Here is a 576,716-nt window from a genome sequence, read left to right as displayed (position 1 = left end):
TTTTCTGACCTGTCTATTTTTTGCTCTTTCCCATCCACCTCTATCACATACAATGCTCTTATTAACTTGTGCATGATGTTTTAGTAGAAATTTCTGTCTTGCATATTACCTTATCTTCCACCTTTAAGCTATCAGATTTTCAAATTTCATCTGGTTCAATCCCCACAAGCAGTCTTTCTCTCTCATCCCATCCAGTAAGTCTCCCTTGGCCCGGGATTCTGGACGACTTTTTGTGAACTCTACCCCTTTCCCTAAATCTCACCAGTCCTTCACCTTCACCCTTCTTCCATCCCCTTCAGCTCCTCTTCCAGAAGAAGAAGCCACTGGCTCCAAAAGCTTGCAATATGTGTGTTCTCCTGCCACCATTGGTGAGTAGATTTTTATCTATAGAGTTACTTATAGTAATAGTGATGGTGGAGATGAGGAATTGCCTACTAATAGAAATGCTGCACATCAGTGATCACAAACAACAGATAGAGTCAACCACTCTCCATAACAGTGCCTGCCGTGGATGCTTCTTGAGATATGTTTGCTGATGGAGAACAAAGCAACATATCAGTGTATGGTAAGCATCACATTTGCATGCAAATAATTTTTCACTGGCATTAGGACAAGAGGCTCATTTGTGCTCTGGACATCTGGATATCCAGGTGTGTGTCTGAGCTTTGAAGTTACTGAATTTAACTGGCCCTAAGGTTTTTGTTGGTTTAAAAGTTTGTTATTTTAAGAATAGATGTGAAACTGTTTAAAGTTCATTGTTTGTTTGTTCAGACAATACCTTTTAAATGTCCTTATTGTGTTTGATCACTTATTTTAGCGCTATTAAACTTTCTATAGTTTTGAAATTAAGTGGTTATGATGCTTGAAGCAAGTTACAGAAGATTACAGTTAGCTTGTAATGTCTTGTGGCTCTGTCAACTGATTTTACTGGGCCAAAGTTGAGTTTATAGTAGTTGCAAGTGTTACAATTCTACCTTGAGGTAAAGTGTATCACCTGTTGAAAATATTTATTTAGCACTTATGGGCATAACCTTTTTAGTGAATATTAAGTTTTATTACTTGTTCTTAAACTCACCTAATTTTATTTGATTTTCATCTTACGATTGGCTACATAAGTATCGAGCAGGTTTCCTTTTAATTAAGTTGAATTATTATTTCCCAGTGTGCATTTTGTGATTCTTTTAATGGGTTAGTTTCAGATTTTCCCTGTACATGACATGTATTAAGGTATTCTTTGAAAGCAGTGGTCAGCAAGACCATAGGGGCTGTTTGTTGGAGACTAAGCCGTTTGTGTCTCCAGATATTATTATGTGAGTTTTGGGGGACTTCAATTAATCTGTTGAAGAAAGTGTCCACATTACCATTAGGTGAGCAGCAAACACACAGAATGATTAACTTTTTATAGATGTCTAGCTTTGTTAGTTCAACATCTATCAATTCAGAATGTTTATCTACACTATCAGTGATCAGATCTTCTCTGTTGTTGAAATGGGTGCCACCCATGATATAAATACACTGAGGCCCACAGAAACTGGTATAGACATGCGTATTCAAATATAGAAATATGTAAATAGGCAGAATATGGCACTGCAGTCGATAACGCCTATATAAGACAACAAGTGTCTGGTGCAGTTGTTAGATCGATTACTGCTGCTACAATAGCAGGTTTTCAAGATTTAAGCTAGTTTGAACGTGGTGTTATAGTCAGCACATGAACAATGGGATACAGCATCTTTGAGGTATCGATGAAGTGGGGTTTTTCCCATGCGACCATTTCACGAGTGTACCATGAATATCAGGAATCCAGTAAAACATCGAGTCTCTGACATTGCTGTGGCTGGAAAAGATCCTGCAAGAACAGTATGACAACAACTGAACAGAATCATTCAACATGGCAGATGTGCAACCTTTCTGCAAATAGCTGCAGATCTCAATGCTGGGCCATCAACAAGTGTCAGTGTGTGAACCATTCCACAAAACATCAACAATACAGGCTTTTGGAGCCAAAGGCTGGCTCGTGTACCCTTGATGACTGTACAACACAAAGCTTTTGCCTCGCCTGTTCCCATCAGCACTGGCACTGTTGATAATTGGAAACAGGTTGCATGGTCAGACAACTTTCATTTCAAATTGTACCGAGCAGATGGATTTGTACAGGTATGGAGACAACCTCATGAATCCATGGACCCTCCATGTCAGCAGAGTTCTGTTGAAGCTGGTGGAGCTCTGTAATTGGGTGGGGCATGTGCAGTTGGGACCCCTGTTATGTCTAGATATGACTCTGACAGGTGACATGTACGTAAGCATCCTGTCTGATCACCTGCATCCATTGATGTCCTCTGTGCATTCAGACAGACTTGTGCCATTCCAGCAGGAGAGTGCAACACCTGACACATCCAGAATTGCTACAGAGTGGCTCCAGGAACACTCTTCTGAGTTTAAACACTTCTGCTGGCCACCAAACTCCCCAGACATGAACATTATTCGGCATATCTGGGATGTCTTACAACGTGCTGTTCAGAAGAGATCTCCAGCCCCTCATACTCTTACAGGTCTATGGACAGCCTTGCAGGACTCATGGTGTCAATTCCCTCTAGCAGTGCTTCAGACATTAGCTGAGTCCATGCCACATTGTGTTGCAGCACATGCGCATGCTCACAGGGGCCCTAGATGATATTAGGCAGGTGTACCAGTTTCTGTGGCTCTTCACTGTACATGATCCCCACTCTTTAAGGTAGTTCTATGACAACAACTTGCACATTGATATGACTATAACACTACATGCTGCAGTTCAGCATCTCTATATCAGTTGTCTGTAATGCATACTATAGCTGGATACTCTTTGGTGTGTTTATATTTAGCTAATGACCAGTTATAACTGTGATTTCAATTTGGACACACAACCGCACCTGCAAGGATGTCAGTGTGATTATGTAGGCGTTCAACATTTCAGAAGGGGCACTAATTATGGGGATTGCCATAACAATATAATATGATAGACAATGTCATGTGATTAATATTTGATTTTTGTATGTATTAACTTATAACAACTATGAATAATTAATTGGACTTCATGCATTTCTAGTTGTTCTATTGGCTGTTCTCAATGTTCATAACCTGAGGTGCTACTTGTCAATCAAGTACATCCTCAGTTTACCTCATAAATGCTGAGTACACCCAACTTGCCAAGGCTTTTGCCACTGTCTGAAAGAAGCTGCATAAATATTCAGTCAGATCCTGATATGTTTCCAAAGTGGTGCAATCTTAGGCAATTTGCTTTAAATATACAGAAATGTAAAATTTTGAACTTCACAAAATGAAAAAAATTAATATCCTATGGCTTTAATATCACTGAGTCACAACTGGAATTGGTTGACTCATACAAATACCTCAGTATAACTCTTTGTAGGGATATGAAATGGAGTATTCACATAGGTGCCATTGTGGGTAAAGCAGTGGTAGACTTCAGTTTATTGGTAGAACCCTGGGGAAATTCAATCAGTATACAAAGGAGATTGCTTACAAATTACTCATGTGGTCCATCTTAGGATATTGCTCAGGTGTGTGGGACCTATACCAAATAGGACTAGCGGGGGATATTGAATGTATACAGAGAAGGGCAGCACAAGTAGACACATGGCTGTTTGATCTGTGAGAGAGTGTCACAGGGCAGCACAAATAGTCACACGTCTGTTTGATCTGTGGGAGAGTGTTACAGAAATTCCTGAAGGAATTGAACTGGCAGACGCTTGAGGATAGAAGTCACCTGTCCCAAGAAAGCCTACTCACAAACTTTCAAGAACCAGCTTTAAATGGTGACTAGGAAAATATTACAACCACAGATGTTTTGCTCCCATAGGGATCATGAGGGCAGGATTACATTAATTAAAACATGCACAGAGGCACTTGAACAATCATTCTTCCCAAGCCCCATATGTAAATTGAGCAGGCACAATTGGATGTTTCCTCTGCTGTGCACTTCACAGTGATTTGGAGAGTACAAATGTAGATGTAGAGATCTGTTTCACTGATCTGTGATCTAATAGTTGATTATGATTTATTTTGCCATATTTACTTATTACGTACCTAATAATGGTCCAAATTCTCCTTGTCTTTTTTTTACAATCACCAACTATTTATGTATTCTAAGTGCACTTTGCCTTTTTGATGGCACAGTGGAGAATTTTGCAATACTGTTTGTAGTGCATTTTAAGTCTTGATAAGAGCTAGTTCTCACGATCAAATAAAACTCTCTCTTCCTAGTACAAAACACTTTGATCCTCAATGGCAGTCACTCTTCTCTTGGCTTCCATTAATAATTGACTTTGACCTATTACAAAAAAATTGTATTAGTATTGTATGAATTAAATTTCTCATTTATTATGTGTCCTTAGTAAACATATTCCCAATATCTATCCTATAAATTTTCTGTGAAGAGTGTAATTGAGTCTGCATTTCGAATTCTGTGAAGTCATACTTTTTCCCTTCTTATGCAAAACTGATTGATGGGGATGCTTTACTGCTGTCATTTGACCATCATGGTCATATAACCCATTTATTTTGAGGTTTATATCTGTTTCATGAAATACAATTGTGTTTCAAATTATATTATCAATCAGTGTTGCACTGTGTCATCATATTTTTGTTGAGAATGTTGCTGTGGGGTCAAAACAGAACTGGAAATCAGATGTCCTTTTTCAGAACTATATTGAAACCTCCATGTACAGTAACATCATAGTTATTTACACTATGCCCATTTAGTACATTGTCTAACTTCTTAATAAAAGTATAGAACATTTCCTTTACAGGGGCCTGTATACAGTCTGAACTGTTGTCTTGTATATTTTTATTACTGAAATGTAGCACTGGAAGAGCTCTTCAAAGCAGTACTCATTTTGGTCTATGGCCTGCGACTTTACTCCACGTTTTATCTTTCTGTCCACTCTCCCTTTTCTCCAATTATGTGTACAGTAATGTGATACTAACTTATATTCATGTAGGTGCACCAGTTCAGTTTCTGTGACTTCCATATATGTTCTGCTGTGCATAGCACATCTGAAAAACACCTTTGGTTCTTTACATTTCCTGCACTGATATGAGAAGTTCTCATTTCTTTTCATATTAAACAAGCTTTTTACATTCTGATGGGAAAGTCAAAATAAGTTGTGATTATTACCTTTTGCATAGTCCAAGTTGGAGATCTTTATTTCCCTAGTTCCCTACTGACCAACTACGATATCATCGTTCATAGAGGCTATGTAAGGTAGTCTAGATTCACATCAGTAATGTCTCTGTATTTTTCTGCTGCTTTTGGTGTTTTGATTGATTAAGACAGCTCTGTAGAGTTTTATCTATGTAGCGAACTCTCCTCACACATGATAAAATATTTTCAATTGGGAGGAACTGGAGGAACCAGAAAGTACTTATTATTGTATTGGCAGCGTGGACATGAAAATGAAAGCTGTGTTCATAGCACACAAATCATGCAATGTCTGTACATGATATGTATGAGTATAAACAGTTCATATATTTCTCAGTCCTAGATGGAAGAATAAATCATCTTGGCAAGTTATATAGCTGATGTGGTTATTTTTATTCAGGTATCATTAACTTGAATTTTAGAGAATTTCCGGTTTCCACCCATTTCTAGGACATGATTAATGTAAAGCATTTCATTTGTTTGATGGCTTTACAGAGTGGTTTGTTATGTTATGTTTTCATATTGTGTCTTTAGTTATTTGGTAGCACTGTCTTTCAGCAATATTTACTGTGTAGAAGACTGGATGTGGAAATATGGAAATCACATGGGTTGGTTGGACAGTGGTCTGGTTACACTGAATGCTCCTGGAAACGAGTTGTTCAAGTAACCTCCTACCAGAAACATTCAGGTGTAGACCATAATGTGCTTTCTGTGTCAATGTGAAAGGTGATGCATCAATGACAGCTATGTGTAAATGTCACCCTGGAGCAATCCCTACTCCCAGCAATGTGTTTGATATCATCGTCGACTGTTGGGGTTATGGTCCAAACTGTTCCAAGCAGCCCCAATAACCACTACATGATCTTCTTTACCAAGATCTTTCCCCATTAACCCAGACAGCTTAAATCATAGATGACAGTGCTAAGCCCAGTGCTAGTAACCCGGTAGTTAGTACCCAGGAGCTCTATACTAGTTTGACATATCCCTGCCATAACTAATCCCTAGCACAACAAGAACCTTCTTGGTCTTTTTGACCCTCTCAGTACTACTGTCCTTAACTTGCACTGTTCTCCTTGGCTTTTCAGTGTATTACTGATCTGCTTGAGTTCTCTGCACACATTTGCCCATAGCCTTCTTACATATACATCTACATCTACATCTATACTCCGGAAGCCACACAACGGTGCATGGTGTAGGGCACCCTATGTGCCACTGTCATTACCTCCCTTTCCTGTTCCAGTTTTGTATGGTTCACGGGAAGAACGACTGCCGGAAAGCCTCCGTGCACGCTCAAATCTCTCTAATTTTACATTCGTGATCTCCTTGGGAGGTATAAGTAGGGAGAAGCAATATATTCGATGCCTCATCCAGAAATTCACCCTCTCGAAACCTGGACAGCAGGCTACAAGCAATGCAGAGCACCTCTCTTGCAGAGTCTGCCACTTGAGTTTGCTAAACATCTCTGTAACGCTATCACGCTTACCAAATAACCCTTCAGAGCAGTGAAGCTGTTTTGGGTTTCTAGACTGACAAACCTGCAGCGTCTTTTAAATCTCTAGTCTGATCTCACAGGTATGACCACAGTCCATTCATCTATCCATTTCCTAACCTTCGTCCTGGCAGCTGTAGCTCTCAGCTGTTCTAATACTGACTAGCTACTGCCAGATCAGCTTTGAGTATTAAGATGAGCTACCCTTTATCCATAATCTTGGAGCCATAGGTACAACTACTACTACAAGCCCAAAGGCTAACCACATCTCTATCCAAGCTGGTTCCTTCACAGCATCCAACATGAAAAACATCTTGTTAGTCTGCACATATCAATAATTTCTCACTACTCTGTGGAAATTACCACACTAGTCCTGAGATAGTTTTTTGTCTAGGGAGATTATTTAGAAGTTTTAGTTCAAACAAACATCCTGATTATGCAAAGACTTTCTGCTGTTTTATTTAATCAAAATCAATAAGCTTATAATACATATTTTATGAAACAAATATACTTATGTGCTATATAAACATGTATGTTGTTTGACAGTCACTAGAGGAGAGACTTAAATTAGACTAAGGTGTGCCTGTATTTATTACAAAAGTATAACATAAGCAAACTTCTTAATAAAAAACAGTAATACATCAAAATTTCAACCACAGATGAAAACAGCAATAGTGGCCCAGTACATGATTAAGTTTGTATGAAATAGGTGATACCCTAATGATATCAAAATGGAGAGTATGGTATATCATGAATTGAGAATTTAATATAAGGAAGCTCCATGCAATGTGGGTGCTGAACAAAGTAAAATACAAAAACTAATTTCTCAGAATGTTTTTGTTAAGAAGAATCCAATAAATTTTGAATGTAACTTCATTACTGTGGATGAGATTTCTGTTGATCACTTCATGCCATAAATGAAACAGCAGTCAAATTAGTGGGTAGAATTCAGTGGCCCTACAGCAAAAAAGGCAAAATGAATTTCATCTGCCAGAAAGTTATAGTCATCTTTTTCTCGCACACAAAATGAATTCTCACTGATTACCTTATAAATAGTAAAATAATAACTAACAAATACTGCACAAGAGTTGTGCTTGAACATTGACTAAATTTATTAGGTTTATCTCCCATCTATATCCATAGACATAAATGCAGAACATTTAAAGACCGTGAATGAATGCATAAATAACATTCTCTGTCAATCAACCCTTCTGGAATCCTAGCTGTGCTATGCTAAGTAAATTGTTTCTACTTACATGTGAGACTACTCTTGCGTACATTACTTTTTTGAATATTATGAAATAGCTAGCAGTAAGGAATCTTGACAGTATTTATTTAAGTATGTCTTGTCACCTTTCTTATGACGAGCTTCAACAATTGCAAATTTTAATCTGATTGGAAAAATTCTCTGCATCCAGTATCTTCAGGAGATGTTTCAATTCAGGCTGTGGTAATATTGTTGTTAAAATATAGTAGCTTAACTTGGGAAGACACCAGTTTGTTGTAATTGGTGCCTATATATTTATAATATCACCACCACAGACGCCGCAGTTGGTACTCTAATTGCACAAATCATAGTATAGGGTTACTTGACCAGAATAGTTGTGGCTTTATGGTGATAAGGTTAAGTGTCAAGTTCACCATTATGTGGCCAGTGTTTGTTGTGTCCTGTGTGATTGCCATGACAAGTATGATGGTGATAATGTACAATGCTACATGTGATAAAATATAAAGAATATAATTTACTGTCACTGTGTTAGTATGGCTTGACATAAGGCTCTTTACAATTATGTATTATTGGTACCAATGTTGTGAGTTAACTTTTATTGCCATATGGTAACACCCATTACTATATGCAACAACAACTTCAGATCACGAACTATCACTTTGGAAGATATATAACAGTTATACATCGATGCAGACTTTTTGAGCTTATGCTGCTGATTAAATTTTCTCGGGCTTCCATCTGAGTGATTGCATTGAAATTCTGCAATGTTTCAATGAGTATCATTCTAAAAGATGATGAGATTGGTACTCACTGAAACATCACAGAACTTCACTACACCGTTACATACTACTTCACATACTAATATAGTAAAAGTTAAATGAAAGCTTCACCTCACCAAAAGTTACTTTCTTACACATCTTCAGCTGTGTAAGGTGTAACCATTACCTTCACTGCCTGTGAATATGGAAGAAAGATAGAGGATGTAAGGAATGCACTCGTAATCACCTACCACTTCCCAGCAGGAAGACAACTTGGTAATGTAAACTGAAATTAGCTGGGCAGTGCTGGTTGATTCCTGTTGTGATTTCCTAGTACTCCAAACTGTTGTTGGACAGAAATGCTAAGTTACAGACATGGCCCAATGTAATTTTGAAAAGGTGTGTGCATAACACAATCTGTCAATCACATTATGCTGTATGGTTAATTGAGTGTTGGACTTCATTTCTGAGAGACTGTAGGCTCATCAGTGCACAATAGAAGATCTAATAATTTGCTAATCAGTAATTGGATCACTCCATTGGTGCATGGGCTTCACATCAGCACTTTCACATTTCTTTCACGAATACCTGTAAACAACACTGATAGTTACAAGAGATTAATACAAAGGGATATGTTTGGACTGTTAAATAAATGAATCTGAAAGGTATCAGTTTAAGTAAACATAAATATATTCATGGTTCTTAAGAGCTAATAAGATAGATGCTTACATTGCAAAAGCTGAAGAACAAGAGACGAAACGAAACAACAAGGCACCTTGCATTCTGTTATGTGAATAGTCTTTCAATTTTTAAGTACAACAAAATGACAAGATTGGTACATACAAGAAAAAACAACGTACAATTTTACATTTTTTTGATAAACAGTTTTATAAGTAATTTTCAGTCAATGACATGGGAATTATTTGTATACAGCCAATTAATTTAATTTCTGAGCAGTATCATTGTTCTGAGGATAGGAAGGTAATTCAGCTCAGTGATGTGTTTGCTTGTGGGAATTGGTGCAGTATATTAGTCCAGTGCTGGAGTGACATCGCAGGTGGCTTCTATGACGTCAACTGATCGATGACAACCAGCTGGACGTGAGCTCTGTTAATGCACTTCGCAGTTCACTTGTACAATGTCAGTTAGTTGCCTCACACCTCAGTGTCTGCTCGCATACTCTCATCAGTGCCAACATTTCAGGTTTCATGAAAGAATTGAAGTATAATATTAGTTTCTTTAAAAAATATGCACCACGTGGCCCATTCAAAACTAAAAATATGTGCATTAATACATATCAGATAAAAAATAGATTTTTTTTTCCTTTTGTACAATAAAGATAACAGAAGTTTATATTTCCATCCTATTTATTATAAGTTCTTTTTATTCATTTTCATTTGGCTTAGGTTAAATTAGGACTAGGACTATGCTCAGTGCATGGGTGGATTTTTAATTTCAGGCAAGTGTGAAAGTTCATTGCTTTATAGTGAACCTCCATTGTCTTTCTGCAACAGCCACAAGTCTATCAGTTCACACAAGTACTAAAGTATTTGCTTTGTTTTGATAGTTGCATTATCATGCAGATATTTGAATGTTCAATAATTGTTGCCACAGGACAACTCCACAATAATACCATTTAATTGTGGGTCCACCGGCAGTTCAGTTCACAAATGAACGTTGGACACGACACAGTGTGCTTGTGTTTCAAAGTTTCATCATTGAAGGCTGGTGTTGGAGACATGTTTTAAGCAGTCCTGTGCCATGGAATTTATCAGCTTCACTTTGGTGTCATGCTCCCAGGAGAAAGCAGTCCTAGCTCCCCACAAGGCATGTGCACATTCCTTTACAGTGCAGAAATGCTGTCTTCTTGTCCTAATGTGTTTTTTAGCATTCTGCCAGGGACAGAGATTACATGAAAAGCACCTTTTCTTCACTCCAGCACACTCATTAGTCACCATCCTAACACTGTGTTTTATTCATGTTGGGTTTATTTGCCTGAAAGTTCGAGTACCCTTGTACCATTTTTTTTTTTAGTTTATGAAAACTAAAATTGCAGTAAATCACACACATATAAAAGACAGGTTACAGAGATTCACCTACTACACACCTTTATACAAAGGATATGAGTACAAGTTAGTAAAACTCCTACTAAAGAAACAAATTAAGCATAAAACAGACACAGTGGCTTGACTGACAAATCTCATGTCAACAGTACCCTACTCTTTTAGTTACTTAGTATTTCTCTTGTTAGTGCACAACTGACTCTACTTAGTCAACAAGGTAATTGATTCAGTATGTGCGTGTCATTTTGATGTAATTTGGTTGGTTCAGAACATACAGTTCAGTGCATCTGTATCCAATTTTTCCTACATAAATGTTGTTCTTCAGCTGACATGTTGGTATTCTACAAATTCAGACATTTAATCAGTTTCATAAAACTTGTGATAACCTTTCCTCTGCACAAAGTGAGTCTATAGTATTACATGGCCTTAGGTGCATGGGATGTTCAGCATTGCTTTGATCTGAGGTGCACTTCTGCACTCAGAAAAATAAATCCAAAACCCGTACAAGTGAAAATTTAGCAGCTTAACAAAAATCATGAGTAAAAATAAATTGGTGCTACTGCACTTCTTTCCTAAACTAAAATATACATATTTATTTATAGATAGATAGAACTTCAGCAAAGGTTGCTTCTGTGTCACTAATACTTGTGCTTGCTGTGAGCGTAGTTTTTACTCCAAAGCAAAGCCCAGTTATCTGATGCTTCAGTTTAGGTATTCTTTACACATAGTTCATGAATTTGCAGTTTCATTGGATTAGTGCAATAATTTAAGTTTGTCTAAGTAAGTTTCATGTGTCTCTTCTCTTACTCAGAATTCAGCATGTCGCGTACTGTTGTGGATGATTCTTATATTTCAGGTCATTCATTTATGGCATTTCGCGTGAGTTGAAATTTCTTTAAATCTTTTTGTGGGTACAAACCTTTGGTTTTTTTTATTTTAGGATTCACAAGCAGATAAAAACCAGGCTGAGGAATGTGTGTGGTGATGTATGGTCCTTCATTAAGTAAAGCCCATTTGCTGTTCTTGTTTCTGAGCTGTGAAGATGTGTGGTGTGTTCTCAGTAAAACAGTTTTCCACTTCCTAATGTTGTGCAAATTGGATATTCTCATTGTAATTTAATTTTGTAAGGTGTACTTGATGAGTGAGTGCAACTAATGCAGTCCTTACCTTCTCTTTGTGGGATTCTACATTTTGTGAAATTTTTTAAGAGGATCCACCCATTCATTGTAATATGGATGGTTCAATTATGGTCCATTCAAGCATTTGTTTAATTTCATCCCTTACTGCTACACACTTTGATCAGGGGAATGCGTAGGTGTTGTAACAAAATACATTGTGGGGGTGGACTTCTATACTGTAAATATAAGTTTTCATCACATCTGCTTTGCATGTAAATACCTGTAAATAACGTAGCAGTAGATCATACAACTTACCTTGTTGTTCTTTTGTAATTGCTAGAGGTTCAGTTACTTTGTTGCCTACGAGTTCCTTTAAATATGTTATCTCTCAATTGTCAAGGGGATGGCTAACATTATGATCATCATGATTCCCTAATAATTGTATTTGATATCTCTGGCAACATTTGCTATGCTTTAACTTTTGTCTGCACAAGGTTACTTCAGTTTTTCACCACTGTCCATTAAGAAACACTTTCCTAAAGAGAAATCAATTATTCCATCTGTCCCCTTGGAAAATCCATGCCTATAAGGCAATATACCAGTAACCAATCAGTCACAAGGAGCAGGCATTTCATTACTCCATTTCTCAGTTTAACTGTCACAAAAACTTGCATTCTCATCCCTATGTGACTTAACACCAACTGTGCTAATGATTCTGCACTTTAGGACAAGAAAATATGGAATGGGGCGTAGTTCCTTTATTCTTTTATACAAATTATACAATACAGCGGATGTTGCTGCCCCCATGTCTAAAACAACGGTGGTCGAGACACCAACAGCAACAGCTTGTGCTGTGGCCTTTATTACTTTGTTCTGAGGACCACAGTTCTCTGTATTCTCATCAACCAAATCTTCACAAAGATCTGAATCATAATTGTATTCTAGGATTTGTTGGATTACTATTCCCTTTAGAATGCTTTACTTTACTAGGATGAAACAGGTTGTAGGTCCCACCATGATCCCCGGTTATCATGAAGGGGTATGAAGAGACTGTTCTTAGTTTGACGTCCACCATTTTGATGGTTGTAGTTCATTTGCAACTTCTATTATATTTACAAGAGAATGTTGTGTCCTCCAATTTCCCTGAAATACAGGGTTTTATTCATCACTATGTGTATTACTTTTCTGTGGACACCACTGCCACTGGCCATTTACTTGGTTACTGTTATTGTTGTTACAGCAGTGGTTACTGTTATTGTTGTTGTTATTTCCATTCCAGGGACCTTATCCATCATTATTATTATTATTATTATTATTTTACCCTGGATGGTACTGATTAGGGTTGTTTTGCTTGTGATTAGGTGAATTTGGTCCATAATTTGGAGGATCCATATTTGTGTTTGGTGGCAGATTAGCCAGCGCCAAATGGTTTACTGAGTTTTTGCAGTGCAGATTATGTTGACTATACTGCCATGACTGCGTCGCGTCAGTCAGGTGGCTGTCATTATTATGCTTGCTGTGTATGTAATCCTGAATCAAGTCCAACGAATTGAGTACAGTCATAAAATACACGAGATCCATTTCTGGTACTGGAATTAACATTTCTCATAATCTGAAAGGTAGTTTTCCCTGTAGAATTCGTAGTACAGTATAATGCTTTAGGAGACTGGAGACTGGATCATGACAGTAGTGTGTCATCTTCAAGCATTTTTCAAAGTAGAGTCTCAAGCTACCCTCATGGACGGAGAGAAGTTCTGGTTCAAAAACTTGTTCTCATATCTTTCTTGAACTGAGTTTGACCAAAATTTACTAAGGAAAGTGCACTCACTGTGTTACCCTTATAGTTTCCATAGCCCACAAAGCTGCCCCGCACTGTATGTGCTGTACGATGTAGTTGAATTTCTGATGGTCACAACATATTCCTGTTTATGCTATTTTAAATGATTTGAGAAAAACTACATGATCAATGGTTCTTTTCTGAACACAGATGACAAATTTGTACTACCCCAGATTATATAGTGCATCATTAGTAGGGGACCGAGTACTGAAAATGTTTTCATTCCCATAGTTTCATGCCATTTGCACAAGACTTTAATTTTCTAGTGAGGTTGCAACAGTTTATGAAGAATTTGTCACACCTTCTTGTACTTGCTTCAGTTCTTTTTACAATTGAGACTACTGCGAGGTCATACTCTGCTGCCAGGTCAGCAGATACCTACCAATAGCTTGTTTAAACTGTTTGAAATCATGACTATTTTCAGTATTTGACTCACTCATACACTGTTGCTCCATGCACGGTAATTTCTCATTAGCACATTCATCAGTATGCTTATCCCTTATGCAAGACACCTTTTTATGTTTTGTTTCACCCACACATGTTTCAGCACTTTTGTGCTATCATCAGTGGGTTCAATTTTATTTTTAACTTACATGATGTTATTGTTCATTTTGGTAGCTATTCTGCTACACAATATACAACTTGTCATAGTTTTGAAGCTGTGGTGTGTTCTCCTGTATTGTTGGTGAAGTAAACAGACTCACTTCTTAACCTATGGTTGCTTGGCAATGCACTTTTTTCGATTTCTCGAAACATAGGCAAGCACGGATACAACAAGAAGAATTGCACCACAAGATTATTATGCTTATCCCTGTTGTCTAACCATTCTGAGTAATTGCTAATAAAGGTATTAATTTGTTCATCAAATTGCAGTTCAAGGTTAGCAGCATGCTCAGTGTAAAATGTACTACTCTACACTGTAAGGAGCGTACAGATTCACTGAGCGCAGTTTTGTCTGCAGCAAGTTCATCTACATTACTATGTTGACTGTGGCATCGTTTTGTTTCTTTGAATCCCTATTCCGTTTGGATAGTTTTCAACATCACTTGAAATGTTACAATACAATGATAGATCAGAAATCTGTGTTGTTATATTATTTGGGGTGGCGGGGGGGGGGGGGGGGATGTTAATAACTGCTAAATTAATTAGCACAAGCTGTAAATACTAAATGCTTAGTTCTACACTACAATGTGAATTCAGATTGTAATTTTATAGACACATACAGTAGATGTAGACCATACATTTGAAGAGAATGAAGAAAATGAATTATATTCTTTGAGTCCACCATCACTACATGCAGTAAAAATGCTGAGGGTATTCCAGTAGAAGGCAAACAAAATACATTAAAAACAGAATTTACCATAGCTAGAATGACTGTCATACGTACAGTAACACAATGATAAAGTAGGAAAGGATAGGTTAAGAAATGCTCTATTCTATCAATGAAATTAAGATAATTCAACAGTACAAAGAATACACTGGAAAACCACCAATATAGCTAACTTAGGAATGTTATTGACAGAAATTGTAAAAGATGAAAAACAGGAGAGGGGGCTAGGCTGAATGATGACAATTTCATTTTGAGTTGACGAAGCCAGTAAATATCAATGTGAAATAAAGGTTGTGGTAACACATTAATGTGTAGTAGGCTGATGTCAATGTAAATAAGAATATTTGGCATCCAGGATCACATGTTGCAATATTTTTATTTTATTCCCTCAATGACCGGCTTCAATGGAGTCTAGCTGTCATTTCGGGTCCCTTCTGGAAATAATATCACTGTGCATAAATCACACGAATGTAACTAGAGCACATGTCACTTACAAAACAAAGCTACCACAGTGGCTTGTCGGATACATAAAATACAGCAAATAAAAAGTCCACAACACCAACAATGTGCCCCAGGGTGGAGGTGAGTTCCTCAATGGAGTCATTACAGCTGCGGTATGTCAGATGTCGATGTGCGGTTACACACTTGGTCAACAGGTATCATAAGTGAGCCATTGCAGTGATTATTAAATATTCTTTGAAATACAAAATTGGAATCACTAGGGACATTGGCATGTGATAGGTTATTATGAAATGAAAAAATTATCTATTGATCTAAGCAAATGGCTCTGAGCACTATGGGACTTAACATCTATGGTCATCAGTCCCCTAGAACTTAGAACTACTTAAACCTAACTAACCTAAGGACATCACACAACACCCAGTCATCACGAGACAGAGAAAATCCATGACCCTGCCGGGAATCAAACCCAGGAACCCGGGCGCGGGAAGTGAGAACGCTACCGCACGACCACAAGCTGCGGACGAACTGCTAAAACCATGTCTGTGTAATGCATATTAAAATACAACAATAAGCATCAGTAATAAAAAAAGAACATACATCCTAACTTGTTAACACACTGGGGTACATCACAGAGTACCTTATGGGTAAACCCTTAATAAATCACCCACAATAGAGAAATCTATCAATAATAACTAATCCACCACTGGGTAATATTATGCTAGAATACACAAGAAGAGTATTACGTTCACATCATAAGACCCTTAACAGAGAAAACAAAGCCATTCATGAAACCTTATACTAACAATACATTACAGAAAACTTAATGGTACTGTAACACTATATGATTATACCAAGTGTCACTAGGAGTGTATGGAGCACATCTAATAATTAAAACTGCGAGAGGTCTGTCTTTAGGAGGTAGTATAAAAAGTAAAAAGATTGGATGGGCATTTTCAACCATCATTTTATTTAAAATAGGAAGGTGCCCCTTGGAATAGTACAGGAACCACGTGGTGATGGCCTGGTCATAGCAGACTTGATGACCCTTTAGATAAACTGTATATTGAAATACAACAATATTATTAGATCTTACCCAATGCAAATACAAGTTCTTATGTCTACACAGTTATACAAAGAGAAAGGCTAAAACTGGCAATAAGAACATAAATAAAAGAGCACAAACATAACAGCCATGGCCTTGGCCATCTGTAGAAGGCATGGCATTGCCATTTTGTATTACAGATAGGGAGATTGAAAGCCTGCTTAAGTAAGGTACAGTAGAAGCATTTGTTTTTAGCATATGATTACTAATAATGCTGCAGTGTGAGCATGGGTTACCATGCACAGTAATAATTTTTTTATAAAGCACAACTTTTTTAATTAAAAAAAATTATATGATAAGTCAGATTCAACCATGTATCAATAGCACAGGTGGGTTACCTATGTGGGGTTAGCTTACATCTAAACACTTTATTTCACTAAGAACAGGATCAGTATAAACAGAGACAACTACACTTGACCCAAAGTAATAGGATGTCTATATAAAAAATATTAGTTAACCATGTGTTAAACGATCATATCATATGGGTGCTAGTCTTGGAAAACAAATGTGAGTGCACATAGATCCATCTTACCAAATGATATAGCTATATTACTTTTCTAGATGAAAACATCACATAGGTCATCTAACACAAAAAGCAATGGGCAACATAGTGGTCATATATAATAACCCAACCTTAGAAGAACCTGTTTATTGTAATCTTTCTGGATGTGGGGAAACATAGAACCATCATATGAATAACAACCACCTCCTAAAGATGCATCTACTGTACCACAGAGAACTAACTACAGATAAGTAACAATATCAAGAAGATACGTAATGTAAAGTGTAATAGTATAACGGTATTGCAAAAAGAACTGAACCAGAGATATCTAAGGTAAAGATGAGGAGAGGGGATGCAGGAAAGAAGGAGTGACAGGATGAGGGAATGGCAAGGAAAAGTTAAGAAATGTTAATTCCTGTAAGGTAACTGGGTAAAAAGAAAAGCTGGGGGTTGATGTGGAGGGAGGGGGAGGGGGCAAGGTGAGTGGGAGAGAAGGGGAGGGGATGAGGCTAACCTTATAATATGTCATAAAAAGTGTTGAAAAACTTATTATCCACTGATTCTAACTGGTCATTCAGAACATATTGACTTTGGTACTTCAAATGTTTGTTATTTGCATATGCTCTAAAATGTTTATTTTTTTGCCTTTACAAGCACTGTGTAAGATCTTCATGTTATGGCGTATAACATGGATTTTATGCTTGGATGCACATAGGTGCTCCCTAAAGGTGGTTCTATTGTGATTGCCTGAACGCTCTCAAAACCTGGTGAAGAATGACCTACCTGTCTGATCAACATAGAAATCCTCACATTCGCCACAATGTATTTTGTACACACCAGATCTGTGATACATCTCCTCATGAAATCTGATTTTGAGACAGAGCTTTGTTGGCAGTTTGTTTATCATATTAAAGGCCACAGTAATATTGGTTTTTTTGGAAGTTCTTCTCTATCTTATCAGAGACAAGACGGATATATGTCATTGGGACATTATTAATTTTGGGCCGAAGCACAGTTTTGCATTTATACTTTTCAAGTGTATAATTCATCAACTACACTGGTGCTGTAGTCTACCCTACTGGCATCATGTTTCAGTGTCTCTATGTAACATCGAGTAAATACAGGTCTTTTTGTGCCTAGCTGGAGGACAAGAACTGGCATTTGTAACCGAATCTGTAGTGGATGTCTTTCTAAAGATTTGAAAAATATGTTTAAGGGAAGATTTGCATATAGACATATGCAAGAAATTACGACTCTTATTGGTTTCAATTCAGCTGTAAACTGCATGTCTTCATGCATACTGTTCAGATCATTCAAGTAATAGTCTACGTTACTTTGGCCCGAGATGCTGGAGTTGGCAGTTGTGTGTGGGTATGAGTGTGTGTGAGGTGTGCTTGCTTGTGTGTGAATGGTCTGTGTGTGTCTCTCTATTACTGATGAAGGCTGTTGCCGGAAGCCTTATGTAAGCGTCTTTTAATTGTGCCTGCCTGCAACTTGACGTATCTTCTTTGTGATAAGTAGTGATCTGTCTTTTCCTACATTGTTGATATTTCTACCTGGAGTTTCCATTGTCTGCTCCATGTCATTTCTGTCATCCTTAATTAAAGCAATGATGTCATCTACATATACTGGGTTATTCTTATATATTGATTTTATACTAGGAATTTTTTTCTAAATTCTATGTTCATATCATAATTAATGCACTTTTCGTTATAAAAACTAAAACTATCATCTAAATTCAGAAAGCCTGTATTAGACAATGAACAAGTCTCTGCCAAGTATTTTGATCCATATTATGTACTAATATTGCATGAAAAATCTTGGGAGTTGGAGGTGGGGTTCAACTATTTAACATTTACTTTTGTACCAGAACATAAACTCCATTCTAAAACCAAGAGAGAGACACATAGTCTACATGTAAATTATTTTTCTTTCTATTATTTTAGTTGTGAATTGCTGAGTTCATGTTTCTCATTATTAACCACAAATGCCATAGTATATGTACTGACATGTACATGTCAAAATCTCTAGGCTCTTGAAGAGGCCTCTGCAAGATTTTGTTTATCAGTTTTACACAATATTCTTGTTGAACACTTATGAAGAATAATTTTTTTTTCATTTTACCTGCAGTGTTCCAAAATACTACACCATAGGCTATCTGAGTGGAGTGAAAGTATTCAAAGTACACTGCTAATCCTGCGTGCAGGTCAACAGAGTGAGAGAGCTTCCCGAATGCAAAGCAGGCAGAACTAAATTTCTTGGTTAACTTATCCACATGCTGGTGTTGCCTGAGTTTATTATCCATATGGTGTGCAGGAAATTCACACAAGGAGGCCTATCCAGTGTATGCAAACTGATCTCTGCTTCTGGTACCTGCAAGTCCTTTTTACTTGTCTTGAATTGCATAATGAGTTTTTCTGAGATTGAGGGTTAAGCTGCTGGATGTATGCAGTTCATTTATTTATTTAACTCATCTGATCATATAAGAATGTATTTATTGTTTTGAAATTCTAAACTTAATATTATTCTTGTCATATATCATTTGCTTATGTGATTATGCATGTTCTGTTGTTAAGATCTTACTGCATTAGCAACAGGGCAAGATCTTTAATACCATACCATTTCAGTTTCTTTGGTATAATTTGTGATCTGCATAATCAAAGGCTTTTGCAAGATCACAGAAAAATACTGACAAAGTGCTATTTTGTTTAGCTGTAGCAAAACTGAGCTTGAGAGGTCATATATTGTCTAGATCAGCATACAAACTACTGACCTCCGCCTTGTGTGGGTAAGTAGGCTACTGTTTGAATTTAGCAAACACAACTCATGAAGCACTCTCACAGCTTTACTTCCACCAGTTTGTATCCCCTATCTTTCAAACTTCTCAGGAGTTCTTCTGTATATCTTGCAGTGCTAGCACACCTATATAATGGAAATTGCATAGAAGTGGTTTAACCACAGCCCTGAAAATTGTTTGCAAAATGAATTTTGAGTATCTGGACATGTGAGTTAACAAAGAAATTGGAGTATGTGCATGTGAATCACAGAAAAGAAAGTAAAATAATTCACCTGTGATTACTATATAACCATATTGGCATAGGCACGAGAACTTTCTTGAACAAGATGCATCTATCAGTACTTGTTCAAAATATTGAGCGCAAATTCAGGAGGGTGTTTCTGAGACAATATTGCAGACTGCATGGAAGTAATGTATGGATTATAAGATCACTGCAGAAAAAGAAACTGTAAGCATTTGGAATGTTTACTGGTATACTAAAAATTAAATGAGCAGAAAATGTATGAAATCTATGAAAAAACCTAGCACATACAATAAGATTATGCAAAATAGAAAGAGATTTAAAATAGCACTAAATTAGTCAAATGGCTGTGGAACTTACAGTTCTGCAACTTGGTGTTCATTGTCAAATTTTATTTGTGTTTATGTAGCGATTTCTTCCATCTGAATTTTCCTGAAATTTATATGACATCTGCTTCCTTACAGTGCTATAATCAAGCAAAGTTCAGAAGCTCAAGATATAATGATACCAAAGCCTCTTTTAATTCACGAGGATTTTGGTTTGTTGCACTCAATTACACACCAATATAAATAACATGATTTATGTGCATAATTATGATTTGACATAAATGAAAATTTATACATATCAGATCAGCTCTAGCAAATTACATGACAGAAGATAGCACACATTTTGCCAAGTATAAAATATGACAGCTTGCAGCCTGTTTAGTTGTATGCCCCATAAACCACATTCATCACAAACATTATGATCTGAGCACATCAGTATACAGTAAGTTGTGAACATGTCTTGTTAACGGCAGTCATTTACATGTTATAAACCATTTCTTTCTGTTCAAGAATTCTTGCATTTCAAAACAGTTGGTCATATATCTTATTTTCATGGATAGAGTTTCAAAGAATTGTTTAGCTGTGGATTTCATTCTTTCTGTGCAAATATTAGATTTACTTGTGGGGTGTGCAAATCCTCCCACACTCTATTTTATTTATGATTCTCTCTCTTACACTGATTCAAATGAATTATTGAGGGCAAATAAATGCACTGTGAGCCTATGGTTAATATCTTTACTGCTTAAACATTGGTCTACAAGATGTATGTGTTTCAACACCATATAAAAATGTTTACTTAATTTTCGGCTTTGGAATTTTTGTACGTAAGACCCTGTTTGCCACTCTTTTTACATTGTGTGTCAATGAATATGGCAAGTCAATATACTGAAACTGAAGAGAAATTTCAGTACAAGGTGGGGTAGCTCGGTACTAATATACTGGTGCTTCAGATCATCATTAATGTGGAGTCCTAATTACAAAGAATGTAATCCGAGACTTTATCAAATTATTTCATAGTCTAAAGAAACATTAAAATTACATCAGACAATAGGAGGACAAATGAAATCTATAGTTCTAGGCAGTGTCTGTTAATTGAGGAGAAAGTAGACTCCACAGGACAAGAGACATACAGGTGTGGAATCTGAGGGATGATGGTTCTAGTGACATAACACTTATGCACCAGTTTTCATGGTGTCTGATTGCGACAGTAAGTGAGACGAAAATTTGCCATCACCAACAACTTCAAAGACTCTGCGAACATTAACTCTAAATTAGTAAACTCTCATGAATTTTACAGCTGCAATTGGTTCTAGTTCAGAGTTCCCGCCAATCTGGTATTATCGCTATATGATGTAAAACAGGCCATTTTGTACTTATTTCGTATGTGATATACCATTGGAGACCTTATAACTGTCATTAACTACTACATAAACTGTAATTATGACTTCCTTTGAATAAAATATGGAGTAATAAAATGTATGATAGTATTATTTAGTTTAATTGGTCCATTTTGATCCATTGCATACTTAAATATTATACTGAATATAGTACAAGTCAAATTTTGGAAAGAAGAAGACAGAGAGAGAGAGACGGAATTCTGTTTAAAAATAACAATTGTAAATGACAGCTAACAAAAGACACAATTTGAATTCAGTCAGAAGTGCATATTTCATGAACAAGGCTGTTTTGTACAATTTTAAAAAAATTCGTGAGTAAAAATAATGTTCCATCAGAAATTACCTAAGGTTATATTTAAATATTTTTTTTTTTTATGTCACAGCAGCTTTAACTCACTGGGTAGGCTGCTGAATAATTTAAATGATACTGGTGGAACAATTTCCTGATAAAAAAAACTGTTCTGCTCTGAGAGATGTAGGTGTTACTGATGCTTCTTGTGTCACTGCGGATATGCTTATTTTGTTGTAGACGTCCAGTATTGTTTAAAAGATTCTCATTTGCAAACAGGATACACTCATACATGCAAGGGCTTGGCAGGCTCATTATCTTCAGCAGTATGAAATGTAGTCTGTTTCCAGTTAGTTTAAGTTGCAGATAACCCTGACTGCTCTTTTCTGCATCGTAAAGATTTTTATGCTGGTGGCTGAGTTGCCCCAGAAGATTAGCCCATAATGAATGGAAGTATGCATAATATGCTTGAATGACTTGTGACCTGCTTGCATTTTGGCTGAACACGCAAAGAGCATAACAACCTTTTGAAATCTTTCTTCCAATTTTTCATATGCAGTTCCATTTTAGATTGTGTTGTACTCATATCCCTAGAACTTTAATTTCTGTAATTAATTTCAGTAATGTGTTGTCAAGATACGGTATTGTGTCAAATTGTTGTGCAAGTGGAGAAGAGTGGAAATTCATAAAGGCATTTTTTTGTTATTTACTATTATCTTAATTTTTTTAAAGCAGCTGTTAATTGGGGACATTGTAGAATCTGTTGCTACTTTCGCAGAGATTTTGTTAGCAGCAGTTATTAAAATGATGCTGTCATCAGCAAATAAGATTTGCTTTTTCACTTTAATAAAATCATTCAGATCATCACTGTAATGGTGGAACAATGGTGGTCCTAGGACAGAGACATGTGGCAAGTCATATTTTATTGGTGATTTGTTAGATAAATATATTGCTGTTGTTATGATATTTTCTGTATTTTTATCATGCCTTAAAATCACCATTTGCTCCACGTCTTCTAAAAAGATCTTATCCAGTGATTTGGGATCCTTCTGACATGTTTTTGAGCTAATTTTTGATTAAGAAAGTTATGGTCATTTATGCCAAATGCTTTTGAGAGCTCTAGGAAACTGCCAGTAGTCTGTTCTCTGTCATTCATTGCTTTGAAAACAGCTTCTGAATACTCATGCATAGCTGTTAATATAAACTTGGATTTGCTAAATCCATGCTGCTTGGCGAGTGCTGTGTCATCCGAACAAGACACAGTGAGGCCAAAAGCACCTCATGTGCAAAGATGTGAGCTGGTGCCAGTGCCTTAGAGACTCACCACTTGCACAAGTTCCACTACCATCATGGGTAGTGCTGAGGATCAAGATATCAACTTTGCCTCGGCTGAGTACAATCCGCAATGATTGGACGACAACAGACAGAAGCTTACTCGGAAGAAAGAAAAGCAGGTCTTGCCCTCTTGGTTACAGATCATCATCCAGGGCTGACTTAGGCAGGGAACATTGTTTAGTGAGCTCTCAGAATTGAACAAACAGTTGTTGTAAATTGCATTTGATATGTAATGTGAAGTTTACCTATGATTACTTCCACTTAGCTACTGAGGGCCTTTCTGTGTAATTTTATATGCGGTATTACAGACTTCATTATTTGACAAGCCACAAAGATAAGTAAACTTTTTTAACTCATTTGTGTGACTTTGTTACTAATTGGTTGGAGTGATGTAGTACCTTCATTCTCCTATCCTGTTACCTGATCCTGGGGCATAGCCGTGTAATAGTGTCAAGGAGAAATTGTCTTAGCAGTGTACTGCACCAGAAGCCGTCTCATGAAATCCCAAACTCTGCCTACTATAAAAACAGTGGCAACTCGGCATCCACAGCAGTAGCGACGAGGTCTTTACAAAACTGGTGACAAGGGTTTACAAAAGTGAGAGTAATGAGTTTTTTGTAATACAGTTTAGCAGCTTGTTGGGGAAAACTCATTCCAGTATTTTGTAGAAAACACTGAAATGGTATATTGGATGATAGTTATTTACATTTTCAGTATCCCCTTTTTTAAATAGAGGAGTTACTTTAGCTATTTTAAGCTATTGGGAAAGGTTCCAGGTGATAAAGGTGTATTTAATATATACATTAGTGGTTTTATTACATAACCAGAGGACATTTTAAATACATAACCTGGCACACCATCCAGCCCATATGAATATTTGCTTTTGAGCGACCTTATTACTGCTTCATCTCAGTCTCTTTTACTACTTTGAAGGAACATAGACCTCACACCAGCATTTAAATAATTTGGTAGGCTTAGGTCTGTCTTCATACTGATTTTGGATTAACTGACTCACTATATTAGTGAAACACACATTAAACTTATCAACTAGGAACCTCTTTAGTATTCTGAGAGTCTATTATTTTCAATTTGCAGAAAGACATTCCTTGATGAATGTGCTGTGCCAGGTTCTACTCTGGTAACTTTCCAGAGAGCTTTCATTTTATTTTTTGGGCTTGAAATGTAGTAATCATTATTTCATTGTTTGGCTTCTTTTATTACCTTGTTGAATATTTGGTTATATATTTTCATACAATTTCCAATTTGCAGAGGGATATTCCTTAATGATGACTGTACTGTGCCAGGTTCTACTATGATTACCTTCCAGACAGCTTTCATTTAATTTTTTGCACTTGAAATGTAGTTACTATTTCGTCTTTTGGCTTCTTTTATTACCTTGTTGAATGTTTGGTTATATTTTTTCTTATAATTTCTAAATTCTGGAGTAGTGTTATTGTGTTTGGTGAAATTGTGAAGAACATTTTTCTTTGTACTGGTAGTTATGATACCTATTGTTATCCAACATTTGTTTTCAACCATCTTAATCTCCTTCTTTTTCATTGGAAATGCTGTATGGAAATGATGCACATACACATTGCGGTAACTATTGACTATGCTGTTTACTGAAGATATCCTCCCATGTTTCCCTTGACAGCATAAAATTAAACAATCTGATGTTGCCACCACTGAACTCTCTCTGTTCAGTTATTTTAGTTTTTTGTCCTCATTTACTGTCAATGTTTAGTTCAATAGACAGGAGCTGAGCTTCATGATCACTGTAACCTATATTTATAATGTTGGTGTTATAGTTGAGATCACATAGTCTTATAAACAGCAGTTTTATTTTTGGCAGTAATTCTAGTTGGAGAGTTGACTGAATAAACAAAAACTATTGACTATATTTAACATCTCATTTCTATTATCTGAATCTTGTAAAAAGTCTACATTTAAATCTCTGTGGATGACTGCTTTCTTTCACATTTTATATTATTTAGCAACATTTCAAATTTTTTAGTGAAAATTTTCCAGTCTCCAGATCTATAGAGTGCTACAATGAGATATTAACATCTGTCAAATCAATTATACATAGTTCAAAATCTTTGTCTCATGCCAAGTTTTGGTACATTCCTACTGCTGTAAATTTTAAATGACCTTTACAAAAATACTGTTCCAACACATTAACATTATTAACTGGCAAGTTTATATTCAGGAATCACAGTTGACATAATCTGGTCTCTGACTAACCAGTATTCAGCCACACATATAATATCAATATTTAGCTCAAGATTCACTAATTCAAACTTAAGTAACTTATTTTATGGGGATTTAACATTGAAATATATATTTGCAGATGTAATCTTGTCATTGATTCTACTGTTTTCTGATGGAGCATTTACTCTAAAAATGTCTTCTTACATTCATTTTGATCACCAGTCACCAGAATATTTGGTATAAGATGATACGGCATATTTTGTCACTTCTCCTGTATTAGACATATAACGGCAGCATGTCATTGTTTCAATAAGATTTTGTGTTATTAATTTTTTCTCAGGCCATTCAAATGAAGGCCATGCGAGGTATGAAACCTTCGACCAACATGACTGACCTCCAGAACACTAACAATGGGAAACCATTTGCATATGTTCGAGAGCTGTTCATTAGCTGTTCTAATCTCTCTCTTCACACATAACCATGTCAGTAAGCAGTAACGGTGTGCATATTTGCATATACAGGGTTATTACAAATGATTGAAGCGATTTCACAGCTCTACAATAACTTCACTATTTGAGATATTTTCACAATGCTTTGCACACACATACAAAAACTCAAAAAGTTTTTTTAGTCATTCAGAAATGTTCGATATGTGCCCCTTTAGTGATTCGGCAGACATCAAGCCGATAATCAAGTTCCTCCCACACTCGGCGCAGCATGTCCCCATCAATGAGTTCGAAAGCATCGTTGATGCGAGCTCGCAGTTCTGGGAAGTTTCTTGGTAGAGGAGGTTTAAACACTGAATCTTTCACATAACCCCACAGAAAGAAATCGCATGGGGTTAAGTCGGGAGAGCGTGGAGGCCATGACATGAATTGCTGATCATGATCTCCACCACGACCGATCCATCGGTTTTCCAATCTCCTGTTTAAGAAATGCCGAACACCATGATGGAAGTGCGGTGGAGCATCATTCTGTTGAAAGATGAAGTCAGCGCTCCAGTCTCCAGTTGTGGCATGAGCCAATTTTCCAGCATGTCCAGATACACGTGTCCTGTAACGTTTTTTTCGCAGAAGAAAAAGGGGCCGTAAACTTTAAACCGTGAGATTGCACAAAACACGTTAACTTTTGGTGAATTGCGAATTTGCTGCACGAATGTGTGAGGATTCTCTACCGCCCAGATTCGCACATTGTGTCTGTTCACTTCACCATTGAGAAAAAATGTTGCTTCATCACTGAAAACAAGTTTCGCACTGAACGCATCCTCTTCCATGAGCTGTTGCAACCGTGCCGAAAATTCAAAGCGTTTGACTTTGTCATTGGGTGTCAGGGCATGTAGCAATTGTAAACGGTAAGGCTTCTGCTTTAACCTTTTCCGTAAGATTTTCCAAACTGTCGGCTGTGGTACGTTTAGCTCCCTGCTTGCTTTATTCGTCGACTTCCGTGGGCTATGCATGAAACTTGCCCGCACGCGTTCAACCGTTTCTTCACTCACTGCAGGCTGACCCGTTGATTTCCCCTTACAGAGGCATCCAGAAGCTTTAAACTGCGCATACCATCGCCGAATGGAGTTAGCAGTTGGTGGATCTTTGTTGAACTTCGTCCTGAAGTGTCGTTGCACTGTTATGGCTGACTGATGTGAGTGCATTTCAAGCACGACATACGCTTTCTCGGCTCCTGTCGCCATTATGTCTCACTGCGCTCTCAAGCGCTCTGGCGGCAGAAACCTGAAGTGCGGCTTCAGCCGAACAAAACTTTAAGAGTTTTTCTACGTATCTATAGTGTGTCGTGACCATATGTCAATGAATGGAGCTACAGTGAATTTATGAAATCGCTTCAATCATTTGTAATAGCCCTGTATAACATTTATGTGTCCCAGAGAGCGCAAGCACTCCATTTATTCTTGACAAGATACTGATGTTTCATTCCGGTTCACCTCATTTGAGCCTCCAACTGGTACAATGAAATCCTTCAATCACAACTTACCGATTTACTCCGAATGAACATACTATCTCATTTGCGACGGGGATGCATCTGGCTTCACTAATCCAGTTGCCCTCACAGTTCCTGTCGCTTCATTTACGCGACATTCGAAACATGTTGGCGGATATTTTGGGTGTAGGAGTAGCACAAAGCGGAATTTGAATGTCTTCTAGCTGAGGTTCACAAGTAGTAGTGTTTCCGAGAAGTGTTTCTGGAGCACGTGGTATTTGCGTATTTTCAGTACGCTCTACAAACGCAGCGTCGTCCCTGAGCACTTCAGATCTGTTTGCTAGTGGAATACTTGAGGGCATGTATAATATATATCAGTGCACGTATTACGCTTCCACGTTTTTGTTAAGTTCTCGTTTCCTTTCAATGAGGAATATCTCTTTGCTCAACAAAAGTGAAATTTTGTGTCACACTTCGCACATTAAATACCACTTAGCGATTTTCCCGCAGTTTTCACAGACATTATCACATTTGTTTCCACATGCCCTGGTAGGTCTGTCAGTATCTAATAACAGCTTACAGTTTCTTTTATTTTCACATTTAATGTTTTTAGTTTGTCATATTTATAATTTAAAGTATGTAGCCCTTCTAAAAGCATGGCATAGTTTAGACTTTGCAGACCTTCTTTAATGTTTTGCCAACACGGTGTTGGCTCTTCTGCCATCACAGCAGTTATGATGATGCTAACAGAAGGGAGATAGTGAAACCGAGTGCCTATTCCCATCAAACAGCTTCATTACCAACTTAACGTCTTCGTCTGACAGATGAATTACCATCGAGAGTGTGACATCAGGCAAATAAAAACTCACACAGAGACACCCAAGCAATCAAATCTGCTCCTCTCTTTCCGTGTATGGGACAGGAAAATACAATAGAAAGCACCCTCTGCTCCTCTCTTCATAGTGACACTCAAGAGTAGGCCTGTGGATGTTTTCTTATTCACCATTCAGGCACAGGTGACACCACTTGCAATAGACGGAAGTATTTTGTTGTACAGGAGTCAAGTAGGACTACGTTGCCGTACAATTAACGGCATTCACAGTCTTGCCATGAAAAGGATTCTCTGGGCTGTGTTGGACAGGAACCAGCTTGTTTTCCCGAGTGTTGAAAGAACACTAGGAACAGATAGTAAAATATTAAATTCTTGATGGGGTAAGTGTGAATCACCTGAAACTTGCACCCATTTTATCTTCTAAACCGTTCAAAGTACTGAAAAGAAATTTTCAGCAAAGTATAATAATACGCGAAGAGGCTCGTAATTTTCTTGTATGTTGAATCCGCTTAATTCTTGTATAGGTTGAGAAATTGAATCAAGCGTGTTTCTTAATAGAACAATATACTTTTTGATGGCTTTTGAAATCTCTTGAAAAATCTTGTTCTTCACCCGCATCTAGCATTGAATCGTGGGACGCTTCGAAGAAAATATTTTTGTAGTGTGTAAGTTCTACGATCATGCCACAATAGTAGGGGGTGACGGCAACCTGTTAACTAGAGTGGTTAACATACATGCTCGAAAGGAGAGGCAGCATAAAAAAACTCATGTGTCATTCAGAATGAGACTTTCACTCTGCAGCGGAGTGTGCGCTGATATGAAACTTCCTGGCAGATTAAAACTGTGTGCCCGACCGAGACTCGAACTCGGGACCTTTGCCTTTCGCGGGCAAGTGCTCTACCAACTGAGCTACCGAAGCACGACTCACGCCCGGTACTCACAGCTTTACTTCTGCCAGTACCTCGTCTCCTACCTTCCAAACTTAACAGAAGCTCTCCTGCGAACCTTGCAGAACTAGCACTCCTGAAAGAAAGGATATTGCGGAGACATGGCTTACCCACAGCCTGGGGGATGTTTCCAGAATGAGACTTTCACTCTGCAGCGGAGTGTGCGCTGATATGAAACTTCCTGGCAGATTAAAACTGTGTGCCCGACCGAGACTCGAACTCGGGACCTTTGCCTTTCGCGGGCAAGTGCTCTACCAACTGAGCTACCGAAGCACGACTCACGCCCGGTACTCACAGCTTTACTTCTGCCAGTACCTCGTCTCCTACCTTCCAAACTTAACAGAAGCTCTCCTGCGAACCTTGCAGAACTAGCACTCCTGAAAGAAAGGATATTGCGGAGACATGGCTTACCCACAGCCTGGGGGATGTTTCCAGAATGAGACTTTCACTCTGCAGCGGAGTGTGCGCTGATATGAAACTTCCTGGCAGATTAAAACTGTGTGCCCGACCGAGACTCGAACTCGGGACCTTTGCCTTTCGCGGGCAAGTGCTCTACCAACTGAGCTACCGAAGCACGACTCACGCCCGGTACTCACAGCTTTACTTCTGCCAGTACCTCGTCTCCTACCTTCCAAACTTAACAGAAGCTCTCCTGCGAACCTTGCAGAACTAGCACTCCTGAAAGAAAGGATACTGCGGAGACATGGCTTACCCACAGCCTGGGGGATGTTTCCAGAATGAGACTTTCACTCTGCAGCGGAGTGTGCGCTGATATGAAACTTCCTGGCAGATTAAAACTGTGTGCCCGACCGAGACTCGAACTCGGGACCTTTGCCTTTCGCGGGCAAGTGCTCTACCAACTGAGCTACCGAAGCACGACTCACGCCCGGTACTCACAGCTTTACTTCTGCCAGTACCTCGTCTCCTACCTTCCAAACTTAACAGAAGCTCTCCTGTGAACCTTGCAGAACTAGCACTCCTGAAAGAAAGGATATTGCGGAGACATGGCTTACCCACAGCCTGGGGGATGTTTCCAGAATGAGACTTTCACTCTGCAGCGGAGTGTGCGCTGATATGAAACTTCCTGGCAGATTAAAACTGTGTGCCCGACCGAGACTCGAACTCGGGACCTTTGCCTTTCGCGGGCAAGTGCTCTACCAACTGAGCTACCGAAGCACGACTCACGCCCGGTACTCACAGCTTTACTTCTGCCAGTACCTCGTCTCCTACCTTCCAAACTTAACAGAAGCTCTCCTGCGAACCTTGCAGAACTAGCACTCCTGAAAGAAAGGATATTGCGGAGACATGGCTTACCCACAGCCTGGGGGATGTTTCCAGAATGAGACTTTCACTCTGCAGCGGAGTGTGCGCTGATATGAAACTTCCTGGCAGATTAAAACTGTGTGCCCGACCGAGACTCGAACTCGGGACCTTTGCCTTTCGCGGGCAAGTGCTCTACCAACTGAGCTACCGAAGCACGACTCACGCCCGGTACTCACAGCTTTACTTCTGCCAGTACCTCGTCTCCTACCTTCCAAACTTAACAGAAGCTCTCCTGCGAACCTTGCAGAACTAGCACTCCTGAAAGAAAGGATATTGCGGAGACATGGCTTACCCACAGCCTGGGGGATGTTTCCAGAATGAGACTTTCACTCTGCAGCGGAGTGTGCGCTGATATGAAACTTCCTGGCAGATTAAAACTGTGTGCCCGACCGAGACTCGAACTCGGGACCTTTGCCTTTCGCGGGCAAGTGCTCTACCAACCGAGCTACCGAAGCACGACTCACGCCCGGTACTCACAGCTTTACTTCTGCCAGTACCTCGTCTCCTACCTTCCAAACTTAACAGAAGCTCTCCTGCGAACCTTGCAGAACTAGCACTCCTGAAAGAAAGGATATTGCGGAGACATGGCTTACCCACAGCCTGGGGGATGTTTCCAGAATGAGACTTTCACTCTGCAGCGGAGTGTGCGCTGATATGAAACTTCCTGGCAGATTAAAACTGTGTGCCCGACCGAGACTCGAACTCGGGACCTTTGCCTTTCGCGGGCAAGTGCTCTACCAACTGAGCTACCGAAGCACGACTCACGCCCGGTACTCACAGCTTTACTTCTGCCAGTACCTCGTCTCCTACCTTCCAAACTTAACAGAAGCTCTCCTGCGAACCTTGCAGAACTAGCACTCCTGAAAGAAAGGATATTGCGGAGACATGGCTTACCCACAGCCTGGGGGATGTTTCCAGAATGAGACTTTCACTCTGCAGCGGAGTGTGCGCTGATATGAAACTTCCTGGCAGATTAAAACTGTGTGCCCGACCGAGACTCGAACTCGGGACCTTTGCCTTTCGCGGGCAAGTGCTCTACCAACTGAGCTACCGAAGCACGACTCACGCCCGGTACTCACAGCTTTACTTCTGCCAGTACCTCGTCTCCTACCTTCCAAACTTAACAGAAGCTCTCCTGTGAACCTTGCAGAACTAGCACTCCTGAAAGAAAGGATATTGCGGAGACATGGCTTACCCACAGCCTGGGGGATGTTTCCAGAATGAGACTTTCACTCTGCAGCGGAGTGTGCGCTGATATGAAACTTCCTGGCAGATTAAAACTGTGTGCCCGACCGAGACTCGAACTCGGGACCTTTGCCTTTCGCGGGCAAGTGCTCTACCAACTGAGCTACCGAAGCACGACTCACGCCCGGTACTCACAGCTTTACTTCTGCCAGTACCTCGTCTCCTACCTTCCAAACTTAACAGAAGCTCTCCTGCGAACCTTGCAGAACTAGCACTCCTGAAAGAAAGGATATTGCGGAGACATGGCTTACCCACAGCCTGGGGGATGTTTCCAGAATGAGACTTTCACTCTGCAGCGGAGTGTGCGCTGATATGAAACTTCCTGGCAGATTAAAACTGTGTGCCCGACCGAGACTCGAACTCGGGACCTTTGCCTTTCGCGGGCAAGTGCTCTACCAACTGAGCTACCGAAGCACGACTCACGCCCGGTACTCACAGCTTTACTTCTGCCAGTACCTCGTCTCCTACCTTCCAAACTTAACAGAAGCTCTCCTGCGAACCTTGCAGAACTAGCACTCCTGAAAGAAAGGATATTGCGGAGACATGGCTTACCCACAGCCTGGGGGATGTTTCCAGAATGAGACTTTCACTCTGCAGCGGAGTGTGCGCTGATATGAAACTTCCTGGCAGATTAAAACTGTGTGCCCGACCGAGACTCGAACTCGGGACCTTTGCCTTTCGCGGGCAAGTGCTCTACCAACTGAGCTACCGAAGCACGACTCACGCCCGGTACTCACAGCTTTACTTCTGCCAGTACCTCGTCTCCTACCTTCCAAACTTAACAGAAGCTCTCCTGCGAACCTTGCAGAACTAGCACTCCTGAAAGAAAGGATATTGCGGAGACATGGCTTACCCACAGCCTGGGGGATGTTTCCAGAATGAGACTTTCACTCTGCAGCGGAGTGTGCGCTGATATGAAACTTCCTGGCAGATTAAAACTGTGTGCCCGACCGAGACTCGAACTCGGGACCTTTGCCTTTCGCGGGCAAGTGCTCTACCAACTGAGCTACCGAAGCACGACTCACGCCCGGTACTCACAGCTTTACTTCTGCCAGTACCTCGTCTCCTACCTTCCAAACTTAACAGAAGCTCTCCTGTGAACCTTGCAGAACTAGCACTCCTGAAAGAAAGGATATTGCGGAGACATGGCTTACCCACAGCCTGGGGGATGTTTCCAGAATGAGACTTTCACTCTGCAGCGGAGTGTGCGCTGATATGAAACTTCCTGGCAGATTAAAACTGTGTGCCCGACCGAGACTCGAACTCGGGACCTTTGCCTTTCGCGGGCAAGTGCTCTACCAACTGAGCTACCGAAGCACGACTCACGCCCGGTACTCACAGCTTTACTTCTGCCAGTACCTCGTCTCCTACCTTCCAAACTTAACAGAAGCTCTCCTGCGAACCTTGCAGAACTAGCACTCCTGAAAGAAAGGATATTGCGGAGACATGGCTTACCCACAGCCTGGGGGATGTTTCCAGAATGAGACTTTCACTCTGCAGCGGAGTGTGCGCTGATATGAAACTTCCTGGCAGATTAAAACTGTGTGCCCGACCGAGACTCGAACTCGGGACCTTTGCCTTTCGCGGGCAAGTGCTCTACCAACTGAGCTACCGAAGCACGACTCACGCCCGGTACTCACAGCTTTACTTCTGCCAGTACCTCGTCTCCTACCTTCCAAACTTAACAGAAGCTCTCCTGCGAACCTTGCAGAACTAGCACTCCTGAAAGAAAGGATATTGCGGAGACATGGCTTACCCACAGCCTGGGGGATGTTTCCAGAATGAGACTTTCACTCTGCAGCGGAGTGTGCGCTGATATGAAACTTCCTGGCAGATTAAAACTGTGTGCCCGACCGAGACTCGAACTCGGGACCTTTGCCTTTCGCGGGCAAGTGCTCTACCAACTGAGCTACCGAAGCACGACTCACGCCCGGTACTCACAGCTTTACTTCTGCCAGTACCTCGTCTCCTACCTTCCAAACTTAACAGAAGCTCTCCTGCGAACCTTGCAGAACTAGCACTCCTGAAAGAAAGGATATTGCGGAGACATGGCTTACCCACAGCCTGGGGGATGTTTCCAGAATGAGACTTTCACTCTGCAGCGGAGTGTGCGCTGATATGAAACTTCCTGGCAGATTAAAACTGTGTGCCCGACCGAGACTCGAACTCGGGACCTTTGCCTTTCGCGGGCAAGTGCTCTACCAACTGAGCTACCGAAGCACGACTCACGCCCGGTACTCACAGCTTTACTTCTGCCAGTACCTCGTCTCCTACCTTCCAAACTTAACAGAAGCTCTCCTGTGAACCTTGCAGAACTAGCACTCCTGAAAGAAAGGATATTGCGGAGACATGGCTTACCCACAGCCTGGGGGATGTTTCCAGAATGAGACTTTCACTCTGCAGCGGAGTGTGCGCTGATATGAAACTTCCTGGCAGATTAAAACTGTGTGCCCGACCGAGACTCGAACTCGGGACCTTTGCCTTTCGCGGGCAAGTGCTCTACCAACTGAGCTACCGAAGCACGACTCACGCCCGGTACTCACAGCTTTACTTCTGCCAGTACCTCGTCTCCTACCTTCCAAACTTAACAGAAGCTCTCCTGCGCCTCGCAGGAGAGCTTCTGTTAAGTTTGGAAGGTAGGAGACGAGGTACTGGCAGAAGTAAAGCTGTGAGTACCGGGCGTGAGTCGTGCTTCGGTAGCTCAGTTGGTAGAGCACTTGCCCGCGAAAGGCAAAGGTCCCGAGTTCGAGTCTCGGTCGGGCACACAGTTTTAATCTGCCAGGAAGTTTCATGTGTCATTGTTCTAAAGGTATTTTCCGATAATTATCTTGCGCAGTTGGCTTGACAATCCGCCTGTGATTAAAGTATATTGAATCTGCTGGCAACAGACATGCCAAAACATTATTATGTTTCTGTAGTGGTCGATGAAAAAACGATACCCTTTGTTTGAAAAAAAAAAGCATAGGTCACGTCCATCTGCAAGATGGGTAACATAACTGGGTCACAAGACTACTGTCCAATTTCACTGACAGTCATCTATTGTGGAATGCACGAACATATCCCGAACTCGAACAGAATGTTTCTCAAACAGCATGATCTCTTCCATACCAAACACGATTCTGAAAACATCAATCATGTGAAACCCAATTTGTGCTTTTTCACGATCAGGTGGCTGCTGTATTTTTTCACGTTCAAAGAGCAATTAACTCAGTGCCACAACAACGTTTATTAACAAAAGTACAGTCTAACAAAAGTTTGTGGTAAGTTACGGATTTCTTGGTAGGAAGGACGCAGCATGTTATCTTGGATGGCGAGTCACCGACATATCAAGCAGTATCTTTAAGCGTGCCCCAGGGAAGTGGCAGACAATACTGACAGTAACTGCAGAATTTTTCCAGATGATGCTGTTACTTACAATATTCTCTCAGGTCTTGGTAAGATTCGACAGTGGTTCAAAGCAAAAGTGTGCACTTTACAGAACGAAAATACGTAGTATCTTAAGACTACAATATCAGTCAACTGGTACAAACACCAGAGTTTAACAGTTAGTAGGGCTGTGGAATGGAATGATCCCATGGGCTCAGTTGTGGATGAAGCAAGTGGCAAACATCGATGCCTTGACAGAACACTGGAAAAATGTACTAGTCTTCAAAGGAGGCTGACACAAATCACTTGTGCGTACCGTCCTACAATACTTATTGCTCAAGTGTGTAGGACCCATACCAAATAGAACGTGTACAAAGGAGAACTGCTTGAATGGTCATAGGTGGGAGAGGGTCACGGGAATGCTGAAAAAGCTTAATTGGTAGAGTCTTGAAGATAGACGCAAATTACTAGCGGAAGTCTATCTGCAAAGTATCAAGAACAACGATTAGGTGAAAATCTTACAGATATTGTTCAGCCTCACATGTTTCATTCTGTAGGCAACGACTGACTAAATAAAGCACGTGCAGCTGAAGTAAGCCTAGGCCTGGGGCAAGTGGGGGCTGTTTTCTGAAAGTGTCGTTCTTGCCCAGAACAGATCTTTAACCTGAAGAACATCATCAGGTACAAAAAAACTGAAGGAAATAACAATGTGGTCGTGTTTTTCGATTTTCAGAAGGCATATGACTCCATCGACTGATAGGCATTAATGAATATTTTGGAAGAGGTTGGGGCGAATGATACATCAAGAAAGCTGATCAAACAAACTCTCACTAACAGTGTCAGAAATTAAATTTATGCGTGAGGTCTCAAAACCCTTTACAATCAGAATGGGTGTAAGACAAGGAGATGGACTACCCCACTGCTTTTCAACTGCGTCTTGGAAAAGGTCATTCGAGAGTGGAGAAAGTAGTTAGCCCAAGAAGAAACAAATGAGAGGTTCAGACTTGGTCCTAAGAACAAAGGGTTGTACGTTAACTGCTTGTCCTTTGCGGATGACCTGGCCATTTTGGCTAACAACATAGTCAGAAGTCAAAAAGATCAATAGGCTGTCAGAAATTGCTTAAAAAGTTGGACTCGAGATCTCTATTCGAAAGACAAAATATATGACGAACATCTGTGATGGATCTGAATGGGTGATAACCAGTCTGGTAAAAATCGGACGAGTTAAGAATTTTATTTACCTTGGTGAAGTCATCCAGGAGAATGGATTAGAAGAAGAAGCAATTAATGTCAGGATGAGGAAGTTAGACCAGGCATACCAACTGACAAAGAATACCTATAACAAAAAGTCTATGGGTATAGGGACCAAGTTCCAACATTATAATACAGTTGTAAAACCTGAGGGGTTACATTCATCGACCGGCCGAGGTGGCCGAGAGTATTAGGCGCTAGTCTGGAACCGCGCGAGCGCTACGGTTCGAATCCTGCCTCAGGCATGGATGTGTGTGAAGTCCTTAGGTTAGTTAGGTTTAAGTAGTTGTAAGTTCTAGGGGACTGATGACCTCAGAAGTTAAGTCCCATAGTGCTCAGAGCCATTTGAACCATTTTTATATTCATCAGAAACTTTGACCTTGAATAGTCAAGGTGAAGCCGAGTGGCTGGAAAAGCGGGAGTGTAGGATATTAAGGAAAATCCTAGGTACTGGATGGGCTGATGGACAAAGGCAAATAGGAGCAAATGAGGACAAATGAGGACTTGTACAGCTAGGCAGAACTTCTCAGCAGGTGTATAGAGGAGTTGTCACTCCACTTTTGATATCAAATTGATATGCAAATTAATTAAATTGATCAATTAATCACCCCCACCCCTGCCCCGACAACGCCAACCCCGCCTCGCCTACCCCCGCCACCGACCACGACCACCCCCGCCCCCAGATGATGTAACGTGTTTTCTCAGCTGCACGTGTGCCCCAGCGACTTCTCCCCCTCCCCACCCCCCTACCCGCAACCTAGCCTATTGGTGCGAATTTTAAATTTTGGTGTGAATTTCGAATTTTGGCGGGAATTTGAAATTTTCGTAGGAATTTCTTTGTCCCAGGGCTGTGCTGACATCCCACCCCATCCTCACCTGGGAATTGATGGGAAATTAGAATTGGCAGTATACTTTCCGGGACTCGAGAACACTAGTCGTGATGGGTGGAGAGCCCAAGTTTACCCATCTAACACCATTAAACCACCAGAGGCGCTTGGAATTGACGGGAAATTAAAAATATCTGTGTCCTTTCCAGGATAGCCCGAGCGCACCCCCTAACACATGGAAACTGCCAGATGCGGGAGAGGAAGATTAGGTTAGTGTACTTTATGTATTTTGCTCAGTAAACTGACGTAAAGATCGATTTTAATTACGTAATTAATCACAAAGTTCGGTGCTAATTACACAACTATATGCATAGCGCTACACAAGGACGGCATAAACGCGCAATACGGCGCAAAAACTGGCGATACCATACAACTGGTGTTATCCTGCTGGGATAAAATTTCGCAACACCACTCGAAACTAGCGAAAGACACACTCAAACTCTACCCTACACCTACAAGCTGGTGGGAAAAAGACTGGGATGTAAGGCACTATCTTCATTGTTTTTGGTGGGAATTACGTTCAACTGACGAGATGCTGGTGTTGGACAGAGAGGAGTTTAAAAAGTATATTACCTGTAAGCATACAGTATCTATCGCTGTTTGACGTCAGAGTTCGCTACAGATGCTGGCTCAAAAACCAGCCTGCAGCCCAGGTAATCGAAGCCAATACATGCTACCACAACCGATGGAAAAAAATTGCGTCACAGTTCCAATTTGAAATTGTCGTGAACAAACCAGCACTCATAATGAACGGGTCATAATGCAGCACATGTACTGGGGAAAACCCTCGTCCTAAAAGACTGCAGAAGAGGAGGTAGTTGAATGTACATTCTCCTCGATAGGAATCCACAAACGGCCGAAAATCGAGGCCCCTTCCTCCCTCCCTCCATCCACCTATGGGAGGGACACATGGTCCTTCAACCGCCTCGCGGCGCAGGCAGGCCACTGTCCACCCTTTGCTGCTGCCACCCTCTGCGGTCGCTGGCCTCACTCAGCATTCCACCATCTGGCTGCCGCCTTAAGGCGACGGTCCTAGACAACACAAAAGGGAAATTAACTAACTGGAGGATGTTCCAGATAGCTATTTCAAAAGTTGCTGTTTTTCTGCCGACCCGCATACGGCTGCAGACCCCAACAGGCCCTCAGGATATGCGGCATGCCTTTGATTTGGCGCCCATTAGCACAGAAGGGAAATTTACAGGCATAACCCCGCCCATCCGGAGAATGGTCCAGATCAGCACTCGGCTCTCCGCCATGTGGCCGCCGCCTTAAGGCGATGCTCTTATGCCAACACAGTAGCGTGTACAGTCAATTAAACAATAGGAGATAAAAGGACGGCCGCCTCAAGTGCAACTTGTCCGGCGACCACCACAGCAGACACGCACGCCCCCCCCCCCCTCCGCCCCCCCCCTCCCCCCCCCCCCCCCCCGGCGCTAGCCAGCAGCAGCCCGCCATTCAGTGATGGAGAACAATTGTATTTGACGTCAATGAGCCTACAATAGAGCATCTATAAAAAAAAAAAAGCAAACCTCATTTGTGACCATAATAAATGTCCTCTTCCCACGAATATAGGTAAAGCCCATTTTCTTTTAATTTTATGAGCAAAATCGGTAAAGTTTTTAAGTTCGACTGCAGTCGCATCTCATTATTTGTGACGTCCACGGAGGTGTGCCGCCGCTGATCACAAATGATCAGCAGAGACATGCCCACATTGCGTAAAAGCAGGAAAAAAAATTATAATATTTTGATGCGAAAACTACCGATTACTGCAGAATGTCCTCGTTATTTCGAAACCGTCATCGGGGTAAAGAAAAAGCGAGAATTTGAACACCAAAGAAAAAAATCTATATTAAGCAAATTCTTCCAGCTTGCTGAACAAATTACACGACCTGAGAGCGTCTCTACCACATTCAGTCTCTGTAAATAAACTGTCATGCACGTGTGTATTACAAACATTTCAAACAATCTTTCATGTCATTGGCACACATGTCGGAAAAAAAACACATTCATTTTACGTTTGACAACAAGAAGCTATAATTAAAGATAATGTAGCTGAAATTACAATGAAATGAATACCCCTAGCTGAATACAGGCGTTGATATAAGTCAATGGGGACAGTGTCTGCCATGTAAGCAGGAGATCCCAGGTTCGAGTTCCGGTCGGGGCACATATTTCCAGCTGTCCCCGTTGACTTATATCAACGCCTGTATGCAGCCAGAGGTATTCATTTTATTATAATTTCATTCTAACGAGCTGCATGGTCACCGATGGTATCTGTGCTTTCGGACAGGTCCGAAAGATCAGATACCATCTTCATATATACACTCCTGGAAATTGAAATAAGAACACCGTGAATTCATTGTCCCAGGAAGGGGAAACTTTATTGACACATTCCTGGGGTCAGATACATCACATGATCACACTGACAGAACCACAGGCACATAGACACAGGCAACAGAGCATGCACAATGTCGGCACTAGTACAGTGTATATCCACCTTTCGCAGCAATGCAGGCTGCTATTCTCCCATGGAGACGATCGTAGAGATGCTGGATGTAGTCCTGTGGAACGGCTTGCCATGCCATTTCCACCTGGCGCCTCAGTTGGACCAGCGTTCGTGCTGGACGTGCAGACCGCGTGAGACGACGCTTCATCCAGTACCCAAACATGCTCAATGGGGGACAGATCCGGAGATCTTGCTGGCCAGGGTAGTTGACTTACACCTTCTAGAGCACGTTGGGTGGCACGGGATACATGCGGACGTGCATTGTCCTGTTGGAACAGCAAGTTCCCTTGCCGGTCTAGGAATGGTAGAACGATGGGTTCGATGACGGTTTGGATGTACCGTGCACTATTCAGTGTCCCCTCGACGATCACCAGTGGTGTACGGCCAGTGTAGGAGATCGCTCCCCACACCATGATGCCGGGTGTTGGCCCTGTGTGCCTCGGTCGTATGCGCTCACCTGCACGGCGCCAAACAAGCATACGACCATCATTGGCACCAAGGTAGAAGCGACTCTCATCGCTGAAGACGACACGTCTCCATTCGTCCCTCCATTCACGCCTGTCGCGACACCACTGGAGGCGGGCTGCACGATGTTGGGGCGTGAGCGGAAGACGGCCTAACGGTGTGCGGGACCGTAGCCCAGCTTCATGGAGACGGTTGCAAATGGTCCTCGCCGATACCCCAGGAGCAACAGTGTCCCTAATTTGCTGGGAAGTGGCGGTGCGGTCCCCTACGGCACTGCGTAGGATCCTACGGTCTTGGCGTGCATCCGTGCGTCGCTGCGGTCCGGTCCCAGGTCGACGGGCACGTGCACCTTCCGCCGACCACTGGCGACAACATCGATGTACTGTGGAGACCTCACGCCCCACGTGTTGAGCAATTCGGCGGTACGTCCACCCGGCCTCCCGCATGCCCACTATACGCCCTCGCTCAAAGTCCGTCAACTGCACATACGGTTCACGTCCACGCTGTCGCGGCATGCTACCAGTGTTAAAGACTGCGATGGAGCTCCGTATGCCACGGCAAACTGGCTGACACTGACGGCGGCGGTGCACAAATGCTGCGCAGCTAGCGCCATTCGACGGCCAACACCGCGGTTCCTGGTGTGTCCGCTGTGCCGTGCGTGTGATCATTGCTTGTACAGCCCTCTCACAGTGTCCGGAGCAAGTATGGTGGGTCTGACACACCGGTGTCAATGTGTTCTTTTTTCCATTTCCAGGAGTGTATATAATGTAGCTGTTTTGTACACTATGACAGGGCCCCTTTTACCAGTGCGATTGTATATCATACTAGCGTTTACGAAACAAATCGTGGGAGCCTGTCTCGCCCTGTGTAGGTGGGAGATTGAAATTTCGTTAAAAGATATCGCCAAAACTGGATGCAATCGAGTACAGTGCTATACTACGTCTCCCGATCAGAAAAATAGTGCATTTGCGGTAGGTGTTGGCAGCTGTACTACATTTACAAGCAATTTTAGAACACGGACCGACAGGTTATGTCATAATCGCATGGGTAGAAGTGACATAAAAAAATCGATAAAATTGCGAAAAATACATATAAATTGAGGGAAAATACGCCGAAATTCGGGGAAATTGAGGGAGTACCTGCATATCTTCTGAGTGGTGCAGAACAATTCTTGTACATGGGAACGAGTATACGACAGCAAGAGGAACGCAGGAAAACGGCGTGATGGAAGCACCGGGAACAGGGGAAACAATTTTTTTTTTTTTTCGTCGAGGCAACATTCTACTGTATGCCTACTGAGGTAATAGTGATACGCGGGAGTTGACTGCTGTTTTCGATGCTTTCCTGGAAAAAAGAGAACCATCTTCCTTTAAACTTACTTGCATATGAGTTAAAGGATGACAGAGAGTGGATGGAGTGATCAGGTGAGATGGAGCTGTAACGGGGTAGGATTTAATAGTAAACTGATGATGCATTCTGGAGAGAGAAGGACATGGTGCTGCGGGTCTCTTGACCACTTTTTCCGTTGTTCTGTCGAGATGCATCAGTTCCGTGACATGACCTGCGTTCGACTCGCATAGAACTGCGTGTTCTGTCTACCAGCGATCGTTAACAGCAAACCTCTGGGTCATCAGAGAACTTCCATCCTGTTTCGGCACATTGCTGTAGACGAACGAGGATTTATCCAATGTGCTCCATTCCCCTGCCGCATCTTGGGCATAAAATCGAGTCTTCTGTTTCATAACTATGTATGTCATGCGCTGGAAATATATTTCTTGCATTGGGACAGTAACAGCGTTGCATTCCATACGACTAATAGGTTGGAAACCGCAAAGTTTTAAGTGCAGAACATTGTAGCCTTAGGAGTGCATGAGCCTATGTTCTCTCTTACCTTTACCTTCTTGGTAATGACCCCAGACACAAGAACAATACTTTAGAACTGGTACCGTAGTTGATTTACGTAAAACGCAGCAAACTCCGTCCATCTGGAGCTCCATCATGCTTTCTTGCTCTTAACCGTCTGTTATATCATCACAACAATTTCATGTCTACTGTTCATCGATAAGGGTGGTAACTTCCTCGACATTCGCGCATCTGGAGAAATCTTGTGCTCCTGGATGGGTGCAGGACAGCAGTTACAGCCTCGGTTTGCACTGTTCCTATACGAAACATGGAATGTAGCGGTCTACTTCTGGTCAGGAGCAGGGAGCGTTGGTCAAAGCCAGTGTGAGGGGATCTTTCGGTCTCTTACTTTATAATAATAATGCGAGAATGCCCTGTGACTGCCATCCACGTAGAGAAAGATCGTAAGTTACGCACTATTATCGAAGTGCGAGAGATACGTAGGTCGCTGTGGGTATACTTTGCAGGGGCTGTTTAGCGATGATACAGAAACTAGTGAGAATGCTGCCGCATCATAGGTCGGTGCTGAAATTACGCTAAAATTGATCGCACTATCAACTATGATGCTTATTATGACATTACATCGACGGTGTCTTTTCCATCCCAACATTACAGGTATGCTATGGATTACCACAAAATGTGATTTACACCGTGCGAGTACGATGTCTAGTTTCCTGGGGGAGTCAGTGGGCCAGACATGTTAATGTGAGTTTAGAATCTGACACAGACCTTGAAGCCATGGCGGAAAAAAAAAGTATGAAAGGGTACAAAGCGTGTTACAGCAGAAAATTTGGTGTATCAACCAACGAAACAGCGTCCCTCTCCAGAGACTGATAACATGAGGGAGAATGTTCTCGTACAGTACAGACGATGAAACTTGACACCAATCTGTGCAAATGACGTCGATGACTGGCAACCTTCTCCAATGGATAAATACCTGTATATTTGATAGGATCGCGGCATAGGCTCCATGCTGGCACATAGAGGGCATTCGTTTTAGATATATCGGAAGAGAGAGATGCGGTAAAAATCTATCGGATGAAATTAACGGAGCTTTAATAGATCGTAATTTTTCTCTGCTGCGTGGTACAGAATAACAATGGTAGAATGTTAGGGTGATGGACGTGAATGGATCCTGAGAGATGCGAATCTGCTTCAATGTTGAGTCTTCCTAATTTTCCCAGGAAGAAACACCACCGTAACTGTTTGTACTGTTGTCGTGTTGCAGGAACAGGCTTCATTTCACGCTGACCTTACACGTCATAAACGGGTGGCGGAACTACGACCACATGTTCCCACTTCCACCGAGTGGTCAAAACATGCTCCTATAGCATTAACTCAGCTCATTCTGTTTCTACACAGGTTGCAGAATGTGGTGCATATCGCTCTCTCCGACTTCTGGGTAAAATTGCTAAAATTGATCTCACTGTCAAGTGTGGTGTGTATTAGAGTACATCGCTCCATATCAATGGCGTCTTTCCAATCCCGCCCGTCCACAGGGTACACTGTTGATTACCACATAATGACCGACTGACACCACTCCGTTGAGATGAAGGGAATCTTGACGGAACACTGGATATCTGCTGCTTATCGCTGTGGAACATGGGATTAAATGTAGAGCTCATCACTTTAATACAGTTTGGAAGCGTTCCTCATTGCTACAGACTCGTCTTATTTTCATATGCTGCGATACCCTACACATGTTTTAATTTTAATTTTTTTTCACCACTGAGATAACACTACCTCTTTTTATTTGTGCTACCTCATGCGTGTTGTAACCAGCACCTTCCGGCGATGTCATCACCGGAACAGTAATCATGTACATGACTGCAAAATGAAGGAGCAATGCTTTTCGAAACAGAACACCGAGACATCCGCTACCCTTTCGATGGCGAAGATGAGATTAACTGTACAGGTAATCACATTCGAATAGTTACTGGAAGCACTCTACAAAACCACAAACTCTTCCAGTTTCCATATGTTGCGATGACTTCCACATTTTTGTCAATGAGAAACATTGCGTCTGTGTTTAATTGATCAATTCAATTCATTTTCATATCAATTTGATACCAAAAGTGGAGTGACAAACCCCACTATACTACTACTCCTTTCACAGCGTCCATTAAGAAGAGACGATTGCACTGAACAACAAATTTTAAGTGAAAGTGTGTAAATTGCATGATTTTGAGTCAGTTATGCTTATTGCAGTATAAAATGATAAAATGAAAATAATCATATTAATAAATATTTAGCTCTAGTTTTTTAAAAAAAGTAATCGACGTTTTTGTATAAATAACTCACTAACTAAATATGCATTCATGTTCCAAGATACAGCATCACAAATTTTAAGTGAATTATTACTTGAATTATGTTATGTGTTATTCATTGATAAATTTCAGTGCCATTCCGGAAGTACAAAAGCAAAATATTAAGAAAAAATGAAGATAATATTACATGAATGAAATTACTTTGTGAGTCTACTGTGTACCAGAACTATGTAAAGCACAAAAGAACATATATAAGTTAACTGGTGACAAATGTATACAAAGGAATGAAGATGATGAAAAGGTCCCTTACTCCAAGGAGCGTAGGGGACGATGCGGGAGACCTGCACCGCCGACTAGGCAAGGTCCATGCGGAGGTGGTTTGCCATTGCCTTTCTCCGAGCGTAATTGGGATGAATGATGATGATGAAAAGACCACGAGCTGCGGACATATAAAGAAATAAAAATGTTAAATTTCAGAATCCCCATCAGAAGTAATCTCGTACTCTGTTGGTGGTTCAGGTATTGGCAATCCTTCTCCATGTAGAACTGGCCGTATGGCAGATGGAATGTTAGAATAGATCACTGCCCGCTTCTTCTTCCAAGATATTCTCTTCTTGATAGGAGAAACCATACAAAAGTAGCAGTCACTGACATGGTTAGTTGGCTCACGCCAGATCATGGACACTGCAAAGGGCATTGAACGTTCTTTCCCATGCATCCAATTCCTGAGGTTGCTGGCACAAGTGTTGCAGATCACATGTGGAGCCCAGATCACCTGTTTTGCTCCCAGAATAACAACTGTACGGTTTTTTAATCAATGGAGTTATTCGCTTTTTTTGTGAAGCAACTGTCACTTCTCCACACACATAGCAAAATTTGTCAGCACTGTAAACACAAACTCGCGGCATTTTTGTTCACTTCAATAGCAGTCAACTTGTAAAACTGGTAGTTAATCTGGAAACAAATGTGCAAAAATTATTACATGCGTTAATAAAGTCACTGAAGTTGAGGAGGAGGGAGACAAAAGATCACTAAAATTGGTATCAAAATGTTTATATCCAAAATATTGTACACAAATAAGACCAGAGGCAATAATATGATCCATTATTACTAGTTATTAAGGCCTTGACAAACCATTATAATACTTGATTTTAATCTTGACATAAAACTCCGTATATAAATATCTCACCGTAATAAAACAGTGTAAAATGAAAACTAGAGCTAATTTTGAATTGTCTTTGTGATATTCGCGATCAGCTCATTAGAACTGATAGGAAGTGGCTATCTTTCATTCGGTTTACATTTTCATTGTTGCACAGTATAGTTATTTTACGGTCATTTCATGAGGAGGGACGGTGACTGACTAACAAAAAGAATATGGAGTTTCATCCAATCTAAGAAAACAAGGCCGAGATGGTTCGAAAGTGTAAAAAAGATCTTAGGCTGATTGGTATCTCATAGAGAGAAATTCCTGACAGGAACAAATTTAGAAGATTGGTGACCAACTACCAAGATTTTAAAATAGCATCAACTTCCAAAACACGGAGAGGACCTTTGTCCTACGAGCATAAACAGGCACGTCTTGGTGTGCTCAGAAGATACTGGCAAGAAGCTGGAACAAGAACAAGACATAGGTACTAAAATGAAATTGGTTGTTACTACGCAGACCATACAGGCTCAAATCGATAATAATAATAAAAAAACTCAGGAAGATGAAAATTCGTATGAAGCTTTAGTTTGATATAAAAACGTTAACTACGATACTTCATTAAGCTGCCACCATTAGTTTTCAAGTTATTTACTAAAAACTAAATTTGGAACAAAAACGTCCTTATTTGTAATAGATTAAGCATCATTTATATTAATGACAGAAAGTTCTGATTACAACATTTGATTACATCCATTACATAATAAAACTCTAACAAGTTTCAAGATTTTGATGTAAATAACAATCAATACAAGGACTCAAAAAAGACGAAGATTGTAAATTGATACACAACTGTGTTACATAATAATATGTGACTGAGAAAGCGACCACTTAGAAGCTGTTACCTGAGCATAGTCATAGAGCGGATGACGGCAGTTGATCCGTTCGGCCGTCCGCTGCACCCATATATAAATACGGCCTGAGAGGCAGTGACACACACACACACACTTCGCACCCAGCTATCAATAGGTCCGCATCAGTCAAATTGCCGGATTACTGGCTATCTCGGATGATGTCACGGCCAGACTTGCTAAACGCATGTTTTCGGCACAAACAGGAAGTGAACTCGCGAGGACTGTACACCATTCTGGATCGCTTAGATTTGACGGAAGTTCAAAAATGTTCAAATGTGTGTGAAATCTTATGGGACTTAACTGCTAAGGCCATCAGTCCCTAAGCTTACACACTACTTAACCTAAATTATCCTGAGGACAAACACACACACCCATGCCCGAGGGAGGACTCGAACCTCAGCCGGTATCAGTTGCACAGTCCATGACTGCAGCGCACTAGACCGCTCGGCTAATCCCGCGCGGCTTGACGGAAGTAACTGTTCGTGTGCCGCCCGCAATGTTAACACAACCACGTGGCAAGTGGTGAGATTATTTTCCACTTTTGTGGCGAGTTATTGACCTTGATGATTATAAGTCAGGACGAAAGACCATTTTATAACCATAGTTCCTCATCCCGCTGAGTAAATAGAGAGTAGAAACATTTCTTTTAGTGAGCACAAGAAGAAAGTGGATTTGATCACTAAAAATTATGACAACTATGTTTTCCCTCGCTTTCTGGCTAACTGCAAAAATACTTTTCATGCTCTTGTTAACGACGGCGAATATTTTCATATATGGTGTATCGGCCGGGACACTGGGCAGTGAAAGTGATGGGTACAAAACAGCGAACTCAGTAGGCATTAACTAAAAGAATACCGAAGTGAAGTATGCCGAAGCCAGTGCGAAAATAGTGCTACATATAAATGTCTTGTGACTAGGGCCTCCCGTCGGGTAGACTGTTCGCCGCGTGCAAGTCTTAAGACTTGGAAACTAAATTGTGAATGTTAGCCACAGTGACCCTGATCGTGACGGAAGAAGATGACACTAGATCGCGGCTTCCACCGGCGCTGAGATTATAGGAAGACGGTGCATCATCACCGAGCTGCTTGGAACTGCGAGCTATCTACAAGCCACTGGACGCGCGCTCGCCGGTACCCAACCCCCCCCCCTCCCCTCCCACCCTCCCCCATTCGGAGCTACTGCAGTAGGTGATACTCGCCGTCGTCACCGCCACAGCTGCTGCTGCCTGCATTACGTATGCTGGTACATAGCGCCGGCATCGATCGTCGAGGTCAAGCAATCAAGTCAAGTCAAGAATATTTAAAATATTTGTTAATTGCTTCCAGTAGGCTACTGAATTTTGAATGTATCATTAAGAATAATGTGAAAATTAAGATGGAATCACTCGCTGACGATGAATCCTCAGAATCATAAATTGAAATTAGTGAGGATTATTCCGTCAAAGCAATAAATCCAAAATCCGAGTGTAATTTGTCAACAGTAGGATCTGAATTGAATTTCAATGTTACTGCAAATTTAGAACCATTTTCTGATGACGAGGCAATTGAAGTTGATGTCAAAAAGGAAAAAGTAGAATTAATAGAGTTACCAGATAATGAAACTGCCTTCAATATTTCTGAAATTTAGGCGACGTCAGGGAATGCTAGAAGCCCCTTTAACACAAAATTGGATGCAATTACTGTTTTCTACACGTGAATCACATTATAAAGAAGTGCACAATAAGGTGGAATCCAATAGCGAACACTTAAGTAAGACTGAGTATAGTGATGATACATTAAAGGAGGAAACGACCTGAAAACTGAATAGCTTAAATTATAAAATCGAAGCTAAGCACCATGATCTGCAAGTCAAAGTGGGGCAACAGCTAAACAAAATTGCATAGTAATTACAAAACTGAAATTGGCGAAGTTCGTGAAGAATTCAAAGACGCAGATGAACTTACGGAAGGGAGGTTGTCAGAGATAGTAGGCAATGAATCCAAACTTTGCTCTAATCGATTTGAAGAAGTAACTACTAAAGTAACTGCTTGTTAAAAAGATATAAAGAAGTAAAATTTGACTGTGAGAAATTATGTGAGGATGTTGATAAAGATTTTCTGACAGTGTGGAAGCAGTAAAACTACGAGTAGAAGAACTAAATAATAGCATTACTAATATGTGAAATAGAACAACCTCTGGTAGTTCTTGTAGTACTACTGTACAGCATGTTGCTTCAGTTGACGCCGCTTTTATCGGATGTCATCAGTTTTTACGCTTTGATCCAGACAAACAAGTTCACCCATTAGAGTTCTGCAATGATTTTGAGGATGTTTTACCAAATGCATGGTCAGAGCGAGAGCAAATTTCTTTCATAAGAAGTCATTTGTCAGGCGATTCTTTGCGATGGTCAGCTGACGTAATGATTAGATGCAAAACTCTTTCCGAATTTAAAACTGTGTTTCTTAATGAGTACTGGATACACAACAAATAAAACGATGTCCTGAGAGTTTTGGAGTGGTAAAACGTTTGCTCCAGGTCGTGAGTCCAAGAGAGTTTTCTAGAAAGTGGCTTTCAGGGCTGTTGCATTTGACAGAAAAGATTAAACCGGAAATGATTATAATGGCTTAGAAGGTAAACTGCCTTGGTATTGACAGAAAAGAACCATTTCCGCACCTAGAGACAATGTGGATAGGCTTATTGAATATCAGGAGCGAGTAGAAAGTGTAGTTGCTGCTGAGGATCAGGGGCAAAATAATGGTAGATCTAACAAAACGAAAGAAATAATGACAGTGGGAACATGAATGTTAGGACTATGGAGGTTCAGAATACAAGATCTAATTACTGTGGTCAAGGCCGTGGCAGAGGAAGAGGGGGTAGATAGCCATCTGGCTTTAGCGATAATTATTATGACAGAAGCATAAATGTAAATGATGTTCCGTTGAGACAAGAAGGAGAGCCAAATACTACTCTATCTGATTCGGTATCGAATGAACACAACTCACGTGTGGGAAACTAAATTCCATCTATGAGAAAACTAGCGTTCACAAGACAGAAACAGTAACACACCCAGTAACAAAAACACGGATACAGTCAGTCAGCACACGCAGGCCGATAACAGGGATGATGAAATGGGAATAGACAGTACCAGTGATGTGCTAAATCACTCGCATTATATAGCTGACAGCAGTTTGGAAACGGTAGAAAAATGGATCAAAGAGGAGAAAGAAGATGCTACACATAATAGGGTGGAACAAATTAACAGGTCTGAATCTGATCAAGATGAAGATGAAATAAAGGCTTACATCTTCGACGATCATGGCAATCTGCAGGCTAAAGTTTCGGTAGTTCAGGTAGAGCCGGTTTTGCGAAGTTTTGGAGGGGAGTAGTTGATGGATGAAGCGGGTAGCAATAATAATGAGGTTAAGGAACCCATTAGTTGTATTGACTTGCCACAAACTGCAAAAGCCGACGACAGTTTTATAGGTAGCAATGTTGCGAAGGGACGCAGTTGTTCAGAGGTGGTGAGTAGTTTAGCTGATGTGCGGCAAACGAAATCAGGGGAAGTCGTCAAGTTCTTTGATTTAAAATTGGTGGACAGGTTGAAAGGCAGCTGAGAATGCAGAGATTGATGACCCCATGAATCTAAGTGTGAATGTACTTGCAACTGAAAAAAAAAACTTTAGCTGGAAACAGATTGAGAAGAATTTATTAGAGGACTTTTATGAGGAACCTGTTCAGACTAGAATAACTCACACTATTAAAAAGCTAACATCTAAGGAGTAACAGTGCGTTGTCTTCTTGATAGTGGCAGTGAGAGAGCCCGATGCCACAAGCATGTTTTGATTCTATTCCCACTAAGGGTGAACTAACTGTCGTGAAAGAAAGTGGTTTAAGGATAATAGGTGCTACTGGAAAAGTTTCTAGACCAGTACAGCACGAGGCTTTGATATCAGTAGGTACAGGTAACATAAAAGTAGATCGAATTTCTGATAAACGGAGAGGCAGTAGTAATGAAGCATAGGAACTGAGAGTAAGGAGGAATATTGGCTACTTCCAGGAAGATACTGAATTCGGTAGAAATGTGCAAGATGCTAATGTGGAAGGGAACTATAGCATAGAAGAAGTACAGGAAAAGATAGTCAACAAATTAAATTTCTGACAAAAGAGGATTGGATAGAAAAAGAAGGCATGACGCAAAATCTTCCCCCACTACTTTAAGCATTGGTGAACTAGTTTTAATCGAAACTAAAGAAAAATCTAAGAAAATGTGAGCAGACCATTTGGACCATTCAAGGATCATTCGGGATAATAGGTAAGCCACATGCGGAAGCATGCCTTTTGGAATACCAGAAAGTTAAGATTAGATTAGATTAGATTAATACTATTTCCATGGATCATGAATACGATATTTCGTAATGAATTGGAACGAGTCAAATTTTCCAATACATGACATAAGTAAGTTAATTTAACAACATACTTGAGTTAATATAACAACTTTTTTATTTTTTGTGCTTTAATTTTTTTTTTATTTTTTTATAATTTTTTGGTTTTTTCTTTTTTTCTTAATTTATATCTAAAAATTCCTCTATGGAGTAGAAGGAGCTGTCATTCAGAAATTCTTTTAATTTCTTCTTAAATGCTTGTTGGTTATCTGTCAGACTTTTGATACTATTTGGTAAGTGACCACAGACTTTAGTGGCAGTATAATTCACCCCTTTCTGTGCCAAAGTTAGATTTAATCTTGAATAGTGAAGATCATCCTTTCTCCTAGTATTGTAGTTATGCACACTGCTATTACTTTTGAATTGGGTTTGGTTGTTAATAACAAATTTCATAAGAGAGTATATATACTGAGAAGCTACTGTGAATATCCCTAGATCCTTAAATAAATGTCTGCAGGATGATCTTGGGTGGACTCCAGCTATTATTCTGATTACACGCTTTTGTGCAATAAATACTTTATCCCTCAGTGATGAATTACCCCAAAATATGATGCCTTATGAAAGCAATGAGTGGAAATAGGCGTAGTAAGCTAATTTACTAAGATGTTTATCACCAAAATTTGCAATGGCCCTTATTGCATAAGTAGCTGAACTCAAACGTTTCAGCAGATCATCAATGTGTTTCTTCCAATTTAATCTCTCATCAATGGACACATCTAATAATTTGGAATATTCTACCTTAGCTATATGCTTCTGATTAAGGTCTATATGTATTAATGGCGTCATACCATTCACTGTATGGAACTGTATGTACTGTGTCTTATCAAAATTCAGTGAGAGTCCGTTTACAAGGAACCACTTAGTAATTTTCTGAAAGACAGTATTGACAATTTCATCAGTTAATTCTTGTTTGTCAGGTGTGATTACTATACTTAGCAAAGAGAACTAACTTTGCCTCTTCATGAATATAGAATGGCAAGTCATTAATATATATTAAGAACAACAAAGGGCCCAAGACTGACCATTGTGGAACCCCATTCTTGATAGTTCCCCAGTTTGAGGAATGTGCTGATCTTTGCATATTATGAGAACTACTTATTTCAACTTTCTGCACTCTTCCAGTTAGGTACAAATTAAACCATTTGTGCACTGTCCCACTCATGTCACAATACTCGAGCTTGTCTAGCAGAATTTCATGATTTACACAATCAAAAGCCTTTGAGAGATCACAAAAAATCCCAATGGGTGGTGTTCAGTTATTCAGATCATTCAAAATTTGATTGGTTAAAGCATATATGGCATTTTCTGTTGAAAAACCTTTCTGGAAACCAAACTGACATTTTGTTAGTACTTCATTTTTACAGATATGCGAAGCTACTCTTGAATACATTACTTTCTCAAAATTTTTGGATAAAGCTGTTAGAAGGGAGATTGGACGGTAATTGTTGACATCAGATCTATCCCCCTTTTTATGCAAAGGTATAACAATAGCATATTTCAGTCTATCAGGGAAAATGCCCTGTTCCAGAGAGCTATTACATAGGTGTCTGAGAATCTTACTTACCTGCTGAGAACAAGATTTTAGTATTTTGCTGGAAATGCCATGAATTCCATGTGAGTTTTTGCTTTTAAGCAAGTTAATTATTTTCCTAATTTCAGAGGGAGAAGTGGGTGAGGTTTCAATTGTATCAAATTGCATAGGTATGGCCTCTTCCATTAACAGCCTAGCATCTTCTAATGAACACCTGGATCCTACTACATCCACAACATTTACTAAATGATTATTAAAAATATTTTCAACTTCTGACTTTTTGTTCGTAAAGTTTTCATTCAATTTGATGGTAATACTGTCTTCCTGTGCTCTTGGTTGACCTGTTTCTCTTTTAATAATATTTCAAATTGTTTTAATTTTATTATCAGAGTTGCTGATTTCAGACATGATACACATATTTCTGGATTTTTTAATAACTTTTCTTAATATAACACAGTAGTTTTTATAATGTTTGATAGTTTCTGGGTCACTACTCTTTCTTGCTGTAAGATACATTTCCCTTTTCCGGTTACAAGATATTTTTATACCCTTAGTAAGTCATGGTTTGTTACAAGGTTTCTTACGAGTATATTTAACTATTTTCTTGGGGAAGCAGTTTTCAAATGCATTTACAAAAATGTCATGAAATAAATTATATTTTAAATTGGCATCAGGTTCACGGTACACCTCATCCCAGTCTAACTGCTGTAGGCTTTCCCTGAAATTTGCAATTGTTAAATCGTTGACTGAACGTACTACTTTGGAGGACTGTTTAGTATTGCTGAATGGAGCTATGTCATATATTCTAACTAGCTGTGCACCATGATCAGAAAGACCATTCTCAACAGGCTGAGCATTTATCTGGTTAAACTTATCTTGGTCTATAAAGAAGTTATCTATCAGTGAGCTGCTATCCTTTACCACCCGAGTAGGAAAATCAATAACGGGTGTCAAATTGAAAGAACCAATTAATACTTCAAGGTAATTTTTCTCTTTCAGAGAATCTACATTGAAGTCCCCACAAATAATAATTTGCTTCCCCCTGTCTGACAGATAGCACAACAAGGAGTCCAAATTTTTCAGAAATAGATGAAAATTTCCTGATGGGGACCTATATAGAGTTACAATTATAAATGTGCCTTTATTTAATTTAAGCTCACAGGCACGTGCTTCTATATGTTTCTCTACACAAAACTTTTTTGTTTCTATACTTTTTGCACAATGATAACTTTTGACATATATGGCAACTCCTCCTTTCTCTCATTACATGTGCAGAGAGCTTATATCCACTTACATTTACCTTATCCATATCAGTAACAATGTGATGCTCAGACAGGCATAGTATATCTATTTCATCCTCAGCTTCTAAATCTTCTAAACAAACCAGAAGCTCATCTATTTTATTCTTTAAACTCCCAATATTTTGATGAAATATACTTACATTATTTTTAATTATACTTTTATGAGAACCTTTCCTTATCCTAACATTTGCAGTACTCTCCTGTCTGAGTTTCTCATTGTGCTTAGGCCTAGTTCCTATACCAGTGGTTACATGGTATTCAGAGAGGCAGATTATATCAACTGGGTTGGGTGACTTTAATTCATAAATGCAATTACCTAGGACTGAGATACAACTTGGTGGAGATAAAATTTTTGGTGATTGGTGAAAATTTATAATTGACAGCTGTGATTGGTGATCCAATGCGCTAGAATTGTGCTGTTTAATTTCTTTCCTAAACTGAAGATTTGATTCAATCCTGACCTCTCGTAGAACTTGACATCTTTCTGTCTTACCTATCCTAAAAAAGGTGCTGCTCCAACACATGTAACCACTGGTATTTTACCATTCATGGTAGTGCCTCCCCCCTTTAAATTTCCTGCTATTACCCCAGCCAGTTTCCCCTTCCCTTTCCTGTTGAGATGTAGGCCGTGCCTGGTATAGTCCCACCTACTGAGAGAATCAACAGGAACCACACCAATATGAGCCCCTGCACCCGACCCAAGCAGCCATTCCAACTCCAAATTAACTCTCCCAACAGAAGAGTTCAAATGAGGCCGGTCATGGCGTCTCAGGACAGATACAAATTCAACATTGGTGTGTCTCGATGCCGACGCAATCTTTACCAGGTCACACTCTATACTGTACCCAGGATCTCTGTCGATGCTGTTCCCTGGCCCTTCCACAACAACCACGGTGTCTTCCCTAGTAAATCCTTTACAGAGTGAACCTAAATCCTCTGTCACCTGATCGAGACTAGCACTTGGTTTGAAAAAATTTGTGACCTGGTATTCTGGTCCTAATTCCTCCTGCAGAAGGACTAGGTCTACGAAACTTAGATCTTAAGCGATTCAAAAACGGCAGTAACTAGTTTTCATAGGGAGTCTGCTATTCTATGGAAAAAAAAACGCTGTTTGGCGTAGTGTGCCGTCCCAGCTGGACGAAACTTAATTTCCCTTACAAGTTTCATTCTCTTCTGTCCCGTCTATACTAGCTATTGTGGGTAGTCTGCCATTCTTTGGCAGATACACAGTTTGGAGTACCATGCAGTCCCAGCTGGATGAAAATTTATTTCTCTTTCAAGTTTCATTCTCTTCTTCTGTACTATTACAGTAAGTAGGAATATAGAGGGTGAGTCACTAACTATTGTCATCTAGAATAACTCCGAAAGTATGATAGGAGCTGCAAAGTCTGTGGGACAAAAGTTGCATGGGACAACGGGGCCATAATATGACGTTGGTTTTTTGTTGCTACGTGGGGTCTCTTCAGAGATGTGAAGGTCAACTTTGATTTTTTAAATGGGATGCTATTTTTTTGTACTTATTTTCTGATAGTAGCTATCGAGACGAATCCAATAATGTGAAACCATAAGGTCTTTGAAGGTCAACGAAGGTCACATAGGTGGCATGAACGTCCATTTACAGAAGGTGTTCGAAGTGATGACCATTGGTATCAGTGCAGTGCTGCAATCTTCTTATCATGGATTGAGTGGTGTTCCTTATAACATCGGTACTTATCGAAATACATGCTCTGACAATTCTCTCTCGCATATCTTCAGGTGTAGTTGGAGCGTCTTTATAAACAATTTTTTTTACGAATCCCCACAAGAAAAAACCCAGAGGGGTCAAGTGTGGTGAACGAGCCGGCCACAACACATCTCCTCCGCGTCCAATCCAACGATTACGGAATTGTTGCTGCAACTCATTTCTAGCCATCAGCAAAAAATGTGCCGGATACCCATCGTGTTGATACCACATTCTCTTCCTTGTTCCTGAAGGTATTTCTTCCAATAACAGACCTAATGTTTCTGCAGGAATGTGGTGTACTTCCTACCATTAAGATTTCCTTCGATGAAATAAGGGCCTATAATTCTGTCCTCCAGAATCCCACACCATACATTCCCCTACCACCGTTTTTGGTGAGCAACTTGCCGCAGCCAACATGGATTTTCAGTTGCCCAATAATACATGTTATGCAAATTAACATTTCCATGGTTCGTAAATGTAGCCTCGTCAGTACATAAAATCAAATTAATAAATGTGTCATTCCTCTGAATCTGAAGTTGAGCCCATTGGCAGAATTCAGTGCGACGCATACAGTCTATATCGGCTAATTCTTGGTGGAGGCTGATATGGTAAGGATGATATTTATGGCGATGCAGAACACGAACACTACTCTGGCTCATACCAGATTCCCTTGCGATTTGGCGCGAACTAACACAAGGATCTCGAACCACTGTGGCAAGAGTACCAATTTCCGTTTCCTCGTTAGTAACTTTCCTTTGCCGGATATGTTTCCGATGCGTTAAAGATCCAGTTGTTCTCAATTTATCATACACATATTTAAATGTACGACGTGTAGGGTGAGTACGTTGAGGATATCTTTCAGCGTATTAGTCTCTAGCTGTCACTGAATTTCGTTGGCATTCTCCGTAAATTAGAAGCATATCGCCTTGTTCTTCGAAGGAATACATCATTCACATTCGCTTGATTCGACGATACTAGTTTTACCGTTCCTGCGTCGAAACCGTCGAATGGTGTTTACATACCAATGGCACGTTAGATGGATACGCCGTATTCGGCGAATATTTACTATTTACACGATATACGAGACAGAATTGTCAGAAGATGTGTTTCGTTAATTGCCACCTATAACTCCGAAAGTATGGTAGTAACTGAAAAGTTTGTGGAACAAATGTTGCATGGGACAACGGGGGCCATAATATGACGGCAAAGGAAAGTTACTAACGAGGAAACGGAAATTGGTACTCTTGCCACAGTGGTTCGAGATCCTTGTGTTAGTTCGCGCCAAATCGCAAGGGAATCTGGTATGAGCCAGAGTAGTGTTCGTGTTCTGCATCGCCATAAATATCATCCTTACCATATCAGCCTCCACCAAGAATCCATGGTAAGAAGATTGCACTACTGCGCTCATACCAATGGCCATCACTTCGAACACCTTCTATAAATGGACGTTCATGCCACCTTTTCGACCTTCGTTGACCTTCAAAGACCTTACTGCTACACATCATTGGATTCGTCTTGATAACCGTCATCAGAAAAGAAGTACCAAACTATTGCATCCCATTAAAAAAAAAAGTTGACCTTCATATCTCCGACATGACCCACCTAGCAACAAAAAACTGTCATATTATGGCCCCCGTTGTCCCATGCAACATTTGTCCCACAAACTTTTCAGTTACTACCATACTTTCGGAGTTATAGGTGGCGATAGTTAGTGACTCACCCCGCATATCTTCATGTAGTACGTATACTATTAGTTTGTAATGTCTTCCTAGTGAATAAGAATGATTTCCCAAAATGATTGTACCCGAATGATGACTTAAAAGAGAATATGAGTGGCAGTTTGCAGTAGTAAATTCTAAATGTTAAAATAACGGTGGGTCACTTTTGAGCGACAACAATAGATAAAGCGTGACTAAAGTACTTAAATAATAAATAAGATCGGTAAAAAGGGTTAGTAACTACGAAATACGAAACACTTTGCATTAAGAGATGTTACTGAAACCGGAAGTTCCTAAAATGTGGAACAATGGACTCTGCATAAACTAATAATTTTCAGTTGGGATTACGGTCGTCTACGTAAGGAAGGGTAATAAAATCGTGCCACTAGAAGCAAGCCAAAGCGATTTGATATTAATTAAAGGATATGTGTGGAAGTGGTGTGAGGATCACACCAAAAGTATAGATAAATAATGAGGTCAGTAGGCTGACGAAGAAAAAAGGGAGAAGGAAGCGTCGAAATAAATGGATAAAGGAAAATGGAGAGAAACAGCAGTAATAAGGCAGTAGGTTGACATACATGGTTTAATGGTGGAAAATTGATGAGTAATTCCCTTATGTCTCGTAAAAAGGTTTGAGAACCGCGTAATCTTGCTTAAGGCACATGGTCAATTAACAGATATACACAAAATACTAATAAACGACTGTGTTACGAAATGCAGATTGTAGAGTGTTGATACGTTTTAATAAAAACAGATTTCTAAATATGTGTTTAACAAAGCGAAGTAAATACTGTCGAACAAATTACTTCTTTAGCATACTAATCCATATGACAACAGCCATATGAAGATAGAAAATACAAAAGTTACTCAATTTTCTAAGTAAAGCAACATCTAAAGTAATAAAATAAATTGCAAACTAGCCCAAAATGTGACTATTTAAGATTTAAGAGCACAACAGCTCTATTTTAAATATAAAAGAGAATTACAAATTTTGTAATTCAGGCTTAATAATGAAGTAAAATGTTACGATTTCTGTAATTACCTTACTGCCAATAATCCTTCTGGAAAAAGTTAATAACAATTTTCCAAATAATAAATAAAAAAAGGAAAAGAAAATCTTTGCGGTAACTTCTGAGTTGTTTATTTAATTATAGAAGGAAAGTAGATTATAGTATGTGTTTTGTTCTCCCTTAGATATAAATGAGAACAGAAGCTCAGGCTATGTTATCTGTTTCTGAGGGACATGGAGGCTTCATGAAAGGCAGCCTTCAAGCTGTAGTGGAGAAGAAAGCCAGAAGGACACGATTTACACTGAAACCTCCCCTTTGCCTTTTGTTATCATGAAGAACGCCGTAGTGAATTCCCACCTTTTACCTTAAATTTTTAGTGAAAGTGGTTCGTACGGACGCACACATTGGTGCCTACGATTGTGATTAAATACGTGAGTACTGGAAAGTGAAAATTCTTGTGTCTTTCTCTTTCAGATATAAAATCTAAATCAAATAAGTAATTTTTTAATGATCGATAATTTTGTCTCATGTCTTGTTTCTAATATTTAATTTTGTTCAAAAATAAATTTTTTCACAAAAATAAATAGCGGGTGATGTGGCGAAACAAGTGCTGTATCATTTGAGATTTGAGAAATACAGAGACGAGAGAGTGTGCCGGTAGAGTTTCGTCAGGACTGACCCTCCTAAGGCTATCAGTAGTTCTAATGGAATGTTGTCTACTCCCGGGGCCCTGTTTCGACTCAGATCTTTCAGCGCTCTGTCAGACTCTTCACGCAATATAATATCTCCCATTTCATCTTCATCTACATCCTCTTCCATTTCCATAATATTGTCCTCATGTACATCGCCCTTGTATAGACCCTCTATATACTCCTTCCACCTTTCTGCTTTCCCTACTTTGCTTAGAACTGGGTATCCATTTGAGCTCTTGATATTCATACAAGTGGTCCTCTTTTTTCCAAAGGTCTCTTTAATTTTCCTATAGGCAGTATCCATCTTACCCCTTGTGAGATAAGCCTCTACATCCTTACATTTGTCCTCTAGCCATCCCTGCTAAGCCATTTTGCACTTCCTGTCGATCTCATTTTTGAGACGTTTGTATTCCTTTTTGCCTGCTTCATTTACTGCATTCTTATATTTTCTCCTTTCATCAATTAAATTCAATATTTCTTCTGTTACCCAAGGAGTTCTACTAACCCTTGTCTTTTTACCTACTTGATCCTCTGTTGTCTTCACTACTTCATCCCTCAAAGCTACCCATTCTTCTTCTACTGTATTTCTTTCCCCCATTCCTATCAATTGTTCCGTTATGCTCTCCCTGAAACTCTGTACAACCTCTGGTTCTTTCAGTTTATCCAGGTCCCATCTCCTTAAATTCCCACCTTTTTGCAGTTTCTTCAGTTTTAATCTACGGTTCATAACCAATAGGTTGTGGTCAGAGTCCACATCTGCCCCTGGAAATGTCTTGCAATTTAAAACCTGATTCCTAAATCTCTGTCTTACCGTTACATAATCTATCTGAAACCTGTCAGTATCTCCAGGCTTCTTCCATGTATACAGCCTTCTTTTATGATTCTGGAACCAAGTGTTAGCTATGATTAAGTTGTGCTCTGTGCAAAATTCTACCAGGCAGCTTCCTCTTTCATTTCTTAGCCCCAATCCATATTCACCTACTACGTTTCCTTCTCTCCCTTTTCCTACTACCGAATTCCAGTCATCCAGCACTATTAAATTTTCGTCTCCCTTCACTACCTGAACAATTTCTTTGATTTCATCATACATTTCTTCAATTTCTTCGTCATCTGCAGAGCTGGTTCGCATATAAACTTGTACTACTGTAGTAGGCGTGGGTTTCGTTTCTATCTTGGCCACAATAATGCGTCCACTATGCTGTTTGTAATAGCTTACCCGCACTCCTATTCTTCAATTTCTTCGTCATCTGCAGAGCTAGTTGGCATATAAACTTGTACTACTGTAGTAGGCGTGGGTTTCGTTTCTATCTTGGCCACAATAATGCGTCCACTATGCTGTTTGTAGTAGCTTACCCGCACTCCTATTCTTCAATTTCTTCGTCATATGCAGAGCTAGTTGGCATATAAACTTGTACTACTGTAGTAGGCGTGGGTTTCGTTTCTATCTTGGCCACAATAATGCGTCAACTATGCTGTTTGTAGTAGCTTACCCGCATTCCTATTGTTTTATTCATTATTAAAGCTACTCCTGCATTACCCCTATTTGATTTTGTATTTATTATCCTGTATTCGCCTGACCAAAAGTCTTATTCCTCCTGCCACCGTACTTCACTAATTCCCACTATATCTAACTTTAACCTATCCATTTCCCTTTTAAATTTTCTAACCTACCCGCCCGAATGAGGGATCTGACATTTTACGTTCCGATCCGTAGAACGGCAGTTTTCTTTCTCCTGATAACGAGGTCCTCTTGAGTAGTCCCCGCCCGGAGATCCGAATGGGGGACTATTTTACCTCCGGAATATTTTACCAAAGAGGACGCCATCATCATTTAACCATACAGTAAAGCTGCATGCCCTCGGGAAAAATTACGGCTGTAGTTTCCCCTTGCTTTCAGCCGTTCGCAGTACCAGCACAGCAAGGCCGTTTTGGTTAGTGTTACAAGGCCAGATCAGTCAATTATCCAGACTGTTGCCCCTGCAACTACTGTAAAGGCTGCTGCCCCTCTTCAGGAACCACGCGTTTGTCTGGCCTCTCAACAGATATCCCTCCGTTGCGGTTGCACTTACGGTACGGCTATCTGTATCGCTGAGGCACGCAAGCCTCCCCACCAACGGCAAGGTCCATGGTTCACGGGGGGTGATTACATCCATTAAATAATAAAACTTCAACAAGTTTCAGGACTTTGATATAAATAAAAGTCAATGCAAGTACTCTTAAAGTAGTAGTTCAGAGGTCATGTTCTACTGTCGTTTCCGTTCTAAAAATCCTAGCCTGCTCTGTTTAAATGTAGTCGAGGTAAAACGTTTTCTGTAATTAAAGCCAACTTAACTTTAATCATCTAAACATTACGAAGAATGTAAATTGATATACAACAGTGTTACAAAATAATATGTGTCCGAGAAAGCGGCCATTTAGATGCTGCTACCTGGGCATAGTCATAGAGCGGATGACGGCAGATGTTCCGTCCGGCCTCCCGCTGCGCCCGTATACAGTATAAATACGAACCAAGTCACCCACACTTCGCACCCAGCTATCAATAGGTTCGCGTCAGTCAAACGCCGGCTTATTCGTTGCATCGGATGACGTCACAACCAGTCTGATGCTACAACACATTTTCGGCACAAATAGGAAGTGAACTCGCGAGGACTGTCACCGTCCTGGATCACTTAGATTTGACGGAAGTAAGTGTTTGTTTGCCGTACGTAATGTTAACGAAACAGCGTGGCAAGTGGTGAGATTATTTTCCACTTTTCTGGCGAGTTATTAACTTTGCTGATTAGAAGTCAGAGCGAAAGACCATTTAATTGGAACTCTCCGTTGAGAGCTAATATGCTGTGTATGATAGGACATTAATATTATTATTATCAGGAATATTTCTTTGTTTGTGGGTGTGAACTTTTACAGACTATATTAATCAATTAGAACAGGGGTGTCCAAACTTTTTAGTCCGCGGGCCACATTGACTCCTCCACGAAGTCATAAGGGCCAAGATCTACATAGTGGGATTAAAGCACCCTAGCACTCCATGATCACCGTAATGTAAGGCTAAAGGAACGATGAAATCGCAAAAATCTAAGGTTGTGGGAATAGCTAGTACTGAAACGAACTACGATTTTTATTTAATTACATAATTTTGATTGGTGGACGTACCTGACTGAAATTCTGGCGAATTTCACCGACAAAAAAGTATGTCACTGCACATTCTTCACGAAAGCGTCCCGCAAATTTAACGAAATCTCAAAATCATTGTTAGCAACACTATTACTGCAGGACGTAACTGGAGTATGTCAACGCACTGTTATTTCAAGCGGCGCAACAATAAGTTTAGTTATGTAGTAGCGAGTAGCAGAGCCAGAGCATATATTTGGTAGTTCTGTTGCGTGATTGTGTCTATGTTGCGAGTGTCTCACGAGTTTTTTAGTGTTTTGTGCGTTGTACTAGTAGGTGAGACGACGAAGTGTGGGACAATGCAAAGTTTGAATTCGAAGAGACAAGGAAAACCTGAAAATCGAAATACGTATAGCACGACTTGAGTATTTTTTCACTGTATTTTTTAGTGGAACTACAGTGTAATTGTGAGTATTTAATTTAGTAATTAAAGTACCTTAAAAACAAATTCATTGCATTTTGTTTAGGCAGATTACCACCTACTTTTATTAGTATTAAATAGCACAATTTTATTTTCAGGTTACAATCTTTTGTAAAGTTCTGTACAAATATGGAAAAGAAACGAAAGGTTGACAGTGAATGTAGAATTTTTAAAGAGCAGTGGGGATGTCGATATTTCGTGCTGGAGTCGAGCAACAAAGAAATGTCCATTATTTGCAATGAAGCAATATAAGTCTTCAAAGAATACAATATACAACGTCATTATGAGACTAAGCACTCTCAGAATTACTCCAAGTTTGCAGGATGCGAACGATTAGAATTGTATGAGTCTCTGACGCGCCAGCTAAAAACCCAGCAGTCGCTGTTTAATTGCTGAACAACGTGCAGCAACTCGTGCTAGTTTTCGTGTGGCTCATTTAGTAGCGAAACAGTGTAAGCCATTTACCGACGGTGAATTAATTAAGAACTGCGTTATTGCAACAGCAGAAGAAATGTGTCCAGAAAAAGTTAATTTATTTAAAAATATAAGTTTGTCGGCAAACTCTGCAAACATTGCACAAAATATATCAGCACAACTGCGTGACAAAAATCAAGACTTAGACTGGTTCTCTTTGGCCGTGGATGAGTCAACAGATGTATCAGATACTGCTCAAGTACTATTTATTCGAGGGATTGACAAAAATTATGAAGTGTATGAAGAGCTCCTTGATGTTCACAGGAAAGGAGTTGAAAGGGCAGTTCAGAAAAACAATCTTCAGTGGAAGAAATTAAAATGTATTACAACTGATGGTGGCAGAAACATGTGTGGGAAAAATAAAGGTGTTGTTGCTCTCCTTTCTAAGGCCGTAGAAAATGACGGTGGCTCAGAACCATTAGTAGTGCATTGTATTATTCACCAACAGTCTTTGTGTGGAAAACATTTAGATATGTCAGAAGTTTTTAAGCCAGTTATTTCAGTTGTTAATTATATCAGATCCCTTGTACTCAGTCATCGCCAGTTCCGCGAGTTTCTTGAAGATATTGAGGAAAGCGACATGCCATATTATACTGCAGTGCGCTGGCGTAGCTGCGGTAAAGTTCTGACCCGTTTTTTTGAACTCCGAACAGTAATTGAAATTTTTTTGAATAAAAGGAATCGCCCTCTGGCTGAGTTACGGAACGGTGAATGGTTATGGAAGCTAGCATTTTATACAGACTTAACTAAACATATGAATGACCTTAATTTAAAATTGCAAGTTGAAAACCAGCTTCCGTCTGATTTATACACGCATGTTAAGTCCTTTCGACAAAAGATTGCTTTGTTTCAATCTCAGTTGAACAAAGTATGCTTCACGAATTTTAACACATGCCAAACATTGTCAGCAAACTGAGATTCCGTTTCCTGTAACTTTCGCAATTGAAGCTTTGGGCGATTTAAAGATTAATTTTGAATCACGTTTTTCGGATATCGATGCAAATTGAAACGATATCAAGATATTTCAAAATCCCTGTGACGTCGATATAGAAGCGTTACCCGCAGAACTTCAGTTTGAAATTATTGATTTCCAGAGTAGCGACTTTTTTAAAGAAAAACATTCAAAGTCAACATTACTGGAATTTTATAAGTGTCTTCCATCCACACAGTTTCCAAATTTACATAAATTTGCCCGCGGTTTCTTTTCTGCTTTTGGCACTACTTATTTGTGTGAAAAAACTTTCTCCAAAATGAAACATGCAGAAAGTATTTACAGATCACAATTAAGTGATGAGCATTTGAAGTCGCTGATGATTATCTCTACCAGTAAACTTGATCCACAACTGGAGGTAATTATGAAAGGAAAGTTATAGCTACATAAAAGTCACTAATTATCACTAAGATGCTAAATTTCTTTACGTGAATACTCTAAAACTGTGAGTTTTCAAGATATACAGGGTGTTACAAAAAGGTACGGCCAAACTTCCAGGAAACATTCCTCACACACAAATAAAGAAAAGATGTTATGTGGACATGTGTCCGGAAACGCTTTATTTCCATGTTAGAGCTCATTTTAGTTTCGTCAGTATGTACTGTACTTCCTCGATTCATCGCCAGTTGGGCCCAATTGAAGGAAGGTAATATTGACTTCGGTGCTTGTGTTGACATGCGACGCATTGCTCTACAGTACTAGCATCAAGCACATCAGTACGTAGCATCAGCAGGTTAGCGTTCATCACGAACGTGGTTTTGCAGTCAGTGCAATGTTTACAAATGCGGAGTTGGCAGATGCCCATTTGATGTATGGATTAGCGCGGGGCAATAGCCGTGGCGCAGTACGTTTATATCGAGAGAGATTTCCAGAACGAAGGTATCCCGACAGGAAGACGTTCGTTCGAAGCAATTGATCGGCGTCTTAGCGAGCACGGAACATTCCAGCCTATGACTCGCGATTGGGGAAGACCTAGAACGACGAGGACACCTGCAATGGACGAGGCAATTCTTCGTGCAGTTGACGATAACCCTAATGTCAGCGTCAGAGAAGTTGCTGCTGTACAAGGTAACGTTGACCACGTCGCTGTATGGAGAGTGCTACGGGAGAACCAGTTGTTTCCGTACCATGTACAGCGTGTGCAGGCACTATCAGCAGCTGATTGGCCTCCACAGGTACACTTCTGCGAATGGTTCATCCAACAATGTGTGAATCCTCATTTCAGTGCAAATGTTCTCTTTACGGATGAGGCTTCATTCCAACGTGATCAAATTGTAAATTTTCACAATCAACATGTGTGGCCTGACGAGAATCCGCACGCAATTGTGCAATCACGTCATCAACACAGATTTTCTGTGAACGTTTGGGCACTCATTGTTGGTGATGTCTTGATTGGGCCCCATGTTCTTCCACTTGCTCAATGGAGCACGTTATCATGATTTCATACGGGATACCCTACCTGTGCTGCTAGAACATGTGCCTTTACGAGTACGACACAACATGTGCTTCATGCACGATGGAGCTCCTGCACATTTCAGTCGAAGTGTTCGTACGCTTCTCAACAACAAATTCGGTGACCGATGGATTGGTAGAGGCGGACCAATTCCATGGCCTCCACGTTCACCTGACCTCAGCCCTTTTGACTTTCATTTATGGAGGCATTTGAAAGCTCTTGTCTACGCAACCCCGGTACCAAATGTAGAGACTCTTCGTGCTCGTGTTGTGGACGGCTGTGATACAATACGCCATTCTCCAGGGCTGCATCAGCGCATCAGGGATTCCATGCGACGGAGGGTGGATGCATGTATCCTCTCTAACGGAGGACATTTTGAACATTTCCTGTAACAAAGTGTTTGAAGTCACGCTGGTACGTTCTGTTGCTGTGTGTTTCCATTCCATGATTGATGTGATTTGAAGAGTAGTAATAAAATGAGCTCTAACATGGAAAGTAAGCGTTTCCGGACACATGTCCACATAACATATTTTCTTTCTCTGTGTGTGAGGAATGTTTCGTGAAAGTTTGGCCGTACCTTTTTGTAACACCCTTTATAACTTAATTACAGTTATTTTTATACATCAGTTACAACTAAAATATCCAATATCATTATGTACACCATGTATTGTATTTTCTTTAAATTGCCTTTAAATAAAAATATTTTATAAGATTTACTTGCTATGTTTATTTTACAACGAAATCATAAGAAAGTGAAACCTCGCTTAAGAAGCATCTTCCATAATGATTGACTACTAAGGCTATTCGCCGAAGTGGCATCCATTTGAAAGACTTGCACCAGACTCGTGAGTAGAAAAAAATGCAAAGATTTTTTTTTTACTTAAAAATGTTTTCGCCAAACTAGTCTGTTAAACGTTCTTTTTTTTTCACTGTCGCACGGAGAATGGTCTCTGTTTATTGTGGATAGCCACAAGTTTAACCATGACCTTTCGCTTTGCAAAGACTGAGCTCCGACAATGTCGCGGTGTATTGGTCGCGATAGGCCTCGAAACTCAATTGTTGGCAGTAAAGGTACCATATTAAATATTTGGCGGGTTGGATACCGGTTTTGGCCCGTGGGCTGTAGTTTGGAGACCACTGGATTAGAACGCAAAACTTGACCGTAGTTTGGAGACCACTGGATTAGAACGCAAAACTTTTATTTATAATCATGGTTCTTGATCCCGCTGAGTAAATAGTTAGTGGAAACATTTCTTTCAGTGAGCACAAGAAGAATGCGGACTTAAAATTATGGTCAGTATTATCTCCATCGCTTTCTGGCTGACTGCAAAAATAGTAGGCTCTTGTGAACGACGGCGAATATTTTCATATGGCAATGGCAAGGAAAGCGTTTCTGAAGAAGAGAAATTTGTTAACATCGAGTATAGATTTAAACGTCAGGAAGTCGTTTCTGAAAGTATTTGTATGGAGTGTAGCCATGTATGGAAGTGAAACGTGGACGATAAATAGTTTAGACAAGAAGAGAATAGAAGCTTTCGATATGTGGTGCTACAGAAGAATGCTGAAGATTAGATGGGTAGATCACATAACTAATAGGTATTGAATAGAATTGGGGAGAAGAGCAGTTTGTGGCACAACTTGACACGAAGAAGGGGCCGGTTGGTAGGACATGTTCTGAGGCATCAAGGGATCACCAATTTAGCATTGGAGGGTAGCGTGGAGGGTAAAAATCGTAGAGGGAGACCAAGAGATGAATACACTAAGCAGGTTCAGAAGGATGTAGGTTGCAGTAAGTACTGGGAGATGAAGAAGCTTGCACAGGATAGAGTAGCATGGAGAGCTGCATCAAACCAGTCTCAGGACTGAAGACCACAACAACAACAACAACATATTTAACCCGCCGCCTCAGAGTGTGACTGGAATGAAAGTGATAAAAGCCTTTTTTTGTGTCAGGGTAATGTGTGACACCTGGCGTCTCACCACATGAGTAATAACACAAATAGGATAATCTTGAGAATACCGGTTTCTCTTACACCGACACTTTCTTTTTGATTCGCGTGACACTGACCCCCACCAACATCGTAACAACAACTACAGCACATGCTTCCCCAAGCCCGAATTTTATTTATTAATTTTTTGCACAACTTACAGTCTTACAATGAAGTACGTAACTTTTTTGCCCACTGGCATACATATATTTTATGTTTATTCTCTGCAAGAACTCGCAGCAGTAACACCACACTACACTGACTGTGAGATCCTGCAGAGCTGTGTTTTGTAATATTCCTGATTTTCTCTTGCGTTTCTCAAAAATTTCGATAGCAAACTTTTTAATGTACTGCATTGAAGCGTTGTTCCGGTGTCTTTATAACGACGCAGTAGTTGGTTACTCTGACGGGTATAGATGTTTTTCTTGTTGTTCTATCACGTTACAGTCTCGGCAGCAGTTACTGCAATTGGCAGTATGTCTGCAAATGATATTTTACCGTTTAACATTCGGCGTTTATTTGTATGTTCTTTTACGATAAATTCCATGTGTTGTAGTGACACAGATTCTCGGCTGGCGCCGCTCAGCGGTGAGAAGGGAAGTTATTTCGGTGTCAGACAGTAGTCCCAAATCGATACAGTACCACGGTTTGCGTCTGGCTCCATGTGTGGCGCCGCTCAGCAGCGAGAAGGTGAATTAGTTTGGTATCAGACCGCACTCATCGCAGCCCCAAATTGTAAGGACGGTTCTGGGGACAATTCTTCCTTATTTATACACTGAGTTGTGCTTCTGACATTGCATTTCACTAGCAAGAACTTGCTTGTAAACAACGTAGTAACAACGCATGCACGGTACTGAGCACGTGCCTAGTAGCGAAATTTTTGGCTGCTACAATTTACTCAGTTCATGAATTGTTTTATGGAAAAAAATTATGTTGTTAAAGACGCGACACATCATAACACTTTACTTATCTCTCTCTCTAGCTGGTACCAACCGTAATCCATTTCAAGTAGGCCTTTTTCTTTCAGCTACTACATGGAAATAGAAATAGTATTCAAAACACTTGTTTTGTCGAGTACAACTACTTATCTCGTTTTCTTGGCGCTTCAAAATAATGATGGAAATTTTTTGAAATTAGATGGTTCGCTCGCTGTGTTTCTTAGAGCTTTCAGTGCGTTGAAGTCGTTTAGTAAATTTCGTGCGTTAGTTTTCACCTGACGCTTCTTGTTGTTTCTAGTGAAATATTTCAGTATAATTCTCATTTACTGTTTTAACTTCGTTAAGTGATCCAGGGGCCACTTGAATTGTTGGTTTTAGCTTATAAATTTTGTGAAGTTTTTTTGGTATTAGTACTGGTATTGGCTGTGGTTTAGTAGTATCAATAAAAGTTGTTGCTTTTTTAGTAGAGAGAGAATTTAGAGTCCGCTTTTGCTAGTTCTATAAATAGTTCTACTGGTGTAATCTACCGTATCTTCCTTCGCCGTCGGCGTTGTCGTGGTTACCGTGAGACACCGTTATACCAAGAGGAAAGGCGCGTCGATCTTAGAGCATGAGATATGATGACCTTAAGCCATTGACAACACACGACGGTCACGGTAGCACCTGATTCCAGAATAGCTGCAGTAGTTAAGATCTACGAACTATCCCCTGTTGACCAGGTCCCCAAAACTTAACTCGTAACGAGATCCCTTCAAAGCAAATTGTCATAACGATCGTCTATAAAGGCTTCGTACAACGAGAAGAAATGTTACAGTTTATGGAATAATAACAGATACGACCAAACTGTCTTGTCTCTTCTGCTTTGTTTAACATAACTTCGTTCACAGTTTCATTTCGCATTCACCACTCATTCACCGAAACCCTTTGATGAACAGTTTTGGTTGCTTGACACCAACAGTCAATGATAATGATACAGCTTTTCTCCTTTTTATAAATTGAAGCCCGCTCTCCGCGATATAATTTAAAATAAAAAACGGTCTCAATACCGCGTCCCTCGTGAGATGCGAATAGACTTATCTCGGAATTGACCGCCCTGTAGGTGTACTCAGTTTAATGACCACACTTCACTGTCCGCTATTTCGCGTAACTGAATGTCCATTTGTTAGTCTGATTATACACTGTAGCTATTTAAAATTCGCCCCTATATTTTTCACAACGCACAATTAGCACTTCGTTACTTGTTTTCTTTTTTTTCTTCTAAGAGTAAACGGAAAAAAAGACGCCGTATCATCGGCTTAGTCGATATAAAGCAAAACACCTTAATATGCCCAATTTTACCTCTTCTTATAGGATCGGCTACCTTACTCATTAATTTATTACATATTATTTCCAATAACGCTCAACAGGTATCGCCGTTATATTTTAATTGTATTCAAAAGCATGTTACTACTATTATGACCGACCAAATCGTAACAAATCGCGCGGCGTGCGTTTTTAACGATAACTTTACGCTATTCAAGTTCCGTTACTGCTGTCTTGACTCGTAATGTTACAGTAACTGAACTTAGGTTTTTTTCAGTAACTGTAAAATTTTACCATAAGTGAGAATGTGAGCTCTGTCATAGGTTTGAATAGTGGGTTACGGTGTGGGATTTGTTCAAAGTATTTTCATTGGGGGAATGTAGTGGGAAAGCCTGTGGGCATTCTAGCGAGATCCTCACTTGGGAATGCAGAATCTGTAGTAGAAATAAGTTGATAGAGAAGCAGGAGCGTAAGATCTGTGCCCTTCAGGTGCAGTTACAATACGCAAAGGAGGATCTAGATAGGTTGAGGAGGGTGAAGGGTGCTGGGGAATGAAAGCTGGCAGTTGGCAAGAAGGCAGCTAGGAGGAGGAGGTATTCAGACACTTGTACTTAGCGTATATGCAATAGATTTGACCAACTGTCAGAGTTGGGTGGAGAAACTTCTTGTAGCTGTAGGTGTAGGAAACGCGCAGCAGTCCTCAACAGTTAGGAGGCCAAACTCAACTGCAAAGTCTAGCAGAAAGAAGAACGTTCTGCTGCTAGGTAGTTCACATGGTAGAGGTCAGCAGTTGCAGGAAGTGTTGGTGGGTGAGTACCAGGTCACCAGCGTTGTGAAGCCTAGTGCAGGGTTGGTTCAGGTTACTGACAGCATAGGGGAGTTATGTAGGAATTTTACGAAGGAGGATCAGGTAGTGATAGTGGGTGGAGCAGGGAATAGTCTCGATAGGGCCGGGGAATATGATGTAGGTGGTGACCTGGTAAAGATAGCTACACAACCGGTGGCACTAATGTGCATTTCGTGCAGCTGTTTCAGCGTCATGATCGGCCTCATCTTAACGCGGCTTTAGGCATGTTAGCATGGGACTGGAGAAGGCACTGTTGTCAGAGGGCATGGGTCACACTAGTGGTGCCAGTTGAGTCTATCAGTAGATCGGGTTCTGGCTGGCAAAGCTTATAGGCGACAATGTAGTGGTTGGAGGTGGAATAACTCATGGAAAAATTCCTATAGTAGTTGGTGTTAGGGCAGCACCTTTTTTAGATTGAAGTCAGCTGATAGGCATAGCTGCTTAAAGGCCTCTAATTAAGGAATCATCTTCAGAGGACGTCATGTTTCCAAGCAGAGAAGGAATTAGCATATTTCATCAAAATGTAAGAGGTATTAGAGATAAAGTTAGTGAACTACTTATAGTATTGACTCTGAAATTACTGGTATATAGGAGCACCACTTAAATAATATGACAATTCAGAGGCGCCGGCCGTTGTGGCCGAGCGGTTCTAGGCGCTTCAGTCCGGAACCGAGCTGCTGCTGCGGTCTCAGGTTCGAATCCTGCCTTGGGCATGGATGTGTGTGATGTCATAAGGTTGGTTAGGTTTAAGTAGTTCTAAGTCTAGGGGACTGATGACCTCAGATGTTAAGTCCCATAGTGCTTGGAGCCATTTGAATTTTTATTCAGAGGCTTCGTATACCGGGATGTAGATTAGCTGGCTGTTTTTCAAGGAGTTCCTCGCGGAGTGGGAGAGTGGCCATGTACGTAAGAAACAGTATTCCATTTGAGTCCATAGACGTATCACGGCACTGCACTGAACAGATATTTGAATGTTGTGCAGGGGCAGTTAAATTTAGTGAAACTATACTTCTTATTGTTCTTGTTTATAAGCGCCCTAACTCTGACTTCAAAGCATTTCAGCTCAGGCTAGAGACGGTTTTTGATTCACTTTATAGGAAGTACCAGAAATGATTTATATGTGGTGACTTCAGTATTAATTTTGTATATGATTGTGCAAGAAAAAAGATGTTGGTAGATCTCCTAAATTCATATGATCTTATTCAGACTTTGTTTTCTCCAGATAGTGTGCAGGGGAACAGTAGCACAGCCACACAATATTTTTATTCATTCTTCATTACTAGATGGGCATTCTGTTAGTAAAAGGGTGAATGGCCTTTCAGATCATGATGCACAAATTTGAACACCAAAACGCTTTTGTACTCAAACAAATGTCACATTTAATTACAAAATATGTAAGTAAGCTAACCCAATGGCGTGTTTTTTAAACTAAAAGTAACATGAGTTACATGTTCACAGTGCTGAGAACACAGATTACAAATATAATGATTTCCTGAAATGAAATGTCGTACGTGACGAGGGCCTCCCGTCGGGTAGACCGCTCGCCTGGTGCAAGTCTTTCGATTTGACGCCACTTCGGTGACTTGCGCGTCGATGGGGATGAAATGATGATGATTAGGACAACACAACACCCAGTTCCTGAGCGGAGAAAATCTCCGACCCAGTCGGGAATCGAACCCGGGCTCTTTGGATTGACAGTCTGTCGCGCTGACCACTCAGCTACCTTTTTTTTTTTAATAAAAACCTTTATTAAAAAAACAATGTTACACATTCCAAATACATACTAAGTTATACATACATGAAGTTATTTAAACAAAACGGTTTGATCATTTCAATTACTCTGACGTTAAGGAAAGACAACAGAAGATTGTGTTACTGACTAAATTACCAGAAAGAATTAAATTAAACATCAAGAAAAAAAATTTTTAAGACATTCAAACTTCAACCTGAAGAAGTAAAATCTGCACTTTGAATTATGAGCTGCAATCTTTACAGAAGCATAATTAGTTCTTTATGATGGATATCAGCAAGTTGGTGGGATAATTTTAAATATAAAGCAGTTTAATAATCATATTAGACAATTTCTGAAATACTTGAGAATGGCGGAAAGGAGGTATATAATAAAGCTGACTAGCCTTCCAACTACACTTTCTGGAGATTAATTGAATCTAAGTATCTGAAGTGAGCAGATCTAATAATCAGTCTTTCACTACAAAAATGAACAGGGCAATGTGCCAGCCATTGAATATTACATTTATCAGATAGAATCTTATGATTTTAACCAATCGATAAGGACATTTCTATAAAAACTGTCTATTTCCAAATTTCTAGTATAAGCCAATAATGCACCTTTAATGTTTTATGTTTGGCACTATTAGACACACAATCTCAATGTCACATAAGTTCTGTACATTAGCTTAGAAATTTCAAAAAAGTACCCTCTGAAGTAGAAAAAGCACACATCATAAATATACTGTAAGATCTTAAATAGTATCCTTAAGGTAACTGCAATACATCACTGTCAACACAGTCTTCTTTTTTATATTAACCAATGCCCATTCTTTCAAATACAACTTTTAGCATACTACCGAACTTTTTCTTGTGATTCGAATAGCTTCTAATTTTGTGGAACTCACACAGCATGTGTACCTTGAACTCTATGATGCTATCGGATCCTAATTAGTTAAGAACGTAGTTAACAAAATTTCCCAGCAACCAGTACACAGCGTTATTTTTTGCTTCTGGGAAATAGCGTGCTTCAGGCCTGTGTATCAATGACAGTTATATATACTCAGGGGATGTTCTTGTAATCAGAGCTATTTGCTCCCGGATCCACTTCCAACTATTCATGTGACCACTGCAAGTATATCGATGAATTACTGTGTCAACTAGATGGCATTGTTGACATAAATTTGTTTCACAGAGTCCGATTGCGTGCAGTCTTTCATTGGTGCTAACTATGTTGTTAACTGTCTTGTACCGTGACGTTTTTATATTAGACGTGAGCACATTAGAACTAATGTTTTCCCAAATCTCAGTCCACTCAATGTTTGGAAACTGTAGTTCTATTTTGTTTCTTCCTTCGCTTTTCTTTCGTTCCCGCATTATGGCTCTCTATGTTAAAGTGTCGGGACTGCCTGAGTTCGACACTGACGTAACTAAACTCAACATAGAAAATTCTCACGTGCTGTAAGCGACTGTTGATATTCTGCACGTCAATCGGGGGAAGCAGGCTTGGAGGTTTAATGATCTCGAAAAGTTGGCTGGTTATGCTTTCTCGAGAGTCTCTTATTAAATTAACTTGCCTTTTGATAAAAAGAGCAGAGGCTTTATCCACCATTTTTAGGATCTAAAGTGGCTACTTTAGCAGGTATTCTGAACACTTCACCTCTCCACAAAAAGTTTGTGATTTTGGACATTATTCTCCTCGCTATCATTCTCGGTATTGGAAACAGCTGGGCAGTATAATAAGCCTTAGCAAGGATGCATGAGTTGATATATTGTGTTCTTTGAACTTGGTTCATATATCGAGTTAAATTCTCTACAATGGCTCCTTGCACTTTATCTGCTGCAACTTTCCAATTTAAAGCCGTCAGTTTCATAGTGCATGCTGTCAGGGTGATCCCAAGTGTTTTATGTTGTCAGACTAATTTTGCCCACTCGACGTTGATATTATCAAAACCTCTGAGATTTAACATCTTACTTTTCTTTTCCGTTTGCATTGGCTCCAGATGCTCTACAGTACGAATCAATCACTGTTGCTAGCGTGGTTACCTCGTCATTATTCCTTATAATGACCCCTATATCGTCAGCATAGGCTCTTATAACTGTTTTATTTCCTGATAATATTACGCCTTTTAATGTAGCATGGACATGTCGGAGGAAAGGTTCCAGCGAAATGGCGAAGAGCGACATGGACAGAGGACTTCCGTGATCAACACCTCGTTGTATTTGCATCGCCTGGATTGTTGACAATTCACCGCTATTTTAGCATTTATTCCAGTTGCTATGTTCTTAATCAACTGTATGACCCTATCGTTGAAACCTATTTTCTTCAATGTCTATAGAAGATATTCATGGTTTACTACATCGAACGCTTTATAAAAATCTAAAAACAATAAAGCACACTTTATGCTTGTTACAGAAGTTATTGCAATGATATCTCTGAATTCCGCTAGATTTTGAAAAATGGTTCTGCCTTGCGCACAGTTCTGATGTTGACTAATAATTTTATCTGTAAGGCATGAAATTCTCTTGGTTATTATTCTAGCTATTAATTTATAATCAAAATTCAGCAGTGAAATTGGACGAAAATTATTTAAATCTTTGTTTCCATTATTTTTTGGCACCAGAACAATTTTGCTCTCCTTAAACTCAGCCGGAATCATTTTACCCTGAATAACCTCATTTACAATGTCCGTGATTTTCGCACCTACTATTGGCCAGTAACGGATGTAAAACTCTGGTGGCAGACCATCCGGTCCTGGGGATTTTTTTGGTGGTGAGGCGCACAGTCTCATACACGTCTTCTTCAGTGACAACCTCGAGAAAATTTTCGTTGTCATTTTCCGTCAGCTGTGGGACTAGGATGTCAAGGAATTCTTCCAAGGAAGCATCACTACTTTGATGTACAGAATATAGCTCGCAATAATAGCGATAAATCTCGTCCATGATATCCTGCTGGGTTCTGAGAATCGTACCGTGTTTGTCCGAATTTCTTGAATAGAAGTCCTTCTCCTGTTTTTCGTATGCTTCACTAAATGATATAGGGTAGTAGTTTCATCTACTGACACCGAATTTGCCTTCGATTTTATTTTCAACCCTTCCATTTGACTTCTCTTGATATTAAGTAACTTGGCTTTGACTTTCTTGATGTCTGCTATCCGAAGTGAGGAACCTGCTGAGACTTGATCATATAGATCTCTCAAAACGGAAAAGTAATACTCTATAGTGTATTTCATTTCCCTTGCTCTCTGGGCACTGTATTGAATAAGAACTTTCCTCAACTTTGGCTTTGCCATTTTAACCCACCAGTCAATAGCAGTGGCATATCTACTACGGGCTCGCAGGCATATTGCCCATGTTTCTTTAATCAGATCTTCTAAATCATGATTTACTAATAAGGAAGTGTTCAAATTCCACTGATTCTTGAAACGGCGAACCGGCTGTCTTGTTAGATTTATGCAAGCTAAGACACTTGAATGGTCTGAAAAGTACGTAGGAATGGTTTCTACTTTTGTCACGGAAGTTACAAGATTTTTAGAAATATATAGTCTATCAATCCTGCTACGTGATGTTGCCGTGACATAAGTGAACTCAACAGTGGATTTCCCATATATCCTTTAATTCTAAACCAGTAACTAATTGCTTTAGTTCACTTGAGAAATTAAAATTAGGTAACTGATCTTTTCGATTTAAAACACAATTAAAATCACCTCCAAGTAATAACTGTCTCGGCGATTTCCTTAACAAGTATATCAAGTCATCTTTGAAGAAACGTGCCCTGTCAGCTCGATGAGAACTTCCCGAAGGGGCGTACAAGTTGATGATAGTCACATCATAGATATTTAGTCCTATTCCCCTTCCGGATTCCAGTCGTTCCACCTCGCTTACTGTAATCCCTTCCCTCACCAAAATAGCTGTTCCAACACTTGTTTCGGGAGACATATTTATGTAACTGACAAAACCGGGAATTGCCAAATCCGAAATTAGAACTCCTTGTAACAGGGCAATATCAGTCGCGGATTCGAACAAAAATTCCTTAAGGGGCGATAATTTCCAACAGGTCGTGATTTTATTTATGTTTATAGTGGTGACAGAATAAGATTGCGTCGTTGTGCTGTCACTATTTAGTTGTTTTGATGATCTAATTTAGTTTATTGTGGTTCAGGGTTCAGTTAAGCTGTAACAGTTTTCTCGGAAGGCTGAACATGGAATAACACATCAATCAGTTTAACAGTTACTGTCCCGTTTTTTTCTACTTCTGATGTTTTCTCTTGTAACGCAAGCAGACTGATTTCCTGGTAAACTTTCTGATTTTTCCTCCAGTGATTCGTGTACGACCGTTTCGGACTGAACATTCTTTGGGCTTGGGTCGCCCCTACCGGATTTTCCCTTCCCTTAGTTACGAGCTACATTCTCATTTGGTTGCGTCGGTATTTTACTTCGCGGCTTATCTGGAGCAGCAGCAGACGCTTTAGCAATTTCGGTTGCCGGCGCCTGCCCTGAGGTGTTGACCGTGATTTCAGTTTGGCCACCACTTCCCAGTTCTTTATTAATTTCACTCACTTTCTGATAGAGGGAAACAAATGGATACTGCAGTTTTGCAACCTCTCCCTGAATTTGTTTATTAACAGACAGATTCTGATCTTTGCAATCGGCTACTGCACCTGTTGTTTCTTGCAAATTAATGCTGCTTACACCCCCTTCATTTTCTGGTACCGTATGTGTATTATCCTTCTGTTCATTAGTTTCCATTCGCATATTGCCTTCAGGTTCCTCTGCCTTCTCATCGCACTGTTTTTGCTTGCGAAGTGAGGGAGTGGGACAAGACAGCTCGTCGTCTGAACAACTATCAGTTATCTCCAGAGGTCGTTTTTTCGGTTGCGTTTCAGTTTCACGAGCAGTGGCAACAGGGTTTCCCTTTGTTGTTAACGGGGGAAATTGACTGTTATCGTGAAGGGAGACATCAGCTTGGCCCGCTGCGTTAACATCCTCAACCAGTTGTTCCGGGCTATTCTTTGGTAACAGGTCATTTAAGGTAAGCTTCTGACGCTGTATCAAATTACTTTTAAGAACAACAGTTCGCCGCGGACATTCCTGTCTGAAGTGGCCGGTTTCGTTACATATGACATGTAGCTTCCTGACCTGTATAAACAATTTGTGCCTTATACCCACAAACAGTTATGTGAGACGGAATATTCGTCTTAACGTCCATCTCTACATAACGGACCCCGTTAAAACACTGCAGTTTAAAGCGAGGCGACCATCTTTCATTTGCAATTGATTTAACGTCTCCGTAGTTTGAAAGAGCTTCCTTAATCTTATCATTTTCAATTTCAATGGGAAGATTCAAGACACGAACGATTTTGTAATGAATGTCCACTCTATAGATGGAAACCTTACTTTTATAACCATTTCTATGCACAAAATCTACTTCATAGCCCCATTTTCGTAACACTTTATCAACAGTCGAAGCACTGATTAACTTGACAAAAACACAGTATTTTTCCTGAGCCAGTTGTCAGGTATGAACGGTTTCAGAATTTAGCCCAATTACCTGTGTAATCCAGTCATCTATTTCCAGGGATGTCGGCTGAACAGGACGGGATTCCTTGTCAAAAGCAAATACCAGAGTATTCATCCTGAGGTTTGTAGCCATTGTTAATCCAGCGAAGCAATTTCGGTTAAACAACCGAAATTCCAAGTAGCAGCAGCAAGACCAGAAAGAGCGATCAGATCACAAGGAACAGGAACGAACACGGAGATTAACGGACGGACGGCACTCGGCGAAGCATAAGTACAGCGATGTAAACACTGACGTGCAGCGCAACAGTTAACAGCGGCCACTCGCGAGCGCGGCTGAAACGGAACTACTACCGGGGGCGGACAATGCTTTCCTTAACACGTTTCTTATGCTCTTTGAGAGTTGTTTTCCATTAGAACGTACTAAACGAGGTACTAGCAGTAAAAGGTAGCCTGGGTGGCTGACTAGTGGGATAAGGATATCATGTAGAACAAAGTAAGAATTATATCAAAATGTTAGGAGCAGTAGCAATCAAGCTACATTAGCCCATTACAAACAATATTGTAAGGTGCATAAAATGTTATTAGGAAGACAAAGTGTATGTGGTGCGCAAATAGAATAGTTAATTCACAGGATAAAATTAAAACCATGTGACAGTTGTGACGGAAGTGTCTGATATGCAGCACAAGGTCGACGATATAAAGTCAGTTCGTAGTAAAAATATTTCTGTTTGTCACAAATCAGAAATATGTACAGTATTTAACAATCATTTTCTGAGCATTGCTGGTGAATTATATTAAAATTTTTCTGCAGGGAATCGTATAACTCTCTTGGCAAATGCCTTTCCGAGATTGATGTCTGTGATATAGACAAGGAGGAGATTGAGTCAATAATTAAACTACCGAAGACCGAGGACTCTCACGGATATGATGGTGTGCCTAGCAGAATATTAAAGTACTGTGCTGCACATGTTAGCCCCATATTTAGCCACATTTGTAATTTGTTCTTTAGGAATGGTCAATTTCCTGAACGATTAAAGTACTCAGTAGTAAAGCCACTTTATAAAAAGGGAGAAAAGGATAAGGTAGACAATTTCAGACCTATTGCTATGCCATCAGTGTTTGCTAAAGTCATTGAAAAGACTATGTATGTAAGGATAATTGATCATTTTATATCACACGATTTGCTATCAAATGTACAGTTCGGCTTTAGAACTCGTTTAACAAGTAAAAATGCTATATTTGGTTTTCTCTGTGAGGTACTGGATGGGTTAAACAAAAGGTTTCGAACGCTAGGCATATCTTTGGATTTAACTAAGGTGTTTGATGGCGTTGATCAAAAAATATTGCTCCGAAAGTTGCTCACAATTGGTTCACCTTTTACTTTAACAACAGACAGCAAAAAGGTCATTTTTCACAATGTTGAGAATGGCTGTGATGTGAGGTATGAGTGGGGTACAGTCAAATGGGGGTTGCCCCAGGGATCAGTGTTGGGGCTGTTCCTGGTCTTAATATATATAAATGATATGCCCTCTAGTATTACGGATAATTCTAAAATATTTCTGTTTGCTAGCTAAGTAGTAAAGGATTTTGTGTGCAAATTGGCTCAGTTTCAGGTAATGCTGTTCATGACATAAGTTCATGGCTTGTAGAAAATAAACTAACGCTAAACTACAGCAAGACTCGGTTTTTACAATTCCTGACACACAATTCAACAAAACCCGACGTTTTAATTTCACGCAATGGGCATATTACTGAAACTGAGCAGTTCACATATCTAGGCATTCAGATAGATAGTAAACTGTCGTGGAAAGCCCCCGTTCAGGATCTTGTTCAAAGACTCAATGCTACCATTTTTACTATTCGAATGGTATCTGAAGTAAGTGATAGTTCGACACGAAAATTAGTCTACTTTGCGTATTTTCATTCGCTTATGTCGTATGGTATTATATTTTGGGGTAACTCTTCCTATCCTAAAAGGATACTTTTGGCTCAGAAGAGGGCGGTTCAGGCAATGAGTGGTGTAAGTTCGACCCCTGTTCACTAGTCTGGGAATTTTGACATTGAAATCTCTCTCTCCTGTGGTTTCTTGTTAACAGTATCAGCTTGTTCCGAAGAATAAACAGATTTCACTCAGTTAATACTCGGTAGAAATCAAACCTGCATTTGGATCGGACTTCCTTGACTCTTGTACACAAAGATGTGCAGATACTGCTACATCCATTTTCAATAAGCTACCACAAGAATTCAAAAATCTTAACAGTAACCAACGCGCTTTCAAATTTAAAGTGCAGAGTTTTCTCATGGGTCACTCCTTCTACTCTGTTGAGGAGTTGTTTGAAAAATTAAGCTGATTCTTATGTTATGTTGTTGATTGCGTTTACTAAACTTATGGCTTGACAATGTTGCGTTCATAAACATTTTATTTTTGTCTGTTATTACTTTTATGTTGTAATTTCATGCATTGACACATTCCATGACCTTGGAGATTTGCTCGTCAATTTAGACCTATGGAACTTGACGTGTAAATAACTAAATAAAAACAGAGCAAGTAAGAAAATATTGTGTAGCTTATTCCCATAATGGTCTCAAGCTGGTAACTGGGCAATTCCATCGATAAATAAGAAATATTATGCAAATTTTATGAATTAAAGGAGCAGTTTTTCTAAGTCTGTTAAGAGTTCGAACATTTATTTGTTCGTCTACATCTATACTCCTCAAACCACTAGGAGATGCATGGCAGAAGATGCGTCCCATTGTACCAGTTATTAGGGTTTCTTCCTGTTCCATTCACTTAAGGAGCTTGGGAAGAATGATTTTTTGAATACCTATGTGCGTGCAGTAATTACTCTAATCTTATCCTCACGATTCCTGTGTGAGCGATACGTAGGGTGTTGCAGTATATCCCTACAGGTAAGATCTAAAACAGGTTCTTGCAACCTCATCAGTAGACTTTTTCGGGATAGTTTACGTCTGTCTTGAAGAGTCTGCCATTTCAGTTCCTTCAGTATCTCTGTGACTCTCTCCCATGGATTAACATGTGACCATTCGTGATGCCCTTCTCTGTCTACGTTCAATATCCCCTGTTAGTCCTATCTGGTACAGGTCCCACACACCTGAGCAATATTCTAAGATGGGTCGCATGAGTGATACTTAAGCCATCTCTCTTGCAGACTGATTGCACTTCTCCAGTATTCTACCAATAAACCGAAGTCCAGCGCCTGCTTTACCCACGATTGAATCTATGTGATCATTCCATTTCATATCCCTACGAAGTGCTACACCCAGGTACTTTTATGAGTTGGCAGATCCCAACAGTGACTCATTGATGTTATATTCATAGGATACTACGTTTTTTCGTTTTGTGAAGTGAGAAATTTTACATTTTTGAATATTTAGAGCAATTCTGCACCATGTTGAAATCTTATCAAGATCTGACTGAATATTTATGCAGCTTCTCTCAGATAGTACTTCATTAGAGATAACTGCTCATCTACAAAGAGTCTGAGGCTACTGTTAAAACACATAAAAAAATGTTTTGCATCACCCCAGTTCCCAGAACTCCTGAAGATAGATGTTGACTGTGGATATTGTATCACAGACACAGTCCCTTCGACTGTCCAGAGATGTCACTAAACCCGCCCAGAGATGAAAACAACCATGCATGAGCAGCGCCTATTAGACGGAGGGGGTTCGACAGCCGATCAGTTCCAGTCATTCCACCAGGAAGGAGGTACACGGCTTGTGTTGTCTGTAGTTCAACCATGCCTAGACGGTCAATACCGCATTTCGATCGCGTCCACATTGTTACTTTGTGCCAGGAAGGGCTCTCAACAAGGGAAGTGTCCAGGCGTCTCGAAGTGAACCAAAGTGATGTTTGGACACGGAGGAGATACAGAGAGACAGGAACTGTCAATGACATGCCTCACTCAGGCCGCCCAAGGGCTACTACTGCAGTGGATGACTGCTACCTACGGATTATGGCTCGGAGGAACTCTGACAGCAACGTCACCATGTTGAATAATGGTTTTTGTGCAGCCACAGAATGTCGTGCTACGACTAAAACTGTTCACAATAGGCTCCATGATGCGAACTTCAATCCCAACGTCGATGGCGAGGTCCATCTTTGCAACCACTACACCGTGCAGCGCGGTACAGATGAGCCCAACAACATACCGAATGGATCACTGAGGATTGGCATCACGTTCTCTTCACCGATGACCGTCGCATGTGTCGCGTGTTTGGAGGCAACCCGTGAGGCTGAACGCCTTAGACACACACTGTCCATCGAGTGTAGCAAGGTCGAAGTTCTCTGCTGTTTTGGGGTGGCATTATGTGGGGCGGACGTACGCCGCTGGTGGTCATGGAAGACGCCCTAACGGCTGTACGATACGTGAATGCCATCCTCCGACCGATAGTGCAACTATATCGGCAGCATATTGGCGAGGCATTCGTCTTCATGGACGACAATTCGCGTCCCCATCGTGCATATCTTGTGAACGACTTCCTTCTCGGCTAGAGTGGCCAGCATGTTCTCCATACATGAACCCTATCGAAAATGCCTTGGATAGATTGAAAAGGGCTGTTTATGGGCCCCATGACCCACCAACCACTCTGAGGGATCTATGCCGAATCGCCATTGAGAAGTGGGACAATCTGGACCAACTGTGCCTTGATGAACTTGTGAATAGTAGGCCACGATGAATACAGGCATGCGTCAATGCACTTGGACTTGCTATTGAATATTAAAGGTACCAGTGGGTACACCAATCTGGGCCACCACCTCTGAAAGTCTTGCTGTGTGGTGGTACAACAAACAACGTGTGGTTTTCACGAGCAATAAGGGTGGAAATGATGTTTGTGGTGATCTCTATTCCAATTTTCTGTACAGGTTCCGGAACTCTCGGAACCGAGGTGATGCAAACCTTTTATGAAGTGTATATTATCAGGAAGGTCATTAACACACAAAATGAACGGAAAGGGTCCCAACACACATCCATGGGGCATACCCGAAGTTACTTCTAAGTCTGATGACGACTCTCCATCCAAGATAACATGCTGTGTCTTCCCTATCAAAAAGTTCTCAATCAAGTCACATATTTGTCTTGATACCTCATACAATCGTACTTTTGACAATAAGCGTAGGTTCGGTACTGAGTCAAATGGTTTTCAGAAATCAAGAAGTACAGAACCTACCCGACTGCCTTGATCCAAAGCCTTGATCCAAAGCTTTCAGTATGATCGATGTTTTCGGAAACCATGCTGGCTGGCATTGAGGAGGCCATTCTGTTCGAGAAACCTCATTATGTTTGAGCTGAGAATATGTTCTAAGATTCTACAGCAAATTGATGTCAAGGATATTATTGGAAGCTTATTTTGTGAATCACTTCTACTACCCTTCTTGTAGATGTTTGTGACTTGTGCCTTTTTTCTACGAATGGGCACGGTTTGTTGTTCGAGATAGATAGATTATAGTGAGAAGAGGGGCTCACTCAGCCTCAAATTCAGTATAAAATCTGACTGGGATTCCATCAGGGCCTGGAGCTATGTTCGCTTGTAACGGTTTCAGCTGTTTCTCAACACCACTGATACTAATACTTATTTCATTTCTCTTTTCAGTGGTACGAGGATTAAATTAGGACAGTTCTCCTGGATTTTCCTTTGTAAAGGAACATTTGAAAACGGAGTTCAGCGTTTTAGCTTTTGCTTTGCTACTCACAATTTCAGTTCCTGTCTCATTTGCTACGGAATGAACACTAACTTTGGTGCCACTGGCAACCTTTACATATGATCAGAATTTCTTTGGATTTGGTAAAATGTTGTTTGACAACATTCTGCTACGGTAGTCACTCAAGGCATCATGCATTGCTTTCTTGACAGCCGAAAGTGTTTCATTCAGCATCTATCTATAACCATACACTTTGTCTTACACTAATTATGCAGTAATCGCTGTTTCTTTACAGTGACCGTTTACCATGGCGGTTCCCTCCCATTATGAACTGTTCTACTGGGTATATATCTATTCAAAAAAAAAATGGTTCAAATGGCTCTGAGCACTATGGGACTTAACATCTATGGTCATCAGTCCCCTAGAACTTAGAACTACTTAAACCTAACTAACCTAAGGACAGCACACAACACCCAGCCATCACGAGGCAGAGAAAATCCCTGACCCCGCCGGGAATCGAACCCGGGAACCCGGGCGTGGGAAGCGAGAACGCTACCGCACGACCACGAGATGCGGGCTATATCTATTCAGTGCGTGGTCAACTATTCTTTTAAACTTGAGCCCAAGTTCCTCTACATGTGTTGAAAGTTTCAAGTTCGTCACTGAGGTATGGAATTACCGATTTTTTGTCCAGTTAACTGAACAGTTATATCTTTCTGTTTGTTTTAGTCGTTATTTGGAATTTGGTAATCATTGTTGCCACAACATGGTCACTGATACCAGTTTCTATGTGGACATCTTCAAAGAAGTCAGGTCTATTTGTTGCTATTAGATCCAATATATTTCCCTCATGAATAGGGTACTTATCTATCTGTTCTAGTTAGTTTTCAGAGAAGGCATTTAGTAAAGTTTCAGAGCATGTCTTATCACGCCCACCAGTAAAAAAAAAAAAAAAAAAAAAAAAAACCTATAATTTTCCCAATTTATTGATGGATGATTCAAGTCTCACCCGATGATTACAGTATTTTTTGGGAAACGTAGGTACCAGTGAACTGAGGTTCTTTAAAAGTTTTCGGTTGCATCAGATGAGTCTGGTGGGCAACAGAAAGATCTAGTTACCATTTTATGCCCACCCCTGATACTGAGTCCTACCCAGACAATCTCACAGGCAGCTTCAATTTCTATCTCGGTGGATTTGAGTTTTTTGACTACTGCGATTAATATACCACCTCTATTTCCGATTGGCCTATCCGTTCGATATACACTTCAATGTTCCCCAAAAATCTCACTGTTGTAAATTTCAGGCCTCAACCAGCTTTCTGTACCTAGTACTGTGTGAGCTTCACTGCTTTCTATGAGGGCTTTAAATTCTGGCACTTTGTTGCGCATGCGTCGGTAGTTTGCCATTAGGATTTCAATACTCTCACACGTGGGAGGCGTTTCTTTCGATCTTACGCTGATACTTCTGGGCTTCCTACAGCTATCGTTATCTGGACTGGACGGAGAGTCGCCTAATCTAAAAAACCCTTGTGTGCACCTCACACAAAATCAGCTACCTGAGTCGCAGCCTCTGATGTGTAGTGCACACCTGACCTAGTTAGGTGTACCCTACAGTTTATAAAGGCACATTTGCATGCCGTGCGTGAGTTTCCTCGGAAACGCGAAATCTTAATTAAATAATTAATCTCTGACAAATAAATAAAGCCTATGGCACAGAACTGCAGCGCTATGTCGCTGATAAAACAAAATACAATTAGGTCACTCTTATGTTTCATTAAGAAGGAGCAGGTCTTGTAGAATAGCTGACGCTGGAAGCACGTATATTTTATTAACTGGCACACCGCCATTTTTGATGTTATATAAGAACACTGCGAGTTGCAATCTTACTAGGCACTCGATTCTGTAAAGAATTTATATTTATGAAAGTAAGTTGAATTATTTAACTGTAGGCTTATTCGTTGAATATATCTGATTTAACTGTGTAAACTTTTTTATGTTTAGTAGACAGTCACCTCTGTAGGATTTATTGACATGGCTGGCAAATTATTCTAATATTGAGATTTGGATTTTGAGTCCGCACCTACCGCAGCAGTCTTTGGAAATGATTCAAATACGAAGTCCGATTATTTGAGTCTTATTTCACGGTCAACTACGAATAACATTGCACTTACGAAAAAGCCATTGTCAAGCGTCTGATACCAAATAATTAAACGTCCACGTTCCAGATAAGCAAATATTAATTACAACCAATCACTATAATACATAATTAATATTTTATTTTATTTATTTATTTATTTTATAAGTTCTCCACCCTATTGCGCAAGTCCAGGAAGTCGCTGTGTAGCTTCTGGCGACATTCCGAGCCTCCGTCCGCCGTTGAGCTTATGTTCCGCAACCGGTGTGCCGCGATACACTGGTATGACGCCACAAAGCAAAGGGTGTGACACGACTATTTGACTATAATATGTTATTGTAAGAAATTTAAGGATTTCTAAATCAGGTATACCACGAGTTTGTAACTTTTTAACAAATCTAAATGTAATTTATTTCCTCAAAGTGTAAGTAAGATTATGCGTGTTTATTCTTTAATTATTTAATGCATGCTGATAACTTTCATATAAATTAATTAATTTATTTATTTATTTAGTCACTACTGTTATTACACGTTGCTTACCTGACGTTAGTAGTATTCTCGCCTGTACCAATGCGCCCACAGGGCGAGAGTACCTTGTAACACATCATCCGTGTACAGCTGGCTGTACGTGCTTTTTCTCAAAAATTACGGGATTAGCAAGAATGTCCCTCTCTTATTATTTTTATTGCATTGTTGTGATATTTGTTTCAGTTTGCAACCGCTTCTTAAACTTTACTGCTCTTTTCATTCGCCGCCAGAGGAACTGCGCAGTGTCAAGCAAAAATGCAGTATACCAATTGTTATTCCATCCTTGACTTACCATTACCGCTATAGTTCCCAATAAATTGAAATGAAAATTGTCAAGAAAACACTCCTGTTAGGTGAAGATGAGAAATATTTCCGTCGGTGTTGGAACAAAATAAAATAAACTGAAGCTCATGACAGTCGATGCGTGTGTCCCAAAAAGTACAAATAAGGTAGCCGAACTTATCATAAAGACCAAGAAGTCAGGAACAAAATAAAATAAACTGAAGCTCATGACTTAGTCGATGCGTGTGTCCCAAAAAGTACCAATAAGGTAGCCGAACTTATCATAAAGACCAAGAAGTCACACACAAAAGCAGAAACGTTGTTAATGCCACTTGTAAAGAAGTAGTAAAAACAGACTTGGTTCAGAAGCTGCTACATAAATCACAAAAACTCCTCTGTCTGCATACAAAGTCATCCGCCGAGTTAGTGACACCGAAGACATTTTGAAGGAGAAAATCAAGAGTAGTCGTAAGTTCTTACTTCCAGGTCAATGCGCCCACCGACAGCGGCGGTCATACACAGCTTCTTTCTTACATAAGTTAGGCTGATGGGGACGAAATTGCAAGCAATTTTATAAAATTTTTATTTTACCTTATGCAAAGAATTGCACTAACGATCAACCGGTGAAGAAATATTCCTGTGTTTAATGATTATTTGGTAAATAATGAATAAACTTGGGAGGACTATGTTACCATTTGTACACACAGGAAGGCCGAAGGAAGAGCGAAAATAATCTGTGGGCGACGTACGCGAAGAACCGACCATTGTCTAATTTACCGCGAAGCCATTGTTGCTAATTCTTTGCCACTGGTAGACGAAGTGGTAAAAGCCATGAACTTAATCAAATTGTGGCCGCCAAATGTGCGACTATTCAGTGTTTTGTGTCAAGAAATGGGATCACAGCACACTACACGTCTGTTACACCCAGAAGTGTGCTGGTTATCTCAGTGCAAAGTGTTAACGTGAATATTTGAACATTGTGATTAGGTACTTGCATTTTTGACTATTAGGGGGTATGACTATGCGAATTCATCTGCAGATGCTGAATGCGTATATAAGATGGCGTATTTTTCCGATGTTTTCGTACATGAACAAAACAGGAAAATGGAAGGAAAAACGAAAATATTCTGACTGGTACTGATAATATTCAAGACTAAAGTTACATTTGTGAATACTGACAAGTGAAATAGATTGTGTGAGATGTTCTAAACTGTATGGTCTCTTATTGACGATAATAAGTGTTGATGGGCTTAATTGAAGAACATTTGGCACTCTTGCAGTAGAACTGCAAAAAATGTTTTGGAGATAGTGTAGACGATTTTGACTGGGGTCGTGATCCATTCATGAATTAGAAGCATCTTCCAAATAGTTTGGTTTAGGCGTATATGAGGAACTGCGAGATTTGACAACAGGCAGAACACAGAAATCAAAATCTTTCTTTATGACTTTGGATAGGTTTTTGTTGTTAATAAGCAGTGAATAACCGGCTGTCTCAGAGATGGCACTTAACGTGTAATTAACATTGTCAACTAGGTATTTTTATGGACTAGGCTTCTCGTGTAGACTGAAATTAAAACATCAGAAAGAGTAGACAGGAAGATGACACACCACAGCCTAAGGCAGATGGCGGGAGGACGACCCGGACAGTAAAGGGAGAAAAATGTGGGGAGAGGAAAAAGCACAGGGGGGGGGGGGGAGAAGCCGATGGAGGCAGAGGACACACAAAAGGGGAGGGGGCAGGGCGGTCGGGAGAGGGAGTGGGGAAGGAAGAGGAGAGGAATGCAAAAGGACTCGGAAGAGAGAAGGGAGTCAAAGAGAGGGTAGGCGGAGGAAAACAGGATGGAAGGGGGGGAGAGGGAGCCTGGGAGAAGGACGGAGGTAAGGAGGGGGAGGTGAGGATCAGAGTTTATAGGAGGATTAAATGGAGGGAGTGAGGGCATCATCCAGGAGGGGGTGTCGACGGAAGCCACTTGAATAAGAATCATCGTAGAAAATTTTCAACAGTTTACTGCACATAACTGACTCTGACTTCACAGTTTTTGTGGTGAAGCTGGCTGGCATGATGTAAGTGGAGCCCCACAATTTTGAATTTGTTCGGCTTCAACAAATGATGGAAGCAAAAAAAAAAAAAGTTTGGTGCTGTACAGTTCTCAGTTTTTAATCCGATTCCATTTGGTTCTCGAGAACAAAGTTCTCTATTGCCCCCATCTCTACTGCACGGTGAACCATCTGCACCATAACAGCAGCTGGACTGACCACCAGATGGCACATGAATATCACACACTTGCGCAGTCACTTTTGCATACAAGCAATTACTATGTAGTATATTTTGAAAATTATTGATAAAAAGCTCTTACAAACATATCTATGTCTGTGGTGTGCAACGACGTCAGGGAGGACAGTTTCAGGAATTAAAGGCAGTGTGTATTATTCGGACGTGGAACAAGACCATATGTTGAGAAATCTCATCAGGGTACTTGTAAACAAGCGCAAACAGCCAGGAACAGAAAGTGGCGGTTCAGTGTTATATACATGTTCGAAGATTTACGGTAATATATTTTATTTCCTCCTCATTGGATAATATGTTCTTTCAGTAGTAGCGTAACTAAGTACGAAAGATTTCCAGGCACATATTTACATGAATTTCCCCTTTTTCTGATTCTAGGAATTCTGCGCCTAGCTCCGTGCAAGCACTTTTGATACACTAGGTAAATCCGTGGTGTCTGTTCCTTCACTACGCATTCATATAATTGATAAGCCTAGCTGAGCAATCGATCCACTCTCTTCAGCGCGAATGCACAAATACGTCCGACCTCCTGTGGAAATCACTAAGTAGCAAACGGGAGTACAATGGGCAGGGACTGCGGACAGGTGGCGCTCGGTGGGTGTGTGGATCGGCCGCGAGGCGTACCGAGAAAGTCCGTGCTGACACTTTGTCCCCGATGGTGCAGTCGCTACCGCACCTGCCTAGTAAACAGTAGATCCCGTGTTCGAATCCCTTTCCAGCACACATTTCCGCTCGTCGCCGCTGAATCCGCTTAATATCCCGTTGCAGCTGACAGCAGTGATCCCCCGTCAATTTAAATACTTAATGTAGGTTAATTCTTACAGAGAAGAAAACAGCAACCAGCCAATATTAATACTGCTATTTATTTAGGTAAATAGCGCCGTTACCCGTTTCGAACTGGAAACTTCATCATCAGACGGCTGTTCACATGATTTTCAAGATACACTTTACATTATCGTCCGTTTTCGATTTTTATTATTCCACTGTGGCGAAGTATTTTTGGCGTGTTGTTGCCCTACGGTAGAAAAACAGTGTTAGAAGCGCCCTATGTGAAAATAACTAACCTCCAAACGATGATATAAGCGTAAATAAATATGTAAGGTTAAGTGGCTATGGTACTTAACCTTACATATTTATTTATGCTGTATTTCATCGTTTGGAGGTTAGTTATTTTCACATAGGGCGCTTCTAACACTTTTTCTACCATAGGGCAACAACAACCCAAAAATACTTCGCCACAGTGGAATAATAAAAATCGAAAACGGACGATAATGTAAAGTGTATCTTGAAAATCATGTGAACAGCCGTCGATGATGAACTATCCAGTTCGAAACGGGTAACGGCGCTATTTACCTAAATAAATAGCAGTATTAACAGTGGCTGGTTGCTTCTCTGTAAGAATTAACCTATATTAATTGTACACAGCCACGGTCTCACCATGTCAGTTTTAGACAGAATTTAAATACTTTTGATACATCCTTTATTAGATGGATGTCGGTATTATATTAGCGAACCCGTACATACCTGGTTGTCATCAGATAAACTGCAGTTAAGACTTTATTTCATTCAATGATCCACGGAACACCTTCGCCAATTTAAGGAGGACAAAGGTTTTCAGAATCCGGAAGAGAAGAGACAAACAATTAATTCATAGTACTGTGTAGAAGTGAGCAGATAAGGACAAGACAAGATAAGAAGAGCTGTGATGACGAAAACAGAACTTAAAGTGCGGATAAACTATTACAGGACGCATATTATTTGATTTAACCAGTTTCGCTTGTCAGACGCGAAGATCAGTAGAACCGAAGAAGCTTGCGTTTGACGTGCGAATCTGGTTAGACTTCTGGAAAGATCGCAGACGCCAATTTTATAAGTGGGCAATACGATTTTATTGGCATAAAAGACCAAAGGTGTTCATGTAAGCCGTAACTCTGACAAATATATTACTGCGAGTATTACAGATAGTCCCGCCATTTAGCAGCAGCAGATTAAGTCCAGTTTTCTGTCCTCCAACCAACGCAGTAAACATAAGTTTCGAATAGTATTTCCACTCCGAGAATACTCAGCCAGAATCGATATTTTTCATACAACATTTCAACTTGTGTCCCTCGTGATACAAAACATATTTCGCCAATTTCATACGCTATGCCGGTGTAAAATACAGGGTGCGCCCTAGGTCAGTTGTCAAAATGCTTACGGTGCAATAAGGCTAAACAAATGCAAATTATTATCAACACAGAAATACATTAAGAGCTCAATGAGTCAATAAAAGATGCTCAAAGTGGTTTCCATGCTGTTCTAAGCAAACATTGCATCTTTTCAACACTGATTCACAAATTTTGTCGCAAGACTTCCGTGACTGCAGGTCTTCAAATTCCGATCGGATTCGTTCCTTCAAATGCTCAACATCAAGAAAATTGACGGAATGAACCTCATTTTTTAGTATACCCCTGACTGAAAAATCCATGGGTTTGATGTCTGGTGACCATGAAGGCTATTCAGTAGTACCTTGTCTGCGAATCCATTCATCAAAGATCTCTTTTAGAAAGTCTCTTGAAATAATTCCATAATGTGGAGGTGCTCAATCTCGCTGCCATGTCAGCTTCTCCTTAACCGTCTGTAGATGATGAAAAAGTGGACTATTTTCCAGTTCTGACAACAGTTCCTGAAGCATATTTAAATAATGTACGGAACTGACTATGCTGTTAAAAAATTGAGGTCCGACCAGGCCACTGCTGAAAAATCCCTGCCTATACTCACCAGGATAGTTTAACTCTGTCTCCATTGCCACATGGTGATTCGGAGACTCCCAGTAGCCACAGTCGCGTCTGTTCACAATGGCATTCACCTTAAAGGTCGCTTCGTCGCTCCAAAGACTGCTTTCGTAAAACTTGGGTTCGGCTTCTTGTTGGATTGTGTACAACTCGCAGAGTTCCATACACCTGCCTCGGTCATCTTCACTTAGGCCTCGAAGTAAAGCAGTCCTATACAGTCTCAATTTCAGCTTTTCCTGGATGCTTCGTATGCTTTTCTTGCTATTCCATATTTCGACGCCTTACTTTGAGATATAGTCGGTGAATGCATAAAACATCGTGCAACAACATCAAGTTTCTGTTCTGTAAGAACGGATTTCGGCCATCTTGAACGAGGAAGTTCCGCTCTGAAATTTGATTTGCAAATACCTTGTTCGAGATGGAGGGTGGATGTTTCCACAGACAGCTCGCAAACACCACTATAATTATAGTCGTGTTTCCATTATGTTTGTGAAACAAATACACGCTAGAATGAAATTTTCACTCTACAGCGGAGTGTACGCTGATATGAAACTTCCTGGCAGATTAAAACTGTGTGCCGGACCGAGACTCGACTCGGGACCTTTGCCTTTCGCGGGCAAGTGCTATACCAAACTGAGGTACCGAAGCACGACTCACGCCCCGTCCTTACAGCTTTGCAGTACTTGCCCGCGAAAGGCAAAGGTCCCGAGTTCGAGTCTCGGTCCGACACACACTTTTAATCTGCCAGGAAGTTTCATATCAGCGCACACTCCGCTGTAGAGTGAAAATTTCATCCTAGAAACAACCCCCAGGCTGTGGCTAAGCCATGTCTCTGGAATATCCTTTCTTCCAGGAGTGCTAGTTCTGCAAGGGTTCGCAGGAGAGCTTCTGTGAAGTTTGGAAGGTAGGAGACGAGGTACTGGCGGATTTAAAGCTGTGAGGACGGGGCGTGAGTCGTGCTTGGGTAGCTCAGTTGGTAGAGCACTTGCCCGCGAAAGGCAAAGGTCCCGAGTTCGAGTCTCGGTCCGGTACACAGTTTTAATCTGCCAGGAAGTTTCAAATACTGGCTGTTCTGCAGTTAATTTTCTATTCATTAGTTCTCGGTTAAGAACAAGCAACTTAACCTCAAACTGCTAGTGGCAAAGCATAGACCGCTATCTCTGCCGTGTCAACGCTTGAAACCAACGCTTAATTCACGGCCTAGGGGCAGAAGGCTGAGTTGCTGTCATTACAAGCTGTGTGAAGTGGAGCTGACTGTTACAGTTTCTCTCATTTATAACTGATATCACGCATTGATTTTGACAATTCAACGAACTGCAATACAACTCTTACACACGTAGTAGTGCAGTTAATCTAATTTCTCCAAAATCCCTGATAATAAAGCAGTGGTTATCGTTTTTACATGTGGTCAAGTTGAAAGTATTGACACTTCTTTTACAAGCGACAAATTCCTTAGTGAATACATTTTTCTTTTTATTTTTTTGCACTGTGAATTCTTGTAGTTCACTGGTTCCATAGAAGTGGAAGACGAAATAACAATTTCAAAGGCAGCATTAGTTTTCTAACGATTCCATAAGAATATGTGCGAATTGCTTTAGTAAGCTTTTGTAACAAAGGAAATTAGTTTAAGTGTATAATGTCAGGTATTTACACAAAATAAGCGCATGCTTTTTCTGACTTTTGCTTAATCCAGAACAGATACCGAAAACAATATCAAGATAGGAAGCGTAATATATTACAAAATGGTTATTATACTTGTGTAGTGAGCTACATATTAATGATTGTCGTCTCATAAGCTTAGTTATTCACCAAGTTTTACATCGAAGGACCAACATCCATCCTAACTTTCAACTTACAGAAATACCTCTGCATGTATTTTAAAGTGATTCACTTACACAACTGAGATTTTCTTTACTTTACCCACTCTGTAGAATACAATAAAAGATTTACTATCTGACCATATGTGAAGGTCTTTACTTCTGCATCTAGTAAAAAGTACAACAGCCCAACATTTGAAGTGTAAAAATAAGTCATAAATTGTGCACTATAAATGCGTAATGACATATATTCTTGGCTCCGTGCCCCTAGTGACGTGACTTAGATGTTGATTTCAGTACAATGACGTCATGCGGAGCCTATATTATCTATGGTCTATGTGTCAAAGGGTGACACTCGTTTCACACTGCTTTCTGCAAACGTGACGTCATTTTGACTCACGCGCAATATCGACAACCGCAGGAACTCCTATCGACTATAGTTAGCGATCGATGTTGGGCTTTGTCGCGTGGGTAACAGCTCACACATGTCTTCAGCGGCAGAAATGTACGTCCGGAAATGCCACTGGTTTGCAGAAGAACTTGTGAGCTTATTGTTACCCGCGAAAAAATTGTGTCAAAGAAGAATATGACTGTCCGCTTAGGTTTCTGCCTGACGACACACACGGAAAATAGCAAGTATTCGGAAATACAGAGCCACATATTTGTGAGAAGGAGCCGGCTAGGGTGGCCGAGCGGTTCTAGGTGCTACAGTCTGGAACCGCGCGACCGCTACGGTCGCAGGTTCGAATCCTGCCTCGGGCATGGATGTTTGAGATGTCCTTAGGCTAGTTAGGTTTAAGTAGTTCTAAGTTCTAGGGGACTGATGACCACAGTAGTTAAGTCGCATAGTGTTCAGAGCCATTTGAACCATTTTTTTTTTTTTTTTTGTTAACACGCTAAGATAAACAAAATTATTAGCACGTTCTGAGATATCACCGTGCGTCCTTGGACTCGATCACCCACGACCTTACTCCTTACGCTACAGCCCATTCATACAATAAGTTGTCTTAAGTCTCAGTTATCATAGTATCTCTTAAAAGCTCTTATCGTTGATGTGTTATTAACTAACATTTTGTGATAAGGGTGACGTGTTTGCCATACGCTCTCACTGCGCCGTTGCCTTGAAACTGCATACTGCAAGTTATAATATAAAACAGCTAAATATGTCAAATCAAATATGACGCCTGCCGAATCGATCGCCGATATTGCTGTGGGACTCGCAATATTGCGCGTGACGACAAAATGACGTCACGATTGCAGGAAGTAGTGTATGTTACCCAATATCAGACTGACTACACATTAGTCAATTTCACAACTGAGTACCATTATGCTAGGCAAAACGAAATCTAAAGATTTTTAATGAAAACTGATTTATGGCTCACCTCATATTTTCAGTCTCCTGGTTTTCGAAAGTTATTCTCTTCTTTTTTTCTGTTACACATAGATAACGAAATTTCCTTGCAAGTAAGTTTTTTGCAGTATTGTTGGCAACGTAATAAAATTCAACGTTTCTTTCTTTTCTTCATAATTTCATTCCTATACTCATACTACAGTTTGATCATAAGTGTTTGATATAAAATGTGGTGACCTCTATCGTGCCGTAAGGTTGAGACGTGTACTCGCCTTGCGGTCTGTAACTTCACAAAGTATCGCAGTAACTGGTGGGATTTCGAGCCCCAAGCTGATGTTAAAAATTTACCGATTCAAACGGGATAACTTAATAAAGTCCTCGTTACTTGGGCGCCAGGTCTCAGCATTGTCGATCAACCCAAAACTTATCCATAAAGCGGACATGAGGTCAGCGTCGGATTGACAGAGGTGTGAAGACAAAACTTATCAAGAAAAGTAATTTATTTAAACAATTAATGAAAAGGAGAACGTTGTTAATGAATGGCCTCAGAATCATTTTGAGTGGGCATACTCGGCAGGTATATCGAAGAATCGGCGACTTTACCAACGCCTTGGATCGTCCCTCGGCGACGGCGACGATTGGCTTTGACGGCAGGCAGTCCCCGGCTGATGGACGTTGATCTTTTAAAGGCGGCGAGCACCCTTGGCATCTACAGGGTGTTACAAAAAGGTACGGCCAAACATTCAGGAAACATTCCTCACACACAAATAAAGAAAAGATGGTATGTGGACATGTGTCCGGAAACGCGTTATTTCCATGTTAGAGCTCATTTTAGTTTCGTCAGTATGTACTGTACTTCCTCGATTCACTGCCAGTTGGCCCAATTTAAGGAAGGTAATGTTGACTTCGGTGCTTGTGTTGACATGCGACTCATTGCTCTACAGTACTGGCATCAAGCACATCAGTACGTAGCATCAACAGGTTAGTGTTCATCACGAACGTGGTTTTGCAGTCAGTGCAATGTTTACAAATGCGGAGTTGGCAGTTGCCCATTTGATGTATGGATTAGCACGGGGCAATAGCTGTGGCGCGGTACGTTTGTATCGAGACAGATTTCCAGGACGAAGGTGTTCCGACAGGAAGACGTTCGAAGCAATTGATCGGCGTCTTAGCGAGCACGGAACATTCCAGCCTATGACTCGCGACTGGGGAAGACCTAGAACGACGAGGACACCTGCAATGGACGAGGCAATTCTTCGTGCAGTTGACGATAACCCTAATGTCAGCGTCAGAGAAGTTGCTGCTGTACAAGGTAACGTTGACCACGTCGCTATATGAAAAGTGCTACGGGAGAACCAGTTGTTTCCGTACCATGTACAGCGTGTGCAGGCACTATCAGCAGCTGATTGGCCTCCATGGGTAAACTTCTGCGAATCGTTCATCCAACAATGTGTGAATCCTCATTTCAGTGCAAATGTTCTCTTTACGGGTGAGGCTTCATTCCAACGTGATCAAATTGTAAATTTTCACAATCAACATGTGTGGCCTGACGAGAATCCGCACGCAATTGTGCAATCACGTCATCAACACAGATTTTCTGGGAACGTTTGGGCAGGCATTGTTGGTGATGTCTTGATTGCGCCCCATGTTCTACCACCTACGCTCAATGGAGCACGTTATCATGATTTCATACGGGATACTCTACCTGTGCTGCTGGAACATGTGCCTTTACAAGTACGACACAACACTGGTTCATGCACGATGGAGCTTCTGCACATTTCAGTCGAAGTGTTCGTACGCTTCTCAACAACAGATTCGGTGACCGATGGATTGGCAGAGGCGGACCAATTCCATGGCCTCCACGCTCTCCTGACCTCAAGCCTCTTGACTTTCATTTATGGGGGCATTTGAAAGCTCTTGTCTACGCCACCCCGATACCAAATGTTGAGACTCTTTGTGCTCTTATTGTGGACGGCTGTGCTACAATACGCCATTCTCCAGGGCTGCATCAGCGCATCAGGGATTCCACGCGACGGAGGGTGGATGCATGTATCCTCGCTAACGGAGGACATTATGAACATTTCCTGTAACAGAGTGTTTGAAGTCGCGCTGGTACGTTCTGTTGCTGTGTGTTTCCATTCCATGATTGATGTGATTTGAAGAGAAGTAATGGTTCAAATGGCTCTGAGCACTATGGGACTCAACTGCTGAGGTCATTAGTCCCCTAGAACTTAGAACTAGTTAAACCTAACTAACCTACGGACATCACAAACAACCATGCCCGAGGCAGGATTCGAACCTGCGACCGTAGCGGTATTGCGGTTCCAGACTGCAGCGCCTTTAACCGCACGGCCACTTCGGCCGGCGAAGAGAAGTAATAAAATGAGCTCTAACATGGAAAGTAAGCGTTTCCGGACACATGTCCACAGAACATATTTTCTTTCTTTGTGTGTGAGGAATGTCTCCTGAAAGTTTGGCCGTACCTTTTTGTAACACCCTGTATACGGACTGAGCGGCGGGTAGCACTGACAGCGGTAGTCGGTGAACAGCCTTCTCTCCTTTGTACAGGCCTGGAAGGATTAGGGCGGCTGTTTTCTGGCGGTCGCTACATAGTCTGCGCGTCCGTCACAGGTAGCTCACTACGAGGGATGCATTTTCTGGCCGAGATATGTGCGACCGTATACTGCAGGCAGCACGGGTTCACACATCCAACTAATGTGACGTCACAGCTTGTAGCTTTCACAGTGGCAATGTGAGCTACCTTTCACACAGGACGCCACAAATCCTACGTAGTTGCACGGCTTTCGATATGGTGTCCGTTGCAATCAAATGGGCGGGTATCAATGTTACAATGCCGCTTATGGCATTAGAACTGTGGCAATAGTGAAATACGAGGAAGACGAAACCCAAGTGTTGGATCCTAAAATAGATTTCGCTCAGGGATAAATCAGAGGCCACAAACACATTTATAAAAGAAGTAACACTCGGAACGAAAATGGTGTGTGTTGTTGCAAACTAACTAACAGCTAGCGTGTAAACATCCCACACAGACACACCACTCTTCCAAGGTTTTAGTATCTCATTGGATTCGTCGATGCCTTTCGACTAAATAATTTTTTGTTTAACATCACAGTCAAGAGCTATTTCCCGCATATAATCCGCAATTTATAGTGCTTTGTCTCACAAATCACGATGTTTATACGACTCACGTTCTGGTTACATATTAAGTTTATTTATTTATTCATCCAAAAATCTTTCATGATTGTGGGCTACATCACTGGCTTACGCGCACGCACAGACACACACAAAGTCACTTTGGGCTAAGTATGGTTAAGAGAGTGGATAAGGAACCAACCCAAAGCCCAATTCATGTACTTTCGCCCTAGTTATGGCTGATGTGTGAGATGGTGCATTATCCTGGTGAAAGAGCACTTTTTTGCTTGCCAACTTTGGTCTTTCTTCAGCCAATGGACGTTTAAGACGGTCCAACAATGAAGTATAATAAAATCAAGTTATGGAACTGCCTTCTTCCAAGTAATCTATGAGGATTATTCCTTGGGAAACCCAAAAAACAGTGGCTATCACCCTACCTGCTGACAAAATGGTCTTTGTCTTCTTCATTTCACTTTCACCAACATTTGTCCATTGTTTTGACAGCCGTTTTGACTCTGGTGTGTAATAATGGATCCAGGATTCATCAACAGCCACAAATCGGCACCAAAGTCTTCAGAGTTACGATTAAACTTTGTCAGACACTGTGTTGCAATGTTGTGCCGGATGCGCTTTTAATCGACCAAGAGCAGTCGTGGCACCAACCTCGCATACAGATTCTTCATAACGAATACTCTGTGGGGGATATTACGTACTCGCTCAGTTGAGATCTCTACAGACTCGCAATATCACAGATCTTTATTCGACGGTCTTGAAATTCCCACATCATGAATTTCATAATGGGTTCCTTTGTGGTGACCTCAGTTGGACGGGCAGAGTGTGCTTCGTCTTCGGTGCTTGTCCGACCGATCATTAATTAATTAACCCAAGGGTAAATGGTCTTCAATGATGCTGTAGAGTCCATGTGAATTTCATCCAGTTTTGTTTGATTTGTGCGGCAGGTCAACCCATCAAAGCAAAATGTTTAATAAAGGCACGAAGCTTGGTTTTCTCCATTTTCAGTCGCAGTCGACGCACTGACCAATTCATACGGTTGTCAACATGAACTGTGTGCTGCACATTGTTGAAATTATTTATACGCTCCTAGGAGTAATCATCCCCCCATGAACCATGGACCTTGCCGTTGGTGGGGAGGCTTGCGTGCCTCAGCGATACAGATGGCCGTACCGTAGGTGCAACCACAACGGAGGGGTATCTGTTGAGAGGCCAGACAAACACATGGTTCCTGAAGAGGGGCAGCAGCCTTTTCAGTAGTTGCAGGGGCAACAGTCTGGATGATTGACTGATCTGGCCTTGTAACATTAACCAAAACGGCCTTGCTACGCTGGTACTGCGAACGGCTGAAAGCAAGGGGAAACTACAGCCGTAATTTTTCCCGAGGGCATGCAGCTTTACTGTATGATTAAATGATGATGGCGTCCTCTTGGGTAAAATATTCTGGAGGTAAAATAGTCCCCCATTCGGATCTCCGGGCGGGGACTACTCAAGAGGACGTCGTTATCAGGAGAAAGAAAACTGGCATTCTACGGATCGGAGCGTGGAATGTCAGATCCCTTAATCGGGCAGGTAGGTTAGAAAATTTAAAAAGGGAAATGGATAGATTAAAGTTAGATATAGTGGGAATTAGTGAAGTTTGGTGGCAGGAGGAACAAGACTTTTGGTCAGGTGATTACAGGGTTATAAATACAAAATCAAATAGGGGTAATGCAGGAGTAGCTTTAATAATGAATAGTAAAATAGGAGTGCGGGTAAGCTACTACAAACAGCATAGTGGACGCATTATTGTGGCCAAGATAGAAACGAAATCCACGCCTACTACAGTAGTACAAGTTTATATGCCAACTAGCTCTGCAGATGACGAAGAAATTGAAGAAATGTATGATGAAATCATAGAAATTATTCAGGTAGTGAAGGGAGACGAAAATTTAATAGTCATGGGTGACTGGAATTCGTCAGTAGGAAAAGGGAGAGAAGGAAACATAGTAGGTGACTATGGATTGGGGGGGAAGAAATGAAAGAGGAAGCCGCCTTGTAGAATTTTGCACAGAGCATAACTTAATCATAGCTAACACTTGGTTCAAGAATCATGAAAGAAGGTTGTATACCTGGAAGAATCCTGGAGATACTAAACGGTATCAGATAGATTACATAATGGTAAGACAGAGATTTAGGAACCAGGTTTTAAATTGTAAGACATTTCCAGGGGCAGATGTGGATTCTGACCACAATCTATTGGTTATGAACTGCAGATTGAAACTGAAGAAACTGCAAAAAGGCGGGAATTTAAGGAGATGGGACCTGGATAAACTGAAAGAACCAAAGGTTGTACAGAGTTTCAGGGAGAGCATAAGGGAACAATTGACAGGAATGGGGGAAAGAAATACAGTAGAAGAAGAATGGGTAGCTCTGAGGGATGAAGTAGTGAAGGCAGCAGAGGATCAAGTAGGTAAAAAGGCGAGGGCTAATAGAAATCCTTGGCTAGCAGAAGAAATATTGAATTTAATTGATGAAAGGAGAAAATATAAAAATGCAGTAAATGAAGCAGGCAAAAAGGAATACAAACGTCTCAAAAATGAGATCGACAGGAAGTGCAAAATGGCTAAGCAGAGATGGCTAGAGGACAAATGTAAGGATGTAGAGGCTTGTCTCACTAGGGGTAAGATAGATACTGCCTACAGGAAAATTAAAGAGACCTTTGGAGAGAAGAGAACCACTTGTATGAATATCAAGAGCTCAGATGGCAACCCAGTTCTAAGCAAAGAAGGGAAGGCAGAAAGGTGGAAGGAGTATATAGAGGGTTTATACAAGGGCGATGTACTTGAGGACAATATTATGGAAATGGAAGAGGATGTAGATGAAGATGAAATGGGAGATAAGATACTGCGTGAAGAGTTTGACAGAGCACTGAAAGACCTGATTCGAAACAAGGCCCCGGGAGTAGACAACATTCCATTAGAACTACTGATGGCCTTGGGAGAGCCAGTCATGACAAAACTCTACCATCTGGTGAGCAAGATGTATGACACAGGCGAAATACCCACAGACTTCAAGAAGAATATAATAATTCCAATCCCAAAGAAAGCAGGTGTTGACAGATGTGAAAATTACCGAACTATAAGTTTAATAAGTCACAGCTGCAAAATACTAACGCGAATTCTTTACAGACGAATGGAAAAACTAGTAGAAGCGGACCTCGGGGAAGATCAGTTTGGATTCCGTAGAAATGTTGGAACACGTGAGGCAATACTAACCTTACGACTTATCTTAGAAGAAAGATTAAGAAAAGGCAAACCTACGTTTCTAGCATTTGTAGATTTAGAGAAAGCTTTTGACAATGTTAACTGGAATACTCTCTTTCAAATTCTAAAGGTGGCAGGGGTAAAATACAGGGAGCGAAAGGCTATTTACAATTTGTACAGAAACCATATGGCAGTTATAAGAGTCGAGGGACATGAAAGGGAAGCAGTGGTTGGGAAAGGAGTGAGACAGGGTTGTAGCCTCTCCTCGATGTTATTCAATCTGTATATTGAGCAAGCAGTGAAGGAAACAAAAGAAAAATTCGGAGTAGGTATTAAAATCCATGGAGAAGAAATAAAAACTTTGAGGTTCGCCGATGACATTGTAATTCTGTCAGAGACAGCAAAGGACTTGGAAGAGCAGTTGAACGGAATGGACAGTGTCTTGAAAGGAGGATATGAGATGAACATCAACAAAAGCAAAACGAAGATAATGGAATGTAGTCAAATTAAATCGGGTGATGCTGAGGGGATTAGATTAGGAAATGAGACACTTAAAGTAGTAAAGGAGTTTTGCTATTTAGGGAGTAAAATAACTGATGATGGTCGAAGTAGAGAGGATATAAAATGTAGACGGGCAATGGCAAGGAAATCGTTTCTGAAGAAGAGAAATTTGTTAACATCGAGTATAGATTTAAGTGTCAGGAAGTCGTTTCTGAAAGTATTTGTATGGAGTGTAGCCATGTATGGAAGTGAAACATGGACGATAACCAGTTTGGACAACAAGAGAATAGAAGCTTTCGAAATGTGGTGCTACAGAAGAATGCTGAAGATATGGTGGGTAGATCACGTAACTAATGAGGAGGTATTGAATAGGATTGGGGAGAAGAGAAGTTTGTGGCACAACTTGACTAGAAGAAGGGATCGGTTGGTAGGACATGTTTTGAGGCATCAAGGGATCACAAATTTAGCATTGGAGGGCAGCGTGGAGGGTAAAAATCGTAGAGGGAGACCAAGAGATCAATACACTAAGCAGATTCAGAAGGATGTAGGTTGCAGTAGGTACTGAGAGATGAAGAAGCTTGCACAGGATAGAGTAGCATGGAGAGCTGCATCAAACCAGTCTCAGGACTGAAGACCACAGCAGCAGGAGTAATCAAGTTTCGCATTCATCAAGGCGCAACAAAAATGTTCCATTCTTTCATGGAAATTTGCCAGACTTATCAAACCGCACCCATAGACCTTGCTGAGATGCATTTCGTTACATGAAATGCGCTTTCCGATGTCCTTGCTCCTATTAACCCAGGGGGATACTCGAAACGATAGCCCGCTTTTTCAGTAAGTGGGCTCAGTATTTTTGTTCTCATTCCATGTCGTACTCCTTCTCAGTAAGGTGCTTTGAAACATTGCCTTAACTGTCCTTTGTCAGTGCTTGGTAAGTATATGATCTTTCTACACCGTCTCCTTACGGGTGTTCATTCTTCCACAAGCACGATATTTGTCAATACAGTCCAACAGGCAAGCTTTGCAATTATCAGATAAGAAATATGCACAAAACAGTGTAATTAGTGTTTAAGAAGATCATCTTTCGCAATCGTCAAATGCTTCAGATACCACGAGGTAAGGATTTGAAGTAGCACCTAAAGAAGCAAACAGTTGTTCAGTGTGATTCAATGATGCAATCCTGGAATTCAGTTCTAAGCTAATGTTGCCTCTGTAGGTTCAGAAAGATCGAAGACATGAACTCAAAGAGGGGGGGGGGGGGTGATGGTGGGTAAGAGGACAATACAGTTCGAAGTAAGCTTACTTATCCCCCTTGAGAATATTAATGATGTGCTTAGAACAAAGTTTCTGTATTTATTCCGACATTATGTATCTTTCACACATATGTTCAGCAAGGATCACAATCATTAAAAGAAAAACTAGATCCACATTCGCGGTATAGGGCGGTAGTAGCTGTCCTCCACCACTGGCTAAACTCTAGTTGCTGTTCGCAAATGTAAATGCAGATGTCGTTTCTCGGTAATGAGTTAAAACTTGTGCGGACAGACTGTTTAATATACCTGTGTACATGGAGTCTGCAGTACACAGACGGCTAATCGTGAACAAGAAACTTAACACTTTGTCACGAATTGACGTAAAATATCTCTGTCATCTTCTCTTGTATAAGTACTTGAGATCCTATGCAACCTGTTGAATCTTATACACAGATCCTCTTCGAGGAGGGGCGAATGTAATGGAGAAAGCGGAGCATGTCTACCGGTTGTCGGAAGGCTCCATACGGGTGCGTAAGAGGCAAGAGAAATCTGCAGTGGAGGGAACTAATAAGCATTTCCAGTTTCCATAAAAAATTTCGCTAACGTATCTGCGAATAAGATGAAGTGTTGTCGTATAAGAAACGTAACCAGCATTTTTTAACATAATCCATTAATGTTGAACAGTGCCACAAATTATGCATTGCGCATAACAGAGAATTGAACCTGATTTCAGAAGAAATTAAAATTAGGCCCACCCCCCGGTTCTGACGAAAGTTTGTGGAAGTTCTCTACTGATTTTCAGGTGAATATTGGAACTAAACATCCCTTCCCAATTTGGAACGCCTTTCCACATCTCCCAACTTACTTAGATTTTTGCTGTAAAGAGCTAAGTTTAGGAAGTGAAATAAAAAAGAAAAAAAAGTGACGACCTTCTCTGTTGAGTAGAGAATGAAACATGGAGCAACTCATAAACTTTACACACACTAACGACAGTAACAGCACACACACACACACACACACACACACACACACACACACACACACACACAAGGCTTACACATTTTTGAATCGAACAACACCTCAGCAACAATTGCCTGGTCCCAACCAAAGTTTTGAAGAGGTAGCTCCTGGATGTAGGGAAAATGTCGGAACTGCAGATTCTACCTCACATATTCCCACTTGGTAACTCCATGCCACATATCCAGCTGGCAGATATGATTGGAAAGAACCGAAGTCGACAATGAACCGAGTTACAAAACAGCTCCTGTGCCCAGTTAGGAAATTAAATACCTGTTCAAAATACGTTTTGCATTTTTTTTAATTGTTGGAGGATTTAACTAAAAATAATATTGTTTTCGTTTCTACGCAGGAAATGACGATTGGAAAGCTGTGTCTTGTTGGGAAGTAAATATATGAATAAGAACATTCAGCTGCGTGTAGTTGTACGCCATCATTATAACTCGAAGCATATTTTATGACATATAATGTTTGCTGTTGTACAAGAACAAAGAATCCGATTTGTTATAAGAGACGGAGTATTAGCCCAGTTGAATAATGTACGCAGATTGGTAGGTAGAAAACTCTTTTTACAAATAGAGGAGGTGCTGCTGTGAATCACTGGAGAGCTACACTATGAGATCAAAAGTATCCGGACACATGGCTGAAAATGACTTACAAGTTCGTAGCGGCGTCCTTCGGTAATGCTGAAATTCAATATGGTGTTGGCCCACCCATAGCTTTGATGACAGCTTCCACTCTCGCAGACATAAATTCAATCAAGTGCTCGAAGGTTTCTTGGGGAATCGCAACCCATTCTTCACGGAGTGCTGCACTGAGGAGAGGTATCGATGTCGGTCGGTGAGACCAGGCACGAAGCCGGCGTTCCAAAACCTCCCAAAGGAATTCTATAGGATTCAGGTCAGGACTCTGTACAGGCCAGTCCATGTTATTGTCGTGTAACCGCTCCACCACAGGCCGTGCATTATGAACAGGTGCTCGATCGTGTTGAAAGATGTAGTCGCCATCCCCGAATTGCTCTTCAACAGTGGGAAGCAAGAAGGTGTTTAAAACATCAATGTAGGCCTGTGCTCTGATAGTGCCACGCAAAATAACAAGGGGTGCAAGCTCCCTCTATGAAAAACACGACCACACCATAACACCACCGTCTAGGAATTTTAGTGTTGGTACTACACACGCTGGCAGATGACGTTCACTGGGCATTCGGCATACCCATACCCTGCCATCGGATCGTCACATTGTGCATCGTGATTCGTCACTCCACACAATGTTCTTCCACTGTTCAGTCGTCCAATGTTTACACTCCTTACACCAAGCGAGGCGTCGGTTGGCATCTACCAGCGTGGTGTGAGGCTTATGAGCAGCCGCTCGAGCACGAAATCCAAATTTTCGCACCTCCCGGATAACTGTCATAGTACTTGCCGGGGTCCTGATGGAGTATGGAATTCCTGTGTGATGGTCTGGATAGATGTCTGCCTATTACACACTATGACCCTCTTCAAGTGTAGGCGGTCTTTGTCAGTCAACAGACGAGGTCGGCCTGTACGTTTTTGTGCTGTTAAGTGTCCCTTCACGTTTCCACTTCACTACCACATCGGAAACAGTGGACCTAGAGATGTTTAGGAGTGTGGAAACCTCATGTACAGATGTGTGACAGAAGTGACAGCTAATCACCTGACCATGTTCGATGTCCGTTGAGTTCTGCGGAGCGCTCCACTCTGTTCTCTCACGATGTTTAATGATTTATGAGGTCGCTGATATGGAGTACCTGGCAGTAGGTGTCAGAACAATGCACCTAATTTGAAAACGTATGTTTCTGGAGGTGTCCGGATAATTTGATCACGTAGTGTATGTGAATCACTGTCGGTCAGTTACGGTTTCTACTGATGGATAACTGTTTTTCACTCAGGTCGAATGTCATGATTATTATTAAGATATCGGCACCTATGTTTTAATCGTATGATGCACATGAAACTCTCGGGCATAGAGTATACATTAGAGCATTAGTTACTAGGTAACTGTGTGGTAGATGCTGATGTGATGTGAACTGGTGCGTGGGAAACAGGTACTGTATTTACAGTTTAATTTGTGACGTAATATTACAGTTGGTTAGGAGTGTGCACGCACGCAGGAGAGAAAGAGAGAGAGGGGGGGCAGTTGGGGGTGGGGGGGGTGGGGGGCGGGGGTACGGGAATATCAGTGTTTTAAGCCATATATTATGTGGCTTAAAACATAGTAAAACAAATCTTTAACTCTAGGGGAGAGTTAAATTTACAATGAATAGGAAATCTTCAATGTACACGGAATGTTATACGTTTCGGAAATAACTGGCTTGGTTTCTTATTTTCCTGACCGTGTCGGCTTCAAACATAATAAGTGCGCCAATATTGTTTGCAACTAGCAAATCGGACTTCATAAATTAAATAACATGCGGGCCCTTAATAATTACTACAGTTTGTAGCGATCTCAGTGAGATAGCCTTGATGCCGGCTAAGCTAACTTCGTTCAAGGTCGTTATCATCGTTCATTCAGTTAAGACTCATCCGCACTTCGTTATAAAACCTGCTTTAACAATATATAAAAACGATGCTACAGGCATGAAATAACAAAGTATTACACAACGTGGCAAATAAGTAAATTGTTCATTATTGTTCATATGCACTTACATTAATATATACATCTTAACCGTACAAGGCCAGGAGGAGAAAAGTTAAAGAAGGAAAGACAAGTAAAGTATTTCACACAAAAGAGCCGATATTACTTTACGAAGATAGTTACAAAACTGATTAGTCCTACGTTACATATTATGACTTCATGTTTCATACAAGACTTCTGCATCACAACACAATAGTCAGACCACTGTATTTGCTCTAAAAATAGTTTTTCTAAAATAAGGAAAATAAGAGAAAATTACTTATATGTTTTTATAAGTCATATAGCTCATGCAACGTCTGTTTAACGAAAAACATACAACCTATTGTAATGAGAACAAGTATCTGTATCATTTTAACAACACGCTATTCTGTAATTTTTAATTTTTATTGTGTGTAATTCAGTAATAAAAAGCCTACACCGTTTTATTACATGCATGAAATGAAGATCGGACTAAATGTGCGAGGAGTCAGTATCGAACCAAGTTTTATCACAGACGTTTTCTGCTTCTTTTGAGGTTAGACTGAACAACGAGAGCAGACACGCCACTGTCACGGTTCCACTTGACATTGGTTCTGTCGCACTATTGCGACGCTCATCGTATGGCGCGTGATGATAGACGTAGTGAGTTTATCGTGCATATGTTGGCAATGCCACTCGAGCGACGGCGAGCAGACGCGCTTGCGCAGGAGGGAGGTGTGGATTGGGGCTGCGTTATGCGAACAGTCGCGACAACATGCAGGGCAGATCATTATAACGTTTCGTGATAATTATAAAGCTTCTATTTGAAATTTCTTCTCTCGCACGATTAACTACGACGCTCGCCGTACTGCGCGTGATAGTAGACCTAGTGATTTTCGCGCGCATATGTTGGCAATGCCACTCGCGCCATGGCGAGCAGACGCGCTTGCGCAGAAGAGAGGTGTGGGTAGGAACTACGTTAGGTGAGCAGTCGCGACAACATGGAGGCCAGTGGCATGTCTGCTCTCGAACTGTGAGTGGGTCCGGGAGCAGCACAGTAACCGACAGTGCGCGAGTTGAGTGTCGAGTGCAGTGCCGCAGCGATAAGGAAGGCGGCGTGCCTGCGCAACAGCTGTGCGCGCGGCACATGTCATCTGCCGCAAGAAGGTAGGAGCATTGTTTGTATAGTCAGCTGATCGCGGTAGCAAAATATGTGTGTTAAGGCGTGGCTTAGCGTTGTCATGGCAACTAAACTCACTGACAGTCGTTTATGTTCTAAAGTGCGTCTTATGTTATATATCAGAAGTTTCGGATATACTGCAGTGCTAATATTTGTTTGTTGGTGGTCTTATTTTCATAGTGTAAAGGTCGTCACAAGTTCGTATTTTTGCATTACATGACAGCGGTTTCATCCGCAGCATTGTTTAATCGCATGTTTTACTCAACAAGTGAAAGAAACAGGATGCAAACCGTCATACAGTTCAATATTCCACAAGTGGGCAGAAGCAGATGCCACGACGAACAATTTAAACAATGTATGAGAGGTGTCGTTTTGGACAAGTGGACACATGTGCAGAAAACGGACAAATTTTCTCGCAGAGTTGAAAACGAATTATGAAATTACTTTAAAAAAAAACTCTCCGTCTGCCGCGTGTTGCTTACTGTAACACCAGTTCTTCCAAATTTTTGAATGTGCTTGGGAAATAAATCATAGTGACATTCATAGACATAAAAAAGCTTATGACACTACTAGAAAGGAATTGTTAAAAGGAATGCAACTCAGAATCACAACACATGTACAATAAACGCCTGAATTGTGTTTTAATACATAGAAAAAAATGAGAATGGTGTAGAAGGGACGGAGAGGTTTGGCACGAGTGGGTACTCTCACCGTTGTTCTTTAATATAGTCATGGACAACATCATGAAGAAGGTTCGCCAAAGGTCAACAGGAGACGATAACAAAATCATAGCATATGCAGACGATGTGTCGATTTGGGAAGAAAATAAGCAGAAATTGGGAGAACAACTAAATACGTACGATACGATAATGCAGTGCCTGTGTTATTCATAGGCCGGCCGAAGTGGCCGTGCGGTTAAAGGCGCTGCAGTCTGGAACCGCAAGACCGCTACGTCGCAGGTTCGAATCCTGCCTCGGGCATGGATGTTTGTGATGTCCTTAGGTTAGTTAGGTTTAAGTAGTTCTAAGTTCTAAGGGACTAATGACCTCAGCAGTTGAGTCCCATAGTGCTCAGAGCCATTTGAACCATTTTGTTATTCATATTTACAATGCAAAGTTCCTTCGGACATACATGCTATTCGCTACTGCGAATCATTTCTTGTATTTCATGGCAGCTGTAGTCGCCGCAGTGCCCGTTCCTTCGGACATGCATGCAGGTCCAAATGAACTTTGCATCATAATTCTGAGTAACATAGGCACTGCAATATCGTATTTATCTGCCGACACCGGGTACCCGACTTTCAAGTAAAAAGTCTACCCCTGTAGGGGAATGTACACACTGTATGTAAGAGTATAGGTTGTGGAAACATGTTTCACGACATATGGAAGCTTGGGTCTGGCCGTGAGCTGTGTTCGGATAGCCTCATGGTATGACGACTGTTCGCGATAAGCGCGATATCTGGGTTTGAATCCCGATCCAGCATAAATTTTCATAGTCGTCACTATTATACAGCTGATGGTATTCCATATTGCTGTTGCGTATACTTGGCGGAGAAAAACAGAGGAAGCAAGCAAAAATATGCTGGTAATGAAAATCAACAAGAAAAATGAAAAAAATGAAGGATTGAAGTTGTAATGGAAAGATTATTAAAGAAGTAAATACTTTGAAGTATCTAGCAAGTAAATTAACAAAGAAAGGAAACATCAATGACAAAATTTTGGAGAGAATACAAAATTGTTCAAAATTTTTTGTTGTGTATCGGACATAATTAGAAACTGGAAAATACCTACCAAGGCAAAGATCACGACATACGAGTCACCTGCCAGTTTTGATTTATGGGTCGCAATGCTGGTGTTGGATAAAGCAAAAAGCTAAGCAGAATACAAGCAGATGCGCATTCCAGAAGGGATTTTGAGTAAGACGAGGAGGGACAGGATAGGGAATGAAACAATACGAAACACCCTTCAGATCAGTCGCTTAAAAGAAACTATGGATAGAAACAGGCTTAAATGGTGTGGGCATGTTAAAAGAATGGGACAAGGAAGACTCCAAGAAGAGCCTCATAATGGACACACTTTGCACGAAGACCAATTGGAAGACCACAAACCGGATGGAAAGACCAAACGAAGGATGATGTGAATGAAAGAGAATTGCAGTGGGAGTAAATGCTGAATGGTAAACCGTGGGAGAAAAGGGAAGCTTGGAGAAAGGTCTGCGAACGATAAGCATAAACGTTTTAAGAAGAAGGAAAGATGTCCCGGAGCAGTCGACACGGTATTAAATCAGCGATGTAAGACAGTTCAGTTTTTGCATGTGGTCGTCAATTACTGAGTTCGGCAATGAAAGTTGAATTTATTTTTTTGTCTTTGTTGGCTATGACCACCCAAAAATTACGCCGTCCGTCTGATTCAGGTTGCAACTATACGGTATTAAGATTTCTCAATAGTTCGGTTGCCCATCTGAATAAAGAGTAAGATGTATTTGATAGAAAACCCCGAGAAAAACTGCGTTAGTTGTCTTTGAAGTGCGATTAATCGCGACAAGCTTTGAAAGAAGTGTGCTTGTGGTGTCTGCCAAGACCGTTTTACGAGCGAAACCGTTGCGGTCGGACGCCGTTGTGGAGGCCTCGCGTGACTTACTTCTTAAAGAACGCCTTCACAGAAAAATGTGGACGGCCCGTTCCTCGAAGGAAAAACGAGGTCGGAATCGTAGCTGCTGACGGTCTGAGGAAGCTGCTCTTGGGTGCGGAAGCATCCAATTTACGGAATCAAACGGCGATTGTATACTGTAAAGCTTTCCATTCGAGTTTGAGCAACAGCAGTCTTCATCTAAATAAGTGCCCTGCAAGCAACTCATGACTCTTCAATACAAGGAGTAGTACCATTGCCATTCACAGCCATTGCTACCGCAGTTTCAAGGGAATCATATCTTGAGTAACTGATCTGACATCTTGCAGTTTGCCACGTTGTGGTATTGCTCGAGTAACACGGAGGAGTTTTCTCTAGTACCAGTTGCCAATAATTTACCAGGTGTCTCTCGTGACGGTATGTCGTCTCCCTATTTCTCATAAGATATTATTGTTTTTTTTATATTTTCCAAATTATGTAGACTTTCTTCTATTTCATAGATATAAGGTGACAGCCTTGCGGTGTCGTGTCCACTGAAGGAACTTTGGTACAGTTTTGGATTAATCCTAACATGTCAGCGGATATGTTAAACAGTTAATATCTGTAGGCACTTTGTGACTTAAACAAAACGGCTTCACTTGGCACGCGTTTCACCGGTATGCACAAGCTGTCATTCAGACAGAAACAGGCGGTAAAACAGGAAATTTGTTCACTACAATACTGCTGAGTAGGAACTTCGTATGTTACTTAAGTCGCAAAGCGGTCTACATCATATTACACGACATGATACGTTCCTTGACAATTCGACAATATTCTTAGGAACAGATTATAAATTTAAATACGCTATAGTTGATAATAAAATATGAACGTAATAGCCCAGTCTTCTCCGTACATAACGAAACGGTGCAATTCTATTTATCGAGGCAGAATGTAAATGAAAATGCAGAAATAGTGGCAGGAAAAGCTATAATTCAGATATATTTTTTTTTGCCTTCCTGTATAAATTCAAATCACTGTGGGTGCCAAGAATGGTTACGTCCCAAACACGTGGTTATTGTGTTAACAAAAGACTTCCACGCTCACCGTGCACGCACTGCCGTCTCATCTCCTGTAAATAAGTTACGTAAAGGTGAGAAACACTGAACATATTTCACGGCGTCTAAATAAATAATTTCTTTCCTTACCCACTTCTGCTACCTAGTTTGCTAATGCACTCTAGTGCCGTTCAGTTGTTCTCTGGTTGTAGGCAGTTCGAATTTTAGTAGTGGTAAAAATTTTCAGCTCCAGCGTTTGGACGCAAGCCGAGAAATGGTGACATTTACGGTCACTGAATAGTTGACTACTAGTCCTTGATTAAAAACCCAAAGCTCTGCGTAGTGTTTCATGGAATGAGAGCAAGTTTCACTGTCAATAGTGAACTGATCAGGTGCAGCTTACAAATCGCTTAAAGAATCTGGAGAAAATGAATGGTTATGTATATCTAGGATCTCCGATCGATGATACAGGAAAATGTGATAAAGAAATAAAACGACGAATCTCCTTTGGCAGAGTCGCACGATTTGACATGACGGGACGATATCCATAACAACGAAAATGTGCTTGGTTGAATCATTGGCGTTCGCCGTGTTCTTGTGCGGCTACGAGATCTCAACCGTAGAAAGCTGGTGACAAAAGCCGAAGTAATGCCTTCGAGAATTGTTTGCGGAAGATGTCACGAGTGCCACGGACAGAAAGAAGAACCATTTGTTCCATTACAGAAGCACTTAGCATCACAAGAAGATAGATTACCTTGCCGTCTCAGCCAAACATACTTCCAATTCCTTGGGTACACTTCGAGAAGAGACGAGGTTAATTTAGAAAATATAACCTTGCAAGGCAAATTCTCAAGCAGAAGACGGCGAGGAAGAGTAGAAAATAGATGGTCCGGTGGTTGGAAGACTACAGGCGTACTTCTCCATATCGTATTAAGAACAGTTGAAGACATATGTAAAAACATCCAGTCGAAAATTTAGTTATTTACGAAATGAATGGAGAAATGAGATCACGACACTCAACAATGAGTAAGCCAATTAATCGGACAGTCCACGGGTGCACTGATGGTCCATAGTGTCCAACGGGCACAATATTTTGGCCATCAGACATGTCGCCGTCGTCAGGTGCGTTGACGTACTGTCGTCAGTGCACCTGATAATGGTGACATGTCTGATCGCCGAAATATTGAGCCCGTAGGACACAGTGATCCGGCAGTGGCCTGATATCTTACGTAACCATAGTTAAAACCAACACCAATCGTATGGTTCAAGTGGCTCTGAGCACTATGGAACTTAACATCTGAGGTCATCAGTCCCCTAGAACTTAGAACTACTTAAACCTAACTAACCTAAGGACATCACACACATCCATGCCCGAGGCAGGATTCGAACCTGCGACCGTAGCGGTCGCGCGGTTCCCGACTGAAGCGCGTAGAACCGCTCGCCCACACCGGCCGGCACCAATCGTATGAAAGGCATGTTGAGATTCATTGGAAAGACTTTCAGGAAGTGTAGTCCACCTAAGAAGAAATACAAAAGGCTTCTTCGACCTATACTTGAGTACTGCTCGTCAATTTTGGATCCTTACTAGAGAGGTTTGATAGAGGAAACAAAGAAGACCCAAATAAGAGCTACGCGTTCCGTCAAAGGACCCTAGAAAGCTCGAAAGTGTTAAGGAGATGTGCAACTCCAGTTGCAGAGGCTACAAGAGAGGCGATGTGCGTCACATTACGATTTACTGTTAGAATTTCGAGATCGGACGTTACTAGAAGAATATTTTAGTTCCACTTACGTTTATATAAAGACTATGAAGGTAAAATTAGAGAGATTTAGCTCACACAGATACCTACCAAGAATCGCTGTTTCCCTCCGTACCAGTAAGTTGAACAGTAAAGCGGGTTAGTGATAGTGGCTCATGAAACATTCTCCGCCACATACCGTATGGTGACTTGCAAAGTATATGGTTCAAATGGCTCTGAGCACTATGGGACTTAACATCTGAGGTCATCAGTCCCCTAGAACTTAGAACTACTTAAACCTAACTAACCTAAGGACATCACACACAACCATGCCCGAGGCAGGATTCGAACCTACGAACATAGCAGTCGCGCGGCTCCGGACTGAAGCGTCTAGAACCGCTCGGCCACCGCGGCCGGCAGCAGAGTATAAATGTAGAAAGACTAAACGTAGTATCTTTATCGAAGGTAGAAAAAATAGTTATCTTTTTCGTCGTAATTTTTAAACGCTGTAGAGCACTGACATTAAACTCCTAACTCCTCTTAGGCCCTTTTCGTTTCCCACAAACCAGTCATCATAACCAAAGATAGTACATTTGAAAACTTTGATCGCAATCAAAATTAAGGTAGTCGTTGATTCCTGCACTAAACTAGTTTTGCAGACTTTTGATAGTGTTAGAAAATTGTCACGGAAAATTCCGACTGTTAGTACACCTTTCTGTGAAGTTTACTGACTAGCAATACAAAATATGATAGAATGCCGATTAAAAAGGTGACGGAACACCTAAAATAAAGAACCAATATGCTTTTGCTGTTGTTCGGTAGATTACTAGAAAAGTGGACAACACAAGATGGGCGATCTAACTGAAAGTGTAGTAAGATCAAATTTCTTGCTTGTACGTCGTTATTATCACTCGCGACTAAAAAACGTTAGAAGACATTTTCAGGAGCAAAAATGACGAATAGCACGGTAGAAAATAATTGCATCCATGCTGCCAGAGAAAGGTCTTGAGCCACAGAAAATAAAAATAAAAAATTGTAAGCTTTGTTCGCATTCCTGGAACAGCTTGATACTCACAACAGTGATCCATTATTCGTGTAGTGCGTGACAACATTAGAATCTAACGCTACGTGAACGTATCTGGTTTATATCTTTGTGTCTTCTTCGTCGAGCGTAAACTTAATCCAGCTGGCATTTCGGCTCTTCCCTCCTGCATTGAGCACGCCGCTGTCCTCTCTCTAACCCGCCCAGCACCCCCCCCCCCCCCTCCCTTTTTCCTGTCGCTTGTTACTGAATGTCTGAATGTTACACTTGCGTAACCTTTTTAACTATGAAAAAAAGTTTGTATCTCACTTGGTCTACACCGAACTTCGTTCTTGGTATTTATCATGTTTCTCGTGGCGTAAGGATCCCAAACCATTGTTTAACACTTAAATATCTTCACTTTGGTTGCGTCACTGTCGCACTGTACTTAGCGAATGATAACATTTTCGGGAGGCGACTCCAGCGATGTAAGTAATTTTTAGTGTTATGCCGTAATATATTTCGACATACAAGCAATTTTGAAGTTGTTTTGAAGGGCCCTAGCACACGTCAAAAAGTTCCCTTTCATCCTAAACTGCTTCAGGATGGTTCAAATGGCTCTGAACACTATGGGACTCAACTGCTGAGGTCATTAGTCCCCTAGAACTTAGAACTAGTTAAACCTAACTAACCTAAGGACATCACAAACATCCATGCCCGAGGCAGGATTCGAACCTGCGACCGTAGCGGTCTTGCGGTTCCAGACTGCAGCGCCTTTAACCGCACGGCCACTTCGGCCGGCCTTCAGGATGGCTTGAAAGCGAAGTCGACTGTGGATTAAAATTGTACATTATATTTCCAAAATCGTCTGGCTAAAATATGTCATTTCATTTAATATTTGTTTACGCCAGTGTAATTTTAAGTACAAACTATACTCACTTTGTGAGATATCCATTATCGATTCTGCTAGAGCACCTTGCTGTGTAGCAATACAGTTCTTAGCGGTAAAGTACCAACTTGCACGGGCTGCAAGTAGCTAGTATGTTTGCCAAATATCATTAGGAGACAGCCCGTGTACCCTTGAGTTAGCCTGTGTACCCTTGTCTTTCGGCTCCGTATTCTTGCTACAGATACGGCAGAGGAATAGCTGATGCCGACGTTGTCGGTTGAAGTATTCTGTGTGGTTGTCAACCTCATCGTGACTTTACAGGTTTTCAGTAAAGTTAAAAACTGAAGACTCTAAAGAAGGTACGTTGAATGGAAAACTTCGCTGTGGAACTGGAAATATTCTTGTTTACTTCAACTACCCAATGTTATTCAGTTCGTATATTGCGCAAGCTGTAAAGCAAAGCAAAGATAAATTTGGAGACGGAAACAAAGTTCAGAGAGAAGAAATAAGAGAAATGAGGTTTGCTGATGACATTATAATTCTGGCGGAGACAGTGAAGGACTTGGAAGTGGCATTTAAACAGAATAGACATTGTCTTGAAAGGAGGAGGTAAGATGAACATTAGAAAAAGCGAAACATAGGTAATGGAATGTAGTCAAACTAAATCAAGCTGTGCCGAGGGAATTAGATTAGTAAATGATGCACTAAAAGCTGTAGGGGCCTACATGAGTTTTGCTATTTGGGCAGTGAAATAACGTACGATGGCTGAAGTAGAGGGCATCTAAAACGTAAACCCATAAGAAAAGCGTGTCTAAAGATGAGAAATTTGTCGACATCAAATATAAATTTGTGTGTTAGGAAGTATTTTCTGAAAGCATCTGTCCTTGCACGGAAGGGAAATGTGGTCGATAGGCCGTTTAGAAAACAAGAGAATAGAAGCTTTTAATGTAAGGTGCTACAGACGAATGCTGAAGATTAGATGGGTAGATCGCGGAACTAAAGAGGATATAAGGAATAAAATTGGAGAGAAAAGGAATTCGTGGCACAATTTGACTAAAAGAGGGATCGGTCGATAGAACACATTCTGAGAAATCAAGGAATCGTCGTTTGACTACTGGGGGTAAGTGTAAGGGATAGAAACTGCAGACAGAGACCAAGAGATGAATATAGCAAGCAGTTGTGGGCTGCAGCAGTGATTCGGTGGTGAAGAGGCTTGCTGAGGATGAGTGGCATGGAGATCTGCATCAAACCAATCTTCAGAATGAAAACCTCAACAACAACAAACGACTTCAACAACTCTCTTTTACCGGTAGATTTTTACGGAACTGAAAATTCAATAGCGGTATTGGTCTGCAATTGTGTGAAACTGTGTATTGTTATGCCCACCCGGCTAGCCGCGCGGTCTAACGTGCTGCTCCCCGTGCGGGAAGGGGTGCCGGAACCCGGCACGAATCAGCCTTATTCCGCCTCAGTTACACTATGTCGGCGATTGCTGTCTTCCCGTACGCGTACACCATAATTACTCTACCACGCAAACGTTTGGAGTTACACTCGTCTGGTCTACTGGGGGCCAAACAGCACAATACCTGGGTTCGGTGTGGGGCGGCGGTGGGGTGGATGGACCGCTGTGGCCTATTGGATTGTGAACCACTCAGCGCTACGCTCGGACGAAGCTTCTCCGTTGTTTCTAGGTCCCCGGTTCAATACACTACACACAATGTATTGTTATTCGAGATTGAAGTTCTTGCTGTAACTTTTACGCAGTCAGCGGGTTTGTTGGTCAGTCACATCTTACGCAAGGCAGAAGGAAGATCAGAACGTGCGCCGTTCGCCACTGATATAGGTTCTGCACCAATTTCCATACACAGTCACCATTCCGCGCCGCAAGAAAACCATTGCACATTGATTGATCGTAACAGGACGAAGTTTCACTGACGTGTGTGGCACAGAGTCTCAGGATCAGGACTCGTATTTGACAGGCACTTTGTTCGAGACTCCAACCTGTCATCACGATTTAAACTTGCCTTAGCTTGCGTAAATAATTTAAGACGATGCTGGGATAATTGTTTCACATAGTCTACTGTTGTCGACGTGTTCAGATGCTCTGTCTTCTAACGACCATAATCTCGATGAGACAGTTTTCGTTTTCTGCAAATATTGATTATTAGCGTTAGACACACACACATATAAAACTCTACCAACATTAAAGTACGATGCATAGTTTCCTATTTGATACATGATTTTCATTTAGTTCTTCCTTCCGGTGTTGTGTTGTGCCTTCAACGTGTTTCATGGATCTCACTTCTCTCTTTCTATTTCCCTTTTTTCTCAGTGTGTGGTATCTGTACACAGTTACTGCGCTTTCTTTGGCTTTCTTTTGACTGCGAGATCAGTAGGTCTCTGCCGGGAGACAAAATAACCGGTCCTCCTGCTTCTGAGACGGGTGTTTTACTTCACTGAATGCGATATTTATATCATAATGTATCGACTGAAGTTACGTTCACGTATGTGTTGAGATATGAGCATCTGCATTACCACAGCTGACACTAAAATCGACTCACGTCTTATCCCTATGCGGCGTAATGTGACAACATAGACGCTCGAATTCATGTCAAAAGCGAAGCAAAGGGTGGAAGCGGATAACAATGCATACAGAAAAGCGAATTCTTATTTGGTTTCTAGAAAGAAAATGTAGTGGGAAATAGATTCTTCTTCTTGATCATCTTTGCTAAGGCGAAAAAATAACTGTCACATACAATGCAAGTCTTCCAGATCAACTGGTTAAAAACAATAATAGTAACAGTAATAATAATGAGAGAGGAAACGTCTGGGTTGCAAAAGAAAAGAAAGGACAATGGCAATGGGAAGGGAAATTGAGAAATTTGAAGTACGAATTGTTGGAACAACCACTGTATCAACCAATATTTTCGTCCTGTGGCTTCCAGCTATCCCCTTAGCTAAATAAATTTATGGTTGATTAACGTAATGGATGTGATAAAGAGACTGCGCCAGACGGGGATGGGTACTTTCTAGATCTTACAAAATCGTACTTAATGTGTGGAATATTTGTACTAGATAAAAGCTCGACAAAGTCCATTAACCAAAAGTGGGTCTACGTTACGTTGTAAGATGCTTCTTCCAGAACTTTCCAAACCACCCTAGTATGTTCCAGTCTACAGCTACTCGAAGCAGATAGGGAACACTGTTCGAACACTTAAAAAATAAAATCAAATCAAATGCTAACATCGCAACATAATAACCACATTATTTACGTTATTATGCAGAAGAATTAAAAAAAAGAGTTCAAATGGCTCTGAGCACTATGGGACTTAACTTCTGAGGTCATCAGTCCCCTAGAACTTAGAACTACTTAAACCTAACCAACCTAAGGACATCACTCACATCCATGCCCGAGGCAGGATTCGAACCTGCGATCTTAGCGGTCGCGCGGTTCCAGACTGTAGCTCCTAGAACCGCTCATCCACGCAGGCCGGCTGCAGCCTATCATTGATGTTATTGAGCCTGTTCACCGAGCAAACTGTGAAGGAAACCAAGGAGAAGTTTAGAAAGGGAATTAAAGTTCAAGGAGAAAAAGTAAAAACTGTAAGATTTGCCGACGACACTGTAATTCACTCAGACACAGCAAAGAAATTGAAAGAGCAGTTGAACGGAATGGATAGCGCCTGAAAAGAGATTATACAATAAACGTCAAAAAATGGTATTTAGTCGAATTAAATTAGGCGATGCTGATGCAATTACTTTGGGAGATAAAGACATTGAAAGTAGTAGATAAGTTTTGCTATAGATGCAGCGAAATAACTGATGATGACCTAAATAAAGAGGATATAAAATAAAAAAATGGCAATAGGACGAAATGCATTTCTAAAAAAAGAGGTGTTGTTAACATGTAATATAAATTTAAGAGATGGGAATTCTTTTCTGAAGGTATTTGTCATGAGTATAGCCTTGTATGGATGTGGAACATGAACGATATGCAGTCCAGCAAGAAGAGAATAGAGGCTTTTAAAATGTGACGCTATAGAAGAACCCTGACGATTAGATAGGTAGGTAGAATAAGAAATGAGGAGGTACTGAATCGAGTTAGGAAAAAAGAAATTTACAGCACATTATAATCAAGATAAGGAATCGGCTACAAGGACACATCCTGAGGCATCAAAGAGTTGTCGGTTTGGTATGGAAAGACGTAAAGGGAGGAAAAATTATAAAGAGACATGAAGGCTTGAATGCAGTAACCCGTTAGCAACCACATCATATTGTTACAATGACTATAAATTGTACGTACAAGAAATGATTAACCACTGATAATTTTGAAAGATAACTTGGGATGGGAGAAGACAAATAAACGCCTCTTATAGAGTATAGGAATCGACACGAAGTCCAGTCCGACGTTTGGTCTCGCTGTCAGATACAGAGAGAGTGTGCTTTGGAAGCCGATGGCATTTCCATCAAGGACACTCATGTGTTTGCTTTTCTACATCCTGGTGGCTGCCCACAGCGAAGATCCGCTTTCGCCGTTGCCACAAATGAAGTTTTGATTGAACCGCCGTGATAAAGTGCCAAGAGCCCCGTGAATGTCAGGTATGTCGATATTCACTATGGAGCATCTCGCGGTTTGGTTTCACAAATTTTGAAAGCGCGCTGCTGACCTCGGCGTTTGCCAAGTCTGCGTTCTCGCAACTTGTCAGCATGAACTGCATGCCTGCTCGCGATCGGGCTACCACAGAATGCTGCAATCATGAATCTTCCAGTAGTGAGAAAGTCTTCCCTACTGACTCTCACTTAAGACAATGCCGATTAGAGTTTTAGAAGAACTGCTTCACTCCCACCAAAGAAAATGTGAATGTACTGAATTTTAGTCAGTGTTTGTTTCTTGTAACGGCAGTCTCACTTACATAAAGCAAAACCTCTGTGTATGCAACTATACGAGTACAGCGTGTCACAACACGCCGTTCACACCAACAAAGTGAACTACTCCACTTCTCAAGTTGCTGATAAACAAAAGGAAATTACAAGAAAATACGAATGTCTAGGGTGTCCTATAACTACATTATGAATGAGTCACAACTGGAATCGGATGAACTCCTATAAATATTTGATAACTATTACTTTTATTTTTGACACAGTCACTTCTTTATGATGCGTTCGTGTCTGGTTTCGGCCTGCAGCGGCCATTCTCGGATGCTACAATAGGTAAAAGAAAAGCTTCTATTAAGACGTGAAACCAGTACAATTATTTTCACTGGGTCTAGTGAGCTTAGTAAATTGCTATTAACATGTACGTGGTTCACACCTATGGGTGACATCTGATGACGAAGTGTCCATACATGTCATTCACATTTTCATCATGTCGTCTCCCTTGACGAAATGGATTGATGGTAATTTTGGTTCACTCAGTATCGTTATGAATTCGAGATAATGACAAAGTAAGTGTTTTAGGAATGAACAGTCTGTAATTCAATCATTGCCACTGTGGGTGTCCCGGGAACGTATTAAATTGCTGAAGTAAGGCCAACCACTTTTTTGAGGTTAGTCTGTTGCATGTGCGATATCGTCACATGGAAGGGATTGTTGAGTTCTTATGTGTATCATTCTTGTCTTGTTTTGTTGTGCATGATATGGAAACGAAAAAGAGGGAGAGGTAGGAAGTCGCTGTCAGAATGTAGCCTACTCCCAAACTCAAAACCAGCGGAGACGAAGAGCTGAACGTTCCCATTCGGTCACAGTAAGCATGTGACAACGCTTCACGCTATCGGGATGTGAGATACGGCATAAATTTGGGACGTAAGTCTGGGAACGAGTATAATCTGATGTAATGTACGCTTTCACCTGTGTTCCCCGTACCGGTCAAGTGCTGGCGATTGCTCAGACCACCAGCATTCAAGCAGAGACGAACGCTACCTCATTAGCGTGTGTTTTCTACGTTTAGTACCTAAACGGGTAATATTCCTAATGACCAAGCAATTAGAGACGTAAAGATCGTTAACCTTATTATACTGTGAGATGTCTTTTGAAAATGCAGTTGTAATTGTCTGCCGAATCGGAGACATATATCGAGTTGAAACAGAAGTGACTAAATTTCGAATAATAATTATTGCATTCCTTGGATTCTCTCGGGTAAAATCTGAATCAAAAGCAAGCAAAGGTTGGAGGCTGGTTGCTAGAACAGCCAAATAAAAAACAAACAATGCTGATTGGCCAGCAAGAGCTCGAATTAAACTGCGACCATTCTTCTAGAATAGCTAAAAGTATTTCTTTTTTGTTCTTACTGGTTGGCACATGTTACGGAAAGTACATGTTACAGGAAAATTCACAAAAAGTGCTGGATCCTGAAAAATTTCAGAAGAATCAAACGTTTATTTGAGTTTGACAAACAGGCTGGTAAATATAATGAAGCCGCTGTGTCATTTCGTCACATAATCTCTTGTTGGTCATTAACTACGGTTCTAGATTTAAGATACCGAATAGAGTTTTGTACATAGGAGATACGTAATGAACACATGCTGTTGTTAGACCAATATTTGATTTCCAAATTCACTGATCGCGTCCCATTCATAGCCAGTAATTAACGGGAGGTAAAAACCACACAATCCAACTTCGAATATTCGAAGCTCGAATAGTTTGTTCTCGGACAGTCGGGGCTCTACTGTATACTTCTTTTAAAAGCAATTCATGCAATATGGTACCAAAATTTTACCGAAAACATTTTTTCATTTAAATACAGTATATTACTGTAATCTTCCATTGCTTGGTATAAACAATAATTTCAGCACTGAAAATCTTGAACAATCTTAACGAGGCATTAATAACCTTCATTCATAATGGACTGCGATCTGTGACTAACTTTATAAGACACAAAAAAACATCAAAATGCTGCTTCCGATACGTGTATTTTAAACTCAGTTGTCATGCCGTCATACGCATGTGGACGTTTCTCTATGTCGTAGAACGTACGTACGGCATACCCAAGTGTTCTCCATTTGACAGACAACGATGTGGCAGGAAAGTTATATGTCGTCTTGCAAGAGAAGAAAGAGTAGCGTTATTTGCAGAATTGAAAGGAGTTTATACGTTTCTACATGGATGCAATGCCGTACTGACTGCATAACTGAATGAATGTTAGCAATGGCGTACCCCGAAGAAGGCAAGGGAAAGTAACTAACCCTCCCCTTTGCCAACGGAACCCGTATCCTGCCCTTCTAGCGGAGATACGTATATACCAATTCAGTATCAATTGTTTTTTTTAAAAAAAGAAGAAAAAACAGAAAATGGAAAGGACATTGACCAGTAGCAAGTGTGTCCAGAGTAATTCACAACGGAACTAACTTGAGTTGAACTGTAAAGTTACATTTGGATTTATGCTCGTGACACGTACCAGCGAAACCACCATCCCTCTGGACCTTATAGCCATTAATAACCCATGTTTTCCGTCGCTCATTGGTGGTCAGTTTGCACCAATTTCAAGATTTCCATTTTTTCTAGTTCCTTTAGCGGAGAGAATGATTCAGATACGCTATAGCGTGCACCGCTGGGGCAGACAAGCAAGCAAACAATTTAGGAAGAAATTTGAAGGGTAGGCCACTCCCGGCCATTACAGTGCCATAGGCCATAGTCCACTGACGTCACCGGGAAGCAGTAGCGGCGCGGACTTTGGTTCTCAGTTGCGTTAAACGGTGGCCGTGATGATGATCTTCGGTGTACTTTTCTTGTTAAAAATAGCATGCCGCAGCTGAAAGTAGCAGAACGGTGCTCAACGGATATCGCGGTCTTTCGCAGTTGCGAATGTTTATCGTTTATATACCTTGAAGAGGTAAATAAACTGTTACACCTGCGTAATATCGTGTAGGGCCCCCGCTAGCACGCAGAAGTATCGTAACACGACGTGGCATGGACTCGACGTATGTCGCCGGCCGGTGTGGCCGGGCGGTTCAAGGCGCTTCAGTCTGGAACCGCGAGACCGCTACGGTCGCAGGTTCGAATCCTGTCTCGGGCATGGATGTGTGTGCTGTCCTTAGGTTAGTTAGGTTTAAGTAGTTCTAAGTTCTAGGGGACTGATGACCTCAGATGTTAAGTCCCATAGTGCTCAGAGCCATTTGAACCATTTGAATCGACTTATGTGTGAAGTAGTGCTCGAGGGAACTGACACCATGAATCTGCAGGGCTGTCCGTAAATCCGTCAGGTAGGGTGCGGGAGGGGGGAGGGGGTTTGGATATCTCTACTGAGGAGCACATTGCAAGGCATCACAGATATGCTCAATAATGTTCACGTCTGGGGAATTTCGTGGGCAGCGGAAGTGTTTAAACTCAGAAAAGTGTTCCTGGAGCCATTCTGTAGCAATTCAGGTCGTGTGGAGTGTCGCATTGTCCTGCTGGAATTGCCCAAGTCCGTCGGAATCCACAATGGACATGAATGGATGCAGGTGGTCAGATGGGATCCTTACTTATGTGTTATCTGTCAGAGTCGTATCTAGACGTATGGCGGGTGCCATGTCACTCAACAGCACACGCCACACACCATTACAGAGCCTTCACCACATTGAACAGACCCCTGCTGACAAGCAGGTCCGTGGATTCATGAGCTTGTCTCCATATCGATGTATGTGTGTATTATCGGTGGTTCACAACCCACAACAGTCCACAGTAATCCACTGACCCTACTGCCGCCCCACACCGAACCTAGGGTTATTGTGCGGTTCGGAGACCCCCCCCCCCTCCCCCGGGAACGTCTCATACCAGACGAGTGCAACCCCAAATCTTTGCGTGGTAGAATAATTATGATGTACGCGAACGTGGAAACGGTGTTTGTGCAGCAATCGCCGACACAGTGTAGCTTAGGTGGAATAAGGGGAACCAGCCCGCATTCGCTGAGGTACTCGTAGATGGAAAACCGCCTGAAAAATCATCCACAAGGTTGCCGGCACACCGGACCTCGACACTAATCCGCCGGGCGGATTTGTGCCGGGAACCGGCACGCCTTTGCGCTCGGGAAGCTGCGCGTTAGACCGCACGGCTAACCGGGCGGGCTCTCTATACCCATACATGTCCATCCGCTCGATACAATTTGAAACTAGACTCGTCCGACTAGGCAACATCTTTCCAGTCATCAACAGTCCAATATCGCTGTTGAGAGGCCCAGGCGAGCCGTAAACCTTTGTGTTGTGCAGTCATCAAGGGTACACGAGTGGGCCTTCGGCTCCGAAAGCCCATATCGATGTTATTCGTTGGATGGCAGAGGTTGAAAATACCGCTTCAGTTGTAAATTATCTTCACACGACCAGTTTCGGACTGTTATAAGCCCATCCTCAGGTGTCGTACTGGAAGTGGCAAAAGGCGGGAGATAATTTTCACACGCCGCATCACGCATAAAGAACAAAAAACAAATTTTCTATAAACTTTTAAAGAATAATTCGAAACCGCCGGACGGGCTAGGTGCTATGAAACCTATGTCAATGCGCAAGTGGCACCTGACAGTACTACGGACAACTGCCTCGGTAGGGAATATATACAAATGATATCACGACACTTACGCTGTGCTGTGGTCCCCGAGCGCCGCGTTTACCAGGCGCGGTTTGCTGCCTATGAGCGCAGTACAGGGAGTGGCGGATGCGAACGAGGAGACAAACTGGTAAGCCAGAGTGGCAAAAGTGCTGCCGTCTTTTGACAGAGAGAAGAACACGGGGCCACTAGCCCGGCCGTTCACAATTTGAATTTAGTGGTTTACATTTAAAATGAAGAAAAAAACAAAAAATTACATACAAAAAACACACGATATGAGTTAAAAGTGCATTATGGAGCGTATTGAACAGGTAGGTCCAGAACTGTGGTAAAACTGAGTGGAAGGTGCGATATAAAATTATTATATAAACCGTAAGTCTCAATGAAACTTTCCTTTTACATGAGAGACAAACAAGTTTTAAATTTAGTAGGGATATATAAGTGGCAACGTGGAACAACGCGCCACCGTCATCAGTTAAAAGAACATGAACAAGTGCCATTCCTATTTACAAGCTCTCATTACTGATCGACAAGGAAAGTAGCGAAACCTTACAGTCTATACTGTCAGAAAGTAATATGCCAATTAACAGCTAGTAGCAATAGCATTAAAAGAACACATTAAAAGTGGGGTCAATGTAAAACTACTAACCAACCGTCGACAACTAATCGAAGCTTACATTAGATAAGACCTGAGACGAACTTTAAATCATGAAAGACAGGTAAATTATTAATTAGTGAGGGCGCAGATAATGTCATAGTACTATAATGCGCCTTAGTCGTAGGATAAAATGAAAATATGCAACTTTTATTAAGAGAGGACAATTTTACAGCTATGTAAAATGAACTGTGTGGACCTTGTGCACCTCACTATAGGGAACAGGCATATGCTGTAAATTCGTAAAGCCTATTGAAGGCCACAAAAAAACATTGACCCGATAAAAAATGGTACACCCGTATGCCGTACAATAATCGAGGACCAGAAAGAGAAGGAAATGAGGCTGGACGCTGCTTCAGAAAAGAAATGTTACTCAGCAGGACTGCGTGCTTAAGCGCAGTTTGCTCGTTGAAAATGCCAGACGGATCACGGCAAATGCTGCGGATGATATCTATTTCTTCTAAAATGTTTAAAACCAAGCCATTACGTTGAATATGTAGAATCCTGAAATTTGTGTTTGTATTTGAAATGGAATGGTTATGATCCTTCAGGTGGTTAGTGAGAGCGGATTTGGACTTGCTAAGATACTGATGCTCCCTGAACCGTATTTTAAAGGAACGGCCAGTTTGGCCTTTGTATGAGAAAGGCCACTCACTACACTGGATGCAATAGACGCCCGATTGTGCGTAGCGATTGTCTTCTCTGGTTTCTTGGTGCTTCAGTAGGTGCCACACCTTATGCGGGGTGTAGAAGGCGGGTATAACCCCCTCTTTCTTAAACCTTTTGCCAGTCCTGTCAGATATAACACCTACTTATGGGATCCTGAAAAAATATTTTCAGAGTTATCGTTATTAGTAGATGACAAGGTAATCCCGTACAGATCGTTGGAAGTGCCTTTCGATTGCATTTGCTGACGAATAACATCAACAACATTTGGCTTGTAGCCATTAGCATGTGCTATGAATTTAATGGTATCCAACTCGCGCTGGCAATTTTCTTTTGAGAGAGGGCCTCTGGCCGTGTGGTAAATCATAGCACGAAGAGCTGCCATTTTTTGCTGCTTTGGGTGAACTGAAGAGCAATGAATGATAGAACTGGTCGTAGTTGGTTTTCTAAATTTGCTGAAGTGAACATTACTGTTCTGTAACGAAATTTCCAGATCTAAAAATGGGAGTGTAAAGCCAGAGTGGTATTCTATGGTACACTGAATCTTGGGGTCATTTTGTTAAAGTCGTGTTGAAAAAGTTGCAGCTGGGCGTCGATCCCGTTATATAAAAGTATGATGTCATCGACGTATCTTTGAATGGTTCGCACGCTGGCACTTGCTGATAGCCCAGCATTGAAATCTGCAGCAATTTGCGGAACGGTTGCACTTCTGAAAGTTTCTCTTCTGTCGTCGTTCGTGCCATTATTGCATGATATTTTTCCGGCCCCAGCGATGTCAGAGATTTGATGTGTTACCGGATTCCTGATGTTCACGGTACCCTCGTGAAATGGTCGCACGGGAAAATCCCCACTTCATCGCTACATCGGAGATTCTGTATCCCATCGCTCGGGCGCCGACTATAACACCACTTTCAAACTCACTTAAATCTAGATAACGTGCGATTTTAGCAGCAGTAACCGATCTAACATCTGCGCCAGACATTTGTTGTCTTATAGAGGCGTCGCCGACCGCAGCGCCGTATTCTGTCTTTTTACATATTTCTGTATTTGAATACGTATGCCTACACCAGTTTCTTTGGCGCTTCTATGTAGATCATCGTGAATGCCATTTTAACCCAGTGAGAGGATGAAAGATGAAAGAAAAAAAACGTAGTTCTATTTCGCATCAAATATTTTACTGAAGTAAACAATGGTGATGTTACTTTAAACGAAATGTGCTAAAATGTGCTCTACCTCTCTCGCTTGCATGTGATGGAGACGTGAGATCTGCTTTGCAAATCACAGAATAGAGTTATGATCCGCGATTTTTTTTATAGCATGCGGACAGATTCTTTTTTGATCTCTCAGTGAACTTTCAATGTTCTTGCTTTCGAACGCAACGTATCCTGCCAAGTACTTCAATGCGCTGAGTGCCACGTCTTCACTGGGACACTCTGAAGAATTGAATATAATGTTTATAAACAAGTTGCTTTTTCTTTTATCTTTGGTATTATTATAAAGTGAGTTACCTGTTAAATCGGGTGCCAATTTGACGCATAGCTCATTGGAAAGACAGTTTTTGTAATCTCCGATGGTATCTCCCAAAGCATACAATTAATTTAGGAGAGGGAAGTATCATTTTGCCCGCCGTTCCGCGTTGCAAACATGGACGATGCAGCTTAATTCGATCTGAAGGAAAACTATTCAAAACCTTTGAATATGTTCTCACCATCGATAAGATCGAACATTGATGTGCAACTGACGTCTGCTGATGTGACTGCAGTCTATTTGCGACCTGAAAGCAGTCAGTATGGTAAGAGTTCGTGTCACTGTCACTAGTGAGCTCTTAAAAAAATTATTCAAGAACTGAAGGAGCGAATCTACGCATCGTTGCTGTTGCTTGTCTTGTCACGGTAGCGAAAAGTCTGAAAGTGCGGAAAACAGCTTTGGCTGTCCAGAAGTATTTCTAAAACGACGCGGATTGTGACAGTAGCGCAGGTATTCTGCAATGTACCCGTTATTGAACAGAAGATATGCTGGACTGATCAGAAGAGCGATCTTTCAGTTGCTTTTCATATTTCAGCGTCGCACTTGGGTATTACTGTTCGTGCACGACAAAATGTGAGGATAGCTGCACAGTAAGTTTCTATCTTCTTGCGCAAGCTATAAAATATATACTGAAGAAAATGCGAAGATGATGTTACTGAAGCACTAAACGATACGTATTGAATTTGGGATACCCCGATAACTAGCAAAATAGTTTAAGAAAGTTTTGGGGGAGTCTTTTCGGTTATGATTGTAGGGAGTAGGGTGATTCTCCAAGTGCTTTAGAAGAGAGTCTTGACATGTGTCAGTTCAGTCATTCCTCTATTTAGTGATATAAGAAAAGTTGTAACATTCTGCATATTGACTATAATCTGTTTATCATAAGAATAAACCTGATATAAACAAACACAAACGCGATGATTGATCAGAAGCTGTAGCACACGTATGCTGGAGTTGTTACGCTCTTGGAAGTAGGCCCTACTTGTGTATGAGATATCTTATTACTAAGTTACGTTGAATGAAACTTTAAGATATTCTAATGTATTAACAGCCATCAGCGTTTTTCTTAATCACGCTTTAGCCACGTAGTTTTTATTTGAAAAATCGTGTACGGTCTCAGCCACTGCAGCGTTGTGCTGTGTCGCGCTGTTACTGCCCAGTATGAAAATGGCTAAGGCTGCTTTCTGTTCCGTAGTGAAACACGCGTGTGGAACACGGTTAAAAGGGCAGAGAAATAGGCTGTTCTTAATGTTTTTCATAAACTTACGGAGATAATCGGCTTTGGAGTTTTCCCAGTGTTGTATATAATGCAGTTGATAAACATTCACATTGAACCTGTAGCACAGTCGTTAGCGTAATTGAATGTAAAGCAAATGCAGTTATTCCTGCATTTGTTCAAATTTGCCCAGTATCATTTTTTTCTTCTCGTTAAATTTGAAATACCTACATCTCGTAATTACGAAACTCATCACCTTTTATTATGAGTAATGCACGTCGTCTTCTTTCTAATTACAGATTAGACGCGAAATTCCTTTTTCCATTTCAAATACAAATTCTTAACTATCGATGTTTTATGAAAGACTGTTCTTAAAAGTTGTTTAAATCAAGAAAACATAACAGTTTAATTTTTAAGGCAAAAATGAAAAACCAAATCCTCTATATTTGGACTATATCCATCGTTTTATAACACCGAGGTAGATAAGTATCGTAGAAACGCGAAAAACAGTCGTTTTCACAGCATCGAGCACATTATACAAATGCTACATTTTTACATTTACTACTGTACCATTACAATATGAACTGATCTGGAGCCAAGTGCAGGATTTGGCCCGAGAAGTAACAAGGCTGTAAGCTGCCAACGTACTGGAACTAACGCAAACAGTTTTTTCACGCGTCACTGCCGAACGCTGGCGGTATATAGAACGGTCCGTCATAAAAGAAGAAGAGAAAATGCTGCGCCTGGTTGACTTCGTGGGTTCTGTTATTTATAGGCTCATTTTCCACGTAGTAGGTGACACTTGCAGGATTGAAATGTATTTCTCGGATTCGGATAAGGAAAGAGCTAAGAGATTACCAGAAGACTGACTGTAAGTAGTACCTTCAGTGTTTTCAATATTTAACTGCATGGGAAATCCGTGAATACTCTCTTACGTTACACACAGCTTATGCGGAAAACTTACCCTGTGGTTAAGTCAGGAATTTTCATCATTCTTGTTTTTATTTACAATAGTACGTTAGCTAAAAACGATAGGAAGTTGCGGTTTTCGTCTAGTCGTCTAAGGAGCGTATTATGGGAGATTTGCAGTGTATTATTTCATGCTGCTTAAAAGTTAAATGACATTCGAAGCTGTATTGCTCCTCTGCTCGTCTCATTTTAAGTGTGAACTGCACCTGGCCACATCGCTGCAGGCTAGCTGTATCAGCTGACCAGCCAGTGCCAAGTTAAATGGTTAAATGGTTAAATGGTTCAAATGGCTCTGAGCACTATGTGACTTCATCTGAGGTCATCAGTCCCCTAGGCTTAGAACTACTTGAACTTAACTAACCCAAGGACGCCACGCACGTCCATGTCCGAGGCAGGATTCGAACTTGCGACCGTAGCAGCAGCGCGGTTCCAGACTGAAGCGCCTAGAACCGCTCGGCCACAGAGGCCGGCATCGCTAAGTGGGTGTGTGCGTAACGCACAGCACAAAACGTACCCTTTTTATCGTACTTGACAGTACTCGCGACAGCTTGGCTGCAGTCCCACGTGAAACTGAAATCCAATGAGGTTCCAGTAAACGCGGAAGAATGCAAAGTGCAATGTTTACATCAGGTTTATTCTTATGATGGGCGGATTAAAGTAGGTTCACCCAAAAGTCACTAGGGAATTACTTTTGCGGGGTTTGCTGCTTTGTGCAGTCCACAAGAATTGTCAACGTTCAAACTAAAAACAAAAACAGGGTGTTCCTCATAACACTAACCAGAAATGGTGCTATAGTTACCGAGGACAGAATTCAGCCATCCCTCGCTACCTCCGTTGATGCTTTAACTAGGGAGAAGACTGTACTTCATATAACACACTTCCCCTTTCATAATAAACATCGAATCTGCCCTGATGTGAAACTCAGTTGCGAAATATCCTACCTGTAATTACTAATTGTCTTAGATTTCATTTTATACTTCTGTCATATGTGATACGGCCATTGGCCTTAACTTTAAGCCGGCCGAAGTGGCCGTGCGGTTAAAGGCGCTGCAGTCTGGAACCGCAAGACCGCTACGGTCGCAGGTTCGAATCCTGCCTCGGGCATGGATGTTTGTGATGTCCTTAGGTTAGTTAGGTTTAACTAGTTCTAAGTTCTAGGGGACTAATGACCTCAGCAGTTGAGTCCCATAGTGCTCAGAGCCATTTGAACCTTAACTTTAATGTTAGTGGTTGTTTCCTGAGGTTTTGTCTTTTACTAAAGTGGCTGAATGAGTAGTATTTTCGAAAAACAATTAAACAAAACATCTCGTTCTGTTGGGCCATGTTATTGTAATGAGTGACAGCACAACTATCCCTGCTCTTATTTGTTTCACCGCCCGCATCTCGTGGTCGTGCGGTAGCGTTCTCGCTTCCCACGCCCGGGTTCCCGGGTTCGATTCCCGGCGGGGTCGGGGATTTTCTCTGCCTCGTGATGGCTGGGTGTTGTGTGCTGTCCTTAGGTTAGTTAGGTTTAAGTAGTTCTAAGTTCTAGGGGACTGATGACCATAGATGTTAAGTCCCATAGTGCTCAGAGCCAGCCATTTGCTTCACCAGCAGTTCAGTTTTCACTAGAAAAGTAGCAATCACAACCTAAACTACTGTACAATCCGCACACGGAGCAATTAATGCTTGGAGACTGTAACTAGCAACACTGGCTGGTCTGCTGCAATGTGTCGTGGAGCTCACGAGAAATAGCCCCCCCCTCCCCCCCCCCCCCCCCCGCAACGAACTTGTGACGTCACTCTAGTTGCTTTGCCCGCCATATCTCGCTAACGCTCGGCTCCTTGCAGCGCCCATGAGAAATCAGTATGCCAACGTATTTGTTATCGTGTGTTATCCAGAGCTTGCTTGCATTTAAATGCACCGTTAAGAGTTATTAAACTCGTCTGGAATAGTAACTCGTCCCCCGGTCTGCTGCACTCGTAAGACCTGTAGTGTCACATGCTATGATGCACGCCGCAAGGTTCGTATATCTCGTTGGTTCCGAGTGTCTCCCAAGTGACGTCACAGCAGGCAGACCTGATTGACAGAGTTACGCGCGGGAAGCCGGAATACACTGCCCTGCAAGCAGCGTAAACACGCCCGTGAATGAACATAATCCAAGTACGTGGTAACAGCAAGCGACATTGTTGTTAAGAGACGCGCGAGTGCTGTGCTGCGCGACACGACCGGAAGAGCGTGGTGTACAGTAAGGCCGTCAGGTGGGGGAAGCTGAATAGCGGGGGTAGGCAGCAGAAGCCGGGCAGGAATGTAGCTTCGTAACCTACTTGCGCTTAGCCTACTGAGCCGCGGCGACGTCACAAGGGTACCGGTTGCTGAAGGCCGCCGCAGGCGTGTGGTGTGGAGGCTCAACCTTAGTTCGCGCTGCGAACCACGGGCTCTGAGCCATTGTGTTAACTCCGTGATTCCCATCCACCTTGTTTATGTGACAAGGAAAACTTGTATCTGCTTTTTAGGGTTTGGTGCCTCAGTCGGTATAAACGGAACCCTTACAGAATCACTTTGTTGTCTGGTTGTCTGTCTGTCTGACAAGAACCCTTTTTCTCACAAGGGAACCTCCCCATCGCACCCCCCTCAGATTTAGTTATAAGTTGGCACAGTGGTTGAAAAACTGCACACTGATCAATTGAGAAAACAGGAAGAAGTTGTGTGGAACTGTGAAAAAATAAGCAAAATATACAAACTGAGTAGTCCATGTGGAAGATAGGCAATATAAAGGACAACGTGAGGTCAGGAGCGCCGTGGTCTCGTGGTAACGTGAGCAGCTGCGGAACGAAAGGTCTTTGGTTCAAATCTTCCATCGAGTGAAAAGTTTAATTTTTTATTTTCAGTTTATGTGACAAACTCTTATGTTTTCATCACTTTTTTGGGAGTGATTATGACATCCACAAGAAAACCTAAATCGGGCAAGGTAGAAGTATCTTTTTACCCATTCGCCAAGTGTACAAGTTAGGTGGGTCGACAACATATTCCTGTCATGTGACGCACATGCCGTCACCAGTGTCGTATAGAATATATCAGATGTGTTTTCCTGTGGAGGAATCGGTTGCCCTATGACCTTGCGATCAAATGTTTTCGGTTCCCATTGGAGAGGCACGTCCTTTCGTCTACTAATCGCACGGTTTTGCGATGCGGTCGTAAAACACAGACACTAAACTTATTACAGTGAACAGAGACGTCAATGGACGAACGGACAGATAATAACTATGCAAAAATAAAGAAAGTAAAATTTTCACTCGAGGGAAGACTTGAACCAAGGACCTCTCGTTCTGCAGCTGCTCACGCTACCACGGGACCACGGTGCTCCTGAGCTCACATTGTCCATGATGTGGCCTATGTCGCCCATGGACTACTCAGTTTGTATATTTTGCTTATTTTTTCACAGTTCCACACAACTTCTTCCTGTTTTCTCAATTGATCTGTGTTCAGTTTATCAAGGCCTATCCACTGTGCCAACTTATAACTAAATCAGAGGGGGGTGCGATGGGGAGGTTCCCTTGTCAAGAATGGGTAGGCGTAGCTAGTTGAAATTTGTGTCACATATTAAAGTCTATAGTCCCTTGGCGGTGAAAAAAAAATGTTTCTACGTAAATGGATTCAAAAGATATGGCCGTTTATGTCACATATTTTGATACTCGCATAAGCCACATGGCCGTTCATGCAGCCGTCCACGGAACATCGTATGAGGAATCTGATGATACACGAGTCACCCGGCATAGGGCTGACGCTTGGTTCACTCGCGGTGATCTGATGCCTCATGAATACGACTATAGGTCAATAACTGCACCGCTTTTCCATTGCATTGAAGGTTGACAACAGAGGCTGCAACTTGAAGCTAAAATGTTGCGTTATCGTGAAATAAATAAACTGACGTTTAGATCAGACACAAGATTAGTTTCATAAAAGAAATAATGCCGAATTTCCTCTCTGTCGCCTTCACGATAGGAGTAAAGATAACCAAAAAAATGTTATTGGAAAAGTGACTTCGTCAGTCAAGCTTTTGAGGCGTTACTTGTGTTGAGCCAGGAAGAAGAGAAGGTGAGCATTAGATAGCGCGAATGTGACCGGGGAGCGGTTAAGTCCGGCGAAGTCCGAAGTGCGTACGTATACTACTGGTGCAAGGGAGATAGCGGCATAAGGAAATCGTGGTTTAACTTGCTCATTACACTATCTTTCTGTTGATTTTTGCTTTGCAGTTTTGCTGAATTTCTTTCAGATGATACTTATTTTCTCATATTACATCACTTGATGATATTTTTGCTTTGGTGTAAACTTTACATTATTCTGGCAATTATATCATTAGTTATTGAAGATAGAGCTACCCTTTTTGAATATTTATTTTCCTGAACGTATACATATGTATTGTGGCTTGGTATAACTGTTCAGTGCTGCGCGCCAGGAATATAAGTACCAAGGGAATGAATGAGAGGAACAAGACTCCCTATAAACGAATAGTGGAAAACGCACAATTGTAGTACCAAATTGGCTAGTTTTGCAAACAAAAAGGGGTTTAATTGCTTGAAAGTAATTAGGACAATTAAGAAAATAATAGAATGCCAATCAGTATTTAAATATACAATACTGTATGTCATGCTTTCCGAACAGACCTTGAAAATAAAAAGAAATCAATTTGGAGAAAAAAAACGGTCAAATGTTTTGTCAAATGGCTTGTCAAAAAATAAGAAATAAGATATGATAGAGCAACATTTTTGGGTTTTTAAATTATGTTGGAAATCATGCACAGCAAATAAGCTCTAGTAATCTTTAAAATTCCAGGATCCTATGTGAAATATTGATCTTAAAATTCTCAGTAGGCACCTCATTTGCTATACATAATTTCAAGTGTCATTGAAAGATGCATCAAACATTACTCTAATTTGCTTGATTTTTTACTTTTAGACAAACAATTTCACAAAATATTTAACCTTTATTTTTTTCACATTATAAAATTATCTCGTGGGTTAATGCAGATCTGTTGTACAAACCAGAGTTCACAGTGCACTCTAACATTAAGTCAACAAATGATGCTCTTTATTCCTGCTTGTGTCATGGAGTCAGTTCAGAGAATGGAGTGAAGATACAGTTTAAATGATTCTCACAAATCAGAATCTCTTTGTGAATATGAAGCCTCACTTTGCAGTGCCTGTCAAAACTGTCCATATGCTACGTCTTGAAATCAGTGGCGACCGGTGATCGTTTGTCAATGTGCTACAACACACTGTGAATATCGCACTAAAATTATGCTATTTCTCTTTGAATATGAGCCAGAAATCGCACTAAAATTATGCCGCTTCTTTTCAAATGTGTGCTGGCACGCAAGTAAAACGGACGAAAACATGTTTGTAGCGCTCTCTCAGCGAGAAATAGAAGCCAGTGTTGAATGCTGAAATGATGGTCAGCCGCGCCACGATTAACTGTTTTCGACTGCTCATGCTGCGATGTGACGTCACCCCTGCCGGCACTAAAGGTGCTACGTTCCTCACACAACGAAGTCAGTATTTTTCTTTGAAAGTGCATGTGAAGTATTGTGCAAACAACATCGCGAATTGTATAAAAAATGGTTCAAATGGTTCTGAGCACTATGCGACTTAACTTCTGAGGTCATCAGTAGCCTAGAACTTAGAACTAATTAAACCTAACTAACCTAAGGACATCACACACATCCGTGCCCGAGGCAGGATTCGAACCTGCGACCGTAGCGGTCGCTCGGCTCCAGACTGTAGCGCCCAGAACCGCACGGCCACTCCGGCCGGCGCGAATTGTATAGATGATCTGTTAAAGAGGCCGTTTTCCGTTAGATCGTTGGAGGAAAAAGTGAGAGTTAAACAGTTAGGTAAACGTACTGCAAATTTAAATCTAACAAGGAGAGGGCGCGTTGGATGGGGATCGCCAATTTGACTCAAATTACGCGAGAAGAAGGAGTAGATGCCCCGTTCTAGTTCCTAGAATAACTCGTCTCAGTGGGCCGTAGGAAAAGGTAGAACACTCTGAAGATTTACGATTACAGTATGAGGGATTTTTTAGGAATGCATGATATATTGGTGCATGGTGCAGTGGTAAAGCGGTGAAGCGCACCAACTGGTAATGCGTCGGTTCAGGTTCGATTCTTGCTGCTAAATTTTTGTTTTCATTTTACACTATTCTTCACAATGTTAAAATAATAGGTATAAAATATATTTTAACAGTTCTAAAATTAATATATTCAGTTTAGTTATGATTACTACCCTTCTGAGTCAAAAGGCTATAGGTGGTGGGGAAAACAGCGAGTAGGCCTATACGAGGAAACTTAGTATGAAAGGGTATAAAGAGAGTTGGTCCTGCGGCTGTGATGTTCGCAGTGCACTTTTGTACTTTTCCTGTTTGTTATTCGGGAACAGTAATTAGTGGTGTACAGTGGGAGTGAAAGATCCAGGACTATTAATGCATTACTAAAAAAAATAGCGGAAATCATAGACATACAGACAACATACTTTATCTTAGTGCATTAGGTAAAGCAACAACATTAATTCGCGCCTCTCACGGCGACATACTGAAACACAAAGTTTTTATTTTTGTAGCGTTGTAGCACATTGGTAAAATTTTGTACTCATTTAAATCCGGTTCTTCGAACTTTGTTAACAGAATTTCTCGGGATAGTTTACGTCTGACTCTTGAAGAGTCTGCCAGTACAGTTCTTTCATTGTCTCTGTAACACTCTCCCATGGGTTGAACAAACCTGTGATCGTGCTGCCCCACCTTTTAGTCCTATCTGGTACGGGTCCCACAAACTTGAACAATATTCTAAGAGGAGTGGCACGAGTGACTTTTAAGCAATCTCTTTTATAGACTGATTGCACTTCCCCACTGTTCTGCCAATAAGCCGAAGTCTAGCGCCTGCTTTACCCACGGCTGAAACTATGTGATCATTCCATTTCATATCCCTACAAAGTGTTACGCCCAGGCATTTGTACGAGTTGGCCGATTGCAGCAGTGACTCATTGATATTATAGTACAGGATGCTACGTTTCTTCGTTTTGTGAAGTGCAAAATTTTACGTTTCCGAACATTTAGCGGAAGCTGGCAATCTCTGCACCACATTGAAATCTTATCAAGATCCGATGGAATATTTAATCATGAATTGTACTTTTTTCTTACATTTGCTTTTAATTTTAGACAGAGAAATTGCTACCCCGTTTCCCTTCTATCCCTGTTCGACATCGCGCTTCCTCGCTCTTCTCAAAAATTCTTCAAATATTTGGACTTGCCCCACAAAGTTTTAGCAGCAAAGACATTAGCGCCACCCAGTTGTGAATAGTGTTAGCCTTTACTCGTGTATATTGTTTCAGATGGTTACGAGAAAACTTCTCATCATCTAAAGGAGAATAAAAGCAAGTCGGCCGTTGTTCGACAAATGGTTGTCGGAGAATATGTGACGCAGATTGCGCAGAGAAAGCCTAAACTCAAACCTTGTCACTCGTGCCTCCAACTTTTAACCCTGTACAGGAGGATAGACGCCTGCGCTGGCTGTTCACTTTAATACCTGTACGGTATCTTGTTTTATTTTACAAGAAGAAGCTGCGTAATACGTATTATTTTTAGTTTCACTCAGTGGCTTGTTGGTGTTTTACACTGACTCGAGACATTCGTTCGTGCCCAGTGCAGACGTGCAGATACCAGGTATTCTTGAAGCTAACGAAACTGTTTAACTCAGTCTTTCTCAGACATCCTGACGCCCACTCGGTGAGACGATGAGATGTTGAGTTGGTGTACTTGTCAAGCTAGTCGACTTCGTGTCAGATACCAATCAAATAGCTATTATCCTGCCAGAGTACGTAAACGTTTAAATTCGAAAACTTACAAAATGCAGATATAACGCTTCGTAGCTAAACTGCGTACATAATTTTCTTTCAGTGAGCGATGCTGTGTTGGTGACGGAAGGTTTGGCAAAATCGCGAACGCTTCGTGCTAACTCTGCTGACAGAGACAAGGAAACGCAAGTGAGCGCATAGCAAGCATTCCGCCGGCACTATGTCTCAACGGCTGCTTCCTGCTTGTCGTGGCGGATGAAGCGTTGTTACACAACAAACAGGAACCTGTCCGCTCAGCGTCCTCAAAATGATCAGCAGAGGAGGCAGAAACGTCTTACAAATGGCAAAAGGTACTGGCGGCTTAACTAACCGAAGAACGCATCTTTACATCACCACAGGCTACTAAGGAGTTTTACAGAGAGAGCATGGCTAGCTGAAGAGGTCGAAAGGTATAAAAATGTGGCAATCCGTTGCAAAACGATGACGTAATACGCCTTTTTCGAAATAGCTGATATGGCTTGCAATAACTTGTTACAGTCCCTACTAACCTAGAGCTATTTTTTATTGAGCATTGCAATGCTAAGAGTGAATTACATTTAGAAATTACCTTCTCCAGTCCGGAAATACATTATTTCATTTTGCGATTGTAACAACTGAGTAGTTTATACCCCTAAGAGTGATATGTAGTATTACTAGCTTCAGTGAAGGACGTGAAGCCTAATCGTAAACTGGAAGTACTAATGCTAAATCGTAATAATTAATAAAATATTAAGTGATACAAAGAAATACAAAAAATTGCACCTCGAGAAATAAAATGTTTATTATTGAAGCCGCATCATTTCTCATATTATAGAAATGACGAAATTAAGAAACACAGGAAACCTATGGTATTCTAGTACTGTTCCGAAGTTCAACTTCTTTAAACATTTGTAATAAAATCACGTGCCGTACCGGAATCTAGACATGTATCCATGCCCTGAATGGGCAGAGCGCCGCTAATTGTAGTAGATGCTACACCAAATAATAGAAAAATGTCATACCAATCACCTTCCTTTTATTTTACTTTTCATTCTTAACTTTGTCCAACAACGGCCCAGTGGCTTAACTACTTAGTTTCTGTATGTCAGAGATGAGGAAAAAGTCATCTCGAAACCGCTAATGAAATAAAATTCTATGCAGCATGTTTCAGCAGTACTTTGCGTAGCTTCCGAAATGGTTTTCTTCTCATTTAGGCGATGAGAAGATTTTTTACTACCACTTGAAACAAAATACGCGGGTGTGCAGGCTAACACTATTGACAAGTGCGTGGCGCTGATGTCTTTGCTGCCTACAACTTACTGGGGGTAAGTCCAAGTTTTTAAAGAATTTTTGAGAAGAGGCGTAGAAACGCGATGTCAAAAAGGAATAGTAGAGACGCGGGATAGCAAGTTGGTCACTAGCCTGCCGTTTGGTTTATTTGAATACGACGTAGACTGTTCCCTGTACTTTCATTTGAAGAATCAATCTGGCCTCTTACCGTCAAAGACAAAGTGCAGCGCTTCATGGATGAGGAAGAGTAAAAGAAGATAGTGAAGTTCCAAGCTGTTGGCCTGGATCGCACACGTGAGTGAACTACTTGTGACATATGTTGGCTGTGTTTTCGCACTTGAGACCTTTCTTGTGTCGCACAGGGCTGCAAACGCGGAAGCAGTGTCTTAACCAAGGGCTGTTGTTGGCGGCGCCGTACTGCGGTAGATGCCTGTGGAGAAGGTGTTCGTTGAGGCTGTGGTGCGCGACAAGTAGCGCAATGTCCACTTTCACCTGCGGCTGTTCGGATGCGCAACAAATACCAGAACGTTGCGTTATTGAGTAACTTTCAGCTCCTACCCGTTTTGCTTTCTGCTTGAGGTTCATGTGGCTGTCAACAAAGTGATGTTTGCGGAAGTACGTATAGAAGTGAGTACCTGACAATCACAGCAGCACTGTGCTGTAGGGGGAGACGTATTGAGCAGTTTGTGTAATCAGAAAAAATGAAAAACTATCTAATCTTTACAGTCAATATTATTCAAAAGCCTGTGGATAGAAATTGAAAGAATAAGGCACGTAGTTACAGAATGCAGTGCTATTCTTCCGCTTTCTTAAGGTCATCAAATATAGGAAAGTGAGCCGTCATTAGTTTTGGATTTTCTGAAATCATTGAGGGTGAACGATGTCCCAAGTTCAATATTCTGAAAGGCGACAGATATTATAGTCTGAAGTTAAAAAGCTACTGTGTGTACAGTTTGGGTCCGCGCCGTAGATTTTTCGTGAAATCGTCGAGATAAAATGGTAACGAGTGTCTCGTATTAATATGTAATTTAATTATCAACAGCTTGAGTACAGTGATTAGATGGCGAAGTATAATAGTTGCAGAATAGGTAAATCGCAAGCTTATCGCCTGTAGCAAGTATCCGTGGGCTCATGAAGCCGAACAACTGTATCGAAGAATGTTCAGCGGCGTGCATAGTATCGTCATTGATGACGTCAACACGACCAGCAGTGGCACCTTTCATAAAATAGAGAAGCGTCTGAAGCCGATCACAGGCGTACATGGTACGACGTTCGTTGGGCTCGATGCAATACCATGTGGCATGTTCTGTGGGCCAGCTACGTAACCACTTTGCGCCGGTTTCTTCCTTTTCTTTTCGACGCTGCCGGGGACTGGACCTTTTAGGCTTCTTTGACTCCTTTGGGTGCGAGCGGTCCTCAGACTTGAGACTTCTGTAATTCCGAGAATATCACGAGTCATGCGACACGACATCTTTCATTGCTTTATAACTTTCGGAATTGTCACGTATTTTTCTACAAATATTTTTACTGTCTCACGTTGGGCCCCAAGCAGTGCTGCTTACGGTCTCCGCAATGACATCCGAATGAAAGTCCTAGCTCAGTGCGTTTCCACACTGCACAAATTTATAACTTTACACAAAGCTAATTCATAACAATAATGCGCATGCGCCTGTACTGCTACGATGACGTGACAGGAAAAACAATTACTGCTCGACATACACTTACAGGCATGGGCTATCCATTTTGTCTTGAACCATTTTTTACGCATTATTAGTCACGTAGTTATTAGCGATAGGAATCTGACGGTATTTTGCCATACAGGAAGTTCGACCGACGAGCGACTAGAAGTTTTCACGTGGCAGGAACAGAATACATTTCATGTTCATTAGCTTTTTCTGTAGTGACGGAAATGACAGGACACTTTACTTGCATTTTTTAACACTTTAGTTGAAGAAAGTTGAGCACATAAATTAAAGTGTACTTAGTTTGTGACCGAGTTACTCATCATTTAGTACTCGCGAGACGCAACTTTCAACCCATTCAACCCGACTTCTTCTGCTCGGTAGCTTCTTCGCGCTAGGAGTATTAACTGACACCTGATGTGCCCAGACTTACAAACGTTTGATTTTCGTCCATGGGCTTTGAGGAATACGGAAGGAGGTGGATATGCTACATGCGCGGCCAGGTTGCGCCATGGACGCTGTTGCCTAAATACAGGTACGTATAGGTTAACTAAGACAAACAACACCATAAAGTCCCTCGACGATGGAAAAGTACACTGAAGTAGACGATGGGCTTATTAAAACGTACCGTGATCTGTTTACACAATAATTGTGAACGGTTGTAAATTGATCGTGGATTACAGAAAAATTTAAATGAAATGTCTAAAATTAATTTCGAAAAGTTGAAAATACCGGGTGATCAAAAAGTCAGTATAAATTTGAAAACTTAATAAACCACGGAATAATGTAGATAGAGAGGTAAAAATTGACACACGTGTTTGGAATGGCATGGGGTTTTATTTGAACCAAAAAAAAACAAAGTTCACAAAATGTCCGACAGATGGCACTGGACAGCAAAACGTCAGTGACTGCTCATGACAATCGTGTATAAAAGGAGCTGTAATGAGAAAGAAAATCAGATGCGCCAGCAGTCGCAGCATGTTGACGTTACCTGAAAAGGCGCCTTTAGTGAAGCTGTATTATCAGAATGGGGAATGTGCTAGTTCAGCGTTACGATGCTATCGCCACAGGAAGGGGATGCGAACGGGTAAAGGTCCGTTGACAAATGCAGCTGTGGCGAGAATGATTTCGAAGTTCGAAGCCACGGGTTGTTTAGACTATGGACCCCGTAGTGGCCTACCGAGCACAAGGCGGGTGAGAGGTACGCCGATATGTTACAGAATCGCATCATCCCCAGCCTGGCTGATAAACACCTGTTGGACCGTACGATGTTTATGCAGGATGGCGCTCCACCCCATATTGCTAGACGCGTGAAAGATCTCTTGCACGCGTCGTTTGGTGATGATCGTTTGCTCAGCCGCCACTTTCGTCATGCTTTGCCTCCCAAGTCCCCAGACCTCAGTCCGTGTGATTATTGGCTTTGGGGTTACCTGAAGTCTCAGGTGTATCGTGATCGACCGACATCTCTAGGGATGCTGAAAGACAACATCCGACGCCAATGCCTCACCATAACTCCGGACATGCTTTACAGTGCTGTTCACAACATTATTCCTCGACTACAGCTATTGTTGAGGAATGATGGTGGACATATTGAGCATTTCCTGTAAAGAACATCATCTTTGCTTTGTCTTCCTTTGTTATGCTAATTATTGCTATTCTGATCAGATGAAGCGCCATCTGTCGGACATTTTTATTTTATTTTATTTTTTTATTTTTTTTTTGTGCTAGTAAAACCGCATGTCATTCCAAGTATGTGTGTCAATTTGTACCTCTCTATCTACCGACGAGCGACTAGAAGTTTTCACGTGGCAGGAACAGAATACATTTCATGTTCATTAGCTTTTTCTGTAGTGACGGAAATGACAGGACACTTTACTTGCATTTTTTAACACTTTAGTTTCAAATTAATGCTGACTTTTTGATCACCCGGTATATTATGAACTGTTGTACAGTTGCAATACAGTATTAAATTATAAATATTAAATAAGTAAGTAAGTAATAAAATGAAAATTTCTGTTATTGATCATAAACTTTACAAATTTTTATATCGCGAATCGTTCTAAACAGAAAACAGGTAATGATATCTTGTGAACTTCAGATGACAGTATCTGTCATTTGTGAGAGTACGACCTTTCTTCTTGAGACACTGCGTGTAAGCTTACTAGATCAGAATTTTCGGGTCATAACGCCAAATATGATATCGAATTTTACTAGTGCGGTATTTATGTACTTTCACATTGCATTTCGTCCAGACAAGAATGCAATTCCAGCCAACCTGTTCCGTTTCCCACAAATACTCTTATGTGATTGGCTGCTTTGTAAATACATCATTGTATTCTCAAGTTTTACTCTTCCTTTTTGGAGGTATTTATTTTACACCCACTAGCAGCTTAATCACAGATATTTACTATGTTGGAGGAAGAACGCTTCAGAGGAAGCCAACGTGTTGTCGCCTTGTCGATTGGGACCAACTTTCTTCGCGCTGGGAGCAGCTTCTGATGGTCGCTATCTCCGTACTGTAACCCCACAGAGCCATACCATGCAGAGCCACCTACTGCCCACGGGGCAAAGAAGCCACCCTTACCCTTGTGTTCCCTTGTTCAGTGATGGCATAGGCTACTGAGATTAGTAGTCAGTGGGCGCTGGAAACGTGGATCTGTACCTTTAAGACGATTCACCACCCATTCACTCCCGAGTTGTGTAAGAATAGTGTGTAGAACACTTGACAGACGTGAAGGTGCTTGTGTGATTCTACAGGTCACTGGGACTCAATCCTGTTGAGTATATCTGGGACACCTTTGTGCGAGAGTTTCGACCTTGGACCCAGCTCTGAGCAATCTGCGGGAGTTTTGGCCCTGGTTGAGCGGTAATGGATCAGGAAAGCTCTCCAGCGCTCTTATGTGGAGTCAATACCACGACCCGTTAATGCCATCATGGAGTGCTCACGCCACTACGCTACTACAAATTGTATTCGCCAAATGCTCATGGTGTCAACAATAAAAATGTATGACAGGAAGAGAATCCTTCACCACCGAGAGTAGTTGCCATGATGAAGTGGGTTTCTTACATGCTGCAACTATAAATGTTTTTCACAGGGCCAAATAAGGACAGGCCACGTCATGGAAAAAAAAATGGGAACACAGGTTAGCAACAGTTTACAACAATTTAGTAATAGAAACTTTACAATACTTAACATCAGTATGAAGATGGTATGTGGTAACACTTTAAGATTCACTTGCACTGAGCTGTCTTTAACTTTTGTTTAGTCCTGGATCCAGTGAACGATTAGTACGGTCACTTGTACAAGGGCCAGTATGCCTCTTCTTGATGGCGACTGCTGCTGCCTGGATGCACTGTTGATACTGTTGCGATACCAATAGAGCCATGGCTTCTATCCACGTTTGACGAATGGATGTTCACTTGAGAACTATTTGTATGACATATGATGGAAGTATGAAATGTGCGGTTCTTTTTGCGCCGTCTGTTATTTGCGCCCTCTGTTAGAGGCCAAACGTGACTCCGTTGTCCTCTGAGTACTAGGTAGCTCGGCGTTCAGGTATGTATGGCGGTGTTCCTTATCTTCTGCAGGACACGGTACTCATATGGCGAGCTCCGACAGCGTTGTCAACCGCAAATTGTGTGAGGTTGCCGTCAGTACTGTCTGAAAACCAGAGTCACCTTTAACTGAGGCAACGCTAAGGGGTTGCCATAGAAACATAAACAAAATAGCGTTGCGTGATTGGTGATGAGCGACGACAAGAAGCAGTTGCGCAAAATTTTCTTCAGTTTTCGGGGATTGTCCCTGGTAGAACAAGCTATTGGTAATTGCTAATTCAGTTGTTGAGAGTGTTATAAACATATGCCACAATTAATCTCGATAGGATCCGATTATGCAGTGTTTCACAGTAGTCGTTCGTGGATAAATATTAGGGTTATCTCCACACAATATCAGTGAAGTAAGTTCATGAATCTGACATTCCAGCACCGTACGCATATATAAAGGTGTGAAGTGCAGATTACTTGCTCCTTATAACTGTGAATTATAGCGAGCTGCGGCTGGGACTGATTGTATAGTGTTGTAATACTTTTTGTATGTTCCAGCTTTTTTTATGGATTTTAAGTTGTTTTATAGCTGTTTTCATTTTGTTAACCATACGATTAACCATGTTCTACAATCTTACATATAGCAGAGACCTCAATAATGACGTAGCTCAATAAGGATATTTATATGTGGAACATATTCCCATATTTTATTCCAGCCCAGGAAAAAGTACTGTCTCGGTTCTTTCTGAGGCTGCTGCAGTCCGTCATCACAAGTGGAGCCGCAATGATACTTCCTATGTAAAGTAGCTAGAATATTTAAGCTTTGCTTTATACTCCTGTTACTTAATTCTGCTTCCTTTATCAGAATGAAATAAAAAGAACTCAAGTTGTTAGATATGCAGTTTAAAACGGAGGACTTCGTTGCCGATAGCAGGTAAGATGCAGATTATTCTTTTAATTATCTTTGAGATTGTTTCCAAATGAACGACGTGCTTTCCAGACTATACGTTGTTTTCTAGATTACTTGAAGACGTCTCAAATACAACGATACTCTTTATTACAAGATAAGAGTCTTCATTACTTAATACTTCTGTTGGTTACCAGACCGATCGCATAGAGAGCTGTCTCAGGTAAATGCGATCAAAAATAAAAAGGATTTATACGAAGGATTAAACAAGAGTATGGAAAGAATACGCAACGGAAATATACAAGCTGCTGTGTGCAGCACGAATCTTCGGACTTTGTGTTAGAAACGGCGTTAAATAATTTCGTGGTAGTCCAATCTGGCTATTGATAAAGCATATGTACTAACCGTCAGTGTCTTACGTTGGTTGACTGCAACAGATACGACTGTTGCCCAGTAAGTAAGTTCCGATCGCTCGCTAAATGGAAACCACAGTGAAAATCAGAAACATTTTATTTGCAAGAGTTAGCTACACTTTCCAGGTACTTCTCTACATAGTAGCCGCTCCGACTTAGATGTTTGTCGAAGCGTTATACCAAATGTCCAACACCATCGTCATAGAAGGCAACCGCCTGTGCTTTCTGATAATTCTCTACACTATAGCGCGTAGCCTGCGCCCAAGTGTTGCCTTCGTATCCAGCTTTTCGTGTGAACAGAGATGATACTCAGGACGAGCCAATTAGGGCTGTGTTGTGGGTGATTGAGCACTTCCCATCGAAAAGGCTGCAGGAGCGTCTTCACTGCCCCTGCAGAGCGCGGCTGAGAATTGCCATGTGAAGGAAGTGCGTGGCAGTTGTGTCAGGTGGGCTGCATTCATTAAGGCGAAGCCTCTCAGCAGGCCCTCCTACTTGGCGGGAGACATCGTTGTTTTAGGCACCTTTACTCGCGCACAGTGCGCTCACAACTGAAAAGAGCGTCTTGATGTGATCGACGGTCATACTAGAGACACTACCCAACACACCCGTGCGAATATTCTTCGGGTTTTCACTGTGGTGTCCATTTCGTGACCGATAGGAACTTACTTTCTCAGCCTAATTGATATAGATTAATGCCTGGCCACACAAGAAATATGAAATATACCAATGATGTCGAACATAATCTGGTAAACAGCAAATAGTCTCAGAGTACCGCAGCAGCAGTTACTTTCTGAGCTGGAAGGGCCTACAAAGAAATTGAAGAAGGCTTGTGTCAGATGCAGTCTGAGCTCGCGTAGATTAATACACTACTGGCCATTAAAATTGCTACACCAAGAATAAATGCAGATGATAAACGGGTATTCATTTGACAAATATATTACACTAGAAATGACATGTGATTACATTTTCACGCAATTTGGGTGCATATATCCTGAGAAATTAGTACCCTGAACAATCACCTCTGGCCGTAATAACGGCCTTGATACGCCTGGGCATTGAGTTAAACAGAGCTTGGATGGCGTGTACAGGTACAGCTGCCCATGCAGCTTCAACACTATACCACATTTCATCAAGAGAAGTGACTGGCGTATTGTGACGAGCCACTTGCTCGGCCACCATTGACGAGACGTTTCCAGTTAGTGAGAGATCTGGAGAATGTGCTGGCCAGGGCAGCAGTCGAACATTTTCTGTATCCAGAAAGGCCCGTACGAGACCTGCAACATGCGGTCGTGCATTATCCTACTGAAATGTAGGGTTTCGCAGGGATAGGATGAAGAGTAGAGCCACGGGTTGTAACACATCTGAAATGTAACGTCCACTGCTCAAAGTGCCGTCAATGGGAACAATAGGGGACCGAGACGTGTAACCAATGGCACTCCATACCATCACGCCGGGTGATACGCCAGTATGGCGATGACGAATACACGCTTCCAATATACGTTCACCGCGATGTCGCCAAACACGGATGCGACCATGATGATGCTGTAAACAGAACCTGGATTCACCCGAAAAAATGACGTTTTGCCATTCGTGCACCCAGGTTCGTCGTTGAGTACACCATCGAAGGCTCTCCTGTCTGTGATGCAGCGTCAAGGGTAACCGCAGCCATGGTCTCCGAGCTGATAGTCCATGCTGCTGCAAACGTCGTCGAACTGTTCGTGCAGATGGTTGTTGTGTTGCAAACGTCCCCATCTGTTGACTCAGGGATCGAGACGTGGCTGCACGATCTACAGCCATGCGGGTAAGATGCCTGTCATCTCGACTGCTAGTGATACGAGGCCGTTGGGATCCAGCACCGCTTTCCGTATTACCCTCCTGAACCCACCGATTCCATATTCTGCTAACAGTCATTGGATCTCGACCAACGCGAGCAGCAATGTCGCGATACGACAAACCGCAATCGCGATAGGCTACAATCCGACCTTTATCAAAGTCGGAAACGTGATGGTACGTATTTCTCCTCCTTACACGAGGCATCACAACAACGTTTCAACACGCAACGCCGGTCAACTGCTGTTTGTGTATGAGAAATCGGTTGGAAACTTTCCTCATGTCTGCACATTGTAGGTGTCGCCACTGGCGCCAACCTTGTGTGAATGCTCTGAAAAGCTAATCATTTGCATATCATAGCATCTTCTTCCTGTCGGTTAAATTTCGTGTCTGTAGCACGTCATCTTCATGCTGTAGCAATTTTAATGGCCAGTAGTGTAAGTCTCTTGAAGGTATCTTTCTGAGTGAAGTTAGTTCTCAAATTAAATGAAGATTCGAGAGCGAAGAACACAAACACGTGTGCTGCCGAATTTTGACAGGGATTTCATTAAGTCAGTGGAAGAAAAGTAAGTCGTAGATATTTTAATTATATTGACAGATATTGAGATTCATTTCGAAAGCAATAGCACATAAAATATTACACTTGTCACATGAGGATGGGCCACGTGATATACTGGGCCACGTTGCGCGAAAAATTGAACAAAGAGAAATTCTAGACTCATTAGTAAATCCTTAACACATTTAAATTAACAAGAGTGTGAGATAGTGAATACTCCTACAGCATGTGTGAACGAGTGAAAACCCGGTGCTGTACTAGATGCCAACACAAGATGAATGCCAGTGAAGGCACTTTTAAAGACCTGAATATACTGCACACAAATATAAAAACAAGCTGCAAAACTCATGCCACAATCTCACCACACTCGTTGCATGAGAATGGCCATCAGGAAGTAACCACGAAAGAAGCTACCACACCCGTTTCCGTAGCAAAAGCGTGGAAGTAGAATTAGAATGCTTTTTGCCGGCCGTGGTGGCCGAGCGGTTCTAGGCGCTACAGTCTGGACCCGCGCAACCGCTGCGGTCGCAGGTTCGAATCCCGCCTCGGGCATGGATGCGTGTGATGTCCTTAGGTTAGTTAGGTTTAAGTAGTTTCAAGTTCTAGGGGACTGATGACCTCAGAAGTTGGACCATAGTGCCCAGAGCCATTTTGAGAACACTTTGTCCTCCTTCAACGGAGCTCACAGACACGTTACTTGGCCGCTGGAGGCTCGTATTTGCCTCCTGCGTGCTTGCCAGAATGCAGGCTTCCACTAGACCAGTCGAAGACGGTAATACATCAAGCAATAGATCACCCGGAACAGAACGAATTTGCAAAATACTTGCGACTCGTAGCTCGCGGAAGAAAGAATAATTTTAAAATGGAAATTTTAGCAAACGGCTTTTCTTCTGCATTAACGTCTTTAGCCATACGCACCCATGTTGCTCCCGTTGTTTTCTGTTGTCATGTACTCACTTTCGATTAGGTTACCGCCTCAGTCTTTTCTTTCTCCACTGTTTATACGTAAAACACGTAGCGATAAATTTAAGCTCAATTTTGGATACTCGTAAACACCTTCCGATATTCAGATGGCTCATAACTTCGTTATGGATTCATACTCATTTTAATACAGGCGTGGGCATCTACAGTAATTTACTCCGGGAACATAACTAAAATTTCCATTTTTTATATAAATGAGTTGGTCAATTTCGAGATATGTCAGGCCACAAAATGAAATGTAATGGAAATGATCGTACGGCATTGTTGGCCGGGAGGTTCCATTCGAGGAGTTCGGCCGCCGTATTGCAAGTCCTTTTTAGGTGACGCCACATCGGCGACTTGCGAGTCTATGATGATAAAAATCACACAACACCCAGTCCCCTGCCAGGAATCGAACCCGGGCCCCCTACGTGGTAGGCGGTAACGCTACCGCTTTTTTTTAATCTCATTTTGTTCGCTTTTGTTCGTTGCATTTGCTCGGGGCGGACGTCGTAAGACGTACGTTTAAGTTCGTATGGATTAGCTCAGTTTTTTTATTACAGAGGGCTGCCAACCCTCTGACCGAACACGCTGAGCTACCGTGCCGGCTGACCGCTAAGCTACGAAGACGGACGTCAGACTATAAGAACTATGCTATACAGACGACACAAAAAATTCTTTTTCTCCCAGGCAATTGCTGGTCATCCACTCATTTCTATAAATGTTTGAATAAAATATTCCCTCTACCCCGTCTCTCCCTCCCCCATCCCCCTTGTGGAAGCGTACGAATGCAGGATAGATTAGTAAGCAGCCTATGGTACTGGTAGCAGCAGACCTGTAAAGGAAACGCTGTTTTCTGCAACGCTTAGCAACTGTTGCTAACGAAATAAATGCTTTTCCTCTTTTAATTATGCATTCTTACAGAGGATGAGTACGAGCGTGATAATCTATAAATAACTGATAAAATGAATTAATCATTGCTTTCAGCTGACCCTCCGTCAGCTTCCGAAATGGTGACCTCAGTGTCTCATTCTCGTATGACTCCATGCCCACTTGCTAAGAGCAGCTATCAGATGCGTTGTATGTGCTTGAGATATCGCATGACGTCCCAGGAAGTGGATAAGCGCTTTGCCGACCCAGCTGCGCACTCGCCTACCCTTTGTTGTGGCTCGAAGCTCAGTGTGATAACTGGACGCAGAGTCACCATGCGGCGTTCGCAGGCTGCCTCTCCTGGTGATTATGCCTAGAAGCGTAAAGAAGAATGTCGTTTATCCGTGAGGTTGTCACCACTTTTGTAACCCGTGGTTCGGCGTACGCCGAACTCCTTGTGGAGGCACATAAATTGTCTAACTCGTGGTAAAGTGTATGTCCGGAAGGTCACATTGCGTTTCCGTATTACACAGTCGCACAAGATTTGCAAGGCAAGAGTGACTACACTTTACTACAGTCTTTTCAGCTTCTATCCACATGTCTACGGCGCATATCTCAGTACCGCATGCTGTTTCCATTGAGCTTTCTCCGGTGTGTGATGTTAGCTATTCTACATTGCACATCTACAATTTTTAAGACAGTAGACGTGAATTTTGGAACAAATGACTGTTTTGGGGAACTTAAAAGAAAAGTTGTAACAATGTCACAAGAATGTGTGACATTACAACGACATATGGTGTAAACTGGACAATTATTTTTGTCAGAGATTTACAAAATACGCAAAATAACGACAAACTGACAAATGAAAACAAGCTAAGTGACTTATCCTTGGATCAGTACATAAAAATAAAAGATACAAAGGATTTTACCTACGAAGGCTTACAAGTAACCCTTAGTCATTGTCGTGAATGTATCATGAAATAAACTGTCGTGGGTTATTTGCATTCCCCAAACTCTTACTGGATCTACCAGACAGGCGTTTTAAGTATAAAGTAATCATTCAGGCTATTACCGCTATATTTTTAAAATTAATATCTCGTTAGTGCACCAGCTTCATATTGCAGTGTATCTACTAATTCATATCTTTGTTAATTAGAAAACTCATATCTTTGTTAATTAGAGCAGCCCAGTTATATGCATTAGTGTCCAAAATATAAAACAAACTAAAGATTAATCAGGTAAGGTTCAGTTGAAGGTAATTTCACAAACTGTGGACTCGGGCAAATTTTCGCTCATTCACACACTCGAAGCAGATTGAGTTATATCGTCTGAGCCCATAGAAAGTGTCTGTTCTGTTCCTTCACTAATTCGTTCACATTCATCAGTATCTTATACCATACATCCAGTTCAGATTCAGTATCGCGTTCTCTCTTCCGTTCAGGATCACTTTCGTTGGTGGTTTTAGCATCACGGTCTTGAGTATGTCCCACCTCATGTAACCACCGAGTGACAATAGCCTCAAAATCTGTTTCTGAAACACCCTCTCTGTCCTTGTTAGCCATGCCTAGTGATATTTCTGTAAGTAATACAAAAGATGAACTGTTAAAAATTACTGAGTTCAGAATGAAAACTGTGTGGCGAGGTTGCTTCGTACGCCCAGCAAGTTATCCTACTTACCAAGTCAAAGCAACAGCAACTTGTAACAATGATTATTCACTACAAACGCTCGTAACGAACTGAATAAAACCTACTGTGAAGCATAAATAAAGTGCGCAATACGGAAAATTCTGGCGTCATGCGCATTGGAATTTTGGAGGGGGTGTCTTCATGCCGTACAACACCGTTTGAAGGTTTAGCTAAACACATCTACATTGTGGAGTACTGTATCTCCTTCCTTTCTTTTCTTGGAGGTAGATTGTTAATCTACGAAGAAAGTGACAGTAGGGGTGTGAACAATCCAAGAAAAATGTGATGTTTTACTTGGGACGGTATATTAGACATATCACTGAAGAGTTAATTTTGTATATCTTGAGGTTTGCGATTGTACACAAGAATTCCACAAAACACTGCAACAGTCAGTTTTGTGTTACCAAATGGAATTGGCGAGACACTTTTTAGCAGCACGCTGCCACCTTGAGGTATCTGTACGATTATGTTACGTTGCGTGAAAGGTAGCCAGGGCGTTTTGTGTTGTCGCACATAGTGGGAAATAAATTTTTACGACTGTTTGCATTGGAGTGACTTGAGCCGATCAATGGTGATTAAGTAACTGCCAGGACGAATGGAAATTGCGCGCACATGTAGTTTGTTGCACTTGTTTACAAATTGATGTTAGCACCATAACTGAATTTCTGCTGAATCTATACTTATTTCGGAACGTCTATGTAAAGAGTGTTTTTAAAAAAGTATCACATGTTCCTACTGGTCAAAACTAGAACAAAAGTTCCTATAATTATACTGTCTATCCGATAACCATTACCTTTTGAGATGTGGGCCTACCACAATACGCACATGTGGCCAGATGCAAAATTTTCGAGCAATCATGGAGGTGACACATCAGGATCTCTTTATTTACGTTGGTGACAGACTCATATAGATCCATACACTTAACCATGCAGAGTATGATGTGCTATATATATCACCCATTTCTGTGCTATGAATCGCCCGCACTCTGGAGAAATTTAATTTTGCGGAAAATCAACGAACATGGTTTATGCGTAACGGGACACCAGTCCATTTTTACAGATCGCGAGGCAGTACCTTACCGCAGCGCAAGGTCGACAAGGTCTGGCAGTACGGCCTTCCCATTCACCGGACCTGATTATTTTGGATATCCGGATTTATGTATATTGAAAGGCCAATGTATGCGACACTGTCCGAATAAGAGCTATTGATGAGATATCGATATATCGTTCCTCTTCCAGATATATCGATATCGAAACGGCGTTATTGAGTGGCAATATTTTTATTTTACAATATATTTTTTCGTAGTTTTCGGTAAAGATTTGAAATTGTTCTTTTCAAATTGTAGTAGAACATAATTTTACTTCCACAGTGTGAAGGAGTCTTATTGATTTTTGAGCTTTCGTCACGTCCAGTCTTTCACTTTGACTGTGTTAAGCAAGTATGTACCTGGCACAGAGAAGAAGTCCGATTGCACTGGGGATAGGGGGGGGGGGGGCGAATAGAATAACAAAAACATTTGCTGAAAATGATGAATAAAAATTTAAGTGACAATACTGGTCTTTGCGGTGGGCAGAGACATATGGGTGGAGGGGGTGGTGAAATGCTAACGCAATCGGCGCTACCAACAGAAACTGCAACGTTTAACTTCACCACGCAATTTTGACACTACAATTGCTAAGCCGCTGGAATTAGCAGAAATGAAAAAAACAGTGAAGACGACGTGAAGTGTTCCAGACAAATCCGATATGCGACGAAACCGAACGACAGACTCGTCGGACGCCTTTTATTGTGCCACGTACACGCAGTTACCATTGTTAGCAAAGTGATAATCGCCAAGTGTGAGCATGCATCGTTTTCATTCCAATTCTTGCAGGCTCCTAGTTTGTTGATGTGCAGAATGTATTAATAATAAATAAATACTGAAATATACACCTCGAAAACCGGCAGTATATGGACAATATGCAGCCGATATTTTTATAGCCCGGTACGTCGATGTTCTTTCCGTCGATGTATCAATGCTTTTTCCCCGTATATCGAGGGACAATAACAGTATTTTTTTTAAAATTAGATATATGGGATTCACAATTATTTAAAAATATCAGCAGTCCTAGTCCGAATGGAGCGAGGTGTATGTACTTGAAAGAGTGTGTGATTCACTGCGAAGAAGGGCTGAAGGGTGTGACAGGATGCGTGGTAAGCCCAAATAGCACTGTCCGTAACGTCCACTCCTACGTAATATGGAGATGGGAATGTCGGGACAGTTTGGCTCATGTCTCAACATGCTGATTTCTGGTCGTATAATTACAGAAATTTTTCTGCTAGTTTTGACCAGTACCAGTAGGAGAATGTGGCATTTCGTAAAACACCCTATGCGATACTGTACCAGGAGCAAATGGGAGGCGGACAAAAGGGGAAAGGCGGAGGGGGTCGGGTAGGGGGGGGGGGGGAGATGGCAGGACTTATGTTTACACGTCCAGTCGACATCAAGGTCATTAGTGGCGAGGCACTGTTTCTGTTAATTAGGAACTACTGTGGGCCATTAGTGGTGCTCCAGAGTGTGACGGTTATAATTATCACTCCATGAGTAGGCAGGCGTTCAGCACCTCTCCAACAAGAAACAAAACCGCTGCACCGTAAGCTGGAATTATTGGCGGTATCAGTTTTACTGCCTCCACCTCTTACTCCTATTGTGATGTGGTAAGTTGAGGGTTTCCCCGTCAACTCAGCGGCACTCGTCGAACAAACTACCATTGTTCTTATTGTACGCCGATAAATGTCGTGTGTTGAAAATCGTCAGCATCATGTCTGAGAAACGTAGATATTCAGGGACAGAGACGTTTCAGATGCTGTAATGTTACAGGTATGGGGTCAAGAAATAACACCAAAAACGAAAGGTATGTGTCTCGGTCTGACTGTACTATCATCATTGAACGCTCATGTAGACCACACTAAAGCAAAATAACGACGACTCGGACTTCAAAACTGATTAGAGGACGTATTACTGGTGCTTCAAACGAAAGATTATTTCATATGTCCTAGACCTCCATTAGAACAATTCTCAAAAATTCAGCGCCTGATAGGAAGATTTAAGCCAAACGAAACGAACAAATATATGTATTCAAGCGCAGAAAGAAGAATCCTAAGAATAGTTGCAAGATCTAGTGCACAAACGTCGAACAACATCTCTTACGAAATAGAGAAAACACAACATTTAAAATACGAACTCATCGAACTTGCACATAAAATCCAATGAAAGATTAAATACCAGTACACTGATGACGGACCTACGTAAAGATAAAATTATAACTTCCAATTTTCCAAGGTTTTGGTACAGTTTCTCGCCACACACAATACCCATTACGTAAAGAAAACAGACGAATACTCCATTGGAAGGGAACAGCAAACGGGGCTAGCCACCAACATCAGTCATCTTTTATAAGAAAGCCAAGAAAGGAAAAAAATAGGAAAATAGCAATCACCCTAAATGTCCACAACAAGAGCCCAGATGATATTTTTGAGGTGTTTTTCTGGCCTGTAAGGCGAATGTCAGCATTATAACATATCCTCTCAGTTCAAAACCAGTCTCAAAAGCAGATAATAAAAGAACAAAATGCAATAAACTGAAAAATTCTTCTTTCATCCCCCTCAAAAATAGTTGGAGCCCAAACAGAACGTCCATATCTAAAGCTGAGAAGAGCATAAGCTTTCTCATCAGCCCACTCTCTCCGATCCAGAGAAAGAGAAAAAGAAAAAAATATGCTGTCAAAAGCTAGTGTATGAAATATTAGCCTTGTGCGCGTGTCTGAGTGGTATTTGAGATTTTCTGACGGCGGGGGCTCCTTGGCAGACGACAATCAATGAGGCCAGCCATGCACGTCAACAACCATGGGAATCAGTCCAGAAGTTCGAGAAGCGATGCGGAAAGATTGAAAACTGGGGTTCGTGACACAGGTGAAATGTTGCACCTAGACAAAGAAGATTGCACTATAGCACAGGAATTGCATGTGTAGGCTAATAGTGCCAAGAAATTTGTCTAAGGAGCAAAAGAAAGTTATAAGGAAGATTGTTGTGTACGTAGGAACGGATATTGAATATCCTAGTGTTTAAAAAATGTAATAGTAAATTACAGGCATGCGACTAAGGTTGCATTGGAAATCATCGTCTTCCACACGAGCGAAGAAATTCAACGAAAATCTTTTTTTTTCTAAAATAGCCAATTCGTCAGTCTACATGTACGTCTTACACTACTGGCCATTAAAATTGCTACACCAAGAATAAATGCAGCTGATAAACGGGTATTCATTGGACAAATATATCATACTAGAACTGACATGTGATTTTCTCGCAATTTGGGTGCATAGATCCTGAGAAATCAGTACCCAGAAAAACCACCTCTGGCTGTAATAACGGCCTTGATACGCCTGGGCATTGAGTCAAACACAGCTGGGATGGCGTGTACAGGAACAGCTGCCCATGCAGCTTCAACACGATACCACAGTTCATCAAGAGTAGTGACTGGCGTATTGTGACGAGCCAGTTGCTCGGCCACCATTGATCAGACTTTTCAGTTGGTGAGAGATCTGGAGAATGTGCTGGCCAGGGCAGCAGTCGAACATTTTCTGTATCTAGAAAGGCCCGTACAGGACCTGCAACATGCGGTCGTGCATTATCCTGCTGAAATGTAGGGTTTCGCAGAGATCGAATGAAGGGTAGAGCCACGGGTTGTAAAACATCTGAAATGTAACGTCCACTCTTCAAAGTGCCGTCAATGCGAACAAGGGGTGACCGAGACGTGTAACCCCATACAGTCACGCCGGGTGATACGCCAGTATGGCGATGACGAATACACGCTTCCAATGTGCGTTCACCGCGATGTCGCCAAACACGGATGCGACCATGATGATGCTGTAAACAGAACCTGGATTGATCCGAAAAAATGACGTTTTGCCATTCGTGGACCGAGGTTCGTCGTTGAGTACAACATCGCAGGCGCTCCTGTCTGTGATGCAGCGTCAAGGGTAACCGCAGCCATTGTCTCCGAGCTGATAGTCCATGTTGCTGCAAACGTCGTCGAACTGTTTGTGCAGATGGTTGTTGTGTAGCAAACGTCCCCATCTGTTGGCTCAGGGATCGAGACGTGGGTGCACGATCCGTTACAGCCATGCGGATAAGATGCCTGTCATCTCGACTGCTAGTGATACGAGGGCGTTGGGATCCAGCACGGCGTTCCGTATTACCCTCCTGAACCCACCGATTCCATATTCTGCTAACAGTCATTGCATCTCGACCAACGCGAGCAGCAATGTCGCGATACAATAGACCGCAATCGCGATAGGCTACAATACGATTTTTATCAAAGTCGGAAACGTGATGGTACGCATTTCTCCTCCTTACACGAGGCATCACAACAACGTTTCACCAGGCAACGCCAGGTACATGCTGTTTGTGTATGAGAAATCGGTTGGATACTTTTCTCATGTCAGCACATTGTAGGTGTCGCCACCGGCGCCAACCTTGCGTGAATGCTCTGAAAAGCTAATCATTTGCATATCATAGCATCTTCTTCCTGTCGGTTAAATTTCGCGTCTGTAGCACGTCATCTTCGTGGTGTAGCAATTTTAATGGCCACTAGTGTATATTTTGCGGAGAGAACTTTCCGTCCACTTCCCTTTTCTGTTACAGCCGCGAATAGTTAACCGAAAGAATGGTTGGCAGCTCGAATCTGGGTTTTGCGTGCATGGACTTTTCTCTAGCCATATCTAGCTGTATGCTGGCGGGGGGGGGGGGGGGGGGGGGAGGGCAAAAGTTAATTGACTGTTCTAGGAACGAAAGCTCACGGAATATTAACAGAAAACCAAGCAGTGACGCATATCGTCCCTCTTGCGCCTGCAGCTGGAGTTGGCTGAACCTCCGTGACGCTTTCGCATCTCTGTGACACTTTTGCTCTTGCTAAATGAACCTATAACGGAAAGCGCTGCGGTTTTGTAACGTACCACCTTTGTGGCTTGATTACAGCTCATCGTTTCCGTGAATCTCATTCTGGCATCTGCCTCACCTCCTATTACTTTTATGTGGTTGTTCCACTCTGAATCGCTCTTCACTGATACTCCTAGATATTTCATGGATGTTACTGCATCTGCAATCTTATAATCATACAGTGATGGTTCTTTCCGTCTATTTACTCGCAGTATGTTACATTTATGTTGAGGGTAACTACCGATCACATGTAAACTTCTGCCGCCCCCTTTTTCACAGTATTTAACGGCACTCTCCGACGTCCGATCCGTCAGTGGGCAATACTCTGCGTAACCGGGTGCACCTCTGGACATGTTCAGTGCAGTATGGACGGGAAAGTTTCATAGACCACGACTATACAACCCAGAAGATTTAGCATCAATTGCTACTCACTGCACCCAGCGTCGAACCTCAACAGGTCTTCCTGCATTTCACTACAATTTTGTAGCGTTGCGGCTTGCCTGTAGACATCACTCTCCATAAACCTTCCGACGGTATCCACGAGGTCATTTCTGTGTCGTAAGAAGTAATAGTTCAAATCATTCGAATGGCTCTGAGCACTATGGGACTTAACAGCTGTGGTCATCAGTCCCCTAGAACTTAGAACTACTTAAACCTGACTAACCTAAGGACATCACACACATCCATGCCCGAGGCAGGATTCGAACCTGCGACCGTAGCAGTCGCGCGGTTCCTGACTGAGCGCCTAGAACAGCTAGACCACCGCGGCCGGCCTGTTCAAATCATTCTCTTGGGGTACGCCCGAAGTTATTTTACGTCCGAATATTTGTCTCTGTTAAAAATGGCGTAATTGGGTTTTGTTTACTAGAGACTTTTCACTTTAATCACTCACCTGGTCTGATGAAAAAATTAATCGGAGATACTGTAAAGAAGGCATGGAAGAAATATGCTAACGAGTAAGAAAGGGCGCCCTCAGTTCCGGAGAAACGGGTAGATCTTTGGTCAGAACAGTGCACCCGTTTGCCAGTGAATTTTTGAGTAGTAAAAACATTACAGTCATCGTACATCAGCCTTACTTGTCTGATTTCCCACCATGAAAAGTTCTTTTTCCTATTTCTGAGAGCTATATCTGCGCTAAAAGTTCTGACGGTGCAACGGTGATAGAGGTAAAGGCAGACACGGTGGAGCTCCTGCGTAGACACTGGAAAATCGGCGGACAGAATGTTACGGAAGGGGTGAATGCAAACGTGGGTGGCTTCAAATTGATACACAGCGTCGGCAGGTTTACGTATGTGTGAGGCGGTGAGGAGAGTGGGCGGTTGGGCGCCGGCAGCGGACCTATTGTGTGCGGCGGTGACCCAGATGCGCCGCGGTCAGCCAGCGGTAGCGGCCCATCTGTGCCGGAAGGGCTTTGCTGGCGTGTGCGGTACCTCTCTGCCCGCAGACCCACGCACAACGAAAGCACGGAGCAGCCGCAGTAACCAGCCGAGTTCTGTAACGCTTCATAGTGCGGTGGCGTTTTGTTCTTCAGTCCGGAGTGTGGCTTGATGCAGGCGCCGGAAGAAATGTTCGTTACAGATGTACGGCAGACCTTAATGTACATTGCATGCCCACCAGCCTGTGCAACAATTTCCTGGGTTAAATCTAACTCGTATTGCCACGACAAATGTCCCTTTCTTATGGTGATCCGTCCTAGGATGTGATTCGTAAGCTCATCTATTCGATATACTCCTCTGCTTGGTTCCACTGTCATTACTCCACTCATTTCGGTAATCTCCCATAGCAACATTTCCACACGCATTGAAGTAAGCAAAGCTCTGCGTTTTGACCTTGATCGGCCGATCGGGACCGACCGACAGCCGTGTCATTCTCTGCCAAGGGCATTATCGGATACGGTATGAAGGACGTGGGATCACCAAATTGCTGTCCCAGCCGTCGACGGGTTTCTTGCCTTTTGTAAGTACAACGGAAAGTCGTTAGTGAGGCGTCAGACCATTTTTGGTGATTTTTCTTATGGTTCTAAAAAAGCTGCTAGGTCGCAAAAAGTACTGGATATTAATGGAACTGCTTTATTTTCATAATGCCTTGCGGGCCTGACTCATCATCAAGTGACCTACTATATTAGTAACACATTTCTACATTACGAATGTTAACAAAAATGGTTCAAATGGCTCTGAGCACTATGGGACTCAACATCTTAGGTCATAAGTCCCCTAGAACTTAGAACTACTTAAACCTAACCAACCTAAGGACATCACACACACCCATGCCCGAGGCAGGATTCGAACCTGCGACCGTAGCAGTCCCACGGTTCCGGACTGCAGCGCCAGAACCGCACGGCCACCGCGGCCGGCACAAATGTTAACACAAGCACGAACGTACTTGTACAGGCACAATGGTTTGTAACCAAAATTCAAATTTTCATTTTCAGAAGTACGTACCACAGTGGAATGTGAGTACAATGCTGTGACAAAGAAGCCTTTCGACTTGTAGTACACGTAGCTCCTATATTCACATAAGAACTGAAATACTGATATGACAGCCGGCCGCGGTGGTCTCGCGGTTCTAGGCGCTCAGTCCGGAACCGCGCGACTGCTACGGTCGCAGGTTCGAATCCTGCCTCGGGCATGGATGTGCGTGATGTCCTTAGGTTAGTTAGGTTTAAGTAGTTCTAAGTTCTAGGGGACTGATGACCACAGATGTTAAGTCCCATAGTGCTCAGAGCCATTTGAACCATTTGAACTGATATGACATAGACGTCTAGCAGACGAATGAATATAGCAGCCCTTAACACCGCATAAGTAACCTCGCTTACGCTAGATGGCGTGTGAGTGATGGCGCTGCGGCCCACCAGTACATTACTTTTCCGTAAGATTTATTTTACAATAGCAACATATATTTGTACAAATTTTAAAGTTGTGTGTATTTCATGCCAAAGGAAAGGCAAAGTAAAAAAAAAAAAAAAAAAAAAAATTAAGGCAGATAGTGAAAGATAAAAAATTAAAAAGATTAAACCTACACATAAACTCATCATTACAAAATATCTTGTTTCATTCGACACTATGTGTACGTCAAAAATAAAACAATAGATAGTACAATTGTGCTAGCGAAATATGTAAAAGTGTCCCCTTGAAGTCAATTTTATTTCTTTATTTTCGGAAATTTGTGCTTAAAGTGACCAAATGGGCAACAGTAATGCACTGAAATCCGGAGTAGTATGATACAGTTTCAATTTATGATATGTCCCTTGTGGTAGGAGCTTCGCGTAGTATCTCATAAGCTCTTCTCGGAGACTCAAAGATGACATAAATTTCGTTGTGGAATGAATGAAGGGACATTAAACAGAAAAACGTGTCACGTATTTAGAAAGATTATCCATTTCATTATGACGTGTTGTATCAGCAAGGTACCCACACTGATAAAGAGAATGGACTAGCGTTCGTAAGTAATCAGATTCAGTTTGTGGTTTAATCATTACGATAAGTGTTTTTCGCCACAGTTTTTCACAACTGTTTCCATCTGTTGGGTTAATATTTTTTCTCCTTCATTAGTTTCTTTCTATGCATGACCTGCTGTCTCCGCTGCGGCATGTTTAACATAGTCGTAGGCAATCCGTGGCGCGTTTAGGGACAACTGGCTAGGTTTGTTGCGACGCAAAGTGCCATGCTTCCTGTCTTCCTAGAGAACTGCCGCATTAAACTATTGCGGTCTACCAAAAAAATTATGCGATTAATCTTTGTAGCGTGCTTATCTTCCCCTTTTCCAATATTTTTGATCTATATATGGCGAAATGGTGAAACACAAATATGCAGAATATATCATAGAAGTGAAAGGGGTCTCCAGAGAATTTCACTTTCGTCACCCTACCCCCTCTCCTACCTGATTTATATGAGCCCAAACAGTTCAGAAATTGAGCGTTTCCCAACGAGAAATGGAAAGATGTATGTTGGATGTAACAAGGAGGAACGAAAAAAGAAAGAAAAAATAGATAAGAGAAAATAGAGGAGTTGTGGATGTTTTAGTTACTGTTACGAAACTGAAGCGGAAAGAGATTATAGATTTCTTGTGATACAGAAAAACTTAGAGGACGGCGAAATGGAAAATTAAACGACATAAAGAAACAAACAGAACAAACCTTGATGCGAAAAGCTGAAGATAGTTATTTATGGAGGATTGTGGAAGACACCCGTATCCAGCAGTGGATGATAAATGGTTATGAAGAGACGTCCGGCAGCGTCGTTTATCTATAATGAGATAGTGCTCGAACCTAACGCACGCATTCCTTCCATAGCAGAACAATACGAAGGATTGTACTTATTTCTCCGAGACAAAAGAAACGAGACAGCTCGCTTTAGTCCGTAACTATTCATCTGTATTTTACCTCGAATTGTGCCCTAACGCTGTGACAGATTTCGTTAAAGTGGACCGCATCAGTGGAGATGGAAATAAAGTGTCACGACCCATGTAGCATAGTTTTGCTCCGTAATAACTTTCCATGCAACGCTCAAATGAAATTGCCTTCCTGCTTCAGAATCAGTATTACTCTCTCGTTCCGAAGAATATTATGGTTGCTTCGTCCAATATTTTAGAAAGAAGGGGCACAATTGATTTTCTCTTCATCCAGCAGAATTTCAGATTAAAGTCTTTCGTAATATTTGCGCTGTTGTTTTCAGTTTTCCTGTGAGAACCATGAAGGTTATAATAGAGCTGCACAGTAGTTTGAATTCGGTCTCTGAATGTAGAAGGCATATTGCGAGCTAACATCCCAAAGATGTTCGGGCTCACATGTGGTTCCTCTTCGTCGAAATGTCTTGGCTCCAACTTGTCTAGGGGTTGAACCGCACGTGTCGCATTACACGCCCTAAATTAGACACATGTGACCCTTTGGTTAAATTGTCTGGCTGATTGCAAGTTTGCTAAATACAAAGTTAACATAACATATAATAACGGTAAAATAATATCTGGAACTAAATTGACGACCCATAAATGATGTAGGCCACTCAGTTGCGATTTGGTTAGAATAATGATTATTCAGAAAGCGAACTAATACCGAAAGTTGTCATATTTAGAGTTACTGTTACACACGAGCGCATATCCATTTGGCGCAGCTCGATCATTTACAATCTCATCGCGAAAAACAAGTTCGACACTTCACCTCGTTAACTATTCAAAAAGTTTGAGTTCACACCAGGCGCGGCTGCTCACCGCTCAGAGACTAAGTCCCGCGATACCACACAAAACGAAATTTTCTAAGTCGTTGCACTTCCTGTCTGCCTAAAGACCGACTGTCCGCTTTCGCGTCTGAATCCTAACTGTGCTCTTTGGTGTCTAGACCAGAACTACTGTCCTCTGCCCGTCTCCGACCGCGTTTCCACGCGCCGAACACCTTCGCTCACTAACTAGCGCAGTTCCCTTTCCGGAAGCCGTCCATCTGATTGGCTACAGCTTATTCTACATTACTTTACATTTTAAGATATTTAAATAATCAAAGCTAGACCACTTTCACGTTATAAATAACGTAACAATAATATCAAAAAAATGGTTCAAATGGCTCTGAGCACTATGGGACTTAACATCTATGGTCATCAGTCCCCTAGAACTTAGAACTACTTAAACCTAACTAACCTAAGGACATCACGCAACACCCAGTCATCACGAGGCAGAGAAAATCCCTGACCCCGTCGGGAATCGAACCCGGGCGAGGGAAGCGAGAACGCTACCGCACGACCACGAGATGCGGGCAACAATAATATCCATTACATAATAAACGTTAAATTCATTTACACAAAACCACTACAATTTCCTTCTTAACTTTGGATGTCAGGGCCAATAGCCAAGTGCCAATGTGCTCTCTGATAAATAAATAAAGAACAAAAGTAACTATTATGCACTAAACTTTACAAAAAATATTCTGTTACCTAATGATTCAATAATGTGTCATGCTGTCATCGTTCAGTATGTTTTGTGTGGAGGAAATGATGATCTGATGCTTAACTGAAAATACTCATAATTTAAATTTACTTTATCTTTAAGAAAAATAAAGTTGCAGAGTTGATATTTAAACGTTTGTCATTTTAATGATGCGCTTCTATATGAAATGTCAAGTCGCTACGATCGACCAAAGTGTTCAGATTTTAGCATTCAGGTCTTTGTTATAAAACTTGTCAATTTCACTTTAACAGTAAATACTAAAGTCTTATAGATATGATCAATATTCAAGTTTTATTGGGATCACCATGAAAATTTATGGAGGAGGGCAGATTAAAATTGCTGTGGCTTGATTCCCTGCGTTACTACAGAATTGAATGGTTTTCATAAATGTTTCCCTTCGTGGCTGATCTTACGTCTGCCATATTTAACACTGCTACGTCTCTTCGGCCACGAAAGGATTCTACTGGTTTTCCCTATGACGTAGGTTCTCGTCTGTCTCAGTCGCACACTACAGCGCTTAGGCCTCAGTAGACAACAGATGTCTGTGAATTTCCCCATCTCGTGGTGAATCTGCGCCCTTTGTGGCACACGCTCCTCGACGACAGGGTTCGTTTCACAATTCCTGTAGGCTGACTCTTTCGGCCATATATTTAAATGAGATCCCAATGCTTGTTATCTCACAATATTCAGGCTAAATTGAAATTAATTTTTTTACTTTTGACTATTTTCTGTTACTGATCAAACGGTCGAACGGTGCCCGTGTCACTAATAGACTGATTGTAGTTTTGCCACTGAAGAAAGATTAAAGTACTTTTTTCATAAAGTTTTCCGTAACATTTCCATTGCACAGTTGATCCATGTTTTGTGTGAACACCAATCAAATCGACGTAGTACAAAATAAATCGTTTTAAATGTCTTTTAAATGTCTTCATTAAATTCATCATGCAAACATATTTTTATCGTCATCACTTCAAATAAATTTATTGCAGATAGCACTATATAGATCATTGCCACGTAGTACAAAAAAACTTATAAGTTATTAGAACAAGTATGTGTGACAGTAAGCGTGGCTAAATGAGAATTGTTGTAAAGTTAACATTAACGTATTTTTCTTTCTTTTGAATACCAATAATAGACAACGGTTCAAAAATGGTTCAAATGGCTCTGAGCACTATGGGACTCAACTGCTGAGGTCATTAGTCCCCTAGAACTTAGAACTAGTTAAACCTAACTAACCTAAGGACATCACAAACATCCATGCCCGAGGCAGGATTCGAACCTGCGACCGTAGTGGTCTTGCGGTTCCAGACTGCAGCGCCTTTAACCGCACGGCCACTTCGGCCGGCAATAGACAACGGAATTCTTGGGAAAACTTCAGGTATCTTCTTGCAAGGAACGGCTGTCAGCTCGAAGATAATGCGATCCTGCGCTCCGTCAAGTCTCCGTGACCGTGTCGAGCCCGCAACAAATAGAAACACCAGCAACCTTTTCTAGTCTTTCGTAAATAACACAAAATTCAGTACAATGAGTAAAAATAGATTAAATAGGGTACTTCACATACGGGGTGTAACGGCTACAAGTGCAGATACTTTAATATGCAGCACTTTAATATGTACACACAACAGTGCGTCGGTTGTTCTTTCTCTGCGTTGCATAGTCTTCCCACAAACAGGTCAGAAACTTTACGCCCTGATGTTTTCTGTTGGCTGTAACTACACCACTAAGTGGACAACGCCTGTCAGTATAGACTAACCGTTTATGTGCACTTTCCACACTTCTGCCAGGAGTTTCAAGTACTGTATAGTTTACAACGGAATCTTATACCATTCTCCCAGCAAAATAGTGGCGAGTTAAGATAACGATGATGGAGGTGGATAGCGGTTACGCACTCTTCTCTGCACAGTAGATCACGAAGGCTCAAAAACACTTTGATCTGATGACTGTGGTGGCTTGGGGAGATGAGAGAATTCATTTCGTTCTTACAAAACCAGACCTGGGCGATGCGAGCTGTGTCAGCAGGGGCCCTGTCGACCTGGAACACATCACCACTGAGGAACAACCATTGTACCATGGAATGGATCTGATCAGTCAAGATGGTCACATAATCCTCGGCAATAATGCGACCTCGCAGATTAGCCAAGTGGCCCATGGAATACCACGATATTGCTGCCCAAATCGTCACCAAATCCTCGTCATGTTTCACTCTGGGGAACGTAAACACATTTTCTGTCGTGTTGTGACTTAGCGGATGATATGTAAATGGAAAATGGAGGGGTGGGGGGGAGGAGGAAAGAAAGGAATAAGTGATGTCAGCAGCATCGGGACATAAAACGGAATCAGAGGCGACGAGTGAAAATGTATACCGACTCAGGACTCGCACCTTGGGTCTACTACTGACTTTTTTTTTTAATCTTATTTTGTTCGTTTTCGTTCGTTGCAACTGCTCGGGGCGGATGTCGCTAGACACCCGTTTCAGTTCGTCGTTGATCCATTAACTCAGTTTTTGTTATTACAGGGGCCAGCTACCCCTCTGACCGAACACGCTGAGCTACTGTGCCGGCACTCACTAGGCTATTCCGTGAACCACTGCGCCACCCGGGACACAGTGGTCACCTCACTGCAAGCGCACGGACTACCTCGGTGCGCCTCATGGCCGACCCACACTCCCACAGAGAGCCACCTACCTGCAGTTCCTGTCCATTTCCTCCATGCTCACTACTCTGAGAGTCCCGCCAGTGGTAGAGCACTTGCCCGCGGAAGGCAATGATCCCGAGTTCGAGTCTCGGCCCGGCACACAGTTTTAATCTGCCAGGAAGTTTCATATCAGCGCACACTCCGCTGCAGAGTGAGAATTTCATTCTGGTATACAGTACTTGTATTTACCCATTCCGAAACGACTGGAAGCTATTTTGAATGCCAACGGTTTTTCTGCGTCTTATTAATTAGCAGGGTAATGAGTTGTGTTTGCGGTATTTCCACATATCTGTGCGCCACCTGCACCTTCACCAGAACGTCGAAACTAGATTTTGGAGGTATCGTAAAATAAATTAGTGCAAGAAATGGTAAGACCGATATCAAAGTGGAAGACTGTATAACAGTTAAGACACGATTGGCGATAACCCCTCAGTTTTTGGCTACTGCTGATTCTTACAGAAGTCTGATGAGATCTGTAAGGTACACTTCTCAGCAGTATGCTTCCTTGCTTTGGTAGAAAGACTCATTAAGGTGAATTTGTAATAATAATCAAATGTTTATATTAATATCGTAGTGCCGGCCGCTGGTGGCCGAGCGGTTCTAGGCGCTTCAGTCTGGAACCGCGTGACCGCTACGGTCGCAGGTTCGAATCCTGCCTCGGGCATGGATGTGTGTGATGTCCTTAGGTTAGTTAGGTTTAAGTAGTTTTAAGTTCTAGGGCTGATGACCTGAGATGTTAAGTCCCATAGTGCTCAGAGCCATTTTTGAACCAATTTTTTTTTAACGTAGTGTGGTTCACCACTACAATCACACAGTTATGAACTTCATAAATGCGGTACATTTACGACCATAAGTAAGGGACATACAAAATAACATTTACAAAGAACACAAAAAAGGATCAGTTGGCCAGTTGCTACCCATGAGCACGAAGATACACGTCGTGAAGTTTAAAGAAAGTTTAGAAGTGCTAGAATCTGTATAGAATACAGTTATGGCTCACTACTGTAAATCTCGAATACAACGGTAGCAGCGAGAATGTCTCTTCCTGAGAAAGTGGCATTTTTGCAAACGATACTTTGTCTGCGCCACAGCCCTGGTCGTAGATATTGCGATTGCATTTGTGGTGCTGTCGTCTGCCCACTTTTACAATCCTGTAGGCAACAAACAACTCTATTGCGTCTACGTACAGGAGCTAACTTTCGAACTGAAGCGAAATCATATTATGTCACCGCTCAAATCACGTAATTCGAGAAAGGAAAGCATTTTCACAGGTAGATTCGCCACTCCTAATGCACAACACTGGCGACACCTCAGCCATACCTCGGCATCTACCTGCAACAACGTGCTTCATAGGCAATATTGCCGACCCGTACGCAGATACTGCTTGTACTGCAGCCTCATTCCAGCGATTTCATGGCAACACTGTCGCGGCAACACACTGCCGTAAAATCTGGCCCTTTTAAACGCCCCTCTGCGGGTGGGTATAAGTTGACATATAAGACACTTAAGCCCCTTTTACACGAGCGATTGTCTTGTCTCAGTCGGTTACTCGTGGTGAGTCTACTGCAGCGCCTCTGACGTTTTATTCCTATATTTAGTCTCGCCTGTTACGAGTAGCCATTTTCGTTTACACATCAGTGTCGGAATTTCATGTGTTTCGAGAGCTATGTGCTGTATAGTTTGGCACCCAACGGTTGAAGTGAGGACAAGAGGGACCAACCTTCTTCCAAGAAGTCGAAGTATGTAATAGAACTAAGTAACTAGCAGCGACAATATAATGTATTAATGACCAAAGTATAATTCATAGTGGATCTTCTTAACAAAAGTCATGTGTTAAATTTTATACATTCCTAAGAACTGACAGAATAGGAAAAATAACGTCCAAGCATTTTAAAATTTGTTGATCCTTCTCCGTAGTTGAGGTCGCTAACGCACGGGTATATGGTGGCGTTCGTTTGAATATTAAGTCGGTTCGAATGCTGGTGGTGGAAAATTTTCACTGCCAGTATGTTGCCAGTAAGGAGACGAGAGGTGGTGGCGTAGAGTTCCTAATCAGCAGTCTTCGCACCAATGTCCTGGATTAAATTCCAATGCTCTCCACATTGCTCAAGAAGTGAGAGCATGTATATTGGTGACGGTGATGTGTCCGTTGTAGGGAACGTTAAACTTTAAACTCTTAGATCTCCATGGTGTGCTGGGATGGCTTAGGCACCGGGTTCTACCTTCTCCCTTTCCTTACTCCACAACAACGCAAACCTAAAACTACACTGCACAAGCAGTCATCACGATCATGCACATGACGTAGATACACACTTGACGCATTTCAACAGGTCGGAGAAAGTGGTGTAACACATGGCACCATGTAACACGACATCAGAATTGTGGTCGGAGAAAGATCGTGACTAATAGGGACCGTAGAAGCGTTTCACAGTTTGTGAATCAAAATCGCTGCTGGCAGTGAATGAAGGTGTATCCCCACTTATCTTCACCGCGCGGGGTAGCCGCGCGGTCTCAGGCGCCTTCTCACAGTTCTTAAGTGCTAAATAGAGGATATGAAATGTAGGCTGGCAGCGGCAAGGAAAGCATTTCTGAAGAAGAGAAATTTGTTAACATCGAGTATAGATTTAAGTGTCAGGAAGTCGATTCTGAAAGTATTTGTATGGAGTGTAGCCATGTATGGAAGTGAAACATGGACGATAAATAGTTTAAACAAGAAGAGAATAGAAGCGTTCGAAATGTGGTGCTGCAGAAGAATGCTGAAGATTAGATGGGTAGATCACATAACTAATGAAAAGGTATAAAATAGAATTGGGGAGAAGAGAAATTTGTGGCACAACTTGGCTAGAAGAAGGGATCGGTTCGTAGGACACGTTCTGAGTCATCAAGGGATCACCAATTTAGTATTAGAGGGCAGCGTGGAGGGTAAAAATCGTAGAGGGAGACCAAGAGATAAATACGCTAGGCAGATTCAGAAGGATGTAGGTTGCAGTAGTTACTTGGTGATGAAGAAGCTTGCACAGGATAGAGTAGCATGGAGAGCTGCATCAAACCAGTCTCTGGACTGAAGACCACAACAACAACAACAACAACAACAACAAGTGCTAAATAACATTGACAATTATTTTTCTCGTTGAATAGTGCTTGATCGTTGTGAAAACAATTGTCATTAAAAGTTTTTCTTCAGAAAATAGCCTTCAACCAGTAGCAGCGCAGTAGATTTGAGTTGTGACAGTGTGAAAAAAACAACTACAGACCGTCAGTGTCGTGAATATCGCTGGAAAGAAACGATAGTTGATACTCATCCACAGGCTGCAAGGCCACCATACTGTGTTTAAGATACACAGTTTACATCTACGGAAAAACGTTTTTTGAGTGAAAATACGTCAAAAATTGCGGTAAATTAAGCAGTGCAATATGCAGTTTTGAACGAACAGATCCGCCGGCTTACTAATGATCCCGATGAAGCTGTGGGGCGCCAAACAGTAGGTGAACTACTGACATAAAAATAAATATATCACACAAATATAGCCGACCTGGGTGGCCGAGCGGTTCTAGGCGCTACAGTCTGGAACCGCGTGACCACTACGGTCGCAGGTTCGAATCCTGCCTTGGGCATGGATGTGTGTGGTGTCCTTAGATTAGTTAGGTTTAAGTAGTTCTAAGTTCTAGGGGACTGATGACCTGAGATGTTTAGTCCCATAGTGCTCAGAGCCATTTTGAACACAAATATCACCCTACAACAACTAGCCGGCCGAAGTGGCCGTGCGGTTAAAGGCGCTGCAGTCTGGAACCGCAAGGCCGCTACGGTCGCAGGTTCGAATCCTGCCTCGGGCATGGATGTTTGTGATGTCCTTAGGTTAGTTAGGTTTAACTAGTTCTAAGTTCTAGGGGACTAATGACCTCAGAAGTTGAGTGCCATAGTGCTCAGAGCCATTTGAACCCTTTCCTACAACAACTAAAGCAAAATCATCTGCATCCCCAACAGGCTGTGTATACAGCAATGAGGTACAAATCCACACCAGGAGAAGACAGTAACGGACATTGGTTTCTGAACACCCACTGCCTCCCCTGTCTCCCCCTCCTCCAAATATCACAGTAGCCGCTCCAACGACTTAATAGGAACGAAAACAGCTCTAGGTTAATTCAGACTTACGGTCTGTAAGTGACACATACGCATATCTGCGTAAAAGCTTGATCGTCAGGAAAAAATGCTTGAAACGCTTTGCAGTGTGTTGAATTAAACATAAAACCAATAAATGACTCGTAACAGACAAATGCAAATAATTATCCCACACAGTCACGGTGCCTGAACTTAGGCGGTATGGCCACAATGAAAAACAAACCTTTTATCTATTTACATTATATTTATGCACAGTGTAGGCTTTCCTTTGTTCAGGTATTCTAAAGCGTAAATACGGTTTTGCTTTCAGAAATTTGGTCACTCTTATAGGAGATCGCTATAAGGAAAGATACTACATCCTTGTGCAACCTTTGCAGTGCGTCACAGAGACAAAGCAAACAACAAAATAAGAAATGAAGAAGCACAAAATCCATCGCTATGATAGGAGTGAGGGTGGTGAAATAGCTTAACTTCCGATGAAGAGGAAAAAACAGTCTTGGTTGCGACGTCGAAAGTACTGTCCATTTAGTAACCAGTGAAAGGGTATTCACCTAATTCAAGGCATCTTCAGATTGGCCGATAAATATTGATAAACAAGTTATGGATATCGATGATAAAACACTCCGAAAAATAAGTTGCCCTCATGTGCAATGAAGACAGTCGAGACAAATATATGCTCCCGTCATGTATTAAAAACATAACATCCGATAACCTTGTCGCATTGTGGTCTACAGAATACAGGGAAGGACCTGGCCTGTACAATCTTCAAATGGTAAACATGCTGGAAGCGTCGTTCTGCATCCTACATCCTTCTGCATCCATACACAGTAACGTGTACGCGGTCGCTAGATGTTGAATGACGCTTCAATCATGTTTACCATATGACGAATTGTACAGGCTTGATCCTGCCTTCTAGTCACTGGGCCACATTACGCATGTCACAAGCAATGGTGTAACTCATAGGACCGTGAAACACATCAGAATTGTCGCCGGAAAAAGATCTCGACTGAGAGGGACTGGAGACGCGTTTCACGGCTTGTGAATCAAAAACGGACTGTGTATGTGGTTATAGGATGCAGAACGACGCTTCCAGCATGTTTACCATTTGACAGATGCTGCAGGCCGATCATACCTTGCTTTCACAGGACCACATTACGCATTCCGGCAACATTATCGGATATTTGCTTTTAACCCTTTAACTGCTCTGGACGTGTTAACGCGCGCTCTTTTGTACCTGTCCCTGTGTGCTATGAACGTGTCTACGCGTAGACACGTTCAGAGTACCAGGTAGAAGGACTGGTGGCGCGCGTAAACACGTTCATAGCACACAGGGACAGGTACAAAAGCGCGCCCGTTAACACGTCCAGAGCAGTTAAAGGGTTAATACATGTCGGGAGCATATTATTTCGCTCGACTTTCTTGGAACTGACGGGGGTCATTTGTTTTTGCGCATGTTTTATCATCGATTTCCATAATTTGCGTATCTGAAGATGCCTTGAATTAGGCGAAACGCGCACCATTGATGAATAAATAAACTAATTCCGCATCCCATCCAAGACTATTTTCTTCTTCTCATTCTGCTTACTGGCTGCTGTGTCACCACGCCATGGAGTGGTTCAAAATGGTTCAAATGGCTCTAAGCACTATGCGACTTAACATCTGAGGTTATCAGTCCCCTAAACATAACTAACCTAATGACACCACACACATCCATGCCCGAGGCAGGATTCGAATCTGCGACCGTAGCAGCAGCGCGGTTCCGGCCCATGAATTGGGAAACGTTCAGCTTCCGATGACGCCAAATTTCCTGTTGCAGCGCATGAGCGATCTGCAGAGTTTAGAACTCCACATTCGGCACAGTCAGTTAATCATTGACGTCTCCGACCATTTCGCGACGTGGTTGGCGGCAGGTACGCACGGAGGCATGTTAGGCGCACCCAACACGAGGAGCCGATTTTGGCCAGAAAGTCGCTCATGTAAAAACGGGGGGGGGGGGCTTTACACATCGGAGTACCGTACACCTGTGCCGGCCGAAGTGGCCGTGCGGTTAAAGGCGCTGCAGTCTGGAACCGCAAGACCGCTACGGTCGCAGGTTCGAATCCTGCCTCGGGCATGGATGTTTGTGATGTCCTTAGGTTAGTTAGGTTTAACTAGTTCTAAGTTCTAGGGGACTAATGACCTCAGCAGTTGAGTCCCATAGTGCTCAGAGCCATTTGAACCGTACACCTGTACTAGAAATTAAGACGATGCTACCGACGGGATCGCGTGGGAGCCTGCCGGTATAGGCAAAGTACAACGCGAGAGTGATCGGCCAGCAGTCCGTACGGCGCCAGTGTTGTTGGCTCAGCTGGTTGTACGATAGCGGGTGCCGAGGCGGCGTCCCGTTAACCCCGCAGCGGCCGGCGCTGTGCCAAGCTGTGGGCGGGGAGGGACTGCCCACCAGCTGGTTCCTCCTGAGGCACAGCCCGGCCTCACCACAGCATACCCAATGTTGTAGAAGATGGGCGCGGGCACAAGTCAATTCTAGTAGCAGCAGGTATATCTGTAAATAAAAAAAAAAAAAAAAAAAAAAGAAAAAAAAAGTGCATGGCTGATAATTTCTCCGAGTATTTCTATATATACAGGGTGGTCACTTAAGAAATAACACCGCTTTTATTTTGTGAACGGTTCCAGATATCGAAACGGGGTTTTCGGCAAATGATAGTACGCTAATGGGCGTGTACTTTGGTTTGTGATAAAATGCCGTAACTCTTGTATCGATCGAGATATTGAACCAAGTTGTTGTTGTTGTGGTCTTCAGTCCTGATACTGGCTTGATGCAGCTCCCCATGCTACTCTATACTGTGCAAGTTTCTTCATTTCCCAGTACCTACTGCAACCTGCATCCTTCTGAATCTGCTTACTGTATTCATCTCTTGGTCTCCCTCTACGATTTTTACCCTCCACGCTGCCCTCCAATATTAAATTGGTGATCCCTTGATGCCTCAGAACAAGTCCTACCAACCGATCCTTTCTTCTAGTCAGGTTGTGCCAGAAACTCCTCTTCTCCCCAATTCTATTCAATACCTCTTCATTAGATATGTGATCTACCCATCTAATCTTCAGCATTCTTCTGTAGAACAACATTTCGAAAGTTTCTATTCTCTTCATGTCCAAAATACTTATCGTTCATGTTTCACTTCCATACATGGCTACACTCCATTCAAATACTTTCAGAAACGACTTCCTGACACTTAAATCTATACTCGATGCTAACAAATTTCTCTTCTTCAGAAACGCTTTCCTTGCCATTGCCCGTCTACATTTTATATCGTCTCTACTTCGATCATCATCAGTTATTTTGCTCCCCAAATAGCAAAACTTCTTTACTACTTTCAGTGTCTCATTTCCTAATCTAATTCCCTCAGCATCACCCGAATTAATTCGACTACATTCCATTATCCTCGTTTTGCTTTTGTTCATGTTCATCTTATATTCTCATTTCAAGACACTGTCCATTCCGCTCAACCGCTCTTTCAAGTCCTGTTCTGTCTCTGACAGAATTGCAATGTCATCGGCGAACCTTAAAGTTTTTATATCTTCTCCGAATTTATCTTTTGTTTCCTTTACTGCTTGCTCAATATAGAGACTGTATAACATCGGGGAGAGGCTACAACCCTGTCTCACTCCCTTCCCAACCACCGCTTCCGTTTCAAACCCTCGACTCTTATAACTGCCATCTGGTTTCTGTACAAATTGTAAATAGCCTTTCGCTCCCTGTATTTTACCCCTGCCACCTTCAGAATTTGCAAGAGAGTATTCCAGTCAACATTGTCAAAAGCTTTCTCTAAGTCTACAAATGCTAGAAACATACGTTTACCTTTCCTTGATCTATCTTCTAAGATAAGTCGTAGGGTCAGTATTGCCTCACGTGTTAAACATTTCTCCGGAATCCAGACTGATCTTCCCGGAGGTCGGCCTCTACCAGTTTTTCCATTCGTCTGTAAAGAATTCGTGTTAGTATTTTGCAGCCGTGGCTTACTAAACTGATAGCTCGGTAATTTTCACATCTGTCAACACCTGCTTTCATTGGGATTGGAATTATTGTATTCTTCTTGAAGTCTGAGGGTATTTCGCCTGTCTCATACATCTTGCTCACCAGATGGTAGAGTTTTGGCAGGACTGTCTCTCCCAAGGCCGTCAGTAGTTCTAATGAAATGTTGTCTACTCCCGGGGTCTTGTTTCAACTCAGGTCTTTCAGTGCTCTGTCAAACTATTCACGCAGTATCATATCTCCCATTTCATCTTCATGCACATCCTCTTCCATTTCCGTAATATGGTCCTCAAGTACATCGCCCTTGGATAGACGCTCTATATGCTCCTTCCTCCTTTCTGCTTTCCCTTCTTTGCTTAGAACTGGGTTTCCATCTGAGCTCTTGATATTCATAAAAATGGTTCTCTTTTCTCCAAAGGTCTCTTTAATTTTCCTGTAGGCAGTATCTATCTTACCCCTAGTGAGATAAGCCTCTACATCCTTACATTTGTCCTCTAGCCATCCCTGCTTAGCCATTCTGCACTTCCTGTCGATCTCATTTTTGAGACGTTTGTATTCCTTTTTGCCTGCTTCACTTGGTGCATTTTTTTATTTTCTCCTTTCATCAATTAAATTCAATATCTCTTCTGTTACCCAAGGATTTCTACTAGCCCTCGTCTTTTTACCTACTTGATCCTCTGCTGCCTTCACTACTTCATCCCTCAAAGCTACCCATTCTTCTTCTACTTTATTTTTTTCCCCCATTCCTGATTTTTGAAGTAGAATGATATGCTTTTCTTAACGGCATCCACAAGCGTTTGAAATGAAGAGTGCAGCGATGTTATTCTTATTAACTTTGATGTTGAAATTCAGCAAAGCAGAGGTCTCATGCGAGGCCTATGTTGTTATGATAAATCCCCATTTTCTGTGCGATGTAGATAGAGGGTTAGCTATGATTTTTGCGAATGGAAATATGGCATAGGCTAGCTTCTGACACGTCAGATAGGGCTTAGGAAAACTACTTCAAATGTTTGTACGTTTCCGCGTTTTTGTGGAAACATCTAGTTTCGTCAGGCAGTTTTCCATTAAAACCCTCCCCGCTGCTGATTATTTGCCAAAGCCGAACTAGAAACGTCGATGATTCAGACTCCATAGCGATAAACATCCCTCTCCGAGGGGGAAAGGAAGCTACTATTTTAACTTCTTTAGATTGAAAAAAAAAAGTTCCTGACCTGCCTTTGTCCGGAGACCCCTGAATGCTTCTTAAAGTAAATCACATGCTCTCGGACAAATGTGTCTATAAATGCTATTCGAAATTGTAACTACACAAAATACAGTTTCAATGAACCAGACAGTTTACTTAAAATGACGACGACTTGTCAACTACAAAATAAATAGTTTTCTTAACGGAAACGTAGGTTTACACTTTACTTAAGTATGTTCTCAAGTTTTTTACCATCGACATCAAGGCACATTTGTATCGTGTCAGAGAGATAGATGAAGGAAACGACGCCGACGTGCCGTTGCTTGTTTGTTCGTACTGTAGCGTTCCATCCTATCGAACGGTCAGAAACATTTTCAGTCAATATTTCCGTTGCAACACGTTAAGAGTGAGACGAGCACTTGTTGTGCTGAAACCACGTACGCTGTCGCTTATTCAATAGCAGCTCTTCTAGAAGAACAGATAGAATGTTCAAAAGAAAGTTTGCATAAGTATTTCTGTCTAACATGCCTTAGGTGAAGTAAGCACAACTGAATTTCCTATGAAGGCACACATTGATTTCCGCTTCACGGTCGTTGTTGTTCTACCTGACAAAGCCAGCGTGGATTTTGAGTTCCCAATAGTGCGTGTTACATAAATTTACTTTACCGTCGTTTGCAAACGTTTCTTCGTAAGTAAAGAGCACACATTGGAAAGACGTACAGTCGTGTCGCAAGCGATGCAGAGCAAATCAAAAAAATTCTGTGCGACTTTCGAAATCACGTCCTCCGAATGCCTGTTGTAGTGACATTAAGTGTGAAGTTTATGTTGATGCCTGATGCGAATGACACTCCTCTGCAGATCCCACAATACGTCTCATGCCACCATAAACATGCTACTGCTATACGTAGAATAGTAGCATGTCTAACTTCTCTTTACTAGTGTACTTGTATACATGCAAGAAATGTTGAAGGTGAAGTTGGCTGCGATAGAAGACACAGTTTCTGTTAGTTCTGCAGAGCAGACAAGCAGACGTCAAAAGGTTTCATACTACGACATTGCCTGGCGTGAGCGTATTTACAACGCAACAGCCGAATCGACAGACTTGTCTTTCAGTTTTCTCGGATTCTTTTTCTAAGACTTTCGACCTCAACATTAACAAGAATTATATCACTGCACTCGTCATTTCAAGCACTTTCGGATGCCTTTAAAAGTAGTGTATCATTCTATTTTTTTAAAAATTATACTAGCTTTGTTGTCTCGATCGATGAAAGGGTTAAGACTCTTTATCACATACCAAACTGCACATCCCTTAGAGTACTATCATTTGCCAAAACCCCGTTTCGATGTCTAGGACCGTTCACGAAGTAAAATGGGTGTTACGTCTTCTGTGACTCACCCTGTCTATAGCGGCTCCAAAACCACAGGTAACGGCAGAGTGGGTTGCGCACAGTTTACACGGAACTGATTTCGCTTCTTATTGATACTTCTAGTTTTTCTGTCGAAACCACAGCTATGCTTACAGCTTTAGATTACTTGCAGACTCTCACAGAACAAAACATTTTGATTCTGACGGCCTGTAGAAACTTAGTCGAAGAAACCTAGACACCAGTCCTCCTCAAGAAAACGAATCCACTGGTAACTGTTGTTATGAAAGCTGCCGAGGAAATGGAAAATCTCTGGAAGAAAGTAAAATTGATGCCGATCGAGGGACACGCTAACATTAAAGGTAATGGAATAGTTGACGTCTCACTTGTTCGCAAAGACCGCCAGTCGAAACGGCACATTTAACCCTTTCATACTCAAATTTATATTTGAAGAACATAATATAAAAAACTGTCTTCTTTTGTGATAAATACTACACATTCACTACCAAAAACATTTTAAGCTTACCAACTTTGAAAACCCCACGAACCTAACTAGAGCCATGTTGTCATGTGAACCTATGATTTTCGTAATGAATTTTTTAGTTTTACAATGATTTTCTTCTCCATGGATTTGTTTGAAACATTGAGGTTCGCCGATGACATTGTGATTCTGTCAGAGACATCAAAGGACTTGGAAGAGCAGTTGAATGGAATGGATAGTGTCTTGAAAGGAGGATATAAGATGAACATCAACAAAAGCAAAACGAGGATAATGGAATGTAGTCGAATTAAGTGGGGTGATGCTAAGGGTATCAGATTAGGAAATGAGACACTTAAAGTAGTAAAGGAGTTTTGCTATTTGGGGAGCAAAATAACGGATGATGGTCGAAGTAGAGAGGATATAAAATGTAGACTGGTAATGGCAAGGAAAGCGTTTCTGAAGAAGAGAAATTTGTTAACATCGGGTGTAGATTTAAGTGTCAGGAAGTCATTTCTGAAAGTATTTGTATGGAGTGTAGCCATGTATGGAAGTGAAACATGGACGATAAGTAGTTTGCACAAGAAGAGAATAGAAGCTTTCGAAATGTGGTTCGACAGAAGAATGCTGACGATTAGATGGGTAGATCACATAACTAATGAGGAGGTGTTAAAGAGGATTGGGGAGAAGAGAAGTTTGTGGCACAACTTGACAAGAAGAAGGGATCGGTTGGTAGGACATGTTCTGAGGCATGAAGGGATCACCAATTTAGTATTGGAGGGCAGCGTGGAGGGTAAAAATCGTAGAGGAAGACCAAGAGATGAATACACCAAGCAGATTCAGAAGGATGTAGGTTGCAGTAGGTACTGGGAAATGAAGAAACTTGCACAGTATAGAGTAGCATGGAGAGCTGCATCAAACCAGTCTCAGGACTGAAGACCACAACATCAACAACAATGATTTTATCAGAATGGCAATGATGTACATCTACATCTACATTTAGGACAATCTCGGAAGATGTTTTCTGCCTACCACCGGTTTTGAACAAGTATTTTTGCCAACATATCGAGGGAAGGTTGAAGTCCCCACCAACTATAACCGTATGAGTGGGGTATTTATTTGTTACGAGACTCAAATTTTCTCTGAACTGTTCAGCAACTATGTCATCGGAGTCTGGGGGTCGGTAGAAGGAGCCAATTATTAACTTAGTTCGGGTGTTAAGTATAACCTCCACCCATACCAATTCGCACAGAGTATCTACTTCGACTTCACTACAAGATATAAACCACTACTGACAGCACAAACACTCCACCACCAATTCTGCCTAATCTATCTTTCCTGAACACCGTCTGAGACTTCGTAAAAATTTCTGCAGAACTTATTTCAGGCTTTAGCCAGCTTTCTGTACCTATAACGATTTCAGCTTCTGTGCCTTCTATTAGCGCTTGAAGCTCAGGGACTTTCCCAGCACAACTACAACAATTTACAACTACAATTCCCACTATTCCTTGATCCAAGCACGTCCTGTATTTGCCATACACCCTTTGAGATTGCAGCCCATCCCGTACTTTCCCGAGGCCTTCTAACCTAAAAAACCGCCCATTCCACGCCACACAGCCTCCGCCACCCGTGTAGCCGCCAGTTGAGTGTAGTGAACTCCTGACCTATTCAGCGGAGCCCGAAACCCCACCACCCTATGGCGCAAGTCAAGGAATCTGCAGCCAACACGGTCGCAAAACCGTCTGATTCAGACCCTCCACCAGCTCTGCACCAAAGGTCCGCAGTCGGTTCTGTCAACGATGCTGCAGATGGTGAGCTCTGCCTTCATCTCGTAAGCAAGACCGGCAGCCTTCACCAAATCAGATAGCCGCTGGTATCCAGATAACAGATCAATACGAAAACGCATTTATCCCCCTAAAAATGAAAAACATGAAATACCGCACACAAGTTTTCAACATTACATTTGAAGGTGACATTGACATACCACACACAGCAATGTTTTCTGCTTTCTGTGAAGTTTTCTGGGGATACACGTCCAATTACATACAAGTTATGTACAAACCAGCAGAATTACTAATATGGATAGTAATGTTTCAAAACTGTCTCTGTTATGCATAAGAAAACTTCAGACATTTTTGGAATAGCTCACAGCCTTCTGAATATCCATCCCGTGGTTCTTAGTATATTTCTCCAAGTTTCGAAATCAGCCCACTACATGCTAGCATTAGACAGATGAGATATAGATACCTCATCGCTCAAAACTGCGTATTACTTTAATGGGACATACTTATTCCATCAGCCACGAAACGGTTAAAAACATCTCATTGCCATCAGACCTCAAGGCTACACTGCGTAGTAGAACAAGGCGTCAATGAGAAATGAATATCAGTTATCAATGCACAGAAAAAAACATAATTTTAAGGACAAATACAATCGAACATTTCGTCGAAGACCTTGGCCTATTCAATCAAGGCGAATAAGAAGTTTATAAATTCCATAATGCACATGAAATTCAATCGTGGACCATTCCTAAACCATCTCCACCGAATACACGTTTGAGGTAATTCGTATTGTAAAGTTGATGAAGTAACAGTAGGTGATATTCACAATTTCTCGTATGTTAACTGTTTGCAAGCCAGCGTAGTGATTTCATACAACAAATAATAAGATGTCATCAACATTACTAGTATAGCAGATCTCCTTTATCAAAATAATTTATTAATTTTGAAATTAACCACGAAAATTTTAAATAAATATAATCTTACCCTGTAAAATTCCACATATTTCCTAAAACGCTGAGAGATGGGTTTATGGGAAAGAGGAGTCTACGGACATCAATTTCCAAGTTTCACAGCTAATCTCCGGAGAAGAAAGTAGCGTGAAAATCAAAAGTTCTCGAAAAATTAAAAGGCGTTCTGGAAAGCTACATTTACCTCAGGATATCTTACTTTTCAGTTGTTTCAGCGATGGCCTGCTAACGTGGACGGGTATGCGGTCTGACAGATAACAATTCAGCCAGGAAAAGGCGCCTAGTCACTACAGGCTGGCGGTATTTGCTGTCGGCAACAAATCCGACACGATTCGTGAATCCACAGGTAGATCCGGCAAACCACCGGAAGTTTAGTAGGTACTTGCAGATAGAAGGGAAAGACCCTCCACACAAAAAAAAAAAGAAACAGGAAGACTGACTCATCAAATATCAATATAGTTGTATAGCTGGCGACGACTGAATGAATCAGCATTTCCTCATTTACATGCTTGCACAATCATAATCTGCAGACCTGTAATCATGAGGGTAGCACTCAGTGAAATACTGATAGTGGTCTCTTCGATTTTATGTCGTGTGAATTATGACAGTTTCAACGTATTAGAGTTTTTTACTGTAAAGGTTCTTGAATAAACTGCAAGACGTACGTAATTCTCAGATTTTGAAAAGAAAGTCTTTAAAATCCTATATTTTTGCGTTACAATGTCTTGGTTCCAAATGCTAAAGAGAAGTACAAAATTCTTGTTTGAGAAGGTCGCCCAGTCGCTCGGTTCGTATTTGAGCTAGGAACTGGGTAAAAAGTTTTGATTTAATCCGAACCAGCGGCCATTTGTATAGCTATTCAGTCATCTTTCTTGCTGTAGCTACGTTGCAGGGTACTGAGCAGAATTTGAAAGACGAACCGGAGATGCCACCCAGGCAAATTGTGCGAATTGATTAATTTCTTTTTCAAAAGATAATAGTTTGGCTGAAATTAAGGTTCAGCTAATTGCCCCATTTGCATATGTACCGTTTGGATTCTACGTGCAAAACGTTTCTCTGGGAGGTTTTTGTAGTGCACCACTTCTGTATTTTAGTTTTGTGCGAATCGGTTCAAATTTTGCACTATGGTAGTTAAATGGATAAACTCAAAACGAAATCTTTTTTATCCAGTGATCATTATCCGTCGTTCAGAAACGATGCTTTAAAGTCGAGGTAAATGTGGCACGCAAAAATCGTTCTTACGTGATCTGAATACATGGAAACGGGTTAAAGTGATTCAAATAAATAAAAACTGCATTCGTACGATGAAATTGAAAACTTGCTAAAAAGCTGCCGTCATTCGGATTTAACGTGAAAAAAAAACATTTGTTTTTTTATGCGCGCGTCTTTCATGTTTCAGACTTTTGTGAATCGGTTCAATTTTTTTAAGAAGGTAGACAGACACGTGTAATTAATGATCGTCCTGTTGTTTTGTGAAAGCTTTATCCGTTTCCACGATATGAGCAAAATGGTTCGAAAGTCAATACGAACATTTATGCCGGATCAGTCGTTGCCGGAGTGAACAAAAATCTACCCCGGTTGCCAAACTATGGCGGTATAATGCCAAAATTATGGTAGAGTAACAGTTGGCAGCCTGAATGAAAAAATGATCTTATTGCAGCCCAAAAAAGGCCAATATGTCATGGGCAGAGGAAGGGATGTAAAAGAAGGGAACTAGTTCCCAAAGTATTTCCGTAATACTTGTCTGTTGTTCGAAACTACCGGTAACAAATCCAGCAGCCGGCCTCTGAATTGCTTCATTGTCTTCCTTTAATCCGATCTGGCGAGGATCCTAAACACTCGAGCAGTACTCAAGAGTAGGTCAGACTAGCAACCTGTATGCGGTCTCCTTCACAGATGAATCACTCTCTCCCAATAAAACGAAGTCGACCATTCGCATGCCTTAGCACAATCCTCACATGCTCCTCGTATTTCGTACCTCTTTGCAACGTCACGCCCAGATATTTAAACGACGTGACTGTATTAAGCAGAACGGTACTAATGCTGTATCCGGAGACTACTCATCCGCATTACATTACATTTTTTTTTTCTCTATTTAGAGCTGGCGGCCATATATCAACCCAACTAGAAATTTTGTCTAAGTCATCTCGTATCATCGTATAGTCACTCAACTTCGACACCTTTCCATACAACACAGCATCATCAGCAAACAACCGCAGATTGATGCCCACCCTGTCCGCCAACTCATTTGTGTATGTAGAAAATAGTACCTGCCCTGTCACACCTCCCTATGCAATTCCAGACGATACCTTGACTCTGACGAACACTCGCCGTCGAGGAGAATATAATGGGTTAAGAAGTCTTCGGGCCACTCACATATTTGGGAACCTATCTCAGATGCTTGCACCCTCGTTATAAGTCTGCAGTCGGGCATCGTGTCAAATATTTCTCGGGTATCTAGAAATATGGAATCCGCCTGCTGCCCCTCATCCATTGTTCGCAGTATAGCATGTGAGAAAAGGACAAGCTGGGTTTCACACGAGCGATGCTTTCTAAAAGCATGCCGACTCGCGGACATAAGCTTTTCGCTCTATAGGAAATTTATTATATTCGAACTCAGAATATGTTCTACACTACTGGCCATTAAAATTGCTACACCACGAAGATGACGTGCTGCAGATGCGAAATTTAACCGACAGGGAGAAATTGCTGTGATATGCAAATGATTAGCTTTTCAGAGCATTCACACAAGGCTGGCGCCGGTGGCGACACCTACAACGTGCTGACATGAGGAAAGTTCCCAACCGATTTCTCATACACAAGCAGCAGTTGACCGGCGTTGCCTTGTGAAACGTTGTTGTGATCCCACGTGTAAGGAGGAGAAATGCGTACCAACACGTTTCTGACTTTGATAAAGGTCGGATTGTAGCCTATCGCGATTGCGGTTTATCTTATCGCGACATTGCTGCTCGCGTTGGTCGAGATCCAATGACTGTTAGCAGAATATGGAATCGGTGGGTTCAGGAGGGTAATACGGAACGCTGTGCTGGAACCCAACAGCCTCGTATCACTAGCAGTCGAGATGACAGGCATCTTATACGCCAGGCTGTAACGGATCGTGCAGCCACGTCTCGATCCCTGAGTCAACAGATGGGGACGTTTGCAAGACAACAACCATCTGCACGAACAGTTCGACGACGTTTACAGCAGCATGGACTATCAGCTCGGAGACCATGGCTGAGGTTACCCTTGACGCTGCATCGCAGACAGGAGTGCCTTCGATGGTGTACTCAACGACGAACCTGGGTGCACTAATGGCAAAACGTCATTTTTTCGGATGAATCCAGGTTCTGTTTACAGCATTATGATGGTCGCATGCGTGATTGGCGACATCGCGGTGAATGCACATTGGAAGCGTGTATTCGTCATCGCTATACTGGGGTATGGGTGATGGTATGAGGTGCCATTGTTTACACAACTCGGTCACCTCTTGTTCGAATTGACGACAGTTTGAACAGTGGACGTTACATTTCAGATCTGTTAGGACCCGTAGCTCTACCCTTCATTCGATCCCTGCGAAACCCTACATTTCAGCAGGATAATGCACGTACCGCATGTTGCAGGTCCTGTACAGGCCTTTCTGGATACAGAAAATGTTCGACTACTGCCCTGGCCAGCACATTCTCCAGATCTTTCACCAATTGAAAACGTCTGGTCAATGGTGGTCGAGCAACTGTCTCGTCACAATACGCCAGTCACTAATCTTGATGAACTGTGGAATCGTGTTGAAGCTGCATGGGCAGCTGTACCTATACACGCCATCAAAGCTCTGTTTGACTCAATGCCCAGCCGTATCAAGGCCGTTATTACGGCCAGAGGTGGTTGTTGTGGGTACTGATTTCTCAGGTTCAAAAATGGCTCTGAGCACTATGGGACTTAACATCTATGGTCATCAGTCCCCTAGAACTTAGAACTACTTAAACCTAACTAACCTAAGGACATCACACAACACCCAGTCATCACGAGGCAGAGAAAATCCCTGACCCCGCCGGGAATCGAACCCGGGTACCCAGGCGCGGGAAGCGAGAACGCTACCGCACGACCAGGAGCTGCGGACTCTGATTTCTCAGGATCTATGCACCCAAACTGAGTGAAAATATAATCACATGTCAGTTCTAGTATAATATATTTGTCCAATGAATACCCGATTATCATCTGCATTTCTTCTTTGTGTAGCAATTTTAATGGCCAGTAGTGTAGAATTATGCAGGAAACCGATGTTAAGGATACTGGTCCGTAATTTCGCGGGTCCGTTCTTTCAGCCTTCCTACGTACAAGAGTCATCTACCACCATTATTTATGATGGGCATCAGTATCGAATGAAATGCAAAATAGCTCTGAGCACTATGCGACTTAACTTCTGAGGTCATCAGTCGCCCAGAACTCAGAACTAATTAAACCTAACTAACCTAAGGACATCACACACATCCATGCCCGAGGCAGGAGAATGAAATGCAAATTTAATCATTTAATACCCCTTATGTAATGAACGTCTCCACAAAATTTGATAAGTATCGGACTGGTATGTCATGATTTATAATTTTTCATTTCCGTCAGTGCAGATTACGAAATATCTGCCTAGGAAACAATAAAAACTGATGCGGATGATAGCAGTTTATTGTGACGCCGAGTCGGAACATGAGTCTGAAACGGCGTTCAGCAGTACGAAACCGGATGCTCAGTTCGTTGTAAAGCTGGGTTGTGCAACGAGTGTCGCAATAATGCTCGTGGGTCAATTACGTGTGCTGTCAATAGTTTTCCAGCTCCGGACCAGCAAAAGCGCTGCGCCTAATAACATGCAACGATTTATGTAGCACATACAGGTCGACGATACCTTTTCCATAACGGAGACGGGCAGTTACCACGGCGGTCCTCTACCATGGATAATAGAGTATTACACATCGCAAGTTTGTTCGTAATCATCACTAACTTTGGTTTCATCTCGCGAAAAAATGGAGTATCGGCGATTTTTTTTGGAGTTGGTGTGTTTTGTTAGCAGAGATCATGTCGTCTCATAGTACCCGACCTACAACCATATGGTATGCCATTGTAACGCAGCGCTCCTAATTTCGATCTGTAAAAAACCTAAACGTGCTTAGTCAATTTCAGATCCTCGAAAACAGTTATCATATGCAACCAGGTTTTTTTTTCTTCTTTTTTTCTCGCTATTGTCCATTGAATATAGTTAAAATTATGAAAAATTTTAATCCGTATTATGTCCTATAAGCGTACAATATCCGGCAGTCTTATATGCATTGGGCGTACAGGAGAGGAGCAATTCAGAACGACGATTGTTTCTATCAACATGACAGTGCACCGTATCATAAAGCAGCAATGGTTTGTGGACGGTAACATTCGTGAAAAGGACAGGCCTGCCCAGTCTCCACTTGACTATAATAGAACACCTCTGGGATGATCTAGAACGTTGACTTCGCTCCATAACCCAGTGTACAACATCGCTGCCTTGTCTAGTTTCGGCTCCTGAGGAATAACGGGCTGTCGTTCATCTACAAACGTTCGGACACATCACTGAAAGCATCTCCAGCAGAGTTCAAGCCGCCGTAAAGTGGAAGGATGGACGTACTCTTATATTAATATACACTATGGGATCAAAGGTATCCGGACACCCCCAGAACATGGGTTTTTCATATTAGATGCATTGTGCTGCCACCTACTGCCAGGTACTCCATATCAGCGACCTCAGTAGTCATTAGACATGAGTGAGCAGAATGGGGCGCTCCACGGAACTCACGGACTTCGAATGTGGTCAGGTGACTGAGTGCCACTTGCATCATACGTCTGTACGCGAGATTTCCACACTCCTAAACATCCGTAGGACCACTGTTTCCGATGTGATGGTAAAGTGGAAACGTGAAGGGACACGTACAGCGCAAAAGCATACAGGCCGACCTCGTCTGTTGGCTGACAGAGACCGCCTGCACTTGAAGAGGGACGTGTGTAATAGAGCACTCCGTGAAGAATGGGCTGCCATTCCCTAAGAAACCTTCCAGCACCTGATTGAACGTATGCCTGCGAGAGTGGAAGCTGTCATCAAGGCTAAGGGTGGGTTAACACCATATTGTGTGTAATAGGCAGACATCTATCCAGACCATCACACAGGAATTCCAAACTGCATCAGGATCTACTGCAAGTACTATGACAGTTATCTGGGACGTGAGAAAACCTTGGATATCGTGGTCGAGCGGCTGCTCATAAGCCTCAGATCACGCCTGTAAATGCCAAACAACTCATCGCTTTGTGTAAGGAGCGTAAACATTGGACGATTGAACAGTGGAAAAACGTGTGGAGTGACGAATCATGGTACATAAAGTGTCGATCCGATGGCAGGGTATGGGTATGGCGAATGCCCAGTGAACGTCATCTGCCAGCATGTGTAGTGCCAATACTAAAATTCCTAGACGGTGGTGTTATGGTGTGGTCGTGTTTTTCATGGAGGGGGCTTGCACCTCTTGTTGTTTTGCGTGGCACTACCACTGCACAGGACATCATTGATGTATTAGGCACCTCCTTGCTTCCAACTGTAGAAGAACAATTCGGGGATGGCGATTGCATCTTTCAACACGATCAAACACCTGTTCATAATGCACAGCCTGTGGAGGAGTGGTTACACGACAATTACATCCCTACAATGGACTAGCCTGCGCAGAGTCCTGACCTGACTCCTATAGAACACCTTTGGGATGTTTTGCAACGCCGACTTCGTGCCAGGCCTCACCGACCGACGTCGACACCTCTCCTCAGTGGAGCACTCCGTGAAGAATTGGCTGCCATTCCCTAAGAAACCTTCCAGCACCTGATTGAACGTATGCCTGCGAGAGTGGAAGCTGTCATCAAGGCTAAGGGTGGGTTAACACCATATTGAATTCCAGCATTACCGATGGAGGGCGCCACGAACTTGTAAGTCCTTTTCAGCTAGGTGTCCGGATACTTTTGATCACATAGTGTACGTCGGGATACTTTTGATCCGGTAACGTACAAGGCGAACTAATCGTTTGAAAAGTGTTACGAATTGCAGGAAGAATTAAAATCAGCATCCCTTGATGCAAGAAAATCCCCGAAATCGTTGGCCTACTCGAGCAGTCAGCTGTGAGTTGGTCGTAGGTTGTGTTCCAAAACTGAACAGCATAGAGACAGAAGTGATGACACTTTCTGCAGGAGCTGACCATCGTTTTGCTGGACAATGTTCAAGCACGTACAATCCAAACTGTTACTGATTTGTTTGACTAATGGGGCTGCTAAGTGCTGTACCACCTACTGCACTCCCCTGACTTCAGCCCTCGTAATTTCAACTCGATTTCTTAATTGAAGGAAACTCTTCACGGCATTCGCTTCAGAACTGTTACAAATTCGTCGGGCAATAGACCAGGCCGCTCGAACTGTCAACACAACTGGCACTGCTAAGAGTATTCCACGACTTCCACATCGCTGGCAACGAGTTATACACAATACTGGTGACTACTTTGAAGGTCAGTAAAACTTTGAAACACGTATCTCTTTCGTACGAGCTGTAAATAAATAGTTGTCACTATTAAAGTTCCAACCCTCGTATAATTGAGGAGTACAGATGTAGCTTTAGAGTAAACGAGCTGAATCGTAAATGTGTAGACAGTGTTACTAGCTAGTGGATGCCAGTTCGTGAGATACTATTAAAGGCGATAACTACGTTGTACAGTGAGCCGCGACGTTGTTAAGCGGACGGAAATTCCCAAGCAGGTCGTTCGCATGTCGGGGAGAGTATTCGAATCCCGCTCGCGTCGCGACCATGCGCTCGCGAGGAGACTGTTTGCTCGCTTTGGGGAAAGCAGGCGATATGTGACTGCAAGCTGCCAGCGAGAATCCAGGTTGTTTGCTGCATCTGTGGGTGCGGCGCGCTGCCAACTCGCCTTGAACCAACGCACGAGGTCGAGCTCTGGGAAAACGCAGAGCTCGCCTGCAAAAGCGGCACGTATCCCATCTGGATTCTCCTACTCTTAAGCGGGCTTGTTGGTAGCCGCAGATAGCTTCAGGCCATTGCTTCCATATTCACTTACGCAAGACACATATCGTTTCTTCCTGTGACAAACACACTCCCGTAGCCAAGATCGCTTAACACGTAGTGTGAGGAGTTCTGTCCGGTTGTAGCATGATCGAGTGCTTGTGTGGAAGAACATATCAACATGAAGTCAGGTGATGACGTAAGGTTCCTGATCACCAGACACAGCTCCAGTATCCTGAGCCGAATGCAAGGTATCTCCGTAGTGAGTCATAGAGTGAGAAGGAATGTGGTTCTAATATCGGTGATCCGTCTCGCGGCAGACATTCGGTTAGTCACCCTAGTGGGTAGTTTTCAAGAGAAGAGAACTATGTGCCACTACGGAATTTCAAACGCGCCCTCCTCGTTTTTTTCAGCAACACAAATACGGCACGAATATCTATACTAATTCATCACATACATGCACTAAACAGTCACACGGACGTCACAGCGTTCATCCTTCGCTAATGGAGTTTGACATTGTGCGCAAAGAAACAAAACGTTTCCAGTCAGATTGTTGAAGATACCCTTCGAAGTCTCCCAACCTAACGCCTCAGCTCTTTACTGTACTTTTTTTAAGTGTCACATGTTTCTTAGCTCATTACATTAATTAACCTCGATCATCTGTCGGATTCTCGATACCTTTTGACTCACACTATCACACTGGTAAAAACCCGCATAACAGCTGCAGCTTATTGGAATATTGTCAAAGATTGTGGCTTCTTTAACGTTCGAGACAGACTTGTTCACAGAAAGTGTTAGTGCAGGAAATGGATGCTTTGAAAACGCCCCCGTACGGCCACTCGTTTTAGAATTGGTTCATCTGTTATTCTGACGTTAAAACGTCTTTTCTCCCGTCGGCCGAACTTTCATATGTGACAAAACAGTGTCAGATTTTAATCACTAATGACTACGGGACTAGTAATGCGTAAAAAATGGTTGAACCTACAACGGATAGACGATGTCTGTACGTGTATTCACGCAGTAAGTTTTTTTATTTTTTATTTTATTTTTTTAATTATTATTTTTTTTTTGCGCCTGTGACATCACGTACGAGCGTAGGTGAATGCGTATGATTGCTACGAATTAACTATGCGTAAATTTATAATAAGATAGCTATGTGGCCTTTCAACCCTTCTGCTCAGTCTATACAACGAATAAGCAGTGAGAGAAATAAAAGAAAGGTTAGGTTCAAGAGTGGGATTAAAATTCAAGGTAAAAGGATATCAGTGATAAGATTCCCTGATGGTATTACTATTCTCAGTCAAAGTGAAAACGAATTACAGGAATGGACTGAACAGTCTAATAAGTATAGAATATGCATTGAGAGTAAATAGAAGAAAGACGAAAGTATTGAGAAGTAGCAGAAATGAGGACAGCGAGAAAATTAACATCAGAACTGAGGATGGCAAGTAGAGGAAGTTAAGGAATTCTGCTAACTTCATAGTAAAAGAACCCATGACGAACGGAGCAAGGATGAAATAAGAAGCAAACTGACGCTAGCGAAGAGGACATTCCTGACTGAGAGTCGTCTACTAGTGTCAAACATAGGCAGTACACCACCGGCCATAAGAAAGAGGGTTGCCAAGCGCCAACCCCGCCGGCATACATCTATGGTCTGAAGACAGTCTTGTAGTAAGATAAAAACCGATCACCACATTAAAAAAATTATGCGATCAAGACTGCTTCCAGTTTCTTTATAATAATTATAGATCGCTGTTTCCTATAATAAGAACTATGTTCTTTAAAATGTCAAAAATAGGCCTTAATTTGGGGAAGGAATTGGTGACAGTGTGCGTTTGGAGCACAGCATTATATGGCAGTGAAGCATCGACTGCGAAAAATCGGAACGGAATAGAATCGAAATGTTTGATTGTGGTGTTAAAGACGAATGTTGAAAATTAGGTGGGCTAACAACGTGAGAAATGAGGAGGTTCGCCGCAAAATCGGCGAAGAAATGAAAACATTGACAAGAAGAAGGGCCAGGATGATAGGACATCTGTTAAGAATAACTTCACGGAACTAGAGGGAGCTGTCGAGGGTAAAAATTGCGGAGTAAGACAAGAGATTGGAATCCTGTGAGCCAGCAAAACACCGAGGAAGTAGGCTGCAGTGCTATTCTGACATAAAAAGGTTGGCACAGGAGAGTAATTAGTGGTGGGTCGCATCAAACCAGTCAGAAGACTAATGACCCAAAATAAAAGTTATAAGTTGGTGCAGCGTGAAAACTAATTTAGCTAGGATAGTGTGTCGTTGTGAAGAGCTGGCGATGCACTCCTAGGATCAAAGTTAAGACAGTAAAACATGCGCTAGGATGTAGGTGAAAATTTGTAGGCCAATTGAACTGAAAATTACAAAATAATCAAAGATGTCGTCTCTTATAACCCGCAATTCAGATGAAAGCTCGCATCGATGGGATCCAAATAGCCTATAAAGCCCAGTACGAGCGAATACGAGAACTACGGCAGCGTCGACAAAGGAAAACGACAGTCCAACGCGATTACGTGGCTAGCCCATGGGACGTATCATCACACAGTAGTATATCCAGTCCACAGCACACGGTAGTACGTCCAGTCCACCGAAGCTCATGTCATGTACGACTGTGATCTGCCACAGGCGGTTGTCCATCGATACTACACACGATGTTAAACATCTCTAATACACTTGTTCGACTTCATGAGCCCACAGATCCTTGCTACAAGTGATAAACTTGTGATTTATCTATTTTACAATCATTATGCTATTCTTTGTGTCCACTGTATTAAATATATTGATAATTATGGTGCATCCCACTACTAACACGTATGACGGCACAGTGTGTGGATCGTCGCGCGTGTGCGCTCACATGTCAGATTAACCGCCAACTGTATCAGTGCGGGGGGGCATTAGAGGTAGGAATAAAATTGCCGTCCGTCCAATTTATCGGGACCGTCACCGTTATGGACCTTCTTGTCCCAACATCCCGACAAGACCCAATTTTGTCCTGATTTTGCAAAATAATGTTATAAGCTTGGCACAAGTACTGAAGCAGCGCCATCTGTTAGCGCAACATGTAAATGCAGCCTCAGTTAATGTTATTTGTATCAACAACTTTATATTGACAAGCTCCTCTTACAGATGGCATTGCATGTTGCGTATCCGTATCGATGATTCAAGCACTTTCTGGAACTAGCGCTATCATTTGAGAAAATACCAGCCCTCTCCAGTAGTACGGGGTTGGAACTATTTAAGCAGCGCCACGCGGAAGATCCGGGCCCTTCCCGTTTAAATAGCGCGATCTGGTAAGACGATTCTTTCTTAACTACGAGCTGACTTGCATGGAATGAAATAAATACGTAAAAGACAAAAAATACTCGCTGAAGAAGATGAAATCTTCCGAAAATATATTGTACCAGCTACTTCTGCCGCAAAAAGATCCATGTAACCGTGCTTTAAATAGAAAGGATTTATATTAAATAAATTTTGTGCTTAATTTCTACATCCCCATCCCAGAGTGTCCCGACGAGGTCCCAGCTAGACATGGCAACCCCAGGCAGGAAGCGTGCACACGGCGCGAATAAGCGCTAACTGAGACTCTTGTTGTATTTCTGGTTTGTGTGGTGCACACCAATGCTCCGTGTCTTAAGGAGTCCTGAGAAGCTTAATGTTCAGAGGTTATGAATAAAGCCATGTTTGTGGGACTTGGATCACTTTTGTGTATTATTTGGTTACTACAAATTAGATTACATATCAATATGGAACACTTCCTATGATTTTATCGCGAAGTTTTCACGAAAAATCTATGATTCTGGTCGACCTGTTTCTTTTTTAATGACCCCTAAGAACATTTTATTTTATTGTTGTAATAGTGAATTCCACTTATTTGCTGGCATTTTCTTTGAATGACCAAATCGTTTATGCAGAACAGCAGTGAAATCTGTGACCCTGGATACCTTTTACTTTTTGAATGATATCTAGTGTAGGTTCTGATTCATTTACGGATGAAGTGTGGGATGAATGGGTCATACATTCCTCTTTTCTTGCGAAGCTCACATCTACATCTATATCTCCAACTACACCTACATCTCATAGATACTCCGCAAGCCACCGTACACTGCGTGGCGGAGGGTACCCTGTGCAACTACTTGTCATTTCCTTTCTCGTTCCACTCGCAAATAGAAAGAGTGAAAAACGACTGTCTGTATCCCCCTGTATGAACCCTAATTTCTCGAACCTTATCTTCGTTGCCCTTACGCGCGATGTATGTTGGCGGCAGTAGCATCGTTTGGCAGTCAGGTTAAAATGCCGGCTCTCCAAATTTTCTCAATAGTGTTCCTCGAAAAGGAAGTCGCCTTCCGTCCAGGGGTTCCCATCTGGGTTCCCGAAACATCTCTGTAACACTTATGTGTTGTTCGACCCCACCGGTAACAAATCTAGCAGCCCGCCTCTGAAATGCTTCGATGTCTCCCTTCAGTCCGACCTGCTACGGATCCCAAACACTCGAGCAGTACTCAAGAATAGGTCGCACCAGCGTCCTATATGCGGTTCCCTTTACACGTGGACCACTCTTTCCTAAAATTCTCCCAATAATCCGAAGTCGACCATTCGCCTTCCCTACCACAGTTTACATGCTCGATTTATTTCATACCGTTTTGCAACGTTACGCTCAGATATTTAAATGATGTGACTGTATCAAGTAGTACAATACTAATGCTCTATCCGATGACCACTGGTTTGTTTTTCCTACTCATCCGCATTCACTTACATTTTTCTATATTTAGAGCTAGGGGCCAGTCGTCACACCAACTGGAAATTTTGTCTAAATCGTCTTGTATCTCCCTACAGCCATTTAACTTCAACTCCTTATCGTACACCACGGCATCATCAGCAAACAAACGCAGACTGCTGCCCACCGTATCAGCCAAATCGTTTATGTATATAGAGAACACTTCCCTGGGGTACCCCTGACAATACCCTTGTCTCTGATGAACACTCCCCGACTAGGACAACATACTGGGTTCAAATATTTAAGAGGTCTTCGAACCACTCGCATATCTGTGAACTGGTTCCATATGCTCGTACCTTCGTTAAAAGCCTGCAATGGAGCACCGTGTCAAGTGATTTCCGGAAATCTAGAAATACGGAATCTGTCTGTTGCCCTTTATCCATTGTTCTCAGTATATCATGTGAGAAAAGGACAAGCTGGGTTTCACACGAGCGATGCTTTCTAAAACCATACTGATTCCTGCACAAAAGTTTCTCCGTCTCAAGAAAGTTTATATATTCGAACTGAGAATATGTTCAAGGATCTGCACCAAACAGAAGTTAGGGATAATGGTCTGTAATTTTGCGTGTCCGTTCTTTTACCTTTCTTATATACTGAAGTCACCTGCGCTTTCCTCCAGTCGCTTGGATCTTCGCACTGGTCAAGAAATTCGCGATAAATGCAAGCTACGTAAGAGGCCAATGCCGTAGAGCAATCTTGGTAAAATCGAACTGGGATTCCATCCGGACCTGGTGATATATTTGCTTTCAAATCTTTCAGGTGTTTCTCTACGCCAGGTATGCTTATTGCTATGTCGTCCTTACGGGATTTTGTTCGATGGTCAAATGTATGTATGTTTGTACGATTCTCCTGTGTGAGCGATTTCTTGAACGTGAAATTGAAAACTTCAGCCTTCGTTTTGCTATCTTCGATTACAACGCCAGACTGGTGAACAAGGGACTGAATGGAAGCGTTTAACCCGCTAAGCGATTTTACATACGACCAGAATTTTTTCGGGTTCTCTGCAGATCTTTTGCCAAGGCGTTACGGTGTAGTTGTTGTATGCTCCGCGCATAGATCTTTCACAGACCCACGAATCTCTACTAACCTTCGCTTGTCGTCATTCATGAGTTCCCTTTTGAACCGAGAGTGCAGCTACCTCTGCGTCCTCAGCATCCGTCGAATTTCGGTATTTAACCATGATGGGTCTTTTCCATCCTTTATCCACTTACTAGGCACATAAATCTCCAGAACACGATTTATAATCTGCTTAAACTTTGCCAATAATTCCTCTACATTCATCTCATGTCAGTTCACTGTCTAACCGAAATGTTAATAACTGCTTATCTGTTCTGTCTAGCAGAAACACTCTCCTAACCTTCATGACTGATTTATTAACTCTCGTAATCAGAGTTGCTATAATGGCATCATGATCGCTAGTCCCCGTTTCTATACTGACAAGGTCCGACCTATTTGCAGCTACGAGGTCTAAGATGTTTCCATTGCGTGTGGGCTGCCGACCTAGCTGCTCAAGACAGTTTTTACAAAACGTGTTCAAAAGTACTTCACATGACTGTCTGTCTGTACACCTCCCCCCCCCCTTCCCCCTCCCCCCCCTCGCAATGAATCCATAGAGCTGTGGCTGAGCGGTTCTAGGCGCTTCAGTCCGGAACCGCGCTGCTGCTACGGTCGCAGGTTCGAATCCTGCCTCGGGCATGGCTGTGTGTGATGTCCTTAGGTTAGTTACGTTTAAGTACTTCTAAGTCTAGGGGACTGATGACCTCCGATGTTCAGTCCCATAGTGAAAACACGTGTGAAATCTTATACGACTTAACTGCTAAGGTCATCAGTCCCTAAGCTTACACACTACTTAACCTAAACTATCCTAAAGACGAACACAAACCCATGCCCGAGGGAGGACTCGAACCTCCGTCGGGACCAGCCGCACTGTCCATGACTGCAGCGCCTCAGACCGCTAGGCTAATCCTGCGCGGCTAAGTCCCATAGTGCTTAGAGCCATTTGAATCCATAGACATCCCAGTTATACTCGGCACTTCAAAGTCGCCTCCAACTAGTATTGCATGATCGGGGTACTGACGCGCTATTGACCGTAGATTTTCTTTGAATGACCCTAGAACTGTCACGACAGAATCGGATGGTCGGCAAAAACATCCAGCAATGACCTTGGTTTCAGCTACACCTGTTATGCATGTCCCCTTAACTTCACTGCCACACCAACTTCGACCTCAATAGAGACAATATTTTTGTCAACTGCAACGAACACTCCCCCTCTAACCTGTCTTTCCGATGTACGTTCCACGACTCGCTAAATATCTGAGCCTTCCAATTCGAGTTTCAGCCAGCTGTCGGTCCCAAGAATAATTTGAGCACGAGACCTTCCGCGGAGGGCAGTAAATTTAGGAAGTTTATTATGATTACTTCGACAGTTTACTGTGTCTTTATTCTGAAAGCCGTTTGTCTTCCCTTGCTGCATATCGACTGCCGCGTGTTTATCATAGCACCTCAACCTACTGCCTAACCTAAAATACCCTCATGTGCGCTCCACAAGTACTCTGCTACCTGAGTAGTTTCTTCCTTTGTGTGGTGCACCCTAACCTGTCAAGAGGAGTCCTACAAAGCTCCACACGACAACGCAGGTCTAGAAATCTGCAGCCAAGACCGTCACAGAGTCAACGAAGCCTTTGGTTGAGACCCTCGACTCGGCTTCAAACGAAAGGACCCCGATCAACTCTGGGAACAACGCTACAAATTGCCTCTGCTTGCACCCCGCGTGCGAGGCCAGCACTCTTCGTCAGCTCCGCCAGCCTCCTGTAAGAACTGAGAATCGCCTCAGAACCCAAGCGACAGGCGCCGTTGGTACCGACGTGAGCCACGACATGCAGACAACAGCACCCTGCACCCTCGATATCCACAGGCGAGGCCGCCTCCAGGTCTCGGATGAGGCCCCGAGCGCACATTGGCTTTCTTTCCACCCCTGAACGCTATGTGCCTAAGGGGCTCCATAACTTATCTGCGTTTATGATAGTTTGCTTACTGAGAACTGGTACTGGAATCTGAGATTCCGTATCTGTCGAATAAATCAACCCATCAATTTCCTGTAACACATAAGAGACCTGAACTGACCAGCGACTATCGGTGCTGTGCTTCAGATTCGTTGTACACGCCTCAAGGTTCAAACAGGTTCAGACACGCAATTTTTGCTCGCCATACTCATACGGTATGACTGGTAAAAGTTGGGACTTGATATTCTTGCATCCTCCAGGCACGGATTCACATTTTTTTGCGTTTATATTGTAAGTAGGCTGTAATGTAAATAGGTTGTTTAGGTTTTCATGTTGGTAACGTCACGTAGCGCTCTGTATGAAAATCACTGACTGTGCTGTGTGCAGTCTGTGGCTGGTTTGCATTGTTGGAATTTGCTATTGTAGTGTTGGGCAGTTGGCTGTTAACAGCGCGTAGCGTTGCGCAGTTGGAGCTGAGTCGCCAGCAGTGGTGGATGTGGGGAGAGAAATGGCAGAATTTTGAGAGCGGACGATCTGGACGTGTGGAGCTGAGTCGAGAAATGGCAGAATTTTGAGAGCGGACGATCTGGACGTGTGGAGCTGAGTCGCCAGCAGTGGTGGATGTGGGGAGAGAAATGGCAGAATTTTGAGAGCGGACGATCTGGACGTGTATCCATCACAAACAGTAAATTTGTAATACTGGATATCATGAACTGATATATACAGGGTGTTACAAAAAGGTACGGCCAAACTTTCAGGAAACATTCCTCACACACAAAGAAAGAAAATATGTTATGTGGACGTGTGTCCGGAAACGCTTACTTTCCATGTTAGAGCTCATTTTATTACTTCTCTTCAAATCGCATTAATCATGGAATGGAAACACACAGCAACAGAACGTACCAGGGTAACTTCACTTTGTTACAGGAAATGTTCAAAATGATTTCCGTTAGCGAGGATACATGCATCCACCCTCCGTTGCATGGAATCCCTGATGCGCTGATGCAGCCCTGGAGAATGGCGTATTGTATCACAGCAGTCCACAATACGAGCACGAAGAGTCTCTACATTTGGTACCGGGGTTGCGTAGACAAGAGCTTCCAAATACCCCCTTAAATGAAAGTCAAGAGGGTTGAGGTCAGGAGAGCGTGGAGGCCATGGAATAAAAAAATTGGTCCGCCTCTACCAATCCATCAGTCACCGAATCTGTTGTTGAGAAGCGTACGAACACTTCGACTGAAACGTGCAGGAGCTCCATTGTGCATGAACCACATGTTGTGTCGTACTTGTAAAGGCACGTGTTCTAGCAGAGCATGTAGCATCCCGTATGAAATCATGATAACGTGCTCCATTGAGCATAGGTGGAAGAAACTAAAATGAGCTCTAACATGGAAATTAAGCGTTTCCGGACACATGTCCACATAACATCTTTTCTTTATTTGTGTGTGTGAGGAATGTTTCCTGAAAGTTTGGCCGTACCATTTTGTAACATCCTGTATATACAGGGTTATTACAAATGATTGAAGCGATTTCACAGCTCTACAATAACTTTATTATTTGAGATATTTTCACAATGCTTTGCACACACATACAAAACTCAAAAAGTTTTTTTAGGCATTCACAAATGTTCGATATGTGCCCCTTTAGTGATTCGGCAGACATCAAGCCGATAATCAAGTTCCTCCCACACTCGGCGCAGCATGTCCCCATCAATGAGTTAGAAAGCATCGTTGATGCGAGCTCGCAGTTCTGGCACGTTTCTTGGTAGAGGAGGTTTGAACACTGAATCTTTCACATAACCCCACAGAAACAAATCGCATGGAGTTAAGTCAGGAGAGCGTGGAGGCCATGATATGAATTGCTGATCATGATCTCCACCACGACCGATCCATCGGTTTTCCAATCTCCTGTTTAAGAAATGCCAAACATCATGATGGAAATGCGGTGGAGCACCATCCTGTTGAAAGATGAAGTCGGTGCTGTCGGTCTCCAGTTGTGGCATGAGCCAATTTTCCAGCATGTCCAGGTACACGTGTCCTGTAACGTTTTTTTCGCAGAAGAAAAAGGGGCCGTAAACTTTGAACTGTGAGGTTGCACAAAACACGTTAACTTTTGGTGAATTACGAATTTGCTGCACGAATGCGTGAGGATTCTCTACCGCCCAGATTCGCACATTGTGTCTGTTCACTTCACCATTAAGAAAAAATGTTGCTTCATCACTGAAAACAAGTTTCGCACTGAACGCATCCTCTTCCATGAGCTGTTGCAACCGCGCTGAAAATTCAAAGCGTTTGACTTTGTCATTGGGTGTCAGGGCTTGTAGCAATTGTAAACGGTAAGGCTTCTGCTTTAGCCTTTTCCGTTAGATTTTCCAAACCGTCGGCTGTGGTACGTTTAGCTCCCTGCTCGCTTTATTCGTCAACTTCCGCGGGCTACGCGTGAAACTTGCCCGCACGCGTTCAACCGTTTCTTCGCTCACTGCAGGCCGATCTGTTGATTTCCCCTTACAGATTCATCCATAAGCTTTAAACTGCACATACCATCGCCGAGTGGAGTTAGCAGTTGGTGGATCTTTGTTGAACTTCGTCCTGAAGTGTCGTTGCACTGTTATGACTGACTGATGTGAGTGCATTTCAAGCACGACATACGCTTTCTCGGCTCCTGTCGCCATTTTGTCTCACTGCGCTCTCGAGCGCTCTGGCGGTAGAAATCTGAAGTGCGGCTTTAGCCGAACAAAACTTTATGAGTTTTTCTACGTATCTGTAGTGTGTCGTGACCATATGTCAATGAATGGAGCTACAGTGAATTTATGAAATCGCTTCAATCATTTGTAATAGCCTTGTATATTATGACTTTTGAACACTATTAAGGTAAATACATTGTTTGTTCTCTATCAAAATCTTTCATTTGCTAACTATGCCTATCAGTAGTTAGAATCTTTTATTCAGCTGGCAGTATCGGCGCACGCTGTATTGCAGTAGTTTGAGTAACGAAGATTTTTGTGAGGTAAGTGATTCATGAAAGGTATAGGTTATTGTTAGTCAGGGCCATTCTTTTGTAGGGATTTTTGAAAGTCAGATTGCATTGCGCTAAAAATATTGTGTGTCAGTTTAGTGATGATCAGAATAAGTAAAGAGAGAAATGTCTGAGTACGTTCAGTTTTGCTCAGCTGTTTGAAAATCAAATAACGTAAGGGGTTTATCAGCACAGTCATTCATAAATTTTTCTAAGGGGACGTTTCAATATCTACACTTGTTGCACCAGCATTGTCGTTTGGATGGATTTCCGCACTTCTGTTCATTAATACTTTTCCATAATTGTCTTCTAACCTAGCAGCAACGTTCTTCTCAGCGTAATTAATTTCCTAAATGAACAGTGATCCAAACCTGACGACACTTCTATTGATACGGGTAACGGGAAGTACTCTATTATCTAATAAATATTACTCTAATAAAACTGCTAGACAGATACGCATGCGAACTAATTTTCTAAAAATCTCTCTTAAGAAAATCCAATTCGCAATTATTTACTGTTTGTAACAGCGCATAGAGGCTTATTTAGAGACTGTTAACACAAGGATTAACTGCAGTTTTTTGGATCATGGTGCTCGTGGTTTTGCAGTTGTCGTCTTCCATTTCTGGTCTTCTTGTTGAAGTTTGATAGCTGCCTTCTTGTTAGTACCTTGAGCTTCTCTTTAGCCCAGTACCACTTCAATTTCCTGCTGAACTCTATCTTCCGTTCTTCGGACAATTTTCTGGTCCCAGTGTGGTTAACTACTGTAAGAGGTGTTAGGAAGTGTCTGGTTTCAATAGCTAAAGGACAGTGACACCTGTTAATTTAATAAGTCGTTTCTCATATGAAGTTCTGCCAGCTCTTCTCTATTTGTTTGATCCACAGCGACACAGTGGCTTTACCCTTGTTGCCTACTTTATCGAACGAGGTGGCGCATTTGCTGGCACACTGGATTCGCAATCCGGAGGACGGCGGTTCAGATCTACGTCCAGCCATTCAGGTTTACGTTTTCTGTTATTTCCACAAATCGCTCGCGGAAGATGCCGGGAGGGTTGAAAATGTACCATAGATTTATTTTCCCATCCCTTTGGCTTACACCATGTTGGCGGGCCACTCGCCTGGTGCTTTTACTAGGTTTCGTCTGAATACCCTGTAGAACCCGGCCCTCCAAATCTGGTGTGCGCTCAGTCCGCCGTCTCTCTGCACGTTGTCCGTCTAAAACTTCATTATTTCGTCGATTGCCTGTCAGGAATCGGTCCCTGAAGTTTGTCGTCTTTATTAATGTTCACCCTGTAAAAATACATGGGAGAATCACGTTTGGTGGAAAGAGCGCAGTCGTGTTATGAATGAAAGGTACTGGTGGCAGGTTTGTGTTATGTCACCATAACGCTCTTGATGGAGAAATTCGTCACAAGGCCGTTCTACGGCAGCTGTGGATGCGGGTACACAGCGCTTATAGAGTTATCGCAAACACAGAATTTACGCCATCGTGCGGTTTGCTAACGTTTTGTGACATTTCGCGTCACACACTGCACGCCTTTTTCTGGGCGTTATTAGCTGATTGCGAATACGAACAACCGTCAGCTGTGTAGGGGAATGACGAGGGTGAAAATTTATGCCGAACCAGAACTCAACCAGGATGTCCCGCTTTACGCGAGCGGTCACCTTTACCCGCTTTGGCTATACGTGCACGTTTCACGGTCAGACACAAACGTCCATATGTCGTTGTTCCTGTGTCACAACCTGTACTCGTACACATATTATGTTATTCTCGTACGGGAGAAGACATTTTAATTTCAAGTCGCTGCAAGATATTGGCGGATAAATATGATATTGCAGTGTCCGTGTTGTTACGAAGAACGATGCGATGTTGAGGTTGTTGCTGTTGTGGTCGGCGGTCCAGAGGCTGGTTTGATGCCGCTTCCCATGCTACTCTATCCTATGCAAGCTTCTTCATCTCCGAGAAACTACTGCAATCTATATCTTTCTGAATGTGCTCTGTGTATTCATCTCTTGATCTCCCTCTACCATTTTTACCCTCCACACTTCCCTCTTTGATGCCTCAGAACGTGTCTAACCAAACGATACCTTCTTCCAGTCAAGTTGTCCCACAGATTCCTCTTCTTCCCATTCCTATTTATTACCTGCATAGTAGTTGTACCTTTCACCCACCTAATCTTCAGAATTCTTCTGTAGCACCAGATTTCTAAAACTTCTATTCTCTTCTTGTCTAAACTAGTTATCGTTCATGATTCACTTCCATACACGGCTACACTCCATACACATACTTTCAGAAAAGACTTCCTGGGACCTAAATCTATACTCGATGTTAACAAATTTCTCTTCTTCAGAAACTCTTTCCTTGCCACTGCCAGCCTACATTTTACATCCTCTCTACTTTGACCATCATTAGTTATTTTGCGCCACAAATAGCAAAAATCGTCTATTACTTTAAGTGTCTCATTTCCTAGACTAATTCCCTCAGCATCACCTGATTGAATTCGACTACATTTCATCATCCTCATTTTGCTTTTGTTGATGTTCATCTTATATCCTCCTATTAAGACACTGTCAATTTCGTTCAACTGCTCTTCCAGGTCCTTTGCTGGCTCTCACAGAATTACAGTGTCATCGTCAAACCTCAAAGTTTTTTTTCTTCTCCATGGATTTTAATTCCTACTCCAAATTTTTCTTTTGTTTCCTTTGCTGCTTGCTCAATATACAGGTTGAATAAAATCGGGGATAGGCTAAAACCTTGCCTGACTCCCTTCTCAACCACTGCTTCCCGTTTATGCCCCTCGACTCTTAATACTTGCCATCTGGTATCTGTACAAATTGTAAATAGCCTTTCGCTCCCTAGATTTTACGCCTGTTTCGAAAGAGAGTATTCAAGTCAACATTGCGAAAAGCGTTTTCTAAGTCTACAAATGCTAGAAATGTAGGTATGCCTTTCCTTAATCTGTCTTCTAAGATGACTCGTAGGGTCAGTATTGCATCACGTGTTCCAACATTTCTACAGAATCCAAACTGATCGTCCCCAAGGTCGGTTTCTACCAGTTTTTCCATTCGTCTCTAAAGAATTCTTGTTAGTAGTTTGCAGGCGTGACTTATTAAACTGATAGTTCGGTAATGTTCACACCTGTCAATATCTGCCTTCTTTTGAATTGGAATTATTATATTCTTCTTGACGTCAAGGGTATTTCGCCTGTCTCATACATCTTGCTCGCCAGATGGTAGAGTTTTGTCATGGCTTGCTCTCCCAAGGCTATCAGTAGTTCTAATGGAACGTTGCCTACTTCTGGGGCTTTGTTTCGACTTAAGGTCTTTCAGTGCTCTGTCAAATTATTCACGCAGTTGCCCTCCAGTATATCACCCTTTTATAGACGCTCTATACATGGTGATTCACGAAGATATGCAAATATTTTAATATGTAATTCTACAAGTAGAACTAAAGAAAAAAGTTCAGGTAAACATAGGTCTGCAAATATTTAGTTACGCATTTACAGCTAACAAAAAAATTTGCCTGAAATTTAGCAACTTCGCTAATACGAAGTCGTCGCAAAACTGTACGAGGTTAAAGTAAAGCACGATTTCCATTTATTTTGTTGTTATTGGTCTGGGGAATCTAATAAAACGTGTCCCAGACGTGTATCTGCAGTAGTTATCCAGAACATCCAGAGAGGCAAAGATTATTATACAAGTAAATTTGTTCACTTTCCATTAAGAATGTAGGAACGTTTATGTCATTGTTGGCAACCGTTAGTGAGGTGTTTCAGTCGTTTCCTAAACTTGAAAAAAGTTAGTTTTCTGTATTGTTAACTGAAAGAACGTAATAACAACAGTGGGCCAAGTAGTTAATAAATTAAAAATTTTACGAAATTACTTCTTTGCTTCTCTGGATGAACATGGAAAACTACTGCAGATACACGTCTGGGACATGTTTTATTAGATTCACCAGATCAATAACAACAAAATAAATGGAAATCGTGCTTTACTTTAACCTCGTTAAGTTTTGCAATGGCTTCATATTAGCGAAGTTGCTAAATTTCAAGCAAAACCTTTTATTAGCAGTAAATCAGTAACTGAACATTTGCGGACCTATGTTTATATGAACTTTTTTCTTTAGTTTTACTTGTAGAATAACATATTAAAATATCTGCATATCTTCGTGAATCACGCTGTATAATTCTTCCACCTTTCTGCTTTCCCATTTGAGTTCTTGATATTCGTACGGGTGGTTCTCTTTCACAGGTGGTTATCTTTTCTCCAAAGGTCTCTTTAATTTTCCTGTAGGCAGTATCTATTTTACCCTTCGTGATATATGCTTCTACATCCTTACATTTGTCCTCTAGCCATCCCTGCTTAGCCATTTTGCACTTCCTGTCGATCTCATTTTTGAGACGTTTGTGTTCCTTTTCGCCTGCTTCATTTACTGCATTTTTACATTTTCTCCTTTCATCAATTAAATTCAATATCTCTTCTCTTATCCAAGGCTGTTTACTAGCTCTCGTCTATTTACTACTTGATGCTCTTCTGCCTTCACTATTTCATCTCTCAAAGCTACCCATTCTTCTTCTACTATATTTATTTCCCCCGTTCGTGTCAATCGTTCCCTAATGCTCTCTCTGAAACTCTCTACAACCTCTGGTTCTTTCAGTTTATCCAGGCCCAATCTCATTGTCCGCAGCTCGTGGTCGTGCGGTAGCGTTCTCGCTTCCCGCGCCCGGGTTCGCGCGTTCGATTCCCGGCGAGGTCAGGGATTTTCTCTGCCTCGTGATGACTGGGTGTTGTGTGATGTCCTGAGGTTAGTTAGGTTTAAGTAGTTCTAAGTTCTAGGAGACTGATGACCATAGATGTTAAATCCCATAGTGCTCAGAGCCCAATCTCATTAAATTCCCACCGTTTTGCAGTTTCTTCAGTTTTAATCTACAGTTCATAACCAGTAGATTGTGGTCGGAGTCCACATCTGCCCCGGGAAATGTCTTACAATTTAAAACCTGGTTCCTAAATCTCTGTCTTACCATTGCATAATCTCTCTGTAACCTATCAGTGTCTCCAGGCCTCTTCCACGTATACAACATTCTTTCATGATTCTTAAACCAAGTGTTAGCTATGATTAAGTTATGCTCTGTGCAAAATTCTACCAGGCGGCTTCCTGTTTCATTCCATACCCCCAGTCCATATTCACCTACTACTTTTCCTTCTCTTCTTTTCCTGCTGTCGAATTACAGTCTCCCATGACTATTAAATTTTTGTCTCTCTTCTTCTACTTAATAATTTATTTTATCGAATCACACATTTCTTCGATCTCTTCATCGTCTGCGGGGGTAGTTGGCATATAAACTTGTACTACTGTGGTAGGTCTGGGCCCCGTATCTATCTTGGCTACAACAATGCGTTCACTATGCTGTTCGTAGCAGCTTAACCGTGCTCCTATTTTGTTATTCGTTTTTAAATCCATTCCTGCATCACCCCTATTTGGTTTTGTATTTATAACCCTTTATTTTCCTGACTGGAAGTCTTGTTCCTCCTGCCACCGAACTTCACTAATTCCTGCTATATTTAACTTCAACCTATCCACTTCCCTTTTTAAATTTTGTAACCTACCTACCGAATTAAGGGATCTGACATTCCACGCTCCGATCCGTAGAACGGGTTTTCTTTCTTCTGATAACGACGTCCTCCTGCGTAATCCCCACCCGGAAATCCGAATGTGGAACTATTTTATCTCCGGAATATTTTACCCAAGAGGACGCCATCATCATTTAACCATACAGTAAAGCTGCATGCCCGCGGGAAAAATTACGGCTGTTTCCACAAGGACGATAGCGGCGTCGAGGAACCAGAAGAATGGTGTCGGTGCATCGTGTGTGTCATTTACTTTCCAACAGTGGCGTCGGACTAACATTGCGCAGTGGAGCTTGCTCTTCTGTGGCGAAACTCACCTCCTGCATGTCGAGCGTGAACCCGAAGTGAAGTGCGTTGTCAGTGCAAGTGCAGTGTGTGTGCAGCTGACCTGCCTTCCGCATACTGATGCAAGACCGTGTTGTAGAGGCCGTCCACCTCACACGGCTCATCGCATGCAGCTGCACTTAAGTGTGGCAACGCAGATGACTTGTTTTGTGCCCAGGTGTACGAGAACAAGCACGTTTAGCGCGTTCGGCCGGTGACAAGGCTACAGTTGGTGCAGTGGCTCAACACTTTCTGACGTCTTGGGAAAGTCGAGTGCAACCGAACCGAGACCGAACTTCCTGCAGGCGACTGAAAACTCATTTAGAACGTTACCGAAGCACGATAATTTTGTACGTTAGGAGTTACGTTTTCTTTCAGTATAGAGACAATTGGCATTTAAATTGACCTAATTACTCTAAATATCTTGCTTCGGAGTGTGATCTTCAATTTTTGGGCAATTTTGCGTGTAGAGATATAGATAGCATTGTAGACAGGGCACTTTGCCCAAGGAACAGATCTTAAACATACACTCCACGAAAAAAAAGAACGACGCAGCACCAAGGAATTATACGAATGGGACGGAAATCGGTGGATATGATGCACATTTACAGACAAACAAATTATTACAATTTCAGAAAAATTCGATCATTTATTCAATGGAATATTCACGAATTTAGAAAGTTAATAACGCATTAGTCCACCCCTGCCTCTAATGCAAGCAGCTATTCGGGTTGGGACTGATTGACAGAGTTGTTGGATGTCCTCTTGATGGATATCGTGGCAAATTCTGTCCAATTGGCGCCTTAGATTATCAAAACCCCGAGCTGGTAGAAGGTCCCGTCACATGATGCTTCAAACGTTCTTAATTGGGGAGAAATCCGGCGACCTTGCTGGCCAAGGTAGGATTTGGCAAGCACGAAAACAAGTGGGTAGCCCACCGCTGTCCGGGGCGTCTTCGTACAATTACCTCGTCATTTGGGCACAATTCAAAGCGAGACCTGCCACTGAAGACAGTTCTACTCCAGTCAATGAGATTCCAGGCCGAAGACGTGTCTAGAGACACCCTGGACAGCAGAGGGACACCAACCTGACTGTCGCCCGTGAAAGGGCCGGACAACCAGGAGAGACGGGCTGGTGTGACATTTCACTTAATAGCGGGACCCCTTTGGGTGTCATCCGGGGTGCCCTTACAGCACAGCGGCACGTCGAGGCTATTCTGCGCCTCGTTTTGTTGCTTTTCGAGGAACTCCATACAGAGCTTGCATTTCAGGAAGAGAGTGCCCACTCGCACATGGCGAGAGCGTCTACTGCTTGTCTTCGTGCTTGTCAAACGCTACGTCTGCCAGCAAGGTCGGCGGATCTCTCCACATTTCAGAACGTATCGAGCATTATGGGCAGGGCCCTCCACCCATTTCGGGATTTCGACGACCTAATGCCCTAGTTGGACAGAGCGTGGTATGATATACTTCAAGAGGGTACCCTACAACTCTATCAATCAACGCCAAGCAGAATAAATGCTCGTATAAGGACAGAGGTAGACCAACGCATTATTAACTTGCTGAACTTGTTAAGCCTTTTCTCTTGAATAAGTAATACATTTTTTAAAATTGTAATCATTTGTTAGTCTGTGCATGTACATTACATCTGCCGATTTACGTGCCATCCGGATGATTCCTTCGTGGTGCTTAGATTTCAGAATCTAGAACATCTGGTAATTTTACCTCCTCCGCCATGCTTCTTATCCCGTCATATGGGGTCTTCGGTATTCATCATCTGACAAATATATTTTTATTTTAGCTCTGCGGTCGGATGCCCTTCCTTTTGTCAAGGTCGACACTTTACCTAGAGGATGGAAGCCATGACCTGCTACCTGTCAGTGAATTGTGTAAACTGTGATCTGTGAGTTATCGTACACAATGGCAAGTATCGGAACACTCCGATGTAATGCAGAATTGAGCACTAGATGTCACGAGACGCGGACCTGCCTGTGTAAAAGGAGGCGATGAGAATTGTGTTGTCAGTTTAGAAGCAATAGCAGCAGAATGGACTTGTCTGGAGAGATTAGTGACTTCGGACGTGAGATAATCATTGTATGTCTCCTGAGTAACAAATCCATCAGAGTCGTTTCAACACTTCTAAAGCTGCCCAAGTGGCTGTTGAGATATGGTTGTGAAGTGGAAACGCGAGGGATCAACCAAAGCAAAACCACGGCCAGGCAAGCCTAATGTACTGACGGACAGGGAGCTACAAGCATTGTGGAGGGTGGTTGTAAAAAATGGCATGAAATCAGCGGAAGGAATCACTCGTGACTTCCACAGTGCTGCCAGCAGTCCAGTTAGTACAGTAAGTGTGCGTAGGGAGTTAAAACGAAGTGAATACAAAAGTTGAGCAATTCCTCATGAGCCACACTGAACTGTAGTCCTTGTTTAGCGACACTTGAGGTAGTGTAAAGAGCCGACTCCGGTGGACAGTAGGTGACTGGAAATGAGCGATCTGAATGAGGAATCACGGTGCTTCTTGGGGCAATCCAGTGATAAGGTTTGGGTTTGGCGAATACCTGGAGAACGTTAGCTGCCATCAAGCTTAGTGCTAGCAGTGAAGTATGGAGGAGGTAGTGTTACGGTATGGCCGTGTTTTTCGTGACAAAGATGTTTTCGCCTTATTGCGCTTAAGAAAACGATAAATTGGAAAGGATATGGACACATTTTCCAGAATTGTGTACTGCGCACAGTACAGAAACGATTCGAAGACGGTAATTGTTTGTAGTATCAATAGTATCAACATGACAATGCACCCTGTTATAAATCTGCATCTGTGAGGCAATGATTTGTGGACACTGACATTCCTGAAGTGGACTGGCTTGTTCATTGTCTTGACCTGAACCCACTGGAATGCCTTTAGGATGAGTTAGAACGTCGACTTCGCTCCAGACCCCGGCGCTCAACCTAACTACTTTCACTGATTTCTGTTGTTGAGAAAGAATAGGGTGTCATTCCTCCATAGGCATTCAGACACCTCACTGAAAGCATCCTCGGTAAAGTTCAAGCCGTTCTAAAGACACCACACGTTAATAGGCGCCCGGATACTTAGGTCAAATAGCTTATAAGAGGGGGCCTTTGGGGATAAGTCAAGTGTTGGTCGAAGCGAATCTGTAAAACATCCTCAATATCAAAATCAGGCTGGCAAGTGCAGCAGACCAACGGCCGTTTATCCATCTCGAGAATTTGATCCTTATATAGCCCATTTCTCAAGCTAGCGCGCCTTGCTTTAGGCTACACAAACAGGTATTTCTATGTCGTACTAGTATCGGTAAAGTTGAACATGACTTGAAAGCAGTGTATATAAAAATTATACAAGGCAGTATGATCCTCTTCTGTAACAATGGCAACAGATTTAAAGTGGTTACACGCTAAAAATGTTAAGTATTCTTAGTACCTCACCTACTAAGTTTTTCTTTAACTCTGTCACTCCTTTGAAGTTTTCTGAAAGATGCGGAACCTCCAACATGACGCAATAATTTTAACGCAAAATTTCAACAGGCTTCCCGCCAAAATTTAGACTCATAGAAGCATCGTGGAACCAAAACCCTTGCTGTACAGGTAACACCCGTTCCCATCAGCGCTTTCGAGCTTGGCTAGAACTTGGATGGGTAACCGTCCAGGTCTGCCGAACGCTGTTGGCATGCAGCGTGCACTCAGCCCATGTGAGTCTAGTTGAGCAGCTACTTGGCTGAGAAGTAGTGGCTCCGGTCACGAAAGCTGACAACGGCCGGAAGACTACATGCCCCTCCACACCCGCATTCAGGGACGCCTATCGGCTGATGATGACACGGCGGTCGAACGGTACCGTTAGGCCTCCTGAGGCATTTTCGAACAGAGTTTGAGTTCGAGAGAAGTATTGTGGAAGTAGTTTGATGTTGCAACAAACGCATCGAATTTTTTAACTCCAGCAACCGTTGAATTATTATATGTAACCTTCGCTGTGGTGATTCAGAAAGATTCGCTCTACTTTCTCCTGTTCCTTACAAAAACCTATTTCCAAGAAATAAGCTTCCTTAATTGTAACAGAAGGGAGGTGTTTCAGTCTGTGGGAAGAACGACGGGTGACTACCAAAGGCGGTCCCAGGGCTTAATTACTTACTAGAAGCCGGTTGTGGTGCTGAAGATTAAGCGCGCTCACAGACCAGGTATCTCCTGCATCAAATGCGCAGAGTGCTTGCCAGAGACTTGAAACGGAATCTGTAACTCATGTATACTGCTTATCGGATTTTCGATGTAACCCTTTTAAGATGAGGTCTTAAGCAACGTGCTTCCAACTCTTTTGGAGCGTACAACGAAGAGGGTCGATTCTCATGCACCAAACGACCCGATGCGCCCGATCTTTCGTGACAGGGGATGCTCGCCGCATAGTTCGTCATGGGCGTTCCCTGCGCTCGCGTTAAGCTTGCGACATTCGCTGCTCTGTTGATTCATTCTTCCCGTCACGGTTCACTTCCGCAGTTAGACTGTGACTTTCACACGACTGCATAGGCCTTGCGTTCGAAATCGATCTAGCTAGCGCTCTCACTTCGAGCTTGGCGAGGGGGCGTTCGAACGATCGCCTTCGACAGGTACAGAATAATTAAGAACACTTCTGCCTGAGAAAAAAAATTGGAAGTTAAACTCACATATTCATTATCTTGCCAGCTTGACGAATAAGACACAAAGCAGATTTTTAAGTGTGAAAGACACTTCTTTAATTAGTGAACCATGACACTAATCTCAATGGGTGTAGTTTCAATTCTGTCGTCCCATTTTCCACTTATCATTTGCAACATTCATACCGTAAAACATGAAAGAGTCTAGGCATCCTATTTCTGTAGATGAACATATAGTGGACCAATCACACTTTTATTTGAATCGTCTTTCTTCTGACTGTTTTGATGCGGCCCACAACGAATTCCTCTTTACCTCAGAGTAGCAGTTGCGCACTACGTCCTCACTTATTAGTTGGTTGTATCCTAATCTTTGCCACCACTACAGTTTTTACCCTCTATAGCTCCCTCTCGTACCATGGATGTCATTGCCTGATGTCTTAACGCGTGTCATATCATCCTGTCATTCAGTGTTTCCACATGTTCCTTTCTTCGCCAATTACGCGGAACATCCTTATTCCTTGTCTTACCACACCAACAAATTTTCAACATCCTTCTGTACGACCACATCTCAATCGCTTAGATTATCTTCTTTTACGGTTCTCCCACAGCCTGTCATTCACTGCCATAAATTGCTGTGCGCCAAACGTACAATTTCTTTCTCGGAATGGGGCCTATGTTTGATTCTAGCAGATTTCTCTTGTCCAGCAATGCCCCCTTTGCTTGCTCGAGCCTAGATTTATATCATACTTGATTCGTTCATCATTCGTGATTTTGCTTCCAAGGTGGCAGAATTCAAAAAATGGTTCAAATGGCTCTGAGCACTATGGGACTTAACATCTGAGGTCATCAGTCCCCTAGAACTTAGAACTACTTAAACCTAACTAACCTAAGGACATCACACACAACCTTGCCCGAGGCAGGATTCGAACCTGCGACCGCAGCGGTCGCGCGGTTCCAGACTGAAGCGCCTAGAACCGCTCAGCCACACCGGCCGGCTGGCAGATCATGTAACATAAATGACCATACCAGTTGACTGCATTGAATTAGAAACTTAAATTTTTTACACCGCCAAGGGGCCATAAACATAAATTCCTCTTAGGTACCTCTACCTCTACCTGTTCCTGAGGAAAATGTGCCTTAACATCTTAACAGACGGACGACAAATTGTTCCTTTAAGGGTTTCGTTTTTCCGACTAAGGTACGGAACCTTAAAAACACACACACTGTCACTAAATTGGCTTTACAGAGGTTGGGGGGACAGGGCACATATTAATAAATTTGACTTGTACGTTTTGTTAATGAAAAACACGTATTGAGATTGCTCGGTCTTGTTCTTCGTGATATTCGGAATTTGGTGAATCTTATGCCAGACTGTCTCGGACCCCAGAAACATGCGCACGTCATCAAATGATTGATGCAGTTAATCTTATTTTCTAAAGTATAACATTTGCTTTTTCTTTCTGTACTCAGTATAGGCGTTGTGACTCTATGCCTCGATTGAATAGGGCTGTATGAAGGTTCTCATTGTTCTGCGCAGACCTCTGTAAGTGGCCACCTTGTTAACAAGCTGTAGCGTAATCTTGTTTCATCTCGTTCTTGCCTTTCTGCCCCTGCGTAGATGTCGAGCAGCCGGGATAGTCATATTAACGACGACTTCCCACAGAAGGTTACACGTGTAACTAAAAGGGGAGCTACATGAAAAGATGAGATGGAGATGCAATGACGCCAGCCCTGATAAGATTAAAATTGAAATATGTTTGCGAAGAAGGTGATATCTTGGGCTAGTAGGCATGTACTAGTAGGCACGTGTATTTAGAAAATACAGCAGTTGGATAACGAAAAACGTCACTGAAAATCTTTTATTGTTCTTAATGCAGCCTAAGTAAAGCTCTATACACGGAAAACATGCAGATTTCATTGAGCTCATGACATCGTCGACTCGACCACTTTGCCGTTGTAGAAAGTAAACCTCAGCGCAGAAGATCTTTCTTAGTAAACATCTCACGAAAGTGCAAAGTGGCAAGCGAGGGCACGTCCTACCTGGCAGACTGTTGAGACTGGCGATTACATTATTTTTGTGATTTCTGAGATTTTCTCGGAGTAGTTGATGGTATGTGTGCACGTTTTCGAGTTTCGAGCCAATTTAATGATTACATTTTTGTGCACAACGTTTCGGCGATTGCGAAGGGGAAGTGAATCCCCTTCAGGTTCTGCAAGCGTTGGTGTGTTTGCTCGCCGCTGCACTCCAACGAACTTCTAACGTCGAGCTATCGAGAACTCGTAAGACCAATCCTTGGAACACCTAAAGGAGAGAATTGCATTAAAGATCGAAATAACGTACATACAACTGGTCTGTGAAACTACCTTGGCCGTCGATACCTTGCACACACCATCAAACAGCAACATTTTTATTGCTTTGCATTTGCACCACAATTATATAAACAAATAAATTCCCAGTTGGGAAATGCAATAATAAATAAATATGCAAAACGGAATAATATTTGTGAACCCAGTAGTTATAAGAAAGCACCTTCGGCAAACTCTCGAACAGCTCTGCTCCCTGCATAAGAAGAGGGGATAAGACGTGAAAATGGCATCTCAGTGTAGTACTAAATGAACGTGTAGAAGTGTACTCCAGTGCACGAGGAGCTCTGAGCTGGTTTTATGAAAAACAAGAAATTTGTGAAATTGGTGCTCCGTAAGTACGTAACAGCATTTGCAGCATCTGTTTTGCAGTCTTGTACAAACACCAAGGCACAGAAATAAGTAACATTGTCGATCCTACAGACCAGTACATGTACATAAATACGAACGCAGTTATCCCAGCACTCACGTCCATCAAAATTTTTCGGCATTAGGTACCTGTTCTGGTAAATCACACTGTAACAGAGTATATCTAAATTAATTGTAGATCTAATGTAATAATTGCCGACGGCCTTACAGGAGTGGTAACACCGGTTCCCGTCGGATCACGGAAGTTAAGCGCTGTCGGGCTTAGGTCTACCGAACATTGTTGGAAAACGGGGTACATTCAACCCTTCTGAGGCCAGTTGAGAAGCTACTTCATTGAGAAGTAGCGGCTCCGGTCACGAAAGCTGACAACGCTTAGGAGAGTGATGTGCCGACCACATGCCCCTCCATGTCCGAATACAGGGACACCTATTGGCTGCGGATGGCATGGCTGTCGGTCGGTCCCGTTGGGCCTTCCGAGGCCTGTTCAGGCAGAAATTTAATAATTCTTCGATTCGATTGGATTTTTTGGGGGAGGAGACCAGAGCGATGACCTCGCTAGGTCATCGCTCTCATCGGATTACACGAGTTGTACGTTAGTAGCAGTAGAATCGTTCTTCTGTCTCTAGAAATGCAAGTTCTGTGAATCAGCTCAATAATGGTTCGCGAAGAGAGCATCTTGTTCCTTTCGGGGCTTCTTATTTGAGTCCACTGAGCATTTTTGTTGATAAACCTACCGGTGACAAATCTAGCAGCTTTCCTGTGAACTCATTCGATAAAAAGGTAAAGTCTGGAGCGCAAGCCCATGACCGGCCATCGGGCTAACAGCAGGCAGGGTGCAATCATTCATGGCCGCGGCATAGGAGGGGAGGATGGCGGGCTCATCTCCAGGGCCGCCTTTTTACCCCCAGAAAGATTCCCGGTACTCCCCTGACAGCAAGCTGACTGGACCTGAGGCCATCCTGGAGGGACTGGAACGATGAAAAATCTCCGCTGCTATTCGGGGTTGAACCCAGGACTTCCAGGGATGGAGGTAAGTGCTGTACCCGCTAGACCACCATGGCCACTGAAGTTCATTATCTTCTCTTAATCTGACGTGACGAGGATCCCAAATATCCTGTCAGTAGTCGTGAATGGGACCACAGTTGTTCTGTACACGGTCTCCTTTATAGGTGAGCTACACTTTCCTATAATTCTCTCGATAAACCAAAGTCAGCCATTCGCCTCGCCAACAACTGACCTTACATGCTCGTTAGTTCTGTATCCCTTTGCAAGATTATACCTAGATACACGTTAAGACAAAAAAAAAAGACATACTGCGAAGGAAGTATCCGACTGGGACAGAAATCGGTAGATGTGGTGTACATGAACAGACAAACAAACCATTACAATTTCAGAAAAAAGGATGATTTATTGAAGAGAAAGAGCTTCACAAATTGAACAAGTCAATTACACTTTGGTGTGCCTCTGGCCATTATGCAAGCAATTATTCAACTTGGAATTAATAGAGTTGTTGGATGAACTCTGAGGGATGCCGTGCCAAATTCTGTCCAATTGGCGCGTTAGATGGTCGAAATTCCGAGCTAGTCGAAATGCCCTGTCCATAATGCTCCAAACGTTCTTAGCTGGCGAGAGATCTGGCGACCTTTTTCACCAAGGTAGGGTTTGGCAAGCACCAAACAAGCAGTAGAAATTCTCACCGTGTGCGGGCGGGCATTATCTTGCTGGAACGTAAGCCCAGATGACTCGCCATAAACGGCAACAAAACGGGGCGTAGAATGTCGTCGACGTACCGCTGTGCTGTAAGGGTGCCTCGGATGACAAACAAATGGGTTCTGCTACGAAAAGAAATGGTACTCCTGATCAACACTCCCCGTCATCTGGCTGTATGGTGGGCGACAGTCAGTCTGGTACTCCATGGCTGTCCGAGGGGCCTCGAGACAAGCCTTCAAAAAAAAAAAAATGGTTCAAATGACTCTGAGCACTATGGGACTTAACAGCTAAGGTCATCAGTCCCCTAGAACTTAGAACTACTTAAACCTAACTAACCTAAGGACATCACCCACATCCATGCCCGAAGCAGGATTCGAACCTGCGACCGTAGCGGTCTCGCGGTTCCAGACTGACGCGCCTAGAACCACACGGGACAAGCCTTCGCTGGTCGTCGGGGCTCGTTACTGAAGACAGTTCTACTCAATTCAATCTTTGGTTGCCATGCACGGCATCGTTAAAGCATAGCAATACGTCGACGATATTCTATGCCACGTTCCGTTGCTCTTCATGGCAAGCCATCCAGGATGGTGACCGCCTGCACACGGCGAGAATTTCTACTTGCTGTTTTCGTGGCAGAAAGACTGCAGCATTATGCGCAGGGCCCATCCAACTAGCTCGGGATTCTGAAGATCTAACGCGCCAGTTGGACACATTGCGGCACGATGTCCCTCAGAAGGACATGCAACAACTCTGTCAGTCAATGCCAAGCCGAATAACTGCATGCATAAGGGTGTTATTGACAGTCTCAATTTCTGAAGCACTGTCTCTTGAATAAATAATTCACTTTTATCTGTAAGTGTACACCGCGTCTACAGATCTCCGTCACATTGTGATAATCCCTTCGTGGTGCGTCATTTTTCTCTCTTACAATACATTTGATCGTCGTTTCTATATCAAGAAGCTCACCATTAATACTGTATTAGCCGGCCGAAGTGGCCGAGCGGTTCTGAACGCTACGGTCTGGAACCGCGCGACTGCTACGGCCGCAGGTTCGAATCCTACCTCGGGCATGGATGTGTATGATGTCCTCAGGTTAGTTAGGTTTAAGTACTTCTAAGTCCTAGGGGACTGATGACCTCAGAAGTTAAGTCCCATAGTGCTCAGAGCCATTTGATCCAATACTGTATTCGAGCATTACCTCCCCCCCCCCCCCCCCCTCCCCCCGCGCACTATCTTAATTCAGTTATACTCTTTATTCTGTTTCACGGTTAAGGAGGATACGGCAAGAAAGGAAGAATGAATTGATTGTTGGTGTTAATAACGATGATCCTCCTTTACCTCCTCTGCATTACTGCAGATGACGTGTCACTGAGCACATTTGTTCTGTGCATGCAGTACACGTGAGGCGCCTAGTTGTTTCCATGGCACTGTGTGGAATACGAAGGTTCTGTTATAGTTCACTAACCTGCTGACTTCAAGTCGATGTCCCCAGCGCAGATAACAGCACGCAGGTCGTAGATTCTGTATCTTGAGGCTGAAACTGACTTTTAGCGAGGTTCTGTTGTGAAATAATGTATCACTTCTTTGGGAATGCCACTCGCGTGTTTTAATATAGCCACACGGGAAGACTACATGATCTTAATACAAGACCTTCTGGTACAGAAAAGTACATGATCAAACACAATGTTTACGAAAACGTATCTTTACACTATTTGTGGCACGTGTCTGTGCCTCATGACTACCGGAGTGAATCTTTTAATACTGAATACTGGCAAATACATCCTGCCACAGACAACATGACTGTACATCTCGACTGGCTAATCCAGAGTGACGAACAGGAACTTAAATAAAAATTGGAAACACATCCTACGACAGACAACATCTCTGTTCTTCTCGACTGCCTAATCCAGAGTGACGAACAGCCCGAAACACTTCGCGCGCCATACCAGAAAAGGTGTGACCTGAACGCTTCCGAAGTGCTTCGTCTGCAATTTCGTCAGTCTTACGTTTTTAATTTAAATTGTTTTTAATAATTCTATTAATGACTGATTGATAGTCAGCTGTTGAGAGATATTTATCTTAAAAAGTGAAGTCATTCCAATGAGTAGTTTAACTAATTAGTTTAACTAACATTTTGGCGCCCTTGCTCCGAACACAGCAGCCAATCACAGAGCAGTAGCATTGTGCAGGCGGTCTTTCTCACGGGAATGGTACCGAATCTTAACATCTGTCACAGGTATCTCACACCACATTTCGTCATCTACGGGGTGAAAAGTATTTAAACCGGCAAACTCTGGGAGGTTGTAGGGACATCAAAACAAATATTTTTCCCTAATGTCATTTTTTCCTATGAGGAGTATTTAAACTGGTAGAGGAAGATTTCTCTGGCGGCAAATTAATTAAACCAACAAACACTTTTCCATTTTTTTATGACCAAGAGACAACACATTAACACAACCCAATATTTCAATTACAGTAGATTTTCAAAATTGCCTCCATTGACACGTAAACAAAGGTTACACGGTCGGATCATGTTCTGTCTGACACGGGCAGAAACCCCAGGAGTATCCTGAATTGTTCCTGCTGCTGCTGCTATCCGGGCAAGCAGAACCTCTCCTGATGCAACAGGAGTTGCGTAAACAAGGTTGCGCGTCTCTCCCCACACAAAAAAGTCCAGAGGGGACATATCTGGGGATCGAGCAAGCCATGGTACAGGACGACCTCCTCCAATCCACGTTTCTGGGAACCGTCGGCCCAGGAATCGACGCACACGACGACTGAAATGTGCGGGCGCACCGTCATGTTGGAACCACATGCATTGTCTTATAGGGAGCGGGACGTCTTCCAGCAATTCGGGCAATGCTCTGGCGAGAAAATTGTAATAGTGCCTGCAATTTAATGGCCTAGGTAGCAGATACGGCCCAATTAAACAGTCCCCAACAACACCGACCCACACATTAACGAAGAGCCGCACTTGATGAGCGCTATTAACTGTGGCATATGAGTTATCCTCACTCCAAACATGCGAATTGTGCATGTTGAAGACTCCATAACGCCCGAATGTTGCTTCATCGGTAAACAACACAGAGGTTGGAAATGTAGGATGCACTTCACACTGTTCCAGGTACCACTGTGAAAACTGTGCTCTGGGTGGATAATAAACTGGTTCCAGGTTGTGGACACGCTCTAAGTAAGATGGACGTAACAATTGCTCTCGAAGGACTGTTCTTACATTCGTCTGATTCGTCTCCATGTTACGTGCAATTGCGCGAGTGCTGATTGAAGGGTCCCGCTCCACATGCTGCAAGACAGCTTCCTCAAATTGCAGCGTTCTTACCGTGCGACGGCGTCCCTGTCCAGGTAACCTGCTAAATGACCCGGTCTCACGCAGACGTTGGTACACAGCAGCAAAGGTCGTATGATGTGGGATACGGCGAATAGGATATTGTTGTTGATAAACCCGCTGTGCAGCTCGTCCGTTGTGGTGCGCAACGTAGTACGCACCAACCATACCAGTGCACTCACTCCAGGTGTATCGCTCCGTTCGCAAACAGAGACAATGCGCTACTACACTGGTGGAAAGCAGTTGCCTACAACTAGAGAGCGTAATACGCCCTCTAACAACTGAAGATCGTAATATGGCCTCTAACGACTGAAGAGAGTAATATGGCCTCCACCGGTTTAAATAATCCTCATAGAAAAAAATGACATTAGGGAAAAATATTTGTTTTGATGTCCCCTATAACCTCCCACAGTTTGTCGGTTTAAATGCTTTTCACCCTGTATTGCTCTGGGAACAGTTTCTTGGAGACTAATATGATGGCTGACTAAGCCAGAAATATTACAGGGAGCAGTTTCCGTCCGCTGGTTTCACCGGGCTGTTACCCTCCACAGAAGTTTCAGGCTCTAAACGTGAGGCAGCTACTCTGCTGGCGCACACACCGCAAGTATCTAGGCGTGAACGAGAGGAGCGCAACGTAATGACGGTGGGAGGGTAGGGTGGAAGCGGGGCGCCCCCTTCGCGGTGAAAGACGGCCGGGCCGGCGCCTGCGAGGCGGCACACTTGCTAGGCGCCTGGCGTCCCGTTAGCGCCGCGCGGCTCAGCGACGCCCTGGGCGAGGAAAAGGGCGCGAAAGTGAGCGGCCGCCCCTGCACGCTCACCGGTGGACCAGAGGCACGGCAAGCCTGTAGCGGGCTAGCGCACTGCAGCAGCAGAAGGGGCAGGTACTGAAGCCAACGCGTTCCGAAATCAAGGCACGGCTGTTAACGTCAGTGCTTTAACAGCTTCCTTTCTGCCCGCTGTGGTTTCGCGAGTACGACGAGTCTGAGAACTGTGGCGCTGCAGTCGCTTCCTAATCGCCGACTCGTTTGTTCACTGAAGCGTGCACGAGTTCATGGCTGGTAGTGACAGAACGGAAGTTTGTTGTACAATCTTGCTGTTGTGCACTGACGTGAAGCAAAAGTCGTGGGACACTTCACTTTATTGATACATACTGTAAGAGGTCTATGATTAAGGAATTTGTTGCTAGCGCACTCGAGCAGATGGAATTTCGATGGATTGCTCTCGCGCTGCCTGCGATATGTAAGCTATAAGAGAATCCCAGACCAGAGAGCAGTGTTGACTGCAGTAGGAAATGTGTGACAGTAGGAGTAGTAGTAGTAGCTAGCAGTCGTGTGTGTCGAGTTGGCTGGGCCGGTCGTGGGGAGCGATGGCGGAGCCTGACCGTTGTAGTATAAGGTAAAAGCAGCCTGGCGCATATGTTGTATTGTTATATCAAGTCCCATGCAAATGTTTTTTTTTTAAATCTGTTAATAATAATCTTTCTCATAAAAATTAACTTTTGACAATCATTCATCTGAATTTAAAGAATTTACTAATTTCTCCAATCCATGATCATCCCGATTATTGTAAAGAAAAATCAGTTGTTTCTTTTTATACATGAGAAATCTATTGGTCAGCATTGCACTGAGCTGTGCCAGAAAAATTTCTTATAGGAGCAGATATATACGCGTTATCCGGCGATGCCGGCCGGGGTGGCCGAGCGGTTCTAGGCGCTACAGTCTGGAACCGCGCGACCGCTACAGTCGCAGGTTCGAATCCTGCCTCGGGCATGGATGTGTGTGATGTCCTTAGGTTAGTTAGGTTTAAGTAGTTCTAAGTTCTAGGGGACTGATGACCTCAGAAGTTAAGTCCCATAGTGCTCAGAGCCATCTGAACCATTTTTGAGGCCATTAGCACTCGTTCATGTTCCCAAACAACGACGGAAAATTTCTACATGACTATGCGTCTTGTCACCGGCCCACAAATGTTCGCGATTGCCTTTTAGAGCATTCTGAACAGTTCGAGCAAATGATTTGGCAATCTAAATCAGTGTGAACCCCATCGAACCTTTATGAGACATAAGAGGTCAATTCGTGCACAAAATCCTGCAGCGGCAACACTTGCGCAATTATGGACCACTGTGTAGGCAGCATGGCTGAGTATTTCTGAAGGGGACTTCCAGCGACTTGCTCAGTGCATGAAACGTCTAGTTGCTGTATTATGCCGGGAAAAAGGAGATCCGACACGATATTAGGTACCTCCCATGACTTTTGTCATCTCAGTATAAAGTAGCACTTAACAGGCCGAAATGACCGATTGTCGCGATCAGATGTCCTCCAACGAAACTGTGTTTTGTGAGACTCCGGAGAGTTCAGATGAAAATTAAATGATCCAGTGTATTCAAATGCAAATGTGCTACAATAGAGGAAGGGTGATGTCTGGAAAAAGTTCGACATCAGACGGAACACATACAAGTTCGTCCAACACAGACAGAATCGCTGTGTTCTTGTCTACTCCATGTCCAACAAGACAATACCTATGTGCCCCGTCCAACGAAAATAGGCACAGACCAAAAATCGCGCTGTTTCTGTATTCTTTTGGTCATGGAAACCTTGTCTTTATTGGGTAATAGCGAGCTGTTTAGCATTCTATTCATTTTTCTAACTTTTTCGAACACTACTGTAAATTTATTTTTATAATTTATCATCATTTACAGAATACACTTCACTCTCGTGACCTGATTGGTTGGTTGATTTGAGGGAGGGGACCAAACAGCAAGGTTATCGGTCCCATCGGATTAGCGAAGGATGGGGAAGGAAGTCGGCCGTGCCGTTTCAAAGGAACCGTCCCGGCATTTGCCTGAAGCGATGTAGGGCAACCACGGAAACCCTAAATCAGGATGTCCGGTCGCGGGTTTGAACCGTCGTTCTCGCGAATACGAGCCCAGTGCGCTAACCACTGCTCTCGGTCTCGTGTCCTGCTTCCTTGTATTATCGTCACAGACTCAGAAACGTGTCGAAAGTGTTTAGGATAATTGTTAGACATTATCTGAATAAGATATTAACATCAATTTACGGAACTCTAAGTATGAAAAACTGTGTATGCATATGTTATATTATTTTGTGTTATGTTAACCAGGGACCTAGAAACGACGGAGAGGGTACGTCCCGCTGCAACCACAGTGGTCCGCAACCCCACGATGACTACCGCGGTTCACTTTACCCCTCCGCCGCTCCACACCGGACCCAGAGTTATTGTGCGGTTCGGCCGTTTCAAAGGAACCGTCCCGGCATTTGCCTGAAGCGATGTAGGTTCAAAAGGGTTCAAATGGCTCTGAGCACTATAGGACTTAACATCTGAGGTCATCAGTCCCATAGAACTTAGAACTACTTAAACCTAACTAACCTAAGGGCATCACACACATCCATGCCCGTGGCAGGATTCGAACCTGCGACCGTAGCGGTCGCTCGGTTCCAGACTTAAGCGCCTAGAGCCGCTCGGCCAAACAGGCCGGCGAAGCGACGTAGGGCAACTACTGAAACCCTAAATCAGGATGTCCGGTCGCGGGTTTGAACCGTCGTTCTCGCGAATACGAGGCCAGTGCGCTAACCACTGCTCTCGGTCTCGTGTCCTGCTTCCTTGTATTATCGTCACAGACTCAGTAACGTGTCGAAAGTGTTTAGGATAACTGGTAGACATTGTCCCCCCAGGGAACGTCTCACACCAGACGAGTATAACCCCTATGTTTGCGTGGTAGAGTAATGCTGGTGTACATTAATAGATATGCGATCTCTGGATAGTTTTCTGTATCATTTGGCGTTCCAGAACTTTCTGTTTGCTGCTTGCGGTCTGCTTCTAATCTAGGAACTATAACACTGCGTACCTTCAGTGATACATACAAATAACGTATGTCATATAATTTTTTTGTAGCCAAATGAAACACAGAGGAAACGTCAGACTGGATCCAAGAATACACGCAGATTCCCGTGACTAACTACGTAGATATCCACTATATCCACTTGGAAATGAGGCTGTCCACTCGGAAATGAGGCTTCAAACGCTCGCAACAGTCCATAGACGTTTACAGAAAATGTGTTACGGACGCAAATACATTTTTTTTTAATTCTGTATCATAAACAGACGCAACTTTCCAGATAACAGCCCAACATGGATGGAATAAAACTGACAAACATCTGTAGCAATAGGTACACTGACGCGCCAAAACATCAAGACTACCTGGTTGATAGAGTGTCGGTCGACATGTGGAACACAGAACAACAGAGATTCTACGTGATACGGATTCGACAAGTCTTTAGTAGGTTTCCAGAGGTTTGTCGCACCAGACGTTCACGCACAGGTTACGAAGTTGTGGGCGCGCAGCTGCCGCCCGATATCGTCCCAAATGTGTCCCAACGGCTTCAAGTCAGACAAATTTTCTGACCAACATATCAACCTCGTTTCGCTATTATGCTCTTGAAACCACTGTACCACCATTATGGTCTCGTGACACGAAGGGTTATCCTACTGGAAGTTGCCGTCGCCGCCGAGGAAGACATTAAGCATGAAAGGATGCAGGTGTTTCGTAATAACGTTCAGTTCGTCAACAGCTACAATGGTGCCTTCGATTACCACCAGAGTTCCCATAGAAGCTCGGTTCAAGTCCGCCATAACACAATAATGCTCGAACCGGCCTGCATCAGTAGAGAGACGAATGTATCGCGGTTCGCCTGGAACTGGACATGCCCAGCGACCTGGTGTAACAAAACTCGTGATTCATCCTACAAGGCGGCACATATCCACTGATCCACGGGTCAGTGTCGATGCCCCCCTGCCCACTGCACTCGTAATTGACTATGTAATTGGGTCAACATGAGTAGGAAGAGGTCGTAATATTTTGCCTCATCAGTATAATTACATCATTTGATCGTATTTTTAAACATTCTACTGTGCATGATCTTAGAATGTACCTATCTTTTAATTTAGACAAATACTTCCGTAAGGAAATGGCTCTAAATGGCATTCAGAATTCCCGTAAAAACAAAAGAATTGCCGGCCGAAGTGGCCGTGCGGTTAAAGGCGCTGCAGTCTGGAACCGCAAGACCGCTACGGTCGCAGGTTCGAATCCTGCCTCGGGCATGGATGTTTGTGATGTCCTAAGGTTAGTTAGGTTTAACTAGTTCTAAGTTCTAGGGGACTAATGACCTCAGCAGTTGAGTCCCATAGTGCTCAGAGCCATTTGAACCATTTGAACCAAAAGAATTAAATACAACCAGCCATCCGTGCAAAGTACACTACTGGCCATTAAAATTGCTACACTACGAAGATGACGTGCTACAAACGCGAAATTTAACCGACAGGAAGAAGATGCTGTGATATGCAAATGATTAGCTTTTCAGAGCATTCACACGAGGTTGGCGCCGGTGGCGACACCTACAACGTGCTGAGAGGAGGAAAGTTTCCAACCGATTTCTCATACACAAACAGCAGTTGACCGGCGTTACCCGGTGAAACGTTGTTGTGATGCCTCGTGTAAGGAGGGGAAATGCGTACCATCACGTTTCCGACTTTGATAAAGGTCGGATTGTAGCCTATCGCGATGGCGGTTTATCGTATCGCGACATTGCTGCTCGCGTTGGTCGAGATCCAAAGACTGTTAGCAGAATATGGAATCGGTGGGTTCAGGAGGGTAATACGGAACGCCGTGCTGGATCCCAACGGCCTCGTATCACTAGCAGTCGAGATGACAGGCATCTTATCCGCATGGCTGCAACGGATCGTTCAGCCACGTCTCGATCCCTGAGTCAACAGATGGGGATGTCTGCAAGACAACAACCATCTGCACGAAAAGTTCGACGACGTTTGCAGCAGCATGGATTATCAGCTCGGAGACCATGGCTGCGGTTACCCTTGACGCTGCATCACAGACAGGAGCGCCTGCGATGGTGTACTCAACGACGAACCTGGGTGCACGAATGGCAAAACGTCATTTTTTCTGTTTACAGCATCATGATGGTAGCATCTGTGTTTGGCGACATCGCGGTGAACGCACATTGGAAGCGTGTATTCGTCATCACCGTACTGGCGTATCAGCCGGTGTCATGGTATGGGGTACCATTGGTTACACGTCTCGGTCACCTCTTTTTCGCATTGACGGCACTTTGAACAGTGGACGTTACATTTCAGAGGTGTTACGATCCGTGGCTCTACCCTTCATTCGATCCCTGCGAAACACTACATTTCAGCAGGGTAATGCACGACCGCATGTTGCAGGTCCTGTACGGGCCTCTCTGGACACTGAAAATGTTCGACTGGTGCCCTGGCCAACACATTCTCCAGATCTTTCACCAATTGAAAACGTCTGGTCAATGGTGGCCGAGTACGTCACAATATGCCAGGCACTAATCTTGATGAACTGTGGTATCGTGTTGAAGCTGCATGGACAGCTGTACCTGTACACGCCATCCAAGCTCTGTTTGACACAATTCACAGGCGTATCAAGGCCGTTATTACGGCCAGAGGTGGTTGTTCTGGGTAATGATTTCTCAGGATCTATGCAGCCAAATTGCGTGAAAATGTAATCACATGTCAGTTCTAGTATAATATATTTGTCCAATGAATACCCGTTTATCATCTGCATTTCTTCTTGGTGTAGCAATTTTAATGGCCAATTGTGTACTGTGTATGAACTGAGGTTGACGTGTTACTGGTTTGATGATCTAAAAGGTAAATATGAAGGTGATGTATATGTATCCTGACTGAAGTGACGAATGATAATTAGTACCAGAGTCATGATTCGAACTCGGCTCTCTCTCGCACTACGCATATGCGATGCGAATGAGACTTTGGATTGAGGAGGGACGTGTGCTAGGGCAGTCCGTGTAGTTGTGCAAAACCACTGTGCCAGGGTGGCGAAGTGTGTGTGTGTGTGTGTGTGTGTGTGTATGTGTGTGTGTGTGTGTGTGTGTGAATTCCTAAGAGACCAAACTGCTGAGGTTATCGATCCATAGGCTTACACACTACTTAAACTAACTTATGCGAAGAACAACACACACACTCGAACCTCTGGCGGAAGGGGGTGACGTAGTGGTTAGTGCATCTGCCTGGTCAGGAGAAGACCCGGGTTCGAATCCCAGACTTGGTACAAATTTTCATTCGTCGCTTCAGTCTGCGTATATACATCACAGGTGTTTGAGACTTGAACAGTTCTCTGAAAGCATACAGTTTCATTTCAAAGATGTAGATGTGATTGTGTTTGCATCTGTTGCATCCAAAACTATCCTAAAGAGAACGTGAACTGAAAAACGCAGGAGTTAAAACAAGGAAGATACTCAAACTGGCGCAAATAGCGAGTATCAGAATAAATCAGAATGAAATAAATATTATTAAAAACAGCAAAGGATGAGTGGTGGAGGAACAGTCGTATGCAGAAGCAGTTTGTCTATTACTCATAGGATTACAGCGCATCGAGCGAATAGTAAGTCATGCAACAATAAGCAGCACCTGGTTGGCAACCCTTGCATACATTTCTTTTCTCATTCAAATGAGCTGCTTTCTCGAAGCAGAATGGAATCAGGACACGTCCCTATGAAAGTTGGTTGGCCGTTCAGCACCTTACTGTCATGCAAACCTCCTGGACGGCTTCAAAATAACCAGTCCCCTTCGACTCCAAAATCTGCAGCTCCTTTGCTGTTCCGTATCAGTCAGTAATGAAATACCGCACGTAAATGCCTCTGTATTCGTTAACCATGCTATTTGTAGCATTCTGTAAAATTTTTGTGGGTTAAATGGCGAAATTATGTTTGTAGCCGCGCATGTTTCAGAATAGCCAAACATACGACAAGGAAAACATGTAGCCCTTTTAAGGAAATAGACGTATCTTCAGTCTGCCGTAATTAATTAATTGAGTTTGCCGCTGTAGCTCAGAAAGGATACCTCAATATTTATTTACGTTTTATTTTATATTCTTAAAAGAAAAACTAAAATTTACTGACGTAAGAGGCAGAGTGAACGGATTACTACTCTATTTCACGATTAATTCAAGGTTGTCTGAAGATTTGGTAGACGACAACGATATTCTTGACCTATCAAGTCCTAAAAAGTTGGAAAGTAGCTATGAAGCAATTTGTTGCAAGAACATGGCATGTATACAAGCACAGAATTTTTAAAATAACGTTATTTGTAATTTTATGCAATGAAATGATTGTGTTAAATCCGTAGATTTTCTTGCCGTGTTCGGCAAAGCGCATCTTGTAACGGCGCATAACAAGAACAGTTCGCACATTCAGACGACTACAAGTTCAGCGGAGCGGCCTTGTTGGCGGAGGCCTGGGCAAAACGTGATCCGAAAGGTTTCCACTCCAGTCAATAATCACAAGCCATGTTCATCTTAACAGTCCAGTCCAGAGTCCCACGCTCAAAGACCGTCACAACAGTCCAGGGTGCCACTAGCGCTCTAGTCAATGTTACGGAAGCGTCTGATCCAGTCGCGAAATGCCAGTTTCACAACCGGTATAGATAGTCCTGTTAACGGTAGAAGCTCCACAGGACATTTTGCCCGTATGACTTTTGATTGTACTACAGATGATTAGAAACGTGAGTATTACTCAGTAAATATGTCTCATTCCTTAAAATGTCGTATGAGCGTTATTTTTGGTCTTATAGTGAGTGAGTGAGTTCGAGAGTGCTTGGGATAATGAATTCTTGATATTATCAGGACGAAAAATTTTTTCACATAAAATTTAATGGATTTCATCTGAATGAGTTCATGGAGCGATACACAAATTTTTCCACTTGTGTTGACAATATAGCAGCAAGCATTCTTTATAAGCCAATGTATTTCTTTTGAAGTTTCAGTCGTTTCAGACGAGCGTCGGCGGCCACTGACCGCACTTCTGGACCGTAGAAGATAGTTGGAAACATGACGGGGCGCCAGATTGTTAATTCTGCGTTGTCTATTAGCTCGTCACTGTTAAACAACGGGTACAATGGATAAAACCGACGTAAGCAGTGCACTCAACAATGGTTTAGTCTAATTCCAAGATATTTGATTGAGACACACCAAGTCCAATACGCCTCCAGAAATTTTGAGTTGGCGGTTGGGAGCCTGAGCTTGCTAATGATATGGGTCCGTTCCGCGTTCTTTCTTTTGCCCGTTATTGTCATTTAAATTCCTTACGAAAGGGCGGGCTGGCAGCGCTCTTCAGCCAAAAGTTACGCAGTTTACAGGAAGTTAAAATACATATTAATAGAGAAAAATAAATGAGTTTTATTAAAAACATGTTAATAGACTGTTTTATTATTCTCAAAACTTTTAGATGCAGGGGGTGTATAATTGTGGAATTGGAATCGCACCGACGTAAAGTCATTGAAGTGAAGGCAGGAAGAGGGAGAATAACGAAAGTGTTGTGCGAGGTGGAGCGTTGAGACTAAGGCTGGGAAAAAGATTTCATCTTCGGGTAGTAGCAGCTGGTTGAAATTCCGGCACGAGAGGATGGGTAAGGCATGAAGGTACATGGGAAGTGAGACGTGGATGCAGTGGCGCAGCAGCGTACCTGGGTTGGTGTTTAGTGGGCAGCATATTGGGTGCCGCGACTGAGTTTTGACATTAATGTGATGGATTCGAAAGCGCTCAAAGAAAAGGTATGCGAAGTGGATGCGTTGATATACGATGCAGCTTTAGGATGGGTAGGTGGATGCGGAAGGCGAGGTGGAGTGCATAACTTTCCAGGATTTCAAAGTGTTTGCAGAATTGAGGGGAGAAGAAGACCCAGGCTATGTTGGCACAAGTTGGAATGGGGAGGATGAGACATTTATAGGTGAGGATGTAGACCCCAGGTGCGGCTTGTTATTAGTTTTAGTACTTTTTGTAGGTTTCTGGCTTTATGGTGGACGGTAAGAATGTGTGCATTCCTTGTTAGTTTTCTGTGGATGATTAGGGCTAAATACCTTACTGTGTCAGTCAGAGGGGTATGTTGATTGTAGCTGGAAAGGAAACGCCTATTGGTGCGACCACTGGTTTGGCTTTTCTGTGGATTTACTTGAAATTTCCCTGTTTTCCACCACTCGACCAGGAAATTCAGGTCGGGTTGGAGGCAGGCAAGAGGGAGTTTGATAGTGTGGTGGGTAGCTATACTATGTGATCAAAAGTATTCGGACATCCCCAAAAACATAGGTTTTTCATATTAAGTGCATTGTGCTGCCACCTACAGCCACGAACCATAGCAGCGACCTCAGTAGTAATTAGACATCGTGAGAGAGCAGAATGGGGGCTCCGCGGAACTCACGGACTTCGAACGTGGTCAGGTGATTGGGTGTCACTTGTGTCATACGTCTGTACGAGAAATTTCCACACTCCTAAACGTACGTAGGTCCAGTGTTTCCGATGTGATAGTGAAGTGGAAACGTGAATGGCTCTGAGCACTATAGGACTTAAGGTCATCAGTCCCGTAGAACGTAGGACTACTTAAACCTAACAAACCTAAGGACGTCACACACATCCATGACCGAAGCAGGATTCGAACCTGCGACCGTAGTGGTTCCAAACTGTTGCGCCTAGAACCGCTCGGCCACCCGGAAACGTGAAGGGACACGTACAGCACAAAAGCTTACAGGCCGACCTCGTCTGTCGACTGATAGAGATCGCTGGCAGTTGAAGAGGGTCGTAACGTGTAATAGGCAGACATCTATGCAGACCATCACACAGGAATTCCAAACTGCATCAGGATCCACTGCAATTACTATGACAGTTAGGCGGGAGGTGAAAACACTTGGATTTTTTGGTCGAGCGGCTGCTCATAAGCCTCACACCATGCCGGTAAATACCAAACGACGCCTCGCTTGGTGTAAGGAGTGTAAACATTGGACGATTGAACGGTGAAAAAACATTGTGTGGAGTGACGAAACACGGTACACAATGTAACGATCCGATGGCAGGGTATGACTATGGCGAATGCACGGTGCACATCTGCCAGCGTGTGTAGTGCCAACAGTAACATTCGTCGACAGTGGTGTTACGGTGTGGCCGTGTGTTTCATGGAGGGGGCTTGCACCCCTTGTTGTTTTTCGTGGCACTATCACAGCACAGGCCTACATTGACGTTTTAAGCACCTTCTTGCTTCCCCCTGTTGAAGAGTAATCCGTGGGTGCCGATTGCATCTTTCAACACGCTCGAGCACCTGTTCAGAATTAACGGCCTGTGGCGGTGTGGTTACACGATAATAACATCTCTCTAATGGACTGGCCTGCACAGAGTCCTGACCTGAATCCTATAGAACACCTTTGGAATGTTTTGGAACGCCGACATCGTGCCAGGCCTCACCGACCTACATCGGTACCTCTCCTCAGTGCAGCACTCCGTGAAGAATGGGCTGCCATTCCCCAAGGAACCTTCCATCACCTGATTGGACGTATACCTGCGAGAGTGGAAGCTGACATCAAGGCCTTACCGATGGAGGGCGCCACGAACTTGTAAGTCATTTTCAGCCTGGTGTCCGGATACTTTTGATCACATAGTGTAGATGGCGGCCGGTTGCGACCGGTATTCCTGCGCGTCTATTGGTCACTTCTATAGCACGACAGCAGTCCACGTGTAAAGGCTTGCGCCGTCTGGTGGCGCCAGCGCGGTCCAATTTCTCCGTAACATCGATAAGCCTCCCGCTGTAGTGACTACCACTGGCTGTTTGCTTCGTGCCGGAAAACTTGGGAAATTGCGTCATTCCGCAGTCGGCTTCTGATCCGCGGCTATTTTCGCTAGATATGAGAGATGAAATGTTCGAATGTTTTCCTTTGTGTTGCATTCGGACCCTCAGCTATTAGTGTGGGAGACTTTTTTTTACTATTCCAGTGGTTTGTTGCTTAAGAGGTGATATACACTTGTGTTCGCTTAGCCTAAGAATAGCCAGAAGATTAAGAGTGGACCTATTGGAGATCTCTTTTGACGTAACGCCAGTTCCAGTCCGTTTGTTCAGTTCAGAGAGCAGACGCGTCCCCACTGTAAGCCATTCCGCACGGCCAGGTGCGCAATTCTACGGGACCGCGCGGAGAAAACACGAGAAACTGCTGGCCGTAGTGGAGCCTCTCTCTCTAATTGTTCGCGATCAGCGAGTGAAACCGAAGTAATGGTGGGTGACGAGCATTTTCTCCCGCCACCCCATATCCCTTAATCAGCCGTAGGTTATCGAGACCTGGCCGTCTTTAAGGCCGTGACAATGATTTGCGCTTATTGCTGCATAATGTCATGGCATTTTTATGGTCGCAGCGGGTGCAGCACTTCTTATTTCGTTAATTCGGAAGATTGCACTGCGCTGCCACTAGAATGTCGTCAGTAAAGTACCATGAGTCTTGGCAGTGAGTCGTTTCTAGTACTTCCTGAGACGTATGTTGGTCAGGTTTATATCTAAGCGAAGGATTTCAAAGAATGGAATGTTAGTGTTTGTGATAAGTAAATGGCGCGAAAGCAGGAAACAAGCTGCAATCAACGGGTGTTTTATTCAGCTTTTACCATGGCTCGAAGGATATAAACCCATCTTCTTCAGAAAAAACATGTAACAAAATTTCACATTGGAAATCCATACAACGAAGCGATCTGACACTTGTCCAATGAAAATGTGCTTTCAACGCACGCCATTTATACTTTATAAAATATTCTGGCTCCTATGATTAGGACTTGTCAAGTAAAAATAATTAAAATCCAAAAATAAAACCAATCAAATAAAATGCCAGTCACGTTATGAGCTGCACGGTGCATTTTAACTGTTTTTACTTGACAAGCACTGATCATACAGGCCAGCATATTTTATAATGGATACAATAATGTGCGCTGACAACATATTTTCATTGAACGAATGTCCGATCGCTTCGTTATTTGGATTTCCAATGTGAAATTCTGTTGCATGTCTTTCTGAAGAAGAAGGGTTTACATCTGTCGAAACAATGGTAAAACGTTGAATAAAACCACCTTTCGTTGCAACTGATTGGCTGCTTTGGACTCATTTATCGATCTCTAATCGTTGCTGTAGCGCAGCCATGTTCAAAATATTTGTTTGTAATAATTTTTTGTTAAGTCATTGGGAGAACATATGTATTTCTCGTACCTCTTTTACAAAAACTTAACTTCTTGTGAAATCCACTCCTAAACGACGTTCTGTTTCTGTCAACGTTCGCCGTGTAATGTTGGACTTTCCACTGTCTCCGAGTGCTTACATCAGAGTTGGACGAAGAACCAGTACTTTCCTCATACGTCCAGAAAACAGAATCGAGCTGTGCTATCGCTCGACAGCCTCTTCGAAGAATCCAACCTCGTGTTAAATTCCAAGCGGAAATTTGTAAAGAGTTGACGTCCTGTTGACACCTGGATGTATTTAGCTTTCATAAAGTGAGGAAGCAAACTGTTGCAGTATGCCTAGAATCTAGAAAGTTGCTACGCGTAATGTTTTTTACTACAAGATAAAGGGTCCTATAACTTTTACATAATATAGTCTACACCACATCAGGATTTAAAGCGAATAGCCGATAAATTAAACTATCGTTCTCTGTCACATGAACGCCCACAACCCTTAGTTGACACGAAAAAAGCCGGCCGCGGTGGCCGTGCGGCTCTAGGCGCTGCAGTCCGGAACCGCGGGACTGCTACGGTCGCAGGTTCGAATCCTGCCTCGGACATGGATGTGTGCGATGTCCTTAGGTTAGTTAGGTTTAAGTAGTTCTAAGTTCTAGGGGACTGATGACCTCAGATGTTAAGTCCCATAGTGCTCAGAGCCATTTGAACCCATTTTTTTGACACGAAAAATCGAGTGACCTCGTCTGTGAAGAATCACACAGCTTAGGAACATTTCACCGTTATCTATCTTCGTTAACAGGGGCAATCACAGGTGTTTTTAGCGATCATTCAGCTTTTTGCGTAGTTGAATTTTAAAAAGTTATGGTGCCCATCTATTTTGCATATCATCATAGAATTTGATGTAACAATCTGGAAAGTACAGCAAATAACTGATTTTTTGGGCTTTTTTTATATATATTCTACAAGCTTTTCGCTGATTCATGTTACTTCGGTTGATTTACACTTTTGATGCTGCCAGCTTCCGTAAATGTGCTGAATCCTACACAGTGCATCGTTAACGTCGATGCAGCTCTTATCATCGATTATCAGAATGTAGGCAGGACTCCAAGCATCAGAATAAAATCGATACAATGTAAGAGACGCCCTGTTTATATGGCACAGCTAAAATGATACCATTTCACCAACCGATATGCAAGCGAAGTGCTACAGCCGAACAAGTACTGCCTTCAAAAATTTCGTAATGCTGCATGGTGATACAAAAATAGGCAGTTTAGTCGATCTTTACACTTCTTTTTCTGAAATCTTGTATATACACCAGGGATTTTTGTGTACGCTGAAATTTTATGACCACAATACAAGTTGATTAAAGGATGCGGCTTTGCTCTATTCATTATGCATAGCCGACACCGAATGACAACGCTTTGTATTATGTAGGACAAGGTACAATTTTGTCTACATGTGCGTCTAGAACGGGACTGCAACAAGCGTTATCGACTGTAAATAAACGGACCGACTATCACTGTCAGCTGAAATCTGAGATAGGAGGAAGGGCAGCATCGGTCATAAATTTTCAATCTGTTTATTGCAGATCGATTTCAGCTACTGTGTAGCTGTTTTCAGTGCTACGTGAGTACAAGAGCGTAATGAGAATCAGGCACTAAAATATAAATTAAAACATGATCAGACATACATCATCTTGTAAACCGCTGTTAACAAGCTGCTGTATATGTGATCTGGTTTAATTTATGTTTTAATACCTGATTCTCATTATGTTCTTGTACTCATATAGCACTGAAAATAGCTACACAGTAGCTGAAGTCAATCTGCAGTAAGCAGATTAAAAATTTGCTAACGATGCTGCCCTTTCTCCTGTCCTGGATCTAATTTAATCCTATACCTTGCAGAAAGAAACCTGAAGATTGTCATTTGAATGACGTTATGACTGAACAGGTTTCATAGAATAGAGCAGCTGATTTGTTTAAACAATTTGAAAAAAAAATTCAGGCGTTCAATTTGTAAGATGAATACACATGAGTTCGTAGTACAAGTATGTGTGTATCGCAACCTCTTTGGTAGTAGCTTTTCTAGTTTCATGGCACAAGGCGTATGAGTGACGCAGTTTAGACGAGGCCGACCTCGAACCATGTCCGCCCCTGGTAGTTGAGTGGTCAGCGCGGCAGAATGTAAATCCGATGGGCCCGAGTTCGATTCCCGGCTGGGTCGGAGATTTTCTCAGCTCAGGGACTGGGTGTTGTGTTGTCCCAACCATCATCATCATCTCATCCTCATCGACGCGCAAGTCGCGGAAGTGGCGCCAAATCGAAAGACTTGCACCCGGCAAACGGTGTACCCCACGGGAGTCCCTAGTCACACGACATTTTACCTCGAACCCTGTCCGCCCCAGTAGCTGAGTGGTCAGCGTGACGGATTGCCGTCCTCTGGGCCCGGGTTCGATTCCCGGCTGGGTCGGAGATTTTCTCCGCTCAGGGACTGGGTGTTGTGTTGTGTTCATCATCATTTCATCCCCATCCGGCGTGCAGGTCGCCCAATGTGGCGCCGAATGTAATAAGACCTGCGCTATGGCGGCCGGACCTGCCCCGCGAGGGGCCTCCCGGCCAATGACGCCAAACGCTCATTTCCATTTCCACCTCGAACCATCATGTGACAGGTTAACTGCTTATGGAGCGAGTCCAAGAATTCCTTCTGTGGCCTCTCACGCCTTTGATGATTATTGAGCCATCCATTTACTGTCTTCACCTGGACATATATCTTCAGTTTGACGCTCTCTATCGTTGTCTGCATCTCCTCTTACCAGTTAGCTATATGGGAGCGACAAGTCTCAGGTATTGTATGTAGTAAGATGATCGATATGAAATCACGGCACAAAATGTATACGTTTTCATTACGTGGCTATGAGAAAGGGTTCAAAAATGGTTCAAATGGCTCTGAGCACTATGGGACTTAACATCTGAGGTCATCAGTCCCCTAGAACTTAGACCTACTTAAACCCAACTAACCTAAGGACATCACACACATCCATGCCCGAGGCGGGATTCGAAACTGCGACCGTAGCGATCGCGCGGTTCCAGACTGAAGAGCCTAGAACCGCTCGGCCACAGCGGCCGGCACGAGAAAGGGAATATATCGTTTCGTACCTCTTAGGAGCAGGCTCGATTCTACTCAAATAATCAGGGAAAATGAGTAATGGAGCACCATGTACATTTCAGTCGTTTATACTCTCATCTGCAACGATAGGATAAAAAAGATTAGAAGAGACAAACACTCTCGGCGCAACTTAGATAGTCAAGAAAGTAATAACAATCACTGATCTGTTCATGAGTAGCTTCGAGGGCTGTCCCCGTATAACTACCATTCTCTAATTTTGACGCGGAATGTTCCGTCTGAGACGCCCTGCTAAACCCGCAGGACAGGACAGGTAGTTTAAGTTGTGGAAAGGGGTCAAAATAAACGGCTGTCAGTTACACTCGAACATACAACATTGCATTTGATCAAACATACAAAAGCCAAGAATTTTTTTTTTAAACGCAGCTTTAGTTTTGGAACCCAATTAGCGTCTGAATGCGCCGTACCATCTCATGCCTTAAGGGCAAGACCACTTTAATTTAAAAACGGCTGAAAGCCAATAACTTAAAGCTCAACTAAAAGCAGAAATTTAAAAGGCAAGACCTTGTCTTAAAACAGTTCCTTAATTAGGCTGAAGGCCCAAAGAATCTGACACTTTAAGTGCAAAACAACTTAAATTCAAAATCAGCTGAAGGCCCAACACTTAAGACTCAATAACATAAATTTTAAAATTGCTAAAGGCCTTACGTAAAACAGTTCTTACATTAGGCTGAAGGCCCAAACCATCTGACGCCTTAAGGGCAAAACAACCTTAATCTAAAAGTTGGAGCCGACAAGAAAAGGGCGCTCAGAAGCTCCGAGGGTCGGTCTGGAATTCAAACATTAACGCTCGCTTAGGTGAGACAGGCAGTCGGTCCAACCATTGTCGATCCGACGACAACCCAACCGGCAGAAAATCAACGGACCCACCGACAAGATGACCTCGGCTTCATCTGACCAGCACACAACAGGGAGTTCAACGGAACAACGTAGAAGATATTGGCGCCCACAACCAATTATACATTGAGCTGTCAAACTACACATCATGCTTCACAGCGACAAAATGATGAGGAAAATACACTGGCTGAATTTACGTCAACGGCCAGGGCAGGTAACCGGAACGTTAACGGCCACAAGGCAGAAGATTCCGCTGGTGCACTTCAAATAACCAAGTACAGTTAAACTCCACCGGAGTGTGGCTAAACTTTGCCAACTTGAAAACACACATTGTTGCCCGCGAGAATATCCCAACAGCCGACAACGAACTCCAAACGACACAATGTGAACAGTCGTGACTTGCTGGTAGATTAAGTCAAAACTCAACCTTCGTGTCCAGGGTCGGTGAGCCACGAACCTCGTAGAAATGGGAGCAGCGCCACACACTCCTACACCGCATAAAGGCCGCCAGCGAGCCTGGCCAAACTACTAGTTCAAGGTGCGAATATCGATACACACCGCTGCTGCCACCCGCGGAAAAAAAATGTGTGTGAAATCTTATGGGACTTAACTGCTAAGGTCATCAGTCCCTGAGCTTACACACTACTTAACCTAAATTATCCTAAGGACAAACACACACACCCATGCCCGAGGGAGGATTCGAACCTCCGCCGAGACCAGCCGCACAGTCCATGACTGCAGCGCCCAAGACCGCTCGGCTAAGCCCGCACGGCACCCGCGGAAAGAGAGGATAACAGCATAATCGCGATAACTGCGGGAGACTAAATGCAGAATAGCAACCAAGGTTTAATCCAACGCATAGCATGAGCCAGCCACGGCTCACCGTCATTTGTTAAGTAAGTTTCTGTGTTTATGTGACTCTCTCCATACTTCCAGATTGTTTGGCTGTAATATTGTCATTAACGGCTTGTGAATGAGCAGACCTACAGAAGCTAAGTGATAGTGTTAAGTAAAAGTCCTATCATCAAAGACCCACCAACAGTTAGGGTAAGGGCAGGCTCCGAGCCATGGAGGCAAAATGCCAAGTACCTCGACACATTACACTACAGATTAGCGAGCGCTAGCATCGTCAGGAACCATTAAGGAAAGCAACAGAGTCGTCACTGCCCCCGCGTAGTGGATCCCCGTCTCTCAGTCTTCGTTGTACCGAGTCTAAGGCCACCACCCACCTCTTGGAGAGAGTCCAGCGACCGCAGAACCAAGCACGGAAACAACTCTTCTTCTCCCGCTGGGCTTCCCCGTGGCAGTCCTACCAGGTCTGGCAAGCGTCCCATTGCTTCGGGAAAGATTCAGAAGGACAGTTGAATGAAGAAGTCCAAGGTCCGCGCGCAGGAGATGCAAATTCGCTGGTGCGACAACGTGTTCCGGCCAGGTCAGCTGACTGCCAAGCAACATGAAACATTATGTAAATTGCAGCGCACAGCATACGAATTCAGAGCACACTCGTAAGACAACCCACAAGTAGCCATTAAATACGCCGGTGACGCAAGTATCTTATTTTTTTACTCCGCAGAACGCCCAAGGACACTACATCCAGTGAAAGAAACATTGTCCGTTTAAGCTCTTCTCCGACTATGGATGTTCCAATACTCGATTCGGTAGCTATTCTATTACATAAAATTGTATCGATACCTCCACGAAATGTATAAAAAGTGGCGATATCAACTTTATCGTATGGTAATGGCTCGTTATATATTTTTAAGCTTTTCTGGAATAAGACTACAAGACAGAATTCGAAAATTATGTTTTTTTTTTCATTAAAAAACTCTCGTTCAAAATCAGTACTCGAACCACTTTCATTTCCAAGGTAGTACTGAGATCTGATGTATTTCTTACAGGCTGTGGGTTATTCAATCGCCTGGATAGTCATGCGTGTTAAAGCGGGGAAGTGGGCCGGCTTCTGATTGAATCCGCCCAGTGGTTCAAATGGTTCAAATGGCTCTGAGCACTATGGGACTTAACATCTACGGTCATCAGTCCCCTAGAACTTAGAACTACTTAAACCTAACTAACCTAAGGACATCACACGACACCCAGTCATCACGATCGGCCCAGTGGATTAACACCGAGAGGCGGTGTGCAAGATTGTCTGGATGTGGTTTCTAGACGGCTACCCACATCCTACTAGATGAATATCGGCCTGATACCCAAATCTTGCCTCAATAGCACGATTCACAAACAATTTGGAAACGTGCACTCACTTTCACATGACTAACACTGTACGCAGAGGTTTGGGGTACACGCGTGGAGGCGGGGAAGGGGGGGAGGGGAGCAGAGAGAGGGGGAGGGAACACGTTGGCGACACCAAGAGTGTCCAACTACCCCTTAAATTAACCGTGCCGGTCCTGCGCCGACGTTGGATGAAGGCACAAAAAATGAATGTGGATTTTACCTAATTTTTACTACTGCACTTGTTTTTCCTCTTTGCTACATCCATATGGCATACATTTCTTTTCTCAACATACTAGTGCTGAAAGGTTATTCTTTTCCCCGTCACCATTCAATACTTCTGATACCGATACTCTGGGGTCATATAATAGTTACAGACGTAACATTTGTGCAGTTGACACTGAAGTATTAACGAGAAAGTAAAAAAAAAAAAAGGATGGAATTGAACATACAAAACCGAAGGTGTGATAATGCAAGCTGTGTTGATTTACCGCTAAACAAAGGATCAGAAAGTGTTACAGACGTAGCAGAACCGTCATTTTTCATTGAACGCCCCTCTGGTGTTTCTTACGATACTAAGAGTGTTTTGAGTGTTGGGTATTGTTATCAATAATCATAGGTACAGGAACAAAAGTATCGATAGAATTAATAATGAAACGCTCTCATTCTTTATTGATCCCTGTCTGCAGAAAAACAATATGGGATCTATTGGTCCGCCTTGATAACAGGTGTAACAAACTGTTTCAAGACGGACCCATGGAGCTTATATTGCAAATGCAATGTATATTCTGCACTTCTGCGTATTAAAGCATACCATAATCTCAGAGGTATGTTCACATTCCCTAGAGACAATCTTAATGGCGAGACAGTGTGATCTTACGGAGTATGAACGTACATGGTCGTAGGTACCAGACTGATTGTACCGTCTGTCTTTCCATACTTCGGGAATTCTGTACTGAAACTGCAGAGCAGCTGTATAGTACAAGTATTAGGGGGGCAGAAAAATAATGTCGTTCCTGCGTTTGTCGATACTCGTTTGCTATTTATCAGCTCACTGTCTACGTCAGAGTCCTGCCAAAGACATTACAAGGAGAGTGACTTGTTCACTCGCAAGGAATTAAATCTTAAGTTTTTTACAATGTATGGCCAAACGGCCAGCCATACACCAGAGGAGGTACATATCCACCATCGAATGCCGTTTGAATTTCGCAAGGGTGGTAACGCAACAGTTGCTAGCAAAAAAAATTACGATGTTTACCCAAATGCATTAGACGTTCTTACATGCCAGTTATGGTTTTATAAGATCAAATACGGTAATTTTGATTTTTCCGACTCTTATCAATCAGGAAGACTAACAATACTAGACCATGACATGTTCAGTGCGGAAGTGCAACCAAATGCGTTTCAGACAATCGCAGAACTGTCAAACACTCTTAATAAGACGTGGTCGACCACCCAAGAACATTTGCAACAGACTGGTAAATACACTGCAGACCTTTACTGTGGACAGCTGGATCGAGTAACTCAGTCTTGAATTGAAAAGTGTCCAGCGGTTGTCAACAAAAAAATGGTTCAAATGGCTCTGAGAACTATGCGACTTAACTTCTGAGGTCATCAGTCGCCTAGAACTTAGAGCTAATTAAACCAAACTAACCTAAGGACATCACATGCATCCATGCCCGAGGCAGGATTCGAACCCGCGACTGTAGCGGTCGCTCGGTTCCAGACTGTAACGCCTAGAACCGCACGGCTACTCCAGCCGGCGGTTATCAACAGAAAAGGCGTTGTTCTGTAACACAATAATGCAAGACCGCAGTGCGCAAGACGAACACCGGAAAAAAATTAATGAGTTTGGGTGGACGATACTGCCTCACACATCATATTCGCCCGATACCGCGCCTTCGAATTTCCAATTATTCCGATCGCTTCAGGATTTTCTAAGTGGCAAGAAATTTTAATATGTGGATGATGTCCAAAATACTGCCTCCTGTCATTTTGCTGTCAAACCATTTGACTTTTACCGATCTGTCATTGAAAATTGCGCACTATGGTGTAGCCAAAGATGGTAGAAAAGGAGGGTAATTAGATCACTGATTAAAAATAAAAACTTCTAAACAAATTATCTGTTTGAATTTAATGTAAAAAACGACATTAATTTGCAGTCCCCCTGATAACTGTTGCTGTAGATAACACATTTCATTACGTACTTGGAAATCACTGACACAACGATGCAGTGATGCACTTCTACCCGCAGGAAGGCAGATCGTGCATGGAGTCAGCACACCGACGTTGCGAAGGCGGTTAACCTTGAGAGGCAGCACGGAGGACGCCTGCTGCCAGACACACATAACTAACTGGTGAGCAGGGATTTTTAGCAGGCATGACAAAGACCTTTCTTCTTCTACTGCGTTCGAATAAAAATTTTTTTTCGCGCGTGTCTTTACAACTCGGCGAGTTCTTGCATTTATTTCGAACTTCGTTAATTTTATTTCCCTTATCACTGCCAAACGGTGCCAGAAGTTAAGAAACGCTTTTAGGACTGTTGCGGTAGAGGATAAGAAACATCTTGCTGGGAGCCTCGCCGTTGTGCCTGTTAAAACTTACGTCATGAAGTTCCATTGTGCTGCGGTACCTAGGTTACATCGCCTTTCAACTCCTGCGATTTTCTTCGACTTTGTTGTCGTGAGGGAGAGGCTGGATTTTGTGGATGATCTTTTGTGGAATGGTAACTCTCTAATTACTTATTTTCCGGAAATAACAAGGAATAAACAAATAAATCAAACTGATATTCTCATGTATTACATTTGTCGTATTACTGATAAGTTAAACTTGCTACAAGAGGTAGTCACAAAACAATTGCTGATTTCATCTAGAAAAAATACAGTTACGTAATTAATCGTTTGTTTACTTAGAGGTACCTATCTGTAGTTTTTGTGCACACAGAAAACCCTGCGCCATAGTATCTCAGCATGTTGCTAGAAGAGCAAAAACAGAATGTCGTAGGCAGACCATTTATTGAGTGAAGATGGGTGCCATTTTGTTTCGGCAAGTATGTCGGTTTTGTGGCCCATTTTGCGATACTTGGCAATATATCCAGTGTAGACGCGATTCTGAAGGCACGTAAGGCGCCGGTCCATTGATTTTCTGACTTTCTAATTTACCTCTTCCCCTCTCTACAATTTTTCTTCTATCGTTTCCTGCAATTTAGGATGCCATGTCAGCTACCGTATCGCAGATGAAAGCGCATGCATATAACAAATAAAAAAAAAGAAAAGAAGGCCAGGTGCAAGTAGAACTCGTGCACTGAGGGTTCCGCGCAAACTTAATTATGTATGCAGACAGTTCATACATGCCGGGAATCGAGGATCTCTACGATTTTTGTCTGTGATGGACATTGATACTGGCAAAATAACGGTTCCAGGAATTCCAAGAATGTTTTAATTTCAAGTTTGAAGTCAGATAGCCTGCCGGAGTGGCCGTGCGGTTCTAGGCGCTACAGTCTGGAGCCGACCGACCGCTACGGTCGCAGGTTCGAATCCTGCCTCGGGCATGGATGTGTGCGATGTCCCTAGGTTAGTTAGGTTTAATTAGTTCTAAGTTCTAGGCGACTGATGACCTCAGAAGTTAACTCGCATAGTGCTCAGAGCCATTTGAACCATTTGAAGTCAGATAACTAATGAAAATTTGTTCGATTGATATAATTACAAATTAACAATTTTCGGAGTTTTTCGTTTGGCTCTACTGTGAAACTTTGCATTTTACCAAATTTCAGGATTCTAGACCGAGGGGAAGTACCCCATAGGTTCTGATGAGTGAGCTTGCAAGTATCAAAATGTATGACATAAATGGCCGTATCTTTTGTTTGCATTGACTTAGAAGTTTCACTTTTTTTACATCGCCAAGGGGCCGTAGACTTTAATATGAGACATAAATTCCAAGTTGATACGTCTACTCCTTTCTGAGAATAAGGGGTTTGAACAATCGGACATGCAAAGCAAGCACACTAACAGACGGTCGGACGGACTAAAATGTGATGCCGTATGGATTCCATTTTTCCGATGGCAGTACAGAACCGTAAAAAGAATTTTCAAAATTAGATTTCGATAACTTATGCAGCTGCAGAAAACAGAGCCGTAGTGCCGTAACGGCACCTCGGAATATTCGACACTGTCACAAACTATTTTATATTCCGGGCAACTGCAGCTATTGAAAGGCATGATGTTAGGAAGAACTCCACTTACAGCTGGTAAAATTTCTGTTTATTAAAACACGACCGACTTCGCAGCTTTAAAACACATCATCGGGTGAACCTACGTGGTGAAAAGCAAAGTACAGTGTCACCACATTTTGTAGATATTAAAATTAGTAAACAAATGTGTAAAATACACTCACAACGTTAAAAGATCATAGGCATACCCGTCGCTCCTAGTCAAAATTTACTATTCAGAGAATATCGTCAATACTATGGCGAGCGAAACGTAAAGTAGAAATGTCCAATTCTTTAAAATTGCTCTTGTAACTCCTAGTTGCGAAGTTGTTGTCGTATCGTCGCATACGCCCATAATTTGATCGTCCTTCTCAAGTGGCGTCATGTGGCTTTAGCGACAAACAGGATTAAATTTCAGCGTGGCCCTAATAATAGGTTGTGACAGAAACATACAGATAACAATACTGCTGATTTCTGGTGTTTTATTTGCATGTTGTTTGCCACTAGCTTTACGTCAGCTTTGACGTAAGGCTGTTTCACGAGCGATGCTGTTTGTCAGCTTGTGCTTGTGTAATAGTCGAGGACAAAATTTCTGAGGTAGGCTGCGGGAACCATATTTCTGAGATTCGCCTAACTAATCACACACTTATGGCCCTGTTTACCCACGGATTTATAGGTACAGAAAAGTGGATCTTCGTCTCTCGTGCTATGTATGTCGACTGTAGTCGCAGAAAAAAGGAGGAGAAAAGAAAAATCTTCACTGAAAGACGTAGAATCTGTATTGACGTAGAATGCATTAATAATTACGAGTAGTCCGCTGTACCACGCTGGCTTCAGAAAATGTGAAGATCTCTTCTGATGGGCAACACCTGGCGAACTTGAGCCGTGACGAACTGAATGCTAGACACAAATTAACTTCCGACAGAAGTATGTGAAACTGTTGGTGTTCTCAGGGGAAATAAGAAAGTGGAACACTAAACATGACTGTCTGTATTATTCTCCTCTCCGAAGAAGTAATGAAACAGTAACAGAAAGCAACATGCTCTGCGGTTTCTTCACGTTCAAAAGTTCCATCACGTGCCCGTGACCTCTCGGGCACACACTCCGCATGTTTGAACTGAAGTAGCCTATCTCACAAATAGTGATCATTAAGTATGATCTGCTAAACGTGTTGCGATCAACAGATAGATGCCTGAAACTTCCGCCAAGATTAAAACCGTGTGCCGGACCGTGTCTCGATCCATCACACAATTTTAATCTACGAAGAAATTTGAGCCGGCCGGAGTGGCCGAGCGGATCTAGCGCTTCAGTCTGGAGCCGCGCGACCGCTACGGTCGCAGGTTCGAATCCTACCTCGGGCAGGGATGTGTGTGATGTCCTTAGGTTAGTTAGGTTTAAGTAGTTCTAAGTTCTAGGGGACTGATGACCTTAGAAGTTAATTCCCATAGTGCTCAGAGCCATTTTTGAAGAAATTTGATATCAGCGCACGCTCCGCTGCATAGTGGAAATTTCATTCTAGATAAACCATTCATTCTTCATTAAAAAGTTCGATTAATGATCAGACAGTGAATAGGTAACACGTAATATGTTTATGGTGTTTCTGTGTGAATATTTTGCTGTGAAATAAAGCAGAGGCCATAGTGTTATTATTGATGGGCGTTTGCATGTAGGTAATTTCGTGGCTCATGAGGTGGTGTTTAGTAACTGAATGAACAATTTCCACACTACAAATTCAAAATTCTTCTTTAGATTCCTGTTTGGTACTAGTACTTCCTCTAGAAATTAACTTGAAGTGATGTTGGTTCAAATGGCTCTGAGCACTATGGGACTCAACTGCTGTGGTCATCAGTCCCCTAGAACTTAGAACTACTTAAACCTAACTAACCTTATGACATCACACACACCCATGCCCGAGGCAGGATTCGAACCTGCGACCGTAGCAGCAGCGCGGCTCCGGACTGGAGTGTCTAGAACCGTGAAGTGATGTTGCTTCGTCATTTGATTTCATTTTAAAGTTTAGTGTCCACTGTAACTGGTAATGTGAGCATATACTTAGAAAGGACGAAGGCTTGACTATATATTTCACTGTGGTGTTCAAACCGTCTGATGACAACATTACATTTTCCTTTAAATGACTGTTAATTCCCTGATGTTACTCTCGATAATTTACAGATGTCAACAATAACGAATTTTAAGTGTCTAGTTTTATCCACACGATGCTTCGTGGATTAAAGAAAACACGAAAAAATTGTTACTGAAGGCGTTATCATTCATGTTTCCTGTGAATTTTAACTGTTATTTAATTTGCAAAGATATAATCACAATGATGACGTAAATATGCTCTCATTCCATGGACGAAACAATAAAAACTATTGAAGTTCATTTATATTGCAAGCATTACAATATTCATTTTGGCGTCTTTCGCTTCCAGTACAGATAACTTTACAGTTCGTGCAATACGGGCAACTGGAAATGCACTTCATACTGCGACTAGGATTCAGATTTGTTTAAGGATCTTAAAGTGAACAGTCCCAATTTGTTGAGAACTCTGAACAGAAGTTAATAGGCTGTTCCTTACAAGAGTGTGGTGACGGAGGAGTTACACATACGTAATCGCTTATGTTTGTTCTGTAGCGCTGACCTTTCTGAATGTCGTAAGATTACGTGGTTCTGTCTACTTCGCATTCACACATGGAAAGAGAGCGCTAATCAATTCCACTCTATGTAGGTATTTTCCAAAATGGCCGAGACCGTGCTCATGGTTTAATATTCCGAGGACAGTGGCGTGGCTTTTGGGTATAATAAAGCTTGCATCATTGGGTATAGATCTGTAAAAAGTTCTCCATTAATATTAGTACTACTATTTCTTAATTCATCTTCCTGTTTGCTGTATTGCTGTGAGCCGCTTTAGGAAATAGGTCGGGTTACCTTGGAAGGTACGGTGCACTGGATGTCTCATTCGTTCCTTGTAGCGAATAAATTAGAACGGGATTAGTATGAATTCTTTGTGTAGGTTTTGCGTGCAACTGACTTATTTCTTAATTTAATTGATCACTGGGTGTTGCGTGGCTTCCATATTCATTACTGCTAGACGGGACTCGACCAATAAAAATGTTATCCCGGCTACAGTTTTCCGTTTACTTTAGTGCTTCTGAAAAATGGTTTAAACTCTGTCGACGCACTAGAGTTTCCTACTCACAATTTATACCGTTCCCAGGATTGGGCTATCTGGATTAATCATTGTTATTAAACTCACATCTAGTGCTACTGACATTCTTCGCCCCGCACATGTACGGCACTTTGGCGTCGATCGTCTGTCCTAAGAATTGCTTTATTGCCGTGACGTGTCCCTTAGGGTTACAAAAACTGTCACTCACATTTTTTACAGTTGTGTATGTGAGGAAAATTGATACAAGTTGCCTTAACCTGCGACAGCATTTATCAGATGGGAAGCATATACTATATTCTGAAACAAGTTTTTGTTTTTTGCCACATGCACCTGCGCATATAAATTAGTAATAGTACATTAACTTCACCAGCAAAAGGATATTTTCAAATTTTGCAGTCAGACATATCGTCAACACCGTCTTCAACAAGAATATAGGAAGTTTTTAGATCTTCAAACCGGAAAAGCGAATGTAGAAAACGTGTCATTGGAACGTATCTGAACTAGCTACGTTTTATGGCTGATATTGTGTTGTTTGCTTCCATTGGGCCTAAATATTAACAAAGAATGAACGACTGTAATACAGCAAGTTCGTGTTGAAAACAGTTATGACGTATAATCAAGACATCGAAAATGTTATAAAAACAAAAAAAATAAAGAGTTTAATTTCCCATAAACGGCGATATCATAAAAGGAGCTGCGTAATGTCGGATTCGGGAAGATGGGAAAGGGGTAGGGGGGGGGGGTATGGGGGGCGAGGAAATTGCTCCTGTCTTTCTGAAAGGAACCATCCCGGCATTTGCTTTCAGCGATTTAGAGGAATCACGGAAAAATCTAGATGGTCAGACGGGTATCTGAATCTCCGTCATCCAGAATGTGAGTCCAGTATACTAAGCATTACAGCACCTTGCCCTCAGAGAAAAGAATGTACGAGGGTTGCCCATAAAGTAATGCACCGCCGTTTTTTCTTCAACAATTCTTTATTGAACATAATGATAATTATACACACGAGAGAATTGTGTTTTATCTACATCCCTATTTTTCCACATAATCTTAATCCCGTTCTATGGCCTTCCGCCAACGCGAAACAAGGACGTGTATGCCCTTTTGGTACCAATTCTTGTACTGATGGCGGAGCCAATGTTTCACTATGAGAACTTTCTTTGCTTATTGTGAAATGCAGCGCCAACTGCCGAGTCGTAATGCGTCTGTCGCGCGAATGACATCAGCTCGCTGCAACACAGCCGTGGATGCCCTCCCGGACCGCTGCTAGCCGTGGGTCTCTGCCGAACCTTCTGATGACCTCACCCTCCGTGCCCAGCGACTAACTGTTGCTAGTTGGCGTATAAACTTGTACTACTGTGGTAGGCGTGGGCTTCGCGTCTATCTTGGCTACAAAAATGCGTTCACTATGCTGTTCGTTGTAACTTATCCGCGTTCCTATTTTTTATTCTTTGTTAAACCTAGTCCTGCATTACCAGTATTTGATTTTGTACCTGTAATCCTATATTCACCACATCAAAAATCCGGTTCCTCCGTCCATCGAACTTCACTAAACCCACTATATCTAACTTTGACCTAATAGAACAGCGAATGTTGAGCTAAATATAAGTTCTTTGACACCCATGTTTTTAAACAGTAGGCAGCTAATTTCATAAATATAATATTAATCGGCCAACTAGAATACAAGTTCCCAAATTATCTACGGGTTCTACACACATCAAAAGAAGTTTTGCATCACCCCGGTTCCCAGAACTCCTGAAGATAGACGTTGACTGTGGATATCGTGTCACAGATAGTCCCTTTGACTGGACAGAGATGTCACTTAACCCGCCCAAAGACATAAACAACCATGTATGAGCAGCGCCTATTTGACGGACGGGGTCCGAAAGCCGATCAGTTCCAGTCATTTCACCAGGAAGGATGTACACGGGTCGTGTTGTCTGTCGTTCAACCAATACCGCTGTTCGATCGCGTCCGCATTGTTACTTTGTGCCAGGAAGCGCTCTCAGCAAGGGAAGTATCCAGGCGTCTCGGAGTTCAAATGGCTCTGAGCACTATGGGACTTAACATCTGTGGTCATCAGTCCCCTAGAACTTAGAACTACTTAAACCTAACTAACCTATCACACACATCCATGCCCGAGGCAGGATTCGAACCTGCGACCGTAGCAGTCGCGCGGTTCCGGACTGAGCGCCTAGAAGCGCTAGACCACCGCAGCCGGCCGTCTCGGAGTTGTTCGGACATGAAGATATAGGGAGACAGGAACTGTCGATGACATGCCTCGCTCAGGCAGCCCAAGGTCTACTACTGCAGTGGATGACCGCTACCTGTGGATTATGGCTCGGATTGACCCTGACAGCAACGCCACCATGTTGAATAATGATTTTCGTGCAGCCACAGGACGTCGTGTTACGACTCAAACTGTGCGTAATAGGCTGCATGATGCGCAACTTCACTCCCGACGTCCAAGGCGAGGCCCATATTTGCAACCACGACATCATGCAGCGCGGTAAAGGTGGGCCCAACAACGTGCCGAATGAATCACTCGGGATTGGCATCACGTTTTCTTCACCGATGAGTGTCACATATGCCTTCAACCAGACAATCGTCGGAGACGTGTTTGGAGGCAACCCGGTCGGGCTGAATGCCTGAGACACACTGTCCAGCGAGTGCAGCATGGTGGACATTCTCTGCTGTTTTTGGGTGGCATTATGTGGGGCCGACGTACGCTGCTGGTGGTCATGGAAGGTGCCATAACGGCTGTACGATATCTGAATGCCATCCTCCGACCGATAGTACAACCATATCGGCAGCGTATTGGCGAGTCATTCGTCTTCATGGAAGACAATTCGCGTCCCCATCGTGCACATCTTGTGAATGACTTCATTGAGGATAACGACATCGCTCGACTAGAGTGGCTAGCATTTTCTCCAGACATGAACCCTATCGAACACGCCTGAGATAGATTGAAAAGGGCTGTTTATGGACGACGTGACCCACCAACCACTCTGAGAGATGTATGCCGAATCGCAGTTGAGGACTGGGACAATCTGGACCAAGAGTGCCTTGATGAGCTTGTGGATAGTATGTCACGACGAATACAAGCATGCATCAATGCAAGAGGACGTGCCACTCGGTATGAGAGGCACCGTGTGTACAGCAATCCGGACCACCACCTCTGAAGGTCTCGCTATATGGTGTTACAACATGCAATGTGTGGTTTTCATAAGCTATAAAAAGGGCGGAAATGACGTTTATGTTGATCTCTGTTCCAATGTTCTGTACAGGTTCCTGAACTCTCGGAACCGAGGCGATGCAAAACTTTTTTTGATGTGTGTATAATTTGACCAAACATCTACCTGTTTGTTTGGTACTAATTATTGTTGAGAGGGTAGTGTCATGTATACTCGACTTGTTATAAGGACGGAAGTTTGACGAATTTTCTTTTTTGTCTGTTTGCAGGTAAATCATTGCTGCAAATGGAAGATTGTGCTGTGCAAGGAAGACGCTGCCCTTCACAGCCTGGGACGTTGCGCATCGCCTGCCGATGTGACGTTTCTGTGGTATGTCGCTGGCTGAGTAGTCCTATGTCATCTGGTGATGTCAGGCACCAAATGAGAAGCGTACGTAACTTGCCGTGTACTAGAAGGGGAGTGGCCACTGCCGTACCTGTTCTGACCGCGAACGTACGTCAGTCATTCTGAGACCTTAATAAAGTACGTTATCATTCCTAGTACTGCCGAACAAACTGTGCACTTGGGGCTCTCCTACCTGAGATATGATGTCATACACGAGTATGACAAATAAAAATGGAAAAGAAAGCAGTGGAATTTGGGAACTTGTGTAAAACAACAAACAAGTACTTTAGGAACAAGATACGAAAGATAATATAAATGAAGTTTTGTGAAGTAATAGTCATCCCCACACTACTCTATGGACGTGTGTGGGTCTTTTACAAACGACAGGAAAGTAAAATCCAGGGAGCTGAAATGAGATTCCTTAGGATTTTGAAAGGCTGTGAAAGGGTTGATAGATTAAGAAACACTGACATTAGGTAATAATTAAAAATACTTAACGTAAGAAACAAAATTGAAGACTACAGAAGGAAATGGAATGAGCTTCTAGAATGGGTGACCAGTAGCAGATTACCTTATGTAAACTCAGAAATTATAGCGTGGTAGGGCTATTTGGGGAGCAAAATAACTGATGATGGTCGAAGTAGAGAGGATATAAAATGTAGACTGGCAATGGCAAGGAAAACTTTTCTGAAGAAGAGAAATTTGTTAACATCGAGTATAGATTTAAGTGTCAGGAAGTCGTTTCTGAAAGTATTTGTATGGAGTGTAGCCATGTATGAAAGTGAAACATGGACGATAAATAGTTTAGACAAGAAGAGAATAGAAGCTTTCGAAATGTGGTGCTACAAAAGAATGCTGAAGATTAGATGGGTAGATCACATAACTAATGAGGAGATATTGAATTGGGGAGAAGAGGATTTTGTGGCACAACTTGACAAGAAGAAGGGACAGGTTGGTAGGACATGTTCTGAGGCATCAGGGGATCACAAATTTAGCATTGGAGGGCAGTGTGGAGGGTAAAAATCGTAGAGGGAGACCAAGAGATGAATGCACTAAGCAGATTCAGAAGGATGTAGGTTGCAGTAAGTACTGGGAGATGAAGAAGTTTGCACAGGATAGAGTAGCATGGAGAGCTGCATCAAACCAGTCTCAGGACTGAATACCACAACAACAGCAGGGCGAAAAACCCTGGGTTGCCAAGGAATAGGTAGGTACTGTAACAGAAAAGGCCTAGTAAATGAAGTGCAGAAGAAGAAGATTATTACTTAACAAATGTCGGGTTTCCTGAAATGAAAACAGTTTGTACAAATACTGAACGACGTCATAGCTGCCAAAACCGTACTTTAGCCGATTGAACACTTCCGTTGTTTTCTCTTTTCGTGGTGATGTTGAGGATATTGGACATTTTTCCCCCTTAAGATGAACGTTTCTCTGCACAAATAAGGCGTTCGCGGGAAGTTAAGAGTGGTTGAAACAGTCTGAGAAAAGTTGTATTGAGAAATAAATGCATTCGATATCTTCTCTTTTTCGTCCAACTTTTGTGAACCATGCAGTTTATGTGTCGTGAAATGTGTTATGTAACTTACCCATTTTCCTGGATTTATACTGAGACCATAGATGAATAACTTAAGTATAACTGTATCCAACTCGAAGACCGAGCATCGCACGTAATCTGAATAGGTTAGGCAACTGCACCGAAATAATTTAAATATTTTCAGCGCTAGCATCTATTCCGTAGAGTTGAATCATCACATTTTCTTCCTTTGCTACTGTCTTTCAACGCCCGTTGTGAATACTTGACCCACTTGAGTTCTCGTAATTACTTTTATGCAGTGCAAGGCTGGGCAGTAAAGAACCGTGGATTTTGGCTGAATCTCTGTTTCTCAGTTGCAACACACCTGTCCGGTCCGCCTTGGGACACTGGAGCCATGTCATGGGTCCACTGCAGTTGTGTAACTCCTTTTTGGCGTCTTGTACTGGCCGTGATGTTGATTCAACTGATGAACGATGTTAGTGGCCTCATGCGAGATCTCATCTGTGTATCCTGCGAGAGCAGATGACGCATTTAGCATCGGTTGACTGAACTCAGTCGTATATCTTTTAATGCTGCATCTGCGCTTAACAGAAAAGCTGCAACGAAAACATACATTACTAAGGTCAGCTGGAAGAATAATGTTCAGGACACGAGTGCTGTGCACTTTCATTCTATTGTACGCAGAAAATTATAAGGATTTCATTCGAAATAATGCGTCTCTCAGTACTGGGACTAACTTTTCTTCCCAAACAGCTATGTCTAACACTTACTGCACCTCGGTTGGCTGTATTCCATACTTCATTTCTAGCAGAAAAGTGTAAGAAATCCACTAAAAGTGATCACCGAAACCGATGCAGAATTGAGGAGGAGTGTTGAGTAATTAGTCTGTCGGACTAGGTAAGTGTTGCATGTACTCGAATATCACGAGTATGTAGAGGAAGAAGTAAAAAAGTCAGGTGTTATGTCAGTCTTTTATCGTACGTATTACGCAAAAGCTGTCCTGCCTTATATAGTTTATGTTTAGTGACTAACGCATTGTGAGCATCGAAAGTATGAAAAGACCTAGTGACACCAGCGACTTTCCTCTATATTCTTCGAGATGATTATGCTGTTCATTTACATGCTTGTGACATGAATTTGACTCAAGGTGATTGGTTAACATCTTGGACCGGGAGTTCTATTGGAGGGCCCTAGTAAAGGAAATTCATATTAAATGGCTTATAGACGCCACTGAATACCAAACTGTGCATGGCAGGATGTGGTTTTGCATTACAGTGGTGTCGAGCGCGAACTCAGTTCCTTAACCACACGTATCTCGAGTTACTGCATCAGATTTCAAGCGTATAATAAGAACCCGAGACAGAAGCCAATAGGCAGTTTGTCAACAAATGGCCACGAAAGCCTAAACAATTTCGTATAATAATACTCCCATGGTTCTAAACCGTCTCGGTATCTGACATTATGAATATACATAGAGTTTACTGAAGCGAACACGCACAGGAGGACATGGTTATAGTTAAGATTGCTGCGCAGGTGACTCCATGTGTTTTTTGTCCAGTGTAATTTGTACTCTGTTTCCGACATGCAGCTGACTTTGTTCCTTGCCTCAACACTTAACTGTCATCGTGATTCACTTGCCCGCTCTCGGTTTACGCTTTATGAAGATTGCAGATATTAGAATGATGTAGTGGCGGGTACGTGAGCCGTCTTCACCTCCTAACGTACCCGTCGAGTCAACAGAAGAAGCGAAACTTTTCCTACTGCTCCGCAGTCCGCATATTTTGTCTGGAGTAATTTCTTTCGGTTCTGCTATGATGGGTTAATATTTATTTCACTATATGTTGGGAACGCCGACCACTTCACGTTGCATTCTGACAGACAATTTATCTTACATTGGACTTCTTAGATGGAAATCTACACCACCGCTGTTCTGCGTAAAACACTTGCATGGTTCATCACCGGCTAAGGATGTTGAGTATGAACAGTTCTACTATTTATCTAAACCGCTTGATACCGTAAATGTCGTCTGCGGTTCTGCATTCGCAACTTAACTTCAGCATTTCTTTAGGCCAACAGTTAATAGCAGCAGGTTGTCCGCAGTACATTTCGTTCATCACGCAATATTTCTACTGTGTCCTATTGCTCAAAAGGGGAAAAGTGACTTTAATGTTGGAATATCTGTCATATGTGCAGTAGCTAGTGGTAATAACATGTTTGGAGTTGTTGAATAAGGACAACATGGTTTTTTATATTGACATGTTGTAATCTAATACATTGTCTGACAAAAAAGCTGAGGCACCCATAAATGGTCGGGTGTCATTTTAACTCAGTACAGGTACACACCATCGCCGGCTATGTAAATAAGAGATACAATTCTCTGTGACAGTTAGAGCGGCCGCCAGAGTGCATTAGTGTTGTTCGTGTTTAGTGTTGTTAACAGGCCTGGTGGGGTATACAGGGTGGGTCACCTAAAATCTAGCGCCGCAAATATTACCGAAATGGAAAGTACTATGATGCACGGGTTTCTCAAGATGAACTGGCAGTCGGGGACTCGTATTCTTAGCCAATCAAAGGATTGTAACAATACCTAGAAATCGTATTTTTATGCAAATGAACACCTTTTCAAGTGGAATAGTGTCTATTGACGTTAAGAAACTAAAAGTAGGGTAAATTAGAATGTTAGTCGTGTTTGTTGCAGGGACCTAGTGCGAACCGTCCACGAAATGTATTTTGAAAAGTTCCCACACCGACACTGGTTTGTGCCATTCAACCTACTTAGTTGCTAGGTGTGGTGTTGTTATGTTTGCTTACAATGTACTTATGTGTTCCTTGAGTGCACTTGGTAGTCAGTTAGTGTGTGACAGTCCAAGCAGTAGGTCGCGAGTGGACAATGGAATTTACCAACGCAGAAAAAGCCGACATGCTCGCGGTGTATGAAGAGTGTTGGAAGAATGCAGTTCGTTACTGTACGTTGCATGTGGTAAGATATACCAATTACGTCAACCATATCGGCAATTATTTATCAGTATCTTCAACCAGTTATGTGAAAGTGGTAACGTAACACCTAGACAACATAACAGAAGGAAACAAGTGACGAGAGGAGAAAGGGAAATTAATGTTCTTGCTGCTGTCGCATTTAATCCGCACGTTAGCTCCCGCGCAATCGCACGAGAAAGTGGCATGAAGCAGGCAAGAGTCCTATGCATTCTTCATCGACAAAGATTCCCTCCTTATCACATCTCTCTCTATTAAGAGCTACATGGAAACGATTATGAGAACCGTGTTAATTTCTGTACATGAGCATTAAGACAGGATTCTCCAGATGTATCATATATCTTGTTTAGTGGTGAAGCCACTTTTACCAGTCATGGCGTGGTAAACCGTCGAAACATGCACTATTGGTCCGTTGACAGCCCTCGTTGGCTTCATCAAGTGGAACGTAAGATTCCATGGAGTGTAAAATGTATGGTGTGGGTAATGAACTACCAGCTCATAGGCCCGTTTTTAATAGACACAAAATTGTACACGGACAAGTATCGCAGCCTCCTAACAGACCCTCTTCTATGGGCGCATGCAGCGCAAGCTGTGGCTGCTCTGTTCGGTCGATGGAACTGCTGCTCTGTTCGGTCGATGGAACTGGGAAGTACTGTACCATCCACCATACTCCACGGACTTAAGTCCTTGTGACTTTGATTTGATTCCGAAGATGAAGGAAGCACTTCGTGGCATTCGCTTCAGAACTGTTCCAGAGATGCGACAGGCAGTAGACCGCTCCATTCGCACCATCAACAGAGTAGGCTCTGCTAACGTTATGCTACGCCCTCCACATCGCTGGCAACGGGTTCTACACAATGCTGGTGACTACTTTGAAGGACAGTAACTCTTTTGTATCGGTTGTGAATGAATAGTTGCCACTATTTAAGTTCCAACCCTCGTATTTAGTCACATTATCTCTGGATTTGGACAGCTGTGAATCTTATTCTGCAATGTTCTATTACAAGAGAATAGAAGTACGCATTTTTCTGACGCAAAGGGCGGCCAAGATGAGCGTTTACAATCACGCCATTCATATCCGTTTCGTACATACTTGAAAAGGATGCCTGCCTTTTTGTTACATATTGTCAAACCTAAAAAAAGTAGCCTTTCCGTCAACTTTAAAGTCCGTCGTGAATTTTATCGTTTCCTGAATGCTGCTCAAGTTCTTAACCAGGACTTAATCATTCAGGAATGAACTGTTTCATCGTGTCCTTTGGATTAAGAGGAGATTCCATTTTACAAGCACCGAATGAGACGGGACCATCTTTTCCAGACATTCAGAGAACTGTGCACTGGTTGTGTTATAATGGTGCTTCTGTCTGATGACTTATGCTTTGCCGGCCGGGGTGGCCGAGCTGTTCTAGGCCCTACAGTCTGGAACCGTGCGACCGCTATGGTCGCAGGTTCGAATCCTGCCTCGGGCATGGATGTGTGTGATGTCCTCAGGTTAGTTAGCTTTAAGTAGTTCTAAGTTCTAAGGGACTGATGACCTCAGAAGTGATGTCCCATAGTGCTCAGAGCCATTTGAACTAATTTTTGAACTTATGCGTTGATTGTATAGTTCTGCTTATGATGCTACATATTTTTTTAGTTTAATTCTGAAAGCAGTAAACATGCTCGATCCACCTTCAAATGGTTCAAATGGCTCTGAGCACTATGGGACTCAACATCTTAGGTCATAAGTCCCCTAGAACTTAGAACTACTTAAACCTAACTAACCTAAGGACATCACACACACCCATGCCCGAGGCAGGATTCGAACCTGCGACCGTAGCAGCCTCGCGGTTCCGGACTGCAGCGCCAGAACTGCACGGCCACCGCGGCCGGCTCGATCCACCTTGGTGGTGGCCTGTACGTTTTTATTGTTTATTGAGGTTTTAAGAGAAACCTCTCCACTAGGTGTGGGAACTTTCAGAAGAAACCTTATCCAGGCTTGCCGTGCCTGTGTTCCTCTCTTATTAGCAGATTCAATCCTTTCTTTGCGAAAAATAAATACGATTGATGACACGTATAGTTACAACACAAGGGGTTTTAGTGACGTTGATACGTGGGTTTTGTTCATTGGTGCTACGGTACAGCGTTACCCTTATTCGCTCACGTAGAGCGCAAATAATTTGTGGTCACCGAGCGCCACTCACTTCCCGGATGCAGGCGGCATCACGGCAGCTGCCAGCTCTGGACACACGCGCTCCTGTGTTCGCCGGTCGCCACCCACTCCCACTGTTTCCGCCGTTCGCTCGTCACGATCCGCAACCACGAAATTGGTAGCCCACGTTTCTGCTCTGCCGTAAACCGACCCAGTTTCGCTATTTTCTATGTGCACATTCACAAACGGAAACGTAGGTGCATAAAGTCATCCCTTGTGACGGGCCACCATGCAAAGATGTTCTTTTGGAGGCTACGTTGAGTCGCCTTTCGTTAACATCACAGCCATATACAATGAGTCACCGACTGGTTCCCACATTTCATTATTAATAATAGAGCTCTCCTGTAGAGCTGAAGTTGTGCAGTTCAATTCTAAACAAAGACGCGATGTAAAACAGTTCTTTTTCCATATTGTATGGTTCTTACCCTTTTGTTAAAAAAATTTAGAGAGAGTACGTATTGTGCATACACTCGTCATCAAATTACACACTTGCCTAGTAGTATAAAGCTCCTTTGAATTGGATGACTTCGGTAACGGTTAGTTGCACAGATTTTTCGAAACATAGAAAGCGTTGGTTCTTATCCATGACCGTTGAAATGTCGCCCCCAACTCAAAGGCATTTGTTGGAACTGTTGCCAGCCAGCGCACATCTAGTACGACAGCGCTCGAAATATTCCCGATACGACTGAGTCCGGGCTGACGTGGCGAGACGACACCATTCTAACGTGAATGGGGAAGAGGTGCCAGTACTCCTGTCGTATGGAAAGTGTGTCATTCGCGAGTCCGTAACGTAAGAGAGGCCTGTGTCAGCTTCAGCAGGTCAGTGGAGGCCCTTCAGCTGACTAGCCGAAAGAGACATACCTACGGTTTAGACTTCCAACACGGAACAGTTTGTTAGAATGATTCTTTACAGTGCATCTGCAAAATTCTGGGTGTGTGGCGAAGTCCAGATACACAGTGGATTTGATATTTACGGTACTTTCCCAGGTAACTTTACCGTAGACAGGATTTTTCTGGATCTTCAAAGTCAAAAAATGGTTCAAATGGCTCTGAGCATTATGGGACTTAACATCTCAGGTCATCAGTCCCCTAGAACTTAGAACTACTTTAACTTAACTAACCTAAGGACATCACACACATCCATGCCCGAGGCAGGATTCGAACCTGCGTTCGTAGCGGTCGCGCGGTTCCAGATTGAAGCGCCTAGAACCGCTCGGCCACCACGGCCGGCCACCACGGCTAGCCTCTTCGAAGTCGCGAAATGTCACACTCAGAAGGGTTGTTTCAAGAGGTAAAAAGTATACAGAAAGAGGTAAAGATTCTGACGGGAAACAACTATAGGAACGTATGTTGTATAGTTACGTTTTACGAGGTACATTTATTAGAAAACCTTTCAGTGTTTGCATGTGGGGTAGAAGAATGTGCGCATCCCTTTCGCAGATATATTAGAATTTTCGCCATACACACAAGAAAAGACTGTATTAACCATGTCTGGTTTAAGAATAATGGGGTAATTTCACAGTGTAGTTCGTATTCTGTACTGTTGGACCACAAATATTTATTTACGCACGTTGACATGATATGCAATTACAGACATTGCAAATGAAAATGCAAAGGCTTTTGTTCAAGTTGTATCACAGTTTCGCAAACGAATACCTCGTACAGCAGTGCTTTCTAGGGTCGTGGGTACATGGTGTCAACGTTATTCTCTTCGCAGTTGTTGTGTGTTCCGCAGTGAAATGAAATGATCGAATTATTGGCAGGGAGGCCCCTTCGGGGGGAGTTAGGCTTCAGTATTGCAAGTCCTTTTTAGTTGACGCCACTTCGGCGACTTGCGAGTCAATGATGATGAGGGACACGCAAAAACCAGTTCTCTGCCGGGAATCGAACCCGGGCCCCCCGCGTGGTAGGCTGTATTTTACTGCTACGCTACGGAGACGGACTGTGCCGCAGTGAAAGGTCCAGTAAAATGTCAAATGTGTGAATGGAGTAGTGAACAGTCTACTAGCAATTTGACGCAACCAAACTGACAGCTGTAGAAACAGTTTGGCACAAATTAATATTCCAATACATACGATTGCCGCAGACAGTACGTGAGTGAGGGCTGTGCCCTTATCACAACAGGATATGCAGAGTCTTGAGGAAGCAGAACTCCAAGCGGCAGAATTTAGGTTGATCTGATTGCTGTCGAGGAAGCTGGATGTAATCGTAAATCTGCAAGCACAAAGTGAAAACAACGGGGTAATGTCATATAGTACATCCTCCTAAAAAAGCTGCAAAGTTTGTTGAATTTGGTAGTCGGATTTTTGAAAATCTGTTGTAAAAGAAAACTGTCAATAAAGCAGAATAATCAAAGATGTTTTAATATAGATCATATGTTTATGTGGTGTTCCCGTCAAAATGAACCATATTTGTTCCTTGAATTATGTCAGTTTCTTCCTGAAACACTAAGTATTTTCAGATAAATTATTACCGAAATTAAAATGGCAAAACACCGACCATTATTTGTGCAAGTCATATCCGATATCGGTTTTAAAATTAATAAGTTCATCTTCCGACTACCATACACATTTTTTCTGTGTCTTTTATGTTATGGTGTTGTTGATTGAGAGGTATTAGCAGTACCTACTGTGCTCAAAGTTTCTTACAGTGGTGGTGGCGTAGCACAAAAAGAGGTATTAGGGAAACTAATAAGATGGTTATTAACGGATTCGTTAGAATAAATGATAATCGCTAGTTAATGTTTTCGCCTTCAGTAATATACTTTTTTATTTTCACACAGCAATAAACTCGTGATGTCAGTTTCTGACAAGACAGTGCCCTGTATTTTTGCCAAAGCTGTTGTTGTTTGTGGTTCCTGTGGAGTTTAATAATAGCCCAGGAGAATGTTCGACGTCACAACAGCGTCAGCTACAGGACGGTGAGCTGACGCGGGACACGAATGACGAAGCTGCTGTCAGCCGCGGGAGGGGCGTGCCCAGGGTGGTTCTGCCCACGCCTCCCCGTCCATCCGCTCCCTCGTGTGCCAGCATTACTTCATGTCGTAGCTGGTGACGGGGCGGCGCGTCTCCCAGTCATGCCGACAAAAGCTGCAACGCTCTACCACTTTCAACAACAAAACAGGCCTAGTGCTGTTGTAATCACTTTTTGTCTCGATCGCGAAACAATAAACGTTTTGTAACTTCTTCTACTTATTTACTTGTTAGTGCCGCAACACACGATGTAAGTGACATCCTATGTATATGAATCTAATGTAGTTTACCAGGTGTAGAAGTATGAAACCGGAATTTCCCTATAAATGGTGCTAGCCGTCAGTGTAGGACACGTGAGACTGCGTCTTCAGCGGCATCTGCTTTCTGTATTGGCTGACGACGGATGTCAACACACAGTAACTCAAGTTCCATACATCGGTATCTGCTTCAAACCCGTAAACATGTCGAGTTTTCTGCCCACGAACTACGATTTGCGGACAGTATTGTTTTTCTGTTATCATTTCAAGAAAACTGCTGCAGAATCGCGTCGTATGCTTGTCGAAGGTTTCGGCGAACATGCTCTAGGGAAAACACACGGAAAAAGTCCGAAGAGAACGAATTGCAGGCCTTATTGGATGAAGATGATACTCAAACTCAGCAGGAACTCACGGAACAATTGAATGTGGCGCAGAAAGCCGTTGCTCTTTGGTTGAAAACTGTGAGAAAAGTGAAGGTGCAGAAAGTGGGAACATGAACTGAATGAAAGACAGCGAGAAGATCGAAAGACTACTTGTGAAATGCGGCTCGCCAAATACAAAAGAAAGTCGTTTCTCCATCGAATAGTGACAAGTGACGAAAAATGGATATATTTCGAGAATCCTAAGCGTCGTAAATTATGGGTAAATCCAAGCAAACCATCGACATCGACTGCAAGATCAAATCGCTTTGGAAAGAAGACGATGCCCAGTGTTTGGTGGCATCAGAAGCTGCTAGATTCTGGTGAAACCGTTAACACGATCGCTACCAACAGTAAATGATAGGTTTAAATCGAGCTTTATGTGAGAAACGACCGGAATATGGAACAAGGCAACAAAAAGTCATATTGCTCTATGATAACGCCCCATCACACACAGCAAAATGGCTCAGGGAAACGATTGAGGCGTTCAGTTGAGAAGTACTGGTTCGAATGAAAATGTACGAAAATTACTCGCTGACTGGTTCACTTCAAAAGAACTGTACAGTAAATAGCAATGGAGATTATTTTGAATAAAATATTGTATATCAGTTTCAAACAACAGACGTGTAATAATTGCAACAAAATGCCGATTTCATACTTCTACACCTGGTAGCTACTGGTGTTGCTGTTATATTTCGAAGTACACTTTACTGTAATTTAACTTGTATCTGTATCATTATTACATTTCAATGCACATTTTATTTTGTAATTTATTTGTTATCCTACTACGGAATTTAAAATATCTTCTTTCATAAAACTTAGGATGACAATCAAGTCTATGGTGGATGGTTAGTCAAGTGACAAATTTTAGCGCAAGATTACCCAAGTCTGCTCGAGTTTACAGTGGACGCAAGCTGGTGAACCAACGAAGTTTACGCCTGTGCAAGCGGTATTTACTTCAAGCTGCGACGTGCTACTGTCTGGAAGGCCGCTCTTTCCCACTGAAATTCCTACAAAACTAATCTAGCCTTTGCTGAACTTTCCAGCAGAAACTTTCCCTATATTTCTCATTATGCGAGAAAACATGTACTCAGCCCTAGTCTTATTATGTGGCAATATACACGTGCATGGTTGGAGCCGTGTGCATATTATAGTGCCCTCTAAGTTCTCACAAGAACAGTTAACTAATTTGACTGGTTCGTTTCTCCACAGTTGGAGCTAAACGTTGCTACAGCTAATTTTTTAGCTGGAGTGCAGCCGCTGTGAACGCAGTGTCCACACAAATTTCTTCTCTGCATCATGCATTAAGCGCTCCATTCTGCACTTGACGCCAGTTGAGAGAAGAGTCGACGAAAATTTCTCTCTTGTCCTACTCATGGCAGAACTGCCTCCATCCACTTGAGTTACTTTTTCATGTCACGGCTTTTTTCGACCAATAGGAGCGTTCCTCTTCTCTCCTTCCTAGTGCGTTTCCGCCAATCGAACTTTTTTGCCAGTTCTAGATGCCTAAAGTACATTGACCTTTCCGTGTGTCACACTCGCTGGACGAAAATGCGTCACTCTTTTGTTCATATCCCGTTAGAATTCCGAAACTTTTCTAAAGCTTCTTCTCTGCCCTTGAGCAGATGTCCCCACTACAGGAGGCCCTCCGGCTTGAATCACCTGGTCTGGTCACTGGTCTCCTTCCTGCCACCCCTTTAAGTGGTTTCCGGCGTAACTCCCGCAGTGCAGCTTTGCTACCCCGTTGTGGAGATGGCTTTACAAAACTAAATCGACTCGAGTCGCATTCCCTGTTCTGCCTTCTGCTTAAAGAAATGCATTGTATAGGAATGGTGTGTTAATTACCGTCGATTGACTGTCATCCCTTTTTGCATTACATATTGATAGGCAATGTTCTCATAACTGTCGATTTATGATAGGTGTCATTTTCATCTTCTCATTGCAATTTGTAATGGTCTCATGTAAGGTGCAATTCTGACCATTTATTCTGCCACCTTACATACCTTTCGCAATGCAGACCGCTGCGATACTTGCAAGAAGAGAGTCAATGTTCTATAAGGTTCGGAGAGGGATGTGGAACCAGGCTGAGTCCAATGCCATGGCCAGTTGTGCTAGATTTCTCGGCTGAGGGTCCATGGCACTAACGGCCCGATCGAGGTGGTCCTACGGATTACCGACTGGGTTAAAATCCGTGGAATTTGATGGCCAGCAGGTATGGTGAACTCATCCTGCTGCTCTCTGAACAATGCACTTACACTGTGAACTTTGTGACATGTTGTGTTGTTCTGCTGATAGATGCTGCGGAAAAGCAAACTGGATGTATGGGTGGACATGGTCTCCTAGGATGAATGCACACTTGTGTTGATCCAGTGTGCTTTCGAGAATGACGAGATCTCTAGGAACTGCCACGAAAACATTCCCCAGACCATAACCCCCCTCCTCCGGGCTGGTCTCCTTTGCTTCCAGACGTTTCACGGCGTACACGCCAACGGCCATCTGCCCCATGGAGCCATGACTCACCTGAAAAGGCCACCAGTCGCCAATCAATAGACGTCCACTTGTGTTATGGGGACATGAACCAGGGGCCTGCTGCAGAGGCTCATATGCAGCAATGTTCGCTGAACGATTGTTGAGGAGACTCTGTTAGTAGCCCCTTGGTTCATCTCAGCGGTGAGTCGTTCAACAGTTGCACGTCTGTTCGCCCTTACACATCTCCGCAGCTGTCGTCAAACCTGTAACCTATGGACCGGTATGACAATAGCTTCCTCGGCGCCAGTTTTGGATAGCCCCATTCTACCACTGATGGTATACCTTGACCACAGCAAACAGTTCACAAACATAGCCGTTTTGGAAATGCTTCCATCCTTAGCACGAAAGCCATTGATTATACCCATTTGCACGTCAGATAAATCGCTCCGTTTCCCCAGTAAGACAACGAATGCACTTTCTCGCCCCCCCCCCCCCCCCCACCCGACGCGATCTATGTACCCTCCACTGCTACTCTTACCCCCTGCCGTCTGTGAGTGGTTATTGTACGTTGGTCGAAAGTAGACTGCACCATGTAGATGTGTCGTAACGGCAAAAACTACAGGATAATACCAAGATTGGAGTATATGCAACAAATGATTGAGGAGGTTGGGCGTGATTGGTGCTCTGTGATTAATAGATGGTCACAGGAGACGTGTTAGCGGGTCACATGAAACCTGTTAGAATGATGATGACAAAAAAAAAGTATTTCGACGTACGAACAGTACGTGACTGACGTGAACTGGTGATAAGCACATTGCACGAAAAACACATTTCACCTCCAGGGTGCGTCAATGGAAGTCACAAAGTAAGAGCAAAGCTCGTCCTTCACTGCTTCCTGCTATGTTGAGCCCTGTGATTTTTAGCTGATTTTTCGGCCTCCCGCTTTTCACACAATAGAAGTTTTCCTTGTTGATGTAGCAAGATGTGTAACATAGAGATTTCGGTTATTATGACTTTCAAAGATTAATTTCTGTATAATCGTCGTAACGCTCATATTTGTGCCTCGTATTGACACCGACTGGAGCCGAAAATTGTAGTGCTCGTAATGTGCTTCTCATGCCACGTCAGTCGGGCATTGAGTGTTTTGATATATTTTAAGTCTTTGACGTTATTTTGCTACAGATCTGATGATGAGGTTAACCCGAAGCGCGATATGTATGGCAATTGACTGAGAAGGAATTTAGACGACGAAGACAAAAAGAAATGGCAGCTGTGTCGTATAATGACTGTAGATTTTTAAAATAATATAACACGATGGGCATGGTGTCGCTGAAGACCTTGACAACACGCGTCACCCGTCGATCTTGCACTGACATGACGTCGCGCTTGGCTATTACGCATCGAGGCTTACGTACTGGTCTAGATTCGGAAACCGCAGAGGGCTCGTCAGACAATAAGCGTTGGTGTCGTGGCGCCGGAAGCTGTGCTGCGGCTGGGCTTACAGCGACCTGCTGCCGCCGGTGTTTTGTCTGTCAGTGCGGACACGTCGGGCCGAACGCTGGCCACTGCCGACCGAGAGAGCGGCTTCTGACAGAAGCTGCTGACTACTCGCGTCACACGTTCTGCTTAGCTGGAGCGTCAGGTAAGAGCGAGTGCATAAGTAAGTTGCTAACGATAGAAACGATACTGTACGAGGATATACAGGGTGGTCAGAAACAGCCTGAAAAGCTTGCAAGGGTGTTGTAGGGTAGGTTGTGCTGAGAAATAATTGTTAAGAAAACAAGTCGATACGTTGCGCCGTTTCCGACATAATTATCATTGAAAATGGCCAGTCAGGACGCTGGGCTCGCAGATTCAAGCGGCCCGCTAGATACAATTACTTTTAGTTGTTCTCATAACTTAGATGATAGCGGACTGCTCAGCCTTTGTATTTCTCCCTTGTTCGCTTTTAGGAAATCAAACGGAGAACACGTTTGGCGATAATGCCTCTGGCGTGCCGCCTGAAGCCGCTCGTAACGACCCGATTGGCTAACTTCAATGCTAATTAACTCGGAAACGGAGCAACGGATCGAATTTTTTTCTTAACAATTATTTCTCAGCACAACCTACTCTGCGACACCCTTACAGGCTTTTCACACTGTCTGTGACCACTCAGTATAGACTTAAAAGGGGCGGACCGCTTCACAAGAATCACGTAGAAGCACCAAGCCACCACAGGGCGCGGCGCTACTGGAAGAGAAGCGGCTTCTTTGTCGCCTCTTTGAGTTGCTGGTGCTGCCGCGCTGCCGTGTTTTGATTCCGTCTGAATAGGACAATCAAAAAGAGGTGCCACTGTTCTGGAAGGAAGAGTAACTAAAGGTTTACTAACAAGCAGCCAATTTATCCAACTGTTTGGCGGTTGCAAATGGTAAACATTTAAGTGTCATCAAGAATCTGACTGTAGTCGTGTTATTACAACAACAAAACATTTTCTCGATATTGTTACTGGTCATGTGTGATTCCCACCACAGACTCATGTTAATTGACGTTGGAGTACATAAAGGATCGCCGGATTGATCTGTGTTTAAGAACTGATTGCTTTGAATGAAGTTGGTTGACAATGAAACTAAGTGTTCTCAAACCAGACAGTTGTATGAAGGCTGCGCTTACGTTAGTTCCTCTTGTAATCGTTGGTGAGTAAGGTTGCGCCGCGCCGTCTTTCTTACTGCGTTAATGTGGACACAGTTTGTTTTCAAAGAGTGTTCAGTTAAAGTCTCTGTAGGGCTAGAGAAGACTTTGAATATATTTTTGGCATTATTGCTAAAGAGTGCAGAATTTTTGATCGGCCTTCGAATGTATCGCCAGAATTTGCTGAAGATATTATAAAAACTTGTTATATGTTGCACAGTTTTTTTCGTGATCGAGTCAGATACATCTGAAGACACTTTGAGTACTTGTGTCTGTGTGTTACATGACACGTCAACTGACTGATACTGAAGCGGGAAGAAATGTGAATGAGCGTCACTCACATTCTTCACTGAAGAACCTTTGCCTCCAACGTCCGGTAAAAGCTTTAATTTTCTGCAGTTTATCTGAATATTCCACACACTCCATGTTCCATATCGATGGATATTGTTCAACTTCATAGATGAAACTAACGCTCTATCAGCACAAGCGCGACTGAGAATCGCTTCCCAGTAGCTCCATGTGAAGGCGGCTTTACTCGGTGAATTTCACTGATGAAATCTTCCCGGATTGTCAGCCTACTAACGGTTTTTTACTTGTCCTCGCCTGCACGTGCCAAGTAGGAAATAGATATGGTATTTTGGTTTTAAGTATCGACGTACTGAGTTCTCGTTAAATCTTCTACATGATATCAATGCTGGCGACATATCGAAGATAAAATATCCTTTTTTGATTTAGCAAGATGAGCGATACTCTTTTGAAAGATGTTCTTAAATTCGTCAAATGAAAGGGTTGTCATTGTTGATTCGCACAAAAGTTTTTGCAAGAATTTTTTAACTGACATGAAACATTTTCTTTGTTTTTGAAGTAAAGAAAATACATGGGGCTCATTAACTACACTGACTATGAGCTCTTTCTGCCACCACATTTCACTAATTGCCACGGCATCTAACTACAATCTGTCCATTTTCCTTTTTCAGTTCTTTCACCTGTCTATCGATTAAGAGATCTAACATTCCACACTCCGATCCGCATAAAGCCGATTGTGTTGACATCTTCTGAGTAGTGCCCGTGCTGAGGTACGAATGCGGACTATTTTACCCTCGGAATATTTTACTCAAGAGGATGCCGTCGTAATTGAGCCGTACCTTAGAGTTACATATCCTCGGGAAACGAAACAGCTGTAGTTTAATTGCACTAAATTTAATTTTTACAGTTATCACACAGAAAACAGTTCTTCTAAACTGAAAATGGTACTTGAAAATAAGCAAAATGAGTTTTCTAGTTCTGCTTAAGTATCTCAGTTTAATATTGTCTCAAAAAAATGATATTCAACTGTGTTCAGTGCGCACAACATGTGAAGTGACAATCTAGGTGAATGATGTGTTGCTGTGTCCATTTCAGTCTCTGAAGCCGATGATGTACTTAATGAATTTGAATAAAAAATGTACACGTCTATCATTACATCCGAAAAACGTAGGCAGACGATGTTAATGCGCCTCTTTCTGTTGTTAGTCCGTTTATTAAATTCCTTTAGAAGAGCAGCTTCAAGCTAGCGGCCGATCTCAGTTTCGAAGAGCATACATTTATTGACTGGAAGAAACAACTTGGTAGTGAAATTTTTCACTTCTTCAACATTTTCCAGCTTCGTAGTAGGCAACATGGGTGGAGATTCAGGACTATAAACAAGAATGATGCTGACGATGATTGAAAAATGAAAAAAAATCTCTTGATTACATTGAATGCGAAGCACCCATGCATTCTCAGATCCTGTACTATTTTCGTAGTTTCTCCGTAGGTAATTCCTCCAGATTTTTCGCGTGTCTCAAATGATTACTGATGTTTCCTGAACGTTACATGAATTTTACAATGTCTCTAATCTTCCCTATTTCATGTAATTTTTCACGCTAATACTAGAATTGCGTAATTTTCGTTTTGTTAAGTTCATTTATGAGCACAAAAGTGAGTACTTGCTTTTAATAGTAAAAGTAAACAGAAAATAGAATTATGAAAGCCCGTACATCGAGTAAACGTATCGATATTGACTGTATTGACATTATAAGACCGATGCAAGAATAACGATTTTTTGATATATCGATTCATCGTTGTCGAAACATAGCTTCAAGACAACTCTGTTGTTGTTGTTGTGGTCTTCAGTCCTGAGACTGGTTTGATGCAGCTCTCCATGCTACTCTTACCTGTGCAAGCTTTTTCATCTCCCAGTACCTACTGCAACCTACATCCTTCTGAATCTGCTTAGTGTATTCATCTCTTGGTCTCCCTCTACGATTTTTACCCTCCTCGCTGCCCTCCAATACTAAATTGGTGATCCCTTGATGCCTCAGAACATGTCCTACCAACCGATCCCTTCTTCTGGTCAAGTTGTGCTACAAACTTCTCTTCTCCCCAATCCTATTCAATACTTCCTCATTAGTTATGTGATCTACCCATCTAATCTTCAGCATTCTTCTGTAGCACCACATTTCGAAAGCTTCTATTCTCTTCTTGTCCAAACTATTTATCGTCCATGTTTCACTTCCATACATGGCTACACTCCATACGAATACTTTCAGAAATGACTTCCTGACACTTAAATCAATATTGGATGTTAACAAATTTCTCTTCTTCAGAAACGCTTTCCTTGCCATTGCCAGCCTACATTTTATATCCTCTCTACTTCGACCGTCATCAGTTATTTTGCTCCCCAAATAGCAAAACTCCTTTACTACTTTAAGTGCCTCATTTCCTAATCTAATTCCCTCAGCATCACCCGACTTAATTAGACTACATTCCATTATCCTTGTTTTGCTTTTGTTGATGTTCATCTTATATCCTCCTTTCAAGACACTGTCCATTCCATTCAACTGCTCTTCCAAGTCCTTTGCTGTCTCTGACAGAATTACAATGTCATCGGCGAACCTCAAAGTTTTTATTTCTTCTCCATGAATTTTAATACCTACTCCGAATTTTTCTTTTGTTTCCTTTACTGCTTGCTCAATATACAGATTGAACAACATCGGGGAGAGGCTACAACCTTGTCTTACTCCCTTCCCAACCACTGCTTCCCTTTCATGTCCCTAGACTCTAATAACTGCCATCTGGTTTCTGTACAAATTGTAAATAGCCTTTCGCTCCCTGTATTTTACCCCTGCCACCTTCAGAATTTGAAAGAGAGTATTCCAGTCTCCATTGTCAAAAGCTTTCTCTAAGTCTACAAATGCTAGAAACGTAGGTTTGCCTTTTCTTAATCTAGCTTCTAAGATAAGTCGTAAGGTCAGTATTGCCTCACGTGTTCCAGTGTTTCTACGGAATCCAAACTGATCTTCCCCGTGGTTGGCTTCTACTAGTTTTTCCATTCGTCTGTAAAGAATTCGTGTTAGTATTTTGCAACTGTGACTTATTAAACTGATAGTTCGGTAATTTTCACATCTGTCAACACCTGCCTTCTTTGGGATTGGAATTATTATATTCTTCTTGAAGTCTGAGGGCATTTCGCCTGTTTCATACATCTTGCTCACCAGATGGTAGAGTTTTGTCAGGACTGGCTCTCCCACGGCCGTCAGTAGTTCCAATGGAATATTGTCTACTCCGGGGGCCTTGTTTCGACTCAGGTCTTTCAGTGCTCTGTCAAACTCTTCACGCAGTATCATATCTCCCATTTCATCTTCATCTACATCCTCTTCTATTTCCATAATATTGTCCTCAAGTACATCGACCTTGTATAGACCCTCTATATACTCCTTCCACCTTTCTGCTTTCCCTTCTTTGCTTAGAACTGGGTTTCCATCTGAGCTCTTGATATTCATACAAGTCGTTCTATTATCTCCAAAAGTCTCTTTAATTTTCCTGTAGGCGGTATCTATCTTACCCCTAATGAGATAGGCCTCTACACCCTTACATTTGTCCTCTAGCCATCCCTGCTTAGCCATTTTGCACTTCCTGTCGATCTCATTTTTGAGACGTCTGTATTCCTTTTTGCCTGTTTCACTTACTGCATTTTTATATTTTCTCCTTTCATCAATTAAATTCAATATTTCTTCTGTTACCTGAGGATTTCTACTAGCCCTCGTCTTTTTACCTACTTGATCCTCTGCTGCCTTCACTACTTCATCCCTCAAAGCTACCCATTCTTCTTCTACTGTATTTATTTCCCCCATTCCTGTCAATTGCTCCCTTATGCTCTCCCTGAATCTCTGTACAACCTCTGGTTCTTTTAGTTTATCCAGGTCCCATCTCCTTAAATTCCCACCTTTTTGCAGTTTCTTCAGTTTTAATCTACAGGTCATAACCAATAGATTGTGGTCAGAGTCCACATCTGCCCCTGGAAATGTCTTGCAATTTAAAACCTGGTTCTTAAATCTCTGTCTTACCATTATATAATCTATCTGATACCTTTTAGTATCTCCGGGGTTCTTCCATGCATACAACCTTCTTTCATGATTCTTAAACCAAGTGTTAGTTATGATTATGTTGTGCTCTGTGCAAAATTCTACCAGGCGGCTTCCTCTTTCATTTCGTAGCCCCAATCCATATTCACCTACTATGTTTCCTTCTCTCCCTTTTCCTACACTCGAATTCCAGTCACCCATGACTATAAAATTTTCGTCTCCCTTCACAATGTGAATAATTTCTTTTATTTCATCATACATTTCTTCAATTTCTTCGTCATCTGCAGAGCTAGTTGGCATATAAACTTGTACTACTGTAGTAGGTGTGGGCTTCGTATCTATCTTGGCCACAATAATGCGTTCACTATGCTGTTTGTAGTAGCTTACCCGCATTCCTATTTTCCTATTCATTATTAAACCTACTCCTGCATTACCCCTATTTGATTTTGTGTTTATAACCCTGTAGTCACCTGACCAGAAGTCTTGTTCCTCCTGCCACCGAACTTCACTAATTCCCACTATATCTAACTTTAACCTATCCATTTCCCTTTTTAAATTTTCTAACCTACCTGCCCGATTAAGGGATCTGACATTCTACGCTCCGATCCGTAGAACGGCAGTTTTCTTTCTCCTGATAACGACGTCCTCTTGAGTAGACCCCGTCCGGAGATCCGAATGGGGGACTATTTTACCTCCGGAATATTTTACCCAAGAGGACGCCATCATCATGTAATCATACAGTAAAGCTGCATGCCCTCGGGAAAAATTACGGCTGTAGTTTCCCCTTGCTTTCAGCCGTTCGCAGTACCAGCACAGCAAGGCCGTTTTGGTTATTGTTACAAGGCCAGATCAGTTAATCATCCAGACTGTTGCCCTTGCAACTACTGAAAAGGCTGCTGCTCCTCTTCAGGAACCACACGTTTGTCTGGCCTCTCAACAGATACCCCTCTGTTGTGGTTGCACCTACGGTACGGCCATCTGTATCGCTGAGGCACGCAAGCCTCCCCACCAACGGCAAGGTCCATGGTTCATGGGGGGGGGGGGACGACTCTGTTAACATGATAAATTTTCATCAGTCGTTTTAAGCGACATCCGTAACATGCTCGAACGCAACAACGTTTAACTAAAACTGTAGAAAAGTTCCAACAGTACTAGAAGTGTGAAAGTATAAAACAAAAAATGAACTATTGTAACTACATTTACTGTTTATGAGCTTATCAGAAATTCCCATCGACTTATTAATATCGTTGAGACACGCAATCAAATTTAGGTTTGTGAATCCAGTCTATAAACCGGAGCTGTTCTGTATTGAGGTTCTACTCTCAGGTAAAGGTCGACGTAAGAGAAGGTAAGTACATCGTTATCTAGCAAAATATTTCGAGTCGGGGTGTTGAAGCTATTAAAAGTTTACGTTCGTCGCAAAGCGGCTAGTGACTAAAGGTTAAAATCAGTCTCACCAGCTATTGTTTTCAATATTTCTTCTTTTCTGTAGTCTTTTTTTTATTTTTTTACAGTGTCATTCCGTCACAGTGAAACGATAAAGCGGAGCATTTTTCGATCAGAAAATTAGTTGAATAATACCGTCCTCTCCTAGAGATAGTTTCATTGAAGGCAGCGTGCCCAAGCCTTGACTGTGGACAGGACCACATGTTTACAAGGTTGTTTCGACAGCGATGCAGAAGTTTCGCTGGAAAGCCCTTACTCGTCCTCCATATGGTCCCAAACACTCCCCATGCCATTTTCATATTTTTGCAGCCCAGAAGAAAGACATTCGAGGCCGTCGATTTGCTTCGGGCGAAGGGGTGCACGCCTGAGTACAATCGTGGTTCCGTAGGCAATTGCAAATATTTTTCCATGAACGCACTGGCCGTCTTTTCTCACAGGGGGATAAGTGGATTAACAGTTATGACGATTACTTCTGAAATAATAAACAGTTTATATACCTTTTTCCATCTGTCTCATTTTCATTAGACTGGCCTTATATGACAACACCTTTCCTAACGTTGACGTAGGAATGACGAGGGCAAGATTAGAATAACAGAGGCGTTTAAACGACCATTCTACCAGCGCACCGTATGTGAATGGAATATACGCTGAGGCGTATTCAAATACAGACTAAAAGCGTATCAAAATACAGATATATGTTAACGGGCAGAATACGGTTCAAATACAGACTAAAAGCGTATCAAAATACAGATATATGTTAACGGGCAGAATACGGTGCTGCGTTCGGCAACGTCTATGTAAGACAAGTGTCTGGCGCAGTTGTTGGATCGCTTATTGCTGCTAGCGATGGGACACAACATCTCCAAGGAAGTGAAGAAGTGGAAATTTTCCCGTACAGTGAACATCTGGAATCTGGTAAAACTGAAAGGTAACGCTGTGGGGACTACATAAAATGATTGAGAATGTATGCAAAATTTACTGGAGTTCTTACAACGTTTATTTTTCAAAAGAAAAAAAAAATTCATAAATTACGCTAAACAATTCACCCCGTCTTGAGGCAGTCACAGGGCTCTAGAGGCGCTAAATCTCGCAACCCCCCCCCCCCCTTTCCACACTACAGCACAAACTCATGTCAAACCAGGGCAAGAGTTAAGAAACCTGCGTTTCTGAAAAAAAAAAGAAATCGTCAATTACTGGCTTTTTTAAGTTTTCCCAAGGGAGAAGATGATTTTCTCTGCAGTCGTGTTGCTTCCCACACCAAGAAGTGAACAGATACACTCTTAAAGATCTTTGTCTAAATCGCCTGTGCCTTGGAGCTTGTTAGTCCTAGCTATGAGGTGTAATAATGATTCTATCTCTAAACGTTTCTCAGACGCCGGAGGTTCTTACACAACCGGGGTGGCCGATGGAAGTGGTTCACAGGCCTATCTGCAATATCGGCGAACACGAAAACTTGTGAATTTTTATTATGCGTGGCTCTGCACACAATGCCCAGTTTACGACTCCACTGTGTAGACGCGTTCCTTCAGTCCATCACCCCCAGCCTAGACTTCGGCTAGCGCCAGTGTAGGCATCGCGGCAATGTTCTGCTGGAGACCCGTCTCGACGAGGTGCTGCCCTGTCTGCCCTGTACGGCTGTGGGCCTCTCCGGCAGGATATACTGATGGGCTCCTCGCCAGTTGCTTCCAACTCCCAACATTCCGTTTCTAAGAGCTAGAACCATAAATATACATCATGCTTTTAGCACACTACCCAACTCCATCAACGTCTGCACAAGCCGTTAACTTTCTAGAGTCTCGCTAAAGGTGCGTCAGGTTGTAACAAAATCTTTGTCAGTTTTCTTTATACGAAAAATAGGTGAGAGAGTAAGTTGTCCTCTCTCAAAACATCAAACCTCCGACCTCGCTGCGGCTAGGAAAAGATCCTGCAAGAAAGGGACCAATGACGACTGAAGAGAATCATTCAGTGTGACAGAAGTTCACCTCTTCTGCAAATTGCTGCAGATTTCAGTGCTCGGTCATCAGCAAGAGTCAGAGTGCGAACCATTCAACGAAACATCATTGTCGGCCGCGGTGGCCAAGCGGTTCTAGGCGCTTCAGTCCGGAACCGCGCGACCGCTTCGGTCGCAGGTTCGAATCCTGCCTCGGGCATGGATGTGTGTGATGTCCTTAGATTAGTTAGGTTTAAGTAGATCTACGTTCTAGGGGACTGATGACCTCAGATGTTAAGTCCCATAGTGCTCAGAGCCATTTGAACCATTTGAAACATCATTGATATGGGCTTTCGGCGCCAAAAACCCACCCCTTGATGACTGCACGACACCAAGCTTTACACTTTCTCTGGGACAGTCAATACCGCCATTGGACTGGTGATGACTGGAAACATGTTCCCTGGTCGAACGGGTTTCGTTTCAAATTGTATCGAGCGGATGGAGACAACCTCATGAATCCATGGACACTGCATGTCAGCAAGGGACTGTTCAAACTGGTGGAGGCTATGTAATGGTGTGGCGTGCGCAATTGGAGTGATATGGGACCCCTGATACGTCTAGATACGACTCTGACAGCTGACATGCACATAAGCATCCTGTATGATCACCTGCATCCATTCATTTCCATTGTGCATTCCGAATCTTGGGCAATTCCAGCAGGACAATGCGACACTCTCCACGTCCAGAATTGCTACGGAGTGGCTCCAGGGACACTCTTCTGAATTTAAACACTTTCGCTGACTACCAAACTCCCCAGACATGAACATTTTTGGGAATATCTGAAATGGCTACAGTCAAAAGTAATCACCACAAGCATTAAGACATTTATTCCACTGGGAGGCGAGACGATCGGTTCGTCTTTCATAGGAAGTGGTCGGCCGTTGATAGATCCACAATAGCACCCTTTCTTGCACTTCTTGGGGCCATGGAATGGCTACAGTCAAAAGTAATCACAATGCGCGTTTAGACATTTATCGCACTAGGAGATGAGACGATCAATTCCTCTTTCTTAGAACATGATCGGCCGCTGTTGGATCCACAGTAGCACCGACAAGCGACTGAAACCGACGTCCACGCATATCTTTCTTCAGGTCTCCAAAGATGTGAAAATCACAAGGTAAAAGATCTGGGCTGTACGGAAGACATACAGTGTTTCCCAGCCAAATAGCGGAAGAGTAGCCTACCTCCAATTGACGGTGTGGGAGCGGGCGTTGTTGTGCTACAGGATGATCCCGTCCAACATCACTGCTGGGAGTTTTGACTTTATGAGGCGTGGCACTTTCTGCCAAGTGTCACATCATAGCGCTGCGAATTGATTGTGGCCCCGTGCTCGAGGAACTCGACGAGCAGAGGGCCCCTGGCGTCCAAGGAGAAGATTATCATGATCTCACCGGAACTTTCCCAAACAGCTTTAGATTTCTGTGGTGGGGGAAATGTTGGGTGTTTCCACAGTTGGGTTTGCCGTTTGCTCTCGGGCTGTCGGAATGGCGTCGAAGAAAATCATCCTGTTGCGCGATAACGGTCGCCCCCACATTGCTAATCGGACGAAGGCTACGATTCAGCGATTTTGTTGGGATACACTGCAACATCCTCCGTGCAGCCTGGATGTTTCGCCGTGTGACGTTCACATCTTTGGCGAGATGAAGAAAGATCTGCGTTGACGTCGGTTTCAGTCGCGACCGCGTTCTACGAAACAGGAATTGATTTTCTCGTTCCCGATGGGATAAATGTTTTAAGGCGTGTGGTAATTGCTTTGGAATGGAGCCCTTCATGGTCCCGCTGAAGCGGGTGTTTCGTTTTCATTTGACTGCCCCTCATTATGAAAGCTCCGTGTCTGTAGAACTTCCCAGTCTAACGCCCCTACTGTTATCTACAGCCACTAAAAAATTCACGGTCATTCGTAATTGTAATCACCAAGGTGAATCACAAAAGCAAGAAGTCTTTTCTAGTTAGCGACTAAACTTCGACAGTGACGAAACATACCACGCCCCCTTTTGGCTTCAATTAATTAATAAGAATAAGGGTACATTATTTACCAATCTTTCAGGTCGAAACTGACTGCAATGTTTCGCTTCTTATTCTATTTAAGGTTCGTATTAGAAAGGCACGGAATATCTGCTTCTCCTGGGTTCTTGTCATCCTAAAACGTACGTTTTCACCTCGTCTGACAACAGAGTCGACTGCATTCCAGTCCCGTACTACGACCTCACTATGGGCCGAGAGCTGTGAGTCATATCACGCACATGTGCATACGACTGTGTGACAACGCACGATGTTTGCAGCTGTCTAGCCTTCTGCATCTCGAATTACCAAACGAACATTAACGTTGCAGAGCAGTCGTATCAAAAACCACCATGTTTTTGCTTGTATTGGCTTACTCAGTGCTGACTCAGAGATCTATGAGGAATAGTCGGTCGAGCGGTCGTTTTTGTACTAACGTCCTCATTCACTGCATCATCACGTGGCATATCCTCAGTTTCACCGCTCTGGGGCGACTGTTCTGCTTAAGGTATCCCCTGTGAATCGAAAATATGTTCAAGTGTTAAGGCTGGTCGCTACTGCGAGGCCACAGGACACTAGATATTTATGTTCGCTTATTATATTTGTTAACTATGGGTGAAACCGCATTAGATATTACGAGGGCTATCTGGAAAGTAACAGACGTTTTGAAAGAAAAAGTTGACAAAATGGGAAAACTAAATTTCGTTGCGTATAATTTGAAGGTACACTCGTAGACTGTTTTTCTGCACATTCCCCATTCATATTTGGCACTTATCATACCGTAGCACAAGTTTTTCAATACCGTCTGTCTAGAAATCTGCCGCCTGCGATTTCAACCACTGGTTTACACAAGTATGCGGTTGGGCTTTAGTATCAAAGCGTTGAGTAACGAGTCATGTCTACATTGCTGGTTGGTAAGAGGTGTAATCGCTCGACTGTGTGGCGGATGATAAAACATCTCCCATCGGAAACCCCGCAGCAGCTCTCAGTTACGATTGCCCGTGTGTGGGCGTGCGTTGTCGTGAAAAAACAAAACTTTTGCGCTGAGTTTTCCTCCAAGCTTGTTTTGTATCGCCCGCCTTAGCTTTGTCAGTGTTTGGCAGTACCTCTCTGAGTTCATTATTATGCCACGTTCAAGGAAATCAAATAGACTCACTCCCAAAACACAGTAGCCGTGATCTTTCTTGCTGAAAAGGTTTGCAAACACTTCCCTGGCTTCTTGGGTGAATTTTTGTGTTCCCATTCCATCAGCTACCTTCCTTTCATAGTCTCGAACCCAGTTACGATACGGTCGATAACTTTGTTACCATTTTTCTCATAATCTTCGAGGAAGCTCAGTGCTGCAGCCAGATTCTGTTTTTTGTGGTCCTCCTTTAGGATTTTGGCAAACCACGTAGCACAAAATTTCTGGTAACCAAGCTCTTCTGCCACAGTATCAAGCACCAAACTACATGAAATTTGGGGAAAGTTCCGTAATCGTAAATCGACGGTTTTCAGGAATTTTGCCGATGATTTTCATCACCGGTCCGCCTGTCACAAGGCTGAGCCTACACTTGCAGGCATCATCATGAACATTGGTAGAGCCGTTTTTAAAATGAATGCACCATTCCCTCACACGGTTTTCGGTCATTATTCCTTTCCCGTACGCATCACAAAAGATCACGGTAAATTTCAGTTTGTTGGCATTTTTTTGCCAAGAAAAACGTAATCACAGAATGCACCTCCCAAGGGCGCACATTTTAACAAATCACAGAAAGCAAAGTAGCAGAGATACAGACCACTCACTACCACCGCTGGATGCATACTTGAGCGTAGGAAAGTTGTGGCATTAAGGTGGAGGCTGTAGCCCTGCCCACCGCCGCGGTAAACCAAAACGTCTGCTACTTTCTGGATAGTCTTCGTATTTCACTTAATTCTTGACCTTTCATATGATTCTGAATTTTCTTTAATTAAACAGGAGGTAAACTTTCGTGAAATCTTCTCGGGTGATCAGCCGAGTAAAGGCGTCGTCTTCTCGCAACGTTTCGAAGGGTTTCGTACCCATCATCTTCAAGCGAAGTGTCGAGATGCTGTGTTGCGCGGTCCTATAAAGGCTCCTGGACCAGTGACTGATTCCGGGCGCCGACCAATCAGGTACCTGCGGAATCGGCCGCCGCGCCAGTGGTGGAGGGTTCGCGGCGCGGACCGGGTGTCGAGTCCCTGCCGGTTCCTAATACGTCTGTGGCCGCTACCGTCTTCGTGCCGGAGCGTTCTCTTCTAATTTTAGTTATTGCGGGATTCCAAGCTGTACTAAGTTGGAAACCAGTGTCTCGATTGATCAGGTTGCTGTTCAACCGAATTTCTACAGCCTCTTTGAAAACTGAATCCCAAAATCCTTTAGCGTCACACAGCTTCTTCGTACCCTCAAAGAGGAAGGTGTGTCCTTCGTTAATGCTATGTTCCGCTACCGCCGATTTTTCTGTCTGACCAAGGCGTACATTTCTAATGTGTTCCGAGCGCCTCTGCGTGATGCAGCGCTGCGTTTGTCCGATGTATTTCGTACCACATTCACATTCAATACTGTATACGCCCGGAGTCTGCAGTCCTAGGTGGTCTTTGACTGAGCCAAGTATGTCCTTAATTTTACTTGGGGCATGAAAAATTGTCTTTATGTTGTGTTTCTCCAGAATGCGGGCAATCTTGGCTGTTGGCGGTCCCGCGTATGGTAGAAATGCCAGGCATCTGGTCTCATCTTCTTCTTCTGGTGTGTCTACCTTCCTGCTCTTGTGTAGGGCGCGCGAGATTTGCGTCTCATTATAACCGTTGCTGCGGAAGGTTTTCCTTAGGTGTTGTAACTCTGCAGGTAGGCTATCATCATCACAGATAGACTTGGCCCTGTGCACAAGTGTGTTAAGCACTGAGTTGCGTTGTGCTGGGTGGTGGCAACTCTGTGCATGAAGGTATAAATCCGTATGTGTCTTCTTCCTATACACAGCGTGACCCAAGGTGCCATCAGGGTGCCTCTTGATTAGAATGTCAAGGAAGGGCAAGCTTCCGTTTTCTTCCACCTCCATGGTGAATTGTATGTTGCTGTGTATGCTGTTGAGATGTCGCAGGAAGTCTTGCAGGTTCTCTCTGCCATGTGGCCACACGACAAAAGTGTCATCCACATATCTGTAAAAGGCTTTAGGTTTCAATGGGGCGGTGTCCAGGGCTATGTCTTCAAAGTGCTCCATGTAAAGATTAGCGATGCCTGGAGCTAAGGGGGACCCCATGGCTACACCATCCACTTGTTCATAAAATTTGCCTCCACACTTGAAGTAGGTGTTTGTTAACACATGCCGGAACAGCTTTATTGTGTCCTCACTAAAGCGTGTTTCGAGCAGCGCTAGGGAGTCTTCCAGCGGTACTCGTGTGAAGAGTGAGGTGACGTCAAAGCTGACAAGAAGATCTTCTTTATCCAGGCGAAAGCCTTGTAGTACCTTCACAAACTCCGCCGAGTTCTTGACATAGTGCTCACAGTGACCCACGATCGGTTTGAGCAGTTGTGCTAGGTACTTGGCTAAACCATATGTCGGTGAGTTGATGGTGCTCACTATGGGTCGCAATGGAACTCCGTCTTTGTGGATCTTAGGGAGCCCATATAGCCGTGGTGGTGCCGGTGCTCTGGGGTACAGCTTCCTGATGACGTCCTTTTCCAGTCCAGAGTCATTGAGCAAGGCGATGGTCTTGCGAGTCACGGAAGCTGTCGTGTCCTTGTCCAGTTGCTTGTAGGCAGTATCTTGTAGCAGTGAGTTTATCTTCTGCCAATAATCTTCTTTCCTCAGTATCACCGTGGCATTGCCTTTGTCGGCAGCTAGAACGACAGTGTCCTCATCCTCACGTAGGGCCTTAAGAGCCTTCCATTCAGCAGACGTTATGTTGTTCTTGGGCATTTTTGCCTTCTCCAGGACCCTGCACGTCTCTCTCCTAACTTCCTCAGCTGCCTCCGTAGGGAGGCCGCGCACGGCTTGTTCGATGCTGCTGATAATGTCTCGCTTAGGTAGTGTCCTGGGTACTGGAGCAAAATTAAGTCCTCTCGACAGCACTGATATTGTGGTCTCGTCCAGTTCTTTGCCTGCCAGATTGATGACAGTCTTGGCATTGGTTGTGTGGTCGGCATGTTGCCGGGCTCCAGACAGTCTGGTGAACTTGCCACACTGTTTTTCCGTGGCTTTTCTCTTGTGGATCTCACTGCTTGCATATGTGTTTCCGTCGATCCACTCCCATGTGTGTGGTGGGAGATAGGATGCCAATCGAAGGTGTTGAGTAAGCAGCATCCTTGCGTTCTTATCTAACTCCTGCCTGGTGACCCGTATGTGTTCGCGTACCAGGGCCGCACCGGCTCGTTGTAGTATGCGTCTGGATCTTGTCGTGCTAACAGGGTGTCGCAAGTTGGCAAATTTCGGCACGGTGTCGAGATAAAGAAGTGTTGCCGAAATTTGCCAACTTGCGACACCCTGTTAGCACGACAAGATCCAGACGCATACTACAACGAGCCGGTGCGGCCCTGGTACGCGAACACATACGGGTCACCAGGCAGGAGTTAGATAAGAACGCAAGGATGCTGCTTACTCAACACCTTCGATTGGCATCCTATCTCCCACCACACACATGGGAGTGGATCGACGGAAACACATATGCAAGCAGTGAGATCCACAAGAGAAAAGCCACGGAAAAACAGTGTGGCAAGTTCACCAGACTGTCTGGAGCCCGGCAACATGCCGACCACACAACCAATGCCAAGACTGTCATCAATCTGGCAGGCAAAGAACTGGACGAGACCACAATATCAGTGCTGTCGAGAGGACTTAATTTTGCTCCAGTACCCAGGACACTACCTAAGCGAGACATTATCAGCAGCATCGAACAAGCCGTGCGCGGCCTCCCTACGGAGGCAGCTGAGGAAGTTAGGAGAGAGACGTGCAGGGTCCTGGAGAAGGCAAAAATGCCCAAGAACAACATAACGTCTGCTGAATGGAAGGCTCTTAAGGCCCTACGTGAGGATGAGGACACTGTCGTTCTAGCTGCCGACAAAGGCAATGCCACGGTGATACTGAGGAAAGAAGATTATTGGCAGAAGATAAACTCACTGCTACAAGATACTGCCTACAAGCAACTGGACAAGGACACGACAGCTTCCGTGACTCGCAAGACCATCGCCTTGCTCAATGACTCTGGACTGGAAAAGGACGTCATCAGGAAGCTGTACCCCAGAGCACCGGCACCACCACGGCTATATGGGCTCCCTAAGATCCACAAAGACGGAGTTCCATTGCGACCCATAGTGAGCACCATCAACTCACCGACATATGGTTTAGCCAAGTACCTAGCACAACTGCTCAAACCGATCGTGGGTCACTGTGAGCACTATGTCAAGAACTCGGCGGAGTTTGTGAAGGTACTACAAGGCTTTCGCCTGGATAAAGAAGATCTTCTTGTCAGCTTTGACGTCACCTCACTCTTCACACGAGTACCGCTGGAAGACTCCCTAGCGCTGCTCGAAACACGCTTTAGTGAGGACACAATAAAGCTGTTCCGGCATGTGTTAACAAACACCTACTTCAAGTGTGGAGGCAAATTTTATGAACAAGTGGATGGTGTAGCCATGGGGTCCCCCTTAGCTCCAGGCATCGCTAATCTTTACATGGAGCACTTTGAAGACATAGCCCTGGACACCGCCCCATTGAAACCTAAAGCCTTTTACAGATATGTGGATGACACTTTTGTCGTGTGGCCACATGGCAGAGAGAACCTGCAAGACTTCCTGCGACATCTCAACAGCATACACAGCAACATACAATTCACCATGGAGGTGGAAGAAAACGGAAGCTTGCCCTTCCTTGACATTCTAATCAAGAGGCACCCTGATGGCACCTTGGGTCACGCTGTGTATAGGAAGAAGACACATACGGATTTATACCTTCATGCACAGAGTTGCCACCACCCAGCACAACGCAACTCAGTGCTTAACACACTTGTGCACAGGGCCAAGTCTATCTGTGATGATGATAGCCTACCTGCAGAGTTACAACACCTAAGGAAAACCTTCCGCAGCAACGGTTATAATGAGACGCAAATCTCGCGCGCCCTACACAAGAGCAGGAAGGTAGACACACCAGAAGAAGAAGATGAGACCAGATGCCTGGCATTTCTACCATACGCGGGACCGCCAACAGCCAAGATTGCCCGCATTCTGGAGAAACACAACATAAAGACAATTTTTCATGCCCCAAGTAAAATTAAGGACATACTTGGCTCAGTCAAAGACCACCTAGGACTGCAGACTCCGGGCGTATACAGTATTGAATGTGAATGTGGTACGAAATACATCGGACAAACGCAGCGCTGCATCACGCAGAGGCGCTCGGAACACATTAGAAATGTACGCCTTGGTCAGACAGAAAAATCGGCGGTAGCGGAACATAGCATTAACGAAGGACACACCTTCCTCTTTGAGGGTACGAAGAAGCTGTGTGACGCTAAAGGATTTTGGGATTCAGTTTTCAAAGAGGCTGTAGAAATTCGGTTGAACAGCAACCTGATCAATCGAGACACTGGTTTCCAACTTAGTACAGCTTGGAATCCCGCAATAACTAAAATTAGAAGAGAACGCTCCGGCACGAAGACGGTAGCGGCCACAGACGTATTAGGAACCGGCAGGAACTCGACGCCCGGTCCGCGCCGCGAACCCTCCACCACTGGCGCGGCGGCCGATTCCGCAGGTACCTGATTGGTCGGCGCCCGGAATCAGTCACTGGTCCAGGAGCCTTTATAGGACCGCGCAACACAGCATCTCGACACTTCGCTTGAAGATGATGGGTACGAAACCCTTCGAAACGTTGCGAGAAGACGACGCCTTTACTCGGCTGATCACCCGAGAAGATTTCACGAATGGAATACGCCGAGAAAGTCTCAAATCACAGGAGGTAAACTGTCGGAAATTTTTATATTTGCGTAATAGTGGGCGACGAAAACGACTGGCCTGTGTGCATTCTGGGATGTACAGGGTCATCTATTGCTGTAGGCCGCATACCACCAAATTGCATTTGGAATAAGTTGTGCGTAACGTATCAGTTTCACTAGTAAACATTTCCAAGGGGTGGATGGAAAGAGGAACAGCAGTTACATTAAAATTGCCGTCATGGCTAATCAAAAAAGAATCGACGCATTTCTTTCTACCATGTCTCTTCCCATTTTTTAAACATGTCTCCGATACTTTGACCAAACATAGCTGTGACGAATGACACTGATCTTATATCAGTTATGTGCATATCTTCTTTTAAACATGTTTGGTGAGAACACCAAAACGATTCTTACCTGCTTACCGAAATATAGATTTATGTGGTCTCAGATCTTGACCGTTTCATTGCATAGTATATCGGCAGCTATCATCACCGCTTTTGGGAAATCAAGTCGTACACGACAAAAAAACTGCATTCGTATTTGGAAGGAGCTGGAGGCATTTTTGACTCTCAGAATGGAATACGTTAGACCCGGTGGCGAGTGTTCAGTGAAAACTAAAGCCGCGCGGGATTAGCCGAGCGAACTAAGGCGCTGTACTCATGGACTGTGCGGCTGGTCCCGGCGGAGGTTCGAGTCCTCCCTTGGGCATGGGTGTGTGTGTTTGTCCTTTAGGTTAAGTAGTGTGTAAGCTTAGAGACTGATGACCTTAGCAGTTAAGTCCCATAAGATTTCACACACATTTGAACATTTGAAAACTAAAGCAATGTCGGCTGTGTCTAAAACACAGAAAAAGATCTATGATGTTTCCGGTACCTATTTTGCTGAAACAAAAAGTGAAGTAGCGAGAAGCAGAGGAGGAAGATAAATGAATGGATTGAGAGGGTTTACGTTGTTATTTCACTGATTACAAAATCGAGTCTTATTTACAAAGAATTTGGCAGCTTAAGTCCACTTATCAGTTTGAGGCTGCAGCGCCTCTGGCCTAGATACAAGAAATTATTAGGATGGCAGGAATAATGAAGCCGTTTATCATCTCCTGAGGCAAGATGGCCCGCAATTGTTGTAACTGTTCCTTGACCTGCTGAATCCTGCCACCGGGAAGGTTTTGAGGTCCAAACTGGTCTCACACTTGCTCTATCGTGACAGATCTGGGTATCTTGCTGGCCACGGGATTACCTCAATATCACGCAAACAGTTCGTAGAGAAATGGGTGATGTTCTCCTGTGGGGAAACGACACCACGACACTGTCGCTTGTGAAGTAACACACGAGGACGCAGGATGTCCGCGAGATGCCGTTTTGCCGCCAGAGGTTCCTCACACTACCAGCTCTGATCCGAAGTCCTGCCAGTAACTCCCCACGCTATGACTTAATGAGTAACACTTCTCCCCACTCACCACCGCACTTGCCAACGATGGTTATCTGGGGTAGTGCAGCTAACGTGCTGATAACGATGTCTCACAAGAGTACGCAGCATCTCCGTATCGTTTGCAGTGATCACCTAATATCAGACACTATTAAAGCCCCTTTCATACCCTACGAAGCTTGGTAACAACACTAATCACGAACAACGCTAACGAACTCTGGCAGCCGTTCTACCTATTACAAAGAATTGCAGTTCTGATAACGTCCATAAACGCAGATGAGTGTACGTTTGTGAGGTAACATTGACATCCGTTTATTTTATTATTTATTTATTTTTGACGGAGAACCGGTCTCAGTCCATTGCTCTCTCTCCTCTTCCGCTCCCTCCCTTAAATATAACTTGCCATTCCTCCCCCCCCCCCCCCTCCCAACGCACACATTCTTAGCTTTTAACGTTTCATAGATACCTACAATTTGTAAATTAATAAGTGTGAAATATAAAAAGAGTGTTTCAATATTATAATAATATTTTGTTTACACTAACGCTTTATATATCGCTTTAGTGTTAAACTCCAAGAAAATGCAGTTCAGAGCTGTGCAGGACTTCGGAAGTATTCATCTAAGATTTGAAAAATAGATGAGTGTGATTTAAGAACTATAATGCTACTAACGCTCACAACTTTGACAACGTCGTAATTTACACACTATAAAACCAAAGAGTGCACTCAGCACTAGCTGTATTTCGCTTAGCACTGCGAAGGTGAACAAAGTTCTGGAAACTATGGCTGCGCGAATGCCGTTTCTTTAAGTAGTTTCCGCCTACGTTCGGGAAGTCAGTCTTTCAGATGTTTTTTACTAGTGGAGTGTCTTTCACTTTCTGTATCGCTTTACTCACCTGCCTGCGGTTTGCCAGCTCCACCTGTAGACTCAGGAATCGTGACGGATTTGTTGTTGACAGCCAGTGAACGGTCAGCGTTACCTGGCTGGAACGGTCTTTGCAACCGTCCTGGCTGCAAGCCGTGTCGCAGACAAGACTCGCATTATTCTTGCTACTTTGTACTCCCAAGTTATCCGCGAAATTTGAAAATTTATGTATGTAAAAAGCTAAACGCTTTTACTAGCATGTCAGATCTCCCACACCTCGGTTCCACGCTTGGTGATAAGGCTGGCCATTTCTGTCCGTCTCAAACAAAGATACCAATCTGTCGTTAATGGGAGCACTCTCGACAAATAGAGGATGAGCTTTACTAGGAAGATTTCTCCTATTACGAAAGTTGGGCTGCTGTAGGCGACAGCCGGTAGACACGGTGAGGGGGTCCGGCACGGCGCGGCGCAGAATCAGGATGTCCGGCGGCGGCGCAGGGTCGCAGTTCGCGCCGCCCCCCGCGGACCCGTGGGCGGCGCCGCGGCCTTGATGACGTCAGCTGATGGAGGGCGGCAGCCGCCTCTCTCCCGGACCTCAGCAAACGGTCGCGTCACGCGAGGGGGGTCGGGGTGCCGCGCGCCGCGTTTCACTCTCGCGGACTTCGCTGGCAGCTGACCGCTTAATCAAGCCTCAGCAGTTCACACATTGTCGCTATTGGTAATGGACAAGACTACTGTAACGTGGCTTCGGGGTCTACGTCCACAGCCTGCAAGCTAGATTGTGCGGCAAAGCGTGTTTCGGGTGCCACAGTAATTTCCTATCTTTCTTGTTTCATGAGCCAATGATTGGCAGTTGGATCTCGTACAAGTTGCATTTCTCTGACTGGCCGTTGTGGACATTTTCTGAGAGGTATGTAGAAGGACGTAATATGTTGTCTGACTCATCTTGCAATATAAGATCTCCTTCACTGGAGTTCGATGAGCGGAATCCTTCACGAAGCCAGCCACTGTTCTTTGTATCTGCAGTATTGTCCGCGATCCGTGCCGCACTTCCAAATACGCACGTCACCATTTACGCCGCCACGTTTCCTACAGCCGCCGCCGCGCGGAGTGGCCGCGTAGTTAGAGGCGATATGTGACGGATTGCGTGGCCTCTCCCGCCGGTGGTTCGAGTCCTCCCTCTTCACCTTCAACAACGGTGTTAACTCGCTTGGAACGCAGTTCCGGCGGTATGATCTTATTTGTTGCCTATCCTCTCACGGATGGTTTCCTGCATTTTGTCCCCATTTAGCAAAATTCTCTATATTGCTAGCAAAATAACACCAAGAAGTGTGCAGAAGTAAATGAACACACAAAATTAGGCAGTGGAACGTAACAGCGATATGGTGACATTCAACTCCGCGTTCCGTCATGAGATACAGAAAGCAAAATACAACGACGCCGAGGTTGAACTTTGTGCGTTGCGTCTAGACGGCATTCGATACGTTTCCGCATTGTCACCTAGTGAACTAAATCCGAACTTACAGTATACCGAACTAGTTTTTGATTGGACGCACGACTTACTAGCGGAAAGATGCCACATCTTTTCCCGGGTTCGATTCCCGGCGGGGTCAGGGATTTTCTCTGCCTCGTGATGACTGGGTGTTGTGTGATGTCCTTAGGTTAGTTAGGTTTAAGTAGTTCTAAGTTCTAGGGGACTGATGACCATAGATGTTAAGTCCCATAGTGCTCAGAGCCATTTGAACATTTGAACCATGTCACATCTTTCTAAACTGGTTGAAAGCGTCAGATGGAAATAAGTTCTGAAGTACCAGTGGGGAGTGTAATAGGGTCTTTATTGCTCATTTCCTGGTGGATTTCGTCGGAAACTCCATTATGCTGATCGTCAACGGAGATGTTGTATACTGAGTGGTTAGAAACATTCTGAGACGCTTGTAAGGGTGTTGCAGGGAACGTTGTACTGAGAAATAACTGTTAAGGAAAAAATTCGATACGTTGCGCCGTTTCCATGTTCTTTACCACTGCCGTTTCCATGTTATTTACCACTGAAGTTAGCGGATCAGGACGTCGGGCGTCCAAGATCTAGCACCTGCACGCGCTAAAATGCGGTAATGCACAGACATCTTTGATGCCGGCCGGAGTGGCCGTGCGGTTCTAGGCGCTACAGTCTGGAACCGAGCGACCGGTACGGTCGCAAGTTTGAATCCTGCCTCGGGCATGAATGTGTGTGATGTCCTTAGGTTAGTTAGGTTTAATTAGTTCTAAGTTCTAGGCGACTGATGACCTCAGAAGTTAAGTCGCATATTGCTCAGAGCCATTTGAAGCAGCCATCTTTGGATCCATGAGTTACCACGTGTTGAAATGCTAATTATCAGTTTAATGGTTCAAATGGCTCTGAGTACTACGCGACTTAACTTCTGAGGTCATCAGTCGCCTAGAACGTAGAACTAATTAAACCTAACTAACCTAAGGACACCACACACATCCATGCCCGAGGCAGGATTCGAACCTGCGACCGTAGCGGTCGCTCGGCTCCAAACTGTAGCGCCCAGAACCGCACGGCCACTCCGGCCGGCATCAGTTAAATGGTTCCTTTCTCAGAAGTGATAAATTTAAGTTAGGTGAGCAAAAGCTACGTTTGTAGGGTTTGAAGAAATTAAACGGAGAACATGTTTGACTTTGCGAGCGCGGCGATCCGATTGGTTACTTCATAACTAAGTAACTCGCAAATGGCGCAGTGAGCCGAATTGTTTCTTTACAGTTTTTTCTGAGCACAACGTACCCTGCAACACCCTTACATGCTTTTCGGACTGTTCCTGACCACCTTGTGTAAGGAAGTAGTGACGACCTGCAGAGCATCGACTCTTGTTTCAGGAATTAGCTACTGGCCCTCAACGCAAACAGATGTAATATTGCATAATAGGCGGAAAGACCCGTTATCGTTCGACCACGCGACTGTCAACTAGTCACCGGAAACAGTAACAACTGCAAAATATGTCGGGCGGTTGTATACCGGCTGATCCTTTCACACCAGAAGCAACATGACAATCCTACAGAAAAGGACCTTATCAGGCCCAGCACTGACGATTATCTCTGTAAATACTGAAGGCCCGTCTGCATGCAAAGAACGTCTACTACAAGACCTCTGTCAGAAAGAGAAATGTGACGTCCTGTGTCTACAAGAAACTCACAGAGATAGCACACTCAAAAGACCCAAGATAAACGGCATGCGACTAGTAGCTGAAAGGCCACACCGACAGTGTGACAGCGCAATCTTTACGAGGCCAAACATACAGATCCTTTCAAGCAGTATAAACGACATCAATGATACTGAAGTGCTAACCATTGAACTTAGTGACTACACTGTTACATCAGTGTACAAACCACCAACTGTGGACTTTTCCAGCTCCAACGAAAACAATTTTAATAAAGACAGAATTAATTTTGTAATCGGTGATTTCAACAGCCACAGTACGCAGTGGGGCTACCAAGAAGACGACGACAATGGCACGGCTGTGATCTGCTTGGCCGAGCTAAACAACCTAAAACTGATACATGACAATAAACTGCCTGCTTCCTACAACAGTGGCAGATGGGGGAGAGGTTATAACCCGGACCTCATCTTCGTTAGCCATCAAGTAACGTCCCAATGCTCAAAAGGAGTTTGCTCACCAATACCAAACACCCAGCACCGTCCAATAATGTGCCACATCACATCTGTTGTTAAACCCCATAGCGTACCTTTTCGCCGTAGGTACAATTTTAAGAAATCAGAATGGTCAACCTTTCAAAACCTCATGGAAGATTCTGTAAACAACCTACCACCTGAACCAAGATTCTATGACAATTTCGTGAAGGCTGTGCAGTGGTGTTCCAAGCAATCGATCCCTAGAGGATGCAGAAGCAATTATGTTGAAGGCCTTACGCCAGAATTAGAGGATCATTTGCAGCAATACCTGACACTGTTTGACGCAAACCCTCTATCCGCGGAAACTATCACTGCGGGCGAGCAGCTAACCGAGTCACTAGCTAAAACCAGGAGAGAGAAATGGCTGAGGACAATAGAGGAATTGGACATGAAAAGGAGCAGTCAGAAAGCCTTGACACTACTTAAACGTCTCAACAATGACCCGACTTTCTCTCCAGGACATGCTCCCGTCACAGCCGACCAAATAGCCCATCAGCTTCTCAAGAATGGGAAACCCGACACCAAAATCAGGAACTCGGAGACCAAAATAAACAGGATTGAACACCATGAAAATTCAACTCTGGCCACCCCTCTCACAATGACAGATCTGGACAAAGCCATAGCGAAATGCAAGCTAAGGAAGGCCCTGGGCCTGGACGGGATTTTTGTTGAACAGATTAAACACTTTGGTCCCAACGTTAAACAATGGCTACTGAAACTGTTCAACAATTGCATGGAAACAGGTCAGATTCCCACAATCTGGAGGAAGGCTAAAGTTATTGCCATTTTAAAACCAGGCAAAAATGCTGATGACCCCAGAAATTTCCGATCCGTATCACTTCTCTGCCATATCTTTAAAATCTTTGAAAGAATACTCCAGGATCGCCTTTCCAGTGCCATAGAACCCTACCTAATCCCCCACCCAACAAGCAGGTTTCCGCTCAGGAAAAAGCACTACATCTCAGGTAATTAACCTCACGCAGCTGATTGAAGACGGCTATGAGAACCGGAAAATAACCGTTGTCGCCTTTATAGACTTGACAGCCGCATATGACACCGTCAACTTACGTCTGCTAATGAAGAAGCTGTATGCCATTACCAGGGACTTTAAATTCACATCCACAGTTAGAAGTCTGTTAGAGAACCGTAGGTTCTCTGTGGAATTCCAAGGTATGCATAGCAGGTGGCGGGCCCAGAAAAATGGTCTCCCTCAGGGCAGCGTACTGGCACCCTTACTTTTTAACATATACACCAACGATCAACCACTGCCAGCTGGTACGGAAAACTATATCTACGCCGATGACCGTGCTATGGCCGTACAGGGTGACTCCTTTGAGGATGTTGAGACAAAGCTCACGGATGCGCTAGGCATGCTCTGTCAATACTACGCCGACAATCAACGCAAGCCGAACCCTAGCTAAACACAAGTTTGCGCCTTCCATCTCCGTAACAAGCAGGCATCCCGTAAGCTGCGTGTTTTCTGGAAGGACACACTCCTCGAACACTGCGTTAACCCCAAATACCTAGGAGTAACCCTAGACAGGGCTCTGACGTATAAACAGCACTGTATTAACACCAAAATGAAGGTGAGCGGCAGAAATAATATTCTTCGGAAAATAACGAACTCCTCCTGGGGCGCAAAGCCAGAGGTAGTGAGGACCACATCACTAGCAGTTTGCTTCCCAGCAGGCGAATATGCAAGCAGTGTCTGGTACAACTCTACCCACGCTAAACAGGTCGACATTGCTCTGAACGAGACCTGCAGGCTCGTCACTGGATGTCTGAAACCGACGCCAACAGACAAGCTCTACCATCTTGCTGGGATTGCACCTCCTGCAGTGCTAAGAGAAGCGGCAGCCTATGGTGAAAGAGCGAGGGCTGAGATGGCAGAGAGCCACCCCCTCCACAAAATTCAGCCAGCCACCAAACGCTTGAAATCTAGACGCAGTTTTCTCAGAGCAACCGAAGATTTTAGAGACCAACCTGGATCTAGGGTGGAGAGATGGAAGCGGTCGGGAGAAGGGCACTGGATGGAACCAAAGGAAAAATTGGCACCAGGTTACGATGAGGATTGGGTGGTCTGGAGATCACTAAACAGGCTACGCACCAACACTGCACGGTCAAGAGATAACCTTCTGAATTGGGGATATTCTACTACATCTAATCTCTGCGACTGTGGAGAGGTGCAGACGACCCAGCACATGTTTAACTGCCCTGAATGTCCTTCACACTGCACTTTAGAGGATCTGATGTTGGCAACCCCAAATGCTGTCGACGTAGCCCGCTTATGGGCCAAATGCCTATAACATTTTGTTTCTGTGCACACATATTTGTATATATATTTTATATATATTTTCATATGCCTGTAATTAATTTTTTTCTGTGTGCTATTCATTTTTTTATATTCCTGTATCCAAGGTGCTTCTGACACGAATAAAAAAAAAACGGAAACAGTAACAACTGCAAAATATTTCGGAGTTTGGGTCCGGAGCGATCATTGGAAGAGTCCTAAAGACGTGCGATTCATCCACGAAAAAGTAACTTACAAGTAACCTCGTTATGCTGTTTTTTCGGTATTGCTCAGCACATAGTATAGTGGAGGAGATATAGATACAGTACTGTTGTGACTTCCTTTGCACGCTGTGTGGTTCTTAAGTGAATACAGGAGCGAGGAACAGATGGTGTTGATGAACAGAGAATTCAGATATTAATATAGTCTACATCTAATATTAATTAGTAAAAATTGTACATAACTTTGTTGATGTATTTGCAGCGTCAGTTGCTAGCAGTAGATCTGAATGTAGAAACATATACAGATACGAAAGATTTATAAATCTGCAACTCTTCAACACAACATCTATTCAGATGTCATGCCCTGGCTGCTATGAAAGTCTCTAAATGTCATTCATCCGGCAAACACTCAAAAATGGTTGAAATGGCTCTAAGCACTATGGGGCGTAACATCTGAGGCCAGTCCCCTAGACTTAGAACTACTTAAACCTAACTAACCTAAGGACATTACACACATCCATGCCCGAGGCAGGATTCGAACGTGAGACCGTAGCAGCAGCTAGGTTCCAGACTGAAGCGCCTAGAACCACTTGGCCACAGCAGCCAGTGGCAATCACTCAAAATGGGCACAGTGCACAAATGTTCGAACTTGTACACCCGCCGCTGGAGCTCCGCAGTTACTTGTATCTCTTTGGAAGCGGCTTAATCGTTCGTCGCAACGCCCACGTACCGTGGTGGCGGCTGTACAAAATGTTCAAATGTGTGTGAATTCCTAAGGGACCAAACTGCTGAGATCATCGGTCCCTAGACTTACGCACTACTTAAACTAACTTATGCTAAGAACAACACAGTGGAGGCCGGCCGGTGTGGCCGAGCGGTTCTAGGCGCTTTAGTCTGGAACCGCGCTGCTGCTACGGTCGCAGGTTCGAATCCTGCCTTGGGCATGGATGTGTGTGATGTCCTGAGGTTATTTAGGTTTAAGTAGTTCTAAGTTCTAGGGGACTGATGACCTCTTATGTTAAGTCCCATAGTGCTCAGAGCCATTTGAACCATTTGAACACAGTGGAAGAATTTGTATTGAGTTCTGAGTCACAATGAATTATGCGACACTCAGACGCTTAGCGTGTGGCAGATGCCTGGTAAACGATATTTACCAAAATGAGTAATGGCCATATTGAAGTTCAGCGGAGATAGTATGAAGATCTGGGGCTGTTCTTCCTGGTTCGGTCTCAGACTGTTGCTCTCCTTGATGATGGAATAAAAGAACGAAGTTTTGTAAGTAAACTTAGGCAATAATCTAATTAATACAACGAAAAATCAACGAAAGTTGCAAATTTCACTTTTATTTGTTTGATAACTAGTTTCGGGTGGGGGCCCAGTTTCAAATCTTCCAGATAGTCAAAATGGTATTTCCCAAATAATAAGAACCATATTATGGGAACCATTTTGACTATTTGGATGATTTGAAAATATATTTTGGGAAATAACATTTTGACTATTTGAATGATTTGAAAATAGGGCCTGCCCCGAAAATAATAAAAAAAGTGGTTGAAATGTCTCTGAGCACTATGGGACTTAACATCTGAGGTCATCAGTCCCCTAGAACGTAGAACTACTTAAACCTAAATAACCTAAGGACATCACACACGTCGATGTCCGAGGCAGAATTCGAACCTGCGACCGTAGCAGCCGCGTGGTTCCGGACTGAAGCACCTAGAACCGCTCGGCTACAGTGGCCGGCCGGGAAATAGTCTTCACGTAAATAAAAGTGTTTTTCCGTTTTGTTGATTAACAGCAGCCGCTGTCCTGCAATTATTTCAGCATGCTGGAAGTTAGTAGCAACTGTGTGGAATCAGATGTTTTACTGAACAACTTGAAGTATTTCTTGTCAGTGAAGAGAGATTAATTTTCAACGTACTTCGAAATAAATCAGAAACATTTGCTGAGTTGGTGTGACCAAAACCTCGACCTCAGTTCTGTCGAGCATCTTTGGAATGAACTAGAAGGTCGGTTGCATGGAAGCTGACTTTTCTGAAAACGCTGTCACTCATTCACATTGTTCTCTTATTAGCAGGAGAGATCTTACACACCACCAATTGTATGACTAGCGTCGTTGGTACGAATCTTCGTGCGTATCGGGAAATTCTTACACGCTAGTGCAGTTCTACCTTTCAGTGCAGCCGAACAGGAAAGTGACTCAGAAGTAAATCAGATGCCCGACCCTCTCGGGAAATACGGTTTACGGTGAAGGTTGCGGCTGGGTTCGGCGCGCCTCGCCTCCAGTCAGACGGCCAGTGAGCGGTGGCGGCTCGCCTTGGCTGCAGCTGTCGTTACCACGGATCTGCGCTCGTCGCTGGCGCTGGTGAGTTTCCGACCAGTGGAAAGGCACTACTTGCAAAGCACTTGCGTTGAACATTCGCTGTGAACCTACTCGCTGTTGCGGCCTTTACGGCGATCTGCGGGCTTATGTACACCTTATCACAGTTTCAATTTCTGTTTCGTGAAGTGTTAACTTGCCATCTTTCTTCTAAGTCACAGTGCTGTTGTCGATATTTTGCCACAGTTTCACTATTATTCTGGGGTGATTCTGTTACGACTGTCTGTCTGGTAGAAAGAATAAAGGAATATTAGTATCTGACGTCCATTCGACCACAGACTCGTTGGATACATGAAATGGATTCGCAGTTGCGAATACAGACAACTATGAATTGTATACAGGAATGATGAGAACGAGAATTTGTGCGGACGGGGTCTCGAACCCGGATTTCCCGCTTATTGCGAGCGCTCACCTTACCACTAGGCTATCCGAGCACGTTTCAGATAATACCCAAAATTCCATATTTGGTAAACCATGTGTCTACAACCTGGTCTCGTACGTCCATTAGGTAGATTTCCGTACAGGGGAGCCATTTTGATTGAAAGTCGCTTGCCCGGTGTTGGCGGTGCCTGTTTTGGTCAGTAGTACGATGCAATGTTCCTTCCAACATGCTAGCATTCAACGGAGTTTCGATTAAAATGCCTCCCCTGTACAGGAATATGTATAATGAATCTATGAGAGCAGGTTGTATACAAATGACTGACGAATTATCGAAGTTTGGGTCTGGCCGTAAGTAGTTTTCGGATAGCGTAATGGTAAGGCGACCGCTCGCAATAAGCGGGAAATCCGGGTTCATTGTCGTCATTCTGTTATACAGCTGATGATTGTTCGTTTTCGCAACTGCGACTACGTTTCATGTATTTCATAACGACTGTAACTCTCGCAGTTCCTGTTTCGCCGAACATGCATGGATGCATGTGAAAAACATAGACACTGCAATATCGTGAGATCATTAGAGACAGCGCACAGTATCGCACTGTGGAAGTATGGAGAAGGAAGACGGCCGTGCCCTTTCTATGAAACCATCCTGGCATTAGGTTTATGAGATTTAAGGAAATCATGGAAAAACTAAATCTGCGTGGTTAGAGGCAGATTTGAACTACCGTTGTCCCTGCCAAATACGGGTCGCCTTGTATCTCTATGCATTTCTGTCTTGAAATAACATCCAAACTCACTTTCAACAGCTGTGTAACATCTCTTGCCGGCAGTAGTGGCCGAGCGGTTCTAGGCGCTTCAGTCTGGAACCGCGTGACCGCTACGGTCGCAGGTTCGAATCATGCCTCGGGTATGGATGTGTGTGATGTCCTTAGGTTAGTGCTCAGAGCCATTTTATAGTCAAGCTGTGCCACAAATTTCTCTTATCCCCAATTTTATTCAGTACCTCCTCATTAGTTATGTGATCTACCCAACTAATCTTCTGCATTCTTCTGTAGCACCAAATTTCGGAAGCTTCAATTCTCTTCTTGTCTAAACTGTTTATCGTCAATGTTTCACTTCCATACATGGCTACACTTCATATAAATACTTTTAGAAACGACTTCCTGATGCTTAAATATATACTCGATGTTACCAAACTTCTCTTCTTCAGAAACGCTTTCCTTGCCGTTGCCAGTCTACATTTTATATCCTCTCTGCTTTAACCATCATCAGTTATTTTGCTCCCCAAATAGCAAAACTCATCTACTACTTTAATTGTCTCATTTCTTATTCTAATTCTCTCAGCATCACCCGATTTAATTCGTCTACATTCCATTATTCTCGTTTTACTTTATTTGATGTCCGTCTTATATCCTCCTTTCAAGACACTGTCAGTTCCGTTCAACTGCTCTTCCAGGTCCTTTACTGTCTCTGACAGAATTATGTCTTCGCCAACCTCAAAGTTTTTATTTCTTCTCCATGCATTTTAATTCCTACTCTCAATTTTTCTTTTGTTTCCTTTACTGCTTGCTCAGTATACAGATTGAATAACATCGGGGATAGGCTACAACCCTATCTCACTCCCTTCCCAACCACTGCTTCCCTTTCATGCCCCTCGACTCTTATAACTGCCATCTGGTTCCTGTACAAATTGTAAATAGCCTTTCGCTCCCTGTATTTGACCCTTGCCATCTTCAGAATTTGAAACAGAGTGTTCCAGTCACCATTGTCAAAAGCTTTCTCTAAGTCAACAAATGTTAGAGACGTAGGTTTGCCTTTCCTTAACTTATCTTCTATTACCTGCTTTCTTTTGGATTGGAATTACTATATTCTTCTTGAAGTCTGTGGGTATTTCACCCTTCTCATACATCCTGCTCCCAAGGCTATCAGTAGTTCTAATGGAATGTTGTCTATTCCCGGGGCCTTGTTTCGTCTTATGTCTTTCAGTGCTCTGTCAAACTCTTCACGCAGTATCATATCTCCCATTTCATCTTCTTCTACGCCCTCTTCCATTTCCATAATACTAACCTCAAGTACATCGCCCTTGTATAGGCCTTTATATACTCCTTACACCTTTCTGTTTTCCATTCTTTGCTTAGAACTTTGCTATGCTAAGCGTTCACTATGCTGTTTGTAGTGGCTTACCCATACTCCGACTTTTTTTATTCATTATTAAACCTACTCCTGCATTACCCCTATTTCATTTTGTATTTATAACCCGGTATTCACCAGACCAGAAGTCTTGTTCCTCCTGCCAACGAACTTAATTAATTCCCACTGTATCTAACTTTAACCTATCCATTTCCCTTTTTAAATTTTCTAACCTACCTGCTAGATTAAGGGGTCTGACATCCCACGCTCAGATACGTGGAACACCAGATTTCTTTCTCCTGATAACAACGTCCTTCTGAGTAGTCCCCGCCTGGAGATCCGAATGGGGGACTATTTTATCTCCGGAATATTTTACCCAAGAGGACGCCATCATCATTTAACCATACAGTAAAGCTGCATGACCCCAGGGAAAATTACGGCTTTAGTTTCCCCTTGCTTTCAGCCGTTCGCAGTACCAGCAAAGCAAGGCCGTTTTGCTTAATGTTACAAGGCCAGATCAGTCAATCATCCAGACTGTTTCTCCTGCAACTACTGAAAAGGCTGCTGCCCTTCTTCAGGAACCACACGTTTGTCTGGCCTCCGTTGTGGTTGCACCTACGGTACGGCTATCTGTATCGCTGAGGCACGCAAGCCCCCCCACCAACTACACTACATTGCACGAACGCAACTGACGAACGTGACGCTCTCCATTGTTTCTTATCGCCATTGTTTTTTCTGCTGGACACAGAACGACGCGTTTGTCATCTTATCACAGGACCGCCCACATTTTGCAGCAGTTCAAGGCCCGAGGGAGACAAAGAAGTTGCCTAGTAACAACTAGAGCTGCAAGCTCTCCTGTTTTTATTGTAGTTGTCGTGCTCTCGTCTCCACTGGACACGGAATATCTACAACCTTGCAACACGTCGTTGGACAAAGAAGACTTGCACGGACACAGAACGTCCAGAACCTTACAAAACGTCATGGAACAAAGAAGAATTACAGACAGAAGCGTGCAGTCGACAGTTCTCTCTCCTCCTCCTTTCTCCCCCTACTATATTTTGATAGACGATCTCACGGACGTGTGTCCTCTCTAGTAATCGGACGCACAATGCAGTTTCACACATCAGTCTTCTACTTATCTCTGAAATGGCTCCTGACAATTGCCATTTTATCTAGACCTGTTAATAATGTTACTTGACCCCCTTGAAAGAAAGTCTTGGTCTGCTGCCCGTTATATGCGTGCACTGTGATAGCGTGTGTAAACTTTGTATGATGTGGTGTGCCCCCTTGCACCGAGGACCTCACACAATATTTCGTTAGGAAGGTGCTATTCATATTCCTTGTGTTGCTGTTTTTTCTTCTTTTTTTCCCAGGGGGTTTAGTACATCGAAATAATCCTGGGAGCAACTGTGGATATAGCTGTGGTAATCGTGGAGTCGCTAAGTACCCTAGCGTGCGACTGCAGGGATTTATTCCTTTCACGCTCCCCGTGAGACCCACATCCCCAACTTCACGTCCACACGCTAAATTTGTAGTGCCCTGCCCATTACACTCATTGCTCGCGGCAGACAATATTACTGAGTCCCGTAAGAGTTCGGGCAGTGCGTGTGCATCCAGCACAGAAGAAGAAGAAGGTCAATGGCCGGCTAGCCTTAACTATATGAAGATGGTACCATTTTCATATAAATGTTGCAAAGTATTAAGAATAAGTGTTCTATCTGAGTTTTTGCTACAGAATACTATTAAGTTTTGAACAACATGGAACAAGATCAAAACAGTTTAGGACAGAGGGAGAAACCTGTGAGACCAAAACTGAAAGATAACGTGATAGAATTTCCTTGGGAATAGCTCTGATCACGAAGCTTATTTACGTTTACTTTAGTATAGTAGCTTATAAAAGAAGCAGTTTAGTGGTTACTTTGTGTTAGGACTGAATCTACTTCTGCAAGTGGGGATTGATAAATAATGTACTGTGCCTAGGCGCTGACAGTTGGCATGGAGAATTGGTATAGCAGTGTAGTGTGTAAGTAGGCTGTTTAGGTTTATGTTGGTGACGCCACGTAGCGCTCTGTACTAAAATCGCTGACTGCGCTGTGTGCAGTCTGTGGCTGGTTGGACTAATTGTTGGATTATTCGCTATTGTAGTGTTGGGCAGTTGGATGTGAACAGCGTGTAGCGTTGGGCAGTTGGAGGTGAGCCACCAGCAGTGGTGGATGTGGGGAGAGAGAGAGTTTTGAGAGGTTACTACGAGCGGACAATCTGGACATGTGTCCGTCAGAAAAAGGAAATTTGTAAGACTGGATGTCATGAACTTCTTCCATTTGCTAACTATGCCTATCAGTAGTTAGTGCCTTCAGTAGTTTGAATATTTTATTTAGCTGGCAGTATTGGCGCTCACTGTATTGCAGTAGTTCGAGTAACGAAGATTTTGCCATTCTAGATGCGCTTGAGTCAACGAACAGTCTAAGGAATATTGACAGAGACGCAGTAATTCACACTGATAGCAGAATGACGCTAGATTCGTTACGAAAAGCGAAGAATCGTAAATTCTTTATTGGAGAAATATGATCCAAAATCAGAAAACTGCAGATGAACAACTGGCAGATAAATTGCGGATGAATTGTAGCTCATACAGGGGTGTCGTACAATCAACTGTGTCATGCTCTAGTTAAAAGAGCAGCCCGATCACTGTAAATAGTGAGATAACAGCAAACACCTCTAAGTTCATTAAAGAAAAGACTAGGAGAGGAATTCAGGAAATTATTAACGGAATAAAAATTCACTTCAGTTGTATAATTGTTTTCCATTTTTCTAGTAACCCACCCTCTATGTTAGCTTCTTTGTTTCAGTCTCATGCGTTATCTTGTGTGGGACTGATCCCCGTAACTAACTGGCCCGACCGCCATACATTGATTTGTTAATTAAATGAGTAATACCACTTTTCATAGCTTTCCCTTGTTTTCCGTATGTCAGCCCCTTGTTTCTAAAAGCTAGTTCCTCCTCCTCTTGTTCGCAGTCGATGGCATTTGATGATAGAGATTTATGCTTCCGAAACCAGTTGCGCAATAAAAAAGACAACTTGCTTACAACTGAAGCGAATTTTAATTCTTTTAAGATATTCCTCAGTCGCTATATTCTCCTAATCAAATACTGCGTAATTTAGAAACGAATGGTAATTTGAGTCCCAACACACTAAACAGTTACACGGTCGGGGCCGTGAATGTAGCGACGGAAACTGAACACAGAGGGTCTGGTGTCCATTGCACAAAAAAAATATTACATGAGCACTGCATTATGTAAAACTGAGATCAAACCCGTCAGGTCTCTAAAAAACTATCCTAATTTTTAAAATTTCATTTTTTTAGTACCATGCAATGAAGTACCCACCTGACGTCTACTCGCAGCCTCCCGAGTAACCGCGTTATTCACATTGTTGATACCTTATTTAAATTGGCTAAATAATGTAGTCACGCTGAAAGTAAAAAAAGTCTTATTTAATCTTGATTTTGCTATTGCTAGAAAATCTTGGTTTATACAAGGAAAATTACAATGTCAAATTTTGCATCCAAGTAGAGATAACATTACTGCAACGTTTGAACTTTTGAAACAAGTTTCCTGAGATGCTGCTCTACATCGGACGCCTTGTTACGCCTGGTGCTGCGATTCGGAAGGGGGTCAGTCAGTAAATGGTGTCACTAACGAAGCCACCGATATCAGCTGGTGCTGCTCATATTCAGGGAATTACGGATCTTGTACACTCCAACTGTCATCTTTCGGGCAGCTTGTGGAAGAAGGCTGAATCTGAACTGAATCGTGTGAAGGCATTTTAACCAAAGAAATTAATTGTGCAGTTAATTGAAGCAAGTCTGTTTACAGCTGAAGAGCCGAAAAAGTATCGAATGGACAAATGAAAGGCATTATTTAAATAAGCTGACGATGATAAAACATTCATTTTAGGAATCATCACAGGAGACGACTGTTGAATTTGCGGCTATTACACTGCGACTGGTCATCGCATTGAGTTGGCAACGGATCTCAGTCACGAGGCAGTCACGATCGAAATAAAAAGTGATGGGTATGTGCATTTACTGTTTTTGCCTGAATGTCAGACAGTGAACTTGCATTATTGTGTAAACGTCTGAAAAAATCGTGCGATAATACTGGCAAAAAAACTTTGTGGCAAGACAACTTGCGATTCCATTACCGTGACACTGTGGCCACCCATTCAGATCTGTCAGTTCGCGAGGTTCTCTTCCTCATCCACTCTACTTTACAGAATCATTTGTTGTGTTTCTTTTTTTTCCAGAGTTAAAATCAGTGCTGAAAGGACGTATTTTCGACACTGTCTTTGATTATGTCAGGTACATTCCAGGAGAAGCATCCAAGGACTGTATAGCGGAGTGGCAACACCCCTGGGAAAAGGGAGTGAATAAAGAAGGGAAGTAATTTGAAGTAAACAGGAACTAACCATCTGTATGTATCATAGCACTGGACATATTATAAAAATATCATGCTATGTTTTAACAGGCTTAAAAAGACCTTGTTTAGTTAATTATACGCCGCTCGTGCTTTTTACTGGTTTTCCAAATCTATCCCAAGCGAAGAAGGAAGGAAGTTGAGGGTTTAATTTCACTTTTATGACAAGGTGATTAGAGGCGAAGCAGAAGTAGAGGGCGGGAGAAAGTCCTTGCGTTTTCAAATGGGCTACGCAGGCACTAGCCCTAAGCAATTTAGGGAAATTAAAGCAGCCCAAACCTGGATGGTTGCTCTGCGATTTGAACCCACTCCTCCTGAATACGAGTTTTGTGCGTTAGCGGTTTGCTATCTCACTCTGTCAAACCCTGTCCCAACAATAAAACAAAATTAGCCCCTAAAATTCAGAGATACCAGTATGGACATGCGTGCTGCAGATTGATTCCTTAATCAACGAAGAAGCTGCAACGAAAATAGAGCTCACTGTTTCCCATTAAACGTGGCATGTTAACCTTGGTAGCGTCTTTGGTTAAGCAGCTTGAAGTGCTCAAACTTTCTCAGCGTAGAACTGTTGTACTGAAGCGCAGAATTTGTTCTACGTCGACTGAAAGTCGGTGAGCGAGCAGTTGGCTTTCTAGGCTGCAAATAATTGGCGGGGAAGTTGTGTGCCGACGGTGAGGGCAAGTCGTGACTGCCAGGTTGGCAGCTCGGGAGGACGCAACTGCGAAGGTTTGCACTCGCTGCCCGTCGAACACTGCAAACGAGTACCTTGCAAACCGTCCCCCGTTGCCTCTCAGCTTAGCCTCCTCCAAAGTCACGCAACTGTCGTTATACTGAGTTGTGAAACATCACATCGAGTAACGGTCCCGTCAGGGATCGACTGCAGTTGGAAATGTATTTTCCACGTCAGAAGCTAGTCAAGAACAGGCAGACCACGATAAAATCTAAATTACCCTTCTCCTGCAGACTGTGAAAAGCGATTACTTGCAGTTACGAGCGTATGAGTCGATAATTGTCCTCCTATAACTCCCATAACAACATATGCATATTCCTGCAATTAGGAACTATTTATGCGATGAGGCCGTTTCATCCTAGATATGTAGTTGCTTGCTTTCCCAGTAAAGTATGGTTCTGAATGGAATGTATTTCCTTTTTCATTTTGATGATTTGTGTATCACAAACAGTGCCGCCTTATTCAAAACATAATCTTAACTGGTTTCAAGGAGTTGAATGTTGCATTTTACATTAACGCTTTTAAGTACCTCTCACCATGTGGGGTCAACACGCGCTATTATCTTCTATGTCATGATGAAATGTTGAGAACTAATAAAGAGAGTGTCAACCTATGAAATGCGGGGACGGCACCCCGTTGTTTGGTGCGGTTCATAGAAAATGAATGGCTATAAAATCGGAATGAATACATACCATTAACCATTAGAGTCTCAAGGTATATCCATCACAGACAATCTCTCTTAGATCTCCTTCCTTCTAACATTTTTTGCAGTGTATTTCGAAAGTAATGAAAGAAAATTTTATCTCTGATAAATCTTTATTTGTTTTCATTCCTCGCTGTAGGCTTTCTGTTGTCACCATTTACAGCGCGTCTTTATGATGTTTTTCAACGTCAGGCCGTATATAACAGTAACTCTTACAAAGGAAAGGCCTCAGACACGGCGAACCGATTCGGCATATATTTGGCATCTCGCTTCCGTGCGACCTAAAATGAGAAATTCTAAGGTATCTGGGCTTAGCACCCGTCTCCCCCACCCCTTTTTCAGTAAACCACCGCGTTCATGACGCGCAATCGGCTCAAAACTGACGGAATTGATAGACAGTTGAAAACTTCACCACATCCGGGGTCTGCAAATGCCTACTTTCCTAGAAATCGAGAAAAGAAACATTTTTGACAGTCACTTCTTTATCCACAAGGTAACCATTGTGTAACGAAAGCGCCACTGACAAAGCGACCAAGGCAGCTATCTGGTGAGCAGCAGACAGCCTATGTTCGATTCCCTAATGCATTCTTTTTTCACGTTTGTATTTTTTTCCGTTTCAAAACTGGTACGAATTGAAGGGTTAATAAGATAAGAAAACCAATAAAGAATAATAACAAGGTTGGCAAATAAATTTCTCAAACGACTTGTATCATTAAAGAATTACAATTTGAAGCCTCGTTCCGAGTAAGAGTGCTAAGAAGATAAGCATTCGATTCACGTTATCGCTTAACGAAGAGAAAAGAACCCTTGTAGCATGTGGTTGTATACATAAAATAACGCATTCATACACGACATAACTTTCCATAACAGCGTCTGGAAAATTGTTACCTAAGTTTTGCTGTGCCTATAAGAAACTAATTATTAATTTGGTCTCATTCTAACATGGCCAGGCGCTTTGATTATTATAAATCTCCTGGAGACGAGGGATGAACAATGTTTCCTAGTTTTTCAGTTTTCTAAAGATGTGTTATGTATGAATTTATGCGTAGATGATGAGCATGTTTCGTGACAATAAACGAAGCTTTTTGTGGAACGAATCCATTTCTCTCCCCTTGCGTTTTCCGATATCACAAAAATTAATCTTTATAAATAGAAAACAAAATCGGTTTTTCAATAACTGTTCCAAATTTCATTCCCGGGACGAAAATAGGAACTGCACGGGCGATGAAATTACAAACAAGGACAGACTTATTATAATCGTCGCTGCAGCAACATAGCCAAACCCTTGACTATAGCGATTACACACCAGAAGCCACAGCACAACACTGAAATACAGCCAAATATTTGAACACAAGTCATTACTCACACTAGGAACTCCAGGCTGTTTATTTGACTGTTACGTAAGCTACACGTGCTTCACACAACAAACTTGCTCAACAAAACAGTGAACTCAGGTCATGCACTTATCGACAGCGAAACATCTGTTACCAGCTATGGAAACGGAAAATTTCTAGGGGGGAGGGAGACGAAATTAGCATCGGGGACGATAATATGGCCTCTTATCTTACAAACGAATTTTTTAACTATGAAATTTCCGGGCGAATAAAAGCTGTGTACGGGATGGGGACTCGAAAGTGGGACTTTCCTCCAGCAATGTCAGTCCTGCAAGGTATGCAAGAGAACATCTGTGAAGTTTGGGAAGTTGGATGAGATAATGGCGAAAGGAGGGCTGGCTGCGAGGGCGGGTCGTGAATGGAGCTGACTTAGCTCAGCCTGCAGAGCACTTACCCGCGAAATGCAAACATCCCAGATGGGAGTGGTCTAGTGGGTGCCGGCACGGTAGCTCGGCGTGTTCGGTCAGAGAGTTAGTTTCCCTCTGTAACAAAAAACTGAGTGAATAAATCAACGAAGAACCTAAACGGGTGTCATCGTACGTCCGCCCCGAACAAATTCAACGAACAATATAGAACCAAATGAAATTTAAAAAATCTGGCTAGCGTTGCTGCCTCTGGATAGCGGGCTCCCGAGTTCGGTTCCCGGCCGTATTTGGCGAGACTGGACTGTGTAAAAAAATTGGACTGTGTAAAAATTGGAACTGTGTACGGGCGCTGTTGACTGTGCAGTTGAGTGCCCCAGAAACCAAATACCATCATCCCTGATTGGAGTCCCGGTCAGACACGCAGTTTTAATCTGCCAGTCAGTTTCAGATCAGCGCATACTCAACTGCAGAATTATACGCTTTTTGGAACACTGTTCTTCACATCTCCTTATCAGTGATCCGCATTAGACAGCCACATGTCTTGATGCATAATGCACAGACTGGAACAGGGAATTCCAAACCAAATCCACTAAGACACCAGGGATAGTTAAGCAGTTTTAATTATCACCTCGAAAATAAAGTTGCGTAAATACTTTTTGTTTACAAAATGGCGAGGCCTATTTCTGAGACATCAATGGGCCGCGCCATTTTGTTCTGGATCCTGTAGCGACGTGCTGCGGTACTGTGCCGCGGTAATTTCAGTGTTTACCAGGACGGCCGACAATTACCTACAGGCTAGCAAAAAACCGATTACGTACCGGAAATTTTACCAGCCGATAGGTCATCAGTAAACTACAACGAAAGCACGGTCTTTCGTTCCCGTTATTGCAACTACAAGTCCATGAGGTGCGACCGGCTGTAGAATTGCCGGTGCTGCGCAGGTACTTCCTGTTGCGCCCACATTGAGTGTAATTTCCTCCCCGCGGATCCTTCGGAAAACTACCGCGGCGCCGTGAAAGCCAGATGGCTCGGTGCGCTAACCTCTTTTCGGCGCGCTGTTATTTATCTTGCGAGGCGAGGTAAATAACGTTATCGCAATCGTCAGCTGCTCGGCAAGGTCGGAGAAAGCCCCGGCGCCTCCAGGTGTGCTGAGCTGCGCTGCGCTGAGCTCAACAGAGCCGAGCGCGGCCGTGACTCAGCGGCCGCCCGCCGCCGGAATCCCGGTCAGCCGGCCGCGCAAGAACACACGCCGACCCCCAGCCATTGTGCGCCAGCCCCGACATTGGCCTTGGCCCACATCTCGCGTATTTTCGTCACTAGAGCGAGACTGCGTTTTCTTCCTTGGCCCCCCTTTCTTTTTTCTCACATTCCGTCGTGGCACGCCTCTTTTTAGGTGACATTCGACCTGAAGGTTGCTGAATCGATACCTTCCTGTACGTAAATACTCCACAAGCAGAGGGTGCATTGTACCAACATCATCAATTTTCTTCCATATTACATTCGTGTATTGAACGAGGCAGAAAATGACAGTTGTGTCTCTGTAGGTGCCCTTACACAGAAAGAAAGTATTATTTGCACAAAAGCGAGCAGTAAGAGGAATACGTGGTGTTCACCCACAGACGTCAAACAGGCACCTCTTCAAGGAGCCAGGCATTTTAACTGCGCCATCACAATAGGTATTTATCCCAATAAAGTTCTAGGCGCTACAGTCTGGAACCGAGCGACCGCTACGGTCGCAGGTTCGAATCCTGCCTCGGGCATGGATGTGTGTGATGTCCTTAGGTTAGTCAGGTTTCAGTAGTTCTAAGTTCTAGGGGACTGATGATCACAGCAGTTAAGTCCCATAGTGCTCAAGCCATTTTTGAACCCAATAAAGTTCGTCATAAATAATCCTTTGCAATTTGAGAAGGACAGTGATCTACACGCCTGTAACACTATAGGGGAATTAACCTTCATTACCCATTGTTTAAGCTCTTAGGGGTTCAGAGAGGAGTTCAGTATGCAGCAATAAAAATTTTGGATCGTTTGCCCAATGACAATAAATGTCAGATAGGTAACGAAGCAAGGTTTAAATCTAATTTAAAATCATATCTTCTGGACATCTCCTTCTATTCCAGTGACGATTTTCTACTTAAAAAGTGGTAGCCAGTAAAAATAAATAAATAAATAAAAATTGTTTTTAGGTGGAGTTGCATTAGCAGAAATGAAATGATGTTGTGTTCATTAATGTTAACATTAATCACGTAGACATATCTTGTAAACTGACTCGTTCCACATAATTTCGATAAAAGAATCCTTCAAATCATCTCTAGAACACGTAACTAACTAACTAATCACACTTATACACAGGGTAAATGATAACTGTCTACAACGTACCACACTGGTATAGGGACTGGAAAAACCGACCAGTTAAAACAGATACTGGTACTTTAGCTGTCAGTAGCCGGTATGTTCGGTATTTGTTTGGTCTCGGTCCTAACAGATTTTGTTGTTTTTTGTTAAAAACTGGTATATCAATTTGCATAGCTGTCGTGCTGAAATTTTTGGTTTTTAAATAAAACTGTTTTTCTTAAAGAAATATTTAAGTTTATTCGTAAAATTTTCATTGCTTTGAAATATTGGCGTTTTACAGAAAATGGAAGAAGCGATCAGTGATATTTTAATGACAACGCCGACAGTTGCAAACGAGCAAGGAACACACTACATACGAATCAGTGCAGCATTACTGAAACAATAATGTAGATTAAACATTTTTGGAAGATGGCTATCAGCCGGCAGTTGTGGCCGTGCGGTTCTAGGCGCTTCAGTCTGGAACCGCGTGACCGCTACGGTCGCAGGTTCGAATCCTGCCTGGGGCATGGATGTGTGTGATGTCCTTAGGTTAGTTAGGTTTAAGTAGTTCTAAGTTCTAGGGGACTGATGACCTCAGATGTTAAGTCCCATAGTGCTCAGAGCCGTTTTTGAAGAGGGCTATCAACAGCCGTCAAGTAATGTATAAAATACGTGTTTGACCATCAGCTGTTTTTATTTAATAATGTATGTATAATTATTTAATACTGTAGATACTGCCATGTGACATGGTCTATTAGGCGATGTGCGTGCACGTGCATCGTGCAAGACTTGCCAACATTTGGCCTCTCATTGCGGGTACGATAATTCATTCGCGGTTTACAATAACACTGGAAAGAAGCTGATCTCCTGCCTGTATGTACATTATATGTCTTTATCTGCGTGTAGCCCTTTGCAGCAGACGACATTTGAAGTTAGCCAATCAGGCCGCTGCATGCGCAGATTCATGCGGCACGCCAGAAACGGTGTCGCCAAACGTGTCCTCCGTTTGATTTCCTAAGACCCAAATAGAGAGCGATACAAAAATTGGAGGTGGGGTGGAAGTAAGAATCGAACCCGAGCCAAAGGCTGAGCGGTCTCGTGCACTATCATCTGCGCTGTGAGAACAACTCACACTAAATGTATCTGCCAAGCTACGTGAATTTGCGCTCACAATGACCCCAGCGCTGGAGAGGGGAGTGGATGGCTTCAGTATGGAACCTTCCAGGTTAATGACAGATCCAGCTTTCCATGGTGTCCTGCACTTCCTTGTTTACAGGTGAGCCTCTGATCTTCCAAAGGTAAAGGGCTGAAGATATGGTTCAAATGGCTCTGAGCGCTATGGGACTTAACATGTGAGGTCATCAGTCGCCTAGAACTTAGAACAACTTAAACCTAACTAACCTAAGGACATCACACACATCCATGCCCGAGGCAGGATTCGAACCTGCGACTGTAGCGGTCGCGCGGTTCCAGACTGTAGCGCCTAGAACCGCTCGGCCACCGAGTCCGGCGGCTGACGACAAGCGAGTCGCATGGGGAGGTAGCAGGGCTGTAAAGAGGATGAACCCTGGATCTTCCAGCGAAATTTCTGAAGGAGCTCGAGGTTCTCGGCCACATGTTGTCCTGGGGAAGCACTGTCCCATTCGAGACCTCGTCCATCACGTTTTCTTGATGATCTGTTTGAATCTTAGTAACGTATTCGCAATACTACTCAGCGTTAGTTGTTGCATGCCGTTGTTGGCAGTCTATGAGTAGGGGAAAAAACGGCCTCTGGGGCAGTTTTTTTTGGACGAGGGGAGCCGGGATACCGCAACTCCATTCTGGTCCGTCTGGAGGCAGAGTCGAAGTTGTGACACCACGTTCAGTCTGAGAAATGAAATCTATTCCTTTCTCCGTGTATCTCAACGGATCGCTCAGGCAAACATACATTCTCGCCGTGCTCTGATTCTCTGAAAGAGACTTGTGCAACCACTGCTCAGAAACTTTGCCGTAATGAAGCTTGTCATGGATTATGTGATCATAGCTCCTTTGCTTATCGAATGTTCAATACCAGTGTCCCATGCAGGTATCCGACGATTCGTACGTCTGAACAGCTCCACAGCCGCAATCGTGGCACTAGTGGTGACAATTTGCGGACACCCACAGTCTGGCATGCCCTTGATGTTTACACGCCCCGCCCCATGACACTTACACCACAACGATACTGTGCACCGTGCGAGATTCTGTTTTTTTTTTTACACCTGCGACAAATTTGTAAAGCATGCTCCCCTTCTGAAGAAACTGGATGACTGCTCTTTGTGCTGATCAGGAGGAATCAGTCATGCAATGAACTGCAAAAACACTTCTGCAGATATGAGATAATTTCTGTGAGGCCATTAACTCCGCCTGTGCGACTGGGAAAGCCACGACGCCATCTCTTGAAAAGCGCATTCGCCTACTGGGATCACATACAACGCCGCTACAGCGAAGGTCTCCCATTCAGTTGGGCATACCTTATACCTAGTCCGGTGAACTAGTCTGTGTGTGCGTGTGTGTATGTGTGTGTGTGTGTGTGTGTGTGTGTCCATGTGTGTTTGTGTGTGTACGTGTGTGATGGGCTGGTTGATGTTAAGCAGGGAGGAAGGGGACGTACTTGGCTGAGGGGACGTGAAAACGAGAATGTGTGAAAGAAGTTTGAGACTATTTTGGAAGTCTGAGAGATGTTTTCTGTCCATTTACAATACTGGCCATCAAAATTGCTACACCACGAAGATGACGTGCTTCAGACGCGAAATTTAACCGACAGGAAGAAGATGCTGTGATATGCAAATGATTAGCTTTTCAGAGCATTCACACAAGGATGGCGACACTGCAACGTGCTGACACGAGGAAAGTTTCCAACCGATTTCTCATACACAAACAGCAGTTGACCGGCGTTGCCTGATGAAACGTTGTTGTGATGCCTCGTGTAAGGAGGAGAAATGCGTACCATCCCGTTTCCGACTTTGATAAAGGTCGGATTGTAGCCTATCGCGATCGCGGTTTATCGTATCGCGACATTGCTGCTCGCGTTAGCAGAATATGGAATCGGTGGGTTCAGGAGGGTAATACGGATCGCCGTGCTGGTTCCCAACGGCCTCGTATCGTTAGCAGTCGAGATGACAGGCATCTTATCCGCATGGCTGTAACGGATCGTGCAGCCACGTCTCGATCCCCGAGTCAACAGATGGGGACGTTTGCAAGACAACAACCATCTTCACGAACAGTCCGACGACGTTTGCAGCAGCATGAACTATCAGCTCGGAGACCATGGCTGTAGTTACCCTTGACGCTGCATCACAGACAGGATCGCCTGCGATGGTGTACTCAACGACGAACCTGGGTGCACGAATGGCAAAACGTCATTTTTTCGGATGAATCCAGATTCTGTATACAGCATCATGATGGTCGCATCCGTGTTTGGCGACATCGCGGTGAATGCAAATTGGAAGCGTTTATTCGTCATCACCATACTGGCGTATCACTTGGCGTGATGGTAAGGGGTGCCATTGGTTACACGTCTCGGTCACCTCTTGTTCGCACTGACGGCACTTTGAACAGTGGTCGTTACATTTCAGATGTGGTACGACCCGTGGCTCTACCCTTCATTCGATTTCTGCGAAACCCTACATTTCAGCAGGATAATGCACGACCGCATGTTGCAGGTCCTGTACGGGCCTTTCTGGATACAGAAAATGTTCGACTGCTGCCCTGGCCAGCACATACTCCAGATCTCTCACCAATTGAAAACGGCTGGTCAATGGTGGCCGAGCAACTGGCTCGTCACAATACGCCAGTCACTACTTTTGATGAACTGTGGTATCGTGTTGAAGCTGCATGGGCAGCTGTACCTGTACACGCCATCCAAGCTCTGTTTGACTCAATGCCCAAGTGTATCGAGGCCGTTATTGCGGCCAGAGGTGGTTGTTCTGGGTACTGATTTCTCAGGATCTATGCACCCAAATTGCGTGAAAATGTAATCACGTGTCAGTTCTAGTATAGTATATTTGTCCAATGAATAACCGTTTATCATCTGCATTTCTTCTTGGAGTAGCTGCTTTAATGGGCAGTAATGTAGTTTTTTTTTATTAGTCTAAATAAAGCCTTGTTGCTAAAATTCCATTTCGAGTGTCTTCCCCATAGTTTTGGTTTGGCGGATCCGAGCTAGGCTGTTGGCCGCGTTTCCGTAGTTGAGTGTCTGCTACTGTGCTGTGGATGGGAGGGCCTGGTTTCCTGGTAATTGAGCGCAACACAGAGCCAATCTGCCGGCGGATGCTGGTGGCGTGCAGCCGGGCAGGGAACAGTTATCCTGCCGCAGCCACTGCAGACTGCCGCGGATCCGTCACGCCGCGAGCTCCCGCAATGTCACGCCCAGTGCGGCTGCGGCGGGCGCTCCATAACCGAGTTCGGCCGGCGCGCGCTTTACTGTTTACAGCTGCAGCGGTAGAGAGCACGCTTTTAACGTAAGCACCACCTGGAGAGTTCTATGAAACCCCACAAAAGCCTCTATCAGCTTGACATAGTCGTTGGAAAATTATGGTGGGATGTTGTGTATCTTTCTTGTTTTATTTATGAAGGCGCTGAGTGCACCCAGACGAAGTGACAAGAGCAAACAAGAAGGAACAACGAAACAGAACAGAAGATTACGTTCCTGCTACACGTTGGTGCAGCTCCCGCAATAATAGACCGAATTCTGTCTGACAAACGTATCACGTCTATACAGGTTGTCCCAGGAGGACTGGTTGGTATTTAGAGGTATGACAGGGAGTACCATTCGAAGCAAAAAAGTCTAGTACTACGGGCAATCCTTAAGAGCTGTGACGACTTCTTCATCTTCGATGCTGTGAAACATATCTCTTCTACTGCAAGCTCTTTGCTTTTCATATTGTGACAGGTGGTAGTATGCACCAAAACAAGAAAAAATACCCAGTAAACACCGGTTCTGCCGTGCGTACGTGTACCGTAAGAGCTACGAGCTCCTGTTAATCTTCGTTACTGTGAAACAACTATTTTCTATTGAACAAGTGCTCATTGTTCTAAAGCCCATGTTTACTAGAGAATTTTTTCTTGTCCATACTACCTCCTCCTAAAATACTGAAAGCAAAGAGTTCTCAGTAGAAGAGATTTGTTTCACAGTACCGAAGATGAAGTTCTAATATCTCTTAATCGTTTATTTGGCAATGTTGCTCTGAACCGAGGCCTACGAGAAAGACAGGCCGCGGCGCGCACGTTACGAACGTAGTCTTGCGCTCGCTTGTTCGCTCGCTCGCTCGTTCAAATCAGCAGACAAACTACGTTTCTACACCTGTTAACTCGTAACTAGGCGTGTCCGTACAAACTAAAATTGAATCTTCTACTGGAATCCGCTATTATGGAATCTTAGTCCTATAACGATGGGAAGTCCATGGGCCTACTTATAATTTGTTAAAGCTGTACTGGCGTACAATTAAACAAAATCATGCTAAAATGTTTATCAGTTTCATAAGGCACCACTTCCAGCATTTAATGAGTACTATTAAGCAGGAGAGACTGCATGCTATAAACAAGCCGTTATACCATTTATATCGAGTATTGATTAAATTTTGCTGTAGTACTGTTAATCAGTAAGACTTCATAATAGCAGATTACAGTGGGAGATGCAATTCTCGTTAGTACTTACGCGCCCAGCTACGAGTTTACAGGTTTAGAAACGCATTTTGTCTGCTGAGCTGAGCGAGCGAGCGAATTCAGGACTACCTTAGTGACGTATGCGCCGCGGCGTGACTTTCTCGTGGGCCTCGCTCTGAACCAAACCTTTCTTTGACGTTGATGCATACGAACAAAATTTTTTCTCTGTGATGCAGAGATATTTAGTACTCCTAGCTGCAAAAATTGCCAGCAGCGAACTTCCGAGTTGTACTCTTCGCATTGCTCTCTGTATTAGCGGTACCACGCGTTTTAAACATAGTTTTTTACAGTGTGTATCTTTTGTTTGCACAGTACTCCTTGCATTTATTCAGTAGTAGAAGTTGTAATGCTAAATATCTTATGAGTGTACAGTGTGGAGTATATAAAATTGGGTCAGAAATGATGTCGATCATAGACAACATTGTCAATCTACGGTCAATTTTTATTAATCTTGGTCATGAAAAGCGTTTTGCTTGTAGCAGCATTGCCAATCTGTGATTAGTATTTACAGGACGTAATGGATGCACAAGTCTTCTATGATACAAGGAGACGGCGATATGCTGTAATGTCGCCTTAAATGGTGAAGGAGGGCCTGAGAATGAAATCCTGGGAGATAACAGTAACAATGGTGTTGTCAACTGAGAGCCTATTCCTTCTAGGAAATCCGGTTTGGTGATAGAAGAATCAGACACAGATTCAAAAAATGACAGTGTTGATTGTGAAGAAATTAATGCCACAGTGTTGGATACTTTGCCTAGTACGTTGAATAACTACAAAACTAAGAGCCAGGGGAACAAAAGCCCACGGGAGCAGCAATATTTGTGCTTTACAATGAGAAATAAAAGTGGAATACTACTGTGTGTTCCTGTTGTTGTGTGGGTAGAATATGTACCTCAAACTAGCAATGCTGCTTATAAGCAACATTTGTATTTTCGAAACACAAATATAAAAATTTCGCAAATTATTAATACTGTACATATGTCTACATAAAATGATTATAACAACACGAATAATTTTTCCAGTTGATACTGCTGTGTTTGCCAAATAGAGGGTTAAAGTATGCATTTTAGAGCCCATGTTTAGAAGAGCTTTTTGCTATGAACGATCGCTCCTGTCATTACCCTGAATATTGACCATTCCTCCTGGGATACCGTGTATTTCGACCACTCATAAAAATAAGGAACCTTCCGGGCAGCGTGAAATACAATTTCGAACTTCGTACACCTGGGTCTATTACCTTCCATGCGAATGTGGAAAATCTGATACCAATCAAACGGAACGTTTTGTGTGTGTGTGTGTGTGTCCCTTCGTCATGTTTAACATATGTAGAACGTGAGACTCAGGCAGGAAAATAAATTTTCTCTGGCCGAGGACAGTTTAACGGAAAAGTACATGCCTGTCTGCTCAGCTGATTGTGAAACGTCCCCTTAGAAAAATTATACATGACTGTGCTTAAACTGACACACAATATTTTTTAGCGCAACGCAATCTGACTTTCAATAATCCCTACAAGAGAATGGCCCTGACTAAATTAACCTATACGTTTCACAAATCACTTACCTCACAAAAATCTTCGTTACTCAAACTACTGCAATACAGCGAGCGCCAATACTGCTAGCTAAATAAAAGATTCAAACTACTGAAGGCACTAACTACTGATAGGCATCCTTAGCAAATGAAAGATTTTGATAGAGAACAAACAATGTATTTACCTTAATAGTGTTCAAAAGTCATAATATATATATATATCAACTTTTATATATATAAAAAAATCAGTTCATGACATCCATTCTTACAAATGTAATGTTTCTGATGGACACACGTCCAGATCATCCGCTCTAAGAAATCCGCCATCTCACTTCCCCACATCCACCACTGCTGGCAGCTCACCTCCAACTGCGCAACGCTACACGCTGTTCACATCCAGCTGCCCAACACTACAATGGCAGACAACAATGCAAACTAGCCACAGACTGCACACAGCACAGCAAGTGATTTTCATACAGAGCACTACGCGGCGTTACCAATAAGAAAACCTAAACAGCCTACTTACAATTGTTCCTAGGACAGCATTTCTAAGGAGGGAATCAAGAAATGCGGATCTGCGAATCTTGTTAATCTGGAGATGAGTTTATCCCCCAGCGCAACCTAGCAACCAGCCTCTGAAACAATAATCAGTGTGCATCGCGTAATGTAGCGGTGGTCTCCAGAAGCTGCGTAATCAGTCTGCCGGGTCGCTGTTGGACTGTTGTGGAGTAGCAGTTCCGAGATTTAAACGCCCGTCGTCGATATCTTTATGTTTCTTCCTTTACCTTTCTTTAAAACAGTTGCATTGTTAGTTTCACAATGCAAACTTTTTTCCAGAAGCCTGGCCACGGCCCACATGCAGCATCGTTTTATGAACTTAAGAGACAACAAAGTGCTTTTCTGACCCTCTAAAAATCCAACTTCGTCTCCAACAGTTTTACTGTACGTCGTGATGCAAGCGGTGTCTCCACAAGATAAGGTTTTCGTAAAACGCGGGTAATACTTTTAAGACGAACCAACTTACATTTCATAGCCATCTAACTCAATTAAATAACACCATAAAACAGGTAAGCTGACACGAAAGCTTCATCTAGTAAGCTACCCCACAATACACATTGTAATTACCAAGAACTAGTGCGAATTTAGAACGACACATCCCACAGATTTTCCCCCGTAATATCGAATCGCAGTGCCGTTGCTTCCATACAAGCAACCCCTACTCACTGTAAAAGTACTCTCGACTTGCCGTTGGCTCTCGCTCCGGAATTTTATTGTCTACATCTGCATCAACTTATATACTCTACTGGGTGCTGTTCGGAGCATGACGGAGGGTGTTTAGTAACAATGTTAATGATTTTCTGTCCACTCTGTCGAGTCTTGAGCGAGGAAGAAATGTACGCGCCTAATCACTACTGCCTCATACTCATAATGCTTCTCTAAATTTACTCAACTGGTTTTCGAGAGATATGCGTCGTCTTTCTTTAAAGGATGCCTATGTAAGTTCCCCAAGCACCTGTGCTACACTTTCATACGGACCGTACCGACGTGTTCCAATCATCGCAGCACCTCTCGGAATTCTTGGGGCGTCTGTCGGCTCTTTAAACCAGATTAGTCCAGTTTCCCATTTACGGAGCCGATTATTGCCGACATGGATGACTTCTACTCAGAAGTGGAGACACCAGCGTGAACACACAATTACGAACTTTCGGAATACACACTGGTGTGACAGAAGTCATGGGACAGCGATATGCATATATACATATGGTGGAGATATTATCGTGTACACAAGGTATAAAAGGGCAGTCGTTGATGGAGTTGTCATTTGTACTCAGGTGATGATTCATGCGAAAAGGGTTCTGACGTGATTATGGCCGTACGACAGAAATTAACTGAACGCGGAATGATAGTTGGACTCAGGTGCATGGGACGTTCCATTTCGGAAATCGTTAAGGAATTCAATATTTTGAGATCCACAATGTCAAGACCGAATTTCAGGCATTACCTCTCCCCACGGACAACAGTGGCCGGCGGACTTGACTTAATGTTCGAGAGCAGTGGCGTTTGCGTAGAGTTGTCAGTACTAACAGTCAAGCAACACTGCGTGAAATAACCACAGAAATCGATGTGGGACGTACGACGAACGTATCCATTAGGACAATGCGGCGATACTCAGCGTTAATGGACTATGAGAGCAGACGACCGACGCGAGCGCCATTTGCTAATAGCGCGACATCGCCTGCAACGTCTCTCCGGGGGTCGTGACCATATCGTTTGTACCCTAGACGACTGGAAAAGCGTGGGCTGGTCAGATGAGTCTCGATATCGTTTGGTAAGAGCTGATGGCACGGTTCGAGTGTGATGCAGACCCCACAAAGCCAGGGAGACAACTTGTCAACAAGGCACTGTGAAAGATGGTGGTGGCTCCATAATGGTGTGGGCTGTGTTTACATGGAATGGACTGGGTCCCGTGGTCCAAATGAACCGGTAATTGACTGGAAATGGCTATGTTCGGCTACTTGGAAACCACTTGCAGCCATTCATGGAGTTCATGTTCCCAAACAACGATGGAATTTTTATGAATGACAGTGCGCCATTTCACTGCGATTGATATGAAAACTGTGAACAGTTCGAACGATTGATTTGGTTATCCAGATCGCCCGGTATGAATATCATCGACTCATGGGACATAATCGAGAAGGCTGTTCGTACGCAATATTCTCCACAGAAAACACTTTCACACTTGTGTAGAGGCAGCATGGCTCCTTATTTCTGCATGGGACTTCCAACGACTTACTGAGTCCGTGTCACGTCGAGATGCCGCCTACGCCGGGCAAAAGGAGGTCCGACACGGTATCAGAAAGTATCACAAGCTTTTGTCACCTCAGTTTGTACCCCCTGTTTTCAATTAGTGAGGTCAACAAATTTACTGCACAGGTTTAGCGTTCTAGGTAATATCGTTTATTTGTTTATTTTTGCGAATCCGATATGTTAAATACAGAAAGCAAATTCAATAGAAATGACCAAAAAAATGCGACAGCTAGTCTAGAAAAAATGCTCTTTCTTGTAACATAGGGGTCAAATTTCGCAGTGAAGATCTTCACGATGGAAAATACACTGTTGCTGGACATATCGACATACGGGTTATTATATGGGGGTACGTTACCGAGCTAGGGTAGAAGGAACATGAAGTAGGAATAATTAAGAACATGAAAATATTAAAATTTCTGCGTTCGGACTAAATTCAAGTGGCGCTCCTTAATGGTTTATGCGCTTCAATTAAGAATCAAAACAATGCACAACCATAGTAGTAGAATCTATATGTTTTACAGGACGTAATGAGAGGCAGTTCTCTTTCTTCGGTCGTGCTGGCTTTGTATTTATCACTTCTGGGTATGGCAGGTGGGAGTTCTCTGGCAACAAGCAGAACCTAAATTAAATGAGGCTCACAATAGCCCATTGTTTCACAAAAAGTTGTTCTTTGAGATCATCACCTTATCTCTTTTGTTCTCTGGTGTCTCGGAGATAATGAGCAATTCTTCAGCTTAGACGAGGGCATAGCGAAGCAACTGGCTGTTGCTGATTGTATGAAAAAAAAAAGTTTACCCGTTAATCCATAGAAGTAACATCTGTGTCGTCTACACGGCCACAAGGGTTGTCGGGGTACCAACGTACCAGCTATGAAAAAACTTCAAAATACTTTTACAATTTATTGTTTTTGGTCTTACTGAATCCATCCGTGTCGTTCGACTATAAGATGTTCATTGTTTTTTCTTCCTTTTACAGAAGGCTTTATTTTCACTCAACATAATACTGGCAATTTTCCTTGTTATAATGTTACTAGCTTTTGGAAACTGTTAGCTTCATTATCATTAAGTTTGTTCTGATTGTCAGTTTTCATATTATACTGCGTAATTTGATAGACTATTTCATTCTGAGTAATGTGAAACTTAAATGTTACAATTTGTTTAACGCATGCAAGCATCGGAGTACAAAATGATGTAAGAATATAGCAAGTATCACTTACAAAATGCTGGAAGTATTAAAGAGTGCAGATAGGTTATTTCGTAAGCCAAACTTTGCCGACATAAATGCCTTACAGTTTGATGTTGTCGTATTGAAATATTACCCTTACTTAAACGTTTAGAGAGCCAACAGGACTGTCAGTATCGATACTCTACTGAAGTAGGTTGGCACAATAAGTCTCATAGACACTTTTATATTGTTATCTGTAACTCAACTGCATCTGAGGCGTGAAGTAAAGCGACCCCAATGCGAAGCCAAATATCAATGATCGCTAAGTAGTACAGGAAAATACAGCTAAACATTCTCTCGATACGCTGGTTCCGCACAATTAAGGCACATAAAAGTTTTTAAATTCAACACTTCGCAAGAGATTTAATTATCTTCACCGAGTACACGTTCGTGATAATCCGTATTGTGAAGGTCATGGAGGAACAGTAGGAGATATCAATCACATTTTTTTTTTCGAATGTAAGCAGTAAGCAGGCCAGTAAATTGATATCACACAGTAGTTAACGAGATCTCATCAACCACTACCAATTAATATTGGTAATATTGGTATTCAGTAAAATAATACATTAATTTTAAATCTAATTATGAATTTCTTAAAAAAATGTAACCTTATCGCTTAAATATTTCCTTTCTTTATTTCCAGGTAAATATAAATACGTCATACGAATGTTATGAGCAGGGCAGCGCGGGGTAGCGGCGCCCAAGTACTTGCTCCAAGAAGTAAGTGTATTTTTCCTATAATTGTAAGAACAGTGATGTAAAGGTGTGTTTGCGATGGAGAATATGGAGATATGGAATAAAACCCAGCGTGCTTCGCGAATTCGGCACGAGGGTAGAAACAGCCTATGGTGACGCCATCAGCTGACGTCACTACAGTCGTACAGCACAACCATCACCGCTCAGTTAAATTACATCCAACACTGACAGTCTGACTGGGTTACTGACAGCTAGGCTCTGCAGGGTGACTGCGCATTGCTCAGGTAGCCAAGCTCTAATCTGTCGATGTCCATGATACGAATGACGTCAGTATTCGTTTATAGATTTTCTTCTTTTGAACCCATCTCACCCTTTTAATTTTTGTTCATATGGCACTATTAAGTAAGTATACGAAACCCACCGTAGATAATACTGCTAGAAATTAAGAAATTATTCCTAAGGCAAAAGGTATGTTAAATTAGCGACACAACCCAGCAGCCAGAAAATGGGTTCTGGCGCATAAGCAGATGACATAACCTCATCCTGGCCATCGCCTCCGATGCTTTCCTTGATTACATTGATCGGAATCACAAAAAAAAAGATCGGAATCACGAAAAAACAGTTGGATTCTAAGTGGGGAGTATTACCCTAGTACGGAGGCCTACTACAATTTCACTATAATCTTTCACGCGAAAAAAAAACATGATGCCATATATTTCAGACAGCCTCGACGTGATCGATGGACATTGTCTGATCTTCAGGCAATATTTACCCAAATACGGGAATACTAAGATGCATTTGTTTTTTAGGTGTAACGAAAAATAAAATCGCTTCCATGACGACAGAGGATATGATTTCGCCTGACTGCTATATCCGTGACGTATGATGCTCTCTACGAACAGCTCGATGCAAACAGTCATTATCGTGCGTGGAGAGTATTTCCTAAGTGCACCCATGGAAAGGCGCTTATGTAGTCGTAGTACTTCGCCGGTGTGCTTCCGGTTGCTAACAGCTCTGTACGCCCATCCAAAACAATGCCTCCTAATAGCAGTAGCCCGCTGAACCAGTCCTTTTTCTACCATGCACCTATGATTCTATAGGCTTCTACACACTCTCCAGATGGGAACCATTGTACTGAAATGGACTTAGTCCGTAAGGAGCACATTTCTCCATTCCTTCATGAGGCTGGTGACTCTACAGGTGGTCAGTGCAACGTGTACCTTTTAACTGTGTGTAAAATATGTAGTATCGTTATTTATGTGTAAAACATGCCATATCAGTGTAAGGTGACTACATCCTCGGACATTTCATTGGTCACCTCACATTTTTACTAATACACATTTTATTAAATTTTATATGTAAATAATATATGATTTTGCCCGTGGACTCATTGTCCCTTTGATTTAATTCTTTAGTTACAAAAGTATTGTGAAAAAATAAATCGTTGAGAAAAATATTGATACAGTTATGAGTGTGGTAATGTACAGGTATATTCAGTAAAAACAAAAAATGCTTAAACACGTGTTTCGCATATTAAGAACAGAAAATATAACATATTAATAGAAGCGGATGGAATACGCTGCGCGACAGTAAAAATCTTATTATTCGGTATTTCAAATTACGAAATAAGTAGTTGCTCTTTATTTTTCTTTTTCTTTTTTAACTCTACTTCTGGCAGCTATACCTTCTGTTCATTTAAGGCCAAAGAAAAGGAAAATACTTTTGTTGGGGTAAATTACCAAAATAAATAAAAACACAGAGAATATATCAATTATAGCAATGTAAGCAACATACATCGCGAGAACTATTGCTTTTGAGAGTCGCATTGTGCAGATTGCATTAACCGTTTGCTAACGTCGGAGATCCTCAGTTGAGTCAGCACTTGTTGCTCCCTGATACTGGAGCTCACTACGAATCTAGATGCTGATTCCTCACACATAATCAGCACAGACGGCTCACATCAATTTTAATGGGCTTCTACACTCCTGGAAATTGAAATAAGAACACCGTGAATTCATTGTCCCAGGAAGGGGAAACTTTATTGACACATTCCTGGGGTCAGATACATCACATGATCACACTGACAGAACCACAGGCACATAGACACAGGCAACAGAGCATGCACAATGTCGGCACTAGTACAGTGTATATCCACCTTTCGCAGCAATGCAGGCTGCTATTCTCCCATGGAGACGATCGTAGAGATGCTGGATGTAGTCCTGTGGAACGGCTTGCCATGCCATTTCCACCTGGCGCCTCAGTTGGACCAGCGTTCGTGCTGGACGTGCAGACCGCATGAGACGACGCTTCATCCAGCCCAAACATGCTCAAGGGGGGACAGATCCGGAGATCTTGCTGGCCAGGATAGTTGACTTACACCTTCTAGAGCACGTTGGGTGGCACGGGATACATGCGGACGTGCATTGTCCTGTTGGAACAGCAAGTTCCCTTGCCGGTCTAGGAATGGTAGAACGATGGGTTCGATGACGGTTTGGATGTACCGTGCACTATTCAGTGTCCCCTCGACGATCACCAGTGGTGTACGGCCAGTGTAGGAGATCGCTCCCCACACCATGATGCCGGGTGTTGGCCCTGTGTGCCTCAGTCGTATGCAGTCCTGATTGTGGCGCTCACCTGCACGGCGCCAAACACGCATACGACCATCATTGGCACCAAGGCAGAAGCGACTCTCATCGCTGAAGACGACACGTCTCCATTCGTCCCTCCATTCACGCCTGTCGCGACACCACTGGAGGCGGGCTGCACGATGTTGGGGCGTGAGCGGAAGACGGCCTAACGGTGTGCGGGACCGTAGCCCAGCTTCATGGAGACGGTTGCGAATGGTCCTCGCCGATACCCCAGGAGCAACAGTGTCCCTAATTTGCTGGGAAGTGGCGGTGCGGTCCCCTACGGCACTGCGTAGGATCCTACGGTCTTGGCGTGCATCCGTGCGTCGCTGCGGTCCGGTCCCAGGTCGACGGGCACGTGCACCTTCCGCCGACCAATGGCGACAACATCGATGTACTGTGGAGACCTCACGCCCCACGTGTTGAGCAATTCGGCGGTACGTCCACCCGGCCTCCCGCATGCCCACTATACTCCCTCGTTCAAAGTCCGTCAGCTGCACATACGGTTCACGTCCACGCTGTCGCGGCATGCTACCAGTGTTAAAGACTGCGATGGAGCTCCGTATGCCACGGCAAACTGGCTGACACTGACGGCGGCGGTGCACAAATGCTGCGCAGCTAGCGCCATTCGACGGCCAACACCGCGGTTCCTGGTGTGTCCGCTGTGCCGTGCGTGTGATCATTGCTTGTACAGCCCTCTCGCAGTGTCCGGAGCAAGTATGGTGGGTCTGACACACCGGTGTCAATGTGTTCTTTTTTCCATTTCCAGGAGTGTATACACAACACCAATATGGTAGTCATTACAATGAGTTCGCGTTCAGCTTCAGCTTTCACTGACGATCTCTGAGGTTGTGCGAGACTGGAAGCGGCTAATTAGAAGTCATTTCCTCCGAGAGGCTTCTCGTGCCTTGCGAAGCTATGGTTTATCGAAGAAAGAGTAGGCAATCGTAGTAATTTAATCTGAGGTAACGAAAAACTCCGCATTGTACCGAAGGAAGACGGATGCTGCAAAGAGAAATGTTTGAAAAACTATATAATTAGCAATATAATTCAAGCATGGCGTAAAAACAAAAAATATATCTAATAAAAATATTTTAATTTAAAAATAGGAGGAAAATAACACAATTATCAAAACCTAGTGATCGTGTGCTTAAGACCTCTAATGAGATTAATACATCTAAAATAACATGTTTAGTAATCACTGTGAGAGAAAGAAAATATAAACTGCACCAGTTTTACATACGTTGCATCTTCATTTGCAGCTGTTGCAAGTACAAGGATAAGATTCATGTATAGGACTGGACTAAGCAGCTTCTGCTACCGTGCTCTCAGATCGGCCTGTTGTCTAACAGCAGAGGCAGCACTATGTTTCTATGTGAGCACATGTTACTCGAAAAGTCTCAGTAACACGAGGCCTCAGAATACATTTAACCGACTATGAAACATACTTACGTAACGCTAGAAATGGAAAGGAGGCCTCTCTGAAAACCTACTATATATAATACTTATTTTACATATTTTGTCAGTGATTGTGTATTGTGGCTGAGGCGAAAGCTTAATATCGATAGACACGGACGCCGTAGCGTTCACCGACAAATCACAACAACATACGGACAAAATGTGCATGCGACATATTCTTGTGAACCGCTCAGTCTTTAGAAAAATGCAAACAAATCTCTTTCAGTGGGGGACATTCAACGCTCCTTTGTACTGAAGAACGCCGTATACACTCCTGGAAATGGAAAAAAGAACACATTGACACCGGTGTGTCAGACCCACCATACTTGCTCCGGACACTGCGAGAGGGCTGTACAAGCAATGATCACACGCACGGCACAGCGGACACACCAGGAACCGCGGTGTTGGCCGTCGAATGGCGCTAGCTGCGCAGCATTTGTGCACCGCCGCCGTCAGTGTCAGCCAGTTTGCCGTGGCATACGGAGCTCCATCGCAGTCTTTAACACTGGTAGCATGCCGCGACAGCGTGCACGTGAACCGTATGTACAGTTGACGGACTTTGAGCGAGGGCGTATAGTGGGCATGCGGGAGGCCGGGTGGACGTACCGCCGAATTGCTCAACACGTGGGGCGTGAGGTCTCCACAGTACATCGATGTTGTCGCCAGTGGTCGGCGGAAGGTGCATCTGCCCGTCGACCTGGGACCGGACCGCAGCGACGCACGGATGCACGCCAAGACCGTAGGATCCTACGCAGTGCCGTAGGGGACCGCACCGCCACTTCCCAGCAAATTAGGGACACTGTTGCTCCTGGGGTATCGGCGAGGACCATTCGCAACCGTCTCCATGAGGCTGGGCTACGGTCCCGCACACCGTTAGGCCGTCTTCCGCTCACGCCCCAACATCGTACAGCCCGCCTCCAGTGGTGTCGCGACAGGCGTGAATGGAGGGACGAATGGAGACGTGTCGTCTTCAGCGATGAGAGTCGCTTCTGCCTTGGTGCCAATGATGGTCGTATGCGTGTTTGGCGCCGTGCAGGTGAGCGCCACAATCAGGATTGCATACGACCGAGGCACACAGGGCCAACACCCGGCATCATGGTGTGGGGAGCGATCTCCTACACTGGCCGTACACCACTGGTGATCGTCGAGGGGACACTGAATAGTGCACGGTACATCCAAACCGTCATCGAACCCATCGTTCTACCATTCCTAGACCGGCAAGGGAATTTGCTGTTCCAACAGGACAATGCACGTCCGCATGTATCCCGTGCCACCCAACGTGCTCTACAAGGTGTAAGTCAACTACCCTGGCCAGCAAGATCTCCGGATCTGTCCCCCATTGAGCATGTTTGGGACTGGATGAAGCGTCGTCTCACGCGGTCTGCACGTCCAGCACGAACGCTGGTCCAATTGAGGCGCCAGGTGGAAATGGCATGGCAAGCCGTTCCACAGGACTACATCCAGCATCTCTACGATCGTCTCCATGGGAGAATAGCAGCCTGCATTGCTGCGAAAGGTGGATATACACTGTACTAGTGCCGACATTGTGCATGCTCTGTTGCCTGTGTCTATGTGCCTGTGGTTCTGTCAGTGTGATCATGTGATGTATCTGACCCCAGGAATGTGTCAATAAAGTTTCCCCTTCCTGGGACAATAAATTCACGGTGTTCTTATTTCAATTTCCAGGAGTGTATTTCAAATATCCGGCGTGCGATCTGAATCTCGAGCTACGTAAGTTAGTTGTGCCATTATGCGCTTCAAATTCTTACGAGGATGCAACATTAGCTTGCACGGGAGACGAAGCTCTTCTGTTCACATCTAGAAATCTATTTTATCAGGGTTTCTTTCATAGTCAGACTACACTGGAGCCGCCAAAGAAACTGGTATAGCCATACGTATTCAGATACAGAATATGTAAATAGGCAGAATACGGCGTTGCGGTCAACAACACCTATGTAAGACAACAAGTGTCTGACGCAGTTGTTAGGTCGGTTACTGTTGCTACAATGGCAGGTTATCGAGATTTAAGTGAGTTTCAAAAAATGGTTCAAATGGCTCTGAGCACTATGGGACTCAACTGCTGAGGTCATCAGTCCCCTAGAACTTAGAACTAGTTAAACCTAACTAACCTAAGGACATCACAAACATCCATGCCCGAGGCAGGATTCGAACCTGCGACCGTAGCGGTCTTGCGGTTCCAGACTGCAGCGCCTTTAACCGCACGGCCACTTCGGCCGGCAAGTGAGTTTCAACGTGGTATTATAGTCGGCGCACGAGCGATAGGACACAGCATCTCCGAGGTAGCGATGAAGTGGGGGTTTTGCCGTACGACCACTTCACAAAGTGTCCGACATCGTTGCGACCGGAAAAAAATCCTGCAGGAACGGGACTAACGACCACCGAAGAGAATCGTTCAACGTGACAGAAGTGCAACCCTTCCGCAAATTGCGGCAGATTTCAATGCTGGGCCACGAATAAGTGTCAGTGTGCGAACCATTCAACTAAACGTCATCGATATGAGCTTTCAGAGCCGAAGGCCCACTCGTGTACCCTTGATAACTGCACGACACAAAGCTTTACGCCTCACCCGGACCCGTAAACACCGACGTTGGAGTGTTCATGACTGGGAACATGTTGCCTGGTCGGACGAGTCTCGTTTCTAATTGTATCGAGCGGATGGACATGTACGGGTACGGAGACAACCTCATGAATCCATGAACCCTGCATGACAGCAGGCTACTCTTCAAGCTGGTGGAGGCTCTGTAATGGTGTGGGGCGTGTGCAGTGATATGGGACCCCAGATACATCTAGATACGACTCTGACAGGTGACACGTACGTAAACATCCTGCCTGATCACCTGCATCCATTCATGTCCATCGTGCATTCCGACGGACTTGGGCAATTCAAGCAAAACTATGCGACACCTCACACGTGGAGAATTGCTACAGAGTGGCTCAAGGAACATCTTTCTGAGTTTAAACACTTCCGCTGGCCACCAAACTCCCCAGACACACACATTATATAGCATATCTGGGATGCCTTGCAACATGCTGTTCAAAAGAGAACGGCACAGCCCTGCAGTATTCTCGATGTCAGTTCCTTCCAGTACTACCTCAGACATTAGTCGAGTCGATGCCATTTAATGTTGGGGCACTTCTGCGTGCTCGCGGGGACCTACGCGATATTAAGCAGGTGTACCAGTTTCTTTGGCTCTTCGGTGTAGGATGGAACTGATAAAAAATGATGCATCGAAAGAATATGGACCAATTCGAAATGTTCAGCGCCTCTCACGTCGACTGAAGTCCCTAACATTTTATAAATAGATCGACCTATTAAAGATATTCGACATGTGGCATTACGCAGATATTAGAGTATACCTCTGTGTTCATGATATTCGCCACTTTTTGTCTACTAAAGAGACATCCACATGGTTTGCATTTACACTAATTTGGTGACAAGTATGTAGGGGAATAACAATACATTTCGTGAAGCTGTAGTATTCAGACAAAAAGTGTCAATTGAACCGGACCCTTGATACACTGATCCCAGTAGGCTGCCGCAAATTTCCGTTGCCAACATATGCCACGGCTGCGAACCCAAATAGCTAACGGTTACTACTCATTAAATGTAGTGTATACGATATTATATGGTATAGTAGTCCGCCAACAGTCTGTTTGTAATTGTCCTGTTGTCTTTTATTGATATAACAATTGACGTGTTGCGTTCATCGTTCAAAAAATAATATGGGAATTAAATTTTAGTGCATCGTGTCAGTTTCTAAAAAGAGTTTGTCGAACGGCGTTAATAGAAAATAACACTGCGCTCAACAGAAGGTATTAACACATAATATTGGCAAGCGACCAGCAATAGACTCTCGTAAAATATATGTTAAAAATAAGCAGAATTAATTCATTGCTCCAGTATCTCTCAGTTTGCGTAACATTAATCCCTTGTATTGGGTACTCAGAACAAGGTGAAGAGATAAGCTCAACGTACACTAACACACTCGTGAAAGATGACGTACAGAAAGTGTTGCAGCGAAGTGATTAATAGAACTGGAACCAGAACTTAACTTTATATAAGTAGTACAGAAATATATCTTCTCTGTGAATTTTGTTCAAATGGTTCAAATGGCTCTAAGCACTATAGTCATCAGTCCCCTAGATGTGGAACTACTTAAACCTAACTAATCTAAGGACATCACACACATCCATGCCCGAGGCAGGATTCGAACCTGCGACCGTAGCAGCAGCGGGGTTCCGGACTGAAGCTCCTAGAACCGCTCGGCCACAGCGGCCGGTGTGAATTTTGTGATACGCGTTGTTATTCAGCTTATTGCAGAAGGAGCAACGGAAGAAACGACATCATTATAGCTGAACGGGGTCATGACGTATTTCTGCGGTCCGGGATCTGAAAACTGTAAACGGAGGGAACCAGTCAGCCGCCAAGTAGCTGTCGCCGACATCGTTTCCTATAACAGCAAGTGCACTAAAGGGTAAGCCATTACGATCCCATCGCACTAAGCGATGACTTCTTTGTTTGGTCCCTCTGTCCCCAACAATCCGCCCTTCCATCCATCCAGCAACAGCATCTTATTCAGATATCTAAAACGCTGAATCGCGATTCGATTATAACGTGTGAAGTCCGTTCTGACTTTTCTAACATAACTCAGCCATACTATCGTATTCAGACAACCAAAACGTGAATCGCGATTCGATTGTAGAAAGTCCCTCTTAATTTTTCTAAGGTACGTTTAGACGATAGCCAGTTAAAGCAATTTGGCGCTTTCTCTCTCAGCAGGCAGGCAGAAAGAGGAAAGTCGCAGTTCGTCCACATGATACGGCGTCAGTACCGAGTAAACAGGGACATTCCGTTCTCAGACACAAAGGGAAGAACTCCCACACAAAGCGAACAAACAGCAGTGGAACAAAAGAACAGCTCTTTCCGAAAGATGACAGCTCCCATTCCCACGAACAAAGATGAATGCTTTTTGAACGTGTAGCCTCGCAAAGATAGATCGAAGGCAGGTACATGACTTTTTAGAAGCTGAATTAGGCAGTGAGCAACGGCTAATTTCAGTATCGCGCTATGTCCAAGCCGACGCAGTAATGGGGCAAAGGAAGCAGGAGTCGGAAAGAGAAGAGGGAAACGCGACATCCAGGAGAAACTGTATGCCTACATATGTACAACAGGGCTTCTATCTACCGTATTGTCCCGATAATAAGTCGCCACCGCATATAAGCCGCGCCCCCCTAAATTTCGAGAAAGAAAATATTTTGCGCGAAAATAAATCGCTGTCTGAATGAGAGGAGAAAAATTACCAGAAATTTATTTCTTGCATATTAGTTCAAATGGTTCAAATGGCGCTGAGCACTATGGGACTCAACTGCTGTGGTTTTAAGTCCCCTAGAACTTAGAACTACTTAAACCTAACTAACCTAAGGACATCACACACAGCCATGCCCGAGGCAGGATTCGAACCTGCGACCGTAGTGGCCGTGCGCTTCCGGACTGTAGCGCCTTTAACCGCTCGGCCACTCTGGCCGGCTGCATATTAGTGTTTAGTGTGTATCACAAACATTTGTTCTGACATAAAATACAACAAATTGGCACGTAACACAGCAAGGCCATATTTTGTCTTACTCACTCTCAGGTACCAGTACTCATTTCATCACTCTCTTGCTCCCATCGTTTTCTTCATTCTCTTCCCACAATACACAATCCTTGCTAACATACTGTGCTTTCGACGCGTAGCATTTCATGAACCACTTGATACGATGGTCCATAAAGCAAGAATCCACTCGTGCAGATGGGTGACTGATGGCTTCTTGATCTTTCCAGATGGTTTAGGGGCATGGTCTTCTACCAGAAACCAATCTGAACAGGAAACTTCCTTGCAGATTTGCAGAGGTCCTGATTTCGACTCTCGATGCGGTACACAATTTTAATCTGCCAGGAAGTTTAATATCGTCGCACTCTCCGCTGCAGAGTGAAAATATCATTCTGGCAATATGAAAATATTTTTGGAGATCACCGTTGAATGACTTGTTTACGGCCACATCCAGTGATTGTATTTTTGAAGTCATTCCTCTGGGTATTATGACAAGGTCGGTCTTTCGTGCAACAAGTTTATCTTTTACATCGGCAATTGTCAGTTTATGCCACATACGTAAAGAACACACACTCTTATGAAGTCTGGATATCTACGGAAGCAGGTACACGTTGGTGCCTCGTCTTAAACATGTACGAGTGGTACTTGGTGTCATTCGTGCGGCAGGCCTGAAGATGACGTGATTGGGTCGTCGAAACTGATTGCCTAATAAAACAATATCAAGGTAACGGCTGTTGGTACAGTATTAATACTCGTACATTTAATCGACCAGCCGCTGTCCCACGCTCCGGAGCCCAAGATAGAGTTACATTTACCATCTCGTGTAGTCTACTTGTACATAATTCTACTACTACCACGGCCCCTACCAGTTGTAGTCTTTACACAGGCAAGGTTCGCATTCATACTACAGTTACGGTAATTTTATTAAGTCATTATCAGCATTACAGCGTCAAGACTATGTAAAAACTGTAACGTTTAGCACTAGGTGAGTGTTATTACAACATTAAGCGAACGTTTCATGTTATTCGTGCCAGCTTCTGAGTAACTGTATTTATTATCAAAAGAACAGGAAAGGAGAAATTTAATGTCTTTCACCGACTGCCTGGCTAAGAAGCTGGCAATGAGCAACTGGCAAGCCTGGTACGTAGTAAGGAACATAATCCTCCTAGACTGAACGAAATGTTTTTTAAGTAAGTACCGTTTTGAAATTAAAGAAAAGACGTGCTAAGATATCTCAATAATTTTATTTTTACATGGAAGCCTATACCTTAATCTACTTTTCTACATAATTTCCGTCAATATTGAGGCACTTGTCATAACGTTGTACCAGTTTTTGAATACTCTCCTCATAGAAGTCTGCCGCCTGACTTGTTAACCACTGCATCACCACTGTTTTGACTTCGTCATCGTCGTGAAGACGCTGACCGCCCAGGTGTTTCTTTAAGTGCAGGAACAGATGCTAGTCACTGGACGCAAGATCGGGGCTGTACGGAGAGTGATCTAGAGTTTCCCATCGAAAAGATGTGATGAGATCTTTGGTCTGATTCGCCACATGCGGACGGGCATTGTCTTGCAGCCAAACGATGCCCTTGCTCAACTTGCCACGTATTTTGTTCCGAATTGAACGGCGCAGATTGTGCATGTCTTACAGTAAGCTGCTGCATTGATTGTCTCATTACGAGGCAGAAATTCCTCAAGCAATACTCCTTTTCTGTCCCAAAAAACTGTGCACATGATTTTCCGGACAGAAATTGTTTGCTTAAACTTAACTTTTCTGGGTGAATCTGAATGCCGCCATTCCATGGACTGTTGCTTTGATTCTGGTGTGACGTAGGCCACACATGTTTCATCGTGAAGAAACACCTGGGAGGTCAGCGTCTTCAAGACGATGACGAAGTCAAAACAGCGGTGATGCAGTGGTTAACAAGTCAGGCGGCAGACTTCTATGAGGAGGGTATTCAAAAACTGGTACAACGTTGTGACAAGTGCCTCAATATAGACGGAAACTATGTAGAAAAGTAGAGTAAGGTGCAGGCTTTCATGCAAAAATAAAATTATTGAGATAGCACGTCTTTTTTTAATTTCAAAACGGTACTTACTTAAAAAACATGCCTCGTACTTCAGGTAACTGCTGATTTCCTTCCCCGTAATTAACTGAACCTTGGTAGTGCTCCTGCTCTAATGATTTCTACGTTATGATGGATTGTACTTTTCGTATTTGCTTATTTTCTTTTGTAGGGTTCCGATCCAAGGGTTCTTACATCCAACTAGATAAAAATTTTGTGTAACTAACATAATATCTGAGCAAAACATTGACCACATAGGTAACAAAAACGCACAACATCACAATGTAAAGATGATTGTATAAACACAGATTCATGTTTTTGTGTTACGATTCACTAGTTCGTAACTAAATTTTAAACAATGGTATGTTTACAAGGAATCTTGCGATTAAGTGTTTCGTCTCTATGACAAAGAACAAATTATTTTTTGCAACTGACATGGTAATAGTTCCAGCTTCGGACCTTTATGTTTGTGCTGCTCATGGATGTCGTGCCTGTATAATTGACGAATTCATGTGGTGGCCCAGTAATTAAGTTTGCTGTAAAAGTTCTCGGTTATACAGCGGATCTCTTCTGGAACAGTTTTAATTTTTAAGTCATTGTGGGTGGTTGAGTTTCTCACGAACTTTGTAGAATTTAATATAATTTGCAGTGTCTTATTCAGGACAATCTGCTGTTGTTGTTGTGGTCTTCAGTCCTGAGACTGGTTTAATGCAGCTCTCCATGCTACTCTATCCCGTGCAAGCTTCTTCATCTCTCAGTACGTACTGCAGCCTACATCCTTCTGAATCTGCTTAGTGTATTCATCTCTTGGTTTCCCTCTACGATTTTTACCCTCCACGCTGCCCTCCAATACTAAATTGGTGATCCCTTGATGCCTCAGAACATGTCCTACCAACCGATCCCTTCTTCTAGTCAAGTTGTGCCACAAACTCCTCTTCTCCCCAATTCTATTCAATACCTCCTCATTAGTTATGTGATCAACCCATCTAATCTTCAGCATTCTTCTGTAGCACCACATTTCGAAAGCTTCTGTTCTCTTCTTGTCCAAACTATTTATCGTCCTTTGCTGTCTCTGACAGAATTACAATGTCATCAGCGAACCTCAAAGTTTTTATTTCTTCTCCATGGATTTTAATACCTACTCCGAATTTTTCTTTTGTTTCCTTTACTGCTTGCTCAATATACAGATTGAATAACATCGGGGAGAGGCTACAACCCTGTCTCACTCCCTTCCCAACCACTGCTTCCCTTTCATACCCCTCGACTCTTATAACTGCCATCTAATTTCTGTACAAATTGTAAATAGCCTTTCGCTCCCTGTATTTTACCCCTGCCACCTTCAGAATTTGAAAGAGAGTATTCCAGTCAACATTGTCAAAAGCTTTCTCTAAGTCTACAAATGCTAGAAACGTAGGTTTGCCTTTTCTTAATCGAGCTTCTAAAATAAGTCGTAGAGTCAGTATTGCCTCACGTGTTCCCATATTTCTACGGAATCCAAACTGATCTTCCCCGAGGTTGGCTTCTACCAGTTTTTCCATTCGTCTGTAAAGAATTCGCGTTAGTATTTTGCAGCTGTGACTTATTAAACTGATAGTTCGGTAATTTTCACATCTGTCAACGCCTGCTTCCTTACCCCCAATCCATATTCACCTACTGCGTTTCCTTCTCTCCCTTTTCCTACTATCGAATTCCAGTCACCCATGACTATTAAATTTTCGTCTCCCTTCACTATCTGAATAATTTCTTTTATCTGATCATACATTTCTTCAATTTCTTCGTCATCTGCAGAGCTAGTAGGCATGGGCATCGTGTCTATCTTATCCACAACAATGCGTTCGCTGTGCTGTTTGTAGTAGCTTACCCGCATTCCTATTGTTTTATTCATTATTAAACCTACTCCTGCATTACTCCTATTTGATTTTGTATTTATAACCCTGAATTCACCTGACCAAAAGTCTTGTTCCTTCTGCCACCGAACTTCACTAATTCCCACTATATCCAACTTTAACCTATCCATTTCCCTTTTTAAATTTTTTAACCTACCTGCCCGATTAAGGGATCTGACATTCTACGCTCCGATCGGTAGAACGCCAGTTTTCTTTCTCCTGATAATGACGTCCTCCTGAGTAGTCCCCGCCCGGAGATCCGAATGGGGGACTATTTTACCTCCGGAAAATTTTACCCAAGAGGACGCCATAATCATTTATCCATACAGTAAAGCTGCATGCCCTCGGGAAAATTACGGCCGTAGTTTCCCCTTGCTTTCAGCCGTTCGCAGTACCAGCACAGCAAGGCCGTTTTGATTAGTGTTACAAGGCCAGATCAGTCAATCATCCAGACTTGTTGCCCCTGCAACTACTGAAAAGGCTGCTGCCCCTCTTCAGGAACCATGTGTTTGTCTGGCCTCTCAACAGATACCCCTCCGTTGTGGTTGCACCTACGGTACGGCTATCTGTATCGCTGAGGCACGCAAGCCTCCCCACCAACGGCAAGGTCTATGGTTCATGGGGGGCAATCTAAAGTTGGTTAATATGTGTAGACCCACGATGACCCCATATGGGGCAGACATAAGCAGATATTCGTTTTGTTATTGATTTGTAAGCTAGGCAACTATTTTTCCTATTTAGTTGCTCTTCTGTTTATTAAGTGGTGTAAGGCAGCTAACACAGCGTTTGCTTCATTAGCTATTTATATTATATATTTCTTGAAGGTAAGGCATTTGTCCATTTGAACTCCGAGATATCTGACGAATTCAGTCCAAGGAATGCTTTCGCTGAATAACACCAGCGGGATTTGTGAATCGTGTCTTTCTGTTGCGTATAATTAGTTTGACTTTTACTCATATTTATTGTGACCCGCCATCCTGCAAATCATTAATCAAGCAGTAATAAAGCTCGTTAGGGTTTTTCATGGGTGTCACTTTGTTGTCGGTGCAGTAAATAGCTGTCCCATCATCGAACGCTGCTATTCGTTTTCGGTAGTAGCGGGGAGGTCCGGTGACTGGTGAGCTCCAGATGACTCAGTCGCCGTGTGAGAGGCAGCCGTTGCAGTGCAGGAAGCCCGCCATCTGCTCATGGTTGGACTCGCCTTTTCTCTCTCTGTCCAGCCGTCTCAGGTCTGTCACAAAAAGAAACGCCGCTGTTGTTTGCACAGCGGTCCCGTTTCTTTCCTCTGGCGCTCGTCCTCAGAAGACGGGCCGACCCAATTCACACGGAGAGAATTATCACTGTTCCACATAGCTCCGACCTCGAACACGGAGCGTGCGAGGAATATTCTCCAATGGCGATATTATGTAGATGTAGCTATAGGGAAAGATCACCGTACATCGCAAAGGAAAACATTTACAAGAAAATGGAAATAATAAAATAACAATAATAGTAACAAAAATAATAATAATAATGATGATGGTGATGATGGATCACTCTTGTTCAACTGTATATTGGAAAAAATAATACAAGTTTGGCGTAAGGAATTAAATTTTCGGAAAGTAGCCGACACGACAGATGATTTTGAAACTGCATCAGAACAAATTAATGTACTGAAAGAAGTAATAGAAAAAAACTGGTTTGCATATATTTCTTGAAGAAGAAAAACAGATTTAAGACACAAAGGATAATACAAAACATTTAAACACCAGACACGGGAAAGTAAAACGCGTGAATAGCTTAAAATATCTGGGCGAAGAGCTTACAGCCTGTGATCGAGATAAAGCATCCTTGAAAGCAAGAGACAGAAACATAGAAGCAGCATTTCAAATCATGCAGAAGTTTTTCAGCAAGAAGTGATTTTCCATCAATACCAATGTTTTTTGTTACGACTCTATCGTAAAACCAATGCGTCCATATGCATTTGCGTGTCTCATCTTATGACAGATGTTTTTCTAGCGGAATTAATCAGAAAACAGAGAAAGAGCTTACACCATATCCTTGGACCAAATTGTAAAACCGGGATTGACCTCTAAAAAAATGTAAGGTTCAGTTTCATGGCCACCTAAGAACAATGTGAAACACTGCAAATGGAACAAACGCATCTTTAATTCAAATCTGAAGACAAGAATACCGTGGTACATGAACGTTGAGAAAGAGTAAATGAGTATAAAACCTGGAGACGCCCAAAACAGAGACATCTTCAGAATAGCTGCAGCGACGTTTGGAACTTTTCAAGATGAGAAATGAAAAACTGGTGCCAAATGATCAGATGAACGCCGTGCTAGCCATTGTGCATAGATGATAAACATCTGGCTTCAGCGAAAAAAATAAAAGCTAAGCTCAGGTGATGTAACGTTTGTAAGCTTATCGTGGTCCTTATATGACCGACTAACGAAATAAATAAAGGTAGTAATTACGTTTTTATGTTATATTTAAATATTGCTCACTCATTTTTTACTTGGCACTGATAATGATTTAAAAAACAAATTATCACTTTGTTAACTACATTCTTCGAGAATTCGACAAACGATTCTGCAAGCATTCAAGACAGTTGTCATTTACAGTCGATAACATGTTAAAGGATGCAGTCTTAGGTCCTGCAGATAGTTCAAGAGTTCTCTGTGGGATGACGCCAGTGTCCAGTATTACTCCTGGAACAATGTGCATCAATTTCTGTTATCACAAGGGATTTTTTACTGCATCTGCCAGACCGTTGTATACTGCACAGCTTTTCATTGCAAGTGGTTTGCAAATTATGTATTTTGTGCGAAGCGATGTCTATGAAGAAGCTGATTTGTTCGGCTTTTTGTTGATCATTGTTGTGTCAGGACGGTTACAGCGGACCGTTTTATTAATTATAATGCTGCTGTTCCAATTAGTTTACTGTCAGTAGTTTCCCATAAAAGTGAGAGGATCGTATCTGTAGTTTAGAGGGGAGTGTTTCATTGCTTTAACTTCTCCTGAAGTATTCTGGCGACGTCATAATTTTTTTCCTAAATACCGTGCAAGTCACACCGTTTTTCATGCAGATGTGGTACAACGCGCATACTTATTTCATCTATCGTTATTTTTTCTCTGCTTCAGTATATGAGGTAGTTTCTTCGTAGCAGTGAGCTGAGACTGCTGTACAAAATCGCTCAATTTCTACATACAAACCTTCGTGTGTCAACTAGCTGTTAGTTGCTTGCAAATGCTTGCAGTGATCCAGTCTGAGGTCGTTCGGATGTTTCCCTTGTTGTTATTTCCTTTCCCGGCCGGGTTGGGGATTTTCTCTGCCCGGGGACTGGGTGTTTGTATTGTCCTCATTATTTCATAATCATCATCATCATTCGTGACAGTGGCTAGATTGGACTGTGTAAAAAATTGGGGCTGTGAAAAAATTGGGACTTTGTACGGGCGCAGATGACCGCGCTGTTGAGCGCCCCATAAACCAAACATCATCATCATTGTTTCCTAATCCAAGTAATCGTCTTAACATCAGTTGTTTCTGCCTTGGAACTGTTCCGGATGTTCCTGCCATATTAAATGGTGTGCAATTCATTTTGAAACGTTCGCTATCCACCGTGCCACAGAGCTTCCGTAGCGTCGGCCGATGCGCCATGTGACGCGCGAGATAAACTGCGCGGCGTATTGCTTCGTAGACTTCTTCGCAAACATTTGTTGTAATTCTTAGCTCTGGGTGCACTCGTTAGACCAACTGAGCAACTGCTCGATCGATTAGTAGTGGTCCCAAGATCAAGTAGCCCGGCAACGAACGAGAAGGCGATGTGCTGACCCCACGTCTCTCCATACCGCATCCGATGACGCCATTGGGAGAGGATGACATGGCGGCCTGTCGGGTCCGATTGGCCCTTCTAGGGCCGGAACGCGGAACTTATCTACCTACTGTTACACATATACTTTCAGTCTCAATAAGGGTCACCAGCTCGGATTTGACCCTCTAGACAGCGTTATATTGTCACTACTCCCACATCAATAACTGATACCCTGAAGCAATTCCACTGCTTCCAAAAGACTCTTAGAGTGACAAAACGAGCAGCACAAAAATCGCGCCACGGTCCCCAGCTGGCTTCTAGTCTCTTTCGCCTAATATCCTCCGTAAAAGAAACAGGATAACAATGTAAGGGTAAGAAGGGACAAAACAAACAAAACGACCTCACCTCACGTTTACACTGGAACTAATGGAATTTATTGTCGCCAGTAAGCCCTCGCATATTTCGTCACGTTGTTATCAAACACTACCAACAGCTAAGGTGGTCTCCAAGTTTTGGTATGAGGCACCTGTTCATTGAACGAGTGTTCACTTACTAAGTCGCATCACCGTTGCTAACGAAAGCCAGCAAACCACTGATCCTGACACACGCGTGCGTAGGGAACGTACGTGTCAACGCTTTCACTTTTCCACAGCAGAATAATGAATGGTGCGGACTCTGTGTCTCTATTCTATATACTTGCAGAAAAACCAAAATAAAATAACCAACAGACACATACATGGAAATCATAAGGATAAACAACAACAAAAAACACATTCCCACCTTACAAGAAAACAACCACGTTCAGAAAACCCGAACAGAAAAGAAACAACTCATAAATGACCAGACCAACCTGGCAAACCATGCACTCTTTTAAACTAATTGACCACTTAACGCGATATTAAATATATACGGTACTATGTCAATATCCCCGTCACTACCATCCCTCAGCCAGGCCCCGTTCACCAGTACAATCTCCTCCCAGTTTTTTTTCTATAACCACTAGCCTTTCAATATTCGAAACGCAGCACTCAAATCCCATCCTCCCCGCACTCATATCTCTGCGTGAACGTATATAGCATCTTCACTGACTTACACTAACAAACAAACACACACTCACACACACACACACACACACACATACACACATACACCACACACAACCGCCCTCTACCCTCCCCCACAGACCGCGGGACTGCTACGGTCGCAGGTTCGAATCCTGCCTCGGGCATGGATGTGTGTGATATCCTTAGGTTAGTTAGGTTTAAGTAGTTCTAAGTTATAGGGGACTGATGACCTAAAATGTTAAGTCCCATAGTGCTCAGAGTCATTTTGAGCCTCCCCCACAGTCTATGTCTCACCCCCTCCCTCCCTCCACTAAACAGACAGACAGACAGACACACACACACACACACACACACACACACACACACACACACACACACACAAACACACACACACACACACACACACACACACACACACACACACACACGCGCGTGCGAATTATACACTGAAGAGCCACAGAAACTGACACACCTGCACAATGTCGTGTAGGGCCCCGCAAGCACGCAGAAGTGCCACATCACGACGTGCATGGACTCGTCTAATGTCTGAAGTTGTGCTGGAGGGAAACTGACGCCATGAATCCTGCAGGGCTGCCCATAAATCCGTTAGAGTACGAGCGGGTGTATATCTTTTCTGAATAGCACTTCGCAAGGAATCCCAGATATGCTCAATGATGTTCACGTCTGGGGAGTTTGATACTCAGCGGAAGTGTTTAAACTCAGAAGAGTGTTTCTGGAGCCACTTTGTAGCAATTCTCGACGTGTGGAGTGTCGCATTCTCCTGCTTGAATAGCCCAAGTCCGTCGGAGTGCACAGTGGACATGAATGGATGCAGATGATCAGACAGAATGCTTATGTACGTGTCACCCGTTAAAAGTCGTATCTCGAGGTATCAGGGGTCCCATACCACTCCAACTGCCCACGACCCACACCATTACAGAGCCTCCACCAGCTTCAACAGTCACCAGCTGACATGCAGGGTCCAAGAATTCATGCGGTTGTTTCCATACTCATACACGTCCACCCGCTCGATACAATTTGAAAGGAGACTCGTCCGACTAGGCAACATGTTTCCAGTCATGAACACTGCAATGTCGGTGTTGACGGGCCCAGGCGAGGTGTAAAGATTTGTGTCATGCAGTCATCAACTGTACACGAGTGTGCCTTCGACTCCGAAAGCCCATATCGAGGATGTTTCGTTGTACGGTTCGCACGCTGACACGTAGTGATGGCCCAGCATTGAAATCTGCAGCAATTTGCAGAAGGGTTGCACTTCTGTCACGTTGAACGATTGTCTTCAGTCGTCGTTGGTCCCGTTCTTGCAGGGTCTTTCCCGGCCGCAGCGATGTCGGAGATTTGATGTTTTAGCGGATTCCTGGTATTGACGGTACACAAGTGAAATGGTCGTACGGGAAAATCCCCACTTCATCGCTACCTCGGGGATGCTGTATCCCATCGCTCGTGCGCCGACTATAACACCACGTTCTAACTCAAATCTTGATAACCTGCCATTGTAGCAGCAGTAACTGATGTAACAACTGCGCCAGACTCTTATATAGGCGTTGCTGACCACAGCGTCGTATTCTGCCTGTTTACATACCTCTGTATTTGCATGCCTTTACTGGTCTCTCCGGCGCTTCAGTGTATATTATTAAAATAGTAATCATAATAATATTTCACAGGGTGTCAAGGCTCAAAACTACGTGAAAAATTAATGAACAGTCATAAACACTATAATACTGTGCCGAGTGCGAACACATGGTTTGCAGAATTTGTGTCCAAGAGGCACAATCACCGTGAGTTAATTGGACGTAAACTTCATAAAGAATACTGTTTATAACCTATAACAACTATTATGCGATAAGATATGTATCCACATTTCCAGAATTACCAAGGAAGATGCTTTGTAAAGAAAAGCAAACTTGGCTGGTGTAAAACATGTCTTTAATTGATTGCAGTAAGCTCTCTTCCACCGCACCGTACAGTACTGGGGTAAGCTGCGTAACGTTATGTAGCTGTTTCGCCTGGTATGAACACACCACCATTTGATGACGACCTTCCCTTTTGTTCCGTCGACGTCCAATGTGAATCGTTCTTCACAATAAATATTTGCGTGAAACTGCACAGCCTTCATTTGTTTGCACCCAAGTGACTTTGGCGCCGTCACTTGAAAACACAAACTATCGCTCGTGACAAGCGAGTCTCAGTATTTGAATACCATGCCAGGGGCGCTGCAGTAGAGTCACTTCCCAGGAGTAGTCGATCTAGACAAGAAAGTCGCTCGTGTAAAAAGGGCTTTAACCACTGAGTCACCTCGCTCGGCTGCAAAGTGGAGTACTCATTGTGATTGTGTATTGTCGAGGATAGCATACTTAATTTTAGGCAAGGCGTCTGTTTCTAAAGACTCCCGTATGACGATAAACCTATGTTTTTCTGAATCAACGGAAAATGTCGTTGGCTGTTATAAAAAAGGAAGGCGATAGGACAACTTGCAGAAGTTACAGACACCAGCAACTTGGCCACATGTCGGCAAACGAGATACTTCAGTGTAACGACCTGCATCAACAAGCGGTTTCCTCTTCTACTACTGACAAGACGCGAGTACTTGAGCTGCAGAGCTAGACACAGCGCGCTCGGACTACGTCAAGGGTGACTTGCGTCATCGGCGGTCTAAGTGCTCCTGTCCTTCCTACGCGCTGTGGATCTGGTTCTCCCGGTACCACATAGCCTGATGCCTCTGCACTGGTAGTGGCTCGGGTGTAGTGTTTATTATCGCCTTTCCGCCGGCAGTTCACAGGACACAGTTACACTCTCAGCACCCGAGTGCTGCTCACAGCAGCGGACCCTGCACTCCGGTAGTGGTGTGGTGGAGCGATACGCCAAACGACCTGCAGTGCGCACCCTTGTACCTGTCGTTCTGAGGTGCTATGGCCTGGCGCTCGTACGACTACATGCTCTCCTTGCGTTTATACTTATCACTATAAACATTGAAATCTCGTTTGCGAACGTGCCAGAAACTTAGATCTTTTATTTCTAGTTTCCAGATATTTGGAAGGATCACAGCTAGGGACTAACCATGATTTGGAGCAGAATTCTAGGACATTTTTGACAGAAAAAGTGAAGCATCCAGGAAACATAGTCGGATGTCAATGAAACTTCGTACACCTACACATCATCGGCGGGGATGTAAACGATCAGAGTTGGAATTCTCTGTGACCGGTGGAACGGACACCGGTGGACCGGTAGGGAATATAACAGGCATGAAGAGCGCCATATGTTGAGTGATCACAGTGGAGGACTCGGAGAAGCCGCGTACTCGTGTGAGATCGCGTTATCAGCACCTGACAGAGTTTGAAAGAAGCTTCTTTGTGAGTATGAATTTGGTCGGCTGGTGGAATCATGCAATATCCAGATTTATGGGACAATGTTCCTTCGCACATGGCTCACGTCTGTATGAACTGTCTGCGTGGTGTTGAGCTACTCCCTGGATCAGTAAGAGCCCCCAATAGAACATGGGTGGGATCAGATTCGACGTAAGCTCCATCCCAGTTGCAGTATTCGGGATATCAAGGTCCAGTTATAACAGACGTGGGACAGCTTGCCTCAGGAGAGGATATAACAGCTTTACGTCATCTTTCCCAACGTAATCAATGCATACATCCAAGACAGATGGGGTGTAACGTCATACTGATTTGTGGGCTCATACTGCCAAAGTTTTCATAAATTTAACTCGATATTGTAATCACTGAAATGACACCATATATCGGTGATTTTTTTTTTTTTTTTTTTTTTTTTTTTTTTTTTTTTTTTTTTTTTTTTTTGTGCAGTGTATTCTGAGTGACTGAACAGTTGCCCGCGGAGAATGGGGCCTGAAGCAGTATTTTCACAATAGAAATTCATTTTTCCATAAACCATTAGGTTCTTCAGATATTGTATTATTTCCGGTCCGCGCGGATTGGTAGTGGTGGTTGCTATTGTGAACGGCGGCTCTGGTTTTCCTGTTTGCAGGGGACGGGGACTGTTCACAGCCTGAAGATAACGCGCCGCTTTTTTCTGAATCTTCCTTCAGAAGCAGCATAATGAAGTTTCCGGTGGAGTTCGGACGAACAAAGAAACCTTAGAGCGTGTGTGTCTGACTAACGTGTAAGGCAAAGGTACAGTTAAAAATAAATCACGGGGAGCACGCCCTGCGAGTACGCGGTCTGACGCACTGCTTCCCGAGAGCGAAGGCGTGCCAGTCCCCGGCACGAATCTGCCCGGCGGTTAGTGTTGAGGTCCGGCGTGCCAGCCAGCCTGTGTGTGCTTTTTAAGGCGGTTTTCCTTCTACCTCGGTGAATGCGTGCTGGTTCCCCTTATTCCGCTTCAGTTACACTATGTCGGCGATTGCTGCGCAAACACTGTCTCCACGTATGCGTACACCATAATTACTCTACCGCGCAAACATTTGGGGTTACATTCGTCTGGTATGAGACGTTCCCGGGGTCCAGTGGGGGCCGAACCGCTCGATAACCCTGGTTTCCGCGTCGGGCGTCGGTGGGGTGGGTGGACTACTGTGGCCTGTTGTGCGGTTGCCCCTTCGTCGTTCCTAGGTCCCCGGTTTAATACACGCAATACACAATACAAACCACGGGGAGCTTCTAGGCGAAGAACTGAGGCTATAATGGTCAACGTAGCACTACAAAAGATAGTGAAGGAAGCCTCCACCAATAACTTCAGTTGAACTAAAGTCAAACTTAAGATAATCACTCGACTGACATATACTGACGAAATTCCACGTTGCTCAGACCTAGTGAAGAACTGATATGAATGGAGGAAACCATATAGGCTGCACTGTTGGATTGTTCTTCTGGTAAATCAACCAAAAACAGAGAGTCTCCTCAGAAGGAAGTGTAAAGGCAGCGCAAGAGAAGCACTCCAAAAAAAATCTTAAACATGGCCAGTTGCAAGTGGCTGGCTCATTTTCAACCTATTCTCTCCAAAAAACTTATAATTAGAAGCAGATTCTGCGAAAGGCTCAGAGAAATCAAATAGCTGGGAGCGAGCTTACGCCAGACAGACAGAGGGAAAAAGGGTGAGCCAAGTCGACACGCAATCTTACAATTCCAGCTACTAAAGCCACCCACTTCGTCGAAGAAATTATAATTCCAGATTTCTAGTTATTAGACAAAGTCTACTCGGAAACTGAACTTTTATTGTGTTTTTGTTATTGAGCGAAACTTTTTAGTGAGCACCTCCGATCCAATTCTAGATGTAGACACTTGGAGAGTGGAGGGATCTAATGCAGTTATAAGTTGGATACAACAGTCAAGAAGTTGGATGCACTAGGCCAGAGAAGAAAATGCCTGGTATGGACTGGTTATACCGTTTAATAGAGCACCTCCGGATAACCTGTAAAAATCTCGCTTTTGTGTCAGATGGAAGAAGGTCACAGGGTACATCATGAAAAAAATGGAGACATTGACTCCTCTGGGGCCTGCTCTAGCTCGGTTACAGTAGGAGAGAATGTTGTTTTTCAGCCTATTGGCTGATTTTATAGTCAGTTGGAGGTATGCACACTAGTAACCGCCACAAGCAGTTTCCGACATTTTCTACTGTTTTTATTGTTACGAGACATGAGGTTGTGTTTTCTGCAGAGTTTGTAAATATATTGCCGAAAAAGAATGCTACAACCTCAAGGTCAACGTCATTTTATTGACATGTGAGATGGCAGGTAGTTCTTCATTGTAGGAGTATTTGATAACAAATTCAGACCAAATGGAACACACGTGTCACAGTGAAGAATTCGTAAACAGTCAGATCAATATACAGTGTATCCTCCCTGCGCCAACTAAAGCGTCTCTTCTCGAACGCAAATGGTCATAATACTTCCGTATAGACTGTCCACAGCATGTTGGTCATTTTATTGCAATTCTGCAATGGTTCTTGCCGGCCCTGGAGAACGAGAACTTCTTGTTTCATCATGTCCCATGCGTGTTCAGTTGGCGAGGGACCTGGTGATCTTGCTGACCGAGGCAGTTGTTACAAACCACGAAGAGAACGTTGCGTCGCAGTAACCGTATGTGGACGTGCGTTGTCGTGCTGAAACAGCACGTCACCTTTCTGGCTGTAGCACAGGGATAACAGCCTGTGCAGGGTAATGAGCACTTATTTTACCCTGCAGGAATACCAGATGTTACCGCGAGTTGTAACTGAAGCCTGGGATGGAACCTGTGCATCGTGGGCAAATGCACTCTGGATTAGGCAGCTCACCAGGTCTACGCCATGCATGGGGACATCCATTACTCTCATACAGACAGAACCTACTGAAGACAACTGAGCGCCATTCCGCTCTTCAGTTACCTCCTTCACGGCACCAAAGTAGCCTTGCTGGGTGGCGTCAGTGGTAGCACGGCTGGAGGCACACGTGATCCAGCTACCCGCGGGCACACAGTGCGACCACTTCAATGCAATGTTGCAAACAATGTTTATATTTAAATTCAGTGTAGTTCCCGCCTGCAGAGTCAAAACAGAGGGTGCGCAGACAAGCCTTTCGAGCGACGTCTAATCGCCGATGACCATTTCAGGTGAACCACTAACACTACAACCTCTCCGTAAGCATATATTATATCCTGGTGCCACTGAATACAGTCTGCTAGGGTGTTGCATTTTTGTTTCCCGGCAGTGTATTACCAAGTTCTACTTATTGACGTGCTGTGTAATACATTAAAGCTGTTTGGAGAATATTGTTCATTCTTCAGTTACAGCATTTTACGCTGAGTGAAATTCAGTACATTTTTAAAACAACTTATTTAATGTATGGAGGTTAAGCTATATTTCGTCGGTCGTGTATCATCCTGTGCCTTGAAATAGAAGAATGTCTTCTACCATGCAACGATTTTTATTTGCAAATGAATTGAATATCTTTGATGTCTTGACAGTGCTCCTTATAGTAAAAAATGGAAATTTATGTTAGTTGCCAATAACTTCTATTTCAAAACATTTTGACTTGTAACTGGTTTTTTATAATACAAGGGCTATTTGGAAATTAAGAAACGATATGTCGCGAAATGGAAACCTCAGTGAAAATCCAAACTGTTTTATTTGCAATAGTTAGCTACAACTTCCAGCCACTTATCTCCATAGTCGCCGATTCGACTTAGACGTTTGTCATAGTGTTGAACCGAGTTTCCAATACCCTCGTTACAGAAGGCAGCCGCCAGTGCTTTCAGCCAATTCTCTACGCTGGCCTACAGCTCGTTGCCTGTGCCAGAATATTCTCTTCATAGCCAGCGGTTCACGTGAGCAGTGATGAAACTCAGAGGAAGACAATTACGGGCTGTATTTTGGGTAATCAAACATTTCCAAATGAAAACGATGCAGGAGCATCTTCATTGCCCCTGCAGAATGCGGCTGAGAATCGTCTTGAAGAAGCAAACGCACGACAGTTATGTAATGTTGGCTGCATAGCTTCAGGCGAAATTTCTCACCAGGCCCTCGTACTTGGCGGGAGACACTATTGTTCTATGTATCCCTGTGTGCCCAGAACTAAAAAGAACTACGTAACGCGATCGACGGGCGTACTAGAGACACTACCCAACACATCAGTACAAAACTTCATCGGATTTTCACTGTGATTTCCATTTCGCGACCAGGCGTTCCTTACTTTCCCAATAACGTTCGTACCTCTTCTTAATTTTACTTCATGTGCTGGGTATTGGTTTGTAAAAGATTACACTATTAAATACAGTACTGTTAAGATTTACTCGATTGAAACACTTTAAATTTGAATAGAATATTTGTTCCTAGGTGCATGATGATGTTGTACCCTGGAATAGTTCTTCACATTTGGAAACACCTTAATTTTCTGGGGTAATTTCAGAAAAATGTAGCACACATAAAGTGAATGCTTTCATTTCAAAATGGAATAATAAAATACATTAAACCTCTATTACAGGGCTAACTAGAGGCGCAAGTCTGAAAAGTGTTCCAACATATAACACTCTTCGCTACGACCGCCGGGGCACAGCAATAAATAGAAGACAGGGAAGACAAGCTTTGCAGTTGTTCGTGGTTCCATGGACCTGTCGTGAAATGATGCTGGGATGGTATAAACGTGCCGGCCAAGGACATGCCGTTAAACCTCGAGTATGGGTCACAATCTATTCCACGAATAGATAATGAGGACTGGAAATTACTTCTGTTTCGCTTCTGACGTGCAGTCCGATACTAAGTAGTCAGAACGCCTTTGCACTGAGAGGTTTGACTGGTCGCGCAGCGTGTGCAGATGGCTGCCAGGAGCCGGCATGGCCAGCAGAGAGTTGCGGCAGGCCGCCCTGGGAGACAGGTAGCGGGTAGCGACAGTAACGGATGCAGCCGGCGAGTGACGAGGTGGCTGAGGCTCTGGCGGCCGCGAGAGAGCGACCCAGATCTCTCCGGGAAAAGCACGTCGCCAGCTCCTTCGCCACGGCGCGCGCCTAAGCCGGCACCCGCCACTGCCACGCGGTCACCCGCGGCTTTCTTTCGGCGAAGCGGAGCCAGCCTCCAGGGTCCGGCGCCCATCCGCGTCACACGACCCGTATCTCGCGGGCTGGCCACCGCGCCAGGGTCGTAACTACACTACTGGCCATTAAAATTGCTACACCGAGAAGAAATGCAGATGACGAATATATTATACTGCAACTGACATCTGATTATATTTTCACGCAATTTGGGTGCATAGATCCTGAGAAATCAGTACCCAGAACAACCACCTCTGGCCGTAATAACGGCATTGATACTCCTGGACATTGAGTCAAACAGAGCTTGGATGGCGTGTACAGGTACAGCTGCCCATGCTGCTTCAACACGATGCCACAGTTCATCAAGAGTAGTGACTCGCGTATTGTGACGAGCCAGTTGCTCGGCCACCATTGACTAGACGTTTTCAATTGGTGACAGATCTGGAGTATGTGCTGGCCAGGGCAGCAGTCGAACATTTTCTGTATCCAGAAAGGCCCGTACAGGACCTACAACATGCGGTCGTGCATTATCGTACTGAAATGTAGGGTTTCGCAGGGATAGAATGATGAGTAGAGCCACGGGTCGTAACACATCTGAAATGTAACGTCCACTGTTCAAAGTGCCGTCGATGCGAACAAGAGGTGACCGAGACGTGTAACCAATGGCACCCCGTACCATCACGCCGGATGATACGCCAGTATGGCGATGACGGGCCGGCCGTGGTGGTCTAGCGGTTAAGGCGCTCAGTCCGGAACCGCGCGACTGCTACGGTCGCAGGTTCGAATCCTGCCTAGGGCATGGATGTGTGTGATGTCCTTAGGTTAGTTAGGTTTAAGTAGTTCTAAGTTCTAGGGGACTGATGACCACAGATGTTAAGTCCCATAGTGGTCAGAGCCATTTGAACCATTTTTTGGCGATGACGAATACACGCTTCCAATGTGCGTTCACCGCGATGTCGCCAACACGGATGCGACCATCATGATGCTGTAAACAGTACCTGAATTCATCCGAAAAAATCACGTTTTGCCATTTGTGCACCCAGGTTCGTCGTTAAATACACCATCGCAGGCGCTCCTGTCTGTGATGCAGCGTCAAGGGTAACAGCAGCCATGGTCTCCGAGCTGATAGTCCATGCTGCTGCAAACGTCGTCGAACTGTTCGTGCAGATGGTTGTTGTCTTGCAAACGTCCCCATCTGTTGACTCAGGGATCGAGACGTGGCTGCACGATCCGTTACAGCCATGCGGATAAGATGTCTGTCATCTCGACTGCTAGTGATATGAGGCCGTTGGGATCCAGCACGGCGTTCCGTATTACCCTCCTGAACCCACCGATTCCATATTCTGCTAACAGTCATTGGATTTCGACCAACGCGAGCAGCAATGTCGCGCTACGATAAACCGCAATCGCGATAGGCTACAATCCGACCTTTATTAAAGTCGGAAACGCATCTCTCCTCCTTACACGAAGCATCACAACAACGTTTCACCAGCCAACGCCGGTCAACTGCTGTTTGTGTATGAGAAATCGGTTGGAAACTTCCTCATGTCAGCACGTTGTAGGTGTCGCCACCGACGTCAACCTTGTGTGAGCGCTCTGAAAAACTAATCATTTGCATATCACAGCATCTTCTTCCTGTCGGTTAAATTTCGCGTGTGTAGCACGTCATCTTCGTGGTGTAGCAATTTTAACGGCCAGTAGGGTAGTGGTCGTCCGGCGTTGGGTGGCGGGCAATGTACACCATAACTTGCACAAAGACGATAAAATAGTTGCCAGGCATTAAAAGAACGCTTGTAGCAACGTAAGAGGATGGATCACAAATTAATGCGTTCTGTATAATAAAAAATTTAATAGTGAAAATACAACACCGGGATTAGTATAGACCATAACCTGAACTGTCCTATGCACAACACTACCGTTCAACGTAGTCACCATGAATTTGTTCACACTTGCTCCGTCGTTGAACCAGGCACAAGAGCTATTCTGCAAAAATTCAGAGTTTTGCTTCTTGACCGATGTGGAACGATACGTGGTGACTTATGTTGAACTGTAGTGTTGTGTTGAGTTCTGTTCAGGTTGTAATCTCTACTATTTTCGCAGTTACATGTTCATTATTAATTTTTTATACCATCTTACTTTTTGAGCCATCCTTTTATATACCGGTTTTAATGAGTCAGGATAAAATGTCACTGTAATGGCCATAAATTGGTGAAACACAAAGCTATAGACACGTAAGTTCTATGTGTCATTACATCACTAACGCTGCAAAAAACGTCCTCCTTCTAACAAGTGTTGTCTGCACATAGAAGAGAATTGAGTGTTTTGGGGTAGGATAGCAGTGACTGATTAAGTGAGACTAGACACCTGAGATAGATAAATACCGTCGAAGCAAATTTTACAGGATGGAATGAGACCAAAGGGTCGCTTCCAAACTAGTTGCCGATAGCAGATGGAGACGACGGCCAGGTACCTAAAGATTTTTCATGCCCTTATTTACGTGTGTAATGACGCTACTTGCGCGGTACCAACTTCACATATCCCTTTAGTACAGCTAAAACAAGTCTACGGTGGCTTCTCTGGTTTCCATGAAGTAAGGGCGTCCACGTGGTTTCCATTTGATTCAAGGGACAAAATTTATTAGGCAAGTTGCCACCAGGTTGCACTCGGACATGCTACTGATGAGTCCTGAACGGAAATTACACACCGCGAACAGCCATCAGCAATCTACCAGATTTTTCTTTTAGTATATCAGAACAGAAATGTCTTGGCGTAAAAGTAAAAACGTAGGAGAGTGAAAATATTGCACGAAAGCGGGCCCATTAGTTTTCAAGAAAAGGAAACGTTCTCTTTCTATTGACGTCAGTTTCTTAGTTAGATCATTCCCGTTTCCTATAATCTCAACAACCATACAGGGCTACTGTGTAAAGTAACTCACCCCATGACTGACAACACTCAGTTTCGAAATGGGATGAAACCACGCTTCGCAGGACACCAAAACGTACCCATCTGAAAAAAATGCAAGGTGAAAATGTGTCTTTGAGAAAAAGGAACTGAAGAACTGCAAGAACAACAAGAAGAGCCGAAATAGCAGCGCGAGAAACCAAAATTACAGGATAACTGATGGAAGATCACACACAGTACAGAGACGTTTCTTATGCTCGTTCAAGAACAGTGCCAATGTTGTGAATCAAACGCCTAAATAAACCAAAGTACGCTTAAATCAAAATAAAACCTTTCAAAATGGCATACGAGGGGTAGTCATAAAGTTTTAATTGTCACCTCGAAAAAAAAAAAAAATTACGTGGTCAGCTATTTGTTTGCATGTACACGGTCCTGATACGCAGCTAAATCATCGCGCCACAGTAGCGTAGCACATCGCTAGAGGAACCAGAGCAAAAGGGCGCAGCCCATCGATAAATTGGAGTCTGGTGTGGTAGTTCGTTTTCTGCAATTAAAGGGTATAAACGTTGCAACAATACTTCCTGAGTTGGCAACAGTGCTCAATCTAGTGACACACTAGTTACATAGCGGAGACGCTACCAGTGTGGTCAAACAGATATGCTGACTAAGAACAATTCGACGAAATATCTCACTTTGAAGAACTGGAGATACGTGGCAAATGGAGGCCTTTGTTCTCGGAGACTGACGTATCGCAATCTAGGCGATAGAGGAAAAAGCGAAAATCACTCACTATTCATAATGTATATATGCACACTGAAGCGAGAAGTAAGAATTGGTGCCAAGGCCGGGATTCGAACCCGGATCTCCTGTTCACCACGCGACCATGGCACTATGGCTTCGCACAACTGCGCGGACTACTGTAGCACGCCCTCCTGCTCAATGCGAATTCCTATTCAGGCCTGTGCCCACTCGTTATTTCCCCCAAACCCTAACAACATTGCACAGGCTCTCCAACTTTATTGGAATAACACCTCAGCATCGAACGAGACGGGTAATCTTGCCTAAATTCCAGGCATAGATGCTTTTTTTTTTTTTTTTTTTTTTTTTAAACTGTCCTTGGAACCACATAGTTTCAATTGACTCATGGCTCAGTTTTTCACTATCTTGCACGATATTTTGAACACGAAAATGGTCATCGCTGCTGGGTTCCGCGACTAGTCACACCCACTCGAAAAGTCCGCCGAACCAGGCATCAGCGGAAATGTTGCAGCTGTGTCAGACCGACCCAGACGTCTCCTTTGGCCGCCTAATTTCTGTCGACTAGTGCTGCTTCTGTCACTATGGTTCTGAGACAAAGATCGTTGGAAAAGGTCATGGTGAGTGTGTATTTGAGACTGCCATTGGTTGGTACTAACAATGTATCCTCGTAGGGGACAGATCGTCACACGGGCATACGACCGAAGTTTTCAGACGAGGTTACGGGTGGCTATCTACATCTACATCTACATGGATACTCTGAAAATTGCATTGAAGTGCCTGGCAGAGGGTTCATCGAACCACCTTCACAATCCTCTATTATTCCAATCTCGTATAGCGCGCGGAAAGAATGAACACCTATATCTTTGAGTACGAGCTCTGATTTCCCTTATTTTATCGTGGTGATCGTTGCCCCCTACGTAGGGCGGTGTCAATTAATAGCACTCAACACTTCGTGTGAATAAAGAGCTAGTTGTGTTTCACGGGGACGTTGTTTTCTAAACCCATGTTGACTGTGTGTCAATAGACTGTCTTCTTCGAGGTAATTCGTAATGTTCGAACACAATATATGTTCTAAAATCCTGCTGCGTATCGACGTTAACGATGTGGGTCTGTAATTTAGTGGATTGCTCCTACTACCTTTCTTGAATATTGGTGTGACCTGTGCAACTTTCTAGTCTTTAGGTACGGATCTTTCGTCGAGCGAACGGTTGTATATGATTGTTACGTATGGAGCTAATGCATCAGCATACTCCGAAAGGAACCTAATTGGTATACAGTCTGGACCAAAAGACTTGCTTGTATTAAGTGATTAAGTTGCTTCACCATCAAGACGAATTGGCCCGGAAACTACTCAGTGGGCTGTTTTTGTGCAGGACACAGCCACACTTGCTGCTTATTTTACCCTTCAAAATTTGCTTCATTCCAAGATCTCTTCGGACAAGGCACAGTATAAGATCTTCTTCTTTTCTCAGATGAAGCAACCATTGTGTGGTAGGCGTATCCAAATTGACGGTGAGGTAATTTTCCAGGTGGACCGTTTCCTGAACAACCAAAATGCAGACTTTCAACCGATGTCTTCGTCAAGTCATTCGTCCTTGGAAAAAAGTGTCGCATTGAAGGACGAATGTGTTGGTAAGGACCGACATCCTCAACAAATGTCACGGTTGAGCTTGATTTTTAGAGTTGTAATTAAGACTTTATAACTGTATCTCGTAAAGTCATAAAGGGACAAATGACTCAGAAATTATACAATTCTGGAAAGTTGCGACGAGCCTGCATAGCATTCCAGTATTTGAGTTCAAAAGATACGTTTCGTGAGGAGTAACTGCATGAAATCAAAGACACACTACTAGATTTCGACTTGATAATTACTACATTGTTCACATTTAATCTTTTTTAACACCAGTGACGTTTCGCTGAAGACCTGAGATCCGTAGAAAATAAAATTACGTAATTTAAGTGGAATTAATTAAGTCTTAGGGTTCTGTCTAAAAGTATTTATGTTCACCAGTTAACTATAACACTTGTAACCGATTCTCCAGGAAAACTACTTTCTGCACTGCAAATAGTTTCACTACCACAAAATCTTACAGATACGTCTGTGGCATTGAACATTTGAAACCATTTCACTGTGGACTCTTCGTACCTGATTCTAAGGTTTATACAGTGTCGGGAAGCAATAGAAAAATCTGTATAATCTCATCGCCACACCCAAGAAAACAGTTATTCACGAAGTCCGCTGCGAAAGTAGCATCCATACAAAATATCTAACGAATTAAAATGCACACTCAATTCAGTAATTCAAATTAGCCACTGCATGGATTGAGTTCTTCAAGCTAAAGTCCAGCGGAATGTTCATATATCCCATTGGATAACTCCTGGTGTTCTGTAACATGCCAGTCCATCTGATGCACAGCGCCTGAAGTGATGACACATCACGCTGCATTTGAGCTGTCCTTGGGGAGCTGTTGGGGTTTACCCAACTTTTAGCGTACCAGGGAGCGAGAGGCGAAGAGCTCGTAGTGCCGATGAAAGTCACTCAGCTGTGCTCAGGCATGAAGACTGTTTGCCATTACTGAGATTCAGTAGTTATGTTGTGGCGCAGTGTCTACAAAGAGCTTCCTAAAGAAACTAACGTCGTTTCACATCGATTGTAAAGCTCTTCTCCATTCTACTTAGGAGAAACTGTTACCTTCGTAAGTGCGCTTCGTATTATCCTCAGACCTAATAATTGGAAGCAAAAGGTTTCAACAATGTGCAATGGGTTGAGACCCATTAAACTGATCAAAATGTACGTGAGCTAACCTCTAAAATCATGACGGTGAATATCTCGCAGATGCTTTGTGACCTGACATGTGATCCATTGCAAGAGAAACAACATTATACTTACCAGGACTTAATCGCAAAATCTGAAGTCCCACTGTGAGACTTTTATTGAAATATTCACCGGAAGTGGCCTGTGTGTACAGTGACCAAGATGTATCTAGGAATGTACTACAGGGCTTGACAATGGCTTGAGACCTGCGAGATTTCCAGGCGCATCTCTGCTTCTGGACCTTCATAAATTCACTGGTAGGGGAAATTGGTAAGACACTTGTTCCCACAGCACACACAGCAGAGCCACTATTGGACCTCTCGTATCACCGAAAATTTACTAGACTGTATGCAATGACCTCAGGAGACGACTGCCGCAAGTGGAGTCGATTTTCTGCAGTGCGGTGTCAATATTGTAGAATGCGTAATGAGTCGTGTGAGCTATTACCATCGCGGGACAACAAATAGTCGAATTGAGTGGGTGAGTGTTATGGCAGAATCAGAAGTTGTGACCTCATAACTGAAGAAAGCTACCAGAGGAAGCGTTGTGCGTGTGTACTGCGAAGAGTGCGGAACGTGTACGGCGGTCAGAGAGGACTGATACTTCTCTGAGCTGGCGGAAAGGAACCATTACGCCGCTCCTGCAAAAAATGCTACAGACCTTGCCATTACTTAAGGCACATTATCTTAATGACCCTGTCACATCAACAAGGTGTCTCACTACATTACCCTAAGCTCGGAAACCCTACATGCCGTTATACGTGGTAAATTTCATACTCTGCTGTGCCAAATTACCTCTGGCGTTGTGTTCATTGTGTTCATCGGGATTATTGGCAACAGGGGAGAAAATCTCAGCCGGCCACTGTGGCCGAGCGGTTCTAGGCGCTTCAGTCTGGAACCGCGCGACCGGTACGGTCGCAGGTTCGAATCCTGCCTCGGGCATGGATGTGTGTGATGTCCTTAGGTTAATTGGGTTTAAGTAGTTCTAAGTTCTAGGGGACTGATGACCTCAGATGTTAAGTCCCATACTGCTGAGAGTAATTTGAGAAAATCTCAGATGAATCATGCTTCAGCATAACGAGCTATTCTGACTACAAACTACTAGGGGATCAGAGCCAGCTTAAAACATACCGAAATTTCAGTTAATCGTGAACGTGGATCCGTTGCGTCGAATTGTACAGCGTGATTCAAAGAGAAAGAATTAATTTCAGTTCTTTATTGCAAACAAACAATGAAAGGCAGAAATATATTGCGCATGTCACTGGATAGAAGAAGGTTCAGTTTTATGTTCGCACACACTCAAATGAGCACCATGCGTTGCTCAAGAAACACCGAAACGGTAGTCCATTTCATTCCACACTCGAATCAACAGGTCCCCGTTTATTGAATCCACAGCTCCAACAATTCGATTTCTCAGTTCTTGAAGAGTAACTGTCTTAGGCGTGATAAATATTCTCTCTCTTATGAACCACAACAGAAAAAAGAACGGAAGATAAGAGGTCTGGTGAGCTGGGAGGCCAAATGCAATGAACAACATCTTGTTGTACATCTCTTCCAGTCCAACGTTGTGGGATGGTGTTAAGATAACGCCTCACCACAAGGGACAAAGTGAGGCTGTGCGCCGTCATGCATAAAAATGAAATCATTGGAAACTTAGTGAAGTTAAGGAAACAACCAATTTTGCAGCATGTCCAGGTATGACATTCCTGTCAGAGTTTCCTCCGCAGAAAAGAAAGTTACATAAACTTTGTGCACAGAATCGGCACAAAACACACTCAGTTTCAGCATGTCACTTTCATATTCGTCGACGACGACCTGTGACCTGCAATTTCTTATATCATGGCGGTTTACTTTAACCGGTAGATGAAACATCGATTCGTCCGCAAAGATAATTCGTTCGGAAAAAGTGTCCTCTGCCGTATCCTGGAGAACTGAAAAGCCAAATTCGTACCTCCTGTTATGATCGTTGGGACGCAGTTGGTGCAACTTGTAAGGCTTCGCATGCACGCATTGTTTCAGAGCACGCCAAACCGCTGTTTGACGAAGTTGAAGTTTCTGGCCTGCCCGCTTTGTAGACATCTGAGGCCGCCGTGTGAACGCATCTCGGCTACGCCAAACGTGCTTGCTCGATCAGTGTTTTCCCTCTGCATATGCCACCAACTTCCAAGATTTTGTTATGCCAGTGATGAAGCTGCTTATGCAGAGGCGGCTTCTTGCTAAATCAACGGCGGAATGCACGTTGCACTTGAACAATAGATTGACTTCACGCGAATTCCGACACACAGAACGATTTCTCCCCGGTAGCTGAGTGGTCAGCGCGACAGACTGTCAATCCAAAGGGCCCGGGTTCGATTCCCGGCTGGGTCGGAGATTTTCTCCGCTCAGGGACTGGGTGTTGTGTTGTCCTCATCATCATCATTTCATCCGCATCGACGCGCAAGTCGCCGCAGTGGCCTCAAATTGAAAGACTTGCACCAGGCGAGCGGTCTACCTGACGGGAGGCCCTCGTCACAAATATGTCGCGTAGTCGCCAAGTTGCTATGAAGAAACAACAACGCAGCTGTGTCGAAACTTTGAACCTTTCTCTATCAAGTGACATGCGCAATGTGTTTCTGTCTTGTATAGTTTGTTTGTAAGCAGCAACTGAAATCTGTTCTTTGTTTTTGAATCACCTTGTTTTCTGCCGCGATATTGGAAGCGGAATCCGACATTTATATAGTCGAGATAACGTTAATTTAATGCAAAGAGTCACCATAAAGTTTCAGTAATCACCTCGAAAAAATAAAATTACGTAATTAATTTTTCGTTTTTTTTCCAGGTGTATGCAATCTGGGTGCAGACTAAAATACTTGCGCCAAAACAAATAACTAGATTGCAGACATGTACTTGCAAAACTAACAAAAAGTAATTATGTTATTTTATTTGTTTAAGGTGATAATAGAAACTCCTCGTGTTCGTAGACAAAATGGCCGTTCCTGCACATCTTGCCATGTCACCGAGTCACTGATGAATAACAGCACCATATGACTATTCGCTCAATGAATTCTATACACCATAGGATCGACACTTCTGTTCTACAAACAGGCAAGGAATTCAGACCAGCTGGGACGTGCCAGTTGTATTGCAGGGGGTGACGGAACGACATGGCCACACAGCTAGTGAATAACTTTCAAAGCAGCCTTCAGAACAGAAGCGAATCACGTATTGCTTTTCATTATAGGAATACTCACAACTGGTCTCTTGAAACGCACTTGAGACTGACATCATAGCATATACTGCCCTGCCTTGTGTCCTTCCATGTAGGAGATATTCGACCCTGACATGTAAATGACATACGAATATCCTCTAGATTTTCATATGGTCATTCGTCTTTCCCGCAGTAGTTAAAAAAACTGCAGTACAGTGTTGTATTATAGTCGTTTCTTATCAACTACGGTACTTTTTTTGACTCATGAGTCTTCTGTATTGTTTGATACTGCCTGCCACAAACTGCTCTCTTGAGTCAAACTCGTCATCTCAGAGTAGCTCTTGCATCATACCTCATTTATTTGTTGAATGTATTCCAATCTCTATCTTCCACTACATATTTTATCCTCACAGTTCACTCTAGTTCCTGGGCGGCCAAAGGATCTCGTCAGGAGTGCCCCAGGAATTATTTGTTGAATGTATTCCAATCTCTATCTTCCACTACAAATTTTATCCGCACAGTTCACTCTAGTTCCTGGGCGGCCAAAGGGTATCGTCAGGAGTGCCCCAGGAATTATTTGTTGAATGTATTCCAATCTCTATCTTCCACTATAAATTTTATCCTCACATTTCACTCTAGTTCCTGGGCGGCCAAAGGGTATCGTCAGGAGTGCCCCAGGAATTATTTGTTGAATGTATTCCAATCTCTATCTTCCACTACAAATTTTATCCTCCCAGTTCACTCTAGTTCCTGGGCGGCCAAAGGGTATCGTCAGGAGGGCCCCAGGAATTATTTGTTGAATGTATTCCAATCTCTATCTTCCACTACAAATTTTATCCTCACAGTTCACTCTAGTTCCTGGGCGGCCAAAGGGTATCGTCAGAAGTGTCCCAGGAAAACATGATAGGACTGCTCTTATTCTCTATATACGTAAGTGACTGACTGAAAGATGAGCAGGAATCTGCGACTGTTTGCTGATGACCCTGTAGCGTACGGGGAAATGTCGGAATTGAGCACTGTAGGAGGGCACAGGATGTCAGACAGAATATGTATTTTGTGTTATGAATGGCAACTTGCTCTGTATTTACAAAATTGTAAGTTAATGAGGATGAGTATGAAAAACAATCCTCTAATATTCGCAAATACAGTATTAGTGGTGCGCTGCTTGACGCAGTCACGTCGGTTAAATATCTAGGCTTAACGTTGCAAAGCGAAAGGAAATGGAACGAGCACGTAAGGTCGGTAGTGGGGAAGGCGAATGGTCGACTTCTGTTTATTGGGAGAATTTTAGAAAGAGACCCGTATGAAACACTAGTGCGACGTATTCTTTAGTACTGGGCGAGTGTTGGGATCTCCGCCAGGTCGGATTAAAGGAAGACATTGAAGCACTTCAGAGGTGTGCTGTTAGATTTATTACCGGTAGGTTCGATCAACACGCGAGTATTACGAAGATGCTTCGGGAACTAAAACGAGAATACCTAAAGGGAAGACGACGTTGTTTCCGCGAAACACTGTTGAGAAAATTTAGAGAACCGGTACTTGTGTCTGAACGAAGAACGATTCTACTGCCGCCAAAGTACGTTTCATACAAGGACAACAAAGATAAGATAAGAGAAATTAGGGCTCGTACGGATGTGTACACATAGTCGTTTTTCCCTCGCTCCATTTAAGAGTGGAGCGGGAAAGGGAGCGAGCAGTGGTGGTACAGGATACCTTCCGCCGTGCACCGTAAGGTGGCATGTGGAGCAAGTATCTAAATTATTCCCTGATATCGCCATACATGCCCTACGATTCTGTCCGTTCTTTTTGTAAGTTTTTGCATATGTTGAGTTCTTTGCCGAGTCTGCGGAGTGCCTCCTCCTTTTTTATCAGCTCAGCTAAGATTCATCATCCTTCTATAGCGCCATATCTCAGACGCTTAGTCTCCTTCTTTCCGGGTTTGCACCATATCTCAAAGGCTTTGCCTCTCTTCTTTCCCGGTTTTTCCACGGACCACGATTCACTAACGCACAATACAGCCTCCAAACCTACATTCCCAGAAACTTATTGCTGAAATTAAGGTCAATGTTTGATGCTAGCATACTTCTTTTTGTGCGAATGCCTTCTTTGCCCGTACAATTCTGCTTTTTATGTTCTCCTTCCTTCGTCCGTCATGTTTTATTTTGCTACCAATGTAGCATGATTCCTTGACTTTATCTACTTCGTGATCACCATTTCTGCTACTCCTCCTTACTTTCTACTTTTCTACCCTCTAAATACTGCATGTTATGTTCTCATTTGACTGGTTATTCCATTCAACAGATCCTGTAACTCTTCTTCACTTTCTCTGAGGATAGCAATGTCATCAGACTCCTATCACTGATATTCTTTCGCCCATAGAATCTCACTCGTGAATATTTGTTTTATCTCGCCTATTGCTTCTCCGATCTAGAGACTGAAGAGTGGGGCGGAAGACTGCATCCTTGTCTTGCACCGTATTTAAACAGAACAGTACGTTCTTGGGCTCCAGTTCATATAGTGCAGTTACGGTACTTCAACATATTGTATATTACCTGCCTTTCCTTATAGCGTGCTCATATTTTTCTTGCACCAGTTTATTGAATACTTTCCCTTTGTTGAGCAATCTTTTGAACGAGTCTTGCTTCCATTGTGAAGTACCTAGCATGGTATTATACTGAGATGAAAAAAAGTCAGCGGGTAGCGATATGCACATGTACAGATGGCGGGCCGGCCGCTGTGGCCGAGCGGTTCTAAGCGTTTCAGTCCGGAACCGCGCTGCTGCTACGATCGCAGGTTCGAATCCTGCCTCGGGCATGGATGTGTGTGGAGTCCTTAGGTTAGTTAGGTTTAAGTAGTTCTAAGTCTAGGGGACTGATGACCTCCGATGTTAAGTCCCATAGTGCTTAGAGCCATTTGAACCATTTTGAACAGATGGCGTTAGTAACTTGTACACAACGTATTAAAGGGCAGTGCACTAGCGTAGCTGTTATTTATATTCAGGTGATTTATGTGAAAGGTCTCTGACGTGATTATGGCCATACGACGGGAATTAAGAGACTTTGAAAGTGGAATGGTAGTTTGAGCTAGACGCATGAGACATTCCATTTCGGAAACGGGATTGAGTATCCCACAATCCATAGTGTCAAGAGAGTGCCGAAACGGAGGTCCAACGTATCCGTTACGACAGTGCAGAGAAATTTGTCGTTAAGGGGTACGGGAACAGACGACCGACGCGGGTGCCTTTGCTAACAGCACGACATCGCCTGCAGCGTCTCTCCTGGGCTCGTGGCCATATTGGTTAGACCCTAGGCGACTGGAATACCGTGACCTGGTCAGATGAGTCCCGATTTCGGTTTGTAAGAGCTGCTGGTAGGATTCGAATGCGACGCAGACCCCATGAAACCATGGACCAAATTTGTCAACAAGACACTGTGCAAGCTGCTGGTGGCTCCATAATGTTGTGGGCAGTGTTTACGTGGAATGTACTGGGTCCTCTGGTACAACTGAATCGACCGCTATCTGGAAATGGTTGTCTTCACTTATTTGAGACCATTTGCCGCCATTCATGGACTTCATGTCCCTAAACAACGGTGGAAGTTTTACTAATGACAACGCGCCATACCACAGGGCCACAGCTGTTCGTGATTGGTTTGAAGAACATTCTGGAAAGTTCGAGCGAATGATTTGAGCACCCAGATCGCCCGACATGAAACGCATCGAACACATATCGGACGTAATTGAGAGGCCACTTTGTGCACAGAATCCTGCACTGGCAACACTTCTGCAATTATGGACGGCTGTTGAGGCAGCATGGCTCAGTATTCCTGAAGGGGAGTTCCAGTGACTTGTTGAGTCCATGCCACGTCGAGTTGCTGCACTAGACTGGGAAAAAGGATGTCCGACGCGAATTAGAAGGTACCCTGTGACATTTGTCACCTCAGTGTCTTCCACTACCAGAACCTCATGCGCAATGAATTTCTTTCGGAATGGGAAACGGAGGCGTCTCTGGGTATGTATGGGACTTTGTACCTACCGCAGCTTCTAGAACAGTGGAAAGTATGGATGTACGTGATGACAAACACCAGTCTATTCATCAGAGAGAGACCAAGACCAACTGTAAACCACATGGTGAACCGTATGCACAGGTGCAGAAGGGAGCTTTTGAGGATAGGCCTGGTGTTGGCATACTTTAGCCGGCCGGGGTGACCGATCGGTTCTAGGCGCTGCAGTCTGGAACCGCGCGACCGCTACGGTCGCAGGTTCGAATCCCGCCTCGGGCATGGATGTGTGTGATGTCCTTAGGTTAGTTAGGTTTAAGTAGTTCTAAGTTCTAGGGGACTGATGACCTCAGAAGTTAAGTCCCATAGTGATCAGAGCCCCATTTGGACCATTTTTTGGGCATACTTTAGGGGCTGTTTAAGTGTGCGGCGTAGATTTTGATGAACAAAAAAAAGTTTATTCACCCAAGTTTGTTTGTGAAATCTTAGCCAGTCATGACGGTCATAACAAGACATTAATTACGATGTCAAAACAAAGTCCTAGGAAAAAGAAATAGGAAAGGAATCAAGTCATTGACAGCGCAGAGAGAGCGTCCAACGTGAAATCGATGCTCCAGGCGGCGTTCAGCACTTAACACGTTCCGTATTGGCTACCTCTAGCAGGTAGATAGTGGGCATGTTGTCTGCAGATCACGTTCCTCGGGAACGAACAACCTTTGCTGAAGCGAAGGTGACCACAGTGAATTGTACTCGAATATTACACGTGAATAGTAAAATTAAAAAATAAATAAGTCTCAGTCTGATTGGCTAGGCTACCTTCTCATGTAAAACGAATTTTCTGATGCGGTGGTTAGGGTTCTGAAATAGCATTCTGAAGGAGTGGTGTACGAATTCCTGTAGAGTTTGTTTTCCGTAGTCCCCCTCAATCACTTGTTGTTGTTGTTGTTGTTGTGGTCTTCAGTCCTGAGACTGGTTTGATGCAGCTCTCCATGCTACTCTATCCTGTGCAAGCTTCTTCATCTCCCAGTTCCTACTGTAGCCTACATCCTTCTGAATCTGCTTAGTGTATTCATCTCTTGGTCTGCCTCTACGATTTTTACCCTCCACGCTGCCCTCCAATACTAAATTCGTGATCCCTCGATATCTCAGAACATGTCCTACCAACCGATCCCTTCTTCTAGTCAAGTTGCGCCACAAGCTCCTCTTCTCCCCAATGCTATTCAATACCTCTTCATTAGTTCTGTGATCTACCCATCTAATCTTGAGCATTCTTCTGTAGCACCACATTTCGAATGCTTCTATTCTCTTCTTGTCTAAACTATTTATCGTCCATGTTTCACTTCCATACATGGCTACACTCCATACAAATACTTTCAGAAAAGGGTTCCTGACATTTAAATCTATACTCGATGTTAACAAATTTTTCTTCTTCAGAAACGCTTTCCTTGCCAATGCCAGTCTACATTTTATATCCTCTCTACTTCGACCATCATCAGTTATTTTGCTCCCCAAGTAGCAAAACTCCTTTACTACTTTAAGTGTCTCATTTTCCCTCAGCGTCATCCGATTTAATTCGACTACATTCCATTATCCTCGTTTTGCTTTTAAGTTTTTATTTCTTCTCCATGGATTTAACTTTACTTTGGTTTTCTTTATTGCTTGCTCAATATACAGATTTAATAAGATCGGGGACAGGCTACAACCCTGTCTCACTCCTTTCCCAACCACTGCTTCCCTTTCATACGCCTCGACTCTTATAACTGCCATCTGGTTTCTGTACAAATTGTAAATAGGCTTTCGCTCCCTGTATTTTACCCCTGCCACCTTCAGGATTTGAAAGAGAGTATTCCAATCAACATTGTCAAAAGCTTTCTCTAAGACTATAAATGCTAGAAACTTAGGTTTACCTTTCCTTAATCTTTCTTCTAAGATAAGCACTTAAAGCAAACAATATGGGAGTTATTCCGCCTTTTACTACCGTAAAAAGTCTTATTTGGACCAAAGAGAAGGGCGTCAGAAACAGATAGAGAAGATGCAGTTACGGCAGTTTCTTGGAATGGTTCCATTGCAAAAGACATTGGCGATTGCCTGCCTCGACCATTTCCAGCCCGAGCTTGTGCCCCCATCACTAAAGGGCTGGTCGTCTACGTCACGTGAAGACCCGCCGTAGCTGGGACGCGCTGCGGCTGCAGGTGTGTGCGGAGCGCGTGGCCGCGCGAGGCGGAATCGCGTGACCAGCACGGCGCGGCACAGCGCTTCTCCGGAAGAGAAACCGGCGCCCAGCCACTCGCTACCCAGCCGCGGCCTCAGCGTGCGAAGGCGGGACGGGGCGCCCTGACCGCTGTCATCCCCGTACAGCGCCAGCCCGGATGCGCTGGCCGAGGCACGAGCACCCGCGTTAGTGACCTGAATGAGGTGGCGCTCGCAGGTGAGCACAGCAGAAAGAAGGAAGGAAGGCCAGCGCTCCTTTATAAGTTCTCTGGCCGTCCTGACGATTCTACAGGGTGTTTCAAAAATGATTTTACGACTTCTAAAATTCGTACAAACTTACTCATACGACTTAGTCTCGGTGTCATCTTGAAGGAAACTAGAACAAGTTTTAAATCACGCGGTACGCCAGGACGGAATCGCTACACCGCAAGCACTAACGGCAGTTGCAGCAAAGATGGTTGCTTTTACCGGTTCTGAGTGTCCTACCTGTGTATATGCAGCGCATTACTGGTTCCATCATATCAACCCCATGCCACTCGTTACCTGTACTGAGTCACATCCCTCCACCTCACTTACGGCGGAAACAAGCTCTACTGAGGGAGGCCAAGAAAATCTCTGCATCACCCTCTCTACCACTGCACCAGGAATTCTGTTATCCGTCACAGCTAGCATTGCGATCAAGAAGACCAGCAAGTGTTACTGCAGGACAACTCATCGCGGATGGTTCTGATCTAAATGAAAGCTGGAGGCATGAATGGCCAACAAAAACATTGGGAACATCCCACAAAGAAGCCAAAAGGTTTTGACCTACCTAGGAACCTCTAGTGCCACCTCAACAGGTTAAGAACTGGACATGGTTGTTGTAGCTACTTCAGGTACAAATGGGGCTGCATCAGTTCACCAGTGTGTGAATATAATCAAGAAGAGCAGACAATTGAACATTTAGTCCAACGCTGTCCACTTCATTCATACCCTAGAATTCCCGACGACTTGTTCACTCTCACACCCAGCTTAATTAATTCGTTGAAAAAAACGGACGTTAAGGCTTAACCTTGTCTTATATGATATGTATAATGTATAAAATCACTTGCCTTGTATCAACTCTATATTGTATAAAATCACCATACGAGTAAATAAAACCTGTGTATATTGGTTTGAAGAGTCGAAGTCTACGATAACTGCGCAACTTAATTTTCGTTTCTGAGATCCTCCTAATACATTTGCTATTTATTACTGACAGAAGTGTTTTATTAAAACAGAATGTTCGGTAAAAAATAACAAATCCTCAGGCGTTCTTGTTCGTCGGACAGCGTCGTAGAAAAAGTGAGACAATATTTTGTGAATAGCCCTACAAAATCGACCTGGTTAAGGGTAAGATTCGATACTCGTATAGGTATCAATACCTGTATCTTTATACATCATTAGTCCAATTTAAATTAGTTGCCGTCCGACGGTTAAGGTCAGATGTGAAAACGTGGCTGTCTGCAAACTGCAAACAAAGAGCTCCACTGCCTGCGGCGGCAGATCACTTTAAAGTCTCCATACTAAACTCCGTCCGAAAAGGCCTCGGAAGACCGAATGGAACCGACTGACCGCTGTGTCATACTCAGCCGATAGACCTCATGGATGCGGACATGGAGGGCATGTGGTCAGCACACCGCCCTAAGGCCGTTCACAGTTTTCGTGACCAGGGCTACTACTTTTCAGTCAGGCAGCTCCTCATTTGATCTCACAAGGGCTGAGTGCACTATACTTGCGAACAGCGCTCGGCAGACCCGGACGGTCACCCACCCAAGTTCTAGCCAAGCCCGACAGCGCTTGACTAAGCGTGATCTGACAGGAACCGGTGGTGTTACTGCGGCAAGGTCGTCGTCTTTAAAGTTTCTCTGTCCCTCTCAAATATCGTTAAAAACGTGTAATTAAAGTGTGGTATACGTCTCTAAAGTACCTACAAGTATGTTAAAAACCACAGTTTTAATTAGGGGCATATATGTGGTAGGGATTTTTTTTAAGGCCAAAATTTTCGCCTTCCTCGAAACAGTTCAAAACCCATTGTATCAAATCTCGAAAACTAGTGAAATGAATTTTTTTTTTTTTCGTCGACGACTAAAATTCCTCGCTCGACAACGGATCTTCCTGAAAATTATGTTTAATACATCCTTTAAATAAAATTCATAATATCTCTTTAGCTGACTTACTGCGCGCTTACTATGGATAAGCGTCGGAAAAGGCGATTTTTTTGCAGTTTTGTCAATATTTAATTCTTAACAAAAGTGAGGCTTAAAATCTTCATCCTAAAAAACTGGGGTAAAAATTCTGGAATTTTCCTATGATATAGATCTCTATGGTACCTCTAAACATATCAGAAATCTATTCGTAATTTTAAACAGTAGCACAGTTTCCAACATGTGAACTAAGAGACACAATGCTTTGTGTAGCGGAACTGGCAGTGCTGTGGGAGCCGACAATGCCAGCCTCCATAGACGTGTTGCGGTGCAAACAGTCGATTCCGTTTGCTATCAAGCTCCAAGTAACTTGAACAGGGCTGTAGAGACTGAGCTGAAGCTCGGGTTGCTGAAGGAACTGGATCGCGTACTTTTCAAAGCAACCATAGCGACGTTTGCCTTAAACGAATCTGGTTATGAACAACAGGATGGGGATTCGAATTGCACGCGAATTCAGTGTTTCATCACTGCACTAAGTCTCCCTGTGGACAAAGCAGCAATTCTCAATCTATGTTTGAGGCTTATTAACCAGGATGTTACCGTTTGTCAATAGAGAAATGACTCCAGTCGAATGATTTATAGCAAACAGCTTTGCTGAATGCACTGGCTACAATATCACTCTTTAATCAAGTTGTCGATGGGAAATTCAGAGCTTAGTCTCTCTTTCGTCTGAATGTGAGTTGTCAGCTGACATTAATGATGTTGGCACAACGAGGCTCACCACTCCACCATAACGTACCGATCTGTCAACTCAGTGCCACGCGTGTATCATAGACTGCATGGCTCAGTCCCCGATGAAAAACACGCCTGCCAGTTGCAGTGACAATTTCGAAACTCTCTCGATTCCAGACTCTAGTTTTTTGTTTTTGTTTTTTAGACATGTCTGATGCGTCCCGCCACGAATTCCTCTAGACTATCGCTAGCTTATTTACACGAACAGTTTCTTCGAATGCCTAACGATATCCACGCCTAAAATCTGCACATCAGCGTCTGACTTACTAATGATGATCAGTGACTTGGAAAGTTGATTCCACTGGCCTTTTTTTTCATAGTTCGAGCGGTGTGGTCAACATGCTCATAATGTTGCCAAATAACTGATAATCTAATGGTATGTATAAATGATACTTATTACGTGATCAATCGTGGATTGTGTAAGTAGCCAATGCGCCTGATTATCCATATTGCTTCGTTGTTTTTGCATCGTGAGTATCCCAGCTTTTGCGGCCTCATTGTTTCTATTACACCGATGCAATCTGGGGTTGCGCGATCTGTAATTATAAGTTTCTTTCAGATGTAAGACCAAATCTCGGTTCCACAGGCGAATCTGTCAATTAACATATCGACGAAACCACATGTTTCACCAGCAAAAGTTGTTCTGTGGTGGATGTTCTATAATTTTTCGATAGTAGCTATTTTTTTCGTTCACGATAATGTACCATAAGGCTTTAACGTTAGACAACAGACCACTGCTATGTAATTCCAAGGTTCTCGCTGTGTGGGGGTATACGTAACGTCACAAACTGATTCCAGGTATGTTAGAAATATTTTTTGGTCAAATGTTTGATCGTAGCGAAAGCATGACACTCTAAAATTACGCAATGGATTTTCGTTCGAGTCCTCGTAACCACAGGAAGAGTCGGAATTGGACAAATGGAGCATCAGCGTGAGGTGTAGTTTTACAAAGAGAGATTTTACTGCTTGAAAATAGTAAGGGCAATTCAGAAAAACCTAGTTGGTGATTAGAGGGAAAATTTTTGCCCAAGTTTTCATAAGTAAGCTAACAGTGGGAAATGGACAAACGGTGTATCAAACTCACCAGCGTGAGGTGTAGTTTAGCAAAAAAGTATTTAACTGCTTAAAAGCAATCAGTGTAATAGAAACCGTTAACTAGTGATTTGAGGGAAAACTGAAATACACTCCTGGAAATGGAAAAAAGAACACATTGACACCGGTGTGTCAGACCCACCATACTTGCTCCGGACACTGCGAGAGGGCTGTACAAGCAATGATCACACGCACGGCACAGCGGACACACCAGGAACCGCGGTGTTGGCCGTCGAATGGCGCTAGCTGCGCAGCATTTGTGCACCGCCGCCGTCAGTGTCAGCCAGTTTGCCGTGGCATACGGAGCTCCATCGCAGTCTTTAACACTGGTAGCATGCCGCGACAGCGTGGACGTGAACCGTATGTGCAGTTGACGGACTTTGAGCGAGGGCGTATAGTGGGCATGCGGGAGGCCGGGTGGACGTACCGCCGAATTGCTCAACACGTGGGGCGTGAGGTCTCCACAGTACATCGATGTTGTCGCCAGTGGTCGGCGGAAGGTGCACGTGCCCGTCGACCTGGGACCGGACCGCAGTGACGCACGGATGCACGCCAAGACCGTAGGATCCTACGCAGTGTCGTAGGGGACCGCACCGCCACTTCCCAACAAATTAGGGACACTGTTGCTCCTGGGGTATCGGCGAGGACCATTCGCAACCGTCTCCATGAAGCTGGGCTACGGTCCCGCACACCGTTAGGCCGTCTTCCGCTCACGCCCCAACATCGTGCAGCCCGCCTCCAGTGGTGTCGCGACAGGCGTGAATGGAGGGACGAATGGAGACGTGTCGTCTTCAGCGATGAGAGTCGCTTCTGCCTTGGTGCCAATGATGGTCGTATGCGTGTTTGGCGCCGTGCAGGTGAGCGCCACAATCAGGACTGCATACGACCGAGGCACACAGGGCCAACACCCGGCATCATGGTGTGGGGAGCGATCTCCTACACTGGCCGTAAACCACTGGTGATCGTCGAGGGGACACTGAATAGTGCACGGTACATCCAAACCGTCATCGAACCCATCGTTCTACCATTCCTAGACCGGCAAGGGAACTTGCTGTTCCAACAGGACAATGCACGTCCGCATGTATCCCGTGCCACCCAACGTGCTCTAGAAGGTGTAAGTCAACTACCCTGGCCAGCAAGATCTCCGGATCTGTCCCCCATTGAGCATGTTTGGGACTGGATGAAGCGTCGTCTCACGCGGTCTGCACGTCCAGCACGAACGCTGGTCCAACTGAGGCGCCAGGTGGAAATGGCATGGCAAGCCGTTCCACAGGACTACATCCAGCATCTCTACGATCGTCTCCATGGGAGAATAGCAGCCTGCATTGCTGCGAAAGGTGGATATACACTGTACTAGTGCCGACATTGTGCATGCTCTGTTGCCTGTGTCTATGTGCCTGTGGTTCTGTCAGTGTGATCATGTGATGTATCTGACCCCAGGAATGTGTCAATAAAGTTTCCCCTTCCTGGGACAATGAATTCACGGTGTTCTTATTTCAATTTCCAGGAGTGTATTTCACGAGCAGCTGCTGCTAGTTATTTAGATGACGTGCAAGAAATTCACCTCTTCAAGACTTAGGTATTTTGCGCATAAAAAGTTGCATTGGTGCAGAAAATGTGGAACTCTTTTCTTTCATGTTGAAACAATAAAATAAAAATCAAATTACGGCTCGAATCGAAACTTCTTAGCTTTCTCTTGATCTATTAATAATCATAAAATACCGATCGATGTTCAAATATTTTATATTTGATGGTTCCTGAACAAAATATGAAAAAATAGAAAATGGGACAAATGTTTTGTGAAATGATTTGTGTACAACTAAGAAATAAAACAGATTAGAGAAGCATTTGACGTGAAAATTAGGTGGGCCGATAAGGTAAGGAATAAGCAGGTTCTCTGGAGCATCTGCAAGGAAAGGAATATGCGGAAAACGCTGACAAGAAGAAGGTAGAAGATGATAGGACACCTCTTAAAACATCAGGAAATAGCTTCCATTGTACTAGACGGAGCTGTAGGGCTTAAAAACTGTAAAGGAAAACAGAGATCGGAGTATTTCCGGCAAATAACTGAGGACGTAGGCTTCAATTGCTACTCTGAGATGAAGAGGCTAGCAGAGGAGAGGAATTCGTGGCGGGCCACATCAAACCAATCAGAAGACCGATGACTCAAAATAAATAAATAAATAAAATGATGCTCGAAATCTTGTACAGAAAATTCAGGCACGTCAAATATGAATATTTCTCTAACCTGTTTTATTTCTTACTTTTAGACAAATCATTTCACAAAACGCTAGAGCTTTTGCTTCTCCATTTTTATTTCGATACTGGTACGGCGAGAGTCGCAGACGGTAGCAAGAGTGAGCGCTAGCGACGCCAGCTGCAGCCGAGGCTCTAGCGCAGCGACCCTGAGGTGGGCGTGCCGGCCTTGGCAGTGATCTCCGCAGCTGCAGCTGCAGCCGTAGCCGCGGGCACAGCCGGGTGAAAGCCCGCCGCTGCCGCCCACGCGGGCCGCCCCACATAGCTATCTGCACTCACCCCAGCGCTCTCGGGGCTGCCAGCAGCTGCTCGAGGAACACCCAACGCCCCACATCACTTCACGATACTTTGAGGGAGTTATTCCCTCATCTCGGTCTGACAGCTAACAATCTTCCACACATTACTTTCACCGTCTGATAACTGGTAATGCTACGGCCGCAAGTGAGTAGGTATTGTGGACAGGTGTAGACATCCAACGACAATCCCGATAATCTCATTCAAAGCATCTTCTACTTGGTAGAAACGCCAACGCACTTTCCATACTGGTGGCGTATGTTCTTGAGCTGCGAAACAGAACTTCAAGCTGCGCTCACCACGTCGATCCAGCAAATTTACGTGTAATATTGTTTCTTGCAAGTACATATTTTTCTTTAAGTTCAGTGCAGTATTTTTTAAATGACAGTGTGCGGTGTAGGCTGACTCCCAAGTATTTTAGGTTGGTGCAATGAACTAGTCTGTACCGGTTCTGTTTCCAACTGTCCTGTGGCTTCTCCACTAAGCAGGTGGATTTTGCACACTTGAGTTTTTTCCTAGCTTAGGCTGCAGATTATTTTCCTCGTAGACGAATATAGATGTGTTAGGAAGTCTTTTCTGAAAGTATTTCTTTGGGGTGTAGTCAGCCATATAAAGAAGTGAAACATGGACGATAAACGGTTTAGACAAAAGGGAACAGAGAACGGCCGGCCGGAGTGGCCGTGCGGTTCTAGGCGCTTCAGTCTGGAACTGCGTGACCGCTACGGTCGCAGGTTCGAATCCTGCCTCGGGCATGGATGTGTGTGTCGTCCTTAGGTTAGCTAGGTTTAAGTAGTTCTAAGTTCTAGGGGACTGATGACCTCAGATGTTAAGTCCCATAGTGCTCAGAGCCATTTGAACCAGTTTTGGAACAGAGAACGCTGAAGATTAGATCAGTAGATTACGTAACTAATGAGGAAGTGCTAAATAGAAATGGGGAGAAAAGAAAGTTGTGGTACAACCTGGTTAGAAGAAGGGATCGGTGGATGGGACACGTTCTAAGGCATCAAGGTAAAAATTGTAGAGGGAGACGAGGAGATGAATACAGAAAGCAGATTCAGAAGAATGCAAACTGCATTAGTATCCGGAGATGAAGCGCCTTGCAAAGGATGCAGCAGTAGGAGAACTGTATCAAACCAGTCTTCGGACTGAGGACCATATCAACAGTAGTTCCCCAAAGTTTTCAAGTTTCCGTCAGTTTTCTTTGAGTCTCTTCAAAAGTTCGTCCTTGTATAGTAACAGCGCTGCTGTCTGCATATATGAATCTTTTTACTTCGTCGCGCGGGGTAGCCGTGCGATCTAGGGCGTCTTGTCACGGTTCGTGCGGCTCCCCTCGTCGGAGGTTCGAGTCCTCCCTCGGGCATGGGTGTTTGTGTTGTCCTTAGCATAAGTTAGTTTATGTTAGATTAAGTAGTGCGTCTGCCTAGGGACCGATGACCTCAGCAGTTTGGTCCCATACTCCCTACCACAAATTTCCAAAAAATTTTTACTTCTGGCTGGTGTGGCAAATATAGTACAGAATTAGGGGAAAAACGCTCCTTTGTAGTATTCCATTTTTTTGGTTTTGCCATCTACTTTTCTTTCCTTGTAAAATTACGTACAATCTTCGTTTCTTCAGCATGCCTCTTAACATGTAAGTCTGTCGAATGTCCTTTGATATTTCATAGCCTTACGTGACGAGTCGTGGTGATGTACTATATCGTATGCAGCAGAAATATCAACAAAGGCAGCAAAAGTTAATAAGCTCCTTTCGAAATCGTATTCATTGTGTTGATTCAGGTTTAGTATTTGATTACAACACGAGTTCAAATGGTTCAAATGGCTCTGAGCACTATGGGACTTAACATCTGAGGTCATCAGTCCCCTAGAACTTAGAACTACTTAAACCTAACTAAACTAAGGACATCAAACACATCCATGCCCGAGGCAGGATTCGAACCTGCGACCGTAGCGGTCGCGCCGTTCCAGACTGAAGCCCCTATAACCTCTCGGCCACACCGGCCGGCTACGAATTCCCTAGTCTATCACCGGCTTGTTCAAGGATAAGTTTTGTACTGATCTTGGGTGCTATTCTTGACAGACTTCATTCTTTCAAGTAGCTTATTTAAGTAGCAGGTTAAGGAAACAGAAGAGAAATTTTTCGGTTCAGTAATGCTACTGCTTGTGTTTTCCTGACAGTTTAGGAACCAGAAATGTTTCCAAACATTTGTTCATCGTCCTCATAATTCATTAGTTTATCGACCAACTGCTTTATTTGTTCAGTTTGTGTGTTCAAGATCCACTGCTTTATCTTATTTCAATTCTCACACTGCTCTTCCCAGTTCTTCAGGTTAGAATGGAGTTTATCGAAATTCGGTCTCTCCTTCTGTGTTTCGTTCCATATTCAGTGTAGTGGCCTTCTATCTTGTCTTTGTGAGCAATCTGGTTCGGAGTAACGTTGGTGCTCAACGGCGGACTCGTACGATTGTTGCTAAGACTTTATTAGCTCCCACGCTCTTCGGCTATTCTGTTTGAGGTTCACAACATTTTTCACTTCTTTGTCCAGCTACGTTTTAGAGTAGTTTTTCCCCCGTTTCAGCTGTATGTTGGTAAAGGAACTGCCGTTGTGCTATCTACGATAATCGTTCACAAGCTCTCGTCAGCTGAGTCAAGGCCAGATATAAATTGTGTCCTGCGTCCACGTGGAATATGACTCCTTCATATTTTCTTCAACTTTGACAAATTCTTTGTAGTTTTTTTTTTGTTTGCCTGTCTTTGTTTTCATCTTCGAGAGCCAGTTCTTCTCTGAAAGCCTTCCATTTTGTTTTCTTGAAGTTAAAACGGCGTTTGAAGGGCACTTTTTATAATCGCACAACTCTAGAGGCTACACGCTGCTTTTTTAATATGATCAGCAATGTTCTGAATGATGAAGAAATTCTCAGGATTGCACTCTCTTTACCACCTGGCTCCATTAAATGATGGTCTTAGTTTAGGGTCGAAAATAAGCTTCACCCCTCTCTTTCGATCCAACTTCTAGTTCTTCCCCATTTTTATCAGCTGAGTTTTGTCCCCATTCTACACTCTGACAGTTAAAATCTCCAGTACAGTCTTGAAGTTTTTGTTATGACAGTTATTTGGCTTGTGGAAGGTAAAATACGCATTAGGTGTCTTGCACACTGATGTAATACTACACGTTCGTAGCTCAATTATTAAAATTTCAATGTTGTTTGTGTCCGTGATGCTCGATGACGTAATTCCTTTATCTGGTCTTACAAAGGTAGCAGTACCATGTTGTTCATTAGGGCGTTCTAATACTATCTTCATCCTCTCAGTTTTTATTCTTCGGTCCTTTAGTCTTCCGTATGCTTCTTGCAATTGTAAACCGCCCCAGGAATGTTGCTTGAACTTGCCTGATGGTAAATTTCTTTTTCTCTTGACATTCATTTAGTCACAGTTTTTTGTCTTCATGTTTCTCAGATGTTTCTGGGTGGTGGAACGATCAGCCGTTGAAACTAGTCCATCGTTTCTAGGATACTCTCAATTGTGTTCTCTATACAGCAATCATTCGTGGAGGCTTCTTCCATGCACCCGCGGTAGTGCTGGAATACTAATCATTTACATATTCAAACATGTAGTACACTCCAAGGCAAACTTATGTTCATTGCGTACCATCTTGGTGCTGTTGCAATTTTAATGACTAGTAGAATACTAACCAGACACTGCCAATAGCTGCTGCGTGAACGTAATACAGGGTGATTCAAAAAGAATACCACAACTTTAAAAATGTGTATTTAATGAAAGAAACATAATATTACCTTCTGTTATACATCATTACAAAGAGTATTTAAAAAGGTTTTTTTTCACTCAAAAACAAGTTCAGAGATGTTCAATATGGCCCCCTCTAGACACTCGAGCAATATCAACCTGATACTCCAACTCGTTCCACACTCTCTGTAGCATATCAGGCGTAACAGTTTGGATAGCTGCTGTTATTTCTCGTTTCAAATCATCAATGGTGGCTGGGAGAGGTGGCCGAAACACCATAACATACCCCCATAAGAAAAAATCGCAGGGGGTAAGATCAGGGCTTCTTGGAGGCCAGTGATGAAGTGCTCTGTCACGGGCTGCCTGGCGGCCGATCCATCGCCTCGGGTAGTTGACGTTCAGGTAGTTACGGACAGATAAGTGCCAATGTGGACTCTCCATACAGTTGATTGTGGAATTTGCAGCTCTCTGCTAGCTCTGCGAGTCGATTTTCCTGGGCTGCGAACAAATGCTTGCTGGATGCGTGCTACATTTTCATCACTCGTTCTCGGCCGTCCAGAACTTTTCCCTTTGCACAAACACCCATTCTCTGTAAACTGTTTATACCAACGTTTAATACACCACCTATCAGGAGGTTTAACACCATACTTCGTTCGAAATGCACGCTGAACAACTGTCGTCGATTCACTTCTGCCCTACTCAATAACACAAAAAGCTTTCTGTTGAGCGGTCCCCATCTTAGCGACGCTGACGCCTAGTCAACAGCGCCTCAAGCGAACAAATGTACAACTAAATGAAACTTTATAGCTCCCTTAATTCGCCGACAGATAGTGCTTAGCTCTGCCTTTTGTCGTTGCAGAGTTTTAAATTCCTAAAGTTGTGGTATTCTTTTTGAATCACCCTGTATAATGGGGCCGATACTGCGCAGCACCAACAGACTTCAGTGTCACGTTTAACAAGCATGTTGACTATTTTTCAAAGTACAACACTGCGAACAGTGATGTGTGTTGCAACTCTGCGGGTCTTCTTTCCAGTAGCTGTCGAAAACCTGCGAGAAAGCTCATTTTCTATGTAAGAAAGCCTCAGTTGTTTCTCTATCATGATACTTTTTACTTATACTGACCACACATACTGCAGCCGGTCCTTGCCCTCACTCATTCCAGCCTTCCACACTTTTCAGTCATCTGCATCTTCATCTCCCAGACCCAGTGTCTACATGTCTCCCATGGTATTATCCTTCCATTTCATTCTCGGCCGTCCCAGTGATCTCTTTCCTTGAACTTCTCCGTCCATTACAGCCTTTATTACCGTGTTCTCCCCTCTCCTCCTCACGTGTCCACACCATCGTAGCCTGTTAATATTCACACTCGGTACGACATCAGGCAGTGTCTATAATTGTCTGAGTTCTCTGTTTGTCCCTATTCTCCACTGTTTATTTTCTTTCATTCTTCTTTTCATATATTTTAATCAGTACTTTATTTTCATAAGTGATGAGTTTTTTCTCTGTTTTCCTTATCAGGGTCCATGTCTCACTTGCACAGCACACTATTGGCTTGATGATGGTCTGATATATTCTTATTTTTGCCTGCCTAGATAGTAACTTCGATCTTATGATGTGCATTAGACGTCTTCCCCCAGCTTGAATACTTGTTACTATCTCTTGTTCTATAAGGTTTTGTTGGTTAATGTTGACACCGAGGTACGTGAATGTGTTTGTCTTCTGTATTTTTGATTTCCGATTTTGAGATGGTTTGGTCCTAAATGAGCTCTTCTTCCTACTACCATGAACTTTGTTGTAATTTCATTTATAGTTAGACCTACTTTCTTAGCTTCTTCCATTAGCACAGTCCCATTTTCTCCAGTTCTTCCATGTTCTTTCCTATCAGCACAATATCATCCTCAAAAGCCAGGACAATTATCTTTTTTCCTGCGGTGACTCCTGCACTTCCATATGTTACTCTCCTCAGGGTGTTGTTGAGGCCTAATTGAACAGAGCTGGTGATATAATATCTCCCTGTCTCACTCCTGTTTTCACTTCAAATGCTTCTGAGAATTCCCCCTGTACTTTCACTCTACACTTTGATTCCATCACACACATTGTTAACTCTGTCAGCTTGTCAGGTATCCCATACCATTCCATTATCCTCCACATTTCCTCTCTTACTGTGCTGTCATATGCTTTGTCGAAATCAATAAACAGGCAAAAGGTATTATGATTGTGCTCCCAGTTCTTATCTAATATTTGTCTTAGTCTGAACATTTGGCCGATTGTCGATTTACCTTTTCTGAACCCTGCTTGTGCTGTGTCTAATATTTCCTCAATGTATGGGTTGAGCCTGATCAGTATAATTCTTGATATTAGTTTACAGCAAGTGCATAGGAGAGATATCCCTCTGTAGTTCTGTGTCAGCATTTTGTCTCCTTTCTTGTATACGGGACATACAGCAGCAGTTTTCCATTCCTCCGGCATTATTTCTTTCCTCCATATCTTTTTTATCAGTTCGGCTAACCATTTATGTATCTTCTCTCCCCATTCTTTGAAGAGCTATACTGATATCACGTCTATTCCAGGAGTCTTCCCATTTTTTAGTCTTTATTGTCTCCTTCACCTCCATAATAGTTGGTTCTTCGAATAAAGGTTGCATGCTCTGATTGTTTTCTGCCTTGTTTTTATTGTTGTAGGTAACTAACGGGTTGTTCAGCAGTTCTTTGAAGTATTTCCTCCAGTTCTCTAAATTTCCTTCATTCGTAGTGATCAATGTTCCATTCTCGTCCTTCATTATCACAGCCTGACTTCTGTACTGTTTTCTATAGCTATTCATTGTCCTGTAAAACTGTTCACTATTGTTCTGGTTATAGTCTTTCTGAGCCTTCTCTATCTGTTTATGAATGCTCTTTTCTCTCGCCTTATTATACTCTTCATTTCTCTCGTGGCTCTCCTGTATGTTGTCTGGTTTTCATGGTTGTTATTGTTCATCACTGCCTGTCTGGCTCACTTCCTGCCTTGTACAGCTTTTCTACATGTTCCATTGAACCATGATATGCCCTTTATATTGCTATTATTATTATCTCTTTGGGTTCTTTTACCACTGTTGTTCTTAGCTGGTGGTTTTAGTAATGTTTGTTTCATCTTTATTAGCACAAGAGAATGGTCTGATCCTATCTCGTCCCATCTCCTTGTCTTAACATCTGTTATTGCCTTTTTATGGTTTTTCTCTATCAAAACATGGTCTATCTGGTTCCTAGTTAATCCATCCGGTGATGCCCCTGTTGGTTTATATACTTTATGGGGAAATGAGGTACTTGCTATTTTCATGTTTCTAGCTGTGGCGAAGTTGACAAGCCTTATACCATTATCATTTGATTCAGTGTGAAGGCTGAACATGCCTATATATGATTACCATTGCTGTTCTTGTCCTATTTTGGCATTTAAGTCCCCCAGCACAATTTTGATGTCGTACGTGGTAATCTGGAGGACATCTGGCGTAAGGTGCCATATAATTCGTCTTTTATGTCTTCCTCCTTGTCCTCAGTTGGGGCACGGACACTTATTAATGAGATATTTCAATATTTCCCTTTGATTCTGATGTAGCATATTCTTTCATTGACATTTCCTAGTGTCATCACAGTGTCCATTATTTTATTATGTACCGCAAATCGTATCCCAAATATGTGGCGACCGTGCTTGTTCCCGCTGTATATGAACGTGTAGTTTTTCTCTCTGTGCATACCTTGTCCAGGCCATCTTATCTCCTGCAGGGCTGTAATATCAATCTTTTACTCTGTTAGTTCTTCATTAAGTATCTTTGTCTGTCCTGCAGCGTACAGTGTTTTTACGTTCCATGTAGCTGTTCGTAGTCCTTTATTCATAAGCTTGGGTCGTTTTCCGTTAGATCCATTCCAATCCGTGGCTGAGTGTGAGTGCATAGGAACCAATCAGTTTTTTACAATGTTGGATGGTTAGCCCAACGATTAACCCGCCTACTTTATCCGGGCTTGGGACCGGCTGGAAGGCTAGTTTTCTTCCAGGCGTGGTTCTGTATCATGATAGGCAAAAAAAGTTAAATGTTAGACATTTACCATTTCGCGCTGTCGCCTGTCTTTTCGCGCTGTCGCCTGTCTTTTCGCGCTGTCGCCTGTCTTTTCGCGCTTTCGCCTCGTTTCGGTGGCTTGGATCTGTTGTGCAGTATTAAATGTGTACATGTTGCATGGAGGAGCCCGTATATTTCACCACATTATATGTTCAAACCCGCGTGCGGCCATCCAGATTTAGATTTTCCGTTATTTCCCTAAATCACTCCAGGCAAATCCCGGGATGGTTTCTTTGAAAAGGGCACGGCTGATTTCTTTCTCGTTCTTTGACACAGCCCGAGCTTGTACTCCTTCTCTAATGTCCTTGATGTTGAAGGGACGCTAAACCCAATCTTCCTTCCTTTCTTCATTCACCGCCTTATCTTCTCGCTGCGTTAGTACGGGATGCTGCTCCTGGTGCTAGTAGCCATGCAAACGACATTATACTACATTTAGTTCATGTCTGAATAATCAAGCACACATGGTAGATGTTGTGTATATTTGGCCAGCCTTGTCTGTTAGTTACAAGAGCGGCCTCCTCAGATCAGGCCCCTAAGGGGTGACGAAGGTCTGCTGAAACGTCACACGCCGTCCTTCAGTAGATTGCTGTCGACAGAGACCAGGTTACGTAAATATCTTCGAGTTCCCGCACGTCAGAGTCAGTTCACTCATGTTCTGTTGTTCTACACATTGACGCTCATCGACATAACGAATAACTTACGAGCTTCGCATTGAACTCTAATCTTCTTTCTTATCTATGAGTTTCCAAAGTGCAAACAGCTTTTTCGCAAGTATCGACTTGTTCTGTAATTTGAAATCGCCTTCTGCCAATCAGTATCGGGGAAATATTTTAAATTACTTAAATAGTTTACTACAGGCATTGGGGATAGAGCCTTGAAATTGAAACGATAAACTAGAAAAGTTGTTTATTTGGAAGACATTCTGCATAGGCTCTGAGATTGTCTGTTCTATAGAAGTCCTCTGACACATGATGTGAATGGTTTATTTCTGGATTTCTTACAACAGCGGACATACTTACCTGAATGGGTCGCTATCGGATTTAAAATAAATGTTTCGTAAAGTCCGCTGTTGCCTGGAAAACAAAGGTTTTCTAAATTCTTATGGAAGCCTGCGCACCTTTACAGGTTTATACAATTGAACTGTAGCAAGCGACTAAACATCCAAGTGTACGTAATGATTCGTGTGACACCTGGAGCATTCCTACGTATTGAGTTAGGTGCTAGTGACACTTTGTCTCGCGAAATTCAAAGCAGAGCGCTAGCATTAATTTTTTGACTGTGGTAAAATTCATTTAAGCAAGGGATTTTTAGTGAAGATGAGTTACGAGCGTTCTTTAAAAGGCACGACCTGAAAGTTCCATGATTCGCTATTTCCCGGCACAGGTAGAAAGTCCGCAGTTACTTGTAACCAGTAATCATGGTCGGAGAATGTGTGCAGCGTGCGAGCCGCATTTATCCATGTAACATCTATTCGTGAGGCCGTGACAGCGAGGTTGAGAACTTGTCTCTAGGTCAGGAACAACTCGTTCTCGTGTCCCGTTTGAGGAATAGTTGCTGACGGTGTTAAGTAGCCGTAACGCCAAGAGCACATTCGCTCTAACAATTAACAAGAAAAGTTTTTCTCTCCTTGTGAAGACCACAACTAGATAACCGCGACATTTTAGACAACTTTCAAAAATATGCAGACCAACACAGCGCATGATAAATACATCGCACCTGAAAGGCTGCATCTCGAGCGCTGTTAACCCCGTGCTCCACAAGTAGACGAAATACAGGGTGTACGGACTAGAAATATACAAAAACATTTGTTTATATACTGAGGTGACAAAAGTCAAATGGTTCAGATGGCTCTGAGCACTATGGGACTTAACTGCTGAGGTCATCAGTCCCCTAGAACTTAGAACTACTTAAACCTAACTAACCTAAGGACATCACACACATCCATGCCCGAGGCAGGATTCGAACCTGCGATCGTAGCAGTCCCGCGGTTCCGGACTGTAGTGCCTAGAACCGCTCGGCCACATTGGCCGACGACAAAAGTCATGGAATAGCGATACACACATAAAGAAATGGTGGTAGTATGGCGTCCTAAAGTTATAAAAGGCCAGTGTATTGGCAGAGCTGTCATTCGTATTCATATGATTCGTGTGAAAAGGTTTCCGGCGTGATTATGGCCGCAGGACGGGAATTAACAGACTTTGAACCCGAAATGGTAGTTGGAGCTAGACGCATAGATCATTCCATTTCGAAAATCGTTGGGGAGTTCAATATTCCGGGATCCACAGTATCAAGAGCGTGCCGAGAATATAAAATTTCAGGCATTACCTCTCACCATATAGAACGTAGAGGCCGACGACCTTCACTTAACGACCGAGAGCAGTGGCCTTTGCGTATAGTTGTCAGTGCTAATAGACAAGCAACACTGCGTGAAATAACCGCACTAATCAATGTGGGACGTACGACGAACATATCCGTTACAGTGCGACAAAATTTGGCGTTAATAGGCTATGGGCTATCAGAGCAGACAATCGATGCGAGTGTCTTTTCTAACAGCACGACATCGCCTGCAATGCCCCTCCTGAGCTCGTGACCATATCGGTTGGACCATAAACATCTGGAAAATCGTGGCCTGGTCGGATGTGTCCCGACTTCAGTTGGTAAGTGCTGATGATGCTTCAGTTGGTAAGTGCTGATGATACGGTTCGAATGTGGTGCAGATCCCACGAAGCCATGGAGATAAGTTGTCAATAAGGCACTATGAAAGCTGGTGGTGGCTTCATAATGGTGTGGGCTACGTGTATATGGAATGGATTGGGTCCTCTGGTCCAATTGAACCGACCACTGGCTGGAAATAGTTATGTTCGGCTACTTGCGGACCATTTGCAGCCATTCATGGAGTTCAATTTTTATAGATGACAAAACGCTCTGTTACCAGGCAACAGCCATTCGCGATTCATTTAAAGAACTTTCTGGACAATTCGTGCGAATGATGTGGCCACCCAGCTCACCCGACGTGAATACTATAGAGCGTTTATTGGACATAATCGAGAGGTCAGTTCGTACACCAAACCATGGACCGCAACACTTTTGCAAATAAGGACGGCCGTAGAAGCTCGTTCCACATCATTTCGATGAAAGAGGCGTTCAAATGATCTATGGAACACGTGACTAACTAACTGACTGGCAGCATGGCTCAGCACCTCTTCAGGGGACTTCCAACGACTTGTTGAGTCTACGCAACGTCGAGTTGCTGCACCACGCCGGGCAAAAGAAGATCCGACACGATATTAGGAGGTGTTCTATGAGTTATCATCTCATTGTATTTCAGTACCTATTAAGGCTTATAACTTTTTTGTCCAGTATTCTACAAAGGAGCTCAAACATTTTTATGCTATGTTGGTACAACAGGAGCACCGTTTGTAGCTCGACAGATATCGAAACGGTACTCCAATTCTTGCCACATATCTATAAGCGTGACTGGTGTTATGACCTGTACTGTGGCACACATCTGTTGTCTACCAGGTTTTGCGTGGTTATTACACGCTGGCGTCGAATACAGGCGATGGTCACGTTGATGTGACAGGAACGCGTATTGTCGTATACCTACAGTTTCACCCGTGTCAGTTTTCAGTACTAATTACGACACACTCAATAAAAATTTTTGCACCTGGGCTCCTCTGGCGCCCCTGTCAGCAGTCAGTTGTCACTTGCGCCTTGACCCAGCTCTGCGTAATTACCTCCCGAACGTTAAAAAGAGGAGCAGGGTGCCTTGCAGCTGCGAAAACTGGCGCGCGCCTGCACGGCCACTGACTGGCAACCAGAACAGCTGTTCTGCGTCAGGGAGTAGTGCGTGCACCAGGAGCTATAGGATTACCACGCTTCCATCGTATGGTTTGAGAACCTTATTTTATAGCTCAGGTTTTTTAGCTCACAGATTTTGGGATTATCTGTATTCCGTGAACGCATTTACTAACAAACTTTACATAATTTGCCACATCGTAGTCTATAGAAAGTCCGGAGTTAGTGAAGTAGTAACGAAGATGAGATGTAAACATTCATATTCCAAGGGATGAACGTAACCCATCACGGAACGAAAGTTCAGTTTTCGAAAAAAATATAATTTTGATATCTCCTGAGTTTTGTCTGTATCGTCTGAAAGTTTCGTGATTGTAGCTCAACCGAAAATATTTATAAATGAGTTTTTTCTCCAATGACGCAAACGCGTTGAAACACAGCATGAATGCGACTAAACTACTTACAAAATTTTTCATGTTTCGTTTTCTGATCTTCTAGTTTATCGGTACGTGTGTATACTTTTCTCACGAAATAAAAGGAAAAAGATTCTCAAATTTTCTGTGGCGGCTTACGCAGTCGTGACACAACTTATGAAGGCTTACGATTTAGCACTTTATTTGCCGCTGTTGCTGGTATTTATAATAATAATTTGGCCTGCTTTTCGGTACTGAATATTGGAAGCTTCACATAAATGTTGTTTTTCATTATAGTTTAGGAACTGTGTTACTATCATCAAAGAACCATAGCAATATCTGCCGCAGTTGATCTGTAATGTGGATTGATTCAAGGAAGAACTTTTTTTAAAGTGACTGTACCATCATTGTTTTCTTTATGTAAGTATCTGTACACGTGCTTTAAAACCACCTTATGGCCACCTAGGCAATGTGATGCGGTGATGGACTTGCGGCAGATATTCAGAAGGAGTAAGCTCCAGCCCTTGTTGTACTATCCCAATTAAGAGCATTCGACAATTCTCGAATATTAGGGCCGTTTTTTCATCAGTGCCGATCTTCTCTAGCAGAAGCGAGCACATGCACATGTTTTACATGACTCTGCTGTTAATGAGATGTTCAAGCTGCAAAAATTAACTCGTATGTCTCAGTAATGTCGCATCATAAACAGCACCTGTGGAGTGGAACGTGTAATTACGTTTTACTGTTGTGGTCAGAGTTGAAGTAAAGTTGTGACGCCTTTTGTTTCCTCGACCTTTACATTCTGTATCTCCTATGTAATGAAAAGCGGACTTCTCTGCATTCTGTTAGTGTTATACGAAATATTTGTAATATTATTTGATATACGTGGGGAAGGAGCAAGAAAAGAATGTCAGAAAGTTACTCGCGTCATGCAGCCCACTTCGTCTGTTACGTTGGTGAACACAGTCTGAGAGAAGAATGGCAGATAGCGGCTATTAACTTTACGGCATAACGTAACCTAGATGATTCACTGCGTCCTCCAGTTCACCATTATGATATTTTTTATTTCCTTGACAGTAATAGAGCAGCACAGTGATAAGCGACATATGCAACTGAAACGACCAGGGATGTTGCAATCAACAGGTTTCTAATATGTAATTATTTCTCTTTGTTTTCAGGTGAGATTGCTGTACTGACTGATACTGACGAAAATTCTGAGGTCGAAAGAAAGGTAGGAAGATGGTTCTACTGAAAAAGAAATACGTAAAATATATTACACAACAACAAGTGATTTTACTCTGTAGTCGCGAATGAAACCACTGTGAATCTTTGCTCTCATGTATTTACGTTGCTAAGCAGTTGTAGACTTACAGGGCCATCAGCAAATATCAGCTGGCTATCTAAGAGGAGAGTAAGGAGGCACTGACCTTGAAAATAACATATTATAACCGAAACGCGATTTTGATATAATCTGTAACGTAAGGTAATCTTTCGCATAAGAGTCACAGTAAGTGGAAAATTTTGAGCCTAAGCACCATATTATACATAGAAAAAGGTACCAAAGCCCAGAGTAAGTCTGTTGCATGTTACAGACAGAATGACACTTGCACGCAAAGAAGAATGACATCCGTAAAAGAGTCATAATGATGAAGACAGGTACCAATAAGAAATTTGTAGCTAGAGAGATAAATTTACAGAACAGTTAAGACAGGTACATGGAACCATGCTTTATAGCGAGAAAAAAATAAGAGAAAAGCAAACTGCAAAACAAACAGAATTTATTCCTGTTGTTTTACCACAACATCGAGTAAAGGAAGCGGACGAACAGCAAAAAAAGCCACGACATGAATGTTATGGAGAAGACATTGTGAGAACTAGAACAGCTGCGATAAATTGTGTACGATAACGTTTTTTAAGTTAGAGCTGCATTTATTTTTAAATTTTAAGGCTTCGATGTTCATCTGATGTTATTTACGTGGTGAACTTTGGATTATATTTGATACCTGTGACGTTAAATACGCACGTTGTATGATATATACTGGTAAATTTTTATAGTGAGAAAAAAAGCATAAGAGTAAACTTCGTTCGATGGAGTTGCTCTAAACTACTACTGTTATCTTCGAGGATAAGGTTCGTAACGAACACGTAAGTAGCAGTTTTAGAATAACATCCAATACGGAAAAGTTGTTGAAATGCAAACTGTGACTGGACTGCCGTGTCTTGCGCAGACCACATACATCGTGACGAGTCGAGCCTCTGGCTACTTGACGAGAACAGTCCAAAAGACTTTTAAAAGATAGGGGTTGCAGAACAAAATGCTTAACAGTAAAGCGGACGGCGCCTCAAGGTTATGAAAGCCGACTCCACGTAACGGGACTGTCCGAGGATGAAAAAAGGTATGCCGGCCGAAGTGGCCGTGCGGTTAAAGGCGCTGCAGTCTGGAACCGCAAGACCGCTACGGTCGCAGGTTCGAATCCTGCCTCGGGCATGGATGTTTGTGATGTCCTTAGGTTAGTTAGGTTTAACTAGTTCTAAGTTCTAGGGGACTAATGACCTCAGCAGTTGAGTCCCATAGTGCTCAGAGCCATTTGAACCACTTTTTTTAAAAAAAAGGTATAACTAATATGCAACTGAAACAAACATCTGATATGGTGTGTAGCCTGCGATTTGAATCATTGGTTGAAACCCGAAGTTTGAGCCTCCTACTGAGCCCCTTACGAATACACAAACTTGTATGAAGTGTAAATTTAAAGACCAAGCTTTTTAAGAATCAATTAGTTGGTAGTCTACTCTAGTTTTACACAGAGTGCATTTTAGGAACGAGAATCTTTTATTGCAATATCTAATGACTATTACAAACCGTTAATTTATCATCGTTCAAGTACAGTTCCCACAATTTTGTAACTTTTTAGAACTCTGTATTCAATAGCGGACAAACAGAAAAATGTACTAGAGATATGCTACCAGGTAAGGGAAAGAATCTAGTAACAAGAAATGAATGAAATGGGCATTTTATTTTAATCAAGACAAAGAGCTTCTCAGTTTGGTTTGTTTTGTCAACAATAAATGACAGAAGAACAGTCAGTAGCAGAACGCGTGCTACAAAGAAATATATTCCAAAGTGGACTTGCTTCGTGGGTAATAGGATGGTTCAAATGGCTCTAAGCACTATGGGACTTAACATCTGAGGTCATCAGTCCCCTAGAACTTAGAACTACTTAAACCTAACTAACCTAAGGACATCACACACATCCATGCCCGAGGCAGGATTCGAACCTGCGACCGTAGCGGTCGCGCGGTTCCAGACTGAAGCGCCTAGAACCGCTCGGCCACAGGGGGGTAATAGGAACCTAAACTTCGGGAAAAGGACAAAATTTCTTAAAGTGTTAACAAGTATCTTCTTAACTTGTGGTAAGTGAGAAACTAAGTGTACAGAAAATAGACGATCAAGTATAAGCAGCAGAAATGCGTTATAGCCTCAAAATATGAACGCTAATAATTCTATGTGTTTACTGCGTTGACTGCATGGTAGCAAGAAACTATAATTGTGTGACTACATTTATACAAGATGTTTCAAAAAGATTCAGCCAGTTTCACAAAACTGTACGTTTTAGATGAAAGACGATATCAACTTGAGGTGAATTTTGACTTACGTATAGGAATAGTAAGTTTTTAATTTCAAAAGAACCATTCAATTTTAGAAGGAAATACCTGTTACATGCATGCGCATAGAACCTTGAGCTATTTTTTACAACAACATTTAGGATCAAAGTTTTCATTTGACTTTCACAAATATTCAATGTCCCCTGCACTGGACGCACGACAAACATCTAGACGATTTTCAGTCTCACCCACGCTTTTTCGAGTTTTCCTAGAGTTGCGCAAAGCTGTTGGAAGGGGTGCCATATAAATGAAGTCTTTCACAATCCCCCACAGAAAAAGAAGATATCGTGAGAACATACGACAGTATAGGCCAATGGCGCAATCCAGATATTCCCCTTACGACCAGTCCATCATTGAGGCAATAAACGTTGAAATCGAATAAAAATTGAAAAATTTTTGCTTCTTGAGTTTCAAGATACGTAGGATCAAAATATTAAATCAAGTAGACAAATAAAAGAAGACTTAGTCTGTCTATTTTTCGCCGTTTTTATTCAAAAGTGATGATTGGCTGAATATCCCCCCCCCCCAAAAAAAAAACACTCCCCTCAAAAATCATGCTATTTTCGAGGATCACAGCACTGTTTGGGCACTACGAATAGTCAGTGCTAAAGGATATAAACCGAGGTTGAAGAAATATATTTTTTGTGTCTATTCGACCGTATTCAGAAACTACAAGAAGATAAAAGCAACATATCACTTACTTTTTATTTTTATTACAAACTATGAATGAATTGTTAAGTTTTTTTCCTTATATGACGTTGCTATTTTGTTGTGGCTGATTGCGTTCTTATTCCTTGAAAGCGAATGTGCCATTGTAGTCCATTGATACCGCACTTGGTAAAATACTTCCAGACCAGGGATGGTACTATTCTGTGATGCAACTGATGTCCGACGACATCAGGGAGAAACTACCATATAGACCAGATAGGGCAAGTCTTACTGCTTGTGCATGCGTAGCGCCCAGTAGACCACGCCACATTCTAACAGGCACATTACTGTCTAAGCAAAAGTATACCAGTTCTTATGCCATCTAATTGATGCTCGTTTTTGTGGGCATTGTTATTAAAATAACACTGACCGATTTTCCAATTTGCTGTAGTAACGTAGTATTTCAAAGCAATGGAAATTTTGCCACTAAAAATTACTCGTTTCTTAAAAAAGGTTTATTTAAAAACAAAAAATATTACCACTGCTACTATGAGCAATTGATATTTCGGTTCTTTTACCAAGTTATTAGTAAAAAAATAAAATAAAAGTCTGTTATAATCGAGACCAAGTAAATAGCGAAAAATACCGGTTATTCAGAACTAAAATACCGCTATCGGTTTTAACCGGTCGGATCCGTATTGTGGACTACCTGCAGTTCTGTATTGAATGCGCTGCGCGTCTTGAACGAGCACACGGGGCGACCTGTGGATCACTGTTTCATACACGACCAGAATCTTGAAAGTGCTGGTGCCATTGTCGAATACGTTGATATGTAGCGGGTGGAATGTCGTATTCGCGACCCACACCACAAATCTGTAACTGAACCGTACACGAAGTGTAGAACACAGGACGCCTTTGTTGCTGAGCAGTTGCCATCTTGAGTCGACGGACTTCGGGAAATGAACGAGCAGACGAGTCAGCTGCACCAAGAACGCCCCTACTTGCAATCACATTAATGGACAAGTTAGCACTGATGCGATGCTTAACTTAAAATTCACCCCATACTTTTATCTTCATTCATACAGAAGATACAGTTTTGTGAAGTCAAATAAATCTGTTTGAAATTTTGGCGCTCTAGAATGATTTGATTTAACCATTTCGTGACCAGCAGGACGTATGTACTCCACATACAGATTCATTTCACTGACATCACAGGGATGTGAAAGTGCCACATCTGTGTGGTGCTGCGATGTAGCGTTGAATGTATCAACTATTTGGAGCCAGCGTGCTCATTGTTTGGCACCTAATGCGCGAGATATTGGTTGTTTCAGTCGTACCTTGTGTTTTTGGCGGTTTTATGTAATTTTCTTTCCTCTCTGTAATAGATAAGCTCAGAAAAAGGTATTTATTATTCTCCTCTTACGTTGTTTGCTGGAAGTATACAGATTTCAGCTCACATTTATTGATAAAACACTTTTAAATTCGCGACGATGTCGCAGCTTGTGAAACTTTTAAATTCATTTAATAGTTTTGTCTTATGGCCAGTTTGTGTAGACAGTTTCCATTTCCGCCTTTTGTTTGTATTCTTACCTAAATTTTTCCATTTCTAAATTTTATTCGGCGCGCTGCAATCTTATTTTACTGCACTTTGAAAATATTTTCTAGCAAGGAGCACAAGGAGGCGATGCAGACAATGCAGCACACGAAATGAAGAGACAAGGACGAACTTCATAGCACTGCAAAATACCGCTACGTTTTCCGCCAAGTTCTTAAAAATAATCACAAAAATGTTAAACTGCAAAAAAATAAATTTGTTCGACGTAATAATGATATTTACTTTCTTCTTTTTAGAGATCCTAATCTGTAGTAAAAATTTTTGTTAAGTGTGATGTATATGCCTTGCTGGACTCCAGAAGAAATAAATTTGTGGAACCATTTATTCCTTCTCCTCGAATGCTGCGGGACGTATACGCCACATTTGAAATATTTATAAAGCTATAAATAACAATCGAAATTTAGAAACATGGCCTGACCAAGTAACCATTCCAAAATGAAGAAACCAATTTTTACAGTAACGTGCGCCGGCCGCGGTGGTCCAGCGGTTCTAGGCGCATCAGTTCGGAACCGAGCGACTGCTGCGGTCGCAGGTTCGAATCCCGCCTCGGGTATGGATGTGCGTGATGTCCTTAGGTTAGTTAGGTTTAAGTAGTTCTGAAATCTTGGGGACTGCTGACCTCAGATGTTAAGTCCCTTAGTGCTCAGAGCCATTTGGTTCAAATGGCCCCAATTACCTGTGAAAAATGGTTCAAATGGCTCTGAGCACTATGGGACTTAACTTCTTGAGGGCATAAGTCCACTAGAACATAGAACTAACTAACTAACCTAAGGACATCAAGCACATCCATGCCCGAGGCAGGATTCGAACCTGCGACCGTAGGGGTCGCACGGTTCCAGACTGTAGCGCCTAGAACCGCTCGACCACTCTGGCCGGCTCTGAGCCATCTGAACCATTTGAACAGTAATGTGCGAAATTTTAATTAATTCTGCCACGAAAGGGTTAAACTGTTACGCAAAACGTGCCTGTGACGCAGTATCATTTTCATCGCAAGTTATGCTTAACCTTTCAGTTTTTTTCCATGAAATACATCATTGTTGCATAGGAAAAGACGCTGTACAGGAAATTATATACTTGTAGCGAAATTAAGGAAAGATAGAGAGAGAGAGGCCAAATAAGATACTGCAACAGAAAATACGTGACAGGAAGAAGGGACGACTCATGGACCATAAGGAGGGACACATATCGTTTCTAAGACATACTATTCCAGGGAAGACCATAAGAAGCACAAAAAGGGGACGACTCAGACTAATGCTGAGCAGCACCTTGAGCAGTGACATGGCTGTGAATGGTTTCGGTGTTGATCTGTAGGCACTGGTGATGCGTGGAGCCACACCGACAATAGGAGGCCATTAGGAGAAGAAAGTGATAGTGACATCCGTCATTTCCCTGTTGTACGTGCGTGCGTTTGTCTGTACATGCGTGTGTCTGTGAATCTTGGCGGTGAGCATCAGTATGCCGCAGTTGCTCCGTAGCGAGGATAGCATTCGAAGAGTGGAGTTGCGCTGCCCAGCTGATGGGGAACCGCTTTGTCGCCGGCACGTGACAACGAGCGAGGTGGTGTAGCGAGCGCCTTAACGAGCGGCGGCGGAAGCGGCCTGGGTTGTGGCCGCGCGGCCTGTTAAGGCGAGTGGGGTCTGCAGCGGGGGAACTGCCAAGGCCTCGCGCTGGCCATGAGAGCAGAGCTGAGCTGTGGCCCTTCGCCAAGCCCCACCTGGCGCCGTGCTTGCCTTGCAGACACCCCTCACGAGGGTAGCCAGCCACGTGTGTGCACGCTCAGCGCGACTACGCCACACTTGTGCATACGCAACTAAGCTCACCAGACAAAATATTAGTCAGGCACTTAAGGGCACACTGCTCGCTTTGGAGCGCTTTGGGTACTGTAGAACTGCTACCATACACTAATGTGACCCTCGACCGCTGACGAGAGTCGTGGCAGTGAAGTGGTGTACACTGACCCGACAAAAGTGATGGTATACCTCGTAATACTGTCTCGGAGTCGGACTTCCTTTCACCAGCGTAGGCAGCAACTCGACATGGCATACACTTAACAAGTGGTTGGAAGTACCCTGCAGAAATACTGAGCCATGCTACCTCTATAGCCGCCCATAATTGCCATAGTGTTGCCGAGCAGGATTTACTGCACGAATTGACCTCTCTTATGTCCTGTAAACGTTCGATGGGATTTATGTCGGGCGATGTGGATGGCCATCTACATCTACGTGATTACTCTGATATTCGCAATGAAGTGCCTGGCAGAGGGTTCAATGAACCACCTTCAAGCTGTCTCTCTACCGTTCCACTCTCGAACGGCACGCGGGAAAAACGAGCACTTACATTTTTCTGTGCGAGCCCTGATTTCTCTTATTTTATCGTCATGATCATTTCTCCCTATGTAGGTGGGTGCCAACAGAATGTTTCCGCAATCGGAGGAGAAAACTGGTGATTGAAATTTCATGAGAAGATCCCGTCGCAACGAAAAACGCCTTTGTTTTAATGGTTGCCACTCCAATTCACGTATCTTGTCTGTGGCACTGTCTCCCCTGTTTCGCGATAATACAAAACGAGCTGCCCTTCTTTGTACGTTTTCGATGTCACCCGTCAGTCTCACCTGATGCGGATCCCATACCGCGCAGCAATACTCCAGAATAGGGCGGACAAGCGTGCTGTAAGCAGTCTCTTTAGTAGACCTGTTGCACCTTCTAAGCGTTCTGCCAGTGAATCGCAGTCTTTGGCTTGCTCTACCCACAACATTATCTATGTGATCGTTCCAATTTAGGTTATTTGTAATTGTTATCCCTAAGTATTTAGCTGAATTTACAGCCTCCAGATTTGTGTGATTTATCGCGTAATCGAAATATAGCCGATTTCTTTTAGTACTCATGTGAATAACTTCATACTTTCCTTTATTCAGGGTCAATTGTCACTTTTCGCACCATACAGATATCTAAATCATTTTGCAAGTCGTTTTGATCATCTGATGACTTTACAAGACGGTAAATGACAGCATCATCTGCAAACAATCTAAGACGGCTACTCAGATTGTCTCCTACGTCGTCAATATAATGCAGGAACAATAGAGGAGCTATAACACTTATTTCACGCAGTCTTGATTGTCCGTCTGCACTGACAACTTGTGACGTCCCCTCTCCGCCGCGTGCTGGCGTTGTCGACGCCGTGGAGCTGTTACTGCTACAGCTCGGTCAGTGGAGTCAAGATGCGATGCACGATGATGGATGTCTCCGTCGGTTAAAGGGAGACAAGATCTGAAAAAGCTCTTAAGAAATCGTTGCTCGCGTAATGACTAAAGTTTGATTGCGAGTCCGCACAGTTTCCTTATTAATGCGGACTGCGCTCTCTGATTGTCTCTTATGGTTTGAAGTTGAATTATTATGTGCCCAGTTAACACTTTAGTGCAGTAGTTGATGGATCTTCCCTCATGCGCATCGTCCACATCACCAAAAGCGAGGAAAAAGTTCAATAGCAGATCGTATTGGTCGTTGTTTGTTCGTTGCCAAGTAAAATTGTTCGCTCTATATGACGCGAGATCCACAGATATTCTTTAACAATATCTTAATTATCTTGCGTCGTAATATTACGTATGTCCAAACCTTCCTTCTCACAACTAACAGTCCACGAATTTACTTCCAAGTTACATAGTCACTGTTCATTAGCTTTTGATGAGCAATTACCAAATATTCAGAGAATGATGGAGGCGATAAGTTGAATTTCCACTTTTGATGACCAATTTTATTGTTCCTTTTCGCTAAATACTTTCTAAACATCACGCTACATGCACACACGGTTAATTAGCACCGGCAGTTCTGTTAGTTTCAAGTATCGTGACAATTACGGCAGCTTTAACCCTCGGCGTAATTGTATCTTCTTCATGTATTCGTGTCAATGTCTCCTACTCGAGACTAAACGTGTATTATAGCCTTTTGAAACTTTGTCCATTCCTTTCTATAAGTTCACTTATATGAATGTTGAGTCCAATATTGCCTACTTCCGTTAATAAAGTCCAACAACTCGGTATACACAGTCAGCATACTATCTCGGTTCAAGTCTCTAATCTGAATATCAGTTCACAAAATCCGTGCGTCTACGTCACGCAACAACGACTCTTGAAAGTAAAACAATCTCGTCGCGCTCCGTTCGCTCAACTGTGGCAAGAGCTGCTCTCGTATGACTTGATAGCACGATAGCTAGCAAGCGACTTACTTTTTCCGTAAATGAGTAATGTAGACGCACTGAATTTCTTCGTTGCGTTTACAACTCTCTTCCACATAAAAGTTATCTCTGACCGACATTTCTTTGGACTTAACTTTCATGGTATTAATTTGCAATTATTACTTAGATGTTTGGCAAATAATTAAAGACGAACTTTCTTTCTTCTTCCTTTCTACCAAAACACTCTCTGTAATGCTTAATGTTGGTGTTTATCAAGACTTTCTGGTGTTATATCATCGGCAAAGTTGCCGTACCTGTCACGATTGCTTTTACCTACTTTACATCATGATGGTCTCTCCTAATTGGGTGTTGGGGTTCATTAGGGTGTTACGTCACGTAAGAATATGACTTGAGTCCGTTATGTAACTGCGCGCTATGTGTGTTGTAGTACGGTCGTTTTTCCTCGTCCGCTCAAGTGTTATTCCTCCGTCCTGCTGTGTGGTTGTAGTGGGACGCTAGGAAACTAACATGGCGTTCGAACAGCGACAACGCGTCATCTGTCACCGTCAGAGGCTTCTCAGTCCACCACCACCTGCAGAGTCCACCTGCTTAACTGAGAGTGCCAGCACGGTAGCGCAGCGTGTTCGGTCAGAGGGTTAGCTGCCCTCTGTAATAAAAAAAAACTGAGTGAACAGATCAACGATGAACTTGAATGAATTTCATGGGATGTTCGCCCCCAACAAATCCAGCAGCGGGTCCCGTGCGGGTTAGAGAGTTTCTCCGCTCGTGGACTGGGTGTTGTGTTGTCGTCATCATCATTTCATCATCACCGACACACAAGTTGCCCGTTGTGGCATCGCCTGAAATAAGACTTGCAACCCGGCGGGTCGAACTTCACCGGATGGGGCCTCCCGGCCATCAGTGCCGGTTTTACCACCTGAAGAGAAGGCCGCGGTGCACGCGTCTGACGTTACGCAGAGTAGCCAGGCTTGGCGAATCGCTGCGCTGGCAGAATCGAGGCGCACGCCCTGCAGTCTTTCCCAAACGATTTTATATAATCTATTCTGTAAAATAATTAGATTTCCACATTTGTAGCTTCGTATGTCAGCTTCATGGTGTAGTGCCCGTCACTTGGTTAATGGTCATTGTTACGGTGATATTTCACATATAAGTAGCATACTACATGAAATCCGAAAACTTTGTAACGGAAAATAGTTGTTGCTATGAATTTGAGTTTGGTGCATATTTCTGGGTATTAAATGAAGTTAACATTTTGAATATTTCCTTATACTTGGTAGAGGATCATTGCCACCAGCCTCGAGAAAATAGATTTCATGTAACGCGTTCACTTCTGATCGTAGGCGCGCGGGAATGAAATATTCATAACATCCCCCATATCTCACTAACCATTCCGGACATCAAAACGAGATTTTGATAAATGAGAGCATGTAAAGAGGAGAGTATTTTGCAACATGGGTAACATACGGAACTTCCTTATCTGTTCCGATACAGCAGAAGCTATAGTTTTTGTTTTACTTTTTTCACACCAGTACTGTAATTTTTTAAGTCATCGAGAGAACTTTCTGGTATGAAAAACATGCAATTTCTTCTTTATGTTACTGTAAACGGACACAACAAACTTTTCGATAAGCTGTTGACCTCTCTGTTTTCCAATTGTTAGTTTAATAAGACATTCTGTTTCAGGATTCTGTCGCAATAGCTACTGCAAGGTGATTTTGTGCAAATTATACCGAGTTTTGGCAAAGGAAGCAAAGTTAAAACTTTCAACAAAAGAAATGCAGCAGATATTCATAACTGATGATGCTTCTTCAAACGAAAAAAACAGTATTTCAGACAACAACAAACTGCCAACTATGTTCCAGTTTTCGTACAATCCCGTAACTTCTCATATTTTTAATAGTGAATAACTGAGAGTGAAACTCACCAAAGGATTTTCTGCCTACATTTGAGTTATCTTTGACACATGAAAAATTACAGCGAATAGTGTAGCATCTTTCAGCTCCTACCGCGGTACAGAGTGAAGGAGTGAATATTCTTACTACATTCAACAGTGATATTGACTCTGACGAATAGCTGCAAGGTTCTGCAATTAGTCTGTGTCTCAGAGTTTCGCAAGTTTCACCCCCAGGTGCTCAGTCGCGGGGACTTGTGTTAGTGTACTGAATAGGTTGGGGATATTATAAGATGATATGAGGAGGAGAACCACATAGTCTATCCCGTAAAAATGCAGCCAAGGAAGCTACATGAAAAATAGAAGCGATTAATCGTCAAGTGTCTCATTAATTAAGTGCAACTTCAGCTACAATCCAGGTGTTGCAAGAGTATGGTAAGCAGGTAAATGAATCAGTTGTCCAGAAGGCTATGAGAAGTGTAGGGCAGAACGGACGGTGAACAGAGAAAAGGCTCCAGTTCGTTAGCGACCACGTCAACAAAATGTCAGAGTGGTGAAACTGTGCTGTATTTGCAGTCTCTTTTCAACAGACGGAAGAACCGTGATGTGTGACGAGCATCAGGCAAACATACTGTAAAATGCGGCGGTGGGAGAGCGTTGTTTTGGTATGGGACTGTCAGCTGGTGTGCGAAGGATTAGTTTTTTTGACAGCACGTTGAAAAAAGAGGGCTAGCTCAACATTCTGTCAGATTTTGTACAGGGGTGAATAAATCTTGGAAGTCGCATTTACATACAAATTTTCCACGATAATGACCCGAAAGAGCTTAACACCATAGAGAAATTACGGGCGAAAGCGATGGAAGGGTCGAAAGAACTACAGTCTACTCGAAAGAAGACGGGAGAAACAAAGTGGCGAAAGAATGGAAAGTAATTTGGCCTGAACACATTGCAGAAATCGTTGGTAACATGCAAAAGCGTTTGCAAGAGATTGGTTGGTCGAATTTAGCTCTTGTAGGTAGTCGTAGCTTTCAGAATGCTATCTGCTTTACTAATTGTTTCACTGCTGTACAATTAACGAGAAAAGAATTGTAGAAAATGTATGTTTTTATTATTATGATCGGTCCGAAGACTATTGTCATGTTGCTCTCCAAGCTAGTCTAGGCTACACAAGCGTCTTCATCTCTGCATGGCTGCTCTCATCTGCTCGATTTGAAATCGTGTACTGTAGTCTACCCTTGGTCTTCCTCTTATTTTCTTACATCCTACACTAGGGCTGTCGATACCTTCTTTTAGTAAAGTTGTACCATAAATTTATTTTCCCCTCAATTCGATGTAGTACTTTCTCATTACTTACCAGATATACCCATCTAATCTTTAGCCTTTTTACGCAGGGCCGCATTTAAGAAGCTTCTGTGCTTCTATTGTCTGAAGTGTTGCCGTCCACGTTTCACAGCGTTACAAGGCTACACTCCAGACAAATACTTACAGAAAAGACTTTCTGACACATAAATTTAAGTCCGATGTTAACCAAATTTCTCTCTCTCTCTCTTTTTAACGCTTTTTTAGCTATTGCTACTCTGCATTGCATATACTCTCTATTTAGGCCATCGTCAGTTGTCCTGCTGTGCAAACAGCAAAATTCAGCCGTATGCCCTTCCTGTCGCCAACACGTTCCTCACCCCGCCTCCAGGATGGAATATGTGCATCCCAGTTGTCCGTGTGTATTGTGATTCATGTGGAAGTGAGCAAATGTCTGCGAATCGTGTAACTGAGGCGGGTCATGGATACCAGCCCGGTATTCACCGAGTGGAGTGTGGGAAACCGACTAAAAACTACACACAGGCTGGCTGGCACACCGACCCTCGTCGTTAGGCGGATTCGGTCCGGGGCCTGCGCATCTCCCCGTTGCGAAAGCGGTGCTTTAACACGCACAGCTACCCGGGCGCATGTTTCACTTTTGTTGATGCTCCTCTTACATACTTTTTTTCCAAGGCACTATCCGTTGTGTTCAACACCGCTTCTAAATCAAGAGCTGGTGGCTGAGGAGTTGCCGCAGGAACCTCATGTACCTTCCTGTACGGTTTTCCAGTCTTACGTCTGGATCAGGATAACAAAGTGATTGACAGCCAGATGGCCGGCCGTTGTTGCCAAGCGGTTCTAGGCGCTTCAGTCTGGAACCGCGCGACCGCTACGGTCGCAGGTTCGAATCCTGCCTCGGGCGTGGATGTGTGTGATGTCCTTAGGTTAGTTAGGTTTCAGTAGTTCTAAGTTCTAGGGGACTGATGACCTCAGAAGTTAAGTCCCATAGTGCTCAGAGCCATTTGATCCATTGTGAATTTTTGACACCTAGTTGTTTACAGGACCGTTATCGTGACAACAGGCAACCAGAGAATGAGCTTGTTTATGGGTTCTATGCTGTTCAAATCGCGCTGCTACCGTAGGTGCCAGTTGCCACAATCAGTTGTAGACGAAGTTAGGGACCAGGGTAGACGTTGAGGCCTGATGCATTTATCTCGTAAAGAGCAGTGTATTTCCGCGGATGGTCGTTGCTGTACTCGTATCTTCGACAACTTTGGAGACTCCATATTGACTTGCGTATTGTGACGTTATGCTGTTTCAATGGCCCCTATGTTTACCGCTATACCTATGCTGTTTGCAGGCAATGACGCGTTGAAGCTTTATCACGAACAACACACCCTTATAATTTAATGTCAGCTAATGACGCATCAACGATATAAGCCTTCAAGAGATAATATGATAGCCGACACAAAAGACAAGAAACACCATGTAGTGGATAAAGACATGGATTGAAGAAAGTAGGTTTGCGTCCTGTTGTATGCTAATTATTATTTTTTCCGCCTTAACGTCTTAACACGATCTGGGACTTGCTGATGAACGTAATACAAGCATATTGTTTTTACATTTTCGTCTGATTAGAAAACGAAGTATGAAATATTTGGCTGTTCATTTCCGAATATGTGAGGATTTCCGAGTGTGTGGTTAGGCAGGTACATAAAAGGGCAGCTTAAATTGCTGCGAGTGAAACAGGCAGCAATAAAAATGATGATCTTTCTTGTCACGGCTTCTCCAGAGTTGCCGAAGATACGAGATCAGTAAAAACGATCACCGGAAATCGTTAAAACTGAACAAAACTCCAGGGCCCGATGGAATCCCTGCCGCATTCCTGCCATATCCTGCCCCTGAGTTAGTCCGTCTTGTAATATCGTGCCCAGTTCTTCGAAAAAGACACAGGTCTCACCCGACTACAAGAAGGGTAGTAGAAGTCATCCACAAAACTATCGTCCAATATCCTTGACATCGATTTGTTGTAGAATCTTAGAACATATTCTGAGCTCAAACATAGTGAGATATATTGAACAGAATGGCCTCCTCAGCGCCAATCAGCATGGATTTCGAAAACATCGATAGTGTGAAACACAAATCGCGCTTACGCTTATTGTCACAAGTACGATCATTTGAGATGTCAAGTGAAATTTGTGACTGGATTGAGGACTTTTTGGTAGGGAGGACGCAACATGTTAACTTGGATGTGTGCTACAGGAAAGTGTGTTGAGACCCTAGCTGATTGTTTATTAATAAGTTTGCAGACAATATTTATAGAATATCAGGCTTTTTGCAGCTGATGCAGTTATCTGTCATGAAGTGCTATCTGGAAGAAGCAGATAAATATTCAGTCAGATCTTGATAAAATTTGAAAGAGGTGCAGAGATTGGCAACTTGCTTCAAATGTTCAGAAATGTAAAATTGTGCACTTCGGAAAACGAAAAAACTTAGTATCCTATGACTAAAACGTCAATGAGTCACTGTTGGAATCGGTCAACTCATACAAATTCCTGGGTGTAACACTTAGTAGGAATACGAAATTGAATGGTCACATAGGTTCAGTTGTGGGTAAAGCAGGTTGTAGATTTCGCTTTATTGGTAGAATACTGTGGAAGTGCCATCCATCTACAAAGGAGATTGCTTACAAATAACCCATGTGCCCGGTTCTAGAATACTGCTCAAGTGTGTGGGACCCGTACCAAATAGGACTAATTGGGGATATTGAACGTATACAGAGAAAGGCAGAACGAATGGCCACATGTTTGTTTAATCCGTGGGAGAGTGTCACAGAGATATTGAAGGAACTGAACTGGAAGACTCTTGAAGACAGACGTAAACTATTCCGAGGAAGTGTATTAACAAAGTTTCAAGAACCGACTTTAAATGATTGCTCTAGGAGTATACTGCAACCCTATACGTATCGCTCACATATGGATCGTGAGGATAAGATTAGACAGAGCCATTCAAACAATCATTCTTCCCACGCCACATACCTGAATGGAACAGAAAGAAACCCGAATAACTGGCGCAATGGGACGTACTCTCTGCCATGCACCTCACTATATTTTGCAGGGTATAGTTGTGGTCGTAGAAATATTGTACTTCCGTTTATGAGAGGAATGCATCAGACCCCAGTGTTTTGTGCGACCAGTAATGTAAAAATTGTGATTCGTTTTCATTGTTTACATTGCTTCCTTGGGTGGCGCGTTACTTTATGCGACATAATGTAGTTGCAAAAGTGCGCAGAAAAGCGAAGACTAGTAGAAACAACTCTTGCTAAGGAAAGCTGAAAACTGTACGTTGACGCTTGTGAATTCTTCCAGAAAGAAAACGCCCAGTTGTTGCTGTCGCAACCACATTGTGCGCGGACAGACGTGAGCTATCAACATTGCCCCCTCCCCCCACCCCGTCTGTCAGTCACTTTGTTATGTTGATGGACGTGACCGTTGGAGTCGTGTCAGGGCGCCAGCTGGCCCTGCCAGTCGCCCTGTGAGAAGCACGCGGCGACGGGCTGTCTGCTTTCTCACTGCGCGGCACGTGTCGGCGGTCGCGCCTGCCACGGGGGAAGCGAAAGTGGTGGCGGCTACGGCGACGCTGACCATCGTCAAGACCCGCCGCAGACACGTTGCAGGTACGCGGGAATCCCTGCTGCCCCTGGCGTCAACCAGGGTGGTCGAAAATCTTCTTCTTGTTCTTTGCCTTGTTCCCGTTTATCTGCAGGGGGGTATTGTAGTATGTGTTTTTCGCAACGGTAGTGACAGATGGTGGCCGCTTGTCTTTCCTTACGCCAACACTCAGCCCCCGTCTCCCCTCCCCCTCTCCGAGACGGAATCTGTGACCCTATCCGTCTGCTTCTAAAGTATATCTAATGTTCAAAACCAGCGTGAAAACCATGTCCAGGCTGGTCGCCTGACCAGCCCTCGATGTTAATCTGCGAGGTGGATGTGATCCAGGGCTTGTTCGCTCCCCCCCTTCCCCCCCCCCGACCCCCCCCCCCCCCCCCCCCGAATCCAGGAAGCGGCACTTTTAACGCGCTCGGTTATGTGGGCGGGTTGACCAGGTCGCTGGAATATGCGACGTGCCAAATGACAGCTGCTCCTCCAATACTGACGAGTTGTTCTCTATTTTGGATGTTTGGGCTCTTTTCTACACGTTGATCCCAGACTCAACCGACAAAATTTTGGACGATGTTCAGGGATATTTTTTTGAGTACTGTATTTTTGAAAGAACTAGGGCAGAAAAATTAACTGTTGTTGCAGCTAAGGGCCGACTAACACTGTGCTCTTTCATTCAGTTCGCGCTTACGAGGCGTCAAGTAGTGTATACCTACATTGTTTGGAATGCTTTTTTTAATCTTTCCAGTACCTGTTTTTTTCATATTAAAAGACATGATTGTGAACCGTGAATTTACTTTCAAAATTTTTTCTTAAAAAATTTAATTGATTTACTAACGATTCATCAAGAAGATTAACACATTTAATCACACTACGTGAGCGTGGAAGTAGTTGCCAATTGGTAACTGATGAAACAAATTAAATTTTTTTTTAATAAATGGAAATTTTGTTCCTAAAAGCCCCCTTTCTTTTTGAAACAGATTTAAAATTACAATCAGAAAGCACCCTGTAAATATCAAGTTACAATTTATTCAGAGGCAGAAATATCAATTTTTTTTCTTTGACAAAATAAGCTTTCGGGCTGAAAATCTTGCCGCTCCCTTTTAACACGGCCGTAGCCACGACCGCTCACAACAACCTCTGAAAGACTATACTCGTGCAAATCTGCAGCACACCAGATTACTTTAAACTAAAAATTTTAACAACTCACACAACACATTAACTATGCACCCCGTAAGAGGGATGGAAATGGTACAAAACACATTAAAATTATTTGCCACCGAAAGTGCAACATGTTTTTAAAAGAACTCTTACGGTGGAAGGGTGGCAACTTTATATACTAAAATGACCATTTAAATAAAAATCCATGAAACGCAGTTTTACATAAAGTGTACCAACATGCTCTACATTAAACATATATCGCCTCTCAAGATAATAGGCAAGATAAAAACATATTACAGGAATTGGGCCTTTACACCTTAAGCAATAAATTCGTTAACACCGAATCCGACAAACATGACAGAGGCAGCTATTAACGTACAGCAGACAGACAGACAGACAGACAGAAATGGTTCAAATGGCTCTGAGCACTATGGGACTCAACTGCTGAGGTCATTAGTCCCCTAGAACTTAGAACTAGTTAAACCTAACTAACCTAAGGACATCACAAACATCCATGCCCGAGGCAGGATTCGAACCTGCGACCGTAGCGGTCTTGCGGTTCCAGACTGCAGCGCCTTTAACCGCACGGCCACTTCGGCCGGCAGACAGACAGACACTAACTGCCTGACAAATGCGGACGGGAGACAGACGAGCAAGTTGGGGACGAGAGACTGACCAAGAAAACAAGTAGAATTTGACAAGTAAATAAAACAACATATCACGAATCACCTAATTTCTAACAAATGGCGATGCCTGGCAAAGACCTGGTGCAGCACCCCCAAAACGCTCTCCCGAACCGTCCGCTGCCAGTCACTTCAACGGACGCAGGAAGGCGCGCCGATCTCCCATCTCACGGCGTCGCAGCTCGCGCCGGCCTGACCGATGTCGTGGGTTGACTCCTGTTGCTCTCGTGTCGACCGCGAAGCCACTACCCTTCGCTATACGGCGCGGCCCACTGGCCTGACGTGGCGACCTCACATGCACCAACGCTCAAGACGGACCAGTCATCTTGTGTCCCAGTGCGCGACCGACCAACCGATCGATCCGACCGCCAATGACCATTGCCTGAGCAAAGTCCAGCAGACTGGCGGCCTAACACATACTAGCACTCCGGACGACAGACAGACACTAACCTCCTCACCAATGCGGACGAGAGACAGACCCAGACTGACTTGGCTGACCAACTGACCAGACTCTCCGCCTCAGACTCACTCCGACTGACTGACCAATTGCCGAGCTCATAGCGCCCCTTAAATGCACGTGAACAGGCAACATTTCCCCTTTTCCACCAGAGGGAGATACCAAAGCTGCGATTGCCACAGCGACGCCATCGCCAGAATGGGAGGGGGACTGCTTCACACATGATTTTGAGTTACCGTAGTTATGTTTATTTCAGTAAAAAAGATACAAAATCATTTAGCTCTAGTTTTTTTTAAAAAAAAGTTATTTACATTTTTCTATAAATAACTCACTAACTAAATATACATTCATGTTCCAAGATTCAGCATAACAAATTTTAAGTGAATAATTACTTGAATTATGTTATGTGTTATGCATTCATAAATTTCAGTGCCAATTTTGGAAGTACAGAAGTAAAATATTAAGAAAAAATGAAGATAATATTACATCAATGAAAATACTTTGTAAGTCTACTTTGTACCAGAACTATGTAAAGCACAAAAGAAAATATACAGATTAGCTGGTCACAAATGTATATAAAGGATTACAAATGTTAAATGTCAGTATGTACAGTATTTACAATTACATATTTTGTTCAGAGATAAATTCAGAAGATAACCGTTTTCGCTTCGCTTGACGTTTATAGACATACTCGGGAACATCCTTTATGACAGTCAAGCAGTAATCTGCTAAAATAGTAGGGCTCAACTTTCCGGCATAGCTCTTCTCAAATCTGGCAATATCTTGATGAAATCGCTCCCCATGTTCATCACTTCCTGCACCATAGTCTTCGGGGAAGAAGTCAACATGACTATGTAAGAAATGCATTTTCAATGATATGTTGCAACCAAGTTTTTCATAAGATGACAACATGTTACCTACAATCTCCTTGTAATTTATTGCTCGTTTGTTCCCTAAGAACTGTAAACAGACTGTCTTCAAACATTCCCATGTATACTTCTCATCACCTTGTATCATTCCATCAAAAGTATGGTCTCCAGAAAGCTCTCGAATCAGTGGGCCTACAAAGATGCCCTCCTTTACTTTGGCATCATTTAAGTAAGAGAATTTTAGCCTTAAGTACTTAAACGCGTCACCATCGTTGTTAATTCCCTTAACAAAGTTTTTCATGAGACCCAGCTTGGTGTAAAAGGGTGGGAGCAGAATCTTTTTAGGGTCTACTAGAGGTTCACTCTTAATGTTCTTTGTACCTGGTTGAACAGATTATCTGGTGGGCCATTCATGTTTACTGTAATGAGATGCACGAGTTCCGCTATCCCATTCCCAGAGAAAGCAGCAATGTTTAGTATACCCTAACTGCATACCTAATAGCAGTGCAACCACTTTCAAGTCACCACAAATCTGCCATTGAGAGTCATTATACTTGATGGCTTCAAGCAAAATTTTCATGTTTTGGTATGACTCTTTCATATGCAAGCTATGCCCAACTGGAGTAGAAGGAAGCTCATTACCAATATGTGAAAGAACTGCTTTTAAGCTCGTCTCTGACGAATCAATGAAGAGTCTCCACTCATCAGGGTTATAATTAATTCTTAGAGCCTTGATTAGACCATCTATGTCTACACATGCCACAAGACTATCTTGCATGTTAAAAAAAGGAGTGATTTTTGCTCTCTTCTGCGGTAGAATGAAATATTTACATTGTTTGCCAGAAAATTGCGCTGCTGCAGCCTTAGCTTTAGAGAGCTCCAAATATCTAATGAGATCACTTAACTCATTCTGAGAGAATTTTTGTGGATCATCAGTTGATGATATATTTGGAAGAAACTCTGGAGCTTGTGATGTACATGGTTCAGGATATTCAGAATCCCCATCAGAAGTAATCTCGTACTCTCTCGGTGGTTCAGGTACTGGCAATCCTTCCCGATGTAGAACTGGACGTATGGCAGACGGAATGTTAGGATAGATCACTGTCCACTTCTTCTTATTAGATATTCTCTTCTTGATAGGAGGAACCATACAAAAGTAGCAGTCACTCACATGGTTAGTTGGCTCAAGCCAGTTCATGGACACTGCAAAGGGTATTGAAAGTTCTTTCCCATTCCTCCAATTCCTGGGGTTGCTGGCACAAGTGTTGCAGTTCACATGTGGAGCTCAGGGTTTATCCTGATCACCTATTTTGCACCAAAAATAACAAATGTAAGCTTTTTTAATCAGTTATTTGCTGTTTTTGTGAAGTAAATGTCACTTTTCCGCACAAGTACCAAAATGTGTCAGCACTGTTAACACAAACTCGTGGCATTTTTGTTCATTCAATAGCAGTCAACTTGAACAACTGGTAGTTAATCTGGAAACAAATGTGCAAAAATTATTACATGCATTAATAATGTCACTGAAGTTGAAGAGGAGGGAGACAAAAAGATCACTAAAATTGGTACCAAAATGTTTATATCCAAAATATTGCACACAAGTAAGACCAGGGACAATAATATAATCCTTTGTTTCTAGTTATTATGAATCTGACAAACCATTATAATATTTGATTTTAAACTTGACATAAAAATCCGTATATAATAAAACTGTGTAAAATGAAAACTAGAGCTATTTTTGAATTGTATTTGTGATATTTGTGATCAGCACATTAGAACTGATAGGAATTGGCTATTTTCATTCGATTTACATTTTCATTGTAGCACAGCGTTATCTTTGCTTATGATGGGCTGGTTTAACGTGCCGCATCCTTTAGTTCAGGATACATCATCATAAACACAGATGCGTGAGGAACTGCCGCGCTGTGGATGACATTTAAATTTATTACTTCTTTGCTGCTATCTCTATTCGCAACTATTTCACTGACAGTATCCGCAAGTGCTGTCGAATGCAACTACATAAATATATCATTGTACGCCATGTAAGTTCAAGAGACACGACGTCATAAACACTGACATACATAAAAAAACGCATCATGCTTGAAGTTTTAATCCATTAATTCTTTACTACTAAGGCACTGCTACAGTCGAGTGAACGTCAGGAAATCCGTGACACCGGCAGCGATTTTGACAGTTTTCGACTGCGAAGCGCAAACCTTGTAGGCCAAAACAATAGCCATCTATAGAGCTATGAAGATTTGTTGCCGTAGAGATATTTACAAAATGACGTAGATACGCGAAACAGCTGCACCCAGCACACTGAACTGTCCGGGATCGTGTTTCTTAATTTGGATACTGTAGCTATACATTTGCACATTACACATATTTCTTTGTACGACAGTTTCATAATGTCAATAATGTCAAAGGTGTTTTCATGAATACACGGAAATGAAATTTTTTCGATAGTTAACTGCATACACATTCATTTCTTGTTTTAGTTTTTAATAGGAAATTGATAAAATGGTTCAAATGGTTCTGAGCACTATGGGACTTAACGTCTGAGGTCATCAGTCCCCTAGAACTTAGAACTACTTAACCCTAACTAACCTAAGGACATCACACACATCCATGCCCGAGGCAGGATTCGAACCTGCGACCGTAGCGGTCGCGCGGTTCCAGACTGGAGCGCCTACAACCGCTCGGCCACTCCGGCCCGCCTGAATACCCGGGGAACGCCGGTTTGTCGGCTAGTTTTCTATGTAGATAAATGATCGGGCGGACAGGGTAGGTAGCAATCTGCAGCTGTTTGCTGATGATGCAGTGTTGTTGAGGAAGGTGACGTCGTTGATGACTCTAGGAGGATGCAAACGGAGTTACACAGAATTTCTAGTTGGTGTGGTCAATGGCAGCTAGTTATAAATGTAGGCAAATGTAAGTTAATGCAGATGAGTAGGAGAAACGAATCCGCAATGTTAGAATACAGCATTAGTAGTGTGCTGCTGACACAATCACGTCGTTAAAATATCTGGGCGTAACGTTGCAAAGCGACGTGAAATAGAACGAACATATAAGGATCGTGGTAGAGACGGCGAATGGTCGACGTCGGTTTATTGGGAGAATTTTCGTAAAGCATGGTTCATCTTTAAAGGAGACGGCACACAGGACTCTAGTGCGATCTATTCTTGTGTGCTGCTAAAGTGTTTGGGATCTGCACCAGGTCAGATTAAAGAAACACATCGAAGTAGTTCAGAGGCAGGCTGCTAGATTTGTTATTGGTAGATTTGAAAAACACGTAGGCAACAGAAGTGGGACACCCTGGAGGGAAGGCGACGTGTCTTTCGGGGAATACTACTGAGAAAATTTAGACAACCAGCATTTGAAGCTGACTGCAGAACGATTCTACTGCCACCTGTGCACATTTCGAAGAAGGGTCACAAAGATAACATTAAAAAAATAAGAAATAATGCAGAGGCATATAGATGACACCTGTTTTGCCCTGCATGGAGTAGGAAAGGAAATGACAATAATAATAATGGTACAGGGTACCCTCCGCTACGTACCGTGCTGTAGTTTGCGGAATATGTAGGTAGATGTAGGTGTAGTTACATTACAGGAAAAACAGTGGTACTAAATTTTATTCATGGAGTGTGCGCTATAAAACAGCACAAGAAAAGAAATGTTTGCAAACTGGAACAGTAAAGTTCAATTATTGTCTGAAAGAGTTACTTCTAGATCTGAAACAAGATGCATTAGAAGCACGGAAATCACATTATCGGTACTACCGATTCAAAACTAGAACAAATTGCTGTATCAGCATTTCATCAGCTTTAGAAGGACTGTTCTCGAAAGCAGAATATAGAATGAAGGGAAACGACTTTCAAAAATGTTATTTTCACAAGGAGTAGACATCGTGTAGTGGAATATTAAATGTAAATTATTGCTATATTTACCGATTAATAAATATTACACTACTGGCCATTAAAATTGCTACACCACGAAGATGACATGCTACAGACTTATGCTGTGATATGCAAATGATTAGCTTCTCAGAGCATTCACACAAGGCTGGCGCTGGTGGCGACACCTACAACGTGCTGACATGAGGAAAGTTTCCAACCGATTTCTCATACACAAACAGCAGTTGACCGGCGTTGCCTGGTGAAACGTTGCTGTGATGCCTCGTGTAAGGAGGAGAAATGCGTACCATCATTTTGATAAAGGTCGGATTGTAGCCTATCGCGACTGCGGTTTATCGTATCGCGACACTGCTGCTCGCGTTGGTCGAGATCCAATGACTGTTAACGGAATATGGAATCGGTGGGTTCAGGAGGGTAATACGGAACGCCGTGGTGGATCCCAACGGCCTCGTATCACTAGCAGTCGAGATGACAGGCATCTTATTCGCATGGTTGTGACGGATCGTGCAGCCACGTCTCGATCCCTGAGTCAACAGATGGGGACGTTTGCAAGACAACAACCATCTGCACGAACAGTTCGACGACGTTTGCAGTGGCATGGACTATCAGCTCGGAGACCATGGCTGCGGTTACCCTTGACGCTGCATCACAGACAGGAGCGCTTGCGATGGTGTACTCAACGACGAACCTGGGTGCACGAATGGCAAAACGTCATTTTTTCGGATGAATCCATGTTCTGTTTACAGCATCATGATGTTCGCATCCGTGTTTAGCGACATCGCGGTGAACGCACATTGGAAGCGTGTATTCGTCATCGCCATACTGGCGTATCACCCGGCGTGATGGTATGGGGTGCCATTGGTTCCACGTCTCTGTCACCTCTTGTTCGCATTGACGGCACTTTGAGCAGTGGACGTTACATTTCAGATGTGTTACGACCCGTGGCTTTACTCTTCATTCGATTCCTGCGAATCTCTACATTTCAGCAGGATAATGCACGACCGCATGTATCAGGTCCTGTACGGGCGTTTCTGGATACAGAAAATGTTCGACTGCTGCCCTGTCCAGCACATTCTCCAGATCTCTCACCAATTGAAAACCTCTGGTCAATGGTGGTCGAGCAACTGGCTCGTCACAATACGCCAGTCACTACTCTTGATGAACTGTGGCATCGTGTTGAAGCAGCATGGGCAGCTGTACCTGTACACGCCATCCAAGCTCTGTTTGACTCAATTCCCAGGTCTATCAAGGTCGTTATGACAGCCAGAGGTGGTTGTTCGGGGTACTGATTTCTCAGGATCTCTGCACCCAAATTGCGTGAAAATGTAATCACATGTCAGTTCTAGTAAAATATATTTGTCCAATGAATACCCGTTTATCATTTGCTTTTCTTCTTGGTGTAGCAATTTTAATGGCCAGTAGTGTATATACTATGTATTTGTATATTGCTTCTTACGCCAGTCTATAAATTCGTCGTTTAACATGTATATTAAAGACATCGATTTCTTGGGATCTATTTTTAACGGCCATAGATTTTTAGGCGTGACAATGAAATCGAAATCAGCATCTGTGATTTGCAACATTGCATATCCTTAATTAATACCGAGCACAGGAAAATATACTCATAGAGACACAGAGAAACTAATTTTTTTTTTAAATCACTGAATGCCACAATCTGTTTCATGGCAAGTATCGGCAGCTGTGTTCAGGTATCGCTTAGCTGCTCCTCAGCCGTAGCAGGCTGCAGTAACATCCCGTCTGAAATGCCGTTCGTCGAACACCAGGCCCTCCACATTTCTTGCGATTCGAGGTTGCTCACAGAGACCCTGTCTGCCACTTCGTCCTTCCCCACTCATATTTGACCACGGTGGAACCGACTCTGTCACCCAACCACTCTTGCCATGTGATGTTGCATTGTTGCTGTACCCTTATACCATCTCAACAAGGACACTTTATAAAAGGACAGTGCCATTTTGTTTCAGCTTATCTAGCGGCTTGCTACGATAATGTGACGCGAGAATTTTGATCTGCCTCATGACAGTACACAAGTACCGGTAAACAGACGACACATTAATTATTTACCTTTGTTTTTAAATAATAATTAAAACTTTATGACTACCTTCGGACATATCGACTGAGAAGCGATCGTACCAGGAATGTACCAATAGAAATTGTTTGTATCTTTTTCTGATATATGAAAATAGGCCAACGGGGTGCGGACTTGCTAGTACTGTTGGTGGCAAACCCCTTACTCTGACTCTCTGAAGACCGCAGGTTCAAAAATGTCGTGCCGTGAGAGCAGTCATTATTCCGAACTGGGATCCCCCAGCTCCATTGGCAGCTAGACTGTGCTCAAAAGAACCGCATTCCACAAGGGCCACCCCTCTCTCCATTCCGTAAGGGAATGAAACGTGAGTACAAAAACGAAAAATTCACAAGAACGAACTGTGAGGTGGAGGGCCATTGTCGGTCTGTACACCCCTGAGTTAGGCCAAAGAGAAACCATTAAGTAACTGATGCAACAGGTGGATGACTTGCAAACAGAAACGAGTACGGCAGTAGCACTCAGGGCCCCTGAGTTTGTACGGCGCTGTTGCCGCAGGGTGTGAGGCAGTGGGGGCGGCCACGTCTGTGTGCTGTTTGCTCCAGCCTGTGCTCTGTCCGGCATATTCCACACTCTCGCGGGATCCTTGCTGTACACACCGGAAGGAAGCTGGGAGCGCTTTCTCCCGCGGAAAAGCGGGCAGCCCCGCGTCCACTTTCGCTGCTGCTCAGCCTGGTCTTCGGGAGAAGGGGCGCCGGCGCACTTGCAGACAGTGCCTGCAGGTCGTCGACCAGCGTAGAACTCGTTCAGTGCGTCTAGCGGCCGTCGAGACCGTCTCCCAGTCTCCCCAGTGTCAATGGCACAGACTCCCAGTGAATGACCTCGCCATCCCGCCTGGGGCTGCAGATCACGAGAACGGGACAGTCTGACCGACTTTAGAAGGGTGGAGCGGGGAGCGGAGGAAGCAGACCCTACCCTCACATAGATCACCACGGGGTGGTGGACCGTGAGAGGGAAACAGTTGCCATGACCAATGCGCTTTTTGTCACACAGATATAAAGTGACTTCGGTTTGTGCCTAGTTTTCCTCTGACCCAACACGTATTTTTCTCATGATGGAGGTGGAATAACAAGAACATAACCATTCTACTTTGACTGGGTGAAATTCGCATGTTGTACGTCTTCAGGGTGGACTATAGCGTGAAACTTATTCCAGAGATCAATCCTCCTCTAATGGAACATATATGCAATTGTCTACTTTGCATCAATTAATTTTCGTATTACACACACCCATGCCCGAGGGAGGACTCGAACCTCCGCCGGGACCAGCCGCACAGTTTTAATGAAATTAATAAAAAAATAAATATAAAAATAAAATGAAATGTGAATTGAACTGAAAATGTTGGGGGGATTGAAAATGTTACTTTAAATTGTTTTTTATTATTTGCTCTTTCAGTACGAACTTTGTTGTAGAACCCCTTATTTACGTGTGGTAATAAAAATTCATTTAGACAGAATTAAGCACATTTAAAATTACGTGAACTTAGTCAACCCTCTCATGCTGATAAATTCATATTAACTGATTAAGAACATTTAGTTGAAAATTGTATAAATTAATTTTCGGCTTTGGCACACATTTTCTAAATGCAGTGGTTTTTTTTTTTTTTTTTTAGTATTTACTGAATTCTTTCCCGGCGTTAGCTATGGAACACAACACTGTCTCTGTTAGCAGAAAATGGTTAAATATTGCCAAGCCGACCTGAACGTTTAATTATCATTGATAAAACACACTTCACTATACGTTTAAGTTATTTGCTTTAGAAATTGAAAGAACCAACAGATTGTTAAACTTTAACGTTAACTATCCGCCTATGAATGCACAAATGTGAAACCAGTAATAAATTCCCTCAGTCTCAGGATTGCTGTAAAAGAAAAATATTTTCGCAATTCACTGATAATTTTATCTGCTCCCGATTTACGGGTTTGGTTAATTTTTCTTAGCGAAACAATTTTTCAAATGTGCCGCCGCTGCAAATCGTTCGGTCGCGGCACAGCCCAGCAACACCAACGATAATCGGTAAAAATGCTGAAAATTCCTTAAAGAAATATTATAGATGACATGGGCGCGCTAATTTACATTAGTAATACACAATTTTGATAAATTATAATGTATTTAGACCACAACAATAATTCAACTCATATTAGTTTGTAATTTCTCCTCTAATGGCGGCTAAATCTAGATATAGACAAAAGAAGTCTACTCATTCATAAAATGCTACATCACAGGTTCCTCTCTCTCTCAGCTCTCGAGGAAGACGACAAAGAATGCACACTATGTATTCCTATTTATACCATTCCCGACCGTTAATGTCTCTTTGCAATCTGCGGCTGTATTTTACATCTTTCTTATCGTAGATATTGACATATTTCGTAATTACGTTATGAGTATAGAAATATTACAATCATAAATACATCGAGAATATTATTATAGAAAATATTACAATGGTAACAAATGTCCTTTATACAAAATTAAATAATATTTTTTGTTAAATAATTAAAGTATGTATAAATTGCTTCATAGCGGCGTATATAGTACAATTAAATTTTAGTTTATTAATAGTGTGTGTGCTGCCAGGGAACGTTACACAGTCCATGACTGCAGCGCCTTAGACCGCTAGACTAATCCCGCGCGGCGTAAGTTAGTTTAAATTAGATTAAGTAGTGTGTAAGCGTAAACTTACCACCAACATGCTTCAGTAAGAGAGAACGAGTCGACGAGTATGAAGCGATGCAGCGCCACAGTTCACACAGACGTGGATTTGGTAGCCAAAATATCAACACGAAACCATTGCTGTACGAGTCTGGCCTAGTCACACGGACAACCGTCGTACTGGAAGGTGTCATCGTCGTCGGGGAAGACATCAAGCTTGAAGGGATGCGGACAGTCCACATTAATACTGAGGTAAGCCACTACGGTCATGGTGCCGTCGGTTACTACCACAAGTCCCACAGAATAGGAGACAGCGTAAATGTTCCCCATAGCATCCACCGGCCTGTTGCGGGAAGATGCCCACAACGAGCGCTAGCCACACTGAAGAAACTCTGCGCTCATATAGGGGGACTGTGGAGGAGCACTGCACGCTAAATGTCGACGTCTGCGCAGGGCGACGACCCGCGGGCACAGTCTGCAAGCGCCCCTTCTCCCGGTCTGCCGGTTGACGTGTATGCCAGTGAATACTAAACTTGCCCATATCCGCAGGTGATAGGACATGAACTATGCCAAATGATCGGGAATTGTGAGTTTCATATCCAGTGTCATGAAATTGTATTTCATAGAAGCCTTAACATTATCACCGTTTATTGAAAAACCAGGCCTGCCGGAGTGGCCGAGCGGTCCTAGGCGCTACAGTCTGGAGCCGCGCGACAGCTGCGGTCGCAGGTTCGAATCCTGCCTTGGGCATGGATGTGTGTGATGTTCTTAGGCTAGTTAGCTTTAACTAGTTCTAAGTTCTAGGGGACTGATGACCTCAGAAGTTAAGTCCCATAGTGCTCAGAGTCATTTGAACCATTTTTGAAAAATCAGGCTCACTTAAATCCTGATTGTAGATCATGACATTGGTATAGTACGTCAAACACTTGTTGCTATTAGTAGTAACATACGGAAAAGATTAGAGGGGTAGGTCATGTAACTAAAGAGGACGTATTAATAGAATTGGAGAGAAAAGAAATCTGTGTTGCAACCTTCTAGAAGAAGGAATCACTTGGTAGGAAACATTCTGAGACATTAAGGGATCACCAATTTAGTATCAGAGGAAAGTGTGAGGAGTGAAAGTTGTATAGGGGGACCACTAGATGAATACAGTAAGCCAATTCAGAGGGATGTCGGTTGGAGTAGTTATTCGGAGATGATGAGGCTGGAATAGAATGGAGCAGCATGGAGAGCTGCATCAAACCGGTCTTCGGACTGAAGACCACAACAACAATATAACGGTAAAGTATCATTTCGAATGCTAGTGCAGTATAGGAGACAAACTACGATTGACTGTTTGCAACTACATCTACACTATTGTGACCATTTTACGGTGTATGACGGAGGGTACTTCTGCTACCAGCAGTATTTTGCCCTCTTCTCTGTTCCATTCCCAAACAATAGGAGGTACGAACGCCTGAGCTCCAATTACTGCGATTTCCCCCTCCCGCTCCGATGGAGATGTATATGGGAATAATACGTTGGCGGATTCTACTGAGCTGTGGGCTCTGTGCACGTATTCCTTTGTGCAGTACTGCCAAACCAACAATATTTCCTCCTTTAGTGGGCTCGTCAGTAGAAACTGTTCAGTGTCGAATGACGATGGATTATTCCTCTGTACTTGCAATCTTCAAATAGAGATACCTTGCAAGCAGTTTAAAAGGCAGTTTCATCAACAGCTGTCTTTGTGAAGTTGTTGAGGTACGACGTTTCGTTCGTCCTTGCAGAGCCGTGAAGCGTTCGCGGCCGAATGCGGAGGCTGACATTCGCAGTTACAAGGCTGGCGGAACGGGTTTCGCGCTGAAACAGGGCACCTCGCGCAGGGGCCGCGCGAAAAGTCGTCTGTCAGGTTTCTGCTGCCCTCCCAAAAACAGGCAAATGAAAAGATGCCGAAAAGCAGAACCTACCCTCTCCGCCAACCAAAGGAAAAGGTTTTTTTTTATGAAAAATGGACCTTCAGACACCACAAAGAATTACAAAATATATTTCTGAATGTACATCCCGCATACCCTAAACGTACAACGCTTATGGCAACCTTGAACAGTCCAAATATTTCCACATGACTTTTTTTGGTGCCGTGTGTGAATTCAAATGCATTGCCGTAGATTAGCTAGGTGTTGCTGTAGGGGGTGGGGTCTCGAGAGCGGTCGGTCTTTGGGAGACGACTTCTGAAACTTTCTGATACGTTCGCACAAAATTGCCTACAAAAATAAAATAAAAAAACAATATCATGCCCATGTTCTTCTACAGTATTTACATTCTGTTAGAGGTTACAGCTGTTCCCTCTTAGTTTTTGGCGAGCAGTAACTCCGGTAGGCTACGAGTTTTATCAGCTTTTTGTTGACAGACAATTTAAGTGGACTCTGCTCCCCCTTTCCAGTTACTACTTCACTACATGTTGTTGGATCATGACACGACCGTCTCCCTCGTCTCGTCCATGGCGCAATCAGAATCCTAGAGTAAATGAAATTAAATTACTAATGTTAACGCAATTACTAATAGGCAAGGATACTGGTGCGTGCCGTTCCTGAGTCTGTCTTTGTCTTTGGCACTAAAATTTCCGTTGTGAACTGTTTGCCTCTCAGGGACCATAATTTGTTGACGCCAGCTGCTTGGAACAGGGTGACAAATGGAGATAGGCAGCGACGACGAAAATTCACACGTGTGATGTCTCCACAGCTTGGCTTGTTGCCTCAAGCGTCTCTAGCGCACAGAAATACAACTTGTGGGCACGTAAGCTGCTACCGACGACTACTGTGACACCGCTCTCAGTCACGGAGTCGGTGCGATAACGGTTGTGAATTACAGCTTTCTCCTTGAGTAAGGTGGTAAGGTGCCTCACACATGAGGCACACGTGTATGGGCACCTCGTGCAGGAATCGCCTTAACTCTCAATGTGGGTGCGAACGCTGTTTGGACTTCACGCGCATATCGTCAGTGCTTTAATTTTGGACGTCATGCAGAGCTGTTTGTTGGGCCCAGGTGGTGGCCCTACGGCTGCCTGTACTGCCGTGGAAAGTCCAACGTCAACTGTTTAATGGTCTTCAACACTGTTTTGTGTCCCTCCAAGATAGCTCCAAAGTCGGCTGGGTGAGGGTGGGAAAGGGGGTGGGGGAGGTAATTCGATTGGGAACACACGTTTTGATGCGTCGTTTACTTACACTTGGAAGGTTCCCATTTATCGGATATCGTAAGTCGTTCAGGGTTACCTAGTCGCCGAAGTGGTAGTACAATCCCTGCTCAAAATACAGGCTAAATCCGGATTCCAACGACAAAATTTCGGGTGTTGTTCAGTGATATTTTCTGCGTATTTTGGTATCAGTGATCGGTGGTCTCCTATGGTTCGTTATAGGGTAATTACATTTCGTTTTTACAGCAGTACATTGGCCTCAGGTGTTCTGTTCCGTCGCCAGCTCGGTCACCAGACATCACACTAACGGATTTATTCTTCTGGTGGCACGTAAAGAGCATAGTTTCGAGACTCCGGTTGCTAAGAATGCCACAGCCGTGGGAGTTATACGCAGAACTCACGGAGTTCTTACACACGTTAACGCAGTCGATAGTGCGCCGCTGTACATACTGCCGCAGTTATTTATTTCTACTAAGGATTGTTGCATTACTCTGTGTTTTGTGTTGTTCGTTTTTCTGATTACATATTACAGACTTTTCCTCTGTTGTGAAGGTGTCTTCACAGAAACAGAGATTACTATGGTAGCAAATTGGGTACACCATAATTACATATTATCGTAATTAAATTATTACTCTGTAACGAGCCACCGGAAACCATGGGTGCCTTATATCGAAATACACAGAAAAAATATCTTTGAACAGCCTCCAAAATTTTGTTGGTGGATTTCAGATTCATCTTTTATACAAGCTAACTGTTATCTATTATCTAGCCGAAAGATGGACGTTCCGACATACAGGATGGTTATGATTAAAGTCGGCTACTCACAGAGGTCCATTGTGGGCAGTAATCATCGTACGGCAGCAGATTTGGTAGATATGCTAATGCGTTAATGCGGAACTACTTTACGTTGGAAAAAATTGGTTTCAATTTTGACTACGAGGTGCAAATCTGGCGCTGCACTGCATCTCGTCAATGTCTCCGGTGCTCATATTGAACAGATTGTGTTAAGTGGCGAAAGTAAATAAAGCCCACTTTATGCCATTTTCACTTGTCTGACCTTTTTTGTCCACGTTCCGTTGCTAAAGCATTACGTATAGAAACTCTTCTACACGTCCTTCTTGCAATGACAGCCACAGATTTGCACCTTGTGGCCAAATCTGGAACTAATTTTCTTCCACCGTAAATCGTTTCCGCCTTAACGCATTCGCGTGTTTATCAAGTTTCGCCGCCACACGATAGTTACAGCCCACACTGGACCCCTGTGAGATACGTTCGACTTTCTTCATTGATGTCTGTAGTTAGTAGTTGCTGAACGAGATCAGCACCGATGGGTTGAGAAAGCATAAGATCAAGACCGCCATCTGTGGGGCTCTTTTGATCGTCCGTTTTTGTGAATAATATGCTGAATCTGCGTTGTTGCCGCAATCTTTTTTCTCCCTCTTTTCCTTCTCTCCATTTCTACCTCATTTCTTATTATAGCTTTTACCGAGAGAAATGTTGCAATGGTTAGCTCACGGGATTCCTGTTAATAGGGACGAGATTTAAATCTTCATCCAGAATCCTCACTAAGGATTTATCCTAAATAACTTGAGCTAATGCCTAAATGGTTCACTGAGCTACCAACAGTAAATATCGTCTTTGGAGCCGGGGCCACTACTGTTCCTCCAAGTAATTTCTCACCTGTCCTCTTGAGAGTAATTGGACTTGTTTCCAGTCCTCCCAACAAGGATGATTTGTTGGCAGTACGGGGGAGTGAAACTGGGTCCTCTAGGAACAGGCATGTGCATTGGTCGTTCAGCTGCGAAGGCGGACATTTGACGCATACGATCCACGTTGGAAGATTTGTCCAATCTGATAAGCGAACCTTGTACTGAAGAATCCATCTGTATATTATTTCTGAACCATTGTGCGTACTAACTGCCTCATCTGTTAATTAATCGCTCTTTTGAGAAGCTGAGCTCACTTATGTTGTTTCGACTGAGACCGCACACTTGAGTGGTAGAACGCACTCGGCCTTCATCGGTGGATGGATTTTTTTATTCACATAACTGAAGCGACTCGAAGTCTACACCGGAAGCTCCCAGCCAACTGGGCACTTGCTCCCATTAGCGTGGTGAGGTGAGCGCCCACTGTAAAGGTCATGGCCGCGCACGGCCTACCAACTGCATCCTTCGTCTTACTGGCATATGGCTTAGGTTTAGGAGAAAAACGCAGGTGCAGAGAGCCCATAGGTGTACCATGATTGCGTCTTCAGTCTTCTAGGAAAAGAAAACACGAGGAAAAGGATTCCTCGCAATACAAGTACCACGTCGAACCATCCACAAATGTTGGGCGCCACAAAATGAGCTATGTTGTTTCGTAGATATAATTTTCACCTTATGTCAGCCGTAGAGCCAATGTGAATCATTTCTCCAGTGAATGTTCAAATTTTCGGTTATTCCACATTTTTAGTTCAAGCGGTTCAATCTGTGACTATTCACATTTTAACATATATATCATATTGACATGAAAATCTGCATTCCTGTCGTGTCGTTTATGCCCATTAGGTACTGCTCACTATTGGACAGGTAAGACGGGAAAATTTTGTAATAAATGGCTGACGTCGAAAATATTATATACTGTTCTAATCAGATTGATTTTGAGACCCGACTTCAGAAAATGTAGATTGCTTCGCATCCTTAAACCTCGTAGCGCAGATTTAAACAATGATGTTTTTCTGATAGACCAAATTGAAAAATATTAGTTAGTTGTTGGTTGCACTGTCAGAAGAAGCCATATATTCTGCAGTATCAGTCATTCCGTGTCATACATGATAGAATTATAGTCGTCTGTCATTAGGACATAGGATGTAGATATTTAAGTGAAACGCTTTCCCTGGAGTGCAGCTTTCTATTGACGAGGGACATGAGTGATGGAAAAGCTGTAAAAGGAGGTATTAGAATCAGACATCTAAAAACAAAGTTGATAGCTAAAACGGGTAACGAAAAAGTGATAGTGAGGAAGGTAGTCTGCGTAAAACATTTACCACGAGAACGGCCAGAACTAATCGCATGAACAGGGTAATTTCATAATTAATGCAATATCAGAAAGTGAATAGGAATGCAGCTGTATACTGCAAATCATGAGGGACGCTACGGTCACTGAAGCACCAAAGAAACTGGTATAGGCATGCGTATTCAGATACATAGATATGTAAACAGGCAGAAGAGAGCACTGCGGTCGGCAACGCCTATATAAGACAACTGTCCGGCGCAGTTGTTAAAAAAAAATGGCTCTGAGCACTATGGGACTTAACTTCTGAGGTCATCAGTCCCCTATAACTTAGAATTACTTAAACCTAACTAACACACATCCATGCCCGAGGCAGTATTCGAACCTGCGACCGTTGCGGTCACGCGGTTCCAGACTGTAGCGCCTAGAACCGCTCGGCCACTACGGCCGTCCGCGCAGTTGTTAGATCGGTAACTACTGCTACAATGGCAGTTTATCAAGATTTAAGTTAGCTTGAACGTGGTGTTATAGTCCTATTTCACGATTGTAAAGTGAATATCAGGAATCTGGTAAACCATCAAATCTCGGACATCGCTGCAGTCAAAAGAAGATCCTGCAAGAACGGGACCAACGACGACTGAAGAGAATCGTTCAGCGCGACAGAAATGCAATCGTTCCGCAAATTGGTGCAGATTTGAATGCTGGGCCATCAACAAGTGTCAGCGTGCGGACCATTCAACGAAACGTCGTCGATATGGGCTTGCGGAGCCGAAAGCTCGCTCGTGTACCCTTGATGACTGCTCGACACAAAGCTTTACGCCTCGCCTGGGCCCGTCAACACCGACATTGGAGTTTTCATGAGTGGAAACATGTTGCCTGTTCAGATGAGTCTCGTTTCAAATTGAATCGAACGGATGAACGTGTATGGTTATAGAGCCAACCCCATGAATCCATGGACCCTCCATGTCAGCAGGGGACTGTTCAAGCTGGTGGAGGCTCTGCAATGGTGTGGGGCGTGTGAAGTTGGAGTGATATGCGACACCTGATACGTCTAGATACGACTCTGGCAGGTGGCACGTACGTAAGATTTCTGTCTGATCACCTGCATCCATTCATGTCCATTGTGCGTTCCGAACGACTTGGGCAATTCCAGCAGGACAATGCGACACCCCACACACATCGAGAATTGCTACAGAGTTGCTCCAGGAACACACTTCAGAATTTAAACACTTCCGCTGGCCACCAAACTTCCATAATTGTGAAAGTGCTATCGGTAGCTGGATTTTGTGCATTAACTAACCTCTCCGTAATGACTCATAAATGTTCACTGTGCTGACAAATCATTCGCTCCGAACTGTCCAGAATGTTCTTCCAACCAGTCGCGAACAATTGTGGTCCAGTGACATGGTGCATTGTCCCCCATAAAAACTGGCGGGCGTTGCTCGTCTGCTGCCATAGCCCATTAACGCCAAATTTCGACGCACTGTCCTAACGGATACGTCTCACATTGATTTCTGTGATTATTTCTCGCAGTGTTGCTTGCCTGTTAGTACTGATGATTCTACACAAACGACGCTGCTCTTGGTCGTTAAGTGGAGGTCACCGGCCACAGTGTTGTGAGTGGTGAGCGGTAATGCTTGAACTTTGGTATTCTCGGCACACTATTGACACTATGTATCTGGGACTGTTGATTTCCATAACGATTTCCGAAATGGAATGTTGGAATGTCCCATGCATTTAGCTCCAACCATCGTTTCGCGTCCAAAGTCTGTTAATTCCCATCTTGCGGCCATAATCATGTGGGAAACCTTTTCACACGAAGCTCCTGAACGCAAGCGACAGCTACGCCATTGCTTTGTCTTTTTCTACCGTGTGTACACAATACTATCACCATCTGTATCTGTGCTTACCGCTATCACATGATTTTTGTCACCTTAGTATAAATGGCCTGAATGTATGAAGTGCAAGTTGAAGTGCTTTGTGGCAAATAAAGTAAACGGCATGTTTTCATTTTTGTTAGAACTCTGAAAAAATACAGTTTGTTTGTTAAACAGATTGCTTAAAAACGCTTGTCCAATATATACACAATATATACACAAGCTTTGTTGCCTTGCCGGAGAAATGTATGGAAATGCAGAAAAATTGCGACAAGCAGAGACTTGAAGATAGACGCCTAATATATTGCAAAACCTTACTTACATATTTCAAAGGTCTGGTTTACAGAATGTGATTCCCTTCTTCAGACCTACACATATCGCTAACACACGAGGACGGTTTGATAAGTCTCGTCAAGAAGTAAGAAAAATATATTTATTTCTTGAACAACTCACATTACGTCTCGATGTAGTCTCCTTTGAGGGATATACAGTTGGTCCACGGATCCTCCAGCTTTTTCATCTCACTGAAAAATAATTTCTGTGGAACGATGCAAAATACTCGTCGACTGCAGCTGTCACTACCTCATTTTATGAAAATCTCTGCCCATGAAGCCACAGTTTCAAGTTAGGGACAGGAAGAAGTGACTTGGGGCTAAGTCTGGTGGACAGGGTGGACGAGGAAGCATTTCAGATCCCATTTCATGCTCTTTCACTTTTGTTATCACGTGTGTGTGAATGGTGCATTATTCTGGTGAAAGAGCACTTCTTTGCGTGCCGACCTTCGTCTTTTTTCAGCCAACGGAAGTTTCAAATGATCCAACAATAAAGCACAAAATGGCTCTGAGCACTATGGGACTTAACTTCTGAGGTCGTCAGTCCCCTAGAACTTAGAACTACTTAAAGCTAACTAACCTAAGGACATCGCACACATCCATGCCCGAGGCAGGATTCGAACCTGCGACCGTAGCGATCGCGTGGTTCCAGACTGTAGTGTCTACAACCGCTCGGCCACCCCGGCCGGCCAATAAAGCACAATATTGTCCCATTATGGTCATGGTAATCTATGAGGATTATTCCTTGGGAAACCCAAAACGCAGTGTCCATCACCTTACCAGCTGACAAAACGGTCTTTGCCTTCTTCAGTGCCCTTTCACTAGCGTCTGTCCGTTATTTTGACTGTCGTTTTGATCCTGGTGTGTAATGATGGATCCTGGTTTCGTCAAATTATTTTGAAATGCTGTGCCGGATGCACTTTTGGTCGACTCTGAGCAATCGCGGCACACTCCTTGCACGTAGCCTCTTCATAGCCAACTCTCCGTGCAGGATATTATGCGCTCGCTCACTTGAGTTGCCTACAGACTCAGCAATCTCAGGATCTTTTATTCTGCTGCCTTGCAATACCATATCAAGGATTTTGTCAATGGTTTCATTTGTGGTGACCTCAGCTGGACGGCCGGTGTGCGCTTCGTCTTCGGTGCTTCTCCGACCACGTTTAAATTCATTAATCCAAAAGTAAATGTGGTGGTATAGAGTCCCTGTGAACTTTATCCAGCTTTGTTTTGATTTGTGCAGCAGTCCAGCCCTTCAAATGAAAATTTTTAATAACAGCACGAAAGTCGGTTTCTCCATTTTCAATCGCAGTCGACACACTGACGAATTCAGACGCCTGTCAACAGTCAACTGTATGGAACATCGTTAAAAATTATTTATGTGATCGTTGGAATAATAAAGCTTACTAGTCAAAGGCACAACAAAATGTCTTCCATTCTTTCATAGAAATTTACCAGACTTAGTAACCACACACGCAGAGGGACAAAAACTAGGCCAGTAACAGTATGCACAAAGTTCTGTAACTCCCCATCCTTCCGACACTGTGTGTGAATGGAACGCGAAGGAAGCTTATTACATGGTACAATAAAAAGAACTCTCTGTCATGTGCTTTTTTCCTGGTGTAGTTTTAGATGCAAATATAGATGTAGAGACATGGAGAAGTACGGAAGAAGAGTCAAGAAACTTACTGGTTTTTGACAGCTTGGTGAAAGTCGGGGTCGGCTAAAAGTCTGTGCTAACTCACTTGAGCATTGAGAACAATGCGACAATCCTTCGTTTGCATTGCCTTCTTCCCATCTGTTCTGGAGTGACAACTACTTATTTATTCCCTGTGAATGTCCCAGTGTGGGCTGTAATTATCGTATGGCAGCGAAACGTGGTTGTTATGCTAATGTGTTAATGCAGATCCGATTTTTGCTGAAACAAATTAGTACCAATTTTTGCCACCAGGTGAAAATCTGGCGCTGCACAGCGTCTCGTCGAAGTTTCCGGTGCTCATATTGAACAAATTGTGTAAGATACTGTTAATAATAAAATCAACATTAAGCTTTTCTCTCTTGTGTGACCTTTTCTGCCTGCGTCTCGTTCCTGATCCACTGTATATGGAAACATTTCTCTACGCCTTTCTTACACTACTGGCCATTAAAATTGCTACACCAAGAAGAAATGCAGATGATAAACGGGTATTCATTGGACAAATATATTATATTACAACTGACATGTGATTACATTTTCACGCAATTTGGGTGCATAGATCCTGAGAAATCAGTACCCAGAACAACCACCTCTGGCAGTAATAACGGTATTGATACTCCTGGGCATTGAGTCAAACAGAGCTTGGAAGGCGTGTACAGGTACAGCTGCCCATGCAGCTTCAACACGATACCACAGTTCATCAAGGGGAGTGACTGGCGTATTGTGACGAGCCAGTTGCTCGACCACCATTGACCAGACGTTTTCAATTGGTGAGAGATCTGGAGAACGTGCTGGCCAGGGCAGCAGTCGAACATTTTCTGTATCCAGAAAGGCCCGTACAGGACCTGCAACATGCGGTCGTGCATTATCCTACTGAAATGTAGGGTTTCGCAGGGATAGAATGAAGAGTAGAGCCACGGGTCGTAACACATCTGAAATGTAACGTCCACTGTTCAAAGTGCCGTCGATGCGAACAAGAGGTGACCGAGACGCACCCCGTACCATCACGCCGGATGATACGCCAGTATGGCGATGACGAATACACGCTTCCAATGTGCGTTCACCGCGATGTCGCCAAACACGGATGCGACTATCATGATGCTGTAAACCGAACCTGGATTTATCCGGAAAAATGACGTTTTGCCATTCGTGCACCCAGGTTCGTCGTCGAGTACACCATCGCAGGCGCTCATGTCTGTGATGCAGCGTCAAGGGTAACCGCAGCCATGGTCTCCGAGGTGATGGTGATAGTCCATGCTGCTGCAAACGTCGCCGAACTGTTCGTGCAGATGATTGTTGTCTTGCAAACGTCTCCATCTGTTGACTCAGTGATCGAGACGTGGCTGCACGATCCGTTACAGCCATGCAGATAAGATGGCTGTCATCTCGACTGCTAGTGATACGAGGCCGTTGGGATCCAGCACGGCGTTCCATATTAACTACTGAACCCACAGATTCCATATTCTGCTAACAGTCAGTGGATCTCGACCAACGCGAGCAGCAATGTCGCGATACGATAAACCGCAATCGCGATAGGCTACAATCCGACCTTTATCAAAGTCGGAAACGTGATGGTACGCATTTCTCCTCCTTACACGAGGCATCACAATAATGTTTCACCAGGCAACGCCGGTCAAATGCTGTTTGTGTATGAGAAATCGGTTGGAAACTTTCCTCATGTCAGCACCTTGTAGGTGTCGCCACCGACGCTAACCTTGTGTGATTCCTTTGCAAAGCTAATCATTTGCGTATCACAGCATCTTCTTCCTGTCGGTTAAATTTCGCGTGTGTAGCACGTCCTCTTCGTGGTGTAGCAATTTTAATGGCCAGTAGTGTAATTTTAGAGCGTAAGTCGGCTCCGCATTAACGCATTAGAATATATACCAAGTTTCAATGCCACGCGATAATTACAGCCCACACCGGGCCTCTGTGAGTAGCAGTACTTTAATTATAACCACCCTGTACTTCTGGAGCGAGGTATCCTTTTTTGAACTCACGTCAGGCGTGGCGGCACATGCAAATTCCACTCAGATCGAGTGGAACTCATAGTATGTAACCAATAAATTTTTTTAAATCCTTCATCTCTGTGATTTAACGCAGATGTCAAGGGCCGCAGCGCTAGACCTGAGCTGAACGCGCAACATAATGGAAATTTGCTTGTGACAGAAGCGCGACTACACTGTGGTGAATTCAGCTGACTTTTGGGGGCCCGCGGCATTAGCACACAGTACGTGACGACCGACCCTGAACCTGGGCGAACCTGAGCCCGCTCGTGCCGCAACCGGTTGGGCCACAGCGGGACTCGAGATATTCGCGCTCGGCTGCCCGCGTAGCCACTCAGTTATCTGTTACATGTTGCGCCCCAGTGCAGGGTGATTGACACCGGGCCAGCGGTAAGGAATAAGAGACGTGTTAAACAACGAACGGAGGAGTGAGCAGTTACCCATACCGCACCAGGTACTTTACTGCCGCTTAAACAGGCCAACAGTCGGTTAAGAATGTGCGTGCTTATTGACCAATTTAAACGACAGATAACAACCGTCTTGTCGATCGATCGCGAGGTATTTATTGTGTAATTCAGCTAGGAACGTTACGTACCCATGCTGTCAGTGTAGCGTCGCTTTCCTTAAGGCATACGACAACGGATTTAGTCACTCCCGAGCTTAACTGTGGGTTTTATTCTCGCGTTAAATAGCGCGTTGTAATATTGTGTCTGTCGTTATCAACTGTTGAAACACTATTACATTATGATAGTATAACTACGAGGGGCATTCCATAATTAAAGAGGCAAACTGGTCTGGAAAAAAAGCGTTTATTTTTACAAAACAATACTTTCTCTACTTTTCAGCATAATCCCCTTGAACATTTGTACACGTGTTCCAGCGGGCTACAGGCTTTTTTTATTCCGACTGCAAATAATTTTTTATCTTAAATGATTGAAGCAATTTCCCACAAACTTTTTCATGTCCTCGTTGTTCTGGAACCTCTTCCCACGTCATGCCTCCTTCAGTGTACCAAACAAATGGAAATCACTAGGTGCTAATCAGGACTGTAAGGGGGATGAGGCAGTACGTCCCACCCCATTCTGTCGATGGTTTCACTGGTTAGTTGAGCTATTTGAGGACGTGCGTTATCTTGCTGGAGAATCACACCCCTCCTCTGAGATTCCACGACATCTCTCTCTCTCATGACTGGCTTCAAGTTGTTTGAATGCAAATCCGAATAGTATTGGCTGTTCATTGTACGCTGCTCTTCGAGATAATCACAGAAAACTGGATCTTCAGTATCCTAGAACACCGTCGACATGACTTTTCCTGCTGATGCTTGAGTTCTGAATTTTTACTTGACAGGTGAGTTGGTGAGCTTCCACCCCATGCTTTGTCTTTTTGATTATGGCTCATGATGGTGAACCCAAGTTTCGTCACAAGTTAAAATTTTGTTGGGGAAGTGCTCACCTTCTCTTTCATAGCGTTCCTTCAGCTCTGTGCACATTCTCAACTTTATTTCCTTGTGTAGCCGCGTCAACTCGTTTGGGACCCATCTTGCACATGTTCTGCGGTACTTCAGCTTGTTACAGATAATGTTATGAACTGTACCAGTACTAAGTTGAACCTTATCAACTATCATTTCCATCGTCACACAGCGCTTCGGCATGAATAACATTATCAATTCGACTTTCAAGTGAGGGAGTTGAAACTGCAACTCCTCGTCCAGAACGGTGTTCGTCATTTACTGAATCGCGACCATTTTTGAACTGTTCTACCCAATTGTAAAAATTTGCACTATTCATACAGCCTTCACCATAAATTTAGACATTATACAGTATATATTCACTGGTTTCTCGCCGTCAGTAAGTAAAAAACGAATAAACGGACGTTGTTTAACTAATGTGGACGTTTCATGCGGACTCGCCATCTTGAAATGTGTTTTTGAGGCTGTAAACAAAAGAATGTTGTTACATCATTTAATCAGGGCTCTGCCCAGTGATGCCAATTTAAAGCCATTAAAGTACCAAACTTGCCCTACTAACAGTTTTTTTCCGCAGACCAGTTTCTGTCTTTAATTATTGAATGACCTGCGTATCTATTGTAAGTGACGCATCTATCATAAAACACCTCATATAGGGTGGGTCGAAAAGGACTTCATAACTTTGGAGTGTTATAGAAATTTATTGAGATAACTTACAGAATCGGTAGATTTTGTAGCAAACAACTGCAACTTTGATTCAGGGGGTAGTGCATCAGTACCCCATTACGCCACCCGGAGCGCCGACGTATACACAGCTTGCTTGCTGTGTGTTTTGGTATCTGGATATGCTTGAAAACTTTTTAGTTCCACAAATCAATGGTGATGACCGAGATGGGATGGTTTACTACCAGCAAGACGATCAGCACCTCATTTCCTCACGGAAGTTCGAGGTTTTCTCGATAATCGCTTCCCAGATCGGTGGACTGGCCGTGAACGGCCAATCGCATAACCAGCTCTCTCCCCAGACTTGACAACACGGGATTTCTTTCCCTGGGATTTCATTAAAGGCCGTGTGTATGTTCTTCCCTACCAAACAATCTAGCCGATCTGAAAAATCAGATGTACGTTGCCATTGCACAAGTTACGCTCGATTTGCTGCAACGAGTGTGGGAAAAAAATGGTTACCGTTGGGATGTTTGTCGCATCACAAATGGTAGTCACATCCAACCAAAATTACACTAGACACTTTTATGTAAAACTTGAGGTTATGTGCTGCAAAACACACTACCGATTCTGTAAGTTCAAAATGGATCAAATGGCTCTGAGCACTATGGGACTTAACATCTATGGTCATCAGTCCCCAAGAACTTAGAACTACTTAAACCTAACTAGCCTAAGGACATCACACAACACCCAGCCATCACGAGGCAGAGAAAATCCCTGACCCCGCCGGGAATCGAACCCGGGAACCCGGGCGTGGGAAGCGAGAACGCTACCGCACGACCACGAGATGTTCTGTAAGTTATCTCAGTAAATGCCTGCATCATTCCAGAGTTGTAAAGTCCTTTTTGGCACCCTGTATTTCGTGGTAAATTCAACGCAACAAAAAAATAGTATTCGAAAAATGAAATACGCGAAGGGGAGAGTGTTTTTCTAGAGGAAGTACCTGACAAAAGAAAGTGAAGCAGTCAGACGACGTGATCATTTATTAATGCAATTCGTTCACGTACACACTATCGGCAGGCATGTAAATGATTGGTGTTGCAGTTTTGTGTGAAAAGTAGCACAGCTACCAGAATGCATTAGTGTTGTTCATGTTCAGTGTTGTTAGCAGGCCTGGGAGGGTACATAATGGGCATCAACAGTCAAAGTGCTGTATACTCTTGTAAGACAGCGTTATCAGCACCTGACGTAGTTAAAGGGGTCTTATTCTGTGTCTCCAATTGTCCTGCTGGTCGAATCCTGCAGTATTCAGATTAGTGAGGCATTCTAATGGGACTGTGGCGCTATGTTGGACAGTATGGGAACGTAGGGGCAGGGATACAAGCCATAGAGATTTGAATTGACCACGGATCGCCAATATTACGTACGAAGAACATCATAACCTTTCATGTGTGCACCTGTCACCCGAGAGCAAGTAATGGACACCCTGCAGCATTCTGCGCCATCCCGTCGTAGACCAACAGCTGTTATACTGGGCAGTCACCGTTTTTGCGTAGGCTACCGTGAAGAGAGGTGCCGTGACCGGGAAGCATGAACTACTGCTGGAAGGCATCGCATTGTGTTCAATGATGAACCGCGGTTCTGCATTACCCCGGTGCCCCCAGTCGCGGAATATGGCGGCGAACTGCGGAGAGGTCTCAGTCTTCTAATGTTCTGGAGCTGCACAGTGTTGTTACTCCTGGACTTATGATGTGGGAAGCGGCGAGTGTGACTTCAGGTCACGGCTGATAATGATTGAAGGAACTGTGACGGCACAACGGTATGTCGAGGATACCCTGCGTCCTGATGTTTTGCCCTTCATGCGACAGTATCGAGACATGATATTTCAAGAGGTCAATGCTCATCTACACATGGCACGTGTCTCTATGAACTGTCTGTGCGATGCTGGGTACTCCCGTAGCCTGCAGGACCCCCAGGTCTGTTCCCGGCAGAACGCGTGCGGAAGCGTCTCGGACTTCAACTTTGTGGCAGTGCCCGTATCCAGGATATGAAGGACCAGTTCCAGTAGCTGTTGCCCAACTGGCCTCAAGAAAAGCCTTACGACACACTTCCCAACCGAATCAGTGCTTGCATCCAGGGCGGAGGACGTGCTGCTTCATACTGACAAGTCGGCTCGTACTGCCAAGTTCTTTGTAAATTTGACTCGATATTGTAATCATTCAAAGGACACAAAGTTTCGTTTCCTTTCCTCCTCCCATTCTAGATGCTTCATTTCTTATATGAGGCACAGCAATTAATACACGGAACGTTTTTTATGTAGTGAGGAATCGAAAATTCTACTTTTTTAAACTGCATTTGATGGCTTGCGAAAAGACGTATACGGTGATGGAACAGAAGCATGTGACTTGTGATGGCAAATGAAGATGCAGTTGTAGCAGCACAGTAACGTTGTTTCAGCACTCAAGATGAAACCCTTTAGTTTATCATTGGCATGCTTATGGAGCTGTATGTCATTTCTTATTGATGTTACAATTCAAGACCCACAGCAGAGTCTAGAGCTAGTTCTCATCAATTACGCCAATCATATGTGCATCACATATGAATCAACAGTTAGAGGAGGTATACCATTTTACAAATGTTGGCCGTACGAAGTTCAATAACTATAACTTTGCGTTACATCATCGACAAGATACAAAAGTCTCTCATACAGCTTAATATAATGTTTACAGAATGCCACTGTACCAGGCACGCTCAATGGCACTATAGTTCTAATTTATTTCTTACTGTTCGCGTCTATTTATAATCTGTTCATGATACTACAATTAGCAAACATTAGTATGTGTTATTGTTTCCACCGTCAGAAGCATGACGTGGTACATAAGATAGTTGATGCAGTACAATCTGCAGTCCATTATTAGTTACCGCGTGACCCCGGTAGCCGAGCGTGTTATCATGCTGCTCCCGGGATTCGGGAAGGCCAACCTTCACTGGACCGAATACGGCTCATGGATTAACGACGAGAGCTGGTGAACCGGCCGGCGTGGATGAGGCTTTTAGGCGGTTTCCCTCATCCAGTTAAGTAAAAACCGAGCTGATACACACGTCCCGCCTCAGATACACGCCACACAAACATTTAGAAAATGTTACCACTCTTGAGCATGAGATTTACACTGGACGCAGACAGATGGGGTTCGCAGAATCCGCCCTGTGGGGGAGTGGTGACGTCAGGAGGGACAACCTGCCACCAGCTGTCACGAACACTGCCAAAACCCATATAACAATGCCGACCCCACAGATAAAGGGGGAAAAGCGAAGAAGAAGAAAGAAGAAGAAGAAGAAGACGAAAAAAATGAATGATATCGCCCGAACATCCTCCCCCCCCTCACGCTCCCTTCCGGCCGTTACGTTGTGTCCAAATTTAATAAGTCTTAAGTATTTAACTGACTTATAAGAGCGCCAGATGTCCCCGTCGTCGACTCCATTTGCGAATACGATTCATGACTGCACTCACGAGCTCTGAAAAATTTGTTAATGTGCAAATTCGGTAAGAAGATAAAGAAGTAAAGTGCTATTGCGCTTTAGAGTCGAAGTGTCCCACATTTTGATCCTGTGTAGCGAAGGCTTGCGTGACCGACATACGTTTACTGAGGATCTGCTTGCGTGCGTATTTCTTAGCTGACAGCGACATCTTTCCGTGTTGTTCCAACGTGATAAACATCTCTGTGAATGCTTTCCTTTCTGCGACCGATGTGCCAGAACAAATTCTTCACGACACTTTGGCGTTAGCAAGTACTGCGAAGGTCTTCCACGTATGGAGCAGAGACCTCCGTGAGGAGCAGACAAATGCACAGCGACACACCATATGTATTTGTCTGCTGCATTAGTAATAAGGCATCGCTCAGCTGATACATGTACATGCACACCAGTACCTATTTGGGATAGACAGGTGACGGAAGTACATACAAATACCACACTGGAAAGATTACTTACAAAACAGGCTCTAGAGAAATTCAGCGTTTCGTCCGTTGGGCCATCTACATCTATATCAAACTCCACAAGCCACCTAATGATGTGTGGCGGAGGGTACTTTCGGTACCACTATCTGATTCCTCCAACCCTGTTCCACTCGCGAATAGTGCGTGGGAAGAATTGTGTTGGCTCTAATTTCTCGAATTTTCTCCTCGTAGTCAATATGCGAGATATATGTGGGGGGAAGTAATATGTTGTTTGACTCCTCCTGAAAAGTGCTGTCCCGAAGTTTCAATAGTAAATCTCTCCGTAATGCACAACGTCTCTCTTGGAACGTCTGCCAGTGGAGTTTGCTTAGCATCTCCGTAACGCTCTGTCGCCTGATAAACGATCCCGTGACGAAACAAGCCACTCTTCATTGGATCTTCTCTATCTCCTCTGTCAGCCCTACCTGATAGGGATCCCAGATAGATGGACAGTACTCAAGAATCGGGCGAACAAGCGCATTATAAGCCACTTCTTTAGTGGATGATTTACATTTCCTTAAGATTCTTCCGATGAATCTGAGTCTGGTATGTGCTTTTCCCACTATCTGTTTTATATGGTCATTCCACTTAAGGTCGTTCTGGATAGCTACGCCTAGATATTTTACGGCAGACGCTGTCTCCAGATGTTTATCGTCAATAGAGTAGCTGTACAGTAGTTGATTTCGTTTCCTATGTATACGCAATGTGTTACATTTATTTGCGTTCAGGGTCAACTGCCAAACCTGCACCATTTATCAAAATAATGATCGGATGACTCCAGTGAGTTGCTCAGCAGCCACTGCTACATTAAACTATTACCATGCAGGCTTGCCCCACTTTGCACAACAGTAAGCTACTGACTCTCGGTAGAATACTATGATCGGTGGAGTCATTGCTTCTCTACCCAACGTCAAAACACACACTCGACTATTCAAGAAATAAAGTGCAAATCACTGTTCTTCTGAATAACACATATTGTTCCATTTTTGACCTTTCCAGTTGAAATTCTCGCTGGAGTAGACAGACATTTCCACTGGTAATGTTACGTAAGGCGTGTCTGATGTAGTGTCCATAGACGTGAGCTCTTGGGCCGCAGCATTACGTATACATTGTCTAGCCACAGTCTTTCAACCATCTCCTAGACGTAATGAAAGTAAGAAGTATGTAGCGTAGGATTTACGTTGAGTGGGGTTCAGGCTGGGTATTGTGCAGATGTGGGCCTCAGTTTAACAATAAATTTATTTAACAGCAACATAAGAAAAAATACACTTCCCATAATCAAAATATTCTGTAGCTCGAGAAGAATTTTAAACAAAACTCCAGACAATGCGTACAAAAAATATCTTTCATTAAATCTAAAAACTAAATCCAACCTTTTCCGTAATATACATAAGCAGGTAACAGCATGTAACCATTTACACTGATCGGCTCTCGGCCAAAATCAGTAATAATTTCTCAGGCAACCCAGCAGTGAAACATAAGATGACAACACAACTCTTTAAGTTAAGCAGGATCATAACACTCACTGCACATTGGTCGACTACTGATACTACATCAAAAAAAGTTTGGCATCACCTCGGTTGCGGATCCTGTACAGAAAATTGGAATAGAGATCAGCATAAACATCATTTCCGCCCTTTTTATTGTTCATGAAAACCACACATTGCATTTGTAACATCATACAGCGAGACCTTCAGAGGTGGTGGTCCAGATTGCTGTACACACCGGTACCTCTAATACCAGTAGCACGTCCTCTTTCAGTGATGCATGCCTGTATTCGTCGTGGCATACTATTCACAAGTTCATCAAGGCACTGTTGGTCCAGATTGTTCCACTCCTCAACGTAGATTCGGCGTATATCCCTCGGAGTGGTTGGTGGATCACGTCGTCCATAAACAGCCTTTTTCAACCTATCCCAGGCATGTTCAGTAGGGATCATTTCTAGAGAACATGCTGGCCACTCTAGTCGAGCGATATCGTTATCCTGAAGGATGTCATTCACAAGATGTGCACGACGGGGGCGCGAATTGTCGCCCATGAAGACGAATGAATCGCCAATGTGCTTCCGATATGGTTAAACTATCGGTTGGAGAATGGCACTGACGTATCGTACAGCCGTAACGGCGCCTTCCATGACCACCAGCGGCGTACGTCGGCCCCACATAATGACACCCCAAAACAGCAGGAAAACTCCACCTTGCTACACTCGCTGGACAGTGTGTCTAAGGCGTTCAGCCTGACCAGGTTGCCTCCAAACACGTCTCCGACGACTGTCTGGTTGCAGGTATACGCGACACTCCTGAAGATGCCAATCCTGAGCGGTCCATTCGGTATGTTGTTGGGCCCATCTGTGCCGCGCTGCGTGGTGTCGTGGTTGGAAAGATGGACTTCGCCATGGACGTCGGGAGTGAAGTTATGCATCATGCAGCCTACTGTGCGCAGTTTGAGTCGTAACACGACGTACTGTGGCTCCACGAAAAGCATTATTCAACATGGTGGCGTTGCTGTCAGGGTTCCTCCGAGCTATAATCCGTAGGTAGCAGTCATCCCCTGCAGTAGTAACCCTTGGGTAGCCTGAACGAGGCATGTTATCGACAATTCCTGTCTCTCTGTATCCACTCCATGTCCGAACAACATCGCTTTGTTTCACTCAGAGACACCGGGACAGTTCCCTTGTTGAAAGCCCTTCCTAGCACAAAGTAACAATGCGGACGCGATCGAACCGGGGTATTGACCATCTAGGCATGGTTGAACTACAGACAACACTAGCCGTAAACCTCCTTCCTGATGGGATGACTGGAACTGATCAGCTGTCGGATCCTCTTCGTATAATAGGCGCTAGTCATGGATGGTTGTTTACATCTTTGTGTAGGTTTAGTGACATCTGTGAACAGTCAAAAGGACTGTGTCTGTGATACAATATCCACAGCCAACTTCTATCTTCAGGAGTTCTGGGAACCGGGGTGATGCAAAACTTTTACTGATGTGTGTATTACTACTACTGCTGTCACCAGACATCTACCACCCCAAGCTGAACGCAACTCTCTACCAAACTACCTACGCATTTATCTTAGTTTTTGTTAACAGTAATACAAGCAGTTGGTTACTAACGTAGAATGAGTAACAAGATGAATTTACAGCAGTCACACCCTAGCTCAGTTTAAAAAGAAAACCTTAGAATTAATACCATTAATTAGGCTCACGGCCTTTAGCTAAAAAACTGACTACCTCTCGCCTACTTACACGCCCCCGCACTATTGCTTGCCGTCAATAAACAACCGCAAATCGTCACACGATACCCACAGACTTCTGTGCAGAACTTGTGGCTAGGAAACACACACGGTGCATTATTTATTTAGCGCATAGCAGTACGCATGATATACAGCCATGAATAAGTAGAAAATGCATAAAGAGACGTGTACACAGGTAACACATTAAAAACACTGTGCAACGATGAAAATGTAAATCGAATGAAAATAGCCAATACCTATCAATTCTAATGTGCGGATCGCGTATATCACAAAGACAATTCAAAATTAGCTCTAGTTTTCATTTTACACTGTTTTATTACGGTTTTATTACGGAGATTTTAGCATCAAGAATGCAGCAGCGGAATTTTCTGGAAAGCAATGTAAATGTTTCAGTCTACCGCAGGAGAGAGCAACAATTCACCCCTTTTTTTTACCATGCAAGGTAGTCTTGTGGCATGTGTAGATATAAGAGGTCTAATGAAGGCTCTGAGAATTAATTACAACTCTGATGAGTGGAGACTCCTTATTGATTCGTCAGAGTTGAACTTATTAGCAGTGCTTTTACGCATTGGTAATGAGCTTCCTTCTATTCCAGTTGGGCACAGTCTGCATATGAAAGAGTCATACCAAAACATGAAAATTTTACTTGAAGCCATCAAGTATAATGACCCGCAATGGCAGATTTGCGGTGACTTGAAAGTGGTTGCACTGCTGTTAGGTATGCAGTTAGGGTATACTAAACATTGCTGCTTTCTCTGGGAATGGGATAGCCGAGCTCGTGCATCTCATTACAGTAAACGTGAATGGTCCACCAAATAGTCTGTTCAACCAGGTACAAAGAACATTAAGAGTGAACCTCTAGTAGACCCTAAAAAGATTCTGCTCCCAACTTGTACATCAAGCTGGGTATCATGAAAAACTTTGTTAAGGGAATTAACAACGATGGTGACGCGTTTAAGTACTTAAGGCTAAAATTCCCTTACTTAAATGATGCCAAAGTAAAGGAGGGCATCTTTGTAGGCCCACTGATTCGAGAGCTTTTTGGAGACCACACTTTTGATGGAATCACACAAGGTGATGAGAAAAATGAATGGGAATGTTTTAAGAAAGTCTGTTTACAGTCCTTGGGGAACAAACGAGCAATAAATTACAAGGTCATCTTATGAAAAACTTGGTTGCAACACGTCATTGAAAATGCATTTCTTACATAGTCATCTTGACTTCTTCCCCAAAGATTGTGGTGCTGTAAGTGATGAACATGGGGAGCGATTTCATCGAGATATTGCCACATACGAGAAGAGGTGTGCCGGAAAGTGGAGCCCTACTATTTTACCAGATTACTGCTGGACTGTCATAAAGGATGTTCCCGAGTATTTGCATAAACGTCAAGCCAAGCGAAAACGGTCATCTTCTAAATTTATCTCTGAATAAAATAAGTAATTGTAAATACTGTACATATGGACATTTAACATTTATAATCCTTTATATACACTCCTGGAAATTGAAATAAGAACACCGTGAATTCATTGTCCCAGGAAGGGGAAACTTTATTGACACATTCCTGGGGTCAGATACATCACATGATCACACTGACAGAACCATAGGCACATAGACACAGGCAACAGAGCATGCACAATGTCGGCACTAGTACAGTGTATATCCACCTTTCGCAGCAATGCAGGCTGGTATTCTCCCATGGAGACGATCGTAGAGATGCTGGATGTAGTCCTGTGGAACGGCCTGCCATGCCATTTCCACCTGGCGCCTCAGTTGGACCAGCGTTCGTGCTGGACGTGCAGACCGCGTGAGACGACGCTTCATCCAGTCCCAAACATGCTCAATGGGTGACAGATCCGGAGATCTTGCTGGCCAGGGTAGTTGACTTACACCTTCTAGAGCACGTTGGGTGGCACGGGATACATGCGGACGTGCATTGTCCTGTTGGAACAGCAAGTTCCCTTGCCGGTCTAGGAATGGTAGAACGATGGGTTCGATGACGGTTTGGATGTACCGTGCACTATTCAGTGTCCCCTCGACGATCACCAGTGGTGTACGGCCAGTGTAGGAGATCGCTCCCCACACCATGATGCCGGGTGTTGGCCCTGTGTGCCTCGGTCGTATGCAGTCCTGATTGTGGCGCTCACCTGCACGGCGCCAAACACGCTTACGACCATCATTGGCACCAAGGCAGAAGCGACTCTCATCGCTGAAGACGACACGTCTCCATTCGTCCCTCCATTCACACCTGTCGCGACACCACTGCAGGCGGGCTGCACGATGTTGGGGCGTGAGCGGAAGACGGCCTAACGGTGTGCGGGACCGTAGCCCAGCTTCATGGAGACGGTTGCGAATGGTCCTCGCCGATACCCCAGGAGCAACAGTGTCCCTAATTTGCTGGGAAGTGGCGGTGCGGTCCCCTACGGCACTGCGTAGGATCCTACGGTCTTGGCGTGCATCCGTACGTCGCTGCGGTCCGGTCCCAGGTCGACGGGCACGTGCACCTTCCGCCGACCACTGGCGACAACATCGATGTACTGTGGAGACCTCACGTCCCACGTGTTGAGCAATTCGGCGGTACGTCCACCCGGCCTCCCGCATGCCCACTATACGCCCTCGCTCAAAGTCCGTCAACGGCACATACGGTTCACGTCCACGCTGTCGCGGCATGCTACCAGTGTTAAAGACTGCGATGGAGCTCCGTATGCCACGGCAAACTGGCTGACACTGACGGCGGCGGTGCACAAATGCTACGCAGCTAGCGCCATTCGACGGCCAACACCGCGATTCCTGGTGTGTCCGCTGTGCCGTGCGTGTGATCATTGCTTGTACAGCCCTCTCGCAATGTCCGGAGCAAGTATGGTGGGTCTGACACACCGGTGTCAATGTGTTCTTTTTTCTATTTCCAGGAGTGTACATTTGTGAACAGCTAATTTATATATTTTCTTTTGTACTTTACATTGTTCTGGTACAAAGTAGACTTACAAGGTATTTTCATTCATGTAATATTATCTTCGTTTTGTTTAAATATTTTACTTTTATACTTCCAGAATGACACTAAAATTTATGAATGCATAACACATAACATAACTCAAGCAATTATTCACTTAAAATTTGTTACGCATATTTAGTTAGTGAGTTATTTATACGAAAATGTAGATTATTATTTCTAAAAAAACTAGAGATAAATATTTATGAGGATGATGATTTTGTATCATTTTAAACTGAAATAAACGTAACTAACTCAAAATCATGCAATTTACACACTTTCACTTGAAATTTGTTGTTCAGTGAAATTGGTGGCATATCCTAATGTCTAGTCTCCTTAACCATATGACCACGGGAAAGCCGTTTGGGTCACCAGGTAAGCTCTCAGTTTAAAATCGCTGACTATGTGGCGGATGATCTGGCTCGGTGTTCCACGGTCACAGCGTTAGGGTGGGGTGCTTACCCCCGTTTGTGGAGGTTGTATGCACCTAATGCACTGCTCATATATCACTCAGTGCACTGTATCAATCCAGAAACCACAAGCTTGTACCTATCAGCTGTAAAAGCATACGACTAATGCTCTTCTTGACATACAGAAGCCCTTTCTCCACACCATCGGGAGTGCTGTCCGGCCGGGCGGGAAGACACACCAACCGCTCCACCAGGCTGTCGTGTCCACACATCTGCCATCCACCTTGCAGACAGTAGTGACGTCCGATTGACAGCACCGCGGCACACTTGCTTCTCGAGGCCCTCGTTTACGGCTCTACCCAGAACTCACTCGTTCGTCTCCTTCCAGCAACTGTCTACTCCCAGCACTTGCAGACCCAACCTACCGTTTGAAACGTCGCCTACTGCCGACGTTTTAATACGAGAGCAGCACTAACACGGCCGCACGGGCGGGATAGAAAACAGGCGTGCCGCGATTTACAAACTTCCGGCTCAAGTATCTCAGATGTACCATGTTATGTGGATTGACTAAGTGCGTCTATAACGCAACTGACAGACAGGTGTCTGCATTTTCATCATTGCTGTCCTCGGTATAGGACGGGATTTATCGGTGATGCTAAATGGATAAATCATGTACTTTGCAGCCCAGGGGAGCGGTATTCGTGAAAAGCAGAGGTTTCACGTGCGTAGTTCCACGTTTCTGCATGTCCCCGGTGCATCTGCATGAAGGCCATCCGATGTACTCATGGATCAGGTGAATCACCAATCCAACGACTCGCTGTTTTGTGCACTAAAGGACATACAATCACTAGGCAACAGAGAGACTGGAAGCATTTTCGTGAGAATATGAGGCTGTGGGAACAGCTTTATTGTCTGGGGAATGTTACGCATTACTCAGTGGGTTTATTGACAATAGTAGACGGTCATAGTTACATGTCTCAAGAGCGTATATTGTCAGCTTTCCCCGGATGATCAGTTGCTCAATATCACGACGGATTTGGACGTGCCAGTTGCTGAACCCGGTACTCGCCTTGACTGTTAACCACACTCTTATTTCGAACATTCATCGTTCTTCATGTTGATGAAGGTAGACTCATTTTAACCACAACATCGTTAAGACATAGTCTTTGACGAGGCAGCAGAACCCTTAGCGTTCGCTATTTTCCTTTTAACGTAAATATTTCGTTTCTCAGCGCCTACGTGACGAGACACATCGCTTTTCACTTTTGGATCATGCAGTGAACTAATTACTAAAGGAAAGTTCATCTGTATCAGGGGTTTGAGCAAGATGTCCGTTTCGGCATCTTGTGTGTAAGGTGAATGCTTCCGTATACAGAGTACTGTCGTATGTGTGGCGGAGAGAGAGTGATACTCGTTGCTAGCACATACTCGACCTTTTCATATAGCATCAAATACTTGCTTTAGCCTAGCAGGCGGACTGATGAATTAGCGTCACTTGCTTACAATCCATGGAGACACCGCAAAGAGGTTTGGAATTAAACTCAAAACACTGACACAGTTTGGTGATAAGGAACTCTACCACTTCCCCAGTACACCGGGGATAGTTATCGACCTCGGTAACCAAGACGTGCGTTGGCTATAATTTCGCGGTAATCATCACTTTCAGTAAGATTATTGCTACTGTATTTATTCGCTGTAATACATAGGTAGTGGTTAAAAAATTGTATCACCAACATTTTGTCGGCAAGATCAGCAACTCGCTAGACAGCGCCCATGGTTTATGGCGTAACGGCATGTGAATCTTTTTCTAGTGAGTCATTCGCCTAATGGAGACGTTAACTTAATCGCTATTTTTCTGCTGTTTGGCAGATATAAGCTGTGTTGTCTCCAGGTTTCAAGCTGTATCTATCTTTAATTCCATATTCATACGTAACAGCCGGCCGGGGTGGCCGAGCGGTTCTAGGCGCTTCAGTCTGGAATCGCGCGACCGCTACGGTCGCAGGTTCGAATCCTGCCTCGGGCATGGATGTGTGTGATGTCCTTAGGTTAGTTAGGTTTAAGTAGTTCTAAGTTCTAGGGGACTGATGACCTCAGAAGTTACGTCCCATAGTACTCAGAGCCATTTGAATCATACGTAACATCAAAAACACAACATTACGTTGCACAATAATCACCAAGTTTTCCACGGAATGTGTCCTTGACAACAGGCCGACAGAAGGCGACAGCAAAACCTGCACAAGGACCTCCCATTTTCGGTCTTTAGGTAGTGCAGGCTGTTAGAGCAATGATCCGTCGTAGAGTCAGGGTCTTTGAGCCCAAAAACATAGCGAGCTCGTTGTGAGGGTAGAGGGTCCCAATTTGGATTATTTAGGTATTGATTTCCAATTCTAACATTTGACTTACAACCCAGGAAACCCTGCTCGGAAGCGGAGGATAGGAACTATTTTAAAAGTGAAAGCCTAGAGATCGTGAATATACACTCTCCAACCATATTACGGTAACTACCCCTGTAAGAAGCCTGGATAACCACCTTCTGCGGTGAGAGTGAGTGAGGTTCTGGAAGGAACCGACAGGAATGTGGGGCCATGTCGAGTCCAGTAATGTGGCCAGCTCCGCTGGATTTCTCAGTTGAGAATCCATGGCGCGAACAGCCCGATAGAGGTGGTCCCAAGTATTCTCGATAGCGTTTAAATTCTGAGAGTTTAGTGCCCAGGGGAGTACGGTAAAAACAACCTGTTGCTCTTCGAACCACGCGCATACACTGTGAGCCGCGTGACACGTTGCATTGTCCTGCTGGTAGATGCAATCGTGGCGAGGAAAAACAAAGTGCATGTTTGGGTGAGTAGGGTCCCAGGGATAGATCCATACTTGTGATCCGTTGTGCCTTCCAGTATGACGAGATCACCAAAGGAATACCACGAAATCATTCCCCAGACCCTAACGCTACTTCCTCCAACGTGGATCCTGCCGATGATGGTTGTATGATGTTTACTTTCAGTCTCATGCAGCGTGAAACGTGATTCATCTGGTAAGGCCACCTGTGGCTACTCAGTGGACGTCCAGTTGCGTTATTGGCCTGCAGATTCGAGCCTTCGTTGCCGATAAACAGCAGTCAGCATGGGTGCATGAGCAGTCGCCCGCTGCGGAGGCCCATGCGCAGCAACGTTCGCTGAACGGTCGTTGAGGAAACACTGCTGGTAGCCCCTTGGTTCATCTGGGCGGTCAGTTGCTCAACAGTTGCACATCTTTTCGCCCATACGGATCTCCGCAGCCATCGTTGTCCCCTGTCATGTATGGCCCGTGGTGCACCACAGCTGCCTCGGCGCCGTTTTTGGATAGCGCCATTTTACTTTAACCACGGCTACACGCGAATAGTTGACAAACTTAACCGTTTCGGAAATGCTTCCCTCCTTGGCCCGAAAGCTAATGATTATGCCCTTTCCTGCTCAAATAAATCGCTTTGTTTCAGCATTACGACAACGACTGCACTTTTACGCTCCCCTGAGATACGATTTATCGATCCTCCAGTACTAGTGCTACCACCTGCCGTCTGTGAGTGGTTGTTCCACGTTGACGTCGAACATAGGTGGTGGTCACACTAATACGTCCGGGCCGTGTATACAGGGTGTTACAAAAAGGTACGGTCAAACTTTCAGGAAACATTCCTCACACACAAAGAAAGAAAATATGCTATGGACATGTGTCCGGAAACGCTTACTTTCCATGTTACAGCTCATTTTATTATTTCTCTTCAAATCACATTAATCATGGTATGGAAACACACAGCAACAGAACGTATCAGCGTGACTTCAAACACTTTGTTACAGGAAATGTTCAAAATGTCCTCCGTTAGCGAGGATACATGCATCCACCCTCCGTCGCATGGAATCCCTGATGCGCTGATGCAGCCCTGGAGAATGGTGTATTGTATCACAGCCGTCCACAACACGAGCACGAAGAGCCTCTAGATTTGGTACTGGGGTTGCGTAGACAAGAGCTTTCAAATGCACCCATAAATGAAAGTCAAGAGGGTTGAGGTCAGGAGAGCGTGGAGGCCATGGAATTGGTCCGCCTCTACCAATCCATCGGTCACCGAATCTGTTGTTGAGAAGCGTACGAACACTTCGACTGAAATGTGCAGGAGCTCCCTCGTGCATGAACCACATGTTGTGTCGTACTTGTAAAGGCACGTGTTCTAGCAGCACAGGTAGAGTATCCCGTATGAAATCATGATAACGTTCTCCATTGAGCGTAGGTGGAAGAACATGGGGCCCAACCAAGACATCACCAACAATGCCTGCCCAAACGTTCACAGAAAATCTGTGTTGATGAAGTGATTGCACAATTGCGTGCGGATTCTCGTCAGCCCACACATGTTGATTGTGAAAATTTACAATCTGATCACGTTGGAATGAAGCCTCATCCGTAAAGAGAACATTTGCACTGAAAAATGAGCTGCTGATAGTGCCTGCACACGCTGTACATGGTGCGGAAACAACTGGTTCTCCCGTAGCACTCTCCATACAGTGACGTGGTCAAATTTACCTTGTACAGCAGCAACTTCTCTGACGCTGACATTAGGGTTATCGTCAACTGCACGAAGAATTGCCTCGTCCATTGCACGTGACCTCGTCGTTCTAGGTCTTCCCCAGTTGTGAGTCATAGGCTGGAATGTTCCGTGTTCCCTAAGACGCCGATCAATTGCTTCGAACGTCTTCCTGTCGGGACACCTTCGTTCTGGAAATCTGTCTCGATACAAACGTACCGCGCCACGGCTATTGCCCCGTGCTAATCCATACATCAAATGGGCATCTGCCAGCTCCGCATTTGTAAACATTGCACTGACTGCAAAACCACGTTCGTGATGAACACTAACCTGTTGATGCTACGTACTGATATGCTTGATGCTAGTACTGTAGAGCAATGAGTCGCATGTCAACACAAGCACCGAAGTCAACATTACCTTCCTTCGATTGGGCCAACTGGCGGTGAATCGAGGAATTACAGTACATACTGACGAAACTAAAATGAGCTCTAACATGGAAATTAAGCGTTTCCGGACACATGTCCACATAACATCTTTTCTCTATTTGTGTGTGAGGAATGGTTCCTGAAAGTTTGGCCGTACCTTTTTGTAACACCCTGTATTTGTATATGTATACGAAGAGTGAAGGTGATGACTTGCTCGACATGTGCAGTGTCGCTACATGTCGCAGGTGTAATGAATTCAAAGCTACTTGACGAATATCGGATTACTAGAACAGAACACGAGACGTAGTGTAGCTCATGATAACACTAGACTATTGCGATGCTCGTTGCACATTCACTCAAGGACTTGAACGGTTTTGTAGCATTTAGTTTTGCAAGGTGTATTCTATTTGCATGTAAGAAGATCGTGAACAGAACGCAGTTATGGGGATCGGTCGCTTGCGTTGCCCAAGCACGCAAGTTGGTATTCACGCCTGGACTGGTGCGGGTCTTCCTGCTTCGCCCTTGCGACTAATGCACGCCGTTAGTATTCAGCGCGAGGGGGGAAAGCGGGGAGCTGCGGACACCGTCGCGGCGCGCCAGTCTGCAGTGGGCGCAACAGGTGGACACAACGCGACGCACAGTAGCAGGTGGCAGCTAGCAGCTAACAAGTGGCTGGTGGCACGCCATGGCTGCGGCTGCACGGACCGACTCGCGGCTGTGACACAGTGAGTAGCCGCTCTTCCCTAGCGGTAGGGCGGCACACACAGGGCGTGGTGTTTGCACCGCGATGCTAAGGTGTTGGATAAAGTACAGGGTATCCATAAATTATATACAGCTGCATACAATAACTTTAGAACTATACTACATAACAATTACTGGTTTTCCATGTGTAACATGATTCGTTTCCTCATTCATTAACATCAGTATGTGCGCCCTTATTGGCACGGAGAATGTCCATTCGGTATTCAGTTTCTCGACTTGTGCGCTCCAAGAACGGCACGGTGGTATGTTTAAATGCATGTATTCGTGTCCTGAAAGTTTAGGTTCGGGACGCCTGATCCTAGGTAGGAACAAGGCTAGTGGTGTGAGGTCAAGTGATCGTGCCAGCTGTCTCGTCCGGTCCACCCAACTCCTTGGGACTGTTCTTCCCATTTCACGACAGCGCGCGCATCCGGCCACTCTGTACCACTAAATGTAAATGCCGTGTGATCAGGGCCTCCCGTCGGGAAGACCGTTCGCCGGGTGGAAGTCTTTAGATTTGACGCCACTTCGGCGATTTGCACGTCGATGGGGATGAAACGAGGATTATTAGGACAACAAAACACCCAGTCCCTCAGCGGAGAAAATCTGCGACCCAGCCGGAAATCGAACCCGGGCCGTTAGGATTGACATTCTGTCGCGATGACCACTCAGCTACCAGGGACGTACTCTGTACCACTAACATTGCCAAATCTGGATTAACAAATGACTCTGAGCACTATGGGACTTAACATCTATGGTCATCAGTCCCCTAGAACTTAGAACTACTGAAACCTAACTAACCTAAGGACATCACACAACACCCAGCCATCACGAGGCAGAGAAAATCCCTGACCCCGCCGGGAATCGAACCCGGAAACCCGGGCGCGGGAAGCGAGAACGCTACCGCACGACCACGAGCTGCGGGCCTGGATTAACATGCCAACTCCGTGAAGATATGGAATAACGGCCAGAAAAAAGAAGAAGTCATGTCACAGTGGGGGTCGCTGTTAGGATCTAGGTTCAAAAATGTGTGAAGCCATCCATGGTTAGGCTTTGCATGACTTTCCTAAATCACCTAAGGCGAAAGCCAGGATTGATTTCTTTGAGAAGTTCAAGGCCGAACTCCCTCCCATCATTGTCCATTCCGAGGTTTTGTTCGTCCCTAACGACCCCGTCGTCGACGGATCGTTGATCATTTATCTCACTTCTTTTCAATGGCGAATGTCGATATTATTTTGCCGTGGTTGTCTACATGTAGACTGGCAATGGCAAGGAAAGCGTTTCTGAAGAAGAGAAATTTGTTAACATCGAGTATAGATTTAAGTGTCAGGAAGTCATTTCTGAAAGTATTTGTATGGAGTGTAGCCATGTATGGAAGTGAAACATGGACGATAAATAGTTTGGACAAGAAGAGAATAGAAGCTTTTGAAATGTGGTGCTACAGAAGAATGCTGAAGATTAGATGGGTTGATCACATAACTAATGAGGAAGTATTGAATAGGATTGGGGAGAAGAGAAGTTTGTAGCACAACTTGACTAGAAGAAGGGATCGGTTGGTAGGACATGTGTTGAGGCATCAAGGGATCATCAATTTAGTATTGGAGGGCAGTGTGGAGGGTAAAAATCGTAGAGGGAGAGAATGTTACTCTGCTGTAGATTCTCCTAAAATTCTAGATGGTTACCGTGCCACAAATGATAGAAACCCGCACCAGCTCATTAACAGTGACGAATTGTGAATGTTCTAAAGTATTGCTCCGAGGGTTGGTCAGGAGATAACAGTTTCGATAATCGAAAGAAATTATCGCCATTATTTGGGTGGTAAGAAGAGGCCATAATCTATGAACAGTACGCCAGTTACTTGGTCTTACTTATAGTTTCCCCGCAGTATGTGATAAAGTGAGGGTATGTAACACTGATGATGGAGCTTCGTACTTTGGAAGAGGATGTTAGGCGCGCCGCCCTGTTTGGCCTATTCAAGTTTCGCCCTGTTTGGCCTATTCAAGCTTCGCCCTCTTTCTTCTTTTTTTTCATTAGCTGTTAAAACATAAACATTACTCCTCAAAGCTCGAATTTATTCCTAACGATACAGACTGGAAGGGGGAAGGAATGCGACTACTTCTCTCCAGTATGACTTCGTCAAGAGAACAATTTTGTTCGTCCGATATTGACACTGTATGGTTTGTGTAAGGGCTTCTCAGCGAAACCTCTGCAACGTATTCGAAGCAACTTTGGCAACGTGCGGGCGGGCATTATCCTGCAACAGAATGATGCCGTCCGTCACTATTTTTGGGTGTTTGTTCTTCAAGGGGCGCTCAAGTTTTTGCGAAGTGTCCACGTTCTGCTGTGCTTTAGTTGAAGCGACCTCTCCCCTTACGCTTTTCCATATTTTTGGAGCCCTGAGAAAAGACATTTGTGGCCGTCGATTTGCTTCGAAGGAAAATATGCGCGCCTGGATACAATGATGGTTTCGTAGGCAACCACAAACATTTTTCCGTAAGGCGCTGACCGTTTCATCTCTCAGTTGGATAAACATATTAACAGTTAAGGCGATTACTTTAGAAATAATAAACAACTTACTTGCTTTCTTCCATCTGTCTCATTTTAATTTGACTGACCATTATGCAAAACGTGATTATCGTATTGCCTGTTTCCCTTACTCATTACAGTGGATTACTCGCTGTTCCGCTGTTTCTAGTTTTGACACATTAATTTTGTAGTTAAACTGGGTTTATATTTTTTGGGAACTACTAATTGAATTTTTCTTCATGTAAATACCAATTCCGAAGACTAAAGAACATGCTCCAATAAGCGTTTCAGTTAAAATGAATGAGTCAATTTGGCAGCACTGATAAAGAAGATGCATGTACTGTATGAACAGAGTTGTTGTGCTGCCATTGCTCAAATAAATTGCGAAACGTTATTTCAGACTGCGATCTGGACGGTGATTTTTGGAACATTTGAGGACGCTATTTTTTCTGGAATGTGGCTGCCGTGATTTGTTAACGAAGTAAATATGTCCGCAGACGGCCCATCAACACGATAGTGATAATACATTATTTTGCTTTTATCTGTGGATAATTATCGCAGTCCCCCCCCATCCCCCGCCCCCTTCTTTTTCTATCATACCTTTTTTCCCTACGCTAGAATGTGACATAAGACATATACGCATGTCGTCTACGGTAACACGCTTATTCGAATCGCGGTCTAGACATAACAGTAAAATTTGTGAAGCGGTTGCCATACAGTGGAAAGGACTATTACTAGTAAATGTCAGAGTGGATTTAACGTCGTCTTAATAACTGTGACCGTCTTCAACAAATGGTTGCATAACAGTGGACCCAAATTCCGCTCCTCTTAATATATGATACTAGCATAATCCCTGAGTAGAATTCGCACAGGAAGTGAAATGGTATTGACGGTCTCAACAGTCAAATCTATTACAAAATACGTAGGCTATACGGTATGTACTTCAGCAACAAGTAAACCTGCAGTGTAATGTGTACATCAATACTGGCTGTGTACTGCAAAACCGTGCAGACAACGAACAATTATTCACATGGGATTCAACATATGTTATCAAGTTGATAATTGCCGTATATTTGTTTAAACGAGTTGAAGAGAAAGAACCAAATCATTCGCCCCATGGTACCGGATCTAACTGTAAATTACGATTCATTTAATTAAGTTCACCTTCTCACAGTAAGCTCTGTGCTGCAGAATACAAAGTATTTGTAAGGCTAATGTAAGCGCCAAGGACAGTGTAGCAATACGGTTTCGAGTGATAAGATTACTAGCGTCAGTTCTACATGCCGCACACGCCTGGAAACAGTGCTGGAATCGTCATACATTCTACCGAAGAAGATCAGAGGGATTATGCTGCCTCTGTACAAAGTGCATAATGTCTTCTCATTGCTAATGATTGAGGGTGCTTGGGATAAACGTTGCGATTTATGAAACAAATTTGTTGCTTTGAGTAGAAAAAATAAGAATTTAGCAACCCATTGACATCTATAACACCATAGGCAGAGAGCAACATCAGTTGGACAGAGACAGGGAAAAATGTCGATCGTGGAGTTGTTAAGCAAAGCATCCGTTTCCGTGGTGCGTTTTGAGGAAATCACGGTAGATTAGATTAGATGAGATTTACTTTCATTCCAATTGATCCGTAGTGAGGAGGTCCTCCAGGATGTAGAACATGTCAGAAAAACAATAATAAATGACAAATATTTACAACTAAAACAAATAAGCTAATGTACCTTCCACAGGTTTCCTTTATGAGAATAAACTTGATGTAAACATTGCACCATATATTCTTCTGCGTTTGATTGAATCTCATTGGATTTCGTTTCACGTGGAGCGTAAACCAAGCTGTGTCCAGTATAGTCAGGTTCGATCATAAGGATACATTTCGTGCTATGTTACGCGCGCATAGACCGAGCGATAGTGCGGGACAACAGCTTTACCGACGTGTTTAACTTGGGCATCACTGGCCAGCCAGCTGGTCCAACTAACTTGCAACGATGTGAGCAGTTGCAGTTCAGATATAAAAAGAGACGAGCAGAGAAACAATATAGCTTCGAATGTCATTTAATTTTTAAACAGAATGAAATAATATTCGGCAAACTACCAGCACTACCGTACGCTTCTTTGGTGACCAGACGGAGAGCATAAATTGCTCCCGTTTTCAACTAACATAGTATTCTAATTACAAACAAGAGTGACGAAAATTCGTAACTTAAACAAAAGGTAATTTTTCTGAGCGAGCTATGTGTGATACAAAAGCATACTGAAGGGATTTCATCGTATTGTTGAATACTGGAGCCACTGAAGGTATTAATTACTGTCAGTCGTCTGGCAATCTGTTAGCTCCTTCCGTATCCAAATCCAAGAAAGAGATTTCAGTTCTGGAACTATCATCTGCTACGTTGGTAACGAGTCGATCAACAACAAAATCCGCGAAACCACCCAGGCGCCACGTTTTCTCCGCTTCTTTTACGACGTTCCGTTCTATGTCCCGCCAGCCTTCGGCAGTAACATATGAAAAAGCTCCGTGTGTTATTTCCAGTACATCCGACACCTTAACAGTCGTATTATTTCTCGCGACAAATCCCTTAACTTGGTTACAGAGCAGTTCTGTTGGGTTCATATTGTGATGGTTTTGTACCGTGTGCTCGATGCTGTGAAAATGACTGTTTTTCGTGTTTCTACGACACTTAAAAGAAATTAAATTGTTATGTTTTCTTAATTTAAGCAACGTTTATTAACAATGTTTCATAGAATATCAATAATAAAGAATTTATATTAGAAATGAAAACGGGAATTTCGCGTGGAATATGTAATCACAAACAAAAAAGACGTGCATTTGTCATAAAAGTGATGAGTTTTACAACTACGAGATGTAGGTATATCAAATTCAACGAAAAAACAGGATGACTAATGCGAGACTTAAACCAGTGATCCATGTACTGCTTCTGCCGACTCCGCTATACATCCAGTGTGTTCTTATATCTCAACTGTATCAAATACAGTCGATTTTTTTCTGTACATTTATGAAAAACCTTAAGAACAAGTTATTTCTCGGCTTCTTTTACGACGTTCCGTTCTATATCCCACCAGAGTTCGGCAGTAACATGTGAAAAAGCTCCGTGTGTTAGTTCTAGTACATCCGGCACCTAACAGTCGTGTTATTTCTCGCGACAAATCCGTGTTACACTACGGAGCAGGAAGCAGCCTCAACCATTTTCATACTGCGTATTAACAGCGCGACAATCAGAGCACAACAGTACAGAGACTGTGACTGTGCACGATTTTTGAAATAAAAACTACATTGTTAAATTGTGATTGAGAAAAACGTTGATGTCTGTTTATACATAAGAATATCTTAGAGCCGGCCGGAGTGGCCGTGCGGTTCTAGGCGCTACAGTCTGGAACCGAGCGACCGCTATGGTCGCAGGTTCGAATCCTGCCTCGGGCATGGATGTGTGTGATGTCCTTAGGTTTAATTAGTTCTAAGTGCTAGGCGACTGATGACCCCAGGAGTTAAGTCGCATAGTGCTCAGAGCCATTTGAACCAATATCTTAGAGTTTCATTTAACGTAACTTGATAATAAGATACCTAATAAGTAGGACCTACTTACAAGAACGTAACAACACCAGTGTACGTGTGCTGCGGCTTCTGACCAATCAGCGCGTTTGTGTTTGTGTACATCAGGTTTATTCTTATGATGGACAGAGTTACGTCTGTGTTACGACAAAGAGCTCAGTCCTGAGAGGGAGAGCAGGGTAACACCGCTCGCTGTAACACCACTTGTTGCAGGCTGGTGGTGAGGTCTCCGCTCGCAGCCGTCGCCGCTCCGGCGTCCTAGCATGCCGCCCCCGCCTCCCACGCCCCTGCCGCCTTGGGCGTGGCTCGCACTGGCCGTCCTCGCGGTCGTACAGGGTAAGTACATCCGTCACCATTCTTGAATTCTTATTTTTTTTTTTTGAATCGCAGTACCAGCTGCACCGAAATTTTTCCACTGTCGGATTTGTTCCGTAAGTCATTTTCAGGTGTTCACAATTCAGCAACTGGAGTCTGCAACAACCCAAGGTAGATTTATGTCTACCACATTGACTCTGTCGATGCCGGTCGCACTGTTAATGAATCGTTTGGTACCAGTTTTTGTCGATATTCGAGTAATTCTCAGCTTTCGCTGGGATGCTGTCTTTTTATTGAATGTATTGATAATTTCTATTCCTTTAGCATTTGGATGAATACCTGAATATTCAGTTTTCCTTTTTATACAGAAATAAGCACATTCAGAAAAACTAGTCATCCAGATATTTTTACGCTCAACTTAAACCAAAAACAGTTAGAAATAATTACTGATCATGTAAAAAAAAAATTATATTGGGATGATGCATAAGTTCGTAGCGTGTCTCCATAAGTTTAATCACAACAGATACACATAACAGAGAATTGAGTCGTCAGTAATATATTCTCCTTCGCTATTTACAACACTCTGTCAACGCTGCGGTAACTTTTCAATTCCGCGACTGTAGAATCACGTGGTTTTGAGACAAAGAACTCGTCGAGCCATGTTCAGAGAGCATTTTCATCCGGAAAGGAAGTTCCTTGAAGGTTGTTCGATAGAGAGCGGAAAAGTGAAAATCGGGAGGCGTAAAAACAGGTGAATAAGGTGGGTGCGGAATGGCATCCCGAAACTGCTCCTCTACAACGTTTTTGTCAGATCAGCGGAATGCGGACCGTCGTTGTCGTGGAGTAGCATCACTTCACGCAGTCATTTTGGTCGTAGTTCTTGGATTCTGTCTGCAAGACATCTCAGTCGTTTACAATAAATGTCAGCAGTGGTTGTCACACCTTCGGGAAGCAATTCGTATTACACCGCACTGTCGCTGTTCCACCAAATGTACAATATTATCTTTAGTGGATGCGCGCAGATCTTTGTACGGGGAATTACTGCTTTGTTTGGGGTCAACCTTTCCTTCCTTTTCGTTATGTTAGCATAAAGATACCGTTTCTCACCACCAGTAAAGCTACAAGATAGGAATAGTCTGCGTTGTTCACGAGCCATTTAATGACGAGCAAGAAGAGATGCACATGTGGTCACTCGCGGATTTTTGTGCTTTGGATTTAGAGAATACGGTACTCATCTACCCCATTTTTGAACCTTCCCCACCGCATGCAGCTGTCGCACGCATGTGGAATGATCACAGTTGATCTGTTCTCGAGTACACTGATGTTGATCATTGTTGGTGAACGCGTTTAAAATGTCTTCATTAAACACCGAAATTCTTCCTGAACGTAGAGCGCCACTAATGTCAAAAGGATCCTCCCTGGAACGAAAAAAAAAAAAAAAATTCCGTGCTCTGTCCAATGGCATTATCTCCATACACGGCGCCAATGTTTACGCCTGCCTCCGCTGCTGTTTATGAACTCAGACAAAAGAATATGTCGGAAATGTTCCGATTTCTCCTCTTGGCACTCCATTTTCTAGCATCCATAGCTCCACTCACTATCTCCAAGTGACAAAATGGCAGCATGTAAACTCAAATAGCAACACTGAACTACAAATAAAAAATGACGATTGATAAATAAACCAATAGCAACCGGAATACCATCACGCAAAACAAAAACGTTACGAGCTTATGCACCAACCTAATATTTTGCAATACTACATAAATTTCTATTTTTCAAATGTGTAAAACTAATATCACAGACTACATTTTAATATAACGTAACGTTTTTGAAGTAAGTTTGCGTCACGATAGTCTTCGGTTGTTAGCTGTTACCATGTGGCATCTTTGGAATCGTCTGTCGGGTGCTGTGTTATGGCACCTATCTGTTTAGTTATTCCATCTTGTTTCGTAAAATAGTCCTGAAGCTAGTTATGGATTCGATGTGAAGAATTTATGTGATGAGAATAGAATGTATCGTCTGTGTGGGAAAGCACGAAGAAATATTGCGGATTTCAGTAAACAACCAGATATGAAGCTTGTGTTTTATTCAAGCAATTGATAAAAACCAGGACCATTATTAACATCAGGTTAACAGAAATAGGAACCTCAAGACAACGATGCTGAGGTTAAGTATCTGCAATCATGTATTGAATGTACTCCACACCAAACTAAATCGTAGCGAAAGTATTCGTTGTTAACTCTAAAATGCCTTCATTAACTAATTGTTCGCAATAATATCGCTGTGGGAGCTGGGTACATTTCGAGCCCCTCAGTCAGTTGGAGTGCACGAGACGCACTGCCACCGTCTGCGCGAGTCTGGTGCTCTCCAGGTCACAGGAGGGCTCCCGATCTTCAGCTGCGGTCACTTGAAAATGGCATAAGGAACGAATCCGACAGTGGAGAAATTTCGGTGCGACTGATGCTAAAGTTTTTACGTAACCGTAGCCTAAAATTGGCTGACATTTAATTTGGCTACTGAGACACGGATACTCATCGAGTTGGTGACGAATTTCTTCAGAATTTACCACTCCAAACCTCCCCTACTCCACTTTACGGGTTACGAACTACCCCTCTCTAGTATAACATCACAACCGTCACCCTGTATTCATCTCCTATTCTGCTTCCTATCATCTTCCCCTAGTCCACTAAGACAATGTCGAATTCTCAGGTGTCTACTTCCGCAAAATTCACGAGTGACAGAATACATAACTACAACATTCGGGCCCAGGGCCTTCAGGTACAATTTGAAAGGAACTGACTGCACAGAGTAAAAAGAAAAGTCTATTTCGTATACAACGAAAGAAGCGCCGTATATATAATTTCTATTATACTATTACACTGAAAGCCGTATTGGAAGAACGACATGATGAAAATTAATGTGCAGCGGAGGTTTGCGTCATTACATCTCAAAACTACGTATCATTTTTCTCATAACTGCAGGTCGTTCAGTAACGTTTGTAGAGGCAGAAAAACATGCCTTCCAGGAAATACTGATGACTTAGGAATGGTAACATTCTTTCGTCAATACTGGAAGTCAAGCACCAAGAACTTATAATCAGTAGTCAAACACTAAACACAATGTGCACTCGGTCTACGTAGATCTGCCGAATCATTTCCGTCTATCGTCTCTGCTACGGCACACACATTCAGTCACTCATACAAATTAGAGCTGTGGGAAGGTGAGGACTCAAATTTCTTGTAGCACAATCAGTAACGTCCCAGCAAATATGCAATTCAAAATAACCGATGGGACAATTGTATAGATGTAGGTCAGTTAATTATGCTTGCTGGGAGCAATTGTCAGTAACCACAGTATTCGAGGCCAGGTGGAACTTCCGATGTCGATTTTAATGTGCATGTCATCTGTTCTTGTAATGGTTCTGTACTATTTTTCAATGGCAGCGATGCTTAATGTCGATCAGATTACCCTGGGTGCCCGATGTGGCGTGATATGTCTGTATCTTCATCTATATACACTCCTGGAAATTGAAATAATAACACCGTGAATTCATTGTCCCAGGAAGGGGAAACTTTATTGACACATTCCTGGGGTCACATACATCACATGATCACACTGACAGAACCACAGGCACATAGACACAGGCAACAGAGCATGCACAATGTCGGCACTAGTACAGTGTATATCCACCTTTCGCAGCAATGCAGGCTGCTATTCTCCCATGGAGACGATCGTAGAGATGCTGGATGTAGTCCTGTGGAACGGCTTGCCATGCCATTTCCACCTGGCGCCTCAGTTGGACCAGCGTTCGTGCTGGACGTGCAGACCGCGTGAGACGACGCTTCATCCAGTCCCAAACATGCTCAATGGGGGACAGATCCGGAGATCTTGCTGGCCAGGGTAGTTGACTTACACCTTCTAGAGCACGTTGGGTTGCACGGGATACATGCGGACGTGCATTGTCCTGTTGGAACAGCAAATTCCCTTGCCGGTCTAGGAATGGTAGAACGATGGGTTCGATGACGGTTTGGATGTACCGTGCACTATTCAGTGTCCCCTCGACGATCACCAGTGGTGTACGGCCAGTGTAGGAGATCGCTCCCCACACCATGATGCCGGGTGTTGGCCCTGTGTGCCTCGGTCGTATGCAGTCCTGATTGTGGCGCTCACCTGCACGGCGCCAAACACACATACGACCATCATTGGCACCAAGGCAGAAGCGACTCTCATCGCTGAAGACGACACGTCTCCATTCGTCCCTCCATTCACGCCTGTCGCGACACCACTGGAGGCGGGCTGCACGATGTTGGGGCGTGAGCGGAAGACGGCCTAACGGTGTGCGGGACCGTAGCCCAGCTTCATAGAGACGGTTGCGAATGGTCCTCGCCGATACCCCAGGAGCAACAGTGTCTCTAATTTGCTGGGAAGTGGCGGTGCGGTCCCCTATGGCACTGCGTAGCATCCTACGGTCTTGGCGTGCATCCGTGCGTCGCTGCGGTCCGGTCCCAGGTCGACGGGCACGTGCACCTTCCGCCGACCACTGGCGACAACATCGATGTACTGTGGAGACCTCACGCCCCACGTGTTGAGCAATTCGGCGGTACGTCCACCCGGCCTCCCGCATGCCCACTATACGCCCTCGCTCAAAGTCCGTCAACTGCACATACGGTTCACGTCCACGCTGTCGCGGCATGCTACCAGTGTTAAAGACTGCGATGGAGCTCCGTATGCCACGGCAAACTGGCTGACACTGACGGCGGCGGTGCACAAATGCTGCGCAGCTAGCGCCATTCGACGGCCAACACCGCGGTTCCTGGTGTGTCCGCTGTGCCGTGCGTGTGATCATTGCTTGTACAGCCCTCTCGCAGTGTCCGGAGCAAGTATGGTGGGTCTGACACACCGGTGTCAATGTGTTCTTTTTTCCATTTCCAGGAGTGTATGTACTGTGCAAACCGCTACAAAGAGGATGGCGAAGAATACATACTACTAATGTAAACCATTTAGTACATTATATTGTATGTTAACCGAGGGCCTAGAAACGACGGAGAGGCTCCGTCCGCGCCGCAGCCGTGGTGGTCCACAACCCCACGACGACTACCGCAGTCCATTTTATCCCTCCGCCGCCCCACACAGAACCACTCATTCAGGCTTATTGTGCCGTTCGGCCCCAGGGAACAACAGACGAGTGTAACCCCTATGTTTGCGTGGTAAAGTAATGTGGTGTACGCGTGCGTGGAGAACTTGTTTGCGCAGCAATCACCGACATAGTTTAGCTGAGGCGGAATAAGGAGAACCAGCCCACATTCGCCAAGGCAGATGGAAAACCGCCTAAAAGCCATCCACAAACTGGCCGGCTCACTGGACCTCGACACAAGTCAGCCGGGCGGATTCGTGCCGGGGACCAGGCGCTCCATCCTGCTCGGAAAGCCGTGCGTTAGACCGCACGGCTAACCGGGCCGGCTATTACGTATATACATACAGTAGTTCATGTACAGAGCGATTGAGAAGTTACTGTATCATGATTCCGTACACACCGTCATATCCATTATTTCATTGCCAAGGTTTCTAGATATCTGTTTCTCCATCTGTATCTAGTATCTGAGTAGTCAGAATGAAACATTAAGTGATGAGGACGAAGATTTGGAGCGCAAATGGAAAAAATTAAAAAGCGTTGTTCAGTATGACAAGTATGTTCCGAGCAAGTCCTTAAGGGATGGTAAAGACACACCGTAGTTTAATAGCCGTATTAGAAAACTGGTCCGTAAACGCAGAGAGCTTCTTCTCAGATTCAAGAGAGGTCACAACCTAGCTGACGAACAAAAGTTGAACGAAGCGAAAATGAGCGTAAGGAGAACAACGAGAGAAGCATTCAATAGCTTGGAAGGATAAATTTTGTCAACCAATCTTAGTAAAAACCCTAAGAGGTTTTGATCTTATATAAAATCAGTAAGCGATTCGAAATCATCTATTTATTCACTCGAGAGACCTTACTGCCACCGAAACCGAAGATAACAGAGAGAACGGCGAAATACTGAATTTGATTTTCCAAAACTGTTTACCGATGAAAATCGTAACACAGTCCCTCATTTCAATCATCGTACGAACGCCGAAATAGCAGATACTGGGATAAATGATCGCGAAATAGAAAAACAACTACAATCGCTTAGCTGTGGAAAGGCGCCAGGACTAAGTGAGATACCCGTGAGATTCTACGAAGATTATGCGTAAGAACTTTCTCCTCTTCTAGCAGCAGTTTATCGTAGATCGCTGGAATAACGAATGGCACCTTGCGACTTGAAAAAAGCACAGCACATTCTCGTGTTCGAGAAGGGCCGCAGGAAAGACGCACACAATTGTAGATCTGTATCGTTGACATCAGTCTGTTGCAGAATTATGGAACAAGTTTAGTCGACATGGATTCCACAAACTCAGCTCGCTCTGTTCCTCCATGATATCCATAGCACTGTAGACAAAGGCGCTCAGGTTGATGCCGTCTTCCTTGACTTCAGAAAGGCATTTTCCTGCACTGCTGTTTAGGGGGAAAAATGTTAGCTTGTCGATGACCCTGACTACAAATTTGTACGTCAGTCTGGTGAGTCAGCCTGTTGTGCTGCCATTGATGAACAGTATTCCAACGGGTGTTTTCCGACGGGATAATGCTCACTCACATACCGCTGTTGTAACGCAACATGCTCTGCAGAGTGTCGACGTGTTGTGTCGGCCTGCTCGATCACCAGATCTGTCTCCAGTAGAGCACTTGTGGGACCGACCAAGTGCAACAGGCATGGAACTCCATCCCACAAACTGACATCCGGCACCAGTACAACACAGTGCATTCAATATTATGTCGGTTACACCGGTTATTATATATATAACATTTCACGTTTGCAATGGCTTATCTCGCGCTTACATTAACCTGTAATGTAGCAATGTTTATCGTATAAATGTGCAAATGTATTCCCGAAATTCCATTACTCTACATTAATTATTTTTTGGTGCCGCGATATTCTTCCACATGTGTGTGTGTGTGTGTGTGTGTGTGTAATTTGTAAAGAGCTTTCTGGAGTAACGGCTATGATGCCGCAGCGGGACCGGTGATGCCACCGCTGGTGTTCGACGACCCGTGGGACGTGACGGGCGGGCGGCCGAGCTACGGGGTGCTGTCCAACGATAGCCGGTCGCAGCAGGCGCTGCTGGCGCCGCGCAACGCCACCCACGACCTGCCGCCCACGCCCTCGCCGGAGGACATCGAGCGCGAGACGCGCCGCCAGTTCGAGATGATGAAGGTACGAGCCAGCTCAAGCCAGAGCACTCACTGTGTGTGTATGTGTATGTGTGTGTGTCTGTGTGTGTGTATATGTTTGCGCGCGTGCGTGTGCGTGCGTGCGTGCAGGGGTAACGGAAGTGTGGCTGGAATGGTATGTCATTCTATGCCAATTCAAACACTATGGGCCGATAATATAAACATCGCTGACTGGAGGTCAGTTTTGACGTCAGTTCAGAAATTGGACTCTGTTCACGACTCCGTTCTGTTCTGTAGCACTAAACCTGGATCCACCAAAGGATCTAAGTTAGCAAAAAACATGCTCGGCAACACCGCAGAAATCGGCTGTCGACACGATTATAACGCTTCGAACAAAGACGTTAATCGTACGTTGTAGGTGCACAGTATTTATTAACGTAGGTGTCGTGTTATAAAGATGGATGAAGGGATAAAGGAAGATTGGGGTGTAATGTCCCGTCGACATCGAGGTCATTGGAGACGGAGCACAAGCTCGGATTTTGTCAAGTATGGGGAAGGAAGTCAGTCGTGCCCTTCAAAGGAACCATCCCGGCATCCGCCTGGAGTGATTTAGGGAAATCACGGAAAACCTAAATCTGGATGGCCGGACGTGGGTTTGCAGCATCGTCCTCCCGAATGCGATTCTAGTGTGCTAACCACTGCGCCACCTCATGCGATTCTAGTGTGCTAACCACTGCGCCACCTCGCTCGTTATAAAGATGGACGCAAGTAAACAGAAAAAGAGCCGATCTTCGAATTTATCCCCATACAAAAAAAAACCTGGTAAAGTTACTACGTCGAACAACGAAAAGGCGTAACTGTGTTTTTTTTTTTTTTTTTTTTTTTTTGTAGATGCATTGTTATTAAATTCCACACTCGTTGCATTGTAGCTCCTATTAGCTTCATTATCTGTTGCTTCTGGAATTTCTTCGTAGAAAGATTTTCATCCCGAAGGTACGTGCGAAGCTGTGTATACATTTTAACATGTTCTAACTAAGCTTAGGGTCTGAGATTATTATACGATTGCCGAAACCCATCCGTGACGATTCCTAAATATCTCTGCCGTTTTGCCACCAGGAGATATGATGGAGACATGGGTGCAGCCCATAACTTCTTAAATACCAGGGAAACGTGATACTTGATTTTAAAAAACCACGATGCGTTTTCCTCATGTAATTTTCTTCAGTTGGCATTTTGATGCATTCTTTTTTCAGTCACACAATGCAGCGCTTTGTCAGGGTTTGCGCGGCTCCCCCCGTCGGAGGTTTGAGTCCTCCCTCGGGCATGGGTGTGTGTGTTGTCCTTAGCGTAAGTTGGTGTAAGTTAGATTAAGTAGCGTGTAAGCTTAGGGATCGATGAGCTCAGCCTTAGTTCTAACAGCTGTGCAGTAGTTGTTTGCAAGCGAAACCTCAGCTTAAGTGTTTTATCATTTAATTTCGAGAATGCGTTCGCCATTTCTTGTCCAGACACTCAGATATGTCTAAGGTAAATGAAAGAAAACAATATAATTCACATCACATAAGTTTCTTGCGCACAGAATGCTGTCCACCACAGTGGCCCAGGTCGCTCGGAAAATGGAAAGAGAGGTGTGGTTTCAAATCGTAGTGTTGTTATAATTATCTTTATGGCCAGTATAGTAAAGTAAGTAGTATCCAATGGGGAGAAAAATCCTAGAATTGGCCTGGATTTGAAAAGGAGTTCCTTTACTGGAACACAAGCTCTGAGCAACCGAGATAATGGTCTGATCAACAACTAATAAATAACAACTTTCTAAATAACTTCCGTATTCTTGCTTATTTTTCCTTTATTCACCAGCGCGCATGCAGTTGTCATAGCAGTTTAGGCAAGTGTTCGATAGTTCAAAAATTAATACGCGTTGTATAGTTACTGCTACTATAGCCGAGAGAGCACATTTATAAGAGAAGTTCAATCATTATTGGCTGGTGTCAGTATCAACATACGCAATTGTCCATCGCAAATATTTCGAATTTTCGTTTATTACTCTGCTGTTGAGTGTTTATAAAATGCCCCTAAATTAGTCACATAAATTACTAGACGTCTCCAAGAATTGCTATGAGATCAATTATTATCTGCACTTATTACGTACGTGCTGATGAGTCCCGTAGCCTAACCTTATAGATCGAAATTAAGAGCTTCAGCTGCGTGGTAGCAGCGTAGTTACATATTTACATGTTAATAACTTCTTTATTGTTTCATTTTGTATCTGTGCAAAACAAAAGCGTTGTTTCGTAATGTCACTATATTGTAAACTGACGATTACATTTGAGCCCTATCTTGATCCGCGAATTTTCGCCAGTAAAGTTGATCCTACTTCACAGCGCTATAATCGGGGGTTAACGATAATATAACGCAGATTTCCGAGTTAAGTTTGATCTGAGGCCATTTACTGTATCTAAGGTCAAACGCATTGTATCATATAATCGGTCCAAAATGTTTTTCTGATGTCACCCCATCTCCGTTATCGATGTCGTTGAATCGCGTGGACCCAAACTGGGAGATAAAAAGAATTTTCATCATTATAATTTGGGCATGAAAATATAAAAAAGGAAGAAGTGGCGTCTAGTTTGTGATGACGAAGTTGTGCGTCACCTTTCTCGATTAAATCACGAACGTTTATGCAGTGTCATGACACTGTTAATAGCGATCCGTTCGTCGTAATGGCCGATAGAGATCGGCAGATCCGTTCGTACTATTTGAGGATTGAGAGATGGTGAGGAAGGGGGAGGGGGAGGAGGGACAGTGGGGGGAAGGGGCAGCTATGTGCTATCATCGGTTTTCAGCCTCTCTCTACGATGTAAACAACGCAAGCAGTATACTCTACGCTCAAGCAAAGTGTGCACTTGGCAATAAAGACACCACTGTGCAACATTGCCCTTCAGAGTGAAGCAGATCCTTTTAAGGTACATCAAAAATGGAGAATAAATATAACCTCTTACAATCCATATTATCTTCATCTCTGGTGATGTAACAGGGTTAAATAAAGAACAAAGACGTAATGACCTCACTAAGTTCCAAGGTTCCCCGAATGTAATTCACTCGATCGGAGTCTGTCACCGTCATCTAATGCAAACAAATGCAACACTCATATGTCGCAAATGAAAGAGGTTGAGCTGTGCGATGAAAATAAATTATTTCCAATTTCGGCTGAACATTTCCTCGTGGTCTCCCAGCCTTTAATTTCAAATGACTTTTTATTTTTGGAACGCATACTATTTCCCAGATTTCTTTTGCTGCTGGAAAGTCTGTGTCCTGTCTCAGTTTCTTGGCTCATACACCTTGCAAAAGCGTGTTCTGTTCTTGCAGAGAACACACAAAAACTCATGAAGATAAACAGACACAGAACAAAATAAATACACTGCGGAACGGAATTAAAGGATAAGTTTTTGGGGTGAAAGTCGTAATTGCCTGCCATTGCGACGCATTAGTTTAAAATTTGGGTCAAAGGTGCCTACAACCTTCGTCTATATTGGTGCAAAAGCATGGCGCTCAGCGATGTTATCCTCGGGCTCGCGACACTTCAAACACCAAGGTGTCGACACATGTGAAAAAAGGCCAAAGCTCAAAAGTTTATGTAAGCTCTAATATGTCTTAATGATGTCATATTGGCACCAAATTCCACCACAATTATGCCCAACGCCACTGTGGACATGTCACGCGATGAGAAGGTCGTCATAGTCCCCTCTTACGCACGTTCCACCTTTTCTTTTGAGGTCTCTGCGATTGAGATCAGAACCGCCACACCCAGCGTTGAAATCACGCGGTTTTCTTATGGGTGGCCGAGGAAAACATTTCACATACACCGGTGCTCAGCATCGAGACGAAAAGGCCTCAAGGGGTGGCATAAAGAGCGGCAATGAAAGTACCCCTTCTCTAGGGGTGTTGGCACTCAGCACTATGCGACTTAACTTCTGAGGTCATCAGTCGCCTAGAACTTAGAACTAATTAAATCTAACTAAACTAAGGACATCACACACATCCATGCCCGAGGCAGGATTCGAACCTGCGACTGTAGCGGTCGCTCGGTTCCAGACTGTAGCGCCTAGAACCGCACGGCCACTCCGGCCGGCCTCTAGGGGTGTTGGTTCCCACACACTTCGCGGTCGGAAACGACAGTTCGCAGTGCGATGAACAAAGGAAGATGTTCTTGACAACTTCGACACTTGGAAGTTTCAACCATTCTCTAAAAACACAGCCCAAGAGGATGCCGAAGGGGCTGCCTAACCTTCAGGTGCTAGAGCAGATGCCAGGGTGATTTGGTATTGAAATTCCTGGAGGTATATTTCTAACTCGCCCAACAAAGTTGCGTGGGTAGCACAGAGGGTGTTGTCGAATTGTGACGGTCTTAGAGGAACTCTTCACCGTTTTATTCACGCACTTGTTAATGCTGCACTGCCGCATGATCACACCACAGGAGAGCGGAAAACAAGAGGGTAAAAAAAGCAAAATTAGCCTTTGATACTTCAGATCACGTTCAAATTTCGTCGAATGGTTATGAACGGTCCGTAGTGGTTCCAGAATAGACACGAGAGCAAAAACTGCGGTCACGCTGCACTGGTAAGGGGTGCAATCACATGCAGTGGGGATGCAGCATCACGATGTCCTCAGAGAAGGGTTGAAAGGTCCGAGGATGTCAGCATTGTCCAATGTTGTCAAGAACGTCTTCCTGTTGGTCGTCGCACTACGTACTGTCGTTTTCGACCGCGAAATGTGTGGGAATCAACGCCCCAAGGGAAGAATTGGTTTCATTGACGCTCTTTATGCTCTGAAGCCTTTTTGTGTCGATTCTGATAGGCGGTGTGTGCGAAATGTTCTCCTCGGCCACCCATAAAAACACCGCAAGACGGCGGTGGAGCGGAGCGATTCATGGCGGAAGCCGACACGAAGACGGACGCCGACTCGATGACTCGCCGATACGACCGACGACCAGCCTGCTGAGGATTTATAAGAGCCGAAATGGTTTTTTATGGTGATACCAGGCGGTGTCGAAGTGTCCGTGGCTTCAGTAACTAGAAGGCAAGCGGGTAGCGGGTCCTAGCGAGTGCCGTGGCGCGATGTCGTGGCAGCACACTGCTGCAAGTGGCCCTCTTACGAACCCTCTCGCCAAGGCCTCACACCGGAGATAAGTACCTTTTGTCTCACTATAATCACAGCACGAGGTCTTACTTACCTGGCGTGCTAGCTGTTCCCCTCTATGAAACAAAAACATTCACAAACTCGTTCTCGGTTGTTGCTGTCCGCCGGTAGAATAAACTATCCTGCACTCTGGACATAATTCAGCGTCCTGAAACATTTAACAAAAAGCTGAAACTATTCCTTCTGTTAGCCCTATAACTATTTCCTGAAACATTAACTAACGCATATTTTTAGCTGTGAAACAGTGAAGCAAATGTTTCCGTCTCTTCCTAATTATGTTTCTTTACCTTTCATTTCTCAGTCAGTTCACTCCTCCCCCCCTCTCCCTCCTCACTCTCTCTCTCTCTCTCTCTCTCTCTCTCTCTCTCTCTCTCTCTCTCTCCCCCCCCCCTCCCTCCCTCCATTACTCCTCTTTCCTTCCCTGTCTCTCATGTCGATTGCTGCTAGTGACCCCAGTTTATATCTATTTAACCATAATTTGTCTTTGTTTTCTACTTTTCATGAACTAATCTGAACATGCTTATTTTCTACTTTTGCTACTATTGCTTTCCACCATGTATGTTACGGCTATTTCTAAGTATTGTATCTCATATTAAAGTTAAGTCTTTTTGTAGTGTGTGTGCAGTTATGAACATAATGTAAAACATGTAGAATGCCTGTTTGGATCTGGTCATTCGAGGATAAATAAATGAAAATTGCTGAACAGCGTAAATTGTGTCTCTGGTGACTATTGTACCACATGTCTGTAAAAAATCGCTCTGCGCCGCTCTGAGAGGTACATTTCACTTGCTTAACTGAGTATATTGCAGATCAACTACACGCGGCTGCTGCAAGAGCTGGAGGAGGACATGCAGAGCGGGCGCAACCTGCCACTACCGCGGCTCGTCGACAAGGCGCTGCGCCTCTTCAACCTGCGACAGGTCGTCCAGGAGGTCGAGACGAGCGTCATGTCCAAGGTCTCCTGCACCGCCTGCAAGGCAGGTCAGTCGCTGCGCACATGCATACAGTAGCGAAGTCTACGGAGCGAGCGTAGCATACCGCGCAGGCTAAGGCTGAAACATTAATATTGCACTTATTAGCCTTTTTTCATATAGTAGTGAGAAACTGTTACTGCTACGGTCGCAAATCGAAATACGTCAAAGGAGGAAAAGCGTCTGTTTGTTGGTAAGTTCCGTCTGCCCCCGGTAGCTGAGTGGTCAGCGCGACAGAATGTCAATCCTAAGTTCGGGTTCGATTCCCGGCTGGGTCGGAGATTTTCTCTGCTCAGTGACTGGGTGTAGTGTTGTCCTCATCATCATCATTTCATCCCCATCGACGCGCAAGTCGCCGAAGTGGCATCAAATCGAAAGACTTGCACCCGGCGAACGGTCTACCCGACGGGAGGCCCTAGTCACATAACTTTTTTTTTATTGGTAAGTTCCTAAAAGGTCTAAGGCCAATTATCATATCAGAAAGAGGCGCTTTAAGCGTTGATTAATATCGAGACATAGTGTAATAAAGAGTTAATGTCGTAGCGATGATTTACTTGACTGTATCACCATACATTTACGGGACTGGTAATAGAAAAAGTCAGTAGTTGTGGAAAGTTATCCCAGTCAGTACAATGAATGTAACACATTCCGAGCAGTTTTCACCTGAAGGTGAGATTTGTGTGCGACAGTCTGAATCATTACCTTCGGATTACATACCTCACCAAATAATTTTGATTTTTTTAAAGCAGTCACAGTAGGAATCTGTACTGCTACTACCTAGGATGTAGAGAATTAGTACGTCCAATTAGTTCCAGAAAAATGTACGAAGATTAAATATGCATCATCAGAAAGCAAAACAGAAAAATTTTGTCCCTAAAAATATTTGACAATGCGAAAAATCGCTCATCTGCTACATGTCGTAGCTCCAGTTTCGATATCTTTTAGGAATACTTTTCACTAGAAAGCCATTTCGCAATGACACTGCAACTAAATTTATTCAAACAACCCCGGAAACACAGTCAAGTGCAATACAAGACCTAAAAGTATCGCCGGCCGAAGTGGCCGTGCGGTTAAAGGCGCTGCGGTCTGGAACCGCAAGACCGCTACGGTCGCAGGTTCGAATCCTGCCTCGGGCATGGATGTTTGTGATGTCCTTAGGTTAGTTAGGTTTAAGTAGTTCTGAGTTCTGGAGGACTGATGACCTCAGCAGTTGAGTCCCATAGTGCTCAGAGCCATTTGAGCCTAAAAGTATCTGTGCCATGCCTCGGGCATGGATGTGTGTGATGTCCTTAAAAAAGCGATATAAGAGCTGTGAACTTAATACAAACAAACGAAACGTCCTCGCATATCTCTCTTCAAAACTTCAAGCCAAGTTCATCTAAGAGCCGGCCGGGGTGGCCGAGCGGTTCTAGGCGCTACTGTCTGGAACCGCGCGATTGCTACGGTCGCAGGTTCGAATCCTGCCTCTGGCATGGATGTGTGTGATGTCCTTAGGTTAGTTAGGTTTAAGTAGTTATAAGCTCTAGGGGACTGATAACCACAGCAGTTAAGTCCAATAGTATTCAGTGCCATTTCATCTAAGATATCGAATACAAATTATTAAGATGCCTGTAAAACGCATGCACAAACTCCACGGTACTTTTGAACAGGATGTGTCTGCACTAGCGATGTAATAACAATCAAAATCTATAGAAAGTTTACTGACAAATTTTACGCCGCATCATAGTCACACGACTGTTGGAGTCGAACTGTGTTGGCAACAAAACTCGGTTCTCCGCATCTGCATACTCACTCCTTAGGCATCCCTACTCTGTGCGCTGACGCATCGATTCAGTTTTCCTAATCACTTCATACCTGAACCCACACAGTCCAAAACTACAGAAACCTATAAATACCTCTTGCCCACTAAGACCTCACTACCTACATCATTGTTCAGACAAAATCCTTTTGCCAGTTGTAAATGTACGAGGGCTGACTGAAAAGTAATGCCTCAACCTTCGTAACTCTTCAACAGTTTGCAGCATTTGTATGCGGCAGGTACCGGCTCGTTTCGTAGCCTCTTCTCTCGAGCTCCAGTTGGCGAGAATCCTTAGCGTTGAGCGGTTGTGTTGTTACAGTGTAAAGTATGGAAACCTGTTCAGACGGTCGGTCGATGCGATTTAAGCAATGTGCAGTCATTGAATTCTTGACAGCATAAAGTGTCACCCCAAACGAAATTCGTCAGAAAATGAAAGCAGTTGATGATGTTTGTGTTTATGCGAGTACTGTGCGTCGTTGGGCGAGTAAGTTTAAGTTAGTTGAAGCGGGACCATCTGACCTGCTTGAAAAACAAAGAGTTGGACGCCCTGTGACAGCAGCACCGAGTTTCACAAGCAAAATGTTGACAGATTGCTTCAGGACGATCGTCGTATCACTCAGAGAGAAACGTGTGGGTCACATAATTGCTTTGCTTGGCTATCGGAAGATCTGTGCACGATGGGTACCCCGGATGCTGACTCCTGAAATGAAAGCGCACAGACTTGAAATAAAACGGAATCCTCCATACAGTCCAGATTTAGCACCGTCTGACTTCCATCTGTTCCCGATAATGAAAGACGATCTGCGGTGACATCATTATGCTTCTGATGGTTGCGGAAACAGTGTGTCGACTTCCTATGTGACGGCTTCATAAAACTTGTTCATCGCTGGCAGAAATGTATCCAATTGGATGGTGATTATGTGGAAAAGTGAGTATTGGTAATTAAAGAGCACATTCTAAGGATTATTTCTGCGTTTGATTTATTAAAATATTGCCATCCAAACCCAATCAACGAAGGTGGAGGCATTACTTTTCATTCAACCGTCGTATTATGTACCTCGCTCTCAAGGGTATAAGTCGCGCAGAATGATTGAACAGTACAACTCGTTCTCAGAATACGTTTACAGTGTTTAAGCTCTGACAAGCCGAACACACTACGATACTGGCAGTCCCATTCTTAAGCTGATCGACTGTACGGAATAACCTGAGCATTGACTAAATAAAACTTCGTCATTTGACTAAACTCGCACCGAGGAAACGATATGACTATACTAAACGCGATGCATATGATTTCTTTGAACAAATTTACTAATTACGTTTCAACAACAGAGATCTTAACACTGCGACATCTAGCTGTGGCAAACGTATCTACAAAATGTTACTTATTGCATGAGATAACATGTAGGTTAGTAGGTTATAGCGGTGACCATTTGATAAATCAGAGTTGAGGCCGACAATCTGATGTTAGTCGTAATTGTGTCTGGTTCTATGAATATACGAAATTTCGAATGACAGTTTGTAATTTTAGTCACATGTAGCACAGAGACGACTGGTTATTGAGTCTAGTATTTTAGTAACATTTGAGCCAGCCGCTCGTGTTCGTGATGTTAGAACCACTCAGAATTGTCACGCATGTCGATATCAGCAGTCGTTCTTATCAGTAGATTACACATTTAAGGAATTTGTTCATATGTACGACATACGTCGCTACTGTATAGTTTAGTCCTTCGAATTGGCGGGTCATGCAGATTGCAAAACAAGTACTATTTCATCATCTTTTCCTAGTCGTGGAGTGTGCCGATTCATACGCAAATGGCTCGGTTGGGTGATTTATCTTTTATAGTTGGCTTTTTCAACACGTTTAACATTTATAATGGATATGAATGACAACATGTTTTTGGTCCGTGCTTTAGCTTTTTCTTTAAAAGAATACCATTTTGCAAGTTGATACATTTTCTTATTGTTCAATAAACATGTAAACTCCTCAAAACATCGGAATAAAGATATCGTGGTATAGAGACAGAGCTGTGGTTCATGTCCAATTGTCGAACTATAATTGAAAAATTCTAAACTCGAAAAAGTGTAATATTTTCACTTTCGCGTTATGTGTCTTTGACTTATATCGATATTTCTTTCATGTGCTAATGCTGTTACGATGTTTCTGTGCTATTGCAACTTAGCTGTTGTGCAACAGATACTGCCTGTTGAGCTTAACAAAGCTTGCAGATCTCTGGCGTCCACCTTCTTGGATGAGTCATAGATGTTTAATTGATCCTCTACTATCTGTTTTACATTCATTCTCCCACTTTCGATAGATTCTTAAACCAGCAACATGCAATTTTTCTATACACTCCTTCTCAAGTACCATGCCATGCAAGTCCTCCTCTGTCGCACTCATATCCAGTTCGCTGCGTACTGAAGCGACGTCACCGATTGTTCATACCTGTTTGCTGCCTGTCTTACCAAATCGCATAACCTGCGCTTGCTTTTCCGTTCCGTGTAGCAGTGGTCATAATATCCTTGGTGACTGACATAGAATTCTTGATATCTCACTATGTATCACCTGCGGCTCACATTTTGTGTCGTTAATAAATCGAATTACGGTCCATGAGACAGATCACGGAAGATTTTCTCCGATAGACACAGGAAAACGTCAAGTCGTCCAAAAATACATTGAGGAAAACAATCGCAACACCAAGAAGGGGCTGTGTGAAACGAGAGCTGGTAGACTTGTTTCTACATCTGAAAGATGTCTATTCACATTGTGCACCAATCACATAAGAGTGGCACTAGCAGCGCCATTGTGAGGAAGCAAATCAGGTTTGCTTTAAATACATGCTGCAACGGTCGTGAGCGTTAGTTGCCTTTGAAATTAGACCTAGTGAGTTGATATTAGTCAAGAATGCCTTCAAGGTGACAAAGGCGCCATTATCAGTACCCCACTGAGTTTGTAACGGGGCTACGAGAAGCTGGACGTTCCTTCCGCGATATTTGCAGAAAGTCTTGCCAAGTATGTAATCACTGTACAAGACTGCTGGCAGCGGTGGTCATGGGAATGTACCGTTGCAAGAAGACAGGCGTCCGGACGGCGACATGGTACTAGCGAGAGGGAAGATGTGTGTTCGGCGTGTGGCTCTGGCGCATAGTACTGCATCTGCAGCAGTAATTTGAGCACCAGTTGGCACCACAGTGACACACCGAACTGTTACACGTCGGTTACTCCAAAGACAGCTGCTAACCAGACGCCCTGTGACCCCAAACCACCGCCATTTCCGACTTCAGCTGTATCAAGCGACAGCTCATTGGAGAGCAGGGTGGAGGTCTGGTGTGTTTTCTGATGAAAGCTGGTTCTGCGTCGGTGCCAGTGATGGCCGTGTGTTGTTTAGGAGGCCTGTTGAGGGTCTGAAAGCAACCGCAGTCGCGTGCTAGACCCACTGGACCTACACCTGAAGTTATGGTCTGGGGTGCGATTTCGTATGACAGCAGGAGCAAACTCGTGGTTTGCCCCGCTCAGTGACAGCAATCTGGCGATTCGACCTGTTGTACTGCCAGTCACGAACAGCATTCCAGGAGGTGTTTTCCAACAGAATAACGCTTGCCCACATACCGGTGTTGTAACCCAACATGCTTCACAGTGTGTTGACACGTCATCGCCTGCTCGATCACCAGTTCTGTCTCCAATCGAGCACTTACAGGACATCACAGACGACAACTCCAGTGTCATTCATAATCAGCATTAACTGTTCCAGTACTGATCGACCAAGTACAACGGACATGGAACTCCAACTGACATGAGGCACCTGTATAACACAGTGCACGAACGTTTACGTGCTTGAATTCAACATTCTGACGGTTACACCGGTTATTAATGTATCATCATTTCACTTGTGGTTCAAATGGCTCTAAGCACTATGGGACTTAACATCTGAGGTCATCCGTCCCCTAGACTTAGAACTACTTGAACCTAACTAACCTAAGAACATCACACACACCCATGCCCGAGGCAGGATTCGAACCTGCGACCGTAGCAGCCGCGTGGTTCCGGACTGAAGCGCCTAGAACCGCTCGGCCACAGCGGCCGGCTTTCACATGTGCAATGGCTTATCTCGCGCTTACATTAACCTGTGGTCTTGCGAAGTTAATCACTTAAATATATTACCTAGACAACTATATTCCCTATTTTTCATTCCTCTACATTAATTCCTTTTTGGTGCTGCGACTTTTTTTCCGTCAGTGTAACTTACCAAATGTCTGCGGTGTTACAGGTGCCGGACTGTTGCAGCACTATATCCGTATGGGTAAAACGAGGGATGATATCGTGAAGATCACGAACCAGTTCTGCATCAGCCTGAAGATACAGACACCGCGCGTCTGCGAGGGCATCACGGAGCTGTTTGGGGTGAGTGCAGATCAGCCGGCTTGTGTTGTTTCTCGGCGATCTGGCTGTTACGTGACACGTCTGTCATTCTGGTGCAGGGTGAGGTGGTGTACGTGCTGCAGAGGGTGCAGCTCACGCCGGAGGAGATCTGCAGCTTCGTGATCGGCGACGCGTGCGGTGACGTGTACAACCCGTACCACGAGTGGAAGGTCGCCTTTCCGCCAGTCCCCAAACCGCCCGTCACGCCTCTCCCCGTTCCCGTCGTGAGTAACGAAAATAATAAACATTATAAAGTGGGTCTAGGCGAACTGTTTCTCTTGTTATGTTTACCAATTGTCGGAAATTCTATTTCCGCTGATGAATTTACTTGTTTAGTTCTGTTTCGGTTTTGCCAGCCCGATCAAATATCAGCTTCAGACTGAAATTTTCACTCTGCAGCGGAGTGTGCGCTGATGTGAAACTTCCTGGCAGATTAAAACTGTGTTTTGTTTGAAAATAAAAGACGACGTTCTTCATAAAACAAACAATATTCCTTGAAAACGTAACACATAAATAAATATATTTTCTCAACATCCTTCTTTTTTTTCGTAAACGTAAATATGTATACAGTCTTAACATCATAAGCAACCCAACTTTTGTTTTCTGTTGTTTTTTTTCTATGGGGGAGTACATGATTCGAACTCATGTCCTTTGTCTTTCGCGGGCAAGTGCTCTATCATCTTGTTTGTTTATTCTTTCAAGTGCTCTACCGTACTTATTTTTATTTTTTATTTTCTTTTCCTTTTTTATGCTCTACCAGATTTTTTTTATGTTCAGAAAAATGTCATTCTTGTAGAGATAAAAAAGAATAAACACCTACTACACGAGCAAAATGTTGCAGGTAAAGAGAAAAAAATAAAAACTTCTATTGTTTGAAAATAAAAGACGACGTTCTTCATAAAACAAACAATATTCCTTGAAAACGTAACACATAAATAAATATATTTTCTCAACATCCTTCTTTTTTTTCGTAAACGTAAATATGTATACAGCCTTAACATCATAAGCAACCCAACTTTTGTTTTCTGTTGTTTTTTTTTCTATGGGGGAGTACATGAGAAAGAAAACAAATAGGCTGCAGATACAGAACCATCCGTGAATAGGATAAGCATGTGTAAGGTAGAAAAACATTAGAAGATGAAGCGAAAAGAGAAGGGAAAGAAATTAGGAATACTTGCTACGCCATGCTCCACTTTCACGCGCCATCATAACAACGTGCATTCTATCATTGACCATTAGAAGGGGAAATGTGGGATCGTTCAGTCTTGGCCGGCACGTTTCGTTGAGATTCCAGTTCCGAAGCGAGTTGGCGAAAATACTCTGTAAGTACGAGGGTTGGAAATCTAATAGTGGCAACTATTTATTTACAGCTCGTACAAAATAGATACGTGTTTCAAAGTTTTACTGACCTTCAAAGTAGTCACCAGCATTCTGCATAACCCGTTGCCAGCGATCTGGAAGTCGTAAGATACTCTTAGCAGTGCCAGTTGTGTTGACAGTTCGAGCGGCGTGGTCTATTGCCCGACGAATTTGTAGCAGTTCTGAAGCGAATGCCATGAAGTGTATCCTTCAGTTTAGAAATCGAGTTGAACTCACGAGGGCTTAAGTCAGCGGAGTGGAGTAGGTGGTGTAGCACTTAGCAGCCCCATCAGTCAAACAAATCAGTATCAGATTGCACTGTACGTGCTTGAGCATTATCCTGCAAAATGATGATCAGGTCCTGCAAAAAGTGTCATCACTTCTGTCTCTATGCTGTTCATTTTTGGAACACAACATATACCAGCTTAGACACAGATGTGATGATACTTTCTGCAGGATCTGACCATCATTGCAGTCTGGAACCGAGCAACCTGCCTCGGACATGGATGTGTGTGATGTCCTTAGGTTAGTTAGGTTTAATTAGTTCTAAGTTCTAGGCGACTGATGACCTCAGAAGTTAAGTCACATAGTGCTCAGAGCCATTTGACCATCATTTTACAGCACAGTGCCCAAGCATGTACAGTGCAAGCTGTTACTGATTTGTTTGACTGATGAGGCTGCTGAGTGCTATAACACCTACTGCACTTCCTGACTTAAGCCCTCGTGAGTTCAACTCGATTTCTAAACTGAAGGATACACTTCATGGCAATCGCTTCATTACTGCTACAAATTCGTCGCGCAATATCCACGCCGCTCGAACTGTCAACACAACTGGCACTACTAAGAGTATCATACGACTTCCACATCAATGGCAACGGGGTTATACACAATGCTGGTAACAACTTTAAAGGTCAGTCAAACTTTGAAACACGTATCTATGTATTTTGTACGAGCTGTAAATAAATAGTTGCCACTATTAAAGTTCCAACCCTCGTATTTTTCGGAAGTGACCCGATAATGTCGATGTCGGCGAAGGGTGTGGTTGTGTACTTCAAGGCATGTCCAGAAGTCTGTCGGATCGACGATGTCCTCTCGGAAGAGGTAGTTGATAGCTATGCCATTTATCCAGGTGATGGCGTGCCACTTAGACGATGGAAAGTAGGTCGTATGAGGATATATCAGCTTGGTAGGAGAGACGTGATGTGAGGGTACTCGGAGATAGAAAGCCACAATTTTCTGTACGAGGGTACAGACAGCTGCTGCTGCCCCACACTCAAAACATAGCTCTAGACGCACAGGGATGAATCCACCAGCGCGATGCGATGCAGTTTCTGTCTTATAATACATTTGCCGCTAACGAGAAAGTACCACATCGCGGTGGTGTCAATAGCGTGGTATTGTTGGTGGATCGTTCTCCAAACTGCAGGCCAGGAAACCTGGGGTTGACGTGCTTCGACGGGGTTTTGGAGAAGGCGGTAGATGTCCCGGATGGTCGTCTTCCTAGTCCTGGGGAGCTTGGTGCATATGTAGCTGTATTCCAAAAAGAAATGGCAGATGTGCGACATCGGAGGTGGGATGTGTGCCAAAGACTTCGGTGGGCGTCTCGAAACAGGTGCGAGCTCGGTGGTCAGCATTCCAGTAAAACTAGCATTTTGTTTTTTCCATAACCGGAGTATAGTATTGGTGTAAAGTGCCGTAGTCCTGTCTCTCACGTTTACCAGATCGAGGCCACCATCCAGTTTCGGCAAGGAGATGCCGTCATACTGGACTTTGAAGAAGCGTCCGGAACATACAAAATACCCGAAAGCCACCTGTAGTCTGGCTGCCTTTGTCGCAGTGATGGGCAGAATCTGCGCGATGTGGGGTATCCGGGCTGCCAAATGGCACATATACAGCGGGCGTAGTAGGTGATTTTGTATGTTTACCCAGATGTGTAACAGTGGCGGCCGAAAATTGATCACTGAGGTGCAGCGAATGTCTCACGTGTACACCAATCCGAGAGACAGCGAAGGGTGTCCGCCAGTTGAAAGGGGCCTACGCTGTCTGCGGGAAGGCCGCGGCCGATCTTCATGGCGCATGATTTTGTGACGTTCATAGAGCTCCCTGCCCCTGCACTGTAACGGGTAATCCACTGCATCACAGCTTGTACGTCAGCCGCCGAACGTACGACGAGGGCCAAACCGTCCGCGTAGGCTCGGCAGCGGAACACATGATCCTGGAGTGGAATACCTGTCAAGCGTTGCCGTAATCCGCAGATGAGTGGTTCCATCGCAAGGGCATAAGTACCTTCGACAGAGGACAACCCTGCCGTACTGAGCGTTCAATCCGTATAGGTTCTGTAAGTCTGCCGTTGACGAGATGCCTGGACTTTGCCCAACTAAGGAGTCGCATAATCACCTGCGTGAACGTCGAGGGAATCGCCATCCGGTCCATCACTGCGTTGAGGAATGCATGATTGATGCGGTCAAATGCTTGATTGAAGTCGATGGAGATTAAAGCGCCTGACAGTCGCGAATGTGTTGTCACAGTGATCGCATCTCGATATTCATGAGGGCAATCTGTATAATATGATCGCCGCCCAATTATTACAATTTCTCGTAATACGTATTTGAGTCGCAAAGCCAGAAGGCGTGTGAAAATCTCGAAGTTGGAATTGAGTAATGTGATCGGCCTATAACTATAGAGTCGTGTACATGTCTCTCCATCGTGGAAACATCAAATCTTGGAAGATTCTGTAAAATTCGAGCGTTAAACCATCCGGGCTCTACACCGGCAGGTACTTCTTGATAGAGAAGTCTGTAGTGAGTTGTGAAGGCATCCGCAATGGTAGCTTGTGAAGTCAGCCGTCATCCATCAGCTAGGTCTAAAGCAGTCATTAAAGCCCGTCGGCGTCGGCGAACATTTTGAACAATATGATGCATAGAAGGTTCTTCCCCGTTAATCCTATCTTGGGCGCATGCTCGCACAATGGCTCCTTCTAGATGGCATCTCGTCAAGGTTAAAATCTTTGCCTTGATGCTTTGAGCTTCTTTTAGACGGTCCAGGGATGGAGGATGGTCCATGAGCTCGTATAGAGCGCTATAGTAGATACTCGTTGTTAACAAATTTCCCTTCTTCAGAAATGCTTTTCTTGCCAGTGCCAGTCTACCTTTTACATCCTCTCCACTTCGTAGTGTGGTGATTCCACCTGGCTTTGGCTCTGTCATAGTGTGTCAAGGTGCATCGGATGGCCCGTTTGGCGCATAGTAACCACCACTGCAGTGTGGCCTCATAAAGCATGATGCGTTGAACACAAGCATGGCACGTGTCGGTGACCTGTTGTCGACATTCAGGGTCCCGCAGTAGCGTTACGTTGAGTTTTCAAGGTCCCGCACTGCGCCATACAGATTGTCTACGTACGTTCATGGTACAGATGTAGACGACATAATCTGAAAAGGCAGACAGTCAACGTTCCGCGCCGAAGAGAACGGTTTTTAGCTCGTCAGAGGTATATATTCTATCGAGTCGGCCTGGCGGAGTGGCTCGTGATGTGTGTAAGGCAGCGGACGAAGAAGCGAAGTTCCGGAGATGTGGTGAAATGAGGGTATTGGTCTGTACACTAAAGAACACAGTTGAAATCTCCACCTACGATGAGATGATCGTATCTGCCGAGGAATAAATGTTTGATATTTTCCGCGTAAAACTGGGAGCGATCCCTCCGTTTATCTTTACCCGATGAGGCAAAGAGATTTATGATTTTTATTCCCTCAACTGTAACGGCCACCCCTCGCGGGAGACATGCGATATCCTCCCTCCTCGGAAGAGGATCGCTGCGCCTGTGTGTTCCATAGCCGCTGGGGCGTACCTCTCGTATCCATAACACCCAGACAAAGTTGCTGTAATCAGTTGTATCAGGGCGATGTCGATGTCCGCTGCTCTTAGCGTGTCGCGGAGCAGTTGAAGTTTAACGTGGGGTGCGATATTATTGGTGTTGATAGTAGCTATTCAGTGTGCCTCATGGGGGCTCCGTGCTGTCGATAGGTTCGTAGCTGGTGAAGGTTGTCGTGGTGGATTCTGGAAGTCCATAGTAGTCGCAGGAGTTGTCGTTGAAACATCCCCTATTTTAATGTTGGTCTAACGGAGGAACAGATCTCATTTCCGCATCGGGTGGAGGTGCTAAATCAGCATCGTCCGCCCATGAAAAATGTCCGTCAGTTTCAACATAGGTGAGAGGTGACAGCACTGACCGAGGTGGCAAAATTGCTCCGGTGACGACGGGCGTGCTATGTTCCAAGGCTTCTGGGCTCGGGGCTTGCTCACGATCTCTGTTGAACGGCTCACCGTCTTGTGGATGACACGTTGCCGTGGCAGAGGAAAAAGAGTTATCGCTTACTCCGTCAGATTTATGCTCCATCTCTTCGTCCTGCGGAAAGGACTCAGTGGCCGATTATGATGTCTTGCGGCATTTTTTTCGACGTTTGGGCAACTCTTGCTTCCGGCAGCGTGTTTCGGTGTCTGAGGAAGGAAAAGATTTGCGTCGTTCCGGTACAAAAGCCGCGGATGCTATGATGCGGTCTTCAGTCTCCATAAAACTTTCACTGGTATCTTTGTGATCTTCTGTCGTAGGTGTGTCCGGCTCTAAGTCATGTTCGCGGGCAGCACTGCCGGTAGCTAGGTGCTGTGACGCCTCCTCGTGTATTGGTCCAGAGACACGCTCATGAACTGCGTCTTGTGAGGGCTGGACGTGCAGTGTCGCCGCTTAGGTGATTGGAAGGGCGGTTGTGGTTCGGTCTGTGTTCGTATCGTCGTGCCGTAGTTGTGTGATGCGGCGTTGCATGCATTCATTATGGACGTGGCCTTCTTTGGCACAACCAGAACATGTTCGAGGTTGTCCGTCGTAAATGACCACCGCACGGCTGCCGCCGATAGAAATGCACGATGGGATGTGCCGTTTGAGATCTATTCGGACTTGCCTTGCGCCATTAAGCATAGTAAACGTCGTAAATCGTGCCCATGTCTCGGCTATGTGACTGTGGACTTTTCCGTACGGGCTTAGCTCCGCGATGACTTCATCTTGTCACCTCGAAAGGCAGTTCGAACATACGGATCGTCGGAGTGTCTAAGGATCGTTCGAAGGCCAAGTCCTGTATGGTCGACATCCACAGGCCCGACATTGCCGTCGGAGTGTCTAAATTTTAGTCCATGTCGCGTCCGTTGAATAATCTCGTTGCAGGCAGCATCGGTAGTCATCTTACTATAAACGACACTGCTAATGACAGGTGTATGCCGATCAGATCGTCACGGGGATCTTACATCTTCGCGTACGAAGCGTTTGATGGCCAGTGCTTTTGGTCGTGCGTATTCATTTGAAAACGTGAACTTAAGCGTGCTTGTCCTGTAAGAGTTGGCCATTTTAGCTTGTTCGACTGAGAAACGCGGTGACGGGGAAGTAAACAAACATACCACGCGCGCAGCGGCGTGGACGACCGAGCACTGCTGCCCTGCCAAAGGCAGGCTACCGACCATCTGAGCTACCCAAGCACGACTCACGATCCTTCTTCACAATATCAGTTGTCTTGTTGGAAATTAGTTTTTCCTGTTTCTCATTCCCTTCATTAAATAATAATGAGTAGATAACTTCTTGCTCAGTCTGAAAATATTTCTTCTTACACTTTACGGCATGAATGTCACTCCGTGGTGATTGGCTGACATTTTTAACAGCAAGTAAGAACATGACAACCGAGGAATCTTTCAAAAAGAGTAGTGTTTTCACACGGGAGCGAATGTAGATTGCGGAAGAGGACATACGGCTGCCAAACCTCATTTCCGTATTCGATATTGAAGGGTTTACATGGCCGACCATAAATGATATTGGAAAATTGGTTTACAAAATCCTGATTTAGTAGTCCCATGTAACCGTAGTGTCCAAGCAGCCTGATATTATCTACTTTGGCGCATGTACTTAAAGTCTCTGTCGTGACCAAAAAAGAGACGTAACTTTTTCAGCAGTGACGGAAGGTCATGCGCTTCATACACGGTTCAGTATGTTTCAAGTCTGCATTTTGAACTAGAAAAACGTGGCGCTATTACTTGAACAGACATGAAACTATGTAGACTAAAGTTTCTACGCCATTTTTAGCGGTTTCCAACATTGTTTTGAGCATGTGAGAACAGCGATAGTGTACTTTCATTCTCTGTCGTTGCTTTTTGGCCCACAGCAACATTCTTGTTTATTAGTTTTCTGTTAGTATAGAGTATGCATTAGCCTGAAAGACAGGCAGGTGAGTCACACTGTTTGTTGCTACACCGGCGCGCCTGACTTTGGGTTTTAGGCGGTTCCCACACACTTATAGGCAAATGCTGGGCTGGTCCTCAAATTCCACCTAAGAGAGTACGGTTTGTCAACATATAGAATATGATAACACCCTTCGGTTACCCTTATGATTGTGGCTTCAGGGAGGGCATCTGAAAGTTAAATAATAAAATAAAATTTGCCAAATTATGAAAAGCAGATGGGATAAATGCTAGGGAAAATAAAGAAAGAACTAGCTTTCTTGTTTGAACAAGAGGGGGTCAACAGGGCCACATCATCTTCTGTTCTTCACTAAATGAAAACCTTTACTGAAAAGGGAGGATGATGAATCGTTTGAACAGAATGTGACAGTAATTCTGGACAGCATTTCAATCAAAGAAGCTTTTACCAAGATGTTCCAGAACCCCTACCATTGGTGCTGTGATTGTGTGGGAGTGGTAGGGTTATGTGTTGGAAACTAATAACGTAGTATCATACATTTGTACCTCAGTGACCCTCACTTCGTAGTGATGTATTTTCTGTCAGAGTAATGGAAATGTCACCATTCTTGTGCTATCACTTGAAGCTTTTTCAGTAGCTGCTGCTAATCCCAAAAGCCTTAATACACACAATTTAATGCCCAGCTCTCTGTTTACATGTTTTCAGATGCGCTTTGATAAATGTCATAATTTTTTTCTGAATTGCAAAGTTTTCTCTGCTTTCAATTAATCTTTACTTTTTTTCTTAGCTATGGAAAACTAGGTACCCAGACAAGAATATTTTCACTCATTATTATGATATATTAATCTTGAAGTACTGGCTGTTTGTAAATCAGTTATACTAAAGCAATCTTTAATTGTGAAAAGAGTAAGTAATTTATAGTAATGATTGATACATCACTGAATGTGGTGTATCTTAAATTTTAATTCCTACCTAACATTATTAGATCTCAATATTCGTGCTGGTTGGAATATGCGAATGAGTTATTCCAACAGGCATCATGGAGTGATATAACGGTGCAGAGTGTGGTCACCATAATCACCTGATTTAACCTCAGTAGACTTCTGTGAATGGGGTTTCATTAAAGACAGTGTGTTTGTTCCTCCAGTTCTGGGATATTCCGATGAGCTGTGACAATGGGTAACACAAGCAGTTGTCACCATACATCAAGACCTACTTAATAGAACTTGGCAGGAAACTGATTAACAAATAGAACATTTATTGTGTTAACAAAAGATAGCCACATTGAACATAGTGTTGTGTCAAATGTTTCTATTAGTTATTTACCCTTTTCACGACTGAAGATTGCTTTTGTATAACTAATTTATTTAGACTTAGATATGAATAAAATGTCATCTGACTACAGATTTTTTGCATGACACACATCAGGTAGGCTGTTGCTTAAAAGGGTGATTTCCCACAGTCCATAATGAATTTGATGCTGAGCTTAGGAAAGTGAAGAAGAGATTAATATTATTCTTTCTAATGGTTGGAAAAATGATGTTCCATCGTATGTCTGCAATTAGTGTGTCGGATTGCTTCATGGGGTAGTTAGACTCAACTGTAGGTAATGCCTGGAATTTTTCATTGATCATAGGACTGGAATAGGGTGCAAGTGGGCTTCTGAGGCCAATTGAGAACCTAGTTGGAGGAGAAGTAATGTCTCAGAAAGCTTATAGTAACCAGAGAGCTATGTGCTGATATCACTCCCCACCATACCAAATCCAAATGATGCCATCTGCCATAGGATAACACGATGGTCACTGAGCCCCTTGTGGTCATCTGGGTTTGACCACAGAGTCACTCTTTTCCTTTTTTTATCATTTTCAAACGAAATGAATCACAACCAATCACTATAACATAAGACAAAACGGAAATGAATCTACTACTTATTTTTTTAGAACATATGTGAAATGGATTTTCATAAGAAAGTTCTTCCTAACAATAATTTAATCTATTTTGTAATTTTACTTGTTGATAGACTAACTTTTGAGTGTTTAAATGCAGCAGATTCTGTATGGTTCTTGTAGGTAGACTTTTTTACAAAGTAATTATCAACTTTTTAAAAATATAAGCTACACATTGTGCCAGTTATAATTCACAGACTTTTAAACAGGTCTGTGCAATGAGCTCTGGTACCACTTTTAGTTATCATTCTTGCAAGAGCAAACCCAAGGTCTGACCTAGGGGTGGGAGGAGGGGGAGGGGCAGCTACCTTCCGTTGGGTATGCTATTGCGATCTTGTGATCCATCTCTGTATGTTTGATAAATATTATCCAAAATGTATCTCATCAAATATTGCTGAATTCTCATTAAAACCATTGCTCGAAAAATCTAAGGCTTTCTCTTCAGCTAACTGTATAACCCTGCTTTACTGACTTGAGAAGTGAGCACAGGTGGCTGGCAATGCGTACACAGCACTGCCTAAACATGAAGGCTGCTAGACACACAAATTCAAATTGATTTCTTTGCTTGTAAACAACTTTGGTGGTATGAAAGACAGCATCACTATATACAGAATTATACAAATGGTTGGTTAGTTTCATGTTCCATGGACCATTTGCATGATAAATAGAAATGTTGTGGAATGAGTCAAGTTATATTCACATCACAAATTATTTTTTAAAAAGGCAAAAAAAGAATACGTACATATGTGAGTCAGCAATTCTTACCCACCACCTTGTACACGTTACAATAATGGAAATTTTTCTACAGAATAGAAGGTGTTGTAAGAAAAAAACTTTTTCAGTTTATTTTCAGATTTTACGTTGCTGCCTGTCAGGCTTTTTATATCACTGGGTAAGTGATCAAAAACTTTGGTTGTGTCATTGTGCGAGCCCTTTTGTGCTAAAGAGAACCTTACTGTTGCATCAATAATCTTATTTTCTTCTTCTGGTATTGTAATTATGCACATCATTGTTATTTTGAACTGCAGTGGATTATTTACAACAAATTTTGTAAATAAATATACTATGAAGCAGTAGTGAGACTGCCTAACTCTTTAAACAGATGTCTACAATTGATTGTGTGCATGTGCACCACATCTTATTCTTACAGCATATTTTCAAGGACTGAAGACTTTCTTTCTTAAAGATGAGTTGCCTCAGAACATTATTCCATATGACATTACTGAATGAAAATATATACTGATCTGTCTCTTCTCAAGATTTGCAATGATTGTAGGTACAAATGTAGCTGAACTTACTTGTTTTAGGAGCTACAAAATCTGATTTTTCCCTTTTAAATTCTCATCAGAATGGAAACCAAAGAATTTTGAAGTTCCACTGTATTTATTATTTTCTCACCACGTGTTACACTTATCATTTGTTTAGTACCACTAGACGTGCAGGACTGAATATGATGTATCTTTTTAAAATAGGTGGTCAGATCATTTTCAGAAAACCAGTCAGTGATACTGTTAAGAACATTGTTTACCATTTCTTCTGTTGCTGTCTGTGTGCTTAGATTCATTATGATAGTAGTGTCATATGTGAAAAGTAATTCTGCTTGTTACACATTATATGGACTATCGTTCACATATGTGGCGGCTCATGATTATACATTCTGGGTGTTCACAAATCTTTAGGTCCAAATAAATTTGAGAATGTGAAATTAATAGCATCTGCTGTATAAGAGTTTATGCAACTACAGCCACTGCCAATAATAATAACAACAGTAATAATAATGTGCATAATTTGTCAGATTTCATTCAGGGTGAACAACTGTGGGGTCATGAAGGACTGAGCGAGGTGGTGCAGAGGTTAGCACACTGGATTTGCATTTTGGAGGATGATGGTTCAAACCCGCATCTGGCCATCCTGATTTAGGTTTTCTGTGATTTCCCCAAAATTGCTTTAGGCAAATGCCAGGATGGTTCCTCTGAAAGGGCACGGCTGACTTCCTGCCCCATCCTTTACTAATCCAATGGGACCAGTGACCTCGCTGTTTGGTCCCCTTCCTCCCCCCCCCCCCCCAAAAAAAAAAAGAATAATGGGAACAGGTCATGAAGGATGAGGGGTGATCGATACTAGTAGCCATAGTCCAGTTAATTACTCATGTCTTGATTGTTACCATGATGCATATATGCACTCATGCGATCAAAGCCCTGGTGGCCTGCCACCTTAAACCCGTTGTGGGCATTACAAAGTGATAATTACAGCACACAGTCAATATTGATTCCACATAGAAAGCTTTTATTCACTGCCAGTGGCCTTGCATACTGAGCTCTGTGAGGTGAATTTTCTCTCATACCCCTCTTCTGTGGGCTCTTGCGCCAGCAATAATTTTGATGTAATGTTATTTAAAATATGTAGTGATATAGTCCCTGTATGATATGCTGTGACAGTTGAGGTTGAAAAACAGGGATGTAGCAATGATGCTGATTGGTAATTACGGTTTTTCACAGGCTGGTGCATCAACATTTAAGGTACTGCATTTGTCAGACACTCACTTTGACCCATACTACCAGGAAGGCACCAATGCTGACTGCAATGAACCATTGTGTTGTCGGCTCACTAATGGACCTGCACTGAAACCACAAGGTGCTGCAGGACGATGGGGTGACTACCGAAAGTGTGACACCCCACATCGCACAGTCGATAATATGCTTCAGCACATTTCCAGTGCTCATCCGGTATGTATATACATGTTTAGTATTTCCTGACTCAAAATCTGCTGTTGATTTGGCACAATGTAGTAATGGTTTCGTATGAGTGTATTGTATAAGTATCTGCCGTCACACCAATACATTTTAAAGAATCCTCTAATGCTTATGATAAAGCAGGCACTGCATCATGCTGAAAAACAACCATTACACTATAAAATGTCATCAAATAGAATTTGTTCCATGTTTAACATAATGCTTAAAAGCAACTGAGAAATGCTGTTGAGCATGACAGTGGATGAACATCCACTATTTTGAATTGTAACGTGTCACTGAAACCTACCCAAAAATAAATTACACAGGGTGCTACTGCTGTATGTGCTCAAAATATTCAGATTAATCATTGGAAATTGAAAATGCTCCATAAATCAAATGTGTGCAACACATTATTGAGTTTTAATTTGTCAAAATTCAGTTGGTCCTTGATGCCATCAGATGGAATATATACATAGGTACCAGTAGGAATACATGAATATCTTACTATTGGATGAAAAACTGCCCAAGATGACTTGAGTTATGGTATGTTTACGTAGCTAGTATTGACAAATAAAATGTAACTAATTTTCTACAACTAACTGCTATTGTGCAGTCTGCAATTATTCGTTTGCTGTGAGACAGTATCACAAGAGAAAATGAACAATGTTGATCAACGAGCAGTACAGAGGAAAACATAACCATGTAAAACCACCAGGTCACCAGTAAAAAACACTTTTATTTTTTGGGTACTTTACTTATGAGGGCCCTTTATTCAGAATGACTGAAGTCCTCTTTGTGGAAATTATGCATATTCCAGTACAATTGAGAAATGATCATGTAATTTAAATTGTGCAGAGTGATTACATTTCTGTTATACATATACTTTAGTTACTAAATAATGTTTTGAAAGAGTTGGGAGCTGTATTTTAATCTATATGTGTCTGTTCGAAGCAAGTCAGAGTTTTACAGATTTCTCACAATTTCAACAATATTATGAAAAGGATAGATTTCTACTCACTGTAAAGAACACACGTTGAGCTGCAGATAGGCACAACAGTAATGGCAGTTATGAAAAGAAACGAAAGCGTACACGCACGCGCATGCGCACACATGACCACTCTGGCCAGTAGCAATCTATTCTTTTCATAATATTGTAGATATTCTGACTCAGAATTTATCATAATTTCTTCAGTTGTTATGTTATAGGCATTTTTGTAGATTCGTGAAGTAGATACATTTCAACTGAATGGTTTTTTTGTATAGTTAAATTTTATTTCAACTTCATATTTTATTTCTACATAAATGTGTGCTTTGCACTGTTCTGCTTTACTACAAGGCTACAGATCTTAGATCAGGTTTGCAAGCAAGTTTCAGTGTCACAGTACAACAGTTAGCTGTTATAACTAATGGAATGGTCAGTAATAACCTTCAGTTCATTTCAGGACATTGATTATATACTGTGGACCGGTGATTTACCTCCTCATGATGTTTGGAACCAAACAAGAGAAGAAAATTTAATGGTATTAAAGGAAACTGTCAACCAGTTGTTAAAAACATTTCCAGGAGTTCCAATATTTCCAGCATTGGGTAATCATGAAAGTGCTCCAGTGAATAGGTACAAACATGATTATTTTTTATAGTGAAAGTGATTGAACAGTTCTTTTATGTGGTGGCTTTCTTTTGTTAAACTTATAAGTAAGTTCTTCTATAATCTTATGTGTGTTGTTATTTATTCAGAACAGCATATAAATCCAGTTGGTAGTTTAATGAGATAGGAAAAGTGATTAGTATTAAACAGTGAACACCAATGTGATCTACATTAAGCTAGCAATAGGAAGGAGTAGCAACTGTTAAGTGTAACAAATGAAGTAGAAGATTTTCTCAGAGTAATATGCTTCCAGCTTATTTTGAAATGATAAACTGAACCTTAGTAAATGCGTAAGGTTTTCAGAAATCTAATGACAGTTAATTACAGTGCAGTTTCTCGAAGCTGGTTCTCTTTGTTGATATATCCCTTTACTCATTGCACATCAGTGAAGGTTCTCTTTCAATGTGTGATCTATAGAACATGTTGAATGAATGAATGAATGGACAGATATAAAGGCAGAATATTTAAGTGTGGTGATAATTCAGCTTAAGAAGTGAAAAAGAACTCTGAGATTGCATAGTGTTTTGACCAGCTGCTATCCAGCAGTTGTCTATCATTCATCCCATTTTTCTGTCTGATATAGTCCAACACATATACTCATGTGCTCATTGCTACACAACACAGATTACCTGTTCATGCTGTAGTTTATCTTTTACCATGACCTCAAGTTTTAGCTGAAATGCAATGTTTTGCCTGCAGTCCTATAAAAAAGTAATCAAGCAACAATGAAAGGCTCTGGTAGTACACTGCATTACATGACTAGTGCTCCACTGGTCCCAAAGAGTGGACTGTGTGCAATGTGGATAGAAGTTAGATATGCATGTTCTAGTTAACTTTACTTAAATAAAATGGCTTAAAGTTATAAAATATCATGTTATGATGACAACATGAGTTACATAGTAACCAGAGACATTAGCTGTCTATTTTTTAATAAAATATTATAGTTGGACAACAAATGGTTATGTAATTCATCCATAAACTCAAGTTATTACCACCATGACATTTAATATACTCTGGCAAGTTACTGAATACATGTGTAACCACATATCTGATTTTCTGTATTAATATTAAGCTATTCAGTTCATTGCAGATTGTTTTCAGTTGTAGCATTAAACTGCTCAAAAAAGTTTGTTACCTGTATATTAGTGAATATGTGTGGTTTTAGATTTGAGGAGAGTAGGTAATGAAAGACTAAGCATTATGAAAATAAAAAAGTAACTTTGCTGTAAAATACCAACAAAAAATATAAAATAATAAAGGCAATCTGTTAAAAAGTGAATGCAGACATCTGTACGATCATATTCAGCTGGGTAACATTCAATAGCATGAGGCTGTACTATATGTATTGTAACATGCTTGGATCCTTCTGGACATGATGATTCACAAGTTGGCTGAGATGTTGCTACTCAAGCTCAACCCCACACTTTGACGGCAGCCCCTCTGATGTAATCTATTGTGTGAGGGTGGTTCCTGCAACAATCCAATAAAAGTTTCAGTGAATCACAAGCTTGCTTATTTGAGTTCATGTCAGTAGTTGCCACAGGCCATTCAATTGGATCGATTCCTGTCTCCTAGAAGATCATATTCACATGGTGTGTGTGATAAGCTCATTCTTGACTATGCTGAAAAACAAGTTCATCACTGAAATGTTGACTGTAGGATTTGGACAATAGGTTGGAGGTAGCATCTTGACGGCGAATAGCCCTCAAATTATCTTTGATGCTGATGAAAGGTGAGCAACATACATACACAGTACTTGCCCTAAGCACACCTGAGCCACCTCAATTGGTGCAACGGCATAACTGAGATGTGTCTGACCACCTCCACACTCTTCTATGATGATCATCAGGCTTCAGACAAAAATCACACTCTTGTCAGTGAAGAAAACCTGACACCATTGACCCAGGTTTCATACTTGATATTCCCTTGCTAAATTTCTTGCCATACCACAATGCTGGTGGTTTGACTGTTGTTTGTAATGGATGCTTTGAGGTCAAGCTGATTGTGCAAAGAAGTCTGTGTAATGTCTGCTTTGACACAAGAGTCCTAATCTATATTACTAAAACACTGTCCAGGAACCAGTAGTAGCCAGAGACACATTGTTTCGTGTGTTACAAAACTGGGTGAATGTTCAAATCATTTTGCTGTGTTGTACACCAGTTTGGTGGGCAATTTACCACACTGTTAACTCTTCTTGCCATAAAGTCACAATGAATGCATGGTTTAAGCTTGAAATGACCCTTCAAGGAATGTTGACAGACTGAACTGTGACACAATTAGTAGTGTCCAATTCACAACTGGATATGCACAAGGTCATAGCCTGGGAGGATCACGGTAGGGCAGCTGTCCCCACCAATCCCTTTCATCCCTCACCAGAAAGAGAATCTTGGCAAATTTAGCCTGCATCCCGCCTTGACAATTAGACAGATGCATTAGCTAGTATCAGTTCAAAGAAAGCCAGAACATATAATGAATAATGAATAGCAGCAAGTGTACACAGGGCCATTTATCATGAAGTCTCCAAACCAGTTAGTCATTCATTGGAAAACTAACATGATTTCTTCCCTTAGCTCAGATCCTGGGTATGCTCTCGGATACACAGTGCACTCTACTGAACTGTACTGAGAATATAAGTTTAGTTTTATCTTCATTACGCAGAGAGATGTACATAGCAATTTTGCATGGTCCAAAGAGTATTGAGAATGATGCTCCCAATAAAAAAACTGCAAAGTCTGTAAGTCATCAGGGTGATGTAAAACATTTTATTGAGCTGTTTAAAATCATGCTTTTTAAAAGGGAAATACTGATAACAACACAGGACATTAATGTATACCTAAGCTTGTTTTATGTAAGACAAAAGTTTCCACAAAAAATAAAGCTTTACCTCACGACTGGATGAAAAGGAGTGTTCTAACTTCATTTTAAATCCATTTATAGTTTTAATAAGAGTATCACAGAGAATGGGATAGAAGAAGTTTCCACTAAATGTCCAACATTGACAATGAGAATAATTTGTATGCAGAAAGAATGAGAGTATGTCTGTTGGGTGTTAGTGGTCATAAGCTCTCATAATTGTGCTTATTGCATATTGCTACAGCATTACCCCATTACATTAGTTTCAGAATTCTGTGTCTCATCAGAGTCACTGTTAGTTAAAGGTACAAAGAAGTGAGCATGGCATATATTTTCTGTGTCCATACTACTCCTAACTTTTATCATTACACAGACACAGAAAGACTAACCAGTAATTGTTTTCAGGAGGCATGGCATGGAAGAAAGAGGAATTTGTTGTCAAGATTGGAAAGAGGGTACAGGTTACTTAGATCATAGGCCATCTCTTCTTCCTCATGGGAGATGCAGTGCTCTTAAGCAGAAGTCATTTCTCCAATTTCATGTACCTGATTGCTTTTTTACCTCAAAGAATGAACCCTTTGTTCCAAATTCTATGAATGATGTGTCTTTTTTTAAACGTTTCTCTTGACAACACTGGGAGTTATGCCAGCCGAATGCATTTTAACTATTTTATGAAGTGAATTTTCCTACTACATATTTCATCAAACTACTTACTGAACAGTGATAGATGCTGACATGGGTAAAAAAAAGAACACACAAATTATCGTTTCCAGAGCTAGAGGTTTCTTTATTCTGAAATTAACTAATAATAGTGGGGGAAATACGAGTTATTAAGCATGTGGGAATGTCACCCCAAAACATATCAGTTCTATTCATGTGTGCAAAGCTTCTGAACAGCAGGGTGGATCTGAAATGAAATATTTTTGTTACTGCAATAATTTTCTATTACTTCTGCTGCAACATATCTGTTGGTAAATGTGAATGTTATTTTTCTACAGTTTCCCACCACCATATGTGCACGATGATTTCTCCATATCATGGCTCTATGATGAAATTGACAACCAGTGGCGACAGTGGCTGCCCTCATCAGTATCACATACGGTTCGACGAGGTGCTTTTTACAGTGTGCTAGTACGACCTGGTTTTCGTGTGATTTCCTTAAATATGAACTACTGCAATAACAAGAATTGGTAAGTGAGAGGCTTGCATCATAAATATTGGTTGTGTATGTACTGTGAATATGAATTAATGTGTTTCACACAATTGTGTTATTTCACACAAATGTTTTGGTAAAATAAATGAAGGACTGTACTTGTTTAGAAGGTGTCCTGTCTTCAATTGCTAAAAATCTTCCAACAAGTGTCTCCATTAGATGAAAACCAGGGACCTCTCACTTTTCTATTATTTGGCATCAATGTTTTCTTGTTTAATTCATGTTTACTTTGTCTATTCTATAGAACTTTTGCCACTTTTAAAGAAAAGAATTCTTTCTTAATGGCCAACTATCATTTTGGTGATGATGATGATAACAATAACAATAATAATACTGATAATAATAATAATTCAGGACCATGTTCATTAATTTAGGTGGCTACTACTAAACAGCACTGATCCTGCAAAAGAGCTGCAATGGTTCATTTATGAGCTACAGAGTGCAGAATTTAATGGAGAGAAAGTACATGTCATTGGTCATATCCCTCCTGGACACAGTGACTGCCTTAAAGTTTGGAGTCGAAATTATTATAAAATAATTAATAGGTGAGTATAGATTGTAATTCTTACATATAATTTATAGTCAGTTGCACTTGAGGCATGTCCTGTTAGTTTGCATTCTACAACAATGATATTGTTACAGTTCATTTCAGACTATAACAACAACTTAAACAGCAACCCACCAAGGCTATCTCACTGAAGAAGTTGTGTCTTCATAGTTTTGAAGTTTACTGATAAGCAGAAGGACAGAAAAAACTAATATTTGTTCCTCTAACAGACCAAAATTAATCACTCATTATAGGGTATCCGTAATAATGATTCACTGGAATATGCTCTTGCCTACATGATTCTTGTTATGGTAAACTTTTATATGCTTATAATAGGATGTTTAAGAAATTTCAATTCAGTTAGCTTTGTGCATTAAATATTTTGTTCCTGGGCTGGGGAGATGAATTGCGCCCAAAAGAATATTAATTGTTCGCATAATGCCAGATTTATTCTGTTTCAAATGTGCAGCTTCAGATTTTTGGAAGATGCAGATGTTTACCTGCTGCAGTTGTTATTACTCAGATAGACATGTCAGAATTGCAACAAACATAAGAAGCAGTTCACAAGATGACATGGTAATAGGTGACCATATCCTGATAGTGACTCTTGCAGCTAGAAATCCAGTCAGGAAACATAATAAATTTTACTTGTAACTGATATATATTTTGTCTTCATTTTCTAGTTAACATTTAATGCATGTTTTATGTTTCTAATTTCTAAGATGTCATGTGACACAAATTACTAAATTTAGCCAATTTATAATAGTACTTATGTAGTAGTGCAGATGTACTGAAGTATCCATTTCACTTTTTTCTCCCTAGATATGAGTCAACAATAACAGCACAGTTCTTTGGGCACACTCATTTTGATGAATTTGAACTCTTTTATGATACAAATGAACCTGGGCGTCCTACGAGTATTGCATATATAGGACCGTCAGTGACACCATATTATAATTTGAATCCTGGATACAGAATATATTATGTTGATGGTGATCATCCAAAAACAACAAGGGTAAGACAATTGTAATTTTAAATCTTATACTTAGGAAGTGCAGTAGACCTCTATTACAATAAAATAGAAAAAAATAGATTGCCACTTACCATAAAGAAGACACGTCAAGTTACAGACAAGCATGATTAAGAGACACTCACATGTGCTTTTGACCACAGCCTTCGCCAACAAAGAGAGACACATACATAACATTCATACACACACACATGCTCACACAAGCAAGCACACATCGTGCATAGACAACTGCCAACTCCAGAATCTGGGGCCACAATGCAGCATCATGTGCAAGCAGCAATCTGGAGGGGATGGGGACGGAAGAAAGGAAGGGAAAGGGATAATAGTGTATGGGTGGAGAGAGAGACAAATACTCTCTGGTGGAGTGTGCCAGGACTATACTCCAACAGGCACAGCATCAGGATGTTATGGGGGGAGGGAGATGGGGAAAAAAGGAACAAAATAGGAGAGAGGGGGAAAGATGGGCTGATGCATTAGCAGAGGGCAGCAAATAAACAGGATGGGAGGTGAGAATGGGGACATAGAAGGTGGAAACTGTTGGGTATAGGCTGTGGGGACAGTATGTTACCATAGGCTGAGACCAGGATAATTGTGGGAGTAGAGAATGTGTTGTAAGGATAACTCCCATCTGCGCAGTTCAGAAAAGCTTGCAGTGGAGAGAAGGATCCAGATGGCTCAAGTAGTGAAGCAGGCATTGAAATAAAGTGTCATTTTTCAGCTGAATGTTGTGCCACAGATTGGTCTCTTTACTCCTGGCCACAGTTTGGTGGTGGACGTTCATCCTGGTGGACAGCTGGTTGGTAGTTATACCAATATAAAAAGCTGTGCGATGATTGTAGCAGAGTTGGTAAGACACATGTCTGCTTTCATTGGTGGTTTGGCCCCTGATGGGGTAGGATAAACCTGTGACAGAACTGGAATGGAAAGTGCTGGGTGGGTGGATTGGGCACGTTTTGCACCCGGGTCTTCCACAGGGATATGATACTTGTGTCAAGGGGTTGGGATTGTGAGTGGCATAGGGATCTACTAGGATGTTGTGGAAGTATGATGGGCGACAGAACACCACTTTAGAAGGGGTGGGAAGTACCTCAGGTAGGATGTCTCTAATTTCAGGGTATGATGATAGGTAATCAAAGCCCTGGCAAAGGATGCGGTTCAGTTGTTCCAGTCTGCGGTGGTACTGGGTGACCAACGGGACACTCCTTTGTGGCTGGTTTTTGGGGGTGGTGGAGAGGATTGGGGTTTTGAGGGGAAATGTCACAGGAGATCTGTTTGCGGACTAGCTCTGGGGGACAGCACCTGTCTCTGAAGGCCTTGGTGAGACCCTCAGCGTACTGAGCAAGGGAGTTTTTGTCACTTCAGATATGCCATCCCTGGGTAGCCAGGCTATATGGGAGGGATTTTTTGGTGTGAAAGGAATGACAGCTGTCAAAATGCAGGTTGGTGGTTGGCAGGACAGAGGTGTGAATGGAGCCACCAGAGAGGAGAAAGTCAACATCTAGGAAGGTGGGACACTGCGTTGAGGAGGACCAAGTGAAGCAGATGGGACAGAAGGTGTTGATGTTGTTAAGGGAACAATGATAGTGTTTCTTTGCTCTGGGTCCAGATCATGAGGATATAATCAATGAACCTGAACCAGACTAGGGGTTTGGTGTTTTGGGAGGCTAGGTAGGCCTCCTCTAGATAGCACATAAAAAGGTTGGCATAGGAGGGTGCCATGTGGGTGCCCATGACTGTGCCATGGATTTATTTACAAAAAAATGGCTCTGAGCACTATGGGACTCAACTGCTGAGGTCATTAGTCCCCTAGAACTTAGAACTAGTTAAACCTAACTAACCTAAGGACATCGCAAACATCCATGCCCGAGGCAGGATTCGAACCCGCGACCGTAGCGGTTTTGCGGTTCCAGACTGCAGCGCCTTTAACCGCACGGCCACTTTGGCCGGCGATTTATTTACATACCTTCCCTTCAAATGAGAAGTAATTGTGGGTTAGAATAAAGTTAATAAGGTGCATGGGGAAAGAGGTAGTGGGTTTGGAGTCTGAAGGATGTTTGGAAAGTTAATGTTCTATAGTGGCAAGGACATGAGTATGAGAGATGTTGGTGTATAGGGAGGTGGTGTCAACAGTGACTAGTAGGGATCCAGGACTTAAAGGGCTGGGATGGTGGAGAGTCAGTGAAAGAAGTGGTTGGTGCCTTTGACGTGGGAAGCTACATTACGGGCAGTTTATTGCAGGTGTTGGTCAATGAGTGCTGAAACTCATTCAGTGGGAGCAAAATAACCAGCCACAATGGGGCGTTCAGGATTGCTGGGTTTGTGGACTTTGGGGAGCATGTAGAAGGTGGGTGTGCAGGGTGTCATAGGGATGAGGAGGGAAATGGATTCAGGGGAAATGTTCTGGGAAAGGCCTAAGGCTGTAGGTAGGTATTGGAGATTGTGTTGGACTTCTGGGATGGGACCACTGTGACAAAGTTTGTAGGTGGGGAGTCAGACAATTGGTGGAGGAATTAGGGTAGTTTTAGTTGGAGGGAGTGGCGGCAAAGAAGTGCTTCCATTGCTGGGATCGGGAGAAGGAGAGTTGACCTTTGACAAGTCCATAAATTTTGGTGTAGGGCTAAAGGTGAGGCCTCTGGATAGGACTGAAACTTCTGTAGAGCTGAGGGTTTTGGTGAAAAGATTAACAACAGTATAATGGGAATTTTTTGGCTCTCGATTTGGTGGAAGGTTAGTAGTGAGTTTTGGGGGATGTGGGAAGTGGAAAAGGTCAGCTAGGCAGGTTTCAGCTGCTATGAGGGGAGGATGAGGAGGAACACTGTGGTTACATACCTGTCTGCAACTTGACATGTCTTCTTTACGGTAAGTGGCAATCTATCTCTTCTTACATTGTTTATATTCCTACCTGGAGTTTCAATTGTTAGGCCTCTATACAGTTTCCTATGCAAAATAAAAGGAAATGAAACAGAGTTTCATTTCTGTCTGTTTGTATCATAAAGTCTTCTGTGGTTCTTCCTTTTCTTCTTCTTAACTCATTGGAGACCAGCCACTTAGAAGAATATCAGACCTAGGAATCCAGACACTTATGCTTTTATTTAACACATTACAGGCACATATGATATTGATATATTTTCTAGAGTAATACGTACTAAAAAGGTTGAAGCTTCAAGATTTATTTTTTTTATTTAATTTAGTTCTTTGTTGAATAACAAATTTTAAAATAATGATGACAGGAAGTAACTTATTCTTCCAAAAACAATTTGTGAGGTGAGTTATCGAGCAATTTCTTCCCCTTGAGCTTCAAAAATTTCTTGCTCACTCTGAAAACATGATGTATTTGTAGCAGAATTACAGCAAAACTGTGAAACCTAACACAGACACCTGCGAAATTAGGTCAATGTGTTTGTATTGGCTCAGCCATTAACAACAGCTGCTGTTACATTCACTAATGTGTCTTTTGTAATAATTCTAGTAACTGACAGCAAAAGGCAGCGCCAAACAAGAGATAGTAGTGGGATGTCTGTACATTGTTGTTGTATGCAATGAGTCCAGTTTTTGAGTGATAAATGGCTTGCATGTCGAGAAAATTGCACCTTGACCTAGGCATGCCCATAGTCTTTTTAACATAAAGTTGTGGTCCAAGTTATGCACAGGCTTATGTCTTCTTTACATTCCTACACAAATTATTTTGGTTCCTGGCTTTGGTGATACATGCTCCTTTTGTCAGGCCCATTGTCTGTGTGTCCCTGTTGATACCTTTCCAACACCTCCTGGCCCCTACTGCCTCCATGGGTTCTTAGAATGCTACTTGTGGTAGTCTTTCCTCTTCCATCCTAATTAGGTGTCCTGCCTTTTCATCATCATTTGGCCAATATTAGTTTGCGAGTACATGTCTGCCGGTTCTTGGTTTTTTAATGTCTTCCATACCTGTGACTGGGTGTCCCTCTGGGGGCCAAATAATTTCCTTAATATATTTCTCATGAAGACTGCCAGTATTTGTTCATCTGTCTTTCCCAATGTAAATGTTTCAGAGCCCTACAGAGCTACTGAGGGAATTACACTAAGGTATAGTCTTCCTTTAAAACTTCTCAAAACTTATCTACTGCATAGCATGTGACATAAAGCAAAATATACTCTACTTGCTGCTGCAATCCTTGCCTTAATCTCAATTTTCATTCTGTTCTGCTTAAATATGCTTCCCAAATATTTAAATATGTCTATTCTTTTAAAAGTTACTGCATCAGTTGTAGGTGGGGTACCATCATAGGCTGCTTTGTTCATGAACATGTACTCAGTTTTCTCCTCATTAATTTGTAAACCTGCTTTCCTTACAATATTTCTGTAAGAACTCTTCATGAACCACAAGACTTTGCTGCCACTTATTAGAACAATATCATCCACATGTGCAATCTGATTTATTGTGTTATTATCCAGTTTTATTCCAGCTTGGTTTAATTTTGTTGTTCTCGGTCTGCCTTTTCCAAAATTAAATTAAAAAGTATTGGAGATAAAGTGTCTCCTTGTCTAAGACCAGTTCTGGCTTTAAAATGTTCTGACATTCCTGTAGTGACCTTTACTTTGCGACAGGTTTCCTTTAAACACATCTATACTAGTCTTAGTTTTTGTGGCAAATGAAACTCTTGAAAGACATTGATGGTTGTGCCACTATGTAAGCTGCTGTGAGCTTTTTTGAAGTCAACATAAACCATTTGATTTCTCAGTTACCTGTCTGAGTGTAAAAAGCTGGTCTGTAGGTGATCTTTTCCTTCTGAAACCAAATGATTGTCCCCTGCAGTTCCTTCTGCAATAGGGATCATTCTCTTCAGTAGACACTGAGGTAGAATTTTGTAGCTTACATTAAGGAATGCAGTACCTCTACAATTATCACATACCAGGGATCATTTTTAGTATATGGCAGATTACAACCACTTTCCAATAATCAGGCAATCTCTCATGCTCACAAATATTCTTTAGGAGTTTTGTAATTATTTTATCCAGTATGGGCCCTCCATTTATTACTAGCTCTCCTGTATTCTGATCTTAACCTTAAGCCTTATTTTTCTTTAGATCTTGGATTATTTGCAAATTTCTTCTTCTTTGTGGGTCTCTATTACGCTGCCTATCATGTCTGATGTCCAACATGGAAGAGACTCAGCAGGATCATCAGAGTTAGTACTTCTTCAAGTACTCTGCCCATCGCCATTCTGCTCTAGTGTCATTTCTGAGGATCTTCCCCTGTGTGTCATTAATAAATCATAGTTTTTTATTATGTTTCTGTGTTACTTTCTTTACATTTTGGTCTTTCTTTGTCTATTCCTGTGATAGATACAGTTTTCTTCGGTTTTTTGTTTTAACTCCTTGCATTTTTTCCTGCTGTAGTACAGTTGCCGTTTCCATCCATATTCTGATCTCAATGTCTTTTAACTCCTATCTTTTATGTTTTCTAATCATCCATTTCTAGCCAACCTTCGCTCCTCAATTGTTGCTGGCTATGTTGATGGAACCACACCTTATGTGACCTCTTTCACTTTCCTAGAATTTCATATGCTGCCCTGTTTACTTAATTTGAAACCAGTTGTGGTTGATGTCACAATCTCTTACATCTTCCTCACATTTACCTAGTTTTCTGCTGGTGTTGACTCGTATTTTCTTTTAATCTGTTTCTATCATAAGATGTAATCTGCTTAGCTATTCTACACACCTTCTTAAATTTGATATTCATCGTACTGATCACCAGGAAGTGGTCAGTGTCACATTCTGCTCCTCTACAGGATCACATTTCTTTGGTTCTGTTTGCATACTGCTTCTGGATGTATACATAGTTGATCTGATGTATGGTGCCATCCATATCCCTTTACATATGTTTTTATGATGAAACCGTGTACTCAAGGTACAGATATTGTTGTCAATTATGAAATTTATTAAATGAATGCCATTGTTACTACTCTCTCAATGCAAAATAAATTATTGATCAGTGTTTTATAGATGTGTTCTTGACCCAATCTGGTATTAAAATCACCCAAAACTATTTTAGCATTATGGTTTGGCAACAAGTTATGCACCTAGTCCAATTCAGTGGAAAATTCCTCCTCTATGAATTCCTCCTTATTCTCACATGAGATGTGTGTGTTGATCAAGTATATATTACTATTTCAGAAAACTATTGTAATGTAGAAGATTCTGTTGTTAATGGATTTAAACTCTTTCAATGCTTTTATTACGGAGTTATGTACATAAAAACCAGTACATAATTCAGGTTGCTTGCCACAGTCTCCATGCAGGATATTCCCATTGTACCTTTCCATCTAATCTCCTGGAGAGCTACAACCTTCAGCTTGTATTTCTGTAACTCCCTGGTCACATTCTGCACACTTCATGGTATATGTAGACTCCTTATATTCCAAGTTCCAAAGGAGAAGCCCACTTTCTGTCGCCATGTTCGATTCCAGTTTAGACACTCCTGGTACTGACAGAGTTCTGGTCAATTTTTTTTTGTGTGTTTGTGTGTGAGCAGGGAGGTGACCCACAGCATAATTCATTTATTCTTCACAATTACAGCCTATTATCTGAAAAGTTAAAATAGACCATACAAATTGTATTTTCTTGGACAGTAATAACCTGCAGGAGCAGTGGGATTATGTTTGGACACCCATCCTTGGAGGCATTGCCTTCTCCACAGCTTTTGACCCACCCATTCTAGTTTTGGTCCACTGCCAGTATTTTATTTGCTCAGTACTCTCTATATCTAGTGAGTGTTCCTCAATCTGCCACCTGAGAAGTCATCTGCTGGGGAACTGGCAACCCTACCTAAATGTACTGATGTCATTCAGCCACACAATGAAAGTTATGTATGTATCACAATTTTTGAGATGTAAACCTATATCAGTTGCTGTTGAAAAAACTTCCAACTGATCTGGCAGTTACTTCAGGACTCTTATGTATTCTCTTTTTTGTCAAGGACTCTTGTAACATATATTAACGAGCTATATATTGTTCATTACAGTCAGTCATTGACCATGAAACTTGGGTCATGAACCTGAAGGAAGCTAACCTGTATGATTATCCAATATGGTACAAGCTGTATAGTACCAGGTCAGCATATCAAATGCCATCACTAACACCACAAGAATGGGACAACTTTCTCAATAAGTTGCCAACAGATGCTGCTTTGTTTGATCTCTATTACAAGTAAGTCTCTAATAAATTGAAAGACTTTATTGTTATTTTCATAATGTTGCCACTTGATTTTAATGAGAAACAAAACAAACTGCTATTCTGAGCTACAATAAATAAAGGACCTTCTCATTCTTAGTTTTCCAGTTAACACGAATAACTGAAGACAGACTACAAACACTTTCATTAGTACTTAGAAGCAAGGTGAAGTAAATTATCCAAGCCTTTGGAGAACAGTTTCAGATGATGGGTTGGTAGATGGGAAAACTGAGGTGATGATTCTGGCTTTGTTTGTACTGATTGGGAAAAAGTATTAAATTTCTATTTTTATATGCTACCATTGGTAATTAGGTTTCCACTTTTTCATTACTGTCATAAATTATTATCACTTATTGGATAAAAGTGTGCGGAGTCAATGTTATCTCAGTGCATAACTTTTAAGAACCAAAGAGGAAGGAAATCTGTCATGATAAAAAATTTAAAAACTGGCACTAATATCCTTTGTGGACTGGACAAGACATACATTATCATCAAGAAATTAAAGCTTGCTTGAATTGCAGATCGCATTAATGAAAGTATTTTCAAATGATTGAATTTTTTTAATGAAATTATCAGTTTCAGCTTCTCAGAAATGTATAGAACTAAACATGTGCACAAAAAGCATGCAGTGGGATACATTGACTGAACTTTGTGATCTTTAATTATGTTTTGTTCTATTTTCATAGTTAGACATTTTAATAACAACTGAGTTTTCTTATCAGGCATTATTGGAAAAACTCACCTGTGAGGCCATCATGTGATCCAGAATGCAAGAAACGCATGGTGTGTGACCTGAAATCAGGCAGATCACATGACCGTCGCAGTTTGTGCCAAGAGCTGGAAAGCCGTATTGATTCAACAACAAAAACAGGATGGCGAGCATGGCTCTACAATGGCCTGGCCTTATCGTACGTCAATTATTTGTTAGGCTTCTTCTGGGTGGGGGATGCAGCAACATCTGTTTCACCCTGATTACTGGTGTTCAAGATAGCATGGGTTCTGGGATGCAGCAGGTGGTGGGGGCATTTTGCCAATTTTCTAAGTGATTCTTTCATTGAATTCATTTTAAGTTTACATCTTATAACTTGTGATAAGTGTAATGTATGACATAAAGCATGTAACTGCTTGCTTGCATCAGTTTGCTTGCTGCATACACCAAAAATAATGTGGGTGGTGGCATGCAATTTTCACTTGTACAGCAAAACAGACCAATGGATTTATGTGAAATAATGGACTGTAACATGTATTACATAATTATTTATGGCTGTGACTGAATTAACATATTCGTTCTGATGATTCAAGAGTAATATTACTTTTCTTAGTGGTTATTAAAAGCACAGTGTTGATGATAGCAGAAGAGTGAAGTGCTAGGATGGATGCTGAATTAGCTAATAATAGTACATAATTATTGTCACTGATATCTGTTAAGCTATTTTAAGTAATACAAAATGTTCTAAATGTAATGTTACATTTAATGTTTATGAGTTTTAGAAAACTTGAGTTATTCTTGTTTATTTACTGTAGGCTGAAAAATGTTGTAGTCTGTAGATTAATAGCATCAGGAAGACATACATTTTTCATTTTTGAGTTGAGGAGGGGAGACAAATTGAATATTAGCTGAGTGCATGAAGCTTCATATAGTTACAGTCTTCTACTAATAAGTGACACATCAAAAATGACCAAGAATGTAACAAATATCTTACACAAGGTCAATGTGCATGTCAGTTTTTGTGTACAGAAAATTAAGAAACATTTTTCTGCTTATTTCTTCATTCAAATTTTGTTCATCAATTCCATTACACTACTGTAATGAAGTTACTGGTAGAAATTTTTTTGTGTCACTGTTTATCTGAGATGCACTATCATTGTTCACTCTCAGTTGTGTTTTAGCTGCTCCTATTCCTCTGCTTGGAAGAGGCCACAAAATAGTAGTAATGTGAAAGCACATAAAAATATATGAACATGTGTAGCTTGTTAAATAATTATCAGGGTATGCTGTATGTTAGTTGCTAAATGAGACTGTGACTTGAAACAACTTTGTTTCATTCCTACATTGTTTTGAAACATGGCTGGTATCACTAACGGTGTTCTGTGCATTCTGTTTTTGACTTAACAATGTTTATTTCTATGGAAATAATATTATGCTTAACATACGGAGCACAGGATTCTTTAAGAGACTGACAACTCCCACCGAACTGTTGTGATGGATCAGTCATAAGCTGAGCAGTGAAAATATATTTCTTCCAGTAGCAGGATAACATCTGCAGGCTTTATGTGGTATGCCAATTGAGGTAAATTTTAAGTAAGTAGATCTATAAAATTCAAACCATGGAAAAGGAAAATATTTCTTCTAAAACATATATCATTAAAAAATGATTAGATATTCAAAGATAAATGAATAATTCATAATCTTTCAGCAGCACTTCCCATTCATGAAATGTGAAAACAACATAACCATGTTTTTTCTGTGTAAATAATTAGACTGCATGCAGTGTAAACATTTTATTCACTATTAGCCCACTGAGGAAATGGTCTGAAGCATGTAATAAGTTGTATATATCTATAGGAAATTAAGGAAACATGTGTACATGATGAATATAGAATTATGCTACGAATCATTTCTCACTCACATACATAATCATTATCACTTTGCACCAGTTCATTTAAATGGGTACTTTATTTCTTGAAACATACCCAATACATTTGAACGAGCAAATGTATCTTTGTTGTAATCATTGCAATACTGAACAGATAACATCCTGTGTGGCTATCATATGGACAGTTTGATTCTTTTGGGGTAACAGCCACTAGTTACTCAATGTTCCCTTATTTGAGGGATGTGAAAAATCATTTGCTGCATTAATTTAAGGAATTCTAATGTTTTTTTTTTAAATGAACTGAATGTTTTCAAGCATTTCATTCATAAACTATTTATTTCCTTATTATTATTCAGTCAACATAACCTAGCAAATAAATTAGTGAAGCATAACTACTCCAAGCTCTGAGGATTTAACAAAATACTCATGCTCTTTATATTAGTCCAAGGATTTTCGGAAAGATCTGGGCATCTTTATCTCCTGAAAACATTTATTTTCTTTGACAAGAATTGTTCATTCCACCTTAAAAATCTACTGTTGCCTATTCTTTGTTGAAATTTCTGATATTATTTACCAGTCATTTCCAGAACTATGGTGTTGCATGAAGCATAATGCATACTTAAATTTGTGTTTATAAACTGTGCTCTTTAAGCATGACTAAACTGTAACCATTCAACCCAGTCTGCGCAAGTCAGTGCATGATTACTGTGATCAAAAAGGTTTTTGCAACTGTTAATTCAATATCTTTCTTAATTACATAATTTTTTGGGTATCTCAGACACAATTATTTAATAATTCTTATTGTTTTTCATTTTTAAGGTGCAAGATATTTAAATTCTTGAAAAGGCTCTTTTGGTAAGTCCACATGATACACAGAAATCACCATTTGCTTTAGAGACAGATATTCTTGTAGGCTTCCCAGTAGTGATCATTTGGCTAACATTCCCATGCGGTATTTTGAATGCTTATAAAATAGCATTTTTGGTTTGTACAGGCTAGACAAAGTTGTGTGTCAGTAATAATTTATAATTAATAAGAAACTGAAGGCTGTGATTCGTCTTTCAACAAAGAAAACAATTATAAATTTTAGTTTCTGTTGTGAGACATTATAAATTAGCATAAAAATGTCAACAAGTGTACTTGAAAAATGTACGTGTAATTTTAGCTAGTTACATCATTAAGATCAAAACAGCCAAGGAAATTTTTGTTGGCAATCTTTATATTCACCATTCTCCATGGAGTTTTTGGTTTGAATGTAGATAACATGTATAATTTGAAGAACAGTTAAAGGGAGAGTATGTTTTTTGCATTCAAGCCAGAGCATTGTGTGATACTTTGGAATACGTTTGGCCCCTCAAGGTATTTGGCAGATATTTTGGCACAGTGCAGAGTGTTGCATGTTACTAGCATTTTAGGAACAGTATGTTGGAATTTACAAAGACTATTTTTATCTTGAAGTACATGGTGGAGTGTTTACTTCCTTATGCAAATGCAGTATTATATGTTTTCAATGGATCAACAAAGACTATACAAAGTTTGTAATCAGTGGTACTGCAAGTCATGAACAAATCTGACAGTACCAGTATACAAATTCAGAGAAGTTACCTCAGTTTCCTTTAATATTGTAGTTTTGTGCCTTACACAGATGTGTAAATATTTTTGTGTTGACTGAACAAACACTAAAGGAAATCCTTTAACATCTCACCATTCTATAGAATGAACAGTCTATCTAATTTAATGTAATATCAATGGTAAGGTTCATTAGAGCTTGTGAAGAATAATTATGAGATGAAGTGCCCATCTGCACAGAGAGTTTTGTGATAATAAACTGTAGTTATAATTAATACAAGACATAAAATTAACCACTCACCATATAGCTGAGGCACTAAGCATTTAACAGGCACATAATGGTAACAACACACAATCCTGAGGCATTGAATGGCGGACAGGCACACAACCAAGACTGAAAATGTTGCTGAATTTTATGACAATGTTCTTTACAGCTAACAGTATTATGAGAAGGCAAGGTGCTACTCACCACATAACAGAGATGCTGAGCCACAGATACGCACAACAAAAAGACTGTTGTGCCTTTCCGCGACTCAGCATCTCTGCTATATGGTGAGTAGTAACTTACCTTCTCATAATATTGTTACATTCCATCCTGGATTTTCCACTGTTTGATTCTTTAGAACTAACTGATATGAAATTTGTTTTTTATCTTAGTTAGCTCAGAAGAAAGACATTATTGAAAAACTCAGCAATGTTTTCAATCTAGTTTATGTGCCTGTCTGAACTACACAATGAGTATTCCCCCCATAGTTTCCAGTGTTATGGTAAATTGTATTTATGGTCACCTTTTGTGTATAGAGGAGAAAGTGTTACTCAATGCCTCTTTCAAAAAATGTGACTGAATAACTTACTACTTTTTCATAATATTATTTCAAAATAATATGCTAGTGAAAATTTTTTGGTGGAAATAACTAACAAAACTATACTGTAACCCACTAATAGCAATCACAATGAGTACCAAACTGATAAGTTCAAAATTTATCATTGCTATAGCTTGTATAATTTGTGCACAAAAATATCTGTTGTGTTCAACACTTTCAATTTTTATAAAATTTTTGTTAAAAAAGAGTATACTTTGCACACAGTACTGTAATTTTCCTAATAAAGGAAATAATATGTTCTTAAGTCAAGTTGTATGCATATATTGTTTATGATGTCTGATGCTATATTTTCTATTTTGCTTCAAGTGCAGTGAATAATTTAGTATCTATGTTTTTACTGAATTATTCAAGAATTAGGTACATATGCCTTTGAAGACAAAAATAAGATCCCAAGAACTTTCAATATCAGTTTATGTGCTTGGTGATGAGTATAAAATATGCAAAATTAATGTCTTAGTCACCAAAAAACAGACTGTTATGTAGTTTTTGTTTCTGGGAGGGGGGTGGGGACAATTTAGCTGTATGATATGTCACCTAACTGTGTTAAAAAGACTAAAATATTAAAAAAAGCGAGAAAAACTGATCCAAAGCTTAATGAGATAAACATCAAAACAGATTCAGTTAGGTTAGGTTAGGTTAGTGTTGTTTTAACGTCCCGTCGACAACGAGGTCATTAGAGACGGAGCGCAAGCTCGGGTTAGGGAAGGATGGGGAAGGAAATCGGCTGTGCCCTTTCAAAGGAACCATCCCGGCATTTGCCTGAAACGATTTAGGGAAATCACGGAAAACCTAAATCAGGATGGCTGGAGACGGGATTGAACCGTCGTCCTCCCGAATGCGAGTCCAGTGTGCTAACCACTGCGCCACCTCGCTCGGTCAGATTCAGTTAGTAGTTCCTACCAGTAGAAGTGCAAAAATTATGAAGTATTATATGCAGACATTGTAAAGTAACTACATCATGATCTGTATACACTGCTAACAGTTGCATTACCACCAAAGAGATTACAAAAATTACTAGATATCTGAAAATCAGTTAACTATATGGTCATGACGATATATTTACAGCTAAAATTTGAAACCTGGGAATTTCTCGCTTAAACTTGTGAACTCTCTCTGTCAAGACTGAGGTTATGCTGTATTCCATGGCAACATGATGTTTGTATGGTCACATGACATTACATGATGGCCGTTGATGAACTGGACAGGAAATATGAGCCCTAAGCTGTTATTAATCGCTTTAATTCAGTATCTTAATCTATCATACAAACAAAGTAAAGGAAATAAGAAGTTCATAAATAAATATAATTCCATGGTGAGAAAATAGATCAAATTTTTGAGAGACTACTCAGATAAAGTATGTAATATTGAATATTGTTGTTGTTGTGGTCTTCGGTCTGAAGACTGGTTTGACACAGCTCTCCACACTATTCTGTCCTGTCCAAGCCTCTTTATCTCTGCAAAACTGCAGCAAGCTATATGTATTTGAACCTCCTTACCATATTTATGCCCAGTTCTCTAAGTCTCTCTGCAATTTTTTTATCCCCCCCCCCCCTCCCCCTTGCACACTTTCCCTCCACAGGATGGAATGTACCCTCTGCCATGTACTTCATGCTTTGTTGAGTATATTACTTTCTCATTAGTTACTTGATCTACCCATCTAGTCTTCAGCATTGTTCTATTGCACCACACTTGAAAAGCTTCTACTCTCTTCTTGTCTCAACTGCTTATTGTCCACTTTCCACTCCTACAAGGCTACATTCAAGACAAATACCTTCAGTAAAGACTTCATAACATTTAAATTGACATTCATTGTTAACAAATTCCTCATTTTCACAGATGCTTTTATTGCTACTGCCAGTCTGCATTTCATATCGTCTCTACTTTGGCCTACATTAGTTATTTTGCTGCCCAAATAACTAAGCTCATCTACTACTTTTAGTGTATCTGTCCCTAATCTAATTCCCTCTGCATTGCCTGATATCATTTGACTATGTTTCATTACCCTTGTTTTGTTTTTATTTATATTCATCTTATAATCTCTTCCAAGACACTATCCAATCTGATTAACTGCTCTTCCAAGTACTTTCTCACCTCTGATAGAATTATGAAGTCATTGGCAAATCTCAAAACTTTCATACTTTCTCCATGAACTTACTCTCTTTCCAAATTTCTCTTTGGGTTCTTTTTACTGCTTGTTGAGTGTACATATTGAATAACCTCAGGGATGTGCTACAACCTTGTCTCACTCCCTTCTCAAATGCTTATTCCCTTCCATGTCCTTCAACTCTTACAATGCAGGCTAGTTTCTGGGCAAGTTGTAAATAGCCTTTTACTTCCTGTATTTTATTCATATTACCTTGCCAGTTTCAAAGAGTGCAGTCCAGTCAACACTGGCAGAAACTTTCTCTAAATATACAAATGCTATAAATGTTGGTTTATTTTTCTTCAACCTGTCTAGTTCCCAGTGGTTAGCTTCTACAAGTTTTTCCATCCTTTCAAATATAATTGGAATTATTACACCGTTTTTGAAGTCTGAGGGTATCTCCCATCTCATATGTCTTACATACCAGGTGGAATAGTTTTATCAAGGCTGGCTCTCCCATGTATCTCAATAATTCTGAGTGAAAATCATGTACTCCAGGGCTTTGTTTTGACTTAGGTCTTTCAGTGCTCTGTCAGATTATTCTTGCAGTATCATGTCTCACACCTCACATTCATCTACTTCTTTTCTTTCTATGATAGTGTCCACAAGTTTGCTTCTTATACATGGATGCTCTATAATCAGCTCTCCCTTCTCTGCTTAACACTTGCTTGCTGTCTGTGCCCTTGGTGTTGTCTCAATGTATCTCATGTCCATCACAAAGATATGCTAATTACTGATGTGGCAATAGTCAAACAATGCCAGACGGCGTTTTCTGGTCAGTAATGCCATATGATCATTTCAGTTCATGTATCTCCAATTTTCTCTTTACTCTTTCTATAGGAAGAACCTACCTTTCCCTAGTCACGCATGTTTCTACAGCCTTTCATTTGTTCTATAGACATTCCTGCTTAACCATTTTGAATTTTGTGTCAGTTCCATTTTTTAGATTCTGTGTTTCTTTCTGCCTTTGATTTGTACCTATGTAATCCCCTGCTGCTTTCATTACTTCATCTCTTCAGTTTACCCATTCATCTTCTGTTGTATTCCTGTCCCATGATTCAGTCCTGTGTTGCCTAATGCTCCCTCTGAAACCTTCAACAATATCTGGTTCTTTCAGTTTATTAGGTCCCATCTCCTAAATTTCTTACATTTCTGTAATTTTCTTCACTTTTAAATTGTAGTTTAGAACCAATAAATTCTGATCAGAATCCACTTCTGCTCCTGAAGATGTCTTTCAGTTTAAAATCTGGTTTCAAAACCAGTCTGAGATGTTTCAGTATGCCCAGGTCCTCCCATGCAAACAACATTCTTTCATGATTCTTAAACCAAGTATTATCAGTGATATAGTGGCTTCTTTTTTTGTTTCCTTCTCCCAGTTCATGTGCTCCTACTATTTTTCCTTCTCTCTCTTTCCCTACTCTTGGATTCCAGTCATCCATCACAATTAAATTTCTATCTCTCTTAACACTGGAATAATTTCATTTATTTCATATACATTCTTGTAATCTCTGTGGAGCTAGGTGGCACATATTATGTTATTACTGTAGTGAGTGTTGGCTTCATTTCTATCTTGGCTGTGATAATGTGTTCACTATGCTGATCATAGTAGTTTACTGACTTTTCTATTTTCCTATTCCTTATTAGGGCCACTCCTGCATTACCTTTATTTGATTGTGTGATAACACTGTACTTACCTGGTCAGAAGTCTATTCTTTCTGCCACTAAGCTTCACTAATTCCTACTATATCTAACTCCAGCCAGTCTATTTCCCTTCTGAAATTCTTTAATCTACCTACTTACCTGATTAAGGCATCTAACACTCCAAATTCTGACTCACAGAATGCCAGTTGTGTTCATCATCCTTCTGAGTATGCGTGCAGATCTGAATGGAGAACCATCTTATCTCTGGAATATTTTATCCAAGAGGAAGCCACCTTCATTAACCCTTTTAGTGCCAAATACGATCTGATCGTGATCCAGATTTTCGGCGAAAAATGCCAGTAACGATCTGATCGTGATGCCTTTCTCATTCATTTTTTCCGCGCTTGAAGGCAAAGTTGTTAGTATTTCCTAGCGAATGAGGAAGGCATCACGATCAGATCGTTACTGGCATTTTTCGCCGAAAATCTGGATCACGATCAGATCGTATTTGGCACTAAAAGGGTTAAGTCACACAACAGAACTGCATGCCCTCAGGAAAAGAAAGTTACAGCTTAGTTTCCCCTCACTTTCAGCTGTTTGCATAACCAGAATGGAAATGCCATGTTGGCTAATGTTGGTCTTATACATTACATAAGTCAATCATCCAGACTGCTGCCCCTGCAACTACTGAAAAGACTGCCACCTCTTTTCAGGAACCATAGGTTAGTCTTGCCTCTTCCACATGTACCCCTTTGCTGTGGCTGCACCTACAGTACAGCTAACTGTATTGTTGAGGCATACAAGCCACCCTACCTTTGACAAGGTCCATTGCTCACAGTAGATTGTGTATTATCAGTATTCTAAGATTTTTTTAACATCATTGCAGTGTCAGGCTGTATTAATTAAAATTATATATGGATCAGAAGAATGATTTTATATTCAGCTTTTACATCCAGTTACCACAGTCTAAGTTTCTCAAATAACAGTGAAATACATATACTAACTGCATTTAGTCAGTAATTTTAAGTTGGACCATCACAGAAGTATGAGTACAAAAAAAAGGCACAGAGCTAGATGAAATGACACTTAAATGTACACAAAATATAACAGCAAAACTGGTGCAGCAGTACAGGGAATTTTGTCCAAAGAGAGGATTCTCCATTTATTTTTATTTACATCATATGGGATATCTTTTTATTTACATCATATGGGATACAGTAGCTGTTCAACCTAGAAAAGTAACTATTTCATCTATCAGTTAACTCTTTTTTTACCACTAATGAGTATGCATACTCTTCAGAAATATGCATTCAATTATGTATGGAAGTTATTGGTATCAGACAGCAATTACTGTTAGCAGCAGTGTACACAATATCATTGCCAGAGGTGCAGTGAAAAAGTAATGCGTCTAACGTGATCTGTATGATGTTAGGGTCATTCAGACTTTTTATTTGTCAATGAAGGACACAAACTGTGAAAATTATACTGCTGGAAATCTACAATTTGTGTTTTTCATTTATATATTTAAAATGTGCAGTTACAGAAGATTTCTGTAACATGTTGACTGCCACACACATAGGGATGAATGTTTCACTGTCAGGCCTGACCAGGCCATGGCATGGTATCAGGCATGAGGCTCTGCTGTGGCACTGGCAGCTTTATGGCAGCCAATGTGTTAACACATTCGACCTTGTCTACCAGTGTTCTGAGGTCAACATTCAATTTCACACAAACTTTCCTAGTTGTACCTGTGATAGAGCATGAGTGAGAGCATGAAACCAATCTTCATCTAGTGTAGTGAAAATGTGCCACTCAGTACCCTAAGATCTACTGAAAAACTGTAACAACTCAAAAGAGTGCTATAGGGCAGGTGGAGTACAAGTATATGTCTTTCTTTTTGTGTGTGTTTGCATGTTTATGACAGACATACTAGCATATTGGTGATACACATTTACTGATAAGCAGTCCAGTGTCAACCATGTCAGGTACTGCCAATAGCTGAGCAAGTTTATAACGTATACAAAACTTTGTTTTCATCAAACAACAATGACCCATAAGCCACAAAAACAGAAATTAACTTCCACAATTTAAGAAGATTATTTGTTAAAATCCTTGGTTTATAGAAATGGTGTGGACATTTTAGTTGATGATGATGATGATGATGATGATGATAATGATAACAATCATAAATTAATATTTCAGTCTGCTTTATGTCTGTAAATCTGTCTCAATCTCATTGAAATGCAGCTGAATATGTTACTGTACTTATAACCAAATTATTTTCTGAGTTAATGAAGCAAATTGATTTCTTATAAATGAACAAGAAATTTAATCATATACAGCTGACATTCCTGAGACGCATTGAGTCTCACCTTCATCTATGATAATAATGTACGCTGAAGAAATTTTAATTCATTGCTTCAGCTTACATCATTATCATAGAACAGGAATATACTTGATAATTCAATATCTGTTTATGTACTTCTTAACTCATTCCACAATTCTGAATATTTCCTTCACAATGAGATCTTTAGGGCACAATGGAAGAATTTTTGGTGGCTAGTCTGTATGATAACACTTATCAAATGATATATTGTGGAATACTCAGTTTCATATGTCACTACTCTCTTATGTAATGGCTAGGCATAATAAAATAGAAACCTTTACTTTGAAATAAAAGCAGTCTTTATACATTTTCATATGACTCAGAATATAACACATCACTGAATGAATAGTCATAGAAATCCCTTGTCCATATTAATGGAGGGGCATATATTAAATATAAATACAACAGAAATATTATGCTAAGCATGTAATATCAGTCTGGATCATGGTGAATTTCAGCATACAAAGCAACAAGAATTAGTTGTTTATATATAAAAAAAGTGTAGGCTGTTATGTTGTATATCAGTTTGATCTGTAATTCATATTGAAATGCTGCAAATGAAGAATATATAGGACAAAACTGCTACTGACAAGATAAAATCAAACTGATGGATGTGGATGTGAGTGCATTGGTGCTGTACTTTTTGTGAGGTGGTGCAGAAATTTTTAATGCAGGTCCCAGTGGCAGTGATACATACCCAAACACTAGTGATCTGTTTTTGGAGCAGAAATGACGGAAGTGTATGTCAACTGACTTATTGCTACTTAATATGTGCATTCCATTATATATATTAAAATGGTGTTCACAATTCTTACACCTTGTACTACTGGTCAATACAAAATATAAGTTTTTTAGTTGTACATACCAACATCCTTACTGACATATGGACCATTCTGTCGAGTAATAGCCATTTGTCTGTTAATACTATGGAAGGAGTTTGCTATGCATATCACTCATATTTATACATCCTTCATCCTTCCTTTTCAAAAAATCTCAAAACTGGTGTGAACACATGTAGCTGCCCTTAGCTTTCATCACATGTATGAGGCACATATTCATGTAATTTACACAATGTCAATAGGTGTGGAATACACCAATACCTTAAAATGTCACCATAGCCAGAAATCTATGCTATTAAGATCTTGTGAACAGGAAGATCATACGACATGACCTGTTTGACCAATCCACCATTCATAAAAGATTTTTTAAGTTACTGTCATAAAAGACATACATGACACATGTCTGTTGATCAACAGCGTTGCCTAAGCAAACTTGGAATACCATACTGCCATTTCCTGCATGAATGAGCTTACCATTATATCACTGTTCACATTATGCAGAATAACTAATCACATTCTGATTCCAGCACAACCTCAAAACAATCTATATTACTAAATGATTAGCCTGGACCCTGGAGCATGGTATTCCACAGACAACAAAACTTTTATTTTCAATATTTCATGAAATTATTGACCGAATTCAAAAATTTTAGAAGTGACCATAAGCTACTCATCAAGGTATTTAATCTTATGTTGAAAATTTAACACAATAAGCCAAGTATTTTAGTAGAAACTGTGTGTTTGTCTCTGGGCAGTATAACTGATGGCACATAAATACCCAGATTTTATTTATCCAGTATTAGTGACTTCAAAAAAGTTTTGCACATAATTCCAAAGCTTCTTCTCACTGACAACCTCATCCACAAAATGATTAATGGAAAAGGTTTATCACTTACTACATTTCCACTGTTCATGCAGTAAAATGCCAACACCTGGAATGACATTTTAATTTATTACTTTACTACTAACACTGTTCACGGCAAAGTTTGCAGACAGTATCTACATATACCACTAAATGTACCTGCAAAATTATGTCACTGTACCTCACATAGTTCAGGAGGTATGTCATAAACATTGACACACATGATAAAATAGCTAGCTGTGGCCAAAGGTGTGTGTGTGTGTGTGTGTGTGTGTGTGTGTGTGTGTGTGTTTGTGTGTGTTTGGATGTCTGTGTGAATATGTGTACAAATACTCAAAAAAGGGCTAGTGCTTGAAATATGATGTGGATGCTACTTTATTTTATATGTTACTGTGCTCCACACATCAATCTGCTATAGGTGAGTAATTGCTCTTCCTTTATTTTATGTATTGTTCCATAATGGAATTTCCAGTATTGTTATGCATTTCAAACATAGATTTTTATAAGGGCATGGTATTCCCATTTACCCATTTGAGCAATGAACGAACATGATTGCTTCAAAAAGGAAGGAAGGAAGATGGGTTTAATGTCCCGTCGACATCAAGGTCATTGGAGATGGAGTACAAGCTCAGACTGTATCAACGATGTGGAAGAAACTTTACTGTGCCCTTTCAAAGGAACCATCCTGGCATTTGCCTGGAGCTATTTAGGGAAATCACAGAAAATCTAAATCTGAATGGCAGGACATGGGTTTGAAATGTTATCCTCCCATGTGCTAACCACTGTGCCATCTCACTTGGTTCTGCTTCAAAAGCTGTACGAACCAAACTATTGTGCATTATATGTTGATACATGACTCAAGTTACTGTGTGACAAACAAATAAAACCAAAACAAAATTTCATCATCAATACCATTTCTGTGGCACAATGAGAACTATAAACTTTCTCATATGTTTATTCTAGTTACATGAGTTTTATTATCTGTGTTTTCCTGCAGGCAGAGCTACTCGTGGACTTGGAGAGCTAATGTGAAGCTCATTTCAAAGGATATGACTTTTACTTCTGTTATTTAAAAATTAGTTTTTCTGCTCCCTCATGATGCTGTCCCACAAGTATAATATAATGACTGCTGCCCATGATGTTTGTCAAGTACTGCTAAAAGTGTTGTTTTGAGAGTCTGAAAGGGAAAAATATAAACCAGAAATTGAAACTTTTCATAATTCTGATACTGTTAACATTTTTCCAGTATGGTTTTTTAGAATACAAGTATATAACTGTGAAGAAATGATAAGTTGTACTGTGAACTGAGGAAGTAGTGTTCTTGTAATTTTGAAACAGTCAGGGTTGAGAATGGTCTGCAATGAGGGTATCCTGGAGGTATGAGAGATGCATCTAAAGATACCTGAGAAACTGCCTGATACAATTTTTAGCATAACATAAAAATATAAAAATGATTTATTCACAAAGGCTGTGACAATAACTAAGTGCTGAAAATTTCACAATGCAAAGTATAAGGAAATTGTAACCCATACTTTTTGGAGGAAATCTGGAGGGTAAAGCTGTATTACTAAATTGGAAGAAATGACTATTTTACTTCCTTACTAGTTGATATTTTAAGGTTTCATGTCAGTCAAAGTGCCCTCTGCTCATCACTAACCTAGCATAGTGATTACAATGGCTTATACAAACTTGACAGATCCTTTCACGGAAAAGATTTGGAGGTACTAATGCATTTTTGAGACCTACTGAGCTATGACTTAGACAGCCGATTCCTGTTTTACCTAGCTATCATACAGGTCCCAGCTCCAAAGTAATGCAAAAGACAGTCTAGTCAGCTGGGGTTATGTGAAACAGTAACTTTCCTTTAAGTGTCACTTTCTGTTCCTATAGCTTGACTCGCAAAGCCAAAGAAAAAATAATAAGAAAGTACAGTGTTTTCATTTATTTGTGAATGACCTTGCATATAGTCTGAATAATGTAATTGTGGTGTACAGAGATATTTTTTGTGCACCCTTATTAAATTGAGATAAGTGATACCAGAATATAAAATCAGTTAAAATTGATCAACAGAAGAAATTCTAGTGGGCGTGATGGAATGCCTGTACAATTTTTTATGGATTATGTAAAACAGCTTGCTCCTCTCCTAGCAGCAGTTTGTCGTAGGTCACTGGAGCAAGGAAGCAAATGATGGAGAGAGGTGCAGGTTATTCCGAATTTCAAGAAGATTCGATGGACAAATTCATGTTAACTATATGCCTGTATTATTGATTCCAACCTGTTACAGAATTATGTAACACACTGTACACACACAATGACCTTATTGGAGAAAGAAGGTCTCCTCTGTAGAAATCAACATGGATTCCACAAACGACAATCATGTGAAACTCAGCTCACTGTGTTCATCGATGGAATCCACAAGGCAATATCTAATGGCACCTAGGTTGATGCCATCCTCCTTGATTAGCAAAAAGCACTCAGTGCTATTCCACATTGATATCCAATGAACAAAATACAAGCTTACAGAATATTAGACAAGCTGTGTGTTTGAAATAAAGACTTCTGGGCAGGGCAATGTCATCAGAAACAAAAATAACACTAAGTGTACCACAAATTAGTTCCATGAGGTTGTTACTGGACATAGGAAAAACAATAACACTACAAGATTATAGTGAAATGCAGAAAGACTTGTAGGTAAGCTTGGTGAAGGAACTGGCAGCTGACCCTATAAATGTAACATAGCCCACAGAGTGAATGACATCATCATTGAGTTACATTATCAGTGATGAATCACTGAAATCAATCACAAATGTAAAATATTTAGGAGTATGCATATGCAGTGACCTGAAGTGGAAAAACCCCATAAGACCAGTTGAAGGAAAAGCAAGTACCAGACTGAGATTCATTGGAAGAATCCAGAGGCATGTAATTCATCCATGAAATTGACAGCTTACAAAACTCTCTTGTGACCAATTATTGAGTAAAGTTTGTTATTCTGAGACAATTGTTAGGCTAGATTAGTAGTGGAGACAGAGAAGACTCAAAGAACAGAGGTCCATTTTGTTGTGGGTTCATTTAGTAACTGTGAGAGTGCCGTCCAGATGCTCATCATCTATTATATAAGAGAGTGGTTGTGCATCACATATGTGAATTTTAAAATTTTCACAGTTAACTCCATGTTCAAGAAGTTTTGGGTTTGTTGCTGGTCGTTGTTTGCTACATTCCACAATATTTCACCTGGGAACCTGCCAGTCATCTTTAGGTGAGCCATTGAAGACAGTCTTTGATGGCTCACCTAAAGATAATTGGCATTTGTACAGTCCAGATATCATGGAATATAGCTAATGATGGACAGCTCAAAGCCTGAAGCTTCTCTGAATGCATCATAGAGATGTTAACTATTAAAATTCTGAAAGTTTACATTTTAATGAAAAGGCAGGCAATATAAAACTGTCAATCCCTCTCCCCACATTCATTTTTTTTAAAAAATGACTGTGCCGGGAAAATCAGAACATTGTAAGCTGTCCGACCTGGGCTTACTGCCTGTTTTTCATCATGTGATCTATTTACAATAGGAAAGGTGGAAATAACAGTTGTTACTTATGTAGTCTCCAGCACACTACATACTGCAAGATAGCTTTGGGAATAAAGGTGTAGATGCTAACATAGGTGTAGAAACAAACTTTGATGACTTTTTACTGAAGGTGTTGTCTGTCTGAAGCTTTATCATATTTGAGCTTATCTTGGAGTATCTATGAAGTTTCTGTTTGCAGAATATTAAAAATGAAATTGGTTTTCTTTTATGATTAACACAACATTTCATTTATAGTTTCTTGTTCCATTTATGCCAAAAACACCCCACTCATAACGTGCATTCTCGTGCCTAACAGTATTCAGTGTCACTGATTTGCATTCCTTAGTTTCCTGCCATTTCTTCTGTAAGAAACCTTCTATCCAAAAATTTATTTGTCCCCAGAATTATTTCCATAAGAAAGATAAAGCTGGGGGATATTCTCTAACACACTCCAATGCATATTTCTTGCTCCGATAACAAAATTTAGTTTACATGAGTAACAACAGTTTCTCTTGTTATTTTGTAGATTTTTACTGACATGTTTTGTTAATGAAAGGGAATGAAAGAATTTTGTGAAATGAATGATACAAAACACAGGTAGTACAATATTGTATATTCAGAACAGCAACTGATCTACAGAGTTTGTCGTTTATTAGTTGCCTTATTGCATGTTTCATCTTTGTGTGTGTAGCTTTTGGATTAACTTATTTCTTATGTTGCTAAAAGGCACATTAAATTGACCACCTGTGCCTCCTGGATCTGGAAATCTTATTTAGTTCAAGAAGAAATCTGTATTTTCTGATGATACTGATCTCTCTATTTCAGTTTATGACCTGATCACATATCAAATGACATTGATGATATTTTTGTTGGCCTGAAATATAGTTTTCTTTGCTATGTCTTTTGGATTTTCTTACTATCCTGTTGAATATTTGATTATATTTTTTGATGTAATTTTCAAGTTATGGTGTACTTTTATTGTACTGAATGAAAGAGTGGAAAATTATTTTCTTTGCACTAGAAGCTATGAGATGTCCAGAAAAAGAGTATCATTTTGAAAAAAACTAATAAAAACATTTTTTCGAAACAAAATTTATTTTTATAAGAAAAAGCATCATAAACTATTGTTCTCTCAGACATATGTCATAGCAGAAAACCAACTTTTCTATACCCTCTTCATAGAAATATTTTACTGCCATCAGTGAAGACAGATCCTGCTGAACGCTATTGTTTGAGTCATGATCACTGTCAAAACACTTTCCTCCAAAATCACGCTTCAAGTTCAGAAACACGTGATAATCAGAACATGCAAGATTGGGGCTGTATGGAGGGTGATCAAACTGGTCCCAAATGAATTATTGTTTAAGATTTTGATTGACACCAGCAGAATGGGGATGTGCAATGTCATTAAACAACACAGTGCCTTTATTGAACATTCCATGCATTTTTTTTTAAATTGCACAACAGAGTTTTCTCAATGTTTCACAGTATCGTTCCACATTGATGGTTTCACCTCTTGGGAGGAACTCAACATACAGAATATCTTCTCTGTCCCAGAACACAGTCCACATGATTTTTTGTGTTGACAACACTGTTCTGAACATTTGTTTTTTGGGGGATTTTAAGTGCCTCTACTACTTTGACTTTTGTTTTGATTATCCAGTGATGTGACAATTTCAAGTCTCACAACCAGTCACAATTATTTTTCAGATTCATCTCCTTTATCACTATAATGAGTAAGAAATATGAAAACACTGTCAAGTCACTTAGTTTTATGGATGGTCATAAGCACTTTGGACCCCAATGGGGACACAATTTGTGAAAATTTAAGCAGTTTGTGACAATCCCATGCAAAACAGTTTTGAAAAAGTATTTTTATTGTGAACCAACTGTTTTCATGAGTTTACTTGTTCACTTTCTCAATCAGACTTATCATTCACAACAGAAGGCCCCCTACTCCATGATTCATCATGAACATTAGTTCACCTGTCATTGAATTGTCTCACCCATTTTCTCTCCATTCAATCAGTCATTACATTTTCACCATAAATCTCTACAAGTTGATGATGAATTTAAGCTCACTCATTCTTAGCATTCAAAAACTGAATTGCAGAAAACACTTCACAGTCAACAGGCTCATAAGATATCTTAAACATTTCGAATAATCACTAATAAATGTAATCACAATGCTATCTGGCTGTAATGGCATCAGTGGAAAGAAAATGAACCAGACAGACAAGAGCAGATGTGCAGAACTGTGACACTAGTGCCGCAGTGACGGTAGAACAAAATGGTACTTACTTCCTGGACACGACTCATATAACACATTTTGCAACACAACACATCACAATTCTCCACCTTTTCTGTGGAAAGGCTTTGTGAAAATAATGGAGGTACATCTTGTGGAATGTGATAAACAGTTCTTCAGTTTTATTGAAGACTTCCTTCCACATCTCCCTTCATAGAATAAAATTAAGCTGATGTTTCAGTTAGTGAAATCAATAATTTTACTCTTATTATCTCTAGTGCTCTTATACAATTTTTTTTAAATGCAGTTTTGCTTTTAGAAGTAATTACACTTGCAAAGCTGACAGCATAATCTCAAGAACTACTGACATTTACTACATTTATCTTTTGATTTGAATTTTTTAAGGTGTCAGAACTTATCTCTTCACAGATAAATACTTTCTAGATATCACTTTTAATATTATTAAAAAGCTTTTCAAAATTTTCAACAATTTTTTTCCAATCTTCATATGGAAAAGTTAGATGACAGATAAGTAAAACAGTAATTAGTCAGGAAGGATAACTTCAGCTGTAGTTGAATTGTTAACATCGAAGCAAAATTTTCTGTAAAACAAGAAAGGAAGCAAGGAATATTGGGTTTAACGTCCGATTGACATTGAGTTCATCAGAGACAGAGCACAAGCTCAAATTGTGTCATGGATAGGGAAGGAAATTGGCCATGCCCTTTCATAGGGACCAACCTGACATTTGCTTGGAACGATTTAGGGAAATACAGGAAACCTAAATCTGAATGGCTGGATGTGGGTTTGAACTGTCATCCTCCCGAGTGTGAGTTCAATGCGCCCACCATTGTGCCACTTCGCTCCGTTTCTCTAAAATAATACATTTCTTTGGGGACATTGACTTCAGGAAAATATAGGTTTTTTATTGTGTTTTCTAAGCTTCCACTAGACATTTTTTATGCTGCAACAAATAAATAAATAAATACATAAATAAAATAAACCTGTAGGTATTGGTGCAACAGAATAAAATAGATAAGAGACTGAAAGTTTACAAAAAAAGAAGACTGTTTAGTTCAAGGTAGAATCCTCAAAATATTTTACACAAAGTGGCTTCAATAGGCAACAATTAAGCAGTAATCTTCATTTTTTAATGAAACTTTATAAAACTTCTTTCACTAGTTTTGGCAAAAGATATTTATCTTACCTGTATAATAATAATCATTTCAATAATGATTAAAGCTCAGACAAACATATACTAATTCCAAATAACAGAGCAGTAAAATTTTGCTTCTTAAAATGAAATAAAGCATGCAATTAATTGAGTGGGCTCATACTGATGCTAAGTATTGCTACAGTTAATATTCATACTTTGGCTCCAAGCTTATTCCAGTAGTTGCATGAAAGTGCACTGTATAAGTGAGATGTGTAATTGCAGCTTAAACTTGAAATAGTTCATGAGCAGCAGTGTTTCTGCCCCAATAACTTTGTGAAGCATAATTAAAACACAAAATGTTGCACATTTTGAAATCAATGAAGGCTCATTGACTACTACTGTAATGTATTTATTTCTGTCTTTCAGGAATACCGTAGGTTCAATAATTCACTTATTTACTGTGGGTTAAATTTTTGAAGATATTTATTTCCATCTAATACAGCATCTTTTTTTTTATCTTCCTGAAACATATCATTGACATCATGTTTTCAACAACTGCAATGAAGTTGAAGTCTCCCTGTAAGTACCTCTTATCTGTCATGAGTAAATCTAGATCTGTAGTATATATACAAACAGAGTGATTCTTATTAATGTTTAAAAACTCCTGAAGCAACTTAGATGACACTGAGACAGTTAATCGAATACCAGATACATGAGGTCACAAATGTAGGGAAATACCCCAAACTGAGTGACAAATGTTGAACATGTGATGTCACCAGATCACATACCTCACTACATGAGCAGTGGTTGATCCTGTCGGTCTGTCACCACTGATCATCCCAGCCCAAGTCAAGTATTTTCTTCAGTGTGGCTCTGCGCCCACATGCGCAACTTAAGCATATGGGGCTCAGGCTTTGAATCTTGCATTTGACAGCAACATTTTTTCATTGCATTAAACAATTAATTGTGTACATTGAGGCACAATTTATTATTTTATTTACTGTCCTTCCAGTCTCTGCTCGTTTATTGCAAAGTACAGTACAACAAAACCTACTATATGGCATTAGAAGTAAATGAATATAAGCTTCCAAATTGCATCGTTACTAGTATGTGATCTACATTTTATTTACAAAATAATGTCTGGAAGAAGAGAGAGAGAGAGAGGAGAAGAAGAAGAAGAGACAAAAGGAAAACAACACAAAATTAGAGTGGCTTTACTTTGGTTACAGCAAGGGCAATAATTTTGCAACTTTTACATCTGCAACAAATCACATTTACAAGAGGTGCTCACAGTTTGCACCATTTACATGAATGCAAGTATAGCACTGCTCAACCATCCCTTCATGTCCAAGCCGAACTGCTGAGCGTACATCTGGTGACATCATATAATCAACATTTCTCATCCATTTTTGGAGTATTTCTCAATGTTTGTGACCCCACGTGTCTCATATTAAATCACTTGTCTTGGCATCATCTACGTCACTTTGAGGGCTTTTAAAAGTTAGTAAGAATCATCCTGTATACTATTGTTTTCATATTTCCAATTGTTGGTGGGAAAAAAAGATTATATAACTGTAAGTAGTATACTGACATAAAGATAGAAATTGTGTGTGATAATCTTTATGCTCTTTAAACATAAACAATGCAAGTAAACGACATGCAGACAGCAGGTAATCTTCCAATTTATGTATTCAGACATTGTGTGCCCAATGGTTAGTCAAGAATTGGAGAATTGTGTATCTGTTCGAAGTGTGGATCAGTAATGCACTTTTTCTAGGGTAAATTGTGTATTCATTCATGATCTTTTCTTGATTCATCATTGGTTGCACAAACTGATTTTTGCCCTCTGAAGTAGCAGTCATAATTACTTCTGAGGTAGGAAAGCGCTTGGTATAGGATATTCTTGATAATTTTCTTCATAATGATCGAGAGAACTTGTTTGGTCCGAAGCTGATTATAATAAATTTCCACAGGTACACTTCCTGAGACATTTATTGTACAATTACACATTTTAGGATAGTTACATCTGTTACTCTTATATGCCCAAATTATAGGCATTACCAATATTAAGATCAATGTTTTGACAGGCCTTTGTATTTAACTCAAGTCATTTGTGTGGTTCTAATGTGTGAGGCTGCTTCAGAATATTGGCCTAGAGACTGTTCATATTTATAACAGGCACACCTTACTGGGAGACACTAGCATTTAAAAATAAGGTACTTATCTTGAAAAAACTAAAGACCGAATAAATGCATGTAACAGGAGTAACTGTGGAAATATGTATTTTCTGTTCAGTAATGTAATATTGGTGGTCACATACCAAAACTATGAAAAATCAAATGAATTACCTCTCTGATTTGTGGTCACAGCTCATAATACAGTTAAATACTCAAATACTTTACATTATCAACACACAGGGAGCAATGTTTCATTTTTAGGAAATGGAATTATATTATTTTACATTACTGACATATTAAACACACCTATTGCTAATACATGTGGTACCACTCACAAAACACTTCCGCAGCATGTAACTTGCTATTGCCAGTATATACAAAAATGTTTACATTACTCATTCAAGAAAGATTTCTGGACAAATGGATAAAGCAAGACACATGAGAATGTTACTGAATTAAAACAGAGCTGAGATTTTTATTACTTCATGAAAAGCTGTGTTCCAGTTCAATTTAACTTACTGCCTATAACTTGCATTAATAAAATAAAGTTAGCAGCAATTCAACTACTGTCCATGTATCTACTGTAAATATAGGATTAAGTTAATGAGGCCATCCACAGAATAGCATAATAATGGGATTTTTGAGGATATTGTTTTACTATTTTTTACTATTACATACCCAAAGTAATTGTGTTTTGCATTTTTACAAGGGAGCAAGACATACTGGTGCTTGAGGTGATGGTAGAAATGCTGTTATGGGTGAAGGTATTGTGTATTGGTCTATTTTATTGGAACAGTAGATATAGAACTCACATACATAAATAACAGTTCTTACATTTTCATACTGTAAATATTTTAATGCACATAGAAACTAGAACATTACAGTCCCTGGAGTTTCTGATGTAAAAGAATGTTCCATATCTTTAATTAAAATAGTGATGTGTCACCAACATTTTCATGGTAGCCCTCATATGCAGTTAGATTAGACACGTATTTTACAGATTTAAATTTTCATGGGTATGATATATAAAATTTACCATAGCTTCATGTTGCATGATAGGTGGAGGGTCCTAAAGTTCTATAAATTAAGTGAAATTTTCAGATGTTATTTCTCTCATGTTTACCACGTGTGTGTCCACATATTGCCTGTATTATTTATTGTTCCTTTTAGGTTTAGTGTAATATTCAATTATGTTTTCAGAACAGAGGAAGACAATTTATTTTATTAGTATGAAATGGTTAGGGATAGCAAAGTTTATTATCAAAATTTAGGGTCAGATCCAAATCACTTTTAAATGCTAACATGCAAAAATGTATAAATTCTTGCCCAAAATGTGGAGATAGTGATTAAATGAATAAGGAAGAATTTGTAACATAATAATTATATTAAATTAAAAGGAAGGTCAGTGTTGACCATAATATTGATGGTTTATTGATAGCAAAATTGATTTTCAATCACATAGTGATCATCTTCAGTGCTGTGGTGTGCAAATTAAACTCACAGGCACTGGTATCAAGTTATTATCAGTAACCAAAACTGAGAAACAATCACAGTAACTTGATACCAGTGCCTATGAGTTTAATTTGTACACCACAGCACTGAAGATGATCACTATGTGATTGAAAATCGATTTTGCTATCAATAACCCATCAATATTACGGCCAACACTGACCTTCCTTTTAATTTAACATATATAGTCGTTGTGCACACAGCACTCCATGGAGTCGCCAATCAATAATAATTATATTCATACTAAAAATTATTCATTGCAAACTATATTCAGATAAGAGAGTGAATAATTTTTGCTTCAGTGGAAAATAGTAAATGTTGCAGGGTACTTCACTCCCTAGGAACTATGCTATGAACCAAAAACCAAATGATAACCTGCTATTTGAAGCTTCCCCAATTAAGACTGTCTACCAAGGTGTAAAAGAAATGCTGGTATATAAATGAAGTTTGGTATTTGTAACCTTTATTGTCACCAAACATTTGCAAAACTTCCTCAGGTGACATAGAAATCGAGATTATGACTACTGTTGCAACTGTCTTTTAAATAATACTTCCTTATTGACTTTAAAAGTGATTGGTAGTGCCAGAATCCAATATTGGGAAACTCCTGATTTTGTAGATTAAATCTTTTCTAAACTCTTATCGCCAGTTTTGTAAGGGCCTCTTTGCTACTGCTGTGGAGACTGAGTTTGTGAAATGGCTTCTGGTGCAGTACACCATTAAGACAGTTTCTCCTTGCCATTATTACACAGCTATGCCCCAGGGTCAGGTTACAGGATAGGATAATGAAGGGTTTACAACACTTCCACAAATTAGTAACAAAGCCAAACAAATGAGTTAAAAAGGTTTACTTATCTTTGTGACGTGTCGGATATTGAGGTCTGCAACACTACCTGTAATATAACACCAAAAAAGGCCCTCAATGGCTAACTGCAAGTAATCACAGGCAAACATCACAGTACATAGCAAACACAATTTACCACAACTGTCTATTCACTTTTAAGAGTTCACTAAACAATGTTCTCTTTCTAAGTCAGGCCTGGACAATGATCTACAACCAAGCGGGCGAGAGCTACTGTTCTATCTTCCAAGTAGACTTCTTTCTGTTGTCGTCTGGTCATTGGTGGGTTGTACTCGACCGGCAATTGGCCAAGGTGAAGTCAATACCTTCATCCTCAGCGCTGCCAGTGGTGCTGGTGGAATTCGTGCAAGTGTCGAGTCTCTATGACACTGACACCAGCTTGCATCTGTGTACCTGTGGTGCTTTTGTCCCGACTATGTCTTGTTCAGATGACACGGCGATATGCATGGGAAAAAGTGATTGACCTGTACTATACAATTATTTTAATGTATTTTAGACACACTCACAGTAACATGCTTTTAATTATGACCACATCTGGCGATCCACAGACCATGGCTTCTGAAGGTGATTAATGTGAAGTCAATGATGATCATTATGGGTCCCTCATTGCATTGGAAATCGTGTAAAATGATGTGGAATGAGGAAAAGAGACTTGTCAGTTCAAAAGTCTGTGTCCTTGTCATCATAGTTGAAAACAGTGTGACAATAATTTGAGTCAGATGGTTGAAACTAAGATAAAATTGAGGTACCTTAAAATTGTAGACTGTCACTGAAGGATACACCAAGCAGTGCCATCATAATCAGTAGCACTAAAATGGGATGAGAGAAGGAAAACTGTAAGAAAGGACTGGATAATCAGTAAGCTTAAACTGATAGAGAAATAAAATACACACATAAAAACTGAAATTTGCATGACAGTGCAGAGTTACAAAGCAGCTGGAGGCCACTCATGGCTCACACTGCAATGAGAGCACCCACTGCCCCCTCACCCCCACCCGACACCCTGGCCATACTGTGAGAATATGGGCTACTGTGAGATAACTACCACAGCTGCTATGCAGGGAGTCCTCTTGATATGAAACGAATTCATGGATAAGCCTGCTGCAGCTGATAGATGGATGGGACAGTATGATGGCATAAAGACAGGCTTGGAGAGAAGTAAGCCACACTTCAGTGGTGCCCTTGATTGCCCTCAGTTTGTTGAAGGTTCTGGTAACCTGCCACGTCCCAGGTTTTCAAAATTTGACATTGCAGTTGCAATTGTAGGTCTGTGCCCAGTCCTCTGAGTTCAGCTTTGACTCCTGTTGCTAATCTGTCAGCAACTTCATTTGCCAAAATACCCACATGGCTTGATGTCCTGATGAATGTTACATGGCTCTAGAGCTGTGGTCATCCAATAGGCCTTCAATATTAGTGACCAGCTGAACAGTTGGTTGTAAAACAGAGTCAGTTAACATGGATGGGTAGGTGTGTGACATAATGGGACTGCATAGTTTGCAAATAGTTGCTGGCGTCTGATCATCAGTACGGAGGGGGGAAATAAGACTTTGGTGTGAACTGTGCCCTCCGCCTCACACCACTTGGTTGCTAGCGGAGTATATATGTAGATATGTAGATGTAGATCAGTAATAGGGTACCAGCTTTCATCAGCTGACTGACTTCAGGGATCATATGGAACCTTTTGCATACCTCCATGGTAGCACTATCCCTCAGACATCCCAGTTTTCTTTACTTATTGTTTGGTGAGGGTTGAATGTATCTGGAGCTGGAACAGTTGGAGGGACAGGAAATTCTGGATAAAAATGAGGGTAACCACAGAAGCCCCACTAATGCAGTGCAAACAGGACGTGATGGTGCCATAATTAAAAGCATGTTACTGTGAGTGTGTCTAAAATACATTAAAATAATTGTATAGTACTGGTCAATCACTTTTTGCCATGCATATCGCCATGTCATCTGAACAAGACATAGTCAGGACAAAAGCGCCACAGGTGCCAGTCAAAGAACACAGTGATCACATGTTGGCAATGCTCAAAAGTGGTGTCATTTTGAATAATTAAATGGCCTATTAGAGACTGGTTTATAATTAGTAAAAATATGAGTACCTTTTTCCAATAAATACTTTGGAGCCACTGGGGGAAGGGGGATACCCATTCCTGCCGAATACAGGTGAATTGCAGAGTAACCATGTAGATGGAGATAACTAGAGGATGTGTTTTATGCTGTCATTGCCAAGGTATTTAAGCATTTGAGTGTAAATTTTACCAGGTCTAGAGGCTGTGTTTCAAAACTCTACCAAAGTGTTGCAGATCTCCCATTCACTAAATGGAACATTGTATGGTTTAAGACCATCTCATTTTCCCTACTACAGCAAATTCTCCAAACCTGTCTTCAATGTTTTCAGTGAAAACAGTGGCTTTGTTGTTGCAAAAAATTCTCTGTCAGTTCTGGAGCACACCAAGAAATGGGCAATTTGTGTACATTCATTTCTCCTTGTGTGACTCTCATTCCATCACACAGGGCTGAGATGGCCGTGTGGGCACGGTCACCATGAGTGAGTGTGATCCATTTCATTGTGGGCTGTATGCCCTGATGCCACTAACTCTGACTGAAGACTATTCCTGACACCACCCTGACATGGCAAAGACTATCTGTTGTAGCAGCTGTTGCCCAGAGTCCTAGTGTCCCAGATTGCACAGGCAACTACTTCTCAGCATAAATGGGGAGGCACCAGCAATGCGATCCCTGAATTGTCAGGGGGTCAGAACCAAGAGTGTGTATGATGACCCCCCCCCCCCCCCCCACCAGATGAATCTGATACTGTGCTGTAATATTAGATGCAGAAGATCGCACATGGTGGGAACATTGTGCACCACCGAATGCTCGCACTTCTGTGAAATTAAGAGTGGAAGTCAAATCCTAAAAGGAGATCGAAAGTAATTAAGCCAAAAGGGTTGAGGGTAAGGTTGTGACATGTGCAAAAACTGACGTATGCCCTAATAATAGTCTCATCACCAATGTAAAAGTTTGACTAGCTATAGGACCTTTTTTTGTCACCTCTTATGACAGGCAAGGGATTACCATGAGTCTATTCAGGCCCTTGATACCACAGGAGCAGACACACAAACAAACACAAACATACACACAAAATTCAAGCTTTTGCAACAAAATGTTGCCTCATCAGGAAAGAGGGAAGGAGAGGGGAAGACGAAAGGAAGTGGGTTTTAAGGGAGAGGGTAAGGAGTCATTCCAATCCCGGGAGCGGAAAGACTTACCTTAGGGGGAAAAAAGGACAGGTATACACTCGCACACACGCACATATCCATCCACACATACAGACACAAGCAGACATATTTCAATATGTCTGCTTGTGTCTGTATGTGTGGATGGATATGTGCGTGTGTGCGAGTGTATACCTGTCCTTTTTTCCCCCTAAGGTAAGTCTTTCCGCTCCCGGGATTGGAATGACTCCTTACCCTCTCCCTTAAAACCCACTTCCTTTCGTCTTCCCCTCTCCTTCCCTCTTTCCTGATGAGGCAACAGTTTGTTGCGAAAGCTTGAATTTTGTGTGTATGTTTGTGTTTGTTTGTGTGTCTATCGACCTGCCAGCGCTTTCGTTCGGTAAGTCACCTCGTCTTTGTTTTTATATATACTTTTTCCCACGTGGAATGTTTCCCTCTATTATATTGAATCCCTTCTTTTAGTCAGTTATGCAATAAATTTCCTTTCTCTCCAATCTGACCAGTACCTTCTAATTAGTTAATTAATCTACTCATCAAACCTTCATAACACCACATTTCAAATGTTTCTATTCTCTTCTTGTCTGAACTGCTTATCATGTACTTTTCACCTTCATACAAGACTACACTCAAATACCTTCAGTAAAGATGTCCTAACATTTAATTTGATATTCAATGTTAACAAATTTCTCTTTTTCAGAAACGTGTTTCTTGCTAATGCAAGTACGCATTTTATATTCTCTCTGCTTTGTCCATCGTCAATTATTTTACTGTCCAAACAGAAAAACTGAAAAACTCACCTACTATGTTTAGTTTCCCATTTACTAAACTAATGCCCTCAGCATTGCCTGAGTTAATTCAATTACACTCCATTACCCTTGTTTAACTTTTGTTGATGCCTCTATTAATAACCACTTTTCAAGGAGAAACCAATTCTGTTCATCTGGTCTTCCAAGTCCCTTGCTATCTTTGACAAGATTAAAATGTTATCAGCTAACTTCAAAGATTTTATTTCTTCTCCATGAACTTTAGTTCCCTTCCCAAATTTCTCATTGGTTTCCTCTGCTGCTTAATGTACAGACTGAATAACATTGGGGTCAGGCTACAACCCTGTCTTCCTCTTTTATAGTCCACTGCTTCCCTCTCATATTGTTTAGTTCTGATAACTGCAGTCTGGTTTCTGTACAAGTTCTAATTGACCTCTTGCTCCCTGAATTTTACTGCTACTACCTTCAGAATTTGAAAGAGGTAGTCCAGGCAACATAGTCAAAAGCTTTCTCTAAATCTACAAATGATATAAATGTAGATTTGCCTTTCTTCAACCTATTTATTGGGATACATTGTAGAATCAGTATTGCCTTGGCTGCACTCACATTTCTCCAAAACTCAAACTGATCTTCCATGAGGTCAGCTTCTACCAGTTTTTCCAATATTCTGTACATAATTCATGATAATATTTTGCAACCATGGCTTATTAAACTGATGGTTTGGAAGTATTCAACCTGTCAGCACTTGTCACCTTTGGAAATGCAATTTTTGCATTCTCCTTATCAATGAGAGATTGAGTGAAATGTATAAAACTACAGCTGCCTGAATATTGAAACAATCAATAGGATTTAAAAATGGGTGTTATAAACTACCCTTTTGTTATGCCCCAATCGTGCCAATTTAGAAAACTGGAGGTATGATCTTCAATCATTTGTATCTGCTTCATCTGAATGCATTCCAGATTGTGGAAGGACGTACTATTTAAATGAGGATAGGCTGTCTTGGTGTCATTCTTTCCGGAACTGTAATTTCTGTAAGATAGGTCCATCAGGAAATTAACCACTTGAATGACAGAACTTCTCTGAATTCTAGCCACCTGTTAGATTCTATTAACAGGGGGTCTGTTTAAGGTATATACATATTTTAAAATTTATTCTCAAAGCTCTATGCCTGTAGAAAAGAACAGGATTGGTTTTTAAGATGCAAAGAGCCTGTTGTGTCAGTCTGTTGGTATCCTGTTGACAAAAATTTGAAACATCAGCATTTTTCAACTTGTGCTGTATGAGGAGAGCTCATAGATACAGTCCTCCACTGCGAGATAAATTTATGGTAATCGAAGCAGCCCACTGAATTACACCAAAATTCTCCCTTTGTTCTTCATAAGAATTTGTTATAAACTAATTAGATTACATATCATCATAAATATTTCATGTATGATAAGATATAACAAAACATTTTTTGTCAAAATTCCAGTGTCTATTGCAAAAACATTAAAAAGAAACCAAGAAAAGAGTCGTAATAACTGCTGATATGTACAAAGATCTAGCCAGTGAAGCCAATAACTCAACGCAGTTCATTGATGTGATTCAAATATCAGGTTTCAGCGCAGGTTTCACTGATTTTACTTGAGTAAATGAAATGTCTGCAGCACGTATACGTAATATTTTTACCGGTTATACTTATAATGAGGCAAATAAGTTCTGTTTAGATTTAGGGCTTTCTGATCCTTGTGCTCTATTTATGGAGTTACCAAAAACAATAGAACCTTGCTCCAAAAAAACCTACTCCAAATGCCAGTTCAGCAAAGAAAATATGAACTTATTCCATTATAGATTCAATAAGGTGGAGTGGGCTATAGATCATAGTATTTCATCCTCTGAAAATTTTGCTACTCTCTTGGAAAACTTCCTAAAGTTTTTAATGAAACTTTCCCCCTTATTGTACATCATAAAGAAGTAGGAGATGAAGTAAAGTGGATTACTGAAGTAATAAAAATCTCTGGTGCAAGGAAAAGATGCCTACATAGGGAACTAAAGCACAACAAAAGTCCTGCTTCTGTTACCTATGTAAAAAATTATAAAAATATTTTTAAAGAAGTTGTAAAGGACTGTAAAAGATATAGAAAATGTGATACTATCACTAACAAGTAAAACATCAGCAGGATGACATGGGATACCAACAAAAGTATTATAAACAGTCTCTAAAATAATTGTGCAGCCACTGACTACAATACTTTCCAGACTCGCTGAAGTATGCAGTAGTTAAGCACTGTTCAAAAAAGGCATAAAAGAACATATGGGAAACTATCACCTAGTCTCTCTTCTTCCATCATTATGAAAAATATTAGAAAAGGTAGTCACCATATTGTTATTGTGGTCTTCAGTCCAGAGACTGGATAGAGTATCTCTCCCTGCTACTCTATCCAGTGCAAGCTTCTTCATCTCCCAGTACCTACTGCAACTTGCATCCTTCTGAATCTGATTAGTGTATTCATCTCTTGGTCTCCCTGTACGATTTTTACCCTCCACGCTGCCCTCCAATACTAAATTGATGATCCCTTGATGCCTCATAACATGCCCTACCAACCAACCCCTTCTTCTAGTCAAGTTGTGCCCCAAATTTCTCTTCTCCCCAGTTCTATTCAGTACCTCCTCATTACTTATGTGATCTACCATCTGATCTTCAGCATTCTTCTGTAGCACCACATTTTGAAAGATTCTATTATCTTCTTGTCTAAACTATTTCTCATCTATATTTCACTTCCATACATGGCTACACACTTTTAGAAATGACTTCCTGACACTTAAATCTATACTCGATGTTAACAGATTTCTCTTCTTCACAAACGCTTTCCTTGCCATTGCCAGTCTACATTTTATATCATCTCTACTTCGACCATCATCAATTATTTTGCTCCCCAAATACAAAAACTCATCTACTACTGTAAGTGTCTCATTTCCTATTCTAATTCCCTCAGCATCACCCAATTTAATTTGACTACATTCCATTATTGTCATTTTGCTTTTGTTGATGTTCATCTTATACCCTCCCTTCAAGACACTGTACATTCCGTTAAACTGCTCTTCCAGGTCCTTTTCTGTCTCCGACAGAATTACGATGTCATTGGCAAACCTCAAAGTTTTTATTTCTTCTCCATGGATTTTAATTCCTACTCTGAATTTTTCTTTTGTTTCCTTTAGTGCTTGCTCAATATACAGATTGAATAACATCGGGGAGAGGCTACAACCCTGTCTCACTCCTTTCCCAACCACTGCTTCCCTTTCATGCCCCTCAACTCTTATAACTGCCATCTGGTTTCTGTACAAATTGGAAATAGCCTTTCGCTCCCTGTATTTGTCCCCTGCCGCCTTCAGAATTTGAAAGAGAGTATTCCAGTCAACATTGTCAAAAGCTTTCTCTAAGTCTACAAATGCTAGAAATGTAGGTTTACCTTTCCCTAATCTGTCTTCTAAGGTAAGTCGTATGGTCAGTATTGCCTCACGTGTTCCAACATTTCTACGGAATCCAAACTGATCTTCCCCGAGGTGGGCTTATACTAGTTTTTCAATTCGTCTGTAAAGAATTTGTGTTAGGATTTTGCACCCATGACTTATTAAATTGATCATTTGGTAATTTTCACATCTGTCAACACCTGTTTTCTTTGGGATAGGAATTATCATATTCTTCTTGAAGTATGAGGGTATTTCACCTGTCTCATACACATTGCTCACCAGATGGTAGAGTTTTGTCACGGCTGCTGGCTCTCCCAGGGCTGTCAGTAGTTCTAATGGAATTTTGTCTACTCCTGGGTCCTTGTTTCGACCTAGGTCTTTCAGTGCTCTGTCAAACTCTTCACGCAGTATCATATCTCCCATTTCATCTTCATCTACATTCTCTTCCATTTCCATAATATTGTTCTCAAGTACATCATCCTTGTATAGACCCTCTATATACTCTTTCCACCTTTCTGCTTTCCCTTCTTTACTTAGAACTGGGTTTCCATTTGAGCTCTTGATATTCATACAAGTGGTTCTCTTTTCTCCAAAGGTCTCTAATTTTCCTGTACGCAGTATCTATTTTACCCCTAGTGATATATGCCTCTACATCCTTACATTGATTTTGTATTTATAACCCTGTATTCACCTGACCAGAAGTCTTGTTCCTCCTGCCACCGAACTTCACCAATTCCTAACTTTAATCTATCCGTTTCCCTTTTTAAATTTTCTAACCTACCTGGCAGATTAAGGGATCTGACATTCCACGCTCAGATACGTAGAACGCCAGTTTTCTTTCTTCTGATAACGACGTCCTCCTGAGTAGTCCCTGCCCGGAGATCCAAATGGGGGACTATTTTACCTCCGGAATATTTTACCCAAGAGATTGCCATCATCATTTAACCATACAGTAAAGCTGCATGCCCTCGGAAAAAATTATGGCTGTCGTTTCCCCTTGCTTTCAGCCATTCGCATTCTCTGCACAGCAAGGCCGTTTTGCTTAATGTTACAAGGCCAGGCCAGTCAATCATCCAGACTGTTGCCCCTGCAACTACTGAAAAGGCTGCTACCCCTCTTCAGGAACCACACGCTTGTCTGGCCTCTCAACAGACACCCCTCCATTGTGTTTGCACCTACAATACAGCTATCTGTATCGCTGAGGTGCACAAGCCTCCCCAACAACAGCAAGGTCCAAGGTTCATAGACCATACAAATTCAAATTTTCATAGAAACATTTAAAATAATCTCAAAAAATCAGTATGGATTTCAAAAAGGCAAAACCACAGTATCCACTATAAATCATTTGATTGATAAAATTAGCTCGTTTGTAGACAACTCACTGCATGCCACAGGAATTTTTTGTGACCTATCGGAGGCCTTTGATTGTGTGAATCACTCCTTGCCACTCTGTAAAATGGAAAAGTATGGAATTAGCAGCACAGTATTAGAATGGTTTAAGTCCTATCTCAGCAACCAAAGACAAAGAGTGGTTAAATCATCAGAGAGAGGAATTTATACTTCAAAATGGAAAACCTTTTCACATGGTGTAAGCGAAGATTCTGCCTTAGGTCCCATTCTGTTTCTGTTTTACATAAATGATCTGCCACTTAATATTGAGTGCCACTCAGTTTTATTTTCAGATGACACATCTGTAGTCATTGAAAGTAACAGTACTGATCAAATTCCACAAACTGTATTAAATACTTTAGAAAAATTAGATACCTGGTTTGATTTAAATGGGTTAAAATTAAATGGTATTCAGGTCACTCACAGAAACAAGGATTTGCAGGAAGCTAGCTGTCTGAAATTCTTAGGAATGCAACTAGATAAAAATCTGTCAAGGGGATCACATATACAGTATCTTGCAAATAAATTAAATAGGCTAGCATTTGCAATGGGGATATTGTATAATGCTACCAGTAGGGGCATAAGAAAAGTAGTCTATCATAGCTACTTTGAGTCATTAATAAGTTATGGAATTGTATTCTGGGGTAACTCAAACCATATGTGTTGCATTCTAAAACTTCAGAAAACCATCATTAGAAATATGCACAATGTATGGCGAAGAAAATCATGTTACCCACTCCTAAAAAAGTATATTGAGTGTTGCTATATATATATGAGCTGATTATCTTTGTACACAGTAACCCTGATTTATTTGTAGGGAATTATTTTCAACATGATTACAACACCAGAAATCAAAATAATTTTATGTTGCCCACCCACCATTTAAAACTTTATGCTCAAACTCCACATTATATGGATATGAAAATTTATAACAAAGTGAAAGGAAAATTGCTCAGCATAAATTTAGAAACACTGAAAAAATCCTTGTGTGAATAACTACTGCAAAAATGTTACTATTCAGTAGAAGAATTCATAAATGACAACTTGAAAATTTGAGCAGGAGAGATGAAGTATTTAGGACTGTTAATTTGTAAAAGTTTGTTACTTTTGAAGAGAAATTATTAATTGCTTAATTAAGTAATTATTCAGTACCATATATTATATTACTGATAGCATAAGGAAAATTCTGAACCAGTTTTTGTGTTTTGATGACTCTCCTGTACATTAAGTAAATGGCTTGAAATTTTATGTTACGAGACAATAAACTTCTATTCTAGTCTACTCTATATAAACCAAGCAAATCTAATAACATATTGTTTCATTTACAGGATGTCTGTTATAATGGCTATTCCTTCTCTAGCATATCAAATGCTAGGATTTGGATAGATAATCAGCAATTTGCCAACATAATCTACAAAAAAATGCAGTGCAAAGGAAGCTCAGTAAAGGTAAACCATTGGCAGACAAACCTCCAAGCATTTGTATCACACATTTTGCTGTTTCTCAGGGACTACATAGGAGGTAATTTGTGAATAATCAAAACATGCCTTTACAGTGAATGTGCATTGTGATGACAGGTGACACAAATAAATTCTCTTTGTGAAAGTGTTATGTTTGTAGCTGAGCTGCAATCATCTGTCAGTTAACGTGCATCTCAAAAAGAAGATACATGCGAACACGTTTCTTGTGTTATTAGTAGGAAATAATACTCATGAACTAAAATGTGTCAGTGAAACTGCACCATACATTTCATTAGAAATATTACAAGTGCAAACATGAAAGAACTATTGTTGACATCGTTCCACAAGGTGGAAGAAGGGAGAACATTAAATTGAAGATTCTTGCACTCATTTAAGTCATGTCAAATGTGTTGCTTGATTCCTGTAATTTAGTTAGAATTTCTTTCACTACTGTAAGATATTTTGTCCAAGTGCATTAAAGGAAATCATGCATTATAAGGAGCTACTTAGAAGTGTCATGACAAGATGCTATCCCTGTTTTAGCTTTTACTGTTCTTTCTTTTTTTTTTAAGAAAATTGAAATCTGCAGAATTTTTGACTTATAAGTATGACAGGGTCACAATGTAGATATTGTGTCAGGTGACAGAGTAAGCCTCATACTTTGTGATTAGCGATGTTTCATTGTTTGAGCTGAAGAAGAGTTTACACGTGGCAGTTACTCCAGCTTGATAAATAAGATGCCTTCAAAAGGCTCTAATTTAATACCATTATACAGCATGCCTGTTATATCAAATGATTTCATATGCATTTCAATAATATAGCTGTATTCTTCCTTAATTGGTTTTACCAAATGTGATGTAACTGTAGGCAGTAATTTATGAGAAAGTATTTGTGTTTTGTGATTATTAAGTCATAATTCTGTGATTGTAATAGAATTATTGTGAAGATCCAAAGAAAATATAAATGTTGTTTATATAAAAATGTTTTAAATGTTGACATGTGATTCTTGTTTCTATGTATTTTTACATGTTGTAAAATAAAGATGACTACAAGTTTTACTGCAGATTGTTACAGCTTTTGAATTGGTACTCCAATCCTGAATTAAGCTTATGATATCACACTTAACAAAGTCATACAACATTTTGATTGAAGACTGGACTTATCTACTTATCACCAATCAGGAGTTCTGTATACAGTTAATCATTGAGTAGTAATCAGCAAAAGCAAAAGGTATTTTGCAGTCAGTGACTTATTAAGGCAGGCTATAGTGTCAGAGTGGAATAGAGCTTACTACATTTTCACTATTAAGCTATATTACTACAGTGCATTTCAGAATTTTTCATCTACTGATGAAACATTTTTGCAAATACAGGTAATTCCATAATACATATTAACTACACCAGAAAACTGATTTTCTTAAGATAAAAAGGATTGGTAATGTGGCAATGTGTGTACAGTGAAAAATTTTGGGAATGAAAGGCTGCATTTTCATTTCTAAGTCACATGATGTTATTTGATAACTCAAATAGGATGAATATGTGCATTTTTACATAAAGATTTAGGCCCCCACATGGGTTCCTCTCATTCTGGAGTGTGAATGACCTGTCTCCTTTTTAACCTTCTGCACTCTGTCCCTCTCTCTTCCTTCATGAATGAGCTAATAGTTTATTAATTACTTCATTTGGGGTACATGCAACTAGAATTTAAATAACATGCAAGACTCAGAGAACATGCTGGGAAATATGACTGAATTAATATATGATTAGTACAGGGTGACTATAATTAAAGTTCCAATTTTGAAGCACTGTAGAAAGACAACCACTGCTCAGAGTTACATCGAATTTGAGCACCATATTATTGACAAAGGGCAAAATGTTATGGAACAAGAAAAAAATTTAATGAAAATTTTACCAATAGACAGCACTGTAAGTGTCTTAACACAAATGGGGTGAAGAAATTAGAGAGGAATTGCAGCGTAACAGCTATGGTTTGAGTTGCAAATTACACCATCTGTACTGGTCAATGTGCAAGACTGCACATGTTCAGCAGTCAACAGTTGTGGCACTGTTAGTTAGGTAATCACATCCACTACAGCTAGGTTGTAAGCACATCCACTACAGCTAGGTTTACTGCATCGGATGGGAAAATTTGATTTTTAATTGTCCTGAGGCCAAAAACTACATCAAAAGAAAAATGAAATCAGTCTATAATTTTCATAAGACTGGTACAAGATGTGTTCTATGCTGTTCATTATTTTCAGCCACTAGTTGAAATCAAGGTAAGCATACTCCACAACAGATCAGAGTGACTTTAGGGTTATGTTCAAAACGCATTGCACAATGTGTGCATTCAGTTCAGCTATGTTCATAACTGGAGCACTGAATACAACATCTTTCAGACAACCCCACAGCCAGAAGTCACATGGATTAAAATCAGGTGATTTGGATGGCCAGGCTGTAGGCAAATGATGGATGATAATTCTAGCATTTCTGAAATGCCAGCACTAGCTTCACTGGCTGTGCAATGATTGGAGGAACACCCTCTAGCATAAAAATGATTCTACTCATATATGCATGCAATGAAAAGCTGGAATGACATTGGTGCACACAAGACTCTCATAGCATTTACCAGTGACAATACAGGCAACAGGACTGCAGGACTCATTTCCTTGACTCTGTTGTGTTCATGCAAATTTTCCATTGTTCATATTCTGTAAGTCTGTGTGCTGACATATCCTTGGAGATTGAAATGGCGTTCACCCATCCATAGAATGTTCCATGGCCTTTTACTGTCCACTTCCATGTGAGCAAGAAACTCAGAATGAATGTTTGTCTTGCTGGGGGGGGGGGGGGGGGGGGGGGGTCAGCAGGCAGCAGCTCATAAACATGGGTGATTTTGTATGGATGGCAATGCAGGATGTTTCATAGCATTTTGTGTTGCACACCACCACTTGATCCCTCCTGCAATGTGATGGCCACACCTTTGACAGAAATTAAATCAACCGCTTTTCTGCCTCTGCAAAATTGCACTTCAGAAGACCCTGTCTCTTCAAATTTTGTAGTCATTTTCTCTGGTCCCTTAGAGACATCAAACCAGTCCCTTTTTTCATATCCTTGAATGCCTGGGACTTCTGCAGGGCTACTGGAACACAGTCACCATACTTGTAAAAGAGCTTTATCTGCTGTGCACAATCCTTCATGAAGACAGTCTTGTTGGCATCTCAGACACGAACTGGGGAACAGCTGTCTGCTGTGCATCTGTTTGTGTTCGTATTCTGATGCTTACAGTGCAATCTATTGGTCAAGTTTTTGTTAATTTTTTCTGATTCATTACATTCCTCCTGTGACAGTAATATGCTGTTCAAATTTGATTTTTTTCTGAGCAGTGGTTCTCTTTGACAGTGTTTTGAAATTGGAACTTAATTATGGATACACTGTACATTAATGTTTGCATGTTTCTTAGTATCCTGATGCAAGATTTTCAACTGGAAGCTACTTCAGTGCGTTCCTAGCATACACCAATTACTGAACCAGGGGAATGGGACGTACAGTTTACTGTGGAATGTGTAGTAACTATGTAGTCCATGAGATTGGTCCAGAGTAACTCAAATATAGCCTTACTCAAGAAGCACTCAACTACAATGGAAAATAAGAGGCATGTCTGTCAGGTCTGGAGCAGCAACAGCCAGTGCCAATGGAGGGGGTGGGACAATGTGCTGGGTGTGCACCAGAGCACAGGGTTGTAATGCACAGGTTTGCCCAAGGGCAGTGGGCCCACATGGTGCCCAATGACAGAACCAGAGAGGAGAGTGCCATCGCCGTCGTGACATCATCATCAGCAGGCAGGTCACAGTGATGGGGCAGCAGGGCTGGACCCATCAGTGACGGATGGAGAGAGGTCCAGTGGAAGAGTGTGCTTCGCTGCTGTCCATGAAGCATCTCAGCTGGGCTCCACTCCTCCATATGCGTGAAGCAATAGGTGCTCAGAAAATGGAGAAGGATGTCATCTCCAGCAAAGACTACACAACATTTTTTTTCATCTGGGACTTGAACGTATGCACTAGCAGTTCCGCCTCACCACTTGATTGAGGGTGGAATGACGGAATTGTAACATGATGAATGCCATGATGGGAACAAAACAATTGAAAGTTGTGAGAAATGAACTGGATCCCATCATCCGAAACTAAAGTACAAGGCAACCCCTCATTGGAAAAGACCCCTAAGAACATATGAATTGTGACCTCAGCCAATGTCAACTGACACCAGAGAATGTAAGGAAACCAGGAAGTGCACCCACTGCCAAGAGCCAATAGGAAGGGACCTGCAAAGTCTACATGAATGCATTCCCATGGATAGTGTGGAGCAGGCCAGGGGCGCCCTGGGAGCCGCTTGTTGTTGGGCACGTAACTCACAAGCCATGACAAAACAGACAATAACACCATCAATCCCTTGCCAAAAAATATGTTTTCTAGCTAACAGTTTAGTGTGTGAAACTCCCCAATGGCCATGGTGGAGAACATGTAGAGCCTTATGCCATAATGTGGTGAAAATGACCACTCTGGGAGAGATGTCTTCTGTGGAGAACAGCAAAACACTGTCAAAAACAGTGAGGTGATACCATAAGGAAAGTAGTTGTGCAGAGGATCCGAAACTGAAACAGTAGTTCATCTGGCCAGCCCAGTTGCACAAACCAAATCACCTGGCAGAGTATCTGGTTGGTGACAATGACAGCTGCTATGTGCGAGCTCATAATTGGGAAACCCTCAAACATGGCCTGCATTTCAGTATCAAGATGGAAGCAAAGCAATTCTTCATGATTAAAGTCAGGATTGAGACCCACAGGAAGAGGGGGCAAGGTGTGCACATTGGTATGTTTAGATGTGGTTCGAAAGTGGATTTCATAATTATAGCAAGACAAGAACAGTGCCCAGCATTGGAGTTGATGTCCTGCCTTGTCAGGCAAGGAAGTGTGAGGGTTGGACACGGAAACCAAGGGTTTATGTTCATGAATAAGGTGGAACATGGAGCCATACAAACAAAAACATTAAATTTCTTGAGAGAATAGATGATGGCAATAGCCTGTATTTTCATCTGAGTGTAACGTTGGTGGGCCACAGTGAGAGATTTAGAGGTGAAAGCAACAGGTTGTTCAGAGCCATCAGCATACTGGTGTGCAAGGACAGCACTGAGGCTGAATTGTGAGACATTAGTCATCAAAACTATGTGCTGGTCCAGAGAGAATGTAGCTAAACAAGACACCAGAGCAGTTTAGATTTCAATATTTGGAAAGCATGTTCACAATCTAGGCTCCAGCAAAAAGATACATTCTTGTGTAACAAGGCATGCAATAGGTGTGCCAATGTGCTCCCCCCCCCCCCTTTTCAGGAATTTATGGTAGTAGGCTATTTCCCTACGAAGGCATGAAGCTCCTTCATGGACGACGGGTGAGACATAGATGTAACAGGAGAGATGTGGTCTGGTAGAGGGTGAACCCCATCCTGAGAGACCTTGAATCCCAAATAAACAATAAAAGGTTGAAAAAAAACTGAGACTTTGTGAAGTTACATCATAAGCCTGTGGACTATTAGATAGAAAACACAGTGTGGAAATTTTTAACTGATCAGCTGTGGAGGAGCCTGTGACAACATATTATCCAGATAATTAATGCAACCCAAGACAGGCATAGTCAACTGCTCTACAATCATTGAAAAATAGCAGGGGCGCTAGCCATGCCAAAAAGAAGGTGCAAATATTGATAAAGAACAAAGGAATGTTCAAAACCCAGACTCGCCGAGACTCTTTGTCAACAGGAACTTACAGGTATGCTTCAGACGCCACCGGATAATTTTGCCAACAATTCCTCCTGGTGTGGGAGAGGATAAATATCCACGATTACTTGCGTGTTGACAGTAGTACTTAAGAAATCCCAGAGGCATAGTTTTCCCAACAGCTTTCAAACTACAACCAGCAGAGACAACCACTTGCTAGCCATAACAGGTTGCACCACCCCTAGAAAATGAAGTCTGTCCAATTGTGCTTTCACTTTATCTTTCAGAGCAAGAGGAATAGGACTCATATAATGAAAACAAGGCCTAGCCTTGGAGTCCAAAGAAATATGAGCAGAAAAATTCATAGTACACCCTTTACCTCCAGAAAACAAGCCTGAAACTCCTCAACACAGTGTTTCCAATTGAGAAAACTGAACCTGACTGGACACAAGGTGAACTGTGTCAGTGATAGAAAATCCAAATGTCTGAAATGTGACTGCTACGGTCGCAGGTTCGAATCCTGCCTCGGGCATGGGTGTGTGTGATGTCCTTAGGCTAGTTAGGTTTAAGTAGTTCTAAATTATAGGGGACTTATGACCTAAGATGTTGAGTCCCATAGTGCTCAGAGCCATTTGAACCATTTTTTTGTCTGAAATGTGTCCATCCTGGACAAGCTCTCAACACTGGCATCAGTAACCACCAAAAATGTAATGGAATGACCACTGACTTGTAAGAGGCAGATTCCATAAATTGTCCCAACAAAGAAATGTTCTGTTTGTTATAACTAACCAGCTTCTGTGTGACTGGTGTCAACAGCAGTGAGCCCGAACTTCAATAATGTCACTATAGCACCTGTGTTGACCTGTAGTTGAATGACTTGGTGAAAAACACATAACATGATAATGAACTTGGGAGAAATCACGAGCATTAGAATCACACAGTTTATATCTGTGTCCATACCCTGAACAACCATCAGTGAATGACACTTGAAGGCAATATGGCCTTTCTTCCGACAAGCATTACAAGTAGCCCAGTGCTGAGGGCATGCCGAACATTTGTGCTGGACAAAACAGAAAGGACAAGAATGAAACAGAGAATGCTGACGCTGGTGCTGTGGTGGTTGTAGTTGTGACTGCTTGGCCCTGTCTTGGTCAGCTCGATGTTGGGCCCACATGTTTACCACCACTATTGCTGCTTCCTTGCACAAGCTGTCTGTCATCTAGTGGGAATATCATACGATACTACTACCACGTCACCCCACACTTCAATTTGGTCATCCACTGCTTGAGAAACTTCAAAAGATAGTGCTGTTTGAAAAACATCAGCCAACGAGGTTTTTTTTCTGGGATACTTCCTGGCCCAGAGCTAAACAGATAATTGTGTTGTACACCATAGAGTCTGCATAAGAGTGATTATGGACATCAGTAATGAACTGACACTTATAGCTAAGGCTGTGAAGTTTGGCTGTTCGAGCCTGCTAGGACTGGTTTGATTTTTTTGTGGCTTTGTTAGAATTCAACTTGTGCCACAATGACATACATTCATTTGTGACATTAGTTGGATAATAAACTGCACATGTGATCAAAAGTACGAGCTACTGGTTCTTGTAAAGGGGCAAGTTGACACAGTATGTGATACACCCTAGGTGGAATCCATGAGAGGAAGAAGATTTTACATAAATTCGAGCCTGTCACACTGAAAGTCAAAAAATGCTGTCTGGGTCTTTTTCTGTAAGTGTCCCAATCCTCGGCTGAATTATCATATGGAGGGGACAGGTGGATGGACCGGTACCCTGTCTGTTAATGGAAGCCAACAAGTTGGTCACAGCCGAAGCAAGCTGTTCAGTCAGGGCTTGTAGCTTGGCATCCATAATGAATAAACCTGATGAAAGTGCACATAAAGATTGCACATGCAGGAACTGCTCCAAACTCATAGTAACTATGTAGTACACAAGACAGATCCAAAGTAACCCAAATAAGGCTTTATCCATGAAGCACTTAACTACAAAGGAAAACAATTCTCATGGATCCACACATAACAACATGCAGTACTCTGATGTGAGCGGGACACTGAAAAGACACATAAGAGCTCAGTTCATGCTGCTTTGTGCTTTTGTATGTGCAAGTCACCCATAGATGGCACAGTGAAAACCTCACCACATACTTGTCTCCCCCATGTGGCCTTCGATGGCTAGCCCGCTCTGATATAGACGGCAGCCAATTTAAACATGCATGCACGACAACACCACCATTGGTGCACGCACATTGTTACAGGTGTGTGGGAAAGGTCAGTGTGTAAAATAACAAAGTGAAGAAGTTATAAGAAACTCTATTGATATTTATAATTTTTAAACTGTTACAACTATTTGTTCTTGCTTACATGAGAATTCAACAGTAAAATTAATAGTAAAGCAACTGCTTTTTTATAAAACCACTGTTTCCTCTGATAATGAACCAGTCTTCATTCTGGTTTTTACTACAACAAGAATTTATAACAAAGCATTTTTATTTGTCTGGTGGCACCTAGTGAGCTTTGCCCCTGACCACAGCATTCCATGTCCGGTTTGTGTGATTGTACTACACTTTACAAGAACTTATGACAGTTCAAAATACTTTTTGGTTCTTCTGTCTTACTCATTCAAGTCTTAATACACTGTCTGATATATTCTTTTGTTTGAGTTCAATAGAGAGGTGACAGCAGCGGAGGCAGCTACAAACATTAGCACCATGTACAAGTATAGTGCCAATGTACTGAGCACAGCAACAAAATGGTTCTCTCATTTTGAGGAGGATTGTTTTAACATTAGTGATCCTCTACATTCAGGAAAACCTTCTGTATTTGATGAAGTCATTTAAATACATTAATCCACAATGATGCATGCCAGTGTACTTGAGAAATGGCAAATGTGATGAACTGTATCATTCCAACATAATGAGACAATTGCATGTAGTGAAGATGATTCAGAAATCAAGTTTACAGGTACAGCATACCCTAAGCCAAAATCACAAAAATCACTGCATGGCCATATCTGCATCTCTGCTTGCTTGTCATCAATTGGCTCATGTACAACACTGACCATTCCTATTGCTACTGGTGATGAGAAATGATGTCTTTATGCTAAAATAAGGAAAAAGAAGGAATGATGGAGCCCAAACAAAGCAGCAGCTCCCTGTACAAAGACCTGCACATATCCACAAAAAGTAATGTTATGTATCTCTACCGACAGTGTGGTGTTCTACAAATTACTTGCCTGAGGTGTAACCATCACTGCTGACAACGACTGAGACATCTTGCAGGTGCAATCCAAGAACAATGACCTGAAAGACAGTGTGAAGTGATTCTTCTCCACAATAATGCCCAACTGCATTCTGCTAGACTGACAACAAATACTGTACAGGAGTTGGGTTAGGAAGTCATTCCACACCCACTTTATTCACTTGTTCTTGCACCCTCAGATTTTCACCTTTCTGCTCTTTATCAAAAAATCTTCAAGGAACTTCCTTTCTGGATGAAAATGTGCTTCAAACATGGCTCAATGAGTTCTTGTCCTCAAAAGCATGTGATTTCTACAGTCACGGAATCAAAATATCACCCCAGCATTGGGAGACTGTTGTAAATAGTGAAGGAGAATATGTTATCGATGAAAAGTCTCTGCTAGGTGCATCTGTAGTGTTTATTGAACTTCCAGAAAAATACTGTGTTCTTATGCACCAATCCAACAGTAGTTTCTTTATCAGACAATGAGAGGAGCAGTGGTGAAGACAGTATTGCCACTATGGCCATTACAACAGAATATCTCTATTGATTATAATAATATTGGGTGTTTATATTTACCCTCAGAAAGAGTAAGACTAAGCTATTTATTTATTATTTCACATGTTACATTTGTGAACTTTGCTGTACTTTGTGAGTGACTAAAAGTGCATGCAGTACTAGTGCATGAAAATCTTTGTCAGATAACACATGTTTTTAGTACTGCCAACAGCCTTTTGCATTTCTCAGCTGAAAGCTAGCAAATGTGCTTGCAGGGATTTTCATTTTCAGAATGGAGTACAGTAACCAAACTGTAAACCCTGACCTCACCTTAATACAGACATGATAAAAACATAAATCAGATGGTTAAAGTTAACACCCAAGTATATGTCAGGGAAAACTTAAAACCAATGGCTTCAGCCTGCCCTTAGTCTCATCAAGCATGAACTTTGACTGTTTGTTGTTATACAGTTCAATAGTGCAAACACACATTTATAAGTGCATGGTGTGAAAATATGGCAGTAATATCTGAGGGGAAACAATTGGGCAATATAAGATGACAATTTGGTCAGTAGTGATACTTTGGAATAAATCGAAACATGTTCACTCAAAATCAAGACTCACTGACTTGTAAAAGATGCCATATACAAGTTATTACTCTTACACATGATTTGCAGCTAGTGGGTGGTAGTCTAAAGTTTCAAGGAAAAGAAACTAAAATCATCCAGAAATACATTACACCAGGCATGTGTCTGCACTGCTCATACAATGTTGTTAATAACTGTGGAAAAACAAATGATGCCAAGAACATCCCTCAGGTTGAGATCAAGCCTTTGGACCTTAGAAAAAAGAATAAATCAATCATCACAATTCCTATTTTACACCCACAGGAATAAAAAATATAGAGGAGAAAGGTGCTTGCTGCAAAAAAGTCTTTCAGTGACAAAATAAAATATAATGCAGAAAGTAAAGGCAAAGTAATGTGAGAAGTTATAAAACAAGAAACTGGTAAAGGCATACACAAATATCATAAAATTCAAAGACAGGAGTAGAATAACAGAAAATCCGCAAGAATTAACATATTTTGTAAATGACTACTTCTCTGGTAATCTGGAGAAACTACAGCAAAATCTCCATTCTGGAGGTGTGTGTAGATAGCATAGAAGTCTCATTAATAAACATAATAAACAAATCCTTTAGGTCAGATATTTCTACAGTCTATTTGAAGCATGCATGAGAAAGACTAGTGTCTCCATTTCTTTATGTTCATTGTTAATTTATTACACAGTGCCCAGTCATAAACATCCTTGATGGTTCCATTTGCTTTCTCTAAAATGACTTATGGTGTCTTATCAATGACCTTGATTTCACTGTCTCTGCAAAGAGAATTCTTTCACCATGTCTTACACTGCCTGGAAACTCATTGAGATACAGTAAGAACAAAAGGTTGTGTTGTAAACATGCAGGTCTAATTTTTCTATATCCAGGAATGGATACTTTTACTACAGAAAGACATTAGTGAAATATTTCAAACATGAAAATTTGAGTTTCTAGAAATTTTTGGCAAGCTCAGCTAGAACACAAGGATAAAATTGCACACCCAAAGACCTGTACTAGACATTTACATCTATACTCTGCAAACCACTTGAGGTGCATGGCAGATGCTATGTCCCATTGTACCAACTATTAGGGTTTCTTCCTGTTCCCTTCACATATGGAGCATGGGAAGAATGATGGTTTGAAAGCCTCTGTGTATGCAGTAATAATCCTAATGTTATCTTCATGATCCCTTTCTAAGCAATACAAAGGAGGTTGTATACTCCTAGAGTAATCATTTAAAGCCTGTTCTGGAAACTTTGTTAGTAGACTTTCTCAGGATAATTTACATCTGTCTTCAAGAGTCACCCAGTTCAGTTCCTTCAGTATCTCTGTGATACTCTCACATGGATTAAACAAACCTGTGACTATTCGTGCTGCCCTTATCTGTGTATGTTCAATACACATTAACCTAGCATTAATTTCATTTTAAAACTCTACAAATTATAATTAAAAGAAGTAACTTTATTGCCCCCCCCCCCCCCCCCACACACACACATTTTGAGGACTTAGCTAAAAAGTTATATTGTGATATTGAAGATAAGTATAATAATGTAGAAGCTGAACTTGGTGAAAAATTAAGATCATTTCAGAGTGTCTGTAATGTTACATTTGATGCTGTAAAGCATAGGTTACACACCTTAAAAGAGAGCTTGGACAAACAGGACAAATTAATTCCTATAGTCCAATCACAAATTGCAGGCATGAGCATTCGAGTAGATGACGTGGAACAAAATGTTAAAGAGAAAATAGCCAATTTTGACACTATAATTGTAAGTAGTTTGACAGAACCATTTGAACTACGGTAATTAAAGATTAAGAAGTTACCAAGAGTATAATCTCCAGAAACATTTCGACTCTTGTTTTTTCTGAACTTAATGATGCTAGTAAGGTTATGTATGACTTGTCGGAAAAATTCAAGTTTCTCCAGGAGAGAGTAGTAAATACTTTACCTACTGTTGTGTTAGCGAGTGAAGTGGTGACTGTTTTGCTGTGGGGAGACTTTCACACAAAATTTAACGAGAAGTACTGGTTTGCACTTGCTCAAGTGAAGTTAATATCAGATCCATTGGATCCAGGCAGAGTCACATCTCCCAGGGACATTAACGTTCTGTGTTAACGGGAGGAGCGATGGCCATCAGATCCCTAGTTGGTTTTCGTGTTTCTTCTGTGCTAGTTTTTCCTGCACCAAATTCCCTTCAAATCTTAAACTATTCTGTAATTAATTCTTTAATTCTTAAACTATCCTACTATTTTTAGTACATAGAAAACCGGTTATGATGGTGAAGTAGAAAACTTAAGAGAATCACAGATGAACAGTGATCTCTAGACATGAAATGAAATGAATAAAATATTATTTGAGTGAAAGGTATAATATGATGATACTATTTAAACTGAGTAATGTCTAGATGACAGGAACTGAACATAATCTTTTATGTGTGTATAAAAATATAGTATAAGCTTAATAACTAAACAACTATTTTAATGTAGTGTATAATTTTCTATTTAGTATAGAATATTTTGTGGTGCCACCGCCAGAGACCACACTTGCTAGGTGGTAGCCTTTAAATCGGCCGCGGTCCGTTAGTATACGTCGGACCCGCGTGTCGCCACTATCAGTGATTGCAGACTGAGCGCCGCCACACGGCAGGTCTTGAGACACTTCCTAGCACTCACCCCAGTTGTACAGCCGACTTTGCTAGCGATGGTTCACTGACAAATTACGCTCTCATTTGCTGAGACGATAGTTAGCATAGCCTTCAGCTACGTCATTTGCTATGACCTAGCAAGGTGCCATTATCATTTGCTATTTATCTTGTGATGCATGTACCGTCAGACCGATGTTCACCAATTATGGATTAAAGTTAAGTATTCCAGAAGCTACGTACGTTTCTTTGCTAGTCTCAATCCCTTGTCTCGTTCCAGACCTCACGCCAGCCTGCGTGAGCTTAAACGCGTGCCTTTCGGCTTCCTGTCATAGTGGATTGGCTGTCTTGCCAGTCCACAACATATTTTATATCTTTTATGAAATGTGATGCAGATGGGAGGGTTTGTATTAGTTTTGGAAAGGGTGGGTAGTGGAAGTATAAGCATGGCTAACAGAGAACACAGACCACACTTTCCAAATGACCATCGCAAACAAGTGTGACTGATACCTCACCATTTGCCATTCCATAGGGATGGCTAAGATTTCCTTCAGGGACTTCAAAGGTGAAGGTGAGAGTGTCCGTTCTGTAGGAGATTGGTTGGTTGGTTGTTTTGGGGAAGGAGACCAGACAGCAAGGTCATTGGTCTTATCGGATTAGGGAAGGACGGGGAAGGAAGACGGCCGTGCTCTTTGAAAGGAACCATCCCGGCATTTGCCTGGAGCGATTTAGGGAAATCACGGAAAACCTAAATCAGGATGGCCGGACGCGGGATTGAACCGTCGTCCTCCCGAATGCGAGTCCAGTGTCTAACCACTGCACCACCTCGCTCGGTCTGTAGGAGACATTTAACACCATACCTCCTCTGGCTTCTCACTCAAGTACCAGAAAAGTAAGGATTCTGAGGAAGGGGGGTGGGGGGGTGGGGAGGGGGTGGAGTGGGAAGGGTTTCCTGTCTCTTCTTCAACCATTTCTACTTTTTCCCTAACTACTTCTCATCTGAGTACCGGTCTATCTTTCCCTCTTTACATATTCATATAAGAGGGTAATCCCAAAAGTAAGGTCTCCCATTTTTTTATAAGTACATAGACCTGTTTATTTCTACAATGGTTTACATCAGTTTACAGCTTGAACATTTAGCTATTTTTCAACACAATCACCATTTCTATTGATGCATTTTTGTAGATGCTGTGGCAGTTTTTGTATTCCCTTGTCATACTAGCTTGCTGCCATGATGTTCAGAAAGTTATGAACCTCTTCTTTCACCTTGTCATCAGAGCTGAATTGCTTTCTGGACAAATGGTCTTTTAACTTAGGGAACAGGTAATAGTCACTGGGCGCCAAGTCAGGACTATAGGGTGGGTGGGTGATTATATTCCACTGAAACTGTTGCAGGAGAGCAATAGTTTGCCGAGTGATGGGTGGGTGAGCATTATCATGGAGAATGTGTACAACCTTGCTCAACATTCCTCTTCTCTGGTTCTGAATTGCCCATTTGAGTTTTTTCAGAGTCTCACAGTACCTGTAAGCATTAATTGTGGTCCCAGCAATTCAGCTTCGATGCCAAGGTGAAAGAAGAGGTTTATAACTTTCTGAACAGCATGGCAGTGAGCTGGTATGACATGCCACAGTGTCTACAAAAATGCATCGACCGAAATGGTGATTATGTTGAAAAATAGCTAAATGTTCAGGCTATAAACTATAAACAGGTATATGTACTTATAAAAAAATAGGAAACCTTACTTTTGGGATTACCCTCATACATCTATCACTGAAGTCCTTATTTTCCATGGTTTCCAATAATCTTCAACTTATTTCATATAAGTAGGCTGAAGAATCAGAATACACAGACACACTTACGCATACACACAACGAAACACAAAGACGCAAACAATGAAAGTACAGATGAAAATGATGTAAGAGCTGTCAAGTGTTGTAGGGGCAAAGAATGTGCACATAGAGAAATATGCACACATGGCTGTTTATTGTGATGGTTCTACGTCTCCTAGTTGTTTGAGAAAACTATCATATAGATATTTATTAATATGTATATATAGGAAATATATGTATAAGAACAATGATGATTCTATATCACATATGTACATAAGGATATAAAAACTATGATAATTCCACATCAGGGATACGTAAGAAGGAAGTGCGAGTAAATACATAAGAACGAAGTGTGAGTAGTTAAGGAGAGCATAAGCCAAGGAAAAACTAATGATAATAAGCCAGGGAGGAACTAATTGTGATAATTATTCAGGAACGTCAGTCAAACATTTGTTCTGACGATTTTTAGGATAGCGGGACAAGTACAGCATAAGTAAATGTATGATATATTGAATAATATATAAGTGGTGTATATTGGAAGCATAGGAGTGGAAGCATAATGGAGGACTCTAGGGGATTAAATGAAGCATTAAGAAGTGAGTGTTAAATGTGAAACAGATTTACTTTCCAGACAATATTTAATTACAGTGTACATAAAGATGTATACTAGGGAAATGAACCATGAGGCCTATTCAGGAAGGATAAGGAGGGCACACCCAGCATGTGCTGGATATAAAACGGCAGGTAGGCAGACCTAAGAAAGGCTGACCTATACTGTGCAGACAGGGGCACCAAGAAGGGGATTGGCCTGTATCATAGGGAAATAGGAATCAAGAGGGGTGTACCTACCAAAACGTAAGTAGGGAGTGCACTCCTAGGGTCAACCCATATATACGGTATAGGTACTATTGCTCAAGGGGAAAGGACAGTATTGTGAAAAGAGTCACAAAATTTTGTAGAGATTATTCTGGTACGTTTGGATTCTCTATTCCACTAGCGCTGTTATATTTTATGTTTATTAGAGTCAGAAAGAACACTTTCATTTTTCCAGAGTTCCTCCAAACTGCAAGCTATGGTAGATAATGAAATTAATATGTGCTAAAGAAAAAACAGTACAGAGAAGTAGAGTAAAGAATGACATAATTAAGTGTCTATGACACCTGGAGTTTGTGACTGGAAATCAAGAATCTTGTCCACACGATTCATAGATATAAAAGTACTAACTCCAATAGTGGGTGAAATGTTCAGATAGTTATTATCAAAACGAAGAAAGAAGAGCTAGATATTAAGTACACAATTACTAGAAGAAATATAACATATACTGATTAAGATGTGAATTAGCATTATGGGAGATAATTATGTACATAATTAATATGTATAAAATATCACAAGTTTGAGCTAAGGGGAGGGATATGTTGTGCCTCGAGAATTTTGGGGTAAATTCTAGAGACACTCGGTCTTTCACCATCTCAAACACTTGATATTTTAAGTATGAGCGTGGGAGAATGGAGATGTGTCTACCGTGCCACCAGTTTTTGTGTGTGCAGGATGGACATGTTTCGGGAGAACACTACAATCGTGGCAGTCGATTGGCGCAGACAAGTGTTTGCCGTTCGAGCCATAGAAACTGTATGTGACGTACAAGGAGCAAGCATGCATTATTCTTTGATAGTGTAATGACTGTAATTGTTATGAACATATGTAATATGATTTGACTATAGACTCTTAATTCGGGTGTTAGACTTGCTGGAAGCAAGAACTGTCTTTATATTCCTGGTGGTTATTAAATTCACCACATTGTAAATATACTTAATTGTACCTGACAGTTAATGATGCAATTAACCTGCAAGAATTTGTATACTTAAGTGAGACTTGCGGAAATGGAAATATACCAGAACTGAACTGAAAGTATTACGAGAGTACATAGTTATTTCAAGAGCAGAGTGAGAGAGTTTCTTTTAATTAATCCCTCTAACCAGCATTATTTCTTCTGAGAAGAAGTTGTGGAGATTGACGCTGATGTGTATCCAGAGAATGCTGAAAATTTCAAGCAAGTCAATTGTAATAAGAGAAAAGGAAAGTGCGCAATCCAGTTTTGCACCGCTTCTCTTGTCGACAAACCGCCAGAAACAGTTCCATGTCGAAGTCTGCTGTTAGCAGCTGGTAGATAGCCTAACATGATGGAAGTGGCATATCACAATCGGTATGGAAGAGAGGATGGTCAAGGTGGCACGCTGTTAGACCGGCCAATATTCTCCGAACTCAGTCAGTCAAGAACTGCCTGCTGAATAGCAAGGTACCAGCTTATATAGAACTGGGCAGAAGGGTATTCTGGGACTATTTGCACACACATGATCGCCAAGAAATAGTTAATTGATCATCACACCCCCTTCCTCTGCTGCTGGTTGATGCCCTCTGATGGACGTTGGTTGCATTTACAGGTTTGTTGTCAACTGTGGTACTTGCCTGTAAACACTCTTTTTTCGGCCAGACTTCGCAGCGGAGTCAGCAACCTGCATCGCTGGCCTGTTTGTGGTGTTGCTGTTGCAGTAGGTGTCTGCAGCACTCCCCCACCCGTCCCAGGGTGAGGCGTAGGCACATCTCGATGTCAGTCCCAGCTGGTGGAATGAGATCACCAGTGGCAGCAAAGGTGCTGGTGGTGGGGGGAGCCTAATCAACATCCATCGGCAAGGGACCCACCCATGGGGACTCTGCAAAAGCTTGTGTCAGCAGCGGCGGCAATGGCTGCATTGTTGGTGGCTGTGATGATGGTGACTGTGACAGTGGTGGCAGCAAAGGGATGCCTAATGAGCCTCCAGCCTCCTGAAAGACCTCAGACTGTAGTTGCAGCACCGGAGACAATGGCAGCACTGGGCCTGGCCCACGATGGTGCCTTAGCTGGTTGAAGTGCTTCCGACAGAGGGAACCATCATCAAGGACGACAGTTGCCATGGTGTGGCCAAAAAGTGTGGAGAGCTTGGTGGGAACCCAGTGGGGACAGCCTTTGGGAAACACCAACGCCCAGACTGGATGCTGCGGAGTGAACAGCAGCTGCACCAAGACTGGAGGTGCTAAACGAGGGGAAGCAGGAAGCAAGAGGGAAAAGGGCGTTTGATGAGGGCAGATGTGCAGCTTCTCTGCTGGAGATGTCCCATCGGGACCAGAAGAATGATAAGTAGACAGGAAGATGTTGAGGGCAGCTGCCTGGGAGTGATGCTGACACAGTTTGGCATTCTGTGATTTAAATGTGCAGACAAACCTCTCAACCAACCCGTTGGATGCAGGATGGAATGGCGCCATATGGAGCAGTTGGAGGCCCAATGTAGCACAGAAGGAAGTAAACTTGCCACCATCAACTGCAGGCCGTTGTCTGTCACAATCACTTCCGGTAGACCCTCGATGGCAAAATATGAGAGAGGACTTGAATTAGGTGAGTGACAGTCATCGCGGACGTGTATGCGATGTATGGAAAACTACTGCCAGCATCCACCAAATTGAACCAGTAGGACCCTAGGACTGCAAGGTGGCCGTCAGAGGCCATGGAAACAGGCGTTGTGGCTGCGCCAACTAGCGATGCTGACAGAAGGAGTAGGAACCCACAAAGTGGGTGATGTTGCTGCCCATTCCCTGCCAAGAGACATGTTGGTGGGTAAGGTATTTTGTCAGCATGATCGCCCAGTGCCTGACATGTAGGAGTCCGAGGACCCACTGATGGAGGGAGTATGGTATCGCAACAGGCCAATGATCAGTGTCCCCAAAAAGAAGAAAAAACCCTGTCACAGACAGAAAAGTCATTGCAGGGAGGCTACTAAGCATGAACCTCCAGGTCTGACTCCTGATGACAATCGGAGGGCCACTCAAGTTGAATGTGGCGCAGAATTGTGTGGAGAACTGGGTCCCAGGCTATGTGCTGTGTGATGAACTGGGCCTTCAGTGAAATGCAGTGACAGCAGAGGAGGCTGCATCATCCAATGCTGAAAATGGAGACCAGGAGCTTGTGGTCCATGTAGAGCATGAACCGGTGGCCGTAGATGAAGTTGTGGAACTTCTTGAATCAAAATACGATGGTTAAGGTCTCCTTCTCGATATGGCTATAGTTGTGCTGTGCATGTGACAGGGTTTTCAAGGCGAAAGCTACTGGGAACTCAACACTGTCAACAATATGACTCAACACAGCCCCCGCCCCTAATCCAACACATCAATGGCCAAAATAAGGGACTTGGTGGGGTCACATGGGATGAGGCACGGTGGGGCAATAAGAGCAGATTTGAGATGCTGGAAAGCCCGATAATATTCTGGCGAACAGGTCCAGGGAACATTCTTGCGAAGCAGGTGATGCAGAGGCTCAACCAGAGCTGGAGCATGTGGGATGAAATGCCAATAATACGTGAATTGACCCAAACAGATTTGAGCTGGGAGATATTTGTCAGCATTGGTAGCTGCTGAATGGCCTTGAGGTATCGCGGTGTTGGGTGAATGCCCACAGCACTCAAGACATGGCTGAGATAGGTCACTTGTGGCACAAAAAAATTGACATTTGGCCCTGTTTCACTGCAACCCTGTAGCCTGCACAATCTCAAAAAGTCGCCAAAGATACCATGCTAAGTCTGGGGCCAAGATCCCTATGACTAAGAAGTCATCTAAGTAATTAGTGGTGCCAGGGCCTCCTTAGTTACCGACTCCAGAAAGCATTGAAAGATGGCTGGAGTGCTGATGATCTCAAAGCGTAGGCAGTTGTAACGGAAGAGCCCAAAGGGAATACTGATGACAAGGACCTCTTGAGAAGGAGCATCGACTGGCAGCTGGAGGTGTGCAGCCTGAAGATCAATCTTGGCGAAGATCTATTCACCCACCAACTCAGACAGAATATCATCAACCTTCAGGATAGGGTAAGAGTCAATGAGAGACTGGGTATTGACCGTGGCAATGAAAATCTCATGTCAGTTTTATAGTACAGAGAATACAAACAATTATAACATTTTGTTTTATAAAAGTAATCCTGGGCATGACAATATTACAGTGCCCACTATTCTGAACTGAATGCTTTACATGTGTGGATGCCCATGATTCCTTGATTTGAAACAAGTGCAAGATTTAATTTGGAGAGCTCTCTACCTCATGGGTCAAAATCACCGCTAGTTAGCCAGTGAGTTAGATGTGACATTCTGCAATATAAAGTCGATGTTATTCCATTATGCAGTAAAATTCACATGAGGGCAGGGGGATGTCACCATATCTCACCAACGGAGAAGGAGAGTTCAAATTTTTTTTCAAAAAATGCCATACATAATTAATGGTTGTCCCCCAAGGCTATTCTCTAAGTTGGGTGGGCAGTAAACCCTACTTTGGATGAAGCGGGTAGGATTTTTGGTACGGTATCTGTCATCCCAGGACACAATGAGCAGTAGTCGAAACCCTGACGAAGGATTTGGTTGAACTTTTTCAGTCCTGCTCCCAGTCCTCCACCCCAGGGGTCAGTCCACCACCTTAGCTGAGTGATCAGGGTGTCTGAGTGCCATGGAGCAGGACTGGGTTGGATTCCCAGCCAGGCCAGAGATTTTAAAGGGCCACAAATGTAACTTTTTTATGGCTTTTTACAAGTCACCATTCATTTTCCAAATATTAAAAACACTCCATAGGCTCAGATCTAACCCCCCCCCCTCCTCCCCCTCACATTACAAGCAATCATAAAGGCATCCTAGGCCATTGCCAAACTGTAGCAAAATGGAAAATTTACCATCCAGTTGCCGAACATGCTGCACACAACACATATGACTTCAACAGCTGCTTCATTACGTGGACAATTTGGATGTTCAGTTTCAGCACCAATTTTTCTTAACTACACAGGCAGCAATTGTCTCTCCAGCATACCCAACACTGTTACAATCCCCTTGCCCTAAACTTCCACCAACCAGTTTTCCAGTGCCTCACCTTACCTTTTCCCTTCTCTCTTCCTGTCTCCATTCTTACCCCTCTCCACCTCCTTCACCCCAGGCAACTGCATTATTGCAATCATCTGGGTATCCCTGTGAGTCATGGAGGTGATTTGCTGTGCAACACTAAACTGTTTGAAAGGAGGGGTGCTGGGGGAAAGTGGTGGGGCGAGCATGGTGCTTCTAGTTTTACCGGGTACTGTGTGTGTTATTGCTCACAGACCGAAAGTAGATAAGGAAGTCAGACTACAAGTTGTGGTTACAGATAAGCAATGGGTGTACAAGTAATCTATCAGGAAAGATAGTTGTGCAACTGCTTGTGAAACAGCACTGAATGACTTACAGAGATGCCACATTACTATAGGAGGAGATGATGGTCACATGGTACTGTCTATAAGTCTTTTGACAATAACAGTTAGGAGCTCAACCTGTTCTCCACAGGTCATCTGTTTTTGTACGAGGAGTTTTGAACTTTAGATTTATGAAGAATGATGCTGCCCAATATTGTGGCTGGAGAACAGATACAATTATATGTTGTTGTAATGTTAAAGATCAGCCTGGGACAGAATCTTTCAATGTCTCTGACATTATTGCTTACTGCACATTTCAAATATAAGAAGTGTTTGACAGGGATATCAGAACGTCATATTTTAGTTCTATTACATCCCTTGTAGTAAGGACTTGTAATGTTTATAAGGATTATGAGACCGAGTCTATTTATGGTTTAAAGGAAATGGTGTGTGTGTAAAAGTAAGAATTGTAGCTGATTTTTACATTGTTTTATAAGAATTGAAATAAACAACATAGTCCTTAGAAAGAAAAGGGAAAAGATATTACACACTGATCTTGCCAAAAACAGAGAAGCAATTGTTCTTGCTGTTGTAGCTCTCAGGGGCACCCTGGGAGCACTCTGTGTGAGGCACTTTTGGGCATCTCTGTGAGTCACCGCTCATGCTTTGTTGAGCAACACTGAGCCTTTTGAAAGGAGGGGCACTAGGGGAAGATTGTGAGACCGGCAGAGTGCCTGCAGAGTTATTGGCATATAAGTATAAGAATCCTTAGGACCCTTAAGAGGCCTTTGTAAGAAGTTTTGTTATCATCTTTACCCAACACTCTTATTGGACATTAAAGCAGAATAAATACATTTATGGCCTTAGTTGAACTGTCCCAGAAGATTATGCTGTAGGATAGTATTGAATGAATGTAGGCTAACATTCCCTCTCAAGGTCAACACAGTGAGAAAGGTTTCTAAGTGTAAAGTTGGCAGAACTGAGCTCTTTTGTTAGCAGACTGATGCAGACACCTAAATGCACACTTTTGTGGCCAAGGTGAGACAGATTATTGACTACTGAAGGCAGTTGAAGGAAGTGGGGAGGACACCAGGAGGGCTTGTGAGAATGAGGGAGGTCTGTCAACAGATGGCACTTGCCTGTACAACAAGATAAAAGGAGCACAGAGGCTAGAGCATAAAAGAGATATAGAAAGAGGGAGAAAGGGGAAGATAGGGGGGAAAAGGAGAGATAGCTAGAGATGAAGAGGGGAACAAGGAGAGGGGAAAGAAAGGGAGAGAAATGAAGAAATGAAGAGTGGAGGGAAGAGGGGGGGGGGGGGGGTGGGAAGAGAGAGAGAGAGAGAGAGAGAGAGAGAGAGAGAGAGATCATATCTGGTGGGAAGAAGAGTGGTGGGAGGAGTGGTGTGGACAAGAGAGAGAAAGGGAAAGGTAAGGTAAGGTGAGGCAGTGGCAAACAGGTTGGCAGAGGTTTAGCACAGGGAGACTTTGAGATTGCAGGATATGCTTGAGAGACAATTCCCACCTACAAGGGTCAGAGAAACTTATGCTGCAAGGGAATATCTGAATTGTCTGCACAGTGAAGCTTAACTGTTGAAGTCATTTATATTGTGGTGTGCAGCATGTTAAGCAAACGGGATGGTCGACTTTGTGCCACAATTTTTCAATGGCCGTTCATGTGAGTAGGCAGTAGGCTACTTGTCTTGCCCACATATAGTGCATTCAAAAAGTCATTGTGCACTGGACAGTGGATGTAAATCACATTTTATGGTTGAAAAAACACTTACTGGACTGTTTTTGCACAGTTACTCAATTGTGTTTTAATTTTTGGACCTTTATTTTTTGAAGAAACCATGAAGAGTCACCTTTATTGTTCAATGATCCATGATTTCATTGTCCAGCTAGAGCTTGGTTGGTTGGTTTAAAAGGAGGGGGGGGGGGGGGGGGAGGGACAAAACTGCAAGGTCATCGATCCCTTGTTCCCAGTAGAACAATTACCCAAGGGAAAGAAGAAAACAAAGAAGATGTATGGCACAATAACAGGAGAAAGAAAGAACCAGAAGAACGACAAAAGGACAGCAAACAATACAATGTACAAAACAGGATAAGAAAACCACAGAGAGATGCAAGAAACATAGAGAAGAGATTAAAAACTAGAAAGCAGATTACTGTGGCTGGCTGACAATGAGAATAAAAAAAGGAGAAGCCAGCCACTCTGCAACACATTAAAACCTCCACCCTAAAAGCCCTAGGGTGGAGGACACAGAGGGACAAAGGACATGCGCTAAAACTCAGATCAAATGATAAAACCCACCCTCACGAATGAAATGTAAAACTAAAGCTGCTCTTGAGACATGTTGCCCAACACTGAAGGCAGGGTACTGGGAAAGTTAAAAATCCGCCGCAGAGTGGCTAATGGCGGGCAGTCCAGCAAGAGGTGGACAACTCATTTGGGAGCCACAGCGACACTGAGGAGGTAGCCATGTGTGAGCCACATATGGCCAATGTGGAGTTGACAAAGGACAACTGAGTCCCTGAAGAAGCCTGCAGGGAAGACTTCCACACATTTGCAGTCTCCTTAATGAGACACAGTTTGTTGTGCATACTGTTCTGCCGCTGCGTCTCCCAAAGCTGAAAAACCTTGCAGCGTAAGACAGAACGCAGGTCACTTTCAGAGATGCCCATCTCCAGAAGCGGTTTCCACACAGCCTGTTTGGCCAGCCTGTCAGCAAGTTTGCTGCCTGAGATTCCGAAGTGTCCTGGGGTCCACACAAACACCACTGAATGACTGGACCATTCCAGGGCAGAGATGGACTCCTGGATGTCGCTGCCAAAGGATGGCGAGGGTAGCACTGGTTGATAGCTTGTAAGCTGCTTAGGGAGTCAGAACAGAGAAGAAACGACTCACCAGAACAGGAACGGTTGTACTGTAGTGCACGAGATATGGCCACAAGCTCTGCAGTGAATACACTGCAGCCAGTGGGCAAGGAATGCTGTTCCATATGGCCTCTGTGGACACAGGTGAAGCCAACATTACCATCAGCCATTGAGCCATCGGTGCAAACAACTTTAGAGCCCCGAACACGTCAAGAATCGAGAGGAAGTGACAGCAGAGAGTGGCGGTATTAACGGACTCCTTAGGGCCATGCAAAAGATCCAGACAGAGCTACAGCCGAGGTGTACACCATGGAGGTGTACGTGAATGGATCTCAATTAGAGGTGGTAAAGGGAAGGACTCCAGTTCGGAGTGAAGGGATCACACGTGAACTGCAGTCGTGAGCCCTGACCTTCTCGCCGATGCGGGAGATGAACTGCCATGGATGGGAAAAGGAGACGGTAATTTGGATGCTCAGGAGAACTGCGAATGTGTGCAACATAACTGGCGAACAGCTGTGCACGTCAGATCCGCAATGGAGGGACTCCGGCCTCCACCAGGACGCTGGTCACTGGACTCGTTCTAAAAGCTCCCATCTATAGGCGAATACTACAGTGGTGCACTGGGTCAAGTAAACGCAACACTCATAGGGCCGCCGAACCGTAAACCAGACTCCCACAGTTAAGGCAGGATTGAACAAGGGCTCTATAGAGCTGCAGCAGTGTACAGCGATATGCACCCCAGTTGGTGTTGCTCAGGCAGCAGAGAGCATTGAGGTGCTGCCAGCACTCCAGCTTAAGCTGGTGAAGGTGATGCAGTGAAGTCAATCAGGCATCGAAAAAAAAAGTCCTAAGAATCGATGTCTCTATTCCAGTGAGTGGATCGTCATTAAGATAAAGTGCAGGTTCCGGATGAGTGATACGACGCCGACATAAGTGCATGACACACAACTTTGCGGCTGAAAACTGGAAGCCGTGAGCTAGAGCCCATAACTGCGCCTTATGAATGGCTCCCTGTAGGTGCCGCTCAGTATTGGAGGAGCAATACGAAATGCAGAAGTCATACGCATACAGAGAAGGGGAGACTGACGGCCCTACAGTTGCTGCTAGGCCGTTGATGGCCACTAAAAATAGAGATACACTCAATACAGAGCCGTGAGGAAAGCCATTCTCCTGAATACGGGGGAAGCTGTGGGAGGCACCAACTTGGACATGGAAAGTACGTAGCGATAGGAAGTTTTGGATAAAAATCAGGACTGGCCCCTGGAGACCGCACTCATACAATGTGGCAAGGATATGGTGTCGCCAGGTCGTGTTGTATGCTTTACGTAAGTAAAAAAAGACAGCAACCAGATGTTGGTGTCTGGAAAAGGCTGTTTGGATGGCAGACTCGGACACAAGATTATCAGTGGTAGAGCGACCCTGGCGGAAGCCGCCCTGATATGGAGCCAGCAGGCCACGTGACTCCACGATCCAACCCAACCACTGACACACCATACATTCCAGCAGCGTACAGAGAACGTTGGTGAAGCTGATGGGCTGATAGCTGTCCACATCAAGCGGATTTTTACTGGGTTTTAGGACTGGTATGATGGTGCTCTCCCGCCATTGCGATGGAAAGATACCATCACTCCAGATCCGATTGAAGATGATGAGGAGATATCGCTTGTAGTCAGATGAGAGATGTTTAACCATCTGACTGTGGATCCGATCCGGCCCAGGAACTGTGTTGGGGCAATGTGCAAGAGCGCTGAGGAGCTCCCACTCTGTAAATGGGGAGTTATAGGGTTCACTGTGGCGTGTAGTGAACGAGAGGACTTCCCTTTCCATCCGCCATTTGAGGGTGCAAAGGGTGGGGAGTAGTTCTACAACACAGAGGCTCGAGCATAGTGCTCAGCAAAGTGCTCGGCAATCACGATTGCATCAGTAGAGAGCACACCATTGATGTTAATGTCAGGGACACCTGTTGAGGTCTGGTACCCAAAAAGATGTCTGACCTTCATTCACATGGGAAGGTGACGTATGGCACCCAAAGGTCGACACGTACCTCTCCCAAAACTTCTGTTTCTGTCGTTTTATAAGCAGGCGAACGCGGGCACAGAGCCACTTAAAGGCTACTAGGTGCTCTAGGGAAGAGTGCCGCTTATGTCGCTGTAGAGCTCGCCATCGCTCTTTAATTTCCTCAGCGACTTCCGGCGACCACCAATGGACTGTCTTTCGCTGGGGACACCCTATAGAACAATGGATCACGTTTTCCGCCGCAGAAATTGTCGTTATAGTGACCTTCTCAATCACAATATCGATGGCACCACATGGGGGAGATTCAACGGTGACAGCAGAGGAGAAGGCTACCCAGTCTGCCTTGTTTAAAGCCCATCTGGGTAGGCATCTGTGGGCATGACGCTGGAGGAGTGACAGGAAGATGGGGATGTGGTCACTACCATACAGGTCGTCATGTGCTCTCCAGTGAATGGATGGGAGGACTCCTGGGCTGCAAATTGATAAATCAATGGCCAAGTAACTACCATGACCAACACTGAAATGTGTGGCGGCTCCAGTATTTAAGAGACAGAGGTCCAGTTGGGACAGTAAATTTTCAACATCTCTGCTATGGCCAGTGAGCATGGTGCTACCCCACAAGGGGTTATGGGCGTTAAAATCTCCCAAAAGTAGAAAAGGTTTAGGGAGTTGATCAATCAGTGCAGCCAATACGTTCAGGGGTACCGCACCATCTGGAGGGAGATATACGTTGCAGACAGTTATTTCCCACGTCATCCATATCCTGACAACCACAGCTTCAGGAGGAGTTTGAAGGGGCACAGGTTCACTACATATCGAGTTCAGGACATAAACGCAAACTCTCCCTGACACTCTGTTATATTCACTATAGTGCTTGTAATATCCCCTGTAGCCACGAAGGGCAGGGGTCTGCATTGCCGGAAACCAGGTTTCCTGGGGGGCAATGCAGAAAGCAGTTGTAAAGCTTAAGAGTTGCCATAGCTCAGCCAGGTGGTGGAAAAAACTGCTGCAGTTCCACTGGAGGATGACGTGATCGTGAGGCTGGGAAGGCATGAAACACTCAATGAGGTAGTCTACACCTCAGGGTCACCTGCTGCCACCGACTTATTTCCTGAAAACGCTATATCAGTTGTGTCCGGGGGTCTGGTGAGATCTAGCTCGTCAGCAGACGCTTGAATTTTCACCTCATCCTCAGACGCAGAGCTTGTCAGCAGCGATGGTGTGGGTGCTACCGCAAATTCCCTTGGTCTTGGGGGTCTTCTTTCTGGATTTCTCTCGCTGATCCTTGGGTTTCTCTGGCTGGGAGGGCTTCACTGATAAAGTCTCCGGGACTGAGGATGATCGTGAAGCCCTATGACCAGCTGCTTTTGGGCACTCCAGCCACTGGCGGCTGTCATCTTTCCCACTAGCAGAAACCTGGGAAGGGAGTGACCTAAGGGACCCTCTCCTAGCGAGAGGAACCAAAGAAGACTTATGATTCTCTGGCTGAGAAGTGAGGTCTAGTGTCCTCAATGGTTGGGAGGGCAGTGCTCTCAAGGTAGGTGGTGCGGGAGGAACAGGGAGGGAAGTGCTCCCCACCATCAAGGGGGCAGATGTAGTCTTCCAACTCTGAGAGCCGACTGGAACTCGCAGAACTGATGGGGCGACAACTGTTCTCATAACGGCAGCATAAGGGGAGGTCATAGCCACAGGATGTAGGCGATCAAATTTCCTCTTGGCCTCAGTGTAGGTCATCAGTCCAGTGTCTTATATTCCATGATTTTCCTTTCTCACTGTAAATCCTGCAGTCTGGTCAGCAAGGGGAATGATGCTCTCCACAGTTGACACAGATGGGAGGTAGGGCACATGGAGTATTGGGGTGGGATGAATGTCCACGATCTTGATATGTGATGCTGGAAGTACAGCAGGAAGACATATGACTGAACTTACAGCACTGCATTGGGGGAAGGATATATGGCTTGACATCACAGCGGTAGACCATCACCTTGACCTTATTGGGTAATGTGTCACCCTCAACGGCCAAGATAAAGGCTCCAGTGGCAACCTGATTATCCCTCGGACCCCAATGCACGTGCCAGAAAAACTGAACTCCTCGTTGCTCTAAGTTGGTGTGCAGCTCATCGTCAGGCTGCAAAAGAAGGTTCCTATGGAATATAATACCCCGGACCGTATTTAAGCTTTTATGAGGGTGTGATGGTAATGGAAACATCCCCAGCTTTTCACAAGCAAGTAATGCCCATGATTGGGCAGAGGATGCCGTTTCTGTCAAGACCCTGACTGATTTTGGACAAGCCCTCCACTTCCCCAAACGTATCCTCTAAATGCTCTATAGAAAACTGAGGCTTCATCGAGACAAAGGAGTCCCCATCAGCTCTCGTACATACGAGGTACTGGGGCGAATAAGGTTTGCTGCCATCCTCAGCCTGGCATTCCTCCCATGGTGTGGCCAGGGAGGGGAATGTTTTAGGATCATACTTCCTTGCATTGTACTGAGACTTGGGATGCTTAGAGACTGCTGGCGTTTGATCACCAGCAAGTGATGAATTGGCATGCTTCATTGCATGTTATCTGCCACACAGCTGCAGCAAAGGCCACCTGGCATGATGGCCATTGCCAGGAGTCCTGACGTCCCAGGGTGAAGGGCATCTCCTCAGGGTATGTGGGGAGTTAATGGTGCAGGCATCAGCAGAGCGATCCCTGGGTAGTCAGGTGGCTACAACCAACAGGGTACAGGCTGGCCCCACCACAATGGACTGGCTACTGTGCTGGATATGAGATGCAAAGAATTCCATGGTCCTCATCAGCGCAGAAAATGACACTGCATAGTGGGTGGAGAACGCATCCAGGATGGTGTCCTCACTCAAGAGATGGAGGATGAGCGGGACTGCAATGCTACAATGAGAAAATGGGCTAAAGATCTCAATGCACAATGGACACGGTGCACCATGTAAGGTGCCCTTCCACAATTGGCTCGCTCTTCAGGAAAATTTTGAAAAATGGAGGTCAAACTCTACAGGGGACCTTCACACAAAGGTTGAAATGTTTGAGACCCCTTTTAGTAGCCTCTTATGACAGGCAGGAATATCTTGGGCCTATTCTAACCCCGACGCCTGCAAGGGGGTCCAACTAGAAATCAACGACTCATGGTTAAGGAAGACAGCACTGTAGCGAATGCAGCTAATACTACTATAGATATTTAGGAAGAATTTTCTGGGGAAAGCATTATCTCAAAAGAACTATGGTTCCACCACTCTCCAGACCTTAATCCAGATGACTTTTTTATTTGGGGAGAAGCAAAATCGATAGTTATTACAATCACCCACACATGCTTTGTGGCTTAAAATTGAAACAACTCCCTGCATAAGAAGCATATCACAATTAGATCTGCAGAAAGTATGTTCCAATAAAATTAAGCAGATTCAGACTTGTCTAGCTGCCTGGGGATCTAATTTCCAACATATACTGTAACTGTTCACCAACTTTCTGAACACCAGGTAGACAGCTGTGCAGTAATTGTAGCATAGCTGGCATATAACACGGCTATATTTACATATGGCCCTTCCTTTTACTGGGTCGGATATGCCTGTGACTGGACTGTGGTAGGATGTGGTGAGTGTATGGGACACGAATTGTTCCTGGGTCGACTGTAGGTGTATGACCCATGGGTTGCATGAGTGGAATGCAGATGGACAAGGGGATGTCCATTAATTATGTGAGCTCAGAATGGGGGTAAGCAGTTGGCAAAATCACACTAGATCTCATTTAGGGGCATTGAGGGGCAATAAAAATCTCATGTCAGTTTTGTAATTCAGAGAATATAAAGTATTATAACATATTGTTTCATAAAATTAATAGTGGGCGTGACAATATTACAGTGTCCTCCCCCCCCCTCCCCCAATCTTTAGGCTCATTCTGAACTGAATGCTTTACACATATGTATGCCCAGGATTCCTTGATCTGAAACAAGTTTTGCACAAGTGCAAGATTTCATTTGAGGAGTTCTCTGCCTCACCATATGTTAGTCAGTGAGTAACTTGTGATGCATGTACAGCCAATTTTATTCCACTATGCAGTAAAACTATGTGAGGAGGAGGGGAGAGGAGGGCGCCACCATATCTCACCAAGGGCATTTTTAAAAGCCTCACATAATTAAGTGCCACCCCCAAAGATGTTCTGTAAGTTGTGTGGGCTGTGGGTCACTGCTTTGGATGATGTGGGTAGGATTTTTGTTAGGATACCTTCATATCAGGACACAATGAGAGGTACGCAAAACCCTGACGAAGGATATGGTTGAATTTTTTCAATCCTACTCCCAGCCCTCCACCGTGTGAGTGAGTCCACCACCTCAACTGGCTGGTCAGCATGTCAGAGTGCCATGGAGCAGGACTGGGTTTGATTCCCAGCCAGGCTGGAGATCTCTGTTCAGGAACTGACTGTTGTGTGGTCTTCATCATCATTTTTATCATCATCAGTAAGCCAGTGTGCTGTCAACTGAAAAGACTTGCAACTTGGTAGTCAGACTTGGCCAGGTGAGGATTCCTGCCATATGATCATTTTATTTCTTTCACCCCATCCCCTTATGTCTGGCCTAGGTGCAAGACCTGTTCCATACACGAATTGCCACTTCCTACTGCACTCCAGCTACAGGCATTTCCTACCTAATAAAAGACAAAGCCACATAGGAAAGCAGTTGTGTTATCTATAAGCTATGCTGCAATTACTATACAGCATTCAATACGGGCATTGCAAGTAATCATCTATTGACTAATCATCTATTGACATGAATGGTCACTGCCAAGGGCTCCCACACCACGCGGTGAGGGAGGTCACCTGTTCCCCTACATCACCAGGGAAAAGGAAAACACCTACTGCAGGCAGGTGCTCTTCTTTCAAGGAAATTATTTAACAGTCAATGTTGCACAGGTTTTCAGAAGGGTCACAATGGAAAATTTTTTATGGCTGCTTATAAATAGCCATTCGTCTTCCAAAATATTAATAACACTCCATAGTCACTGGTCTACCCCCACCACTCCCTCGCACCACAAATAATCATATAGGCACCATAGGCCACTGCCAGACTAGCAAAATGCAAACGTTACCGTCCAGCTGCTAACACATATGACTTTAACAACTGCATCACAACATAAACCATTTGGATATTCTCTTCAAGCACTAGTTTCTCTCAACAACACAGGTGAAATTGTCTCTCCAGCACATCCTACTCTGTCACAATCCCCTTGGCCTAAACCTCCACTAACCAGTGTCTCAGTGCTTCATCCTAACTTATCCCTTCTCTCTTCTGCCCCACACTACTCCTTCCCCATCTAGATCATGTACTGACTCCTCCCACCAATCTTCCTTCCCCCATGTTGGCATTCCCCTCTTCTCTATCTCTTCACCTCTTTTCCAGTCCTCTCCCTTTCCATCTCTACTCCCTTTTCATCTCTATCTGCCTCCCCTCCCTCTTCCTTTTTCAACATCTCTTTTATACTGTCCGCACTGCGCCCCTTTTGTGTTTTTATGTGGCCACTGTGTCATCTGTTGAAAGACCTGCCTTTTTCCTGGTACCACCTTTTTGTCTTCTTCCTTACCCACTCTCCACCTCCTTCAACCCAGGCAACTGCTTTCAATAATTGACAGTCAATCTTGATATCGTCTGAGCATTTCTTTGAGTCATGGAGGTGATTTTTTGAGCAATACTGAGCAGTTTGAAAGGTGGGGTGCTGGGGGAGGTGGTGGGATCAGTGTGGTGCTTCTAGTTTTGCTAGGCACTAAGCACTCTACTGCTAACAGAATGGAAGTAGATAAGGAAGCAAGACCAGATGTTTCAGTTACAGATATGCAATGGGTATAGAAGTAATCTATCTGGAAAGATGGCTTGAGACTTTGTGGAGCTGCTTGTGCAACAGCACTGAAAGACTTACAGAGATGCCACATTACTACAGGAGGAGAAGACAGTCATGTGGTACTGCTCATAAGTCTGTGGAAAATATATCAATTACTATGCATGGCCAGTTAAGAGCTCAACTTGTTCCTCATGGGCCGTCAACTTCTGTTGGAGGAGTTCTGAATGTTATACTTACGAAGAATGATTCTGCCAAACATTCTTTTGGGAGGATAACAGTCACATTTGTACATTGTGTAATGTTAAAGAGAAGTCTGGGGTAGAATCTTTCAGTGCTTGTGACATTATTGCTTATCACACATTTCAGATATCAGAAGTGTTTATAGGGACACTTGAACATCATATTTTAGTTTTATTATGTCTCTTTTAGTAAGGACTCGTAATGTTCATAAGGCTTATGAGACTGGGTCTATTTATGGTTTAAAGGAAATGGTATATGTGCAGAAGTGAAGACTGTAGCTGATTTTACATTGTATTATCAGAATTGAAAATAAACAATCTTATCCTTAAAAAGAAAAGGAAAAAGATATTACACATTGATCTTACCAAAACTGAGAAATGATTGTTCATGGTGTTGTAGCTTTCAGGGGCACCATGGGAACACTCTGTGTGAGGCACCTCTGGGCATCTCTGTGAGTCAGGGCTTATGCTTTGTTGAGCAACACTGAGCTGTTAGTAAGGAGGGGCACTAGAGGAAGGTGGTGGGGCCAGCACAGTGCCTCTAGATTTATTGGCATATAAGTGTAACAATCCTTAGGTTCCTTAAGAGAATTTGTAAGAAATTTTGTCATCATCTTGAGCCAACACTATTATTGGATATTAATGTAGAATAAATACTTTCATGGCCTTAGTTGAACTGTCCCAGAAGGTTATACTGTAGGACAGTATTGAGTGAAAGTAGGCTAACATTCCCTTATCAAGGTCAATACAATGAGAAAGGTGGGGGATTTCAACTCTAATGATACAGGTAAGAGTGAGTGTGTCATATCACTATTTCAAAATTTGCTGAAAAAATATATATTGGTGTTCTACATGATACCTCTCCAGAACTACAATATTTTGATTTTCTGATGATTTGTTAAAATGCTGCAGACCTCTCTAAATGAGAGTATTTGTGAAAGTGTCTTAACGAAAGGGAAAATTAAAAAATTGTTATAAAGAAACCAAAAAAGATAGAGATCTGAATTTATTGTCAATAAATACTTTCTTCCCAGTACTATGAGACATCATTAATACATACACACTTCTGGGCCTTCTTAAAATTTTTTCGAAAAATAAACTGTGAAAATTTGTAAGTTTTTGAGATTTTCAAAATCATGTTTTGAAAATATGAATAGTCACAGGTTGTTAACTGTCTTGAGAAATGATAAAGTGGAAGGACTGCTGTCAGCTATGACATTCTTGTGTGAAACTCTTGAACTGTCTAAATATTTGTACATAAAGATCTGAAATTTTTTAGTTACTTAGAAATTATTTCCTCCTAAAGTCCCATCCTAAATCTTATAAAAATTTCATGGTATGTTAGTTGGTCATTGTACTTAGGGGATGTACAATCAGAGTGGGCAACACTTGTCTGTACAAAATGTGACAAATTTTTTAGGTAGACCTAGCTCTACTCTCATGGTCAAAAAATCATGGACAATTAAATATTTTAACTGATCTCTGATTTTAAGCAAATATCATACAGAACTGGTATTTCCAAATCAAAATAATTACTTTACTACATTATAAGTGAGCTGGAAAATAATTCATAATCTAGCTCAAAAGCTAAACAAAATGAGGTATGTACAATATTTACACCAATTTTTCTTTTTATGATATTATCCACAAATTATTATTGCCTTCTGACATGTTTTTACTTCTTCATAACTTTCCATGAATTAAAATTGCCCTCACTGTAATAATCAGCACTGTTGAAAAGAGTTCTTTTATTTTATTTTTTTCTCCTGCTTCTCATTAAACTTGTATAGCCGAGCTGAATTTGCACACGGACATGGATCACCCAACAATTAGAACTTGGGAAACAGAAACTGCACACCGATCTTTTGATGATGGTGGTTTGAAAGCATTAGTGGGACCATGAGGTGTCATAAATGAGACGGTTATATCTTGCAGCTCATGAAAGACACTTATTATCTGCCCCACCCATCATTGATTGTCATACACACAAGAAATGAGGTGGCTCACTACAAAGTCTTCCAATGTATACTGCGGTCTCTGTGTTTCACACATGCTGCATTTCATGGAGAACTGTTATTCCAATTTATGTGCCACTCCACGATGCAACCCAGTAGTGACTTGATTGAATTCCTACCACAGGCTTCACAGCAGACCACTCTTCCCTCTTTTTTAAATGGAATTCCCTTAATGTATGTTCATTTAGAATTAAAGAGTTTCATGTTTGTTACTAGTGTTGATATGGTGTGTACAAATCCAGTAGCATCTCTTATAGCATCAACAGCTTCATGCTGGGGATTAAATCATGTTGCAAGATATTTATAGAGGTCTCCTACCCCATCACATTCACCTTTTTTGTGACCCATTGATGAAAATATCCATTTTTTGTCTTAATTCCTGTACTACAGTGCTAACCAAGCTCTTAAAACTGAAAGCAGTTTTTTTAAATTAGATGCTGCATCATCAGTCACCTACACATGTTTAGGAAATGCATGGCCTCTAGATGTTACGTTATCAATTATCTTGCTGACAGCATAGCATGCATGTGCACTGTCATGAATGAGGTCATCCCTCAGACCTTCAGGCTGATTTGGACAGAGTGAGGGAGGAACTGAAGAGGTTAAGGGAGGAGGAGGGTAAACAGTGGTGGTAAATGGTAGCTGGGAACAGAGGCCACAGAAAGAGAACAGTGTCTGACAGTTTCCCAATTGGCAAAACCAATAGTTTTGCCTTGCTGCCACAGTTAAGTGAGGAAGAGGCTCCAGTAGAAGTAGATGTAGTTAAGAAGCAACAGAATCTCACTAGGAAACCAACTGTTTCAAAAAAAGTAGAAAGTAAGAGGAAAGTTCTGTTGCTAGGTAGCAGCCATAGAAGAGGTGTGGGCCAGATTTTGCAGCAAAAATTAGGTGACAGGTACCAGGTCACAAACTTTTTCCAAGCCAAGTACATGTCTTAGCCAGGTGGTAGAGGATATAGGTTCCTTGTGCAAGCGTTTCTCAAAGCAGGCTCATGTGATGATAGTGGGTGGAGCGGGAAACAGTATTGATAGGGCTACAGTATTGAGTGTGACCCAGTGAAAATAGCCTCTGCAATGACCCATACCAATGTTGGGCTGGTGCCTGCTTTCATGCGGCATGATCAGCCCCAGTTGAACCGCTGTCAGGAGGGTAAATATGGAGTTGGATTAGTTGTGTAAGGAGGGTAAATATGGAGTTGAATCAGTTGCATAGGGCGGCCACTCTGTCAGACATTGGATTGGTTCCTGTTGAGGCTATTGATAGGGGGAATTTCACAAGGCATGGCCTACAAAATGGTTCAAATGGCTCTGAGCACTATGGGACTTAACATCTGTGGTCATCAGTCCCCCAGAACTTAGAACTACTTAAACCTAACTAACCCAAGGACATCACGCACATCCATGCCTGAGGCAGGATTCGAACCTGCGACCGTAGTGGTCATGCGGTTCCAGACTGAAGCGCCTAGAACCGCACGGCCACACCGGCCGGCCATTGCCTACACCTCAGTAGGAAAGGGAAGGGTAAACTGACAGGGTTTTTAGTCAAATCCATAAGGGGGGACACTAGTATTCATGGATGTATCTCTTTTTTAGATTAATATCAGTGTCCAATGAGAAGTTCAGGCAGGCAGGTGCTAAAGAGGTCCAAAACTCACAGGGTTCTCACAACAGTAAAGTAAATAATAATGTTACCATATTTAACCAAAATATTTGTGGATTAAAGAAAAAGGTAGATTCTCACAAAAGTAAAGTAAAAAAATAATGTTACCATTTTTCACCAAAATATTCCGGGATTGAAGGATAAAGTACATGAGCTCCTGGTTTGTTTAGATGACATTGAATCTGATAATGTAGTAGATATACTATGCCTGTCTGAGCATCACATTGTGTCTGATATGGAAAAGGTAAATATCAGTGGTTATAAACTAGCTGCACATATGAGTAGAGAGAATATGAGGAATTGCCATATATGTAAAAAGTTATCATTCTGTAAAAAGCTTAGGTACAAAAAAGTTTTGTCTAGAGCAACATATAGAAGCATGTGCCTGCCAACTTAGACTGAAGGAGGGCTCTTTCATTATTGTAGCAGTATATAGGTCCCCTTCAGGAAACTTTCATTTATTCCTGGAAAACTTGGATGCCCTGTTGAGCTATCTGTCAGATAGGGGAAAGCAAATTATTATTTGTGGGGACTTCAATATCAATTCACTGAAAGAGTGGAATAGGAATAATGACTTGGAAGTCTTGCTCAGTTCTTTCAATTTGACACCTGTCATTGATTTTCCTACTCTGCTAGTAAAGGACAGCAGCACATTGATAGATAGCGCTTTTATAGACCAAGATAAGTTTAAAAACAAATTCTTGTCCTGTTGAGAATGGCCTTACTGATCATGGTGCTCAGCTAGTTACAGTATGTGACATAGCTCCATTCAGTAATTCAGAACTACACTCCAAAGTTGTGTGTTCAATTAATGACTCAACAATTAGAAATTTTGGGGAAAATCTTCAGCAGTTAGACTGTGATGAGGTGTACAAGGAAGCCGATGCTAATTTAAATATAACTTATTTCATGATACACTTGTAAGAGAATTTGAAAACTGTTTCCCCAAGAAAGTAGTTAAATCTAATTATAAGAAACCATGCAAAAAACCTTGTCTTACTAAAGGAATAAAAATATCTTGTAACCACAAAAGGGAACTGTATCTAACAACAAGAAAGAGTAATGACCCAGAAACAGCCAAATATTATAAAAACTACTGTGCTACATTAAGAAAGGTTATTAAAAAGTCCAGAAGCATGTGCATCATGTCTGAGATTAATACCTCTGATAACAAAATCAAAACAATTTGGAATATTATTATAAGGGAGGCAGGGCAACCAAGAGTACAGGATGACGGAATTACCATAAAAGCAAATGGAAACTTGACGAACAGCAAGCTGGAAGTTGAAAACATTTTGAATAATCATTTTTTAAATGTTGTAGAGAAAATAGGATCTAAATGTTCATTAGAAGAAGCAAGGCAGTTAATGGAAGAGGCCTTATCCAGACAATTTTATGCAATTGAAATTCTACCCACCTCTCCTTCTGAAATTAGGAAGATAATAAACTCTCTCAAGAATAAAAGCTCACATGGAATCGATGGTATTTCCAGCAGGATAATAAAACTTGTTCTCAAGAGATAAGTGGGATTCTTAGCCATATATGTAACAGCTCTCTGAAGCAGGGTATTTCCCAGATAGACTGAAGTATGTCTTTGTTAAACCACTGCATAAAAAAGGGGATACGTCTGATGTCAACGACTACTGCCCAATCTCTCTTCTGACTGCCTTATCCAAAATTCTTGAAAAAGTAATGTATTGAAGAGTAGCTTCACACCTTTGTAAAAATAAAGTTTTAACAAAATGTCAGATTGATTTACAGGAAGGTTTTTCAGCTGAAAATGCTATATATACTTTCACTACTGAAATATTAAGTGCTCTGAGTAACCAGAAGTCACCTGTTGGGATTTTTTGTGATCTCTCAAAGACTTTTGATTGTGTAAATCATGGAATACTTCTAGAGAAGCTCAAGTACTATGGTGTGAATGGGACAGCACTCAAATGGTTTAAATCATACCTAAATGGAAGAGTGCAGAAAGTTGAAATAAGTAGTTCACATAATGTGCACAAAATTGGTGATTTCTCAAACAGAGGAACAATCAAGACTGGGGTGCCGCAAAACTTGGTCTTGGATCCTCTGCTGTTCTTTATATATATTAATGACTTGCCATTCTGTATTCACGAAGATGCGAAGCTGATACTTTTTGCCGATGATACAAGTATAGCTATCACACCCAACAGACAAGAATTAACTGGTGAAATTGTAAACGATGCTTTCCAGAAAATCATTAAGTGGTTCTCTGCATATGGGCTCTCATTAAACTTTGACAAAACACAGTATATACAGTTCCACACAGTAAATGGAATGACACCATTAATAAATATAGACTTTGATCAGAAATCGGTAGCTAAGGTAGAATATTCAAAATTTCTAGGTGCAAGCATTGATGAGGGGTTGAACTGGAAAAAAACACACTGAAGATCTGCTGAAATGTCTGAATTCAACTACTTATGCTATCAGGGCCATTGCAAATTTTGGCAATATACATCTCAGTAAATTAGCTTACCACACCGATTTTCATTCTCTGCTTTCTTATGGCATCATATTCTGGGGTAGCTCATCATTGAGTAAAAGAGTGTTCATTGCACAAAAGCGTGTAATCAGAATAATTGCTGGAGCTCATCCAAGATCATCCTGCAGACACTTATTTAAAGAGCTAGGGATCTTCACTGCAGCCTCACAATATATATACTCACTTATGAAATTTGTTATTAACAATCCGAATGAATTCAAAAGTAATAGCAGTGTACATGGCTACAACACTAGGAAGGAAAGGATGATCTTCACTACTCAAGGTTAAATCTAACTTTGGCTCAGAGAGGGAGGGGGGGGGTAAATTGCGCTGCCACAAAAGTCTTTGGTCACTTACCTAATAGCATCAAAAGTCTGACAGATAGCCATATAGCATTTAAAAGGAAATTAAAAGAATTTCTGAATGGCAACTCCTTCTACTCATTAGATGAATTTTTCGATATAGCAAGTGGGTAATTTCCCCAACCCCCACAAAAATACACACATTATATTAAGTGTCATGTAATATTTTGTGTAATGTAATATCTTGTATAGACACCTTTTATTAACCTGGGACGTTCCACATCATTATGAAGTGTCATATTCATGATCTATGGAACAAGTATTAATCTAATCTAATCTGACAATAGCAAAACAGTTTGATGTTCCAAGGAAGTGAGCAACACATGTGAACATTGATAAAGCAACAGACCAGTTCCTAGCAAAGTCGAAATGAAGAACTAATGTGTCAGTATTCTGGGATGTGGCTGATTTTACTTCTGCTATGGCCTTTCTCAGAATCCTCCATACATGACAGTGAGCTATTCCTTTCACGACCCAATGCCTAACCACTGTAAAAAACTTCTCTGGCTCTACTCTCCTCCCTCCCACAATGCATAGGTTATGTCACTGCCTCTATCCTGAAGGTGTACTGCTTCAAAAGTCATCACTTCAGCACCAGGGCACTTTGCACGCTCCTGCAACTATAATTTATCTTGCAGCTCTTGACATACACACAGTAGCATCAGGTCCGTTTCTGTGTACTTTCTTCCTGTGACACTGCTTGTGGTGAAACAAACAAGTCTCAAATCAGTCCACTAAATACATGTGAATGCTTCCCTCACTGGCTGACATTTTACCCAATTTGGTAGCAAGGAGTAAAATTTTGTAGGGCCGATTTTTAAATTTTGGTTCTCCTTTTTTATTAGGAGATATGCTTCTCTTACTGATCTTGTTGTATACCTTTCTACCTTTTTAACATTTTCACCATTTTCACTAACAGAGATAACATCAGCCTGGTTAGGACTTCGCCTGCTGCAATCTTTGTCATCACTTAGGTAATATTCTAGAGCAACAGTAAGCGTATCATACCTCAATGGATGCCCACAGTAAGAATATGGATGTGCCCAAATACCTTCCTCTTATTTATTTTACGAGTTTTTGAAATCAAATAATATGAGGAAGTGGGTATGTATTTCTGTATCTGCTGCTTAGAGTAGATACCTGGTATCAGTGTCAGTAACTGTACCTTCTCAGTATAGGTGACTGCTGAGATAGCAGTATTTAGGTTTTGAAACCACACATTACATTCATTCATGTACATATCACTATCTCCAGGTTCTACACCAACTGTATCTACATTATACACTTCTCAATGTTTTGAAAACGTTGCTTGTGTAAAATTTGTTTCAATTTCTTCCATTGTTCTTTTTACTTACTGTTTTATTCTTGTGCTTCTTACCTTTCCTGCATGTCTAAGAGGGATATAGTGGGGCTACAGCAGTAATGCTGACATTCAACAAGTCAATAACTTCACATGCAGGAATATAAACATCTGCTCTGCCTGCTTCAGTTACACATTTAGATGATGGTGATTGTTCAGGTGGGTTGTCAGTTACTTTATTCTTGTAGTGAGTGTAGCAATTCCTTCACAATGGATGTGATGCTAATACCGTTCCTTGAGGACTAAGGTATTTCTGAAATGCTTCTGACAGATTTCCAACTGTGAGGTGTTTTTCGCTTTTCCTTAAACACCATCTATTGTGTCTTTTTTTCATAGTCCACATACCTCACTCTTTCACAACTGTATTTCCTCGCTGACATTGTATCCAACAAAAAGTTCAACCCAAGCACAAAACTTGATGCAGAATGGTTTATGTGCAAGTTCTCACTCTTTGTTATGAGGGCTATCCACAAAGTACATTACGTTTTGGAATTAAAAATAAATAAAGTACTGGAAATTTTTTTATTTTATACAGATGAAAGCCACACTTAAATACTACTTTTCTACATAGTTGCCATTTAAATTAAGGCACTTATCATAGCAATGGACGAGCTCGGAAATTCCTTCGTCGTAAAATTCGGCCGCCTGCACCTTCAACCACTTGGTTACCTCTTCTTGAAGCTGTGCGTCATCATCAAAACGCTGCATAGCCAACCATTTCTTCATTGTTGGGAATAAGTGGAAGTCACTCGGTGCCAGGTCGGGACTGTACGGCGGATGAGGAAACAACTCCCACTTAAAAGATTTGAGAACTTCACCAGTGGCATTTGCCGTGTGGGCCTGGGCGTTGTCGTGAATCAGCAAGATCTTTGAGCCCAACTTTCCCCTGCGCTTGTTTTGTATTGCTCTTCTGAGGTTGTGCAGAGTTTGGCAATACCTTTGAGAGTTAATTGTAGTGCCTCTTTCCAGGAAATCCACAAAAATCACACCTTTTCTGTCCCAAAAGACAGTCGCCATCACCTTCCTTGCCGACATTGTCTCCATGCATTTCTTGGGTTTTGGGTGGGAATTTGTGTGCCCCCACTGCATTGACTGCAATTTTGCCTCGCAGTTCACATGCTTAACCCATGTTTCGTCACCAGTAATGATGCGATCGAGTAATGAGTCGCCATCTTTCTCTTAAGCGTCCAAAAACATTAACGCTGCAGCCATTCGCTGATTTTTGTGAATCTCTGTCAAGATTTTTGGTATCCATCTTGCGCAAAAAACTTGTGGTAACCAAGCTTTTTGGTAATGATTTCGTGCAACAAACTTCATGAAATTTGTGGAAAACTCATACAGAGTTCCGTTATTGTGAAATTACAGTTTTCACGGACCGCGGCATCGACTTTTTCGACAAGTTCGGCAGTCACTATGCTGGGTCTTCCACTTCGCTCTTCGTCGTGAATGTTACTTCAGCCATTTTTAAATTTTATGATCTATTGACGCACTCCACCTTCAGTGATTATGTTGTCCCCATACACTTCACAAAGCTGCCGATAGATTTCTATCGGTGTACAGTTTTTTGCAGTCCGAAACCTTATCACAGCACGCACTTCACACTTCGTGGCATTTTCAATTAACGCTGACATTTGAAACTGTCACAGTATCTCAATGGAGTACAGCACAAACCTCTCACTTGCACGGTAGGATGCCGACTGAGCGGCGGAATGCCATGACACCAAGATGGCCGCGCTAGCCCCGCCCCTAACGGACACAAAAGAAAACGTAATGCACTTTGTGGATAGCCCTCGTATAAATAGAAGAGCAAGAGCACTCTAAACAGTGTTGCCAACATGCATATTTTACACTAGAAATCCAGCATGAAAACTATGTAGAATGTTGAAAAATTTTTAACTCTTTACACAGAAAATGATGCTCACTGTGTTTTCACCGACTACTAACATATTAACCAAACAATATTTTGTGTAATTCTCAGAAGTTTTTGGATGGAGTTTTCAAGTAAATAATTCGTAAAAACTCGTAAAAATGCAATTTTTTAAATATTTTTAGTAATAAATATTTACATAATACAAGTAGCTTGAGCAGAGACTCTGCTGTTTATAATTACATCACTAGTATCTGGTAACATGACAGAAAAGATAGCATTATGTAACTTTCCAAATTAGAATTATTTTTAAAGTGGAAAAATTAACTTAAATTTTGTATTTTCATTTCAAATTTGTAAGTTGAAGGAAGCCCATAAGTGTACGAATATACAAAATGTAATGCACTAAGAGTGAGCTTAAACGCAAAACATCCGACAGGTCTCCAGTACCTTTAGTTTATTAGTTATATTTTTTGTTTTCTAGAAGAGAAATTTGTTAACATCGAGTACAGATTTAAGTGTCAGGAAGTTGTTTCTGAAAGTATTTGTATGGAGTGTAGCCATGTATGGAAGTGAAACATGGACGATAACCAGTTTGGACAAGAAGAGAATAGAAGCTTTCGAAATGTGGTGCTACAGAAGAATGCTGAAGATAAGGTGGGTAGATCACGTAACTAATGAGGAGGTATTGAATAGGATTAGGGAGAAGAGAAGTTTGTGGCACAACTTGACTAGAAGAAGGGATCGGTTGGTAGGACATGTTTTGAGGCATCAAGGGATCACAAATTTAGCATTGGAGGGCAGCGTGGAGGGTAAAAATCGTAGAGGGAGACCGAGAGATCAATACACTAAGCAGATTCTGAAGGATGTAGGTTGCAGTAGGTACTGGGAGATGAGGAAGCTTGCACAGGATAGAGTAGCATGGAGAGCTGCATCAAACCAGTCTCAGGACTGAAGACCACAACAACAACAACTGTTTTAAGAATTATTTTCAAAATATATATTCTTCAAAGGGCCATACCGTTTACAAAAAAATAAGGTAAAATGAAAAATACTTTATTTCTTAACACTTACGATGCAGAGGTCTATCACATATTTCTTCCAGAGAAATTCGTGATCACAAATTGACAAGACTTTTATGATTTGAGACGAAATTACCCAGGTCACTAAATGTAAAGAAACTGGAACTGAGCGTTTTTTGTTAACTCTCCAGTTCACTGCCCTTCTGGTTACCAAGGTAATTCAAAGACGTAGCCTCATCCAGTGTGTGCCCACTTATCTCTACTTTGGGTGCCTGTAAGACAATAATGGTCACTCCTGGATGGAACAATACACAAAATAAGTGAAAGGCAACCACTCACCTATAGCAGATAGATGTATGGAACATAGAAACAAGTAATAGGAACCCCTACTCACACCACCTTGCACACAACACACACACACACACACACACACACACACACACACACACACACACACACACACACACACACACACACACAGGGGCCAAACAGACACCAAAATGCAACCTCCCATCGGCAAGGTGAGACTGATTATTGATTATCAAAAGCAGTTGGAGGAGGTGGGGAGGGGATATGGAAGGGTGCAAGGAGGGGCTGTGGGAATGGGGCAGGTCTTTCAACAGATGGCACTTGCCTGAGCAACAAGATAAAAAGGAGTACAGAGGCTTGAACATAAAAGAGATAGAGGAAGAGGGGCAAGGTAGAAGGGAAAAAGGAAAGACAGGTAGAGATGAAGAGGGAAACAAGGAGGGGGAGAAAGCACGGGAGAGGGATGGCAAATGGGGAAGAGAGAGAGAGAGAGAGAGAGAGAGAGAGAGAGAGAGAGAGAGAGAGAGAGAGAGAGAGAAATGGCAAGTGGGGAAGAGAGAGAGAGAGAGGGGGGGGGGGAGGGGGGGGGGAGGGGGAGGGAGAGAGAGGGAGAGAGAGGGAGAGAGAGAGTGGGTGAATGGCCACCTGGTAGGAAGAAGAGTGGTGGGAGAAGGCAGTACATGATATGGATGGGGAAGGAGTGGTGTGGAGAGAAGAGAGAAAGGGAAAGGCAAGGTAAGATGAGACAGTGGCAAACAGGTTAGCAGAGGTTTAGGACAGAGTGACTGTGAGATTGCAGGATATGCTGGAGAGACAGGGTCAGAGTAATTATGCACTGGACAAAGGATGTAGATTGTGTTGTAAGTTTGAAACAGAGCTGGGTGTACCTGTTTTTGCACAGCTGCTCAATTGATTTTTAATTTTTGGACCTTTATATTTTTGAAGAAACAACAAACAGTCATCATTATTGTTCAGTGATCGTTGATTTTATCGTCCAGCTAAAGGAAGATGAAAACAACTGCTCATGGTTAAACAAGATGGAACCCCTGTGCACACAGCTATATTGCTATGCATCTTCAGGAAGAATTTTTTGGGGACTGCATCATCTCAAAAACCTATGGCCCCCACAGTCTGCCAGACCTAAATCCATGAGAGACTTTCTATTTGGAGCACAGTAAAATCTATAGTTTTTACAATCAACCACTCATGCTTTGTGACTTAAAAATTGAAATACTTCCATGCATGAGAAGCATATCACAATCGTATCTGTAGAAAGTATGTTCCCATAAAATTAAGCAGGTTCAGACTTGTCTAGCTGCCTGGGGATCTAATTTCCAACATATGTTGAATCTGTGCAACTTTCCGAACACCCTGTAGACAGTTATACAGTAATTGCAGCATAGCTGGTATATAACATGGCTACATTTACAGGCGGGCCTGCCTTTGACTGGGTGGGAAACACTTGTGACTGGACTGCAATAGGAGGTGGTGAGTGTATGTGACAGGTCTTGCTCTTGAGCCAACTGCAAGTGTATGACAAATGGAGTGCGTGAGTGAAACACAGATAGACAAGAGGACATCCAGTAATTATGTGATCTCAGAATTAGGGTGGGGGTGGATTTTGGCAAAATCTCATCAGATTTCATTTAAGGGGTGGGGAGACATTTTGTTTTATAAAATTAATCCTGAGCATTACAATATTATAGTGCCCCCAATCTTTAGGTCTTTTCTGAACTGAACTGAATGCTTTATACGTGAGCATACCCAGGATTCCCTGATTTGAAACGTGCCACACAAGTGCAAGATTTAACTCAGGGAGTTCTCTGCCTCATGGGTCAAAATCACCACAGGTCAGCCAGTGAGACAGATGTGATACTCCATAATGCATGTAAAGCTGATGTTACTCCACATTACAGTAAAGTTCACATGAGGAGGGGGGGGGGGGGGGCAGGGGTGCCACCATATCTCACAAAGGGAGAAGGAGAGATCAATTTTTGTTTTGTTTTTCTAATATCTGCACGTAATTAATGGTTGTCCCCCAAGAATATTCTGTAAGTTGGGTGGTCAATGAAACTCTACTTCGGTTGGGTGGTCAATGAAACTCTACTTTTGATGATGTGGGTATGATTTTTGGTAGCGTATCCCTAATCTTAGGACATGACTAGAGGTAGTCAAAGGCCTGATGAAGGATATGGTTGAACTTTTCAAATCCCGTACCCAGTCCTCCAACCCATGAGTGAGTCCACCAACTTAATTGAGTGACCAGCGAATCTGAGTGCCATGCAGCAGGACTGGGTTCGATTCACAGCCAGCAGACCAGAGATTTTCTCCGTTCAGGGAGAGGGTGTTGTCTTGTCATCATTTTTATCATCTTCAATGCACTAGGCAGCCAATGTGCTGTCAACTGAAAAGACTTGCAAGTCGACGGCTGAAAATTTGCAGGTGAGGACTCCTGGCCATACAATCATTTCATTTAATTGTGGCTCGCCCATGTGCAAGGCCTGTTCCATACACCTTGCTTATTTTTATGTTGGTCCATAAACAGTACTGATATTTTCACCTTCTGAATGTAAGCAGTGGTTAATGTAACACTTTGTAAGATTAATGGTTAAACTATTTGCTGTGCACAAGTAAGCCAGATCCATTATTTTCCTTGTGTGTCGCTAGTGGGTGTGGTTGTGCTCTCCATCAGTACTCTAGTATCATCAAAATATGTCATAAGTTTTGAAAACAGCTCCCAGTGTCTCAACTAAATAATTTTTGTGGGTCAAGAGGTCAAGAACTGGAGTGAGCCAAGTGCCCAACCTTGCGGAAACCCAAACTTCATGTTACCTCAATATGAATTTTGTACTCTTTCTGTTGTATCATTTGTTGGTGTAGTAGTCTCTTTATGACTCAGTTAGTGCAAGATGTAAACTTTTAGTACCATACCATTTCAATTCAGCAAGCAGGGTTTTGGAGCTAGCTACAAAATAATAGGTCTTGGCAAGAACATAGAAAATGCCAACAGGATAAATTTTCTTGCTAAGAACTACCAGAATTGAGTTTTGGAGATCATACATTGCTTTCTCAGTGGAGAAATCTTTATGAAAGCTAAACAAGGGTTCCATTATAACGTTATTATCAGAATAGTTTAATGTTCTGTTGCAAACTGCAGTCTCAAAAATTTTTGGAACACTGGAGGATCTGTCTGTAATCAGAGATAATTCCTTATCTCGATTTTAATAAATGTATGTTACTGTGCTGCTTTTCATTGTCCAGTTTTTGTCTATGTGATTTTGGCTACTGTTATTAAGAATTCATTGAAGTAAGCAGTCAATAACTTTAATGTAATATCATCCATCTCACTGCTAATTTGCCTTATCGAGTTTATTACCTCATCGTCTCGTAAGGATCCAAATTGCCTTGGCTTTGATGTTTAGAATTTTTGTGTGCATACGGCATGGTTTTTGGTTTTCTAATGACGTGAAAATAATTCTAAAATCTGCTTGCAGTGGCGCTTTAATTCCAGATTAGATGTGACCCTCTGCATTAAACAACTATCTCTCTCTTCCTGGCACAAGATACTTTGATTCTGGGAGTTACATACCCTTTCTTTCATCTTTCGACTGTAATTGTTCCTGACTTATACAGGAAAACTTGGATTCCTAGCACTGTAAGAATAAATTTTGGAAATAATTAAATTTCTGTGTGCTCTTGGTGGTGGTGGTTGTTGGATGTTTAAGGGGGACTAAACAGCGAAGGTCATCAGTCCCCCATTCCAAAATCAGGCGAGCCGAAAATCTACGAAGCAGATAAAAACCAAAGGGGGAGGAGACGTCCCCCCAGGCGCTAAAAGCACACAAATTCAGCAACAAACACTACAGACAAGAACAGGACAGAGGAACACCCGACAGAAAGAAACAGAAGAAAGGAAGATGGCCGGAGACTGGTTGACTGACCACGAGATCAAAAATGGGAAAGAGTCAACCATCTCACGGCACACCAGAACAGCAACAGACACAGCAAGGACAATAGACACAGAAAGGGAAAGGCGCAGGACCTCCCTAAATCGAACCATAAAACGGACTACCACGGATAAAATTTAAAACGGTATCAGCCATGGAGGCATCGTCGGATAAAACCAAAGCCAAAGTGCCCGGGAGATTAAAAGATTGCCGGAGTGTGCGCAGTCGAGGACACTCCAGCAAAATGTGGCCGACCGTCAGCCGGGACCCACACTGACACAAGGGGGGATCCTCCTGACGTAACAGATGGCCGTGCGTCAGGTAGGTATGGCCGATGCGCAGCCGACACAGGACTACCGAGTCCCTGCGAGAAGCCCGCAGGGAGGAACGCCACACATCGGTCGTCCCCTTGACAGCCCGTAGTTTATTCGGGGCTGTCATGCCACGCCACTCAGCAGCCCACATCCCAAGTACCTTACGGCGCAACACCAGCTGCTGGTCGCGAGCCGTAAGGCCGATCTCCAAAGCTGGGGCGTCTATCGCCCCTTTGGCCAGCCTGTCAACACGTTCGTTCCCCGGGATGCCAACGTGACCTGGCGTCCAAACAAAAACCACCGAACGACCAGAGTGGGTAATGGTGGAAACAGACTCCCGAATAGAGGACACCAGAGGAGAAGTGCTCTTGGTAAACTTATTCCCAGTTTTCATCCTGTATGTTTGCCCTAATACAGCAACCGAATAAGCTTACACAAATCTGTGAAATTTTACTTTTTCCTTCTTAACTAAATCTGATTTGTGGGGATGTCTTACTGCTGCCGTTTGATCATTATGGTCACATAAAACACTTTGCACACTTCATACGTGAGCACACTGAGAGGAAACCTTAATATATGATACAGTGGCAAAAACCCTCTGCCATGTACCTTACAATGAGTAGCAGAGTATGAATGTATTATGAAACTCACATCTGTTTTGTGAAAGTTGGATTTAGAAATAAATTATCAACAGTTGTTGTCCTACACTCTTCCTTTTTTGTTGGGAATGTCAATGTGAGAATCAGACCAAAGCTGAACATAAAGTCTTAAGGGCCTTTGATCCAAACTATCCTAGATGAAATCTGTCTCACAATATTACTCAAGCACTGGTACAGTACAACATCGTTAAAGTGTTCAGTGCAGAACTAATTTAGGTATATGGAATGGGACGTAGACTTTTTCTGAGGGTGCATGCTGCAGTTCCAGCCTCTGAGACATTTCTTTTGGCGAAGAGGCAATGGATACGCCGTTGTACGTGTGCGATTTAAACTGGCGAAGATTTCTATGAGGCAATTATTTTGATCGCTATTCTTAACACACATCTATACGAACCACATCACTGACGCTACACAAAAAGACAGTAGTCTTAATTTAAACTTGGATAGCTCAATTAAAAAGCCGCTGCGTCTTCTCAATCTTTTCAGTCGGCCTACAGTGATACAAAAAGTCAAAAACTTTTGTTTGTAATTTCCAAGAAGCCTTGGGTATCACTGTGAGCGCTATTATCGAGCGGGCAGTTGTAAAAATTACTATTTAATTAAATCATGGGAGAAGGAAGGTGGATAAACGGGGTCTTCATAATGGAGTCGCACGTTCGATATATTAGTAAACATGGGTCCAGCTACCTACTCCCATGACGTTATTAAATGAAACAGATCCACTCACCTTCTCCCATGAACGTAAAAAAAAAAAAAAAAACGTGACTATTTACAATGTTATATCACATTCCCACCGAGCGAGGTGGCGCAGTTGGTAGCACACTTCACTCGCATTTGGGAGGACGACGGTTGAAACCCGTGTTCAACCATCCCGATTTAGGTATTCCGTGCTGTCCCCAAATCGCCTCGAGCAAATGCCACGATGGTTCCTTTAAAATTACGCTTTTGTTTATTTCTCGACGATAAAAGAATCGCCGGCCTCAAACATTAGTATCTGTTGACGAAGAACTGTTTAAACTGGCTACCTGTGAAAGTTATAGCGTACTTCTCAATCATGGTAAATTTGGAAAGTGATTGCTGTATACCGTAATTTTTTTCCAGCCATTATCATTTGTGAATATGCGTCAGACATAAAGAAGATGGCATCTAAGATAACTTACCCTTGGTTATACTAAGAAATATAGTTAAACAGTCAGTATTGCGTCAGGTATATAAATATTACAACTACGATGCTCAGTCATAAATAATTAAGAGGAACATTTATCGGAAAGAAACGAGTTGAGTACCCGCACAGTATGGTCTGCAGCAATGTTAGCAGTAAACCGAGATCGTTATCTCGAGAAGGACTTAAACCACTTTTCGGAAAGAAAACCAATAAAATTTCTCAAAGAAAGCTTTATAATTGTGGTGGCTATCGCGATACACAGTATGAACAGAAACAAACACAAATTTCTTAAGTCACTCGAAACTAGTTTCACAAAATACACTTTAGCTAAATGCCTCATATGGAAATCGTGATACACAGTTACGAATATTCGTCTATATAAGTAGTATATAGATCAAGTTCCCGGTATCACAAGAACTTTGTTTATCGGAATGAAAACGAATCAACCGGCTTGAAAAAAACTCTACAGTTGTAATGGTCACACACAAAAAAAAAAAAGATATCCGTAAAGCAATCGAAGCTAATATCGCAAAATATACTTTAACTAATCGCTAAATTGGACCCTGCTCCCATAATCAATGTCGCAACATTGAGCTAAAGCTGTAGCGGTACGTAATTTGAAATATCACATACATACCTGCAAAGCCGATGCGGCTTGTTTTGCCTAAAATTTTTCTTCAAGCGGAACGTTGATACTCTTCTCTCACAATACATCGAAGTAATCTCAAAGAATTCACAGCGTCTTTTACATGCCCGTTTTGGCTCATTCCTGTTCAGTATACAACAGTAAATAATTATTCACCCACCAACCGTAATCAAGTTATTTATTTTATACTGATAACTGAAAAACAAAAACTTAAAAACGCCGATATTTTTACGCGAGTCAATCTGTTCCACGGCCGGCCTTACTTAACAACTTTTTAGTCAATGCTTGCAAAGAATACTCGAGACATTTTTGTGGAAAATTCCATGGTGGAGCAAATTCTCATACCTCAAGGATCGCATACCAATAGCATTTCTCATGTTCGTCAATGTTAATTCCGTTCCAGTATAAACATAACAGAATGCGTAATTTGACTTTAACCTCGACATAAAACGTGCCGTAAATGTGCAGTGTGAACTGTCGAATGACATAACCATAATACCATAATAAAGATTAACATACAGTTCAATTTGAGGGCTTAATCAATCTGAGAACACAACATTAAAAAGTAGAATATCCCCTATCTAAAAAATTTTTCTGATTGTGTTGTCCAGTACACGTGTAACTTGCATTGCAAATGGTATTTAAATAGCAGTGTCGAATGTTTTCAAATGTAATAGGTGCAAAACAACAACACTGAAAAGTTGCTTAAAAACTCAGTACCTATATTTTTAAGTTTTCTAAGTGAATTCAGGTTTTATCGTAAATTATATCTGCAAAAGACGTGAAGGCGGGATGTGCCACTATAATCACAAATTTTTATCTTGCAAAGCTAAACAGAAATTTCTTAGACTATCATTTTGTTCTAAGCATTCAATCTGTACTTTCTAACATACGACTGTGTGTCTGGTTTGGTGGCAGTAAAAGAGAGTGAAGACTTCAAAGCAATGGCGTCAGCGACCGCTGACGGCCACGCACCTGTGGGGGCCTTTCAGAAAAGTTGTTAAAATTTTAGATACTTAGTTGTCCGTCTCTATTTTCGTATGAATGTAGTAGTATTTAAGGATTTGTCTAGGGTCGTCTGGCAACATTACGACAGTTAAGCCCCATTACAAGATTCATCTAATATGTACACCTATGCGGTAGCGCGCCAAGCGTACAAGTTTGGTACTGCAGCCTGGTGCTGGTAGGCCTATTACATTGCACGATTCGCGTGGGATTTACCTGTCGCGAATTAGCGCATGCACACCAGACGGCAGTAACGCATTGAACTCCAAGGAGAAAATGTTAAAAAGTCGTACATAAAGACTAAAAAAATTTTGTAAAATAAATTATTAAATTACATACCTAGAGAGGAAGCTGATCGCCGTATTAAAGAAACAGGCATGTTAAACGGAAAAAAACACTTACTTTTCTTTATACCATATTCACAGCCCGATTGGAAAGCACAGTTTTTTCCGAATTGACACTTCGATCCAACAACAAGCAAATGCAACAATGCTCTATGGAAGAGACAATGCAGGCAGGAGCCTTGTCTTGGCCAATGCACTTCACTCTTTTTTCAAGTTATTGAACTGGTACAAGTGAACAAATTTTTTATCTCTGAAGGCGTGGTCGTACCAGTTTCAGCCATACATACTAAAGAAAGCCTATCCTATGGTAAGTCAGTCTACAAATCCATTTCCTGGCGTATTTATTTGGCTGTTTTTTTTTTTTTAATCTGCCATGTATGATAATGACACAGCCCATTCGCTCTATGCTATGACATTGAGTACTTTAAGTACCCTACTGTACTTATCAAAGTACTTAGCACAAAATCTTTTTTAGATCATCATGTCTGGAGGACCCCAAGAGACAGAGACCTAAGGAGAAAACGGGAATATGGTGCATCAAGGAGATTATATCCATCCAAGCTATGAGTTCGAATATGATGAACTTTCTTAATAAAACTTCAGGTGTAACTGCTCCAGAGGCTTCCGTTGAAGCCCTTATCCTAGTGTGTTTAGTTTCTGAAGCAGAACCAGCTTCACGGTCGAATGAATCTGTTACCCTGTGTGTTACAGCATCAGAGTTGGGTGAAACTGTTGTGATCCGAGATAAAGACTTCAAAGGTGATAATCAAGAGCAAACCGCTCATATAAGAGAGTCATTTATAGAATCAGTTAAGGGAAAGTGGGTATTTCTAGTAACAGACTCGCAGTGTCATGATTGAATTCAGAATGGTCCCCAACAAGACGTAGAGAAACCTGAAGAAAGTTACTCCAAAGATGCAAATAAAAGACATTTTATTAAATTTAATTTTACTAGAAAATTGATAACGGCGAAAAGCAATATCGCAAGTGGTTAGCTTACTCCATATCTCAAGATAAAGTTTCTTGCTCTCCATGTCAACTTTTTTCACGTTTGCAGAAACAGATGGTAAAAGAATGATGTTGTGACTGGAAAGATCTGAGTAGGATTTTGCAAAGACATGAACAAAGTCAAGGCAACATGGAGCGCATGATTAGATTGATGGAATTCTGTAACGGAAATAATAGGGAAAAACAAAGGATAAGGAAAACGAGTGACTGATTAGTGAATCACTGAAGTGGTGGTGTAACTAGTTCGAATGATTGATCGATATTACAAAATACTTAACAGAATCTGGCGTTTAGAGCGCATCGAGAACCCCTTAACCTGAACGATAGCGGAAATAGTGGAAATTTTATAGAGCTATTTAAATAGTTATCCAAAGATGATCTAACACTAAAAGAGCGCTTGCAACATATTAACGAAAAGCAGCTTTGTGAGCATTATCTGAGCCACGACATACAAAATGAATTAATTATATTAATGTCCAAATCTGTTATCAACAAATTATAGACAGAGTAAAACAGGCAAAATATTATGCTTTTATTCTCGATTGTATCAGGGATTCGAGCCGTGAGGAACAAATGTCAATAATATTGCGATTTTGTAATTACAAAACTGGAGAGATGGAGGAATATTTAAAAAAATGGCTCTGAGCGCTGTGGGACTCAACTGCTGTGGTCATAAGTCCCCTAGAACTTAGAACTACTTAAACCTAACTAACCTAAGGACAGCACACAACACCCAGCCATCACGAGGCAGAGAAAATCCCTGACCCCGCCGGGAATCGAACCCGGGCGTGGGAAGCGAGAACGCTACCGCACGACCACGAGATGCGGGCGAGGAATATTTTGTTGGGTTCATTGCACTCGCAGACACAACGGAAGAATATTTGACAAATGCCATTGTAAACTGTTGAGGACAGGGATATGACAACGGTACCAATACGGTTGGCATTATAAAGATCTTAGAACAAGAACAGTCAATATTAATCATAGAGCAGAAATATCCCTGGGGTGAGCATTGCGTCCTGCGCATCTTGTCAACTTTAAACTGAAATTGTCACGTGATCTAGGGACGACGTCGATTGTTTAACGCCAATTCACGTCCGCCATCAGGTGACGTCATGTCTTGTCACATAACATCAAAACATTCTACAATACCTTTCGAATGGAGGCATTCGCACAGGTCGTCAACGGAACTTCACGCCATTTCACGGTACGTCAAGGTTTCTCGGGAAGAAAATTTTGACGGTACCAGTCACTTAACATCTTAAGTTAACCTATTTTCGCCGCGCTCATTCTCCTTATAATAGTGGATTTTGTACTGTTGTATCTTCATAATCTTTATTTTATAATAGCGCTTTGTTTTAGTGACAAATTGGAGATGTTCCATGACGACCGGGATATTTTTTCCACTTTCTTACACAACCGAGGTCGTATATCCGAAGGCGAAAAGTTATTTAGGTTTTACGATAACACAACAGCGCTGACGCCCACAATGTATAAGTATAAGAACATAAGTAGACGATGTAAATTCCACCATATGACATTTTAAGCAAACAAGTCAGCTTTAATGAAGGAGTAAAATACAGTTGTTTATGGCGTTATTAATTACGTAAGAA

The 576,716-nt window shown here is 42.5% G+C and overlaps 1 protein-coding gene across 6 annotated transcripts; it reads left to right on the top strand.

Moving 5' to 3' along the window:
- The first annotated feature begins 107,516 nt into the window (after positions 1-107,516).
- On the top strand, positions 107,517-524,180 carry LOC126475309 (sphingomyelin phosphodiesterase). 6 transcript variants are annotated; one of them, XM_050103086.1, is made up of 17 exons: positions 107,517-107,696; positions 441,875-441,997; positions 449,063-449,262; positions 455,222-455,393; positions 461,447-461,580; positions 461,658-461,822; positions 473,634-473,861; positions 475,310-475,482; positions 479,367-479,558; positions 479,956-480,126; positions 480,951-481,143; positions 488,159-488,343; positions 489,090-489,275; positions 491,784-491,819; positions 508,688-508,840; positions 511,148-511,202; positions 522,986-524,180. In XM_050103086.1, the coding sequence occupies exons 2-15, from the start codon at positions 441,925-441,927 to the stop codon at positions 508,728-508,730; spliced, it is 2,151 nt and encodes a 716-aa protein (XP_049959043.1). In that variant the 5' UTR covers positions 107,517-107,696; positions 441,875-441,924; the 3' UTR covers positions 508,731-508,840; positions 511,148-511,202; positions 522,986-524,180. The 6 variants fall into 6 exon arrangements, with proteins under 6 accessions (XP_049959043.1, XP_049959052.1, XP_049959068.1 ...); XM_050103111.1 differs by having other exon boundaries at positions 107,518-107,696; positions 489,090-491,683; XM_050103102.1 differs by lacking the exon at positions 107,517-107,696 and adding an exon at positions 435,417-435,542.
- Positions 524,181-576,716: the final 52,536 nt, after the last annotated feature.

The sequence above is a fragment of the Schistocerca serialis genome, chromosome 1, assembly GCF_023864345.2.
Source record: "Schistocerca serialis cubense isolate TAMUIC-IGC-003099 chromosome 1, iqSchSeri2.2, whole genome shotgun sequence".
NCBI lineage: Eukaryota > Metazoa > Arthropoda > Insecta > Orthoptera > Acrididae > Schistocerca > Schistocerca serialis.
The sequence above is the reverse complement of the archived record's forward strand: the minus strand, read 5'-3'. Positions and strand labels throughout refer to the sequence as shown.

Bases quoted from the DNA above. Each gene is read 5' to 3' on its own strand.
- LOC126475309 (XM_050103095.1), top strand. From the start codon at position 441,925: ATGCCGCCCCCGCCTCCCACGCCCCTGCCGCCTTGGGCGTGGCTCGCA. The intron at 480,127-480,950 runs GTGAGTATAGAT...TTTTCTCCCTAG, and splicing joins TATTATAAAATAATTAATAG to ATATGAGTCAACAATAACAG. The intron at 488,344-489,089 runs GTAAGTCTCTAA...TTTTCTTATCAG, and splicing joins TTGTTTGATCTCTATTACAA to GCATTATTGGAAAAACTCAC.